General features: G+C 35.7%; 7 protein-coding genes, 1 non-coding gene and 3 pseudogenes across 11 annotated transcripts; 5 read left to right on the top strand and 6 right to left on the bottom strand.

Moving 5' to 3' along the window:
* Window positions 1-27,709: 27,709 nt before the first annotated feature.
* LOC114080017 (renal cancer differentiation gene 1 protein pseudogene) lies at window positions 27,710-41,005 on the bottom strand (annotated as a pseudogene).
* A 32-nt stretch (window positions 41,006-41,037) lies between these two features.
* Window positions 41,038-119,471, top strand: Dennd6a (DENN domain containing 6A). Of its 2 annotated transcripts, XM_027921562.2 has the most exons (20): window positions 41,038-41,274; window positions 54,243-54,281; window positions 54,381-54,423; window positions 60,477-60,589; window positions 63,734-63,814; window positions 64,846-64,951; window positions 66,018-66,097; window positions 67,070-67,132; window positions 68,298-68,353; window positions 75,188-75,310; window positions 75,834-75,929; window positions 77,914-78,008; window positions 106,991-107,056; window positions 107,981-108,045; window positions 109,352-109,441; window positions 114,339-114,392; window positions 114,499-114,608; window positions 114,795-114,897; window positions 116,520-116,594; window positions 117,268-119,471. In XM_027921562.2, the coding sequence occupies exons 1-20, from the start codon at window positions 41,038-41,040 to the stop codon at window positions 117,397-117,399; spliced, it is 1,827 nt and encodes a 608-aa protein (XP_027777363.1). In that variant the 3' UTR covers window positions 117,400-119,471. The 2 variants fall into 2 exon arrangements, with proteins under 2 accessions (XP_027777363.1, XP_071475003.1); XM_071618902.1 differs by lacking the exons at window positions 54,243-54,281; window positions 54,381-54,423; window positions 60,477-60,589.
* Window positions 119,472-134,119: 14,648 nt separating this feature from the next.
* On the top strand, window positions 134,120-153,028 carry Arf4 (ARF GTPase 4). Of its 2 annotated transcripts, XM_027921558.2 has the most exons (6): window positions 134,134-134,546; window positions 144,277-144,357; window positions 144,528-144,637; window positions 149,143-149,214; window positions 151,716-151,841; window positions 152,637-153,028. In XM_027921558.2, exons 1-6 carry the CDS (start codon window positions 134,480-134,482, stop codon window positions 152,721-152,723), a joined length of 543 nt encoding a protein of 180 aa, XP_027777359.1. In that variant the 5' UTR covers window positions 134,134-134,479; the 3' UTR covers window positions 152,724-153,028. The 2 variants fall into 2 exon arrangements, with proteins under 2 accessions (XP_071474982.1, XP_027777359.1); XM_071618881.1 differs by lacking the exons at window positions 149,143-149,214; window positions 151,716-151,841; window positions 152,637-153,028 and adding an exon at window positions 144,946-145,137 and having other exon boundaries at window positions 134,120-134,546.
* A 7,127-nt stretch (window positions 153,029-160,155) lies between these two features.
* Window positions 160,156-167,181, bottom strand: Pde12 (phosphodiesterase 12). The gene is made up of 3 exons (XM_027921569.3): window positions 165,776-167,181; window positions 164,488-164,566; window positions 160,156-164,332 (listed from the first exon to the last, which is right to left on the bottom strand). Exons 1-3 carry the CDS (start codon window positions 167,081-167,083, stop codon window positions 163,890-163,892), a joined length of 1,830 nt encoding a protein of 609 aa, XP_027777370.1. The 5' UTR covers window positions 167,084-167,181; the 3' UTR covers window positions 160,156-163,889.
* Window positions 167,182-173,999: 6,818 nt separating this feature from the next.
* On the top strand, window positions 174,000-434,519 carry Dnah12 (dynein axonemal heavy chain 12). The gene is made up of 74 exons (XM_071618864.1): window positions 174,000-174,070; window positions 174,546-174,723; window positions 182,484-182,565; window positions 182,713-182,739; window positions 188,607-188,796; window positions 190,414-190,486; window positions 190,715-190,873; window positions 191,071-191,266; window positions 193,094-193,282; window positions 194,174-194,330; window positions 195,045-195,136; window positions 205,445-205,623; window positions 208,802-208,937; window positions 215,923-216,048; window positions 218,027-218,161; window positions 218,582-218,775; window positions 222,329-222,572; window positions 233,266-233,451; window positions 234,676-234,876; window positions 238,650-238,844; window positions 245,873-245,994; window positions 246,090-246,372; window positions 248,716-248,835; window positions 249,767-249,923; window positions 250,443-250,615; window positions 253,921-254,073; window positions 254,588-254,827; window positions 255,149-255,394; window positions 255,718-255,837; window positions 286,006-286,115; window positions 288,437-288,620; window positions 288,758-288,898; window positions 291,772-291,855; window positions 292,406-292,594; window positions 294,890-295,009; window positions 298,199-298,387; window positions 300,388-300,539; window positions 302,938-303,076; window positions 304,452-304,618; window positions 306,557-306,812; window positions 316,838-317,137; window positions 318,076-318,254; window positions 318,652-318,844; window positions 327,164-327,325; window positions 330,349-330,543; window positions 335,240-335,373; window positions 337,224-337,386; window positions 338,190-338,270; window positions 338,758-338,934; window positions 341,644-341,775; window positions 349,485-349,574; window positions 350,225-350,365; window positions 352,894-353,135; window positions 355,243-355,390; window positions 355,679-355,824; window positions 372,830-373,044; window positions 373,796-373,988; window positions 375,101-375,293; window positions 381,647-381,819; window positions 384,701-384,841; window positions 402,228-402,386; window positions 405,695-405,839; window positions 410,966-411,116; window positions 411,328-411,581; window positions 411,725-411,865; window positions 415,916-416,053; window positions 418,482-418,715; window positions 419,536-419,724; window positions 421,550-421,653; window positions 424,879-425,083; window positions 429,943-430,080; window positions 430,351-430,442; window positions 433,373-433,440; window positions 434,329-434,519. The coding sequence occupies exons 2-74, from the start codon at window positions 174,554-174,556 to the stop codon at window positions 434,517-434,519; spliced, it is 11,883 nt and encodes a 3,960-aa protein (XP_071474965.1). The 5' UTR covers window positions 174,000-174,070; window positions 174,546-174,553.
* LOC114080025 (eukaryotic translation initiation factor 4E-like) lies at window positions 202,710-203,405 on the bottom strand (annotated as a pseudogene).
* LOC114080030 (U6 spliceosomal RNA) lies at window positions 296,785-296,891 on the bottom strand. The gene has a single exon (XR_003580562.2). It is a non-coding gene; the product is annotated as a U6 spliceosomal RNA (small nuclear RNA).
* Window positions 403,951-404,733, bottom strand: LOC114080012 (DDB1- and CUL4-associated factor 4 pseudogene; annotated as a pseudogene).
* Window positions 434,520-437,313: 2,794 nt separating the features above from the next.
* On the top strand, window positions 437,314-453,724 carry Asb14 (ankyrin repeat and SOCS box containing 14). The gene is made up of 9 exons (XM_027921572.3): window positions 437,314-437,432; window positions 440,655-440,708; window positions 441,143-441,276; window positions 441,374-441,532; window positions 446,582-446,827; window positions 449,707-449,878; window positions 450,323-450,866; window positions 452,632-452,785; window positions 453,546-453,724. The coding sequence occupies exons 1-9, from the start codon at window positions 437,314-437,316 to the stop codon at window positions 453,722-453,724; spliced, it is 1,761 nt and encodes a 586-aa protein (XP_027777373.2).
* Window positions 453,725-455,626: 1,902 nt separating this feature from the next.
* Appl1 (adaptor protein, phosphotyrosine interacting with PH domain and leucine zipper 1) lies at window positions 455,627-506,129 on the bottom strand. Of its 2 annotated transcripts, XM_027921561.2 has the most exons (22): window positions 505,960-506,129; window positions 490,223-490,321; window positions 488,453-488,512; window positions 487,875-487,946; window positions 484,611-484,698; window positions 483,011-483,052; window positions 482,399-482,457; window positions 477,974-478,120; window positions 476,040-476,122; window positions 474,943-475,101; window positions 472,849-473,037; window positions 470,438-470,480; window positions 468,768-468,824; window positions 466,529-466,620; window positions 465,945-466,127; window positions 464,049-464,101; window positions 462,997-463,171; window positions 462,869-462,905; window positions 461,977-462,123; window positions 461,022-461,072; window positions 460,683-460,772; window positions 455,627-459,448 (listed from the first exon to the last, which is right to left on the bottom strand). In XM_027921561.2, exons 1-22 carry the CDS (start codon window positions 506,011-506,013, stop codon window positions 459,302-459,304), a joined length of 2,127 nt encoding a protein of 708 aa, XP_027777362.1. In that variant the 5' UTR covers window positions 506,014-506,129; the 3' UTR covers window positions 455,627-459,301. The 2 variants fall into 2 exon arrangements, with proteins under 2 accessions (XP_027777362.1, XP_071474956.1); XM_071618855.1 differs by lacking the exon at window positions 474,943-475,101.
* Window positions 506,130-528,897: 22,768 nt separating this feature from the next.
* Window positions 528,898-532,296, top strand: Hesx1 (HESX homeobox 1). Its single transcript, XM_027921560.2, has 4 exons — window positions 528,898-530,656; window positions 531,119-531,315; window positions 531,595-531,696; window positions 531,793-532,296. The coding sequence occupies exons 1-4, from the start codon at window positions 530,500-530,502 to the stop codon at window positions 531,889-531,891; spliced, it is 555 nt and encodes a 184-aa protein (XP_027777361.1). The 5' UTR covers window positions 528,898-530,499; the 3' UTR covers window positions 531,892-532,296.
* The last annotated feature ends 23,068 nt before the right edge of the window (window positions 532,297-555,364 follow it).

Genomic DNA, 555,364 nt, shown 5'->3' with positions numbered 1-555,364 from the left:
ACTTTGCATCTGTCATCAAAAAGATGAAAGATAAGGATTGCTAAGGATATGGAGAGAACACTTGCACACGGTTGGTGGGAATTTAAATTGGGACAGGCACTATAGAAAATTGTATGGAGGTTCCTCAAAAAAACTAAAAATAAACTACCAAATGATCCAGCAATCCCACTTTGGGAACACAGCTAAAGGATTTGAAATCAGTATGTCAAAGAGAGATATCTGTACTCCCATATTCATTGAAGTATATTATTCATAAGAGCCAAGACAGGGAATCAATCTAAGTATCTAGCAATGGATATATATATATATATATTGTTTTCTTTATCTATTTATATATATACACACATACACACACACAATGGAATACTACTTAAAAAAAGAAGTTTCCTTTTGCAACAACATGAATGAACCTGAAGGACAGTCATTATGGTAATTAAAATAAACCAGGTACCTATATGTGGAATCTAAAAAAGTCAAACTCATAATAGGGAAGAATAGAATGGTGGTTACATGAGGCTTAGTTAATAGGTTTAAAGTTTCAGTTAGACAGAAGGAATAAGTTTTTGAAATCAATTGCACTGTATAATGACTACAGTTAATAATAATGTAACATATTTCAAAATTGCTAAGGCGATAGATTTTAAGTATTCACACTAGAAAATAATGTGAGATGATGGATATAATCATTCCATAGTGTATCTATCACATTGAACTCCATTATATATAATTATTATTTATCAAAAAATTTAATTAAGTATAATTTTATTTTATAGTCACTAACTGGTGAGATCTGATGTATAATTGAGTTACTTTGTATGTGAGAGCCAGTCTCCAAGATGGCTCCCAGTGATCCTCACTTTTTGGTTTTCTTGTCCTTAATGTAGTCTTCTTTCATGATGAATCAGGATTAGTTTAAATGAAATAAGTATGGCGGAGGTTATAGTTAGTGACTTTGAGGAGTAAGTTGCAGCCTCTGCTTTGGTCTCTTGGGTTGCTTGATATGGAGGAGGCCAGCAGTCATCTCATATCTCATGAGGACTCTCAAGAAGCTCTGTGCAGAGACTCACCAGGGAAGGAGCCAAGGCTTGCACCAATTTGCCAGCCATGTGAGTAAGCCCCGGGAAGTGGATCTGCTAGCCCATTCAAGCCCTCAAATAACTGTAGTCCTAGCTAACATTTTACTGAACCCCATGAGAATTCCTAGCCTGAGCTGTCCAGCCAAGTAGCTCCTAATTTCCTTACCAATAGAAACTGAGAGATAATAAATATATTTTTGTTAAGTTACTAAGTTTGGGGATAATATGTTATGCAGTAATAGATAATAAAAAATGTACATTGTAGATTCTATAGAAATCATGTCTATGTAAAACTCTGCCTACATAGGTCAAGAAAGTCTTCAGAAAAAAAGAGAAAATTAAAAAAAATGACTATTGGTTAAGTCTTCAGCGATGACTAGGAGCTTGCAGGTGGAGCAAGGGGAGTCATTTCAGGCTGAAAGAAAAACTTGACCATACCGCCAGAAGTAGGAAGACATGACTTATTTGAAAAACAGCAGTTAGTTCGACATGGCTGGGGTGCATGGTTAAAGAATGAAGTAGAGAGAGATTAGAAGAGCAGACTGGATACAGTTCACAAAGGACCTCTGTGCCATCTCCTCGTATCCGTTGTTTTATCCTGAAGGCAATGAGGAGCCATTAAAGAATTTTAAAACAAGCAACTGACATAAATCAACAGTAAATTTTAGAATGATGGTCAAATGGAAAATGGATTGGAGGCAGAAAGATCACTTAGAAACTCTTGCACATTCAGATGAAAAATGATTAAGGCCTTATCAATGTGAATAGGGAAGAACAAATAGACTTGGAGGGTTAAAGGAGATATATTTTTAGAATATGAGAAACAAACGAAAGGGAAGATGTGAGAACCAGGAGGAGAAGAAAGTTTTTTGGGGTAATGGGGTGAGTTTGAATGGTACTTTTAAGTAGATGTGTACAGTGGGCAGGCAACTAGAAACACTATTCTGGGGTAGGACCAGGAGGAAGTGAGGTCAGATTGAAGGAGACTTAAGGGTTTTGTTTTGTTTTTTGGTACAGGGGATTGAACTCAGGAGCACTCAACCACTGAACCACATCCCCAGCCCTATTTTGTATTTTATTTAGAGACAGGGTCTCACTGAGTTGCTTAGTGCCTCACTTTTGCTGAGGCTGGCTTTGAACTCTTGATCCTCCTGCCTCAGCCTCCCCAGCTGCTGGGATTATAGGCGTGGGCCAGCACGCCCAGTAAGATTTAAGTATTTGAAGGCTTTTTCATGCATGCATGCCTTATTAAAATGTAAATAATTTCATGAGCAAAATAAAATTTAGAGTTCTAGATTTATCTTGAACTGGTAACAGTAAAGCCACTTAAAAATAAGATTTAAATACGAACTGGGATAAAATTAGGTTAGAACCAAATAGAGGTAGTGAGAGTAACTCAAAGACTACTTTTTAATATCTTTCAGTTTTGCTGAGGATTAAACACATCATTTGAACCTGGTGGTTAATTAAATGTAGAGACTGAACTTTTGATATGCTTATTTCATCACCTCTAATTTTTTAGGCTCTATGACCCATTTTTCTATCACCATTTTTTTAAAAAATTAATTAAATTTTGCTTCTGTTTACTTCACCTATTTTCCAGTTAATTTGCATCAGCTTCATAATCTGATACTTCCTCCTGTTTTTTTTTTCTTTTTCCTCTTCCTGCTCTTTGTGAACAAAACAAAACAAATCCTTCCCCCTTATTAAATATATAATAGGTGTGGCAGGGATCTTAATTTCCTTTATTGAGTACTGGAGAGGATATCATTGTTCTTGATTTCATTGTCCACAGCCATCTAATTCTTTGAAATTATTTTCTAAATAACAGAGTGATTTTAACCTCTAAGTATGGTCTAGTACCCAATACTGCAAGACTTGGAGTTCAATCAGTTCACTTGATTTCTACTTACCCAAGAATTATGTATTCAGAAATAATACCATATAGATAATGTGGTGTGCATAGCATTAGTATTTCAAGGATTGAAGGAAAAGTTATTTATAAGTCATAGTTTTATGAAGCTGGGAAAGAGAATCACAGCAGTAAATGGGCTAAAATGCCAGACTTTGAACAGAACTTTTGATTGTTTTAAAAGTTTTGCCTCAGTAAAAAAATTACTACCAATAAAATTTATGCCATCTTATTTGTGGAAATAGCTGTGGTTTTTAAAAAGTAGCCATTTAATCTTTGTCAGTACAAAGGAAAGTGATGTAAAAAATGAGTAAATGAGCCTAATGTGGTGGTGTAATTCCAGCCACTTGGGAAGACTGAGGCAGGAAGGAGGCGGAGGCAGGAGGATTACAAGTTCAAAGGCAGCCTCAGAAACTTAGTGAGACACTGTCTCAAAATAAAAAAATTAAAAAAGAGCTGGGGCTGTGCTCAGTGGTTAAGAGCCCCTGGGTTCAATTCCTGGGACCAAGGAAAAAAAAACAAAACAGTAAATGGAGCTGTGTTTTTTATCAGAGTGCCTACTGGAAAGAACTCAAGCATAAAGAGACACCACTTAATGTATTTAACTTTTTCAACATTAAAATGATGAAAAAGGAGGCTTAATAAAAATTTTCTAAGGTGTAAAATATCTAATGAATATTTTAAACAGTTTTATAACAGAATTAAAGGTAAAACCACAAAATCCTAAGTAGAAGACATTTTTTCTAAAACAAAATATTGTTTTTTTTTCTGATTACATAATTGACATGTTCATTTTTTTAAAGTCAGTTAATACAGAAAAGCAGGAAATAAATTACATAAACCTATTAGCCACAGATAAACACTGTTAATATTTTGTGAATGTGCGTTTAATGGTTCCTTCATGTTTGTGTATGTATATTTATGCACAGGGTATATCATATGTAGAATCATACTCTACATACACTGATCCTTCCTTCTGCTACACACTGTGGACATCTTTTCATACTTATAAATATGGATTTATTCTAGCTTTCTAAATGGGTACATGGCATCATACTCTATATAAATACAATTTAATCAACCTTTCCTACAACATTGAACATTTATCAATCAGATTATTCCCAAGGTGTTTAGTTTTTTCTTGTCATACTGGGGATTGAACCCAGGGGCACTCTACCAATGAGGTATATTCTATTTTATGTGTGTGTGTGTGTGTGACAAGTTCTCATTAAGTTGCCAAGGCTGTCCTTGAACTTGCAATCCTTCTGCCTCGACCTCCCAAATAGCTGGGATTATAAGCCTTTGCCACCCTGTAACATGTTTCCCAGGCCTCCTTCAGGCATCCTGACCTGAGTTCTGTCCTTTGCAGGATCCTCTAAGGGAGGCAGACACTTGGAAAACTCCAAATCCCACAATACTTCCCCAGTCTCAGTGCAGTTTTTCTTGTCTTTATATTAGCGAAGAGTTCTTGGAGAACAAAGGCCTATTAATTCCCTGCTGGGTCAAAGGAAGGGGAGGACTCCAGTGCACTTTTCTTGAGGAGATGGGGAGAAAGGGAATTGCCACTCAATCTTTCCAGATAATCCTGTAACAGAAAACTAGACAGTTGCCTTTGAGGAGTTACTTAACCTCCTTAAACTTCAAATTCTTTGTCTATAAGATAGCAACAAATAGCAACTCTATCCTTCCAGTTGCGGAGGCTAAAAAACTCAGTTGTTTTTTGCCCTTTTCATTCTCTTGCCTTCGCGCCATCACATTCTGCCTGTTGAACCTTCAAAATAAATCCAAAATCTGACCACTTCTCCCCACCTCTACAGCTTTGGCTTTGGGCCAGACCTCCATCATGTCTTATCTGGGACTTTACAGTAGCCCCTAACAGGTCTCCCTAATTATTCTTGTTTTCCTGTGATCGATTTTCAAGACAATAGCCTCTGACTTTTAAAATAGATAATGGCTTTTTCTCTAATTTAGAGGAAAAAGCAAAAAACCTCCCTGTGTGATTTATCCATCTCTCCCACTTCTCTGATCTAACCATCTTCCTTTTCAGTCATTCTACCCTTGCCAAACATATGCCCCTTGCATTTGCTGTTTTCTGTGCCTTCAGCTGTTCTTAAAGGCCAATGGTGGTCTCCATTCAAGTATTTGTTGAAAATATTACCTTTATCACATCCTTATATTTCTTTTTAAAAATATTTTTAGTTGTAGATGGACATAATAACTTTATTTAATTTATTTATTCATTCATGTGATGGTGAGGATCGAACCCAGTGCCTTACACGTTGATGTGTAGGCAAGCGCTCTACCACTGAGCCACAACCCCAGCCCACATCCTCATATTTCTTGATAACACTTATCATAGTCATATTGTAGGTTTAGCTTAATTATTTGTTTGTTATTTGTTTCTTAGAACTGGAATGCCAGGCCATCGGAGGAAGGGACTTGCCTCTTCAGTTTTTCAATGTTTAGAGTGGTTCTCAGCCACTATCAAGGGCTCAACAAATATTTGTCAAATGAACAAATAGACAATCATAATCCCTATCTTTCATGGTTGGGATGAAAATTCAGTGAGGTAACAGTGTCTAGTGAATAGGAAGGACTCTCTACATATAGGTTGTTTTTGCACCATTATTATGGTATTTAAGATAGGCTTTGGAGAACATATTAGAAAAAAGGGTATTTCAGTCTTTGCACTTGGATCAGAAACTTAAAAGTGTGACAAAATGGGTTTTTGGTAAGAGAAAGGACTGGAAACATAGCAATAGAACAGAAGGTGGAAACTGAATTCAAAGTTCAGAATTCCGAAGTTTGTTCTTAACAGTCAGGAACTATGGGCTGGGGATGTGGCTCAAGCGGTAGCGCGCTCGCCTGGCATGCCTGCGGCCCAGGTTCGATCCTCAGCACCACATACAAACAAAGATGTTGTGTCTGCCGAAAACTAAAAAAAAATATTAAGAAAATAAAAAAAAAAAAAATACAGTCAGGAACTAGTCAGGATTTTCAGCAGAGGAAGATATGGTAATATCTTCACTTGGGGGATCTTCTGTGGGGATTATTACTTGCCTTGTGTTTAAAAGTTACATTTTCTAGGGTGGAGTGTATTTGTTAATTAGAGAAAATAGTGAGTTACTTTAAGAAACTTTGAAAGACATTTTCCACATACAGGCTGATAGGACCTGGCCTATGTATATGATCCTCTCTTTTCAGGTAGGCCTCAAACATGCTCCATGGTGGGAGAGCAAAATGAGTGTGGGAAAGACTGAAAATCTTGGTGATCTATTTTTAACCAATCTGGGTTGAATGGGTTTCTAACTCAGCCATTTCTCCTTTCATGATTCAAAATTGCTTAACCTTTGGATTAAGTCTATTTCAGACCCTGGCTATACTTCATGTCTTGGTTTTCCATTTCACATGCAATTTCTGATCATATCTCTCTTTTAATATACCTCACTTTCAGTCTAAAGTCCTGCTTATCTAGGTGCCAAGTCCAGTAGCATTAGCATCACTTGAGAGCTTATTAGAAATACAGAATTCTCAGAATTCAGCCAGTTCCACTGAATTAGAATCTACATTTTAATAAGATCCCTGGTGATTTATGTGTACCTTAAAACTTAAGAAGAACTGCATTTGAGCATCCCTTAACCAATGGCTGTCCCAGTCTCCCTCAGGAGCCCCTCAGTAACTCAAATAAACATACAACATATTTTCTTTCTAAAACAACTTTCTGGACAAGTCACCTAGCCACCTTCTCCAACTAGAGAGCTTTCCACTTTCTACCTTGTGTGTAGACAATATAAAGGAATGACTGCTCTAAAGGTGCAATGTTTCTCAAGGTAGAATCCTTAGATCACTCCCATTTGAATAATCTAGAGGGTTTGTTAAAAATGCAGATTCCTAGCCCCCACCTTGCATCTATTGAATGTGATTCTCTTAAAGGACTCTACAAGCCATTTTTTTCAATTAATACTTGATATATACTAATCTTCAAAGAACCATCAGAGAACTCTTGGCTCCTGAAAGGCAGTTTCTATCCTTAATACTGCTTTTCTTTTCTTTTCTTTTTTTAATTCAGTTTTTTAAACTTTCTTTTTTTTAATACCTTTATTTTGTTTATTTATTTATTTAAAGGTTTAACTATTTTTAAAAAAATTTTTATACCTTTTTATTTATTTATTTTTTAATGTGGTGCTGAGGATCGAACCCAGGGCCTTGCACGTGCTACACGAGCGCTCTACCACTGAACACAATCCCAGCCCAATGCTGGTTTTTTTGATATTGCATTATCTTTCCAACTCTGATCCCACTTCCTTAGCCTGTCCTGCAGAGAGTTATTTGAAATACAGTAGTTTAGTTATGACCCTATTGTTATGTAGTACTGTTTTGTTTTTGTGGAGCTGGGAATTGAGCCCAGGGCCTTGTGCATGTGAGGCAAGCACTCTACTAAGCTATATCCCCAGCCTATAGTACTGTTTTTTTCGAGAGATTTTGCTAAATGCTATACTCATATTTCTTTTTCAAAAATATGGTAGTAGCATTCTAGAATTTCATTTTTGATTAGTTATTCATCACTAATATACAAATAAAATATAAATCAGTAATTAAATGTTTATTTCTCTGCTTCTTAACATTTTCTTATGTAATAAAAGAGAATGCTTTTTTCTCTTTGATGCTTTCTTTAAGTCACCATGATCTCCTTTACCAGTATCTCACATCATATCAGCCAGTTTTATTGTCAGGCTTATTGGAAAAGTCCCTGGAAAGAGGAAGGGAATCATGGCAGTTATGGTATTTGTAAGTTTGTGATGTTGCATAGGTAAATTTTAAAAAATATTTTTAAGTTGTCAATGTACCTTTATTTTATTTATATGTGCTGCTGAGAATCAAGCCTAGTGCCTCACACATGTTAGGTAAGTGCTCTACCACTGAGCTACAACCCAGCCCTGCATAGGTAAATTTGACTTTATTATACCATTATTCTGGGCTTGGGAATTGGTGGCAGGGTAAGTGACGAAATAAGTGCTTGATGCCTAAACTGCTGGTTAACCTCTTTGTCACTACAGTCTGCCATTGAGGAGGGTTCCCACTGCTGACATGAAGGCAGAGAAGAATGGGTAACAGAAAGGTAAAACTCATAGCATACCTACTAGTTAAGAAATTAAATTACATAGTTCAACTTTGAATTAACAGATACTAAATGTTAAATTAATAAAATGATTCTTCTTGGAAATTAAATTTAAATGAAGCCCTAATCTTAATAAAGAGAGTTCAAGAGGGAGAGACAACAGAATGTATTCCAGACTTCTGCATCCCCCCCCCCAATAGTATTGTTTTAGATTTATTAATACTGCTTTCAAAAAAATTAGAAAATCAAAAAAAGTCTCCCTCTTTTTTTGTTTTTATTCTTGAAAAGGTTAAAGGCTTCATGGATATTCTTAAATGTGTCCGTCTTTATATGTCCTTCTGAACTCTCAGCAAAATCTCTTCTTTTAAAATCTTCTGTTGTGCTACCTTCCTATTTATTCTCATTTTCCTGTTCTTTTCCTTGATTTGTGGCCATTTCTGGGCCTTACCCTTTTTGTTTTGCTTCCTTGGGAAGTTGTAAATTCCCTTAGACAGAAACTGTGTATTCTTTTCTTTGTACATATCAACAAGTATTTATTGGATTATGTATGCTCAGCATAGTGAGACATACAAAGACAAATTATGAAACGGTTTGGCTTGGAAAAAAACCTAACCCATGAACAAGTGTAGTAGTTACTTTAAAGGGGATTTAAGTATATGACTAATGTAGATGTGAGTCCTGATCCTCTGAACTGTCCTGGGGAGGTACAAAATCAATGAAGATGTATATGGGTACCTGGGCCCCTCAATACTAAGAAAATTTGCTTTGGAATCTATAATAAAATTCCCAGTGAATCTACAAAGATTAGATGACCTTAAGCCAACAATTATGGCACACATCTGTAATTCCAGCAATTAGGAGATGGAGGCAGGATTGCAAGTTTGAAGCTAACCTCAACAACTTAACAAGACTGTCTCAATTAAAAAAAAAAAAAAGGACTGGGGATGTAGGATATAGCTCAGTGATAAGCACCCACCCTGGGGTTTAATCCCCCAAACCAAACAGGGAGGGGGGGGAGGGAGGGAGAGAGTGAGAGAGAGAAAGAGAGAGAAAGAAGATCATGTCTGCAGAGCTGCTCATATTCAAAAGGAAAACAAGCTCAGTAAATATCTCCAGTAAAGATCTTGGTTCAACTTTCCTGGATTCCATAATTTACAAGAATTCCTGTATGCTTCAAGGGTAAGAGGTACTTGAACAGTGGTCATTGCATTAATTAAGCAGATGAAGCTAGTGCCAAATTTAACTTGATTTTAAAAGATCAAATTAAAATAAAGAGGGCTGGGGATGTGGCTCAAGCGGTAGCGCGCTCCCCTGGCATGCGTGCAGCCTGGGTTCGATCCTCAGCACCACATACAAACAAAGATGTTGTGTCCGCCGAAAACTAAAAAATAAATATTAAAATTCTCTCTCTCTCTCTTAAAAAAATTAAAATAAAGATGAGTGAAAAATTTTAAATTAAATTAAAAATAAAAAAGATAACAGGTGAAGTTTCTGCAGGTTATGAAGCAGTTCTTAAGGCTGCATGAATTATAGTGATTATAGAATGTTTTTGCCTTCCAGTGTTTATGGTGACAGGCTCAATTTGAAAGATAGAATTCCAGGAGTTTCTTGAAAATTTTCATGAGGAAGTGCTCTTTATTTTTCCATTGGATTTGAATCTGGATGTTTATGAAGTTGAAGCTGTTGGGTGGGGGAGAAAAAAGAGGAATCACATAGAGCTTCTCTGAGAATAAAACAACTTAGTGAGAGGAAGAACCCAGAAACAGCATCCCAATAGTAGGGGAAAGGAATATACCTCAGTTATAGAGTGCTTACCTGGTATGTGCAAGGTCCTAGGTTCAATCCTCAATGACAACAACAACAACAAAAGAAGAAATAAGAAAAATCTTGATGACATTGTTGGAGACTTTGGATAGAGCTGCAATAAAGGAAGATATTCTCTGAACTTTTAAGATATATGAATCATTGTTACTTCTTATTGTTTAATATATTCAGAATTGAGTTTTCTGTCCCTTGAAACCCAAAGAGTCCTAATTGATACATACTTAAATCCTAAATTGTATGGTATCTACTCTAAATGTTTTGGTTGAGTGGGATTAACTAAATATAGTTAAGGAAAGGCCAGTCATGGAAAGCTTTTATGAGTAAAATGGGTCTTGAATGAATTGGAAAACAAGGAGAGAGAAAATTGGGGGTGAGGGGGGAAGTACATAACTAAAACCTTGGGGGTAGGAATGAGCACATTTTGTCAGTGGAGCCCTAGGGAGAGGAGGATAAGTGCCAGGGAGGACAAAGATGGGAAGTTAAGCTAAATAGGATGAGATTTTGAGAGAGTCTTGAAACTGGGGTAAAGGAATTTAATGTGCCCCAAATAGGAACAGATTGATAGTCAAGGAAGATTAGATCATGTTGAGAGTGGTTAAGGACGGAAGAACCTGATTAGAAAGACTGACTTTCTAAATTGATACATTAATACAGATCATAAGACATACAACAGTGGGGCCAGCAACGGTAAAGAAGAGATGGAAGGGATAGAAATGAGAGCAGTGTAAGTCGGGGAAACAGGTTTGCGTGGTTATGGATAATGAAGGCAAGTTACACATAGCTGACCTCACCCTTTGAAGTTAATAAGCAGGCAGGTAAATACTTAGTACAATTAATCAAAGTTAACACACTGGAAGAGGTGGGGACTTGGGGAGAAAAAAAAATTTCCCATCACCATTTCAGATGGGGATTCCCATTCTATTTCTGTGTTGTATTTCTACAACAAAGATAATAGTTTGGAAATATTTATCTGTTTGTTTCTCTTGATCTTAATTGCTACCATTATAGTCCAAGCCATCATTTTCTCTCACCTGAATTAAAATTTACTATTAAATGATCTTCCCATTTTATTGAAATATCCTCCCCCTCCATATCAGGGGTCCCCAAGACCAAGCACAGTTTTAGCGAATTGCAAGGAAGACTCAGGGCTCAGAATATAATCATGCAGCTATGATTTATGATAGCAAAATGATCCAAAGCAAAATCAACAAAAAGAAAAGACATGTGGGGCAAAGTCCAGAGGAAATCAGGCCCAAACTACCAAGGGTCCTCTCCCACTGGAGTCAACATTGCACTGTGACAACATTAAGTGAAATGTTGCTAACTATGGAAGCTTATGAATGACTCTGCCCCCAGGAATTTTATTGGAAACTAGTCTCTTAATCACTGCCTGGCATGTGCCAAAATTCCAGATTCCTCAAAGGAAAGCAGATGGTTCTGAATTGCTGTGACTTGAATGTTTTTGTCCTCCCAAAATTCATGTGTTGAAAGCCTAACTCACAAGGCGGTGGTATTAGGAGGTGTGGCCTTTGTGAGGTGATTAAGGTCTTAGCGGCAGAGTCCTCATGAATGGGATTTGTGTCCTTATTAAACAGGCAAGAGACTCCTCATCCTTCCCACCATGCAAGGACACAGCAAGAAAGTGCCATCTATGAGTAACAGAGCCAGACCCCTAATTGATAAAGAATCTGCCAATGCTTTGGTCTTCGACTTCCCAGCCTCAAAAATTGTGAGAAACTTTTGTTGCTTATAAGCCTCTTAATTTATGATATTTTCTTACATCAGCCCACAAAGACTAATAAGATAATCATAAGGTATATTGTACAATTTACATACAATGAGTCATTCTTATCAGTTGGGTGATAGGAACCCTCCCCAAATCTAAGTTCCAGCCAAGGACCGACATGTAAGCTGGGCTTTCAAAGGATAATAATCAAGCCTGCTATGTAATTCTCTTCTGCACATCTTCCAACCTATTCTTCTGTCAATTGCTAGCAGGAATCTTCTTAAAATATAAATCAGAGTATGTGCATCATATACTTAGACTAAAATTCAAATTCTTTCCCATGGTGCACAAGTCCCCATTTAGCATCAAAACAGCATTCCTCTCTAAACTCTTGCCACTGTCCTCAGCATTACCCTCAAGCCACACTGGCCTCTAAGTTTCTAGAACATCACCACCAGATAGAATGTTCCATGATGATGAGAATGTTCTTCTACACTGTCCAGGTGTCCATTGGCGCCCACCAATCACATGTACCTATTGAGCATGTAAAATGTGAGGAACTGACTTTCTAATTTTATTTTAAATTTAAATAGCCACATATGATTAGTGGCTATCATATTGAGCAGGGCAATTCTAGAAGACATCAAAATTGTCCCATTTTAAGACCTTTCTTTGTGTATGTAGGAAATTAATGCAATGGTAGACTTCAATTATATTATCAGACAAGTTATCCCAAATATTGAAGAACAGGAGGGCTAACAGACTAAATTAAAATGCTTGAACCACACACACAGTTTATTAAATCAACTTAAAATACAGTGTAAAGCAAGGGGGAAAGAAATGGGATAATTTCAAATATTATGATGAAAGTATACAAGGAAGGTGGAAATATTAGAATTTCTGTGTTGCATCAGTCTTCTCAGCTGATGGGCCAGAGTGAGGTTCAAAGAAAGGGGTCACAGTGAGAAGTTTGCCTGGGGTCATGTATGGACATTTGTTCTACCAGAAGGACTCAGGAGAGACAAGTACACACGACTTCTAGGTCAACTCGCAAATGGACGTGTTGAACAAAACATGGCTTTTGTTTGTTTTTGTGGTGCTGGTTGAACACAGGGCCTCACACATGCTAGAAAAGCACTAAACTACTGAACTACATACATCCCCAACTCTACAAATATGGGTTTTATTTGGGCCATAAGTTTACATGTTTTGGTCAGAAGACACATGAACCAGAATAGTTATTACCAATGAATGGTTAAAACCTTATAAATAGGGGCTGGGGCTTGGGCTCAGGGTAGCGCACTTGCCTGGCATGTGTGAGGCACTGGGTTTGGTTCTCAGCACCACATATAAATAAATAAAATAAAGGTCTATCAACAACTAAAAAAAATGTTTAACCTTATAAATATTAAACACTCACATATAGTCAGTCTATCCTGGACATTAACTGTTTGGTATACGTTTAATTTGTTATGAATACTTAGTGCCTAGGTGTTTTGTGTATATTTATGCCTCATTAATATTAATTGCATTAATATTAATGTTAATCCTTTTATTTCCATCTACATTTAACATACATATGCTCCATCCACTAATTACTTAATACATTTGAGTTTCATCTATCTACTTTGTTTTTTTAATTTTCACCTGTAGCATAATTTACTATTCTCAAACAATATAACAAATGCACTTTACACCTCTACACATATTTCTTCTCTGTAAAGTGACCTTTATTTGGCTCATCCCATAATAAGCTCCTATAGATTCTTTAGGTCTCAATGAAAATGTCCCTTCTTCTGAGGCCCTCCCTGTGAGTTATAGATTAAATTTAATCCTCATCAAGTTCTTATGTTGAAGCCCTAACCCCCAATGTGACTGTATAAGGCCTTCCCAATTTAATAGAATTGAAGTCCTTATAAGAAGAGGACAAGACATCAGACCTCTCTCAGTTTGTCTATCTGTATCTCTGTCTCTCTACACTTAAGACATTTCATGAGAAAATATAGCAAGAAATCAGCTGTCTACAAACCAGGAAGAAAGGCTTCACCAGAAAGCTAACTGATCTTGACCTTCTAACCTCTAGAATGATGAGAAAATAAGTTTTTGTCATTTAAACCACCCAGTCAGTGATCTATTGTTATGGCAGCCTCCATGTTGCTTTTACTTACATTATTTCTGAAACCAAAAATGTGGGTTTTTTCCCTCACACTAACCAATTCTTGAACTCTTCATATACCAACGGGTTATCAAATAATTCAATTGACTTCTGACCCAATCTGTCTGGATTCAGCAGCATATTCTACGAATTAAAGACTCAAACCTCGGTGAGTGCTGTCAGCTGAGGCTACCTAGATTGATTCCTAGCGTTTCCTGGGGCACCTCTGGAACCTGATCCTCCCTTCTTATGGTAGAGGGAACTGTGACCAAACACAGAGCAGGCCCAGCGGCCTGCTGAGGGGCAGAGCCGCCCCCCACCCCCCTCGCCTGCCAGGTAGGGGAAGGGTGACCACCGACAGAAAAGGCCCAGTGGCCCGCGGCAGGACAGAGCTTCCAATCACTCCTGCAAGGTAGGCGGGCCTGCGACCCACCGGCAGAAGAGGAGCAGCCGCCTGCTGAGAGGCTGAGCCGCCCCCTCCCCCTGCGCCGGCATAGTAGAGGGAACTGTGACCAAACACAGAGCAGGCCCAGCGGCCTGCTGAGGGGCAGAGCCGCCCCCCCCCGCGCCTGCCAGGTAGGGGAACTGTGACCACCGACAGAAAAGGCCCAGTGGCCCGCGGCGGGACAGAGCTTCCAATCACTCCTGCAAGGTAGGCGGGCCTGCGACCCACCGGCAGAAGAGGAGGAGCGGCCTGCTGAGAGGCAGAGCCGCCCCCTCCCCCCCGCGCCTGCAAGGTAGTCGGAACTGTGACCACTATCAGAACAGGTCAGACCTGCAACCGAGAGACAGAACAGGCCCAGTGGCCTGAGGAAGGGTAGAGCCGCCCCCCCCCCACGCCTGCAAAGTAGGCGGACCTGCGACCCACTGGCAGTACAGCCCCAGAGGCCTGCAGAGGGGCAGTGCCGCTGCCTGCGCCTGCAAAGTATGCAGAACTGCGACCACCGACAGAACAAGCCTAGCGGCCCGCAGAGGGACAGAGCCGCCGCCCGCGCCTGCAAGGTCGGCGGACCTGCTACCGACTGACAGAGCAGGCCCAGCGGCCTGCCGGCGTGGTAGGCACATTGCCCCAATTGGAGGAGGGGCAGAGCCACCGCCCGCGCCTGCGAGGGAGACTTTGCAACTATACAAGACCAATATAAATATATAGGGGGAAAATTCAATAGCACAACAGTTTCACCAAGTAGAAAGGAACGCGAACAGTATGAAGAGACAAGGAAAGAAAGGACCACAAGCAATGCAGGTCAACTCAACGTTAGAAGAGGTAATAGCTGCAGCTGATGGAATGTCAGATAAAGAATTCAGGATATACATGCTTCAGATGATCTGGAGTCTCAAGGAAGACATCAGACAGCAAAATCAGACAATGAAAGATCACTTCAACAATGAATTACATAAACAAATCCAAGAAGCAAAAGATCAACTATACAGGGAAATAGAGGTTATAAAAAACAAACAAACAGAAATCCTAGAAATGCAGGAAGCAATAAGCCAACTTAAAAACTCAATTGAGAATACTACCAGCAGAGTAGAACACTTAGAAGACAGAACATCAGACAATGAAGATAAAGTATTTCAACTTGAAAAGAACATAGACAGCTCAGCAAGACTGTTAAGAAACCATGAGCAGAACATCCAAGAAATATGGGATAACATCAAGAGACCAAATTTAAGAGTCATTGGGATACAGGAAGGGACAGAGTTTCAAACCAAACGAATGAGCAATCTATTCAATGAAATAATACGAGAAAACTTCCCAGACTTGAAGAATGAGACAGAACCCCAAATCCTAGAAGCCTACAGGACGCCGAATGTGCAAAATCATAAGAGACCCACACCTAGACACATTATAATGAAGATGCCCAACATACAGAATAAGGAGAGAATTTTAAAAGCTACAAGAGAAAGGAAGCAGATCACATTTAGGGGTAAGCCAATCAGGATAACAGCTGATCTTTCAACACAGACTCTGAAAGCTAGAAGATCCTGGAATAACATATTTCAAACACTGAAAGAAAATGGGTTCCAACCAAGAATTGTGTTTCCAGCGAAATTAAGCTTCCGGATGGAAGATGAAATTAAAACCTTCCACGATAAACAAAAGTTAAAAGAATTTGCAGCTAGAAAACCATCTCTTCAAAACATCCTTGGCAAAACATTACAGGAAGAGGAAATGGAAAATAACAATGAAAACCAACAGTGGGAGGTAGGACACTAAAGGGGGGAAAATAATCAAAGTGGAAAACAAACCATGTTTAGTAACATAAATAAACAAATATGGCTGGAAGAACAACCCATATCTCAATAATAACCCTAAATGTTAATGGCTTAAACTCACCAATCAAGAGACACAGGCTAGTAGAATGGATCACAAAACAAGACCCAACAATATGCTGCCTACAGGAGACGCATTTGATAGGAAAAGACATACATAGGCTGAAGGTGAAAGGTTGGGAAAAATCATATCACTCATATGGACTTCGGAAACAAGCAGGAGTATCCATACTCATATCAAATAAAATAGATTTTAAGCCAAAGTTAATCAAAAGGGATAAAGAGGGACACTACATACTGCTCAAGGGAACCATACACCAACAAGACATAACAATCATAAATATATATGCCCCAAACAATGGTGCAGCTATGTTCATCAAACAAACTCTTCTCAAGTTCAAGAGTCTAATAGACCACCATACAATAATCATGGGAGACTTCAACACACCTCTCTCACCACTGGACAGATCTTCCAAACAAAAGTTGAATAAGGAAACTATAGAACTCAATAACACAATTAATAACCTAGACTTAATTGACATATATAGAATATACCACCCAACATCAAGCAGTTACACTTTTTTCTCAGCAGCACATGGATCCTTCTCAAAAATAGATCATATATTATGTCACAGGGAAACTCTTAGACAATACAAAGGAGTAGAGATAATACCATGCATCCTATCTGATCATAATGGAATGGAACTGAAAATCAACGATAAAAGAAGGAAGGAAAAAGAATACATCACTTGGAGAATGAACAATAGGTTACTGAATGATCAATGGGTTATAGAAGACATCAAGGAGGAAATTAAAAAATTCTTAGAGATTAATGAAAACACAGACACAACATATCGGAATCTATGGGACACATTGAAAGCAGTTCTAAGAGGAAAATTCATTGCTTGGAGTTCATTCCTTAAAAAAAGAAAAAACCAACAAATAAATGATCTCATACTTCATCTCAAAATCCTAGAAAAAGAAGAGCAAAACAACAGCAAAAGAAGTAGAAGGCAAGAAATAATTAAAATCAGAGCTGAAATTAATGAAATCGAAACAAAAGAAACAATTGAAAAAATTGACAAAACTAAAAGTTGGTTCTTTGAAAAAATAAACAAAATCGACAGACCCTTAGCCATGCTAGCGAAGAGAAGAAGAGAGAGAACTCAAATCACTAACATACGGGATGAAAGAGGCAATATCACAACAGACACTTCAGAAATACAGAAGATAATCAAAAATTATTTTGAATCCTTATACTCCAATAAATTAGAAGATAGTGAAGGCATAGATAAATTTCTGAAGTCATATGATCTGCCCAGATTGAGTCAGGAGGATATAGACAACCTAAACAGACCAATATCAATTGAGGAAATAGAAGAAACCATCAAAAGACTACCAACTAAGAAAAGCCCAGGACCGGATGAGTATACAGCAGAGTTTTACAAAACCTTTAAAGAGGAACTAATACCAATACTTTTCAAGCTACTTTGGGAAATAGAAAAAGAGGGAGAACTTCCAAATTCATTCTACGAGGCCAACATCACCCTGATACCTAAACCAGACAAAGACACTTCAAAGAAAGAAAACTACAGACCAATATCTCTAATGAACCTAGATGCAAAAATCCTCAATAAAATTCTGGCCACTCGGATACAAAAACATATCAAAAAAATTGTGCACCATGACCAAGTAGGATTCATCCCTGGGATGCAAGGCTGGTTCAATATACGGAAATCAATAAATGTTATTCACCACATCAATAGACTTAAAAATAAGAACCATATGATCATCTCGATAGATGCGGAAAAAGCATTCGACAAAGTACAGCATCCCTTTATGTTCAAAACTCTAGAAAAACTAGGGATAACAGGAACATACCTCAATATTGTAAAAGCAATCTATGCTAAGCCTCAGGCTAGCATCATTCTGAATGGAGAAAAATTGAAGGCATTCCCTCTAAAATCTGGAACAAGACAGGGATGCCCTCTCTCACCACTTCTGTTCAACATAGTTCTCGAAACACTGGCCAGAGCAATTAGACAGATGAAAGAAATTAAAGGCATCAAAATAGGAAAAGAAGAACTTAAACTATCACTATTTGCAGATGACATGATTCTATACCTAGCAGACCCAAAAGGGTCTACAAAGAAACTATTAGAGCTAATAAATGAATTCAGCAAAGTGGCAGGATATAAAATCAACACGCATAAATAAAAGGCATTCCTGTATATCAGCGACAAATCCTCTGAAATGGAAATGAGGACAACCAGTCCATTCACAATATCCTCAAAAAAAATAAAATACTTGGGAATCAACCTAACAAAAGAGGTGAAAGACTTATACAATGAAAACTACAGAACCCTAAAGAGAGAAATAGAAGAAGATCTTAGAAGATGGAAAAATATACCCTGTTCATGGATAGGCAGAACTAACATCATCAAAATGGCGATATTACCAAAAGTTCTCTATAGGTTTAATGCAATGCCAATCAAAATCCCAACGGCATTTCTTGTAGAAATAGAGAAAGCAATCATAAAATTCATATGGAAAAATAAAAGACCCAGAATAGCAAAAACAATGCTAAGCAGGAAGTGTGAATCAGGCGGTATAGCGATACCAGACTTCAAACTATATTACAGAGCAATAGTAACAAAAACAGCATGGTACTGGTACCAAAACAGGCGGGTGGACCAATGGTACAGAATAGAGGACACAGAAACCAATCCACAAAACTACAACTATCTTATATTTGAAAAAGGGTCTAAAAGCATGCAATGGAGGAAGGATAGCATCTTCAACAAATGGTGCTGGGAAAACTGGAAATCCATATGCAACAAAATGAAACTGAATCCCTTTCTCTCGCCATGCACAAAAGTTAATTCAAAATGGATCAAGGAGCTTGATATCAAATCAGAGACACACCGTCTGATAGAAGAAAAAGTTGGCTACGATCTACATACTGTGGGGTCGGGCTCCAAATTCCTCAATAGGACACCCATAGCACAAAAGTTAATAACTAGAATCAACAAATGGGACTTACTCAAACTAAAAAGTTTTTTCTCAGCAAAAGATACAATAAGAGAGGTAAATAGACAGCCTACATCCTGGGAACAAATCTTTACTCCTCACACTTCAGATAGAGCCCTAATATCCAGAGTATACAAAGAACTCAAAAAATTAGACAATAAGAGAACAAACAACCCAATCAACAAATGGGCCAAGGACCTGAACTGACACTTCTCAGAGGAGGACATACAATCAATCAACAAGTACATGAAAAAATGCTCACCATCTCTAGCAGTCAGAGAAATGCAAATCAAAACCACCCTAAGATACCATCTCACTCCAGTTAGATTGGCAGCCATTATGAAGTCAAACAACAACAAGTGCTGGCGAGGATGTGGGGAAAAGGGTACACTTGTACATTGCTGGTGGGACTGCAGATTGGTGCAGCCAATTTGGAAAGCAGTATGGAGATTTCTTGGAAAGCTGGGAATGGAGCCACCATTTGACCCAGCTATTCCCCTTCTCGGTCTATTCCCTAAAGACCTAAAAAGAGCATGCTACAGGGACACTGCTACATCAATGTTCATAGCAGCACAATTCACAATAGCTAGACTGTGGAACCAACCTAGATGCCCTTCAATGGATGAATGGATAAAAAAAATGTGGCATTTATACACAATGGAGTATTACTCTGCATTAAAAAATGACAAAATCATAGAATTTACAGGGAAATGGATGGCATTAGAGCAGATTATGCTAAGTGAAGCTAGCCAATCCCTAAAAAACAAATGCCAAATGTCTTCTTTGATATAAGGAGAGTAACTAAGAACAGAGTAGGGTCGAAGAGCATGAGAAGAAGATTAACATTAAACAGGGATGAGAGGTGGGAGGGAAAGGGAGAGAGAAGGGAAAATGCATGGAAATGGAAGGAGACCCTCAGAGTTATACAAAAGTACATACAAGAGGAAGTGAGGGGAAGCGGAAAAATAATACAAGGGGGACAAACGAATGTCAGTAGAGGGGGCAGAGAGAGAAGAGGGGAGGGGAGGGGAGGGGAGGGGGGATAGTAGAGGATAGGAAAGGCAGCAGAATACAACAGACACTAGTATGGCAATATGTAAATCAATGGATGTGTAACTGATGTGATTCTGCAATCTGTATATGGGGTAAAAATGGGAGCTCATAACCCACTTGAATCAAATTGTGAAATATGATATATCAAGAACTATGTAATGTTTTGAACAGCCAACAATAAAAAATTAAAAAAAAAAAAAAAGACTCAAACCTCAAAACTGCTCTCCCATTTCTGATGCCAGCTCAAGTCCTGATTGCTATCTATACTTCTGATCAACCAGCTATAACTTAGGTGTTCCCATTATTTCCTCTTCAGGTTTGATAATTTGCTAGAATGGTTCATGGTAATCAGGGAAACATTTTATTTGCTATTATGAAGTCTATTATGAAGACTATAACTCAGGAATAGCCAAGTGGAAGAAATGGATAAGGTAAACAGCCATAGAAGTGGGGAGTGGAGCTTCTATGCCCTCTCTAAGCACTGATATGTTCACCAACCTGGAAGATCTCTGAATCCTGTCCTCTTGGAGTTTTATAGAGGTTTCAAAATTCATGGTGGAATCATACTAGGCAAGTGCTCTACTGCTGAGAGCCACGGCCGAGTCTGTATGGCCCCTGGCATTTTGCCAACAGTATTGATTGACAGGTGAGGCATTACTATCCGCCTCTGCCGCAACTTTTGAGTTCTCGTGGGGATTTCCGGAGATTCCCCGAGAGTTCCCATTGGTTGGGGAAGTGCAGGAGGAGGGATTTCCAGGAGAGATAGTTCCAGCTGGGGGTTCCTGGACGAGCCGCGTGGCATTCAGGAGGATTCCCCGGGAGCTGTGTGAAGTGTTTTCCTGCAGTTCAAAAATAAAGTTTGTTCCTGCTTCAGTGGCTCGTGATTTGTGCCCAGCCAGACTGCGGCATTTGGCGGCCCGGCCCGTGCGGGGAACATCTGAAGCTTTGGGGTAAGAGAAATTGCTTGCCCCTAAGGGAAGGCGAGAGAATGGGTGACCATTTTAAAAAACAATGTGTTCTTGTTTTGATTTGTTTTGTGTTTGTTTCAAGCTGCCTATCCCTAGAATTTTCTCAGGCAGATTGGGAAAAATGGTTGGCTCAAGGTTTGAAGTTGTTCGCCCCTGAGGAAGAGATAGAAATAGACCACAAATGCACATATCAAGAAAATAAGAAAATTGATACAACGATTTTTTGTTCCGTTTTTGTTTCATTCTGTTTCGGTTTTGTTTTGTGTTATCTTATTGGGTTGCGTTATCTTTATAACACATTAGAAATTAGTAAAAAACAAACTGAAAGAGTGTTAAGTAAATTGTTAGAGGTTCAGACCATGGAGAAAGACATTTTAGATCAAGCAAAAGAGAAAGTCTCTCAAGCTAGTCAGACAGAGGAAGAAAATTTAAAGGAAGAAAGCTTAGAGGAGAAACAGCTATTAGGGAAAAAGCTACAACAGGAGGCTGCTACTAACACCGTTCTATCACCAGAGGGCGTAATTCAACCAACAGCACCCCCTATGGAGATAGCTGAGTGGCCCTCAAACCCCGTGGTTGATAGATGGGATCCTGAGACAGGACCTCAAAGATTAGCATGCCCTGTACTTGAGCAGGCAGGAGGGCAGCGAATTCACCATGCTTTAGATTTCAAAACAGTGAAGCAGTTAAAGGAGGCTGTAACAACCTATGGTCCTCAAGCACCGTTCACTGTAAGCATGGTCGAATCCATTAACAACTTGGACATGACGCCAGCAGATTGGGGTAGTATGTGTAAATCTGTGCTAAATGGAGGACAATATTTGTTACGGAAGGTTGCCAATGAGGAATTTTGCAGGGAGACAGCTAGGCGAAATGCAGCAACCGGTTACCCTCAAAGAAATCTAGATATGTTGTTAGGAAAAGGACCTTATGAGGGTCAACGGCAACAAATTGAATATGATCCTGGCGTATACGCACAAATTGCTGTAGATGCGGTTAGGGCATGGGAAACTTTACAGGGGCATGGAGATTTACAAGGTCAATTATCTAAGATAATACAAGGAATTAATGAACCTTACGCTGAATTTGTAGATAGGCTTATTCAAGCAGCTTCCAGAATTTTTGGGGATACAGAACAGGCAAAGCCATTTATAAAACAACTGGCTTATGAACAAGCAAATCGTTGCTGCAGAGAGGTCATTAGACCATGGAGACATGAAGATTTAAACACATATATTAAATTATGTAGAGACATTAATGAACAAGGGCAAGTCTTAGCAGCAGTACAACAGGCTTTAGATGCCAGGCCAAAAACATGCTATAATTGTGATCAAACAGGACATTTTAAAAGGAGTTGCCCCATAGGAGGAGGGTTTAACAAAGCTAGGTATCAAAGGAATAGAATACCGGGTATTTGCCCACGATGCCATAGAGGGAAACATTGGGCTAATGAATGCCATTCTCAAACCACCATAGAGGGTATTCCGTTATCAAAAAACAGACAAGGACCAAGTGTTTACCCACGATATCATGGAGAAAGGCATCGGGCTCCATTGTCAAAAAACAGACAGGGGGGCCCAATGTTCCCGGGGCCCACGACCACAAATGTACGGGGCACTGGACAAACCCAGAAACACCATGGAGGAACCCAGCAACACCATCAGGGTAGTGCCCAGGACACATTATCCATCAGATCTCTCATCAGACGAACCAGAGGGAGCGCAGGGTTGGACATCTGCGCCTCCGCCAGAGCAGTACTAACTCCAGAGATGGGAGTTCAAATCATTCCCACAGGAGTAAAAGGACCTCTTCCCCAAGGAACAGTAGGCTTATTGTTAGGACGCAGTTCTTCTACGCTAAAAGGACTTATATAAGTCCTGGGGTAATTGATCCCGATTATGAAGGTGAAATAAAAATTATAGCTAGTTCTCCAAAGGGTATATCAGTAATTTCACCAGGAGATAGAATAGTACAGTTATTAATAATACCCAGCCTACATGATAAATTTTCCAGTAGTACTATAGAAAGAGGTTCCAGGGGATTAGGCTCCACAGGTGTAGATTGGGCTATGCTGTCTTTAAATTTAGATTCTCGCCCCATGCTAAAACTAAATATTCAAGGACATGAGTTTAATGGACTACTGGACACAGGTGCTGACCTTAGCATCATATCTCGTCAAGAATGGCTAAAACATTGGCCATTACAACAAGCCACTCAAACGCTTCGAGGCCTAGGAGTGGCGACTAATCCCCATAGAAGTTCTATGATATTAGATTGGAAGGATCCTGAAGGATGTGAAGGAACTATACAGCCATATGTATTGGATCATCTTCCTATAAATTTATGGGGACGAGATGTCCTAGATCAATTAGGTTTGACATTAACAAATAACATCAATCCAAATGCGCCCACTATTAGGGCTAGACAAGGTTTCAGGAAAGAAAAAAGATTAGGAGAATCAGAACAAGGTATAGCAGCACCAATTCAAATAGATCAAGGAATAAATAGACATGGACTGGGTTTTCAGAAGGGGTCACTGAGGCAATAAAAATTACTTGGAAATCAGATAGACCAGTATGGGTTCCTCAGTGGCCCCTGACTAAAGAAAAGGTACAAGCAGCCCATGACCTGGTCAAACAACAATTTATGGAGGGACATATACAACCTTCCGTATCTCCTTACAATACTCCCATTTTTGTCATTAAAAAGAAATCTGGTAAATGGAGATTATTGCAAGATTTAAGAGCCATTAATAATGAGATGGTTATTATGGGACCTGCTCAATCGGGGATTCCTCAATTGTCTGCTTTGCCAAAAACCTGGTATGTTTTAGCTATAGATATTAAAGATTGTTTTTTTTCAATTCCAATTCATCCTGAGGATAGTCCACATTTTGCATTTACTATCCCTGCACTGAATCATGAAGGTCCTGATCAGAGATATGAATGGAAAGTACTCCCTCAAGGGATGGCTAACAGCCCAACTATGTGTCAAATTTATGTTAACAAAGCAATCCAGCCACTTAGAAATCAAAATCCTGAACTACAAATATTTCACTATATGGATGATGTATTGTTAGCACACAAAGATAAAAACACATTGCTAGAATGTTATGCCACACTTACAAATTTATTAAAAAATTATAATCTAGAGATAGCAATAGATAAAGTTCAATTAAATTTTCCAATTAATTATTTAGGAGTTCTATTATCCTCAACCATGGTCCGTCCACCAAAAATTCAAATACGAGTAGATCAACTCAAATCACTTAACGACTTTCAAAAGTTATTAGGAGACATAAATTGGATAAGGCCTTATCTAGGCATACCAACAGGAGAGTTGGGACCTTTATTTGATATCCTAAAAGGTCCATCAGATCCAAATTCACCCCGCATGTTAATGCCTGAAGCAAGAAAGGCATTAAAAATTATTGAAACATATATGGAAAATATGCATTTGGATAGAATTGATATAACTTTGCCTTTATTATTTATTGTAATACCAACAAAAAATATTCCTACAGGAGTATTTTGGCAAGAAGGTCCATTATTGTGGATACATTTATCTTATTCTCCTAACACTATTCTTACTAGGTATCCTGAGGCTGTAGGACAATTAATACTCAAAGGAATAAAAGCAGCGAAGGGAGTATTTGGAATTTCTCCCAATAAAATTATTACTCCATATACTATGGATCAAATTGATGAGTTAGCTAATGAGTTAAATACTTGGGCAATAATCATGTGTAAATCTAATGTTTCATTTGATAATCACTTACCATCTAATCCTTTGTTGTCTTTTTGGTCTTCGCATCCTGTAGTTTTTCCAAAAATGACAAGAAAAACCCCTATCATGAATGCTCCAAATATATTCACTGATGGGTCAAATAATGGTACAGCAGCAGTAGTTACCCCTGATCAAACTTTTACATTTTTAGTACCCAAACAATCAGCTCAAAAGGTAGAGCTTAATGCAGTTTTATAAGCTTTTGTGATGTTTAAAGATTCTGTATTTAATTTATTCTCTGATAGTCAGTATATAGTTAATGCTATAGTATCCCTTGAAGATGCTGGCAGGATTTCCCCTTCCTCTACTGTTTTCTCTTTGTTTTCTGCTATACAAAGTCTAATCTGGGACAGAAAAGATCCATTCTTTATAGGACATATCAGAGCACATACAGGATTGCCTGGAGCCCTTAGTTTGGGCAACGATTTAGCAGATAAAACTACACATGACATACATATTTTCTCTACACTAGAAGAAGCTACACATTTTCATAAAAGGTTCCATGTCAATGCTAATACTTTACAAAAGCGTTTTAAAATAATTAAGGAACAAGCTAGACAAATAATAAAACAATGTCAAAATTGTGTGACATTTTTACCACAAGTTAATCTTGGAGTCAATCCTAGAGGACTGATACCTAACCATATTTGGCAGATGGACATCACACACTTGCCACAATTTGGAAAATTAAAATATTTGCATATTACAGTTGATACTTCTTCCGGATTTTTGATGGGCTCCCTTCATTCCGGAGAAAAAACTAAAGATGTTATAGCTCATTGCTTACAAAATTTTGCCACTGTGGGCGTTCCAAAACAGTTAAAAACAGATAATGGTCCTGGTTATACTTCTACCTCTTTTAAACAATTTTGCTCATCATTTGGCATTACTCATATAACAGGAATCCCATACAATCCTCAGGGACAAGGCATAGTTGAAAGAGCTCATCAAACTATTAAAATGTACTTACTAAAGCAAAAAGAGGGAATTGGAAAGGGGTATATATCACCCAAAGATAAACTTAAAATAACCCTTTTTACTCTAAACTTTTTAAATTTGTATTCATCAGGGCTTAGTGCTGCGGAAAGGCATATGTGTCCAAAAAATGTACATAAGCCTAAGGTACTTTGGAAGGATATTCTAACAGGACAACGGAAAGGTCCTGACCCAGTGATTGTCTGGAGTCGGGGTTCTGTTTGTGTTTTTCCACAGGGAGAACAGCAGCCGATTTGGATTCTAGAGAGATTAACTAAAACAATTTCTACAGACCAAAAGTAAGATGATTTGAATCAAATCCATAACAGCTGATATCCAGAACTCCAGTTTGGCTATTCTGACATCTGCGACAGTGATTAACCAGGATGCTTTTTTCAATATTTATTTTATTATTTGCCTTTTCCCACATCATAAAGTTCTATTTTATTTTCGAGCTCATACAGACCTAGGTTAATGTTTTTCTGATCAGTTTTATTTTTTGACTGTGGAGTTTTTAAGCATTGCAATGGAGATTTCACCTAGGTAAAGCTACAAGGCCTTTATTATTGTCTTATGTGTTGTATGTTATGTGTGCACACTTCTGTTTTGTGTTGTATGTCTGTATGTGCGTATGTCCATATATCATATATGAGGAGCACTCATGAATAAATGGATCCGAATTTTTTTATTCACGTGATTTTAATGGTTTAATTTAGATTGGGTAAACAGCTGTTGAAAATTGTTTTAATATGTGAACAAATAAGGAGTTTAACAGATATGTTTGTTTACTTTCACCTTTCCTTCTCATTATATTTAATAATTCTGTTCAAGATAATGTAAATTGTTCAAAAAAATGTTTTCTTAGTGCCTGTTGGAATGTTACATAATTTTTTTCTTAGCATCATTGCCAGAATTCCTATCTTCATCCCAGTGCCGGTGAAGACAAAGATAAATCCAAACTACAGCTTCTTCGATAGTTATCACAACAAACTGTAAAAACTGATGCATCAATGAATAATAACTCAACAAGTAATGCTCAATTAAGGAGTCGATTTACTTTGGGAGGAAATGGACATATTGACAGATTCCTCTGCTTTGAATTGCTTGCAGAACTTGCCTGGACTATGTATCACTTGTATGCATTGTGAACTATCTGTTGGTACAGCGAATTGTGGTAGTGCTGGAGTATTTTTGCTGATGGTGTCACCGGTGGTACAATTTTTCAAAGGAGCCCTCAATTGGCTTAGTGTCATGGCATTTTGCATCCTCCTCCCTTCTACTAGTGATGGTCTAAAATTTGGGGGCCAACAGAGGTGAGGCAAAGAACCTCACCCCCCCACTGGCACCAAGGCCAAATTTGGGGGCCAACAGAGGTGAGGCAAAGAACCTCACCCCCCCACTGGTGCAAAGGCCTATCCACAAGTATGGCTGTATGCTGGACCGGTAGTCAGTGACGGGTATGATCCAATTGCAGTGGTACCAACCTAAGACAGGAGGCTGACGCCTAGAGGTCAGTTCATCCAATGACGGGTAAGGACCATATGTTGAATTGGACTGCCTAACAGGCACGGTCCCTAAGCCACATTGCTTGTTGTTTAATTAAACAAAAAGGGGGAGATGCTGAGAGCCACGGCCGAGTCTGTATGGCCCCTGGCATTTTGCCAACAGTATTGATTTACAGGCGAGGCATTACTATCCGCCTCTGTCGCAACTTTTGAGTTCTCTCACTATTTTGGAGTTCTCGTGGGGATTTCCGGGGATTCCCCGAGAGTTCCCATTGGTTGGGGAAGTGCAGGAGGAGAGATTTCCGGGAGAGATATTTCCCGCTGGGGGTTCCTGGACGAGCCGCGTGGCGTTTGGGAGGATTCCCCGGGAGCTGTGTGAAGTGTTTTCCTGCAGTTCAAAAATAAAGTTTGTTCCTGCTTCAGTGGCTCGTGATTTGTGCCCAGCCAGACTGCGGCACTCTACCACAGCCCCAATATATTAAATTTTTTGAGGAACCTCCATACTATTTTCTATAGCAGTGGCACCATTTTACATTACAACCAACAATGCATAAGTGTTCTATTTCTCCACATCCTTGTTGAAATTGGATCTTCCTTGTTCTTGCCATTCCTCCCTTACTTGCTCCTGCCTTGTTTCTCTCTCTTCTTTTTTTGGGGGGTGAGGGGCTATCCGGGATTCAGCTCAGGGGCACTCAACCACTGAGCCACATCCCCAGACCTATTTTTTTTTTTTTTTTGTGTGTGTGTGTGTGTGTATTTTATTTAGAGACAGGGTCTCACTGAGTTGTTTAGCGCCTCACTTTTGCTGAGGCTGGCTTTGAACTTGCAATCCTCCTGCTTTGGCTTCCTGAGCCGCTGGGATTACAGGTGTCCATCACTGCACTGCACCTCGCCTTCCTTCTCTCATTCTTAATGATAGCTACCCTAATAGATATGAAATTGTATGTAATCATGGCTTTGATTTGCAATCTCTAATGATTAGTGATTTTGAGCATCTTTTCATGTGGTGATTTGACTATCTGTTTATTCTCTTTGAATAAATTCAAGTCCTTTTTCTGTTTTTGAATTGGGTTGTTTTTATGTTGTAGAAATTCTTTATATATATTCTAGCTGTTATTATCTTATCAGATAAATGTTGGCTAATATTGCCTCCCATTCTATGAGTTGCTTTTTCACTCTATTGGAGGTATCCTTTGATACACAAAAATTTAATTTTGATTAAGTCCAGTTTTATTGATTTTTTTCCTTTGCTGTCTGTGCTTTTGGTGTATATCTAAGAAATTATTGCCACATACAATGTCATAAAGTTTTATTCAGTGTTTTCTCCTAAGAATTTTGTAGTTTTGATTTTAATGCTTAGATCTTTGACCCATTTTGAATTATAAATTGAATATGATGTCAGATATTGATGTTGTAAGAATGCAACTTCATTGTTTTCCATGTTGATATTCAGTTTTCCCAGAATTATTGTTGAAATGTCTGTCCTTTCTCCATTGACTGGTCTTACACTCATATTAAAAATCATTTGAAAAAAAAATCATTTGAACATGTATGCAACAGTTTATTTCTGGACTCTCTGTCTTTATGCCACTCCTGCACTGTTTTGATTATTGTAGCTTTGTAGTAAGTTTTAAAATCAGGGAGTATGAGTCTTCCAACTTCATTATTGAAACTAAATTTTTAATCCACCATCTTTTTAAAATTTGTTCTTTTTAGATAGACATGACAGTAGAGAGTATTTTGATATATTATACATATATGGAGTATAACTTCCCATTCTTGTGATTGTACATGATGTGGAGTTACACTGGTTGTGCATTTGCATATAAACACAGAAAAGTTATGTCTGATTCATTCTACTGTCTTTCCAATTCCTGTTCCCTCTTCCTTCTCTTCATCCCCCTTTGTCTAATCCAATGAACTTCTATTCTTCCCTCCCAACCCCCTTATTGGGTATTAGCATCTGCATATTAGAGAGAATGTTTGGCCTTTGGTTTTTTGGGATTGCCTTATCTCAGCATGATAGTCTCAGTTCCATTCATTTACTGGCAAATGCCATACTTTCATTCTTCTTTATGGCTGAGTAATATTCCAATGTGTATACACCACATTTTCTGTATCCATTCATCTGTTGATGGTCACCTAGGCTAGTTCCATTGCGTAGCTATTGTGAATTGATCTGCTACAAACATTGATGTGGCTGTGTCACTATAGTGTGATGTTAATCCACTATCTTAAATCATTCATAGGAGTTGTCATCTCAGTGACAATGTAAAAATACCTGTTCATATCTGTTATTTATAATGAGAACTAATCCTCTTTGTAAATTCTTAACAGGACAGTGTCCAGGAACAGCAGTCTTAGGTTGGCATCTTTGTATTTCCTTTATTCTTCCTAGACAAAGCTCTTACTCACGATTGAATTAGAATTTGCAGTATCCTAGTCTTCTGTTCAGGCTGGCACTGCTGTACTGGGAAATCCGCCAAAGAAGACTTCCTGGATTCAGTTTCATTTAGGTAATTCTCTTACTTTGTACAGATTCTATTAGTTTTCCTAGAATAGAGAAGAGAATAAACATATTCAAAACAAGTTGCTTGGGATTTTTCTCAGGCAAGGTTAGACTAATAAAAAACAAAAATCAATGAGGGAAAAATCATGACAGAAAGCAGAAGCCAGACTCTGGTAACTGAAGAGGAGCCTTGGTTGTTTTAAATGATAAAAGGAGAATCAAGGATATTTTTGTGTGACCTTTGAGATTCTCTTTCCATTATAGGTTGTGCTGAAGAAAAATCATAGTTTGAGATACTTCTTCGTATTTTGCTTTTCTCCTAACAGAGTGAGACAGTGAAAAAGAATGTTGGGTTATGTCTAAGAGGTATGTCTGAAGGCATTTTGTACTGACTCTATATGAGAACAAAGGCATTGGTTTGCTAAGCTACAAATTCCTTTACCATGTGTTGAGACAATCAATACATTTCCAAGAACTCTAATAGCTTGTGGGGAGCCAGTCTGAATGATTTGCATTCTCCTTCCCTGAATGGAGAGGCTTCTGATTGTCACTACATCTTGTAGTGACCTGGACATTGCCCCAGTCTTGGAGATTGAGGACGCCTCTTCAGATGTAGGCATGTCGCCCCATGGATTGAGCTACACTCACCTGTTCCTTTGTGATATTACCCCTTTGCCCTGTTTGGGATAGAATGTTCCATGGAAACGCCCTTTGTGTGTCTCTTTCTCTTGCTCTGCCTTTGGGTGTGGCTTTCCTAAATGTCAGTCAACCTGCTGGCAGCAGACATCAGGAAGCTAGACTCAACCTCCTGAAGCCTGACCACATGCCTCATTTGAATGGCTTCTCCTCAATAAAAGGATTTAGCATGTATGCTCTCTCTCTCTTTCTGTGGACCTTTATGGTCAGAGGAGCCATCACAGGAACCCAAAGAAAAAGGTATCTCTGTCTCTTGTGTGGTTATTTCGTGTAGCCCAGTTCCCCCGGAGTGACCCTGAGTGTTTTAGTCGTGAGGAATGTGACAATAGCTCTAATAATATTATAAGATTTTTAACGTTTTCTAAATATTATTTCTTTAATTCCCTAATTCTCAGAGAATTGTGTAAAACCCATCTATATACATAGGTTTCTTTTTTATCTGCCCTGCTAAATTATTATTTCCTAGAAATATACTCTCTCTATGTGCGTATGTGTGTGTGTATCTTATATTGTGTGCATGTATGAATATGTAACAATGAATCCCACTATTACATATGATTATAATGCAGCAATAAAAATATGGAAAAAAGGAAAACATATCTTATTCAGCTTATTCCTCACAGTTCACTTTATCTTTCTTTTTTATTTTTCCTTTTTTAGCAGTGCTGGGGATTTAACCCAGGGAATTCTACCACTGAACTACATCCCCAGCTATTTTGTTTTAAGACACAGTCTCACTAAGGAAAAAAAAAAAAAAAAAGAATCTCACTAAGTTGCATAAGTTGCAGAGGCTGTCCTTGAATTTGAGATCCTCCTGCCACAGCCTCCCGAGTAGTTGGGATTACAGGCATGAGCCACTATGCCTGGCTAGCACTATATCTTTCATAAGTTAAATAAATATTTGAAAGAAGAGAGAATGAATTCAATTATCTATTTTTGTTTTAAAGATTATTTTTCAAGAAGTCTTGTTTCTTGTGAGATAAATATTCTTTAGCTCAATGATAATGATTACATTATGGCTCTAAGAAGTCCCATTGCCTTCCTGCATTTTGCCCATCTCTATCCCCTTCAGTTAAAGAATGGCTGATGGGGCTGGGGATGTGGCTCAAGCGGTAGTGTGCTCGCCTGGCATGCGTGTGGCCCGGGTTCCATCCTTAGCACCACATACAAACAAAGTTGTGTCCGCCAAGAACTAAAAAATATAAATAATAAATATTTAAAAATTCTCTCTCTCTCTTTCTCTAAAAAAAAAAAAGAATGGCTGATTAGGTCTGTGTTTCATATGTACTAATCTCCTTATCAAATGACTGTTCAGCCACATTCAGTGTTCTCTTCAAAATAAGCTTTTTTCTTTTTCATTTTTTAAAATTATGAATAGGTTGAAAAATTTTTCCAAATCTTTGAGTTCTGGTTCCTTCTTGCTTAACAATTCCACTTTCTTTTTTTTTAAATATTTTTTTTTAGTTGTAGTTGGACACAATACCTTTATTTTATTTATTTAATTTTATGTGGTGCTGAGGATCAAACCCAGCAACTTGCACACCTAGGCGAGCGCTCTACCGCTGAGCCACAACCCCAGCCCTAACAATTCCTCTTTTAATTGTTTTTTTTCTTCATGCCTTTTACTATAAACAGTGAAGAAGCACTAAGGCACTGCTTCAACACTTTGGTTACAATCTCCAGTTAAATATTCAGTTGGATATTTAGCTTTCTAAGACCTCATCAAAACCATCATCCTTAATACCTATATTTCTAATATGCACCTCAAAATCCCCCCTGCCCTTACCCATTATTCAATTCCAAAGTTGCTTCTACATTCTTAGATATTGTTATAGTAGCATCTTACTCTCAGATTCAAAATCTATATTAGTCTGAGTTCCCCAGAGAAACAGAACTACTAATAATTTACATAGGCAAACCCATATAAAATAAGGAATCAGCTCACAGTTATTGAGGCTGGTCTTTAGTTGGTAAACTGGAGACCGAGCAAAGCCTAAGATAAGAGTTCTACTCTAAGTCCAAAGGCCTGAGAACTGATGGTACAAGTTCCAGACCAAGTCTGAGTCAGAAGGCTGATGACCAATGTCCAAGCTCAAAGGCAGTCAGGCAGAGAGCAAATTCTCCCTTACTCAGCATTTTTTTTTTTTTTTTCCTGTTCAGGCCCACTCACACTGGGGAGGGGAATCTGCTTTATTCAGTGTACATATTTTCTAATGTTAATCTCATCCAAAATGCCTTGTAGACACACCCAGAAAAATGTTTAACCAAATATTTGTGCACTTCATGGTCCAGCCAAATTGATACATAAAATTAATTATCATAGTGGACTAGCAATTTCTTTCTTTTTTAAATATTTTATTTTTTAGTTATAGTTGGACACAATACCTTTTTTTTACTTATTATTATTATTTTTTTATGTGGTGCTGAGGATCTAACCCAGGGTCTCTCACGTGCGAGGCGAGTGCTCTACCACTGAGCCACAACCCCAGCTCTGGGCTAGCAGTTTCTATCACAAGAAATATTGGTGAAAACATTAAATTTTATTTTCCTTCTGTTTTAGCTGAGAGTTTTTTCTTGATATAAAAAACTTGTTTAATTTCAAAGATGTTACACAGATAAAGTAAATGAAATGTTTAATTCCAAGAAAAAAATTCCCTCTATACCAGGACTTTTTTTTCCTACTCCAGTGGCCTTTTAAATTTTTTGCATATAGTCTATAAAAACAGTACCATTTCTATATTTTGTTTGTAACCTACTATTTTCAACTTAAAATACATGCTTTGATGGTGGATGCCTGTAATCCCAGCTATTCAGGAGGTCAAGGCAGGACAATCACAAGTTTGAGGCCAGTCTCCATAATTTAGCAAGACCCTCTCTCAAAATAAAAAATAAGGGGCTAGAGGTACAGTTTACTAATAGAGTTCTTACCCAGAATGTGTGAAGCGCTGGGTTGAATCCCCAGCACTCTGGAAAAAGAAAAAAGACTAAAAATAAAAAAGAGAGATGAGGATGTAGCTCAGTGGTGGAACACCTCTGGGTTCAATCCCCAGCACCTTAAATAAACACAAATACACCATACATATATATATACACACACACACACACACACACACACATATATATATATATATAATTCAAACACTTTCTAAAATATTAATCTGTGACATTTTTATTCACTGCATAATAGTCTTTTAAATGGATATATATTTTTCAATCAATTTCCTTTTACCGAACATTTATTTATCTATTTAATTTTTGGTCCTGGGGATTGAAAGAAGGAGTCCTAAGGAACATTCCCAGTCCACTTTTTATTTTGAAACAGTGTATCACTAAGTTGCTGAGGTCTTGCTAAATTGCTGAGGCTGGCTTTGAACTTGTGATCCTCTTGCCTCAGCCTCCTGAGTCACTAGGATTATAGGGGTACACCATCATACCCAGTCCTCATTGTTGAATAAATAGGTGGTTTCCAATTCTTCAGTATTATAAACAACTCTTTTTTAAAATATTTTTTTAGTTGTAGGTGGACACAATACCTTTATTTTATTTGTTTATTTTTATGTGGTGCCAGGGATCAAACCCAGTGCCTCATGCATGCTAGGCAAGCATTCTACCACTAAGCCACAACCCCAGCCCTATAAACAACTCTTTTATACTCTTAATATTTCTTTTTTTTTTTTTACACATTTTTATTGGTATATTAGTTTAGTATCTCTTAATGTTTTAATTATGAAAGCAATATACGCCCTCTCTAACTAAAATAATATGGAAGTTGGTAAAATAAAAAGCAAAATTCCCTATTTTATTCACCTGTACTTGTATTTTCCAACACTTCTATTCTCCATGAGGCAAATAATACAACTACTTCTAATGGTTTACTGTGTATCTTTCTCTTTTTGCTTCCTGCTTTTTTTCTTTTACATTTATTCTATAACCTGTAAATCTTTTGTTTTGTTTTTCATTCTCAGCCTCAAGTAGCCTCTTTGCTCTTCTGCTTAGTTTGGGATATCAGACAAACATATTTGTTAGAATTATATGTAAAATTCAGACAAAAAAATACATGAGAGAATGCCTCACATCTCTCTAATTAAAAAGCATGAAGTTTACTGATTACCTTTTCTGCTTCGAATTTCAGCTGCTATTAGGTCTGTGAAATCTACTTCCTGGTACTGTGTCAGACAGTTGGAAAAGTAACCTTCAAATAAGTAAAGTGTTAATACATTTACTTTTCATAAGCTAAGGGTGCACTACATTTAAGAAAATCTAAAGCCAGTTGTGGTGATGCACATGAGGCAGAAGTAGGAGCATCACAAGTTGGAGACTAGACTTGGGAACTTAGTGAGACCTTAGTGAAACAGGGCTGGGGATGTGGCTCAGCGGTACATCACCCCTAGATTAAATCCTAGGTACCACACACACATACAAAAAGATTTTATATTAACTTTTCATGTGTTTACACAACTGACCATGAAGGGAAATTCTGTAGAACAAGTGAACAGTGATATATGTTATATGAGATGTGTATATATATATATTTATGTGTGTGTGTGTGTGTACTTTTTCACTCCCAGTAGATATTTACTAAAGTATCTGCCATGTGCGAGGTACTGTACACATATTTAAAATGTAAAGATGAAAAAATACAAAGCTCTTCCAATTTTTTAAAGATTTCATGAACACTGTTGAGGAAGCACCTAATAGTCTTTGGTTCGGTCTTACCTTCAAAATCTGCATTAGAACATTTTGTCTTTCAGAGATAACACAATACTGGCCTTTGTGCATTTCTCTACATATTTTCTTGCCACTGCATTGTAGTTATGTCCCAGGAGCCTTGGTCACATTTGGCTCAGAAGCAAGAGGGTAATCCCCTTGTTGTCCAACCAGATGGATACCTAAGGCATTTATTCTCCCTGCAGGTCCTTTTGGTAAAACCAAGCCCAGAAATCTGACATTGCAATTCCTTCCTCCCTCCCCACATTCCTACCCTTTCTCTCCTATGAAAATTACTGAAATGCCAGGAGTTTGGTTAGGGGTGATAGAGAAGTCAGGAATGTTTTTAATCCTGTGTTCAGTGTTCTTGGTAATATTAGAAGAGCAGTAGAGCCATGAATCCAGTCATGCTCTTGGCTAAAGCAGCCTACCCTGACTTTAGTGCTCCTCACATGAAAAAAAGACTTAGGGCTTTAGCTGATGATAAACACAACCTAAGCCAACAATGTGACCTAACTGCCAAAACAAGCAAATGTGATCTGATCTGAATTGCCATTAATAGAAGGTTAGTGGCTGGGACAAGCAAAGTAATAGTCCCATGTTATATTCTTCGGTAGCCAGGTCATACCTGGAGGATGGTATTTCCTCTATATTTTAACAGCCATGCTAAGAAGTTGGAGTATGCCCAAGTTGGGCAATAGGATGATGAATGGCCTAGAAACTACATCCTTTGAGGAACAGTTGGAGGATCTGGGGTAGTTTACCCTGGAAACTAGAAGACATGGTGGCGTGGGATAACTATTTTGGAACATTCACAGGACTATCATGTAGAAGAGTTGGACTGTTCTGTGTAATCTCAGCAAGCCCAACTTAGACTGATGGGTGTACATTACAAAGTGTCTGATCTCTTTTCTCCATAAAAGGAAGAAATTTCTAGACCTTATGAACATTTGAAAACAGCAGCTCTGAAAGGTAGTGACTTAACTTTAACTTGGGGGGGTGTAAGAAAAGAGGTTGACTGAACATCAGAAGATGAAAGGATAGGAGAGGAAGTTTGAAGAGATGACCTGATCCAAAATCCTTCCAGAGTCAAAGATTCTAATGACAAAAACTTAAGAAGGTGTTACTCTTTTTTCCTCCCAGGTTCCATACAAGTATTAACCTTAGAAACTGTTAAAATAGACTCTAAGGATTCTGTGTATGAAGGTTTAAGTAATAAAATGTGCATGTTTTCCAAAACAGACTGAAGGTTTTTTTTCCATTAAAAAATTCTTGGGCTGAGGTTGTGGCTCAGCGGTAGAGCACTCGCCTATTGTGTGTGAGGCCTTGGGTTCGATCCTCAACATCACATAAAAATAAATAAATAAACAAAATAAAAGTATTGTGTCTAACCAAAAAATAAATATAAAAAAACCCTCTCTATATTCTTGGTGAGCTTGATTTCTCATAAAATGTCTGATCCTCTTAATATGTTGTTTTTTAAAAATAAATATATTTTTTATAACTTTATTTCCTTTATTTTTTATGTGGTGCTGAGTATCGAACCCAGGGCCTTACCCATGCCAGGCAAGCACTGTACCACCGAGCTACAGCCCCAGCTCCTTAATATGTTGTTTCAAGGGTACAATATTGTGATAAGATTAACTTTTTTTAAAATAATTTTTTTGAAGATGGGCACATATCTTTATTTATTTATTTTTATGTGGTGCTGAGGATTGAACCCAGTGCCTTATGTGTGCTCTATCGATAAGCTATGACTCCAGCCCTGATAAGATTACCTTTAGCCCAATATTATAAAGCAGCATTTCAGAGAATGGCAGTTTGTGGCCAAATGTCAAAGAACTAGCCCTGTGGAGCAACTGGTCTTTGGAGGTCATTAATCATTAATAATGAAGTAGCATCCAGTAAAATGTGTGTGTTAGGATAGCTTGACTCTCCCCAACAGTTAATGAAGTAATGGTCATTCTCATTTACCAATGCACAAACTGGGGCCCAGAGCTTCTTGCCCACCATGATCATGCATGGGGCTGGCATTAGTATCCAGACTGACTTTTTGTCCAATCCTCTTTCTTATATTGACTATTTTCTTCTATATAGTATGTTTAGAACCTTTCATGAAGGCAGAATATAATTTTCCTCTCTTCTTTTTTTTTTTGCTTTTAATAAGTTTATTTTTATACATTTTAAAAATTGCAACTTTCGGAATATATAAGAAAAATATTTTTATAATACTGAAGTAAGCATCTCTTTGGTATAAAAATCACACAACATGTGTGATCTTTAACTAAAATAATTAATCAAGAACTATGACCTAATATGCTAAACAAAACTATTCTTTGCCCATCCATATGTCCCCTTGCATCACCCCCACTATGGGGCTTTAAGAATATACTTCTGTACACATCTCCATATCTACAAAGAATTAAGATGCCACATCAAATATGTTTAAAAATTATATATAGTAGAGCATTAGAACTAGCTTAGTTGTTGACACACGACACAAACCACCAAAAAGCAATATAAGATACAAGACACATAAAATAGAACATTGTCACTGAGATCAAATAATATGAAAACAATTACTTCATTTAAATTTGATATACTCGAAACAGGGCAATTTCTTTAGAATTATTATGTAAGTAACTTGCAACTCAGTACTGAGTCAAAAATTTGATAAGGTATTTTTAAGATAGTACTCAAACATTCAAAACGTAAAATACAAGAAATATTAACGATAAAAGCAATTAACCACAAATAGGGCAAAAACATGCATTCTTTCCAGACGTGTTTTCATTTCAGACATCCTTTTTTAAAAAGCATCTTAGAAAGGCAAAAAAAAAAAATTATATTTAAGAAACTATCATCAAAGTTCATATCCCCATTTAAAAAACAGAATGTTTTCCTTCAAGTCAATGAAGTTCAGATTCATACACTTTTGAAAAACAATTACAGTCTTCATGCTAAAAACATGAAGAAAAAAAAGCTTTTGGTTATGTTTCTCAAGTCTTTTATTCAACAAGCATTTAGCAAGTATTGTGTGACACTGTTTCAGGTGCTGAGGATATAAAAGCAAGACTTAGTCACTGGTTTTGGAGAATTTACCCTAATAGAGGTGGATTCATCATTAGAAACCTTAGTTACCTCCTTTGGGCCATAAATTGAAGCTCAACTTCAAATTCTACTATTCTTGCATCTTCTTTTAAATAATGTTCTGTGTAGTATGCTACTGGTAGCCCTGTGGCACTATTAACATTAATTATCTACTGATGGAATTAACTTCCATAAAGGATTCTACAAAAGTTTAGATGGCAGAAAGTATTTAAGAATAAACAAATATTGGTCTGCATCAAAAATATCAGTATTCTGCTTTCATAAAAGTCAAGAAAAAGTTCTGTGAGTATACAGAACTGCTGGAAAGAGATCATCCTATGTATGCAGTACATGTGCAAAAATCGTATGTTAAGAAGTATGTTACACAGTCCATTGCTGGAACAGCTAAGCAGGCCAAATCAGTTGTCAGGTTTCAAAGAATCATAGCCTTCTTTCAGGAGGTCCCGCCAGGTTTTAAGGAAACGTGCATTTTCTGTACATTTGAGGGCAAGCTCTTCCACTTGAGCTGATACTGCAGATGTGGCTTCGAGAAGTTTGGTTAGAGAAAAAGCTGCATCTCCTATCTGCAGCTCCACTTCCTCCAGCGGATCCACGGTTCGGCAGCTGCTCCTGCTCGAATCCCGCCAGCCCAAACTCATTGGGACACCGGGGGAAGATGCTGAAGAAACGTCGGAAGAAGAAGGAGAGGAGGGAGGCGGTGGGGGAGGCGAAGAAACACGAAACTCCTCAGGGTCAGCCATGGGAAAAGGCTGGGACCGCAGAGCCGGACCTAAACAGCAGAACCGACACCAACAGTCTCTCTCTTCTTTTTTTAAGAATATTTTTTTTAGTTGTAGTTGAATACAATACCTTTATTTATCTATTTTTATGTGGTGCTGAGGATTGAACCCAGGGCCTCACACATGCGAGGCAAGTGCTCTACCACTGAGCCACAACCCCAGTCCACATTTTCCTCTCTTAATGATAGTGGTTCTGTGGAGTAGGCTGGCAGGTTGACTTGATCAAAGACTTGGTCTCTAACTTAAATAATGTCTTTAGTTCATCTTTTATCCTAAAGAAAGTTTCTAGCAGACACCAATACTGATGTCTGAGAACACTTGACCGTCTCTTTAAAAATAAAGATTCCAACACTTACTCCAAATAAAAATTACAAGGATGTGGAGAGGGTAGTGTTTGTCCAATGGAGTAGATTTAACTGGGTAGTGCAGCAAAAATACTTATGAGATCAGAATGAGTCAGAAAACCTGGGTTTAAGTTTGTTTTGTTACCTTGCTGCCTATTAATGTGACACATTCTTCACGTGGGGCTTCAATTTCCTAATAGTTATATAGGACTTTTGGGGTAGTTGGGAATATTAGATATGATAGTAAGTATAAGAGTATAAACATTATGCTGTTTTAAAAAATATGTTTATTGTATATTCTCATCAATTGTTTTCTACCCATTTTTCTCTTGGGGTATTATTGTATTTTCTCTTTACTTTCACTCCTGTTTATTGCCAGCATAGTAGGTGCTGTAGGTGCTGTAGCAATAATCAGTAATAATTCAACAGAACAAGTGCCTCTGGGTGCAGCCTAGTGCTGATCTCAGAAAATACAAAAAAAGCCTGAGACCAGCCCTTGTCCCAGTGTGCAGACAGCATGATCCACAAGTTGCTGTGAAAGTCAACCTGTAGACCAACAAAGGTGGGAGAGGCCTCAGTAGAGAGGGAACAGCTGAGGGAAGGTACAGCTCAAGCAGTCACTGGAGTTGTCATACTTGTTGGGCCAGTAATGTAACCTCTCAAAACCTGAATTTCCTTATCTTTAAAGAGAAATAAATAATGCCTACCAACTTACGAGGATGTGAGGATTCAAAAGTAATATATGGCTAGGTGCAGTGGCTCACGTCTATAACCTCAGCTATTGGGGAGGCTAATGTGGGAGGATCCTATATATAAAATATAAAAAATAAGGGGCTGGGTTTATAGCTTAGTGGTAGGGAGCTTGCCTAGTATGTGTGTGGCAATGAGTTCGATTCTCAGCATCACATATAAATAAAATAAAATAAAGGTCCACTGAAGACTAAAAAAAAAATTACAAAAAATAAAAAGGGCTGGAGATGTAGTTTAGTGTTAGAGCGCCGGTGGGTCCAGTCCTCAGTGTGGAGGGGTGTAAATAATATGTGTAAATATTGGTACTTGAACCGGGCACATCAAATGGTACAGGGTAAGAGTTTAATAATGTTTGCCATTGTTAATGCCGTTTAAATAATTTAATACTACCTTACTGTGATGGTCAATGCTGTCATTCCAAGAATAAGTCATTGCCTGGTCGTTGGACGGAGAACGAGAGTGGCAAAGATTCATACGCCACGGGTTCAGTCTTCCGGAGCTTTAAGACGAGGCCAGCTTCACAGACCGAGACAGGCAGCATCGTGAGGTCTCCAGGTCCGCGCGCTGGCTCTGGGAGATCCAAGCCGAACCCGGCTCCCAGGGTCAGGTGGCCTGAGGCCCCGCCCCTACCAAGCGGGTTCCCGGCGGCTGCCGTAGCGGCTGCTGCGCGTGCGCCGAGCCGCGCGCTCTGCGGCGCGGTCCACGGTGGAGGCGGCGCGAACAGCAAAGGGGCGGCCGATGGCTCTGCGGGGCCCAGCTGGCTTGGGGCCCGGTTCCCGCGGGCCGTTGGACGAGTCTGTGGCGGCGGCCGAGGGGCGCGAGGCGCCGGCCCTTGTGGCGGCGGGAGCTACGCTGGAGGACGATGAAGAGGACGATGGCCGCGGCCGGGGCCTGCTGCGCTGGGACGGTTTCTCGGCATGGCTGCACTGCGTGTGTGTAGTGGGCTTCGACCTGGAGCTGGGCCAGGCGGTGGAGGTGAGGCCCGGCCGCACCCTGTCTCCACGCTTCGCCCCCGCGCGGGCGCGTCTGGCTCCAGCAGAGCCTGTGGCCCGCGGGCCGGCCGGCCAAGACCCCAGCTGCAGCTCATCCGGGCGTGGCCCGCAGTCCCTCCGCGGGCTGGGCCTGGCTGCGGTCCGTCTGCCGTTCTCTTGGGAGGATCTTGGGCTGTGGCTAGGGTTGAAATGTGAGCTATTTAGGCCCCTCCTAAATGCTTGTCTTAAAAAAAAAAAAAAAAGTAAAAAAGTCACAGGAATAACTGAAAGGGTTAGCAGCACCTAGAGAAGGCAGCAGGCAGGATGTTTGAGACTTGCATGAGAAAGAAACAATATTTTGACATGTGGTGAACTGTAATAGCTGAAATTGAAAAAACAAGTTTTTAGGCATTTTGTTCGGTTCCTTCTTTTTATTACTCATTTCTGTTATTTCTTAATACTGTTTCTGGAGTAGTTGGCCTGAGGACTGATGTCAAGATGAACATATGGAAAATAATTTGCTTGTAAATCTCAAATTTTCTGTCTTTTTATGTCATCTTATTGATTTCAGTAATTTTTGATAGTGTTTAGGTCCTTTTTTGTAACACAAAAGATTGTCTTTATGTGTTCCTCCTTACCCCCCCCCCCCCAAAAAAAAAGTTATCAAAAGGTCATATATTTAGAAATGTTGTTGTTGTTTTTTCTTTTGGTGGTAATGGCAGTTTTTAATCTCATTATGACTTTGGTGGTCTAAATGGACGGAGAAAAAAAAATTGACCAGAACTACTGCTTTTATATTTAACCTGTCTTCTTGATGTTTTATCATTATACAGTTCAATAAGCATTGAGTTTTTGCTAAGATCTAGGCAATATGCTAGATATACTTTAACTTGTATATTCAAGTTAAAGTATAATGATATACTTTAACTTGTATATTCAAGAATTAATTCAGGGCCAGACACAGTGGCATTCAGTAAATACTTGTTGACAGAATGAGTGAATATATGAGCAAGACATTGATAGACCATGTATGTTTACATTGACATGTTAACCTGAAGTTATAGGTACAGTAAAGTAGAATTTAGCCGGAAAGCATAGGATTGGGTGTTTGTAGTTGACTGCATTTTAAATGAGATCCTTTTGGATTCTCATCATTTGGAACATTCTTTACAATATGAATATTTGATTTTGCTTTTTTTTTTTTAATGAAATAAGATGGTTATCATAGTTGAGGTTCTGCAAAAATGTGAATTATTAAAGTACTTATTTTTAATTTCATTTCCCCAAACTGTACAGGGTTTCCTTTAGGTCAGTAGTTCTGAACTTCTTTTGCGCTGAACCTTCAAAAAATGTGAACACCATGAATTCTCTATTACAAAATGTCTTATTAAGACAAAATTATGTATATGCTTTGATGGACTGTTTGAATTTATTCATGAACCTTCTATTCCAGATTGAGTATCACTGATATTAGAAGGTGTAGGATGAGGGTGGGAAAGATTTTCTAATAAAGAAAGATTAGCACATTAAATGAGATACAAAACAATTTTGCTTTATTTGTTTCTAAAGGAGGAATGTGGAATATTGTACCTTGCCTCTTTTAAAATGAAAATGGACGGAGCCAATGGTGTATATTTGTAATCCCAGTGACTGGGAGGCTGAGACAGGAGGCTCACAAATTCAAGACTAGCTTCTGCAGTTTAATGAGGCCCTAAGCAATTTAACAAGACCCTGTCTCAAAATAAAAAGGACTGGGGATGTACCTCAGTGTTAAAGGGCCTCTGGGTTCCATCCCCAATATTAACAAAACAAAACAAAACAAAACAACAACAACAAAATAACCCCCCTACCCAAGCAAACAAAACCCAGAAAATGAACACAAATTAGTAACTAGTATAAAAACTAGTTAAAAAATGCTTCACTTTTGTATTAAGACCATATCCATGTTGAAATGGATAAAAGGGGTGACTGGAATGGAAATGTGTAGACTTGTGTTGGAGAAGTGACATAGAGTAGCTATAACCCTACATCCTATAATGTACAACCAAAGGGGCTCAAGAGGAATACTAATTAAAGAATAGGTGTAAAGAAAATTTGGAAAGTAATATCCTGGAACCCACCTGTGTTATCAAAAAGGTAGTCATTGAACCTTGGCCCGAGAGAGACTGAGGCGACTGTTCTGCCCTGACAGCATATATTGGTAGATTTCTTACAGTTGCATAAACTGTGACATTTGGTGGGGGTTGTGGCTCAGTGGTAGAGTGCTCCCATAGCATGCACAGGGAACTGGGTTCAATCCTCAGCACCATATAAATGTAGAATAAAGATATGTATCCACCTAAAACTTTAAAATAAATATTAAAAAAATACAGTGACACTTAACTGAGCTTAAATCCCTACTAAAATGATAATATGGAATAGTGATCAAGAACCTAGTCTCTAGAGCTGAACTGCCAAAATCCATGTGAGTAAGTTACTTAGCTTTTTTTCCTGAGCCTCACATTCCTCCTCTTTACAATAGGACAACTACCTATATCATGGCATTCTTGTGCGGGTAAGGCAAAGTAATGTTTGTAAAGCATTTGGAACAGTGCCTGGGAAACAAATCTATGTAAGTTTTTATTTGGGAAACATGTATTTCCTAGAAATTCCCTTTTTCAGTGAAGAGAATTCCTGACTTTTGCATTCTGAAGTTGGGCCCTAGTTTTATCACTTGTAAAATTGGGCTTGCATGTGTGTATTTGGTTGTGGACTACAGAAACTAACTTTTTTAAAAATATATATATTTTTTACATGTTGATAGATCTTTTTATTTCATTCATTTATTTATATGTGGTGCTGAGAATAGAACCCAGTGCCTCGCACATGCTCTACCACTGAGCTACTACCCCAGCCCCTACAGAAACTAACTTAAGCTAGTTCAAACAGAAAAGGGGACCTTGGAGTAAAGGAGTGTTAAAAGGTATTCAAGTGGAGCTTCAGAAAATAGCTAGAGCCCAGAGCCAGGGAAAAAAAAAAAAAAGAAATCTTGTTCTTTTTTTTTCTCTTTTGTGGGTCTTTTTCATGCTACCTTCTTCCTACAGACTGACTTCTGCTTCTCTCTTCTTTATGGTGTGGAAGTTGCCCTTTTTAACTGCATAATTGAAGAGTGAATCTTTTATACTTGGAATCTTCCAAACACCAGAGGAAGGTAGCCATGTTTTGAGCAGGTTTCCACTGAGATACAATTGGCTGAAGACCTGGCTGGGTGGGAGAGTGGTTCACCTTATATTAAATGTCCGTGGAAGGCCCTGTTCTAGGTAAGGGAGATGTTAAGGAGATCTTTTAGGGTAAGAAAAGATTGAAAATTGTGTTGACCTTTTCCCCTGAAGTGATAGCATCACAAAATCCTTGTCCTCTGAAATAAGATTTGAAACTCCCTGGATTTTATAGACTCTTGCACTTCTAGCTTTGAAATTATCTGATTATATAGTAAGGGCTGAATTATCTGAATCCAGAGCTGTCTAGTTTATTAAAAAATGTTTTTTTCTTGAATGATAGTAACATGCTCCTTGTTGAAAACTTGACACAAAAAGAAAATCATAAACACTGGAAAATATCCCTCCTAATTCCACTACTAAGAGGAAACTTCTGTTAATATTTGGCATTTATGTTTATGCTTTTTTCTCTTTATAAAATTTTACATTAATTAAGGATCAATGTGATTGTTATGAACAAAAATCTCATTTAAAAGTAAAGGGAGATTGATTGAGAAGCTTCTAGGCAGTCTCAAAACCCAGGTGCAGGAAGCAAGGATGAACCTCATGGAATTTTTTGTTGTTGTTGTTCTTTTATTTATTTATTTATTTTTTAGTTGTAGTTGGACACAATACCTTTATTTTACTTATTTATTTTTATATGGTGTTGAGGATTGAACCCAGGGCCTCACACATGCTAGGCAAGGGCTCTACTGCTGAGCCACAACCCCAGCCCACCCTCATGGAATTTTGAAAGCCCAGGCTTTTGCCTTTGTCTCTGAGTCTTTTGTATCTGCTCCTCTTTGGATGTCTGTTCCATATGCCATCCTGATGCCGCTTTTCTCTGTAAACAGAGCCTCAATTGCTACTCCTTCATAACTTATGCCTTACTTTAGGTACCTGGTATTAATTTTAGCCAAAATCTACACTTTTCTTTTGAAACTAGTATGAAGCATAATGCAAATACTAGAATATCCAGTTGACTCAGCAAAGGTCAGTACCCTCTTTGGTTCAGTCAGCTGTGGTCAGGAGATAAGAGTGTTAGTAGTAATAGAGGCCACCTAGGCTTACCTCTGCAATAGGAGAAGGGGACACTTCAATTGCATGGGTTGGGCAGCAGTCCCACAAACATGTACCTGATAAACATTTTCTTTTCTTTTCTTTTTTAATATTTATTTTTTAGTTTTTGGCGGATACAACATCTTTGTTTGTATGTGGTGCTGAGGATCGAACCCGGGCCGCACGCATGCCAGGCGAGCGCGCTACCGCTTGAGCCACATCCCCAGCCCCCTGATAAACATTTTCATAAACAATTTGCTGGATCATTAGAGACTCTTCATAGAATTTTAATATTTAGTTATTAATATTATCTACACAATATAGGGGGTTGTTTGCTTCCTTCGTATACATGTTGGAGATGTTCTCCATTTTTCAGGTTCTTTATGTTTTAGGAATATATGGCACTTCACAGAAGGTTGATGTTTCCATAATTTGGGATTGCTGCCTGATCTACTCTGGTTCCCAGATTTTGTAAGAATTAAAACATCACTCAGCTCTCTCTGTCTTGAAGGCAAATTATCAAATTCTTGGACAGAATTTCAAGCTAGTGAAAAGAGCCCAACCTTTGGGGTTTTGAACATTTTCTAGTTGTCTTGATTAATAGCCAGTTTCATCAGCTCTCATTTCATCAGCTCTCATTTTCCTTAACTATAAAATGAGAAAATATTATCCTGCGAGTACTGTTGAAGGTAAAGAGAGAATGCATGTAAGAACTGATGACTATCATTGAATGCCTGCTCAATATATTAGTCTATTTTATAGACTAATTGAATAATCAGAATGGGACTCTTCTTGGCTAATCACCCATTCCCAATATTTTGCCTACAAATATGTTTTAAAATTCTTTTTAGTTATACACAACAGTAGAATCTATTTTGATATACAAGCATGGTCAAGTGATTTTTTTTTTTTTAAGATACACAATTTCCTGGAATGCATGTATATCATCAATATTAAAAGCCTTTCCTGGAATCAAGTTTATTAGATTTCATTTTGCTGATAGTTTATGATACAGCCTATTTATATGTACATAAATTTTGCATTCTACTTCTTGTTGAAAAGAATTTTTAACCACTTAAATTATCCATATAAAACAGGAAAGTATCATTAATTTATTTATAGACTTTATTATGATTATTGGTCTCTTCCTTTTTTTTTTTGACTGCTGTATTGGGAAATAAACCCAGGGTGTCATGCATGACAGGTGAGCACTCTACCACTAAGTTATAATGAGATACTATCCCTCGTCCTATATTTTTAATTTCCCTGTAAACTGAAGAATAAATCTTTTTCTTCTTTTCCCCTTTTGGTGTTGGGGATTGAACCCAGGATCTCCTGGATGGTAAATACATACTCTACCACTGGGCTATTCCCCCAGTCCCTAAAGATAAACACTTTTTAATATTTTGGGTCATAAAATAGCCTTGGGTATAGATGGACTGTTCCAGCTCTGGTCTCCAGTAAAGAGAAACTTATGCCATTTTTAAAAGAGCAGTTAGCAGAATTGACTCTCCCTCTCCTGCTTTTTTGAATTACTGCCTGTTCCTTCCTTATCTGGTAAAAAGGTAGATCCTGGAGTGTCACCACATTTTTTTTTATCTTAGCAAAGTTTCTGTTGATTCTTTTTTTTTTTTTTCCCCTCCACATGACTTAGATTTAATCATCAGAAGCAAACTAAATTGAAAGCTTACAATAGAGAAGAATTACATGTCAGTGCTTTGTTTATTCTTTTGAAGAGAATAAAGGCAGTTGCGTGTTTCTTGCCCTTTTCATCGGAGTGTCCATGCTCTCTATTTGATCCTCAGAAGTTTACTGTTTTAATTGAAATGGTATGTTGCTAGGATGTCTCACTGAGCCCTCTCTTCAGATATTTAGCGAACAACTACCATGTCCTAATACAGATGTGTTCTGGAGATGTAGCCTTAATCATTGCTCACTTCTTGGAGTTTTATAGTATCAGAAAAAGTGGGCCATTGTAATAGGAGGAAATGCAGGGTATTAATGGCCTTTAAATTTCCTCACAACCTGGTCGTACTTCATAAGTAGCTTGATATAATTCTTTGATTTGGAAGATAAAGCCTCAAGTGACTTCCTGAGCCACTTATACACCCCAGATTTTTTTTTAACAAAGTCTTCTTTAGTTTTAATAACTAATAATTCTGTTATGAAATTATATAATCCTATCTTGGAGATAATCTGAGACATCCTCTTATCCAGTTAGCCTTTGCACAAATGCTTTATGCTTTTTCTATTTACTGTAAGAATGAGTGATGTGAAACATTGACAATTGCTTCTAAATTTTACCCTGTTTTGAGGGAAGCGCTTAACTGTTCATTCCATGTTTAAAGTATTAGTTTTCCAGTAGTGTAATTTAGCTTAGATTTTTAGTGAGCTGGAGTCTGAGGCCCAGCCTTTTCTGATACTGAAATATTAGAGCATTTTTCCACTTTTAAAAAGAAAACGAACTTTTCTATCGAACTATAACATGCATAGAGAAAACCACACAAATCCTTAGTCTGTAATTTGGTGAATTTTCATAAAGTGAGAGTACCCATATAACTACCATGTAGATCAAGAAACGGAATATTACTATTGCCCCAGAAATTTCCCTAAGTCCTCTTTCAATCATGACCACTCACTTCCCCCTCCCCAAGGGTAACCATTATCCTTATCTAGTGTAAAAAAAATTGTTTTTTAGTTGTTGATAGACCTTTATTTTATTTATTTATATGCAGTGCTCAGAATTAAACCCAGTGCTTCACACATGCTAGGCGAGTGCTCTACCAGTGAGCTACAACTCCAACCCCTCCTTATCTAGTTTTATGCTAGAATTAGGTGAATAAATAGATTTCAGTTTTTCTATACTGCATAGTTAACTTGATATTATAGGGCATTCAAGCATACTTTTCTTTTTTTATGTTGTTTCTTTTTTTGGTACTGGGAATTGAACTCAGGAGTGCTTTCCCTTTGTTACATCCCCAGCCCTTTTAATTTTTTTTCATTTTGAGACAGACGGGGTCTCATTAAGTTGCTGAGGCTGGCCTTGAACTTGCAATCTTTCTGCCTCAGCCTTCTGAGTTACTGGTAATACAGGTGTGCACCACTCTCTCCAGCAGGAATTATATCCGTATTACTCATTTAATGAATTCCTGCCTAACTCTAGAGTCTTTTATAAGTTATAAAGGGTCAATTTTCGTGTATTGTTAATTTTTGATGGGTACCTGTTGTAAGATGTACTAAGGCTGTTTGGATAGGCCAAAATAATTTTTTTTTTTTTTTTATATAGCACCAGTCAGAGAGAATTCTATATTAGTGTGTTTTCTGATATTGTAGCGAAATATCCAACACTAGATTTATTTAGCTTATAGTTTTAGAGGTTCAACAACCTGGCACTGGCGTGTACTTAATCTTGTGAGGGCTTTCTAGCTATTTGACAACAGGGTAGGTGGCATCTTGGTGGAAGCACATATTAGGGCAGATTAAGATAAAAAGCAAGTGGCAAAGGGTCTGTCTCGCACGTGTGAGGCACTGGGTTTGATCCTCAGTACCATGTAAAAATAAATAAATAAAATAAAGATATTGTGTCCATCTGTAACTAAAAAATTAAAAAAAAAAAAAGTGACCATAGTGGGGTCAGGGAGCTATGCTGCTCTTTTTTTGTTTGTTTGCAGTGCTGGAACTCAAACCCAGGGCCTCGCACATGTTAGGCAAGTGTTCTATCATTGAACTACATTTCCAACCCCAGGCTGCTTTTTTATAACAACTTCCTGTCCAAGGAACTAATCTGCTCCTCAAGACCAGCATTAATCTCTTCTCAGGGTAGGGCTCCCATGACCTAATTATCTTACACCAGGCCCCACCTCTGATATTTTCCACCACCTCAAAACCCCCACACTGGGACTAAGTTCCCTGCATGTGAACCTTTAGTGGACATGCTCAAATCATATCCAAAACATAGTAGATTATTTTAGGCTTCTCTCTCTCTCTCTCTTATTTTTAAATCAATGAAAATGTTCATTTTATTATTAAATTAAAAAATGTTTCATAATATGTTCAGTATAATCTTGAACATAAAATAGGGAAGAAAGATTTAAAGGAAATATGAATTCCATTCTTCCAATTCAAGTGTTTAAGTCATTATTTTCACTAAATCAATTAAGTTCAAGTCTGAACCACCTCTTCCCAGACTTGGACTTTATTTTGAGTCATTTGGAGAGCCTTCAGTTTTCAGAATTAGACCAAGGACAGCAGAATCTTGAAGAAGGTCAGTATGTGACTAGCAGTATCTTTTAGGTCTCTTTTTAAAGAGAGGTGTTATGTTGAGCTAGGGTGGTCAAAGCCCTGGTTTTGATACCCAGCACTGAAAAGAGAGGGAGAGATAGATAGATATTGTGTTTAATATGACTGGGAAGTTCAAGAACAAGGTGCCAGTCAATTCTGTTTCTGCTAAGATCTCTCTTTATGGCTTTCAAACAGCCATCTTCTTACTATGTCCTTACATGGTGTAATAAAAAGAAATTTTTCTGATGTTTTTTTTTAAATTTTTTTTAGTTGTAGTTGGACACAATACCTTTATTTTATTTATTTATTTTTATGTGGTGCTAAGGATCGAGCCCAGCGCCTCACATGTGCTAGGCGAGTGCTCTACTGCTGAGCCACAACCCCAACCCCTCATGTTTCTTATTATAAGGAACGTAGCCTTATGTAGGCTCTGTTCTTATGTCCTAATTATTCTTATGTCCCAAAGTCTGCATCTCCAAGTTTCATTACAATGGGGCTCAGGGCTTTCAACATCAGAATTTTAGGGAGGCAATTCAGTTATAGTACCATCCAAATGGACTAGACATTTAAGAATTGGAATCCAAATTTATCCCCAGATTTCCTGAGAAAATAGATTCTTTTAAGTTTTACATGGACAAAATATCTTTATTTTACATTTAAATAGTGCTGAGGCTTGAACCCATTGCCTTGTGCATGCTAGGTGAGCACTCTACCACTGAGCCACAACCCCAACCCTGAAAATGATTCTTAAAACTAAATTTATTCTCATTTTAGAAGCCAACCACAGTTTCATGTGACCTCAGAGGGGAATTTTGTGTGAGATACTCTTTATGGGTTTGGAAGAATATGTTTCTCAGAAGAAACAGTAACTATTTATCAAGGCATTTATGTTGTGGGAGAATTTCCTATTGATTTCTGAACTGAAGGGATACTTCTTTAAAAATTAACATCAAGAAGATATTCTAGGATTAGATGTGTAGCTTAGTGTTAGGGAGTTTACCTAGTATATGAGGGTTGGATCCACAGCACTTGTGGAAAGGAAGGGAGAAGGTATTCTATAAAGCTGTATTTATTCTGGAAAAAAGAATTAGAGAAATGATTCTAAGACTGTTAAAAGAACTTGAATGCTGGGGTTGTGGCTCAGTGATAGTGCTTGCTTAGCACACGTGAGGCATTGAGTTCGATCCTTAGCACCACATTAAAATAAGTGAATAAAGGTATTGTGTCCATCTACAACTAAAAAAATAAATAAAGAACATGATATTAAGCCAGGCACAGTGACACATACCTGTAATTCCAGCAACTTGGGAGGATGAGGCAGGAGGACTGAAAGTCTGAGGCCAAATTTAGCAACCTAGACCCTGTCTCAAAATAAAAAATAAAAAGGTCTGGGGATGTGGCTCAGTGGTAAAGCGCCCCTGGGTTCAACCCCCAGTACCAAAACCAAAAGAACCACAACTTGATGTGAGAGTTAGATTTTAGTGTTATATTTAAGTGGGTTAAGTCCTTTCCTTTTAGCAGTCATTTTGTATAGGAATGGCTAAATGAGATATGTTGGACTGTTTTATTGTGATGAATAACAATTTTTGACAAAAATGGATAAATAGTTCGGGATTTATATAGTTGGAAATTAAGAATGGCATAGCATTTTATAAAGGATACATTTAACCCTTAGCAAATGTCTCTATTTAGGGACCAAGAAGGATTATAGCCAATAGGGAAAAGAATCAGACTTCCCTTAAATGCCTTTCTAATGCAAAGAAAACTTAAAGTCTAGAAAATTAGTCTAGCAGTACCTTTTTCTCTCAAGGAAAGAAGTCAGCCGTGCTTCTTTCTGTTAAAAGTGACAAAAACAGCCCAAACTGGAATAAGAAAATAGAATTTATTCATGTTATTATAAAGTCCTCAGGTATGCCTGATCCAAAGGACAGTTGAATTTATGGTTTAAATATGTGGTAAGAATTTGGTTTCTCTTATATTTCTGCTGTTTCACTGTAGAGGTCTGATAAATATTTTATATTTAAATGATATGAAATATCATTATTAAATATATTAATAGCAGGTGGAAACAGTTATTGAAAGATAACAATAGAGCATCACACATCAATGGCAAGTATTCTCAGCCCCCTGTTCTGCACTGGGGTTTGAACCATGATGTGCTCTTTCACTGAGAAATAAAAATGTCTGAAGACATTTATTTTGAGTCAGGGTCTTGCTAAGTTGCTGAGGCTAAACTTGAACTTGTGATTCTCTTGCCTCAGCCTTCCAAGTAGCTAGAATTTAGGCATGTGCTACTGTGCCTGGAAGAAATAGCTTTGTAATTTAATTATTTTAAAAAATTTTTGGTGGTACTTCTGGGAATTGAACCTTTGGCCTTGTGCAAACTAGACAAGCACTCTACCCCTGAGCTCTACCTTCAGCCTCAATGGGAAAATAGAATTTTTGTTTGGAGCAAATAGTTTTGGGAATATTCACAATTTGAAGGGGGGAAAAAAACCCAGTTTGAGAGACAGCTCAGAATTAAATAAGAAGAAGTCCACAAAATACTAGAGGAAAATGTGCTAATATTCATAGTTGTTTTCCAAATTTCAATTCCCTATCATATTATTTGTACTACTATTGAATATATTTAACTGGACTCATCACCCCACCTCTACCTGCTGCTTTTACTTTGCTATGCCTCAAGCATTTGTATCTAGGCTATTTTGATTTTTTGAATGTTAGGTTTTTTTTCTCTGTACACTTAAAATACAAATAACTATTAAAATTTTTAAATTGTCTGATTATTTAGAAAACAAGGATTTAATATATAAAGGTTGAAGAAAGAACTTTCTAAGAGTAAGAATAATAGTAAATCATAGTCTGTAGATTTGACTGCGTATGAATTTAAAGTTTCTTTCCATCAAATAACCAAAACTGAACTACAAAATGTTTACTGTGAATTGAAAAGTTTACAGCTTGAAAAATTTATAACATTGTCTGTTATACAGGGAAGACTAAATTGTGTATGTATGTTTGTGTTGTGGGCCTAACATTCAACCTTAGATTGCCCTTCAGCACCAAACGTCTCATGTCCTGTTTGAAAAATCAGTCTTATGATAATTGATACCATGACGAAGAGGTATTACTGACAGTTCCAAAATATGCCTTTTGTACTTCAAGAATGTATAGGGTCAGTCAGCTAGTTAACAAGTATTGAGTACCCACTTTTTGTCACTTTAGTAAACTATTGCTCATCTTCTAAGAAGATCAGGATGGTCATAACGTGGCAGTGGATTGTTCTATAGAACAGATGCCCTTTGGGTTTGGTGTTGAATAGTGTTTTTTCTGACAGCAGATGCTCTGCCTTAATCCTCCTCCTTGCAAAGGATCCAAGGGGCAGTAGTTCTCAGAAGGTGCTGTGATCACTGAAGGTACTAAACTAACCAGTCTTGGGAAATGTATAAAGATTATTTAAGGGAAATGAAGGGAAAACTTTTTAAACTTCAGATAATTCTTCTGTTTCTTTTCGTTTTTCTCTTAATATGTAATTAATGATGTATATTACTTCTTATAAGCAATCAAATTCTTTCTTAAACGTTGATCCCAGTGGATAGATAGGTTTCCTTCTTTATAGGGTAAATTGCCAAAGCTGTCCTTGAACTTGGGATCCTCCTGCTTTAGCCTCCCAAATTACTGGGATTACAGGTGTGAGCCATTGTGCCTGGCTTAGATTTTTTTCTTTTCTTTCTTTTTTCCTCTCTCTCTTCCTGTTGTATTCTTTTTTTTTTCTTCTTTCTTTTTTTCTTATCTTTCTGTCTTTCCTTCCTTTCATCCTTTCTTTTCTTTTTCTTTATTTGGACAAATCCAGGGCTCTGTCACTAAGCTACCTTTTTGTTTTATATTTTTAAATTTTTTTAGTTGTAAGTGGACAAAATATCTTTATTTCATCTTTATGTGGTGCTGAGGTTTGAACCCAGTGCCTCACGTATGTTAGGCGAGCATCCTACCACTGAGCCACAACCCCAGTCCCATATTTTCAATATTAAAAAATATTTTTTTTGTAGTTGTAAACCGAATACCTTTATTTGTTTATTTATTTATTTATTTTTATGTGGTGCTGAGGTTTGAACCCAGTGCCTCATACATGCTAGGCAAGTGCTCTGCCACTGAGCTACAGCCCCAACCTATGTTTTTTAAATTTTGAAACAGGTCTCTCTAAGTTTGCCAGGCTGGCCTTGAATTCCTGGGCTCAAGTGATCTTCCTCCCTCAGCCTCCTGAGTAGCTGGGACTGCATGTATGTGCCACCACAACTAGCTTTGAAGTATTTCCTACAGCTCTTTTACCACAGTTAACTAGAATTTTAGAAGTTTTCTTTAATGTTTATACCTAACAAAATTAATTATTTTCTTCCAGGTAATTTATCCTCAACATTCCAAACTTACTGATAAAGAAGTAAGTAGAACTATTGCTCCGTATATCTATTGTTATATTTCTGTTTGTTTTTATTGATGTGTGTATGTCAGCATATATAGCTTTTGTTTTCTTTTTCAGAAAACCAATATTTGCTATTTGTCTTTTCCAGATTCAAATTCAGGTAATTATTTTTTATGTGGTGTTCTGTTGAATTATATACTAAGAATACTGGTTACAATTTTAATCTGTGAAAGTTAATTGAAATGGCATATTAGAATGAAGTCTCAATTTTAGCCCAACAAATCAGTGATTTTGATTCCTGGTTTAATGATGCCTAATCATGTCATAGTTGAGTTTAGTTGGTTCATTTCTTAAAGGAACTTTTACAGTGTGCTGAGGTAATAATACATCAGGGGACAATAAACTGTTGAAATAGTGAGATTGAAAATTAACAACATTGGTATGTTTGGGGACTTAGAGTATGTAGTTTACTTTGAGTTCAGAATTTATGAGCTTGCCTAACTGTAAAAACAGTGAGTTAAAGAAGAAACAATAACAGTGAGTTAAAGAAGAAACATGACTATCATTTATTTTTATATGGATTAATATGACAAGTACTTGCAGTAGTGCTTGGTGTGTAAAAATCATGTGTTTGCTTATTGTTAAACTTCACTTTGCTAGTCTCTTTCAAAGTATCATTTGTGTGGTCCTAATTGTTGACATCTTTCAGGTTGCCTGATATATTTTACTTTCAAAACAACTTTTTAGGCTTACAGTGACCAGAACATTCAGATTCTTAGGCCACACACAATTAGAACTCTATAAAGCAGAATCACTCCATTTCCCTTTCCTTTTGTGGTTACTTCTAATATCCTGTTAATTTAGTTCAGTTGATCTGATTTGGGAGATTTAACATTTAAAAATTTTAAGCATTTTTCTCTTTTCTGTATAAATGTTTCTAGAGTTTTTTTTTTCCAATACATTTGGAATTTGCAGCCTTGGTGAAATATGTGGAAGAAAAATGATAGATATCTCAGTAAATTAGATATTTGCCTTTGGGAGATTATAGTAGGTCTTTTGTTCTGACCTGTAATTATTAGAATTTTTAGTAATTTTTGCCCTTTTTTGGGGGGGTTCTGAGGATTGAACTAATGGGCACTCAACCACTGAGCCACATCCCCAGCCCTATTTTGTATTTTATTTAGAGACAGGGTCTCCCTAAATTGCTTAGGGCCTTGCTAAGTTGCTGAGGCTGGCTTTGAACTCCTTATCCTCTTGACTCAGCCTCCTGAGCTTCTGGGATTAGGTGTGTGCCACAGCACCCAGTTAATTTTTGCCTATTAATGAAATAATTACATAGCGGTCTTCTAGGATCTGTCCTTGTTTAAGTCAATATTATTCTTATAAAATCTACACATTCAGTTCTGAATTGTAGTTGGTATTGGAGTGGATTTCTAGGACTCCAACTGAGTTGTGTGGTTTATAGGATGAATTAAATTTCTGAGATTGAAATCCAGTGGATTGTATTATGCTCTTCTCTTTCAGACCACAGCTAGTTGTCATAGCTCTCTCTCTTTTTTTCATATCTATACATGAGCATAAGGGGATCAGAGACCCCCTTCTCTTCATGCTGCTTGGTCTCAGGATTATTTTGAGCTGAAGGCAATTGGGAAACAGCAGTTGCAAAGATCCCTCTCCCTTCTCATTGTGTTCCGAAAAGCAGGACATAAATTTATGAAGGTGTTTACTTGCTCCTTTGTCATACTGAGAAGGGTAGAAAGATTCTGAATCATTGTAGAAGACTCTTATCTTAGGTGGGCATGGTTTCACATGCTGTAATCCTAGGTAGTTGGGAGGCTGAGGCAGGAGGATCATGAGTAGGAGGCCAGCCTGGGCAATTTAGCAAGACCTTGTCTCAAACTGAAAAACAGGGCTGGAGATGTTACTCAGTGGTAGAATGCTTGTTTAGCGTGTGCCAGGCTCTGGGTGCAATCCCCAGTAATGCAAAAAATAAAAAAGTAAATAAAAAATAAAGACAAAAGAAAAAGACTCTTCCTTGGAATGGTATTAGCTTCAGTTTGTATAAATAGGTCTTACCTTATCCTCCATTAGTTGTTTTTCCACATATATTTTTTGTTCCACAATTTACTGGTTTCGAGAAGCCAAACCCCAAGTCTAATCATTTCTCTGCAGTTTATCCCCTTTGCTAAAATGTTACATAAGCTCCCAGATCTAATTAACTTTTGGGGTCATTACTTTTTTCTGTGAAGTGTTCACGTGCATGTGAAATAAATATTTTCTCTTGTTAATCTGTTTTGGTCGATTTAATACACGGGTCCTAGCTACTAAACCTAAGAGAGTGGAGAAGAAACTTCACTCCACCCCAGCAAGCATATAAGTTAATTCTTTTTTTTGGTAAATATTTTTTTTTAGTTGTTGATAGACACAGTATCTTTATTTTATTTACTTATTTTTATGTGGTGCTGAGAATTGTACTCAGTGTGAAGCAAGTGCTCTACCACTGAGTACAGCCCCAGTCCTAGAAGTTAATTTCTCAAGAAGATATCTTGGTGTTTGAGTAGCTGTTTTAATATCTAGTTTTATAGTTAGCCTCTGCATGTATCATTTTCTTTTTGGAAGTTAAACTCAATTGTATATCTATGTAAATAAAAAACATTTTTCCAATATTTTAGGCATATAAATGACCCACATTTTTTTTTTCTGGTACTGGGAATTGAACCCACATTCACTTTACCACTGAGCTACATTCCAAGCCCTATTTATTTGTTTATTTTTATTTTGAGATAGGGTCTTGGTAAGTTGCTGAGGCTCTCAATAAATTGCTAAGGCTAGGTTGGCCTTAAACTTGTGATTCTTCTGCTTTATCTTTCTGAGTCATTGGGATTACAGGCATTCACCACCATGTCTGGCCTTAGAGATGCTTTTTAATTGCCTTTTAAAAAAATTTTTTTTTGTAGTTGTAGATGGACAAAATGCCTTTATTTTATTTGTTTATTTATTTATTTATTTTTCTGTGGTGCTGAGGATTGAACCCAGTGCCTCACGCATGTAGGCAAGCTCTCTTCCACTGAGCTATACCCCCAGCCCTAATGCCTTTTTTTAATAACCTGCACATCATTTTATCCAAAGTATCATTGGCACTTCAAGTGGAATTGATAAAAGATTTTGAAAGTAGTCACCTTGCCATCTGAATTGATGAACATTAACTAGACAGCAAGAGACTATGTATTTTGTACATATTTAAGATCATTGGTCCCAGTTATGATTTCCAAACAGTTTGCTTCTCTTCTGTGTCTATTAAAAGGAAGCTGAAATTACTGTGCCAACTTTGGAATGGATTTTATAGTGCTATGGAAGGACATGGTGGAGCAGACTTTAGGAAAGTATCATAAATCAAGGTTTTGTGTTTGTGGATATACAGAAGAAAAACTAAAGCAGCATTTTAGACAATATGAAGGCTATATTGATTTTGGAATTCTCAGTGGAATGGTTTGCCAGTCTCACAATCCTTCTTTTCTGTTTGTCTCTCACTCACTCACACACGAACACACACACACACACACACACACATTTTATTTGTTTATTTATTTATTTATTTATTTTTATGTGGTGTTGAGGATTGAACCCACAAACACTTACTTTAGATCCTAATGACTTGAGAAAAAACTTTGGTTTGTTTTTAGGGTTCAATTCCTTATTCCATTTGAGTAGCTTTTATCTTCAGAGATGTAAGTTTAAATGTGCTTTCCCTCTGATACATTCTTGTCAGATTCTTTTCCTCCTTATTGTTTATCATTAACATCATTTGTATTTAGGTGTTCTTGCAGCTTAAGCTATATTGGCTACCCAAGTACAGTACACACTGTATTATATAACATGTCCAGAGAGAAAACTCAGCATTAGTAGAATTTGAAGCATTGATGAATCTAAGGGAAAAATCAGTTTTTGCTCTGGGTGGACTTGATAATATTTGTCTCATGATTTCTTGTCTATATACAGCAGTGACATTATTACATATGTTACATTTTGCACATTTATATTGAAGGATCATTTGGGGTTTTTTAAATGTTCAGTCTGTTGTGGACCAACACTTTTGTAAAATGCAATTTAAATGGATTATTTAATAATGAATAATTATCTAATAATAAATAATCTAATGACACAAAATGGAAAAAAACAAGGAATGCAAAACAAAAATCTCAATTTGTCACAGCAATGTCCAATTGCTATAAACCTTTCAAATGTTTATTCTCACTGTCCTTATTTATTTGGTCTTGGATAAATAACAAAAGTTTGCAGACTGGCATCATTCTAACAACTACACTTTGAGAATCTCTAATCTAATGTACTTTTTCTCAGGAATTCCAACTTAGCCATGCTAATCACAGGGGGAGTGACTATGTAAAGCTGAGGGCCCAGGAATGGGGATGGCTCTAGAAATTTTTTCTTAGTCATACATATTCTAACCCACTCTGTAGCTGTGTTGTGATAATATAGAAATAATATTTTTAAGTTATGTATTACCTTTAGGTAAAATATTTAATCTTTTTTTTTTCTCAAAAAAACTTTTTTTGGGGGTGTATAGGAAGATTCCATCTGTTTACATTTACTTTGCAGTCTCAGTTTGAGTATCAGATGGAAAGAAAACTTACAGAATACCCTGTGCCTACGATAGTTTTAAAATGGGAGATCTCTTTCTGCCGTATTACCTGCTCATGAAGGAGGAGCCATGATTGAAAGAATTGGTTCCTTGAATGAACAGTATGGCCCAGAGACCATTGATTTCTAGAGCTCTGTGATCTGAGGGGCCTTTTTCAGAGGGGCTTTTGTATTTAAATGAAGAAAAGTTTCATTTTTTTTCTCCAATTGGCAGTGAAATGAATTAAAAAATAATAGCTTTGTTGAAATATAATTTACATAACATAAATTTACCCATATAAAGTATGCAATCCATTGAGTTTCGATTGGCTGGTTATCAAACTAGGATTTTGTGTATGCTAGGCAAGTACTTTACCACTAAGCTATAGCTGCAGTCCCACATAATTCAGTAATTTTTAGTATATTCACAGAACTGTGCAACTGTTGCCATAATCAACTTTAAAACAGTTTTATCACCCCACGGGTGGAATATATTGAGCACATTTCACATTTATTACAATGTTACTAATTCTAAATATAGTAACTTGGAAAATTTGAGTGACAAGTTATTTCATGTTTTTTTTTTTTTAGAGTATCTATAGTTTTTTAAAAAGTTAATACCTGACAGCTTAAAGTTTGCATTTAAAGAGATTGGCTAATATAATTAACTTCATTTTAAATTCAGTAGTAAATCAATTACTTGAGCTCTGAATCTTCTGTAGTATATCTTTTTTAAAAAGCTGCTTGGGCTGAGGTTGAGTTCAGTGGTAGAGTGCTTGCCTAGTTTATGTGAAGCCACGGGTTCAATCCCCAGTACTGGATGGGGTGGTGTAGGAAAGAGCTTTTATTGTGAAATATAAAACACATCCAAGATTGAGGAACAGAACTTGGCTAACATCTCAGAAACTTCTTCATGCCACCTCCAATATTATTTCCCCTTACCTTCAAATGTAACCACTAAATTTTTTGCTTTTCTTTATACTTTTATCAACCAATTAAGTACTCCTTTTTTAAATATTTTTTTTAGTTGTAGATGGACACAATACCTTTATTTTATTTGTTTCTTTCTTTCTTTATTTATTTCTGTGTGGTGCTAAGGATTGAACCCAGTGCCTTACACGTGTGAGGCAAGTCCTCTATCGCTGAGCCACCACCCCAGACCCCAATCATGTACTCCTTATCATTATAGTTTTGCTTTGAACTTTTTTATATACATGGATTTGAACAATATGTATTATTTTGTGCTTGGCTTCTTTTGCTCAATAGCAGCAGTTTTCAGAATTTTTTTAATTACATGTGGGAAATGGAATAGAAAAATTAAAGATACTTTAGAGTTAAGATATGCTTTAGGGGCTAGGGTTGTGGCTCAGTGGTAGAGCGCTTGCCTGACACGTGTGGGGCCCTGGGTTTGATCCTCAGCACCACATAAAAATAAATAAATAAAGGTATTATGTCCATCTACAACTAAAAACATTTTAAAAAATGATTCATATGGTTTCTTTAAAATTGATGAAACTGGATAAATAAATATTATGCTATGCTATCCTTAATTTCTTTCATTTTTGTTTTTATTAGGTTGTCTTGGAGATACCCAGTTTTGTTTTAGATTTCGACAGTCTTCTGGGAGGAAGGTGTCACTGCATTGTCTCCTGGATCAATTTGACAAAGATTTACCAGTTTACTTAAAGGTTGGAAAAGTAGTCATAGAAAAGTGTCTATGTGAGAAGAAACTGAAGAGCTTATTACTGTAGAACTCAATTTATTCCATTACCTCTGATAGCTTTCAGAAATTTGCTTTTGCTTTTATTTATTATATAGCTGAATTTGAGTCTAATTGATAAGAATTCAGCGTTTGAGTGAAAGAGACCTTATAAAATTATAAGTTATAATATGTTCTGGAAACATAATGGCATTGTGAATTATAAAAGTGAATTAGAATGCTGAAATAATTTTCTTTCATTAATAATTATTTGTTTGAATGGGGGGGTGGAGTGGTACTAGGTAGTCAGTATCATCTAATGTTGAAGTAGTTGTTCCCCAAGTTGTCCATCATACATATAGTTGTTTCTTTTATATTTTTAATGAATTTTTTTGCAGTTACTGTTTATTAAAACAATCTTAGTAATTCATGATTTCGGAATCTGTAAGTTTCTCTCTTTGAGTACTCCATGCTTGTATGTCTGGTTAGATAAAAAACATTCCCATTTGGATGTCCTGTCAGCACAATAAATATGAACTTAATATCATTTGCCTAAAATAAACTTACAAATTGACCTTCCTATTTCTACTAAGAGCAGGAACCCGCTCTCAGCACGGATAATACCTTTTGAAATGTTGAGTCTTAGAGTCATTAGTTACTCCATTTCCATTGTCTGTTGCTACCACAATCAACATGCTCTTCCACCTGATGATAATAATAGCTAATATGTACTAAAGCTCTTTATGTTCTAGGCACTGTATTAAGAAACACTGATTAACTTATTTACTACCTACAGTCCTCTGAAAGGGTTCTTTTTACAGATGAGGAAATTGAGCACCCGTGAGAGTAAGAAATTTACTACCAGGACATTTACCTCTTGTTTTTTTAATTTTAATTTTTATTTTTATTTTTTTAAATTGATTTTATTATTTTTTTAATACACAACAATAGTGGAATGCATTACAATCCTTATTACACATATAGAGCACAATTTTTTGTATCTCTGTATATAAAGTATGTTCACATCAATTTATGCCATTATTCATGTACTTCTTTTTGCATTACAATTCTTAATACACATGTATATCACAGTTTTTCATATCTCTGTATATAAGGTATGTTGACACCCAATTCAAGTTTTCATACATGTACTTTGTATAATGATGACCATCACATTCCACCATCCATGCTAATCTCCTTCCCACTCCCTTTCCTTCCTACCTCTCTTCCCTATCTAGAATTAATCTAATCCTTCCAAGTTCTCCCTCCCTACCCCACTATGAGTCACCCCCCCTTACATCAGAGAAAACATTCGGCATTTGTTTTTTTGGGATTTGCTGACTTAGCATTATCTTCTTCAACGCCATCCATTTACCTGCAAATGCCATGATTTTGTTCTTTTTTAATGCGGAGTAATAGTCCATTATGTATAAATGCCACATTTTTTTGAGAGAGAATTTTTTAATATTTATTTTTTAATTTTCGGTGGACATCACATCTTTATTTTATTTTTATGTGGTGCTGAGGATTGAACCCAGTGCCCTGCACGTGCCAGGCGAGTGTATTACTGCTTGAGCCACATCCTCAGCCCAATGCCACATTTTTTAATCCCTTCATCCACTGAAGGACATCTAGGTTGGCTCCACAGTTTAGCTATTGTGAATTGTGCTGCTATAAACATTGATGTGGCTGTTTTTTCTAACACACTACATCTTACATGCTGTTGCCAGCTGAAGTATACATATATATTATAAAAATAGAATCTAAAATGACTACCAATTGCTGAATGAAAAAAAAGAGCTAATAATAGTACTTTTTTTTTTGCGGGGGGGGGGGGGGTGGTCCTTTCTTTTTGGACCATTAAAAATAAAACCCTGGACTGGGATTGTGGCTCAGCGGTAGAGCGATTGTCTAGTACATGCGAGGCCCTGGGTTCGATCCTAAGCACCACATAAAAATAAATAAATAAAGATATTGTGTACAGCTACACTTAAAAAATAAATATTTTAAAAAAATAAAATAAAACCCTTGGGGCTGGGGTTGTGGCTCAGTGGTAGAGTGCTTGCTTAGCATGGGTGAGGTACTGGGTTCTATCCTCAGCACCACATAAAAATGAAATAGATATTGTGTGTCCACTTTCAACTAAAAAATAAAGATTTAAAAATAAAATAAAATAAAACCCTTTACCTTTTCGGTTTTCGTCCTCATCTCCCTTCTATACATGTGCCATATTTTAGCAAAACCGAACTATGTACTTTTTCCTGAGATAGCTTGTGGTTTTTGGTCTCTATTTTTTGCTCATACTCCTGGCCCTCTAAACCTAGAATGTGTTTGTTTTCGTTTAATCCATTCTTCAATGTCCAGTTAAAAAATCATATCCTTCTCTCTTGCCCTTCCTGTAATACTTTGTGCTTTGCATGGTAACCTTCCTCCTATTATATAATAATAATTTTTTTACTTTTCTTATCAATCCTAAATTGTATTCTCCTAAAGGAACTGTGTCTTATGTATCTTTTTCTTTTCTAACACAATACATTGTTTAAAGAGGTGGTCAATGAATTTTTTTTTTTTTTTAAGAAATAACAGTCAAATGAGGAACTGAGTCAAAATATTCCATTAGGATATAAAAGCCCTAAAGGTTTTGGAATGTAATCACCTTTCAGATCATGTGTTATAACATTCTAATGATTCTTTATTACTGGATTAACATATATCTGGCTATTTAAGGTTCAGATTGCATTAACTCCTTTTATTTTCTCTTTCAAGATTTTATATCAGGGCATCTCATGTTTGGAAAAAGACTGGTCCCTTAGTCTTGATAAACTCAAAATTTTAATCAGAATTAAAAAATAAAACTTACTATAGCTTTGGGGAAAATATAGATTTTTAAATATCTTCAGTTTAGCTAATATTGATGGGAATGAAGAACGTAAGCTAAGTTACAGATTGTTTTGTAATTTGGACAGGTTAGAAGGTTTTTATCTGGTAATTTGCTATCATGAATTGTGTTGTTAGATAAGCACTAATAGCCCTTTGTGTATATACCTAACATCTCTATTTGGGTTTATAAAGGAAGCTGATGTTAATGTTAAAAGATGGCTATTTATTTATTTTTTGCTCAATTCTTTCTTAGAAAGATCCTGCTTATTTTTATGGATATGTATACTTTCGGCAAGTTCGAGATAAAACACTTAAAAGAGGCTACTTTCAGAAGGTAATTTTCATATACACTAGTACAAATATTTTTATACTGTGATTAGTAAAATAGAAATGATTATGCTTAATAATTTTCAATTTTTGGTATTTTATCTTTAAACATACTGGACTTTATACTTTTTAGATTATAGATACCTGTACCTAGATTTTGAACAGCTGTTGAATTTTTGCTATCTCTGTGTTGGGCTCCTGATAATGTTTGTTAATATGGAGGAGTCTGCTTGATTTTGATATTTTAGAATAAGAGAAAGAATAAACAGATTATAATATTGTTACAACTAATAAAAGCTTGTGTATTTTTTTTTTTTTAAGAGCCAATAAGTAAATTTTAGCAACTTCTTAGCTACTGTTGTTTCTTGTAAACTTAGTCTTTTTGTTCCTTAAAAAAAGAAAAAAACAATTCAATTTTTTTATTTAATCCCAGCTAGCAGGACACACCTTTTCCATTTGTAACCAAAATTTGCCCTTACCACCATTGGATGCTGTATAGAAAGCTAGAGTGTTTTTCTAGGAAAACTTCATTAAAAAAAAAAAAAAATCAGCATAATCCAAATCTGAAGTGATCTAAGTAGAGGGTCACAATTTCTAATTAGATAGCTATGACAATTGAACTATAGAACACAATAGTCATAGGTCTCTGGGGAAAGCATCACAGTTTGTTCTTTCCTTAATAGGATGATTTCATATGGCTAATTCCTAATGTCCTTATGCTATGGACAACAGTAGCTAGACTTTGGAAATTATCCATGACCTTAATCTGTTTATTGTAAATTGTTCTTAAAGTACAGGAACATCTGAGTTATTTCTTTATGCTTTTCAAGTGTGATAGTAAGCTTAAACTTTATGCATTCCGTAGCTGTATTTTTGTATTTCCTTTAAAATATCTGCTATAAAAGCCTTTTTATTTCAAAATTCATATTTTTTGATGAATTCAATTTGTTAGTAATTGTTCTTGTGAGACATGAATGGCAAATTTAAATTATAATCATTAGACATTTAAAAGAAACATTGTTTCTTTTTCCCCTCCAGTCTTTGGTTTTGATCAGCAAACTACCTTATATTCATTTTTTTCACACCGTGCTCAAACAGATAGCACCAGAGTATTTTGAAAAGAATGAACCTTATTTGGAAGCAGGTAAGCTAATCATTGCAAGAGTTATGTGCCTTTATGAAGGAGTCTAAAAGACCACTGAAAATATATGATAGAAATGAAGTTGACCTTCTGAAAAAATCAGAAGAATTTAAGGGTTATATGGTGGGAGAGAGAAACAAAATTATTTGGCACTTTTTCCCCCACAAACACCAAAAATGGTATCTGTTGTTATTTCCTCTAACAACATAGACAATGTCTATTTATTAGGATAATAATAAATGAATTTTGAGTTGACAGTTCTCATTATCATTGAACAGAATCCTTAGTAACTTGATACAGTTGGAGTGTGGTGTGTATTTGTAGCCAACTTTAATAGTAATGAGTGAACAGGAGTCAGGTGCGGTGGCAAACATCTGTAATCCTAGCAGCTCTAGAGACTGAAGCAGAATTGCCAGTTTGGGCCTAGCTTCAGTAATTTAGCTAGATCCTGTCTAAAAAAATGGGGAAGGGGGCCTGGGATATAGCTCAGTGGTAAAGCAATCCCCAATACCATAAAGAAATAAATGAACAGGAGAACTTCCTTTAAATTAATTTGTTGCTTTCAAAAAATTATTAACCAGGCCCAGTGGTGCCTGTAATCCCAGCAACCCAGGAGGCTGAGGCAGGAGGATTACAAATTCAAGGCCAGCCTCAACAATTTAGTGAGGCCCTAAGCAATTTAGTGAGACCCTGTCTCAGAATAAAAAATAAAAAGGGATGGGGATATAACTCAGTGGTAAAGTGCCCCTGGTTTCAAGTCCTAATGCTAAACAACAACAATAATAACAAGAACAACAACAATAAAAGCTATATATCTATATCTGTATATCTATATATCTGTATACATACATACATATACACACATATATATAAATAATCAGTTTATATCCTGGAACATGTTTCTAAGTGAAATGTTAAGATATTTTCATCACTTGTACTTTTATTTCTCTTCCATTCTTCCCAGTATATTTTTCCTGCTTTATAGAAAGTAGAGTTCTAATTTTTAACACCCCATTTTAATATTTCTACTTAACACCAAGAAAACATTTTGTTTGAAAATATTTTCCAGCTTGTAATGATGTTGATCGATGGCCTGCTCCAGTGCCAGGGAAAACATTACATCTGCCCATTATGGGGGTAGTGATGAAGGTAATAGCTTTTAGCTCATTTGTCTCCTTTTTAAAAGAACTTGGTAGGAAGTTAACACATGGGTTTTACTTACTAACTTCCTCATAATATTTTGTAGTGTCATTGTTTTTACTTGTTTGTTGTGAGGCATTACAAAGAAACTAGAGTTTATCCTGCTTGACAGAATCATCAGTCACACAACTCTGCAGCTCCAGTCCCATTGCATCCTGTGGAGTTTTCACAGGAGTATCATTCCTGTGTAATATATGTAAACATAAATGTTGCTTCCTAGAAGTTTACAACTCCATGTTTCCACTAATGCCTCCAGTGGTAAGCAGAAACAGTTCACTTTTTGAATTGAATATTTAAGAGAAATTTGGAAACCTATTAGTTCTCAGTCCTAAATGATCTTCTTAACATGTAGTGTTGACCAAACATGTCTATCCCTAAGTATTCTCTGTTAAGATGATTTTTTTAAAAAAATTAATTAGCATTTTACTCTCAGGCTTTGCAACTCACTATCAAGTTGGACTTACTTTTGACAATGTTCTCTTCTTAGATGTGCTTTTTTTTTTTTTAAATGTGTATTCTTTTTTTCCATGGGAAATCATGAAAAATAATACTGATAGTTTCCTGTAGGATTTACTCAAAAATTTGGCAAGATTAAGAGGGTGTGTTTGGGTGGGTGTATATTAATGAACCAAAGATTTGTATGATAAACAGGAAGCAGTATGAGATTGATGTCCTTTTTCTGTTTTTCAACAGTTGTGCTTCTCAGTGGGTTAGTGATTTCTCTGTGCATGTGGTTATGGAGTCCTTGGTTCAATTTCTTTCTACTGTAGCTACAATTAATATGACCTTAGTTTTAAAATCTGATATGAATACTTAATATTTATAGCTTTTTAGACATTGCCGAATATACCTTTAAGTAGCAAGATAGGGTACTTCTCATTCTTGTTTTTCATAGCCAAAGATAATTTCTTTCTCTTTAAGGTACGGATTCCCACATGTTATGACAAGCCTGGGACAACTCAAATAGTACAGTTAACTCAGCAGGTAGTGTGCTACTATGGTGAAATGATCACAGAAGTTTTAAATGAGCAAATGCAGTTTGTTCATTATATATTTTTGAATGTCACTAAAATATTCCATTGAATTTTTTTTTTTTTTTTTATATTGGGGATTGAACCCAGGGGCACTTGACCACTTAGCCATATCCCCAGCCCTATTTTTTAAATTTTATTTAGAGACAGGGTCTCACTGAGTTGCTTAGTGCCTCGCTTTTGCTGAGGCTGGTTTTGAACTCACGATCCTCCTATCTCAGCCTCCTCATGCCCAGTATATTGAATAATTTTTAACTTAATTCATAATAAACTTTCTAATATTTCTTGGGCTTTTTTTTCCCCCTTGGTATTTCTCCAGGAGACTCTGGAGAACCCAGAACTTTAATTGTGAGGAAAAGGGGAATGTGAATTTTTTTTTTTCCAAAAAGGCTTAATTCTGGCAAAAGCAGTTATTTTAGAAGAGTGATCAGTAGATATCTGATTTTAAAAGACTCAGTCAAAGGGATTCTGTGGTGCCAGGCACAGTGGTACTTGCCTGTAATCCCAGTGAATCAGAAGACTGAGGCAGGAGTTTGGCAAGTCAAGGCCACCCTCAGCAACTTAGGGAGACTGTATCTCAAAATAAAAACTTTTAAAAAGGCGTGCTCCTGGGTTTAATCCTCAGTAGTGCACACACACACATACATACACATAGACAAAAGATTCCCTAGTTATGATTCCACTCCAATTTTCCAAAAGCAACATCTGTTCATGGGTGGGGTTGAATTTTTCATTTGAAATGTTTTAACTGGTGTGTTAGCTAGCATTCCCTTTGTTCTTTGAATTGAGTAAAAATTGAGAGCAGTAAAAAAGCTGATATTTTTCTGTTACATATGTCAACTAATATTAATGATAGTATTTCATATATTTGTGAACTAATCTTACATCTGATTATTGAACTAATTCTTTATTCATAGTATCTGTGTTTTCTGTCTTCTGCCATACTATGGGAAATTGGTAAGACCCATTTTCTCTCTGGTTGCTTCTAGCAGAATAGAATTTTCAAAAGGTAGACAGGGAAGCCAGGCTTATTGATCATGAGATAAGCATACTTTAAAAATCAATTTCTGCATCTTTTAGTGACATCTTTTCTATTGTTTTTGTCTTTTACCTCTTAGGTAGACTCACACATATCTGTTATTTTACCTACTGTTCATGAAGTGGATCTTTTCAGGTAAAAAAAAAAAAAAAAACTTTTTAAAAATGCCTTTTTTCTCTTGCTTTGTGTTGAGAAAAAGAATGTTCGTATGTAGGATATGTAAAAAACCAGAAGAAAACACTCATAATGTTTTACATGATAAAAATCGGTGTTTGCCGGTTTAAAAAAAGAAAACAAAATTAGTGTTCTTTGGTTGTGGTAGCACATATCTGTAATCCCAGTGACTTGGTAGGCTGAGGCAGGAGGATGACAAGTTTGAGGCCAGTGTCAACAACTTATAAAGGCCCTAAGCAACTTAGTGGGACCCTGTCTCAAAATAAAAACGAAAGAACTCAGTGGTAAAGTACCTCAGATTCAATCCCCAGTACCTAAATAAATAAATAAAATCAATTAATGGTTAATGGTTCATCCCTGGCTGCCTGCATCTTTATAAGCTTTGACAGAGAAATTTGGATACGGGCTGGCTATTACATGGTAAAAGCAAATTGCTTTTTTTTAGGGGGGGGGGCGGTTTGTATGAATGGTTTTGGAATGATGTTAGAAAATACACTTTTTTTAGAGATGCATTTTGAAGAATTTTGGGGTAAAATGTCATGATGTTTGTGCTTTATTTTAAAATGCTTTAGTAAGAAAAAATAAATGATGTAAAAACAGCAAATACTAATTGTTAAATCTACGTGTTATGTATGTGGGGATTTTACATTTTTGTCTTCATTTTTGTATGTTTGGAAATTTCAAAATGCAAAGTTTAAAAAACAGAGATACTGATGGTGCATGCCTGTAATCCTTGCGTCTTGGGTGGCTGAGTCAAGAGGATTGGGAGTTCAAAGCCAGTCTCAGCAAAGAGGTGCGCTTAGTAACTCAGTGAGACCCTGTCTCTAAATAAAATGCAAAATAGGGCTAGGGATGTGGCTCAGTAGTTGAGTGCCCTTGAGTTCAATCCCCCACACCAAAAAAAAAATAAAATAAAATGAAAACAAAGCAAAAAAACAAAAATAGATACTCTGGCATTTAAGAAGGAAGAAAAATTCATAGAGAGGTTGGGAGAGGGAGTATGGGAGGATTAGAAGAACTCTAGATAGGGCATAGGGGTGGAAGGGGAAGGGAGGAGGCATGGGGGTCAGAAAGAGGGTGGAATAAGATGGACATCATTATCCTAAGTACATGTATGAAGACACGAATGGTGTGAATATACTTTGTATACGACCAGAAAAAAATTTTTTTAAATGAATAAATAAAAATAAAATTATAACAAAAATAGACTCACTACCTCCGCACTCATGAGTTTACGTCATTAGGAGCAAACTGAAAGAGTACCCAATGACAAAAATAAAGTATGATTAAACTAAAACCAGTGTACAAGATAAATATACATTAATTTATAATGATATAGTATATTATTAAATAAGTGTTCCTTGCATAAATCATTTAGATTAATTATGTATGTTTTCTATTCTCAAGGAGTAAATCTCTACTCATTCTGTATATAGAGACTTCCTCACAAAATTTTCAACGTGAAAATGGGGGAAAAGAGAAAATAATCTTACTGTACTCTCTTCATAGGATGTGATAACATTGGCATATTATCTCTTTGATTTTTTTCCTAAAATCTATACTTCAGTCTAACAATAAGAGAAACATCAGACAAATACCAACTGGGAAACATTCCATAATTTACCTAATACGCACCCCTTAAAACTCTCATGATCAAAAACAAGGAAAATCTAAACTGCCATAGCCAAAAGAAGCCTATGGGGGCATAAAAACTAGAGTATAAATAGACATCAGATTAAAACCTAAGGAAATCTGAATAAAGTATATATTTCTGTTATTATTAATGATTCAGTATTGGCTTGTTAATTGTGGCAATTAATAATAAAATACACTAGTATATTTTAAATAATAAAATACATATAATAATAAATAAAACACACTATTATAATAAAGTATACTAGTGTATTAACATGAGAAATTGAATGTGTGCAGTATGTGAATTCTGTATACTGTTTTCTCAGTTTTTCTGTAAATCTAAACAGTTTTGGATATTAGACCCTAAATAATAAAATGTAGTCACAAATTAGCATGATATGAAAAAAAAAAGGAAGGAAAAAGAAAAAATACTAATGTTTGTGCCTTTACCCAGAGCATCCAAATAAAGAGTCTTTAGATTGGTACCCAGTTCTAGCTCTGCACGAAGTTCTGATGTATAGCCCAGCTTGAGAAACCACTACTATCAATGAGCGATTACTATATGTCAAAAAAGTTGTGAGAGACATAGAGTAGGGTTTTTTGTTTTTGAGGGGGAGTTCCCCTCCCCGCCTCTATATTTTTTGGATGACTTTAAACTTTATAGAATACTGCCTCAAAGGTTGAATTGTTGCTGGATGTGGTGGTACATGCCTGTAATCCCAGCAGCTCAGGAGGCTCAGGCAGGAGGATCACAAATTGGAGGTTAGCCTGGGAAATTTAGTGACACTCTGTCTCAAAATAAAAATAAAAAAAAGGAATGCACTGCAGGTGTAATTCAGCAGTAGAGTGCACCCCTGGATTTTTTTTTTAATATTTATTTTTTTAGTTGTAGTTGAGCACAATACCTTTATTTATTTATTTTTATGTGGTGCTGAGGATCGAACCCAGGGCCTTGCATGTGCTAGGCAAGCACTCTACCACTGAGCCACAACCTCAGCCCCCAACACCCCTGGATTTAAAAAAATTTTTCTAGTTGTACATGGACACAATACTTTTATTTATTTATCTTTATGTGATGCTGAGGATCAAACCCAGTGCCTCACACATGTTAAGCAAGCACTCTACCACTAAGTTACACCGTAGCCCCAGCAACTTTGGGTTTAATCCCCAGTACCACCAGAAAAAAAAAAAGAAAGAAAGAAAAAGTTAAGTTTATTTATTTTATATGCTTGATTTATTTTGTATGCTTATATTTCTAGGTATTTGTTCAATAAAAATGAAAACATATGTCCACACAATGAATTGTATGTACTAGGTGTGATAGCATACACCTGTAATCCAAGCTAAGGCAGTAGGATTGCAAATTTAAGGTCAGTCTGGGCAATTAAGTGACCCTTTCTCAAAGTAAAAAATAAAAAGTGTTGGGGATATAGCTCAGTGATAGAGTGCCTATCAATTCAATTCAAATCAGTTCAATTTCTAGTCCCTCAAAAAAAAAAAAAAAAGATTTGTTTGCAAATGTTTATACTATGTAATGGCATGTAGTGGCTTTATTCATAACATCCAGATATTGGAAACAACCTCAATCCCCATCAATTGGTAAATGGATAACAAAGCATAATACATGCATGCCCATAGAATACTACTTAGCAGAAAAAGAAAATGAGCCATTGATTCATACAACAACATTGGTGACTCTCAAAAACATGCAGAGTGAAAGGAGCCATACTTCTGAAAGCTACTCAGTGGATGATTTCATATAATATTCTGGTAATGGCAAAACTCTAGGGATAGAAATCAGATCAGTGTTCTGCTGGGGCTGGGGAAGGAAAATTGACTATAAGAGGAATGAGGGGGCTGGGATTTTGGCTCAGCGGTAGAGTGTTTGCCTAGCACATGTGAGGCCCTGGGTTGAATCCTCAGCGCCATATGAAAATAAATAAAATAGGGGCTGGGGTTGTGGCTCAGCAGTAGACTGCTTGCCTCACATGTTTGAGACCCTGGGTTCGATCCTCAGCACCACATAAAAATAAATAAGTGAAATAAAGGTATTGTGTCCAACTACAACTAAAAAATAAATATTTCTTTAAAAAAGAGGAATTAGGAAATTTTTTGAATGATGGAACAATTCTTTATCTTTGGTAAGGGTAAGTCTTACTGTATATAGGTTATAAATGTGACTTCAAAACAAAATTACTTTTCTTAAAAAATTATATGTTAGAGCGTTCTTAGAATGAAAAGAGGGGGCTGAGGTTGTGGCTTAGTGGTAGAGTGCTTGCCTAGAATGCGTTAGGCACTGGGTTCAATCCTTAGCATGAGGTTCAATCCGTAGCATAAAAACAAATAAGTAAAATAAATATATTGTGTCCATCTATAACTAAAAAAAATTTAAAAAGGAGTGTCCCCAAAATGAATACATGGATATCATAGGAAATATACTCAGAGGGATGTATACTATTTCTACTTTTTTTTTGTTTTATTGCAGTTTTGGAGGTTGAAACAAGGGGTACTCTACCACTGAGCCACACACCCAGCCTTTTTTTAAAATTTGAGAAGGGTCTCACTAAGTTGCCCAGGCTGGCCTTGAACTTGTGATCAACCTATCTCAGACTGCCAAGTAGCTGGTTACAGGCATGCTACTGATAGTTTTGATATATGACTCATTAATAAATGATTTGAGAAATTGGCATAAATTAACATAGAATTCAGTTAACAGAAATTATTTTTTTGAACTTCAGAAATAAGTGTGAAGCCCTTTTGTTTATTACCGATATCTGTGCTATAAGAGTAATTAATTACCTCCATCACTAACACCTTTGATTAGTGTGTGTCTTTTCTGAATATGTTACTTGTTAATGTTTTCAAACTAGGATGTTTGCTGTTGTTGTTGTTGCTGCTGCTGCTGCTTTGGCAGTACTAGAGATTGAGTTCAGGGCCTTGTACATGCTAGGCAAGTATTCTACCACTGAGATATATTTCCAACCCAGTTTGTTGTTGTTGTTGTTTTTAATACCTTTCAAGAGATGAGAAAACTAAACTTTTAAAAATAATCTTAGACAGTGATAGTACTATGTCAAGCATTTAATATCTGATGATTGGATTAATACTTTGTCTATAATAGCACTCTATTTTGTGTGTGTAGAACTTAATTTTATATTTATTAGTCTGAATGAGAACTTGAATATATACCAATTATATTGAAGCAATATTGTTACAACAGGATTGAGGGTTTTTTTAATATTTATTTTTTAGTTGTAGTTGGATACAACACCTTTGCTTTATTTGTTATTTTTATGTGGTGCTGAGGATCGAACCCAGGGCCTTGCACGTGCTAAGCGAGCACTCTACCGCTGAGCCACAACCCCAGTCCCCAGGACTGAGTTTGAGAGCAAAGAACAGACACCTAATCTGGAAAGGCTTATGAGGTTGAGTGGCAGAAATCAGTTGAATTTAGGGGCCTGTGTGCCTCCTTTCATTTGTCCAAGACTTGTTAGGCTACTGTTTATCCCAAGGACCATGTGTTTGGTTTCATCTCTCTCTATTGACCACAGAAACAGTCCTTTCATTAAGTTTTTAAGTTGAGATTGGAATTGAAGAGCAGTTTTCTAAAATAGTTGAAAGAAACTGTCATTCTCTTGGCTTAGAATCTCTTAGAGTTAGGGTCAGGGGTATTTACATGACGATACTTGACTGTTGGTTCCTAGGCATAGCTTTATGGATTTTCCCTCCCACATCCCCTTGTATGCTAAGAATGAAGAGATTTTGGTTTTCTACCCATTTGCAGAGTAGACAATAGGTATGGGATATCATTGCTTTTAGACCTTTTTAGTGGGTAAATCTAGGGTGTGTCTGGAGGAGAGGGAATATATACACATATAGACACATAATCTGTATTTTTTTAATATATATATATATGTTTCTGTACCCATATATATTGATAACCATTAAGTCATATTGATACCCTCAGTTACAACACAATATGACAGTGTTTACTCTAGTTTTTTTCCCTTCTCATGTTTGTATTTATCTCTGATAGAATAGCCCCCTATTATTTTTAACATCAAAAGATTGAGCCAGGTGCAGTGGCAAACACCTGCAATTCCAGTGACTTGGGAGACTGAGACAGAAAGATCACAAATTTGAGATCAGCTTCAGCAACTTAGCGAGACTTGTCTCAAATAAAAAGTAGAAAGTACTGGGGATGTAATTCAGTGATGACACACCCCTGGGCTCAATCTCTAGTACAAGAAAATTAAAAAAAAAAATTGTACACACACACACATACACACACAGATATGTACTGGCTTTTTTATTCATCTTAAGATAGTGAATTATCTCACTATCTTCAGATACAAATGAAATTTCTTATTGTATCACAGTTACAAACGAAACTTTTTATTCTGATCTTTCCCCTTCCTACTATTGCATTGGATCATAAATAATAAATGAAAAAAGCATTGGCTTTTGTCTTTTTCATATTTTTGTGGTGATGGGGATTGAATCAGGGCCTCAGGCATGTTAATAAGCACATGCTGTACCACTGAGACCAGCACTGGTTTGTAAATTAAGCACATCCAATAAATGCCCCCCTTAGAAAATTAATTTTCAAAATTTCCTTCAAAGTATTTAGAACAGAAATTTAAATTATTAATATTAATAAAATAGAATCATCATATGGTAAAACAGTTTAATTACATGCTTTTGTTGTTTGCTATTTCATTTTTCAATAATGTATTGCATTTAATCTTATAAAAATTGGCACGTGTCAAATTGATATATACTTTTGTGTGTATAAAAGAAACTTAGAAGCTAGTATGTGGTGTATGCATGTAGTCCCAGCTGCTTGGTAGGCTAATGCAGAATGATTACAAGTTTAAGGCCAGTGAAACCATGTCTCTTTTAAGAAAAGTAAAGGAGTTAAGGTAGAAGCTCAGTGGTATAGTGTATGCTCAAGGCCCTGGGTTTAATTCCAGCACTGATAAATAAATAAATAAAGCTTTTGATTATACATTGCCATGTTCTAAATTAGTATATCAGATCAAGATACAAATACCAGGAAGAATTTAGATCAATGTGAAGTTTTTAGAATGATTATACAGGGATTTAAAAAGCAGGATTGGATAAATAACAAAATATTTCTTCTGTGTAAATACCTTCCAGGTGTTTCTGCCCAGTTTTCCTTCATAGTCAGATGCTTTGGGAGCTGGTGCTTTTGGGAGAGCCCATTGTGGTCATGGCACCATCACCATCAGAGTCATCAGAGACTGTACTGGCTCTTGTTAAGTGAGTATATTTGCTTCCTGATGGTGATATTTTCAGCACTGTCCCATCTGTGGTATGTTTCCCAATACATCATTACTTAACATCCACACAGCAATTATGTCAGAAGGTAGTTTTTATTGTAGCACCATTTTATGGATGAGAATACTCATTCAAGTTCCATGAGGGCTAGAACTGTGTCTTTGTTGTTATGAGCAACAAGCACATTCATTCACATACCTGAAGTTAGCCCTTGAAAACTGTTAGTGTGCAAATGGTAAGGATTTAATCAAAGGCACATAGCTGGTGAATAGGAGAGCCAGAATTTCACCCTATTTGCGGCATTAAACCCAGTGTTCTTTCATTATGCCATTCCATGTTGCATATTTCCATTTGTCTTTTTAGTTCCTTGAAATGAGTTTATTAGTTTTATCAAAATAAATAAGTTATCCCAGTGGGTATATACTGTTTATACAAATGCTTCATAGTTATGGCTTAGGACCTTTAATTTTTGTCCTTTGTTTTACATGTTCTTCTTGTTCCACAGCTGTATTTCTCCACTAAAGTATTTCAGTGATTTCCGACCTTATTTCACTATCCATGACAGTGAATTCAAAGAATATACTACCCGTACTCAAGCTCCGTGAGTAAACAGAATAACTTTTATTCATCAGGTATTAACTTTATAATCAAAATTATGTAGAATTATTTTTGGTAATAAATTTTTAATTTAAAATTTTAATTATAGGCAGATTGATTTTATAAAGGAAGGTTTGAGGAGCTGCTGGTAATAATTTTATATTTCAAGTGTTACTAACTTATTTTATTTGGGCAATTTTATTTATTAATGGAATCTGTATTGTCATTAGACTGTACTTTTGTTTCTGCTGTCATTATGAAAAATCTTTTCCAATCTGTAGCAAGGAAAAAATAATTTTTCCTTTTTCTTTTAGTTCCTGTTCTATTGCTTATTTTCTTTTCATAGCTAAGTTTCTAGAATAACAAAAATCTCCATTTGATGTCTACACTTCTTGATTTTCTGATTGCTTCTCAGTGAATTGCAGGTCAACTTCTCTGCATCCACTGAATTTATTCTTGCATTATTCACCAAGACATTTCTTACTGCCTGATCCAAAGGGTGTATTATTGCCCTATTTGCCCCACCTTTTCTTTCTTGAAATTATTTTAATCCTTGATCCCACTCTCTTCTGGCTGTCTGGTGGTACATTTCAGTCTGCTTTACAGACTTTTTCTCTATTAACCTTTTAAGTATTGATGTTCTCCACTGTCGTGTTCTGGTCCTGATTTCAGTCTGACAATTTTTTCTGTATAGTTTTGCTGGTACCCATGACCTCTGATAAAACCCTATATGAGGGACTGGGAATGTAGCTCATTGGTGGAGTGCTTGCCTAGTGTGCTCAAGGCTCTGGGTTCAAACTCCAGTAATGGAAAAAGAAAATAGAAAGAAAGCTAAAAGATCCTGTACCACCAGTCAAGGTAGTGCATACCTATAATCCCAGCAACTCAGAGAAGGAGGATTGCAAGTTCAAAGCCAGCCTAAGCAATTTAGTGAGGTCCTGAGCCAGGACCCCATCTCAAAAAATAAAGAGGGCTGGGGATGTGGCTCAGTGGTCATGTGCCCCTCCAGTTCAATCTCAGTACTAAAAGCAAAAAAACAAAACCCTATATTATTGACTGAAACATATATCTTCCTGCCCCAGATCTCTCTCTGAGGTTCAGACTTATGTATCTAGGTTGTGTTGTTGTTTAAGCACATTGCCACCTGCATGTCTTAATGGCATTTAGTTATCAGAATCTGAAATTGTCATAAATTTCTCCTCTTTAACATGCCCTCTGTCAAATTTTAACCAAATTCTATTAATCAGCATTCTATAATATTTTTCCTAACGTTTATTATCTTCTTTCCATTACTCTCTTCCCAGTCTTATTGTCTCTAGTCTTTCTCATATCCACTGTTGCTTTCCCCCTATTACCCTCCCTTCTTTGTAGGGCATCTCTTTTTCATTCATGTGACTTGTCTCCACTTGGTTCCCTAATAGCTTGTCTGAATATAAGATAATATCTAAATTTCTTAGATATAAATTTGGTACTCATCCATCTACTCTCATTTTTGTCTACTCATCCTTTTCACTTTGTGTTCCAAAAATGCTGAACTGTGTGTAGATCTATGAATAGACTACCATCTCACCTCATCACGTGGCACATACTGTTTGTTCTCCTGCATTACCTTTAACTTCCTTTATTCACTTGACAGAAAACTATTCATCTTTCATGTCTTTGTGTAAATGTCATCTCTTTGGTGAGGCTGTCCTTTAATACCCTGGCAGACCATAGGTTGTTCTTTGTGATTATTGTGCATTTTATTCTTCCTTCAGTGTCATGATTTTGGGCATGATATTTAGGTATGTATTCTTTCTGTGTGCTTTTAATCTATATTTAAAGTACTAAATATGTTGCCTGGCATGTAGTTGATATTAATAAATTAAGTAAAGGAAAAGATATCTATATATTGTTCACTCAAAGGAAATTATAAATTTTTTTTCATTGGTTTAACATTCATATTTTTCTTACCTTTTTAAATTTTGTTTTATTTTATTTTTATATAGGCCCTCAGTCATATTAGGAGTAACCAACCCTTTTTTTGCTAAAACACTCCAGCATTGGCCACACATTATTCGAATAGGAGACCTTAAGCCTGCAGGTAAAGTATAAACTTGGTATTCTATTCTTAGTGTGTAATGTGGCTAAGCAGGTTTATTTCTTCCCTTTTGTTTTCATTCCTTGGTTACTTTGTATATTGTTGGAGCTTTCTTTAAGGCATCCTAAATAAAAGCCTTTGGGGAAGAATGTTAAGTTCCCAATAAAATATGTGGGTTCTTTTTTTCAGGAAAATTTTTTTAAATTATAATTATTAATGCTTATTAATTATACAAATTAATGGGTTTCACTGTGACATTCCCATACATGTGTATGTCATGCTTTGATCATGTTCACCTTCCCATCTATTTTCTCTTTTCTATTTCTCTCTCCATTCTCTCCACAGCCATTTTTTTCCCTTCTTTAATAGTCATTCTTCTACTTTTGGGTCATCTTTTTTTTTTTTTTTTCCTTTTCTATTGGACATATGAGAGTAAATGTGCAATAATTGTCTTTCTGTGTCTGACTTATTTCACTTAATGTGATGTATTCCAGTTCCAGTCATCTTCCTGCAGATGACATAGTTTCATTCATTGTGGTTGAATAATTGTTCATTGTGTATATATGCCTTATTTTCTTTATTCTTTCATCTGTTGATGGGCGTCTAGACTGATTGGGTATCCCAGCTATTGTGAATACTGCTGCAATAAATATGAGTATGCAGATACCTCTTTTGAAGGTTGACCTCATTGCTTTTGGATAAGTATCCAAGAGTGATAATGGCTGCATCATATGGTAATTCTATTTTTAGATTTTTTTTATTTTTGAGGAAACTCCATACTGTTTTCCATAGTGACTGTACTAATTTACCTTCACACATTGTCTTATTTCTCCATATCCTCATCAGCATTTGTTATCATCATTGTTATTATTGTTGTCATTATTATTATTATTATTATTATTGGTTGTAGCCATTCTGATTGGGGTTAGATTGATTCTGAGTGTAATTTTGATTTGCATTTCCTTGATGTTTAAAGATGTTGAAAATTTTTCATTTATATGAAATATATGTATATATTTTCATATACATATGCCATTTGTACTTCTTTTGAGAAATTGCTAAGAACTTTTGCTCTTTTGATTGGATTACTTGTAATTTTATTGTTGAGACTGTTTTAAGTTTTTTTTTTTTTTTAAGAGAGAGAGAGAGAGAGAGAGAATTTTTTTAATATTTATTTTTTAGTTCTCTGCGGACACAACATCTTTGTATGTGGTGCTGAGGATCGAACACGGGCTGCACGCATGCCAGGCGAGCGCGCTACCGCTTGAGCCACATCCCCAGCCCGAGACAATTTAAGTTCTTAGGTATTCTAGATATTAATCCTCTGTGTGGTACACAGCTGGAAAAAATTTTCTCCCATTCTGTAAATTGTTTCTTTACTTTGTTGATTGTTTCCTTGTTGTGCACAAGCTTTTTAATTTAATCTAATTCCATTTGTCAATCTTGCTTTTATTTCCTGAACTACTGAAGTTCTGTTCAGGAAATCATTGCCTGTGCCTATCTTAAAAGTATTTCCCTATATCTTCCTGTACTAGTTTCAAAGTTATAGATCTTTGATCCATCTTGAGTTGATTTTTTTTAAACTCAAGGGGTGAAAAATAGGGATCAAGTTTTAGTCCTCTACATGTGGTAGTTTTCCCTGCACCATTTGTTGAAGAGGCTGTCTTTTCTCAAGTGTATGCTTTTAGTACCCTTGTTAAGAATCAGTTGGCTGTAGATATATGGGTTTATTTCTTGGTCTGTGTATATTTTTATGCCAGTACCATGCTGTTTTTGTTACTGGGGATCTGTAGTATATTTTGAAATTGGGTATTATGATGCTTCCAGTATTGCTCTTTTTGCTTAGGATGGCTTTGGCTATTCAGGGTCTTTAATCCTTCCATATGAATCTTAGGTTAGGGTTTTTTTTTTTTTTTTCCCCTAGTTCTGTGAAGAATGGCATTGATATTTTGATGGGGATTGCATTGAATCTATATATCACTTTCAGTAATATGATCATTTTTTAAAGTATTTTTTTAGTAACTTTACTTATTTATTTATTTTTTATGTGGTGCTGAGGATCGAACCCAGGGCCTTGCACGTGCGAGGCGAGTGCTCTATCACTGAGCCATAACCCCAGCCCCTAGTATGATCATTTTGACAGTATTATTTCTCCCAATCCCTGGGGAGGTTCCCCCCCCCCCCACTCTATTAGCATCTTCTTCAGTTTCCTTCTTCAGGGTTTTGTAATTTTTCATTGTAAAGATCTTTCACCTCCTTGTTTGGATTTATTTCTAGGGAATTTTTGTGTTTATTTTTCTTTTGATATTGTTGTGAATGGATTATTTTCCCAATTCTTTGTCAGCTAGTTTATTATTGGTGTATGAAAAAACTACTGATTTTTGTATGTTGATTTTGTCTTGTGCTACTTCACTCAAATTGTTTTTAAAATTTCAGAGTCTTTTGATAGAGTCTTTAGGGTTTTGTAAGTGTGGAATCATCATCTGCATTCAGGGATAATTTGGCTTCTACTTTTACTATTTGTATCCTTTTTTTTTTCTCTTACCTAATTATTCTGGCTACAATTTCACGTACTATATTGAGCAAGAGTGCTGAGAGTGGATACCTTTGTCTCATCCTTGATTTTAGAGGAAATGCATTCTCTTTCCCCTTTCATTATGATGTTGGCTGTGAGATTGTTGTATATAACCTTCATTAATTTGTAGTATAATCTTTCTACACCTAAATTTATTCAAGGCTTTTATCATGCAGTGATATAGGATTTTATCAGAGGCTTTTTCTGAATTTATTGAGTTGATCATGTAGTTTTTATCCTTGATTCTATTTATGTGGTATATTATGTTTATCTAATTTACTTATTTATTGCAGTAATGAGCATTTTATCCAGGGATTCTCTACATACTCAACCTTTCTTATTTTGAGACAGAGTCTCACTAAATTGCTCAGGCTGGCCAGGAATTTGTGATCCTTCTGCTTGAGGCTTCTGAGTAGCTAAGATTACAGGTGTGTGTCACTGCACATGGCTTTTATTACATTCATTGATTTGCATATGTTGAGCCATCCTTGCATCTTTGAAATGAAACCAACTTAATATTTTTTTGGTACCAGGGATTGAACCCAGGGATGCTTAACCTTTGAGCCACATCACCAACTCTTATTTTGTACTTTATTTTGAGACAGAGTCTCACTAAGTTGCTTAAGGCCTTGCTAAGTTGCTGAGGCTGGCCTTGAGTTCATGATCCTCCTGCCTCAGCTTCCTGAGCCACTGGGATTACAGATGTGCATCACCATGTCCATTTTGTATGAACTTTTTAAATGTACTTTGGAATTCAGTTTGCAAATATCTATTGAGAATTTTTGCGTCTGTGTTTATCAAGAATGTTGGTCTATATTTGTTGTTGTTGTTTTTTAAATAAAATAGATTGAGGTACATTGGTATTAGTTCTTCTTTAAATGTCTGGTAAAATTCAGCAGTGAATCTCTCCAGTCCTTGACTTTTCTTTGTTGAGAGACTTTTTATTACTGCCTCAATTTTACTGCTTGTTAACGATATCTTTATGTTTTTTATATCCTCTTGGTTCAAATTTGTTAAGTCATATGTGTTAAGAAATCCATTTCTTCTAGATTTTCCAGTTCGCTAATGATGCTATGAATTTTGGTGGTATCTTTTGTAATATCCCCTTTTTCATTTTCAATTTTGTTTATTTGTGTTTTCTCTTTTTGATTAGTTAGTGGAGGGTTTGTCAATTTTGTCTTTTTAAAGAACCAACTGTTGCATTGATCCTTTATATTATATAGTCTTTAATATTAGTGTATATTTCATTTATTTCTACCTTGATATTTATTATGTTTTCCTCTATTGATTTTGGGTTTAGTTTGTTCTTATTTTTCTAAGACCTTAAGATATATCAGTAGGTTATTTAGGCAATCATAGCTATAAACTTTCCTCTTAGTATGGCTTTCACTGTAACCCATAGATTCCAGTATGTTGTGTTTCTTTTCATTCAAGTCTATGAATATTTTAATCCCCTTACAATTTCTTCAGCACCTACTGTTTGTTCAAGAGTGTAATTTTCAGTCTCCATGGATTGTATAATTTCTGTAGTTTTCTCTTGCTGTTAATTTCTAGTTTCATTCTATTATAATTTGATAAGATTATTTCATATTTTGAATTTATTAAGACTTACTTTATGGCCTGATATTTGTTTTGGAAAAGATCCATGTGCTGATGAAAAGAATGTGTGTCCTGCAGCTGTTGGATGGAATATTCTCTTTTTTATATAGATATTTTTAAGTTATTGGTAGACCTTTATTTATTCATTTTATTTTGTTTATTTGAGAATCTAACTCAGTGCCTTACGCATGCCAGACAAGTGCGCTACCGCTGAGCCTCCGCCTCAGCCCCTGGATGGAATATTCTGTGTGCGTCTGTTAAGTCTGTTTGATCTGTTTAACTCTCATCTTTCATTGTTGATTTTTTGTCCATATGCTCTATCTGTTTGTGAGAATAGGATATTGAAGCCACCCACTATTATTGTATTGGACTCTATCTCTCCCTTTATGTCCAATAATGTTTATTTTATAAAATTGGGTACTATTATATTCAGTTCATTATATTTACAATCATATCTTCTTGATGATTTGTTACCTTTATCATTATGTAATGACCTTCTTTGTCTCTTCTGATTTGGGCTTAAAGTCTCTCTTGTATGTTGCAAGTATAGCTACTCCTGTTTGCTTATGGATTCCATTTGCTCAGAATAACATTTTTTCATCTCTTCCATCTGTATGTCTTCGACAGTGATGTGATTTTCTTGCAGACATCATATTGTTGAGTTCTGTTTTTAATCAAATCAGTAAGTATCTTCTGTGATGCTTGTTAATACTGGCCATTAATTTCCTTAGTTTATGCTTATCATAGCAGGTCTTTATTTCTCCTAGATTCTGAAGGAAAACTTTGTTGAGTATTGTACCCTAGACTGGCAGTGATTTTCTTTCAGGACTTGAAATAATCTTTCCGTGTTCTCCTGGGCTTTAGAGTTTCTTCTGAGAAATATTCTGTTACTCTGATGGGTTTACCTTTAGTTGTGACCTGGTGCTTCTCTCTTGCAATTTGTTTTTGTTTGGTTATACTGGAGATTGAGCCTAGGAGCACACTACCACTGAGCATAAAACCCTGGCTCTTTTATTTTTTCTTTTGATACAGGATCTTGCTAAGTTGCCTGAGGCTGGCCTCAAATTTGTGATTCTCTTTCATCAGCCTCCTGAGTCACTTGGAATACAGGCATGTACCACCACACCCAGCCTCTTGCAACTGTTAATCTTCTTTCTTTATTCTATACTGTTGGGAATTTATAATACATCATTGAAAGATTCTTTTCTGGTTGTGTCTATTTGGGGTTCTAAATTCCTCTGAATGTCCATGTGTTTCCCTACATTTGGAAAGTTTTTGCTGTAATGTCACTAAATAAGTTTTCCTATTTATCTTTGTCTTTTTTGGGGGGAGGGTTCCACCGCATGACCAGCACGCTGGTTTCATTCAAGAGGTTCGTAGCATAGAAGTTAACTAGTGAGTTCGAAATAAACAAACAGACTCAATTACCTTTTTCTATGACCAGGTCCGAGATGATTCTCCCCTCTGGCTTTCACCTCGAACCACCTGGTGGGGCAGCAAGGCTTACTCAGAACTAGCAGGAGAGAGAGAGAGAGAGAGCGAGCACGCCAGGGAGTGGCCTTTTATTGGGGAACAAGAAATTCAGGGGAAAATTCCATCCAATGAAGGTCGAGGGGGGCAGCATTCCATGGTCCGGGTCAGTGATTGGTCTCAGGGTCAATGGTCAGTCACACCCCCACATAGACAGGCTCTCGCACCTGGAGAGGGTGGGGATTAGCTCCGACACAGTTTGGCCAGAACACGTCACACCCAATCAGGGAGGTGCCCAATCACGTGTGAGAATGGCTTCCCACAGAGGGTAGTAGATTGAACCAAGGGCCTAGTGTGTGTTAGATGAATACTCTATCACTTAACTGTGTACCTAGTACCTTTTACTTTGAGACAGGATCTCACTAGGTTGTCCAGACTGGTCTTGACCTTGGGATCTTCCTGCCTGAGGTTCTCAAGTAGCTGGGATTATAGACAAGTGCCATCATGGCTGGTGCTGAATAGGTTTTCTATACCTTCAGCATGTAGCCTTCTCTTGTCTATTCCAAATAGGTGTCACAGAGATCTTTTCTGTTTTATTCATTCTTTCTTATTTTTTTCCTTTTTTTTTTTTTGCTGTCTGAATATGATAATTCCTAGAGAAATTATCTTTGAGATGTGATAACTCTCTTCCTCTTGATCTAGTCTATTGGTGATGGTTTCTACTAAGTTTTTAATCTAAACTTTATTTCCAAGATTTCTGTTTGACTGTTTTTAAAAAATTGCTCCTTTATCTCCTGCATTGTCTTATTTGTATCCTCTTGGAATTCACTGAGCTTTTAAAAAAATTGATTCTTATGAATTTTTATGTATGGCATTTCATCCACTTGAGCATCTTTGGAATTGCTTACTAGAGAGTTATGAACTTTAAGAGGTGCCATATTGCCTTATGACACCTGAGGGGTTTTTATTTCTCTATTCTTTAAGGTGAATTATGCACCAGGGTCCAACTGGGACTAGGTTCTGGCTGGAGTAAGATGAAATTTTTCTGAGCTGGGCTGAGAGTAGAACTCAGTAATATTACAACCCCTATTGGCAAAACCCTATCCCAAGCATGGCGTAGAAAGAAGAAAACAGACAACAACAAAATATTAAACCAAAAAAATGGATAAAGTAGCTGGACATGGTGGCACACACCTATAATTTCAGTGGCTCAAAGGGCTAGGGCAGGAGGATTGCTAGTTCAAGGCCAGCCTCAGCAAGTTTGCAAGGCCCTAAGTAACTTAATTAAACCCTGTTTCCAAAAAAAAAAAAGGGACTGAGGATGTGGCTCAGTGGTTAAGTACCCTTGAGTTCAATCCCCGGTACCAAAAAAAGGAAAAACCAAGCAACAACCACAACATCAACAGGAATAGAAAAGAAAGGGGGCAAACATAATGTAAAATAAATCAAAGTATTAACAAATAAAAAATTTAAAATTAATTTATTTTTAATTTTTTTTTATTGGTTGTTCAAAACATTACAAAGCTCTTGACATATCATATTTCATACATTTGATTCAAGTGGGTTTTGAACTCCCAATTTTACCCCAAATACAGATTGCAGAATCACATCGGTTACACATCCACATTTTTACATAATGCCCTATTAGTAACTGTTGTATTCTGCTACCTTTCCTATCCTCTACTATCTCCCCTCCCCTTCCCTCCCATCTTCTCTCTCTACCCCATCTACTGTAATTAATTTCTCTCCTTGTTTATTTTCCCATTCCCCTCACAACCTCTTATATGTAATTTTGTATAACCATGCGGGTCTCCCTCCATTACCATGCAGTTTCCCTTTTCTCTCCCTTTCCCTCCCACCTCATGTATCTGTTTAATGTTAATCTTTTCTTCCTGCTCTTCCTCCCTGCTTTGTTCTTAGTTGCTCTCATTATATCAAAGAAGACATTTGGTATTTGTTTTTTAGGGATTGGCTAGCTTCACTAAGTATAATCTGCTCTAGTGCCATCCATTTCCCTGCAAATTCCATGATTTTGTCATTTTTTAGTGCTGTATAATACTCCATTGTGTATAAATGCCACATTTTTTTTATCCATTCATCTATTGAAGGGCATCTGGGTTGGTTCCACAGTCTAGCAATTGTGAATTGTGCTGCTATGAACATTGATGTAGCAGTATCCCTGTAGTACGCTCTTTTAAGGTCTTCAGGGAATAGTTCGAGAAGGGCAATAGCTGGGTCAAATGGTGGTTCCATTCCCAGCTTTCCCAGGAATCTCCATACTGCTTTCCAAACTGGCCACACCAATTTGCAGTCCCACCAGCAATGTACAAGAGTACCCTTTTCTCCACATCCTCGCCAGCACTTGTTGTTGTTTGACTTCATAATGGCTGCCAATCTTCCTGGAGTGAGATGGTATCTTAGGGTGGTTTTGATTTGCATTTCTCTGACTGCTAGTGTTGGTGAGCATTTTTTCATGTACTTGTTGATTGATTGTGTGTCCTCCTCTGAGAAGTGTCTGTTCAGGTCTTTGGCCCATTTGTTGATTGGGTTATTTGTTTTCTTATTGTTTAATTTTTTGAGTTCTTTGTATACTCTGGATATTAGGGCTCTATCTGAAGTGTGAGGAGTAAAAATTTGTTCCCATGATGTAGGCTCCCTATTTACCTCTCTGATTGTTTCTCTTGCTGAGAAAAAACTTTTCAGTTTAAGTAAGTCCCATTTGTTGATTCTTGTTATTAACTTTTGTGCTATGGGTGTCCTATTAAGGAATTTGGAGCCCGATCCCACAATATGTAGATCGGAGCCAACTTTTTCTTCTATCAGCACAGAGTCTCTGATTTGATATCTAGCTCCTTGATCCACTTTGAGTTAACTTTTGTGCATGGCGAGAGGAGGGGATTCAGTTTCATTTTGTTGCATATGGATTTCCAGTTTGCCCAACACCATTTGTTGAAGATGCTATCCTTCCTCCATTGCATGCTTTTAGCCCCTTTATCAAATATAAGGTAGTTGTAGTTTTGTGGATTGGTTTCTGTGTCCTCTATTCTGTACCATTGGTCCACCCGCCTGTTTTGGTACCAGTACCATGCTGTTTTTGTTACTATTGCTCTGTAATATAGTTTTAAATCCGGTATTGCTATACCACCTGATTCACACTTCCTGCTTAGAATTGCTTTTGCTATTCTGGGTCTTTCATTTTTCCATATGAATTTCATGATTGCTTTATCTGTTTCTACAAGAAATGCCATTGGGATTTTGATTGGTGCCACAGTCTGGCTGGGCACAAAATCACGAGCCACCACACAGCTTGTAGATTCAAACAGCAACTCTTTATTCCCGAACTCACACCAGCCGTCTACAATCACGTTCTGGGGAAATCCACGTTCTCTGCCCAAATCCACCCCCACTGGGCTTCTGTCTCCCCAAAAATACTGTCTGAATCCCGTGAGAACTCAAGGGGAACTCAGGCAGCAGGATACGCCCTATTCCCAGCAGGAATAACCTTAAACCTGGAAACACCCTAAACCCGTATCCGCCCTGGTCCTTGAGCAAGGTCACCTTAGATGCAATGTCACTGCAAAATGTCCTATTTCCACGAGTCCTTCCAGTAAGCAACATGGGGTACGCTGGCAAGGAAATTGTCATACCTACTTGGCTAATGGCTCCCAGCATCTCCCCCCTTCTGATTAATTAAACAACAAGCAATGTGGCTTAAGGACCGTGCCTGGTAGGTTGTCCAATTCAACATATGGTTCTTACCCGTCATGGGAAAAACTGACCTTTAGGCGTCAGCCTCCTGTCTTAGGTTGATACCACTGCAATTGGATCATACCCGTCACTGACTACCGGTCCAGCATACAGCCATACTTGTGGATAGGTCTATGCACCAGTGGGGGGGTGAGGTTCTTTGCCTCACCTCTGTTGGCCCCCAAATTTGGCCTTGGTGCCAGTGGGGGTGTGAGGTTAATGTGGCTTAAGGACCGTGCCTTGTAGGTTGTCCAATTCAACATATGGTTCTTACCCGTCATCGGAAAACTGACCTTTAGGCGTCAGCCTCCAGTCTTAGGTTGATACCACTGCAATTGGATCATACCCGTCACTGACTACCGGTCCAGCATATAGCCATTGGCCCCCAAATTTTAGACCATCACTAGCAGAAGGGAGGAGGATACAGAAATGCCACGACACCAAGCCAATTGACGGCTCCTTGGGAAAAATTGCATCACTGGTGACACCATCAGCAAAGATATGCCAGCACTACCACAATTAACATGGGGTGCGCTGGCAAGGAAATAAAAATTGCATCACTGGTGACACCATCAGCAAAGATATGCCAGCAGTACCACAATTCACTGCACCAAACGATAGTTACATAGTCCAGGCACGTTCTGCAAGCAGTTCAAAGCGGAAGAATCTATCAATATGTCCATTTCCTCCCAAAATCCGTTTCCTCCCAAAGTAAGTTGACTCCTTGATTGAGCATTACTTGTTGAGTTAAATTCATTGATGCATCAGTTTATACAGTTTACTGTGATAGCTATCATAGAAGCTGTAGTTTGGTTTTATCTTTGTCTTCACCGGCAGTGGAATGAAGATAGGAATTCTGGCAATGATGCTAAAGAGACATTATCCTGAAAAGAATTATTAAATATAATGAAAAGGAAAGGTGAAAGTAAACAAACAGATCTGTTAACCTACTTTAAAAACAATTCTTAACAGCTGTTTACCTAATTTAAATTAGTAGACAAACAGATCTGTTAACCACCTTTAAAAACAATCCTTAACAGCTGTTTACCTAATTTAAATTAAACCATTTAAATCACGTGAATAAAAAATAATAATAATTCGGATCCATTTTTTCATGAGCGCTCCTCATATAAGAAATATGGACATACGCACATACAGACATACAACACAAAACACAAGAGTGCACACAAACGTACAACACATAAGAAAATAGTAAAGGCCTTGTAGCTTTACCTAGGTGAAATCTCCATTGCAATGTTTAAAAACTCCACAGTCAAAAAATAAAACTGATCAGAAAAACATTAACCTAGGTTTGTATGAGCTCAAAAAATAAAATAGAACTTTGTGATGTGGGAAAATGCAATAATAAAATAAATATTGAAAAAAGCATCTTGGTTAATCACTGTCGCAGATATAAGAATGGCCAAGCTGGAGTTCTGGATATCAGCTGTTATGGATTTAAGTCAAATCATCTTCTTTTTGGACTGTAGAAATTGCTTTAGTTAATCTCTCTGGAATCCAAATCGGCTGCTGTTCTCCCTGTGGAAAAACACAAGCAGAGCCCCAACTCCAGACAATCACTGGGTCAGGACCTTTCCATTGTCCTGTTAGAATATCTTTCCAAAGTACTTTAGGCTTATGTACATTTTTTTGGATACATATGCCTTTCTGCAGCACTAAGTCCTCATGAATCCAAATTTAAAAAGTTTAGAGTAAAAAGCGTTATTTTAAGTTTATCTTTGGGGGATATATACCCCCTTCCAATTCCCTCTTTTTGCTTTAATAAGTACATTTTAATAGTTTGATGAGCTCTTTCAACTATGCCTTGTCCCTGAGGATTGTATGGGATTCCTGTTATATGAGTAATGCCAAATGATGAGCAAAATTGTTTAAAAGAGGTAGAAGTATAACCAGGACCATTATCTGTTTTTAACTGTTTAGGAACGCCCACAGTGGCAAAATTTTGTAAGCAATGAACTATAACTTCTTTAGTTTTTTCTCCGGCATGAAGGGAGCCCATCAAAAATCCAGAAGAAGTATCAACTGTAACGTGTAAATATTTTAATTTTCCAAATTGTGGCAAGTGTGTGACGTCCATCTGCCAAATATGGTTAGGTATCAGTCCTCTAGGATTGACTCCAAGATTAACTTGTGGTAAAAATGTCACACAATTTTGACATTGTTTTATTATGTGTCTGGCTTGTTCCTTAATTATTTTAAAACGCTTTTGTAAAGTATTAGCATTAACATGGAACCTTTTATGAAAATTTGTAGCTTCTTCAAATGTAGAGAAAATATGTATGTCATGTATAGTTTTATCTGCTAAATCATTGCCTAAACTAAGGGCTCCAGGCAATCCTGTATGTGCCCTAATATGTCCTATAAAGAATGGATCTTTTCTGTCCCAGATTAGACTTTGTATAGTGGAAAACAAAGAGAAAACAGTAGAAGAAGGGGAAATCCTACCAGCATCTTCAAGAGATACTATAGCATTAACTATATACTGACTATCAGAGAATGAATTAAATACAGAATCTTTAAACATCACAAAAGCTTGTAAAACTGCATTAAGCTCTACCTTTTGAGCTGATTGTTTGGGTACTAAAAATGTGAAAGTTTGATCAGGGGTAACTACTGCTGCTGTACCATTATTTGACCCATCAGTGAATATATTTGGAGCATTCATGATAGGTGTTTTTCTTGTCATTTTAGGAAAAACTACAGGATGCTTAGACCAAAAAGACAACAAAGGATTAGATGGTAAATGATTATCAAATGAAACATTAGATTTACACATAATTATTGCCCAAGTATTTAACTCATTAGCTAACTCATCAATTTGATCCATAGTATATGGAGTAATAATTTTATTGGGAGAAATTCCAAATACTCCCTTCGCTGCTTTTATTCCTTTGAGTATTAATTGTCCTACAGCCTCAGGATACCTAGTAAGAATAGTGTTAGGAGAATAAGATAAATGTATCCACAATAATGGACCTTCTTGCCAAAATACTCCTGTAGGAATATTTTTTGTTGGTAGTACAATAAATAATAAAGGCAAACTTATATCAATTCTATCCAAATGTATATTTTCCATATATGTTTCAATAATTTTTAATGCCTTTCTTGCTTCAGGCATTAACATGCGGGGTGAATTTGGATCTGATGGACCTTTTAGGATATCAAATAAAGGTCCCAACTCTCCTGTTGGTATGCCTAGATAAGGCCTTATCCAATTTATGTCTCCCAATAACTTTTTTTTTTTTTTTTTTTTTTTTTAAAGATAGAGTGAGAGAGGGAGGGAGGGAGAGAGGGGGAGAGAGAGAGAGAGAGAGAGAGAGAATTTTTAATATTTATTTTTTAGTTCTCGGCGGACACAACATCTTTGTTTGTATGTGGTGCTGAGGATCGAACCCGGGCCGCACACATGCCAGGCGAGCGCGCTACCGCTTGAGCCACATCCCCAGCCCCCCAATAACTTTTGAAAGTCGTTAAGTGATTTGAGTTGATCTACTCGTATTTGAATTTTTGGTGGACGGACCATGGTTGAGGATAATAGAACTCCTAAATAATTAATTGGAAAATTTAATTGTACTTTGTCTATTGCTATCTCTAGATTATAATTTTTTAATAAGTTTGTAAGTGTGGCATAACATTCCAGCAATATGTTTTTATCTTTATGTGCCAATAATACATCATCCATATAGTGAAATATTTGTAGTTCAGGATTTTGATTTCTAAGTGGCTGGATTGCTTTGTTAACATATATTTGACACATAGTTGGACTGTTAGCCATCCCTTGAGGGAGTACTTTCCATTCATATCTCTGATCAGGACCTTCATGATTTAATGCAAGGATAGTAAATGCAAAACGTGGACTATCCTCGGGATGAATTGGAATTGAAAAAAAACAATCTTTAATGTCTATAGCTAAAACATGCCAGGTTTTTGGCAAAGCAGACAATTGAGGAATCCCGGATTGAGCAGGTCCCATAATAACCATCTCATTATTAATGGCTCTTAAATCTTGCAATAATCTCCATTTACCAGATTTCTTTTTGATGACAATAATGGGAGTATTATAGGGAGATATGGAAGGTTGTATATGTCCTTCCGCTAATTGTTGTTTGACCAGATCATGGGCTACTTGTATCTTTTCTTTAGTCAGGGGCCACTGAGGAACCCACACTGGTCTTTCTGATTTCCAAGTAATTTTGATTGTCTCAGTGGCCCTTTCTGAAAATCCAACCCATGTCTGTCTGTTCCTTGATCTATTTGTATTGGTGCTGCTATACCTTGCCCTTGTTTTCCTAATCTTTTTTCTCTCCTAAAGCCTTGTCTAGCCCTAGTAGTGGGCGCATTAGGATTGATGTTATTTGTTAAAGTCCAACCTAATTGATCTAGGACATCTTGTCCCCATAAATTTATAGGAAGATGATCTAATACATATGGCTGTATAGTTCCTTCACATCCTTCAGGATCCTTCCAATCTAATATCATAGAACTTCTATGGGGATTAGTCGCCACTCCTAGGCCTCGAAGCGTTTGAGTGGCTTGTTGTAATGGCCAATGTTTTAGCCATTCTTGATGAGATATGATGCTAAGGTCAGCACCTGTGTCCAGTAGCCCATTAAACTCATGTCCTTGAATATTTAGTTTTAGCATTGGGCGAGAATCTAAATTTAAAGACAACATAGCCCAATCTACACCTGTGGAGCCTAATCCCCTGGAACCTCTTTCTACACTACGACTAGGAAATTTATTATGTAGGCTGGGTATTATTAACAACTGTGCTATTCTATCTCCAGGTGAAATTACTGATATACCTCTTGGAGAACTAGCTATAATTTTTATTTCACCTACATAATCGGGATCAATTACCCCAGGACTTATCATAAGTCCTTTTAATGTAGATGAACTACGTCCCAATAATAAGCCTACTGTTCCTTGGGGAAGAGGTCCTTTTACTCCTGTGGGAATGATTTGAACTCCCATCTCTGGAGTTAATACTGCTCTGGCAGAGGTGCAGATGTCCAACCCTGCGCTCCCTCGGGTTTGTCTGATGAGGGATTTAATGGACAGTGTGTCCTGGGCACTACCCTGATGGTGTTGCTGGGTTCCTCCACTGCCCCGTAGATTTGTGGTTGTGGGCCCCAGAGCATTGGGCCCCCCTGTCCGTTTCTTGGCAATGGAGCCTGATGCCTTTCTCCACGATATCGTGGATAAATACCTGGTCTTTGTCCGTTTTTTAATAAGGGAGTACCCTCTATGGTGGTTTGAGAACGGCATTCATTAGCCCAATGTCTCCCTCTACGGCATCGTGGGCAAATACCCGGTATTCTATTTCTTTGATACCTAGTTTTGTTAAACCCTCCTCCTATGGGGCGATTCCTTTTAAAGTGTCCTGTTTGTTCACAATCATAGCATGTTTTTGGCCTGGCATCTAAATCCTGTTGTACTGCAGCTGCCAAGACTTGCCCTTGTTCATTAATATCTCTACATAATTTAATATATGTGTTTAAATCTTCATGTCTCCATGGTCTAATAACCTCTCTGCAGCAACGATTTGCTTGGTCATAAGCCAGTTGTTTTATTAATGGCATTGCTTGTTCTGTATCCCCAAAAATTTTGGCAGCCGTTTGAATTAGCCTATCTACAAAGTCAGCGTAAGGTTAATTAGCTCTCTGTATTACCTTAGATAGCTGACCTTGTAAATCTCCATGTCCTTGTAAAGTCTTCCATGTCCTAACTGCGTCTGCAGCAATTTGTGCATATATAGCACGATCATATTCAATTTGTTGCCGTTGACCCTCATAAGGTCCTTTTCCTAACAACATATCTAGATTTCTTTGAGGGTAACCGGCTTCTGCATTTCGCCTCGCTGTCTCCGCGCAAAATTCCTCATTGGCAACCTTCCATAACAAATATTGTCCTCCATTTAGTACAGATTTACACATGCTAGCCCAATCTGCTGGCGTCATGTCCAAGTTAGTAATGGACTCGACCATGCTTACCGTGAAGGGAGCTTGGGGACCATAGGTTGTTACAGCCTCCTTTAACTGCTTCACTGTTTTAAAATCTAAAGCACGGTGAATTCACTGCCCTCCTACCTGTTCAAGTACAGGGCATGCTAATCTTTGAGGTCCTGTCTCCGGATCCCATTTATCAACTACGGGGTTTGAGGGCCACTCAGCTGTCTCCATCGGTGGGGCTGTTGGTTGAATTACGCCCTCTTGCGATAAAACGGAGTTAGTAACAGCCTCCTGTTGTGGCCTTTTTCCTAACAACCCCTTTTCCTTTAAATTTTCTTCCTCTGTTTGACTAGCTCGAGAGACCTTCTCTTTTGCTTGATCTAAAATGTCTTTCTCCATGGTCTGAACCTCTAACAATTTACTTAACATCTTTTCGGTTTGTTTTTTACTAATTTCTTTTTCTTTTTCTTTTTTTTATAGTTTTTTTTTATTGGTTGTTCAAAACATTATAAAGCTCTTGACATATCATATTTCATACATTAGATTCAAGTTGGTTATGAACTCCCAATTTTACCCCAAATACAGATTGCAGAATCACATCGGTTACACATCCACATTTTTACATAATGCCCTATTAGTAACTGTTGTATTCTGCTACCTTTCCTATCCTCTACCATCCCCCCTCCCTCCCCTCCCATCTTCTCTCTCTACCCCATCCACTGTAATTCATATCTCTCCTTGTTTATTTTCCCATTCCCCTCACAACCTCTTATATGTAATTTTATATAACAATGAGGGTCTCCCTCCATTACCATGCAATTTCCCTTTTCTCTCCCTTTCCATCCCACCTCGTGTATCTGTTTAATGTTAATCTTTTCTTCCTGCTCTTCCTCCCTGCTCTGTTCTTAGTTGCTCTCATTATATCAAAGAAGACATTTGGTATTTGTTTTTTAGGGATTGGCTAGCTTCACTAAGCATAATCTGCTCTAGTGCCATCCATTTCCCTGCAAATTCTATGATTTTGTCATTTTTTAGTGCTGCGTAATACTCCATGGTGTATAAATGTCACATTTTTTTTATCCATTCATCTATTGAAGGGCATCTGGGTTGGTTCCACAGTCTAGCAATTGTGAATTGTGCTGCTATGAACATCGATGTAGCAGTATCCCTGTAGTACGCTCTTTTAAGGTCTTCAGGGAAAAGTCCAAGAAGGGCAATAGCTGGGTCAAATGGTGGTTCCATTCCCAGCTTTCCCAGGAATCTCCATACTGCTTTCCAGATTGGCTGCACCAGTTTGCAGTCCCACCAGCAATGTACAAGAGTACCCTTTTCCCCACATCCTCGCCAGCACTTGTTGTTGTTTGACTTCATAATGGCTGCCAATCTTACTGGAGTGAGATGGTATCTCAGGGTGGTTTTGATTTGCATTTCTCTGACTGCTAGAGATGGTGAGCATTTTTTCATGTACTTGTTGATTGATTGTATGTCCTCCTCTGAGAAGTGTCTGTTCAGGTCTTTGGCCCATTTGTTGATTGGGTTATTTGTTTTCTTATTGTTTAATTTTTTGAGTTCTTTGTATACTCTGGATATTAGGGCTCTATCTGAAGTGTGAGGAGTAAAAATTTGTTCCCAGGATGTAGGCTCCCTATTTACCTCTTTTATTGTTTCTCTTGCTGAGAGAAAACTTCTCAGTTTAAGTAAGTCCCATTTGTTGATTTTTGTTATCAACTTTTGTGCTATGGGTGTCCTATTAAGGAATTTGGAGCCCGACCCTACAATATGTAGATCCGAGCCAACTTTTTCTTCTATCAGACGCAGAGTCTCTGATTTGATGATAATGCCACCCAATAAGATAACACAAAACAAAACCGAAACTGAATGAAACAAAAACGGAATAAAAAATCGTTGTATCAATTTTCTCTTCCTTAGGGCCGACAAACTTCAAACCTTTAGTCAATCATTTTTTCCAGTTTACCTGAGAAATTTCTAGGGATAGGCAGCTTGAAACAAAATCAAAATAAATCAAAACAAGAACGCACTGTTTTTTGAATTGGTCACCCATTCTTTCGCTCTTCCTCAGGGGCGAGCAATTTCACTTACCTCCAAGTTTCAGAAGTTCCCCGTACGGGCCACCAAATGCCGCAGTCTGGCTGGGCACAAAATCACGAGCCGCCACACAACTTGTAGATTCAAACAGCAACTCTTTATTCCCGAACTCACACCAGCCGTCTACAATCACGTTCTGGGGAAATCCACGTTCTCTTCCCAAATCCACCCCCACTGGGCTTCTGTTTCCCAAAAAATACTGTCTGAATCCCGTGAGAACTCAAGGGGAACTCAGGCAGCAGGATACGCCCTATTCCCAGCAGGAATAACCTTAAACCTGGAAACACCCTAAACCCAGATCCGCCCTGGTCCTTGAGCAAGGTCACCTTAGATGCAATGTCACTGCAAAATGTCCTATTTCCATGAGTCTTTCCACTAAGCAACATGGGGTACGCTGGCAAGGAAATTGTCATATCTACTTGGCTAATGGCTCCCAGCAGATTGGCATTGCATTAAACCTATAGAGAACTTTTGGTAATATCGCCATTTTGATGATGTTAGTTCTGCCTATCCATGAACAGGGTATATTTTTCCATCTTCTAAGATCTTCTTCTACTTCTCTTTTTAGGGTTTTGTAGTTTTCATTGTATAAATCCTTCACCTCTTTTGTTAGGTTGATTCCCAAGTATTTTTTTTTTTTTTTTGAGGATATTGTGAATGGAGTGTTTTTCCTCATTTCCGTTTCAGAAGTTTTGTCGCTGATATACAGAAATGCCTTTGATGTATGCGTATTGATTTTATATCCTGCCACTTTGCTGAATTCAGTTATTAGTTCTAGTAGTTTTTTTGTAGACCCTTTTGGGTCTTCTAGGTATAGAATCATGTCATCTGCAAATAGTGATAATTTAAGTTCTTCCTTTCCTATTTTTATGCCTTTAATTTCTTTCGTCTGTCTAATTGCTCTGGCCAGTGTTTCGAGAACTATATTGAATAGAAGTGGTGATAGAGGGCATCCCTGTCTTGTTCCAGATTTTAGGGGGAATGCCTTCAATTTTTCTCCATTGAGAATGATGCTAGCCTGAGGCTTAGCATAGATAGCTTTTACAATGTCGAGGTAAGTTCCTGTTATCCCTAGTTTTTCTAATGTTTTGAACATAAAGGGATGCTGTACTTTGTCGAATGCTTTTTCTGCGTCTATTGAGATGATCATATGGTTCTTATCTTTAAGTCTATTGATGTGGTGAATAACATTTATTGATTTCCGTATATTGAACCATCCTTGCATCCCAGGGATGAATCCTAATTGATCATGGTGCACAATTTTTTTGATGTGCCTTTGTATCCGATTCGCCAGAATTTTATTGAGGATTTTTTCATCTAGGTTCATCAGAGATATTGGTCTGTAGTTTTCTTTCTTTGAGGTGTCTTTGTCTGGTTTCGGAATCAGGGTGATGTTGGCCTCATAGAATGAATTTGGAAGTACTCCCTCTTTTTCTATTTCCTGAAATAGCTTGAAAAGTATTGGTATTAATTCTTCCTTAAAGGTTTTGTAAAACTCCGCTGTATACCCATCCAGTCCTGGGCTTTTCTTGGTTGGAAGTCTTTTGATTGCTTCTTCTATTTCATCTATTGATATTGGTCTATTTAAGTTGTGAGTATCCTCCTGACTCAGTCTGGGCAAATCATATGACTTAAGGAATTTATCGATGTCTTCACTATCTTCTATTTTATTGGAATACAGGTTTTCAAAATAATTTCTAATTTTCTTCTGTATTTCTGTAGCGTCTGTTGTGATATTGCCTTTTTCATCCCGTATTTTAGTAATTTGAGTTCTCTCTCTTCTTCTCTTCATTAGCATGGCTAAGGGTCTGTCGATCTTATTTATTTTTTCAAAGAACCAACTTTTAGTTTTGTTAATTTTTTCAATAGTTTCTTTTGTTTCAGTTTCGTTGATTTCCGCTCTGATTTTAATTATTTCTTGCCTTCTGCTACATTTGCTGTTGTTTTGCTCTTCCTTTTCTAGGGCTTTGAGATGAAGTGTGAGCTCATTTATTTGTTGGTTTTTCCTTTTTTTGAGGAATGACCTCCAGGCGATGAATTTCCCTCTTAAAACTGCTTTCATTGTGTCCCATAGATTCCGATATGTTGTGTCTGTATTTTCATTTCTCTCTAAGAATTTTTTGATTTCCTCCTTTATGTCTTCTGTAACCCATTGATCATTCAGTAACATATTGTTCATTTTCCATGTGATGTAGGATTTTTCCTTCCTTCTTTTATCATTGATTTCCAGTTTCATTCCATTATGATAAGATAAAATGCATGGGATTATCTCCACCCCTGTATATTTACTGAGGGTTGCCCTGTGGCATAATATATGGTCTATTTTTGAGAAGGATCCATGTGCTGCTGAGAAAAAAGTATATCCACTTGATGATGGTTGATATATTCTATATATGTCAGTTAAGTCTAGGTTGTTGATTGTGATATTGAGTTCTATAGTTTCTTTATTCAACTTTTGTTTGGAGGAGCTGTCAAATGGTGAGAGAGGTGTGTTGAAGTCACCCATAATTATTATGTTGTGGTCTATTTGATTCTTAACCTTGAGGAGAATTTGTTTTATGAACGTCGCAGCACCATTATTTGGTGCATAAATATTGATAATTGTTATGTCTTGTTGGTGAATGGTTCCTTTTAATAGTATATAATGTCCTTCCTTATCCCTTTTGATTAACTTAATCTTGAAGTCGATTTTATTCGATATGAGGATGGCCACCCCTGCTTGCTTACGAGGACCGTGTGCGTGGTATATTTTTTCCCAACCTTTCACCTTCAGCCTGTGTATGTCTGTTGCAATCAGATGTGTCTCCTGGAGGCAGCATATTGTTGGATTTGTTTTTTTAATCCACTTTACCAGCCTATGTCGCTTTATTGGAGAGTTTAAGCCATTAACGTTTAGAGTTTCTATTGATATATGATTTGTACTTCCAGCCATGTTTGATTATTTATCTTCTTCTTTTTTTTTTTTTAATTTAATTTAGTTTGTTTCTCCATGGTTAGCTTTCCCCCCGCCCTCTGTTTTTATAGAGGCACTTCCCACTGATGGTTTTGGTTATTGTTTTTCATTTCTTTCTTGTGTAGTGTTTTGCTCAAGATGCTTTGCAATGCTGGTTTTCTGGCTGCAAATTCTTTTAGCTTTTGTTTATCATGAAAGATTTTTATTTCGTTGTCGTACCTGAAGCTTAATTTTGCTGGATACAGAATTCTTGGTTGGCATCCATTGTCTTTCAGTGTTTGAAATACGTTGTTCCAGGATCTTCTCGCTTTCAGCGTCTGTGATGAAAAATCCGTTGTTAACCTTATTGGTTTACCCCTGAATGTAATCTGCCTCCTTTCTCTTGTAGCTTTTAATATTTTCTCTTTGTTCTGTATATTGGATATCTTCATAACAATGTGTCTTGGCGTTGGTCTACTGTGATTTTGTGTGCTCGGTGTCCTGTATGCATCTACAATTTGTATTTCCGTTTCCTTTTTTATTTCTGGAAAGTTTTCTGTAATTATTTCATTCAGCAGGCTACTCATTCCCTTGGTTTGAATCTCTGTACCTTCTTCTATCCCGATGACTCGTAGGTTTGGTTTTTTTATGTTATCCCATATCTCTTGGATGTTTCTCTCGTGATTTTTAACCAGCCTTTCTGAGTTGGCTAGGCTCTTTTCAAGATGATATATTTTGTCTTCATTATCTGACATTCTGGCTTCTACTTGCTCCACTCTGTTAGTGATACTCTCAATTGTGTTTTTAATTTGGTTTATCGTTTCCTTCATTTCTAGAATTATTGTTTGATTTTTTTTTTTATAATCTCTATCTCCTGATAAAGATGCTTAACTTCTTCTTTTATCTCTTTATGTAATTCATTTTCAAAGTGTTCTTTCACTGTTTGGATTTGCTGTCTCGTATCCTCTTTAAGGTTCCATTCCATCTGTCTAAGGTATTCCTTGAGTTCTTTATATGACCATTTTTCTGCTGACTCTAGGTCCTCCTGAATATTTAGGTTGTCCTTCATTGTTTGTACTCCTTTTCTTCCTTGCTTTTTTATGCTGCTCATGTTACTTCTTGTTCTGTTTTACTGCTGAGTTACTGTTTACTCTTATAAATTTATTTGATGCTTGGGAGGAAAGATACTAGAAGGGAAGGGAAGAAGTCACTAAAGAGAATGAGAGTAGGCATGTAGAATTCAAGGAAGGGGGAATAAGAAAATTGAAAGGAAATGAAAAGACAAAAGAAACAAAAACAAAACACACACAAGAAAGTTAGAAAATGAAGAAAGAAAGAAAAGAAAAAAATTTTTTTTTTACAAAAATAATAATGATAATAAAAATAATGAAAATTAAAATTAAAAAAAAATAATAATAATAAAATTAAAAAATTAAAAAAAATTAAAAACATTAAAAAAAGAACAACAAGAGAAATTGAAAATGAAAGAAAAAAAAATGATAATAATAATAATAATAAATGCAGTCATAGAGTTCGATTAATTTCTCTTCCAGTAGGTGGAGCTGTGCCCACTGGGTCAAGCTTCTCCTCTCAATAGGTGGGAACCAATCATTGTGCAGCAGCTCTTCCTCACAGACTGGGCGGGTCTCCAATCCTGAGTGCCTAGGGCCTTCTCTTGTGTTTCCTCAAGCCAGGCCACGCTCACCTGTGATGCTCACCTCAATGCTGGCTACACGCCAGGTCTGCTGCTCCTGGGAGCCGTGTCGCACTGGTTTCAATGCAGTTATCTCCTCCGCCCGTGACGTCAGTTCTCTGCCAAGGTGGTATCCCATGCAAATGGTGACCGTTCGTTCCCTTTGCTGGGTGACCAATGCAACGGGTGGGTCCTGACTGTCTCTCCCAATCCCCGTTTCAATCCTGTGGCCACTGCCTATGAAGGCTCGGTTCGTTTTTACCTCTGAAAGTTCATAAGGGCCAACCAGTTATTTCAGCGGGATCGTTAGTGCTGAGTCACGAGAAGCAGGCGAACCGGAGCTTGAATGCAGCCGATCTGGGCTCGGTGTGTGTGTTCTGAGGGGCCCAGACTGTACACCCCAGATCCACGTCAGCTCAGCATTGCCTGGTGATCCTGAGCAAACAGCATTTATACAATTTACAGCTCCCTATGCCCGTGCAGTTGAAGAGGTCAGAGACTTGATCTCTCCCCGCCCGCTGTCATGTTAGATCTCCTCAATGATATTCATGTTGCCCTTACAGCTTCCTGGCATAAGCAAGTTCTTGGGATTATACAAACTGCTGCTTCTGTTTCCAGTCCAGATTTCTAGAAATTAAACCCTGCTGCCGTCGCCTCTTCCCCGGGGCCATGCTCAGGGGCACCGCGCTCGTCCGCGACCATAGCTGCGCCGGTGCCCGGCCCCCGGGGCCCAAGCGGCTGCCGCCGCGGCTCTCAGGCCCCCTCCTCTGGAGCACGGGTCCCCTCGCAGTGGGATGCAGAACGACCCCAGAGCAGGCTCTGCCCAAAGGTGCAGCGGCGAACAGGCGACCCAGGCGCTCAAGGTCGCGGTCCAGCCTTTGGAGGACAGGGCTCGGCACGCAGCCCAGCTCCAACCTCTAGGTGCGGCTGCCGGACAATGTAGACATAGCCATCAAGACAGCAAGCAGAGAGCAAATGGCGGCTCCCGCGGAGTGGATTTTCGGCACAGAAACGGCAGCCCAGCCAACAATCCCAATCCACAAACTCTCCCTATATAAAAAATGTTCAAAAAAAAAAAGGCGGGGCGCACTGAGCTTTCTTTGCCTCAGGTACTTACAATCCACTGCTGATTACACATTCAGCTTCTCTGCCCGGAGTGAAGCGAAAGAGGAAGCAGATGGGAGCAAAGCGCCCGCGGCTCTGAGCGGCAAAGCGTCCGGGAGCCAAGCGTCTCTTTTTCGATCTCTTTGTTCTTCCTGCTGCTTGGCAAAGTGGTCCGCTACAGATTAATGGTGAAAGGAGCTCTTACAAGCTGCATGAAATCTCGATTAAAGCCGCTGCTCTGAGCACCACGCTCAGCACTTCAGCAACCCCCGTGCACAGTGGCCATCTTCCTCACCTACCATCTAATTTTTAAAAGGAGAAGAAAAATAATAAAAATTAAAACTTGTAAAAAATAAAAGGAAAAAGGGGAAAGCAGGAGAGAAGTAAAAGAGTAAAAAGAAAAAAGTGTGAAAAAAGGGAAGAAAAGAAAAAATTATTAAGAGCAATGGTGGGGGTTGGAGTTGTGGCTCAATAGTAGAGCACACTTACCTAGAATGTATGAGGTACTGGGTTCAATCCTCAGCACCACATAAAAATAGATAAATAAAATAAAGGTACGTGTCCATCTACAACTAAAATAAATAAATAAGTCATGTATGCTTGTATTCCCAGCTATTTGGGAGGCTAAAGGCTAAGGCAGGAAGATTCCAAGTTCTAAGGCCAGTTTGGAAACTTGGCAAGACCCTGTCTCAAAATAAAAATGAAGGAGCTGGAGTTGTAGCTCATTTGTAGAGCACTTACCTAGCACATGTGAGACACTAGGTTTAATCCTCAATACCACATAAAAATAAATATTGTATTCATATACAACTAAAAAAATAAATAAAAATGAAAAGGTGCAGTTCAGTGGTAGAGCCCATCTGGGTTCAATTCTCAGTATCCCCCCCCCCCCCGCCAAAAAAAAAGTGAGAGAAAGAAATATTTATATTTCTTTATATATATGTATATATATAAACAAAAATTGGCAGTAATAAAAATATTAATAAAAAATAAAAACTTCTTTTCCACTGAAGTGTTCAATCGTGCAGGCAGTAGCAGATGTTTGCAACCTGTGCTGATCAGAGTTTCGTTCTGTGTCATTTTAGGCTGTGTGTTTCTTGAAGAGAGCAAAGGCTGGGGATTATTTCCCTACTTCTTTCCTCTATGATGCTTGCCAGGCAACCAGCATGAGTGGTTTGGACTATAGTCAGTTGGATTACCTCTCAGCTGCCCTGCATGCCAGAATGAGATAAGGCAGAACTTGGCTTTCCTGGCAAAGATTTATTCCAGAGTTATCTAGGTTGTTCAGTCCAAGAGCTGGGCAGGTGCTGACATTGCAGCATGTTACCAAGCTAGTGCAGAATGTGGAACTTGTTTGGCACAGGTTCCTTCCGGTGCTCTTTGTGCTGCACAGTCCAAGGGCAGGGCTGACATTGGTGTTGCAGCATGTCAAGGACTCTATTGCTTTTTGTGCTACACACTCAGAGTGGAGAGGTGTTGGGGGGTTTGGCAGCAGGCCCTGCACAATCCACTGGTGTTTTGTGACTTAGCTCCTATGTGAAAATGTAGGGTCCTTTGACTTTCTGAATTTTCACTGAAATAATTGGAACATGAGATAACATGCTACCTTTGAAAATTATTCCTTTTGGTATATACAGGTATGTTTAATGTATTATTAAATAAAATTTCTTAAGCTATCTCCTCTACTATACACATACATATAGATTGATGTATTAGAGTCAGAGATAACATCTTAAATCATGTTATTTATAAATACTGGACTCAGTCTTAATCTGAAATCCTTAGAAGCTTTATGAAATAGGGGAAAGAGCAAAGAGCTTCAACTTGGCAATCAGAGCTGTGTGATATTAGAACAGCTTCTGTAAGCTTCAAGTTCTTTGATTAAATACAATACCTCGTGCATGGCACTCTATAAAGGTCATGGTCCCCTGCCATTTCATTGGTGTCCTGCTTGATACTAATGATAGTTCAGAGAGCAACAGTTAGAGCATACTAGAATCTTAGATATAAGAAGATAGGAGAATTTTTAAAAATTCTTAATCTTCATATTTATTTTCATGATTTGGTTCTGTTAATCTAGGCTATTTGACTAATTGTAATATACTAGACCAGTGTTTATTTTTCCTTCCCATATTAAAAAAGACTGTCTTGGGGGGTGTAGATAGAGAAATTTTATACAAAATCATTATTCCAGTAGCATGAACTGATAAAGGTATTGGAAGAAGTTACCATATTGTTTTCCAAAGTGTTCCAGTACTTTACATTCTTAACAAAATGTTTGAGGTTTTCATTTCTTTTCTTTTTTGGTCTGAAGTTGAACTCAGGACCTTGCACATGCTAGGCAAGTGCTCTACCACTGAGCCTTCAACTCTTGAGGTTCCCAGTTCTTTACATCCTTGCCAACATTTGATATTGTCTTTTTCATTATGACCATCTAATATGTGAGACAGTGGTTTTAATTTGCTTTTCCCTAATGATATTGAGACTATAATGTGTTGTGATAAACAGGGTTGATTGATAGAGGATTTGATGGTCCTTTGTGATGGAGTAAAAGGAAACAGAAAATAAGCATGTAAGTACTTATTCAAACCATTGTGGTTTTGACTCTTGGACATTCTTTGGATTCTTGGTGTCTGAGTCAGATGGCTTTTTAGTTATCTGATAAATATATATTAATACATATGCATTTATGAAGGAAAGGGGAGTCTTGTGATGACAAGTTATGTTGAATTCTGTGAAGCATACCCTAAGATTCTAGAAGAGAGGCATTCTCAAAATAATTAATAAATGGGAATAGGTAAACTAAATTGACAGAATAAAAACTGGGGTATGGTATTAAAAACAGAAATCTGAGGTTTGGGACTGGTGGTATAGCTCAGTTGGTAGAGTGCTTGCCTTGCATGAACAAAGTCCTGGTTCAATCCCCAATCCACATACACACTAAAAGAAAGAAAGAAAGAGAGAGAGAGGGAGAGAGAGAGAGAGGGAGAGAGAGAGAGAGAGAGAGAGAGAGAGAGAGAGGTAGAGAGGGGGAGGGAGGGAGGAAGAAATCCAGGTTTTCTGGATTCTTTCCTTTCTCTCAGTCTATCCTGCAAATCTATAGGATTTATCTCAATGGTGCTCCAGTATCTCCCTCTCGTCTTTCCCTGATGTACTTGCCTTGTTTCAGGTACTGTTTCCACTTAGGAGCAGTGCTCTACCATGTATACATGTTATCCTCTAGTTTTCTCTCTTGCACTTCAGACTCCTCTGTGCAGGTACAACAGCTCTGGTTCAGTCCTTTGATTGTGGCATACACTATCACCACCTGGTGGCAGTGAATGTGTTAGAATGCAGATTTGATGATGTCATTATACTGCCCCCATTTACTATTTCTCACATGTCTGTGCTTCCAATCACTCATTTACCTTGGATGTCAGACATCTTTATAAAGTTCCTCTTGGTTTGACGGCACTTCTCAAGCATCATCTCCTGCCCATTGTACTTAGCTCTCCATCCCTGCTGTTTTGGTGTCATGGTTAAGCATGATAGCTCCGAAGTTGGTTGCCCTACTTAATATCCTGACTTAGCCATGTTATCTGTGTATCCCTGGACATGTTTTTCTGTGTCTAGTTGTATTAGAGCTAACAACTTGTCTGAAAGGGGTACTCATCAGTCAAATGGATGACAACAGTAAACAACTGGTTTTGGTGCATATGAGGTGAACACTAGTTTTGCTCATGCCTTAATTTCTATTTCTTTCTTTTTTTTGCGGAGGGGAGGGGGTGGTATGGGTACTCGGGATTGAACTCAGTGGCACTCAACCACTGAGCCACATTTTCAGCCCTATTTTGTATTTTATTTAGAGACAGGGTCTTACTGAGTTGCTTAGCGCCTTGCCATTGCTGAGGCTGGCTTTGAACTTGTGATCCTCCTGCCTCAGCTTCCTGAGATACTGGGATTACAGGCATGTACCACTGTGCCTGGCTCATGCTTTAATTTCTTCATTTTTAAAATAGGTATCATAAACACACTTTTATTTTGAAAATTAAATGCAATAATTTGTGCAGTTTTCCCAGAGCAGAGACTGGCACAGAATAAGAATTTAGTAAATATCGACTATTAATCTCCTTACCATTTACCACAACTCTTTAAGCAGCATGTTCTTCATGCTTCTTGATTTAACTATTTATTTGAAAATTGTTTTCCCCCATTTACATACAGATTTTTTTTAATTTCTCTTATAAGACTGCTTATATGTTACTTCCTCTAGGAACCCTCAATAATTTTCTGACTCCTTTGTACAGGAAACTCTTTTTCCATGGTCTCTTGTTTATAATTCTACCCTAGCATGTATTCCTCTGAATTGTTATCTTTATTTGTCATATTTTTCTATTAGACTATGAGCCTCTTGGTATCAGGATTTAGTTGTTTTATGACTGTATTACATATCCCTTGCATTATTTACTGGATCAATGGAAAAATAATGCAAATCTTTGATTTTCTTAACATGTATCTGTTTAAAGTTATCTGGGGAGCTGGAAAAATTGGAGTATAGATTGAATTGTTTTTCAACTTTTCTGTAAGATTGAAATTATTTCAGGGTAAAAAATATTATTAAAATATCTGTTTTACCATAGAACATACTCTTAAAAATTTTTTTAACAATATAAGATTGCCAGTGAAAGTGTTCCTTATTGCAATAATCCCACCCCTGTATATAGTACATTTACCAGTTTGATCTATGTAATGTTTAAAGAAAGATATTTTCTAAATTTAGATGCTTGGATTAGATAGTTTTTAGATTTTTTTTTCAGTCCTTAGGTTCTTTTACTCTTTAGCAAAGAGAGGGAGGGCAAAAATAGGAAAAAAATGTTTTTAAAAACATGTATGTTCATAACCCTTTTTTTAAAAATAATAACTTTATTTTTTCTTTTTGTGTGTGGTGCTGAGGATCAAACCCAGTACCTCACATATGCTAGGCAAGCACTCTACCACTGATCCACAACCCTAGCCCTGTTTGTGACACTTTTAAGTGTGATCCTAGAGGCATTTTTTTTTCTGCCTGTTATATGGGTTATTTAGGTTATGGCTTCCTTTGACCACAAGACCAAGGCCATTACCTGTACTATACTATTCAACACAGCAGCCTTCTCAGCTCTGTGATCTGTGGCTCAGACTTGTGGTGGTTGCACACACTCTTATCACTTGATGACAGTGTAAGTTTCTATAGTCCAAAGACAGACGTAGTGGAAATAACAAAAAATAAAACTTTTGAATATTATATCTGCTTGGTCACTTTGGAGTTTCTTTCTTTTCTATTTACTTTTTTTTTTTTGTGGTGGTTCCAGGAATTATACTCCAAAGCTTTGTGCCTGCTAAGCAAGTGCTCTACCATTGAGCTACACCCCTACCCTTCCATTTGCTCTTAAAGGGTATCTTATTCCTATTTGAAACATAATTTTCTAGTTTCATGTACTTTGCACATATATTTTAAATTACAAATTGAGTAACAAAAAGGGAACAATTTAAGTAATGATAGATACATATTAATCAAAGATCAAATATCTATTTTTAGTACAGTTTACCTGAATTGTTTCTATAGTGTTAATAATCCAATGTTCCCCTTTTCCAGTTTTAATATATTAGGAATGAAATGAACTCTTCAGTATTAATTGATGTTAAGAATAATGCTTTATTTACAGCACTCTTAACAAACAGTTATTAGATCATTAATCATATAAAATTCCAGTTTTGTAATATGTATGATTATATCATTAATAAGGATGCTTATGCTGTTTCCTTCAGGTGAAATTCCTAAACAAGTTAAAGTGAAAAAATTGAAGAACCTAAAGACTCTGGATTCAAAACCTGGTATTGACTTCTTTTTTTTCTTTTCTTACTTTTATTTACATTTATTTTATGCTGAATTTATTTCTGTGCCATAAGTTTTGATTTTTTCAACTTCTTCTAGGATGTCTTTTTCTTTTGTGCAACCTTCTCTTCTGGTTTAGGAACAATTTATTTCTTTTCAGGGAGGATCATTTCAGTGTAGTAGGGGAACTCATGTATGGATTAATCCAACCATGAGCTCTCTAAGTATGGCAGTGTGTTTTGTGTGCTTTGTTCACCTTGGTATGGTCAATAATCAGAGAATCGACATGTAAGTTCAGCATTACTCTCTGCATTTTAAGCAGGTATTGCAAAAATTCTAAATTCAAGAATTTAACCATTTAAAGTTCTCCAATTGTGTACAAGGTGTCAAAATGCATTCTTCTATCATGTGTAAGTAATTAGAACCAATTAAAAATAAATGAATAAAAATTTTAAAAATTTAACTATTTAAAATAATTGAAATTAACTATTTAAGAACTTAGTTTTATTCTAATTTAAATTCTAAATGCAAAACTTATAGGTCACTGACCCTATGTCCAGCCTCACTTGGTCTGCAATATCAACCAACTCCATCCACCATTGTAATACTAGAATGGCACATATTGCTTCTTTAAAGTGACTTCTTTCAAATACTTGGTGGCTTTTCATTTATGCATGTCCTTGATGGCCTAAGTAGTTTCACAGGTATTCTTAAAGTGAACATAAAGATTTGAACCTCTTGATTTGTGTGATTTTTGGGGGACTTTCTGGGTTAAGAGAATAAGAACCATTTTCACAGATCACCTCAGACCACCTCAGGCACTGTTCAGGAAGAGATGGTATTGACTTTTATTAATTTTTAAATATATACTTCTCTGGTAGTTGAATTTTTCTCTTTACCATATTCTTTTCTTTACTTCTTAGGAGTTTATACTTCTTATAAGCCATATCTAAATAGAGATGAAGAGATCATAAAACAATTACAGAAGGTAATTACTTGTTCATATTATTAAATCTCTGTTCTGGTATGTAATATCTATTTAGGCAATATATGCTTTGTGAAATGGAGTCTATTATTTTTTTTACTGGAGATTGAACCCACAGGTGCTATACATACACTGAGCTACATCCTCAGTCCATTTTTTTTTTTAAGACAAGGTCTTGCTAAGTTGCTCAGGCTGGCCTCAAACTTGAAATCCTCCTACCTCATCCTCCAGAGATGATATGATTACAAGTGTGTACCACCAAGCCCAGTGAATCTCACTTTAAAACCAAAGTTTTATAAAAGTCAAAGTAATAGCTTGAATATTGAAGCTGTATCTACTAAGGAGTGCCAATCTTTCTAGAAACTTGGGAGTTATAGTAAAAAGAAAGTCATAGATTCTACCATGAGGTAGTTCAGCATCTAATGGTAGGAGATAAAGTTTTTAAATGTAAATAGTATTAATATAGAAAATATGAAATTAAGATTTCTTCACTATGAACTGATTTTTTTTGATGTGTGTATGTATTACTAGTGTATTACTGGAGTTCAAACCCAGGGGTGCTCTATCAGAGTTACATCCCTAGCGCCCCCCTCCCCCGTTGTTTTTTTTTTTTTTTTGGAAACAGGATCTCTAAGTTACTGAGGCTGACATTGAACTTGCAGGCCCCCTGCCTCAGCCTTCCAAGTAGCTGGAATTACAGGTGTGTACCACTGTGTACAGCATGAATTGATGTTTTTAAGTATAGGATGTTCCCTAAGCTACAGTCTCTTTAAGTTTTGCTTTAAAGATTCTGTTTGTGTTTAAATAAAATTTATTTTTTAATTGAAGCAAAAACATAAAATTATACATGTTAGTGGTGTGCCATGTGATGTTTTGATGCATGTATGCATTATTTAATGCTTAAATCAGGTCAAACATACCTATCCTCGATTTTTTTCATCATTTTTTTTATGGTGAAAACATTCAAACTCCTTTTTTTCTGGATTTTTGAGATATCCAGTACATAATTGTTATCTATAGTCACCTTACTGTGCAGTATAGCACACCAGAACTTCTTGATCCTGGCTGTAACTTAGAACTAATGGATCACTCTTTCTCCATCTCCCCTCCCTCTACTCTGCCAACTTCTTGCAAATGATTCATTTCACAGGAAAGGACACAATTAACTTCAAATTAAATTACTGGAAGATTAAGTTCTAGGTTTTTTATGTTAATATAAATGTATGTTTACAAAGTTGAACTTGGTAATTATCAGTGTTTTATATTTCTGGGCACTAGAATGTAGGTTCTCATTATTTCCTCTTTTAAGGGTGTACAACAGAAACGTCCTTCTGAGGCTCAAAGTGTGATTCTCCGTCGATATTTTTTGGAACTGACGCAAAGTTTCATCATTCCATTAGTAAGTTAACAAATGTGTCTTTGCTTAATTTAATGATTTGTTGAAGGTATATGAACTATTTTCTCATCCTCTAAGCCTTAAGTTTTGTGTTTTGCCTGCTTAATAATTTAGCATAGAGCCCTTTGCAGGGGACTTGGATTCTTTGTTCTGGTATTAACTGTGCAACTTTGATAAGCCAGTTCATTCCTCTTTTTCTTCAGTTTCCATGTTTGTAATATGTGGCTAATTCTACTTTACCTAAATACTTTCCATGTTTGTATGAATCTTAAATGAGATCATTGATCTGAATTTTTTTTTAATTTGGCAAAAAATATTTTTTTTCTATTTCCATTCTTTGAAAGTGGATACAGTTTTGCTTAGAATAAAGATGATTTTAAGAGCACACAAAAGTTAAATGCGAATGATAAAATTAAATCCAATAATCCAGAGTGATGAACAGTAAAAGATACCAAGAAAAAGTAGGCACAGTGGTACACACTTGTAATCCCAGCAACTTGGAAGGCTGAGGCAGGAGAATTACAAGTTTGGGGCCAACCTGGGCAACTTAGAGAGACCTTGTTTCAAAATTAAAACAAACAAAAAAAGGTGGTAATGAAGCTCAGAGGTGGAGTACTCCTGGGTTTGGTCCTTAATACAGGGAAAAAAAAAGATATTAAGTAGGTGCCTTTGACATAAAACTGATCATCCAAATGATTACTTAACAATCAGAAGTTGAATTTTTTATACTGCAAAAACAAAATCAGTTTAGTGTATGAACTATATAGTAGTGGATGTTTTTTCTACTCCCTACCCTGGTACTGGGGATTGAACCAGCGGTGCTGTAACATTGAACTACATACCCAGCCCTTTTTATTTTTTATTTTGAGACAGTGTCTTGTTAAGTTGCTAAGACTGGCCTCAAACTTCCAATTCTCCTGTCTTACTCTTCCGAGTAGCTAGGATTATAGGCATGCACCACCACACTTAGCTACAGCATAATTTGTAGCTGGACTTTTATTTATATTATTAATAACTATTAGGATAGTTAATTGTAGTCTTTAGTAGATACCCTGCAACCATGTAAATTAAACAGTATTTTCTACAGTTGATGAATATAAGACCACAGTATTTTGGATAAACCCCTTAATGTAGTGATTTTAATATCAGTGTTATTCATTCTTTGAAAGTGTTTTAAGTGAATTAAAGTTATAGATAATTTTTTAAAAATACTTTTTTAGTTATACATGGGTACAATGTATTTTGTTTGTTTATTTATTTATTTATTAAAGAGAGAAAGAGAATTTTTAAATATTTATTTTTCAGTTTTCGGCGGACATAACATCTTTATTTTATTTTATGTGGTGCTGAGGATTGAACCCAGCACCCCGCGCATGCCAGGCGAGCTTGAGCCACATCCTCAGCCATGTTTATTTATTTTTATGTGATGCTGAGGATTGAACCCAGTGCCTCACATATGCAAGGCAAGCGCTCTGTCACTGAACCATAACCCCAGCCCAAGTTATAGGTAATTTTGAAAATACTACATACATCATGACTGGTTTAGTATAATTATTTACATTAGGTATTTATTTTTCCCTAGTATCTAAAGAAAATTTAACACTAAATTGTTATAGTAGCTATGAATCAGTCTGACACACTTATTGATTGATTCCACAGGTTTGTAATAATAGTGTCTGTTCTTTCAATCTACTATATTAGGAATACAGCATTTACAGAACAAATAAACACAGGTTGAACAACAATCCAAGGATCATATTAGGTCTTCAGTTAGCTGTCAGATGCTCAGCTATACATCCACACTGTATGAACAAAGTCAGATCTAATTATTTATCAAAAGGTGCTAGTGGAGGCTGTTATATGCCTTCTAACATAGTTCCTGGGCCAATGGCCAGTGGAGAAAAGAGCAGCAGAGATGAAAAACCTTTAGAAATTTCACCAAGAATATGCTCCTTTCTCTGTAGTGTGGTGTTTCTCATATTGAGAGTAGATGTATACTGGTATTTAAGGAGGAACTCCTTGGGGAGATTTTTTAGATGACTTGATCAGCCATTTATTCAATCCAAGTTTTTCTTCAAGATCTTCCAACTTCTTTCCTTAATAACATCTTTCTTGGACTGAGAGCTGTTGTTTTCTCTAATGCTAAGGGTGTCTGTTTCAGAAGCTCTATTTGTATCTAGTGGTGCCTATGAGTGAGATGGCTGTCACATTGAGAACTCTTGGAGCTACTGCATCCCAGATTCATGCTGGGCACCTGTCAGTATTTTTTCCATGTCATCATTATAAACAAAAACTGAAACTGAAGCACTGCTCCCATTTCCATTATTGCTAAAGTGCAGTTCTATCCAGTAGCTCTTCAGATTCTTCTGCAGCCTGGAAACTGCTCTGACATGACCTTGGAGGGCAGCTACAGCTGCCTGATTGGGGATCAATGCAGAGCTGAGGGTGTGCCTCTGCATGGGTCAGTCTGAAGAAGGAGCTTGTCCTAGGCACATCCACTTACTAGTTTAATGTGAAATACTATTTTTTTGGAGGGAGTACTGGGGGATTGCTCTACCTGTGCTAAATCCTCGGATCTCTTTTGTATTTTATGTAGACAGGGTCTCACTGAGTTGCTTGGCACCTCGCTTTTGCTGAGACTGGCTTTGAACTCGCAATCCTCCTGGCTCACCCTCCAGAGCTGCTGGGATTACAAGTGTCTGCCACTGTGCCTGGCTGAAATACTATTTTGATTGTTGTGTTTTGTACCTTAAAAGAAGGTTACCTTGGATTTTCTTTCTCTGATATTGTTTTTTAAATATAGATTGATATCATATTCATGAAACTATCCTTCAGGATGACAGGGATCATGTCTGTCTTGTTATCATTTCCTCAGTCTGGCATGTGATAGCATTCTAATATTTATGGAATAAATGACTAAATGATATGACTATTTTAAGAAATTCAGTGGAATGTCGTAAACATACAGACTGTATCACAATATTTTGTCTAGTTATTTGTCTAGTTATTAATATAATCTATCTGAACATCATATGAGGGCAATCTGAAGATCTTTGTTCATTTTGGGGAAAAAATGTTGTTTCTGGGTGTGTGGATGTCAATTACTTTTGTTCTCTTTATATACCTACCTTTCAGGCTGGGATCATAGCTCAGAGACACAGGGAAGTTATTTAGTTTTTTGAAGCTTTGATTTCCCAGTAATACCTAACACAGAGCATGGTTGCAAGGATTACAAGAGATCATGCATGTAAAATGTTAAGTATATTTTCTGGCACATAGTTACTCAGTAAGGTTAACAGTTATCACTAAAATAAGATCTGGGTGCAGTGATGCATATTTGTAAGTCCTAACTACTTTGGAAGCTGAGGTATGAGAATCATTTGAACCCATGAATTTGGGACCAACTTGGCCAACATAGTGAGACATCCATCTCAAAAAAACAAAACAAAGCAAAAAATGTTCTTTCTTGGATTGTCAAAGATTTAGTAACATTTTTGTTGTAAACAACTTCCAACTCAATCTAAATTTAGCTATATCTACTGTGGGCATTGGTGGAGTTAATTTGAAAGAGCATATGATGGTGAGTAGAAAAAAAATAATTCAGTCTCCTGTACACTCACAACATAGATCACTTCTGTGACTTTACATGGTGTGGGTTTTCTGTCCACCAGCAAGCAAGCAGTTCTGCAACAGACACCAGTGAGATGTCCTTTATTTTGATTCTGACATTGTGTATCTGGATATAGCATCAGACCCTACAGGTTGAGGGCTCAGTTCCCAAGATTGCACCCCTTCTGTTCAGATTTCAGTCACAAACCTCAAGTTGTTTACCTGTGCTTCCAACTGCCTGGCAGTTGGGTTCCTACAATCCCCTCCTTGGTGTTTGATTAATTTGCTTGAATGACTCACAGACTTAGGGAAACACTTAACATTTACTGGTTTATTATAAAGGGTATTACAAATGGTACAGATAAAAAATGCATAAGGTAAGATGGGGGGAAAGGGGCATGGAGCTTCCATGTCCTCTCCTGGCGTACCACCCTTCGGAACTTCATGTATTCAGTTGTTGGGAAGTTCTACACACACTGTCTTTTGGGTTCTTATGGAGACTTTATTGCATTGGCATGATTAAAGCATGGATAACTATGTTAAAATGTGATTGGACAAAAAAGATATGATCTAATGCTAATAGACTGAGTGGAGAAAACCAGCAAGGTGTGTGTATTCATATTCTTCAGCATTCCTTCCTTGTGGGTATGGGACAGGACCCCTTCTGAAATGGGGGTCTCATCATCTACTATCAGACAAGGTATATCAGAGAATTTATTTATATGTTCAGCAGTTCCTAGTTAGATGGAAGATTAGAGTCTCTATGACCCACTTTGGGAGAGAGATAGTCTAGTTTCTCTGGCCTGCCTTGAGAAGGGAGTTATAAGTCAGGAACTGTGGATAAAAACCCCAAAATATATATCATAATATTCTACTAGGAAACCCATTTTTTTTAAGTTTAAGAGCTCTGGGTTGAACATGGTGGCACATACCTGTAATCCCAGCAAATAGGGAGGCTGAGGTAGGAGGATCACAAGTTTGAGTCAAACCTGGAAAACTTGGCAACACCACACACAAAAAAAGGAAGGCTGGGGATGTGGCTGTATGTAGAGTGCTTCCTATGTTCAATTCCTAGTAACTGCTGCCCCTGCCCCCAGAAGACCTTTAGGTAAGAATGCCTAACTTTTATTAACTTATTTTTTAAAAAATATCTTTTTAGTTGTCAATGGACTTTATTTTCTTTATTTATATGCGGTGCTGAGAATTGAACTCAGTGCCTCATACATGGTAGGCAAGCACTCTATCACTGAGCCACAACCCCAGCCCTTATTAACTTATTTTTTGGTTTTAGGAAAGGTATGTGGCAAGCTTGATGCCTTTGCAGAAAAGTATCTCTCCATGGAAGGTATGAATATATCCAAATAAATTCCTATTTAAATTTTGTAATCATAATTAACTTCTCTGAATGTATCCATTTCTAATTTCTTAATATAGTATATCTTGTTTTGTAGAGTCCACCCCAATTAAGACAGTTCCTTCCAGAAGAATTTATGAAAACACTTGAGAAAACAGGACCTCAGCTAACTTCTAGAATAAAAGGCGATTGGATTGGACTTTACCGGTTAGTCTTTTCCCTTCATCTGTAGAGCTTTATTTAAAAAGAAAACAAAATAAAAAAATGGCCTTATACATTCTTTTTAGAAAATTCTATTATTTGGAATGTTTTTCTGAATTATAGATAAGAAATGTACTAAAGAGAGGAAATAAGTCATAGTCAAACTTTGCTTCTTGCATTTATTTTTTATAGGCATTTTCTAAAGTCTCCAAATTTTGATGGCTGGTTCAAGACCCGGCGAAAAGAAATGACTCAAAAACTAGAGGCACTCCATCTAGAAGCTCTTTGTGAAGAGGTAGAAAACAGTGTGTATGTGTGATGACTAACAACTATTGAGAGTAAAGATAAAATTATCTTTAGAGGTTGAAGATAATGCCCAGGTCTGCATCTTTATAAATAGCAATGATATCTAACTTTTCTAGATTATATACTTTGTGACAGGGACTGTGTGTAGATGATTTATATGGATACTCCTTTTTTAATCTTCACAATTCATCAAGGTAGGCATGTTAGGATCTTTACTTGTGGCTTAGAACTTGAGTGACTTGTCTTAATTTCACATCACCACTAAGTAGCAGAGCCAGTAGTGTTCTGGAGTCCACTTGCATTTGTCCATAAGAGCTAATTGTGCACATCTTTTCCTAGTTAAGCATTTAGTGACTTCAGGTTGGTAGTTTGAAATTGCTTCAGTTGGCAAATACTATAAAGACTTTTTCTGGAGAACTGGTTGCTTAATATTCATCACAACTGGAGGGAGTTAGGATTCAAATTCAAGCCATCTAACTTCAGATCTTTTCCAATATGATTTACTCATCTTTCTCACTTAGTATTAACAAATTTTTCATGGCTTGGATTGGTTTTTCATATAGTATAATTTACCACCAGCCTATTTTAAATTGAACTACTTGTGAAAATATATAGTCTTATTTTTCATTTGTATTTAGCTTTAAATATTGAGGCAGCCTAGCCTCAGTGTTTTCTTTCTAATCATAAATTCCCAGTGATTCTGGCTCTGAGAAAAAGAATGAAGAAAACAACAAAGTAAGTCCAGGAGAGTTTATTTGAAGATACAAAGTTTACATCCAGTAATACATTCATGTTCAGCTTTCTTAATTTGTTAATCAGTGTATGTGTATATATATATATATATATATATATATATATATTTATTTGGTACCTGGGATTTAACTCAGGGGTCCCCAATCACTGAGCCACATCCCCAGCCCTATTTTGAATTTTATTTAGAGACAGGGTCTCACTAAGTTACATAGCACCTTGACATTACTGAGGCTGGCTTTGAACGTGCGATTCTCCTGTCTTAGCCTCCTGAGCCGCTGGGATTACAGGTGTGCACCACTACATCCAGCTACTAATATTTCTTATAAATTATTTATTGGCATGGGAAAGGAATTTAATATTGCATTGATCTACAATTTTTCCTTTTTTTGGTACTGAAAATTAAACCCATGGGTGCTTTACCATTGAGCTTCATCTCCTGTCCTTTTTAAATTTTTATTTTGAGATAGGGTTTCATTAAATTACTGATGCAGGCCTTGGATCTTGTGATCCTCCTGCCTTAGGCTCCCAAATTGCTGGGATTACAAGCATATGCCCCTGTGTCCAGCCAAAATTTTTTGTTTTGTTTGTCTGTTTTTTGGTTGACCTAAAAGGACTATCTCAGAAAGGAACTTTCTTCCATTTTGTTTTACTTCCAAATAGTATGAATTTTTTTCTAACTAATGTCAAAACTTACCTAACGAACAATTTCTAGAATACTATGATAATTATTCTTATATTGTAATGGTATATATGAGTTAAATACTGTTCTTTTCCTTCTTTTGCATTAGCCTTGGCTATTAAAATAAAGAGGTTTGAATATTGAGTACATACTGATTTGGGATTTGCTTATTGTTCTAGGACCTACTTCTCTGGATCCAGAAACACACAGAAGTAGAAATAGTAGACCTTGTACTGAAGCTGAAAAATAAACTGGTATGTAGCCAAAGCAGCTGAAGATTAAATTGGTGTGTGAAGATATTTTCCTCTTATTTGAGCCAATGCTCTAAGATGTATCACAGATGTAACTTAAGATTTGAGATTGGTCTGTTGATGGTAGATCTGAACAAAAATATTTGGTCACTCAGGGAGATCATAGAGATGCCATATTATTCTAAAGATTTTTACATGAATTTAATGAATTCTACAAAAACATTGCCAGTTATATTTAATATCATGTAGTATATCTAGGTTTTATCTATGAATTTATATAGGAGCCCTTTTTTGGCTTAATCATGTATTTTTTTTAAATGGCATGTTCTTTGATTTTTTAGTTTCTATAAATTCTAGTCTGAGATGGAAAGTTTCCAGCTAGGCTTGGTGGTGCACACCTGTAATCCCTGTAACTTGGGAGGCTGAGACAGGAGGATTTGAAATTCAAGGCCAGCCTGAGCAACTTAGTGAGGTCCTAAGCAACTTGACCCTGTCTCAAAAAATAAAAAGGGCTGGGGGTATATCTCAGTGGTAAAATACCCTAGTACCAAAAAAAAAAAGGGGGGGGGACAAAAAGACTGAAAGTTTCCAAGTTGTTAGACTGTTGTTAAGACTATTTATATAGAGATCATAATATATTAATAAAGATCCATTTAAATGCTGCCAAATGTTGTAGTTGCAGGCTGATCGAGAGCATTTACCTGTGAAACCTGACACTATGGAAAAGTTACGGACACACATAGATGCAATTATCTTAGCATTGCCAGAGGACCTGCAAGGCATACTGTTCAAAACAGGCATGACGTGATATTTTCCAGCCAAAAAGGATTGTGCATCATGAAGCATACTGACATTTCAACCAGACGCACAAAGATCTTCCAGTGGCAGCAGAGTGGAAAATAGCTGTGAATGCTAAGATACAGGGTGGAAAGACTGTATTGTATAAACAGAACTTTTTATTGCATTATTTTTAAAAATGGATATCTGTGGTGGTTCCACTTTAATACTGAAACACCGAAAGGCAGTTCTATATTTTTAATCATGTTCTAAAGTGCTCTTATGAGAGACCTGAGGGGCCATCAGTATACGTGATTCCAAACTGCAGTGCTGGCATTGCAGATATTTTTTTAAATTGGTGCTGCTTTGCCCAATCATGTTAAAACTCAGGGGGTTATAAAAATAACATTCACACTGGCTATCTTCTTAAGAAGGAAAAGACTGAACTGTCCAACTATAGTTGATGCTTATGTAGTGCCTTTTGTTGTCCTTCATGTTTCACAAAGTCCAGCTGCTATTCTTGAGGCTTTTTCTTATTTGATTATGAAACATAATTTTATGAAGGATTATATTGAGTAATCAATGCTTAAAAATATTTATTAGAAGGCATGGTGTTTTTTTTCAATTGTCATATAGGTTTTTATTTCATTATTTTCTTCACTATTTTCAAAATGTAATCTTACCACTTTCTCCAGAGGCAAGAAGGCATCTAGTATTAATTGTGGAAGACTTTATTTTCCTTTACCCTTTATTCATTGGGTCTATGTAAATTAATAAGCTTGGATGCTTTTCAAAGATAATTCTAATTATGAATCTCATAATCAAATATTTTTTAAAACTGAAGTATTATTATTTCAAAGGCATTCATAAGCCTTTTATGCGATAGTTATTTGAGTGATTATAAGGTTGATTTCCAGCATTATTTGTTGGGTAGTGTTATTTCCCCAAAACTAATGTTTCTCCGGACATTCTTCCTATTGTTTAACATGGGAACTTTTGTTTTGAATCAATGTTATGGTTACTATGTTTTTTTTTTTGTTGTTGTTGTTGTTATTTCTCTTTTGTTTATACCACCTTGCCAAAAAAGAAGAATGTGATTTAATTTAGTAAGATTGGTTTGTGTTTGAATGAGAATATCCTACAGAAGCCACTATTTAAAATAGGCACACATGATGTAGCACAAATGTAAATAGCTGTGTCTTAATTACCCTCTCAACTACCAAATATAGTTGTATGTATTAGTAAAAGAAATGACTTCAGAAGCTCTCTCTTGTTCTCTGTTGCTATAATTCTAAAGGGCATTCCTGACCTAAGAAAGGCTCCTTGTGTTTGTAAGTTGGTCTACTGTGGTTTGATACCCAGATGTGCCCTTTCCTCATGGATGCAGTATCTTGAAGCATACCTCTACGTCTAGAGTATGGCATTTGGAAGAATTCATTTGCCTAGCATCATAGGGGTTATTTTGTGAAACAACAGTTGACCTTTCAGAAAAGGGGCAACTACTTTTTTATGCTAAAGTATTTCATAACTTTCTTGGAAATTTTATTTAGGTATAAATGGTCATCTTATTATTTTTCAAAAAGGTGTATTTTAATAATCTTACAATTTATATACAGTTTGTGACCAGAATTTGAGTCATTAGTGTCATATCAAGGATCTTTTAAATTATACCACTACAGGATGTGTCATTTCAAGTTTATTTTGCACAGCTAAAGAGTAGCAAAAGATGCCAATTAGCATGATAATGGTGTCTTCATTTACTGTATGTAACTGAAACTTAACATGTTTGAAAACATTATACTCACACAGTTTATCTCTTTAATTTCAAATTATGTACTTGTAAGAATAACTTAAAGTTACATTGGAAACTGAGAAAGACTGGTAATTTTTTTGTGTGATTTTCAGAGTTTTTTTTTTAGAAGACTTTATTAATATCTAAGCTCTGCCATTTAATGTTTTCTCTCCACCAGCATCAGAAGGAATCACTGCTGTAAGGGTATTAAGTAATGCCTAGGGTGCCTTCTACTTATAGTCCAAAAGAGATTTTGTGAAGGCATTTTGGTCATTACCAAAACTGAATTAAAGGCCTTGGATTTTAAAGCACCTGGATGTCTTGTCTTATTTCTCTAAGTTTGAAATGCTTGGAAAAGCAAAGCATAGTTAATGAAACTAATGCATTAAGAGATTCCTTTTATTTTCAGACAGATTTTAAGAAATGAACACTGGGAACTGTAGCACATGCCTGTAATCTAGCAACTCGGGAGGCTGAGGCAGGCGGATTCTGAGTTCACAGCCAGCCTCAGCAACTTAGCAAGGCCCTAAACAACTCAGTGAGACCCCTTCTCTAAAAAATAGGGCTGGGGATGTGGCTCCGTGGTTGAGTGACCCTGAGTTCAATCCCAAGTACCAAAAAAAAAAAAAAAAAGAAAACCTTTCTCTGTGTACTAACTATGAACAGATGAATAGTTCAATTAGTAACAGGTTAATTAAGAGATTTGATATCCCTTCTATAACAGTGCATTGATTTTACAAAATATTCCAATAAAAATATTTTAGCCAGTCATACTGGCACATTCCTATGGTCCCAACTACCTGTGAGGTTGAGGTGGAAGAATCTCCTCAGCCCATGAATTTGAGAGCACCCTGGGCAATATAGCAAGGCACTGTCTTTAAAAAAATCTTTTTAATTATCTAGATTTTATTAAGATTATCCTTCATTTACTACTTAAGAAAAAACTTTTAAAATCTCTAACGCTTTAAATAAGTTACATTTATTTCTTCCTCTTCCTTTTAAAATATAACAAGCATAATATAGCTCAGTGGTAGAGTACTAGCTCAGCACACATGAGGCCCTGAATTTGATCCCCAGTGCTGCCAAAAATAAAAAATAGAATGTTAAAGTAGCAAATACATTATTCTTTGAATTTTAACTTGTTTGTTAAATACATATTAGATGTTATTCCTTTTTGAAATTACAGATAATAAATGGCCTATAAGATGATACACTGCAAAATATTGCAGTAAAAGAGATGCCATTAAAATATGTTTTATGGCCCAAACAACAGAAATTTTATTTTTTCATAATTTTGGAGACTAGAAATTCAAGATCAAGGTCTAAGCAGTATAGGTCTCATTCTGAGGCCTGTCTCCTTGACTTGGAAAAGGTTAGCATAGATGTCATTAAAACTTGTCTTTGTTTTCACTTTCTCATAACTTCATTCATTGGTTTTTAGAGCTGGGTTTTATTAATTTTCTCCTTTTTTAATCATAGTTTGGGGGAAAATTTATATATTTTCTAGTATTAGTTTTCCAAAAATATATCTATTGAAGGCAAAAGCTATCCTAATTATGGATATTTTAAAATAACAAAATAATTAACTTATATGATAGTATAAGTAATGACTGAATTATCATAAATAACTATCTGTTCATATATCCAAGATGTATTACTTATATGCCATCTAAAAGTTGGCCAAATTTCAGTATTTATAAGTGGAAATTAGCATTTGTTAATGAAAAAGCTAAATTTTTTTCTAATTACATTTCCCTGTTTTTAAAAAGATCTAACAATTTTATATAAGATACAGAAATCTGATTACTAAAATTTATTCCACATTAACCAATTTTTGGATAAATAAATTTTAAACTAGTAGTTGGTTAATGCAAAATAAGTTTATGATCTTCATGTCTTTGTTTTATTTTTTGTTGCTTAGGGCCTCACTAAGTTCCTGAGGCTGGCCTCAAACTTGCAATCTTCCTAGTTCAGCCTCCTGAGTTGCTAGGATTACAGGTATGGGCCACCACACCCAGCTTATGATGTTTTTTTCACAGTTATAACATTTCCTATCTCATGATGTACAGATGTTGAGGAAGAAAAGATGGTAGAGTTTCACCACATCCTTTTCTCTAGTGTTACTTCTGAATGCCAGCCTTTCTTTACTGGTACTTGAATGGTAAACCTTTCTCCAAATTAAGATCATTGTCTGAGGCTGTAGCTCAGTGATAGAGCATTTGCCTAGCATTTGTGAGGCAATGGGTTCCATCCTTAGCACCACATAAAAATAAATAAAATAAAGGCATGTTGTCCATCTACAACTACCAAAAAAAAAAATGTAAAAAAAAATCATTGTCAACTAATAACCATAGGTCTCATTCTGTTTTACTAGTTTCACCACTGTGGTTGACTGCTTCTGTCCCCCACATTTTTTCATGTCAGCCAGTATGAATACATTATAGTATAAATTGCTTCTAGAGTCACTGAAAATACTTTTTGGAAAATAGTAAGTTTACATTTCAAAGTTGTTATATTTGTTATTAAGTGAATGTATTTTCATACCTCAGTAGGAAGCTATTGAAATGATTGTTTTCATTTAATGAAAGAGGTAAATATTTTTATAGTCAGAGGCTTTTGGTTGTAGAACACAATAATTTTTTTAGTTTTGTTTTTGTGGTGCTGGGGATTGAACCCAGGGGTTCTCTACATTCCAGCTCTTTTCATTTATTTTTTTATTTTATTTTATTAAAGAGACAATGAGAGAGAGAAATTTTTTTAATATTTTTTAGTTTTCAGCGGACACAACATCTTTGTATGTGGTGCTGAGGATCGAACCTGGGCCGCACGCATGCCAGGCGAGCGCGCTACCACTCGAGCCACATCCCCAGCCCAGCTCTTTTCATTTATATTTTGAGACACGTGTCATTAGGTTGGCAAGGCTGGCCTAAAACTTATGATCCTTCTGCATCACAAGCATCTGGTTTACCTGGAGTTTTCTTTGAGGAAATAAAAGTATTATTAGTAGTGTTTACACTTTCAATCTTTCAAATGGATTAGAAGGTTATTAAATTGTCCATATCTTCTTTTTTAAATATTATTTTTAGTTGTAGATATACACAGTACCTTTATTTATTTTTATGTGGTGCTGAAGATTGGACCCAAGAACATCACATGTGAGGAAAGCTCTCTATCACTGGCTACACTCCCAACCCCTATCCATATCTTCTTGAGAAAGTTTTGGTAGTTTGTCTTTCAAGAAATTTGTTCATTTCGGCTGGGCATGGTGGCACACACCTGTAATTGCAGCGGCTCGGGAGGCTGAGGCAGGAGGATCCCGAGTTCAAATTCAGCCTCAGCAATTAAGTGAGGCCCTAGCAACTTAGTGAGACCTTGTCTCTAAATGATGAAATTTTCTTATTTTTTATTTTGAGACAGGTCTTGCTAAGATGCTGAGGGTCTTGCTAAATAGCTGAGGCTGGCCTCAAACTTGGGATCATCTTGCTTCTGCCTCTTGAGTTGGAATTACAGGCATGTACCACCATGCCCAGCTTATATCTTTTTCATACTTTTATTCATAACCTAGTTTTGTCTTTATAGTTAAATGTTTTATTGTAGGTAGCATATAGGTTATTTCTACTTTGAATTCAATCTGAGAAAAATGACATTTTTTGTCAAGATTCTTTTTAAAATATTTTTAGTTGTAGATACACACAATACCTTTATTTATTTTTATGTGGTGCTGAGGATTGGACCCAAGTACCTCACATGTGAGGCAAGCGCTCTACCACTGGCTACAACCCCAACCCCTGTCCATATCTTCTTGAGTAAAACTAGTAAAGCAGAATATAACTCAGAATATAATAACTTTTGTTGCACATGGATATCCAGTTTTCCCATTATTTTGACAATATTAATTCTGCATATCCAAGAACAAGGTAGATCTTTCCATTTCTAAGGTCTTCTTAATTTCTTTCTTTACCATTTTGTAGTTTTCATTGTAGAGGTCTTTCACCTTTTTCATAAAGTTGATTCCCAAGTATTTATTTATTTATTTATTTATTTATTTATTTATTTATTTATGTGTGTGTGTGTGTGTGTGTGTGTGTGAGAGAGAGAGAGAGAGAGAATTTTTAAATATTTTTTAGTTTTCGGTGGACACAACATCTTTATTTTTTTATTTTTATGTGGTGCTGAGGATCGAACCCAGCGCCCCACGCATGCCAGACGAGCACTGTTACCGCTTGAGCCACATCCCCAGCCCCTATTTTATTATTTTTTGAGGCTATGTAAATGTGATAGTTTTCCTCATTTCCCTTTCAGAGGATTTGTCACTGATATACAGAAATGCCTTTGATTTATGGGTGTTGATTTTATATCCTGCTCTGCTGAATTCATTTATTAGTTCTATTAGTTTTCTGGTGGAATATTCTAATAGTTTTCTGGTGGAATATTTTAGGTCTTCTAGGTATAGAATCAAGTCATCAGCAAATAGTGCTAATTTGAATTCTTCTTTTCCTATTTTTATCCCTTTAATTTCTTTCATCTAATTGCTCTGGACAGTGTTTCAAGAACTATGTTAAATAGAAGTGGTAAACGAGTGCACCCTTGTCTTGTTCCGGCTTTTCGAAGGAATGCTTTCAGTTTTTCTCCATAATGTTGTCCTGGGGCTTAGCATAGATATCTCTTACAATGTTGAGACGTGTTCCTGTTATCCCTAGTTTTTTTGGAGTTTTTAACATGAAGTGGTGCAGTATTTTGTCGAATGCTTTTTCTATATCTATTGAGATGATTATATGATTCTTTAAGTCTATTGATGTAGTGAATTACATTTATTTGTTTCTGTATGTTGAACCAAACTTGCATCCATGGGATGAACCCCACTTGATTGTGGTGCACGATCTTTTTGTTATGTTTTTGTATTCAGTTTGTCAGAAATTTTATTGAGAGTTTCTGTATCTATGTTCATTAGAGATATTGGTCTGATGTATTCTTTCTTTGATGTGTCTTTGCCTGGTTTTGCATTCAGGGTGATACTGGCCTCATAGAATGAGTTTGGAAGCTCTTCCTCTTTTTCTATTTCATGAAATAAATTGGAGAGTATTGCTATTAGTTCTTCTTTAAAGGTCTTGTAGAACTCGGCTGTGTATCCATCTGGTCCTAGGCTTTGTTTGGTTGGTAGGCTTCTGATGGCATCTTCTATTTCCTCACTTGAAATTGATCTGTTTAAATTGTATATATCATCTTGATTCAATTTGGGCAACTCACATGACTCTACAAATTTTCCATGCCTTTAATATTTTCTATTTTATTGGAGTACAAGTTTTCAAAATAATTTCTATTTATTTTCTGTATTTCTGTAGTGTCTGTTGTGATATTTCCTTTTTCATCATGTATGTTAGTAATTTGAGTTCTCTCTCTCCTTCTCTTCATTAGCATGGCTAAGGGTTTGTCAATCTTATTTGTTTTTTTCAAAGAACCAACTTTTTGTTTTGTCAATTCTTTCAGTTGTTTCTTTTATTTCAATTTCATTGATTTCAGCTCTGATTTTAATTATTTTCTGTCTTCTACTAATTTGGTGTTGGTCTGTTTTTCTTTTTCTAGGGCTTTGGGATATAATGGTAGGTCATTTATTTGTTGACTTTTTCTTCTTTTAAGGAATGAACTCCATGCAATGAACTTTCCTCTTAGTACTGCCTTCCCAGAGATTTCAATATGTTGTATCAGTGTTTTCATTTATCTCTTAACAATTTTTTAATCTCCTCCTTGATGTCTTTTGCAACCCATCGTTCATTCAATAGCATATTATTTAGTCTCCAGGTGTTGCAGTAGCTTTTATTTTTTATTTTATCATTGATTTCTAATTTCATTCCATTATGATCTGATAGAATGCAGGGTAGTATCTCTACTTTTTTATATTTGCTAAGAGTTGCTTTGTGGCATAATACATGGTCTGTTTTAGAGAAGGATTCATGTGCTCTGAGAAGAATGTGTATTTGCTCATTGAAGGATGAAATATTCTATGTCAGTTAAGTCTAAGTTATTGATTATATTATTTAGTTCTATAGTTTCTTCATTAAGATTTTGTTTGGAAGATCTATCCAGTGATGGAAGAGGTATGTTAAAGTCACCCAGAATTATTGTGTTGTGATCTATTTGACTCTTGAACTTGAGAAGAGTTTGTTTGATGAATGTAGATGCTCCATTGTTTGGGGCATATGTATTTATAATGGTTATGTTTTGTTGGTGTATTGTTCCCTTTAGCAGTATGAAGGGTCCTTCTTTATCCCTTTTGATTAACTTTAGCTTGAAGTCTATTTGATATGAGGATGGAAACCCCTGCTTGCTGCCACAGTCCATGTGAGTGGCATGATTTTCCCAACCTTTCACCTTCAGTCTGGGGATGTCTTTTCGTACGAGATGAGTCTCTTGGAGGCAACATATTGTTGTTGTCTTTTTTTTTTTTTGATCCAGTCTGCTAGTTTATCTTTTTATTGGTGAGTTTAGGCAATTAACATTCAGGGTTATTATTAAGACATGATATGTATTCCCAGCCATTTTTGTTATTTAACTTGACTTGGTTCCTCCTTTGATTATTTTTTTCCTTTAGTGTAATACCTCCCTCTGCTGATTTTCATTGTTTTTTTCCATATCCTCTTCATGGGATATTTTACCAAGGGTGTTCTGTAGTGCAGGCTTTCTAGTTGTAAATTATTTTATCATGGAAGGTTTTTATTTCATCATCAAATCTAAAGCTTAATTTTGCTGCATATAAGATTCTTGGTTGGCATCCATTTTCTTTCAGAGCTTGGTATGTGTTGTTGCACAATCTCCTAGTTTTGAGGGTCTGGGTTGAAAAATCTGTTGAGATATGAATTGGTCTCCCCCGACATGTGATCTGATTCCTCTCTCTTTTTGGCCTTTAAGATCCTATCCTTATTCTGTATGCTAAGCATTTTCATTATCATATGCCTTGGTTTAGCTCTGTTGTAATTTTGTATATTTGGTGTCATATAAGCTTCTTGTATTTGAGTTTCCCATTCATTCTTCATGTTTGGAAAATTTTCTGATATTATTTCATTGAAGAGATTGTGCATTCCTTTAGTTTCAAACTCTGTGCCTTCCTCTATCCCAGTAACTTTCAGATTTGGTCTTTTGATACTATCCCTAATTCTTGGATGTTCTGTTCACTGTTTCTTACTATCTTCACTGTGTGGTCACCTTTACTTTCCAGGTTTTAAACTTTGTCTTCATTATCTGATGTTCCGTCTTTCAAGTGATCTACTCTGTTTGTGATGCTTTCTGTTGAATTTTTCATTTGGTTTATTGTTTCCTTCATTTCAAGGATTTCTGATTTTTTTTTTCAGAGTCTCTAACTCAGGTCTTTTACTAGCTGTATTTGCTCCCTTATCTTTTTTTGTGTGTGTGTGTTATCAATGGACGCCTATATTTGCTCTCTTATCTCTGTTGGAGTGATCAATTTTTGCCTGTATTTGCTCATTTAGGTCATTCTTTAATTCACAGATTATTTTAATTATGAACATTCTGAGCTCCTTCTCTGACATTTCATCAACTGTGCTGTTATTGTAGTATCCTGGTTTGTTTGGGGCACTTTCCTCCCGTGTTTCTTCATGTTATTTATGTGTCTTCCTTTCTTGCAGTGTGTATCTGAGATATTACAGTTTCTACCTGTAATCTTGTAGTATCTGTGCAGATTATCTGTACCTCACCTTTATGTTGGAATTTCAGACCTTGCCAGTGTCCCACATTGGATGCTATTGCAACTAAGGGTGGTGGCAGCAATAGTGGAGGTAACTCGAGATAGCAGTGGAGGTGCCTCAAGGTGGATTCAAAGTGTTTCAGAGATGGGGCTTAAAGGGTGGGCGTTACACTGGCTTTGGGAGGCCTGCTTTGAGATGCAACTGTGTCTAGGCCTTGTCTTTTGTTGCAAGGTAGAGGCTACTGGGAAGACTATGGCAATAGCTGCAGTGTCCCAAGATGGAAGTGGGTTAGGCCTGGGCGCCCAGGTGGAGGAGTGGGTGGACCTGGGCCTACTCTGAGCTGGGGGTATAGCTCAGTGGGAGAGTGTCCGGCAGAGGCAGATCTGGGTTGGGCCCTGAGCTCTGGTGGTTGTCTCTTGGTCTAAGGAGGTGGTCCTGGCCCGGGGCCTGAACTCCCACAGGTGTCTCCAAGTTGGTGGGATGGGCGTGGGCCTCCCAGCCCCTTTTGAAAAGTTTTCCCTAAGTTGCTTTAGGCCTTACTAAATTGCTGTGTCTGGTCTTGAACTTGCCATCCTCCTGCCTCAGTCTCCTGAGTTGCTGGGATTACAGTCGTTTTCTGCTTGCCTTTAACATTTCTTATATTGCAGAGATTCTCATGAATTCTTCAACTTCCATATAATTGAAAAAAAACAATCTTTATTTTGCCTTTTTGTGTGTGTGTGTGTGTGTGTGTGTTGCTAGGGATAGAACCAAGGGCCATGCACATGCTAGGCAAATACTCTAACACTAGCCTCTTGGTAAATGACTGATATGAACAGACATTGCCACTGGGATTACAGGTGTGCACCATTATGCCTGGCACATTCCTTGTTTTTAAAAATTTTCCTGCAAGAAATGATAAAATGCTTTAAAACTTTAACATTTATGCCACATTTACAAAGCAAATAGAGGAGGGGGAGTATTTTAAAATGGGGATGTAGATGAATGTTGACTTTGTAAACTCGGGTTGACTTTACTCTTCCAAGTCAGTAATGTTTACCAAAATGATTTAAAAGCAAACAAATCCCTGAGTCCCAGGAAAGACAAGAGATCTGACTCTCTAACAAAATCACAAGGAATAAGTAAAACAAATTTTTAAAGCAGAGACTTCATAAAAGACACTGTAACTAAGGAAAGGTCTTAATTTCACGGCAGAGGCTTTGACTTATTGAGAAGTAAGAAGCTGTGCTAAATTATCCAAAGATTCTGGGAATTCTCATGAATTCTTTCAACTTTCATATAATTGAAAGTTAGTCTGATGTTTTCTTTCTTTGATGTGTCTTTGCCTGAAGGGAAAGTGGGTTGGCAAGATTCTTTGTAGAAGCACTGATACCTGCTATTATGGCTAATAAATAAGTGTTTAGAGAATGTGAACTTAAAGCAAGATCAGTGATGAGTTAAAGTCAGAGCATGAGATCAAATGGAGTTTATAGAGGTTAGGGAGGAAATGAAGTAAAAAAAAATTATACTGTTGTGCCATTAATGAGTGGACTAGAAACAACTGATTCAGATGTAGAGCAAATTGAGTTACATGGATTAAAATTAAAAGATTAAATGGATAATGCCTGTTAAATAGGATGTCTGACATACTGTAAGTGCTCAATAACCATTTACTATTGCTATTAAATATTAGTTCTGGGCTGGGATTGTGGCTCAGAGGCATAGTGCTTTCCTGGCATGCCTGAGGCACTGGGTTCAATCCTCAGCACCATATAAAATAAAATAAAGTTATTGTGTCCACCTATAACTAAAAAATAAATATTTTAAAAATAAATAAATTAGCTCTAGTAGAATACATCCTCTCAAATGCTTTGAAAATTTCAAAGGAAATGATAAAGTTGTTTTTTTTTTTTTTTTTTTGAATGACCTTGAATTCTAAGAGGATGTAAACAGTCAGCAAAATATTCACATCATTAAGCCCAAGGGACTGGAGATACACACACACACACACACACACACACACACATACATGTACACACACATGCACGCACTCGTGATTGAAAATAATCAGATGAGGAAAATAATATCTAATGTAATGTTTATGAACACATGCCTTAGAATTTGGGCAACCTTATAACACCTTCCTGAAAACTGTTAAGATTTAATGAAGTACAGGACTTGATTCATGGAAAGAAATAAACAATAACAAATTTTTTCTTATGGAGCTCAATTTCCTTATTTCTAAAAATAAGACAGTACTTTTAGTGATTAAAGATGTTAATATCAGAAGAAATGGATTCTCCCCGCTTCCCATTTTTGGGATTGAACCCAGGGACAGTCTCCCACTGAGCTACACCCCTAGCTCACTTTAAAAAAAAATGTTTTGAGACAGGCTATCCCTAAGTTGCTGAGGCTAGTGTCAAATTTCCTATCACCTCAGCTTCCAGTATCTGGGGTTATGTGCAAGTTGCCTCCATACATAGTAACAAATGGTTTCTTTCTTTCTTTTTTTTTAAGAGAGAGAGAGAGAACTTTTGTATTTTTCTTTTTAGTTTTTGGCGGACACAACATCTTTGTTTATATGTGGTGCTGAGGATCGAACCCGGGCCGCACGCATACGAACCCGGGTCGCACACATACCAGGCGGGCGCGCTACCGCTTGAGCCACATCCCCAGCCCGCAAGTGGTTTCTTATCCCAGTTCCACTACCTTTAGCTATGTGACTTTGGACAGTTTACTTCTCTAGTCCTGATTAGCTTTATCAGTACAATAATAGAAATATTCCAGCCTGTTGTTAACATCCTGTTTTATAACCTAGTACCTAGGTTAGATACTTGATGTGTAGCATACTCTTAAGTAATAAGCTGTAATTTTAATTTAGGTTTTGGAGGCTAAATATGGACAAGAGAACTTTTGTCTTTTATTTTGTTTAGAAAACACATATTAAGATTTGTTAGAGGGCTGGGGATGTGGCTCAAGCGGTACCGCGCTCGCTTGGCATGCATGCGGCCCGGGTTCCATCCTCAGCACCTTTGAAGTTTTTGCTCTAAGAGTGCTCAGGGCCACTACTGAGAAACAAGCCTCTGAAGGGTAGTTCTACCAAAGGGAGCTTTCCTCAGGAAGCCTTCAACAACACAAAAAGCTTAATTCTTTTTGAAATTTTCCAGTTTTCTTAATTTAACCCCATTCTGCACAAATGTGTTATAAACAACTACAGGCCTGCATAGGACAGCACTATCAGGAAAACTTTTTTTGGTGAGTACTAGAAATTGACCTCAGGAGTGCTCTACCAGTGAGCTACAATTCCAGTTCTTTTTTATTTTGAGACAGGGTCTCACTTAGTTGCTAAGAGTTTTAAATTACTAAGGCTGGCTCCAAACTTGAAATCCTTCTGCCTCCACCTCCTGAGTCACATGTACCACCATGCCCAGGTTATTTTAATTTTGAGACAAGGTCTTGAATTTGCTGTTCTGTTGCCTCAGCCTTTGGAATTGCTGGGATTACAGGAATGCACCATTGCACCTGGTTCCTTATCATAAAAGTTGAATTTTTGGATCAAAGAGCATGTACATTTTATAATTTGACAGATAGGTTAAGTAAGTTATTTTATATGTACACAATGACGTGCGGCCCATAAAAAGAACAAGTTGCTGGGTATGGTGGCACACGCCTGTAATCCCAGCAGATCGGGAGGCTGAGGCAGGAGGATTGTGAGTTCAAAGCCAGTCTCAGCAACAGTGAAGCGCTGTATCTAAAAAAAAAAAAAAGGTTGTGGCTCAGTGGTAGATCGTTCATCTGGCATGCATGAGACACTGGGTTTGATCCTCAGCACATATAAAAATAAATAAAGGTATTGTGTCCACCTACAACTAAAATACATATATATGTAACAGCTTAAGATTTTAAGTATTGATATTAAGAACTAATATGTTTGCAGCATATTAAATAGAAAAAGGATTTGCTTATCAGTAGAAAATCCCATTAATGTTTATGTAGAGACAGTAGTATTTCAAAGAGGAAAGTCTGGAAGAATATATGAGGAACTAATTGTGCTTAATTCAAATCTGAATATTATTTTTTAAATTATACAAGTAAAGCACAAATAAATTCATCTTGTAAAATTAATGCAGAAACAAAAACACAGGGGTGAGATGTGATGGTGCATGTCTGTAATTCCATATTTGAGAGGCTGAAGCAGGAGGATTGCAAATTCAAAGCAAGCCTGGGCAGCTCAGTGAGACCCTGTCTCAAAAACTTTCAAAAGAAGGCAGGTGAATCTGGGGATGGTAAAGTATCTCTGTGTTCCATCCCCAGTACCCAAAAGAGGGGGGGAAAAAAGGAACGAAAACATATATTCAAATATGCATAATAGCTTTATTCATAATAGCCCCAAACTTTAACATCCCAAAGTCCATTAACTTGCAAGTGCATAAAAAATGAATTATTACTTAGCAATTAAAAATAATAACTGAGGGGTTAGGGGTGTGACTCAGTGGTAGAGTACCTGCCGTGCCCATGTGAGGCACTGGGTTCGATCCTCAGCACCACATAAAAATAAATAAAGATATTGTGTCCATCTACAACTAAAAAAAAGTTTAAAAAAATAAAAAATAATAACTGAGGACTGGGGATATAGCTCTGTGGAAGGACACTTGGCTAGTATGTCAGAGCTCTGGGTTCATTCCCCAGTACCACAAAAATACCCCCAAAACTAGTGATACATGCAATTACATAATGAATCTCAAAATCATGCTAGCAGAAAGCAGATAGACATAAAAAAAGAAAACTATATATAATTCCATTATGAAATCTTGGAAAAGAAAAAATTATGATGACAACAATGACCTGCTGCTGGACTGGTGGTGAAAAGAGGGTGACTATGAGGAAACTTTTTGGGGTAAAAGAAATGTAAAGATGGTAACCACACTACTGAACACATTTATTAAAATTAATCAAATTGGGGGCTGAGGCTGTAGGTCAGTGGCAGAGCACTTGCGTAGCATGTGTGAGGCATTGGGTTTGATCCTTAGCACTACATAAAAATGAAACAAAATAAAGGCATGCTGTCCACCTACAACTACTGTTGAGAACCACGGCGGAAGGGTCCCCAGCAAACTTCCAGCAGCCAGCTGATGATTGGCTCACAGCCACCCCAGCAAACTTCTAGCTGCCAACTGATTGGCTCCTCTGCAGTGATGCTCATTGGGCTGTTTCCCAGCCCTTTCAGACCACGGACCTGCTCATTGGGGAACTTTTTTGGCTCTGCCCACAGGACCCAGCCAATCAGCCTCAAGAGCAGGAGGAGTGGGGGAGGTTGAGAGGCTTGTGGGAAGCCAGTGGTGGCAGTTGGGCTCTGAAGGTTTTCCTGAGGAGCTGTGTGGTTTGGTGTGTGTGTTCTAAAAATAAAGTTCGTTTCTTTTGACAAGTGGCTCCTGAATTGTTCCTTAGCACTACATAAAAATGAAACAAAATAAAGGCATGCTGTCCACCCACAACTACAAAAATTTTTTTAAAAATTATCAAATTGTACATTTAAATTGGTGAATCGTATTGATATAATTATATCTCAATAAAGCAATTTTTAAAATCACATATCTCCTTTTACTATCACTCCAAAAATCAGGTTTCCTCACTACCTGCAGGGCTTTCCAGGTGCTTGTTTCCTGCCCCTATTCCCCCCATTTTTATATTACCTACAGCTCTCACGATTCCCACCCCCAACTGTACTTTGGGGATCTTTACATTAGACTGTTGTATATAGTTTTATATCATTCTAACTCATGACAGTATTCCACAGTACTGATATGTCAGTTTATTTCGTTATCCTATGACTCAACCATTTTTACTGAGTGTCCAAGGTGTGCCAAGTTCAAGGAATACAAAAACAGACTGGTTCTCTGCCTTCTTAGTGCTTTTAGACAATTGGGGAAGGGGGGGCGAATTGTGAAGACATCATTAAATGTGAAATTTTAACTATTTTGGGAGTTTATGATGCTTTGAGCCTGAGTAATCAGAATATCTATTTAGCCAAGAAGTCAAAAAAGTACTATAAACAGAGCTGAAGGGTGGATAAACATAGAACTAGTGGGAACTGTGGCACTATTAAACCTAAACGTCAACAACAGAGTGGTGAAGGAGGTGAAATTCATGAAGAACTTGATTTTATTTATTTATTTTTTTAAATTTTTATTGTTGGTTGTTCAAAACATTACATAGTTCTTGATATATCATATTTCACACTTTGATTCAAGTGGGTTATGAACTCCTATTTTTACCCCGTATACAGATTGCAGAATCACATCAGTTACACATCCATTGATTTACATATTGCCATACTAGTGTCTGTTGTGTTCTGCTGCCTTTCCTATCCTCTACTATCCCCCCTCCCCTCCCCTCCCCTCTTCTCTCTCTACCCCCTCTACTGTCATTCATTTCTCCCCCTTGTATTATTTTTCCCTTTCCCCTCACTTCCTCTTGTATGTACTTTTGTATAACCCTGAGGGTCTCCTTCCATTTCCATGCAATTTCCCTTCTCTCTCCCTTTCCCTCCCACCTCTCATCCCTGTTTAATGTTAATCTTCTTCTCATGCTCTTCGTCCCTACTCTGAAGAACTTGATTTTATTAAACGTTCCTTCTTTTTAACATTTATTTTGTAATAAGAAAAAAATATGTTTTTAAAATAAGGAAGCTTTACACTTCCTGAACATACAGAATAAATCTTTCATGCTTCTAGGAGAGGAAAGATACAAGAAACCTCCTTGACTGCCTTCTGTTAAAAAAATCAACAGCCGATGGAAACGTCTTGGAACTCTCGTCTTGATATAGGACCTGGTGTGTCCTACCACCTTACTAGATTGCCACCGTTTCTCACCCGCAGATCTGTTATTAACCACTTATCTGTCTGAAATGCAGGGTCCATCTTCGCCTCTCCACCAGGCCAGATTTTGATCGCGTGCTTGAAAAGGGTACATTCGGGGGATCTGGGAATCCCCAAAGCCTAGCGTGAAAGAGAAAGACGCCCAAACATTCACTATCTAACCCATAATGCTTTTCTCGCATTCCCGGAAGCAAGGATACAACCCTACAACACATTTTTCTGAGCAGAGGCATTTTGCCTTGAGTCTGATTGGAAGTGACAAAGCGAGGCATCATGGGACTTCGCCCTTCTCCCAGTATGCCTGTGCATCCGGCCTCGCCCCACTCCTGGAGCCACGTCCGGAAAGTAGCAGCCGAGAGAGATGCACGTCAGCAAAGGTATGGCCAATTCCCTGCGTGAGCAGGCGTAGTGGCGCTGGCAGTACCGGAAGAACAGGGGGATGGGGCGACGGTGACGCGAATCTGTCCGCGTTGGAGGGGCAGGGCCGCAGCCAGAGTTGCCGGGGCCGCCGTGTGACGTGGCACAGCCGGAGAATTAAAGTCAGAGCCTGAGCTGCCGCGCCAGTCGCCAAGCCGGTCCTCCACCCGCTAATTCCTGTCCCGAAGCTTCACCCGTCACGCCGGCCAACGAGCGGTCCCTGTCGCCCCCTTTCTGCCTCAGGTCTTTCTTTTCCCTTGCGCTCAGTTTGTTGGGAGTGTGAAAGGAGAAGGCCCAGGGACGCCCCGACCCCTTATTCTGCCCATCGCAAGTGCCACTACCGCCATGGGCCTCACCATCTCTTCTCTGTTCTCCCGCCTCTTCGGCAAGAAGCAGATGCGTATTTTGATGGGTGAGTGAGGGACCGAAGGCCAGACCCCTGTACGGATCGGGAAGGAGGCCGGATCTTGAAGCTTGGGGCCGCCTCGGGGCCTGTTTTTTCCTCCGCCAGCTGTGGTGGGGGAGGGGTGACGGGTCGGGGGTCGGAAAGAATTCTTTTGGGGGAACAATGGCGAAAGGTGAGCGATTACCGCGGATCGGCCGCTAAAGAGGCAGGTTCAGAGCCTCGGGAAACATTTTTCTTATTCTGGACTTGATTTTCCTTGTTCTAATTGAAAACCGGACTAGATTGGGTGGAGATTTGGGGAAAGCGAACGCTGGTAAGGTCCGTTCTGAGAGTGCGATTTTCTTTTCCTCTAACCTGGTTGTGGGCAGCAATTGAGAGGGAGTCTCAGCGTCTCCAGCCTTCCTCCTCCTCCTTTCCTCTTGGTGTACACGGTCTGCGTACACCGTTGGTAGGTGAGCGAGCGGCCACCGACGACTTGGTGCCGCCTGGGGCAGGAAGTGACCAGGGCCAGTGCGATGGCGAGGGGGCACCCTAGGTTTGTGGGGAGTCCGGAATCTTTAGCTCATTTTGCTAAACTTTGCCTCGCGCTGGATTCGGCTTCTTTTTTCCCCCCTTATTAATGAGCTCATTCCATGCAAACCAAGTTTAGCATGTATCTATTTCTTTTGTCTACGTTTAAGAACTCTAAATATATTTGGTTTATTATAAACTAATATCTGTCCAGCTTAAGGTTTAACACAGAAAACTTTGAGAAACTACTTTTAAAACCTGGTAAATTTTTAATACCTTAACCGAACATCATGACGTTTGATTTTAAGATAACCTTATCAAATAGTAACTACAATTTTTTTTTAATTTCTTTTCGAAACTTAAAATTTTAAAAACTACTTTTTCAGAGGCTTTTTTTTTTTTTTTTTTTTTTTTTTGCACAGCTGAGGGAGAAGGGTTGTCACTTGGGTGATGTAAGCAACCCCTCCTTCCTAGTACTGTGAGTAGTTTCTACCTCACAACCGAATAATAGACCTGAATAATGTTAAAAGTAGCCTCTCAAGTGTGAAGCTTGTTGGTTTATTTGTTTTCTAGAGAGTGGCAGTGGGACCTATTTTTCCAGTTCTGCTATTGTGATAAGTTCAATATTTTAAGGTATATGAAGAGTTATTTTACACATTTGGTTCTTGTTTTATTTTCCTCTTAGTTTCTTTACAATCCATAAAACAATTGTTCATGATTCGTTCACAAAGACAAGTTAGTGTTTTTAAGTTTCTCATATTTCCTTTATAAGAGGACAGACTTAGAAGGGCAGGTATATTATTTAAGTTTTAAGTGGCTGAAAATTGGCAGTCAGAAAAAGAATCTGAAGTCAGTGGGAGAACTTTTGGACTATGATAAATAAAATTTCCAGCCTGTTTCTTAGAGGTTTACCTGGACGTAATTGTGTTCCTGAAGATGTAGTACATTGGTTGTTTTACTTAATGTTTATCATAAATCAGTTGCTATTTTTCCTTTCCTTGGTCTTTTGTGATGGTTAAAACTGTCAGAATGGGAAGAAGGGCAGAAATATGCTATAAACAATGTCTTATATTTGCTTTCCCCTCTTTCCCACATAATGATCAGAAGAAAATGGAAGGGGATAAGTATTTAATTTTCTGCAAGTGATAGAAGACAGGATTTGGAATTATTTATTTTATGGTTTGCTATTCTTTTTTCATTAATTTTTCTTTTTTCTTTTTTTTTTTTTTTTTTGGTAATTATAGATGGACAGAATGCCTTTGTTTATTTTTATGTAGTGCTGAGGATTGAACCCAGTGCCTCATGCATGCTAGTCAAGTGCTTGCTGCTGAGCTACAGCCCCAGTCCTATGGTTTGCTTTTCTTCTTTTGCACTTTAGTTTAGGAGTAATCAGTTTTACTTGATTAAAAACACTTTTGTCACAAGGCGAATTTTTATGGTAACTTATTAGAGTAAGTACAAACAGGGATATGTTCTCAAGAACAGGGAAAGGAGGTGGTTTAAAAGTTTGATAAGTCTTAGGTTTTTCTTTGTGGCTTTAAGAGTGACAGCATAAATAGTAGGTCACAAAATGTATTAAAAGCAGTTAGCTAATGTGTCTGTTTTGCCAGGCTACTGTGGAAAAGATGTAAATTTAATTCCTGCCTTTACTGCTGTCCCAAAAGTTCAAGTTATTGAAAAAAATCAGTGTTGGAAGATAAGGCTGGTAGTTAACTGTAATTAGAAATAAAAAGCCAACACTCTCAAATTTAAAGTCTTTTGGACTCTTGAAGGACAGAAACTATGTAGTATTTATAAGGGCTAATTACTCATGTTTTGCTATTAAGTTTAAATTCAAGGGCAGCCAGATATCATCCGAGTTCTTATACAGCTGGAGTTAGAAAGCAGTTAGCCTTACATTAACTTATTTTAAGTAGATATCCATATCTTGGTCTGTGATAAAATGTTAGTTTTAATAAGGGAATCTGTGAATTTTTGTTTATATCTGAATATGCTCATGGGTTCTGCAGAGGATAGTTATTCTCAACCTCTTTTACTTTGAATTTTTGAGTTTTTAACCTGTTGAAAAGGATCGAAAAGTATTGCTTTAAAAGTTTGCTAATACCATTGTAGTCTGTATTGCCTTGAATGTTACTGTGGTTCTTTGGGACCAGAGAGGTTCAAGAGGAAGGATCTTTTATTTGCCAAGTTTAAGAAATATTAGCAATATTTTATGTGGGTCTTCAAACTAAAAGTGTGTTTCATATTTTTCAGCATATTTCGTAAATCCATTTATTATGTAGTTTTTTTGCACTGATTAAAAAATATGTCCTGTTTGTGAAATTTAGACAACATGTGAAAGAATAAAGTAATAATTGCTTGTAATTACTATTTCACTATTATTTGCCTTCTTTACTCTCATGTTTTAAAAGTTCCAAAGTAGCTATATCATTTTTCAGTTCTAAAATTGAGTTGTGATAGTTTTTGTTCTCATTTTTAACTTATCCTTATTGCAAGCATTTTCTCATGTCATTAGTTGAAAACATAATTACTAGCCCTTTAAATTTTTTTTGTAAAGGGGCCTGGGCTGGGGATGTAGCTCAATGGTAGAGTACATGCCTAGCATGCCTGCAGTCCTGGATTTGAGTCCCAGCACTGCAAAATAAAATAAGGCCTTTCTGATTAGTTATGAGAATATAGGAAATTTTCAAAATCTGAAAGGGAAAAAAATCAAGTTTCATGTTACTAGAAGTTGATAGATACAGCCATACCTAGGTACATCTGCATTACAACAAAGTGTGGCTAACACTGACTTTTATGATATGTTTCTAATTAACCTGATAAATCAAGTGCAAATGTTCCTGAACTGTTAAGTAGAAGCAAAACTTACACTCACTGTACTTTTTCATAGCTGGTAGCCTCAGTTTCTGTTTGAATGGTCAAACAGATAATATTAAGGTACATTACATCCTCCAGAAAAATTTAAAGGCAGAATGGCAGTATTTATAAACAATACTTTAGCACTCTGGTGTCAGGATTAGGTTGTTTGTCTTTTTATTTTTTTAAGTTGTAATATTTATGTACCATAAAATTTACGGTTTTTAGTATATTTGTATTTTGTAGCCATCACCACTCTCTAATTCCAGAATATTTTCATCATTCCAAAAAAGAAATCTATACCCTTTAGCAGACATTTCCATTCTCCTCTTCCCATTCTCTGGCAGTCTCTAATCTACTTTATTAATTTATTAAAAAAAAAATTTGGAGGTGGGGGGCTGGAGTTGCGGCTCAGCTGTAGAGTGCTTGCCTAGTGCGTGTGAGGCCCTGGGTTCGATCCTCAGCACCACATTAAAGTAAATTTTAAAAAGGTATTATTGACAACTACAATTAAAAAATAAATATTAAAAAAATTTGTAGTTGTAGATTAATAGAATGCCTTTATTTATTTTTTTATGCAGTTCTGAGGATTGAACTCAGTGCCCCACACATGCTAGGCAAATGCTCTGCCATTGAGCTAAAGTCCAGCCTCTCTAATCTACTTTATTTTTGTGTTTGTCTATTCTGAACATTTTATACCATGGAATCATGTAATATGTAGCCCTTTGTGTGGCTTTTTTCGCTTGGAATGATGTTTTCAAAGTTCTTGTTGTAGCATGTATTTGTACTTCATGCCTTTTTTATTTTATTTATTTTACTTTTTAAATATTTATTTTTTAGTTGTAGTTGGATACAATACCTTTGTTTTATTTATTTATTTTTATGTGGTGCTGAGGATCGAACCCAGGGCCTCACACTTGCTAGGCGAGTGCTCTACCGCTGAGCCACAACCTCAGCCCTTCATGCCTTTTTTAAATGGCCAAATAGTAATTCCATTGTATGACACCTATAACACATTTTGTTTCTCCTTTCATTAGTTGATGTAAATTTGGGCATTTGTACTTACTGGTCTCATAAATAATGGCATTGTGATATTATGAACATATGTGACAAGTTTGTTTTGGTGGGCACATATTTTAATTCTCAGGTAAAAACCTAGGAGTGCAATTTGGGGGTCATATGATAATCGTTTAACATTTTGGGGAACTGACAAATTGTTTTCAAAAGCAGTGTGTCATTCACATTCCCACTAGCAACATTTGAAGGTTCTAATTCTACAGAATACCTAGGGTTTTGAACACCTGCTGTTTTACTTCTGTGATTCTGGGGACATTTCTGAACTTAAGATGCCTAGTCTGAAAAATGGAAGGTTAATTTAAGGATGTAAGTGTCAAAAATATGGACCTGGTACTGTGCTTGGAACACAATAACTCTCAATTTTAAATGATTATTTTAAAATTATGGTGTATTTCAAACTTTTTATGAAAATTTGAAGTGGAAAATGAAATTAAAAGGAAAACAAAATTTGAAAGAGAAAGGAAAACATGAAGGAAAATAATTTTTCCCATCTGGAAAGGGTTTTTTTCTGTACTTTTTTTTTTTCCCTTTCAAAGTTGATATAATTGCATCTGCCTTCTTTTTAAAAATATTTTTATTTAGTTGTAGAAGGACACATTAACTTATTTTGTTTAAAATTTTTATGTGGTGCTGAGGATTGAACCCAGTGCCTCACACATGCGAGGCAAGTGCTCTATCACTGAGCATCACATCCCCAACCCTGCATCGGCCTTCTTTAACTTGAAATATAAGAATTTCTGACTGCTGTAAGTTGGTAGACATACTTTTTAATGATTGGCAAAGGTTACTGAAGTAGTTTTGCTTGGAATATTAACACTTTGATCAAAGTACAGGCCTAGTTAAGAATAAGTAGTGATTCCAGCATATCTTCCAATACATTGACCTGTTTATAATAGTGGAGGGGAGGGAAAACTTACTGAATTGTACAGATTATTCTTCCCTTGGTTATTTGAGAATTGGTTATAGTTTCACTTTGTGGAAAAAATCTATTGCCAAATATTGAAACATAGGGAAATACATATTAAGAAATGACTAAAGTGGGACCAGCGTTGTGGCTCAGTGGTGGAGCGCTTGCCTAGCATGCTTGAGGCACTGGGTTCAGTCCCCAGCACCACATAAAAATAAAACCAAATAAAATAAAGGTGTTGTGTTCATCTACTACTAATATATATATATATATATATATATATATATATATATATATATATATATATATTTTTAAAAAAATAGAAATTTCTAAAGTGGCACAAAATTGTTAGACCAACAAGTTTTTGTGTAAAGAACTATATAATGAGTTTTAAGTTGATGATGGTGTGTTCCTACAATTTGTGCATCTTAAAGCTCACAATAGAAATGCCTTTTTTTTTTTGAGTTGTTGACAGACTTTAATAATTTTATTTACTTATATGCAGTGCTGAGAATTGAATCCAGTGCCTCACACATGCTATGCAAGTGCACTACTGCTGAGCCACAACCCCAGCCTTTAAAAAACAAAACAAATAAAAAACAACTCTTGGTTTGTATTTATACAGCACCATTATTTTGGATACAATTGAGAAGATATCTTTTATGTGGCTATGAGCTATTAAAACTGTAGTTTGGGCTGGGGATGTGGCTCAAGCGGTAGCGCGCTCGCCTGGCATGCATGCGGCCCGGGTTCGATCCTCAGCACCACATACAAACAAAGATGTTGTGTCCGCCGATAACTAAAAAATAAATATTAAAATTCTCTCTCTCTGTCTCTCTAAAACAAAAACAAAACAACAACAAAAAAACTGTAGTTTGGGAGGCGGTTTTGTGGTGCTATAGATCAGACCCGGGGCTTAATGCATGCTGATGTGCTCTGCCACTGATCTATGTCCCCAGCCCTGTTGTCTGGTAGTTTGTTTTGTTTGTTATGCTTCTGGGAACCAAACCCAGGGCTTCTTGAATACTAGGCAAGCTTTCTACCACCTAGCTACAGCCCTAACCCCTTGTAATTTTCATGTAAAAAATAATTTGTGGGTGCTTAAAAGGTCTTTCTGATTGCATTATTTTGTAAATGCTTCCCTGAAAAATAAAAGTTCTTATTGAAGGCTATAAAGCAGTCATCTTCAAAAGGATGCTTCAGGAAATGTAAACAGTTCAACATTTTGATAAAAGAAATTTATTTATTTATTTATTTATTTAATGAAAGCCATACTTGCTAATCAGGTTAAAAAAGACTCTGCAGGCTGCTGTTGTAGTTAAGTGGTAGAGTGTTTGCCTAGCATGTGTGAGGCATGGGTTTGATCCTTGGTGCCACATAAAAAATAAAAAAAGACTTACCGTTATAAAACTTATTAAAAGAATAATTGGAATACTTGTGTCTTTTTTTATAACTTAAAATAATTATTTAATCATGATTCATCTTGGACTTTATGCATTCTTAGTATTTTTTGATTTATATTTTATTGGTGTGATACTGGGAATTAAACCCAGGAGTGCTCTACCATTGAACTGCATCCCCAGTCCTTCTCATTTATTTTAAGACAGGGTCTTGTTAATTTGCTTAGGCAGTTTAAACTGGCAGTCCTCTTGCTCAGCTTCCTCACTTGCTGGAAATGCAAGCATGGGCCACCATGCCTGGCTTTTACATTGTTTTTAAAAGGTGGAATGAGGTCTTGCTGGACCTCCAATGAGGATTGGTCAGTTCTCAGTATATGATTTGAGTGCTTTTGTTTTTCATTTTCCTTTTTCCTAACCAGCATTTCAGTTTCAGTTCTGACTTGGCTTAATTGTGTTTGGATTTTAAGGTGATTTTGTTGTTGTTGTTTTCTTAAAAATATCTTATTCTCTCAAGAGAGATAGCATTGTAGAAAAATTAAAAGATTTGGTTGTTTTACACGCCTTCCTTTTGTGTGTGTTTTCACTGAAGATGTCAGATTTTACAGTAGTGTCTTCTCTTTGCTAATTATTCAAATTGTTTTCTTATTTATTTTTTGTGGTGCTGGGGATTAAACCCATGGCCTTGCACATGGTAGGCACTTTTCTACCATTGAGTTATATCCCATGCTTTCCTGATTTTTTTTTTTTTTTTTAACACAATACCTTTATTTTATTGTTGTATTTTATGTGATGCCGGGGATTGAACCCAGTGCCTCACACATGCTAGGCAAGATCTCTACCACTGAGCCACAACCCTGGCCCCAAAGAGCACTTTATTTTTATTTTTGGTGTGTGTTGGGGATTGAACCAAGGGCCTTGTGCATGCAAGGCAAGCACTCTACCAACTGAGCAATAGTCCTCACCCTCTGCTGATCTTTTTGTTACTGTTTCATATTCAAAAATAAAACTTTGTATAGTAGTTCTTATGCCCAAGAATGAAGGCTTGGGGTGGATGACTCATTGTACTGTATGTGTCATAGAATTTTAGAAAGAATAAACCTGTGATCTAGTATAAAAGGGGGAAAAGGATTTGATTAGAGGGCACAGGTATAAGAAGTCATAGAGGCTAGATCATGAAGGGAAATCTTAAAAGTAGGGTAGAGAATAGGAAGGATTAGGTGGGATAAGTCTGAATTACTATATAGTCTTCATTTTGGACAAACTGATAAAAATTAAACTTACTGCACAGGAATGAAAACAAGATAATTGAGATGATTTCAGTTTTTTTTTTTTTTATATAAAACTTACTGTCATTGCTTTCATGTGCTAAATTATGCTTTGATGTAAATATATAGAATGTGTCCTTGCTGCAATCAGTACTCAGTTGATTTTTAAATAATATATATTTTTAGTTGTAGATGGACAGAATACCTTTATTTTATTTATTTTTTTTTATGTGGTGCCAGGAATCAAACCCAGTGCCTCACACAAGCACTCTACCACAGAGCCACAAACCCGGCCCCTCAATTAATTTTTTAAAAAATATGTCATAAAAATAAATGAGGCTGCTAAAAGTGACGTTCTTAGAAAATTGAGACATTCAGTGAGGTTATTAGATATTGGTCTTTGATTTATGAGGGCTTTTGCAAACAATATAGAATATACAGATTTTGAGAGAGTCATACTTGAAAGGACTTAATTTGTTCTTCCCTATCATTGTAATAAGTTTATCATTTTCCAATGTGGATTTTTTCTCTATAGCAAGTACATCCCTCCCTACTTACACCTTAGCTTCAATTGAATTGTTTTAAGAAGAAAGACTTGATTTATATTGGAGAACCATTTTTACAATACAAATTAAGCCAGACTTTGGTTCTTTTTTTTTTTTTTTTTAAGAGAGAGAATTTTAATATTTATTTTTTAGTTTTTTGGCGGACACAACATCTTTGTTTGTTTTTTGTATGTGGTGCTGAGGATCGAACCCGGGCCGCACGCATGCCAGGCGAGCGCGCTACCGCTTGAGCCACATCCCAAGCCCCAGACTTTGGTTCTTATTTGTGCATATTTGATGTTGAAATGGATGAGGTAGGGGTATATTTAGCCTTTTCTTCATTTATTATTATAAGGAGACCAAGACACTGTTACCTATATTTTCTCCTTAACATCAAGTCATTTTGCTTAAAATATGCTCTATAGATTTTGTTATTATTCTGTGTTCTCTGATTCATCTTCTAATTTGTTTTTGTTTTTTAGTTTTTTTTAGTACCAGGTATTGAACCTTTTATTTTATTTTGAGAACAGGGTCTCATTAAAGTTGCCTAGGGCCTCATTAAGTTGCTGAGGCTGACCTTGAACTTGTGATCCTTCTGCCTCGAACTCCCAAGTTTCAAGGATTACAGGTGTGTGCCTCTAAGAGGGTGGGTGATAGACAGGTTCTGAGATGTGCACCTGTAATCACAGCTCCTTGGGAGGATGAGATTGGAAGATTTTAACTTTGAGGCTGGCCTCAGCGATTTAGTGAGGCCCTGTTTCAAAATAAAAGGGACTGAGAGAGGATGTACTTAGTGGTAAAACACCCCTAGGTTTAATCCCCAGTACCACAAAAAAATAAAATAAAAAATAAAAATCATTTAACCTAGGGCTGAGTATATGGCTCACTGCAGAGTGCTTACCTATCAAGTTTGTGGCAGAACCAAAGATTAGATTCTGAGTCAACCAGGTATTCTTTTCCTTTTGCTACTTTATGCTGTCTTGATAGGTCTAGAAAGAAAAATAGAAAGGCTTCTAGTATATTCCCTTTGGGAATCAGAAGTGAGGTGATTTTTGTTTCTAACTCAGATTTGTGCCGTGAACAGTCAACTTTTACTTTCAAATTAATAAGTCATTATAAAATTATTTCTTTGTATGCTTTTGGTCTAGATTTTAAATCTGTAATGTCTTCTTCTAGTTGGATTGGATGCTGCTGGCAAGACGACCATTCTGTATAAACTGAAGTTAGGGGAGATAGTCACCACCATTCCTACCATTGGTAAGAAAGTTTACTGTTGACTTTAACTTACATCTTAATGGGAAAAAAGGCAGAATCTGTGTTTTTGTTAAAACTTGATGATTTTCTTGATAGGATAACTAAGATATTCCATAGTAAAGGAGTTTATTTTAACAATGCATTATGCACAGCATTTTTGTTTTTCCTTGTAGGTTTTAATGTGGAAACAGTAGAGTATAAGAACATTTGTTTCACAGTATGGGATGTTGGTGGTCAAGATAAAATTAGGCCTCTCTGGAGGCATTACTTCCAGAATACCCAGGTAAGAATGGTATAAAAAAAATTTAAGACCTTTTTTGTAGGTTTCATGTAATGAATTTTACATTAATATCTAGTGTTTACTTGGAGGTTGGTGTGTATCATATGAGTTGACCTTATTACTACTCCCATATTCTTTAGTGGACTTTCATTCATGCTTTTGAAAGCTAAACTACCTGTGGTAAGAGTTAGCTAACCCAGTAAGATTTTGAAAGATGAGGTGGGATGGGTGCAGATGTGGTTTTCAAGAATGAGGTACCAGAAGATCTCAGACTATCTCCCAAATTAACAAATGAATTACAACTTCCACAGAGACCAGTGGAATATGGCCTTGAAATCACCTCTTCAAAACCCCCTGTCCTGCTGATGGGCAGAATCACAGCCTCTGGGACAGGAGTCTCCTGTGTTTCTCCTTTGCTAGCAAAGAAAAAAAGAAAAAAAAAAAAACTTCTTTTCTTTTTCTCAAAAAAAAAAAAAAGCATGAATTAGGTCTCTCATTGTTAGTTTAGAAAGAAAAGTATGTGTAAATTTCTATCGTAGTGGTTTCTAATAAATGTAAGATAATGATAGACCTTCTCAAGTAGCCCAGTGTTTGTTACTTTATTTAAAATTTATCTTAAAATATTTAAGATAAATGTTATGTTGACTTGTAAGATAATTTTATTAGTGTCATGTAGTATATATAATACTGGCATGGAAGAGACTTTAGTGATCCTGTAGATTAGGAGTTCTCAAATTTAGCTGCATATGATAATCACCTAAGGAGCTCTCAAAATCCAGAAGCCTCAATCATATCAAAATACCACTTGAATCAGAATCTCTGAGCAAGTAACTAAGCATCATTAGCATTTCTAAAACATGAATGTGCATATGAATTACCTGGATATTTGTCAAAAATACATATTGGTTAAACAGAGCCAGGCCTGGGGTTCTAGCAAGTTCTCTGGTGATGCTGATTTTGGATCTTACAACAGTCATACTAACACTTTTGGGCTGTAAGTAAGGCTCTCTTCCTTGTCCTCTACTCATTAGATAAATGTCAGTAGCAGCTGTCTCACTGAATTTTGACAATCCAAAATTTGGAAAATAGTCCCTGGGAGCAAAATTGCTTCTCAGTGAGAACCACCGTTGTAGTTTAAATCTCATGAGGAAATTAAAACTTGAAATGACTTCAAGATTGGAGAGTTCTTTGCTTAATCTAGTCCCGATTCTGCTGTCTTTTCTACTCATTAGTTTTTATTTATTACTGAAGTTGATAATTTTAAAAAATTAAAGTGTGATGGGGCTGGGATTGTGGCTCAGTGGTAGAGCACTCCCCTAGCATGGGCGGGACCCAGGTTCGATCCTCAGCACCACATAAAAATAAAGGCATTGTGTTGTGTCCATTTACACCTAAGAAATAAATATTAAAAAAAATTAAAGTGTGATATTAAAAGTACTGATATGTTTTAAATTTGTAACGTTAGACTTGCTCTCCAACATTTAAAATATTGCATGCAAATGAGATATAATGCCACCAGAGGGCAGTGAATATCCCAGGTGAGAGGTTGGAACAAACCTAGTATAAGTAGTAGGTCAAAATAAGAAAATGGGATACTTTCTTATTTAAAAACAAGAATGTGTATGTCATTAAAATAGCTTTGCTTATCAAAGTTGCCATACTTTAAAAAACTTTATTTAGCATAATAAATTCCCATTATTACAATTTTAGTTGTTGGATATAGTCAATATTGTTTAACCGATAGTCATGTTTAGTGAACCCCAATCCCCTGAATTATTTAAAAATGAGTCTTAGCGTTTCATTTAGGGAGTTTTTGTTTTTGTTTTGGGAGTTTGTTTTTGTACTGAGATTGAAGCCAGGGGTGCTTTATAACTGGGTTACATTCCCAGCCCTTTTTTAAAAAATTTGAGATAGGGTCTCTGGATAAATTGCCCAGGTTGCCCTTGAACTTATGATGATCTTGCCTCTGCCTCCCAAGTTGTTTGGATTACAGGTGCCACCACTGGGCCTGGCTAGGGAGCATATTTTTGAAGTAAAGTTAAGCATCATGTAAAACCTTATAATTCTTGATCCACCAGTAACCATGGTTTTATCTCTGGATTTACTTACAACACTTTGTAAGAATTTTTGAGTTTTAAATTTTAGATTAGCTCCATTCCTGGCCTTCACGCCACCCTAGAATTAAAATCCCAAGTATTTCTTCCTAGGGAATTCATATCTGCTGGAGAAAGTCTTAGGTGTCACCTGATGTAATCACAGTTAAGCTCTTAGCTTGCATTTCTAGCATTCCTGATCAGTTTTTCTCAGTGGTAGTGCACTTGCCTGGCATGTGTGAGGCGCTGGCATGTGTGAGTACCACATATAAATACATAAATAAAATAAAGGTCTATTAACAACTAAAAAAATATTTAAGTAAAAAGAGGGCTGGGTTGTGGCGCAGTAGTGTAGAGTGCTTGCGTAGCATGTGTGAGGCACTGGATTTGATCTTTAGCACCACAAAACAAATAAATAAATAAAGGTATTGTGTCCATCTACAACTAAAAAAATAAGGAGAAAGAAAAAAGAAAAGTAAAAAGGGCTGGAGTGTAGCTTAATGGTAGAGCCCCCTAGGTTCAATCCCCCATTACAAAAAAAAAAAAACCATAAATAAAATACTTTAGAAGGTAGGGTTGTAGGAAGAAAAATATTAAAAGCAGTGAATCACATTAGCAAAATACCAATAGATTTTACCAAAGCTATTAAATTAATCTGTCCCTGCTTTTCTGGCTGAGAATTTCATACTTTCCCATATGAAAGTTGTTTTAATGTTTTGAGGTACTGGATTAAACCCAGAGCTGCTTTATCACTGTGCCACATCCCCAGCCCTTTGTATTTTTTATTTTGAGACAGGATCTTGCTAAGTTATTTAGGGCCTTTCTAAATTGCTGAGGCTAGCCTCAAACTTACAATCCTCTGCTTCAGCCTATCAAGTTGTTGGGATTACACCATGACTGGCTTCCATTTGAAATTTTTTCAAAAAGTCTTAATTCAAATTATTGCCTCCAAATGGTATCTCTTTTGTAGTACAGAATTATTATATTTGTAAATATCTTTAAAGACTGTCACTACTGAGACCCTGCTTCAAAATAAAAACAGCTTGTGATGTAGCTTGGTGGTAGATCACCCTGAGGTACTGCTGAAAAAAAAAAAAACATCACTACCTTCCTTTTTTGTTAAGAATTTCTTATTTGCACAGGGCACAGTTGTGCACCCCTGTAATCCCAGTGGCTCCAAAGGCTGAAACAGGAGGACTGAAATTTTAAAGCCAGCCTCAGCAATTGAGCGAGGCCCTAAGCAACTTAGTGAGATCTTGTCTGTCAGTAAAATGTTTTTAAAAGGCTGGATATGTGGCTTATGGTTAAGTACCCTTGGGTTCAATACCCAGACCAAAAAAAAAAAAAAAATTCAGTTTGATCAAGTGAACCTTGAAATTTTCATGTTTTTGTTTTTTTTGTTCCCAGATTAAACTTGATGATGAGATAGTTTTAAAGATTTTATGGGGCCGGGGATGTGGCTCAAGTGGTAGCATACATGCGGCCCGGGTTCGATCCTCAGCACCACATACATACAAACAAAGATGTTGTGTCCGCTGAAAAACTAAAAAATAAATAAATAAATATTGAAAATTCTCTCTCTCTCTTTAAAAAAAAAAAAAAAAATTATTTTTCCCCTTTGGCAGTACTGAGGATAGAACCTAGGGCCTATGTGTGCAAGGCAAATACTTTACCACAATCCTTGTGTTATATTTTGTTTGAGTCTTCTCATGATAGAGTTGGCAGGCAACATTCTGGAATAAGGCTCTTTTTTTCTTTCCACGTTGAAGCATATGCAAACTATTTTAGGGCATGCTCTCCCTTCACTCCTGCCACTTTTTTTTTTTTTCTTTTTTGTAGCATGCTTTTTTGGGAATAAGCCTGTTCTTAGTAAATTCATGATTCTTTGGGATCATTAGTTTATTCTTTTTCCTTTTGTCTTCACGTTGTGTTTATTTTGCTCTTTACTTACTTGTGCTTATATATGCTAGGGAAGAAAAAAGGGTTGAAAAGTATTTTAAGCATAGTTGAGAAAAGTCGTCATTGGTTAAGATTAAGATTTTTCTTTTAGATTTGAAATTACATAAGTTAAAATCACAAATAATGCTTATTAGTTTTTAGTATTAAAACCCTGAGGTGGGCTGGGGATGTGGCTCAAGCGGTAGCGCACTCGCCTGGCATGTGTGCGGCCCGGGTTAGATCCTCAGCACCACATACAAACAAAGATGTTGTGTCTGCCGAGAACTAAAAAATAAAAAAATATTAAAAAAAAAAAAATAAAACCCTGAGGTGTTTTTTTTTGTTGTTGTTACATTTCAGTAAGGGAACATTTTCTTCCAGTGTCTAACCTTGATAACATTTTGCTAGTTATGTTTCATATTTACTCTGTGCCTTAAGTTTTATTTTATAATTTATTGAAATAATTTTTTTTCCTAGGGTCTTATTTTTGTGGTAGATAGCAATGATCGTGAAAGAATTCAGGAAGGAGCCCAAGTACTGCAGAAAATGGTAAGGATATATTTTAAATTTTATCATTTCCAAGGTTTGTTTTTCTGGGCGATTGTGGTGGTGTTAGTGGTTGGTATATATTTTTAAGAGGTAAAAAGTAACTTGAGAAACTATATTATTCTCAGATTCTTAAGGATGCACAAGAAAAAATCTCCTATAAAACTATTTATTTATTTATTTAATTCGGTTCCAGCGATTATACATTGCAAGTATGTGTTCTGTCACTGGACTTGCATCCATGACCCCCTATGGAGCTTATTTATTTATTCATTTATGTTTTTGGTACTGGGGATTCCACTGAGCTTATATCCCTAGTCCTTTATATTTTTTATATTGAGACAGGGTCTCGATGAGTTGCTGAGGTTGGCTTTGAATTTGTAATCCTCCTGCTTCTGCTTTCTGAGTTACTGGGATTACAGTATTATGCCACTGTGCGAGTCCCTGTAGAGCTTTTTTTAAAAAACAGAAGAAAAGCTCCTTCGGTAAGTTGAAAAAGATGCATGGAGCTTAGTGATAGTATACTTGCCTGGTATGTTCAAAGCCCCTAGGTTCATTTTCTCATATCACCAAAAAAAAAACAACAAAAAAAGGGAAAGAAAAACTGCCCAGAATGCTCTGATTGATTTCAATGCCTGTTTCTGGTTAAGGATATTTGATTTAGTCCAGTTCTTTATTTTACAAATATAAAGTCTGCAGTTTTTCAGTTTTAACCTGAGATTTCTGGTTTGAATCCCTTCTTCTCAAGGTCATCAGGTTCAGTTTTCTTTTTTTTTCCATTTTTTACAGTACTGAGGATCAAACTCAGGGGCACTCTACCACTGAGCTATATTCCCAGCCTTTTTATTTAATGTTGAGACAGGATCTCACTAAGTTGCCCCTGGGCTGGCATTGAACTTGAAATTCTCCTGCTTCAGCTTCCCCAGTTCTTGGAATTATAGGAATGTGCTACCACACTGGACTCAGGTTCAGTTTTTTCTGTGCTGTGCCTATTATTCAGAAATATTTTATAATAGCAGCTATGATAAAGAATTCCATTAGAAAGAGGGGATTTGGTTGACAGTGGCATTTCTGCCTTGCCATGTATCTGATTAATGTTCTCATGTATTTATGATTATTAAAAATCTGGAAGAGAGAAAAATTGTCGAGGAACCTTGTTATGGTTTCAGATGTATGGCCATGAAATATTGACTGAAATGAAATTGTAATTATCATTCATTGCTCCTGTGAGTGGAATAGTTTATAAAAAAAATTTTTCTGTTATTTGTATAACTAAGTCACTGATGGCTTTTTGCCTGTTAAGTCAAATTTCACCTACTCTTTGTTGCAAACAGCTAAATTGAAATATAATTCACAAACCATAAAAATGGGCAGCTAAGTCTGGATGCAGTGGTACACGTCTATAACCCCAGTGGCTCCGGAGGCTGAGGCAGGAGGATCATGAATTCAAAGCCAGTTTCAGCAATTTAGTGAGGTCCTAAGCAACTCAATGAGATCCTGTCTTTAAATAAAGTATAAAAAAGGGCTGGGGACATGAATCAGTAGTTAATACCCCTGGGTTGGGTTAAATCCCCAACACCAATAAGTAAAGATAAAATAAAATGTGCAAGTCAAGGCTGGGATGTAGCTCAGTGGTATAGCATTCAGTATATTCAAGGCTCTGGGTTGGATCTCTTGTACCCTAAAAAAGGTATACGTCAGTGGTCTTTAGTATACAGAGTTTTATAAACATCACCACAATCTAATATTAGAAAATTTCCATCATTCCAAAAAGAAATCCTGGAACCATTAGCAGTCACTCCCCATTACTTCCCTTTCCTACCCACATCCCTGGCCTCTGACAACCAATAATCTAGTATTCGTTTCTTTGTAATTATTTATTCTTTATGTTCCTATAAATGGAAATATTAATATGTGATCTTTTGTGTCTAACTTGTTTCACCTAGAATGATTTTTCAAGGGTCATCCATGTTGTGTTATACAATACTTAATCCTACTAGCTTTATGCTTGGTACTCTTCTTGCACCTTTTATGATACTACTAATATCTTAGTAATTTTATTTTCTCAGTGTTGTGAGACCCCATTGTCTGGAAAGGATAAAAATCCAAAAGGATCACCATCTAAATACTTTTGCTACTAAGTACTGTAAGATCATGCCTTAAACACTATATTCCCTTATATATTTCTTGTCCTTGGCAGTCTTCATTCTCTGTGGAAATTCATGAAAGTGATTTGCCTTGATGGGGTATAGGATGATTGGCTTAAAAAACATTTTTGCTTTACTTCAAGGCATATGATTATTTACTCTGGATTTAAAAACTGAAAGATATGAGATTTAAGTTGTAAGAGTACCTGAAGTTTACGTAGAGAAATTTGGTTGTTGTTTAACACTATTTAATGTTGAAAAAAAATATATATATATAGGAAGACATTGTTTTGGACAGTTAGTTACAATAATTGGACCCAGTTTTGTAGTTGTTAATGGTCTACTTTTTATTTCTAGCTTGAGGAAGATGAGCTGCAAGATGCAGTGCTGCTGCTTTTTGCAAACAAACAGGATTTGCCAAATGCTATGGCTATCAGCGAAATGACAGATAAATTAGGCCTTCAGTCTCTCCGTAACAGAACAGTAAGTATTTGAAGGTTAATATACTGACCTCCTGACTTCTAGAGTTACTATTTCAGCTAATACTCAATTTAAAAGTTGATAGTTATCCTCTGTGAAGGCAATGAGCACATCATTTATAAAAATTATGGTAACATAAGCCAGGCTGGTTCATGCCTATAATCCCAGCTACTGGGGAGGCTGATGCAGGAGAAATTTCAAGTTTGAGGCCAGTCTCAACAACTTAGTGAGACTGTGTCTCAAAAATAAATAAGTAAAAAGAGCTGGGGATGTTAGCTCAGTAGTAGAATGCTTGCCTAATGTGTGAGGCCCTGGGTTCAAACCCTAATACAATATGGTAATTTTTGATTATACAAAAGTCAGCCCTTTCAGTTGAGTAGTTTGTTAGTTACTGTTTCCTCATGAATATTCTCTTCAGTTTAAATGGTGGAAAGTTTACTAAATTTAATGACTAGGTAGATGTAGCTTTAAATATAAGGGGGGTTTGTGAGAAGCAAGAGGTGTGAGAAAACTCCTAATCTTAAAGCATAGATAATTTTGAGTAATCTTTATAGTTAGAAAATCTTTAGATAGCAAATTAATTATGTTTGAGAAGAAGTCATTTAATACATTTCCTCATATTTTCCATTGTTTTTGCATATTTTCGTTTTCTTTTTTCCATATAGTTAACAGTGACTGCTGACTTAGTAGTAACCTTGGACATTTGAAGGGGGAATACTTAGTATTTTGATTAAGAAAGTTTAAACACTGCTTATACACAATCTTGTTAATCAGTATTTTCTTGTCCTTTCTTCACAGTGGTATGTTCAAGCCACTTGTGCTACACAAGGAACTGGTCTGTATGAGGGACTTGATTGGCTGTCAAACGAGCTTTCAAAACGTTAAATAAAACTGGATATCTAACCAAGGACACATTTTGATAGAATTGGTCTAGGCTTGTTACAACAAAATTAGTTTGCATCTTGGTTATTAAACTGTATCTGGGACTGGTTTGGGCAGAATATTACAGCGTTTAAACTTATTTTGTTGCCAATTATTGTTTACCAAGTATAATGTTGCTCTTTAGCAATATGCTTGGTTTTGAAGAAATTCTTGGGGAAAAAGTATCCTTTTAATTTTGACTTCCTTTAAACCTAAATGCCTGGACATAGCTATTGTGACACCTTTAAATAAATCAGTTTTGAATGTTTTTTGAGCCCACAACAAATAATGTTTTAAAGTTATCCCCTTGCTACTTTACTGATACCTGTATCATTCCTGGGACAGTCTGCTGATTTGAACATGTAGCATTCCATTTGTATTTATTTCTATCCCTTGCCAAAAGGATTTTCTAATACTTCTTGTACCAGCCAGGGAAATGCTCCAAAACACTATTCAGCTATCTTGCACTGAGGAACTTAATATTTTTTCCCTATTATTGACTTCCTGGCTTCCGTCAGCCAAACTTAACCTTGGTGTGGTTTGGATTTGATAGCTAATTCTGTGCTGGTTGCAAAGAGTTCATATTGAGATGGCTTTTAATACTCAGCAGATTGTCTTTCTTTATATTATTATCTTCTTTATGTTGCATGTTGCTTTTGGTATCAGCCTGACTCTTTGCCCAGTATATGATAGTTCTGCTGGTGTTTTGTTTATTGATGAACATATCTTCATTAAGAGTTTTTTTGAAAACTCAGCAAACACAATAAGTTTTCTTCATAACCCATTTGAAATTATTCCTAATAAAATGATAAAATATATAACTGTGTGTTCTTCATGACTCTTTGTGTTTGAAATAAATTTTCCTGTATAGCAAAGTTGATTTGCATATTTTATAAACTGTGGCAAATAATATAAATCCCAGTGGGTTTATTAATTATTTAAGTTAGAACTAAATTTATCATGGGTTATTATTACCATGGAGTGGGCTGCAATATCAAAACTTTAGTTTTCAGCCAGACATAGCTGTGTGTACCTGTAATTCTCAGCAACTCAGGAAGTGAGGTAGGAGGATCACAAGTTTGAGGCCAGCCTCAGCACCTTAACAAGGCACTAAGCAACTTATTTAAATCCTGTCTCAAATTAAGAAATGAAAAGGGTTGGGGATGAAAATCATTCTGGGGTAAATCCCCAGTACCCAAAACAAACAAAAAAACCCAGAAAAATTTAGGCTTATAAAATTCCATTTGAAGCAGTAAATTTCAAAAGTTGCATCAAGAGCAAACAAATGGACTGCTCCAAAAGCATGTGTGATGTTTATTTTACAGCTAACACTAGTTGAAAAAGTTTTTTCCTCAAGTGCTGTTTGCATGGCAGAATACATAGACTTAGGTGATGCCACTGCACTACAAAGAAGAGCAAAGTTTACAATCACTTCTCTTTTTGATTTTACAAATTTTAAACTTCAACTGAGAACTGTATGTGACTCATTCTTTAGTTACTAAGGCAATAAAATTATACCCTATTAACTATATCTACTAAGTTATTAAGGACTAGAACTTGTTAGCTTTGAGTGACTTAAAGATTTTTGTCTGTATTCTAATATTTTATGTATTATAAATCTTGCTTTTTTATGGTGTTTTATTTTATTATACTTACTGAGGATCAAACCCAGGGCCTTGAACATGCTAAGCAAGTACTCTACCACAGTGTTACTTTTTTAATGGTTCTTAATGGCCTGAATAGATTCAGACATATTTATGGATCAAAAAGTTATTTCTAAAACCAGGTATACGCTTTAAAAATTGTATACTTTTGAATTAAAAAAAACCCATGGATTGAATGTAAGGAAAATGTACGTAAGCAGTTTATGATCATTTAAAAGAGGTTCTGGGATATAGAATATGTTTAACTAGTTTGTGTCACTTGATGATTACAACTTTCCTAGACTACTGGATGAATTCTCTCTTCTTTGCAAATAAGGGAGTTCTCATGTATATGGGATATGAAGTAGAAGATACAAAACTTCAGTAAGTTCAAAGTTCAGATCATTAATTTTAAAAAGCTAATAACTCAATTAAGCTGAAGTTACTTTCCATGGACTCTAGAGAATCCATATACTCTAATTTGTTATAAAGGGCAGCTGTTGCTACCATTGGAAATGACTGTATTAAAAATGTTAAAGCCGGATGCGTGCTGGTGCATGCTTAAAATCCCAGCAGCTTGGGAGGCTAAGGCAGGAGGATCAAGAGTTCAAAGCCAGCCTCAGCAAAAGTGACTCAGTGAGACCCTGACTCTAAATACAAAATGGGGCTGGGGATGTGGCTTAGTGGTTGAGTGCCCCTGAGTTCAATCCTTGTTACCCGCCCCCCCCCCCCCCAAATAAAGTTGTCTAATTTTCACCAAATGGGTTGAAAAATAGTTGTAAGACTGTTTTGTTTTGTTCTGAAAACATTAACTTGGTAACTGGTTTCATTATTTATTCAAACGCATTCCAAATATCTAAAATGAAAATTTCAGAAACCATTAACTTGGTAACTTGGCAACTTTTACCTCTAGAAATAACTTTTTTCTTAAATCCTTAAAATATTAAAGCCAAACTGAGAATTTTATTTTCAAATAGAAGTGATCAAATGCTTTGGGGAGAGTAAATCATGAGATGCTAGAATGATTTTTCCCTGTTTTATACAGACTTACGAAATCACTATCACTGTCCTAATCTATTGTTCATTAGTCTTATTAAATATTTAACACTCTCAACATTCAATGTTTCCTCAAATGTTAAAACTTAGTGTTGGTCAGTCAGTAAGACATCTCAGTGACCTCCCTTATACAGACCAGTTAATTATACCCCTAAAAAGTATTCTGCCAAATAGTAGTCAAATATGTTAATAGAAAAACTGAAGAGGAATTGTAATTACTTTTAAAGGCTCATTAGCAGCATCAGGGTTGAAGATGGACCATTATCTGTTCTCTGACCCCTGTCCAGTAAGCATTGTTTTGGTCAATAATATATTTCCCACTGTCTTTTGTCTAGCTTATCAGTTGCTTTTCTGTGGTGTATATCTTGATATTTTGCTAAAGATTTCAATTTCCATGGATTTCCCCCCTTTATCTTACATATTACATACTCTTTGTTGAAAATAAAACCTGAGTGAAATATATTACCTTAGTTTTGTAGAGTACCAGTGTCTCACTTAGATACTTTATTTCAGTATAGGCACAGAATTACCTTATATGTAATAATTACTAAACTTTCTTTAATATGGATTTCTGGTTTTTTGTGATGGAGCTTTGAAAGTGACTTTAGATTTGTTGAAAACAAGTGTTGTACTTCATGGCATGTTGATATTTCGGTAATGTAAATACTGGCTATCAACTTGGATAGAATTAATATGAAAGGTTGAGTAATAAGAACAAATGGTATTTGCTAGTACACTGTCTAAAGATCTGATGTAGGGGAAATTATTGAAACAGTCCTAGAATCTTCACTGATTACTTATTTAAGAATGTTCAATTCTGAGAATGCTATTGGAAACAATCACATTGCCAGCATTTTTCCGAGGGATTAACAGAATTAGTATTGGGACAGCACTAACTAGCATGCCAAGAACTCTTCTCAGATAACATTTATGTAATCAACTAGTTAATTTTTAGGAAAATGTTTGGAATGAGGTACTAGCTTTACATTCTTAATGTCATTGAGAATAATATAAACATTTTACTTTAAAGGCTACATTACTATAAAAATGGAATTCATTCAGACGTGGTCTAAAATTTACTTGAGTTATTAAACTTTATCATATTTTTTGATACATTTCTTCTAGTATATGCATTATGACATTGTATTCAAGTGCCTAAGTTATCAGTACAGGAAGAAAATGTCCTTTATTTTGTATTTCCACAAGCCATATAAAATGTTTTAAGAACAAAGATTGTGAGAAGTAAATAGCATGAGCAAATATCTGGACTAAGGCAAGAAACAATGTAGCTGTACTAGCAGATGACTCCTAGGTCACTTAAGTGTTTAAGAACAGTGAAATTAGATTCCCTCTTGACCTTGTCACCAATTCCTTTACTGTTGTAATAGTACGCATGGGCATGTTAAGTACTTGGTGGTGGGAGGCTTAGCCCTGCCTTCTGCAGGCAGAGAACTGGTTAAGAACGGACTGCCCCAGTCATGTTTTCTCATGTGGAAGCAAGAAAGGGAAAAGGGAAAAGAAAGGTGGTGGGTGCTGGGGCAGGAATCTCATGAAAATGAAAAGAATAGTAGAATAGAAGAAAGTGACTGGAAGAGGGAAGGGAAGGGAAGGGAAATACTGGGGAATGATACTGACCAAATTGTATTGTTATATTGTATGCATGTATGAACACATAACAACAAATTCCACCATTATGTACAACTATAATGCAGTGATATTTGTGTGTGTGTTGATAACCATGTCTGGCCACATGGTTCTTTTTAGGCTGGATTGCCATTCAACTAAATAGAAATGTATAGTAGTTACCCATTCTGGTGTTGTTTTCCATGGTTTCAGTATTTAATTCAAATGTATTCCAAAAATCTTAAATGGGAAATTTCAGAAACCGTAAGTTTTAAGTAACTTTTATTATAGTAAAATGTATTTTACTAATTGTTAATCTTACTGTGTTTATAAGTTAAATGTTATTATAAGTATATACAGGAAAAAATAACATATATAGGGTTTGGCACTATTTGTTGTTTCAGGCATCCACTGAGACTGGGGGTCTTGGAACACATCCCCATCAAGGAAATCTAAATCAAAACCAAAGTGAGATGCCACTTCATAGTAAGATACTTACAATCAAAAAGAGAATAACAACTCTGGTTCAACAATTGTAATCTTATACTGCTATATACCCAACAATTGGGCAAGAGATACGTGTACAAAAAACACTGCTTACAATGGCAAAAATAATACAAAAGTGTTCTGGTTAAATTATTATGGCATATACAACTTGAAAAATAGTTATTGTCTGTTGACATGGGAAGATAATATACAATGCAGATGATCCTATATGTACTTAAATAGGCGTATGTTTTTATTTATGGATATTCAAAGAAATGGTCTGGACAGATAAACACTAGCTATTAAAATGGGTTTAGGGAGTTCAGGTATGGCAAATACAAGTTTTTACATTGCTGTATTGTGATTTCCACTTTAAAAATGAGCATATTTTTCTTTTTATTTGGCAGTACTGGGGGTTAGTTTCAGGGACGTTTTTACCACTGAGCTACATCCCCATCCTTTTTTATTTTGAGATAGGATCTTGCTAAATTGTCCAGGCTGCCCTTGAACTTGTGATCCTTCTGCCTTAGCCTCCTTAGTAGTTGGGATTACAGGTAAGTACCACTGCAACTACAAGAGCATGCATTATTTTTATAATAAGATATTAATAATAAAATGTATTAATAAGAATGAGGATGTAGAGAAATTAGAACCTATGTGTATTGCTGGTGGGAATGTAAAATAGTACTTTAGTTAATAGTATTAATTTTGGTAGTATTTCGGTAGATCCTCAAAAGGTATAACAGATCCCACATGAACATCTATCTACTAAAAAACATGTACGCAAATATTTGTTGCAGCAAGTAGAAGTAATCTGGAAGGCAAATAGAAGTAATCCAAATGTCTGTCAACTGACGAATGATAAATGTGGTATGCATGAAATGGAATATTCATAAAAATGAGTACTAATATATGCTACAACATGGGCACATCTTAAATGAAAAGAAGCCAATCATAAAAAACTGCATAATAATTTGATTCCAATTATATGAAAGGTACAGAGTAGACATTCATATAGGTAAAGTAGGTAAATGGTTGCCAGGAGCTAGGGAGAATGGGAAGTGACTGCTAGGATTTCTTTTAGGACCTGTGAACTAAATTGACAGGCAGTGAAATCCCTTATAGACAAAAAACATCAATTTAGGATAGAAGAACCAAATCATCATGGAGTTATTTCATTTGGAGAGAAGAAAAAGGACACAATGCAATATGCAAAAAGCCAGACTTTTCTAAGATATGTAATAAAAGGATGTTAAGGGTGATATGCCATTGTTTCTAAATTATTCTACAAGGGAAATAAAGATATTTGATAATTCTTGTAAAAGTGCATATTCATCCAATACAACAACTAAATCCAATTGACTACTGAATCAAGGTAAATATAGAAAGAACACAAATAGGACAAACTAGTAAAAATATAACCCAGGAATACTTCAGCACACTAAGAAAATGTCCATTGGCAACATTTCAGGATGAAATCATTAAGATGAGTTACTGGGCAAAAATGAACTATGTTATGCAAATGTTTTGACAGCATCAACACAAAATGGGCAGATGGAGATGAATTGTTTTTAGGGAAAGTTTTCAAGGAAATTTAAAATTACGATTAAAACCTACACAAATATGGATTTTGACATCCCAGAGTTCGTTGACATAACAATGAATCCACATCAACCAGGGTGAACTGATATGTTTAATACGTCACTGGGATTTCAGGCATGTGCCACTATACCCAACAGAATTTATACATTCTTGTGATCTATTATTCTGTGTACCTAAGATTTAAAAAGGAGCATTGTTAATTGTAAGCCAGTGTTACTAAACAAGTTCATTCTGAGACAAACATTTTAAGATTTAACTTTTTGTTATCCTAGGTTTTTTATTTATTTACAGTTTACGCTTTGGTATTTTTCTAATTTTTGTCTTCTCAAATTTCTTCAAAGAAAGACAGGAAACTGACCTTTCCCACTTGACACAAGCTTGTAAAATGAGCAGGAACTGAATATGGGCCTTCTTGGAAAATAGGAAGTCATGTAAACCATTTGTGAATAATCTAGTTCATGACTGTCAACATTAATTCAACTAAAGTTAAAAAAGAAAAGAGAATCACATACACATTGGTAGAGTGGGGAATGGTGGTGCACGCCTGTAATCCCAGGAGGCTGAGGCAGGAGGATTGTGAATTCAAAGCCAGCCTCAGCAATGGCAAGGCACTAAGCAACTCAGACCCTGTGTCTAAATAAAATACAAAATAGGGCTGGGGATGTGGCTCAGTGGTGGAGTATCCAAGTTCAATCTCCAGTACCTCCTCACACCAAAAAAAAAAAAAGCATTGGTAAGGGCTGGGGATATAACTCAGTTGGTAGAATGCTTGCCTTACATGCACAAGGACCTAGATTCAATACCCAGCACCACACAAACACAAAAGCACTGGTAGAGATATCACTTCAAACCCACTATTTGGTGAGGATGTGGAGAAAATGGGGGACCCTCATACATTACTGAGGGAATGTAAAATTATACAACAAGAAAACAGAATCACATACAGCCCAGCAATCCACTCTTAGGTATATACTCGGAAGAACAGATTCAAACCAAAAAAACTACACAGATGTTTATAGCAGCACTAGTGAAAATAGTCAAAAGACATAAACCATACAAGTAAGTGTCCATTTAGATAAGCGAATGTGGTATATCTACATAGACTGTCATTCAGCCATAAGAAGCGATGAACCCTGAAAATATATGTTAAATGAAAAAGGCCAGATACAGAAGATCATATGGATTACATTTAGATGAAATATCAAAAATAGGTAGATCCCTAGCAGATTAGTAGTTTTCAGTTGCTGGGGGAGGTGAGACTGGGGATTGACTGCTTGTTCCTTTGGAGGTAATGAAAATGCTTTGGAACTAGATGGTTGTACATGTGAATGCATTATACACATTAAAATGGTTAATCCTATGTGAATTTCATTTAAAAAATGCTTTGGTATCATCTCAGAATGTAGCAATATTTCCTTATAAAAAAGGACCAAAAGACTTAACCCATATGAATTAAAGCTCTTAAAATTCTTTCCTTCCCCCAAATGAAATCTAAACAGTATTTCCTTTGAATATTATCCTAGGCAAAATATTAAAAAGTTTCAATACATTTAAATGTTTTTGAATTGATTTTAGAGGAAAGATTTTTCCTAATGAGTTGTTCATTTGGGTCTTATTAAATTAATATGCAGTATCTTTTATTATTATTATATATGGATTTTGGATTTTACTTAAAAGGATTAGTTTATAGGAAACCTTTGCCTATATTTCAGAGCTAAGACGTGAGATCCAAAAATGACTATTTTGACTAGGGAGATCTTCCCACAGTAGAGTTCCTATCTTTTCTCCCTTTTTGTTTGCTCTTCAGACATCTATCCTCCAGTATGAAACACCACATTCAAAAGGAAATTTGGAACAACTGATTTTAGTATTCAAAATTTTAAAACAACACACATTGTTGCCAGAAATGATTTGTTTGCTAATGAATTCTGAACTATCAATGTATATATTTGCTGTAGTGACAACTGTGCAAGAGATCATTTTAATAGAATAACATATCTTAGGCTGGGGTTGTGGCTCAGTGGTAGAGCTCTTGCCTCACACGTGCGAGACTGTGGGTTCGATCCTCAGCACCACATACAAAAATAAACAAGTGAAATAAAGGTGTTGTATCCAACTACAACTAAAAAATAAATATTAAAAAATAGAATAACATATCTTAAAATACTTGTACTCATTTATAGCTATAAAATTTTGAAATGTTAATTCCTGCAGCAAGAACTTAGGACATTATAAAATGTGATGTGCCATAAAAAGTTGTTAAACTTCCCATATTTGTTACAATAAAATATACTGAAAATTCCAATGTAATAGAAAAATTCAATCACAAAGATAGCTTTAAACATTTCTGAATAACACTTTGTCTTATGAATACAGGAAATTTTGGTATGCTACTTACATAATTTTCTTACTGTCATCTACCTTTGGACTCGAGTCATTCTAATGTATCTGTTTATGGGAGATCTGACTAGAGTATATAGCACTTGAAAATAACATTCCATTGTCCTAATATCTTTAAATACCTGTATATAATCTGATTACACTGTTTAGTCAGGAAATACCAACTTTAGGTATTTAGGATATATGGACTATTTAGTAAGTGCTTAAGAGTTTTTCTGACTAGATTTCAATCTAGCTAGGACTTGTATAATATAGAACCTGTGTGTTCTTTTCATGGACATGGGTAATTATATCACATTAGAAAAATTTTTTACATTTTTTTTTTTAACATTTTTCTGAGAAACTTGTTTTCTCTTAAGTTACTATATGGGTCTGTTAACGTGTATTTGGAAGCAGACCAAAACCAAATTTTTAAAAGAAAGAAAAAGTATATAAAAAAATCAGATTCTAGCTTTATTTGTTTATTTATAAACTGCTGTTAAAATGCTCTTGAAAATGGTTTTTAGGAAGGCACAAGTCGGTAGCATCGATTTCCCCCCCGCTACCCCCCAATTTAATAGCTCTTTCTAAATAAGATCACAAGAGACTGCCACCTTGCTGGGCATAGAGGCACATGCCTGTAATCCCAGTGGTTCTGGAGGCTGACGCAAGAGGATTGTGAGTTCAAAGCCAGCCTCAGCTGGCTAAGGTGCTAAGCAACTCAGTCTCTAAATAAAATACAAAATAGGGTTGGGGATGTGGTACAGTGATTGAGTGCCCCGGGGTTCAATCCCCAGTTCAATCTGGTACCTTAATCTTTCCCTTCAAGTACTTCAAATACTTCAAGGTTTAATCTGAAGTGCAGGTAAAATTTCATTCTCAAACTTGCTAAACTAAGAGATAACAATATATCTGATAGCAGATTATCTAAAGAAGACAATTCTTATGGTACTAGATTCAGAGATTAAAGAATTTGAAATGAGCATTTTCATGACTGGAAAATCAGAGCTTTTCTTGAGATGAGTAGGATTTAATACCTAATCTAGAAATTAAATGCAGAAATATGAGTACACTATAGTTATCTTGAACATCAAAAAAGCAACAGCTTAAGCATTACAAATAAGGTATGGTGATAAATTGGTCAGTAAAGCTTAGTTATCACTGTAGGCTGTTTGTAATTTCTAATCTTAAAAGAGTTTGGCCTCCTATTTAAATCTTGTTTTATAATAAATTATATTGTTTACCTATAAAAGTAATAGTTTTTATTTCAGATATACTCAAAAGCCAAACTACTTCTCTATTCCCTATTCATAAAAACTAACAATTTTGAAAATGCTTATGGCATAGAAATGCTGAATGAGTTTATCCAAAGTTTCAAGTCCATATCAGTAGGCATTTTCTCAAAAATAATGTATTGTGCTGATTTTGTTAATATCACCTGGTCAAATACTCTTTTGTCTTTAAGTTTTTTGTAGGCAAGAGTAATTAAATAAAATGGGATCAAATGTTGCTATTTACTTTGAATACTAAATTGTGCTTACGTACTAGAAATTAAAATGAGCTGCTGTATGACTCAGAATATAAATTATGTCCATTTTACCATATATTAACAACAAAAATACTAAAGAGAATGAAGACACTTCGTTAGCTGAAAAACGGAAGTTGGTTACAATGGTGCATGGGAGGCTGGGGAGGCTAAGGCAGGAGCATCCCAAGTTCAAGGCCAGCCTGGGCAACTTAGACCATCTCAAAATAAAAAGGGTTGGGGATGTAGCTCAATGAAAAAGCACTTGCCTACTGTGTGAGAGCCTCGGGTTTAAATCCTAGTACTTGGGGGTGGAGAAAAAAACCAGAAGCAATCAACAACAACAACTTTAATTTTTTGTCAACTCTGAAATTGTAATAAACTGCTGACCAAATTGAGGTAGAGGTAGACCCATGTGTCAGAATTTAGGTCTTTCACCTTAACCTGTATGCATTTTTTCATATAATTAAATAAACATGATTCAAACTGAAATGTGTCATGAAAAAAAAGATCATTCAAATGGTACTTAAAATATTCTTAATTAGATTAAAAATCATTTATAAAAATGTACACAATATATGAACTTCCTGTTTCTCCATAAATATATTTGCTTTTCCTCCAAGTGTAGGGGGAAAAAGGGTCTATATGATGCAAACATAAATAGTCTTGGAACATAACTAGTAGGGAATGAATAGAAAGTTTTACCATTGAGTCTATATTTCCTCTTTGAAAGTTACATATTAGCTTTGATTCATATCAAATTTTCTACAAAGTAACTAATTTCCTTTTTATACTTAAATTCCATTAAACAGAAATCTATTTCCATTTTAGATCACACACAAGTGCTATGTGATCAGAAGGATGGGAAACACTAGGTAAGGCCTGGTGGGTGGTAACTTCTTCATGACTAGGTAATGGAATCACCTGTTCAACCTCTAAAGCATGTAAGTCAATGAAAATGTAATCTAGACATCCATGAAAGCCACCAACATAATTTGTGTAAGCTGGTTCACCACAAGCACTTTTCAGTTTGAAGAAATGTGTTAGAGACATGTTGCATCTTTCTTCTTCCCCATTGGAAGCCCAGTCTTCATGATCCTCTGGAATGTTGCCAGTGATGACAAAATGATACATTCCTGTTGATGGTGTACTATTAAAGTCCCCACAAAATATAACCGGTATGCCAGGATACAGATCACATGAGACATGTCTAATGTGAGCCAAAGCTACTGCCATTTGAATGAGACGAATGTACCCACCTATGAATATAAAAAACATTAATGTAAGTACTTTTTAAAGTAGTCTTTAAAAAGCAAAAAAAAACCATTTCATATGGTGACACTCAAAATATATGTGTAAAATAGATTTAGTAACATTAAGTCACCATGTTTAAGTCACAAAAAATAAAATGTACCTTTTGGATGCCAGTAGAGATGGGTATTAGCAACACATATCTTTTTAGAAGACTCCTTTGTAGATTGAAGAACTGAAACCTAAAATAAATGGAAAGTGTCAGGAAGTCAATTGATGTCTGTCAATCTCCTGAAGATTTTTTTTTAACGTTTATTTTTTTTAGTTTTAGGTGGACACTATTTTTATGTGGTGCTCAGGATTAAACCCAGTGCCTCATGCATAGGCGAGCGCTCTACCTCTGAGTCACAACCCCAGCCCCAGATTTTTTTTTAATCTAAGTCTATATGATGGACATTTTATTCCATATCCTTCCCTTGATGAACTGATATCAAGTATGAAAAGTTTCAGAATATATATGAGTAGGATTTAGTGTAATGTATTTTAATAGTCCAACATATAAAGCTAATATGATACATTATAGATGAAAATATTAAAGTTGGAGACGGTGTTTTCTAGTGGTCGGGGCAGGTTTTGGAGTCAGATGGACCTATGTTTGAATATTCAACACAGCAGTATGACATGGAGAAACACACTTCTAAACTAGTTTCATAATGGTAAAAAACTCTATCCTTACCTCATGGAGGACTTCAATGTGTATTCAATTAAATACATTTACAAAAAGGTGCATAAAACACAGGTGCTCCAGAAAACCCCAAAAGGTAGCTAACTCTTTTTACTCTGAACCAAGCCAATGACCTCAAAATTCTGGACAAACACAGTAAACATATTTCTAAAAACAAAGATAGCTTTAAGTAGCAGTTAATACTCCGCCCAGTGATGATTGTTATATGTATATAGTTGAGAATCCTGGCTCCATGTTTGTGTGAATATGGATAAATAAATTTGACCATTTATAAAATGAGCAGAATCACATCTGTAAAATGAGAACACAGGGATTACTGTGAAGATTAAATGCTCCAATGATAAAGACTACTAGTTAATAGTTATGAAGCACATGGTAAAGGTCACCAAGCACTTTAAGTACTTTAAAGTATGTCAGAACAGTGCTTGACAAGTAGTTAAAAAATTAAATATTGCTATTATTCTTGTATTTAACATGTCTCCCCCAGATTATGAGGCACTAAGAAAATCCTTTTTTGTCTTGCTGAAGGCAACCTGCAGCATAGGAGGCACACAAGAGTGCTCAATAAATGCCAAATAAATGAAAATTAAACTTTTAACATTTCAATAAAATTTGGATGATTTCAGTCATAACCTCTGCTGCCCTCCCCCTACACCGCATTCCAGGCCCCTAAAAATGAGAAAGTATGAAAAAAGAGCTACTTCACCTGAAGGACAGAAGATCTCTGGAGCACTCTTTCCTGTGCCAATGGGTACAAAACTAGTTTCTGCAGCAGTTCTTTGTGAAGTGGGTCAGACTCCAGGGCTTCTTGGAAAGAAATGTCATGCTGGCTAAGGAGGTTGAACTTTGACTTCCGGTAAAAAGTGGCCAGGCCTTCGTGCTGCTTGATTCGAAACACGCCCTCCAGCCCGAAAGCCTCCAATGCGGGTACCAAACTGTCCGAAAACACCGCGCGGTCAACCTCCTGCAAACAGATGAGGTCGGCATTGTAGCCTGTGAGTTCCTTCTGGATAAGGTTCTGGCGGTAGTCAAGCTCCAGGGCATAGGGGGCACAGTATGGGTACAGAACAGTCCGTGAGAACTCAGTCTGGGCGTACGTGTCTGCCAAAATGTTGTAGGAGACAGTGCGGATGAGAGCGTCCTCTGTCACTTTCTTGGTGTAGAGATGCCGATGGTCAAAAGTGCAAGTACCAGGCCCGGCCTCCACTGGACACACACTTTCCAATTCCCTGCTCGGCCCGAAACGCTGCCCATTGCCTGGAGTGCAGTGAATTTTCAGCCGCAGTCCGATGTCAGCATTGGACGGGATGTAGACGCGCTCATTCACACCCGTTTCGGTCCAAGTAGAAGACGGCGAAGAGGGAGACAATGAAGAAGGGCCACTACCTTCAGGTTCCGCGGCACCAGGGTTGGCTTCCTTGTACCAGCGGTAGAGAGAGCCAGACGGATCCCCAAATTCAAGGGTGAGCTTGGGGCACACGGGGAAGCCGGCCATGATGTAGCGTGGCAACTGAAGCTCGGTGAAGGCGGGTGGGTTGCGCTCCACCTTGTACTTGACATCGCCAATCTGCAGCACCGCGCCGTCCTGCCAGGCGTCCACGTTGAGCACATCCTCAGCCACTGCTTCCTCTCGGTAGTACAGCTTTACCACGGGCTCGCAGATTGCTGCCGTCTCCGACCCAGACCCTGCACAGGCCGCGCCGCCGCTCGCGTTGGACCGGTTCTTCCGGTTCTTTCTAGCTGCGGCTGCCTTAGCGTGGCCCTTGAGGGCATTGGTAGCGATCCGGCTGAGGGCCCGACCCAGCGGCTCACTCTGGTCGCGCTGCATGTTCTTGTGGCTGCCGTCGGCCAGCGCAAACGACAAGCTCAGCTTGGGCTCCGAGGGAACACAGCGCACTACAGCGCGCTCCATCGCGCCTGCCGCCTTTTCAGGAGCCGCTTCAGTCCGGCTGCGCTGCTCCACGGCCGTCCGGACCCCACGAAGCACGGCGCGGGTGCTTGGGAGCCTCCACATGAACCTGGCAACCCAGAGGCTGACAAGACCAGCAGCCAAGAAGCCGCCCGGTGTCAAGTGAAGACAGAGAAGCTACAGCCGCCGGCTCCGGAACCCATTCAGACCCAGCGACTTCCGGCAGGCTAGGAGAAGGCGAACAAAGCTCGCGCCACGCACTTTCGCTAGGCCTGCTTATCTGCTCCTTTTCATGGCAATACTTTTCTCTAATTACCAGCCAATTAATTTTTATATTCAACCAGAGTTAGGTTTATTGAGATGGATGAAATATATATATATATATATATGCTATAGAGAAATATCGTACTCCAAGCTTTGTTGAAAGTGCAACGGGGGTCCAGAGGGGACGGTGCATCAAACCGGAAGAGGTTGGACGGCGTCACTCGCTCTATTTTGCGAACTGAGGCGAGCGTTGAGCGGGTTTTCTGGAAGCGTCTTCCTCATACTCCCTGGGGCTGGACTGAGTGAGGGTGTAGGGGTTCCCACCCGAATTGGAAGGCTCACTGGGGACGTGGAAAGCGTTGCTCATTTCCTCTCCATGGTATTGTTCACCCTGCTCGCCTTTTCCTGAACTGTGGAGGGTTCAACTCTGGCGGGGCGGCAACCAAGCGCCCAACTGAGTCTCTGATAATGACCAATATACGTTAACTCCCATTTAGTGAACATTGAGTATGCTAAAAACGGTACACACTTGGTGTCTATTTAAGCCTCACATTTTTTGTGAAGTAGGCTTTATCCGTCGCTTAGAGATGTGTTACAAATCCGGTCAAAGTTATACAGACAGCTTAGTAAACGAACAAAAACAAATAGTAGTGATGAACTGCGGAAAGCTGTTCATTTTTAGTTAGCAAAGAAGATCTTATCTTTTTGGAGACGCCAGATTTAGCAAATAAAAATCCAGGACTGCCAATTAAGTGAATTAAAAAAAAATAAGGATAATGCTGCATACTTACACCTAAAAATTTCTTTTTCTGAAATTCAAACTTAACTGATCTATTTCTCATAAGTCCCTTGAAAGGAAAGGATCTTGGTTTGTTTGTGTACCAGAAAGAAGTCCAGTCTAACTTGCAGTGAGCCCAGGGAAGAGTAGCAGGTTGGAAAGTCACCCACTACATTGAGTGAGCAACAGTATGAAGGTCTGCGTTTTCTACTTATTTATACAGAGAAAGCGAAACTTTACTTTAATGGTGATCTCACCCCCGAGAACGGTTACAATCGGCATTTTAAAAAAATGTTTAGTTTAGTTTTTTTTTTTTTTTTAATTTGGAGCTAAGAATCGTAACCAGTGCCTCAAGCCTCCTATGCAAGGGCTCTACCACTGAGCCACAACCCCAGCCCTACAACCAGCATTTTATCCCCTAGAGTGCAAGTTTCTTCCTCTGATTTCTCATTGGCTGAGCACTAATGGAGTGTGTGTTTTAAGAAAAAGAGAAGGCATTGGAGTAGTTTTGCTTGCAGTTTTGGGAAATAATTTTAACTTTCATTTTTCTCAAAGGAGGAAAGCTAATTGTTGCTTAATCATGAAGGGAAGTTTTGTGTATCCTAATTCTCATTGGCTTCCATATAGTTTTGTTTCACAGTTTTCATAGAGCCTTAATAGCCCAAGAATGGCTGTGCATTTAGCCACAGATCCTGGGTTCCATCCTCAGCACCACCAAAAAAGAAGAGAAAAAGGAAAAATATTAAGCTGTGCGCTGTGGTGCACACCTGTAATCCCAATGGCTGGGGAGGCTGAGGCAGGAGGATTGAGTGTTCAAAGCCAGCCTCATCAAAAGCAAGGTGCTAAGCAACTAACTGATACTCTTTCTTCTAAATAAAATACAAAATAAGGATGGGGATATGGCTCAGTAGTCAAGTGCCCCTGAGTTCAATCCCCATTACCCACCTTCCATGCCCCTACCCCCCAAAAATCAAATACACATATCTAGTAAGGCATTGTATAATTAAAAACAACTTTTTGTTAAGTTTTTTCCTGATTCTTTTATTTTAAAATTGAGGTATAATTCATAAACATAAAAATCACTCTTTTCAAACGACATAGTTCAGTGGCTTTTAGTACTCTCATACAAATTTGTGCAACCATAATGCTAGGCAATTCCAGAATCTTTATCATCCCCCAAAGAAATACCACACCCACCAGCAGTCAGTCTCCATTCCCACTTACCCCAGTTACCGGTAACTACCACTCTACTTTGTGTTTCCATGGATTTACCTAATCTGAATATTTAAATCATACATTAAGGGACCTTAATAGGCTTCTCTTAAAAATTTTTCTTTTCTTTCTTGCAATTTGGAATTGAAACAGGAACCCTTTATCACTGAGCTACATCCTCAGTCTTTTTTTTTTTTTTAATTTTGAGACAAGGTCTTGCTAAGTTGCTGAGCGTCTCACTAAATTCCTGAGGCCTGCCTCAGCCTCCCAAGTGATTGGGATTACAGGTGTGCACTGGCTATTGTGATGGACCCCAACCCCCACACCCCACAGTGGAGAACCTAGGGGTATATTTTACCACTGAGCTACATTCCTACCCCTTTTTATTTTTTATTTTGAGACAGGGTCTCACTGTCCAGGCTAGTCTTAAACTTGTAATTCCTCTGCCTCAGCCTTCTGAATCGCTAGGATTACAGGGGTGCACCATCACACAAAGCTTCACTTAGAATATTTTCAAATTTCATCTGTATTGTAATATGTATTAGTGTCTTATTCCCTTTTAGTGGCTGAAAAGTGTTCTATTGCATGGTTATACCACATTTTGTTGATCCATTCTCCCATGGGAAGATTTTAATTAGGGGAGTAAACTTTCATGATACATGTTTAAAAAGACAATTCTGATTTCAGAATATAGAGTGGATTATTAGGGCAGGAATAAACAGAGCAGCTGAACAAATGATAGGACATTTACAGGAATGGGAGATATTAGGATTAGAGTATATTTGCAGAAGAAAATCAAGAGAGTGTCTAGACCATATTAAATTTTAGATATTTGTTAGGTTCCAGGAGGTTATTTCTCATATCCATAGGCAGTTGGATATGAATCTGGATGTGGAAAGGTCAGGCATGAGAAGACCTGCTCTTATTTGAGAGGTCTAGGGCAAGTATCCAAATGGAGGCCCACATAGCATTTTAAATCAAGCTGTTAAATAGAATGTGTTTGATTTTTCTATTTTGAAAATGTATCTTCCTAAAGACCTGAAAGACCAGACTGGATTTGAATTGGGGATTGTTGGTTTTCTTTTCAGGTTACTCTACCACTGAGCTGTATCCCTAGCACTATTTTTTTCTTTTTCTTTGAGATAGGGTTTCACTAAGTTGCTTAGGGCCTTGCCAAGTTGCTGAGGCTGACCTTAAATATGTGATCCTCCTGTCTCAACATCCCAAGTTGCTGGGGTTATAGGCACATGCCACTGTTCTAGTCTTTCTTTGTCTTCTTAAAGTTCTGAGCCATAACATACATCTACAGGTAAGTTAGTCCTTGCTCATGGTACCAGGACCATGTTCAGTCCTTGGCTCTGTTGCCAATCCAAAAATGAGAACAAAGTTTTTAGAAAAAAGAAATTTTATTTATTTGCTAGCAAAGGAGAAACACAGAGACTCCTGTCCCAGACTTAAGGCAAGAAAGAGATAAGTCTCCAGTTTATAGGACCCACATGAGTGATTCTGAATTTTTTTAATGTTTATTTTTAGTTGTAGTTGGACACAATACCTTTATTTATTTATTTATTTTTTTTTTTATGTGGTGCTGAGGATACAACCCAGGGCCTTGCATGTGCTAGATGAGTGCTCTACCACTGAGCCACAATTCTGAATTTTGAAATGTCATTTATTTTTCTTATCCCCAGTATTTTCTTCAAGCAACTTTGCAGAATTTAGTCAATCTTAAATTAGCTTATTTATGCAAAATAAAAGTTCCATTAGAAAATACAATTTTCCTTTAGGCAAGCTGATCTAATTTAATCTTCTTTTAGTTTTAATCATTGTTTTGTTACATACCATAAAAATATCTCTGACTGCTAGAGATGGTGAGCATTTTTTCGTGTACTTGTTGATTGACTGTATGTCCTCCTCTGAGAAGTGTCTGTTCAGGTCCTTGGCCCATTTGTTGATTGGGTTGTTTGTTTTCTTATTGTTTAATTTTTTGAGTATTTTGTATACTGTGGATATTAGGGCTCTATCTGAAGTGTGAGGAGTAAAAATTTAGACAGGGTCTCACAAAGTTGGCCAGGTTGGTTTTGAGCTAGAGGGTTCCTGTGATTCTCCATCACCCTCCTAAGTAGCTGAGTCTACGTACAACAGCATGCCCAGCTAGTGAAGTGTTTTTTTAAAACAAAGGTGCCAAGGTCACTCAGCTAGGGATGCAAAAATGCACATGGATCTATATGCAGAATTAACCCTATGCAAAAATTATACCATTTATTGTCACCGCATACACAAATTAACTCTAACTGGATCATAGACCCAAGTAAACAAAATTAGAAGAAAACATAGGAGAAAATCTTCATGATTTTCTGTCTTTATAGATGATTTCACTGTCACAATCTATAAAAGAAATATATACACTGGGTTTTATCAAAGTTAAAAACTTGCTTTTCAAAAGATACCATCAAGAAAAGGATTAGACATTGAGTTGTAGTGGCACATACCATTGATCCCAGCAACTTGGGAGGCCAAGGCAGGAGGATTACAAGTTCGAGGCCAGACTGGGCAATTTAGCAAGACCCTGTCTCAAAATTTTAAAAAGGATTGTATGTAGTTCAGTGCTAGAGTGCCCTGAGTTCAGTCCCCAGCACCCCAGTATTGGAAGGGGAAAAAAAAGGGGGATTAGACAGGGTTGAGTAAAGCTCAGTGATGGAGTACTTTGCTAAGTATGCACAAGACTTTGGGTTCAGTCCCTAGTACTGGAAAAAAATCTGATAAGACAGTCAGGAGGATATATTTATAAATTATCTGATAAAACCCTTATAGCCAGAATGAATATAATTTTATTTTTATTCTCTAGCTGGGCACCTGTGATACCAGCAGCTCTGGAGGCTAAGGCAAGAGGATCTTGAGTTCGAAGCCAGCCTCAGCAAAAGTGAGGTGCTAAGCAACTCAGTGAGACTCTGTCTCTAAATAAAATACAAAATAGGGCTGGGTTGTGGCTCAGGGGTTGAGTGCCCCTGAGTTGAATCCCTGTTAAACCCCCCATCCAGCCCCCCAAAAAGGAATTCTACTGATTGAGACAAACTCATTAAAGATAATCTTTCTAGGCTAATATCAATTGATGGGGGATTTGAATTATATCTGCAAATTTTCTTTATTGCAGCACCAAATTAGTGTTTGATTGAATAACTGGGAGAAAGCATATCATACAAAAGATTGCTGCCTTCTCTACAGTTAGTATAGTTAAGCCTAATCAAATTAGCACTCAAAAGACCATCACAAACTTATAAAAGTATTTTGTTTTCTACAGAAAGATAGTTTGCTTTTACAAACTACCAGGACAAGCTGGGCATGGTGGCACACATCTGTGATCCTGCAGGAGATTGAGGCAAGAGGATCACAAGTTTGAGGCCAGCCTCAGCAACTTATCGAGGCCCTAAGTAATTTAGTGAAATCCTGTCTTAAAATAAAAATATAAAAAGGGCTGGGGATATTGCTCAGTGCCAAAGCACTCCTGGGTTCACACCCTGGTAACCAAACAAAAAACCCACAAACACAAAAAAAAACTATCAGGGCATTCTATTTTGTCATTCACTGACTTAAATGACATTTTGGAGCACTTACTGTGTGTCAGACATAATAGTGTAAGGCTGTGTAGGGACGGCCCAAGATGGCTATAGTTAGGCTTCTTCACTAAGGCTTCTGGCAGGCTGTTTTTAGATATAGCTAAAGTCATAGTCTGATTCAGCATATGTACTCAAGGTCATAAACAGTGCTTGTGAGCATGCATTCACTTATGTAACTCATTGGCAATGTGCCTTCTTTGTCTGGTCTGCATATAAAAAAGGCCTATGAAAGGACTCAAGGGTGCTGAAATCAGGCTGGGGCTACTGTTGCTTCCAAATACAGCATGACTACTCTACCAATGGCATCTTACTTCATTTGCTGGGATCCTGAATCTCTTTCCCAGGGTCTGAGCCTCAGCAGGATAGGCTATACCCTCATTTAATTTTTTTTTTTTTAAACCTGGTGACTGGCACAGAGAAAGTACTCAAAGGTTTGTCAAATGACTATGCCAGTCACACAACCCTGATTTTGTTTAGGTATAGACTAATCATGTATGCTGTTCTTTTTAAAATTTTTTAAAAAAATTTTTTAGTTGTAGTTGGACACGATATCTTTTTAAAATTTATTCATTTATTTTTTAATGTGGTGCTGAGGATCAAACCCATCCAAGGCCTTTTATGTTCTAGGCAAGCGCTCTACCGCTGAGCCATAACCCCAGCCCCATGTATGCTATTCTTTAGAGGGAGTATATACTGTGCAGCTTCCAATTGCAACATTTCACATTTGCTTTCCAGACATACAAAGTTCACACCTTACCTATTTGATTTTGGCAAGATTTCCTGAAATTACTGTAAACTAACAGCAAATATAAAAACAAGATAAATTATATTGCTGATTAGTTGTAATATTTACAAGTCACTATGGGTACACTTGATTTTTTTTCTTTTCTTTTTTGACTTGGGATTGAACTCAGGGGCATTTTACCACTGAGTAAAGCGCCACTCCCTCCCCGCCCTTTTAAAATTTTTTTGAGGCAGGATCTCGGTAAATTGTTAAGGCTGGCTTCAAATTTGTGACCTGTCTGCCTCAGCCTCCCCAATCTCTGGGATTACAGGCATGCGCCACAGCTCCCTGAACTATGGGGACACTTGAAGACTTGATTCTCCTCTGAGAGTAAGTATTTATATAAACCTGTTTATTTTCTAGCGGATTAAAATTTCCAGTCACACAGTTTTTCGAGTTTGAAGGTCCTGATTTTCTGAACCCTTTTCGAAGAAAGACAGGTAATCTGACTCACCCTCCATTTACTTGAATAATGGGAATTATTGTTGTGACAGGTGATCTAAATCTGTTGTGCTTCACAACAGGCTCTCCAGGCAACCTTCATTCAGCCCTTCTGGCATTGGCCACAGGGTTTCTATGGCGACAACATTGCTAACACTGGGTTGAGGATTGCTGTTCACCAGTTACTGGACCTGGAGCCTGTGAGATGCCTGAGGATACCCCTCCTTACCTCTTTACTTTCACCAGAGGAGAAGTCTCTTTTCTTTTTCTCCCCCTGTCACTCGTCCTCTCCCCCTACTTTGCCTCTCTCTCTTACACTCTTCTCCTCTTTCCCTCTGTCTCATATTTGGGAGGGAGATGAGATCTAAAAGGGTGTAGAATTTTATTTTGGTCTTGAGATGTTATGAATATATTGAGGCTTGCTTTTACAATAATGGCTATATGGAACTTTTCAGAGTATATTTTAATTTTTAGGGGACAAGATGTCAGATCCAAACAAAGCTGCCATTGAAGCAGAAAAGGAGGCTTTGAACTTGAAATTACCCCCTATTGTCCATCCCCCAGAAGACATAGGGGTTGATACACCACAACAAAGTAAGCTGCTAAACTACAAAAGATCCAAGGAGCAGCAGAAGACCATCAATCAGTTAGTGTAAGTAGCATATCAGTAATTAATTCTTGCTTGGAATTCAAGTGAACTGATTAGTGTTCATATTCTCATAAAAAAGTTTTAAGCATTGTAGGTTGTTTACAGGCAAGATACTATCAGGAAAACAGTTAAAAAGTAATCATAATGATAGCTAATATTATATAGTGCTTACTTTTTCAGATATTGTTCTTTTCACTTATATTTCTCACAACAGCCAAATAAGGTAGGCACTATTATTTCTACTTTTTAGATGAGTAAACTGAAGTACTGAGAAGTTAAGTAATTTGCCCAAGGTCGCATAGCTGGGGTTGAGACTTAGGTGGTCTGGTTCTAGAGTTCACATACTTGAAGCACCATACTATTCTACCTCTCAAGTTGGTAAACCAAATAATTGGGTCTGTAAAAATAGCATTTCATTTGAAAAAATACTTAAGAAAGTAAATTATCTTTAAACTACTTGTAATTAATTTTTTTTCTATATAAAAGAAAACATAGTCTAACATCTTGCTTGTCTCCCCCAATTTAGTGGAAATTAATTTAGGTACCAGTAACCAAAGGCTGTGATAATGCTGATGCAGTTCAATTCAATAGTTAGAATTTCCTGGGTACCTGACTCTGTTGGACTCTGGGGATAAAAAGAAGAAAAAGACGTGGATCTTGTTTACAAAATTCCAACCTAACAAAATTCCAACCTGTTAAATGGGAGATTTCTTTCTGCTTCTCTTTCTGGATTCTCTTTCCTTTCTTTGTTAGCTTCTTTTATCAACAATTTTACAATTGATTGGGTTTTATTATAACATTGTCAATGATCATATTTGAAAGCAAATGAAAGAGAATAAAAAAAGGAAAAAAAATGGAGACAGTCCTCAATGCATCAGCAATGCTTTATTAAGCAGCGGAGGAGCACATTTTCAGGAAAATGGTGACTGGCTATAGCAAGGGTCTGAGTTTTATAGGGTTTAGTAGGACCACACCATGGGAAGAGTTTGTCAGATACTTTTGGTGGGCTTACTTTTGGCAGGCAGGGGAACTTTGGCAGATAAGGGAAATTGCAAAAAGTCCTCAGTTTCCTTTTCCCCCACTAGGGGTTGTAAATTTCCACCTCCGTCAGTGTTGTCACTTTAATAATTTAAATATTGGCTTATGTTACTTTTCTTACAGCTAAATAGATGTGTTAATCATATAACTTTTTTAGATTTTAATTTTTTATTAGGTCATCAATCTTTACTCATATTTAAATCTAAATTTATAGGTGTAATGACAAATACCAATACATGTACTATTAAACATCTTTTATCCCCGTCATTTCTAAGACTCATATTGTTTCAGAAGACTTAAAAGGGAGTTCACTAGGAGTTAAGACTGTTCTTCCTCTGAAGCTTTTCATTATCTCATATTGCCATATTGAATTACTCACAATTCTAGAATGAATCTTATTTTCACAGTTTAAAGATGGACTCCACAATTTGCTTCACTGTACTGCCTGACTAAATACTTAACACTAATTCTTCAATGCTTATTTATGGATCTCCTCCTTTGGAAAGCCTCCAAATCCCTTCTTTATCCCCTCTACATATTTCTCTTAAATCATTGTATCACCAGAGAAGAGATATCTCTGGAAAAGTGTACCAAGGAGATCTCAGAAGGGGGGAGACTTGACTTAGTATTAATGGGGTTGTTGATGTATGTGACAGAAAAGAATTTCTGCATGTGTTAGTAGAGGCACAGAGATTTATTTAGGAAAGCAAGTAGTATACATTCAAGGGAGAATGAGGATCAACCAGCTTAAGAGTGAGAGGTGCATTTTCAGTGTTCTTGACTATTCTTTTAAAGGTAAGTTGGTGAGGGGTGGGTATGGGAAGGTATTTAAGGGTGACATCAGTCTGGCTAGTTTCAGGATCCTTAGGCTGATGTGGTCCCTAGATAATGTTGGAAAGCCCCAATATTATAGGTTTTTAAAATGTCATCTCTCTATTAATCTGTTTATTAGTGGGCTGACAATGCACAAGATAATTTTTATAAGTGAGTAACTTTTTAAGATTTATGGATTTCCCAGAAATTTAGGAGTGACAGGGCTGAAAAGGTATGCAGAACTTTAAATTAAAATTATATTTCTTTGTCCTTCCTTACACCTATTTTTATTTCTTCTAACCTCAATTTAGAATATTCAGGGGTGTTTAGAAATATTAAGTACTTGCTATTATACAGATGCTGTGTTTGCTCCTAGGGAGATCATAAAAAACACCAAGGGAAGAACTGTGCTGAGTGGTAGAGTGCTTGCCTAGTATGTGTGAGGCATTGGGTTCAATTCTCAGCACCACACAGAAAAATAAATAATTAAAATAAAGTTATTATGTCTAACTACATCTAAATATATTTTTTTAAATATTTATTTCTTTTAGTTATTGGCGGACACAACATCTTTGTTTGTATGTGGTGCTGAGGATCAAACCCAGGCCGCACGCATGCCAGGCGAGCGCGCTACCGCTTGAGCCACATCCCCAGCCCAAAATATTTTTTAAAAGGAACTATATGCATTTAAGAAGTTTGTATACTAGTGGGAGGAGACAGTAAATGAGTAAAGAAAAAAAAGTTATGTTAGTCTTTTTTAGATTGTGATAGATGCTATGAAGAAGTAAGATAATGAGATATACAGACAGGGAAGGTGTTCCCAGGAACACTGCAGGAAAGGCCTCTGGAGATAATATTTAAGTAAAGATCTAAACAATGGGAAGAAACCTGTCACTCAAATAAGCAGGAGCAAAGCACTCTAAGAAAGGTGATAGCAGCCACAAAAACCTTGAAATATGAATGTTTTAGTCTGTTGCAGCAGTTGACAAATGCCTGTATTACTGGAGTATCACAAGTCTGGGGAAGAGTGGTGTGAAGACAGAGAAGAAAGTGGGGCAAATTGCATGAGGTTTTATAGGCCATGATAATGAACTCAGATCTTTTTAGTGTAATAGAAGCTGTTGAAATATTCTAAATGGGGATGAATGTGAAATCTGATTTACATTTAAAACATTCCAGTTATTAAGAATATACAGAGTGGTGGAGAAGAAGGCTAGAGTAAAAGGAAAGAAGCCAGGTCAGATGCTATCACAGTAGCATAGATGAGAGCATATGGTAATTTGGGAGAGAAGATTTTCGAGGCTATGTTTTGGAACCAGAGTCAGTAGGACTTGCTATTAGATTTGCTTCGTTAGCTGGGTGGATGGTAGTGTCATTTATAGAGAATTGGAAGTCCAGGAGATGGGGGTTAAAAAAAAAAAAAAACATTAACTCACTTTTGGAGCTGAATTGCCTATGTAATTTAAGGGAAAATGTTATTAGGAAGTTGATATTAGTAAGAGAAGTCTAGGCTGAAGATAGAAATTTGGGGATCACCAACATTTAGACGATTTTTAAAGATAGGGGAATGATTGAAAATCACTAAGATGGGGGTAGGGGAGGAGGAGCCAAAGGGGGAAGAAGGAGGAAGAGGCAGAGGGTTGAGGGAAATATGAAGTGAAAAACCTAGGGCTGAGGTATTAGGAATTAGATGCAGTGTGGGGCAAGGGAAACTAAATATGACTGATAAAGCAGAAGGAAAAGCAACAGAAAAGAGAATTACAGGGAGCATTGCTGTTTTTTTCCTAGTAGTATTTCTCTTCCACTAAACTCTCACATGCTTAAGGAGAGAAATTTCAACACAAAACATAGTGTTTGGTATGTTATTATTGGTGAATGAATGTGATTGTGCTTTATACAGATTTGTAAATAGTACCACATTTATTTGGCTGCTTAATCAAAAAATACTGCCTCAAAATTTTCTGAAGTATAATGTCATATTTAATATCAGACTTAGAATTGCCATATGTTTCTTTGGGAATAAAGCATTTAGAATTGGAAGTTTTAATGCTGGAAACATGTCTTTCTGGATGGCCACAGCTTTGGGATTTTCTATTTCCTCATATTAGACAATTGGAGAATTAGACAATTGGAATGCAAGCTTGTTTCAAAGATGGGATGAGGTTTGTGGAATAGAGTCCAGGGTGAGGTAGAATGTAAGGAATTCTAAGCAGAATTGGGCCCGCTGCTGGTACCAGTTCCTGAGACCCACATCGATGAGTCAGCATCATTTCATACCTTTCCCAAGTTCTGGGAAAGAGCTGCCTTCTTCCTTAGCTACTACTTCCTTTCTTGAATTAAACCAGTATTTCTCTTTTTTACCACATGTGGTCATCCACAGTCCTGTGAAATCCAGTTTTTGTTTATTACTTTTAAATTGTTAATATACAGAGCAAAAACAGGGAGTAAAAAGCTCATTATTATGTCCTTCCCAGTTCTTTTTATTCATAGACAGTAGGAGAAAACATGTTCCAGAAATTGTTGCTTTATTAAGATGTGGCATTTTGGGGCTGGGGATGTGGCTCAAGCGGTAGCACGCTCGCCTGGCATGCGTGCGGCCCGGGTTCGATCCTCAGCACCACATACAAACAAAGATGTTGTGTCTGCCGAAAACTAAAAAATAAATATCAAAAATTCTTTCTCTATCTCTCTCTCTCTCTCACCTCTCTCTTTAAAAAAAAAAAAAAAAGATGTGGCATTTTCATATAGAAAGTTCAAGGAAATTGGCATTTATCTTTATGTTGGGCTAACTACAGTGCAAGCCTGCCTACACAAATGCCAATTAGCATACCAATGTATAAGTAACATTCCTTGAAAGTAGCAATTGCTGAAATCTAGGCTATTCAGGGAGAAATGAAGAAGGGTCTTGAAGATTAACAAAGAAAAGAGGAGGGTCAGGTGTGGTGGTGCACATCTGTAATCCTAGAAACTCAGGAGGCTGAGAAAAGAGGATGGCAAGTTCAAGGTCAGCCTCAGCAATTTAGTGAAGTCCTAAGCAACTTACTGTAGACCTTGTCTCAAAAATAAATAAATAAATAAAAAGGACTGGGGATGTGGCTCAGTAGTAAAGAGCTTCTGGGTTTTATCCCCAGTATCCAAAAAAAAAAAAAAAGGAGTATTTTCCACTTAATGTCAAAAAAGTCTTAAGATGTGGCTGTGGTTGTGGCTTGCCTTGCACATGTGAGGCACTGGGTTTGATCCTCAGCATCACATAAAAATAAATAAAGATATTGTGTCTATGTGTAAGCTAAAATATATTTTTAAAAAGTCTTAGGAGTTTAGTACAGGCTCAGTAAGATTCAATAGGGGTGGTAAGGGTACTCAAAAAAGCAAATGCAGTCTTAGGCTGCTTTAATAAATGTAGAATGTCTAGTATAGGGAAGAGGAAAAATTCACTCTGTACTTTTCAACATCTGGGATCCTGGGATCACATTTTAAGAGAGACATTGATAAACCAGAGGAGGGAGGAAATTTGAAACCACAAAATTTACTTAATTGGTGAGAATATAGACTCTCACATCACTCAGGCCTTGATTCATATCCCATCTCTGCAGTCATGTGAATTTGACAAGTTATATAACTTTACTTATCCTTATATACCTACCTATAAAAGGAGAAAAGAGGGGCTGGGGTTGTGGCTCAATGGTAGAGCGCTTGCCTGGCATGTGCAAGGCCCTGGGTTCAATCCTCAGCACCACATAAAAATAAATAAATAAAGATATTGTGTCCAACTACAACTAAAAAATAAAATATTTTTAAAAAATATGGAGAAAAGAATATTGCTTACTTAGGATTGGTATGAGAGTTAAATGAAATCCATGCTTGTAAAGGTCTTAAGTCAATGCCTAGGATATAATAAGCTCCTATAAACAGTAACTCTTATTAATAGGAGTAGTTGAAGGAACTGGGCAGGTTATCAAGTTTTTGGAAGAGTAACATGGAAGAATCTGACCCTTTGTATATAGCTGCAGAGAATAGACGTATAAAGCCACAAGTCAATATAAGAAATTTGTTTCTAAGAAAATGAATTTAACTGATAATAAATTGGGTTGTCTCAGAAAGTGATGATGACTGACCATCCCCCCACTGAGCCCTTGCCCTGGGTTACCATGGGTATAGCTTGATATTGTTGAGAATGTTCACATATCAAGCAAAGTACTGAACTAGACATCTGATATTTTCCCCACATCCACTATTCTGGTCGTTCATTCATTAAGTATTTATTGAGCTTATGTACCTTGGAATAGTGAGTAAAACAGACATGGCCCTTTATGCCCAGGCTATGGTTCCCGTAACCACACTTATTGTGAAATTCCTTTTGGTTCTTCTCTTACCTTTCTAATGGTATCTCCTTCATCCTTCAGTTGTTTTGTTTTGTACTGGGGATTGAATGCAGGGGCGCTTAACCACTGAGCCACATCCCCAGCCCTTTTTACTTTTTATTTTGATAGAGGGTTTTGCTAAGTTGCTTAAGGCCTCACTAAGTTGTTGAGGCTGGTTTTGAACTCGAGATCCTCCCACCTCAGTCTCCCATCTCCTGAGTCTCTGGGATTACAGGTGTGTGCCACTGCACCCCACTCGGTTGTTGTTTTTTAATAATTCTTGTCATACTTGGCATCCTCCAATCTTTCTGAGGTCTCTTTTCCTTGAATGTCTTCTTCTTTGGTCATCTTTTAAAATGTATCTGGCCTTTATAAATGGTTAGGTTTGTCTTAAAATGTTCCTTGCTCAAAAGCTCTTCGTCATTCCCATTGTTGATTAAATGCAAAAGTTGCCATTTGAGGCCATTAGGTGGATATTCCAAACCACTTCTCCAGACTTAAGTCCATCTCATCCCGTAAACTTTGGACAGTTTGGACAACTCCTTTTATCCCTTTTTCCTTTGATCCTTCCTTTGCCTTCCTGTTTTTCAGATCCCAGTAAAACCACAGCTCCACCTGAAATCTTCTCTTTAATTTAAAGCTCATTGCAAATGCTGATATGTTCATCAGGTGGAACAAACTCATCTTTCTTCTGAACCACCAGAGTGCCCTTATGGCACTCTCTTTTTCTTTTTTTTTTTTTAGAGAGAGAGAGAATTTTAATATTTATTTTTTTAGTTTTCGGCAGACACCACATCTTTGTATGTGGTACTGAGGATCGAACCCCGGCCGCACGCATGCCAGGCGAGTGTGCTACCGCTTGGGCCACATCCCCAGCCTGGCACTCTCTTATTTTCTCACTCAGTTTATAAATTCCTAGAGATTTATTGCTGCTATATTTTAATAGTACCTAGTATACCATTTGCATGTATTAATATTTGTTGTAAGATGAATTTTTTTATCCAATATGGTACAAATTAATTTAAAGAGGAAATTATATTTTATATATGATAAAAATCCATACACAGTTTTTAAGGTAAAACTGAGTACATATGTGAGCAGATACTGTTCTTATTGGGGATAATGGCAATGAATAAAAAAGTCTACAGTATATATTAAATGTTGGTAAGTGCTATGAAGAAAGATAAATGAAGACAGATAGTGAAAGAGAGAGGTACTTATTTATATAGTAGATAAGGGAAGCCTTCTCTGACAGTATTAATTTGAACAGAGATGATTCCCTCTGCATTGGGACTAATTTTCAAATTGTCAGTAAGTTACAATTGAAAAAGTTGATTTTATTTTTACTCTCACCCTTTTACCTTATACTTGAACAACATAAAATTTTAGGACTCATTGATAATTTTTTCATAGAAAATTTAGTCAGATAAAGAGTTTTTGAATATCTTTTCTTTTAGTGGAATTGAAAAAATGTTAGACTTTCAGTGTTTTTAATAATTTATGCTAATGTTAGCTTCTAGAGTTATATGTTTTTCTAATTATAAATTTCAGAATTGATGGAGCCAAAAAAAATCTAGACAGAACATTGGATAAACGAATACCACCATTACCAGAAGTTGATTATCCTCCAACTGTAAGTTATTTTCTTTTAAAAATACTTATCTTTATACTATATTAATTATTTTAATCTCAATATGAATAATTTTAAATAATAGATACATTTAAAATATTTTCGATTTTTAAAAATTTTCTTCTTAATTATCTTATTTGTTTTTTACAGATGACCAGTGAAATTAAAAGAAAAGGAGTGAGTTCAATTTTTTATTTCTTCTTTTGAAAATGTTCAAATAAATTAATTCAAAGTCATTTTTCTAAGACCCCTTGTTATGCCTCATCCTAGGAAAGAAAGAAATTTAGAAACTGAGGTTTTTGGTTTTTTTTCCTGCCCAAGGAAACAAGCATGTCATGGATAATACGGGGTTTTTCTGGGGTGGGGGTACCAGGGATTGAATTCAGGGGCACTCAACTACTGAGTCACATCTCCAGCCCTATTTTGTATTTTAGAGAGAGGGTCTCACTGAGTTGCATAGTGCCTCACTTTTGCTGAGACTGGCTTTGAATGCTGGATACTCCTGCCTCAGCCTCCCGAGTTGCTGGGATTATAGGCATGTGCCACGGGGCCCAGTGACAATATGGGGTTTAAGAGTTACGCTTTGTTGTCATTTATTATTTGAGGGTTAGTTGTGTAAATAATAGTTCTTATTCCAAACAATTTAAAAAATATTCTGAGTGGCAATTTTAAAGGAAATACATCTTCATTTTAAAATTAAAGCTATAATTGATTATACTGATATTGATATAATGATGGCTATTTATCCAAACAACAGATACCTCATTAAGAATCTAATATATGCTAGATACATACTAGGTGCTAGAGATTCTTTAAAAAAATGACTCTGACTGCATGGATGATGATGTGGGACTGCAAAGTGATTAGCAGAAATATGATAGCATGTAAATATTATTTAATAGGAAGGATACAAAGACTTTTGGAATTAGTTATGTATAAGAGGAAATTATACTGCATGTTCCCAGATGGGGCTATAAGCCTTATAAGTCCTGGAAGGTTTTCTTTTCTTTGAGGATAGAGGGCTGAGAATACCTTCCTATGGGTTGAGGATATATGGAAGAACCTTTCTTTTTTCAGTTAGTCAAGGCTTTGTTCTTTAAATGCCCTTCCCCTTTCTTCCCCTGTCTCTAAACTTTTCTGGAGACTTTAGATGTGCCTCTTTACAAGATATAAGAACTGGAATGTACACCATAACCCCCAAACATGAGGCTGGGTGAATTGTAAGGTGTATTTGTGTATATATTTAGCATTCTTTTTTTTTAATATTTATTTTTTAGTTTTAAGTGAACACAATATCTTTATTTTTCATTTATGTGGTGTGAAGATAGAACCCAGTACCTCATGCATGCGAGGTGAGCACTCTACCACTGAGCCACAACCCCAGCCGCTCCAACTGATTTTTGACAAAAGTAATTCAATGGAGGAAGAATAACTTTTTCAACAAATGGGGTGGAGTAATTGGACATCCATAAAAACAAAACAAAAACCTTAATCTAAACCTCATACCTTATACAAAGATTAATAAAAAATTGATCATAGGTTTAAATATAAAAGGTAAAATATAGGGTCTGGGGCTGTAATTCAGTGGTAGAGTGCTTGCATAGCATACATAAAGCCCTGGCTTTGATTCCCCAGTGCCTTTGATTCTCAGTACCACACATAAGCACATAGACACACATGCACACAACCAGTTGTGGTGGGGCATGCCCATAATCCCAGTGGTGTGGGAGGCTAAGGCAGGAGGATCACAAGTTCAAAGCCAGCCTCAGCAACTTAGCAAGGCCCTAAGTAATTTAGTAAAATCCATGTCTTAAAAAATAAAGGGGCTGGAGATGTGGTTTAGTGGTTGAGCACCTTTGGGTTCAATCCCTGGTACCAGTTTAAAATAAAGTCTATAAAAATACTTTTGACATCTAGGGATATAGTTTAGTGGTAGAACAATTACCTTCCATATCTGAGACCCTGGTTCAATCCCTAATATCAGGAAAAAAAAAAACCTTTGAGAAGAAAACATAGGAGAAACATAAAATTATAAAACTTTAGACAAAAAATGTCAAGACTAGGCAAAGAGTTCTTGTGTATGACCTCAAAAGCATAATCCATAAAAAACTCCAATAAGAGTTTATCAAAATTGAAAACTCTTGCTCAGCAAAAGACCATTAAGAGGATGAAAAACAAGTCACTCACAGGGAGAAAATACTCCCATATCCAAAAGAACTAGAATCTGGAATATATTAAGAACTCCTAAAATTCAAAAGTATAAAAATAAACCAACTAATAGAGAACTGGGTAAGACATTTCACCATAGAGGATGTATTGGGGGCAAATAAGCACATCAAAGATAAATCAGTATCATTAACCATTAGGATAATACAATTTAAAACCATGATGAATTTTTCCTACATACCTATTAGAATAGCTAAAATAAAATAGAGACAATTCCAGTTTATGACTATTACTGCTGCTGCTGCTGCTGCTGCTTTTACTGGGGATTGAACCCAGGAGCATTTTTTTATTTAAATTTTTTTTTAGTTGTCAATGGGCCTTTATTTTATTCCTTTATTTATGTGTGGTGCTAAGAATGGAACCCAGTGCCTCACACATGCTAGGCAAACACTCTACCATTGAGCCACAACCCCAGCCCACCCAGGGACACTTTAGAACTGAATTACAACTCAGTCCTTTTTATTTTTTGTTTTGAGCCAGAGTCTCAAATAGTCTTAGTCTTGCTAAATTGCTGAAGCTAGCCTTGAATTCTTGATCCTCCTGCTTCAGCCTCCTCAGTTGCTGGGATTAAAAGCATGTGCCTGGCTCCAGCTGATTTCTTTCTTTTTGAATATTCCCTTGTATTTGCTTTTCTGACTCTTGTTATTTCTCTGTCATCTTCATGGTTTCCTCTTCCTTGTCTGCCTATAGCTGCTGTTCTCTTTCTGTGAATCTTCCTGGATGATTCAATTTCTGGTTTTAACTACCTTTTATATGTTGCTGATTCCAAAATAATTTTATGTAAAAATACCTCAAATTCAATATGTTGAAAAATGAACCTTCCTTCCTGAGATTGTTCTAGTTGTTATTATCACTATCAATCACTCATGCTTAAAATGTCTGAGTATTCACTTCTTTTCCCTTTCAACTACCCACTTGCCATGTAATTTGTCACCACATGGCTGTGACTATTTCTCAAATTGATCCTATTCATGTTCTATCCTTAGATCAGAATTTCATTTTTTGTTTTAACTACAGCAACCATCAGTAGCTTACCACAATCTAGAAAATTAAAGCTTAATGTGGCAGGCAAGGCCTTTCATAATGTGACCCTTACCTATTTGCCAACCTCTTCTCATCACTCTCTATATTATACTTTATACTCCACCATCATGGACTTGCTTGAGGAAACAGGACATTTCTTACCTGCTACTTTTGCCCAACATGTTCTCTTTCCATCTGTGCTTTCTGGTTGTCCCTAATCCAGCTCAGTCATCATGCCCAGGAACCCTTCCTCTATTACTATGTATTTGGCTAGATGATTCCATCTTTAAAATATTTGAAATGTTGGTACATATGTTTTACCCATTTTAAAAAAAATATTTATTTTTTAGTTATAGGTGGACACAATATCTTTATTTTATTTTTATGTGGTGTTGAGGATAGAACCCAGTCTCGCATAGTAGGCGAACACTCTACCTCTGAGCCAGAACCCCAGCCCCTGTTTTACCCATTTTAATTGTGAGTTTGGACTTATTGTCCCTTTATGAATTGTGGTAAAATACACATAACACAAAATTTACCGTGTTAACCGTTTTAAGAATATAGTTCAGTAGTATTAAGCCTTTTTACCTTGTTATGCAACCAATCTCCAGAACATTTTCATCTTGTAAAACCCAAACTCTATATATTATTAAATAATAACCTTCCATTTCATCCTCTCCTCAGCCTCTTGTTATTACCCTTCTTTTTTTCTATGAATTTAATAACTTTAGATGCTTCATATAAGTGGAATTATACAATATTTGTCTATATTTTTGGTGATTGCCGATATTAATAAGCATGTGCTCTACCACTGAGCTATATTCCCTACCCTGTATTTGTCTTTTCATTATTATCTTGATTCACTTAAAACACTGTCTTCAAGATTCACCCATATCCTAAATTTTCCAAGAATTTGTTGTACTTTATCTGAGGTGTATCTTGCAAATATTTTTTCCTGGAGTGCCAGTATTTTTGACTTTTTAATTGACATTTTTGCCTTGCATACTGTTTTTATTTTTATTTTATTGTACCAGGGATTGAACTCAGGGGCACGCAACCACTGAGCTACATCTCCAGCTCTATTTTGTATTTTATTTAGAGACAGGGTCTCACTGAGTTGCTTAGCGCCTCGCTATTGCTGAGCCTGGCTTTAAACTCGTTATCCTCCTGTCAGCCTTCCAAGCTGCTGGAATTACAGGCATGCCCCACTGCACCCAGCCCTTGCAGATGTTTTTATATAGTCAAAATTTATCTATCACAAAGCTGGGGATGTGGCTCCATAGTAGAGTGTTTGCTGGGAGTGCATGAAGCATTGGGTTCATATGGCAAAATTTATCACTTTTTTTCTTGATTGTATCTGAAATTTGAATCATACTTGAGAAGTTTTTCCCTATGCTTGAGCTATAAACTTGATTTTTTTTTTCAAAATATTTTTAGTTGTAGATGGACATGGAACATTTATTTTATTTATATGTGGTGTAAAGGATCGAACCCAGTGCCTCACATGTGCTAGGCAAAGCACTCTATACTGAAGTATAAACCTAGCCCCTTGATTCATGTTTTTTTTTCTTCTTCTTCTTGTGTAGTTTCAATGTAGAATTTAAATTTCTGATCTGTTTGAAGTTTATTCTTGTGTATGGTAGAAGGTATGGACTAATTTATCTTTTTCCAAATGACTAACCATTTGTCCCAGGACTATTTATTCAAACCTTGATCTTTGCCCCACTGCTTTGAGATGCAATGATAATTTTATGTTAAATATTCTGATATACTGCTCTGTTTCTGGACTTTGTATTCTTTTCCACTGGCCTGTCTGCTCATATACCTTTGTCTTATTGTTCTAATCACATAGGCCTTATAGTATGTTTTGATGTCTCCCAGGGCCAGTCCTCCATGGTAGATCTTATTTCCTAGAGTTTTCTTGGCTATTCTTATATGTTTATTTTCCCACAAGAACTTTATGATCAAGTTATCTAGTTTTATTAAAATGTGTATAGATATTTTTATTGGATTGTGTTAACTTTGGAACACAAAATTGATATTCTTTTAGGACATTAAATGCCTTTACTGAGATTAAATGTTGTCTTCCATTTATTTATGAATATTTTTTGTTAGACTCCTCATTCTTATGGAAGAATTTGTGAAATTAGACTATACTACTCTTATATCAGAATATAACATTCAAGAGAGCATAGGCTACTGTTATGTTTTTTCCACATTTTTAATAATTATGTTTAATACTTTAAAATTTTTTAATTTGTTCTAATTAGTCATTATGTTTAATACATAGCTCAGTAGTCACAACAGTTTTTGAGTATTTGTTGAATTAAGTAATAATAAATTAGTTAAAGGAGCTTCTTTTTAGCTTGAGAAAATGAAGGATGTACTAAGAACATTAATTTGACAAGAGCTCATAAAAAAAAAAGATAAAATGTTTGTGACGCTTTTTTTTTTTTAAATGGTTTTTATTCTGAAAACATGTTATTGTTGACAATTTTTTTTTTCAGTACTGGCAATTAAACTAAAGCTCTTGAAAGTGCTCTGCCACTGTGCTACAGCTCCAGCCCTTTTCATTTTAATTTTGAGACAGAGTCTGGCTAAATTGCTGCGTTATTCTTGAATTTGTAATCCTCCTTCCTTAGCCTCCCAAGCAGCTGGGATTATAGATATATGCCACCTTGCATGGCTACGAATATTTTTATTCTGAAAAACATGTTTTAGTAGGCTTGAGCTCAGGAATTATACTGAAATGTCACACCATGAAGAACATTTAATATTTCTTATTACGTTTTCAGTTCAACTACATGTTTATGAAGCACTGTGTAAAAAGTAGTCCTATAGTACCTATTCAGCAGGAATGGCTGGATAACATGTTAATGCTGATACCTGAGTCTTTAAAGGAAGGGAAAAAAAGAGAAGAACTGCTTGAAAGTCTCATAGATGAGGTGTCAAGTGACTTTGAAAAAAGCATGAAGAGATATTTGGGTAAGTAACACATCAAGCTTCTTTTGCCTTTGCTTCTGGTGTTGAACCAAAAGTAGAAGCAAAATAAATAGGGAACACTATATATTTAAACTATTATCAATTTCAAATATGAATTTTTCTTAAAGTTTTTTAATTTTTAAATTTTTCTAGTTGTTGATGGACACAATATCTTTACTTTATTTATTTATTTTTATGTCATGCTGAGGCTCAAACCCAGTGCCTCAAATGTGCTAGGCAAGTACTCCACCACTGATTCACAACCCCAGCCCTGAAAGTTTTATTTTGTGCCCATAATATAGTCAAAATCTTTGTAGCTTTAAGGGCACTTTTTGTAATTTTTGTGTTTATTAGCTAATCCTTGTAGAGTTTTGATTTTTTAACTTTGCCTTTTTGATTTTAACTTTCCTGTTTACAGGGTTTTCAGAACATATTAATGTATTTGGCAGATTTATTAGGAATTTAATCGTTATGATTGTTATTGGAATATTTTTCTTTTTAAAAAAATATTTTTGTTATAGATGGACACGATACCATTGTTTTATTTATTTATTTAGTTTTATGTAGTGCTGAGGATCAAATCCAGTGCCTCACAGGTGCTATATAGGCGTTGTTACCACTGTGTTACCACCCCAGCCCTGGAATATTTTTTTCTTAATTGAAAAAAATTGTATATTTTATCATGTACAACATGTTTTGAAATATGTATACATTGAATAATGGCTAAATTGAGCTGATTAACATATGTATTGCCTCATGTACTCATGATTTTTTTAATATTTAATTTTTAGTTGTAGTTGGACACAATACCTTTATTTTATTTTATTTTTATGTGGTGCTGAGTATTGAACCCAGGGCCTCCACATGCTAGGCGAGCGCTCTACCACTGAGCCACAACCCAGCCCTCTCATGATTTTATTTTTTTGTGTGTATGGTAAGAATACTTAAAATCTACTTTGTTAGCAGTTTTTCAAGAGTGCAATACATGTCATTCACTATAGTCACCATATTGTACAATAGATCTCTTGAATTTATTCCTCCTATAAAACTGAAATATTATATCTTTGAACCATCATCTCCCCAGCCCCTTTTCCCTCCAGCCCTATTAAGTACCATGCCATAAGTTTTCTTAAGTGGCCATATCAGGGACCTTTGAGTAGACAACACAAAGAACTGAGAATTAAGAGTTTTCCTATAACTGAATTTACCTCCATACTATGGCTAAAATAGTATTAAGAGCTTGATTTTGCTGAATTTGATGGTGAATGCCTGTAATCCCAGTGGCTCGGGAGGCTGAGAAAGAAGGATGGAGAGTTCAAAGCCAGCCTCAGCAAAAGCGAGGCACTAAGCAGCTCAGTGAGACCCTGTCTCTAAATAAAATACAAAATAGGGCTGGGGATATGACTCAGTGGTTGAGTGCCCCTGAGTTCAATCCCTGGTACCACCCCCACCCCCCCACCCCCCCCACCAAAGAGCTTGATTTTGTTCTAAATAAAGTTTTTTTTCTTATGCTCATTTTAATTCATAGTAAACTACCATCCCATAACCCAAATCAGAGATTTTGATATGAACAGGTCTTGCAAGGATTTCAAGAAATATTAATACAAACATATATTTTAGTACAGAGTGTTCTTGTGAAACCACCAGTTAAATGGCTTGAAGATGAAGGAGGTCCTTTACCTGAATCCCCTCTGTGAGTAAATCATTTACTTTATCTATTTTCCTATTTTTTGTGCACATATCAGAATTTATTTATTCATATATTCATGCATGGACATAGTAAAATATTTTTAAAAGTAGTATTACATCTAGTTTTTTTTACACTGTTTGAAAATGAACTGATTTTACATTCACGTCTACTGTTGTGAAGCACTAGGGTATATTGTTTTAATTATATTTGACATGGTGTTTTGCTTTTTAGAGGACTAGATTATTCCAGTCCTTGGCATTACAACTATGTGCAGGCAAGAAATCAAATAGCATCTGATTTGCACATTGTTCATCCAACTATGAAAATATTACTGGACCTTGGTTATACAACATTTGCTAATACAGTTTTGCTGGATGTAACAGGAATTAGGTAAAATCCTATATTTATTAATTATCATTCTAAATGTCTCCTTGCTTGACATTTTGACTGTATAATTTTTAAACTGACTCATAATTCTTCAAAACATTTCTTTAGATTTTAGAACTAAAAACAATTGTCATCAATAATTGTGTATGAAAACCAATGTCTTTTGCTTCAAAATAGATATTTTTTTCCCTCAAAAATAGAGCTAAAGGCCCAATTGATTGTGAATCACTAAAAACTGATCTGTCCATTCAAGCTAAAAAGGCAGAAGAGAAGATAATGAACACATGGTATCCACAGGTTATAAGTCTCTTTACCAAAAAGGAGTCACTAGAAGGCATTAAGCCTGAAAAATTGGATGCATTTTATAGTTGTGTTTCCACACTTATGACAAATCAGGTAAATACATTTTATGTATCTTAAATGATAGCATTGTTAAAATTATTCAGTATTTTAGATAACATTCTGTTAACAGTGCTGAGTAATTATTTTGAAATAAATTAAGAAAATATTTTTATTGTAATTTTGTTTATATTTATCAAAAAATAATTTTTGAGGCAATCTAAAATGAGAGATGACTGGGGATATAGTTCAGTGGTAGAATGCTTGCTAGTAAGTGTGAGACCCTGGCTTCCATCCCTAGAATTGTAAAAAATAAGTAACTTAATAAAAAATGAGGAAAGTCTAGAAGTATGTGCCAATATTATGAGTGATTAACTTGGCTCATTCTTAAAGGATGAAAGCTAATCATCTCTAGGAGTATGTTAAGAAAAGGACTATTCTAGTAATACATTTTCGAAGTTATTAAATTCCAAGTTGATTGAGTTTTTTCTCATTTTGTTCTCATTGAGTCTTGGTTCAAAATGTTATTGATTATTGATCACCACCCCTCCTTTTCTTCCCGCCATCTGGGGATTGAACCAGGGTGCTTAACGACTAAGCCTACCTCCTCAGCTCTTTTTATTTTTTTACTTTGAGAGAGGGTCTCACTATGTTGCTGATGCTGGCCTGGAACTTGTGATTCTCCTGTCTCAGCCTCTTGAGTTACTGGGATTACATGCATGTGCTACTGAACTCAGCTATTTATCATCTTTGAATGACAGAGAACATTAACTTCAAACAATTATGTTTATAGGCTCCTCAAATTTTTATGACTGTAAACATAACAATCCTAGAAAAACAGTTTTGATTAAAAACTTTCTCTTTTGGTAAAGATATCTAAAGATTCTATGAATTTTGTATTGTTTCTTTAAGAGGATAATATATATGTTTAATATTTGTATGTATTACTGTAACTAATATATATGGTTTCCTTTCCACCTTTACTCTCTTAAAGGGACTAATTATTTGGTGAACAGTAAAGAAATGCACATTTTGAAGATCATTTCAATTTATATTTGTCTGTTGGGCTACATTTCCAACAGTTGGTTCTCTATAAGATTGAATTTTTTATACTTAGAAATATATTGTGTAAATACCAAGTTCCAAAAAAAAAAATTAAAAAATACCAAGTTCCAGTGGCTTCAACTTCACCTAACAAGTGTGCTAGACATCTGGCTCTCCAGAGAAAATAACCACCTAAGTTCTGGTGTTTGATGATTTCTGTGGTGTAAATATTCTCACCATAATTTCTAGTTTCTTAGTGTTTAATAACTGGCTCCCATGATTCTTGAATATTTAATAATTGGCTTTTGTAAAAACAGGAGCTCTAGCACACCACTTCTCATGTGCATGCCACGCTGTTACAACACTCACCTTTAAGGGTCAGTCCTGCCTTATGCCCAGTATTTACCATGTTATTTGATCTTCTGGAATGTTTTATGTGCCAGGGACAGACTTACTAAAGAATTTGGAAAATTCTCTGTTGCCATTTTCAGATTGTTGATATTCTATTTAAAAGTATGGTTTGCAGGGCTGGGACTGTAGCTCAGTGGCAGAGTGCTTGCCTTGTATTTGTAAGGGACTGGTTCGAACCTCAGCATCACATATAAATAAGTAAAAAAAAATAAAGGTCCATTGACAACTAAAAATATGTAAAGAAAAATGTGGTTTGCATATATTGTTCTGTTTATTATCTTAGACTATTTATTAAAAATATATTTGCTGAATGGTAATTCCAAGACTTATAGATTATAGTGATTTAATTATGTAAAATAATTTAATGATTTTAATTAAAGATTGATTTTTGTACTTTCTAAATTAATAGTAATTTATAATATCATGCAGCTAAAGGATCTCTTAGTAAGGACTGTAAAAGCATTTGTAGAACTGTTTGATTCAGAAAATCAACAAAGATTGCCAATATTTAAGATGGAATTGACATTTGATGAGGATAAAATGGAGTTTTATCCTACCTTTCAAGATTTGGAAGATGTTGTTCTGAGTGTGGTAGAACGAATAGCTGAAACTCTGCAGGTATTACATCATCCTTACCTATCAGGTTTCTTTATATAGCTCTATTTAGGAATTTTAAATTATTTGAGTTGAATCTTTATGAAGTGTTTATATGCATAAAGTGCTTTAACTTTGTTTTATTTTCTTCCCTTAATTATTTTATTTTTTAATATTTTTAGCTGTAGATGGACTCAATGCCTTTTTCTTATTTATTTATTTTTATATGGTGCTAAGGATTGAATCCTGTGCCTCACATGTGCTAGGCAAGTGCTCTACCACTGAGCTACAACCCCATACCCCCACAAGTTATTTTAAATTAGAAAGTGCTTTCTCTGAAAATGTCTCCTGGTTGAAACGGACATTATCCTTGTTTGAGTTTTTTCTTATAGTTATGAACTGAATTTTTGTGCAGGTCTCATTTCCCCTACTGAATAGTGAGTTTTTGTTTTTTTTTTTTTTTGGCCCTGGGAATTTAACTCAGGGGCATTTTACCACTGGACTACATCCCAAACCCTTTTTATTTTGAGACAGGACCTTGATAAGTTGCTGAGGCTGACTTCGAACTTGCAGTCCTCATGCCTCAGCCTCCCAAATCCCTAGAATTACAGGTGTGTGCTGCCATACCTGACTGAATTGTGAACTTCTTAAGAACAAGATCTAATTTCTAGAGCTGTCTATGTAATCACATTGACATTATAATAAATAAATATTTGTGGAATGATGTAAAACTAACCCAACTTAAGTTTTTATATTGGATTGCATGCTATTGTCACTTTTAAATTATTACTTTGCATTGAGTTATTTTTCCTTGGACCATGGAAATCAGAATTTTTAAAAATATAGAATAAAATCTCCATATGGATCAATTGTACATATAATTAGTACATATGTTTTAATTTGTATTTGTATTAGAATATCCAAACAGTACCCTCTTGGCTATCAGGAACTTCAACACCTGTAAATCTTGACACAGAACTTCCTGAACATGTGTTACAGTGGGCTCTTAATACACTGAAGGTGGCAATACATCAGAACTTACAAGGTGCAAGGAAACATCATGAGACATATGGTATATTTGAAATATTTAATATTATGTGTCTTCATTTTAACTACAATTTGATTGGATATTTGGTTATCCAGGGTTGTTAAGGAAGAGCCAGAACTGAGCATAGTTACTGCTTTTGACAAGAGTCAAGGATCAAACCTCCCAAATTTGAATTTTATTGCCTGGTATAAATGATGAATGTTAACAGAAGAAGAGAACCCAGTGCTCCATGCATATGAGGCAAGCGCTCTACTACTGAGCCACAACCCCAGCCCCTCCATTTAAAAAAATTTTTTTTTAGTTACAGATAGACAAAATGCCTTTATTTAAATAAGGAGGAAGCTAAATCAAGGGTAAAACCAAGGTAATTCTTGAAAACAGTTTTAAAAAGCCTGGGGGAAAATTTTATTGGTGTGTAGTTTCCCTAAGTTTGTTTGAGGTCAGATAGATAATTGTCATTTGGCAGTCTATTATTTACTGGTATCATTTATATCACTAAGTTATTTTAAAAGCCTCAAATACTCTGTTGCCCTTATTAAAAAATATACTTAACTTCATTTGCTTATTAAGTCTTTTATTTTATTCTATCCATTCTTTTAAATTCAGAAATCTATGTATACGCATAGTATATTAATAATAGTATATGAGTAGTCTACCCTATTTTATGATCATATAAAGAAGCACTTTACCTTTTTAAAAGAATATTATCAAGATTTTAATTGGCTTATTAATTTTCAGTTGAAAAATATAATTGGCTCCTTGATGGTACTGCAGTTAAGGTGATACAGAATTTTCAGGCAGAAGATCATACTTTTGATGAATACACAGAGGTAAGTAGTAATTCTGTTTTTTGTTGATGCTTTTTGAATTTCTCTTTAAATTATTCTAGGTCTAGATGTTTTAATTAAGTTAAATAGAATTTTTATTTTAAACACCATTTTAATAAACTAATTGGTTAGTGTTTTTTTTCTTAGTTACTCATTTACTCATTCATTATTTTAACAAAAAAAATCCCTATCATATTCAGATACCTCCTAAGATTTTGGTGATTCAGAAATAAATAATACATAAATACTTTCTTCAGGAGCTTAAATCTGGCTTGAAATCCTGATATAGAAAGAACTAGTATGACATAAGATAAATACTGGAAGGAAGAGATGGTCAAAGTATGGTAGAAATACAGAAGAAGGAATGATTGCTTTTGTTTTGGAAAATTGAAGGATTCATAAAAGAAATGAAAAGTGAGCTAAGCTTTGAAGTAGATGTTAGATGCAGAAGGAAGAGGGTAAAGCATGAATAAAGACCTAAAGTGTTCAAAGGTTTTTAAAGAACATCAAATAAATAAAAATAATGAAAAAATGGGCAACAGGAATACTGTATGTGGCAGATTTAGAATATGATGAGGTTGGAAATGTAGGTTGGAGTCACATGGGAAATTCTTTTTTCTTTTCAATTTTTTTTAAACTTTTTTTTTTTTTTGAGAGAGAGAGAGAGAGAGAGAGAGAGAGAGAGAGAGAGAGAGAGAGAGAATGAATTTCAATATTTATTTTTTTTAATTTTCGGTGGACACAACATCTTTGTATGTGGTGCTGAGGATCGAACCCGGGCCGCACGCATGCCAGGTGAGCATGCTACCGCTTGAGCCACATCCCCAGCCCAATATGAAATGTTTCTGTTTTTGTAATCCAAATTTTTTTTTTAATATTTATTTATTTATTTTTAGTTATTGGCGGACACAACATCTTTGTCAATTTTTTTTAGTTGAACACAATACCTTTATTTTATTTATTTATTTTTATGTGGTGCTGAGGATAGAACCCAGCGCCTCACATGTGCTAGGTAAGTGCTCTACCACTGAGCCACAACACCAGCCCCTGGGAAACTCTTGATCAAGACTTTGGACTTTGTTCTGAAAGTTTTTAGCCATGGAAGTAATGTACTTGGATTTGAGCTTTAGGAACTCTAGCAGCAATGGGGGAAAAACAACTGCATAGAAAAGACTCCTATCTCCTCAATGGACCTTATTCTGTTGGTTAAAACTGAGCTTATTTTTCTTATTTCTTCATCTTCTCTCTACTGACTGTTTAGCTTGTATTTTTTCTTTTTTTTTTTTTTTTGTTTGTGGTACTAGGGATTGAACCTGGAGCCTTCTATATGCCAGGCAAGCATTCTGCCACTTTTTTTTTTTTAGTTGTTGATGGACCTATATTTTATTTATTTATATGTGATGCTGAGAATCGAACCCAGTGCCTCATACATGCTAGGCAAGCACTTTGCCACTGAGCTACAACCCCTGGCCCCCAGCCCTCTATTTTTAATGTACAATTTATAAATTTTAATTATTATAATATTTTAGAATAAGAAAATTTTAAACATTTAGAAAAGTTGAAGGAATTTTATAAGGAATACCACCTAGATTTTAGCATTTTACTGTATTTGCTTACCCACACATTTATTCATCAATTCATTCCCTTTTCTATCCTTCATTAATTTCAAGAATGAATAACTTTTTAAAAATCAACTTTATTGAGGTTAAGTTTCCATACAATAAAATGTATTTATTTTAATTGTACAGTTACATGAATAATGGGAAATTTACACACCCATGTAACCATTACCAGAACCAAGATATATAACATTTTCACTACTTCAGAAAGTTTTCTTGTGTTCTATCCTGGTCAGTTTTTTCCATGCAGACCTCAGGCAACAGCTATTACTTTATATCTTTCTTTTCTAAAGTTTCACATAAATAGAATGGTATGTACATACTTTTTTGAGACTGGTTGCTTTTATTAACATATTTTTTTGAAATTTTTCTGTGTTACCTGTATCCTTGTTTTTGAGTAGTATTTAACTCTTATGGATATATGATTTGTTTAGTTATTCATCTTTTGATGAACATTTGGGTCATTTCCAAGTTTTTGGTTATTATGAATAAAGTTACTACTGTTTTTTGTGTGTAAGTCTTTGTGTGAACATAATGTTTTCAGTTCTCTTCTGGGATTTGGATTGCTGAATGGTATGGGTATTGTATCTTTAACTTTTGAAGGAACTGCTAGTTTTTTTTTTCAAAGCAATTATACCAATTACAGTCTTACCACAGAGTTCCAGTTCTGTCACATCCTTTCCAATCTTTGTCAGTCTTTTTAATTTTAGTCAGTTTGTTATGTGCACATTGGAATCTCATTGTGGTTGTAATTATCATTTTTCTGATGACTGAGGGTGTTGAGTATCTTTAATGTGTTATTTTTCGTCTGTGTATCTTTTTAAAATTAATGTGTTCTGATAGTTTCCACATTTTAAATTGGATTTAAAAAATGTTATTGTTGAACTATAATGGCTCTATATTATTGGGTGGTATTATAATAATTCTTATTGTTGAGTTTTAAAGGTTCTTTATATATGCTGGGTAAAGTTTTATAATCTGAAATATATTTTGCAAGTATTTTCTTCTAGCTTATGACTTGGACTCTTCATTTTTGCAATGATGCATTTTAAGGAGCAAACATTTTAAATTATAATGAATTTTACCTTATCAATTTTTTTCTTGCAGAGTCATGCTTTTTGTGTCCTAAGAAATATTTTCCTACCCTGTGATCATAAATATTTGCTTCTACGTTTTCTTCTAAAGGTTTTATAGTTATGGTTTTTACATTTAGGTCTATGATCAATCATAAATTAACTTTTTCATGTGGAATAGGATATGGACCATGGTTTGATTTTTTTTTGTTGTTGTTGTTGTTTCCATATGCATATCTAGCTATCCCATCGTTGTTTATTGAAAATATTATATTTTCCCTGTTAAACTATCTTGGCATGTTTGTTGAAAATCACTGTCTGTATTTGTGTTTCTTGTCTATTTCTTAGTCTATTCTTTTCCATTGATCTATATGTATATTTTGACAATCATTCCATTTTATTATTATTTGTTATTGTTAATCCCTTACTGTGCCTAATTTATAAATTAAACTTTATTATTAGTATGGCGGAAAATGTCTGTGGGATTCAGCGTTATCTGCAGTTTCTGCATCTGAGGAATATCTTGGAATATGCCCCACAGATACGGAGGAACAACTATAACTGCAGTTGCTTCAGTCTAAAGCTATAAGAAAACAGTCCCAGTTTCTTCTTCTGTGAAAACATGCAGCTTGTCATCCTCCCCTGCAGTTTGAGCTTTTTTGTTGTTGTTCTTTTTAGTTATACATGACAGTAGAATGTATTTTGACATATAATATATACAGGGAATATAACTTCCCATTCTGTGGTTGTACATAATGTAGAGTTACACTGATCATATATTCATGTATGAACATAGGAAAGTTATGTCTAATTCATTCTACTATATATTTATTTTTATTATAGTACCAGAGTCTTGATTTCTGTAGTTTAAAGGTAAGTTTTAAAATCACATTATATAAATTTTCCAACTGTGTTCTTTTTCAAAGTTATTTTGACTGTTTGAGGTTTTTCGCATTTTCATAGAAATTTTAAAATAACCTGTTGATTTCTAAAGAGGCTAGCTAGATTTTAGTTAGAATTGCTTTGAATTTTTTAATCAAATTTGGGAAGAATTGCCATCTTAAAATTGAATCTTTCAATACACAGCCATAGTATATATTTTAATTTATTTTGACTTTCTTTAATGCCTCTCAACAATGTTTTGTAGTTTTCATTAATTTTACAAATATCTTGAAAATAACAGTTTTCATTTTCATTGATAGTATATACAAACATACTTTTGACATTTTGATCCTACAACAGCCTTTTTTAAAGATTCCTTAGGATTTTTTATATATGTACACAATATAAATCTTTTTTATTTTCCTTTTCCTATCTGGATCTTTTGTTTCTTATGTTGCTTTATTGGCACTGGATAGGATTGCCAGTAATGTTGAATGAATAGTAGCAGTGAGAGAGGACATTTTTGTCTTATTTATGATCTTATGGAAACATATTCAGATTTTTACCATCAAAATGTCTTAGGTATAGGTTTTTTGGTAAATGCTCTTTATCAGGTAGATGAAATTCCTTTCTAATCCAGGTTTGCTAAGAGGGAGGTAGTTCATTGGTTTTTGAATCATTTACTTTTTCTGCATATATTGAGTAGATCATGTGGTTTTTCTCCTCTTTTCTGTTAATGGTTTGAATTACATTTATTAATGTTTAGATGATAACCCAATGTTGCTTTCCTGAGATAAACCCAAATTACTTCCAGAATTTAGTGGCTTAAAAATAACAAAACTTGTGGAGCTGGGATTGTGGCTCAGTGGTAGAGCGCTTGCCTGGCATGTGTGAAGCATCACATATAAATAAACGAACAAAGAAAAGGTCCATCAAAAAAAATTTAAAGAAACCCAAACTTTATTATTACAGTATTTGTGGGTCAAGAATCCAGCTTGGCTTAGCTAGGTGCCAGTGTTTCAAAGTCTCTCATCAGGTTGCAGTCAACCTGTTAGCTGGAGCTGTAGTTTCATATGAAGTCTCAGTTGAGAACAGAATCATGCTTCCAAGTTCACTTAGGATTCAGTTTCCCATAGACTGTTAAAGTTCTGTTTCTGGATACATACACATTTAGGATTAAATTTCCTTGATGAACTCCCTTTATTATTTTGAAATGCCTCTCTTATTCCAGAAAAATATCCTTAGTCTAAAACCTGATATAAATACTCTCTATATTTCATTTTTAAGAAAAGCTTTACTAAGGTGTAATTCACACATTATGCAATTCAATATTTTAATTATATTTATAATCATTACAATGTGACTTTAAAATATTTAAAAGAAGCTTCAGGCCCAGTAGCTATTATTCCCCATCCCAACCTCAGATCCTAAACAACTACTGATATGTTTTTCTGTGTTTATGTTTGTATAGTTTTTTAAGAGAGAGGGAGAGGGAGAGGGAGAGGGAGAGAGAGAGAGAGAGAGAGAGAGAGAGAGAGAGAGAGAATTTTCTCATATTTATTTTTAGTTTTCGGTGGACACAACATCTTTATTTTATTTTATTTTTTATGAGGTACTGAGGATCGAACTCAGTGCCCTGCACATGCCAGGTGAGCACGCTACTGCTTGAGCCATATCCCCAGCCCAATGTTTGTATATTTTGTAATTATTTTATTAATATTGTAAAATTATGTTGTGTTTTGTTCCTGGATTCTTTAGTATATTGCTTTCACGGTTCATAATTGTTATAGACTGAATCTTCATGAGGTCATGAAAATTTACTCCTATGTTTTCTTTGAAGAATTTTATAGTTTTGGCTTTTACATTCCTATCTTTGTTCCAGTTTGATTTGATGAGTTAATTTTTACATATGTAATGAGCTAAAACTTTAATTTCATTCTTTTACACATGACTCTCTAGTTGCCCCAGCACAATTTTAAAAAAATTATTTTCAACAAGGGTACCATTGGATAATCCTCATACCCTTGTCAAAAATCAATTGACCATACATGCAAGGTTTTATTTATGGCCTCTCAATTTTATTCCATTGATCTATGTTCTTTCCTTGATTGTTTTTGCTTTGTAGTAAAATCTGAAATCAGAAATTACAAGTCTTACTGCTTTGGTTTTTAAAGATTGTTTTGGTTATTCAGAGTCCCTTCCAATTTCAAGTGAATTTTAGAATCACTGTCTCAGTTTCTTCAAGTAAGTCAACTGGAACTCTGATGGGGATTGTGTTGAATTTATATGTAGATCAATTTGAGGACTATAGGCATCCTAACAATAGTAAGTCTTCTAATCCATGATCATGGAATATCTTTCCATTTGTTTAGATATTCTTGAGTTTCTTTTAATAATATTTTATAGTTTTCAGAATGCAGATTTTGCTTTTATTTTGTTAAATTAATTCCAAAATATTTAATTTTTTGATGCTATTTTATTTTTAGATTATTTATTGCTAGTACATATAAATGCAATAGATTTTCATGTATTGATCTTGCTTCCTGCAACCTTGCTTGGCTTGTATATTAGTTTGAATAGTTCTTTTATTAGGGGATAGCTTAAGATTTTCTATATATATGATCAGATCCTATTAATAGGATATATTACATTAATTGATGAAAACAACTTTGCATTGCTGGAATAAGTTTCACTTTGTCATGATATATAATTATTTTTATATGTTGTTAGATTTAGTTTGTGATATATTGTTGAGTTTTGTGTCCATCTTCATAAGAGATACTGTAGTTTCTGTTATTGTGATATTATAGTTTGTCTGCTTTTTATTTCAAAGTAACACTGGTCTTAAAAACTTTTCAAAAATTTTTGGAAGAATGATTGGTATTCTTTTTTAAGTGCTTAGTATAATTTATTAATGAAGGGTCTGGACTTTCCTTGTAAATAGTTTTTGGGTTATTAATTCAATTTCTTCACTTTTCATAGATCTACTCAGATAATCTATTTTTTATCACATCAGTTTCAGTAGATTGTGTCTATATAAAAATTTATATATTTCATCTAAAGTTATGTAATTTATTGTATACAATTGTTCATAATATTCCCTTATGATCCTTTTTATTTCTGTCAGGATGTCCTCTTTCATTTTTCTTTCCCTTACAAAAATTAATGTTTATTCCATCTTTGTGTTATATTCCTGGATCCTTCACCAATGTTACTTTAGGAAAAAACAAAACAAATGAGAAACTGAAATCAGAGTCACTGATGTTATCAAGTAGGGAAACAACTAAAATCTAGCCACCATCAGCAAGAAAACAGCAAAGATAATGCTGTCAAAAGAAACAAAGAAGGGCTCTGGATGTGGCTCAAGTGGTAGCACTAGCTTGGCATGCGTGAGGCACTGGGTTCTATCCTCAGCACCACATAAAAATAAAATAAAGATGTTGGGCTGGGGATGTGGCTCAAGTGGTAGCGTGCTCGCCTGGCATGCGCAGGGCACTGGGTTCGATCCTCAGCACCACATAAAAATAAAATAAAGATGTTGTGCCCACCAAAAACTAAAAAATAAATATTAAAAAAAGGAAACAAAGAAAACTGCTTAAAAAAACCCTGTATGCATCATATTCTTTCAAAGCAGCAAAATATGTCCCTGCATACAATGGAATGTAAACTCAATTATTTTCCTTTAAGGTATAGAAATGTAAGTTCTTTTGAATAGTATGAATGGGTAAAATGTGTTTGTAATGGTAATTCAACTAACTAATTAAGAGTGGGCCAGGAACACATATAGGGCTTCTGGGGATGATGTGGCTGTAATTCTTTGATTGGAACAGTGGAAACACTAATAAAAATTTTCAAAAATGAACAAAGAAGTACAAGACAAAGGCAAATGGGACTTCTTTTATATCTTAGCAACATTCAGATGGAATCAAATTTGAATGCAGTCCACTCTGCTTTTAAAGAAGTTTTGGTTCAGTTCCCAATTATGGATTCCTTGATGCAGTCTTAAACAACAAACTTGTTTTTAGTGGTGGAGCTGCCTTAGTAGCTGTGTCTGCATGGAACTGATAACTAATCACTGTCTTTGGAGGAAGTCCTAACCTTTCCTTGTATAGTCTCTCTATATGTGTAATAGCCTCTCTTTTCATATTTAGTAGTCCATATTGCTATCTTACCACCTTTAGCTCTAACATTAACAACAGCTCCACAAACATCATCACTATAGTCATCAAAAGATTCTACAGTAAGGCATAGCAGGTCACTTCATCTCTGCCATTTGTTCAATATAATGAGCCATCTTCTACCCCGTTTGTATTTCTCATCATCCCATATAGGATCAATACCATCCTTAAAAAGTGAGTAGTCACAGAGAGGCATTAAATTACTAGACAACTAGTTATGGTTGTGGAGAGCCCAAATGGTCTTCAACAGTATCCAACTTAGAGATCAGTTAAAAGTTTGGTTGCCAAGTTACTTTAATCATTTTTTAAAAATGAGAGTGCCCATCTACTCTGTAAATGTTTTATATAGTGTTATGAGTTAGCAACCTCCTGATAATTAGATTCTGTTTTCTCCTCTTCTGTAGGCAGGTGATTAGGAGTAGAGGTAGTTTCCAGTTCCACAAATGCTGTCTTAGATTGATCTGATCATACTCCTCTTCTATTTCTTATTACTATTTCTGATTACAGTAATTTGCATCATCTTTTATCTTAGTCACTGCAGTTAAAGGTTTGTTGATTTTGTTGTTCTTTTCAAAGAACTGATTTTGGTTTTATTGATTTTTTTTCTTCATTTTTTTAATATTCTATTTAATTTTCACTCTAATCTCTTATTTACTTTATTGTACTTGCTTTATTTTTTTGTTTGCTTTAGTTTTTCCCAGGGACTTATGGTGGATGTTCAGTTTATCATTTGAGAACTTTCTTCCTAATATAGGAATTTATAGCTATATATTTCCTTGTAAGCACTGCCTCAGTTGCAGCCCATAAATTTTTATATAGTAGTTGCCTTCATTTGCATTAATCTCAAAGTATTTCCTGATTTTCCTTTTGATTTATTTTTACCAATAACCTAAGACAGTTTAATTTCTACACATTTGTGTTTTTGTTGATTTCTAACCTCATTTTACTTTGTTAGAGAAGATACTTTGTATAGTTTCTACCCTTTTAAATTTACCTAATTTTGTTTTATTCCTTAGTAAATGGATATCCTGGAGAATGTTTTCTGTGTACTTGAAAGAGTGTACATTGTTTTTGTTGGGTAAAGTGTTTCTTATGTCTGGTACTCTAGTTGTTTATGGTGTTGGTCAAGTCTTTTGTTTCCTTTTTGAGTATCTGCCCAGTTGTTCAATCCATTATTTAAAGTGGGATATTGCAATCTTCAACTATTTTTCAATTGTTTATTTTTATTTTTGCTTCATTTCTCTCAGTTATTGTTGCATGTATTTTAGTATTCTGTTGTTAGGTGCAAATGTGTAAGTAAATGTTATATATCTTGCTTGTGGATTGACCCTTTTTGTTATTTTGAAGTGTTCCTTTTTATCTCTAGTTAAATTTTTTTTTGAGGGGGGCAATACTTGGGATTGAATCACTGGTGTTCTACCATTGAGCTACATCCCTAGCCCTTTTTATTTTTTATTTTGAGACAGGGCTTCCCTAAGTTGCTGAGACTGGCCTGGAACTTATAATTCTGAATTACAGGCGTGAGCTACCATGCCCTGCCAATTTTGTTATCCCAAAAGCTCAGAATGCTGAGGCAGGAGGATTCCAAGTTTGAGGCCAACCTTGGCAATTTGGTGAGATCTTTCCCCAAAATAAAAAAGAGTTGGGAGTGCATCTCAGTTGTAGAGTGCCCCTCAGTTCAATTTCAAGAAAGAAAGGAAGGGAGGGAGGGAGGGAGGGAAAGAAAAAAAGAAGAAAGAAAATTATCCCTTTATTTGGGTGTTAAGAAATTTATAACCAGTATCTTCGATATTTGGTAATAGCAGAATGTCTCAATTTTCTCTCCTTTTAGATTATTTTGAACCAAAAAGTTTCTTACATTTCTTTTCCTAAATACTGAACTAGAATCATTAGTGAGGCATCAGTAATGATAAAAGCAGATATATATTAGCTACAGAAATTGTCACATGTTATAGGTTTCTTTCTAAATGGAGAGGAATGAGTTGGCTCTGGGAATAACTATTTTTTAAAAATATATAAATATATAAACTATTTTTTAAAAATATATAAATATTTTTTTAAAAAATATTTTTTAGTTTTAGATGGACATATATTGTTATTTTATTTATTTATTTTTATGTGGTACTGAGGATCAAGCCCAGTGCCTCACACATGCTAGGCAAGTGCTCTGCCACTGAGCTAACCCCCTGGGCAGAATTTTTGAAAATAATTATCGAGGAAAATTTCACCTAGTGAAATGCTGTAAATGGCATCATACTGGATATTTATTTACTAGTAGATTGACAAATTACTTAGTGAAAAGATGGGTTAGAAAAAGATTTATGTTGGCTGAAGGTATAGCTTTGTGGCAGAGCATGTACTTAGTGTCTCTGAGGCCCTAGGTTCAATTCCCAGAACCAAAAAAAAAAAAAAGATTTATGCAATGAAAGGAAAAATTTTTATTTATTTAGCAAAAAAGAAATGAGTTTATATTCATGATTAATAATTTCATACAGTGCAATATTATAAAATCACTGATGATTAGAAAATTCTAAGCATTTTTTTTTCTTTTATTTTAAGTTTATAGAATCATTTTTCAGTCTTGCCTCAGAAATAATGCTATTGCCTCAGTGGATGCATTACCCTATGGTGCGTTTGGATTGTGAAGATTTGAAGACAGGCTTGACAAATAAAGCAAAAGCCTTTGCAAATATATTATTAAATGACATAGCCTCAAAACACAGAAAAGAAAATGAATGGTAAGTAGAATTAATTACCATCCTCAGAATAATAGGGCCAAAAGAAATATTTTGCTAAAATAATTCTCATTTAAAAAGAAAAGATTAACACAGAAAGTACTTACAATTTCTCCTCATTAGCTGCTCTCCTAAGGAGGTTCCTTTTTAGTCTCATTGGGCTGGGTTCTTTTTGTCTGATACTGTTTGAGACTGGTTTTAAGGCAACTCAGGATTGAAGAAAAGAAAAGACATTGAAAGAAGTCAGTGTTTGAACACAGGGAATATGGCAATAAAAAGGTGGTATATTTTCTGTGATACTGGGAAGATCTGTAATCATTCCTTACCCAAATATTTATTTGTATCACATAGCTTATTTTTCTTTTTATGAAATGGAGACAGTGATAACTACTTTGTAGGGTAGCTATAAAATTGGATTAATAAACTAGTGGCCTATTAGCTGTGTGTGTCATGCAGATATGTTTTGTTTTTCTCACATTGTTTTATTTTGTTTAAAAAAATTTCCATTTGCTGTCAACATTTCAAAATTTAGATCATACACAAAGCTCACATGCCCCCCAACCCACTAGATTTCCTACTTTTTTTTTTAATAAAAAGATTAAGACTATGCCATATTGGGCCTGCAGTGGTAAAAGGAACTAAGAAGTGACTTTTCTCTTTAGATGGGAAATGTGTCCTGTGTTTTGTTCACCAGTGGTCGAGCAACTCATCAAAACTCATTTAAGTCATTTGTTTCCTCTCAGCCCCTGCAAAATTTGAGTTTGTACCTTCCTGTAAAAGTTAAAACTAATATGTGTATAATACCTAGCTCAGTGTCTGACATATGGTAGGTACTTTATAGATGTTAGCTATTATGTTTATCTTCCCAGAGGCAGAGTGCAAAGAGTATGTATTTTGGAATCAGACTGAATTTAAATCCTGGCTCTGCCATTAACTAACTATTATGCGGGCAAGTTACTTGATTTCCCTGAGCTTCAGTTTCCTACTATGTCACCTATGAAGAATACCTAGAATTACTGTTATGATAACAGATAACATTTGTAAAGCATATAGCCTTATGAGTGACATAAAATAGGCATCCAATACATACTTTGAAATGAATATTCAAATGAATGTCAGAAAGTGAAATGTTTGTCAGGTATACTTAGGACAAAAACATACTACACAAAAAGATATCAAAGATGGTTAAGTATTAGTCCCTATCCCTTTCTTGAGAATCTTAACAATTTTGTTAAGAGCAATGATAATGGCATAATTAATTCAGAAATGGTTGTATGTTTAACATAACCTATTAAAAATTTTTTAGGGGCTGGGGTTGTGGCTCAGTGGTAGAGTGCTCGCCTAGCATGCATGAGGCACTGGGTTCAATCCTCAGTACCATATAAATGTAAAATAAAGATATTGTGTCCATCTAAAACTAAAAATATATATAAAAGATTTTTAAAAAATAGTACTTATGATTTTTCCGGAAATTTTTATTATTTCCAACAAAATGACTATAACTTACAAACCCATAATAAAAGAGCAGCTGGAAAGTCTCCCAGTTTATTCTACCTAGTTGTTTCTTTAATTCCTTCCTGAATAAATTCCATGCTTGAGATAGGGGAAATGTGTTGCCACTATGTTAAGTGCAGTGGGCCACCTTAATCTTACCATATTGTTTACCTCCTGTACTTCTGCTGAAATACCTTCCCAAGGGACAGATTCTATTCTGTCAAGAAGAAAATTTTACAAGATTCTCTTTTTGCATTATCCACACTGGGGCATCGCTTTTGTTTTTGATATTCAAGAATTAACTATAAAGTTCTTCATGATCTGACTCCTGCTAACCTCTCTAGTTTCATACCAGGTCCTCTCCCTTGGCCTGTTTACTATTCCTGAAGTATGCCAAATTTAATGCTGCCTCAGGGCCTTTGTTCTTGCTGATTTTTCTTCCTGAAAGCTCTTTCTTGATATTTGCATGACTCAGTTTTCTTCTCTAGCTTTGAGAGAGGCCTTCCTTAACTACCCTATATAAAATAGGTCCTTTCCCTATACTCCATCATTCCCCCCCACCCCCACTTTCCTTGCTTTATTTTTTCCAGATAGCACATTTTTATTACTTAACATTATGTGTGTTTATGTGCTTTTGACTCTCTCCTTAGCTTGTATATAAGCTTTATTAGGGCAGGGACTTGGTTGTATATGCTTCTGTTTCTCTAGTGCTTACAACCTTGTAGGCACCCAAGTCTTTATTAAAGAAACAAGTTAATTCCTCCACATAATGTATATGAAATACCTGCATGAACTAAGATTTATTTTTAAAATCACATCACTTTTATACTTTTTTTTTTTTGGCATGGCCTTTTCCCCCTGATATGTCTGGTAGTAACATGATAATACAGGTATTTTAAAGCACAAGATGACAATTCTATAAAATGTTGTTTTAACTCAGTAATTGCTATAGGGTATCCAAGACATTCCTACACAGGATATTAAAAGAGAATTGTAGCATTAAAAATATAAATAAGGAGGCTGGGATCATAGCTCAGTGGTTGAGCGCTTGCCTTGCATGCGTGAGGCACTGGGTTCGATCCTCAGCACCACATAAAAATAAATAAATAAAGATATTGTGCTTATCTACAACTAAAAGAATATTTAAAAGAAAAAAATAAGGATTTGATATATTTAATTCCTATATGGTCATGTTTCACAAAAGGCACTAATAATTAAACTAATGATTATAGTTACTGATAAATGAGAATATACTATGTTTTAGACTCTTTATATTTTTATTGCATTACAACAATATCCAGCAAGATTAATAGCTTAATTTAAATAAAATATGGAAACCGAGTCTTAGAGATTTGCTGAAGTTCACAAAGTTAGTAGAAACTGAGGCAAAATTTAAATTTATTACTGACTGATAGAAGGTATGTTTATCTTGGTAGTGAAGAGGGTTGAAGTGATTACTAGAAAAAAAATTTAAATATGCCATAATTTCACATGAAGATATTACATAATTTTATAGACTTGTATACTGAGTTATATTAGACAAGTTTAAATATTATATGATATCTTAATGAATTAACTAATTATTTTTAGGATATTCAGTTCATATTTTATGCTAATCATAATAATACACATTTATTGAACATAAAATTAATTACGTTAAGAATAGTAACACAGAGAATCATGTCAGTATTTGCAGTGAGTTTGAAGCAATTAAAGATCATGCATTAAAAGTCCCTGAAACAACAGAAGAAATGATGGATCTGATATCTTATGTAGAAAAAGCCCGGACTATAGGAATTCAAGAGTTGGCCTTAAGAATCCAGGTAAGAATTTTAATTTATATATTTAAAATTTTTTTTTCATTGTGAAATATGATATACATATTGATAGTATGTAAAATGTAATTAAAAAATATTTTTGAAGTGAGCATCTATGTTTCCACCAACCAGGTCAAGATAAAATAATATATATTTATAAACTTTCATATATAATTTTAATTCTATATTTATACGTTTATATTGATATATGTATTCCAGTGGTAATCCTTACCCTCAACCAAGTCCTTAACTTGGAACTAAACCTAACATACCCATAACCATCAGTCTTTTAAACAAAAATTATTACGTTGAATACCCATTTATGTTTTATGTTTATAAACATGTATATATGTACCCCAATGCTAAACAAAATCCTACTCATAAGTTTTCATATATATTCAGTTACATATTCATAAAATATATCTAAACAACAATGTAAACATCCATCTCAAAAAATTAGCTATATAAAAATTCGTATACATTTAAATATTTCCATGTATATTTTTACATATATATTTTATATTATATTCATATAGTTGGATAATAATGTTCAAAACCTAAACTAATGCTAACTATGTTTCTACACTTATTCCTATACCTACCAATATGCCTCACAGAAACCTCTATAAACTATAACAATTTACATGAATGTACCTATACATTATGGAATATAGATTCATAAATATTGTTACATATAAGCAATAATACTTTACATGAATATTTCTGTATATTTTGAGATATATATTTATAAACTCACATACAGATTCATATATATGTTCATATATGTTCATTTCTGCAGGCTTACCCTATCGTTAACACAAAACCTAACAATTCCCTTTACCATAAACCTAACAAGAGATAAAAGCACATATAAGTATATATTTTTATATATAATTTTGCTTATATATTTATATTTATAGTCATATTTACATATATATTTTAATCTATAACCCTAACCACAATGCTAGTTTGTAACTCTGAATTAACCCTAAACAATAACTTTCAAATGTAAACTAAAAATATTACTTTGAATATCTATATATATTTTCACATATGTATTTTTATATATCATTATATACACTTGTATGTATATATATGTGACTAATGTTAACCATAATCCTATCACTACAAGAAACCCAAATCTTCTAAACCAAACTGTAACACATATGAAAATACTAAACATACTCCTGTATATTTACAAATTTATTATTCTTTCTAAAATGTTTATATACACATGCATAAATATCTACCTCTATTTATATATATTCATTTTATTTGTATAGAAATTGCTACCATATATTACCATAATTCTAACGGTATTCCCTAGTATTAATCAACAATTCTTAATCTCTACAGCTGTAGCCCAAATGCACAACTATAATTCTAGGTGCTTAATTTAAAAGATTATACAAAGACTTCAGAGCTGTTCTAATTCCACCCCAATTCCTAAATCTAACTGTGCATTTTTTTTCTGGTGCTGGGGATTGAACCCAGGGCTTTGTGCATGTGAGGTGAGCACTCTTTATATAAATATATATTTATATATATATTTATGAATATATATAAATTTATATTTTAAATATATATAATATATATTTATAAATATATATTATATATATAAAACACACACACATATACAATACATATGCCTATATGTTCTTTACTCAAACATATTTATTTATTATTGAAATATGGTTTGTATTCCTGGTCATTTTGATTTATTTTTGGCTTTAAACTTGACCTGATTTGGCTTTTCCTTTAGTGTAGTTTTTCCCTTTGCTGATTTTCATTGTTGTTTTTCATTTCCTCCTCATGGAATATTTTGCAAGAATATTCTGTAGTGCAGGCTTTCTTGTTGTAAATTCTGTACAAATATATATATATATATATATATATATATATATATATATATATATATATACATACATACACACACATATTAGTTGTAGATGGATACAATACCTTTTATTTATTCATTTATTTTATGTGGTGCTGAGGATCAAACCCAGTGTCTCACATGTGCTAGGCAAGCACTCTACCACTGAACCACAACACTAGCCCTTATAGATTCTTTTAACTTTTGTTTATCATGGAAGGCTGTTATTTTGTCATCAAATCTGAAGCTTAATTTTGCTGTATATAAGATTCTTGGTAGGCATCAATTCTTTCAGAGCTTGGTATATGTTGTTGGAGGATCTCCTAGCTTTGAGGGTCTGGGCTGAAAACTTTGCTGAGATCCAAATTGGTTTCCCACTATATGTAATCTGAAATTTTCTCTTGTAGTTTTTAATATTCTTTCCTTATTCTGTATGCTAGGCATTTTCATTATAATGTGCCTTGGTGTAGATCTCTTGTAATTTTGTTCATTTGGTGTCTTGTAAGCCTCTTGTATTTGATTTTCCAATTCATTCTTCATGTTTAGGGAAATTTTCAGATATTATTTCATTGAAGAGATTGTGCATTCCTTTGGTTTATATCTCTGTGCCTTCCTCTATCCCAATAATTCTTAGATTTGGTCTTTTCATGTTATCCCATAATTCTTGGAGGTTATGTTCATGGTTTCTTACCATCTTCACAGTGTGGTCAACTTATTTTCAAGATTATATATTGCCTGAGGTTCTGTCTTCCAAGTGACCTATTTGTTGGTGATGCTTTCTATTGAATTTTTATTTGGTTTATTGGTTCCTTCATTTTAAGGATTTCTGGGTTTTTTTTTTTTTTCAAGCCTCTATCTCTTTCTTGAAGTAATCCTTTGCTACTTATATTTGCTTTCTTATCTCTTTGTTGGATTGATCAATTATTGCCTGTATTTGCTCTCTTATGTCATTCTTTGCTTTGCAGATCATTTTAATTATGTACATTCTGAATGCCTTCTCTGACATTTCATCTACTGTGCTGTCAGTGGATTCTATTATTGTAGCATCTTGGTTTGTTTGGGGCACTTTCTTCTCTTGTTTTTTTTAGTTGTAGTTGGACACAATACCTTTATTTTATTTATTTATTTTCATGTGGTGCTAAGGATCGAACCCAGAGCCTCAAATGTGCTAGCCAAGCACTGTACCGCTGAGCCATACCCCCAGCCTCTTCTCTTGGTTTTTCATGTGGTCCATGTGTCTTCCTCTCTAGCAGTGCAGATCCAAGATATTATAGTTTCTAACCTATAATCTTGTAGTGTCCATGCAGGTTACCGATACCTTACCTTTAAGAGGGAGATCCATATTTACAGCACCCAATGCAAACAATATGCAGTCTTAAACCATATAGCTCCTATTTAGACAATTACAATTTTGTTGCAATAAACAGAAATGATGTGTTTGATTAATGTCTACAATATAAATAGTAGGTTTGGATAAGGGTCTACAGTTTCTGATGGTGGACAAAGAGAGAGTAGTGTGTGTGTGTGTGTGTGTGTGTGTGTGTGTAGGATGTGGGGTTTATGAGGCAGGAGGTAAGAATATAGAGGTACTAAATCACAGGAAGAGTGCAAGAGGAATTAAAAGACGTAGGCTAGCAGGGATACCTCTAGTATAACCAAGCCTGCAGGGACCTTGGTGATGGTCTTCCAGGTCCTGGATGTTGTCTCTAGATGGAAGCAGTCATGTCCCTACTTGGTGGTGGTAGCAGCGTCAAACCTGTAGGTATCTTAATGTTAGGCTTCCAGGCCCTAGCTATTGTCTTAAGATGGAAGCTGCCTCAACTAGTGATGATGGTGGTGGCAGTGGAGGTAAACCAAGATGGTGGAGGAGATGTCCCAATTGGAGGCCACCACTTTTGGAGATAGGGCTGAGAGGGCAGGATGAGGTGGCATTGGGTAGACTGTTTGGACATACAGCACTGTGGTGTGCAGTGCTATGGCCACTGCTGCCTCCAGGCCCTGTCTGTTGTCCCAGGGGGTTAAGGAGGTGGCTGCAGTGTCCCAAGATGTAAGCAGACGGGAGAGCCGCGGTTGGTAGATGGGGGCCCATAGCACTGTCGCTCTCCTCCTTCAGTTGCACTGGGCTGGGATCATTGATCTCCTTCCCCTCCTCCTCTGTGCTTGAGCAATTGCTCTGCTCCTTGTCCTCTGTAGGCCGGGGTCACACTACTCCTCTTCTTCTACACACAGCTTCATAAACATTTTAGAATCAGCTTTTAATGTTCCAGAAAATTCTGTTGGCATTTTGATTAGAAATGTAGTAATTAAATGGGTGATGGAGAGAAGTGACATATTTACAAGATGAAAGCTAATTCATGATAGACCTTTTATTTATTTATCTCCTCTTTATTATCTCTTTTTTATAGTTTTCTCTGTCAAAGTTGTATACATTTTTTGTTAGATAATTTCAAGTATTTAATATCTTTTACATTTAGATGGTCTTTTAAGTTTTTCATCTTCTATTCATTGCTTGAATAGAGAAACACAGGTTATTAAAATAAGGAACAGACTTTTTTAGAACAGTTTTAAATTTACAGAAAAATTGATTAGATAGTACAGAGTTCTCTTAGTAGCTCCCCTTCCTGAACACACTTAATTTCCCCATTATTTACACCTTACATTAATATGGTACATTTGTTATAATTAATAAACCAATATTGACACATTATTATTAAATGAGGCTGATGAAGTTGATTCAGATTTCCTTAGGTTTTACCTAATGTCCTTTTTTTTTGGTTCCAGAATCCATCTCATCCATGATATACCACATGGTATCTAGTCATTTCTCCATAGAGGCTTCTGGGGCTGATAGTAGTTTCTTCAGCTTTTTGTTTGTTTCTTTTTGATGACTTGATAGTTTTGAGGAGTACTGGTTATGTGTTTTATAGAGTGCCCTCTATTAATATTTTTCCTTATGATGAGACTTATGTATGGGGATTTTTTTGGAGGAGGATCACAGAGTAAAGTGATCTTATCATATCAAGGGCATATATTATTAACATGACTTGTCTCTGTTGATGTTGGTTTTGGTACCTGGTCAAACTAGTGTTTGTCAAGTCTCTCTACTCTTTTACCCCATTCTCTTTTGTTCTCTGTCTCTTTTTTATGGAGTGTACTTGAGATTGAACCCAGGGATGCTTTAATAACATTGAGCTACATCCCCAACTCTTTTTAAAAGTTTTTCATTTTTCATTCAAATGAGTCTGTTCTCAAACTTGTGATCCTCCTGCCTCTGCCTCCTGAGTCACTAGAATTATAGGCATGCGTCATCAGACCCTGCTCATTTTGTACTCTTTGGAAAGTCACTATGTACAGCCCATACTTAAGAAGTGGGAAAGTATCCTCTCCCTCCTTTAAGATGGAATATCTATATAATTTGTTTGGAATTCTCGTATGTCTGAGATTTGTCTGTATTCCTCCATTTAAAAATTTATTTAGTCATTTATTTATATCACTGTGGACTCATGGATGTTTATTTTATACATTGGACTATAATATAATTTATTTTATATGCTAATTTAATATCCATCACCCTCAAGGATAACTTTAAAATGTTTCATTTTATTAAAAAATTTAATATATTTTTAATTTCTTGATTTTAATAGTTTATCTGAAGATTATTCTGGAATGTCTGTATATATCATCATGTAACTTTTAAATAATTACAGTCTTATTTCTGTCCTTATCAAATATTATATATTTCTTTTCTTTCCTTTTTTTTTTTTTTTGGTGCCAAGGATTGAACCCAGGGACACTTAACCATTGAGCCACATCCCCAGTACTTTTTATTTTTTATACAGGGTCTCACTAAGTTGGTTAGGGCCTTGCTAAGCTGCTGAGGCTGGCTTTGAACTCATGATCCTCTTGCCTCAGCCTCCCAAGCCACTGGGATTATAGGCATGCACTACCACGACCGGCCCTATTGCTTTCATCGATCCATATGTTGTGCTATAGTGCTATCATATTTAAGAATTGAAATTCAGATTCAAATGCTAATTTAAAGTTTAGATTTTACATATTATATACATGTACATGTAATACATATAGAGATATAACTTTAAAAATTAATTCATATAGTTCATTATATTAACACATTAAAGAAGAAAACATCTGTGAGCATGTGAGCTTCTCTATAGACACAAAAGTTAAGTGTTAAATAAAATTCAATACCTACTCATAATAATTTTTTAAAAGCTAGTAGCATATCAACAACAAAAGGGAACTCAGGAATTTAATAAAAGTACCTATTGAAAATGTACAGCAGATGTCACATTTAATAGTAAAACCTGGAAAGCTTTCCCTTTGAAGATGGGACAAAGATGAGAATGCCTGCTATTATCTACTGCTATTCAACACTATTCAAAGCCAGCCTCAGTAAAAGTGAGGCACTAAGCAACTCAGTGAGACCCTGTCTCTAAATAAAATACAAAAATAGGGCTGGGAAGGTGGCTTAGTGGTAGAGTGCCCCTGAGTTCAATTCCTAGTACCAAAAAAAAAAAAAAAAAAAAAAAGGAATAGGGGATAAAAAGTATTCTTCTCTAATCAGATAAATCTGTGTTTTAAGTTTTTTTTTTTTTTTCCCTTTGCCATTCTCCACAAACTCCTTCTGGACTATTGCTGTAATGTTAAGTAGCCAAAAAAGATGACAATATTACTGAAGATGCAAAGTAAAATTAAAGATAATAAAATATTTATCACAAAAGACTAAAAATATTTTTTTGATTCTAGAAATAAAAAGAATTTAAAAATCTTTTAAAAATGTTTCAAGGGTTGGTGAGGATTTGAACATTTTTTTCAGACATATGCAAGAAGGGCCAAGAGTACCTTATTTTGCCAACTGCAAGTGAAAATCTTGAAAAGCTTTATTGCTACTATAAAAATACAAATGCAAGACCTGAAGCCAAATTAATACTATGACTATTAAAATATCCATGTGATTTGAGAATTACATAAAATACCAATTACTAATCTGAGTCATGTTGAAATTTGAAAGAATATTAGAGATGTTTGGATTTTTTTTCTCATAATGCCTCAAATTTTCTATATGGCATATTATATCTAGAGTTTCTTTTGTAGGAATCTAGACGCCAAATGAGTTACTTTTTAGATAATTTTCTGTTTCCTCAAGAAGACTTAGCTTTAAATGCAGCTGTCCTCATGTGGCCTAGAAAAATCAGTCCTGTCTTTAATGAAAATGATGAGGTAACTATATTTTTCTGTATATATGTTTGTATTCTGACATTTTAAGCATAAGTGCACATTTAATTTTCATACCTACTTGCCTCCTATTTTTAAAAACTGGATGCTTCAATGTAAGTTTGATTTTGACCATATTTATGCCCTTGAAGACTTAGGACACATTTTAGATTTAACTCACAGGGTTTGGTAAGAAAGAGGGTTGCATGCAGAGCTAGAATGCATGCAACAGGTCTGATTTAATATTTGTGGTAGTAGCTGTAATTTACTCACAGATTAATAAGAAGTCAGACTACTATATAAATTGATGATAGTAAGCCCTGAACTTAGTGCTGTCCTTTTATTAACTCATCAAATATTTTTGAAAATCCCAGATGCTCCTGTTTCTCCCATTTCATAGATAAGAAAAAAACGAAACTCATAAGTTAATAATTACTCAATATCATTGAGATAAGAGTTAGTGGATTTACAATTCACAATAGCAAGACTGTGGAACCAACCTAGATGGCCTTCAATAGACGAATGGATAAAAAAAAATGTGGCATTTATACACAATGGAGTATTACTCTGCATTAAAAAATGACAAAATCATAGAATTTGCAGGGAAATGGATGGCATTAGAGCAGATTATGCTAAGTGAAGCTAGCCAATCCCTAAAAAACAAATGCCAAATATCTTCTTTGATGTAAGGAGAGTAACTAAGAACAGAGTAGGGGCGAAGAGCATGAGAAGAAGATTAACATTAAACAGGGATGAGAGGTGGGAGGGAAAGGGAGAGAGAAGGGAAATTGCATGGAAATGGAAGGAGACCCTCAGGGTTATACAAAAGTACATACAAGAGGAAGTGAGGGGAAAGGGAAAAATAATACAAGGGGGAGAAATGAATGACAGTAGAGGGGGTAGAGAGAGAAGAGGGGAGGGGAGGGGAGGGGAGGGGGGATAGTAGAGGATAGGAAAGGCAGCAGAATACAACAGACACTAGTATGGCAATATGTAAATCAATGGATGTGTAACTGATGTGATTCTGCAATCTGTATATGGGGTAAAAATGGGAGTTCATAACCCACTTGAATCAAAGTGTGAAATATGATATATCAAGAACTATGTAATGTTTTGAACAACCAACAATAAAAAATTAAAAAAAAAGAGTTAGTGGATTTAGCATTTTATATCAGACTTAATGTAGTTCAAAATTTAGAAAATTCTTCATATAAACCAGCATAACTAAATTGGGAGGTAAAAATGGAATAGTAATAAAAAGCATGGGCTTCAATCAGATGAAACAAGGTTCAAATCTAAATTTTGACTTTTATGATTTTGTGACCTTGGACATGCTTCATTTTCTTCATTTCTGGATTAAAAAAAATAATACCTGTGATAATGTAGGTAAAATATTTAATTGCTTTCGATACATGGCATGTACTTTCTTAATGAAGGGTAGCTTTTTATTATTATTACCCCAGATTCTGTTAAATAACTAATAAGAATTGCTATTCACTTTGGAGAGCTATATTTTTTTCTGTGTGTTTTTTTTTTTATTATTGGTTGTTCAAAACATTACAAAGCTCTTGACATATCATATTTCACACATTTGATTCAAATGGGTTATGAACTCCCATTTTTACCCCGTATACAGACTGCAGTATCACATCGGTTACACATCCACGTTTTTACATATTGCCATACTAGTGACTGTTGTATTCTGCTACTTTTCCTATCCTCTACTATCCCCCCTCCCCTCCCATCTTCTCTCTCTACCCCATCTACTGTAATTCATTTCTCTCCCTTGTTTTGTTTTTTACCTTTCCCCTCACATCCTCTTATATGTAATTTTGAATAACTTCTGTGTGGTTTATTCTTTGCATTTCTTTATCAGTCATTATAGACAATATTTATTTGTTTATTTTTCTCTGATGGATTTTTTTTATTTGAAAACTTTTTTTGTACTACAGTAATTAACATCATTGAATTATCTCTTAAAAAGCTCATTGTGAATGCTAAACATAAAAGAGAAAGTGAACTAATAGCCAAGAGAGAGAGACTGATCTTGGAAGTAGAAAAGGAATCACGCCGCATGGAGGAGTTTACAGAATTTGCGGAGTTAGAACGCATGCAACAGGTCTGATTTAATATGTGTGGTAGTAGTTGTGGTTTACCCACAGATTAATAAGGACACTAACATAAATTTAAAATTATAGAAAAAATATGCTTACTATTACAAAGATTTACTTCACTCTTAGGCCTAGAACAGTACTGTGTACATGATCTTTTTTGTGACTTAATTTTTTATTTGTAGAGTAGATGTAACCATATTTTCTGTTCTTTATCATAGTAATGTTGTGAAGTTAATATTTAATATAAATATAAGGACATAAGCTTTGTAATATATGATCTTATTTTTATAACATGGATTTGTGTGTGTGTGTGTGTGTGTGTGTGTGGTGCTGGGGATTGAACCCAGGGCCTGTGCTTGTGAGGCAAGCACTCTACACTGAGCTACTTGGGATGTTTTTTAAGGTAAAATTTTATTTGCTTTCAGTATGTGACAGATGTAAGACAACTACAGAAACGCATTCAGGAATCTGAAGAAGCAGTGCAGTTTATTAATAAAGAAGAGGAACTTTTCAAGTGGGAATTGACAAAATATCCTGAACTGGATAAATTAAAAGTTAACATTGAGCCCTATCAGAAGTTTTTTAATTTGGTTTTGAAATGGCAACGAACGGAAAAACGGTAATTTCTAGTAATGTAATAAAAACTAAGTAAATGAGGTATAAAAATATGTAAAATATAAGTTGTTTTTATTTTTTTCTTTTGGCTAAATATTTAATGTAAGATTTATTTGTTCATTTTAATGAGAACCAAGTATCATATAGGAAGAGTATCAATGATGCTAATGTGTCACCCAACTTTATCAATATAATTTCTGCAGTATCACTTGGGTTGTCCAGAGTCAATTTACTTAATTTTTTTAATATTTAGTTTTTAGTTGTAGTTGGACACAATGACTTTATTCTATTTATTTATTTTTGTGTGGTGCTGAGGATTGAACCCAGTGTCTCACGTGTGCTAGGTGAGAGCTCTACTGCTCAGCCATAACCCCAACCCCCAATTCACTTTATTTTACAATTAATTAACTTGACTTATATTTACACAAAAAATTAGATGGGTGGGATAAAATCTACATTTTATTTGGGTACTGTCAGTTGCCCATCTGTAATCTAATACATGTTTTATCACATGCAGTATAGTTAAAAGTAGTTACAGCTACTACCACAAATATTAAATCAGACCTGTTGCATGCATTCTAACTCTGCAAATTCTGTAAACTCCTCCATGCGGTGTGATTCCTTTTCTACTTCCAAGATCAGTTTCTCTCTCTTGGCTATTAGTTCACTTTCTCTTTTATGTTTAGCATTCTCAATGAGCTTTTTAAGAGATAATTCAATGATGTTAATTACTGTGACTGAGAAAAACTAATAACAGCTTTCACCTCAGATGTTTCTTTTACAAAAGTGAGGAGTCAATATGGTACTATTGAATATAGTACTTAAAATTTCAACCAGAAAAATAAGTTAAGAGAAAGAAATAAAAAAGGGTACAAGCTGGGCATGGTGGCACACGCCTATAATCCCAGCAGTTCAGAAGGCTGAGACAGGAGGATTGCAAGTTCAAAGCTAGCCTCAGCAAAAGTGAAGTGCTAATCAACTTAGTGAGACCCTGTTTCTAAATAACATATAAAATAGGGCTGGGGATATAGCTCAATGGTCGAGTGCCCCTGAATTCAAACCCCAGGACCCAGCCCCTGCCACCGAGAAAAGGGTACAAATAAGAAAGAAAGAAGTCAAATTATCACAATTTGCAGATGAAATGATCCTATTTAGAAAACCTAAAAAATTCTACCAGAGTGTTAGAATTGCTAAATAAATACAACAAAGTGGCAGGATATAAAGTTAACATACAAAAATCAATAGCTTTTATATATTCTAATAATAAATCTGCTGAAAAAGAAGTTAGTAAAACACAATTCATCCATACCTTCCAAAAATTTAACAACCTAGAAATAAATCTAATCAAGGAGGTAAAATTCCTCTATGTGAAAATTACAGAACACTGAAGAATTGAAGAAGACACTAAAAAAGGAAAGATCTCCTGTGTTCTAGGATAAGCAGAATTAATATTAAAATGGCCAAAAGTCATTAAAGTCAAAATTAAAATTAAATTAAAATTACCAAAAGTTATATACAGATTCAAGTAATCTCCAGTAAGATATTAATGACATTTTTTCACAGACCTATAAAAATAGTCCTAAAATTCATATGGAAGAATAACTTTACAGAATAGCCAAAACAATTCTGAATAATAAGAACAATAAGAACAATGCCAGAAGTGTCCCAGTTCCTAACTTCAAATTATACTTCAGAGTTACAATAATGAAAACTGAATGGCACTGGCATAAAAACAGACATATAGAAAGTGGAATAGACTAGATGATATTGAAACAAACCTGCATGGATGCAGTCATCTGATCCTTGACAAAGGTGTCAAAAACATATGTTGAAAAAAAGACAGACTTTTAACAAATAGTACTAGGAAAAATGAATATTTATACATGGCATGAAACTGGATCCCTATCTTTCACCTTACATAAAAGTCAACTAAGGGCTGGAGTTGTGGCTCAGTGGCAGAGCGCCCACCTAGCACATGCAGGACCCTGGGTTCGATCCTAAGCATCACATATGAATAAATAAAATAAAGATATTGTGTCTAACTACAACTAAAAAAATAAATTGTTTTAAAAGTCAAATAAAAGTGGATCAGAAACCTGTAAATAAGACAAGAAACTATGCAATTGCCAGAGGGTATCAACTCTCTGGCATATAGATACAGGCATCAACTTATTATTCAATAAGATCCCTAAAGCTCAGGAAATAAAACCAAGAATTAATAAATGTTATGTTAAGTTAAAAGGCTTCTGCACAGCAAAGGAAGCAATTGAGAATATGAAGAAAGAGCGTACAGATCAGGAGAAAATCTTTGCCAGCTACTTTTCTGACAGAGGATTCATATCCAAAATACATAAAGAATTCAAAAAACTTAACATACACAAAAATGCATATAAAACCCAATCAATAAATGCATAGATGAATTAAACAACAGACATTTCTCAAAAGAAGATATACAAATGGCCAACAAATATGTGAAAAAAATATTCAACATCTTAGCAATCAAGGAATGCAAAGTGAGATTTTGTCTCCATTTAGAAGAGCAATAATCAAGAATACAAATAATAAATATTGGTGAGGTTGTGAGGGGAAAAGGAACTTGTATACTGTTGGTGGAATTATAAATACAACCACTATGGAGATCCATATGGAGGTTTCTCAAAAGACTAGGAATGGAACCAGTATATGAGCCAGTTATACCACTCCTTGATATTTATCCAAAAGAATTAAAGTCAGTATATCACAGTGATACATGCATATCTCTATAGCAGAATTATTCACAATAGCCAAGTGTGAAGGGACCAGCCTAGGTGTCTATCAACAGATGGATGCATAAAGAAAATGTGACATATATATGCAATTGAGTTTTACTTAGCCATAAAGAAAAATGAAATTGTCATTTTCAGGAAAATGGTTGAAACTGGAGAATATCATACTGAGTGAGATCTAGACTCAGATAGCCAAATGTTGTATGTATTCTCTCATGAGAGAAAAAGGGAAAGAAGAGGGACTTCATGAAAATAGAAGAGAGATCAGTAGAGTAGTAAAAGGAAATTGGGAGAAGGAGAAGGTGAAGGAGTAAAGGTATGGGAAATAAAGCAGACCAAATTTTGCTATGTGCATGAATAAATATATCAGATTGAATCCCACTGTTATGTATAATTATAATTTTTAAAAACAATTTTAGTTGTACATGGACACAACACATTTATGTATGTATGAATGTATTTAATGTGGTGCGAGGATTGAATTCAGTGCTCACATGTGCTAGACAAGTATTCTACCACTGATCTACAACCCATCCCCAGTAAAAATGAATTTTAAAAAAATGAGGGATCTAGAGGCTGGATTTGTGGCTCAGTGGTAGAGCACTTGCCCAGCATGTGTGATACACTGGGTTCGATTCTCAGCACTACATATAAATAAATGAATAAAATAAAGGTCCATCAATATCCCCCCAAAAAAAACCCCAAAATGAGGGGTCTAGCCTAAAGGCTGTCTAAGGCCTCTCATGATCCAAAAGTCTAAGTTTAATAGTATTTTTTTCTTTTTCAATTCAGCTGGATGGATGGAGGGTTTTTGGACCTCAGTGGAGAAAGCATGGAAGCTGATGTAGAAGAATTTTCCCGGGAGATTTTTAAGACATTGAAATTTTTCCAAATGAAGCAAAAGAAAGAATTACAAGAAAAAAGAAAGGCAGCAAGGAAACGATCTCTGATAGAAGAGAAACCTGAAGAAGAACCAAAAGATAATCCTACAATCATCATGTGCTCTACAGTAATGGAGCAGATAAAGGTTTTTAAGGTATAAACATATTTAATATGGCATTTAATATTATAATGTCTTCTCAACTTTGTGTTGCATATTATATAAAATAAATAAAATCCATCCTCTGATTTTACGTAGTTATGTATAAAATGAGATTGGTCAGCATCTAGCCAGTCTTACCCTTGGCAGTCATGTAACTCAAGATTAATTCTAATCATCTCTCTGGCCATAATAATTGGTTCAGGAATAAGCCTGAAACCCAAACTGGGTCAGAGTTCTTTTTGGAATTTTTGAACTGACTCTGGAAAAGGAGCCTCTTTTTCTTTATAAGTTGTGAAGGTATGAGTTGTGAGATCCCTGTAGCCAGCCATAGGGCTGGCTTGAGAGAATGACATTGATATTAGAGAAAAGAGGAAATAAAGAGACCTGATTATGCTCACTTCTTTAGGCTCCAGGATAGATACTTGAGTCATTTATTTTTGTCTCATCTCACTTTGAACGCAAGCTAATAGTGTCTTTCTCCTGCCCCTATTTCTCTACCTTCTTTTTTTTTTGCTGGGGGTGAGGGTTGGTACTGGGAATTGAACTCAAGGGCACTAAACCGCTGAGCCACATCCCTAGCCCAATTTTGTATTTTTATTAGAGAAAGTGTCTCACTGAGTTGCTTAGTGCCTCACTTTTGCTGAGGCTGGCTTTGAACTTGAGATCCTCCTGTCTCAGCCTCCCAGGCCACTGGGATTACAGGTGTAAGCCAGCATGCCCAGCTTCCCTACCTTCTTTGATCAGTGGATTGCATCTCTATTAATTGTAATCAAAGGAATACAGACTGAGGATGGCATTGAGGATAAATAATCAGAAAACAGTAAGATTTTCAAAGTTTCTTTTCTGCATCAACCTCTTGGTCAAGCTCTGACTCAATCCTGTCTTCTATTCTGGACATGGATATTATGAGAAATGAGGGATCACTTTTGGGAGGAAGTGGTGAAGGGACATTTTCCCCTCTTGGGATTTTTTTTTTTTTAAACCAGAGACTGAACTCAGGGTCCTTGATCACTGAGCCATATTCCCAACCTTATTTAAATTTTGTTGTTTAGAAACAAGTCTTGCTAAGTTGCTTAGGACCTGGGTGAGTTGATGAGGCTGCTTTTGAATTTACAGTCCTCCTGCCTCAGCCTCCTGAGCTGTTGGGATTATAGGTATGGGCCCTGGTGCCCAACCCTTCTCATATTCTCAATTAAAATTTATTGTGTGTTTGACATTTTAGTATCTCAGTTTCATATTCCAGTCTCTCATCATGAATTAGCACTGTCAAGGGTGGTGTATAGAAAAGACTGATTAAGTGGTGAATAGTAGTTCCATTGGAGCCGGTTGAAGAAAACATACATATAAAGCCAGATGAGGCAACATGTTGGCAAAATGGTTTCTTTGGCCCAAGAAAGGCAGAAGATGATTGCTCAGACCTATATGACATATTGCCTTCTGAACATGACATCAAATCAGTAGCTGGAAAACAGGAAGATTTTGCAACTGTTTATAATTTACTATAATAAAACTGTTAGCTTTCATTACTGTAACAAAATATCTGAGATAATCAACTTAAAACAATTAAGGTTTATTTTGGTTCATAGTTTCAGAGGTTTCAGTTAATAGTTGGTTGACCCCATTGCTTTTGGGTCAGTGGTGAAGCAGGCAGAACAAGCTTCTTGCTTTATGTCCGGAAAACAGTGAGAGGGAGGAGGAAGGGAGAGAGAGAAAGAAGAGAGGAGAAGGAGAGAAGGTGGAGGGAGGGGGAGAAGGAGGAAGGAAGAAGGAGAGAACAAACTATGAGCCAGGGACAAACTTTCAACCAGGCCCTATATCTTAAAGGTTCTATCATCTACCAATAGCACTACAGGCTGGGAACAAAACACATGGGCCTTTGGAGGTCCACTTACCGAAAAAATAGCAAAAACAAAATGAAGCAGTCTATCATTAATTCAGTATAATCCAAATTTTGAATAACATTTTAACTATTTTTTTCAGGATGAATACATTTAAAATTTTTAGTGTTTGCAAAAATACTTAGGAGGAAAAAAAGGGTTTTATTCTAGAAGTTGTTGACCAATAGACACTGAGTCTTAAGAATAACTCAAGAAATACCTGGTAGAACTATTCTCATCATCAAGTACTAATGAAGAAAAATTAAAATATTTGGAAGCAGAATCAAAGCTGAATCCAGAAAACTTGATTTTATTATGAAATCTGTTTTTTTATTTCTTTCCTGTTAAAGCCATTGAAATCTGTCCCTTCATATAAGAATACTTGATAAATATAAAAGACTATAACAACTAGCTACAAGTATACAAAGGGAGTGAACCTTCCAAATCATTGATGCAGATGGTTGAATGATTTGCTAGTGCTGTTCACATCCTAGAGCTTGTTAAGGACAAAGCTCATAAGAAAATCTACTCCGTATGTCATCCAGGGAGTTAGACCAACATTAAAAGAACTAGGAATATTCAATCCAGAGCAACTGGTCCTTGACAAAAGTGTAAAGTCCATGGATTGGCTTCCTAAGGATTTATTGATATTGCTTCTGGATTATAAACAGTTACCTGGAAAATTCTTATGTTACCTTATTTGAACAAGTTTTCTTTTATTGAATAGCAAATTATGTAAGGGTCACTTGGACATTGTATAAAAAGGGAATGAATTTGAACTAAAAACAAAAATCTGATGTTCTTATCAAGCAAAATAAAAAGTTTACTAATGGGGTTGGGGTTGTAGCTCAGTGGTAGAGTGCTGGCCTAGCACATGTGAAGCACTAGGTATAATCTTCAGCACCACATAAAAATAAATAAAATAGGGCTGGAATTGTGGCTCAGTGGCAGAGCGTTTGCCTCAGATGTATGAGGCACTAGGTTTCATCCTCAGTACCACATAAAAATAATAAAATAAAGGTATTATGTCCATCTACAACTAAAAAATAAAGTTACTAGCTTATAGTCCTCCAATTTTAAAAGCTTATTAAATTATTATTTACATGAAATAGAAACATAACTCATACAAAAATGAGATGTGTCTAATATTTTGAGAGAATCTAGAAGTTGGTAAGGCTAGTTCAAAAAGCATTTGAAGAGATGAGTATTTATAGATAATTTAATAACTGAATGTTAAATAAAAATTGCTAGTATTGACACAAAAGCAAGTAATGTCATGTAGGGTAATGAAACATAACATCTGGAGGTATCTTTTATAATTGACAGAAATTTTTTGCATCTCTGCCAGACAAAAGTAAACATGTAATTGTATAGTCTGTGACCTTTAGTAAATAGTAAACAGTGAATTGAATAGAGTAGTCTTTAAATCATAAGGACAACCACTACTTCCTACCCTGCCCCAGGTTTTAAATAAATTTTGGTAACACCTGTTGAAAATTTAAAAATTTGGTACTAGTATCCTAGTGTGTGCTATATAGTACTCAATGATGGAAGGAAAATTGAAATAGGGTAAGGTTTGTTGACTGCTTTCATGTTTGAAAAAATTGTTACATGCTTATCATTGCAATTTTACCAGTAGTTTGCTGTTTTTTCTCTTTTCTTTTTAAAAAATACTTATTTCTTAGTTTTAGGTGGATACAATCTCTTTATTTTCTTTTATGTGGTGCTGAGGATCGAACCCAGTGCCTCATGCATGTCAGGCCAGCGCACTACCACTTGAGCCACATCCTGAGCCCCTATTTTTCTTTTTTATTGGCTAGTATTTTTTATAATGGTTTTATTGAGATATAATTCACATACCCTAAAATCCACCTTCTTAAAATATGTAGTCACTGGTTTTTAAAAAGGTCACAGTGTTGTGCAGCCATCACTGTCATCTACTTGTTGAATATCTTCATTGTTCTAAAAACTAAACCAACAAATGTTAGCAGTTACTCTCCATTCCTTCCTCCTCCTTGGCCATGGATGCTACTAATCCACTTTCTCTATGAATTTGTTTATTCTATTATTTTATATAAATGAAATCATATGTGACCTTTGTGAACCCAGGGGTTCACAAAGACTGAACCCAGGGGTGTTTTATCACTGAGCTATATCCCCAGTCTATTTTATGTGCACATGGGGTGTCTTTCTATTTAATCAGGTCTTCTTTAATTTTAAACAATTATTTGTAATTTTTACTTATAAGTCTGTACTTTTTAATCTTTTTTTAAATTTTTATTGTTGGTTGTTCATAACCCACATGAATCAAATGTGTGAAATATGATATGTCAAGAGCTTTGTAATGTTTTGAACAACCAATAATAAAAAAACCACACAGAAAAAAATATAGCTCTCCAAAGTGAATAGCAATTCTTATTAGTTATTTAACAGAATCTGGGATATTAATAATAAAAAGCTACCCTTCATTAATAAAGTACATGCCATGTATCGAAAGCAATTAAATATTTTACCTACATTATCACAGGTATTATTTTTTTTAATCCAGAAATGAAGAAAATGAAGCATGTCCAAGGTCACAAAATCATAAAAGTCAAAATTTAGATTTGAACCTTGTTTCATCTGATTGAAGCCCATGCTTTTTATTACTATTCCATTTTTACCTCCCAATTTAGTTATGCTGGTTTATATGAAGAATTTTCTAAATTTTGAACTACATTAAGTCTGATATAAAATGCTAAATCCACTAACTCTTTTTTTTTAAATTTTTTATTGTTGGTTGTTCAAAACATTACATAGTTCTTGATATATCATATTTCACACTTTGATTCAAGTGGGTTATGAACTCCCATTTTTACCCCATATACAGATTGCAGAATCACATCAGTTACACATCCATTGATTTACATATTGCCATACTAGTGTCTGTTGTATTCTGCTGCCTTTCCTGTCCTCTACTATCCCCCCTCCCCTACTTTTTAATCTTTAATATTTATTTTTTAGTTGTAGTTGGACACAATATATTTATTTTATTTATTTATTTTTATGTGGTGCTGAGGATTGAACCCAGGGCCTTGTATATGCTAGGCAAGTGCTCTTCCACTGAACCACAATCCCAGCCCACTTTAATTCTTTATTTTTAGAAGTACTGGGGCATTGAGCTCAAGGATGCTCTACCAGTGAGCCATATCCACAGACTTTGTTACTTTGAGACAAGGTCTTGTTAAATTACCCAGGCTGGCCTTTAACTTGTCATCTTCCTGCCTGAGCTTCCCAAATGTTTGGGATTACAAGTGTTGCCATTTTGTCCTGCTAAGTTTTGCCCTTCTTTCATTAAATTTATTCATAAGTATCTTATTCTTCTTGATGATATGATGTGTGAGAATTTTCCCTACTTTTAATTTTGGATTGCTTATTATTAGCTCATAGAAATATAATTGATTTTTGTGTATTGATCTTGTATCTTGCAACCTTACTCATTAGTTCTCATTTTTTTCCACATTTTTTAATTGGTACATGATAATCATACATAATGATGGGATTTGTTTTTTTAGATATTCACACATGCACACAATGTACCAATATAATTTAGCCGGTTTTCATCTTCATGCGATTTCTGTTCCTCCCACCCCCACTTTTTTTTCCCTTCTTCTCTAGTGTCCATATATGGGAGAAAAATATGACCTTTGACCTTGTTAGTTGGCATATTTCCCTGGATATAATGGTCTCTAGTTCCATCCATTTTCCTGCAAATGACATAATTTGTGGTATATAAACCACGTTTTCTTTTATTCATCCATCTATTGATGGACACCTAGGATGGTGCCATAGTTTGGCTACTGTGAATTGTATCACTACAGTATGATGACTTTCATTCTTTAGGATAAATACTGAGGAGTGATATAGTTCTCTCTCTCTTTCAATCAGAGATTGAACTCAGAGGCACTTAACCACTTAGGCAGTCATTTTTATTTTTTCATTTTGAGAATAGTGTCTCACTAAGTTGCTTACAGCCTTGTTAAGTTTTTAAGGCTGGTCTCAAATGGAATTCTCCTGTCTCAGCCTCCCAAGTCACTGAGATTAAAGGAGTGTGCCACTGCACCCAGATATAGTTCTCATTTTTTAAAACAAAATTGTTTAAAATTTTCTTATTTATTTAAATACACGACAACAGTGGAATGCATTATAATCCTTTTACACACAGAGAGCACAATTTTTTCTATCTCTGTATATAAAGTATGTTCACGCCAATTATAGCCATTATACATGTACTTGATTTTTTTTGCATTATAATATATATACACCACAATTTTTCATATCTCTGTTTGTATATAAGGTATTTTGACCCCAAATTCAAATCTTCATACATGTATTTTGTATAATGATGACCATCACATTCCACCATCCTTGCTAATCCCCTTCCTCCTCCCTTTCCCTCCCACCCCTCTTCCCTATCTAGATTTAATCTAATCCTCCCATGCTCTCCCTCCCTACCCCACTATGAGTCACCCCCCTTATAATAGAGAAAACATTTGGCATTTGTTTTTTGGGGATTGGCTAACTTCACTTAGTATTATCTTCTCCAACATCATCCATTTACCTGCAAATGCCATGATTTTGTTCTTTTTTAGTGCGGAGTAATAATCCATTGTGTATAAATGCCACTTTTTTTTTACCCATTCATTCACTGAAGGACATCTAGTTGGCTCCACAGTTTAGCTATTGTGAATTGTGCTGCTATAAACATTGATGTGGCTGTGTCCCTGTAGTATGCTGTTTTTAAGTCCTTTGGGTATAGTCTGAGAGGAGGAATAGCTGGGTCAAATGGTGGTTCCATTCCCAGTATTCTAAGGAATCTCCATTCTGCTTTCCAAATTGGCTGCACCAATTTGCAGTCCCACCAGCAATATATGAGTGTACCTTTTTCCCCACATCCTCGCCAACACTTGTTATTGTTTGCCTTCATAATAGCTGCCATTCTGACTGGAGTGAGATGATATATTAGTTTTGATTTGCATTTCTCTGATTGCTAGAGATGGTGAGCATTTTTTCATATATTTGTTGATTGATTGTATATCCTCTTCTGAGAAGTGTCTGTTCAGGTCCTTGGCCCATTTAATGATTGGATTATTTGGGTTTTTTGGTGCTTAGCTTGTTGAGTTCTTTATATACCCTAGAGATTAGTGCTCTTTCTGATGTGTGAGGGGTAAAAATTTTCTCCCAGGATGTAGGCTCCCTGTTCACCTCACTGATTATTTCTTTTGCTGAGAAAAAACTTTTTAGTTTGAATCCATCCCATTTGTTGATTCTTGGTTTTATTTCTTTTGCCAACTTGGCTTGGATATTGACATTAAATAAGGTCTAATAATGTAGTATGGGTTTTTTGTTGTTGTTGTTTTTAGTTTTTGCCAGGTCTCTCAAATTGACTTTCGACCATATCTAATAATTTCATTAGTGAAATTGAACATTGTTTGCAGTACAGAATTGATACAAATAAAATTAAATTAAATTCAGAAAATATTTGACCATCACTGAGAGGAGTATTTTTTATGTGTTAAGGGGCAAGGATAAGTAAGAAATGGTTCTTGCACATCAAGGAGAATACAATATAGTGAGAAAAATAGATTTTGGACAACTACTCCAAAGGTGGTAGAACAAAGAAATCATTAAAAAAAATTTTTAAATTTGTTTTAGTTAGTTATATGAGACAGTAATATAATGCACTGTTATATGTCATATATAATGGAGTATAATTTCTTCTTTTTCTGGTCATACATAATGTAGAACCCCACTGGTAATATAGTTACATATGTACATAGGGTAATAATGTTTGATTCATAGAATAAAGAAATTCCTAAGTAGAGGATATCAGTATCCTGTGAGAAAAATAGGGCCTGAAGCAATTAATTTTTTTCATTTGGAGAACAGGTAAGGTGAATTTTATTTTAAGGAGGTAGATCAGAATAACAGTGTGATTTTTAAGGCTTTGGATTGGGAAGAGGGACAAATAAGCACTCTTTCTTCTCAACACTTGTATTATCTTATATATCTTATTTTAATTTTTTTTAATGATTTCTTTGTTCTACCACCTTTGGAGTAGTTGTCCAAAATCTATTTTTCTCACTATATTTTATTCTCCTTGATGTGCAAGAACCATTTCTTACTTATCCTTGCCCCTTAACACAGTATATATTTAATGTGTTTAAGTTATGAAGTACAGTAAGAAAATGAGCACCCATGAATCCTTTCCTCTGAGTCAGGTTACTAATACTGTTGTTTTCCTTCTGTGATTCCTTCCCTATTTTATCCCTTTAATTCCTCTTAAAGTTAAATGTATCATAAGTTTTATGTTTCAAATTCCTTTGCTTTTTTGTTTTAATCAAATTTGAATTTTTATATATATATATATATATATATATATATATATATATATATATATATATATATTAGTTGTAGATGGACATAATACCTTTATTTTGTTTATTTATTTTTATATGGTGTGAGAATTGAACCCAGGGCCTTACACCTGCAATGCAATCACTCTACCGCTGAGCCCCAGCCCCAGCCCCAAATATGAATTTAATAAATATGCCATCCATAAGCAGTTTTGTATAAATTGATTTTTTTAAAAATGGAACACTGTGTTTTTTCCCAGTATATACGAGGGGTTGAATTCAGAGCCTCACAGACATTAGGCAAGCACTCTACCACTGAGCTTCATCCTCAACTCTTTTTATTTTGAGGCAGTCTTTTTGAGTTGCCCAGGTGGGCTTGAACTTGCTATTCTCCTGCCTTAGTCACCTGAATAGCTGGGAATACAGGTATATATCACCATACTCAATTCAAAATTATATTTCCTTTCTTTTCAACTACTATAGAATATTTCTTACTTAATTTATTAATTTTCCTATTTATAGTCATATGGTATATTTCCTTTTTGCTATTATTAATACTTGTTTTCTTAGGCATTTTGTCACAGTAATGGAAAGCTGGTTAACACAGATGAGATCTCATTGTAATTTTAATTTGTGTTTCCCTGTTTATTAGTGATGTTAAGCACATTTTCATGTACCTATAATACTGTTAACTTATAGTCTTGTGTCCTAGCGTATATGGGCAAGAGTTTTTCTAAGAAAGGCATGTGCCTAGTAGTGAGACTTCTGAATATTAAAATATATGGTTGTTCAGTTTTGTCAGAAAATTTCAAATTATTTCTCAGTTTAAATTCCTACCAGTCCCATATTCTCACATCATCAGATGTCATGATTTTTTGCTACTCTAGTAAATACAAAATTATGTTAATATGGTTTTAATTTATATTTCCCTGATTTCTAATAAAATGTAACTTAGCTTTCAAATTTTATTTATTAAACAAATTCTTATTGGTTGACAGTGATATAACTGGTAGTATTCTGTGTGCTTCATTGAGACATACCAGTAAAAAGAACAAAAGTTCCTACCACCATAGAACTTACATTCAATTTGACTTTCATACTTCTTCTTCTGCATAAATCCTCAATTATACCTTTGGACTCCACTTGTGTGGTTGGTTGTTTCTGTTTTTATTGTTAATATTTGGGATTTTTATAACATATTCTGGACAATGACCTTTGTCACTTATGTGAATCTCTATCATTTAGATTTATTTGTATCTTATTAGATTTATCTTTATTATTTAGATTTTCATTAACATTATTGAATAAAGTTATATGGTTTCTCCCAAATAGCTTTGCAGAGCTTTAATTTGATTATCCCAGTATACTTTATTTTGTTATTACTATTATAAATTGATCTTTTTATGTTTTTAGCTGTGACTAGTATGTAGAAATTTTGTTTAATTTCTTTATGTTAATTTAATATCCAGAAACTATACATAGACAGCAATCTGTGAAGCATAATGTTTTTGTTTTTGGTTTTTAATCCCCATATCTTTTATTTACGTAAATTTTTGGACTGGCTGAATACATGTTGATTAGAAGTAGTAAAATTGGTATGCTTATTTTGTACCTGATTTTAAGAAAAATGTTCTGTTGATATCAAGAATGACAAATGTGTTGTTGAATATATTATTTTTATTTTAAAAACTTTAAAATTTATATTATTTTAAGCAGTACTTAAAAGCAGATAATACAGAAAAATGTAAGATGATGTTTAAAAACTCTTGATCTCACTCAGAAGAAATTAAAACGTTGCTACATTTTGGCATTTTGATAAGGCTTTTTCCCCCTTCGTGTGTGTGTGTTATATTTTAATATTGTAACATGTTTCTACATATAGTATATATATATAAAACAACTTAAAATTTCTAAAATAATGCTATTGCTTTAGTTAGTATACTTTTATCAGATACATTTTTTAAAATTTTTCTTTGGTGAAGGCCCTTTATTTTATTCATTTATTTATACATGGTGCTGAGAATCAAACCCAGGGCCTCACACATGCCAGGTGAGTGCTCTACTGCTGAGCCACAACTCCCGCCCTTATCATATACATTTTTATAGAACATTTACCTCTCATTCTTTATAACTTTTATACTTTTCTTGGCTATTTTTACATGCTTATTTTTCAGGTTAACTTTTAAAACAAATTTTTTATCTTTAAATGTAAAAATGTATTTATTTCATCTGATGAACTTTAGAATCATTTTGTTAGTTTTCCTCTTCCTCAAAATGTAATTGAGACTTTAATTGTATTCCTGTAAATAGATTAAATAATTTGAAGAAATATATATTTCATACTATTAAGGGCTGTCTATAGAATCTACGTGTATGGGAGTCAAATGACATTATTGTTTATATTTTTACCATTAGGAGTATATTCCTACTGTCTCCATTCTATGCAATCCAGGAATGAGAGCTCGTCACTGGAAACAGATGTCAGAAATTGTTGGCTATGACTTGACTCCAGACTCTGGAACCACATTGAGAAAAATTTTGAAATTAAACCTTACACCATACTTGGAAAAATTTGAAGTGATAAGTGCAGGAGCAAGCAAGGTAAATATCAAGATAAACTGTGCCACAGTCTGGCTGGGCACAAATGCCGCAGTCTGGCTGGGCACACAATCACGAGCCACCACACAGCTTGTAGATTCAAACGGCAACTCTTTATTCCCGAACTCACACCAGCCGTCTACAAACACGTTCTGGGGAAATCCACGTTCTCTGCCCAAATCCACCTCCACTGGGCTTCTGTCTCCCAAAAAATACTGTCTAAATCCCGTGAGAACTCAAGGGGAACTCAGGCAGCAGGATACGCCCTATTCCCAGCAGGAATAATCTTAAACCTTAAACCTGGAACCTAAACCTGGAACGCCCTAATCCGCCTTGGTCCTTGAGCAAGGTCACCTACATTCAATGTCACTGCAACATGGGGTACGCTGGCAAGGAAATTGTCATACCTACTTACTTGGCTAATGGCTCCCAGCAAAACTGAAATACTTTGATGAATTTGTAAATTGCATAATCATAGCTTTGTTGTGATCGAATGTGTTTAGTACTGGATAGCAGTGGATAGAGATGAGGGCAAAAATGAAAGAATACTCTCTTTTTCTGCACAAAGCATGTGCTTGCTTGTCTTGAATACAGACTAGAAATGGCTTTTTTGACCTCTTCCTGATTCATCCACATTCTAATCTGGCTGGATAATAAGTTTGCATTGATAAATGATACATAATTATTCCATTAAGAATCCTGGGGAGGGGCTGGGGATGTGGCTCAGTGGTAGAGCACTTGCTTAGTATGTATGAGGGAAGCACTGGGATTGATCCTCAGCACCACATAAAAATAAGCAAATAAAACACAGGTTTTAATAAAAAGAATCCTGGGCAGGTACATGTGTAACATAGGTATGTGTGTGTGTATGTGTGTGTGTATGTTTCCTAGTAAAATAAATGGCCATAGAGATAGTGTTCTTGAAATACACAGAGAATCTTCAGACCTGGCCTACAGAAAGACTATGTTAGAGAAACTCCAGAAGGTATTTTATTCTGTTTTCCATTTAAATACTGACAGCAGTAGTTTTTAGAGCAAAAAGTGAATTTTAAAGCTACATTCTTCTGACAAATTTTTGAATTATTAAAAAAAAACTTTCTAACAAAAAATTATTACATTACAGAAAATGCTAGTGTAATGCAGCAAGTTGCTTACTGAATCACATGGGAAAAGGCAATATAGTAAATAAGATCCTCTTTTCACCAAACCATTATTTCTCTCTTTTAGGAATTTTCCTTAGAGAAAGCCATGAATAACATGATAGGAACTTGGGATGATATTGCTTTTCATATAAGTCTGTATCGAGATACTGGAGTCTGTATTCTTTCTTCAGTGGATGAGATTCAGGCAATCCTTGATGATCAGATTATAAAAACTCAGACAATGAGAGGCTCACCTTTTATCAAACCATTTGAAAAAGAGATCAAGGTATGTTACATATGCAATTTTATTACATATGTGCTGTCAAGTAAACAAGTCCATTTGTTGAATATTCAATTCGTTCTGCATTTCCTCCTGGTTTCTGTCCCTCCTACCTCCCTCTTGATCTCCTTTTTCTTCTCCACTGATCTTCCCAACACCTGACCCACCCACCCCCACAAATTTTCCCCTTATTTTGCTCTAGCTTCCACCTATGAGAGAAAACATTTGACTATTGATTTTTCTAAATCTGCCTTATTTAATTTAGCATAATGGTTTCCATTTCTATCCATTTACTAGCAAATGTCATAATTTTATTCTTTATGGCTGAGTAAAACTCTTAATTCGTTCATCTACTGAGAGTTGCCTGGGTTGGTTTCATAATTTGATTATTGTGAATTGTGGTGCTATAATCATTGAAGTGACCATATCACTATGCTGTATGCTGATTTTAAAATCAGTATGCTGATTTTAGCTCTTTTGTATAAATACCAAGGAATGGGACAGCTGGGTCTTATAGTGGTTCCATTCTTAATTTTTTTAACCTTTATTTATTTTGGTGCTGGGGAATGAACCCAGGGCCTCTCACATGCTAGGCAAGCGTTCTACCACTGAGCCACAATCCCAGCCCCCATTCTTAATTTTTTGAGGCATCTCCATAATGCTTTCTGGAGTAGTTGTACTAACTTACAGTCCCACCAACAATGTATGAGTGTACCTTTCTGCCCACATCCTCACCAACATTTAAAATTTTTTGTTTATAGAAGGACATAATACCTTTATTTTATTTATTTATATGTGGTGCTGAGGATCAAACCCAGTGCCTCATACGTGAGAGGTGAGTGCTTTACCACTGAGCCACAACCCCAGCCTCTTCACCAACATTTATTATTATTTGTATTCTTGATCATTGCAATTCTGAGTGGAGAGAGATGAAATATTAGTGTGGTTTTGATTTGCATTTTCCTGATTTCTAGAGGAGTTGAACATTTTTTTTGTATATTTGTCATTTGTGTTTCTTCTTTTGAGAAATGTCTGTTTAGTTATTTTGCCCATTTATTAGGTTATTTGTGTTTTGGTGTTAAGTTTTTTGAGTTCTTTATATATGCTGGATATTGATCTCCCGTCAGAGGAATAGTAGGCAAAGATTTCCCCCCATTCTGTTGTCTCTCTCTTCATGCTCTTTTTTCCTTCACATTCCACTTATTGATTCTTGGTTTTATTACTTGAGCTTTAGGGCTCTTGTTTGAGGAAGTTAGTACTTGCACCAATATGATGGAGTGTTGGTCCTATTTTTCTTTTTCCTAGCAATTGCAAAGTTTATGGTCTAATTCCTAAGACTTTAATTCACTTTGATTTGACTTTGTGCAGCGTAAGAGATAGGGATGAAGTTTTATTCTTCTATATATTGAAATTAATCAGTATAATTATATTTTATCTTACATTTTTCCATCCTGCAAGATTATGTGGAAAGGGAGTGTAGGTATGTACAATGTATATTTTATGTGTATATATTTGTACACACACACACACATATAATTGTACTTTCATTTTAATTGCTTTCTTCTTCACCTGCTTATGATTTAGCCTTGGTTTGACTTAGATGGGGTATAATTATATGTGGATTTGAGCTTTTTTCAAATTTTGTTTTTAGATGTTGATAGACCTTTATTTTATTCATTTATGTATATGCGGTGCTGAGAATCGACCACAGTACCCCACACGTGCTACAGTTATTGAGCCACAACCCCAGCTCCAAATTTGAGTTGTTTTGATCTGACATTTGTTTGTTCATATCTTAGTTTTTGTCCCTCATATTGCCCCTTATTTGCTGTCTTGCCCCAATAGTATCCAATTTTCCTGTTTCTTCTTCCTCTCTTTTGTTTTTTAGTACTTTTAAAAAACTCCTTCTCCTTTATAGTTATCATCTTCTACCTACCTCCTGCCTATCCTCTGTTCATTTTTTAAAGAGGTAATGTATTTTAAAATTTTTTTTAGTTTTAGATGAGCACAATATCTTAATTTTATTTATATATTTTTATGTGGTGATGAGGATTGAACCAGTGCCTAACACATTTGGCAAGTGCTCTACCACTAAGCTACAACCACAGCCCCACCTCTGTTCATTTCTTAAATATTTCAAATCTGTGTGCCATATATTGATTTGGCACATTTACATTTATTAACCAATTTAATTCATGTAGCAGACCTTTAAAGTAGATACTTTGGTTATCTGTATAAGTAGAGAAGGAAACCAAGGAATAGAAGGTTAGATAATTTGTCTACATTCACTTAGATAATAAATGACAGAGTGATTCAAACCGAAGCAATTTTTTATGTTTTTTTAAAAATTTTTTTAGTTGTAAATGGACACAATACCTGTATTTTATTTATTTAATTGTATCTGATGCTGAAGATTGAATCCGGTGCTTCACATGTTAGGTAAGCGCTTACCACAAGCCACAACCCCAGGCCTCTATTGTGTTTTTTACCAGCAATAACTTTTATTTATTTATTTATCTATTTATTTTTGATACCAAGGATTGAACCCAGGGGTGCTTAACCACTGAGCAACATCCTCAACCCTTTATTATATTTTATGAGTGGCAGGATCTGGTTGAGTTGCTTATAGCCTTGATAAGTTGCTGAGGTTGGGTTTGAACCTCAGCCTCATCCTCCCAAGCCATTGGGATTACAGTTGATTTTATTTTAATTGAAAAATAATAACTTTGTGGTACATTGATGTTTTGAAGTATGTTTACAATACGTAACATTTAATTTGAACATTATAGTGTTTTGTAGATCTTGGCCATTATCTGGAAACAACAAAGTAGTGGTCTTCTCAGAGGACATAAATTTGGGTATTTTCCCATGAATCAGATTCATCTAGCCTTTCCTGATTAGATAGCATGTCTTTTGTGGAAAATTATTATTATTCTCTGTTTTTATTTTTATTTTTTTGCAGTACTAGGGATTGAATCCAGGGACTCCTACCCCTGAGCTATATCCTCAGTGTGGAAAGTTCTTATTTGTCTAACAAGGGGAATTTAGAAGACATTTAAAAGTTCTGCTAGAATTTTTTTTTAAAGAGAGAGATGAGGCCTAATTTCTTGACATATAGGACTTTAGGTCATACTTTAAGAACTAAAAAGAGTTATATGAATTATTTTCAATTAATGAAATAACTTGTTAAGTATAAGCAACCTATGAGATGAAGGAAATTTATTTTACCGTTTTTTCAATGTCATTTCATTTCTCTCCAAATTGTGTTGATGTAGAGCAGGATTCCTCACCCTGGTGCTGTTGATATTTTGGGCTGAGTAATAATTCTTTGTTATGGCCTGTGTGTTGTAGGACATTTAACATTATTTCTGGCCTCTGCCCACTATATATTACTACCATCCTTTCCCTGTCATTTGTGACAACTGAAATTTTTTTTAGACATTGTCAAATATTCCCTGGTGTGGAAGACAAATGGATTATGATTGACAATCACTAATATAGAGCAGGTTACATCCTTTTTGGACTTGGAGTTTTTCTAAAGGTTAGGAAACTGGTTTAATAACTTTATACTCATTTCCAAATGTGAGTTTCAATGCTTTAGAAAAAACCCTCAAGCTTCCTAGGGTTTTTCTAAGCCTATGTAAGATACCCATAGCAATCTTTAGTTGTAAACTATTTTTCATTGATTAAAAAAACATTAAATTTAAAAAAAAATTTGTCTTATAATCTAGAGCATTTCTTTAGTAACTGGAATTTAGTACAGTATGCTTTTCATTAAGGCTTGGGAGGACCGTCTGATCCGAATACAAGAAACAATTGATGAATGGTTAAAAGTACAAGCTCAGTGGCTGTATCTGGAGCCTATATTTTGTTCTGAGGATATCATGCAACAGATGCCAGAAGAAGGACGTCAGTTTCAGACAGTAGACAGACATTGGAGGGATATTATGAAATTTTGTGCAAAAGATCCAAAGGTGAAGTATTTGTTTTCATTCTTATAATAGGTGAACCAATCTTTCCTTCTTTTCTTTGTTTATTTATTTATTTTTTAGTATTGGGGATTGAACCAAGGGCCTCAAGCATAGTAGGCCAGCAATCTACCACTGAGTCACATATGCATCCCTGAACCTTTATTTTTGGATATTAAAGAAAGCATTAACTTTTTTTCTGATTACAGAAGTAAATCCTATGCAGTATATACAAATTAGTTCAGAAAATGTAAAAATGTATGAAAGTATTAGTAATTTAACTTTTCAATTCATAAAATACACTAACTTATAGCTCTTTACTATTTAGTGGAGCTGCTTCAAAAGGACATTTAATTTACTTGACTATATAAAATCACCATTTCTCTCCTAACAAAATAAATAGGTAAATAAAATGGAGAAGTCAGTAAAGAATAGTTGATTGGTAAAGGTGATTCTCTGTATGCTCAAAAATGATAGAGAAAAAAGAATCTGCTCAGTTGGTCTCAATTCATATGTATCTTTCCTAGTGAGTTAATACCTTGTGTCTATTTTTAATACTGAAAACAGACTATTTTTCAGACACATAGTAACCACAGACCATAGATATACATTTATTTTTAAATCTGGTATTCAACTTACATAACAATTTATTTCACTTCTAGACTTATTGAGAGTCAATAGTATACTGAAATTTATAAGTTTCAGAAATTTTGTTTTACCTGTTGATTTTAAGCATTGTGAGATATATGGTCATTTTTGCAGTGACTCAATTCTGCTGTCATTATAGTGAGAGAATGGCCAGAAATAATATGTAAATGAATGGGTTGTCTGTGATAAAATAAAACTTTGCTATGGACACTGATATTTTTATATATCATGACAAAATCTTCTGATTTTTTTAACCTTCTAAAAGTATAAGAATAATTCTTAATTCATGAACCATATAAAACTCGCATCAAGCTAAATTTGGCTAGTGGGATATAGTTTATCAATTCCTGTGGTAAATCATGTTTATAGTTGAAGGCTGTAAAAGTAAAAATTAAAATATACTCTTTCTACAGCATTCAGAAGAATGTAGGTGAAGTGAAAATATGCATGAGAATCATAACTTCTCATTTGTAATTAATATCCTTTGATAAGAATAATTAGGATCTATTGAATTTTAATAGTTTTTATATTACAAAACATTTCACTGAAGAGATACAAGATGGCAAGCTACAGGAAAGCTATATTCCTTGTTACTCCATGTCTCAGGATTCAAGCAGAGGAAATAATGTTTCTCTGAGAGGCAGCTATCACTGCCCACCAACCTTCTGCTTTTTACCTGCCATTTGTCCACTGTGATTGCCCACTGCCTGCCAGCATATCATCTGCTTTTTGAGTGCAAATCACTTGCTGACTGCCCCCTATCATCCACCATTTGCCTGTTTGCCCACCTCTTGCCTGCCTATTGCTTGCGTTTCACCTACCCATTGCCTACTGCTTAATGTCCACCTGCCGATTGCCTGCTGTTAGCCTGCAAATTGCCCACAGACTACCAGGGGATTGCCTGCTGCCCGCTGTTCCCTGAAAATCCATTGTCACAGTACCTGCAGGTAAGGTACTGGAAACCTTCAGGGACACTATAAGACTACAGTTAAGAAACCGTATTGCCTCAGATCCATACCGCTAGATGGGAAAACACACAAACAACATGAAAAAACAAGGGAACAAAGTGCCTCAAACAAACCAAAATGTTCCAACAACAGAATCCATAGACAACATAATAGAAGAAATGTCAGAGAAAGAGTTTAGAAGTTTCATAGTTAGACTAATCTTTGAAATAAGGGATGGTATCTGAGAGAAAATACAGGAAGTGAATGATCACTTCAGGAAAGAGACAGAGATTATAAAAAGGAATCAAGCAGAAATCCTTGGAATGAAGGAAACAATAAACTAAAATAAAAATTCAATGGGAGATATCAGCAGACTAGACTACTTAGAAGACAAAATCTCAGGCAATGAAGACAAAATATATACTCTTGCAAATAAAGTCAGCCTCACAGAGAAGATGGTAAAAAATATGAACAGGATTTCCAAGAAATATGGGATAACATGAAAAGGCCAAATTTAAGATTTGCCGAAATAGAGGAAGGCGTGGAGATACAAACCAAAAGAATGCACAATCTTTTCAAATGACATAGTATCAGAAAATTTCCCTAACCTAAAGAATGAAATGGAAAATCAACTACAAGAGGCTTATAGGACTTACAGGACCCCAAATGTATAAAATTACAACAGACCCACACCAAGGCACATTATAATGGGAATGTCTAACATATAGAATTTTAAAGGCTGCGAGAGAAAAAAAAGTCGTATAACACATGGGAAAACCAATTCGGATTTCAGCTGATTTCTCAACCCAAACTCTGAAAGCCATGAGGTCTTGGAATAACATATATTGAGCTCTGAAAGAAAATGGATGCCAATTGAGAATTGTATATCTAGCAAAATTAAGCTTCAGATTTGATGACAAAATAAAAAACTTCCATGATAAACAAAAATTAAAAGAATTCACAGCTAGAAAGCCTACACTACAGAACATACTCAGCAAAATACTCTATGAGAAGGAAATGAAAAAGACAATGAAAACCAAAGGGAGGAACTACCACTAAAGGAAAGGACAATCAAAGGAGAAACCAAGTCAAGTTAAAAATAAAAAATAAACCCAAGTGACCAGGAATACAAATTATATCTCAGTAATAAAATTATAGCTCAGTAATTGATGGCCTAAACTCATCAATAAAAAGACATAGACTGGCGATTGGATTTTAAAAAAAAGACCCAACAATATGCTGTCTTCAAGAGACGTGCCTTCAAGGAAATATCGGACTGAATGTGAAAGGTTGGGGAAAAGTGTATCACATGAACTGTGTAAACAAGTAGGAGTTTCTATCATATCAGATAAAGTGGACTTCAAGCCAAAATTAGAACGATAAAGAAGGACATTTCATACTGGTTAAGGGAATCATATGTGAACAAGACATAACAATTCTAAATATATATGCCCCAAACAATGGAGCATCTACATACATCAAACAAACCCTTCTTAATTTCAAGAATCAAATAGAATACAATACAATTATACTGGCTAACTTTAACCTTTCTCACCACTGGATAGATCTTCCAAACAAAAACTACACAAAGAAACTAGAACTCAATAATACAATCAATGGCTTAGACTTAACAGACATATATAAAGTATTTCATCCATCATTGAGCGAATACATTTTCTTCTCAGCAGCACATGGATTCTTCTCTAAAATAGACCATATCTTATGCCACAAAGCAACTCAGCAAATACAAAAAATAGAAATCCTACCGTGCATTCTATCAGATCATAATGGAATGAAACTAGAGATCAACAATAAAATAAAAAATAGAAGACACTCTAACACCTGAGACTAAATAGCATGCTATTGAATGATGAATGTATAGCAGAAGAAATCAGGGAGGAAATAAAAAATACTTAGAGGTAAATGAGAATACCTGTACAACATATCAAAATCTCTGGGACACTATGAAGGCAGTGCTAAGAGGAAAGCTTATTGCATTGAGTTCACTCATTAAAAGAATAAAAATCCAACAAATAAATGACCTAACATTACATCTCATATCCCTAGAAAAAGCAGAACAAATCAACACCAAAAGCAGTAGGGGACAGGAAATAATTAAAATCAGAGCTGAAATCAATGAAATTGAAACAAAAGAAACAACTCAAAAAATTGATAAAACAAAAAGTTGGTTCTTTGAAAAAAATAAATAAAATTGATAAACCCTTAGCTATACTAACAAAAAGAAAACACAGATTACTAAAATTTGTGATGGAAAAGGAAATACTATAATGGACACTACTAAAATACAGAAGATAATTAAAAACTATTTTGAAAATTTATACTCCAATAAAATAGAAAATCTCAAAGACATCAACAAATTTCTAGAGACATATGATCTACCCAAATTGAATCGGGATGACATACACAATTTAAATAGACCAATTCAAGCAGTGAAATAGGAGACACCATTAAAAGCCTACTATCTAAAAGAAAAGCCGAGGACCAGATGGATACTCAGCTGAGTTCTACAAGATTGTCAAAGAAGAATTAATATCAGTATTCCTCAAAGTAATTAAATGAATTAGAAAAGGAGGGAACCTTTCCAAACTCATTCTATGAGGCTAGTATCACCCTGATACCAGACAAAGACACATCAAGGAAAGAAAACTTCAGACCAATATCCCTGATGAACGTAGAAGCAAAAATTCTCAATAAAATTCTGGCAAATCCCATACAAAACATATTAAAAAGATAGTGCACTACAATCAAGTGAGTTTCATCCCAGGGATGCAAAGTTGTTTCAACATATGGAAATCAATAAATGTAATCCATCATATCAATAGACTTAAAGAGAAGAATTACATTATTATCTCAATAGATGCAGAGAAAGCATTTGACAAAATACAGGACCCTTTCATATTCAAAACACTAGAAAAACTAGGGATAGTAGGATCATACCTCAACATTGTAAAAGCTATCTATACTAAGCCCAGGGCCAACATCATTCTAAATGGAGGAAAATTGAAAGCATTTCCTCTAAAAACTGGAAAGATAGGGATGCCCTCTTTCACCACTTCCATTCAACATAGTTCTTGAAACTCTAGCTAGAGCAATCAGACAGACCAAAGAAATTAAAAGGATACGAATGGGAAATGAAGAACTCAAACTATCACTGTTTCTGACTACATATATTTAGAAGATCCAAAAAAATTTCACCAGAAAACTTTTATAATTAGTAAATGAATTCAGCAAAGTAGCAGGATATAAAATCAATTCTCATAAATCAAATGAATTTCTATACATAAGTGATAAATCCACTGCAAATGAATTAGAAAGATCACCCCATTCACAATAGTCTCAAAAAAAAAATACCTGGGAATCAATGTAACAAAAGGATGAAAGACCTCTATAATGAAAACCTAGAACACTAAAGAAAGAAATCGAGGAGCTGGAGTTTTGGCTCATTGGTAGAGCACTCCTCTAACATGCGTGGGGCCCTGGGTTCAATCCTCAGCACCACATAAAAATAAAATAAAGATATTGCGTCCGACCACAACTAAAATAATTTTTTTTTTAAAAAAAGAAAGAAATTGAGGAAGACCTTAAAGATGGAAAGATATCCCTTGTTCTTGGATAGGCAGAGATAATGTTGTCAAAATAGCCATACGACCAGAACTGTTATACAGATTTAATGCAATTCCTATTAAAATCCCAAAGACATTCTTCATAGAACTTTCTAGTTCTATTGCTTTCTCTAATAGAGCAATCATGAAATTCATTTGGAAAAATAAAAGACCCAGAATAACCAAAGCAATACTTAGCAAGAAGAGTGAAGCAGGAGGCATCACAATACCAGACCTCAAACTATACTACAGAGCAATAGTAACAAAAACTGCCTGGTATTGGTACCAAAACAGACATGTAGACCAGTGGTACAAAAGAGAAGACACGGAGGCATAAATATTGTTTTTTCATAGTAGATAAAGATGCCAAAAACATACATTGGGGGAAAAATAGCCTATTCAACAAATGGTGCTGGGAAAACTGGAATCTATATGCACCAAAATGAAATTAAACCTCTGTCTCTCACCCTGCACAAAAATCAACTCAAAGTGGATCAGAGACTTAGGCATTAGAACAGAGACTCTGTGCCTAATAGAAGAAAAAGTAGGCCCAAATCTTCATCATGTTGGCTTAGACCCCAGCTTCCTTAACAAGACTTCTAATGTGGAAGAAGAAAAACAAGAATCAATAAATGGGATGGATTCAATCTAAAAAGTTTCTTTTCAGCAAAGGAAACAACAACATGATGAGAGAGCCTACAGAATGGGAAAAAAATCTTTACCACATGCACCTCATATAAAGCACTAATCTCCAGGATATATGAAGAACTCAAAAAACTTAACACCAAACCCCCCCCCCACACACACAAATAATCCAATCAATAAATGGGCTAAGGAAATGAACAGACACTTCACAGAAGAAGAAATGAAATTGATTAACAAATATATATAAAAATTCATCTCTAACAATTAGAGAAATACAAATCAAAACAACTCTAAGATTTCGTCTCACTCTAATCAGAATGGCAATTACCAAGAATATAAGCAATAATTTATGTTGGCAAGGATGTGGGGAAAAGGTACACTCATATATTGCTGGTGGGACTATAAATTGGTACAACCACTATGGAAAGCAGTATGGAGATTCATCAGAAAACTTGGAGTGAAACCACCATTTGACATAGTTATCCCACTCCTCAATTTATACTCAAAGGATTTAAAATCAGCATACTACAGTATCACAGCCACATCAATATTTATAGTAGCTCAATTCACAATAGCTAAACTATGGAACCAACATAGTTTAGCTATTGTGAATTAGATGCTTTTCAACAGATGAATGGATAAAGGAAATGTGGTACATATACACAGTAGAATATTACTCAGCCTTAAAGAAGAATGAAATTATGGCATTTGCAAGTAAATGAATAGAACTAGAGAATATCATGCTAAGTGAGATAAATCAATCCCCACAAACCAAAGGCAGAATGTTATCTCTGATAAGCAGGGCATAGTGAGGAGTCAGGTAGGGAAGAATGATAGAACTCTGGATTGTGCAGAGGGGAGTGAGAGGAGGGGTGGGAGTGAGAAGGATAGTAAAATGAGATAGACATTATTACCCTATATACATTTATGATTACACTACTGGTGTGACTCAGCACCATGTACAGCCAGAGGAATGAGAAGTTATGCTCCATTTATGTACAGTGTGTCAAAATTCATTCTATTGTCAAATATAACTAATTAGAATTTTTAAAAATTAAAAAAATTCACTGTGTAAACTTTTTGAAATTATAATATTTTATCATATAGTATAGATTGTTTAGGTCTTATATCTAGTACACAAGTGTCTCTTACACCAACATGTCTCTTTTAGGTTCTTGCTGCTACTTCTTTAACAGGTTTATTGGAAAAACTACAAAACTGCAATGAACTTTTGGATAAAATTATGAAAGGACTTAATGCATATCTTGAAAAGAAACGTCTTTTCTTCCCTCGGTATGATGGATAATCAAAAGTGCTATGATTTAAAGTGTTATCTGATATTGATGAATATCACTAAAGTTTTTGTATTTGCATGTTTTTTTTTTTAGTTTTTTTTTCTTATCTAATGATGAAATGTTGGAGATTTTGTCAGAAACCAAAGATCCACTTAGAGTTCAGCCTCACTTAAAAAAATGCTTTGAGGGCATTGCTAAATTGGAGTTCCTTCCCAATTTGGACATTAAGGCCATGTATAGCTCTGAAGGTGAGCGAGTGGAGCTTATTGAACTCATTTCCACATCTATAGCCCGCGGTGCTGTAGAAAAGTGGCTCATTCAAGTAGAAGATCTAATGCTTCGAAGTATTCATGATGTGATTGCTGCAGCCAGGCTGGTATGTTTCTTAGGACTTAATGTATAAAACTATATTCTGCAAATGCTGTTTAGAAGGTTTGAGTTGGTACCAATAAATTAATACTTAAAGTTCTGTTTTAAACCATTTATTATTTTATTTATTTGTAACTAAGATTAAAATAACAATATTAGTTAGAATTGATAATATGTGTCTAAATATTACAAAATGATATTAGAAAATAATAAAAGGTATTTTTATATAGAATGGGGGAGGGTCCACTGATAGGCTCTTAGAGAAACTGAGGTTGAAACTGAGACACAAATGATAAATAGGGAATAACCAGGTGAAAAGCAAGTGGAAGAGAGTGTAGGTGTCCTGGGTAAAGGCCCTGGCATCAAAAAGAAGCAGGGATTTGTGAGAACCTCAAAGAAGACAACTGTGTCTGGAATAGAGTGAGTACAGAGTAAAGTCAGATGAGGTTGGAAAGGAACACAGTTACTAGATTGCATTTTATTTTAAATACTATGAAAGGCTAAAGATATTTTAATCAGAGAAGGGATATAGTCTGATTTATATTTTTACACCACTATGGCTGTGGTATAAAGAATGAATTAGTTGGTGTATGAAAATAGGAAGGCAAATTGGGAGACACCAGATGAAAAGTGATATGGGCTGGTACTAGGGAAGTAGCAAAAGATGTGGAGCAAAGTAGACAGAAACATAATTTGTAGTTAATTTCAACAGGTCTTGGTGATGAATTGGTTGTAGAGTAGAAAGATGAGGAGGGGCAAGTCTCAAGAATTAGCATTAAGTTTTCTGATTTGAGTATATGGGTGGCATTTACTCTGTGGAGATGCCTGGAAGAGAAGCAGGCTTGTGGAAGCTTGGGAGAAAAATCATGGGTTTAATTTGAGACGTGTTTAATTGAAATGCTTATAAGGTAGCCTTGTGTATATGTCTTGTAGGCAAACCATCATGCCCTTCAGTGCTTGGCTGCCCTGTAGGTTAGTTCTCCTCAAATAGTTAAGTGAATGATCTAGTTCACTTGCTGTTTTTTACACTTACAACTACTTTAAAATTCCAAATGAGACGAACAAACATCGAAGGAGGATACATAATAAATTGGAAAAAAATACAACACCTAGGTAGTACATGTACCTCACTTAATGATAATCTTGAATGATAAACTTCAATGTGTTTCTGCCTTAGGAACACAAAGGAGCAATTATATTGTACAAGAAATAGTTTTTGAAGCCCTTATAGACTTATATCAGCAATTCTCTGCATGAATGAAGTAGCCTTTTTATTTTATCAAGAACGCATTCAGCTCATTCTTTTGTGGTAGCTTTTCTGTTCTTGCAGATAAAGCTGTACTTTTTCTCTCCTTTCGCTACTTATAATTCCAAACAAACTTAAAACACACAAGAAAGAATAAACATTATCCACGATAGTATTTCCTTAATCACTATAGAAAATATGCTTTAATATCACTGCTCATCCTTCTTTAAAGCCTTAGGTTATTGTCATTTGTTTACAAAGATTGCTAATAATAAGGATTTTGTAACAATGTATATTTATAGTCTGTGTTATGTTAAACACATTCTTATATATAAGATGGTATGATTGTATTGAAAGCATAGTTTCCATTAGCATCAACTTCAAAATTCAATCTGTACTTGGTTTTCTCAATATATAATTTATGTCGGCATTATCATTTATTATCAAAGTAAACTATTTTTATAATGAATCCACAAATCTATTTAAATATCTTTTAAATATGAAAGCTTTAGAAATAAATGAAAGTACACACTTTGAACACCAAAGCACAGATTTTTTCAATTATATATAATCAAACAAATTGTTTATATACTCTGGTCATAGAAGTTTTTAGAAAAGCTGTAGATAAATAGTATAAGGGTTGTAACTTCTAGTCCAGTTTTCTACTAGATTATATAGTCATCTTTTCAACTAAATATGTCATCAGTATACAAAATCTATTTGACTTTATTTTTTACAGTTTAAGTTGGTTTGTAATAAAAGTAATATGTATTCTTTATAAAAACTTGACAGCTCCCATAGCAAGGAATATAAAAATCACATAGAAATAAACTTCAAGAAGAATCAACAATCACATTTGTCCAGAGATAACCCATTACTAGCATACTGATGCTCATTTTTAGTTCTTCTATAAATAAAGAAACATGTCAAAAATATAATCTTGGTTTGTAAAAATTTTCACATCTTTTAATCTTCCAAAGTTTTTCATGGATGTATGATATTATAACCCACAAATATACTAAATATTGAATTTTACATTATAAAACATTTAGCTTCTTTTCTTCTGCAATCTTTTAAAATTAGAAATTACTTTTAATTATTCAGGCTTATCCAGAATCTCCAAGAAGAGACTGGGTTAGAGAGTGGCCTGGCCAGGTTGTACTTTGTGTTTCTCAAATGTTCTGGACTTCTGAGACACAGGAAGTTATAAGTAGTGGGACAGAGGTAAAGATTATTTGAATTTGAACAACATTCTTTACTTCATTGCATATTTAGCTTGTATCTCTGTTTCTTTCTCTTTCTGTGTGTCTCTCCCTCCCCCTCCCTCCCTCCCTCCCTCTTCATCTCTCTCTCTCTCTCTCTCTCTCTCTCTCTCTCTCTCTCTCTCTCTCTCTCTCTTTTCAGTACTAAGAAATAAACCCAAGGGTGCTCTACCACTAACCTACATAGTCAGCATTTCTTTATTTTAAGGCAAGTTCTCACTAAGTTGCCCAGGCTGGCCTTGGACTTGCAATTTTCCTGCCTCAGCCTCATAAATTGCTGGGATTGCAGGCCTGCACCTATAATCACTGCACCTGGCTGTTTGTCTATTCTTTGCAAAGGCAATACTTCCCTAAATTTCTGTATATAGTATTAAATTATATATTTCTTAGAAAACTTATTCTTTTACTGGGTTTAGAGAAAATCCACTCTATAATGTATCCCTTTTTTTAACTTTTTTTTTTAGATGTAGGTATACACAATACCTTTATCTTATTTATTTTTATGTGGTCCTTAGGATCAAACTCAGTGCCTTATCCATGCTAGGCAAGTGCTCTATCACTGAGCTATAACTCCAGCCCTATAATGTATTTCTTTTTTTTTTTTTTTTTAAAGAAAGAGTGAGAGAGAGGGAGAGAGAATTTTTATATTTATTTTTTTTGGTATTTGGTGGACACAACATCTTTGTCTGTATGTGGTGCTGAGGATCGAACCCGGGCCGCACGCATGCCAGGCAAGCACGCTACCGCTTGAGCCACATCCCCAGCCCCCCTATAATGTATTTCTATATGGGATAGATTATGAAGTCATAATTCTTTTGTAAATGAATAAATATATAAAATATAGATTTAGGTAATGCATATAAAATCCATTAAATTGTTTTATTATTTTGTAGGGATTAAAGAAGTACTATACAGAACTCCAGAATCAACTAAATGATATTGTAGAGCTGGTAAGAGGAAAATTGTCTAAGCAGATCAGGATCACTCTGGGGGCATTAGTTACAATTGATGTCCATGCTAGAGATGTGGTCATGGACATGATTGAAACAGGTTTGTGACTTCTTCCTTTAATATTTTAAAAAAATATTTATTTTTAGTTGTAGTTAGACACAATACTTTGTTTATTTATTTGTTTTTATGTGGTGCTGAGGATCGAACCCAGGTCCTCGCCCGTGCTAGGCGAGTGGTCTACTGCTGAGCCATAACCCAGCCCCTCTTCCTTTAATATTTTTAAAAATCTTTTTTTTAGTTGTAGATGAACATAATTTTTTAATCTTTATTTTATTCATTTATTTTTACATCATGCTGAGGATTGAACCCAGTGCTTCATACATGCGAGGCAAGCACTCTGCCACTGAGCCACAACCCCAGGCCGACTTTTTCCTTTAATATTAAAGTTAAAAATATTTATAGCTTTCAGGAATAAAGATTTATTACTGTATGTCTTTTTCAACAGAATTGCATGATCTTTTCTATAAGTTGGGAAACGTGAATTGTTTGATATTTGCTGATAAAATACTATTTTTCGAATTATTTTCATTTAAGGATTATGTGTTTTATTCTTTCTAGGTGTCTCACATGATACAGATTTCCAGTGGCTTGCTCAGCTTCGTTATTATTGGGAATATGAGAATGCTCGAGTTCGTATCATTAATTGTGATGTAAAATATGCTTATGAATATCTTGGTAACTCACCTCGACTTGTCATTACTCCTCTAACTGACAGGTGTTACAGAACATTGGTATGCATTTAATTTTTTTTTTTTTTGGTACTGGGGATTGAATTTAGGGGTACTCGACCACTGAGCCACATCCCCAGCCCTATTTTGTATTTTATTTAGAGACAGGGTCTCATTGAGTTGCTTAGCGCCTCACTGTTGCTGAGGCTGGCTTTGAACTTGTGATTCTCCTCTCTCAGCCTCCTGAGCCACTGATATTACAGGTGTGTGCCACCACACCTGGCCTGCATTTAAATTATTTTAATCCATACATTAAAATTACTTTTCAGTGAGGTGTCAAATTTTTTTGTCTAAATTTAATATGGCTCTCTTCATTTATTGTTTTACTGGTAGTAGTTGAATACAATTATCCCTTCTTAATCCCAAATTCTCTTTATGTGAAATTATGGCAATAAATAATTACTTCTGGGTACTTTTATAGCATACAAGAATGTTTTTAATTCTAATGTATAGAAGTTGTGAGTCTCTTCCATTGTGAATAATTAGAAAAAGGGAGGGACTGAAAATATAAAAATAAAGCCAAAGCTTCACAAAATAGTATTAGTTTTTATAGTGGGATACTGGGAGAGATGAGAGAAAGATGAGAAAAGTACCTTTGGGTCCTGGAACTCCAACTTAGTGCGACTCAATAGGAAGGACAGAGCTTACATGTAGGGGATTATGCTTAGTTAGGCCTGTGCTTAGTTGTGAAGCTATGGAAGATAGAACAATGACTGTTAAAACCCTGGGAATATGGTTGCCAGGTTTACTCCCAGGTTAACTCTGAATTTAAAACAAATAACAAAGACAGTCATGTGTCACTTAATGATAGAGATATATTCTGAGAAATACATCATTAGGTGATTTTATCATGCAAAAATCAGAATATGCTTTCACAAAACTAGATGGTATAGTTTATCTAAAGTGTGTTGTATATATCATCATCTATGTAGTCCACCGTTGACTGAAACATCATTATATGATGCATGACTGTAATTTTTTTAGTATGTCCTCAATATTGCAAGGGACATACTTTTGTAATACTAATAAATTATTTATTATTTATCTGAAATTTAAATTTAATTAGGCATTTCAGATTTTTCTGTGCTAAATCTGGCAACCCAACCTGGGAATTGAAGAGGAACATCAAGGAATACCAATCCACGTATGTAAGTGAAATGAAGGTGTCTTCTATTGAGTTCTCTAGAAGCAGAGAAGAAATAAAGATACTTGTGCAAATGATTTATTTCTTAGGGAATGGTCTCAGTAAAAATCTGTAAGGAAATGAGGGCAACAGTTTTGGGCTGGGGAAAAATTAAATGAAGAAGTGGTTTGAGCAATGGATAGTTGTAGCAGGATCTCAAGGGGAGCTTTGAAGCATGAATGACATGAGTTACTTTACTTTAAGGCAATAAGATCTGGCTTTTGTACCCCTTTATTGTCGTTGGTTAGTCACCTCTGGGACAAAGGAATGAGTAAGCTTTCCAGTGTTTGCTGATGAGGTAGTTCCAATAGGAGAGCAAGCTGAGGACAGTTCTTAGGAGAAAAAAGCAACTCTGAGCTATTTGCAACCAAGATTTCACAGCAAATGGGAGGCGAATGTAATGACCTGATAAAGGGGGATTTGGATGAGATTCTAAAAGGTCTATGATATTAGATAATATCTATGATATTAGAACAGACTGTAATTTCTATGATAAAACCTTTCACCAAACCCTCTGTTTTTTCAGCAAGCTACCTGAATAAAATAGGCATTATTATTGCTGTGAGTGTATACGTGACTGCATGACCAATGTAATTCTGCAATCTGTACACTCAGAAAAATAAGAAATTATATCCCATATGATGCAAATATATGATATGTCTAGATCATTGTACTGTCATGTGTAACTAATTAAAAAAAAGAATATAGCAACTCAATCATGTGAATTCCTAAGAACAAAGAAAGCATCACAATTTATGAACCAAAACCAAAAATAAGTAAATAAAAGAGAAAATAATAGGTGTACAATCAAAATAAATAAATAAATAAAATAAAAAGAACATACTTGTGAGCATTTTCTTGAAGTTGAGGGGAGAGGCCAAGGTTCCCAGAAATTAAGTTAATGGTATAACATCCATTATAAATTTAAAACAAGTATAATATCTTTGATATTGCCTTTATTTACTTAGCTATCTCTATTGGTTTTTTGGTAAAAGTAAAAAAGTTTATCATTTTTATGGATTTATTTTAAAAATAGACTGCACTTTTTAGAGCAGTTTTAGGTTTATAGCGAAATTAAATGGAAAGTACAGGGTTCTTTTATTTCCCCTGTACACCCAAATTTACAATCTTGATCCTTTAACCCTATTTTTTTCTAAAAGGAGTTAAGTTTCACAAACTCTTGTGGTGATTTTTGTGAAACAAATTCCATAATTAGAACAGGCTGTAATTTCTATGCTAAAAATTTCCAGTTGCTGTTCTAATTAATGTAAAGACCCAGAAATAATTCAGATACTGTTGATGTTTACTTAAGGAGCTTAAATACTAATTTATGAGAAAAAGAGTGTATGTAATAACATTACAAGGCAAAAAACAATAGAACTGGTAAGAGAAGTATAGAACAGTGCTATGGGCATGGAGAAAATGGAGAACGTATAGAGAACAGAAGACAACAGCCAGGCAAATCATGGCCAAAATTTGTAGAATAGTTCATTTGTTTCTCTTTCAAACAGTACTCACTTCAGGTGATTGTCCTCTTCAACTGACCATCTAGAATGTGTCACTATTGTCTTCTAAAGTCATCTCCATAACTTCTAATTAAAACCTTTTTGAACTAATTTTACCCCTTCAAAGCTAGATGTTCTTTGTTTTTAAAGGTAAATGGGATACATATGAAATATTAGAAAACAAGATTTTGATGCATTTTCATTCTTCTTGGGTATTTTAAGCTGCTTTTCTTTTTGCAACCAGAAACTTCTATGCTAAAAAGTAACTGAACACAATGGGCATGGTGGCATGTTCCTCTAATTCCAGTGGCTCCGGAGGCTGAGGTGGGAGGATCATAGTTCAAAGCCAGCCTCAACAATGTAGCAAGGCCCTCAGCAACTTAGTGAGACCCTTTCTCAAAATAAAATAAAAAAGGGCTGGGGATGTGGTTCAGTGGTAAAGCACCCCTGGGTTCAATCCCTGATACAAAATAAATAAATAGAAGTAACAACAATAAAATATATAACCAGCTTCTCTGAAGCTATAACTAAGAATAAATCCATTTGGTAAGCAATTATCTATTTGTTTGTTTGTTTTCGGTGATGCATAGTTTCCTTTTCATATATATTTTCCTTTTCAGATAGGTGCCTTCTATTTAAACCTTGGAGGTGCTCCAGAGGGACCAGCAGGCACAGGAAAAACTGAAACTACCAAGGACTTGGCTAAAGCTCTTGCTGTACAGTGTGTGGTATTCAACTGTTCAGATGGGCTAGATTATCTAGCAATGGGAAAGGTGATTCATTTACTGAGTTGGTAATATTAAATGTTCCAAACTTTGTAGCTTTAAGTCTAACTGGATAAACTGAAGCAGACTTATATAAATACTATTGCAGTGTGGGTTAAGCATTTCTTGAATGTTGGCTTTAGAGCTAAAAACGTTGTTTTTATTCTTGGGACTTTTATCAAACTGAGCTTTCAACTTTTACTCAAAAGGTTAAACATTTGTTTTAATAGTTGGTGACATTTCTGCCGTGCACAGTGGCACACTCCTGTAAGCCCAGTGGCTCAAGAGGCTGAGGCAGAAGGATCACAAGTTCAAAGCTAGCCTCAAAAACTTAGCAAGGCTCTAAAGCAAAATAGTGAGACCCTGTCTCTAAATAAAATATTGAAAAGGGTGGGGGTATGTCTCAGTGATTAAGCACTACTGGGTTCAATTCTTGGTACCAAGAAGAGAAGAACATATATATTGATGACATTTCCTAAGAAAAATCACCTCTATTTTTCTTTCTTTTTTTTTTTTTCCTTAGTTCTTTAAAGGATTGGCTTCTTCTGGTGCTTGGGCTTGCTTTGATGAATTTAATCGAATTGAGTTGGAGGTGTTGTCAGTGGTGGCTCAACAGATCCTTTGCATTCAGAGAGCCATTCAACAGAAGTTGGAAGTGTTTGTTTTTGAAGGGACAGAACTTAAGCTCAATCCAAACTGTTTTGTAGCTATTACCATGAATCCTGGCTATGCAGGGCGTTCTGAATTGCCAGACAACCTTAAGGTAATATTTGTTAAAGTTTTAAGTTTGTTAATCATAAATAATAGCACAATATTCAAAATATTAACATTCTTCCCATGTATCTGTTATTTCCATTTTAACTCCATTTGATATAAGGTATGCTTCTAATAATTTTTTTAGACATACAAAAGATACTAAGGACATAAACTATAATTGTTTTTTCAGTAGCACTTTAATATTTTTATGAAAATGTGTTGCTATGGGGGAATAAACTTGAATATCAACACATTTTCTTTGAATGCTTATAACTAGTTTTTAAAATGGTTTATATTATGTAAATATTTTATTTATTATATACTCCAGGTTCTTTTTAGAACAGTGGCTATGATGGTTCCAAACTATGCCCTTATAGCAGAAATTTCCCTCTACTCCTATGGATTTTTGAATGCAAAACCTCTGTCTGTGAAGATAGTAATGACTTACAGACTTTGCTCAGAGCAGCTCTCATCGCAATTTCATTATGACTATGGAATGCGAGCAGTAAAAGCAGTTTTAGTGGCTGCTGGAAACCTAAAACTAAAATATCCAAATGAAAATGAAGATATATTGGTAAGTATTAAATATTTATATACATCTAAATATACTGTGAAATTTTCAGTAGAAAAGTTTTTTAGTGAGATCAGTCAGGAACGATGCAGAGGCAAGTAAGGCAGGTATTGCTTCAAGTCTTTCTATGTGGGGTTGAAATTATAGTTTTGGGTTATGTTTATTATTATTTATATGAATACAAGGACCTTTTGGCTTGATAAGCATAGAATTATTTTTATTTTTTTCACTTTGGGAATTCCATGGAGAAAAATTTTGGTTAGAGGGGTGGAATGGAACAATAAATGTAGGCAATTAACTTATTTTGTCCTTTTTTGTGATTTTAGCTTCTTCGATCAATTAAAGATGTGAATGAACCAAAGTTTCTGTCACATGACATACCTTTATTTAATGGCATAACTAGTGACTTATTTCCTGGTGTTAAACTTCCTGAAGCTGACTATAATGTAAGTAAACCTATGTGAATGACTTGCTTTGCACAACAAATTCAACTGATTACTCAATTGTTCACAGAGTTTTATTAAAGTAATGAAATTACTCTGTTTGGAGGATGGTAGTCTATTTAACCACTTTAATTAGGATAAGTAAATTTTGTTACCTTCTGTTATATGTTACCAGGTTTAACATGTTTAAATTTTAAGTCAAAGGTAATGTTCTTTTTAAGAGAATAAATATTTAATTTCCTATCTTGAGATTAATAATACCTTCTAGCATACATACTATAATACTTAGTGTTGTGTGTGTGTGTATATATATATTTTAATATTTTTAGTTGTAGATAGACACAATACTTTATTTTGTTTATTTATTTTTATATGGTGCTGGGGATCAAACCCAGGGCCTCACACATGCTAGGCAAGTGCTCTATCACTGAGCCACAGCCCCAACCCTTTGTTGTATATTTTTTTTAGGCAGAAATGAAAGTAGTAAAACACCCTGTAGTTAACATAGTAAGAGTTTATTTCTCAAGTTTAACTAATGTACTGACCTTTTTCCTAAAGGAAGCAATGTTCCCCTCTACCAGATAAATGGTAATGATGGGTTGTGATGGACGTGTTAATTAGTTTGTTAACTATCACACAATTATGTATTTATATCAATCATCATGTTGTATATCTTGAATTATATCAAATTTTATTTTCTTAAGCTTTAAATTTTAGTTGAAAAATAATAATTGCTTATATTTATGGTGTTGTTTTGATATATTTATACACTGTGAGATCACCAATTCAAGTAAATTTGTGTATTCATCACCTTGTATTTTTATCATTTCTTTGTGGTGAGAACATTTAAAACCCTCTCTTAGATATTTTGAAATATACAATACATTATTATTTAACTATAATCACCTTGCTGTGTAATAGCACATCAAAATTTATTCCTCCTATTCAACTTTAACTTTGACTTTTCTTTCCCTCTCCACCTGCTCCTGCCCTCAGGCACTAGTAACCACCAACTTAACTCTCTACTTCTATGAGTTTGACTTTTTTAGATTCTACAAATAAGGGAGATCATATGGTATATGCCTCTCTGTACCTGGCTTATTTCACTTAACATAATGTCCTCTAGGCTCATCCATGTTTTCATGAATGACAGTTTCCTGTTTTTTTAAGGTTGAATAATATTCCATTGTGTTAATATACCATGTTTTAAAAACCTATTCACTTACATAGTTTCCATATCTTGGCTATTATGAATAATGATGCAATGAATATGGGAGTACAGACATCTTTTAAGTATAATTGATTTCAATTCCTTCAGCTATATCCAATAGTGGGATTGCTTGATCATATGGTAGATCTATTTTTAAATTTTTGAGGAAGTATCATACTGTTTTCCAAAATGGATGTGCTACTTGAAAATATTACCAATAATGTATGAGTTCCCCTTTCTCCATGTTCTCGCCAATATTTTGTGTGTTTTTTATAATAGTCAATCTAAAAGGTATGAGGCGATAGCTCCTTCTGGTCCTAGTTTGCATTTCTCTGATGAGTAGAGATGTTGAGTATTTTTACAAAATTTAAAATTAAAATTAAAATTTTAAAAAATATCTGTAGGCTATTTCTAAGTCTTCTTTTGAGAAAATTTCTATTCAGTTTCTGTGCTCATTATTAAATGGGTTTTTCTTTTTGTTTTTGAATATTTAGGGTAGTAGCTCCTATCCAATGTATAATTTCTAAGTATTTCTTTCCCTTTCCATGACTTGTGTCCTCTTTTTTTAATATTTATTTTTTAGTTTTAGGTGGACACAACATCTTTATTTTTATGTGGTGCTGAGAATCGAACCCAGTGCCTCACACATGCTAAAGCGAGTGTGGTACCATTTGAGCCACATCTCCAGCCCTACTTGTGTCCTCTTTTGCTTGAAGAAGTTTCTAAATGTGATGAAATTTCATTTTTCTATTTTTGTTTTCATTGCCTGTGCTTTCAGGGCCAGATCTAAGAAATTTCTGCCTAGGCCAATTGTCATTGGGCTTTCCCCCCTATATTTTCTTCTACTTGTTTTGTACGTTTCAGATTTTACATTTAGGTTTTCAATTCATTTTGAGTTGATCCTTATATAGTGGATGATGTAAGATTCCATTTTCATTCTTTTGATGTGTATAGCCAGTTGTACTAACACCATTTATTGAAAAGTGTGTATTCTTTGTGCCTTTGTCAAAAGTCAGTTGACTATAGGTATATGCATTTATTTCTGGGTTCTCTTTCCTATCCCAGTGGACAAATAACAAGACCATGATGTTTTGATTTCCATAGCTTTGTAATTTGTTTTAAATCCAGTACCCAATTTTGTTCTTTTTGGTCAACATTGCTCTGGCTATTTGGGTAGTTTGTGGTTCCATATGAATTTCAGGATTTTTTTTCTATTTCTGTAAGAACAAAATTGGAATTTTAATAATGACTACCTTTCATCTGAAGATCATTTTGAATAGTACGGACATTTTGACAATGTTAATTCTTACAATCTATGAACATTGGCCATTTTTTATTCATTTATATCATCTTCAATTTCTTTCATCAATGTTTTATATGTTCAATATACAGATATCTCACTCACATGGTAAAATTTACTCAAAAAGTCAACTCAGAATGGATCAAAGACCTAAGAATTACACCAGAAACTATGCAATTCCTAGACAAAAATATAGGGCCAATATTCCAACATAATAGGAACAGGCAGCACCTTTCTCCACTAGGGTCCCTAAGACTCAAGAAATACTGCCAAAAGTTAATAAATGGTATAGTGTCAAATTAAAAAACTTCTGCACAGTGAAGGAAACAAATAAGAATGTGAAGAGAAAACCTACAGAATGGGAGAAAATCTTTGCTAGCTACTCTTCTGACAGAGGATTAAGAACATATAAAGAACTCAGAAAATTTAACTCCAAAGGAACAACCCAGTTAACAAATAGGCTAATGAATTAAACAGACACTTCTCAAAAGAATAAGTACAAATGGTCAATAAATATATGGAAAAAAATGTTCAACATCATTAGCAATTAGGAAAATGCAAATCAAAATTACACTGAGATTTTATCTCACTCCAGTTAGGATGCAGTAGTCAAGAATATAAACTAATAAATTCTGAAAAGGTTGTAGAGAAAAAGAAACACTTTCGTACTCTTGGTAAGGTTGTAAATTAGTACAACCACTATGAAAAGCAGTGTGGATATTCCTCAAAAGGCTAAGAATGGAACCACCATATGACCCTCCATAGCACTCTTTGGTATTTATTCAAAATAATTAAAGTCAGCATAATATAGAGACACATGCATACTCATGTTTATAGCACCACAGTTCACAATAGCCAAACTATGGAACCAGCCTAGAATGTCCATCAATGTATAGTTGAATATGGTTTGCTAGTTTTTGTTAAAAATTTATGATTATCAATATATTGACTTATACTTTAGTTTTCTTGTAGTATCTTTGTCTCATTTTGGTCAGAGTGATACCAGCCTTGTGAAATGAGTTTGCAAGTGTTCACTACTCTTTAATTTTTACAGAAAATAATTTGAGAAGGGTTTGTTGTTAATTATTCCTTAAATGGTAGAATTTAGCCATGAAACTCTGGTCCTGGGCTTTTCTTTGATGGGAAGCTGTTATACATTATTGCTCTGTTTAAATTTCTAATTTATTCATGGTACAGCCTGGGTAGGTTATATGTTTCTAGGTTATTCAATTTTTTGTCATATAATTGTTCACAGTTGCCTTCTTTGTATTTGTGGTAGAAGTTATATCTGTTCTTTCATTTTTTATTTTATTTGAATTTTCTCTTTTTAATATAGCTAAAATTTTTGTCCGTTTTATTTATTTATTTATGCTTTATTTTTGCAATGTTGAGAATTGAACCTAGGACTTTGTTACATATAAATCAAGCTTTGTATCATTGTAGGCTTTTTGAAAAACCAACTCAATCTTGTTGATATTTTATATATTTTTAAAGTATTTACTTATTTATTTCTGCTACAATTTTATTTATTTATTTATTTATTTATTTTTATTTATATATGACAGCGAAATGCATTGCAATCCTTTTTTTTAATTGGTTGTTCAAAACATTACAAAGCTCTTGACATATCATATTTCACACATTAGATTCAAGTGGGTTATGAACTTTCATTTTTACCCCAAATACAGATTGCAGAATCACATCGGTTACACATCCACATTTTTACATAATACCATATTAGTAACTGTTGTATTCTGCTACCTTTCCTATCCTCTACTATCCCCCCTGCCCTCCCATCTTCTCTCTCTACCCCATCTGCTGTAATTTAATTCTCTCCCTTGTTTTTTTTCCCATTCCCCTCACAACCTCTTATATGTAATTTTGTATAACAATGAGGGTCTCCTTCCATTTCCATGCAATTTCCCTTTTTTCTCCCTTTCCCTCCCACCTCATGTCTCTGTTTAATGTTAATCTTTTCCTCCTGCTCTTCCTCCCTGCTCTGTTCTTAGTTGCTCTCATTATATCAAAGAAGACATTTGGCATTTGTTTTTTAGGGATTGGCTAGCTTCACTTAGCATAATCTGCTCTAATGCCATCCATTTCCTTGCAAATTCCATGATTTTGTCATTTTTTAGTGTTGCGTAATACTCCATTGTGTATAAATGCCACATTTTTTTTTATCCATTCGTCTATTGAAGGGCATCTGGGTTGGTTCCACAGTCTAGCTATTGTGAATTATGCTGCTATGAACATCGATGTGGCAGTATCCCTGTAGTACGCTCTCTTAAGGTCTTCAGGGAATAGTCTGAGAAGGGCAATAGCTGGGTCGAATGGTGGTTCCATTCCCAGCTTTCCCAGGAATCTCCATACTGCTTTCCAAATTGGCCACACCAATTTGCAGTCCCACCAGCAATGTACAAGAGTACCCTTTTCCCCACATCCTCGCCAGCACTTGTTGTTGTTTGACTTCATAATGGCTGCCATTCTTACTGGAGTGAGATGGTATCTTAGGGTGGTTTTGATTTGCATTTCTCTGACTGCTAGAGATGGTGAGCATTTTTTCATGTACTTGTTGATTGATTGTATGTCCTCCTCTGAGAAGTGTCTGTTCGGGTCTTTGGCCCATTTGTTGATTGGGTTATTTGTTATCTTATTGTTTAATTTTTTGAGTTCTTTGTATATTCTGGATATTAGGGCTCTATCTGAAGTGTGAGGAGTAAAAATTTGTTCCCAGGATGTAGGCTCCCTATTTATCTCTCTTATTGTTTCTCTTGCTGAGAAAAAACTTTTTAGTTTGAGTAAGTCCCATTTGTTGATTCTAATTATTAACACTTGTGCTATGGGCATCCTATTAAGGAATTTGGAGCCCATCCCCACAATATGTAGATCGGAGCCAACTTTTTCTTCTGTCAGATGCAGAGTCTCTGATTTGATATCAAGCTCTTTGATCCATTTTGAGTTAACTTTTGTGCATGGTGAGAGAAAGGGATTCATTTTCATTTTGTTGCATATGGATTTCCAGTTTTCCCAGCACCATTTGTTGAAGATACTATCTTTCCTCTATTGCATGCTTTTAGCCCCTTTATCAAATATAAGAAAGTTGTAATTTTGTGGATTGGTCTCTGTGTCCTCTATTCTGTACCATTGGTCCACCCGCTTGTTTTGGTACCAGTACCATGCTGTTTTTGTTACTACTGCTCTGTAGTATAGTTTGAAATCTGGTATCGCTATACCGCCTGACTCACACTTCCTGCTTAGAATTGCTTTTGCAATTCTGGGTCTTTTGTTTTTCCATATGAATTTCATAATTGCTTTATCTATTTCTACAAGAAATGCCCTTGGGATTTTGATTGGCATTGTATTAAACCTATAGAGAACTTTGGATAATATTGCCATTTTGATGATGTTAGTTCTTCCTATCCATTAACAGGGTATATTTTTCCATCTTCTAAGGTCTTCTTCTATTTCTCTTTAGGGTTCTGTAGTTTTCATTGTATAAGTCTTTCACCTCTTTTGTTAGGTTGATTCCCAAGTATTTTATTTTTTTTTTTGAGGATATTGTGAATGGGGTGGTTGTCCTCATTTCCATTTCAGAAGATTTGTCGCTGATATACAGGAACGCCTTTGATTTATGCATGTTGATTTTATATCCTGCCACTTTGCTGAATTCATTTATTAGCTCTAGTAGTTTCTTTGTAGACCCTTTTGGGTCTGTTAGATATAGTATCATATCATCCGCAAATAGTGATAATTTAAGTTCTTCTTTTCCTATTTTGATGCCTTTAATTTCTTTTGTTTGTCTAATTGCTCTGGCTAGTATTTCGAGAACTAAATTGAATAGAAGTGGTGAGAGAGGGCATCTTGTTCCAGATTTTAGAGGGAATGCCTTCAATTTTTCTCCATTCAGAATGATGCTAGCCTGAGGCTTAGCATATATAGCTTTTACGATGTTGAGGTAAGTTCCTGTTATCCCTAGTTTTTCTAGTGTTTTGAACATAAAGGATGTTGTATTTTGTCGATTGCTTTTTCTGCATCTATCGAGATGATCATGTGGTTCTTATCGTTAAGTCTATTGATGTGATGAATAACATTTATTGATTTCCGTATATTGAAACAGCCTTGCATCCCAGGGATGAATCCTACTTGATCATGGTGCACAATTTTTTTTTATATGCTTTTGTATTCGATTCGCCAGGATCTTATTGAGGATTTTTGCATCTAAGTTCATTAGAGATATTGGTCTGTAGTTTTCTTTCTTTGAAGTGTCTTTGTCTGGTTTTGGGATCAGGGTGATGTTGGTCTCATAGAATGAATTTGGAAGAGCTCCTTCTTTTTCTATTTCTTGAAATAACTTGAAAAGTATTGGTATTAATTCTTCTTTGAAGGTTTTGTAAAACTCCGCTGTATATCCATCCGGTCCGGGCTTTTCTTGGTTGGTAGTCTTTTGATGGCTTCTTCTATTTCCTCCTTTGTTATTGGTCTGTTTAAATTGTGTGTATCTTCCTGACTCAATCTGGGCAAATCATATGACTTAAGAAATTTATCGATATCTTCACTATCTTCTATTTTATTGGAATATAGGGTTTCAAAATAATTTCTAATTATCTTCTGTATTTCTGAAGTGTCTGTTGTGATATTGCCTTTTTCATCCCGTATGTTAGTAATTTGAGTTCTCTCTCTTCTTCTCTTCGTTAGCATGGCTAAGGGTCTATCGATCTTATTTATTTTTTTGAAGAACCAACTTTTAGTTTTATCAATTTTTTCAGTGTTTTTTTTTGTTTCAATTTCATTGATTTCCGCTCTGATTTTAATTATTTCTTGCCTTCTACTACATTTGCTATTGTTTTTCTCTTCCTTTTCTAGGGTTTTGAGATGAAGTGTGAGTTCATTTATTTGTTGTTTTTTCCTTTTTTTGAAGAATGAACACCAGGCAATGAATTTCCCTCTTAAAACTGCTTTCATTGTGTCCCATAGATTCCTATATGTTGTGTCTGTATTTTCATTTATCTCTAATAATTTTTTGATTTCCTCCTTTATGTCTTCTGTAACCCATTGATCATTCAGTAACATATTGTTCATTTTCCAGGTGATCAGGATTTTTCCTTCCTTCTTTTATCACTGATTTCCAGTTTCATTCCATTATGGTCAGATAAGATGCATGGTATGATCTCCACACCTTTACATTTACTAAGAATTGCCCTATGGCATAATATATGGTCTATCTTTGAGAAGGATCCATGTGCTGCTGAGAATAACGTGTATCCACTTGATGATGGTTGATATATTCTATATGTGTCGGTTAAGTCTAGGTTATTGATTGTGTTATTGAGTTCTATAGTTTCTTTATTCAGCTTTTGTCTGGAGGATCTGTCCAATGGAGAGAGCGGTGTGTTGAAGTCACCCATAATTATTGTGTTGTGGTCTATTTGACTCTTGAACTTGAGGAGAGTTTGTTTTATGAACGTTGCAGCACCATTGTTTGGTGCATACATATTGATAATTGTTATGTCTTGTTGGTGGATGGTTCCTTTTAACAGTATGTAGTGTCCTTCTTTATCCCTTTTGATTAACTTAGGTTTGAAGTTGATTTTATTTGATATGAGTATGGCCACTCCTGCTTGCTTCCGAGGACCATGTGAGTGGTATGATTTTTTCCCAGTCTTTCACCTTCAGCCTGTGTATGTCTTTTCCTATCATATGGGTCTCCTGAAGGCAGCATATTGTTGGATTTGTTTTTTTAATCCAGGTTACTTTGTCTCTTGATTGGTGAATTTAAGCCATTAACGTTTAAGGTTACTATTGATATATGGTTTGTACTTCCAGTCATGCTTATTTATTTATTTTAATATGGCTAGTTTTTCCTTTTTGGTTATTTTTTTTCTTCCCTTTATTGAGTTACCTCCCACTGTTAGTTTTGGGTGCTGTTTTTCAATTCCTCTTCTTGTAGTGTTTTGCTCAAAATGCCTTGCAGTGCTGGTTTTCTGGCTGCAAATTCTTTTAACTTTTGTTTATCGTGAAATATTTTAATTTCATTGTCAAATCTGAAGCTTAATTTTGCTGGATACAGTATTCTTGGTTGGAATCCATTATTTTCCAGTGTTTGAAATACGTTGTTCCAGGATCTTCTTGCTTTCAACGTCTGTGATGAAAAATCAGCCATTAACCTAATTGGTTTACCCCTGAATGTAATCTGTCTCCTTTCTCTCGTAGCTTTTAATATTCTCTCCTTGTTCTGTATGTTGGATATCTTCATAATTATGTGTCTTGGAGTTGGTCTGTTACAGTTTTGTATGTTTGGGGTCCTGTAGGCTTCCAGGATTTGGCAATCCATTCCATCTTTCATATCTGGGAAGTTTTCTGAGATTATTTCATTCAATAGATTGTTCATTCCTTTGGTTTGAACCTCTATACCTTCTTCTATCCCAATGACTCTCAAGTTTGGTTTTTTTATGACATCCCATATCTCTTGGATAGATTGCTCATGATTTCTTAGCATCCTTTCTGTGTTGACTATATTCTTTTCAAGTTGATAAACTTTGTCTTCATTGTCTGACGTTCTGACTTCTATTTGATCTAGTCTATTTGTAATATTCTCATTTGAGTTTTTAATTTGGTTTATGGTTTCCTGCATTTCTAGGATTACTGTTTGATTTTTTTTTAAGATCTCTAACTCCTGGTAGAGCTCATTCTTTGCCATTTGAATTTGCTTATGTAATTCGTTTTCAAAGTATACTTTCATTGTTTGGACTTGCTGTCTAATGTCTTCTTACATCTGAGTTAGGTATGCCTTGAGTTCTTTCTCTGTCCATTTTCTGATGCCTCTAGGTTCTCCTGTGAGTTTAAGTTGTCCTGCATTGTTTGTAATCCTTTTTTCCCTTGTTTTTTCATGGTGCTCACGTGACTTTCCAACTCTGTTTGACTGCTGTGTTTCTGTTTTCTCCTTTAAATTTGTTTTGGTTTTTATAGTTCCAATATTTCTCCTTTATGTTGGGAGATGATGTTTAGAGATGTTGGATTTAATTGTGATTTAAGGTAAATTCATTAGTTTCATTAAAGGCCTACAGATTTTGATGGCATATAGAGAATTGAGGTTTGAACTTAGGATTTTATGTTAAGGTCGGGCGATTTGATGGTATGGAGGTTAGTATATGTTAGCTTCTTTGGGGGGTTGCTCAAATGCAGGCGGATATTAACAAGAGAATAGACAGGAGTACTTGGGGGTAGTTAAGGGCTTAGGCGGACCATAGACTGATTCGTAGTATTCATCTATTTGCATTTAGTAAGTTATATGTAATCTGGGTGGTCATGCTTAAGAGGAAAGATGGGGAAAAGGTAAGGAAGCAAGCCAAGAAAGAGAGAGGGAGAGAAGAAAGAAAGAGAAAAGAATAGAAAAGAAAAAGAAATGATAAAAAATAATAAAATGCAGTAAAATAAAAATTACAATTAAAATTAATTTAAAAAACAAAATTAAAATTAAAAAATTTAAAAAAAGAAAGAAAAAAAAAAAGGGCACTGTTAGGCTTCTATTTTCTTCGCTTCCGGTAGGTGGTGCTGTGCCTTCTGGGCCAAGATTTTGCCCTCCGGTTGTGGGAAACAATCCGTGTGAGGCCGCTTCCTTCTCTCCCCCCTGGTGTCTCTCAAAACCCGTTAGCTTAGGTTTATTCCTGGTCTCTAGTCTCCTGGCTTCTCCTGCCAGCCAGGCCTTCCCCAGTGTGATACCTCTCGGCAGTTCAAGCTACACTCTGGGCCTGCATTTTCCTGGATGTGGAGCGAGGCTATTGGGAATCGGCCCCTTATTGTTTTGATTCCCTCCGATAGCTACTCCTCCGAGAGCTGGCGAGACAGGTTTCGTTTTCACCGCTGGTGGGAGGGGGGAGTTGGAGGTCAGGTGCCTTTAGCTTTCCCCACGCCTCTATTCACACTCACTCTGTTAATCACGCCCCCGGAAAGCCGGGGAGAGATTTTTTGCAATTTCCCCGCTGTATGGGAGATGGATTAAATGACACACACCTGTTCTACGCTGCACTAGCTGCGATCTGTCGGAAACTGGCGATGGTGACGTCAGCTCTCCAAGATGGTGGCCACTGGCTTCCTTGGTGGGCTGTCCGGTGTGGAGGACAGAACTGGACCGCTTCCTTCCCCCATCTCAAACCCAGAACTCAGCCCGGAGCACAGTGAGGGCACAACTGGCAGGACCCCACAGAATCCACAGCACCATTCCTCTGTGTTGCTGGCACGCTGTTTCCCGGCACGCTGCAGTCTCTAGCTGCGGGGTGGGCCGCCGATCAAACAGCCTGAATCTCCGGGCGCAAGGTTCACTCGAGATTGAGCCCCAGTAACCGAACCTCGGGTGATGGAAATCCTTACTCTAGGTTTTGGTGCACCCCAATTTTGCTGGAAATTCCTAACTAGATAGCTTTTGGCCGTTCTAACTCGTTATTCACCTGCGCAGTGACGTGGTACACGGGGGTGATGCACTCTATTCGCCGCCATCTTCCCGATCCCTCTGCTACAATTTTTTGTTATTTCCTTTTTCCTTCTAACCCTGAGTTTAGTTTTAGTTTTTTCTGTTCCTTCTTTCTTTCTCTTTCTTTTCTCTTTTTCTAAGGCATAACATTAGGCTTTTTTTTTTTTTGATACCAGGAATTGAAATCAGAGGGGCTTAACCATTCCAGCCCTATTTATTTTGAGACAAATTCACACTACGTTGCTTAGGGTCTGACTAAATTGCTGAGCCTGGATTTGAATTTATGATCCTCCTGCCTCAGCTCCTTTGAGCCTCAGGGATTAGAGACATGTTCCACTGGGCACAGTTCTCCTTATTCTTTTGTTGCAAGTGTTTACTGCTATAAAGTTCCCTCTTAAATTTACTTTTGCTGCATTCTAAGAGTTTGATTTGTTGTGTTTTCATTTTCTTTTTTTTTTTTTCATTTAATTCTTTTTTTTAATTTTTTATTGTTGGCTGTTCAAAACATTACATAGTTCTTGATATATCATATTTCACACTTTGATTCAAGTGGGTTATGAGCTCCCATTTTTACCCCATATACAGATTGCAGAATCACATCAGTTACACATCCATTGATTTACATATTGCCATACTAGTGTCTGTTGTGTTCTGCTGCCTTTCCTATCCTCTACTATCCCCCCTCCCCTCCCCTACCCTCCCCTCTTCTCTCTCTGCCCCCTCTACTGACATTCATTTGTCCCCCTTGTATTATTTTTCCCTTTCCCCTCACTTCCTCTTGTATGTACTTTTGTATAACTCTGAGGGTCTCCTTACATTTCCATGCAATTTCCCTTCTCTCTCCCTTTCCCTCCCACCTCTCATCCCTGTTTAATGTTAATCTTCTTATGCTCTTCGACCCTACTCTGTTCTTAGTTACTCTCCTTATATCAAAGAAGACATTTGGCATTTGTTTTTTAGGGATTGGCTAGCTTCACTTAGCATAATCTGCTCTAATGCCATCCATTTCCCTGTAAATTCTATGATTTTGTCATTTTTTAATGCAGAGTAATACTCCACTGTGTATAAATGCCACATTTTTTTTTATCCATTAATCTATTGAAGGGCATCTGGGTTGGTTCCACAGTCTTGCTATTGTGAATTGTGCTGCTATGAACATCGATGTAGCAGTGTCCCTGTAGCATGCTCTTTTTAGGTCTTTAGGGAATAGACCAAGAAGGGGAATAGCTGGGTCAAATGGTGGCTCCATTCCCAGCTTTCCAAGAAATCTCCATACTGCTTTCCAAATTGGCTGCACCAATTTGCAGTCCCACCAGCAATGTACAAGTGTACCCTTTTCCCCACATCCTCGCCAGCACTTGTTGTTGTTTGACTTCATAATGGCTGCCAATCTAACTAGAGTGAGATGGTATCTTAGGGTGGTTTTGATTTGCATTTCTCTGACTGCTAGAGATGGTGAGCATTTTTCCATGTACTTGTTGATTGATTGTATGTCCTCCTCTGAGAAGTGTCAGTTCAGGTCCTTGGCCCATTTGTTGATTGGGTTGTTTGTTCTCTTATTGTCTAATTTTTTGAGTTCTTTGTATACTCTGGATATTAGGGCTCTATCTGAAGTGTGAGGAGTAAAGATTTGTTCCCAGGATGTAGGCTCTCTATTTACCTCTCTTATTGTTTCTTTTGCTGAGAAAAAACTTTTTAGTTTGAGTAAGTCCCATTTGTTGATTCTAGTTATTAACTTTTGTGCTATGGGTGTCCTATTGAGGAATTTGGAGCCCGACCCCACAGTATGTAGTGTTGTGTTTTCATTTTCATTTGTCTCAGGATATTTTTAAATTTTCTTCCTTGAAGAATAATTGTTTAGGAACATATTGCTTAATTTATTTTTTTCTAAATTTTTGATGTACTTTAATTATACATAATGGTTAGATTCATTATATCATATTTGTATATGCATACAATATAATATTGTTCAATTTCAATAAACATTTGTTAATTTTCCATGATTTCTCTTGATTTTGATTTTTTTTCATAACATTGTGGTTAGAAAAGATACTTGATATGATTTAAATTTTTTTGTTTTATTTGTTTTAATTAGTTACACATGACAGTACAATGATCTTGACATATCATACATTTGAATCAGATGGGGTATAATTTTTCATTTTTCTGAGTGTATAGGTTGCAGAATCACATTTGTCATGCAGTCATTCATATATTTATATATATATAAATAATAATGTCCATTTTATTCTGCTGTACTTCCTTTCCTCCTTTCCCTTCCCTCCCCTCTACCCAATCTAATGTGACACACTTTTTTTTTCTTTTTCCTCACATTGTCATACATGTTTTCTGTATAACGATGAGGGTCTCCTTCCATCTTCCGTGCAATTCCCCTTCTCCCTCCCTTCCTCCCACCTCTCTTCCCTATTTAGTGATAATCTTCTTCTCGTGCTCTTCCTCCCTACTCCATTTTGAATCACCCCCCTTATATCAGAGAAGACATTAGGCATTTGTTTTTTAGGGATTGGCTAACTTCACTTAGCATAATATGCTCTAATGCTATCCATTTCCCTGCAAATGCCATGATCTTGTTATTTTTTAGTGCTGAGTAATATTCCTTTGTGTATATATGCCACATTTTTTTTTTTATCCATTCATCCATTGAAGGGCATCTAGGTTGGTTCCACAGTCTAGCTATTGTGAATTGTGCTACTATAAACATTGATGTGGCTGTGTCCCTGTGGTATGCTGTTTTTAGGTCTTTTGAGTATAGTCCGAGAAGAATAGCTGGGTCAAATGGTGGTTCCATTCCTAGCTTTCCAAGAAATCTCCATATTGCTTTCCAAATTGGCTGCACCAATTTGCAGTCCCACCAGCAATGTATGAGTGTACCTTTTCCCCCACATCCTCGCCAGCACTTATTGTTGTTTGACTTCATAATGGCTGCCATTCTTACTGGAGTGAGATGGTATCTTAGAGTAGTTTTAATTTGCATTTCTCTGATTGCTAGAGATGGTGAGCATTTTTTCATGTATTTGTTGATTGATTGTATATCCTCCTCTGAGAAGTGTCTGTTCAGGTCCTTGGCCCATTTGTTGACTAGATTATTTGTTTTTTTGTTGTTTAACTTTTTGAGTTCTTTGTATACCTTAAAGATTAGAGCTCTATCTGATGTGTGAGGGGTAAAAATTTGTTCCCAGGATGAAGGCTCCCTATTCACCTCACATATTATTTCTCTTGCTGAGAAGAAACTTTTTAGTTTGAATTCGTCCCATTTGTTGATTCTTGGTTTTAACTCTTGTGCTATAGGTGTCTTATTAAGGAATTTGGGGTCTGACCCCACATGATGGAGATTAGGGCCAACTTTTTCTTCTGTTAGACGCAGAGTCTTTGGTTTGATTCCTAGATCCTTGATCCATTTTGAGTTAAGTTTTGTGCATGGTGAGAGAAAGGGATTCAATTTCATTTTGTTGCATATGGATTTCCAGTTTTCCCAGCACCATTTTTTGAAGATGCTATTCTTTCTCCATTGCATGCTTTTAGCATCTTTGTCTTAGATAAGGTAGTTGTAATTTTGTGGATTGGTCTCTGTGTCCTCTATTCTGTACATTGGTCTACTAGTCTGTTTTGGTGCCAGTACCATGCTGTTTTTGTTACTTTGCTCTGTAGTATAGTTTAAGATCTGGTATAGCGATACCACCTGTTTCACTCTTCCTGCTTAGAATTGCTTTAGATAATTCTGGGTCTCTTATTTTTCCAAATGAATTTCATAATTGCTTTTTATATTTCTGCAAGGAATGCCATTGGGATTTTGATTGGAATCACATTGAATCTGTAAAGTGCTTTTGATAATATGGCCATTTTAATAATATTAATTCTGCCTATCCATGATCAAGGTATATCTTTCCATCTTCTAAGGTCTTCTTCTATTTCTCTCTTTAGGGTTCTGTAGTTTTTGTTGTATAGATCTTTCACCTCTTTTGTTAAGTTGATTCCCAAGTTTTTTTGGGGGGGTAGTTTTCCTCATTTCCATTTCAGAGGATTTGTCACTGATATACAGGAATGCCTTTGATTTATGGGTGTTGATTTTATATCCTGCCACTTTGTTGAATTCATTTACTAGTTCTAGAAGTTTCTTGGTAGAACCTTTTGGGTCTGCTGAGTATAGGATCATACCATCAGCAAAAAGTGCTAGTTTAAGTTCTTTTTTTCCTATAGTTATACTTTTAATTTCTTTCATCTGTCTAATTGCTCTGGCTAGTGCTTCCAGAACTGTGTTGAATAGAAGCGGTGATAGAGGGCATCCCTGTCTTGTTCCAGATTTTAGAGGGAATGCCTTCAATTTTTCTCCATTTAGAATGATGCTGGCCTGAGGCTTAGCGAAGATAGCTTTTACAATGTTGAGGTAAGTTCCTGTTATCTCTAGTTTTTCTAGTGTTTTGAACATAAAGGGATGCTGTATTTTGTCAAATGCTTTTTCTGCGTCTATCAAGATGATCATATGGTTCTTATCTTTAAGTCTATTGATGTGGTGAATTACATTTATTGATTTCCATATATTGAACCAGCCTTGCATCCCAGGGATGAATCCCACTTGATCATGGTGCACGATCTCTTTGATATGTTTTGTATCCAATTTGCCAGAATTTTATTGAGGCTTTTTGTATCTATATTCATTAGAGAAATTGGTCTGATGTTTTCTTTCTTTGAAGTGTCTTTGTCTGGTTTTGGAATCAGGGTGATGTTGGCCTCATAGAATGAATTTGGAAGTACTCCCTCTTTTTCTATTTCCTGAAATAGATTGAAGAGTATTGGTATTAGTTCTTCTTTAAAGGTCTTGTAAAACTCTTATTTTTTTAAGATGATGATGGACCTTTATTTTGTTCATTTATTTATATGCGGTGCTGAGAATCAAATCCAGTACCTCACACTTGCTAGGCAAGCACTCTGCCACTGAGCCACAACCGCAGCTCCCACTTGATATTATTCTGATCTTGTTAAATTTCTTAAGGCTTGTTTTGTAGCCTAATATGATCCATACTGGAGAATGTTTTATGTGTATTGTTGCTATTGGATAGAATGTCCTATATATATATATCAGTTAGCTCTGTTTGGTCTAAAGTATCATTCAGGTTTATTGTTTCCTTATTGATTTTCTGTTTGGATAATCTGTCCAATATTGAAAGTGGGATATTGAAATCCCCTGCACATTGTGTTACAATCTGTCTCCCTTCAGATCTCTTAAAGTTTGCTTTATATAATTAGGTACCCTCATCTTGAGTGCATGTATATTTACAATTTTCATATCCTTTTGATGAGTTGATCTCTTTACTACTGTTTAATGACCATCTTTGCCTTCTTTTACTGTTTTGGACTTAAAGCTTCTTTTGTCTCAAATAGGTATAGCTAACCTGCTCCTTTTTAATTTCTGTTTGCACAGAATATCCTTTTCATCCATTTACTTTCAGCTATGAGTGTTCTTTAGGATAAAATATTAAAGCAAATATTTTGGTCTTGGCTTTTTGTTTGTTTTGTTTCTACTTTAATTCAGCCATTCTATACCTTTTGATTGAAGAATTAAATCCATTTATGTTCAAAGTAGTCATTGGTATATAAGGACTTACTCATACTATTTTGGTAACTGTTTTCTGGTTATTTTCTAAATCTGTTGTTTCTTTCATTTTGCCTTTCTTCCTTTGTGCTTTGATGACTTCCTGCAGTGGTATGGTTTGTGATCTTTTTATCTTTTGTGTATCTATTATAGACTTTTGCTTTTGCCAATATAGTCTGCTGTTGAACTACCAAATTTATTTTTTCATTTTAGTTAAACTATTCTCAGCTCTGATTTCTCTTTGGTACTTTTTAGATACTTCTTTGTTGAAACTCTCAGTTTGTTCTTCCATTGCTTTCTTGAACTAAGTGAGCAAAGGGACCATTATTTTGAATTCCCTTTTGGATAAATCACATATATCTACTTAGGTCTGTTTCTTTCATTTGAAATGAATTCCCCTGTTTCTTCTTTGTTCTTGACGCTCTGTATTGATTTATGTTCATTAAATAACTACCTCTTCCAATCTTGTCAGACTGTCCTTGTATAGGAGAAGGATCTTGCCAGGCTTTCTGGTTAGAAATTTTAAGGTTCTGCTCAAATCTTTGTCTTCATTCAGATTGCTGTCTCTATTTTTGGTGGCTCCCAGAGGTTGGGATGTTTCATGTCATTCTTTGTCCTGAAACTGGGATGATAATAGTCATACTCTAGATGTTGTTGGAAGCGTTGGGATGTTGAATGTGTGTTCCAATTCCCTTTGTCTTCATGATGAAACTTTTAAGTGTGGGCATTCATCTCCTACTGCCTTGTCACTAAGCCAAGACAGGATCTGTGGCAAATGCTGATCCAAGGGAAATAGCTGATGGAAATGACTCCACTGTATGTCCAACTATTTATTTTCTGTGACTGAGGCCACTAATAAATGCAAATGGAGCTAGATTGTTAAGGAAATCGTTATGGAAATTGTGATACTTATTGTGTGGCCAAACTTATTCCAGGAAGAAAAAGTAAGCTTTGATTTATTTCTTGGGTGAGCCAGAAGGAAAGGGCTTAGGAAGCTGAGCTCTAACTTTGATTCCTGAAGGGCTTTTTTTTTTTTTCTTTTCTTTTCTTTTTTTTTTTTTTTAGCTCCCTGAAGCAAGTTAGTTAGGAGCTCAGATTGTTACATATAGCCACTGGAAGTGTGTGCTTTAAGCACCTTCTGAAAAGAAAAATGGGAACTGCATGTTCCTACTCCTTTTCTGCACTCCTCCAAGAGGGAAGTATTTGAAAACTTTAAAAAACCACATTTTTGTTTTGTGATCTAGGGAGACTCACATATGTATAGTTCCTTTTATTCACAGAACTGAGGTTTAGGATGGAGTCCTTTGGGAGGTAGTTGTAAAAGTTGAGGGCATGTGATGTGTGACATAAACCCTTTCCATGACAAAACAGGGAGATGCTTTGTGTGTGTGTGTGTGTGCGTGTGTGTGTTTTACTGGGAACTGAACCCAGGTGTACTCTACCACTGAGCTACATACTCATTTTATTTTTTATTTTGAGACAGGGTCTTGCTAAGTGGAACCTGCCATTCTCCTACCTCAGCCTCCTGGGTAACTATTATTACAAGCATGCTCCACTAAACCCAGTGGCAGATACATTTTTAAGGTATTTTCTCTGCACTGCTCCTGGAGGATAAAGTGAGATATTGTGACTTTTTTTCACTTGAGCACTGAGAGTCCATTGTAAGATTATTAATTGTCCTAATTTCAGTATTGTTGTATTTCAAAGAGGCCTGAGAAAAGGGAGAGATATAGGGGGAAACAGCCAGTCAGTAAGCAGTCAGAACAGACACAATATTCATTTAAATTTACCATTTTAGCAAGCTGCAGTGAGACCTCCTCAAGATGGCTCCTGCCTCAGTTCTCTGCTTACCAATTAAGAAATACCTCATTTTGTCTTCTGAACGACTCTTGGCTTTAAATTTCTTTCTTTGAAGAATACTGATGTTAGGTTATCCTAAAACAGCCCTAATGTTTGCTGTAGGATATGATTCAGCAAATACAGTGAAGCTGCTTTTTCAAGGAGGTATTGATATCTTCTCTGAAGATTACTATAAATAGAACTCATTTACTTATGCTGTGGTTATAATATACAAGCAGTTTTTGAATACACTAAAGAGAGACCTAAAAAGTCAGAAAATAGCAATCCAGAGAATGAGAGTTCTTGAGATGTACCTTTAATCAGTTTGTCTAATAAACCTGGTCCTGGTGATTCCTATCCTACATCAGATGAGGATTAACATAAATTCGATAAAAAGAATATCCCAAAAGATAAAGGATAATTATGTGAACCTTTTCAGCAATCTAGGGAAAAAAGAAGCAAAATATGGCATTTTTGGGAAACCAGAAAATAGAATATTGTTTGACAACAGTAATTCTAATAGTCAAAATGAAAACATGGTTAAAACCACTTTGGTAAGATTAAAGGAAATCCTGAGCTTTTCTCATCCTTCCTTTTCATCACCTATCTCAAAGATTTCTACTAGTGATGGAATGGAGAAAGAGCTATTGCATAAATGTCACATACTGCAGGATGAAATTTCCATGATAAGACTGAAAATAGAAAAAAATTAGAACCAAGAAAAGGAAAAGAAATATCTTGAGGATTTTGAAAGTTTAAAAGAATTGTTGTCCTTCAAAGGATTATCAAACTGAATGGAGAAACACAAAAACAGCATGCAAGTATATTGAACAGTGTCAAATTCTAAAATCTGATATTACCTCACTAAATTTTAAACTGAAGAATGAAAAACAAAACACACACACACACAAAACTAGAAACAGAAGTTGAATCATATTATGTCCGACTGACTGCTGCTTACACCATCATGATGAAAGACAAAAAGATACCTAGAGTTTGCTTTCCAGAAAGTAAGAGTGCTTTAGTTCATAGGACAAGATGATTTTTGATATGTCTAAATTAAAACTTATTAGTGAGAGTCCTTCCCACACCTTTCTAAATCTGAAATAAAAATTAGTCCTGAAATTGAGCTCCACCATATAAGTTATGCTTTTAGAAAAAGACTTTGGTTTTAGAATAGGTATAAGCAAACCTAATGCAAATACAATGCCAAATGAAGGAAATTGAACACAGGTATCAAAATGAGCAAAGTAAAATGAATAAGTACATCAAAAGCAAGAGTATACAGAGGATAGATTATCTCAACTGCAAACTAAAAATACATTCGCTTGACAGCAATTAGATGACCTTCACAACAAAGTTGATAATACAAAAAGCAATAATTAATATTTATGACAAGTTTCATTACATTTTAAAGAAACTTCAAGATAAGAGTGTTAATCACAGTCTCATGCTGGAAAACAGAAATAAGGAGTTAATTGATGATTAAAAGAAAGACTGATCAATACAAAAAGGAAAGAGCAGAAAGAGAAGTGGTTGTAAGATAACTTCACCAAGAACTGGCTGATACCCTGAAAGAACACTCTCGGTCAGAGACTTCACTAGAAGTTTCATCAGGTTATCACATTAATTTAGAAGATGAAACACAAGACTTAAAGAAGAAATTAAGTCAGATCACAAGTCTGACTTGCAGCAGGAGTTGGAGAAAGTACAGAGAATTAGGAAAAGCTACTGCTCAATTTGAATCTGGATCCTTTAGAGCTTCTCTAAAATCTACTAGTATGTCAGATCAGGATCTACTCTGGAAGTGTCCCAAGAGTATGTAGAGGTTTTGAAGAGAAAAATATATGATCACATTTATTGGATAATTCATGTAACATTTAACTCTTTCCCATTAAATAAATGTATGATATGAAAACTTCATTGAAGGAAGATATAATTGTGTCATATATGTATGATGAATATTCAGAAAATACTTGAAACTGTTTCTTGGCATCTGTAACTAAATTTTAAGTGCAAACTAGTATTATTTTTACATATTCAAACTACCTAAATGTCAATAACACCCAAACAACCAACTTGTCATTAATATTTTTGTGAAGTGAAAGACAATTTTAGTGATGACTTTTTTGTATTTTCCAATTTTTATCATTATGTATGGACCTAAAGATTTAATCAGATGTGATTTTGCTACACTGGTACTGTAGCCATTGTCAATGTTTTATTATATTGCAATCATTTAAAGCCCTCTAAAAAGGTTTGCCATTTTATGTATGAGAGGTTCATAGTGTCCCAAAACAGTTATGAGGATAACATCAAAGATTGCAAATACCATAACAGATTTAATAATAGTAAACATTTTGAAACATTGTGAACATTACAAAAATATGACAGAGACATGAAGTGAGCATGTTCTGTTAGAAAAATGATGATGAGGGGCAGATCCAAGATGGCAGGCCAGAGGGAGGCAGCATTTTGTGTTCTCCATGACCTGGGATTCAAGTAGTTAGAATATGGCTTTTCTGCAAGTGATATTCCTTCCCCACCCCATCCCCACCCATACCTGTCCAGGGTTCAAGGCCTCAGAGTCAGAGTAGGTCCCACAACTATTCCCCCACGCAGGACTACTGGGTACCGAGCAAGACCACCAGCAGTGGTGGCAGCAGCACCCGCGAAAAGAACTTTCAGCCACCCACCTGAGCAGAAATCACATATGCCACTCCCATGGAATCCATCCGGCAGCCTCCCATGAGTAGGAACTCTGGCTGCCATCCGGGGTGGAACCCCAGCTACCAATGTGGGGCTCCTCCTGTCACCGCCATCTTTGGACTCTGCAGCAGCAGACATAGTTCCCTACGAGCAGTAGCCTGCCTGCACCCAGGAACTTCACACAGGCTCTAAAGTCAACCAGACACTGCAAGCCACAGAGCTCATCTGAACTCATCATCCAACACCATCGCCCGGGCTCCCTCCACCCAACCGGACACCCCACTGCTGAAAGCAGGAGCCTCCATCTTGGGTCACCTTCATCACCATCTTCCAGGTACACAGTTTCTAACTCCTCACTCTCCCCAGCAGCCTCTAACTGGGCACAGTGACACCCTGGTTACCTTTACCATCCTGAGGGTGGTGATACCAGCTAACAACAGACGACCCCATCTATTGGACGAGAAGGGAAGCAGGAAAGATATTGATCTCCAACCAAAACAAGCCCTGGGCCTTCCTTCAAGATTTTTGTTTTTCTTTTCCTCTCTCTCTCTCTCCTTTCTTCCACCCTCACATCCCCAACATATGTGAAACTAAGTACTTTGCATGAATTAGGATTTTGACACTGGGACATCTGAATAGTATATTACACTTGTGTTGTACATTCTTTTTATTCTTTTTTATTTTTAAAATTTCTGCTATTTTAACATTTTTTATTTTTCTTGATATATATGTGTGTTTGTTTTATGTGCTCTATGTCTTCCCACTTACTTGTCTACCCCAAAATTACTTCCTCTCCTTTCTCCTGCTACTAATCTTCCTCTTTATTTAGATTTCTCTTTCACACTTCCTAAGATATAGTAACTCTATCTTCACCTCCTACCTCCTCAGCATATCATCCTACTCTTCACCCCAGTTCTTTGTCCACCATCAGAAACTGTAAACACTTTTACAAAACTACTGAGTAGATAATAATTGAATTCACCATTTCTGTACATTGTGACCAAATTGTAAATTTATTAGCAAACATTTGTTTTTAGGGTATATATTATTTATATTGGGATCTGATAACATTGTCCTTCACCTCAAAGAAGAGGTTTTGGATCCCAACAGGGGCACTATAAACCTATAGGGTAAAAATGGTAATGCCTAGGACACACAGTGCTAGAAGGGAAGACACACAAGCAATATGAAAAGACAAGGGAGGAAAGTGCCCCAAACAAATCCAGATACTACATTATTAGAATCCATGGCAAGCCAGCAGAAGAAATTACAGAGAAGGAGTTCAGAATGTACATAATTAAAATGTTTTGGAAATTGAAGGATGATATAAGAGAGCAAATACAGGCAGCAAAAGAACATTTTGACAAAGAGCTACATAAACAAATACAGGAAGCAAAAGATTACTTCAATAGGGTCATAGAGGTTCTAAAAAAAAAACAGGGAAAACTAATCAAAGGAGAAACCAAGACAAGTTAAATACCAAAAATAAACAAAAATGGCTGGAAATGCAAATCATGTCTCAATAATAACCCTGAATGTTAATGGCCTAAACTCACTGGCAGATTGAATTTTTTAAAAAGACCCAACAGTATGCTGCCTCCAAGAGACTCATCTTGTAGGAAAAGACATCCACAAACTGAAGGTGAAAGTTTTGGAAAAATCATACCACTCACATAGACTGCAGAAGCAACCAGGGATTTCCATCCTCATATCAAATAAAGTAGATTACAAGCCAACGTTAATCAAAAGGGATAAAGAAGGATATTTCATACTGCTTAAGGGAAAAATTCATCAACAAAACATAACACTAATAAATTTATATGCACCAAACAATGGAGCATCTACATTCATCAAACACTCTTCTCAGGTTCAAGAGTCAAATAGACCACAACATAATAATTCTGGGTGACCTTAACACACCTCTTTCACCACTGGATAGATCTTCCAAACAAAAGCTGAATGAAGAAACTATAGAACTAAATAATACAAGCAATAACTTAGACTTAAAATACATACAAAGAATATTTCATCCTTCAGTGAACATGAATACACTTTCTTCTCTGCAGCATATGGATCCTTCTCTAAAATAGACCATATATTATGCCACAAAGCAACTCTTACCAAATATAAAAAAGTAGAGATACTACCTTGCATTCTATCAGATAATAATGGAATGAAATTAGAAATCAATGATAAAATAAAAAATAAAAGCTACTCAAAAACCTGAAGACTAAATAATATGCTACCGAATGAACAATGGGTTGCAAAAGACATCAAATAAATGACTTAACATTACATCTCAAAGCCCTAGAAAAAGACAAACAAATCAATGCCAAAGCAGAAGACAGGAAATAATTAAAATCAGAGCTGAAATCAATGAAATTGAAACAAAATAAACAATTGAAAGAATTGACAAAATAAAAAGTTGGTTCTTTGAAAAAAACAAAATTGACAAACCGTTAGCCATGCTAATGAAGAGAAGGAGAGAGAAAACTCAGAATACTAACATACATGATGAAAGAGGAAATATCACAACAGACACTACAGAAATACAGAAGGTAATTAGAAATTATTTTGAAAACTTGTTCTCCAATAAAATAGAAAATATCCAAGGCATGGACAAATTTCTAGAGTCATGTGAGTTGCCCAAATTGAATCAGGATGATATATACAATTTAAACAGATCAATTTCAAGTGAGGATAGAAGATGCCATCAGAAACCTACCAACCAAACAAAGCCCTGGACCAGATGGATACACAGCTGAGTTCTACAAGACCTTTAAAGAAGAATTAATACCAATACTCTCCAATTTATTTCATGAAATAGAAAAAGAGGGAGAGCTTCCAAACTCATTCAATGAGGCCAGTATCACCCTGTTCCAAAGGCAAAGACACATCAAAGAAAGAAAATTTCAGACTAATATCTCTAATGAACATAGATGCAAAAATTCTCAATAAATTTCTGGCAAATCAAACACAAAAACATATCAACAAGATAGGGCACAATGATCAAGTGGGGTTCATCCCACGGATGCAAGGTTTGTTCAACATATGGAAATCAATAAATGAAATTTATCACATTAGTAGAATTAAAGATAAGAACCATGTGATCATCTCAATAGATACAGAAAAAGCATTCAACAAAATACAACACCCCTTCATGTTCAAAACACTAGAAAAACTAGAGATAGTAGGATCATATCTCAACATTGTAAAAGCTATCTACACTAAGACCCAGGCCAACATCATTCTAAATAGAGAAAAATTGAAAGCATTCCCTCTAAAAACTGGAACAAGACAGGGATGCCCTCTTTCTAACACTTCTTGGAATACTGGCCAGAGCAATTAGATGATAGAAATCAAAGGGATACGTATAGGAAAAGAAGAACTCAAATTAGCACTATTTGCCAATGATATGATTCTATACCTAGAAGACCCAAAAAAATTCCACTAGAAAACTTCTAGAACTAGTAGATGAATTCAGTACAGTAGCAGGATACAAAATCAACACCCATAAATCAAAGGCATTTCTGTGTGTCAGTGATAAATCCTCTGAAAGGGAAATGAGGAAATCTACCCCATTTACAATAGCCTCAAAAAAAAAAAAAAAAAAACAAACTTGGGAATCAACCTAACAAAAGAGGTGAAAGACTTCTACAATGAAGACTACAGAACACTAAAGAAAGAAATTAGAGTAGACCTTAGAAGATGGAAAGATCTCCCTTATTCTTGGATAGGCAGAATTAATATTCTTGGATAGGCAGAATTAATTATAATTAATATAATTAATAAATTAACTATACATATTTAATGCAATTCCAATCAAAATCCCAATGACATTCCTCATAGAAATAGAAGAAGCAGTTATGAAATTCATCTGGAAAAATAAGAGACCCAGAATAGCTAAAGCAATCCTTATCAAGAAGAGAGAAGCAGGTGGCATCACTATACGAGAACTTAAATTATATATACTACAGAGCAACAGTATCAAAAACAGCATGGTATTGGCATCAAAATAGACTGGTAGACCAATGGTACAGAATAGAGGACACAGAGACTAACCCACATAATTACAGTTATTTTGTATTTGACAAATGTGCCAAAAAACATACATTGGAGAAAAGATAGCCTCTTCAACAAATGGTGCTGGAAGAACTGGAAATCCATATGCAACAAAATGAAATTAAATCCCTATCTCTCACCATGCACAAAACTCAAAGTGGATCAAGGATCTAGGAATTAAACCAGAGACACTGTGCCTTCTCAAGAAAATAGGGGCCCCAATCTCCATCATATCGGATTAGGCCCTGACTTCCTTAATAAGACTCCTATAGTGCAAGAATTAAAACCAAGAATCAATTAATGTGATGAATTCAAACTAAAAAGGTTCTTCTCAGCAAAAACAATCAGCAAGGTGAATAGAGAGCCTACAGCATGGGAGCAAATTTTTTACCACTTGCACATCACTTGCACTAATATCTAGAGTATATAAAGAACTCAAAAAGCTAAACATCAAAATAACAAATAATCCATTCAAGGAACTGAACAGACACTTCTCAGAAGATGATATACAATCAATCAACAAATATATGAAAAAATGTTCAACATCTCTAGCAATTAGAGAAGTGCAAATCAACACTACTCTTAAGATTTCATTTCACTCCAGTAAGAATGGCAGCTATTAAGAATACAAACAACAATAAGTGTGGGGGAAAAGGCACAGTCACACATTGCTGGTGGGACTACAAATTAATGCAGCCAATATGGAAAGCAGTATGGAGATTCCTTTGAATACTGGGAATGGAACCACCATTTGACCCAGCTATCTTACTCTTCAGTCTATACCCAAAGGACTTACAAAGAGCATACTGCAGGGACTCAGACACTTCAATGTTTATAGCAGCACAATTCACAATATCTAAATTGTGGAACCAACCTAGATGCCCTTCAGTAGATGAATGGATATAGAAAATGTGGTACATATACACAATGGAATGTTACTCAGCAATAAAAGAGAATAAAATCAAATCATGGCATTTGCAGGTAAATGGATGGATTTGAAGAATATAATGCAAAGTGAAATTAGTCAATCCCCCAAACCCAAATGCCAAATGTTTTCTCTGATATAAGGAGGCTGATTCATAGTGGGGTTGATTGGGAGGGGAAACTTGGGAAGATTAGACAAACTCCAGATAGGACAAAGTGGAGAACGCAAAAAGGAGGGAGCAAGGGGTGTAAAAAAAATGGAATGAGGTGGACATCATCACCCGAAGACACGAATGGTGTGAATATACTTGGTATACAACCAGAGATATGAAAAATTGTGCTATAAAAGTGTAATATGAATTTTAATGCATTAGAATAAAAAAGAAAAATGATGATGATAGACTTGCTGAATGCAATGTTGCAACAAACCTTCAATATGTAAAAATATAATTTCTGTGAAGCACAGTAAAGCACAATAAAATGAGATATGCCTGTAATATAGTGCCAAAATAAAATTAAAAGTTAAATGCCATTAAAACAATCTCAATAATATTCAATTTAGCTCAGTTAATTAAATTAGAGAAACAAAGTTGTCATTTTATGGCAATTCTATTGTAAAATGAGGATTGCTTTGCATTCAGCATGTATGAACTTCTTTTTGCCATATAAAGATTCATGTCTCCCACCATGTTTCTCTGTTGATATTACTGTAATTTTTTTCCTCTTCATTTGAACTGTTAAATCATTAAGGAATCACTTTACTTAGTCATCATTTTCTTTTTAGACTTTTTAAAATTCTCACTCTTGAATACTAATATACTTCTCCTCTGGCAATACCAAGTTGAAGTGATTACCAGGATGATTCAGAATTGCTAATGTTTTTTTCTTTTTCATACTAGGGATTGAACTTATGTGTAAACATGCTTGGCAAACATACTGTTGAGTACATCCCAGCCCTCTTTATTTTTGCATATTGAGACAGAGTCTCATTAAGTTGTTCGGGCTGGCCTTGCACTTGGAATTCTCCTGTCTCAACCTCCAAAGTAGGTGGAATTACAGGCATGTGCCACCACACCCAGCCTAATATGATTTTTTTAAAATATCAGAAATGAAAATTTCAAATTTTAATGTTATCTTGAAAGATTCTTGTGCTCCTACTAATATAGTAATAGGTCCATAGAGTCCAGTTTGAAAAATGCTACTAAATGTATTATTTTGCTTTTTAATATGTCCTACATTCCCTTGTCTTTATTTACTGACTTCTTTTGGATTTCAGGTGATATTTATTACCCATTTTTTTCTCTCTCTCTCTCTTTTTTTTTTTTTTTGGCAATACTAGGGATCAAACATAGGTCTTTATGCATGCTAAGAATGCACTGTACCTCTCTACTGTGCTGCACCCAGTTTATCACTCCATTTCATCTTCTCTTTTCGACTTCAGTGTCACTCCACAGATTATACTTTGGCTTATTACTATTTACCTTAAGTTAGTATTTTACCATTTTGCAAACAATTTAAGCAATTTCAATGGCATAATTCTTTTTCTTCTCACTTCTGCCCATTGTACTATTGTTGCTAAAATACAGTGTTATTATCTTTTGCTTCAGACAATAGTTTTGAAGAGAAAGAACCCCCAACCCAACCCTGGTGCTGGGATTTGAACCCAGGAAGCAAGCTAGGCAAGTGCTTGACCACTGAGCTACATCCCTAACCTTACAGAAAGACTTCTGTATGGTGTTTTCTAGTGCTTATTGTGCTTATTTTATTTACCCTCCTTTCAGTGCATATGTATTTTTTAAAATATTTTATTAGTTGTTGTTGGACCTTTATTTTTATGTAGTTCTGAGAGTCAAACCCAGTGCCTCACACATGGTAGGCAAGCGCTCTACCACTGAGCCACAACCCCAGCCCTCATATGTTTTTATCTGGGATCTTTTTCTTTAATCTAGAAGACTTCCTTGGGTCTATCTTGTGTGTATGTGAATATTCTCCTTAGGTAATAGGGTTCAAAATCGGTAGGGTCGTCCCCTCTTCCCCCCAATATTTAAAGTTATTTTTATCAACTGGCTTTCATTGTTGTGATTAGAAGGTAGATATTTTTCTATTTATGATCCCCTGAATGTAATGTGTATTTTTCTATTTTTAATAATTTTTCTTTTTCCTTCATCTTGAGCAGTTTGACTATGTGCTGTATGAGTGTGTGTGTATGTGTGTGTGTGTGTGTGTGTTTTTAACTTAGCCTGCTTGAGATTGCTATGCTTCTTAAATCTGTGGATATGCCTATTTAGAATATTCTCAGTAATTATCTTTTAAAATATTTCTTCTTTCCTTAAAATATTTTTTTCTCCTCTTCTGGGGCTCCAATGACATTTATGACCTATTTTCAAGATTAATTATTCTATTTTTTTTGGCTTTGTCCAGTTTTCTGATAAGCCCATCCAAAGAATTCTTTTTTTAATATTTTATTTGTAGTTGGACACAATACCTTTATTTCACTTATTTATTTTTATGTGGTGCTGAGGATCGAACCCAGGGTCTCACCCATGTGAGGCGAGAGCTCTACCGCTGAGCCACCACCCCAGCCCCCCAAAGAATTCTTAATTTTACATATTTTGTCTTTCTGTTAATAGTGTATCTGATTTGGCTCTTTTTATAGATTCTCTTTCTCTGCTGAAATTCTCTATCTTTTCATGTGTTTCTGTCATTTTCTTATATCTTTGTTTTATTTATTTATTTTTGTATGTGGTGCTGAGGATCAAACCTAGTGCCTCATGCATGTGAGGCGAGCGCTCAGCCACTGAGCTACAGCCCCAGCCCCTGTTTCCATCATTTAAAAAAAATATATATATTTTATTTTTTTAGTCATAGTTCCGACACAATACTTTTATTTCATTTATTTATTTTTATGTGGTGCTGAGGATTGAACCAGGGCCTCGCACATGCTAGGCCAGTGCTCCTACCGCTGAGCTACAATCCTAGCCCTGTTTCCATCATCTTGTCTTTTTTCTTTTATACTTTATAAAAGATAAAGTTCTTATCTACTAATGGTAATATTTGAATATTTGTATTTATTTTGTTTACTATTTTTTCTTGGTCATTAGCTATTTCTCATGATTTTTAAGTTCTGATTTTATTTTAAACATTGTCATATAACGTGAATTTAGGGGCTATATTGGTTTATTTTCCTAGAGAAATATTGTGTTATTTTTTTCTTTTAGATAGCTAGGTTGAGTTGCTGATCAATTCTATCAGGAGTTGACTTAAGTTAGAGTTTTATTGCTGCTCTTTTGACTTATAGTTTCCTGCTGATTTCAAATGCCTGTAGAACAATCACTATCTTGTTCTATTATAGACTTCTCCCTCCAGGAGGATTTTGAGATTTAAGCATCTTGAGACTAAGGAAATTCTGTCGTTTTCTAGGTGAACTTGATCTTATATGTGTCTACATGCTTGGTAAAAACATGAGCAATAAGAAGAACCACCTTTGCATTTGGGGTCATTCAATCCTATCACATCAGCCCACATAACCATTAATCTCTATTAATTTCTCTTTACTAACTAATTCCCTTTGTCTACAACAGGCCCAAACAAATGCATATCATGTCCAGTCTTAGAAATATTACCAGGCTGCCAACAGCTTACCTAAGAAAGGCTCACTCTTTCTGAAATTAAAATACTTTAAACTTAATTGCATCCAGGTTGGTCCTGTATCTTCAATATTTATATAATTTTTTTAGCTTCTCTGTTTATTTATAATTACTCTGGGAGAAGGATTGTCTTACATATTATTCTACATTCTAACCAAAACCAAAACCAAAACAAACCAAAAGTCTGGGAAACGCTATTAAAGAGTTGTGTCTTCTTTTTTTTTCTTTAATGAAGAGTACACCCAATGCTATGATATTGTGATTATTAATAATTTTATACTAATATAGTAAAGCTATCTTAATTCTTCTCAATTTGGAAAAAAAGCTATGTGACATGATTTGTAATAATAGTGTATAATTTTTGTATTTTATAGAAATGAATTCCACTTTTTTTTGTTTCAGGAATTTTTGGAATGTACTCATGAAACTTGCCACGCACATAATCTTCAGCCTGTTAAATTTTTTCTTGAGAAAATAATTCAGACATATGAAATGATGATTGTTAGACATGGGTAAGATTATAGATCATCTACCATAGTTAGATGGTATTATTTGAAATTAAACTGTTTAACAACTGAAATTCATAATTAAAAGAAGCAACAGATTTATATAATAAGTAAGCTAGGAAACAAACAGCCCTTCCCTTCCCTTTTATAAGAAAAAGGTCTATTGTTCTTTCATATTACATGTCCAATAAGGGTTGGTAAGAAGTGCTTAGTGACTAGTAGTAATAGCCATCACAATTTGTGCAATAATGTCTTATTCACCTCCTTAATGTACATAAATACACTCTTCCCTTTCCAGAGAGACAACTTAAAAGTTGTAATCAATAAATGAAACATACATAAATTCAGAATTTCTAGAGGCATGGTTATGTCTACATCAGATTTGGAAGTGGTTCCTCTTGATCCAGAGTCCTCCAAACTAGAAAGACAAGTTGTCTGACCTCTACACATTCCGTATATAGTAGTGGGTTTACAGAACAAGTTTTCCAGAGCAAACACTCCCATTCAGAATTTGGAGAATAGAAAACATAACATTGTTCTGTAGCAATTTTAAAATCTGCCTGGGCATCTGAGGACTCCAGTTCCAGAGATGGATTTACTATAAAGCTAATGGGGCTTAAACTTTAGGACCTCTCACTTGTTGGGCCATTCCAAGAGGCCATAAACATTTTCTTTACATAATTTATTGTATAGGGTATCATTACAGTGGATATGGTAGTTTTACAGTTCCAAAGTGTACTATCTTAAAGCTCCTGAAAACTTGGATCTACTTCTGCTTGATTTGGTTCCCTCAAAGGAGCTTTCCAGTTCATTGTTCTCTGTAGGGCTTGGTTTAACCTTCTGCAAGGTCTTTTCATTTTCCCTACTGTGTGAAGTAGACATTGGGGAAAATATTGTCCTTTGTAACTGAGAAATGTTTTCAGCTTGCTTCCTGCTTATAGAAAATTAAGATCTCAATAGTCATGATTCTTTTTTTTTAAAAAAAAATCTTTATCTTTATTTATTTATTTTTATGTGGTGCTGAGGATTGAACCCAGCGGCTCATGCATGGGAGGCAAGCCCTCTACCACTTAGCTACAACCCCAGCCCAGTCATGATTCTTTTTAAAGGCAAGGTATTAAAAAACACTTTGTGTTATGCAAATTTTCCAGCATACACAAAAATGAGGGGAATGAGTGCAATCAACCCTGGTGCATCTAATACCTAAGAATCATTTTGAGTTTTATATATTCATATATGTTTTAGGCTAGACTTGGGGGGGTGTCATTAAATGCCTTTAAAATTTTAATCAACTTTTTGTCTCTTTTATTCCAGGCACTCCATGTGCCTGTAGCTAAAGTATGGTCCTTATTAAATCATATCCTTCTAAATTTCCTTGTAGTATACTTGAACCTGTCTAGTTTAGTTGCAAGAGTCACACCTTTAGTCTATTTTCCCTGAATTATTTTTGCCTTCCTAAAATGATTGCATTAGTTCTCCCTCATCTATGATTTTTATTTTCCACTGTTTTAGTTACCCATGGTCAACTGTAATCTGAAAATATTAAAGGGAAAAATTCCACATTTTGAGAGAGACCGTATTTGCATACTTTTTATTATAGTAAATTGTTATAATTGTTCCATTTTATGATTGTTAATTTTTTTATTGTGCCCAGTTTATAGATTAAAATTTGTCATAGTTATGTATGTATAGGAAAACATATAGTATTATATAGGGTTCAGTACAATCTATGATTTCAGATATATAGTGGGAATCTTAGAACATATCCTCCACAAATAAGGGGACTACTGTGCTAGGAACCACATTATTCCTTCATAGATTTTAAATATGTAATACAATGACTCTACCCTTGAAGTGAGCTTTGCTATCAAGCTGAGTTTTAATAGCGCTGGGGATGTTACTCAATGGTTAAATACCTCTGGGTTCAATACCCAGCACCAAAAAAAAAAAAAAAAAAAAAGAGTAATATGTAGTAAGTTTACATTGTCACCTAGAGACTTTTTATCATAGTTTTGGTAGATAATGATATGAATGTGGGTCAACCAGTATAAATGTTAAATTATATTTTCATCATGTCTTGAGAAAAGTTTGAATAAATTTTTAAAATTATATGTAGTAGGGCTTGGGATGTGGCTTAGTGATAGAGTGCTTGTCTAGCATGGATATAAGCCCTGGTCCCTCACACCACACACCAAAAAATAAACAAATAAACAAAAAGGAAGAAAAAAATTACATGTAGTAATTATCACAGGATAAAGTTTTTATATACTGGAATAAATGATTTTCCATTCTAGTTTTTGGAACTTATTGAGTAATTGCTTTAATAGTTTTATGTTAGTAGGAAAGCCTTTTGCTGGTAAGACAAAAGTACTACATGTGCTGGCTGATACTTTATCTCTTATGAATGAACGCGGCTATGGAGAAGAAGAAAAGGTCATTTATAGAACTGTGAACCCCAAATCAATTACCATGGGCCAACTTTTTGGACAATTTGACCCAGTGTCTCATGAGGTAAGCCACAACAGAATGTTCTCAACTCTCCTATTGACAGTGTATAATAAAACAAGAATTTCAAGTGTTTTTATGTTTTTACTGCTAAATCCAGTTATCTGAAAGGAACTCTCCAACTCTTCCTTTTTTTTCTTCAGTGGACTGATGGTATTGTGGCAAATACTTTTAGAGAATTTGCCTTATCAGAAACCCCTGACCGGAAATGGGTTGTATTTGACGGTCCTATTGACACTTTGTGGATAGAGAGTATGAACACAGTATTGGATGATAATAAAAAGGTAAATCACTCTGATTAAAAGCAGAGCAGATTCAGACATGATTAAGTAATTTGTTGTATTTAACATCTCATCAACTAGGATTATATATTTAAAATAAAGGATGCAATAAATTTAATGTTTATAAATGATCATTTCAATGAAAACTTTGCTGTAGTAAGTGCTTTGTTCTTTTTTGATATAGAATGAAAACATAATATATTAAAACTACTGTATTAAGAGGAAGGCATAGTAATCTACTACTAAGAAAGAATAAATTGTCAAATAACTGTATCATTTCTTATAGGACTTTAAAATTTTTAGGAGAAAATAAAAAGGATTTGTTCCTTTTCAGAACATTGAACACTTTAGTCCTTATATGTGTTATACTTAAGTAATATATTTATTACTATAGGTATAAGTTAGAAGAACTAGAAAGTGAAAGTCTCCTAATATTTATTTTAATATATGAGATAATATACATAAAGTATTGAATGTGTGCTAATTCTAAATACAGATTCTGTAATTTATTTATTTTTTTACTATATAGGTAAACCCATACAACTATCATCCAAATAAAGATAGGTAAAATTTCCTGTACCCTGCAGGGTTCACTATGTACATCCCCAGTCTGAACATTCTACCTCAGATAATCACTCTTTTGACTTATGTGATAAATTAGTTTTGCCAGGTCTTGAACTTCATGTTATGGAATCATGTTTTTTAATATTTTTCTTTTTTCTGTCATTGTATATGAGATATTCATGTTGATGTGTTTTATTTATTTATTTATTCTTTTTATGTCTGTATTAGTGTTATATTGTATGATTCCATTTCAATTTATTTTCACATTTACAGGAAATGGCTATAATTCTAAATAAGCATTCAAATATATACTCAAGTGCTTTATCATAGATGCTTGTTCATTTATTCATTTTCTTTCTTTCATTCACTTAATATTGATTGAGCTAAGGGTGGAATTTAAACAGATAAGAAACCGTGATGATTTAGAAAAGAATGGTTAGTCAGTGGGGTGAAGGCTAAGGTTTCAGAGCCAAGTAGAAGGGTTGTCTCATATTAGATGATAAGAAAATATAGAAGTTTAGATATACAGATTTGATAGTGGAAATGTAAAGGGCAGATCCTTCTGATGATTTTTCTTCCTTAAGAGGTATACCCTGATTCTTTGCAGACTTGAAGAGAAAGGAAGTGTTTTAAATTAACCTTTATGGAAAATGGAAAAGAGATCTGCCTAGGAAAACATATAAGCATATCTGAATAGTTCTAAAGGCTGACTGAGTTAAAGGCTTTAAATAATTATTCATACTATGAAGGTCTGACTTTGTGTGAAATATTCTCTACCAGTCTAAGAAGGCTGGGTGTGGATGTAGGTGTAGGTAATGATGCAAACCTGGAAATATAGTAATACTTTAAAGATACTGGCATGATAATAATAGAAGCATGGGACCCTAGAACAGAAGTTGCCTAGCAAAGGAAGTGAAAGCTTCAGTGATGTAGAAATCCTTATGAAAATGTATAGCAGGTGGGTTAGGTGTCCATGAGCAGGAGAACTAGGTGGATTAGGAATCTGTGGCAGAGAATGAGGTACTTGTATTTAATATTTCTGGATTATGTAGTATTTTAGCAGAGAAATTTCTAGATATATAAATTGTATGGCTGGAATGGAGTAAGGAGAAAATAAATGAAGACAAGTTGGTAAGGATCTGAGGGGCTATTGTGTTGAGATGCTCATCCTTATGAAAACTGGATGAAGCCAGACTTATGGAAGGGAGAAAGACTAGGTCAAGTGCCAAAGGCTTTAGCTAATGAGAGGAGACTGCTTGGATACTGATAGGTGACAGAAAATGGAGGAACTGTCAAAGTGGCAAGAGTTGTACTCAATGGTAAAGTAGAAGTAGTTGGGAAACAATATAGTAGGGTGAGGAAAATATTGATTCTACCTCCCAAATTGGTGGCAGATAGAAGAGTCTTTGCTGAAATTATCTGGTGGAAGGTGAAAAGTATTCTAGACTAGCACCATCTAATATGGTTTTCTGCAGTGCTGGAAATATCTGTGCTATCTGATAAGCTAGCCACTACTCACTGTGGCTATTTGTTCTTTTAAGAGTGGCTTAGTGAATTGAAGAACTGAATTTAAAATTTTATTTTTGTTAGGTAAAATTAAATATTAATAGCTACATAATGGACAATCCGGGTCTAGACCATTTATTTTACATTAAAAAAAAACTGAATCTAGATGTGTTAAATGCCTCATTGTTGATAAATAACTAGATGGGGTAAAGCTGGGGCTAGAACAATGATTGTAGAAGCAGAGAGGAAACTATGAGAAATATATGTGGAATTTAAAAGAGTGGGAAAATTAATTTGGTTTATCAATAGACAATCATTAATACATTAAAAATTAATGATAAAACCAGATTTGGTGGCACATGCCTGTAATTCCAGTGACTAGGGAAGCTGAGGCCACCCTCGCCAACTTAATGAGACCTTGCTCAAAATAAAAACAAAAATCAATGGCCTAGGGATGTGGCTTCGTGGTTCAATTCTTAGTATGGCAAAAGAAAACTATTATAATGATAATTCCCTAGGTGCCAGCCAAGGATATTGAAGAGATGGCTATAATAATAATAGACATGATAAGAATTTGAGAGGAAGGAAGCAGTTGATAAATTCAGTTTTTGACATATCTGACATATTTTAGGTTAAAGGAGATTAGGAGATGTAATAAACCCCAAACTCTATGTCAGGATTTTTTGGCTCCCACTAATACTTCCCATTACACCACAGGAAAAACTTTATCTTATAAGTAGAATAAATTTTTATCTGAAAAGCTTGAAATATTTTAAAATAAATGTTTGGAAAATAATTGCTTTTAGCTTTGTCTTATGAGTGGAGAAATCATTCAGATGTCTCCTCAAATGAGCCTGATCTTTGAAACAATGGACCTTTCCCAGGCTTCGGTAAGTTTGTAATTTAATACAATAGTAGTTCATTTATTTGTTAATTCATTCATTTAGTCAGAATTTTTTTATTATGTGTCATAAAATGGGTTTAGTAGTGGGTATACAGATGATAAGACACAGTATAAGCTTGTTTAGGAAGGGTAAGAAGCATGCTTATAAATAATTCCAATACACAGTTACGTGTGAGTGCTCCAAGAGCATGGAGGAGACTGAGCCGCCATAAGGGGAATGGATAGTGGAGGACCATGAAAGGTGTTTGAATATTTGATCTGGTTTTGAGGAAGATGTAACACTTCTCCAGGGAGATTGGTTGGGCCTGGATATTCCGTATAAAAATAAGATGATGTGTAAAGACATGGAGCTATGACATGTCTGGGGAATAGAACTGAAAACAGTTTTCTGTTTGGTGAACAGCTATATGAGGCTATAGATATAGAAACCAGATTATGACAGGCCTTATAAATCATGCTAAGAAGTGTTAATAATTGTCAGGTTTTACTGGTATAGAGGTAACTATGGAAAAAGAAAACTTGTCTTTTTTCTCTAGCCTGCCACTGTAAGCCGATGTGGCATGATTTATTTGGAACCCTCACAGTTAGGATGGGAACCACTTGTGTCTTCTTGGTTGCATTCCCTGAAAGGACCTCTACTTGAACCAGAACATCAAACTCTTCTGAAAGAACTTTTTGACTGGTTAATAACACCTTCTTTGAGGTTTCGTAAGAAAAATTGCAAGGTAACATGATTCTCTGACCTCTTCAAGTTTCTTAAGTTTTTTATTCAACTTAATTAATCTAAAGTCACAATGGTAGTGAATAATAAACAGTTTTCTTTATACACATTCAGTATCCACTGGGAGTTTTGTATTGTTCAAGTTACAGTTGAATAACTATAGGTTAAATTTATTCCAGCTAAACTATTTGTTTATAACCATAGAATTTAAAACTTTTAAAATCCCAAATATTTTCTATATTTAAGAAATGTTTTCAATGAATGACTTCATAAACTCTCATGTGTTTAGTATTTTATGAAAAACCACATATTTTATTAGTTTCCTAAGGCTGTCATAACAAACCTGATGTTTTCAAAGAATGGAAATTTATTCTCTCACAGTTTTGGAGGCCAGAAGTCTGAAATCAAGATGTTAGCAGAGCTGAGCTTCAAGGGAGAATTTTTGTGTATCTCTTCCAGATTTTGATGGCTTCAGAAGTTCCCTGGCCTGTGGCTATATAACTCCAATTTCTTCGTCTATCTTCACATGGTCTTCTCCTCTGTCTCTGTTGTGTATGGCACTTAAAAAGACTTGGGGTGTTGGGTATAGGGTCCATAGGATAATCCAAAATGATCTCCTCATCTCAAGGTCCTTAATTACTTCTTCAAAGATAATTTTTTCAGTTAGATCACTTCCATAAAATCCTGGGATTAGGACATGGAACTCTCTTTTTGGGAGCTACTATTTAGCTATCTTCCCCAACATGTCACATGTATATCAACACATGTTTACTTATGCATAGATAAATATATTCATATAAAAAGGGAAAAGTAGTATTCAGTAGATTTCTAATCCTAAAGTATTATTTTAGGGGTAGAAAAATGTGGTATATAAAAGAAAAATCAGCTAATTCTACCTTGTGAAGATCGTATGCATTGTCTTCATAGAGAAAATACACAAAAAAGTTTTTCTGCAGTTCTTAAGTTTTAAACCTCTAATACTTATACATTTTAAATAATACAAAATAGACTCCATCTTTCCAGGTAATGAATGATGGATTTCTTTTCACAATTCTATATTTTCTATATCCAGTCAGTTCTCAAAGAACTATTGATTTTTCCCTCCTTGATAACATTTTTATTTATCTTCTTTCCATTCCCATTTCTTTTCATTCCCACCCTTTTTATTATGGTAGGCTCAGTTCTGACCTTAATAATTTGTTCAGGTCTACTGAACAAATACAGTAGACCTGCTCTGGTCCAATATATATCCTGATATTGGAGTGAAGATTCCAAAACATAAATCTATTCTGATTACTCCTTCACTTAAAACCCTTCACTGGAACTTTCTCTTATACTGAGACCACTAACACACCCCACAGTGCTTTTTGGAATCTGACCTTTGTCTGCTTCTCAAGCCTTGTTTTTTGCCATTCGTCCTTCACACTCTATTTTCATATCCAACAGAATTTTACTAATTATCTGCTCATATCTCCTTTCTTTGAATGAATGGCTGCCCCTACCTTGAACATCCTTCCCTACCACTTTTTCCTTCCAAATTCAACTCAGCTATTGCTTCCTCTGGGAAGCCTTCCTTGCCTTAATCCTCTTCCATTTCCTTGGGGCCAGGCTAATTGTTTATCCCCAGTATTCTAATAACATTCTCCTACCCTGAGACTTCCTCTGTCATACCATTATCACAACACAATATATTTGACTATTTAGTTTTTTAAAAATATTTTTAGTTGTAGATGGACACAATACCTTTATTCTATTTATTTATTTTTATGTGGTGCTAACGATTGAACCAAGCATCTCATACATGCTAGGTAAGCACTCTACCACTGAGCTACAACCTCAGCCCCATCTATTTAATTTTAATGATGCTCCTTTTCAGGCATTGTTTTTTATTTTCATTATCTCCTAACATGGTATATAGGCATATAGGCATGTCTTTCATGCCTATATGAAATGTTTGTTGAATAAATAAATGAATGAATTGCTATAAGAGACTTCATTTTTGTTATCTTTAGAACATTATTTATTCCCTTACAGAAACTAGTTTGCATTTCTCAGAGGATTTAGAGTATGTTATATACAATTTTTTGGTTATGGTTATATGCCAAGCTAAAGTAGTCAAGAAATGGTTTTTATCAGTCAAAAAATTAAATTCTTTAGATGTTTTTAAATTAATGTTTTAAAATTCATGTTTATGAATATAATGTATGTTATCATTTTTTAAAACTGAAATATTTATCTTCTTTTATTCTTCAAATAAACTGAAAGTTATGAATAATGTCTTATTCTTTTCACTTTGCAGGAACTGATTCATACCAGTAATAGCAATGTGGTTGTCTCTCTCACACGGCTCATTGAAGTACTACTCTGTAATGTGGTAGAAAACGATCCTACTAGCAAGCACATTCGTGTTTGGATTATGGTTGGTTTTATACTTTATGTAGTTTTAAATTACAGAATAAAATATGCTTCTGGCAATTGATACTTGTATTGAGTAAGACATTTATAAGATTCAAAACTGTTTTCTGGTGATCACTGAAAGAATATTGAAGACGTTAAAGTTACCCGACCTGGCAACTTTGATTCTGATACTAAAAAACACAAGAAAATAACATATGTCAGAATGAACCAAAACTGCCCTATATTTTATGAAACATCATAATTTGATAAATACTTGATAAGGTGATTTAATAGTAAGCCCATTGAGACTTTAAATTGATTTTATCTTTATAATAAGCCAGCATTAAACAGCATATAAACTATGAAAGACTAAAGAAGCATGACAGGCAGAATCCCTGAAGGATTTAGGTAGAGAGAAGCCAGTAGACTTGGCTAGCTAATGTCAGAGTTCAGAGAAGACCAGAGACCATGGTAATAGTAAGGAGAAATTATCAAAGAGAACCAAAGGAAAGGTTTTGTCCCTTTTCCTTGTCTAGGCCTCTTCCCCATCTGTCACATTTTTTTTTCTTTTCAAAAATAAAAAAATATTGTTTAGATATATATGACAATAGAGTATATTTTGACATATTATACATATATGGAGTAAAACTTCCCATTCTTGTGGGAGTTACATTGGTTGGGTATTCATATGTGAGCATAAGAAGGTTATGTCCAATTCATTCTACTGTCTTTTCTATTCCCATCTTCCCTTTCTTCCCTTCATTCCCCTTTGTCTAATCCAATGAAATCTGCTATTCTTCCCTTCCCTACTTATTGTGTGTTAGCATTCTTATATCAGAAATAATTTTCAGGCTTTGGTTTTTGAGGATTGGCTTATTTCACTTACCATGACAGTTTCCAGTTCTATCCATTTACTGGCAAATGTCATAATTTCATTCTTCTATATAGCTGAGTAATTTTATATATATACCACATTTTCTTTATCCATTCATCTGTTGCAGGACACCTAGATTGGATCCCTAGCTTTGCTATTGTGAATTAAGCTACTATAAACATTGATGTGGCCATGTCACTTTAAAATGCTGATTTTAAGTCTTTGGGGTATATGCCAAGGAGTGGGATAACTGGGTCAAATGGTGGTTCATTCCAAGTTTTCTAAGGAATCTCCATACTGCTTTCCAGAGTAATTGCACCAGTTTTCAGTCTCACCAACAATGTATGAGAGTACCTTTCTCCCCACATCCTTGCCAACATTTATTGTTACTTGTATTTTTGATAATTGCCATTCTGACTGAAGTGAGATAAAATCTCAGTGTAGTTTTACTTTGCATTTCTCTAATTACTAGAGATGTTGAACATTTTTTCATATATTTGTTGAACATTCATACTTCTTCTGTTAAGTGCCTGTTCAGTTCCTTTGCCCATTTATTGATTGGATTGTTTATTTTTCTGGTGGTAAATTTTTTGAGGTCTTTGTATATCCTAGAAATTAATACCTTATATGAGGTATTGGTGGTGAAGATCTTCTCCCAATCTGTAGAATCTCTGTACACATTCTTGATTGTTTCTTTTGCTGTGAAGAAGCTTTTCAGTTGGATACCATTCTAGTCATTGATTCTTGATTTTACTTCTTTTACTTTAGGAGTATTGTTGAGGAATTTGGTTCCCAAGCCGGCATGTTAGAGAGTTGGGCCTACTTTTTCTTCTAGTTCTTTTAACTTTTGTTTATCATGGAAAGTTTCTGACAGCCTTTAAAATTTTATTCTTATTCTATATGTTAGTCATTTTCATAATTGCAATAATATGGAACACTTCAAGAATTCACATATCATCCTTGTGCAGGGGCCATGCTAATCATCTCTGTATCATTCTAATTTTATTATTATGTGCTGCCAAAGGAGGACTGCCACTGCATTCTTAATGCCTTGAGGTTTTCTGCTGTCCTCTTACTCTATGGTCATAGCAGTTCCCTCCTGTTGTTTTCCATTTACCTTGTTGTCACAGAAAATATTCTACCTTAGACATCTCACATTCCAAGGTTTCCTGATAACCATAACTTCTTCCTTTCTGCCTCCCTTGTTATTGTTACATACCTCCACTTCAGAAAAAAATTGAACAGATATACTTTTAAAAAATATTTTTAGTTGTCAATGGATCTTTTACTTTATTTATTTATATGTGGTGCTGAGGACCGAACCCAGGGCCTCACACATGTCAGGCAAGTGCTTTACCACTGAGCCACAACTCCAGCCCTGAACAGATATCTTTGAAGTATAATTTATCTATCCCTTCTCCCTACCCCCAGGCTTGGAACTATTTTTCGTAGGACTAATATCTAACATTCTTCCATACACATCAGTATTACCTTTTACAAAATAATTACTTGTCACTCCACTAAAAACTCAGAGAACTTTGGCAGGAAATTTGGTTTATTCAAAGCCAGCTTTGAAGAATATGGAAGAAATCTTTCAGTTTCAAATCTCCATCTCTGGGGAGTTCAGCAATACAAAAAACTTTTAGAAGGCAGAGCAGGACAAAGGTAGAAAACATACATGTGTAGATATAGCTAGCCTGTGTTCACCAGAAACATTCAAGTCTAAGGTTTCCTGGCTCCCAGCAGGTTGAGGTGGTAGGACAGGGCAGGGAAGTGAGAGGCTGCCCTTTAGCCTCTTCCCTCAGTCTGAGGAAGTACAGGATGCTGAAAAACAGGTATCAAGAAGTTGCCCTAATTTCAGAGTCTGTTTCATTTCATTCCTGTGTAGCTTACTAGAGGTATTTTATGCATATACTTCTTTTGTATTCTCAAAATGTGTCTTGGAGTTTGTTTCATATCAGTACTTAAGAGTCACTTTGTTTTTTAAGAGCTACATATATGTTAGTATGTGTAGCATAATATTAAACATAACCCCTGTTGAAGAACATTTGGGTTGTTTCTGATCTTTTGTCATTTACAAATAGTGCTGCAATCACAATTATTGTGCATTTTCACAGGCAGGAATATATTTGAAGATAAAGTTAAATTCCTAGGTAATTTAGTATGGGCATTTGAATTTTTCATAAATATTGCCAGAGAAATGACTCTTCATATAGCTTAGCTGTGCTTCATTGTACTTTATTCATATCTGTGACCAACTAGTTTGAGCAAGTCCTGGTATGTTAAATTTTAGTTAAGTTTTTCTTTAAATTTCTTTTAATTTTTTTTCATCAACAGGCTTGCTTTATATTCTCTTTAATATGGTCCATTGGAGGAGGTTGTGATACAGATAGTCGTCTTAATTTTGATTCTTTCATAAGATCACTTATAATGGGCAAAAATGAAAAATACCCAGTGCCAGATGGTGTGGGTAAATGGGAATGCCAATTTGAAGAAAAAGGCCTGGTCTATGACTACATGTATGAGGTATGACATAAAATGTTTATTATGATAAGATATAAAACATAGTGTCTTGAATCAGTAGACAAAGCTCCTGATTTTCTATCCCAGTGTGATTTAGATTCTTGAGGTAAGCTTTTTCATCCCTTTATTTCTTGTTCTATAACTTGTTGGTAGTATAGATTTGCTTTAATAATATCATATAATTTCATGTTTAATTTTAATTTACTATTCCACTTTATATAAAAAGAATCCACAAAAGGATTCTTTTAAATAGTAAGTATTTAAACATCATTTTATTCATACAAATTTTATTTCACAATCCAGAAGATCTTGATAGAGCCTTAATTCTAATTTTACCTAAATTATAGAAACTTTGAAAGGTAAGTGGCTAGCAGAGCCAGAACTTGAACCCAGTTTGGCAGACCAACAACAGTGTGGGACTCCTTCCCTCAAAATATGCTGACACAGAAATTTAAGAATATGACCAGAAAGAGTTTCAATCTCAGTAGTCAGAGAGAGAAGTCAATGAAGTACTCACTAAAAGTGAAAAACCAAGAGGTAGTAATGCCAGCATGTTCTTTTAAGAATCGAAGGTAAATATCAAAATGGCTGGATTAAAGAGGTAAAGGTAGTTGCCACTGGAGGGGAAAATGGGAGGAGGGAACTACTGTTTTTCTTGTAAATCTTTTGTCTCTAAAATATGTGTTTATATAACTTTGATGAAAATAAAAGCTAAAACTTAAAATAATGAATTACTAAAGAAATGTTTACCCAAATTTGAAAAATGACCACCAGATATACATGTGTCATAGACATATATAAACGACTAGAAAATAGGAAAAGATTCTTAGAGCCAGCTATAACACCAGAGCAAGATCCTAGGCTTCTGCTACTTTGCCAGGTAAGAGTCCTTTTATTATTACTTGACAGTGGAAAGCCTGGTAGTCTCCAGGGAGAAAGACAACATGAAGAAGAAAATAATGGGTAGAAATGGTGCAGATGGAAAAGCACTTAATTGTGTCAGCAAAATAACTCATTCAGCCAGTGGTTCAGAAGAATTTCAGTATTTTAACAATTAGTTCCACCATGCTGATATGTCCTGTTAGACTATCAGCCAGTATCAAAATGCCAAAGAGAATAATTTTATAGAAAAAAATATAGAGAATTAAAGTGATGTTTTTAGATTATTGCTTGTTTACTCAAAATATGAAAAACATGGTCTCAAAATGCAGAAAATTCTAACTAGAGGTACATTATAGTGGCTTTCAGATAAATATGTGGCATTTAAATGCAAATTGAGGGCTGGGGATGTGGCTCAAGAGGTTGCGCGCTCGCCTGGCATATGTGCGGCCCGGGTTCAATCCTCAGCACCACATACAAACAAAGATGTTGTGTCTGCCGAAAACAACAAAAAAAATAAATATTAAAAAAATAAAAAAAATTTTAAAAATAAATGCAAATTGATATCTTAAAGGATTTGGGGGGAGATTAGAGTGTTTAAGAGGACATAAAGGCAAATATATTTGGAATTCTAGATATGTTAAAATAGTAATAAAGTAACGTTACATTTTTCAGATTATCATTTAAAAAGAAAAGTCTAAAGAAAAATATATATCTTAAACTGGGTGGTAGATTCATGGGTATTTATATTATTAATCTGCTTTATTACTTATATTCTTTTATACAAATCTAATATTTCCATATAAAGAGGAAAAGATTAGAAGTTTTTTTGTTTTGTCTTGTTTTGACTTTTGTGGTACTGAAAATTGAATACAGGGTATCACTAAGCTACATCCCAATCTTTGTATTTTATTTTTGAGACAAGGTCTTGCTAAATTGCCCAGGCTAACCTTGAACTTGGACTTTTCCAGCCACAGCTTCCCAAGTAGCTGGGATCACAGGTGTGTTCCACTGTGTGCTTCTAAAACTAAAGATTTTGAAAGTAAACAGTTTAAGTATTGAAAAGAGCCTTTCCGGTATAGCAATTGCATTGTTATAATATTTTGAAATATATTCTCTTGTAGTTGAAAAACCGAGGTCGCTGGCTCCATTGGAATGAATTAATTAAAAGTACTGATTTAGAAGATAAGCGCATCAAGATTCAAGATATCATAGTCCCTACGATGGACACAATTAGATATACATTTCTAATGGATTTGAGTATTACCTATGCAAAGTAAGGAACCCTATTATATACATGAATTTTACATGTAATAGTTCATTCTAATACAATTACAGCAATTTTTAAAGTAAACTCTGAGGTTATCCAGTTTCAGGTAACCGAGATCCTAGGGGACTAATTGTATGCCTAAAGTGACATCTGTGCTATTGGCAAACCTAGAATTCAGGTTTCCTATTGTGTACTCCAACATCTGCCATCATATTTGTTATCTTGTGAGTCGCCTTGTATTTCTCTTGTTTGTAACAGATGACTAAAAGCCAGTTGCAATGTTATTGTGAAAAGCTATACATTATAGCTTAGTTATAGTTCAGTTTGATATCTAAGATATCTTTGATATCAAACTGATGATGATCCACATTCTTCCATTACACTTAGCATTTTTTAAAATATGTTCTATGCTGGTTCTGATTCCATAGCTTAATATGAATATTACAAACTCAGATTTTAATCAGAATAATACATCAAAAAATAGTATATAAAACTGGTCAGGAGACTAGACATTTACTGTAGCCATATCTATACCAACTTTTTTTTTTTTTTTTTTTGGAATACTTGGGATTGAACCCCGCACTGCACTACTGAGCTACCTCCCCAGCCCTTTCTTTTGTATTTTGAGACAGAGTCTTGTTAAGTTGCTAAGGCTGGATTTGAATTTGTGATTCTCCTGCCTCAGCCTCTCAAGTAGCTAAGATTAGATATATACTACCATGTCTGGCACGATGCCAACTTTTAAAATAATATTTTCAGTTTCTTTTAAAACATTAGGTGTAACTTATCAATACTACTTAAACTTTATAAATGTCATGTTATTTTTAAATAAAGAACTTGCATCTGAGTGTATTTTGTAGCACTTTCATGTTGGTTTTTAAAAAAACAGGAAAATAGCTATGGGGAAAATTATTTTATCCCTGTTTTGTATCTCTAGTTGCATTTTTTTAACTTTAGAGGCTAATAGTCAAAACTTTGTAGCAGGTCTTGGGAGCCTAATATAGGAGGATAAGGCTAGCCTGGGCATCATAGTGAGAAACCACCTCAAAACAACAACAACAAGAAAAATATTTTAAAATTAGTAAGTACATAATTACAGAGGAAATTACTTATATAAAAATGTATTAAAATACTGAGTATATTTGAGTTATAGTAGTCAAGTTTCTGCTTCTTTATTAACACACTAATAAGATACAGCAGTGGATTTGAAGACTATAGTATTTAAAAAAAATTTTTTTAGATGTTGATGGACCTTTATTTTATTCATTTATTTATATGTGATGCTGAGAATTGAGCCCAGTGCTTCACACATGCTGGGCAAGCACTCTACCACTGAGCCACAACCCCATCCCCTATAGTAGTTCTAAAAGAACTTTAACTTGGTGTTCCTCCTTCAATATTAGCATAATTTGGCTCACTTAGGTAACCTTTTACAACTGAGTACTGCTCAGTTTCAGTGCCAACCTTTGCATTTATTTTTATGTATTATATGGTGAGAAATTACCAAGGTGAAAATATTTCATTTTACTGCAACATTTCTCAAACTTAGTTTTTCAATTTCTCAATTCCTTAGTTTTGTGAACATAAACTCATATGATTGTTTCCCCTTTCAAATTAGTAAATTTTATTCAAGAATGGGAAACCCTGATTGAGGTCTCACTGAAGGAGGAATTTCCTAGAGTTTTCTTTTAGACAAATAATTTCAGTTAGTAATTGAATTGATTTAAAAATGCTCTTAACAGGTGTGTGTGTGTGTGTGTGTGTGTGTATACACATACATATATACATTTAGCTTGAGAATTCACTGTTATTTCATTTTCACCAAAATTTTATGCTTTTAATTTTTAAAATCCTAAACCTATAACATTATCACTTTATTATTATTCTCCACACTGCCAACCCTATGTCTGTACCCCAAATTTGAAGTACAAATACATCACCTTTCTGGGGAGACAAACTTAGACTTTCTTTTATGAAAAAACAAACAAACATATCATTATTTGTTTTATGAGTGTTTCATTTTGGGGTGTGGGGTATGGTTATGATATGGGGTCTTACTAAATTGCCCAGGCTGGCTTCTAATTTGCAGTCCTCCCATCTCAGCCTTTCAAATAGCTGGAATTACATGTACCACCATGCCTAGGTTTATGGGTGGTTTTGTTCATACTAACATTAATCTGTTTAAATAATAATTTATTACTATTAGACACTGCAACATTATGCAAAAATGTATGCCAATCATTAATTTTAGTAATCTTTAATAAAATAATTATAGATAAAAGTGTGAATTTTTAGATAAAGAATAATTTATGATTTAAGTTTTCAACTAACTCCAGCTTCTTTCAGTGAAAATATATTCCAAATTTCTTACATTTTAAATGATATATTCATTATTTTCATAAAGGCCACTGCTTTTTGTGGGTCCAACAGGCACTGGAAAATCAGTGTATGTGAAAGACAAACTAATGAATCACTTGGAAAAGGACCAGTACTTCCCTTTTTATGTTAATTTCTCAGCACGGACCAGTGCCAATCAAGTGCAGGTTAGTTTAAAACCAGAAACATGGGTCTATAACTATGAAATTTTTTCCTTATCTGATAAATGTTTTAAATTTCATGTCAAATGAGAAACTGAATAAATCTCCTATAAAGTTAAAATGAACAGTTTTGTGTTAATAATGTATTATTTAGTATTGTCACTTTTTTTTTTTTTTTTTTTGCCTGAGAAAAAGCAAACATTGATTTCTTAACTGGAGAAGGGAATATAAAAGAAAGATAAACCACACACACCAGGCAGTAGTGGGTAGAGATAAGAGAACTTCCAGTTGTTCTTTCTAGACTCCTTGTGTTGTCTTAGGAGCATATGCTGCTCATTGGGTCTTTTAAAACATGGACTATCATGTGACCTTGTGTAATAAGAATATGTAGTTGTGTATCCTACCCTTGGCCCCTAAATATGACAAGGTGAAACTACTCACGAAACCTTTTCAATTGTCACTTTTAGCATCCATTCCTAAATCTATGCCTATTCATTCTTACCTGACCCCATTTCTCTTGTTTTAAGCTCATAACATTCTCTTGACTGCACAAATCTGACAAATGTAAAGCTGCTTTATTGTGGAGCTTAATTTGAATTAAAATAATAAATTCAGTATTCATGTTTACAATAGACAAGAGAGTTCCAAAATTATGAAATACAAGAAAACATTTACATTCCTATTAACTATAAAAAGTTTGGAGCTGGGAATGTGGCTCAAGCGGTAGTGTGCTTGCCTGGCATGCGTGCCACCCGGGTTCGATCCTCAGCACCACATACAAACAAAGATGTTGTGTCTGCCGAAAAACTAAAAATAAATAAATAAATATTAAAAATTCTCTCTCTCTCTCTCTCTCTCTCTCTCTCTCTCTCTCTTTCTTTTTCTCTCTCTCTCTCTCTCTCTTAAAAAAAGTTTATAGAGGTTGAAAGATAAGTGCTTTTAAATATTAAGTTAATGTTGGGATATAAAATGAGGAAAACAGTATAGAAATATATGCATGTACAATATAAGCATGATATATAAATATCTGTGTAACAATTCTGAATGTAAAAAAGGGTTTCCATAAATATTCTTTGAATGATATTATGAAGTATTACCCTAAATTTGAATAAAGAAGAAGAAGCACATACATAATAATGGATAACATTATTTCTTTACAAAAACTGTTAAACTCCTTTTTTTTTCTAGTGTTCAATAAGGATTTTATGTTGAGTTAGTCTTTGATAAGATAAACAAATGGTATCTCCTACTAATAAAAATCCCATGGATATTGGCAGTATAAGTCCTTCTTTATACTAATTTAACATAAGCAATAATAATAATAACAAATATGTAATATGATTATAGGTTAATATATCACTCTTTCTTTTAAAAACTTTAGAATATCATTATGGCTAGATTGGATAAGAGACGCAAAGGAGTTTTTGGACCACCTATGGGAAAGAAATGTATAATTTTCATAGATGATATGAATATGCCTGCATTGGAGAAATATGGAGCTCAACCTCCTATTGAATTATTACGACAGTTTTTTGACTGTGGAAATTGGTAAATATTAACTGACACCTTAATAAGTAAGCTATGCTGAAGTAATTGCTCATTTTTATATTTTAGTTTTTCAAAGCAAAATAGTACATTTTATGTTATTTAAGGAAAAAGATCATTGATGAGATTTTCCTATACAGAAGTTTTGGAAGGATTTTCTATATCTTGTGTTTGTTTTTGTTTCTTTTCTTTCTTTCTTTTTTTTTTTTTTTTGAGATGGTGTCTCTCTGTGTTGTCTAGACTGGCCTTGAACTGTGCTTAAGTGATCTTCTCACCCGACTCTTCCAAGTAGCTAGGATTATAGGTGTGTGCCACCACACCCAAGTGTATATCTTTTTTGAAGATTATTTTAGAGGAGTTTTAGACTTATAATGAAGCAATAAGAAGGTATAGAGATTGTCTGTATAATTTCTGCTCCCAAATATGCTAGCCTCCCCCATTATCTACATTTTCCACTGGAGTGGTACATTTGTTCAGTTGATAAGCTTACATTGACAAATCATAATCACCCAAAGTTCATAGTTTACCTTAGTGCTTGTTCTTCATGTTGTACATTCAAGAGTTTGGAAACTGTATAATTTCATGTGTCTATCATTATAATATCATATATATTAGTATCACTGCCTTAAAAGTCTTCTGTACTGTTTTTCACCACCCCCTACCTGGCAACAACTAATCTTTTTATTATCTCCATAGTTTAGCCTTTTCCACTTAGTCAGCTTTTTGTTGCTTTAACAATATATGAATAATCAGCTTATAAAGAACAAGGATTTTTTTTCTCTTATTTTTAGAGGTTTCAGTCCATGTTAGTTAACCCTTTCGCTTTCAGTCTTGCAGAAATAACACATTATGGCAGGGAGTGTGTAGGGAGCAAAACCATTCAACTTATGGCTAGGTAGCCATAAGGGAAAGACGAGGGTCCCAGAATCCTCTTTGAGAGCATGTCCCCAGTGACCTGAAAACCTCCCACTAGACCCCACCTCTTAAAGTTTCTACCACCTCCCAATGGTGCCAAGACTTTAACACATAGGCCTATGTGGGATATTCAAGATCCAAACTATAGCAGTTATATAATTGGAATCATACAGTATATAATCCTTCCAGATTGCCATCTTTCACTTAAAATGTGCCTTTAAGTTTCCTCTGTGTCTTCTTTTGGCTCATTTCTTTCTAGCATAACAAAGTACATATAGGTACTATTTAGACAATCTTATGTATTCTGAAGATTAGATTTGATATGAGAAAAAGAAAGCCAGGACATCACCATAACTAGGGCAACTGTATAATTCATGGTTCAAACTGGGACATTTCTGAGAATAAAAGGAGGATGTCATTAATATTTACTGGACAACCAGCATAAACTAGATTTGTCCTAGGTAAAGTGGGACATAAAGCCATCCTACCTATATCTAGCTACAAGTAGGTTGTAGGAGCGTTCATCCATGTTTCTGGGTTTGGAGAAAGAAAAGGAAAAATGGAGAGTCAAATTGGAATGAAATGTAGGAGGAAATAAATGGAAGGATAGGATGAAGGGCCATAATTTTTAGTTGTCAGTGGACTTTTATTTTTATTTATTTATTTATACGTTGTGCTGAGAATTGAACCCAGTGCCTCACACATACTAGGCAAGTGTTCCACTATTGAGCTGCAACCCCAGAAGCTTTAATTTTAATGAAGTCAGCTTTTTGATTATTTCTTTCATAGATCATGCCTTTTGTATTGAATCATAGAAAAATCATCATCATAGAATCTGGGTAATTGAATCAGTGTCATTGAAGGCAGAAATAAAATTCTACTTCAAATAAAAGATTATCTCCTACTTAAAGCATATGTAAAATTATTCCTTTTATAGAAGCTAAAATCAGATTAAATTTCTAGGGATATCTATATTAATTCCATCTTATTTATAACAGATTGTTTAAATTTTTATGTGTTTATAAGGTATGATCTTAAGGACACAAGTAAAATCACACTGGTTGATATAGAGCTGATTGCTGCCATGGGTCCTCCAGGTGGTGGAAGAAATCCAGTCACTCCCCGTTTTCTTCGACATTTCAACATCTGCAGTATTAATTCTTTTAGTGATGAAACTATGGTTCGAATCTTCTCAACAATTGTGGCATTCTACCTCAGGACTCGTGAATTTCCTACAGAGTATTTTATAACTGGGAACCAAATAGTCAGTGGGACTATGGAGGTGAGAAAGTAATGCAGTATAAATTGTTTTGGTGTTACATATTTCCCTCATTTGGCCTTTTTATATTTTGTATTTTATTGATGCTTTATGATTTGTTGTTACATTCTCATACATGCGCACAATATAACAATATAATTAGGTTATTTAATTCAGTAGTACTTCCCATTTCCCTCTCTTCCTCCCTTCCCTTGGTTCCCTTCCTCTACTCTATTGATATCCCCTCTATTTTCATGAGCTCCCCCTCTATTTTTCCCTTTTTTGTCTCTCTAACTTCAACATATGAGAGAAAGCATATAACCCTTGACTTACTGAATCTGGCTTATTTTGCTTAATATAAGCTCTCGAGTTCTATCCACTTTCCTGCAGTCAACATAATTTCTTCTTTATGGCTAACTCCATGGAGTATATATACCACATTTTCTTTATCCATTCATCTGTTGATGGACACTAGGCTGCTTCCATAATTTTTACAATCTATATATTATGCTGATTTTAATATTTTAGGATAAATACTGAGAAGTGATGCTATCTCTTTTATTAATTCTTGATATAGCTGGTTTTTGATGTTTCCATTCCTAGTCTTTAGAGGAAACTGCATATTGTTTTCTATAGAGATTATATTATACCAACAATATAAGTGTTTCTTTCTCCCACATCCTCTTCAGGATTTATTATTATTTATATTTGTGATGGCTGCCATTCTAACTGGAGTGAGATGAAATCTCAGTGTAGTTTGGATTTGCATTTCCTGGATTGCTAAAGATGTTGAACATTTTTCGTATATTTGTTGGCCACTTGTATTTCTTCTTTTGAAACATATCTTTTAGTTCATTTGCACATTTATTGATTGGATTATTTGTTTTTTCAGTGTTAAGTTTTTTGAGTTCTCTATACTCTGGATATTAATCTTCTGTTGGAAGAGTAAATTGCAAAGATTTTTCTCCCACTCTGTAGACTCTCTCTCTACACATTCTTTTTTTCTTTTTGGTGGGGGTTAATGGCAGTTGAACTCAAGGGGACTCAACCACTGAGCCACATCCCGAGCCCTATTTTGTATTTTATTTAGAGATGGGTCCCACCAAGTTGTTTAGCACCTTGCTTTTGCTGAGGCTGGCTTTGAACACACGATCCTTCTACCTCAGCCTCCAAGCCACTGGAATTATGGGCCACCGCACCCAGTGGATTCTCTTCACATTCTTAATTGTTTCCTTGTTGTACAGAAACTTTCTAATTTAATGCTCTCCTACTCTTTAATTCTTGGTATTATTTCCTGAGCTTCCATAGAGGAAGCTGTTGTCTGTGCCTATAGGTTGGATTGTTGACCCTACATATTCTTTTAGCAGTCACAGAGTTTCTGGTCTAATTTCTAGTACTTGATCCATTTTACATTGACTTTTGTGCAGGGTAAAAAATAGAGAGCTAGTATTATTCTTCCACATATGGATATCCAGTTTTGCCAGCATCGTTTGTTTAAAAGGCTGTCTTTTCTCCAACATGTTTTTGGCACCTTTATAAAGGATTCAGATGACTGTACTTGTGTGGGTTTGTCTCTGTGACTTCTGTTTGGTTGCACTGGTCTATATGTCTCTTTTTATGCCAGTACCATATAATTTTTGTTATTATAGCTCTGTACTATACTTTGAAGTCAGGAATCTGCATGTCTCCAGCATTGCTTTTTTTTTTTTGCTTAGAATTGCTTTGACTATTCTGAGTCTTTTATTCTTCTTTAGGACTATTTTTTCTAGTTCTGTGAAGAATGTTGTTGGTATTTTGATGGAGATTACATTGAATATATAGATCACTCTTGGTAATATGTTGACCCTTTTAAAAACATTTTTCCTTAGCCATCTACTTTGATCTTTGTTATCAGAGAAGATTTAAGAACAGCAAACAAATCACAGGCTTTGAAATTAGTGGATCTAAGTAGGGTTGAGCTTTGACTACTGTTTCATGACTGATTGACCTTGAGCAAGTAATTTGACCTTTCAGAAGCTCAGTTTTTTAACCACTAAAATGGGATATAATATCCACTTCACAAGATTCCTATAAGAAATTCATCCAAAAGGCCCAGTGGCCCGCGGCGGGACAGAGCTTCCAATCACTCCTGCAAGGTAGGCGGGCCTGCGACCCACCGGCAGAAGAGGAGCAGCGGCCTGCTGAGAGGCAGAGCCGCCCCTTCCCCCTGCGCTGGCAAGGTAGAGGGAACTGTGACCACGCACAGAGCAGGCCCAGCAGCCTGCTGAGGGGCAGAGCCGCCCCCCACCCCCCGCGCCTGCCAGGTAGGTGGAACGGTGACCACCGACAGAAAAGGCCCAGTGGCCCGCGTCGGGACAGAGCTTCCAATCACTCCTGCAAGGTAGGCGGGCCTACGACCCACCGGCAGAAGAGGAGCAGCGGCCTGCTGAGAGGCTGAGCCGCCCCCTCCCCCTGCGCCGGCAAAGTAGAGGGAACTGTGACCACACACAGAGCAGGCCCAGCGGCCTGCTGAGGGGCAGAGCCGCCCCCCACCCCCCGCGCCTGCCAGGTAGGTGGAACTGTGACCACCGATAGAAAAGGCCCAGTGGCCTGTGGCGGGACAGAACTTCCAATCACTCCTGTAAGGTAGGCGGGCCTGCGACCCACCGGCAGAAGAGGAGCAGCGGCCTGCTGAGAGGCAGAGCCGCCCCCTCCCCCTGCGCCGGCAAGGTAGAGGGAACTGTGACCATCCACAGAACAGGCCCAGCGGCCTGCTGAGGGGCAGAGCCGCCCCCCACCCCCCGCGCCTGCCAGGTAGGCGGAACTGTGACCACAGACAGAAAAGGCCCAGTGGCCCGCGGAGGGGCAGAGCTTCCAATCACTCCTGCAAGGTAGGCGGGCCTGCGACCCACCGGCAGAAGAGGAGCAGCGGCCTGCTGAGAGGCAGAGCCGCCCCCTCCCCCCCACGCCTGCAAGGTAGACGGAACTGTGACCACCATCAGAACAGGCCAGACCTGCAACCGAGAGACAGAACAGGCCCAGTGGCCTGAGGAAGGGTAGAGCCGCCCCCCCCCGCGCCTGCAAGGTAGGCGGACCTGCGACCAACTGGCAGTACAGCCCCAGAGGCGTGCAGAGGGGCAGTGCCGCTGCCTGCGCCTGCAAAGTAGGCAGAACTGCGACCACCGACAGAACAAGCCTAACGGCCCGCAGAGGGACAGAGCCGCCGCCCGCGCCTGCAAGGTCGGCGGACCTGCTACCGACCGGCAGAGCAGGCCCAGCGGCCTGCCGGCGTGGTAGGCACATTGCCCCAATTGGAGGAGGGGCAGAGCCGCCGCCCGCGCCTGCGAGGGAGACTTTGCAACTATACAAGACCAATATAAATATATAGGGGGAAAATTCAATAGCACAACAGTTTCACCAAGTAGAAAGGAACGCGAACAGTATGAAGAGACAAGTAAAGAAAGGACCACAAGCATTGCAGGTCAACTCAACGTTAGAAGAGGTAAGAGCTGCAGCAGATGGAATGTCAGATAAAGAATTCAGGATATACATGCTTCAGATGATCTGGAGTCTCAAGGAAGACATCAGACAGCAAAATCAGACAATGAAAGATCACTTCAACAATGAATTACATAAACAAATCCAAGAAGCAAAAGATCAACTATACAGGGAAATAGAGGTTATAAAAAACAAACAAACAGAAATCCTAGAAATGCAGGAAGCAATAAGCCAACTTAAAAACTCAATTGAGAATACTACCAGCAGAGTAGAACACTTAGAAGACAGAACATCAGACAATGAAGATAAAGTATTTCAACTTGAAAAGAACATAGACAGCTCAGCAAGACTGTTAAGAAACCATGAGCAGAACATCCAAGAAATATGGGATAACATCAAGAGACCAAATTTAAGAGTCATTGGGATACAGGAAGGGACAGAGTTTCAAACCAAACGAATGAGCAATCTATTCAATGAAATAATACGAGAAAACTTCCCAGACTTGAAGAATGAGACAGAACCCCAAATCCTAGAAGCCTACAGGACGCCGAATGTGCAAAATCATAAGAGACCCACACCTAGACACATTATAATGAAGATGACCAACATACAGAATAAAGAGAGAATTTTAAAAGCTATAAGAGAAAGGAAGCAGATCACATTTAGGGGTAAGCCAATCAGGATAACAGCTGATCTTTCAACACAGACTCTGAAAGCTAGAAGATCCTGGAATAACATATTTCAAACACTGAAAGAAAATGGGTTCCAACCAAGAATTGTGTTTCCAGCGAAATTAAGCTTCAGGATGGAAGATGAAATTAAAACCTTCCACGATAAACAAAAGTTAAAAGAATTTGCAGCTAGAAAACCATCTCTTCAAAACATCCTTGGCAAAACATTACAGGAAGAGGAAATGGAAAATAACAATGAAAACCAACAGTGGGAGGTAGGACACTTAAGGGGGGAAAATAATCAAAGAGGAAAACAAACCATGTTTAGTAACATAAATAAACAAATATGGCTGGAAGAACAACCCATATCTCAATAATAACCCTAAATGTTAATGGCTTAAACTCACCAATCAAGAGACACAGGCTAGTAGAATGGATCACAAAACAAGACCCAACAATATGCTGCCTACAGGAGACGCATTTGATAGGAAAAGACATACATAGGCTGAAGGTGAAAGGTTGGGAAAAATCATATCACTCATATGGACTTTGGAAACAAGCAGGAGTATCCATACTCATATCAAATAAAATAGATTTCAAGCCAAAGTTAATCAAAAGGGATAAAGAGGGACACTACATACTGCTCAAGGGAACCATACACCAACAAGACATAACAATCATAAATATATATGCCCCAAACAATGGTGCAGCTATGTTCATCAAACAAACTCTTCTCAAGTTCAAGAGTCTAATAGACCACCATACAATAATCATGGGAGAGTTCAACACACCTCTCTCACCACTGGACAGATCTTCCAAACAAAAGTTGAATAAGGAAACTATAGAACTCAATAACACAATTAATAACCTAGACTTAATTGACATATATAGAATATACCACCCAACATCAAGCAGTTACACTTTTTTCTCAGCAGCACATGGATCCTTCTCAAAAATAGATCATATATTATGTCACAGGGAAACTCTTAGACAATATAAAGGAATAGAGATAATACCATGCATCCTATCTGATCATAATGGAATGGAACTGAAAATCAACGATAAAAGAAGGAAGGAAAAAGCATACATCACTTGGAGAATGAACAATAGGTTACTGAATGATCAATGGGTTATAGAAGACATCAAGGAGGAAATTAAAAAATTCTTAGAGATAAATGAAAACACAGACACAACATATCGGAATCTATGGGACACGTTGAAAGCAGTTCTAAGAGGAAAATTCATTGCTTGGAGTTCATTCCTTAAAAAAAGAAAAAACCAACAAATAAATGATCTCATACTTCATCTCAAAATCCTTGAAAAAGAAGAGCAAAACAACAGCAAAAGAAGTAGAAGGCAAGAAATAATTAAAATCAGAGCTGAAATTAATGAAATCGAAACAAAAGAAACAATTGAAAAAATTGACAAAACTAAAAGTTGGTTCTTTGAAAAAATAAACAAAATCGACAGACCCTTAGCCATGCTAGCGAAGAGAAGAAGAGAGAGAACTCAAATTACTAACATACGGGATGAAAGAGGCAATATCACAACAGACACTTCAGAAATACAGAAGATAATCAAAAATTATTTTGAATCCTTATACTCCAATAAATTAGAAGATAGTGAAGGCATAGATGAATTTCTTAAGTCATATGATCTGCCCAGATTGAGTCAGGAGGATATAGACAACCTAAACAGACCAATATCAATTGAGGAAATAGAAGAAACCATCAAAAGACTACCAACTAAGAAAAGCCCAGGACCGGATGGGTATACAGCAGAGTTTTACAAAACCTTTAAAGAGGAACTAATACCAATACTTTTCAAGCTACTTCAGGAAATAGAAAAAGAGGGAGAACTTCCAAATTCATTCTACGAGGCCAACATCACCCTGATTCCTAAACCAGACAAAGACACTTCAAAGAAAGAAAACTACAGACCAATATCTCTAATGAACCTAGATGCAAAAATCCTCAGTAAAATTCTGGCCACTCGGATACAAAAACATATCAAAAAAATTGTGCACCATGATCAAGTAGGATTCATCCCTGGGATGCAAGGCTGGTTCAATATACGGAAATCAATAAATGTTATTCACCACATCAATAGACTTAAAAATAAGAACCATATGATCATCTCGATAGATGCGGAAAAAGCATTCGACAAAGTACAGCATCCCTTTATGTTCAAAACTCTAGAAAACCTAGGGATAACAGGAACATACCTCAATATTGTAAAAGCAATCTATGCTAAGCCTCAGGCTAGCATCATTCTGAATGGAGAAAAATTGAAGGCATTCCCTCTAAAATCTGGAACAAGACAGGGATGCCCTCTCTCACCACTTCTGTTCAACATAGTTCTCGAAACACTGGCCAGAGCAATTAGAGAGACGAAAGAAATTAAAGGCATCAAAATAGGAAAAGAAGAACTTAAATTATCACTATTTGCAGATGACATGATTCTATACCTAGCAGACCCAAAAGGGTCTACAAAGAAACTATTAGAGCTAATAAATGAATTCAGCAAAGTCGCAGGATATAAAATCAACACGCATAAATCAAAGGCATTCCTGTATATCAGCGACAAATCCTCTGAAATGGAAATGAGGACAACCACTCCATTCAAAATATCCTCAAAAAAAAATAAAATACTTGGGAATCAACAAAAGAGGTGAAAGACTTATACAATGAAAACTACAGAACCCTAAAGAGAGAAATAGAAGAAGATCTTAGAAGATGGAAAAATATACCCTGTTCATGGATAGGCAGAACTAACATCATCAAAATGGCGATATTACCAAAAGTTCTCTATAGGTTTAATGCAATGCCAATCAAAATCCCAACGGCATTTCTTGTAGAAATAGAGAAAGCAATCATGAAATTCATATGGAAAAATAAAAGACCCAGAATAGCAAAAACAATGCTAAGCAGGAAATGTGAATCAGGCGGTATAGCGATACCAGACTTCAAACTATACTACAGAGCAATAGTAACAAAAACAGCATGGTACTGGTACCAAAACAGGCGGGTGGACCAATGGTACAGAATAGAGGACACAGAAACCAATCCACAAAACTACAACTACCTTATATTTGATAAAGGGGCTAAAAGCATGCAATGGAGGAAGGATAGCATCTTCAACAAATGGTGCTGGGAAAACTGGAAATCCATATGCAACAAAATGAAACTGAATCCGTTTCTCTCGCCATGCACAAAAGTTAATTCAAAATGGATCAAGGAGCTTGATATCAAATCAGAGACACGCCGTCTGATAGAAGAAAAAGTTGGCTACGATCTACATACTGTGGGGTCGGGCTCCAAATTCCTCAATAGGACACCCATAGCACAAAAGTTAATAACTAGAATCAACAAATGGGACTTACTCAAACTAAAAAGTTTTTTCTCAGCAAAAGATACAATAAGAGAGGTAAATAGAGAGCCTACATCCTGGGAACAAATCTTACTCCTCACACTTCAGATAGAGCCCTAATATCCAGAGTATACAAAGAACTCAAAAAATTAGACAATAAGAGAACAAACAACCCAATCAACAAATGGGCCAAGGACCTGAACAGACACTTCTCAGAGGAGGACATACAATCAATCAACAAGTACATGAAAAAATGCTCACCATCTCTAGCAGTCAGAGAAATGCAAATCAAAACCACCCTAAGATACCATCTCACTCCAGTTAGATTGGCAGCCATTATGAAGTCAAACAACAACAAGTGCTGGCGAGGATGTGGGGAAAAGGGTACACTTGTACATTGCTGGTGGGACTGCAAATTGGTGCAGCCAATTTGGAAAGCAGTATGGAGATTTCTTGGAAAGCTGGGAATGGAGCCACCATTTGACCCAGCTATTCCCCTTCTCGGTCTATTCCCTAAAGACCTAAAAAGAGCATGCTACAGGGACACTGCTACATAGATGTTCATAGCAGCACAATTCACAATAGCTAGACTGTGGAACCAACCTAGATGCCCTTCAATGGATGAATGGATAAAAAAAATGTGGCATTTATACACAATGGAGTATTACTCTGCATTAAAAAATGACAAAATCATAGAATTTACAGGGAAATGGATGGCATTAGAGCAGATTATGCTAAGTGAAGCTAGCCAATCCCTAAAAAACAAATGCCAAATGTCTTCTTTGATATAAGGAGAGTAACTAAGAACAGAGTAGGGTCGAAGAGCATGAGAAGAAGATTAACATTAAACAGGGATGAGAGGTGGGAGGGAAAGGGAGAGAGAAGGGAAAATGCATGGAAATGGAAGGAGACCCTCAGAGTTATACAAAAGTACATACAAGAGGAAGTGAGGGGAAGGGGAAAAATAATACAAGGGGGACAAACGAATGTCAGTAGAGGGGGCAGAGAGAGAAGAGGGGAGGTGAGTGGAGGGGAGGGGGGATAGTAGAGGATAGGAAAGGCAGCAGAATACAACAGACACTAGTATGGCAATATGTAAATCAATGGATGTGTAACTGATGTGATTCTGCAATCTGTATATGGGGTAAAAATGGGAGCTCATAACCCACTTGAATCAAATTGTGAAATATGATATATCAAGAACTATGTAATGTTTTGAACAGCCAACAATAAAAAATTAAAAAAAAAAAAAGAAATTCATCCAGAACCAGTATCTGCCATATCATAGGTATTTTCCCAGTTGTTAGGTTTCTACTGTGGTATTTGTTAATTTTCTCCTGTCTTCCCTCTTGTTCTTCATGCTTGTCTTGGAAGGAAGGAAGGAAGGAAGAAAGGAAGGAAGAAGTTTATAATACATAACTTAGAAGTAGTAGTGAAAAGATAATAGATAAATAAAAGCATGGGAGTAGAAAACAAGACTTCCTATATGATCAAAGAACAGCTCCCTGCACAGAGGCCAAAGCCAGCCTCATATTTAATGGTAAAAAGAAAAAAGTATTTAAAGCAATCAGTGGCAATCTCATCAAACTAAGCTTTCTGGAAGCTTGATAAAGTGGAGTTCATTTTGGGATGACTGCAACAGGAGGCAAAAAATTCCCTAGCTTTATTCTATCAGTTTCTGAGAATACTGTATCTTTTTAAGGTTATTTTCTCTTTGTTTCAGTGGAAAATTTATGCTGCTAAAGTAGAGAAGCTATGAGCAAAGGGGTATTTATTTTGAAACAGAATAATATCATGTAACAGTACTACACAAATAATACATTTATTTTGATAAAGAAAAGTGCTTCTATTTATAAAATATAATATTTATATTTCAGGCCTCTATTGGAAAGGTAAGGAGGTCAGACACAAAAAGGATTCCTTTCTTTTTTTCCTCTCCTCTCTTTGAAGCATTATAGACCAACCAATGTGTGGAAATTGGGACAAGGGGATGAACCAAAGAATGCATACAAATTTAAATATTTTTCTTTGACTTTCTATATTATAGAAGATTTAAATCACCTTTCTTAACAGAATATTGATAGCAAATATATACTTCTTTTCCATAATCTACCAGTAAAAATAGAGGAAAGAATAGAAGGACAAACAGTAAAAGAAGGGAAGGGAAGAGAAAGAATCAGTCAATGGGAAATTATTTAATCCTCTTTATTTGGAATGTTTCAGAATGAATTACCTAATTTCACTTCCTACTAAATTTTTAACTATTTAACCCCAGTCACTCATCTTTAAATGACACAACTGTAATAATTGGGAAATATAAGTAGACTTAGTATCAGAAGTTCCTTTAACTTCATAAAGCCTGGTTGAGAGCTATAGAAAAAAAGAAACATGCTATGCTAGGCTTAGTACTACACAATTTTCCAGGATGATATAATCTGATAGGATAAATAAAATATTTCTTGTATTATTCATTATACTTTCACTGATTATAAGCCTTTCATTTTTGCTTTGTTGTGTTTTTTTTGCATACAGATATATAAACGATCCATGGAAAATCTTTTGCCCACTCCTGCAAAATCTCATTATACTTTCAACTTGCGTGATTTTTCACGTGTCATCCGGGGCTGTTTACTCATTCAAAGAGATGCTGTAGAGAGCAAGCACACTATGATCCGCCTGTTTGTGCATGAGGTTCTCCGAGTGTTTTATGATCGCCTCATTAATGATGATGATAGAAACTGGTTGTTCAAATTAATCAAAATTGTTATAAAGGACAATTTTAAAGAATCATTTGATGGTGTTTTTTTACATTTGAGGAAAGAGAATGCACCAGTGAGTATATGTAGTGATTAAAAAATATGTCAAGTTAAAGCAATACATTTGCATGAACTGTATTAATCAATTAATTTATTTTTAAAAAATATTGCTTTTTTTGCAGTATTTGAACCCAGGGGCAACTCGACCAGTGAGCTACATCTCCTACCCTTTTTAAAAATTTTATTTATTTATATTTTATTTTGGCACTCCAGATTCAACCCAGGGGTGCTTAACCACTAAGCCACATTCCCAGACCCTTTTTTATATTTCTATTTTGAGACAGGGTCTCATTGAGTTGCTTAGGGCCTCATTAAGTTGTTTAGGGCCTCATTAAGTTGCTGAGGCTAGCTTTGAACTCGTAATCTTCCTGCTTTAGGCTCCTGAGCTGCTGGGATTACAGGTGTGCACCACCATACCTGGACTTTATTTTTTATTTTTAAACAGAATCTCACTAAATTTCCAAGGCTGGCTTTAGAGTTTCGATCTTCCTGCCTTAGCCTCCCAAGTCACTGTTGTGTGCCACCATACCCACCCAGCAAAATGTTGCTTTTTAATGATCATATTCTTGCAGCTTTTCTTATGAATAGGTGTTTATTTTGAAGAAGTTAATCTTCAGAGAAATGAATATAACAGAAGTTATTTAAAGGATAAAACCTTGTATGATAGTAGTTAAATGATATAATAAAATATGTAACATAGTACCATCCCTTAGTAAATAATAATTGGGAGTCACCCAAGATGATCCTCCAGACTAGAAAAAAACTTATTATTTACTAGGAATATAGTTTTAGGCATTAATTTTACAAGTATATGATTCCCTACATAATGTTTAAAACAATTATTGAATTTATAATCATTCCATAACATACATAAAACTAAGTTTTGTGTCATTTCCTTAAATATATTTTAGAAAAATTTTTAAGTTTTGTAATCTGTTCATTTCCATTCTATAGGTGACTGAAGAAGACTTAAGAAATCTCATGTTTGGTGATTATATGAATCCCGACCTTGAAGGAGATGATAGAGTTTATATTGAAATTCCAAATATTCACCATTTTAGTGACATTGTAGACCAATGCTTAGATGAGTATAATCAAACTCACAAAACGAGAATGAATCTTGTTGTGTTTAGGTACCTACATTTGATATTAATGCTTAAATTGCTATTTGTAAAATTTTATTTTGAAATATTTAAAATGTACAAAAAGATATAAAGAAAAAGATATTAAATACACATTATACATATATAATATGAAAAATTTATTTGAAGTCCCCTGCTGTAGTCTACCCTTCTTCACTGTGTCTCCCATCATAACCTATAGTAATAGTAACTCATGTGTTTCTTTGGACTTTCACTACACCTGTATATTTTCTTACACATATATGCAAAGTCTTATTTTGCATATTTTAAAAATAAATTTACTTGTGCATATATACAGTATAATATAATTGTTATAAACATGAAATAAAATGGTAAATATATTTACCTATTTATTGTGATATATAATTAGTGTGGGGTTTTTTCTTAGATATGTTTTGGAACATTTGTCAAGAATATGTCGAAATCTAAAGCAGTCTGGTGGAAATGCTTTGCTTGTTGGGCTTGGAGGAAGTGGTCGTCAGTCTTTAACTCGTCTGGCTACATCCATGGCAAAAATGCAGATTTTCCAACCAGAAATTTCTAAGAGCTATAGTATGAATGAGTGGAGAGATGATTTAAAGGTAAAATTATGAAGAAATCTAGCATCTAAAATGATAATAATGTGTACTTTTACCCATATAGAAAGAAATATCCTGTGTAGATGTATACTGAATACACGGATGATGATAATACTGTCCATTGATCACCTACTATGTGTGCTGAACACTGTCCTGAGCGTTTTACCATATGATCTTATTTTATAGGCACAACAGTATGAGCACACTGAAACAGAGGGAAGTGATGCACAGTAGAGCATGGCTTTCTGATTCAAGTCTTATTCACTATACTATTACAACTGTTGCTGCTGATACTATCTTTATTCTAGTTCTGGGAGGATTTATTTTAGATAAATATGTGACTTCCAGTAGACAACATGAGCAGTATGGGCTAGGGGTTTAGCTCAGTGGTGGAGTGCATTGCTAGCATGTGTGATGGTTTGGGTTCAATTTCTAGCTCTTCAAAAAAAACCAAAAAAACTCGTAATTGTTAGACCATGATGCAAGAAAAGACCACTGACTCCAATTAAAATCAAATTTAAGCAAGCTTATTATTTCAACCTGCTGGGCTGCCTTTCCCAACAAAATCGTGGGAGCCAAGGACAGCCCTGCAGCTTTCTTGCAGCCCAGCTTTATAGCCCAAAAAGTTACACAAAGGGGGGGTTACAGATAACAAAACTCTGACAAGCATAACACAAATGCTGGTTTACATTTTTGCTGGCCCCGACATCAGAATTTATGAAAGTCGTTAGAGCCTCAGAGAGGGTCGTTATCTAGCCAGGGAAGGCCAGGATTTATGAGGTGAAACTAAGGTTTAGGAAAGGGTTGTTATCTGGTCAGGGAAAACCGGGCATGGGTGAGTTAAAGGCATGGGCAGCTTTACAACATTAACTTATGGCCAGGCTATACAGACATCCTAATATTTTTACAGAAAACAGAAATGAATCCTTCATAACTTGTGACAATCTACAGAGAGAATTAGGCTAGGTATATCAATAATGATGATGATAATGATGTATTAGTAATTTCTTTAGAGCTGTGTTGCTGTCCTAGCAACCAAGAGAATAGTGCAGTGCATATTTGGAGTTTTATCCTTAATTTACATAGGGATCTACAGTCTTCTATAGAGACTTCAGTACAGAGATGACCCAAAAATGGCCAAAAAAGAAAAGAGAGAGAAAGAGAGAGAGAGAGAGAGAGAGAGAGAGAGAGAGAAGGAGAAGGAGAAAGGAGAAAGGAGATGTTGTGGACTTCTTTCACTTTCACTGGACCATACCCATTATATAGTTTTTAAATATTGTTAGTTGTTAATAGACCTTTATTTTATTCATTTATTTATATATGGGGCTGAGAATCAAATCCAGTGCCTCACATATGCTAGGCAAGAACTCTACCCCTGAGCCACAACCCCATTAAATCTTTACATATTAAAAATTAACATAGAGAGGGCTGGGGTTGTGACTTTGCAGTAGAGTGCTCACCTAGCACATGTGGGGCTCTGGATTCGATCCTTAGCACCACATAAAAATGAATGCTTGGAATAAAGGTATTGTGTCCAACTACAACTAAAAAAATAAATATTTAAAGAACATTAACATAGAGAATTACTTTTTCTTGGCTAGTAGCAGGTAGAAATGGTAGAACTGAAGGAGATATCAAAGAGTTCCACATAGACGTGAAAGGAAAAAGGATATATTTATATCATTTACTCTTTGTTTTTGTTCATGCTTTAAAGGAAAAATTTTTATATGTTCACTGCCTAATAAACTAATAGACTTAGAAAGCATAATACTTATGTATTGATTCCTTCAAAGTAGCAAAAACATTGAACCTTGAAGTCAGATATACTCAATTTTAACTTCTGCTTTGCATGATTTGTTAGCTGTGTTGTCTTTGCATATTTTAATTTTTTAAATAAATTTAATTGTTCATATATATAGTATAATATGATTGTTATAAACATGGGATAGAATGGTAAGTATATTTACATGTATATTGTGATATATAATAAGTTTGGGGTTTTTTGGTAGATATGTTTTGGAATATTTGTCAAGAATATGTCAAAATCTGTGTTGTAATGGAGTTTCTATGAACTTATCCTATTCTGGGTTACTCAATTTGTTGGTACTCAGTTGTTTATAGAATTCTCCTGTAATCTTTTTTATTTTATGGCATTGGTTATAGTGACCTCTTTATTTCTGGGTATGTATTTTCCTTTTTTTTATTAGTTGTTTTTACATGACAGGGTATATTTTGACATACATACATGGGATGCAACCCATTACAATTTTGTTCCCATTCTTGTGGTTGAACTTGATGTGGAGTTACACTGGTCTTGTGTTCATATATGAGCATAGGAAAGTGATGTCTGGTGCATTCTATTGTCTTTCCTATTACCACCTCCTCTCCCGTCTCTTCCCTTCATTCCCCTTTATCTAATCCAATGAATTTCTATATTTCCCCATCTTACCCTCCCTTGTTATGGGTTAGCATCCACATATCAGAGAGAACATTCAACCTTTGGTTTTTGGGGACTGGCTTATTTCACTTATCATGATAGTCTCCAGTTCCATTCATTTACTGGCAAATGTCATAATTTCATTCTTTTTTATAGCTGAGTAATATTTCATTGTGTGTGTGTGTGTGTGTGTGTGTGTGTGTGTATATATATATATATATATATATATATATATATATGCAAAGTTTCTATATCCATTCTTCTGTTGAAGGGCATCTAGGTTGGATCCCTAGCTTTGCTATTGTGAATTGAGGTGTTATAAACTTCCTCTGCTTCCCGGTCACCATTTAATCTGCTTCCCTCTCCCACACTTTTCCGCCATTATGTCCTGCCTCACCTTGAGCCCTGAGGAATAGAGTCAGCTGTCCATGGACTTAGACCTCTGAAACCATGAGCCCCCAAATAAACCTTTGCTTCTCTATAGTTGTGCTGGTTGGATCTTTTAATCACAGCAGTGAAAATTCTGACTAACTAGGAATCAATCTAACAAAAGAAGTGGAAGACCGACCTCTACAATGAAAACTACAAAATACTAAAGAAAGTAATTGAAGAAGACCTTAGAAAAGATACGACCTCCTATGTTCTTGGATAGGCAGAATTAATATTGTCAAAATGGGGCTGGGGTTGTGGCTCAGCGGTAGAGTACTTGCCTAGCACATGTGAGGCCCTGGGTTCAATCCTCAGCACCACATAAAATAAATAAATAAATAAAGGTATTGTGTCCAGCTACAAATAAAAAATAAATATTTAAAAAGTCAAAATGGCCATACAACTAAAAATGCTATACAGATTTAATGCAATTTCCATTAAAATTTTAGTGACGTTCTTCATAGAAATAGAAAAAAGCACTCATAAAAGAGGCCAGAATAGCCAAAACAATCCTTAGTGAGAAAAGTAATGCAGGAGGCATCACAATACCAGACTTTAAATTATACTACATAATCATAGTGTTGGCACAAAAATAGAATTGAAGACCAGTGGAACAGAAGACTAAGAGACATACCCACATAAATACAGGTGTCCCATACTAGACAAAGGCGCCAAAAACATACATTGGAGAAAAGATAGCCTCTTCAACAAATGGTGCTGGGAAAACTGGAAATCCATATGTGCTAGATTGAAATTGAAACCCTGTATCTCACCCTGCACAAAACTCAAAGTGGATCAAGGACCTTGGTGTTAGACCAGAAACCCTGTGCATACTAGAAGAAAAAGCAGGCCCAACTCTCAATCATATCAGCTCAGGAACAGACTTCATCAATAAAACTCCTAAAGCACAAGAAGTAAAATCAAGAATGAATAAATGGGATGGCATCAAATAAAAAGCTTCTTCACAGCAAAGGAAACAATCAAGAACATGAACAGAGAGTATACAGAATGGGAGAAAAATCTTTCCCACCTGCATCTCAGATAAAGTATTAATCTTCAGGATATAAAAAGAACGGTATTTTCCTTTTAGTAACCATTATTATTATATGAAAAAACTTAAAAGTTCTAACAATCTATTTAAAACTGATAAATTCAACTGCATAGAAAAATTTTACTCAGATCTACACTTTTACACTTTGTTATTGATGTCACAGAGTATATCTTCATAAATTGTGTGCCCATTAACATACATTTATAAGTTTTTTGTGTTTTTATGCTTTTTTCCTTTTGGAATTAAAACTAGATTTGTGCACCAAAATTACAATAATGAGGATTCTCTGTTTACTGTTACTAAAAAATTGATACTTTTGTATGGCTTTATGTTGCTGTCTAGGTCCTTTAACTTCAACTTGAAGGACTCCCTTTAGTATTTGTTTGGGGCAGATCTAGTGGCAATGAACTTATTTATTTGGAAAGGCCTTAATTTCTCCTTCATTTCTGAAAGATAAGTTTACCAGATATAGTATTGGTTGACACATTTCTTCTTGTAGCACTTCGAATATATCACCCCACTTCCTTCTACTATATAGGTTTCTGCTGAAAAATTCACTGATAATCTTGGGGAAACTCTTTTATACATGATAAGTTGCAGGTTCTTACTACTCTCAATACCTTCTCTTTGTCTTTGACTTTTGAAAGTCTGATTATAATGTTTCTCAGTGTAGTCCCTTTTAACTTATCCTAATTACTATTCATTGAGTTTCTTGACTTTGTATATCCCTTTCTTTCCTCAGATTTTGAAAGTCTGGGGCCATTATTTCTTCACATTAACTCTCAGCCCCTTTCTCTCCCTGTGTCCTTCTGGGGTTCCCATAATATATATGGTGGTCCAGCTGATAACTTGTTTTCAAGTTAGCTGACTCTTTATTCTGTAAGTTTAATGTTGAACCTCCCCCTAAGGAATTTTTCAGTTCAGTTATTGTACATTTTCAGATCCATAATTTTTATTTGATTAGATTTTTTAGTTTGTATCTCTTTGTGGATATTATCATTTTGTTTTTCTGGTTTAGTTTAGTTGACAGTATTCCTTTTTAGTTCATTGAAGTAGTTATTTTAAATTCTTTATTAGGTATTTTATAGATCTGTATTTCCTTAGGGTTGGTTTCTGAAGTTTATTTTATTTCTTTGCAGGCCACATGTCCCTGTGTCTTTGCATCCTTTGGATCTTCTATTGCTATATGGGCATTTGAAAACACAAGCTACTTCTCCAAGTCTTTATGACTGACTATAGGCCAGGGAAGACCTTTACCAACCAACCTGGATCTCTAGCCTAAGACCTTTCAGACTTTTTCTTAGAATGTATCTTTTTGGGGGTTGTGTGTGTTTGTATGCGGGCACACATGTGCTTTTTAAATTTTCTTTTTTAGTTTTTAATTTTTTAATTAGTTATATATGACAGTAGAATGTATTTATGCACTTTGATATACATAGATAGGATATAATTTCTCCTTTTTCTGAGTGTACATGATGTAGAATCACATTGGTCATGCAGTTATATGTATACATAATGTAATAATGTCTGTTTCATTCTACTATTCTTCCTATCCCCACATTACCTCCCTTCCACTCCCTTTACTTTCCTCTACCTAATCTAACTCTATTCTTCTCTAGTGCCCCCCAACACTTATTGTGAACTAGCATCCACATATTAGAGAAAACATTCAGTCTTTGGTTTAGGGGGATTGGCTTATTTCACTTAGCATAATATTCTCCAGCTCCATCCATTTACCGGCAAATACCATAATTTCATTCTTCTTTATAGCTGAGTAATATTCCACTGACTGTATATACCACATTTTCTTTATCCATTCATCTATTGAAGGACACCTATGTTGGTTACATAGTTTAACTATTGTGAATTGAGCTGCTATAAACATTGATGTGGTTGCATCACTGTAGTATGCTGATTTTAAGTCCTTTGGGTATAGACCTCGGAGTGGGATAACTGGGTCAAATGGTGAATCCGTTCCAAGTTTTCTGAGGAATCTCCATATTGCTTTCTATAGTGGTTGCACCAGTTTTCAGTCCAACCAGCAATGTGTGAGTGTGCCTTTTTCCCCAACATCCTTGCCAACATTTATTGTTGCCTGTAGGCTTAATGATTGCCATTCTGACAGGAGTGAGATGAAATCTTAGTGTAGTTTTGATTTGCATTTATCTACTTGCTAGAGATGTTGAATACTTTTTCATATATTTGTTCATCAGTTGTATTTCTTCTTCTGTGAAGTGTCTGTTCAGTTCCTTAGCCCATTTATTGATTGGGTTAATTGGTTTTTGGTGTTAAGTTTTTTGAGTTCTTTATATATCCTAGAGATTAATGCTTTATTGGAGGCTCTCTCCTCACATTACTGATTGTTTCCTTTGCTGAGAAGAAGCTTTTAAATTTGAATCCATCTTATTTATTGATTTTTGATTTTACTTCTTGCACTTTAGGGGTCTTGTTAAGGAAGTCACTTCCTAGGCCGACATGGTGAAGATTTGTGCCTACTTATTCTTCTGTAGGTGCAGTGTCTCTGTTCTAGTGCCTAAGTCTTTGATCCTCTGTAAGTTGATTTTTGTGCAAGGTGAGAGATAGAGGTTTAATTTCATTTTTCCAGCACTGTTTGTTGAATAGGCTGTCTTTTCTCCAGTGAATGTTTTTAGCACCTTTGTCTAATATGAGATAACTGTATTTGTGTGGATTTGTCTCTACGTCTACTATTCTGTGCCATTGGTCTACATGTCTATTTTGGTGCCAGTACCATGCATGTGCTTTTATTCTAGTGTATGGAAGAGTTTTTTGACTGTCTTAATTTCCTATTCTCAGGCCCTTTTGTTTTTTGTTTTATACCTTTGATTTTGATCTCTCGCTCCCTTTGCTGCTGTCACCCACTAAGGCACATGCCTGTTTTCTGTGGTGTGGTGAGAATGGGAGAATAATTCCCAAATCCTGCCTCCATATATCACTTGAGTTCAGTATTCTGATTTGTCCTAGGGCTGTCTCACCTGGCTTGGAATTCTGATAGGAATAACACCATAGGTAGGATATCAGCTTGGAGAGACTCCTAAGAGGATATGAAGCTTCATAGCCTGTTCTCTTGCTGCTGCCACTTGCTATATTTTTCATTTGTAAAATTTGAATAATACAATCTGTTCTATAGATTACTGTGGTTAAATTGTACAAAGTATTCTTATAATATGCCTGGCATATAATTACTACTTTGAAAATGTTAATCCTGTTTTTATTTGGAGATAGTTTCACACATGTTTGAATACTAATTTTACATACAGTGATGATCATGGCAATAAGTTAAAACTAATTATATTGTATTTTCTATTTGTTTAGATATATTAATAAGTATAAAACTGATATGATTTGATATAATACTTCTTTAAAAACTATTAGCTACTCTGGTTTTGATGATAGAAAATTATTTCCAGGAACAAATCAGCCTACATATTAGAAAATAGCTTTACTAGGAAAAGACAGTTTTATACAATTAGAAAATATTGAATTCTTGGGGGAGCGGGTACTAGGGATTGAACTCAGGGGCACTCAACCACCGAGCCACATCCCTAGCTCTATTTTGTATTTTATTTAGAGATAGGGTCTCACTAAGTTGTTTAGCACTTCACTTTTGCTGAGGCTGGCTTTGAACTAGCAATCCTCCTGTGTCAGCTTCCAGAGCCACTGGGATACAAGCATGCGCCACTGCACCCAGGACATAATTTAATTTTTAATCCTGACCATAATTAATAAACTGCTCAGAAGTTCCTGAAGTTTTAACAGTCTAACAAGACTATACAATCAGTTCCAGCACACTACTGAGTCCATATCTTTTTATCAGTTGGAAATTTTGGTTGCAGTTGATAACCAAACAAAAATAGTTCATAGTAGTAGTTTAAGCTAAAGAAGAAGTTAATAACTTACAGGATTCAAGTGTCTGTAGGTAGATTGTCTTTTGATATGGCTGAATTTAGGGCCTCCAATTATGTCTTCAGTAATTATTCTTTTCTAGTACAGCTCTTATTCTTTTGTCTTCCTTCTCCAGCAGGCTTAATCCATGAGGCAAGTACAGTTGGCTTCATGAATTATTGGCCTTTGTATCCTCCATCTCAAAACAAGAATTCTTTTTGTTTCAACTCCATCTCAGGCCCCGAAGCAACACTATGACAGGGTTCTGCTTAAATAATGTGCCTTCTTCTGAATCAATGTCTATGCCTAGGGGATTGGGGAAACTGACTAGTTTGGATAACCCACCTAGGGAATGAGAGAAATGGAGACTTGATTGATAGCCCCACCAGAAGTCGGGAGACTTAGTGTCCTTAAAAGTGTTATCAAAAGAAGGAGAAAGGGAGGGAAAGAAAACCAACATAAGTCTATCACATTCTACTAATAAAGGCATTTTACTTTTAAGGGTCTGTTGAAAAATGTGGGCATGAGAGGCCAGAAGACAGTCTTTCTAATTACAGACACTCAGATTAAAGAGGAAGCTTTTCTAGAAGATATTGACAGCATGCTCAATACTGGAGAAATACCTAACATCTTTGCTGCAGATGAAAAACAAGAAGTAATGGAGGTAAAAACTTTTGGGGAAGTGCTGCTCTTACAATAGCAGTTTTCTCATCTTGAAACCTTCCCTCTGTTATTCAGCATAAATATAGTTTGCTCAATTAAAAATTTAAAGTATATTAATTTAATACATCATTTTGGTGAATTTTGAATGCATCTACCATGGTTACAAGGTAGAATTTTTATAATTCTTATCTTCATAATAATGGAATTTTTTTACCTGTTTGATATTATTTTAGCATGTGTTATAAATGATTAGAGAGTTTAAAATCATCTCTTAAATTGATAGAAGTAAACATGATTTTAATGCTATTCTATTAGCTTTATGGCTTAACTCTGGTTAGTAAAAGTTTCTGAAGACTTAAACTACTTATCTTATAGTTCTGATATATCTGAAAGTCAGGTTTATGATCTAATTGATGAAAAATACACTTACGAAGCATCTACTACTGTCAGATGTCACATACTTTGATCCCAATCTTTCCCACTAAGATCTCTGCTAGTGATTTTTCCCTTCCTCATTAGTATAACTGCTCTTATCTACAGAATTTATCACTCAAGCTTGGATGTTTCATTCTCAGCCTCTAGTAATAGTATCTGGAGTGGAATGAACTCACCCTTCTTTGTAATAGGAGCACAGCTAATAGTTCCTTGTGCATAGAGTTGTTGAAGTCTGAGACTCAAAGAAAATGAAACATTTATATAGTGTTAGGCACTTAGAAAGCCTTCGCAGTTATGGCTTGCTTATGTTGAAGAAGAAGAAAATATAACAGGGAAAAATTCAAGTTATTTGCTTTTACCTGGGCGATATCAGGAATGTGGAGAAGGTTGCCAATGAAGGGTAATTCTCACAGGAGAAATTCCTTCTTATTTACACTCAAAAGGTTGTTACCTTGGAAGAGTGGGATTTCCTAAGCTTTGCCAAGCTCCCCTGGTTACTTTAATAGTTTTGTCTTTTCCTTCTATCAGTTCAAAACTAAACCTTTCCATTCCTTCACTCTTTCTCATATATTCGCATTTTAAATATATATATATATATATAATATTTGTTTTGTATTTTTGTTTCTTTTGTTGACTAGGCTGGGTTCAAACTCTGGTGCTCAAGTGTTCCTCCTTCCTGGACATCTCAAGTGGCTGCAACTACCAGTACACACTACCATGCATGGCTTATATCTGTGTGTTTTTTCTAATTTAACACAAAATTCCTCCATTCTTTCTATGCACCACCACCCCCCAGTTATGGACCAGCATCCACTTATCCAAGAAAATATTTGGCTTTTGGTTTCTTGGGATTGGCTTACTTCACTTAGCATGATATTCTCCAACTCCATCCATTTACCTGCAAATGCCATAATTTTATTCTTTTCTAATGCAGAGTAATATTACATTGTGTATATATACCACAGTTTCTTTATCCATGCATCCATTGAAGGGCATCTAGGTTGGTTCCACAGTTTAGCTATTGTGAATTGAGCTGCTATAAACATGAATATGGCTGCATCACTGTAGTATGCTGATTTGGTATTGACCTTTGGGTATTGATGGAGGAGTGGGATATCTTGGTCGAATGGTAGTTCCATTCTAAGTTTTCTAAGGAATCTCCATACTGCTTTCCATAGTGATTGCACCAATTTTCCATCCCACCAGAAATGGCATACACCTTATTTTTAAAATTGTATGAAATTCCAATATATGGATGTTTGATGTTTTTAACTAGTTTCTTATTGACTCTTCTTGTTTCTGTTGGTTTTCTTTTCCTCTTACAATGTTGAATTATAGTTCTTAATCTATAGCTTGGTGAATTTTTGAGATCCTCTTTTGAAGTAAATTCTTGGCAAATATTTGTTTTTATTTTTATTAATATTTTTAGTTATATGTGATATTAGACTCTATATTGATATATTTATACAAGAATGGAATATATCATATTCTAATTAGGATCCAAGTATTGTGGTTGTACATGATGGTTTCACTGTGGTGTATTCGTATATGTACATAGGAAAGTTATGTCAGATTTTCTACTCTTTCCTATTCCTATCCCTGCTCCCTTTCCCCTTCACTGACCTATGTTAATCCAATGAGCTTCTGTTATTCCCCTCCCCAACTCATTATTGTGGATTAGCAGTCACATATCAGAGAAGACATTTAACCTTTGGCTTTTGGGGATTGGCTTATTTCACTTAGCATGATAGTCTCCAAATTCATCCATTTACCAGCAATGTCATAAAGTCATTCTTTATGACTGAGTAAATACTTCATTGTGTGTGTATACCACAATTTCTTTATTCATTCATCTGTTGAAGGGCACCTAGGTTGGTTCCATAGCTTAGCTATTGTGAATTGTGCTGCTATAAACACTGATGTGGCTGTGTCACTGTAGTATGCTGATTTTAACTCCTTTGGATATATATATATATATATATATATATATATATATATATATATATATATACACACACACACCAATGAATGGGATAACTAGGTCTAATGGTGGTTCCATTCCTAGATTTTTTTTTAGTTGTTGATGTACCTTTATTTTTATTTATTTATATGTGGTGCTAAGGATCAAACCCAGTGTCTCACACACGCTAGGCAAGTGTGAGCCACAGCACCAACTCCCCCATTCCTATTTTTTTAAGGAATCTCCATACTGCTTTCCAGAGTGGTTGTACTAATTTTCAGTATGAGTGTACCCTTTTCCCCACATTCTCACCAACATTTATTATTACTTGTATTCTTGATAATTGCCATTCTGGTTGGAGTGAAATAAAATCTCAGTGGAGTTTTAATTTGTATTTCTCTAATTGCTACAGATGTTGAACATAAATGTTTGTTTTAAATTATTGAATTTGGAGTTGGAAGAGATTTTGTAGGTATTAATTATGCCAAAGCCATTCTGTTGACATAAAAGCAAAAATTTAAAAATATTTGTTGGAAGTAATAAAACTTCTTCCTGTTCTAATATACATTAATCTTGTTATCAGCAAATCTGTTATTATTTACAAGTTTTTATTTTCTTATATTCTTTAGGGTGTTCGTCCAGTAGCTCAGGCTGGCAGTAAACATGAAGAACTCAGTCCTTTAGCACTGTTTGCTTTCTTTGTGAATCGCTGCAAAGATAATCTTCATATTGTAGTGGCCTTTAGCCCTATTGGAGATGCTTTTCGAAATCGCTTGAGACAGTTCCCATCCCTCATCAATTGCTGTACCATTGACTGGTTTCAGGTTTGTAATTTTGGTGACAGAGTGGATGGCTAACTCTTGGAATTTTACTTAAGTCTTATTTAAGCTCAATTAATATATATTCTGTTTTTTTTTGGTAAACTACTATAATAACAAGCATAGTGCTTAGCAGAGGTACATGTTTCCCACAAGGAGCTCATATTCTTAACTAGAAGATATGAAAAGCAATTAGCAGTCAAAATTCAAAAGCCATAATGTTTGGATACAAAAGATATACATATAAAGACAGTAAATCTCTGAAGTATGAATTACATACAGTGGTATATTAGGAACCAATAGGATATTATACAAATGATTAATAAAATATATAATTACATGATTAATAAAAATTAATTTCTGATATTAATTTGTTTTATTACTTTTAACTTTATTATCAATTTTATATTTTAAAACTAATTCCATTTTGAAGTTAATATATATGTGTGTATGTTTTGCCTCAAAAGGTCATAATTAGTTTTTATTCTAATATATTGGTTTATATATACATATATGTACATATACATATGTACATGTATATTAATTCATATGTATTCTACTATATTAATAATATATAATATGTTCTAATATTATGTTATATAATGTATATTCTAATATTAGGCAATGTATAATTTTAGAATATAAATATTATAAATATATTTGTATATATACATGTATATGGAGAGAGAGAGAGAGAGAGAGAGAGAGAGAGAGATTGACTGATTTGAGAAATTGGCTCATGTGATTACAGGGCTGACAAATCCCAAAATCTGCAATCTGCAAAACTGGAGTCCCAGAAGAGTCAGTTGTGTATTTCCACTCTGAAGGCCATTAGGCTTAAGACCAGAAAGAACTACTCTTTTACTTCAAGTCTGAAGTCAGCAATAAAACCAATATCCCAGATTGAAGTTAGATAAAAAGGAGGATTTCCTCTTATTTGAGAGAAGTTCAATATATTTGTTCCATTCCAGCCTTCAGCTAATTGGATGGGGCTCACTGACCTTAGAGAGCACAATCTGCTTTATTAGTCTACCAATTTAAATGAATTAATGTGAAAACATCCTGACAGAAACACCTAGAATAATGTTTAAACAAATATCTGGATACCTCATTGCCCTGTCAAGTTGATATATATAACTAATAATCATGAGAGGATAGCATGTGCAGAGGCAGAAGGATGGAGGAAAAATGGCTCATTTGGGCAACTTCACCTAGTTTGGTATAGCTGACTAGTAATGAAGGCCCCAGGAATTAAGTTGGAGTTTTGGATGGGTGCCAGGTTATAAAGGAAATTATAACAAAGATGTCATAATGGCATTAATATATTTTTAGCTAATCTTTATTTTAGGGGAAACAAAACACTTGGAGGTTGTATGGTAGAAGAATTGGATTTGGGCAAAACAAGAGACAGAAAGATCAATTAAGCAGCAATTTTAGTAATGTTGGCAGCAAATGATGGTATTAATTTGTCATCGCCTGTGTAGGAGCACTAAATATCAATAGTCTTGAAAACAGTAGCTCATGATACCTTCTACTTATTTGTTTTATGCCCAAGAGAATGTGGACTATACATTGAACCTAGATAATTTCTTTTAAAAGTTAATTTCTGGAACTAATTTATCATGAATTTTATGTTTAAAATCTAATTCTGACCTTTTGAGGATTACATGCATGTTTTATCAGTGGATGTTCTAGTGTGTTCATACAGTAACAGAAGCTATGTGAAACAATTTTGCTTTATATAAGCTATATCTTAGTATTGCTTCTATTAAGTAGACAAAATCCAAAACCATACAAACATAATCTGTCTAACCATAGTCTTCTTTTATAAAACCTTATAAATACAGTTCTGTAACTTCTGGATGTTTTTTTTTTTTCATAACCATGATATTTGCCAGTTCTATTATAAGTGAGTCATACCTACTGGGAAAAATCTGAAGAAAATGAGTCTTGAAAATAAGGGAAATTAAATAGGCAACAGAGAGGAATAAAGACTTTACAGTTAAGAACTGGGGAGAGGGCTGGGATTGTGGTTCAGAGTTAGAGTGCTTGCCTAGCATGTGTGAGGCACTGGGTTCGATTCTGATTCTCACCACTATATTTAAAACTAAAAAAAAAAAAAGAACTGAGGAGAAAGAGCCTGTGTCAATGGAGCTAATGGCATTATTTGGGACTTGGGTTTGTGAAACTCAGGAAGTAAATGTAAACTGCTGTGTGTCATGTACCCTCCCACCCCATGGCTGGTTTAATACCATTTGTAGCCATAATTTTTTTTTTTTTAGTTTTAGATTGACCGCATGCCTTTACTTTGTTTATTTTTTGTATGTGGTGCTAAGGAACAAACCCCAGTGCCTCTCATATGCTAGGAAAGTACTCTGCCACTGAGCCCCAGCTCAGAAGTTAGAATATTTATGATTAAAGGAAAACTAATAATATTACTATGTCTTCCCAAAAAGGGATGTATCATCTCATATAGAAAGAAGTCAAAAGTATCTCCAGTTTTACTTAATTTACAGGCTCAACCATGTTATCTGGGATCCAGGTTCTTTCCATCTTTTTGCTCTACCATTCTCAGTGCACTCTGTTTCATTTATTATTGTGACAAAATGATTGCTGTAGCTATGGGGATCGCACCCTTAAGAAACAAGGTTGAGAGACCTGAAGGCCCTTTTCCTACTGCGACATTATATACATGAACCACCCAGTCACAGGGTTGGGGGGGAGGATTGCGAGGTCAAAGCCAGCCTCAGCAACTTAGTGAGGCCCTAAGTCACTCAATGAGACCCTACCTCTAATAAAATATTTAAAAAGGGCGGGGGATGTGGCTCAGTGGTTAAGTGCCCCTGGATTCATCCTTAGTACCAGGAAAAAAAAAAAAAAGAATCACCCAGAATACAAAGATAAGCCTCTAAGAATTTAATGATATGACATTTAATCTTTATTTTACAAAATTTCTTCATTCCTAATATAATAAATCCTAGAAGTCTCTTTTAGGTTTAAAAATGTATCAGAACAATAATGTTGCATGAATGTAATCTATTAATAAAAATCTATATAATGGGGCCGGGTGGGTGTGGTGGTGCATGCCTGTAATCCCCAGTGGCTTAGAAGGCTGTGTCAGGAGGATCAAGAGTTCAAAGCCAGCCTCAGCAAAAGTGAGGTCCTAAGAACTCAATGTGACCCTGTCTCTAAATAAAGTACAAATTAGGGCTGGGGATGTGGCTAAGTGACAGAGTATCCCTGAGTTCAATCCCTGGTCCCCCCAACCCCCTCCCCAAAGTATATAATGGCAATATGTGCTTAAAACTTTTTTACTAATAGGTTGCTTCATCAAAAAGATTGAATTTGGGGAGCTGGTGTTATAGCTTAGTGGTAGAGCTCTTGCCTCGTACATGTGAGGCACTGGGTTCGATCCTCAGCACCACATAAAAATAAATAAAGATATTGTGTCCATCTTTAAAAAAATCTTTAAAAAAAAAGTTTGAATTTGGGACTGAGGATGTAGCTCAGTAGCAGAACATGTTCCCTCATGCTTGAGGCCCTGGGTTCAATCCCCAGCACTGCAAAAAAAAAAAAAAAAAAAGTCTTAAAGTAAATATTGTTTTTTCTAAAAGAAAAAAATTACAAGTCTTTTATTGAATCTAAATTAAAGGAAGTCTGAAAAATATTCTAATGAGAAAATGAAAGTTACTCATTAACATTTAATTAAATATTTGTTGCAAAGTGTTCTTTTAGGGACTGAAGGTGTAGCACTGAGAAAAAGTCCTTGCTTTCATGAATTTTACAATTTAGTTCAGGGCTGAGGGGTAGACCAACAACAGATGAATAAATGATATGCAAAGTATTTGTAAGTACTAAGAATAAAACTGATTATAATGTTCAGAGTAATAACAGAAGGAATGCTGTTTTAAAAAGAATGCTCTGGGGGCTGTGGATGTCGCTCCTTGCTAGCACATGTTTAGCATGTGTAAAGCCCTGTGTTTGATTCCCACCACCAAAAAACAAAAACAAAACAGCTGAAGGTAAGCAAAGTGGTTGGTGTTTTTGTGGCTTTTTAAATAAAGCATCACTATCCCATGTTCTTTCTGCTTTATTATCTTTAACATGTGATTTCCATTCTCAAGGTCAATTTATAGTCTGTAAGATGATTGGTAGACCTCGAGTTTTCATAACTGTAGTCCAGACAACAAGTATAGAAGAATAAAAATGGGACAAAAAGTATGCAGACCAACTCTGTAACCCTCTAAAGACCTTTCTCTGACGTCCTACCCAACAACTGCTTATGCTCTTCTGAATTACAAGGGAATCTAGCAATGGTTGTCTTTTAGCTGGACATATTGCTATCCAGAATAAAATTGGAGTCCTAAGAAGATGATGCTGGGTGGACAACTAGAATTTTCTGCCACTGGCATGCATTCAAGTAGAAGAGTTGGAAAAGCAGTGTAATATGTCTTTAATATTTAAAATATCATTGATTCTTCATTTATATTGTGTTATCTTTATTTTTAAATTAATTCATAAAAATACTTATTAAATCTTTTATAAACCTAATAAATATTGTGAACTCAGTCCTCCTTATTCTATTTTTCTCATTAAGGCTTTAATTTTCTCTATCCCGAATTCTTTTTCTATAGGAATTCACTTATATAGTTGGATTGGGACTGCTCACCTTTAATTTCATAACTTTCCCCCCCATTTTTAGCCATGGCCTGAAGATGCTCTCGAACTTGTAGCTGTGAAATTCTTAGAAACACTGGAGCTTACTGAAGTCGAACGAAGAGAGATAGTTCCAGTCTGTAAACACTTTCACACCTCCATTATGGACCTTTCGGAGAGGTCAATAGTAATAAATTTTAAAATGACATGAATGCCTTATAGTTTAAAGCATTTCTTTTTGCTAAAGTCCAAATTTTTAATATACTTTTTATTTCTTTTCGTTCTTTCTGATCATTTAATTAGTTAAAACCTTCAGCCTGCAAATAATAGAAAACTACTTGGTCTAGCTTTAATAAAAGGGGGAATTTTATTATAAAGATCCAGGGGTGTTTCACAAAGCTTAAGGGGAAGTATACAGCTGGATCTTAGAAGTAATTGGAAAAGCCTGGTGCGGTGGTGCATGCCTGTAATCCCAGTGGCTCAGGAGGCTAAGGCAGAAGAATTATGAGTTCAAAGCCAGCCTCAGCAATTTAGCAAGGTCCTGAGCAACTTAGGGACACCCTGTCTCTAAATAAAACATTAAAAGAGCTAGGGATGTTGCTCAGTGGTTAAGTGCCCCTGGGTTAAATCCCTGGTATCAAAAAAAAAGTAATTGGAAAAGCAGGTGTTAGAAAGCCATGGGTGGGGAGGGGGCTGGGGTTGTGACTCAGTAACAGAGCGCTTTCCTAGTACTTATGAGGCACTGGGTTCGATCTTCAGCACCACATAAAAAATTAAAATAATGATATTGTGTCTATGTATAACTAAAAAAAAAAACTTTAAAAAAAAAATCAGGACCCTAGAATGTTTCATTTTTCTTTTTCTTTTATTTACCTACTTTATTTATTTTTTTCTTTTGTTGTTGTTTTGTTTTCCTGTTTCTTTTTTTTTAATAATTTTTTTAGTTGTAGTTGGGCACAATACCTTTATTTTATTTATTTATTTTTAATGTGGGTTGAGGATCGAACCCAGCGTCTGGCACATGCTAGGCGAGCACTCTACCACTGAGCCACAACCCCAGCCCTGTTTTCCTGTTTCTCATCACTGCTTCTCTCTGGGCATCTGCTTTCTTGTCTCTTTTTGTAGACTGCCCGGTGTACTTCCCAGTACATTTGGAAGAAGCTGGCTACCTCTCAGCTCTCCAGTTTACTTCTTGCAGTTACAGTTATAAAGAGAGACTAGAAGGTCATTTCTAGCTCCTTATTCCAAATTTATTCTAAATAAATGATTAGTCTTGTTTGTGTCCAGTGCTCAACCCTGGCCTGATCAGCTGTGGTTAGAGTAGCAGATTTTGTAGATCAAACATTGTTGCCCAGGCACCAGGTAGAAGTTCTTAGAAAGAGGGGGCTAGTTGGGGTATAGATACTTCTAGAATGTCCTTTCTAACTCTGTTCATCTGACGTACTCATCTCAAGGATGAGTAACCCTAAGTACCCATGTTATATTGCCTGTCCAGAATCAAATAGACAGCACAGTTGGCTTAGACAGTGGCTGTAGTGTGCTATAGTTCATTTACTTACCATTAAATATCATTGTGTGGTAGTCTTATAATTTTGGATTTATACCATTCAAGCATTGTGTAACATACTTGTGCCATGGAATGATGCTTGGAAATTTGTTGGAAATTTTCTCTTTCCAATTCTACTTGCCTTCCTCTCACAATATCTTAGGTCACTTACAGGTTTAGATCCCAGTGAATAAAATTTTAGGGAGGAAAAAAGTCTGTATTGTTTGTACAATAATTCACTTTTTGCAGACATCTTCACTGGTTTATGTTTTTAAAATATGTCATTCTATTTAATATTTTGCAGATAAGAAATTAGGATATGGTTATGTGCAGAATTCTGGAGTCTTATAAAGTTCAAGTACTTAGCACTTCCACATAAAATTTGACTTTCATTCTTAAATGTTTGTTGTTAAGGCTCTGTTGAATTTACCTCTTTATGAAACTTATTACTTACAGGAATATATGTTACCTGTCTCTCTTTTAGGTTCTTGCATGAGTTAGGAAGACATAACTATGTTACTGCTACTTCTTATCTTGAACTTATTGGTTCATTTCGACAGCTTTTGACTAAGAAGCGACAAGCTGTCATGGAAGCAAAACAACGATATGTAAATGGTCTTGACAAATTAGCTTTTGCTGAGTCTCAGGTAAATTTGATGAGCTGCTCAAAATGGTAATATATACTGAGAAATACAAGAAATAATAACAAGAGCTACAATTGATTGGGAATTTGTTATATGCATGCTTTTCACGTGCATTCTTTCAATTATTCCTCATAACAACTCCATAAGATCATCACTATTATGATTGTCATTTTACAGATAGAGTTACATTAAGAAACATTCATTAAATTGCCCAGACCACACTGTTTTATTTTTAGTTAACTTTTTGGCATTTGAGAAAATATAAAAAGTCTGTGTTGACTTTTTATTAATTATAAGATTTGGGTTTTTTAAAAATCAAGTGCTGGTAATACTTATTAGTTTAGTATAAGTAATAGAGATTTTTGTTGGTTCATCTTTGCACTGTATACCATAATAATGGTATAATATGGATACCTGAGCTACCCACTTGTTTTCTGTCTGCATTTCTTCCATGGTAACTGCATTCTCCCACTAGCCTGTCATATACTCAAGAATGAGAAAAAAATTTTTTTAGTTGTTGATAGACTTTTATTTTATTTATTTATATGTAGTGCTGAGAATCGAACCCAGTGCCTCACACATGCCAGGCAAGTGTGCTACTGTTGAGGCACAACCCCAGCCCAAGAAAATATTTTTGTGAGAAAAACTGGCTACATTCTCATCATTTTGTTTATCATACAAAGAACTGTAAAAACATTAAGATTTTCTGCCCCAATACTTTATGATATGTTCAAATTTGTATTTTCTATGTTTGATTTTAGTAGCTATGATAGCAATGGAAACTTAATGACAAACTGTCTATTTAGGTTGGTGAAATGCAAATAGAGCTTGTTCAGTTACAGCCCAAGTTGGAGGAAGCTAAAATTGAAAATGCACGTATGATGCAGGTAGAGTATCCTGAATGTTTTTATTGCCTTCAAAGGACAATTGAAATATGTTAAATTTGTCATGAAGATAAGCCCTCTCCCCCCACTTTTATCACTAGATCCTAGGGACTTAACCCTTTTCTGTCTCACCGGGTCCTGTGTGAGTTCATTTTTTAAAAAACTTATTATTATTATTATTGTAGAGTTTTACAATACCTTTATTTTCATTTATTTATTTTTATGTGGTGTTGAGGATCAAACTCAGTGACTCATACATGCTAGGCAAGCGCTCTACCACTGAGCTACAACCCAGCCCAATTTGTTTTTGAAGAGGTGTGAAGCCCATTTCCAAAATAGCTCACATATATTTGCATTTCTCATTTTACCCTAGACCTTTCTAGCCTTCAAAATAATATGTTGGATGACTTATTTTTTTACATATTCTTTTGCCTCTAGATTGAGAGAGCAATTGGATGCTTGCAGAATTGTCTTTATTTTTTTTCTTTAGATAATTGAAATAGAATCTGCAGAAGTGGAAGCAAAAAAAAAGTTTGTGAAATTAGATGAAGAGATAGCCAGTGGAAAGGCTGAAGAAGCCCAAGCTCTAAAAAATGAGTGTGAAAGTGATCTAGCTGAGGCAATTCCAGCCTTGGAAGCAGCTCTGTCTGCACTGGATACACTTAAAGCAAGTATTTGAATTAGTCACTTTGTGTTTCCTCAACAAAGTGAAACTATACAGGTCTTTGGTTAGTTACACATAGTTCTCTTTCTTTAGGTGGTATTGTTTTTGCTCAGTCAAATGAAACTTGTCTCTTGACATTTCTTTGATATATTGTTATATGTTTGCTTTTCATATATTATTTCTAATTTTCAATCAGGATATTCCATTGAGAATAGGATGAACAGTCTCTGAGAGGCAAATGTGATTCTGTACAGGGACCAGGAAGTACATGTTAAAAAGAGTGGTTACACAAGGTCCTGAATTCAATTTCTAACACCGAAAAAGAAAAAAGAAAAAGATTGTGTTGTTATTTCTTTAGTCTTCTCTACATATATGCACAGAAAAACTCAAAAGTTATTTCCGATGCACCTGTCTGTACCACAATGTGTTATATAGGCGTTTTGACAGGCTCTTTAAGCAAGACCAGAATAACCTCACCAGAGAGAACAGGAGACAGAGCATCTGTTGACTAGGGAAGCCCAGTGTAACATGGGAGCTCAGGATATTCAGACAACCACCCCCCTTTTTTTTGCACCTTCTTTCCTAATCAGTGCCCTAACTTTTATGTAATAGACCTGAAAGACTGAACTCAGCCTATGGGTAATTCAGTATCTCAAAGGATTAAGCTATGTCTTGAAGTTACATCGGTTTTTTAGTAGTTTTAAAATGAGATTATCTTAGAGTATTTATAGAAACTTCCTACTGTTTTGTGTCATGAACCAGGAATTTAAAAATGAGTTGGTTATTTTCTTTCTTTATGCTCTCTAGTACATTTAAAAGCCATGTGCACTCTATAGTCTTTCTTCATTCCTTTCTTAGAGATTTATCACAGCAACCACTCAGTTTGACAAAGCCTTGTTTGTTTGTTTTTTAAAGAGAGAGAGAATTTTTTTAATATTTATTTTTTAGTTTTCGGTGGACAAAAAAATTATTTTATTTGTATGTGGTGCTGAGGATCAAACCCAGCACCCCGCACATGCCAGGCAAGCGCGCTACCACTTGAGCCACATCCCCAGCCCCAAAGCCTTGTTTTTTATGGGCACTCCTTTCTAGACATCCAAGACCATTAATTTAAGGAACAGTTTTATTACTATGTTCCATGAACTTTTAGCACTCCCTCTTCTTCTTTTTTTTTTTAATTTATTTTTTTATTGGTTGTTCAAAACATTATAAAGCTCTTGACATATCATATTTCATACATTAGATTCAAGTTGGTTATGAACTCCCAATTTTACCCCAAATACAGATTGCAGAATCACATTGGTTACACATCCACATTTTTACATAATGCCCTATTAGTAACTGTTGTATTCTGCTACCTTTCCTATCCTCTACTATCCCCCTCCCTCCCCTCCCATCTTCTCTCTCTACCCCATCCACTGTAATTCATTTCTCTCCTTGTTTATTTTCCCATTCCCCTCACAACCTCTTATATGTAATTTTGTATAACAATGAGGGTCTCCCTCCATTACCATGCAATTTCCCTTTTCTCTCCCTTTCCATCCCACCTCATGTATCTGTTTAATGTTAATCTTTTCTTCTTGCTCTTCCTCCCTGCTCTGTTCTTAGTTGCTCTCATTATATCAAAGAAGACATTTGGTATTTGTTTTTTAGGGATTGGCTAGCTTCACTAAGCATAATCTGCTCCCTCTTCTGATACAGGATTCTTGATGCCTCCAAACCCCACCAGTTCAGTTCATTAATCCTAGGCTCCTCTTTGCTTATGAGCATGTTGCTTGTACCCTTTCTTGTATGCAATACCATATTATATAATTTAGAATTCAGTTGCAGGGAACAGAGTTGACTCTATTTAGTACAAGTAGATAAGGATTTTTAAAGGGAATTTTATAAATGGATTGCAGAATTGTTGGAAGAGCTATAGAAATAGATCCTATATTAAGCCACTAGAAATATTTCACAAAGCCAAATTGTTGATATTGTTTACTAGATTAACTGTTCCTCTGAAAAGGTAGCCAACAGAGCCTTTCTACAAGCTACATTGCCTCCACTATGATCCATACCAAGAAAATGGATACTTCACACTATCACTTTCCCCATTTATTGTCTGAATTCTGGTTTCACTCAAGTTATCTGATTGTGGGAAATAATTCTCACCCAGAGCTCTAGTTGCATGTGAAAGAAAGATATGTAGATGTTAATTTTCCAGCATTTGTATCATTGCAAGAAATGTCAGAAGGATATTTATGTGTGGGAATGGGTAATAAATAAGTGAATCTCTAGTGTCTGTCATAACAATAAATGCCTTTTTAGAAATTAAGTTTAGAAGTAGGACCTATTTCATTATTTTGTCAATAAAACTAATGTATATGGGCAAATACAGAAATAAATCTTTGTCTAAATCAGGGTTCTTAACCTGAGTTTTAGATAATGGGGGCTCGGGTATGTGATTGTACATGGGTAAAAATACATTTTCTGCAAGGTTCAGAGCTGTCATCCTCATAAGAATCTATGAACCCCCAAACATTAGAGAACATTAGCCTTTACCTGTGATAAATACTGTTTTGGTAATTATTTCATAACCATACAAAGCAAAATAAAAAATCACAATTTTGAATGAAAGGGTATACTTCATTATTCCCTAAAATTACTTTTAAAACTCTCCTTATTTGAAAATAAACTATTCTAAAGATGTCTTGTTTTCTTTTGGTTTAGCCATCTGATGTTACAATTGTGAAATCAATGAAGAATCCTCCATCTGGTGTTAAACTAGTTATGGCTGCTATTTGTGTCATGAAAGATATAAAACCAGAAAAAATTTCAGACCCTTCAGGAACTGGAGGGAAGGTAATAACTGGGCCCAGATTCAATCATATTCCTGAATATATAGGACTTGTTTGTAATATCAATATCAAATTAAATATCAATAGTACTTAATCCAGGAAAGAAATACTTCTTTCTAGATTGAATAGATGGAGAATTATCTGCAGAAACACTGTATTCTAGGGAGTATAGTGTCTGGAAAATGTGATTCCAATTGCTTCTGCCTCCTTTTCTGTTTATACAGGTCTCCCTGCCATCTTGAAGTTAGAATTGAATGAACACTGAGATACTTGTACATTTGTAGCTAAGATTCTTGAGAATGTGATACATACCATATAGGTTATATTTCTGAGCATTCAAAATATACTGTTTAGTTAAATAAGCAGTATAGTGAAGTTGTTAAAAGCATGTGTTCTGAAGCCAGAATATCTATATTGAGAAATCCTGAACCTCCTAGCTGTGTAATCTTATACAGGATGCTTAATCTCTGTGGAATTCTGTGAAAAGACATCACGGTACTAATGTGATCATTAGAGTAATTAATATATATAAAGTTCTTATGTATAAAACCTTATAAATAATAATTACAATAAATGTTAGCTGCTATTATAATTATTATTCAAGGATATATTCCTTAAGAAGGCAGGCATAGTATCCATCCATATTACAGACTGATTTTCTTTTCAGGGTTTCATAATGCCTAGGTTTGAATTCCTAAATTGAAATCTTTTTCTTTTCTTTTGTCCTTTCTTCCTCCATTTCTTTTCTTGCTTGTCTCCTCCTCCTCCTCCTCCTCCTCCTCCCTCCTCCTCCTCGCCATTCTATCCTTCATTGAAATAATAAAGAAAATAAATAGGCTCTTGTCAAGTTATTCCCATGTACATGCACCCCCAGTTCCAGTCAGGCTTCTGATAGTAGAAAAAGAATGGTGAGCTAGTTATTCAACATCTTTAATTAGTATGTGGCTTTACCCTGTTACAGATAGAGCAATGTATATAATTTTTGGCTTTCCATTTTCTCTTCTTTTTATTTCATTTGGAGAGCCTAGATAGGTAAGGAGATTGCCTTTAAGAAAAATGCATGAGCCAGGTGCAGTGGTGCACACCTGTAATCCCAGCAGCTCGGGAGGCTGAGGCAGGAGGATTGCAAGTTAAAAGCTAGCCTCAGCAACTTAGCAAGGTCCTGAGCAACACAGTAAGACCCAGTCTCTAAAAAAAATACAAACAAGGGCTGGGTTTGTAGCTCAATGGTAGAGTGCTTGCCTCACAAGCGTGAGGCACTGGGTTCAATCTTCAGCACCACATAAAAATAAAAGTGATAAAAATGTACTTTCTTATATGAAGTTGATGTCTATGTTAGCTTTAGGTTTTCAAAAGAAATGACTACACATTCTCTTTTCAGTATTTAATTTTTTGACAAAAATTTATAATTTCATCTCCATAGTTAAAATATTTCATTTATGTAATATGTTCTCAGAGAGGAATCTTAGTTTCCAAGGAGAGATGTAAGTTGATGTTTTGAAAGCATATGAACAGCTTTTCTGGATAATATGTCCTTTTTTTAAAGATAGATAGAAAGAGAGAGAGAGAGAGGAGAGAGAGAGAATTTTAATATTTATTTTTTAGTTTTCGGCGGACACAGCATTTTTGTTTGTATGTGGTGCTGAGGATCGAACCCAGGCCACACGCATGCCAGGCGAGCGCGCTACTGCTTGAGCCACATCCCCAGCCCTGGATAATATGTCTTAAACTTTAAAAAGAAAAATTTTATATTTAACATTTATTTTATTTATTTTTGTTTTAATTAGTTATACATGACATCAGAATGTATTTTGATTCATTGTACACAAATGGAGCACAACTTTTCATTTCTCTGGTTGTACATGACGTGGAGTCACACCATTCATGCAAATATTCATATACCTAGGGTATGATGTCCATCTCATTCCACCATCTTTCCAACCCCCATGCCACCTCTACTCCCCTTACTCCCCTCTGCTCAATCCAAAGTTCCTCCATTCTTACCTTGCCCTCCGCATTACAGATCAGCATTCACATATCAGAGAAAACATTTGATTTTTATTTGGGGGGAAGGATTGGCTTACTTAACATATCCCCCAACTCCATCCATTTACCTGCAAATGCCAGAATTTTATTCTCTTTTATTACTGAGTAATATTCCATTGTGTATATATACACAGTTTCTTTATCCATGAATCTGTTGAAGAGCATCTAGGTTGGTTCCACAGTTTAGCTATTGTGAATTGAGCTGCTATAAACATTGATGTGGCCATGTCACTATAGTATGCTGATTTTAAGTCCTTTGGATATAGACTGAGGAGTGGGATAGCTGGGTCAAATGGTGGTTCCAATCCAAGTTTTCTAAGGAATCTCCATACTGCTTTCCATAGTGGTTGCACCAATTTGCAGTCCCACCAGCATTGTATGAGTATACCTTTTCCCCCACATTCTAACCAACACTTATTGCCTGTATTCTTGATAATTGCCATTCTGACTAGAATGAGATAAAATCTTAGTTTTGATTTGTATTTCTCTAATTATAAGTGATGTTGAACATTTTTTAATATACTTGTTGATCAGTTGTACATCTTCTGAGACATATCTGTTCAGTTCCTTAGCTTATTTATCGATTGGGGTTTTGTTGTTGTAGTTGTTGATAAGTTTTTTGAATTCTTTATATATCCTAGAGATGAGTACTCTATCTTATGTGTGTGTGGTAAAGATTTTTCTCCCATTCTGTAGCCTCCCTCGTCACATTATTGATTGTTTCCTTTGCAAAGAAGCTTTTTAGTTTGAATCCATTCTACTTATTGATTCTTGGTTTTATTTCTTGTGCTTTGGGAATATGGTTAAGTCAGTCAGATCCTAATCTGACATGATGAAGATTTGGGCCTACTTTTTCTTCTGTTAGGTGCAGGGTCTCTGGTCTAATTCTTAGGTCCTTGATCCACTTTGAGTTGAGTTTTGTACATGGTGAGAGAGAGGGGTTTAATTTCATTTTACTGTATATGGATTTCCAGTTTTCCTAGCACTATTTGTTGAAGAGGCTATCTTTTCTCCAATGTATGTTTTTGGCACCTTTGTCTAGTATGAGATAACTGTAATTATGTGGGTTTTTTCTCTGTCTTTTGTACCACTGGTCTATGTGTCTGTTTTGTGCCAATAACATGCCATTTTTGTTACTATAGCTCTGTAGTGTAGTTTAAGTTCTGGTATTATGATACCTCCTGCTTTGCTTTTCTTGCTAACAATTGCTTTGGCTATTCTGGGTCTCTTATTTTTCCAAATGAATTTCATGATTGCTTCTTCTATTTCTATGAGGAATGTCATTGGGATTTTAATTAGAATTGCATTAAATCTGTAGAAAGTTTTTGGTACTATGGCCATTTTAACAATGTTAATTCTGCCTGTCCAAGAACATGGGGGATCTTTCCATCTTCTAAGGTGTTCTTCAGTTTCTTTCTTTAGTGTTTTGTAGTTTTCATTGTAGAGGTATTTTGCTTCTTTTGTTAGATTGGTTCCGAATTCTTTTTGAGACTATTGTGAATGGGGTAGTTTTCCTAATTTCTCTTTCAGAGGATTTGTCATTGATATATAAAAATGCATTTAATTTATGGGTATTGATTTTATATCCTGCTACTTTGCTGAATTCATTTATTAATTATAGAAGTTCTTGTGGAATTTTGTGGATCTTTGAAATTAGAATCATGTTGTCAGCAAATAGTGATAGTTTGAGTTCTTCTTTTCCTATTCGTATCCCTTTATTTTCTTTCATCTAATTGTTCTGGTAGAGTTTCAAGGACTATGTTGAATAGAAATGATGGAAAAAGGGCATCCCTGTCTTGTTCCAGTTTTTAGAAGGAATGCTTTCAATTTTTCTCCATTTAGAATGATGTTGGCCTTGGGCTTGGCATAGGTAGCTTTTACAATATTAAGGTATATTCCTACTATCCCTAGTTTTTCTAGTGTTTTGAACATGAAAGGGTGCTGTATTTTGTCAAACGTTTTTTCTACATATGATGCCTATCTTTAAATCTATTGATGTGATGGATTTCATTTATTGATTTCTGTATTTTGAACCAGCCTTGCATTCCTGGGATGAAACCCACTTGATCATCTTTTAAATATTTTTGTATGGGATTTGCCAGAATTTTATTGAGAATTTTTGCATTTATGTTCATTGAGGATATTGGTCTGAAGTTTTTTTTTCCCCTGATGTATCTTTGTCTGGTTTTGGTATCAGGGTGATACTAATCTCATAGAATGAGTTTGGAAGGTTCCCTCCTTTTCTATTTCATGGAATAATTCGAGGAGTATTGGTATTAATTCTTCTTTGAAGTCCACTTTATCTGATATGAGCGTAGAAACCCCTGCTTGTTTACACAGTCCATGTGAGTGATATGCTTTTTCCCATCCTTTTACCTCAGTCTGCGGATGTCTTTTTCCTAGATCAATCTCTTAAAGACAGCATATTGTTGGGTCTTTTTTAAAAATCCAATCTGCCAGTCTATGTCTGTATTGATGAGTTTAGTTAGGCCATTAACATTCAGGGTTATTATTGAAATATGATTTGTATTTCTGGTCATTTGGATTTATTTTTGGTTTTTAACTTGACTTAGTTTCTCCTTTGACTGGCTTTTTCTTTACTGTAGTTCCTCCCTTTGCTGATTTTCATTGTTGTTATTCATTTTCTCCTCATGGAATATTTTGCTGAGAATGTTTTATAGTGCAGGCTTTCTCATTGTAAATTCTTTTAGCTTTTGTTTATCACAGAGATTTTTATTTCACAGTCAAATCTGAGGCTTAATTTTGCTGGATATAAGATTCTTGGTTGGCATCCATTTTCTTTAAGAGCTTGTTGTTCCAGACCTCCTAACTTTGAGGGTCTGGGTTGAGAAATCTGCTGAGATCTGAATTGGTTTCCCCTTATGTGTAATCTGAAACTTTTATCTTGTGACTTTTTAAATTCTATCCTTATTCTGCATGCTAGGCATTTTCATTATAATGTGCCTTGGTATGGATTTGTTGTAATTTTGTATACTTGGTGTCCTGTAAGCCAATTCATTCTTCAGGTTTGGGAAATTTTTTGATATTATTTCATTGAAAAGATTATACATTCCCTTGGATTGTATCTCTGTGCCTTCCTGTATCCCAATAAATCTTAAATTTGGTCTTTTCATGTTATCTTGTAATTTTTGGAGGTTTCTTACTATCTTCACTGTGTGGTCAACTTTATTTTCAAGATTATATATTTTGTCTTTTTTGCCTAAGGTTCTAGTCTGTTGGTGATACTTTTTATTGAGTTTTTTAATTGGTTTATTGTTTCCTTCATTTCAAGGATTTCTGGTTTTGGGTTTTTTTCTCCACAATCTCTCTTTCTTGAAGTAATCTTTTGCTACCTGCATTTACTTTTTTATCTCTTTATTGAAGTGATAATTGTTGCTGATTTGCTCTCTTAAATCATTCTTTACTTAGCCAATCATTTTATTTTATTTTATTTTTAATATTTATTTTTTAGATGGACACAATAGTTTACTTTGTTTACTTTTATATGGTGCTGAGGATTGAACCCAAGACCTTGAACATGCTAGGTAAGCACTCTACTGCTGAGCCACAACCCCAGCTCCTCTTAGCAGATCATTTTAACTGTGTACACTCTGAACTCCTTTTCTGACATTTCTTCTACTGTGCTGTCAATGGATTCTATTATCATGGCATCTTGGTTTGTTTGGAGCACTTTCTTCCCTTGTTGTTTCATGTTGTTCATGTGTCTTCCCTCTAGCACTGTGAATCCAAAGTATTATAGTTTCTATCCTATAAACTTATAGTGTCCTTGCAGGTTTCCAATACCTCACCTTTAAGAGGGAGATTAATATTAACACCCAATGCAAACAATATGCAGCCTTAAACCAAACAGCTCCTATTTAGATGATTCCAGTTTTGTCGCAATGAACAGAAATGATATATACGATTATTATCTACAATACAAATAGTAGAATTGCAAAAGGGTCTTCAGTTTCTAATGGTAAAGAGAAAACTGGGAGGAGGTGTAGGATGTGATGTTTATGAGGTAGGAGGTGAGAATATAGAGGTATTAGAGCATAGGAAGAGTGAAAGGAATCAAACAAAGTTGGCTGTTAGTAGGAGAAAAGAGAGAGACTCTGGGGAAACAGATAAGTGAGAGGAAAATAGAGTAAAAAAATAAGAAAAGAAAAAGAAATAAATATTAAAATAAAGCATATAAAAAAAAAACTGTAATATACTGTTCAAACATCCCAGTCCTTAGTAACCTGATACAAGAAAAGTACTTGGTTTCAAAAATGTGGAGAATATGAGAGCAGGGAACCAAAAAAGAAAAAAATCTCAAAGGAAAATTGAACATTGTTTCTGTTGGAGTTCAATATCTTCTCTGTGTTTCTTCTTATCCAATAGGTGGGGTTTTCTGGAGTTTGCTGATAACTCCACCCTCAGGGTGGTGAAGGTTACTAAGGTGGGAGGCAGAACTCCTGGAGGCGGTGGGGTATAGTAATTGTCAGTCCCACTAGAAGACTGCACCTCAGGAATCTCCTTTGGGGTCCACTGGTGTAATGCAGGAGCCTGATCTTAGCCTCTTATAATGCTTGTGGACCCCACAAGTTCCTAGTCTCTAATTTAGTCTCTAAATTGTAACTATCCTGCCCTTACCCTTTCAACTTCCCAATCAGGAGCCTCTCTCTCCAGAGATTCTGGGGGCTGAGTGCTGGGACCCGTATACCTGTCGTGGAAAGCTGTTCTGTATCAGGTAGATCAGGACCAGGTGTTGACATCTACAGGCCAGCCATGTAGCTACAAGCACTAGGCTGGGGTGGTGGCTGGGGGTTTTGAGGAACCAGAGGGCCCTGTGATTGCCAAACTGATGAGATCAGGTGATTGGTGGATGTTGGATTGGGAGGGAGTAGAGGACCAGGCTGGTGTTGAGTCCCAGCAAGTGCCCCCCAAGTTGGCCCTGGGAGACTGGTGGGCACCAGGCTGGTTGGGTGGGTGAGATGGGATCAAAATGCCCTCTCGCCGTCTTCCTACCTACTGACCCCGTGCAAGGCTCTCCTGCTTCTGCAACAAGTTGGTGGCTATTTGCATACCTAGCAGGGATACCTCTAGTGTAACCAAGCCTGCAGGGACCTTGGTGATGGTCTTCCAGGTCCTGGCTGTTATTCCTATATGGAAGCAGCCACATCTCTGGTTGGTGGTAGCAGCAGTGTGAAACCTCTAGGTACCTTGATGTTGACCTTCCAGGCCCCAGCTGATGTCCCAAAATGGAACATCAAGTAAAGATAGCAGTGGTGGCAGCACTTGCAGCGGCAAAACCCAAGATGATGGAGGAGGTGTCCCAAGATGGAGGCAACTGCTTTCAGAGATGGGGCTATGAGGGTGGGCCATAGGGTGGCATCGAGTGGTCTGTTAAGAGATGTAGCACTATGGCATGCAGTGCTTCAGTGGGTTGCTGCCTCTGGACCCTGTCCATTGTCCCAAGGTGGAGGCTACCATGTAAGGGGTTTGGTATGGTGGTGGCTGCAGTTTACCAAGACAAAGGCAGGCCCAAGGAGCCACATGTTGGTAGATGGGGAGTTGAAGCATGGTCATTGCTCCGTGTGGTGGGTGGGGCCAGCAGGGCAACCGTTCATATTGAGTATTTTTAATTGCACATTTAGTAAGTTCTATAAATTTTATTTTTAGATATTTGATTACTGGGGACCTAGCAAAAAACTTCTGGGAGATATGAATTTCTTAAGAGATTTGAGAGAATATGACAAGGACAACATCCCAGTGAGTTATATTGTATTTTTTTTTTCTCTAGATGTGACTTTGCCAAGATGTATATGATCTTTAAAATTATAGAATGCTTTATAAAACATAAGGAGAAAGTCCTTTTTTAGGATTAAGGTAATTAATAAAAGGACATTGCATTTACTAATGATTGTATTATGAGTTGTCATAATGCATAAAACATCATTTTCAGATGATTGGAAAGTTATTTAATATATTACTGGTTTATTGTATTATTGACTTGAAAGAGTTCTCTAAATGTCTTCTTACAACAAATAGTTTATTAGGAAACTATACATGTATTTATTTAAGATAAAGTATTATCTTTTCCATTCACATTGTTATTTCATTAATGTTTAATTGTTCTTTTACTTTGTTTTCATTTTTCCATCAACCCACAAGAGTCTTTTAATATTCTTGAAAAAAAAATCTTGCTTTAGTATCTATAATAAATTTGCATATTTTCACATAAATATTACTTGTGTTTCTACTATAGTTATGCTTGTTTTTAAATTATCTCAAAATATTGATTTTGGCTTTTAAAGACAACATATTACTTCTTTATTCAAATGTTTTTATTACATATGCTTTCTTCATCTTATGACTGTGATACATGTTGAAATTTTAAAGTCTAAATCTTTATTGTATAGGTGACTGTTATGCCGAAGATCCGTGGTGAATATTTGACAAACCCCGAATTTGACCCCGCTAAGATTGCTAAAGCTTCTTCTGCAGCAGAGGGTCTGTGTAAGTGGATCATGGCTATGGAAGTGTATGACAGAGTTGCAAAGGTATTTTGAGCATTTTCATATCTATTTTCTGCTAAAATATTCTCAGAAACTAAAGCCTATGCATATATTTACTAGTTAAAGAGTTTTTCAAAGCAATTCCAGAGAGAATTTGTCCTGTTACAGCGTAATCATCAGATGTTGATTGTATACCTAGAAGATACAGAGACTATTCCTGGTTGGACCTGGTACTGTAGTAGTGCTGTGGGAGCATGGATGAGCAGTGGAATTATCCAGACTAACCTAAGGCCCTGAGACAAAGGGGAATTTGGGTTTGATGAGGGGAGAACTGAAAAAGAAAATTTCAAAACATTGAGAGCAAAGCAGCAGATTAAAAATTTGATTCAGCTTTTTTGATTCTACATTTAAGTGAGATCATGTGGAATTTATCTTTCTGTGGCTGGCTTATTTCACTTAATATAACATCCTCCTAGTTCACCTGTGTTGTTGGAAATGAGAAGATTTCATTCCTTTTATGGATGAATAATATTCCATTGTGCATAGGTACCACAACTCCAACTATCTATTGATGGACACTTACGTTGATTATGTCTTAGTGGGAGTGCCTATATCTTTTTAATATACTGAATTCATTTTCTTTAGATATTATAAAGTAGTTACTAGAGGCTTGGGTGATTAGAAGGGAGAGGGGATGGAGAGATCTTGGTCAAAGGATATTGTAATTATAGTTAGAAAGGAGGAATAAAGTGTTCAGAATATGGAAATATTCTGAGACAGAAAGTAGCTAAGTGATTGCCTGGGGACAAAAGATTAGGGGAAAGGATGATGGGGAAGGGTTGAAGTGGGAATAATGGTTATGGAGTTTATGTTTTGGGTAGTGAAAATGTACTAGAATTGTGATGATTGTTGCACAATTCCGTGAATATGTTAAAAACCATTGAATTATACACTTTAAATGGGCAAATTGAGTGATATGTGAATTATATCACAATAAAGTAATTTTTTAAGTTGACTGAAAAGATCAGAAGAAGATCTAGTAGGTAACCATTAACAGAGATTATGGAACGATCCCCTGAAGCCATGGCAGTCACTGATCAGGAACCTTTTATAAAGTACACATTGGGATCAAGTTCATGGGAGAGTGGAGAATTGTTAAGAGCATTTTGTAAGTATGTCTAGTAAAGGACCAGAGAAACACAAACTTTACCCCCTAAAAGGCATAATTATACCCAGGGAAGCAGGAAATGAAAGTTAAAATGTAGATGAAAATACGTAGTAGCATGTATTTAGAATAAATTCAGAGAACAGAACGAGTGATCAGACTACAACAATTTGAGATATTCCTTAATGAATATAACATTTGCTTGTATAGAGGTAGGGGCTTTAATGTAAATAAAACTAATTTCATCTGGGATGTCCTTCCCTTGAACATCTAGTCTATCCACATAGTAATCTCATGGAAGGCTGATAACCTCTCAATTTGGCTAATTTCCACTGTCCCACAGGGCATATGGATTCTTCTGGATCCTTTCTACAAAGCAGAGAAACCAAAGTATTCAAGCTCTGTCCTGTCTTCCCACTCTATACATCCACACTGCCATTTTTATTCTGATGCAGCTGCCCCATGTTGAGGCAAGAGGATGGAAGGGAGATAACTAGCAGTGTCCCCTCTGAAATCCAAACTAGGAAAGGGAGCTTCCGTCCTCTGTTTGCTTTTTCAGTATGCTCTTCCTTCAGGATTTCAGAGGAGAGAAAGCAGGATATTGGTAGCTGATAACCATGCTTTCACTTCCCTCTTTGTCTTCTTCATTCATGTTGATGAACCAGAACTGTCAGGAGGACCTTTTTTCTAACTGGCACAGACTCTCTGATCATCTTCTGAATTTTTTGTACTAGTGATCAAGTTGGCCAAACCTCATTCTTGACATGCTAATAAGTACAACAAAATAACAACTTTAGAAGATCTCTCTTTTCTCAACAAAGTGGCTTTTCAGTATTTGTCAAGGAAAAATTAATTTTGTGAAACTGAATACCAAGGAGCTCTCTCCTTTGTATTTCATTTTCACAGTTCTTATCACACCATGTATATGTGTACCTTGGGGTGACTAGGAGGAAAATCACAGATTTGGAAATTAAATAAAAAACACCAAAACCAAAAACACATTCATGTATTTTAAATACTTCTTATTTCTTTTTTTAAAATATTGTTTAGTGTTGACAGACCTTTATTTTATTAATTTATTTATATGTGGTGCTGAGAATTGAACCCAGTGCCTCACACATGTGCTTCCACTGAGCCACACCCCAACCCCTTAAATACTTCTGATTTCTATTATAAATTTTCTCTGTTTGTCATGCAACCAGCAGTTTCTTACTTTGTCAATCCGAAATAATTTATTTTGTAGGTGACATTTTACTAGTCCAGATGATTTATATGTTTTGTGAACTATATACATACTTTTTTACTTTTATGTAATTTATTATCTTAATACATTTGTATTCATAATACCTAAAAAGGAATTATTTAAAGTTTTACATAGTTCACATCTATATATATTGTTTCCAAATAGGTCGTGGCGCCTAAAAAAGCTCGCTTAGCAGAAGCTCAGAAATCCTTAGCTGAGACAATGGGACTTTTGAATCAGAAGAGAGCAGAACTGGCAGAAGTAGAACACCATTTGGAAAATTTACAAAAGACATTTAAAGAGAAAACTGAGGAAAAGGCTGCTTTAGAAGATCAGGTGGAACTCTGTGCTAAGAAACTTGAAAGAGCCTCAAGACTAATTGGGGGACTGGGTGGAGAAAAAACAAGGTCAGATTTCTACTCATTTTAACAAGATTTAAGAATGTCAGACTTGACTATGTGACTACCTCAGGGTATTTTTTTTATATTACTACCAGTTTTATAATGGCTACTTGAGAATATGAGACATTGTACAAGATACTTGGCTAGACCTCTCCAAAGATGAATATCAGTGTTGAGCATGGTGTTTGTAACTTGCTTTTAAATAGTTTTAAAAAGGCAGTTAGTAGAGGCTGGGGTTGTAGCTCAGTGGTAGAGTGCTTGCCTAGCAAGTGTGAGGCACTGGGTTCGGTCCTCAGCACCACATAAAAATAAATAAGTAAAGGTATTGTATCTATCTACATCTTTATAAAAAAAGGCAGTTAGTAACTATTTTTTAAAATATTTTTAGTTATAGATGGACACAATACCTTTATTTATTTATTTAAATATTTATTTTTTAGTTGTAGTGAACACAATACCTTTATTTTATTTATTTATTTTTATGTGGTGCTTGTAAGTTCCTTGCTTAGTATCTGGATGGCCATCTTAAGTGACAGCCACCAATTTAAGAAAAAAGTTTCACTTTCCTGCCCAAGGGCTTTTCTGAGAAAGGCTCACCACTCCCTCATACCAACCCAGCCCTTAACCAACTACATTAGGACCTGCTTGTCTCTGACTACTGAGCCTCCCCCATAAAAGTCCCAGAACTCAAGCCTGTTTTGCCTCTCTCTTCTATAGAGAGATTGCCTTTATTTTGTCAGCTCTTATAAATAAACTGTCCTATGTATCTCTGCCTGGTCTCAGTCTTTCATTTCTTGCTTACCCATCTCTTGCTTTCCCTTCAGTGCTGAGGATCAAACTAAGGGCCTCACATGTACTAGGTGAACACTCTACCACTGAGCCACAACCTCAGCCTGATATTTACTTATGTGGTGCTGAGGATCGAACCCGGTGCCTCACATATGCTAGGCAAGCACTCTACCAGTGAGCCACAACCCCAGCCCTGGTTTTTCATTTGTGATATGTAGTTGTTAGTTATATAATTCTTCCCAATTTTGTAGGTGTTCAAAATTTTTTTTGTAATAAAATGGTTTAAACTATTTCAAAGAAGATAAAACTGATTTAATTTAATAAAGGCAGTTAGCTTTTTTCTAATCTACTTACCTGGGCTGGACAGCAAACTATTTCATTTATTAATTATATTTGTTCAATCCATAGCATGATAAGGTAATATGTCTTTGAAAGTGTTTTGTAGTGCAGATCAGATGGTTTTGGAATATAACTTTTTATTGTGAGGGTTCCATTAAATGAGAAAAATATCAATCTTAGTATTTCAACTTCTATACAACTTACATACAGTTTTTATAGTGAGTTGCAAATGTTTTCTGTTAACAGTCTAACAATGAATACTGAAACAAATAGTAGGAACATTAGACTAAATCATCCTAGCAAAAATTATTAGGCAAAATGCTCATGTTTTGTTTTTGCTTGTTCTGAAGAGCTAGGTCCTGTAAGAAATACCTAATATTCTTTTTTTATTTTCTAAAAAATAAATGATAGCGGAATGCATTACAATTCTTATTACACATATACAGCACAATTTTTCATATCTCTGGTTATATATAAAGTAGTTGACACCAATTTGTGTCTTCATACATGTACTTTGAATAATGATGTCTATCACATTCCACCATCCTTGCTAGTCCCCTGCCTCCTCCCTTTCCCTCCCACCCCTCTTCCCTATCTAGAATTCATCTATTCCTCCCATGCTCCCCCTCCCTACCCCACTATGAGTCAGCATCCTTATATCAGAGAAAACATTTGGCATTTGTTTTTTGGGGATTTTTTGGCTAACTTCACTTAGCATTATCTTCTCCAATGCCATCCATTTACCTAATATTCTAAAAATGAAAGGCAGATTATCATTCAAATAATATAGATGTATAGGTATAAATAATAGCATATTAGAGTTAGAAGGGATCCAATCTCCTTATTGTACAGATAAACAAGTACCCAAGGTTTAAATAACTTTTTGTTATAGAATTTGGTTTGGAAGCCCCTTGCCCTTTTACTTACTGTCTTCTGTTGTTCCCTATCTATTGTATGTCTCTTTTGCCTCTGGCTAATCACACAGATGGGCGCAAGCTGCAGATGACCTTCAGATAACATATGAAAATTTAACTGGTGATGTCTTAGTATCAGCAGGAGTAATAGCTTACCTTGGTGCTTTCACTTCTGGCTTTCGACAAACTTGTACAGAAGATTGGAGCATGTTGTGCAAGGTACTAGTTTTATATTTAGTAAGTTTTGTTTTAGAACATTCAAGTACATTTTGAAGTATTTTGGGCGAAAGTGAAAATACAGGGTTTTTCTTGCTTCTTGTTTTTGTTTGCTGCTGCTTTGATCAGTAAAATACTTTTACAGCTCAACATTTAATTCAGTTTTTCCCTTCCCTGGCTCTTAGAGTTATTACATAATACCTAATGGTAATTAAATATATTTTTTAATCTAAAAAATGTTCCATTTAGCAAGATGAAAGAAAACATCAGATTTTTGTTTATTTCCTACAGGAGAAAAAAATCCCATGTTCAGAAGAATTCTCACTAAGTAAGACCCTCGGTGATCCAGTAAAAATTAGAGCTTGGAATATTGCTGGACTACCAACAGATACATTCTCGATAGATAACGGAGTGATTGTTAATAACTCTAGGCGTTGGTAAGAAACATAAAGTATTAATTTTTTTTTCTATTATCTTATTTTAAAGTTTCAGTGTGTAAAAGTTGAAAGAATAAGCACCAATAGAGCTGTCACCTCCTAGATACTGTAATTAACATTTTATTATACTTGCTACTTAAGTATACATGTCTGGATCCGGGGGAAGATGGCGGCAAAGGGAGAGCATTACCCCTGTGTACTGCGTCACTGTGCGGGAGAATGACGAGTTAGAACGGCTAAAAGCTATCTTGTTAGGAATTTCCAGCAAAATTGGGGTGCTCCAAAACCTAGAGGAAGGATTTCCATTGCACGAGGATCAGCTACGGGGACTCAAACGCGAGAGATTTGTCCGCACGGAGGGTCACGCTGCTTATTCAGCAAATCGCCCCGCGGCTAGAGTCTGCGGCGCACGCTGGGAAACGAGGAGGTAGCAACGCAAAGATACAGCGCTGCAGTTTCTGCGGGCTTCTGCCAGCTGTGCAATCACCATACTCAGTGCTGAATTCTGGGTTTGAGACGGGGGAAGGAAGCGGTCCAATTCAGTTCTCCACACCGGTCAGACCACAGAGGAAGCCAGCGGCCACCATCTTGGAGAGCTGACGTCACCATCCCTGTTTTCGACTGATCGCAGCTCATTCAGCCATAGAACAGGTAATTTCAGGCTGCCATTCGCCTGCGGCTCGCAGACAAATTACTAAGGCTCAGTGCTAAATAACCCACGGAAACTGCTTCTTGGAGCCTGCTCCTATCAGAACATACACCGAGCACGGAGCAGCCGAATTCTGGCTCCCGGAACTGGTCTGGCCCAGGGATAAAGAACCCGCGGAAACTGCTTCTCGGTCCGGGTCCTGCTGAATAATGTGGAGGTAAATACCAACCGAGCCTTCATAGGCAGTGGCAACAGGACTGAGACGGGGCTTGTGAGGGCCGGTCAGGACTCACCCGTTGCTTTGGTCACCCGGCAAAGGGAACGAAATGCTGCCATTCGCATGAGATACCAACATGGCAGAGATCTGATGTCATCAGAAAGCGGCGGAGGAGAGAACTTCATCGATAACAGCAGCGACAGAAACAGTTGGTCTCCTGGTAAAGAAAGTGAGACACAAACACCCGAGTCTCTCTCACTTTGTCATAAACCCACAGGGGCAGAGCAGAGCCGCCGCCCGCGCCCGGAACAGGCCCAGCAGCCCGCCGGCGTGGTAGTCACATAACCCCAATTGGAGTAGGGGCAGAGAAGAGCCGCCACCCGTGCCCGCAAGGTAGGCAGACCTGCGACCGACCAGCAGGACAGGCCCAGCGGTCCGCGGGCGTGGTAGGAGGGGCAGGGCAGAGCCGCCGCCCGCGCCTGCAAGGTAGGCAGACCTGCGACTGACCAGCGGGACAGGCCCAGTGGCCTGCCTGCGCGACAGACATGTCACTCCATTTGGAGTAGGGGCAGAGCAGAGCCGCTGCCCGTGCCCGGAAGGTAGGCAGACCTGCGACCAACCGGTGGAACAGGCCCAGCGGCCGGCCGGGGTGGTAGGCACGTCACCCCAATTGGAGTAGGAGCAGAGCAGAGCCTTCGCCCACGCCCAGAACAGGCCCAGCGGTCCGCAGGTGTGGTAGACAAGTCACACCAATTGGAGGAGGGGCAGAGCAGAGCCGCCGCCCACACCTGCAAGGTAGGCAGACCTGCAACCGACTGGCGGATCAGGCCCGGTGGCCTGCTGGCGGGGTACACACGTCACCCCAATTGGAGTAGGGGCAGAGCAGAGCTTTTGCCCGCGCCCGGGACAGGCCCAGCGGCCCGCCAGCGCGGTAGTCACATCACCCCAATTGGAGTAGGGGCAGAGCAGAGCCGCCTCCCGCGCCTGCAAGGTAGGCAGACCTGCGACCGACCGGCAGCACAGGCCCAGCGGTCCGCGGGCGTGGTAGACATATCACACCAATTGGAGGAGGGGCAGAGCAGAGCTGCCGCCCACGCCTGTAAGGTAGGCAGACCACCGACCCACCCTGCAAGAGAGACTTTTCAACTATACAAGAGCAATATAAATATATAGGGGGAAAATTTTTCAAAAACACAACAGTTTCACCAAGCAGAAAGAAACGCAAGCAGTATGAAAAGACAAGGAAAGAAAGGACCACAAGCAATGCAGGTCAATTCAACTTTAGAAGAGGTAACAGCTGCAGCAGATGGAATGTCAGATAAAGAATTCAGGATATACATGCTTCAGATGATCTGGAATCTCAAGGAAGACATTAGACAGCAAAATCACACAATGAAAGATCACTTCGACAATGAATTACACAAACAAATCCAGGCAGCAAAAGATCAACTATACAGGGAGATAGAGGTTATAAAAAACAAACAAACAGAAATCCTAGAAATGCAGGAAGCAATAAACCAACTTAAAAACTCAATTGAGAATACTACCAGCAGAGTAGAACACTTAGAAGATAGAACATCAGACAATGAAGACAAAGTATTTCAACTTGAAAAGAACATAGACAGCTCAGCAAGACTGTTAAGAAACCATGAGCAGAACATCTAAGAAATATGGGATAACATAAAGAGACCAAATTTAAGAGTCATTGGGATACAGGAAGGTATAGAGGTCCAAACCAAACGAATGAGCAATCTATTCAATGAAATAATACGAGAAAACTTCCCAGACTTGAAGAATGAGACAGAATCCCAAATCCTAGAAGCCTACAGGACGCCGAAGGTGCAAAATCATAAGAGATCCACACCTAGACACATTATAATGAAGATGCCCAACATACAGAATAAGGAGAGAATTTTAAAAGCTACAAGAGAAAGGAAGAAGATTACATTTAGGGGTAAGCCAATCAGGATAACACTGATCTTTCAACACAGACTCTGAAAGCTAGAAGATCCTGGAATAACATATTTCAAACACTGAAAGAAAATGGGTTCCAACCAAGAATTGTGTATCCAGCGAAATTAAGCTTCAGGATGGAAGATGAAATTAAAACCTTCCACGATAAACAAAAGTTAAAAGAATTTGCAGCTAGAAAACCATCTCTTCAAAACATCCTCGGCAAAACATTACAGGAAGAGGAAATGGAAAATAACAATGAAAACCAACAGTGGGAGGTAGGACAGTAAAGGGGGGGAAATAATCGAAGAGGAAAACAAACCATGTTTAGTAACATAAATAAACAAATATGGCTGGAAGAACAACCCATATCTCAATAATAACCCTAAATGTTAATGGCTTAAACTCACCAATTAAGAGACACAGGCTAGTAGAATGGATCACACAACAAGACCCAACAATATGCTGCCTACAGGAGACACATTTGATAGGAAAAGACATACATAGGCTGAAGGTGAAAGGTTGGGAAAAATCATATCACTCATATGGACTTTGGAAACAAGCAGGTGTGTCCATACTCATATCAAATAAAATAGATTTCAAGCCCAAGTTAATCAAAATGGATAAAGTGGGACACTACATACTGCTCAAGGGAACCATACACCAACAAGACATAACAATCATAAATATATATGCCCCAAACAATGGTGCAGCTATGTTCATCAAACAAACTCTTCTCAAGTTCAAGAGTCTAATAGACCACCATACAATAATCATGGGAGACTTCAACACACCTCTCTCACCACTGGACAGATCTTCCAAACAAAAGTTGAATAAGGAAACTATAGAACTCAATAACACAATTAATAACCTAGACTTAATTGACATATATAGAATATACCACCCAACATCAAGCAGTTACACTTTTTTCTCAGCAGCACATGGATCCTTCTCAAAAATAGATCATATATTATGTCATAGGGCAACTCTTAGACAATATAAAGGAGTAGAGATAATACCATGCATCTTATCTGATCATAATGGAATGAAACTGAAAATCAACGATAAAAGAAGGAAGGAAAAATCATGCATCACTTGGAGAATGAACAATAGGTTACTGAATGATCAATGTGTTATAGAAGACATCAAGGAGGAAATTAAAAAATTCTTAGAGATAAATGAAAACACAGACACAACATATCGGAATCTATGGGACACGTTGAAAGCAGTTCTAAGAGGAAAATTCATTGCTTGGAGTTCATTCCTTAAAAAAAGAAAAAACCAACAAATAAATGATCTCATACTTCATCTCAAAATCCTTGAAAAAGAAGAGCAAAACAACAGCAAAAGAAGTAGAAGGCAAGAAATAATTAAAATCAGAGCTGAAATTAATGAAATCGAAACAAAAGAAACAATTGAAAAAATTGACAAAACTAAAAGTTGGTTCTTTGAAAAAATAAATAAAATCGACAGACCCTTAGCCATGCTAACGAAGAGAAGAAGAGAGAGAACTCAAATTACTAGCATACGGGATGAAAAAGGCAATATCACAACAGACACTTCAGAAATACAGAAGATAATCAGAAATTATTTTGAATCCTTATACTCCAATAAATTAGAAGATAGTGAAGGCATCGATAAATTTCTTAAGTCATATGATCTGCCCAGATTGAGTCAGGAGGATATAGACAACCTAAACAGACCAATATCAATTGAGGAAATAGAAGAAACCATCAAAAGACTACCAACTAAGAAAAGCCCAGGACCGGATGGGTATACAGCAGAGTTTTACAAAACCTTTAAAGAGGAACTAATACCAATACTTTTCAAGCTACTTCAGGAAATAGAAAAAGAGGGAGAACTTCCAAATTCATTCTACGAGGCCAACATCACCCTGATTCCTAAACCAGACAAAGACACTTCAAAGAAAGAAAACTACAGACCAATATCTCTAATGAACCTAGATGCAAAAATCCTCAATAAAATTCTGGCCACTCGGATACAAAAACATATCAAAAAAATTGTGCACCATGATCAAGTAGGATTCATCCCTGGGATGCAAGGCTGGTTCAATATACGGAAATCAATAAATGTTATTCACCACATCAATAGACTTAAAAATAAGAACCATATGATCATCTCGATAGATGCGGAAAAAGCATTCGACAAAGTACAGCATCCCTTTATGTTCAAAACTCTAGAAAACCTAGGGATAACAGGAACATACCTCAATATTGTAAAAGCAATCTATGCTAAGCCTCAGGCTAGCATCATTCTGAATGGAGAAAAATTGAAGGCCTTCCCTCTAAAATCTGGAACAAGACAGGGATGCCCTCTCTCGCCACTTCTGTTCAACATAGTTCTCGAAACACTGGCCAGAGCAATTAGAGAGACGAAAGAAATTAAAGGCATAAAAATAGAAAAAGAAGAACTTAAATTATCACTATTTGCAGGTGACATGATTCTATACCTAGCAGACCCAAAAGGGTCTACAAAGAAACTATTAGAGCTAATAAATGAATTCAGCAAAGTGGCAGGATATAAAATCAACACGCATAAATCCTGTATATCAGTGACAAATCCTCTGAAATGGAAATGAGGACAACCACTCCATTCATAATATCCTCAAAAAAAAAAATACTTGGGAATCAACCTAACAAAAGAGGTGAAAGACTTATACAATGAAAACTACAGAACCCTAAAGAGAGAAATAGAAGAAGATCTTAGAAGATGGAAAAATATACCCTGTTCATGGATAGGCAGAACTAACATCATCAAAATGGCGATATTACCAAAAGTTCTCTATAGGTTTAATGCAATGCCAATCAAAATCCCAACGGCATTTCTTGTAGAAATAGAGAAAGCAATCATGAAATTCATATGGAAAAATAAAAGACCCAGAATAGCAAAAACAATGCTAAGCAGGAAGTGTGAATCAGGCGGTATAGCGATACCAGACTTCAAACTATACTACAGAGCAATAGTAACCAAAACAGCATGGTACTGGTACCAAAACAGGCGGGTGGACCAATGGTACAGAATAGAGGACACAGAAACCAATCCACAAAACTACAACTATCTTATATTTGATAAGGGGCTAAAAGCATGCAATGGAGGAAGGATAGCATCTTCAACAAATGGTGCTGGGAAAACTGGAAATCCATATGCAACAAAATGAAACTGAATCCGTTTCTCTCACCATGCACAAAAGTTAATTCAAAATGGATCAAGGAGCTTGATATCAAATCAGAGACACGCCATCTGATAGAAGAAAAAGTTGGCTACGATCTACATACTGTGGGGTCGGGCTCCAAATTCCTCAATAGGATACCCATAGCTCAAAAGTTAATAACTAGAATCAAGAAATGGGACTTACTCAAACTAAAAAGTTTTTTCTCAGCAAAAGAAACAATCAGAGAGGTAAATAGGGAGCCTACATCCTGGGAACAAATTTTTACTCCTCACACTTCAGATAGAGCCCTAATATCCAGAGTATACAAAGAACTCAAAAAATTAGACAGTAAGATAACAAATAACCCAATCAACAAATGGGCCAAAGACCCGAACAGACACTTCTCAGAGGAGGACATACAATCAATCAACAAGTAAATGAAAAAATGCTCACCATCTCTAGCAGTCAGAGAAATGCAAATCAAAACCACCCTAAGATACCATCTCACTCCAGTAAGATTGGCAGCCATTATGAAGTCAAACAGCAACAAGTGCTGGCGAGGATGTGGGGAAAAGTGTACACTTGTACATTGCTGGTGGGACTGCAAATTGGTGCAGCCAATTTGGAAAGCAGTATGGAGATTTCTTGGAAAGCTGGGAATGGAACCACCATTTGACCCAGCTATTCCCCTTCTCGGTCTATTCCCTAAAGACCTAAAAAGACCATGCTACAGGGACACTACTACATCGATGTTCATAGCAGCACAATTCACAATAGCTAGACTGTGGAACCAACCCAGATGCCCTTCAATAGACGAATGGATAAAAAAAAAATGTGGCATTTATACACAATGGAGTATTACTCTGCATTTAAAAATGACAAAATCATAGAATTTGCAGGGAAATGTATGGCATTAGAGCAGATTATGCTAAGTGAACCTAGCTAATCCCTAAAAAACAAAGGCCAAATGTCTTCTTTGATATAAGGAGAGTAACTAAGAACAGAGTAGGGACGAAGAGCATGAGAAGAAGATTAACATTAAACTGGGATGAGAGGTGGGAGGGAAAGGGAGAGAGAAGGGAAATTGCATGGAAATGGAAGGAGACCCTCAGGGTTATACAAAATTACATACAAGAGGAATTGAGGGGAAAGGGGAAAATAATACAAGGGGGAGAAATGAATGACAGTAGAGGGGGTAGAGAGAGAAGGGGGGGAGGGGAGGGGAGGGGGGATAGTAGAGGATAGGAAAGGCAGCAGAATACAACAGACACTAGTATGGCAATATGTAAATCAATGGATGTGTAACTGATGTGATTCTGCAATCTGTATATGGGGTAAAAATGGGAGCTCATAACCCACTTGAATCAAAGTGTGAAATATGATATATCAAGAACTATGTAATGTTTTGAACAGCCAACAATAAAAAATTAAAAAAAAAAAAAAAAAAAAAACAGACACTAGTATGGCAACATGTAAATCAATGGATGTGTAACTGATATGATTATGCAATCTGTATACGGGGTAAAAATGGGAGTTCATAACCCACTTGAATCAAAGTGTGAAATATGATATATCAAGAAATTTGTAATGTTTTGAACAACCAACAATAAAAAATTTAAAAAAAAAGAATACAACAGACACTAGTATGGCAATATGTAAATCAATGGATGTGTAACTGATGTGATTCTGCAATCTGTATATGGGGTAAAAATGGGAGTTCATAACCCACTTGAATCAAAGTGTGAAATATGATATATCAAGAACTATGTAATGTTTTGAACAACCAACAATAAAAAAATTTTTTAAAAAAGTATACATGTCTGTTTATCTTTGTACCAATCCATCAATACATTTTTAAAATGTGTTTTAGTGTATGCTACAGATATAGATATATTCCCCTCAGATACTTATGCATGCATATCCTTAATTAAGTTCATTTTTTTTCTTCTTGGGTAAAATTTACAAAGAAATACATAAAACAGTGTATCATTTGGTGATTACCGATGAAAGTAAATACCTATGAAATGCATATCTCTATCAAGATACATAACATAACTACTCTTTGGGAAATTCCTTTATTATCCATTTCCAATAAATCCTTGCCTTTATTGCACCTCAAAATCATTTTTTATTATTTCCCATCATTGATTTAATCATGCTTATTCTAGAACTTCATATAAATGGAATCATGTAGTATGTGTTCTAGTGTGTAAGAATTTTTCTACTCTGTAAATTTTTGAGATTCATTCATTCTACTGTATATATTGGTATTTTCTATTTTTTGTTGTTGTTGTTGTTGTTATTGCTGAGTAGTATTCTATTACATGAACACTGCTTATGAATCTTCCTGTTAATGCATATCTGGGCTATTTCTAGTTTTGGCCTATATAGCTTATCTGTTTTTATTGATACCCATTTTCATGATATTAAAACTCGATAACTTATGTGATCTCATGGATATATTTTTTAATTTCTATCATTAATAGTCTGATAATTACAAGAACTTTCCAAATGGATTTAGTGTTATTTTTTATCCATATCACATTGAAAAACTTGGAAAATTATTTTCCTCTGAGAAGTAGTTTTCTATAATGGTTATTTAGCCCTGTTGTTATCTAATTTAAAAAGTTTCACATGGGACCATTTCTCAAACATATTATGACAAACAATATTGAGTCCTTGTATTCATCAGATACTATTCTAAATGCCCTATATCCTTACATCATGAGTTAGGCATTATGTTTATTCCATTTTACAGATGGGGAATTGTAAGGTTAGTAAGATAACTGAGCTAATAATAGCAGAGTCAGAATTTGAACCCAGGCAACCTAACTACCAAATCCCTGCTCTTTATAACTATGCCAAAGTGAAATATAATTAATCTATGTAGATTCATGAAATGAAATGCATCTACAAAAATTCATCTATATAGATTCATTTCACCATCCTCAAAACTATATACAAAATTTTAGTCTTCTTTTGCAATATGGGAAAAACTAAAGATATAAGGAAATATTGGGATAATGATGTAACTCAATAATAGACTGTGTGCTTAAATATGTGTGAGGCCCTGGGTTCAATCCCCAGTACCACCCAAAAAAAAAGGAGATCTTACATCCTGATAATTGGAGTTATTGTTTGTTTACATTCTTTGGAAACCTTATTAGAAACTGCAAAACATTTAGCTGGGCATGGTGGGAACACCTAAAAATCACAGCAGCTCTGGAGGCTGAGGCAGGAGGATCATAAGTTCAAAGCCAGCCTCAGCAACTTAGTAAGGCCCTGAATAACTCAGTGAGACCCTGTCTCTAAATAAAATGTAAAAAAAGAACTGGAGATGTGACTCAGTGTTTAAGTGCCCCTGGGTTCAATCCCCAGTACAAAAGAAGAAAAAAAGAAACTGCAAAACATTTAAGTGTTCTTTATATTTGTTGTATTATATAATCATATTTTGAGTGTTTATTTGCTCAAAATTTTACTTGAAAGTCAACATCCTTAGGTTGAAACTTCTAAGCAATGAATAAAATTTAACATACTCTGAGAAAGAATATATTTTAACTACTCAAAAAATATGTTGTAAAGCAGAGATTATTCTACCCTAATATTCAATATATTAGAGCCTTAAGTATTCATTCTATTTTAGACTCCATTTCCATGCATTTGGTGGCCATTCAGATTTTTAAAAATTTCCAAGTCATGAGTTATTTCATCTTTAAACTTTAGTAAAAGAAATTATGATAAAATAAAGATCTCATTTATTCATTTTGTTGATGTAAAATTATATATTTATGGGGTATAATGTGAGAATTCCAAATGTATGGATATGTATGTATACATAAACACACACACAATGTGTAATGATCAATTAGGACAGTTAAGATTTCTAGTTTCTTAAATATGTATCTTTTTTTCTTATTTATTCTAATTAGTTTTACATGATAGTAGAATGCATTTTGACACATCATACATAAATGAGGTATAACTTCTCATTCTTCTGGTTGTACATGATATAGAATCACAATATAGTCATATAGTCATATATGCACATAGGGTAATATAATAATGCTCAATTCATTCTATTATCTTTTCTACCCCCACATCCCCTCCTCTCCCTTCACTTCCTTCTTCCTGATCCAAAGTAACTCTGTTTTTCCTTAGCCCCCTACCCACCCTTTATTGTGAATTAGCATCTGCATATCAGAGAAAATATTCAGACTTTGGTTTGAGGGGATTGGCTTATTTCACTTAGCATGGTATTCTCCATCCGTTTACTGGCAAATGTCATCATTTTTAAAAATTGTAGTTCAGAGATGCCTTTGGTATATCTGTAACCCTTAATTGACATTCAAGGAAATGCAAATTGAGGAAAATAATCTGTCATTTCTGACAGAAAGTTGACTCTTCTAATAAAGTGACATTCCAATAGTTACCATTTCTACTTGTTATTTTTGGACTAGGTGATCAAGAGGCCATGGACTTGGTCAGTTTTGGAGGAATAATTTCCATATATAGCCTAGATTCTACTTCTTGCCTTTTGGGCTCAGTGTAGTCACTTATAATTATCATCCTTCTTGTCACTAATATAAAAAGCTTAGTTTCCTCTCTGTACCTCTTCACAGCAAAGCCTAATAATATAGCTAATAATGCTTACTCTTTGAGTACTCATTTTAAACTATCTTAAGGGTATCTCAGAGTAAAGATGGGTCACCAGGCCTCTAGAAGCTGAAAATGGAAACCATTAGTAACTAAGGCAGTTATTTTCTCTCTGTGTCTGTGCCTCTGTCTATTTCTGTCTCATCTTCTGTATTATTCTCTGTGCAGATGCTTCATTAGTCTATCTTTAAAGATACACTGGCTCTAGTCTACTGTACATATATCCAAGAAAGCTTTAGTTCCTGAGTCAAAAATCTTGAGTTGAATGATACAGATGAAGCAGAAACATAAAATTCAAATTCTAATTCCTGTGAAGAAAACCTCATTGTTCTACCTTGGGCCAAATAATTCACCCTAGGTCTGGTGACCTGTGACTCAGGGCTGTGCCTTTATATTAATAAACATGGGAACTAGATGCCAGGAGAGTAGCTGTCAGAAAGAGTGAGCTAGGAAAGCAATATACTTTTTCACAGTTAGGACTCTGGTACTTGCTTCTTTTTGCATTTTTTGGAAATGCTGAAATAGAGTATAATTTTACTTATTGTAAAGTGACATTCTTTTACCCTAGCATTGTTTTGAGTTATCTCGACTTTCTTTACTGATTTGCAATGCTAATTTTGTCCTTTTAGTTTTTCTTTTATGAGGATTTGTGAATTAGTTTGGAAAATGACTTTTTTTCCCCACTTTAAATCGCAGTATTTGCATCATTTACATTGAATGGTATTATTGATACATCTAGATTTTCACCTGCCATCTTGCTAGTTCTTTTCTCTCATTTGTTCTTTGTTGTTTTTAATATTCTTATTCTACTTGGATTTAAATTAATACAATATTTTTGTGATTTCATTTTTATCTCCAGAATTGACTTAATGGTTATTTATTATGTTTTTAGTGTTTATTTGTTCTAGTGTTTACAATATCCATCTTTAATTTATTACTGAACACATCCAAATAATTTAATAATACTATACATATATAGGCTGGAGATATAGCTCAGTAGAAGAATGCTTGCCTGGCATGCACAAGGCTATGGGTTCAATTCCCAGCACTGCAAAATCAAAAGAACCAAATAAACCCTCCTATCAGATAGTATAAGAATCTTTCAACAGTATAATTCCAATGATTCCTTCATATCTATTGTGCTGTTCTTATATGTTTTACTTTTTCATATACCATAAATACTCAAACACATTGTTAACTGTCTTTGCCTGAGATAGTAATTTATTTTTGAGTTATTAAATGTAAGAAAGAGTTTTTCATATATACCCTCCATTTCCCCCTATCTTTGGACTTTTTCATTTCTTTGTTTTTATCTCATTTCATATTTCTTCTGCCTAAAGGGTGTCCTTTAATACTTCCTGAGTATAAATCTGCTGGTAATAAATTCATTCAGCATTCTTAAAGAATATTTATTTCATCTTTAGTTTGAAAGATTGTTTTTGCAGGGTTTAGACTTCTGGGTTGACAGTTTTGTTGTTGTTTTGTTTTGTTTTATACCTTTATTTTTTATTTTATTTTTATGTGGTTCTGAGGATCGACACATGTGAGACAAGCACTCTACCACTGAGCCACAACCCCGGCCCCTTGTTGTTTTGTTTTTTAACTTTTGTTTCCTTTAAAATGTTACTCCAGTGGCCGGGGTTGTAGCTTAGTGGTAGAGCTCTTGCCTGGCATGCATGAGGCACTGGGTTCTATCCCCAGCACCACATAAGAATACATTAAAAAAAAATTTTTTTTAAATGTTACTCCACTGCCTTTGTCTTGTATAGTCTGATGAGAAGTTCACTACTCTCTTATTTTAGTTCCTCTTATGTAAAGTGTCTTTTTTTTCTTCTGGTCACCTTCGCATTTTTCTTTCTTTCTTTTTTTTAATATTTTTTAGTTGTAGATGGACACAATAGCTGTATTTATTTATTTTTATGTGGTACTGAGGATCGAACCCAGTGCCTCACAAGTGTGAGGCCAAGCGCTCTACCACTGAGATACAGCCCCAGCCTCACATTTTTCTTTATCTTTAGTTTTTAGAGGTTTGATGGTACAAGTGTATATGCACACTTCTGTGTGTTTTTTCATTTTGGTGTTTATCCCAACTGAGGTTCTCTGAGCTTCTTAGATTCACCTCATTTTTTTCCCTTTTCTCTTCCTGTGATCCATTGTCATATTTGTAAGTCTGTATAATGCCATAATTATTGGAAGTTCTGTTCTGTTATTTTACCACTCACCACTCCTTTTTCTTTTTGAGTTCAATCTAGATAATTTCTACTAACCTATTTTCAAGTTTCTAGTTATATTAGCTGTTTCTCTCCCCAGTGGGTTGTCTGCACACAGTCAATGAAAGGAATTCTTTAGGTTTGACATCATGTTTTTATTTATAGTATTTTGATTTAATCCTTGTTTATGGTTTCTATCTTTTGCTAAAGATCATCTCATGTTGTTCAGTGTTTCCATTAACTTTTTTAACATTTTAGTCATAGTTATTTTTTAAATTCCTGCCAGATATTTTCAATATTTGTGTCTTCTGAGAGCCTGTTTCTGTCAGTTTGTCTCTTGAGAATATGTTGGGGGTTTTTCTTGCTTATTTAAGTTTCTCCTAATGCCAGATATATCTTGGGTCTAACAATAAAGACTGAGTTTAATAGCACTTACTCCTGGAAGTAGGCATGCCTCTTCTATCGTATTATTAGTTCAGAGGTTGTTAGTCTAATTAGAAGTAGAGCTGGGTTTAGATTTTGTTGTTGCTATGGTAACAGGCCAGAAGTTTCAAGTTAGTCTAGTTATGGATCCAAACTTAGAACACAAGCTAGGATTCTAGAGTATTTTTCTCAATATTGGAGAATTATCTCTTGCTTTTGATCATTCCTGATTGCCCTTGCCACAAAGAGGAGGGTCTGTGTCTTCTGTCTCTCTCTCTGTCCTTCTTCTCCCACTCTCCCTTTTCCCCTGAGATCTCTATTTATTAAAGGTTGGTAAAGGCATAATATTTTGGCCCAAACATTTTCCTTCCTCTCCCTGAGGGATTAAGTTTTTCTTTTGTGTGTTTTGCTTCTGGGATTCCCAGGAGTATTGTTGGCCAAATACATATTTTCCAGCTTAGAGTTTTCTCCATCTTTTAAGTAACATATATTTGTATCCTAAACTTATATAAATAGGTAGACCCACAGCTATAGATTCTCAGAGGACACTATTTCCCATCCAGAAGGGAAACAAGATTTCAAATATTTTCTTGTTATCTCCTTATGCATAGGTTTAGAATTTTTCTATCCATGGTTTTAAAAAGCTTCTTTGTGGGTTTCAGCTTAATACAGGGTTCTGAATTCTAGCCTTCTTCCACATATGGACCCAGTGAGCCCATAGATTATCAGACTGGCACTCTCCCCAAGTCTGGCTGTCAGTTCAGCTCATATACTTAATGTTAATGGATTTCAGTTTTGTCTGTTTCTGCAACGTTTATTTTTCTGTATGCATATATTATGTCAGTCTTCTATATCTTTCAAATGAATACCTCAATTTAACTAAAATAATGTCATATTTTACCTATCAGTACTAGGTAGAAGAAGGATTTGTAAATTAGTTAGCTAGTCATGCTATTAGAATCACAGTTTATAAATAATCATTCTACTTATCAAATTTTCTAGAAGTTTGTTTATAATATTATATAGCCATTCAGAGCAGTGCAGACTGGTGTCAGGATATTTATATTTCAGTTTTTCTCTATCACTTTCTGTCTTGAGATTTTGGTAACTTACTTGATCACTTACTTGTGGCCTCCATAGACACATACGTAAATGGAGATAAAAATCTCCTACCTCATGGAAATGTTATAGGAAGGCACTTAGCACATGATAAGTGCCCAACAAATGTCAGTTTTTAATAATTATCTTCAAATATTTTATATCTTAATTCTTATTTTACTTATGTTTTAGCCATGATGAAAATATTGGGCTCCATTTTTAGTGTTTATTAATATATCAATTTGGCTACTTAATAACAAGCTTTATTTTCCCCCAGATTGCTGCCTCTTCAGAGAAATTATGCTACTTTCTTCAGATTTTCCAAAATCTCAACTTTAGACTAGTATTGTTTTCATACCTAATGTAGGGTGTACTTAGAGTACAAATGCAATGTTATGGCTTTATCTCTATTAGGGACACAACAACCCCATTTTCCAATATTCATATGATTCTATTAAACAAAAATCTCTAATTATTGTATTACCAAGAACATTGATTTAGGCATTACCATAAGCATTGATAAACATTAGAATGTTAAAGGTATTGTTATTTTGTACAGTGGAATGAACAAATACTGTTTTTGTTTTTATTTTTACTTATAAGGACATACAAGGAAGAAAACTCCCCTTAAACAGGGACTTCAAAGATACTATAAAAACATCCAGTCTAAACACAGGGCAACTTGTTAACAGTTGTATGCGAAATATCTGTGTTGTTGTAGAACACTTCTTCTTTGTCTTATGTAGTAGGAAAAGTAAATTTTAACTAGTGTCTGGACCTTTTGATTCTTTTAAAAAAATTTTTTTTAGTTATAGTTGGACACAATACCTTTATTTTATTTATTTATATCTATGTGGTGCTGAGGATCGAACATAGCGCCTTGCACATGTTAGGTGAGTGCTCTACCTGTGAGCCACAACCCCAGCCCTTTTTATTCTTGCATAGAATTTCACCACCATTTGAACCAAGAAATAAAACAATCAGTTAGCTAGTTTGGTCTTTTGGGAAGGAAGGAAAAAATATCACAATTGTCTGGGAGTAGCTGATTAAAGAGCTTATTTGTGAGCAAAGGGAAAGGGAATTTTAGCCTAGAAGCTGTTAAGATAGGAGGAGGATATCTGGGAAGGCTGATTTTTCTTTTTTTGCTTCATTTTTTTTTTGCCATCAGCAAGAAATTTAGCCAGGCGCAGTGGTGCATGCCTGTACCCCAGCAACTCAGGAGGCTGAGACAGGAGGATCTTGGGTTCAAAACCAGCCTCAACAACAGCGAGGCACTAAACAACTCAATGTGGCCCGGTGTCTAAATAAAATACAAAATAGGGCTGGGGATTTCGCTCTGTGGTTGAGTGTTTCTGAGTTCAATTCCCAGCACCAAAAAAAAATTAATCAAAATGCTCATTTTTTTTGACTGAAATATTTAAAGAATACTGGATGTACCGTACTGAATGCAGAGAGAAACTAAGATGTCACCATCATCACTAAAGAAGATGAAACCATATCATATGTTAAACATCTGAAACTGACTTATTTTTAATTGAAAATTTAATCACATAGTTGTACATATTTATAGGGTACAGTGTCATATTTCAATATATTTATATAGTGTGTAATGATCAGATCAGGGTAGTTGGTATATCTACACTGCAAACATTTACCATTTCTTGTAATTTTCTTTGGGAACACTCAAAATCTTCTTGGCTTGCTATTTAGAAGTATTCAATTAGTTGTTGTCAACCGTAGTTATCCTACTATGCTATCGAAACTTAGAAGAAGTTATCCCTCCTATTCAAGTGCACCCCTGTACTTATCAACTTTTCTCTCTAGATCTTCCCTCCTCACAACTTCTCAAACTCTGGTAACCACTGTACTGTTCTCTCCTTCTAATGAACTGTATATTCTTCAACACAAAGTCTCTGATGTACTATCTCAGGGAAAAAAAATCCTAAATAGATCTCAAATATGTATCAGACTTAATTTCACTCAATTTGTACTTGTGGCTCTACTCACAAATTGAGAAAATCCCTTATAAGCTAGTGAATCCCTGGTTTTACATTTTTAGCAAATAATGTGTAGTATTATTTTTCATATTATGTTAATTGATATAATGAATTAAAATTACCATGAAGTCAGTGTGTTACATTGGAAAGAACACTCAACTCACAGGTTTACAAGGTCCAGTTCTTTTTTAAAAATTTATTTATTTACTTGTTCTAATTTGTTATACATGACAGCAGAATGCATTTCAATTAATAGTCCACATATGGAGCACAATTTTTCATTTCTCTGGTTGTACACAAAATAGAGTCACACCATTTATATCTTCATTCAATTCCTAGGGTAATGATAATCCATCTCATTCCATACAAGGTCTAATTCATCTAACACTAAACTAGTTTTAGAATCTTGAAATCCTGAAGAAAGTACTTCCCGAAACTGAATTTTTTTGCTTGAAAAATAAATAAGAATAAAACTCCTTTTCACTTTTTTCTCAAAGGACTTTTGTAAAAATTTATCCTGATAATATCACTTTGTATTTGTGTAGATTGATGGTGATATTTTTAAGCTACATAATTTAAGGAAATCCCAATATTTATGTGTTCCTCTCAGAATTTTTCTTATTATATTTCTAGGCCTTTAATGATTGACCCACAGGGTCAAGCCAATAAGTGGATCAAAAACTCTGAGAAAGAAAATCAGCTCAGTGTTATTAAGCTATCAGATTCAGACTATATAAGGACATTGGAAAACTGTATACAGTTTGGAACTCCACTTCTGTTAGAAAATGTTGGTGAAGAACTGGATCCATCTTTGGAGCCTTTACTACTTAGACAAACTTTTAAACAAGGTACAAGGCAGTTAATATTGATAGAACTTACAGATGATTGTCTTATCTTTGAGACATGATAGAAAACCACTGTGTAAATTTAATAATAATGTTGATAACTCAACTTCTTCATCCTTGTAATGAGTATAAAGACATTTGAAACCAGCTATCAGGAATGAACCTTGGTTGGATATTCCAAGATAAATATGTTGCCTTCTCTTCTCTGTCTTAACTATTGTTATCTAGACTCTTGTTCTATAGAGAACATGAAGAAGTTGAAGCCAGTCTGAAATTTCTTTATCTTGTGACTATTGACCACACAAAATCCATTATTATGAACAGTGGTGGTGAATGTGGACTAGAGTTGAGCTTAGGTAAACATTGCCCATTTTATATCTTTCTGCTTATGAAAATTTTGTCTCTGCTAAGGTCTAGTACCTTTAAGCGCTTTACTTACATATAGTTATTTTGGGATCATGATTGAAATTTGATGGATTAAGGAAACTCAAAAGAAATTTTGATTTGTGAAGTTCATGACAATTAGAGAAAATATCCTATACTACTCCAAGTACCACTACAGAAGAATCTATTTAATTGCTTACTTGCCTCTGTATCTATGACTTTTGTCATACCAATTTTCTATTTCAAATTATTTAGGACTATTTCAAATTATTTAGGACTCTATTTGTAACCTAGGCAAGGCCTTAAAAGAACATGGGAGGGGCTATGTAATTTTGGCTTATTTGTAACACATTTGTTTTATGAAATATAGGTGGCCTTGATTGCATCCGACTTGGTGAAGTCATTATTGAGTATTCCTTTGACTTCAAATTTTATATCACTACAAAACTGAGAAATCCACACTACATGCCACAGCTGGCTACAAAAGTGTCTTTGCTCAATTTCATGATAACTCCAGAAGGACTTGAAGATCAATTACTAGGCATTGTTGTTGCAAAGGAGAGGTATGTAATTTCTTAGAAGCTTCCTTATAATCTAGAGAGGAATATTTGTAGACCATTTTATATTTTTGTTTGGGGATTATTTTGAAACTGTTTTTGTATTTTGTTATTATAAATTTAATAATTATATAATCCTTTAAAATAGCCAGTAATGAGTAAGTTATAAGCCAACCAGGTTATGTTGAGTTTTTAGTATGAGTAGTGGGATTCGAGTTACATGCCATGACTTCTGACTTACATTTTGTTGAGACTAAATTTTCATCTCTAAGAATCTATGCCATGGAGATAATCAGAAATACATTCAAAGGCTTGTATAAAAAATAAAAGATGTATAGAAATGTGCATGAAATTAGAAAATGCTTAGGATACTAAGGAAAAACTAGGACACAAAACCATATACATACAGCACAGGTAACATTTTATTTCAAAAAGTAATGGGTGGATGGATATCTATATATACAAAAAGAAAAAAAAGGACTGGAAAGCAGTATACCTGTTAACAGTGATTATTAATGGTTCTGTAAGATTGTGGATTCTTTTATTGTTTTCTTTATGCTTAGATATTTTTTTCATTACTAATATATATTATTTTGAAAATGAGAAAAAATATAAAACCCAGAGAAGTTACAGCAAAGAATTGCTTCTGGAAAGAAATCTTTTATTTCTCTTGAAGTTTAGTATAACATAAGTGGTCTATTACATGAATTCAAATTAAAAGTGAAAGTATATAACTGTGAGGTAGTTTTGTTACTTCCAATATTGAAATTCCACTTATGTCTAAGAGTAAATTATGTGATAGCATATTTTAGAACATGGCAAATTGTGTTATTTGAAGTTTCATCCCATCTTTTTATTAAGACATATCTTAATAATATTGTTTAATACTTAATAATAGTATTGTTAGATTTACTGTGGCACATGTTATTGCCATCTTTGATACAAACAATATTCTCTTTGCTTGAATTTAAGTTGTTATTTGCATGAAAGTATTTTCCCTTAAGTTACCAATCACTTCAGTTTGTGACTTGTATATAAAATAATTTAAATGTCTACAAAATTTTGATATATTTAGATATACATAGATAAATTTAGACTAAATGTTTCTATCTTTTTAGACCAGAATTAGAAGAGGAACGAAATGCTCTTATTCTTCAGTCTGCAGCTAATAAGAAGCAACTAAATGATATAGAGACAAAAATTTTAGAAACATTATCATCTTCAGAAGGGAACATTTTAGAAGATGAAAATGCAATTAAAGTCTTAGACTCTGCCAAAATGATGTCCAATGAGATAACAAAGAAACAGCAGGTGAAAAAAGAATCCTAGAGATGTTTTGATTCTTGAGATTTTAATTTGCTTCCAGTCCCTGAGGAAACTGGTGTAGTAGCCTTCCTGGAAAAGAAAAAGAATTGATTAAATATGATGACATAAAACTAATTTTAAACTCATAAAAGAATAACTTACTGTTGAATTATTGAAAACTCGATTGGAATTTTTTTAAATATTTATTTTTTAGTTGTAGTTGGACACAATGTCTTTATTTTATTTATTTATTTGTATGTGGTGCTGAGGATCGAACCCAGGGCGTCGCTCGTGCTAGTCAAGTGCTCTACCGCTGAGCCACAATCCCAGCCTTTATTGGAATTTTTTAAAGATATTTTATTTCTTTTTTTAAAAAATTTTTAGTTGTAGATAGACACAATACTTTTATTTTGTGTATTTATTTTTATGTGGTGCTGAGGATCAAACCCAGTGCCTTACACATGTAAGGCAAGGACTCTGCCACTGAGCCACAACCCCAGCCCCTTGATTGGAATTTGAAGAACAAAATGCTCTTATTCTGTAGTCTGAAGCTAATAATGAACAACTAAAAGATATTGAGAAATATTATCATCTTTAGAAGGGAGAATTTCAGAAGATAAAAGTACAATAAAAGCCTAAATTCTGCCTGTATGGTATCTACATGTATCTTTATACAGAAGAAATTAATTTACAATGAAAGTTTTTAAAATACATTGGGGTTGTTATTGGGTAAATAAGTCACACTCTGTCAGGTTCACTTAAGTTTTAGTTGACTCCTCATTTTATTTATTATTTATTTACAGTTTTATGACTTTATTTAACTATCAGCAGTTACTTCTCATCCACATTGACTGTAGATTTTTGAACGTGGTAACGGAGACATAGGTTACCAAAGTATAGAGCTTGTTTGGTGAATTTTCATCCTCCTTAGATTTTTCTGGATAATCGCACACCAATACGATATAGGACATTCCTTATTTCTTTGGCCCAAACAGCTTTGTTGAGCCTGGTATCAATGCGCACATCTGGGGTTCGGATCTCCTTCATGGCAAATTTCCGGGTCTCTTTGAGTGCTGGAGGAGCACTTCTTGAAGCCCACTCCATGGATGCACTTGTGAATGTTAATAGTGTATTCCCAGGTCACGACCTTGTTGAAGGCAGAACAGCCCTTCTTTCTGGGAGCCATTCTGCCAGGCCCAAGTTAGAAAGGAAGGGCAGAAAGATTGTGGGAGGGAAAGCCGCGTTTGACTCTTCACTTTAAAAGTTGAATTTGAGAATTTGTCTTACATCTATTAGTGGTTGGAGGTAGTTGACGGGATAATAAGTTGTTCAAGGAGGGACTGGGGCTGTCGCTCAGCTGCAGAGTGCTTGCCTAGCAAGTGTGAGGCACTGGGTTCGACCCTCAGTACCACATAAAAATAAACAAATAAAATAAAAGTATGCTGTCCATCTACAACTCCAAAAAAAAAATGTTCAAGGAACACCCCCAGTAGGGATGGTTTTGACATTACCTTGTCACGTGTTTATCGGGGAGAGAAATATAAGAAGTGAGAGTTGCAGATAGAGGCAGGGAGGCAAGTAGTCTACAGCCAATACTGTATTTATTGCAGATTCATCTAACACAGCCAAATGCTCTTCTTACATTATTTTTCTTTATAGAATCATACAGTGTTATGGGTGGAAGAGACTTTGCTAGCAGCTCTCTTTTGCACCTCATAGTTGAGAAAACCAGTGTCCACAAAAGTTAGTTGAGGCTCAAGTTTACACAATTAAACAGCATTGCAGAATGACTCCTACAGGCTAACTTTATAAGTTTTCAGGCCTTTTAGTCCTCCTTAGTCCCACCCAATAAGGTATTCCTTCACTTTAGGATAATTAAAAAATAAAAAATCAGGGCTGTGAATGTAGCTCAGTGGTAGAGCACTTGCCTATCATGTGTGAAGCACTGGGTTCGATTCTCAGCACCACATGTAAATAAATAAACAAAATAAAGGTCTATTGACAACTAAAAATTTTTTATTTATTTTTCATTCTAATTTGTTATATATGATAGCAGAAGGCATTACAATTCATATTACACATATAGAGCACAATTTTTCATATCTCTGGTTGTATATAAAGTATATTCACACCATGTCTTCATACATGTATTTAGGGTAATGATGGCCATCTCATTCCACCATCTTTTCTACTCCATGCCCCTTCCCTTTCCCTCCTACCCCTTTGCCCTATCTAGATTTCACCTAATCCTCCCATGCTCGCACTCCCAACCCCACTGTGAATCAGCCTCCTTATATCAGAGAAAACATTCAGCATTTGGTTTTTTGGGATTGGCTAACTTCACTTAGCATTATATTCTCCAACTTCATCCATTTACCTGCAAATGCCACGATTTTATTCTCTTTTATTGCTGAATAATATTCCATTGTGTATATATACCACATTTTTTCCAGTATATAGGATTTATTTATTTTTTATTATGTAAATTTTTTATTTATGTGTGACAGCAGAATGCATTACAATTCTTATTACATATATAGAGCACAATTTTTCATCTCTGTTTATATACATAGTATATTCACACCAATTCATGTCTTCACATTTCACCATCAATAGTTACCCTATGCCCTTTCCCTTCTCCCTCTATCCCCTCTTCTGTTCCCTGTCCCACTATGAATCAACCTCCTTGTATCAAAGGAAACATTCGGCATTTGGTTTTTTTGGGATTGGCTAACTTCACTTAGCATTATCTTCTCTAACTCCATCCATTTTCCTGCAAATGCCATGATTTTATTCTCTTTTATTGCTGAGTAATAGTCCATTGTGTATATATGCCACAGTTTCTTTATCCATCTACTGAAGGGCATCTAGGTTGGTTCACAGCTATTGTGAATTGTGCTTCTATAAACATTGATGTGGCTGTGTCCATGTAGTATGCTATTTTTAAGTCCTTTGGGTATAGACTGAGGAGTGGGATAGCTGAGTAAAATGGTGGTTCCATTCCCAGTATTCCAAGGAATCTTCATACTGCTTTCCATATTGGCTGCACCAATTTGCAGTCCCACTAGCAATGTGTGACTGTGCTTTTTTCCCCTACATCCTGGCCAACACGTTTTGTTGTTTATATTCTTAATAGCTGCCATTCTGACTGGAGTGGGATGAAATCTTAAAGAGTAGTGTTGACTTGCATTTCTCTAATAGCTAGAGATATGGAACATTTTTTCATATATTTGTTGATTGATTGTATATCATCTTCTGAGAAATGTTTGTTCAGTTCCTTGGCCCATTTATTGATTGGGTTACTTGAATAACTAAAAAAAATATTTTAAAAAATCAGAATAGATACTGCACTAATCCTTTAGTAATCTTCCACTGTTCTCCATTCCAGTCTAGTTTCACTCAGAGGCAGAGGACTTTGAAAGTGTTTAGGTACCCTTTCTCTTTGGATAGGTTTAGTTTTGCATAAATGTGATCATAAGGAATATTTTGTCAGGTGTACTCTCCTACTTCATCTTGGGAAACCAAAGATGTAGGTTCTTAGAAAAATATTCTATGGCATCCTCCACCTGGAACCGTGGATGGAATATTCTATAGTATTTCCCTTCCTAATTCCTGTTCATCAGAGCAGAACAAACAAGCTTCTCATTGTTCCCTCACTGAACTTTTTAAAAGGCAGGAGAGGCTAAGGGTCATTTACTAGCTTATTTCCCATTAAGACTCAAGGATAAAAGGAATGTAAGTATCTTTTGATTCAAGTATTTTATCTTTACTATTAGAAGGAAATTTATTAAACAATATCCTGCTGCCTAGGTTCCATTGATTATTACGGACATTGTTTAAATACACTAAATAATTAGCCATGAATTCTATGCCACGTTCTGCAGAAGAAAGTTCCCCTACATAGTTCAAAACCTGCTTTTCCCTTTTATCCCAAACTAAAAAATTAAACATACGCACACTAAAAAAATTAAGATTTTGTTTTAAAGATTTCAAAGCTTACCCCCACACTAGTGATATTATGACTGAAGTTTAGTCTTTTTGATTCTTAAATGTTACAGACCAGGATACTTTTTACAAATAATGAATTATCCTATTTTAATATCTCTAACATATATTCACAATGTTCATTTTTTATAAAATGCTTTGTTCTTTGATTTTGGACCATTAATGGTAAATGATTTTTAAGGTATATTTCTCAATTTTAATTTTTCAGATTAAGGATCCAAATTTAGCAGAGATTATTTATAGATATACCATTGAGGGACTGGGGCACTCAGTGGTAGAGCTATTGCCTAACAAGAAAAAAGCCCTGGATTCAATTCCTAGTATCACCAAAACAAACAAACAGTCAACCAAGCCAAGGAACATGAATTAAATTATTATTTACTATTTTAAAATAATAACAATATTTGCTATTTGCTTTTGTTTGCTACTGTTTTGATGGTAAAATAGCATTTGAGTTGAAAATTCAAGATTTAAATGGTAGAATGTTTAAATAGGAATGCTAAGAATATGCTTTTTTACATAATATTTCATTAATTCCCATTATTGTTAACTTTGTTATGCTTATTATAACAAGACTGAGATGCAAAATTTACTTTCAGTTCATTTGTAGTTCTATTATATGATTTTTGGGAATGTTTGTTTGCAGGAAGCAGAAGCCCATTTAAAATAAAGAATATATATGGCATTTGTGTTAGTCAGATTTTCATCACTGTGACAAAAATGCCTGAGAAAATGGATTTAGATGGGGAAAGATTTATTTTGGCACACATTTTCAGTATCCAGTCTAACTCAGAGGTTTCAGTCCAGCTCCATTGATTCTGGGCCTGTGGTGAGACAGAAAAACATGGCAGGGAGGATGTGGTAGAGCAAAGTTGTTCACCTCATACCAGTTGTGAAGAAAAGAGAGAGAAAGAGGAAATGGCCAAGGACATGACACATTCCCAAGGGCACAGCCCCAATAACCTACTGCCTTCTAATCGTTTCCACCTCTACAGTTTTCACTACCTCCCACTAGTCTATTTGAATTATGAATACATCAATGGATTTATTCACTGATGACATAAAAGCCCTCAGGATCCAATCATTTTCTAAAAGCCCCACCTCTGAACATTCCTTCACTGGGAACCAAGACTTTAACACAAGAGCCTTTAGGGAACATTCCAAATCCAAACCATAACAGAGCATTTTATTTTACCAACTACAGGAAGTATCCAGATCTGAAGGATGAGTGGAAAGCATTTAATCTCTTTTTCTTTCTCTTTCTGGAGTATTTTTCTCAATATTGGAGAATTATCTCCTGCTTTTGATATTCCTGATTGCCCTTGCCACAAAGAGGAGGATCTGCGTCTATCTTTCTCTCTCTGCAACTGTGTTGTCATCTTGGACTTGACTCTACTCTATTTGAGGACCAATTTCTTCTGTAAAACTTATGTACCTGTTTCTGCATATAATTATCTAGCACATAGAAACCAACATGTTGAAAAATTACTATAACCTTTTAGCCCTAATGCCTAGTTCCACCAAAAACTTCGGTTTATGAGACTCAAGTTCTGATTCTCTAGGGAAATTTTAATTAGCGTATCTTGGGTTTAGTTCTGTCCTTGTCACCTGACCCAATCAATGACAAATAAGTTCATTCAATATAAACATGACTGCATAGGCATTCTTATTCACCAGAGTTGGTAGATAACAATACCAAAGAAAGGAAAATGGGTTAGAACAGTGCTCTGAACTCTTTTTTCCTATAAAATCAAGCTATCAAATTGAGTTGTCAAATGAAGAGTTATTATCTTAGAGAAAATTTTCCTTCTGGGTTGATTATCTACAGCTCTATTAACTCTCGAACAGTTAAACATATGAGAAAGTAGTTGGAAAAAAGTGTTCTCAGTGTATAAAACCATCAACCAGACTTTGTGCTGGGTTCTAGTACACATTAACATCCTAAACATACATACATACATATTGTTCTCTGTCTTCCTGCCCCATCATTCTTTGACCTATTAAACAAAAGGGGGTAAATATTAGACACATGTCAGAATCAAGTAGAGAATAATCAAAGATTGATAGCTCTGGTGTTCCTCAAATAAAAAACAAATTATGGGTAATCATGCCTTTAATCTGTTAAATTTGAAATTAAAATCTTTACTGTTTTCCTCTCTTCTTCACTCCTTAGTTCTTCCTTTCTCTCCTTTTCTATTTTAGCAGGATAGAACCCTTTTTTGTAAACTATACTTAAGTTAAATTCATATAATTTTTCATCAGGTTAGAGGCTGTTTTCTTAAAATATAAACTTGGTCATATGAAAAGTACATAAATAAAATACTTATTTTTTAATCTCAATTTTTCTCTTCTAGATTGCAGAAAAAACAGAACTGAAAATAGCAGGGTCTCGAGAAGGCTACAGACCCATAGCTAAACATTCATCAGTGTTATTCTTTAGCATTGCAGACCTGGCTAACATTGATCCCATGTACCAGTACTCTCTCATCTGGTTTGTGAATCTTTACATCAACTCCATTCATGACAGGTAAACCTTCTCTAGCTTCATCCATCCTCCCTAGGTTGAATTTTCACTATCCTTTCCATTTTAAAAATAAAACTTTTAGCTAGATACAGAGGCATATACCTGTAATCCTAGCTACTGGGGAGGCCGAGGCAGGAGGAAAACAAGTTCAAGGCTAGCTTGGTTTACTTAGCAAGACCTGCCTTAAGATGAAATTATTAAAAAAGAAGGAGAAGGAGAAGAAGAAGAAGAAAAAATAGAAAAGTCTGAGGATGTAGCTCAGTAGAGAGCACTTGGCTTGGCATGCCAGAAATCCTGCATTCAATCCCAAGTACCTAAAGAAAAAAAAATCTGTTTCTAATTAATTTTGCAATATAAATTCATTGTAAATCATTAAAAATATGAGAAAGTAAAGGAAGGAAGGTGGAAGAAAAAAGAACAAAAGAAAGATAATTAAAGTCTTCTTAAAAATGTTTCATTCCTTAATTTAGGCATAAAGGGATTGGCTTTAGTCCTTTTTTTCTCTTTTAAATATTTTTAAAATGCACATGATTTATTTTCCTCTAGCCATGGGGACCCTAAAAGGCATCAGTCCCACATTTCTGACAATTTGCTGGATATTTTCCCTTAACTAATTAATAAATGTACACAGATTTTGGAGTCAGGGATTAAATCTCAAGTTTTCTCACATACCATAGGCAAGTCAGTTAATGGCTCTATGATTGTCTCAGGTTTCCTTATCCATAAAATAATGATAACATGGTGCACACCTCTAATCTCAGTGGCTTGAAAGGCAGAGGCAGGTGGATAAAGAGTTTAAAGCCAGTCTCAGCAATTTATCGAGGGGCTAAGCAACTCAGGAAGATCCTGTCTCTAAATAAAATACAAAAATTGGGCTGGTTGTGGCTCACGGGTCTAGTGTCCCTGAGTTCAATCCCAGGTACCCCCCAAAAAAGGGATAATAGTATTACCTACCTTTGGGGGTTCTTATGAGGATTTAAATAAGACAATGTTTACGAAGTATTTATATATTGTCTAGTATTTAGTGACAGCTCTACTCATTAAGTAGAATTAAAATATGATTTGAGCCTATCACATGTGCTATAGGAAATTTCTTTATACATGATTTCTTGGGAGAAAAATCTCAAGTGATTGAAATCTCTTAAGATTTCCCAACTGGATTTTGGAATTTGAATTTACATAAGGCATATGATAGAGGAAGTTTAAGTTGAATAATTGACATAAAAGTCAAACAAAAGTTTTAGAGAGAATGTGGAATAATTGAAACTTTCATACACTACTGGTGGGATTTTAAAATAGCATGGCCACATTGGGTTACACAAAATATTAAACAGATTTGCCATTTGGTCCTGTAATTCTACTCCCAGGTATATACTTAAAGAGAATTCAAAGTATATGTCCACACAAAAACTGTTTTTTATTTTTAGATATAAAATACTATATTTTGGGCTGGGGTTGTGGCTCAGTGGTAGAGCACTCGCGTAGCACGTGCAAGGCCCTGGGTTCGATCCTCAGTACCACATAAAAATAAATAAAGGTATTATGTCCAAATACAACTAAAAAAATAACTATTTTTTAAAAATACTATATTTAAAAGTTAACTTGTTGTTTTCCCTTTCAATGAGGTAATGTTATGCATATGAAATACAGTTAGGTTAATTTTTTTATTTTTATATTTTATTCAGGGTTTCCCTTCATGTTTGTTGAATTTATTATGTTTGAGTACATAAACCATTAATGACTCCACAAAAGTAAATCCTGTAAAAAAAGGCCTACTTAGAGAAGTGTCAGTACCTAACCCTTTAACTGTATTCCTATGGACCAAGGAGTATTTTTAAAATATCTTTATTTATTTATTTTTATGTGGTACTGAAGATCGAACCCAGTGCCCCACACATATGAGGCAAGTGCTCTACCACTGAGCTACAGCCCCAGCCCCCCCGCAAGTAGTATTTTTTAATCAAAATTAAAATTTGAGATAAGTGTAGATTCACGTGAAATTGTAAGAAATGATGCAAATCTCATGCACCCTTTACCCAGTTTCCCCAATAGTAACATTTTGAAAACCTATAGAACAATATCATAATCAGGATATTGAGATTAATATAGTCAAGATAAAGAACATTTTCATCACTACAGGGATCCCCAGATTGCTCTGTTATTTATAACTATACCCATTTCCCTCCCAGCCCTACCTCTTACATTTCCCTCACTAACAGAGATGATTGTTTTCAGCTTAATATTTTATGGAACTTTCAATGTGGCCCTGCTGTTTTAAAATCCCCACGGGTAGTATATGAGAGTTTAAATTACTCCACATACTCTCTGAAATTTATGTTTGACTTTTATGTCAATTATTCAACTTAAACTTGAATGACTAAAAACAATCAGTTAATTGAAAGAAAGAAAAAAAACAACCGTCAACACCTACTGAATTTCTGTTAGTGAGGGAAATGTAAGAGGTAGGGAGGGAAATAGGTATAGTTATAAAAGTTACTTAGAATTTTGAAAACACAAAGATGGTATGAAACATACTTTGTTTTTTTCACAGAATGGTACTTCATTTTAAAAAACTATTTTGAAATACAGATTCACAAGAAGCTATAAACCACATATACACACAAAGTATAGGGAGGTCCCATGTGCTTTTACACTGTTTCTCTGATGGTAACCTGTTACATAACTATATTCCAATATTACATACAAGAGATTAATATTGGTGCAATCCATAGAGCTTATTCACATTTCACTAGTTTTATATTCATTATGTGTGTGATTTCAAATGCCTTTCATAGTGAATATTTTGATAAATATGTTAATTAATGCTACTTATTTTTACTTAAGTTTGCTTGACAATATGTTTTCCTTTTCTTTAACCTTTTAGTAATAAATCCAAAATTTTGGAAAAGCGTCTACGATATCTAAACGACCACTTCACATACAACTTATATTGTAATATATGCCGATCACTATTTGAGAAGGACAAACTATTATTTTCCTTTTTATTATGTGCTAATCTTCTCCTGTAAGTTACTTGCTTCTTCTTAATTTACTAATTTTAAAACCCTAATTTGAAAATTTAATGTGTAAAGATGGCTTCTCAGAGAAGGATATAGTATTTTGCTTGATCTAATTCTTGATTTTAATTATAGCCTTCACTGATAACAATGTCTTCTACAGTAGTATTAGTGTTCAGATGTTTATTTGATTTTTAAATTTTGTATAATACGTAGATAGTTACAAAAGTTAATAAATAACCCACTAAATTCTTACACAGGGAAAATTGGGTCAAGAAGTAGAACATTCCCATCATCTCTGAAATGCCTCTGTGCTCCTTAGTTGCCACTCCCATGCTTTCTCCAAAGATAACTATTATTCTCAAGGATAACATTGAAATTTAACTTTACTTTTATATAGATGAAAGCACACATGATAAGTATTAATTTATCTGAATACTTTTCTTCAACATTATTGTTATTTTTAAAAGTTTTCTGTTCTTTTTTTAAAATTTTTTTAGATGTCGATGAACCTTTATTTTATTCATTTATTTATACATGGTGCTGAGAATCGAATCCAGTGCCTCACACAAGCTAGGCAAGCGCTCTAGCACTGAGCCACAACCCCAGCCCTCAACATCATTTTTATGAGATGCGATATTCCTCAATATTATGTATGAATCCATCCATATTGTTTCATGAAGCTCTCGTTTACTTGTTTTGATTGCTTTATAATATTCTAAGAATACATTAAAGTTTATCTGTTATATTCTTGAACATTTGAGTTGTTTCCTGTTTGGCATTATTATAAACAATAGTGGTATGAACATTGTTGTATATAGATAGATATTGGTGCACATGTGGGCAGATACCTAGAAATTTGTAAATCTTTTCCAGAATTTTTTGTACCAGTTTCCATCCCATTAACAGTTTGTGCATTCCATTGCTCCTCATACACACCAACATTTTGTATTGTCATTTAAAAAATACATCTTGGTATATGAATATTTTATTGCATCATGGTTTAAATTTGCATTTTTCTGATGACCAATGAAATTAAGCATTTGTTTATATATTTATAGAGCATTTGAAAATCTGTTGTAGTGTGATTGTTCAAATGACTTGCCCTTTTATCTTTTGGGTGTTTTGTGTTTTTCTTATAGATTTGTATGAGTTCTTCATATAATATAGATACAAATCCCCTGACAATTAAATATGTCAAATTGTTATTTGCTCATCAGCTTACTTTTTCATTCTCTTAATGCTGGCTTTTATTAAACACAAATTCTTAATTTTAATATCATCTTACTTATGGACTGTGCTTAGGGAAAACTCTTTCCTTGGCCCAATATTTTTTTAAATATTTATTTTTTAATTGTAGTTGGACACAATACTTTTATTTCACTTATTTATTTTTATGTGGTGCTGAGGATCGAACCCAGGGCCTCGCATGTGGGAGGTGAGCACTCTACCTCTGAGCCATAATCCCAGCCCCTTGGCCCAATATTATGGGGATATTCTCCTATATAATCATATTGAAACTCTATTATTTACCTTTCACAATTAGATCAATAAGCCACATGCAACTGATTTGTGTTCATGGACAAAAATAGATACCAGGTTTCACATTTTTTTCCATATAGTTACTGACTTCTTGAAAAGACTATCCTTTCTCCATTGCTCAATAGTGCCACCTTTGCAATAAATAATACACACAGATCTAAAGCTGTTTCTGCACTTTTTATTCCGTTCCATTGTATATTTGTAAGTAGTATTTTTAAAAGTCTCAATATATGATAGTTTTGTTTTATCTTTTTCTTTTATTTCCATATAAATATTAGAATTATCTTCTAAAGTTCCAAATATAAAGATACTCAGCAACCTGTTAGAATTTTGATTAAGAGTGCATTGGAATTACAGAGAAGTTTGTGAAAAATTAACAATTTTACTATATTGAGTATTCCCCAAGGACATAGTATGTCACTCCATTTCCTTAATTAATTCTTTGTTTTACTCCATAATGTGTCATACTTTCCTGTCTTGCACATCATTTTAGAGCCTTAAGTTTTATAGAGAAGTTCAAGATTCACATCAAATATGAACAGAAAGTACAGAGACTTTAAATAAACAGTCTTCCTCACTAACAAAGCTCCTCAGAGTGGTATGTTTGTTATAATCCTTGAATTTACATTGAAATAGTATTATCACCGATAAATAAGTCCATAGCTATATCAGGGTTCACTCTCAATATTGTGCTCCTGCAGACTTTACTAACATATAGTGGTATATATTCATCATTATAGTATCATAGGGAATAGTTTCATTTCCATAAAAAATCCTTTGTGTAAATTCAGCCTCCTCTCCTTCCTAACCCCTGGCAATCAATTTTCCTTTTACTATCTTCATAGTTTTGCCTTTTCAGAGTGTTATATAGTTGGACTCATCAACATATAGCTTTTGCAGATTGGCTCCTTTCACTAAATAATATGCATTTAAAGTCTTTTGATGGCTCAGTGACTCATTTATTTTTAATTCTGAATAATATTCCATTGTCTGAATGTACCACAGTTTATTTATCCATTCATCTACTGAAGGACATCTTGCTTATCTCAAAATTTTGAGTTTCAGGTGCCAGTTTTTTGTGGAGATAGGTTTTCCATTCCTTTAGGTAAATACCAGGAGTACAGTTGCTGGATTGTATGTAAGAGTTGTTTCAGTTTTTTAAGAAGCCATCAAACTACCAAAGTACCTGTACCATTTTGCATTCCCACCAACAATGAATGAGAGTTTGTGTTTTGATTTTGAATATCGGCTATTTTGATAGGTATCTACTGTAATCTTGTTGGTGTAGTCGTGATTTGAAATTCCATAATGAAATATGATGCAAAGTATCTTTTTCATACACTTACTTGCCAGCTTTATGTGTTCTGCAGTGAGGTGTCTGTTTCCGTCTTTTGCCCTTTTTTTTTTTTTTTAATACTGGGGATCAAACTCAAGGGTGCTTTACTACTGAGCAACATTCCCAGCCCTTTTTATTTTGAGACAGGGTCTTACTAAGTTGCTTAGGGCTTCCCTAAGTCAGTAGGATCGCCTTGAACTTGGAATTCTCCTGCCAAAGCCTCCCTAGTTGCTGGAATTACAAGGGGGCTTCCTCACACCTGGCTTGCTCATTTTTTTATGGGATATTCATTATATTATAATTGAGTTTTAGGAGTTCTTTGTATATTTTGGATAACAGTCCTTTATCTGATACATGTTTTGAAATATTTTCTCTTAACTCTGTGGCTTATTTTCTCATTTCTTGATATTGTCCTTTACAGAACATTTTTTTTATTTTAATTAAGTCCAGCTTATTTTTTTTTTTCATGGATCATGCCTCTGATGGTGTAGCTAAGAAGTTTTCACCATATTTAAGGTCACCTGTATTTTCTGTTATTGTTATGGTTTGGATCTGGAGTGTCCCCCAAAGTCACATGTGTTGAACATTTGGTCATCCCCAATGCAGTAAAGTTCAAAAGTGGTGCTTTGGGAAGTGATTGGATTATGAGAGCTCTGACCCCATCAGTAGATTAGTTCATTGATAGCTGAATGAACAACTAGGACGTGGTGGAAACTGTGGGCCAGTGGGGCATTGTTGGCAGAAGTATATTACTGGGGGTGTGCCCTTGGAGACTATATCTTGTCCCTGGCTTCTTCCTCTCTGTTTCTCTCTACTTCTTATCTACCATGAGCTGAACAGCCTTACTCTCCCACATCCTTTTGCTATGATGATCTGCCTCACCTCAGGCCCAGAGCATTGATGCTGACTGATCCTGAACTGAAACTTCTGAAATGGTAAGCCAAAACAAACCTCTCCAACTTTAAGTTTCTTTTGTCGGGTATTTTGGTCATAGTAACAAAAAGCCGACTAAGTTTGTCAATATCTACAAAATAACTAGATGAAATTTTGATTGAGATTGTAGTGAAATGATAATCAAGTCAGGAGGAGCTGATACCTTGGCAGTATTGATATTTCCTATCTGTGTACATGGAATATCTCTTCATTTATTTAGATTTTTTTATGACTTTCATCAGAGTTTTGTAGTTGTCCTCTATCTTATACATATTTTAATAATTTTATGCTTAAATATTTTATTTTTGGTGCTAATATAATTAGTAATTGCTTTTTATTTCAAATTCTGTGTTCATTGCTGGCATATAAAAAATCAGTTGACCTTTGTATGTTAACCTTATATCCTGAAGTATCGGTATAAGTATTTTTAGCTCTAGGATTTTGTTGCTGTTATTGAATTCTGTAGAATATTCTACATAGTCATATCATCTATGAGCAAAGATTTATTTCTTCCTTACAAATTTGTGTAACTTTTTTTTTATTGCATTAACTACTACTTCCAATACAGTATTGAATACGAATGGTGAAAGTAGACTATTATTCCTGATTTTAGTGGAAAAACACCTAAATTTTCACTACTTAGTGTGTGTTATTGTTTGGGTTTGAAATGTTTCTCAAAGACCCATATGTTAGGATCTTGGTCCCCAATGCAGCAATGTTCAGAGATAGGGCTTTTAGGAAATCATTGGATCTTGAGACCTAACATTATCGTATAATCTATCCTCCAGTGGATTCATAATTCAAGTGGACTATTGGGAAGGAGATGGTAGAAACCAAACCATAGAAGGTGGAACCTAGTTAAAGGGTGTGGGTCCTTGGGGTGTCCATTTGGGGACTATATTTGTCCTTGGCTCTTTCTTCTCTTTATCTACTTCCTGGTTGCCACAAGATAAGCAGTTTCACTCTGCTGTAACCTTCCACCATGATGTTCTGCCTCACCACAGGCCCAAAAACAATGGAGTCAGCTAACCATGGATTGAAACCTCTGAAAATTGTGTGCCAAAGTAAATCTTTCTTCCTCTAAGTTGATTTTCCCAGGTATTTTGTTATAGTGACCAAAAGCTGACTAATTCTGTGTAATCCTAGCTACAATTTTGTATACATTCTTCATTCATCAAGTTGAGGAAGTTCCTCTATGTTCATAAATTATTAAGAGTTTTCATCATGGATTAGGTGTTTGAGTTTGTCAGATGCTTTGTGTACGTCTGTTGATTTGATCACATTCTTTTACTTCTTTATTTTGCTATAGTGAGTCATATTTAGTGATTTCTTAATATTGAATCAGACCTGCATACCTAGAATAAATTCCACTTAGTTGCAGTATATAATTTTTGAACGGTATATTTTTAAATCTTATTTAATACCTTTATTTATTTTTATGTGCTGCTGAGGATCAAACCTTGTGCCTCACACATGCTGGGCAAGCAATCTACCACTGAGCTACAATTACAATTCTCTGCAATATATAATTTTTTCTGTACATTATTGGGTTTGATTTGCTAATATTTTATTGATAATTTTTTCATCTAAGTTTATGAGAGGTATTTGTTCATGAGATATTCGTCTGTTGTTTTTCTTTCTTGTAGTGTTTTGCCTGATTTTGCTATTAGGTAATTACCCTCATAAATCAAATTAGAAGTTTTCCTTCTGCTGTTTTCTGAAGACATTGACATGAATTGGTTTAATTTCTTCCTAAATGTGTAGTAGAATTCTCCACTGATCGTATCTTTGCCTGGTACTTTCCATTTTAAGTATTGCTTTAATTTTTTTGATATAAGTCTATTCATATTATCTACTTCTTTTTGTGAGTCTTGGCAGATTGTTACGTCTTTCTGACTATGTAATACCTCTCTTTATGCCCAGTAATTTTTCTTGCTTTGAAGTCTTCATGGTCTGAATATAGCTATTCTTGTTTTCTTTTGATTACTCTTAGTTTGGTATATCTTTCTACATCCTTTATTTTTTAATTTGTCTGTGTCTTTATGTATTTAAAGTGGATTTTATAGACAATATATAGTTGAGTCTTGTTTTTGATCCACTGTGACAATTTTTCAGTTGATATTTTATTTATTTATTTTAATTTTAATTGGTTCTTTTTCGTGATACATGACAGTAAAGTCCATTTTGACATAATCATACAAGCATGGAATATATCTTGTTCTAATTCAGACCCCAGTACCTCTCCTTTCCTTTCCTTCTCCCCACCCCCTGCTTCCTTTCCTCTATTGATCTTTCTGCCATTTACCCAGTTATTTTTTAATAAATTTCTTGTGGATGCAATGGTGGTGAGATTCACTGTTGTATATTCCTGTATTTACACAGGAAAGTTATGTCAAATTTATTCCACTTTCTTTCCTTTTCCTATCCCCTCTCCCTTCCCTCCATTCACCTTTGTTCACTCCTCTGAACTTCTGTTCTTCCCCCTTACCCCCCAGTTGTGGGTTAGTGTCCACATATAAGAGAAAACATTGGCCATTAGCTTTTTGGGGAGGGGTGATTATTTCACTTAGCATGACAGTCTCCAAATCCTTCCATTTACCAGCAAATGACATAAAGTCATTCTTCTTTTTGGCTGAGTAATACTTCATTGTGTGTATATGTGTATGTATGTATATATATATACAACACACACATTTTCTTTATCCATTCATTTGTTGAAGGGCGCCTAGTTTGGCTCCATAACTTAGCTATTGTGCACTGTGCTGCTATAAACATTGATGTGGCTGCATCACTGTAGTATGCTGATTTTTAACTCCAAAGAGTTGGCTAACTAGGTCAAATGATGGTTCCATTCCTAATTTTTTGAGAAATTTCCATACTGCTTTCCAGAGGAGTTGCACAATTTGCAATCCCACCAAAATATATAAGTGTACCATTTTTTTCACATCCTTGTCAGCATTTATTGTTATTTGTATTCTTGACAATTGCCATTCTGATTGGAGTGAGATGAACTCTGGATGTGGTTCCAATTTGCATTTCTCTAATTGCTAGATATGTTGAACATTTTTTCATATATTTGTTGGCCGTTCATATTTCTTCTGAGAAGTGTTCCTTTGCCCATTTATTTTTTGGGTTATTTGTTTTCTTGGTGTTAAGTTTTTTGAGTTCTTTGTATATCATGGATATTGACACCCTATCTGAGGTGCAGGAGGCAAAGGTTTTCTCCCATTCTGTAGCCTCCCTCTTCATGTTCTTGTTTCTTTTGCTATGAAGAAGTTTGTTAATTTGATGCAATTCCATTTATTGATTTTTTAATTTTACTAGTTGTGCTTTAGGATTCTTTTTAAGGTCAGGTCCTGAGCGTTATGTTGAGGTGTTGGGCCTACATTCTCTTCTACCAGGTGCAGAGTTTCTGGTCTAATTCGTATGTCTTTGATCTACTTTGAGTTGATTTTTGTGCAGGCTAAGAGATAAGGGGTTAAATTTCATTCTACTACATATAGATTTCCAGTTTTTCCTCCACCATTTGTTGAAGGGACTCCTTTCTTCAATGTATGTTTTTGGTACCTCGGTCTAGTACGAGATATTTATGTAGGTTTGTTTCTGTGTCACCTAATGTATTCTATTGGTCTTTATGCCTGTTTTAGTGCCAATACCGTGCTGTTTTTATTACTATATAAATTAAGGGTTTGTATTGTAATGCCTCTTGCTTCACTTTTCACACTGAGGATTGCTTTAGCTATTCTGGGCCTCTGATTTTTCCAAATGAATTTCATGATCGCTTTTTCTATTTCTATGAAGAACATTATTGGGATTTTGATGGGAATTGCATTGAATCTATAGCACTTTGGGTAGTATAGCCATTTTGACAATATTAATTCTGCCTATCCAAGAACATGGGAGGTCTTTCCATATTCTAAAGTCTTCTTTAGTTTCTTGTAGTTTTCATTATAGAGGTCCTTCACATCTTTCATTAGATTGATTCTCTAATATTTTTTTGAGGCTATTGTTAATGGGATAGTTTTCCTAATTTTTCTTTCAGCTGAAAGAGTATAGGAACATCATTGAAGTATAGGAACATGATTTATTTATGGGTGTTGATTTCATATACTGCTAATTTGCTGAATTTATTTATGAGTTCTTGAAGTTTTCTGGTGGAGTTTTTGGTCTTCTAAATATAGGATCATGTCATCAGCAAAAAAAAAAGGTAGTTTGAGCTCTTCTCTTCCTATTCATATCCCTGCCCATGGACATTGCTGTACCAGGCTTCCTGGGCTTAGTCCATGAGCATATTCACGCTTGCCCACCACCTGTTCAAATTCCTGACCCACTTCAGCTGGTCCTTTGAGCCTCCACACTCAAAGAGAGGAGGGAGCTGAACTCTCCTTCACCTATCTGACTGGTATTCCCCTAGTTAAAACACTTTCCATGCCTGTTTTGCTCATGCTCTGCTAGGCACAGCCTAAGTCATGTGGCATGTTTTGCTCATGCTCTGCTAGGCACAGCCTAAGTCATGTGGCATGTGCTTGTCAGGACCATGTGTCTGTCCTAGCTCAGATCTCCCTGTTCTCCAATAGTAGCTACCAAAGTGCAGTCACCTCAAGATGGCTTCTGCCTCAGCTCTCCATGGTCAGTTGTACCAGTGTACTGTGTACTGCAGCTTCTGGATCAGCCTAGGGCAGACTGCCCCTCCAGTCTCAGGACTTTCCACACTAAATCTGTCCATTGTATTTCTCTGTGTTTTCCTTTCCTCATGCTGTGGAGCACTGCTACTGCTTTGCTGCTGTTACAGCTACCAGCCTGGCTCCAATATGGTCTTTTTTCTTAGTTGACCGTACCTAACTTTCTAAGTCTCAAAGGCATCCTGACTGTCCTACATTGAGTTTTAGTGAAATCTCTTTTCACCCATGTTCCAGAGAAGCAGTATTTCCACTGCTTGAATCCCAGGTCACAGAGTTACAAGAAATATAGCCTTCCTCCAACCCCCTATCTTACTTCCCCCCAAGGTGGTATTTTAGACCATTAATGTTTAAATTGATATTGGTATAATTAGATTAATGTCTCATATGTGTTTCTATTTTCTATTCATTGTCTTCATTCTTTGTTGTCATTCTTGTCTTCATTTCTTTTCCTACCTTCTCTGATAGGAAAAGTATTTTATATAATTGAGTATTTTATATAATTCCATTTTTTCTTATCATATCAATTAAATTTACATTATTATTATTAACATTATCATCATATATTAATTGTACACATTAATGATTTTTCACTGATGTATTTTCATACATGTATATATCAAGTTTTGATCATGTTCCCCTTCCATTCTCCTACCTTCTCTGGCCATCCCTTCTTCCCTCCCCTGACTCTTTTTCTAGACTATAATAGTCCCTGTTCTACTTTCAGGATGCCTTTGGTTTTGCTTTTTTTGTTTTGTGAAACAAAACAAAAAATGTAATATTTGTCTTTCTGTGGGTGGCTTATTTCACTTAACATGATGTCTTCATGTTTTATCCATTTTCCTGCAAATAACAGAATTTCATTCTTCTTTATGTCTAAATAATACTCCATTGTATACATACACCATACTTTCCCTATCCATTCATCTGTTGACAGGTACCTAGGCTGATTCCATATCATGGTTATTGTAAATAGTACTACAATTAACATGACAGATTCAATGTGATCCCTATTGAAATATCAATTGCATTCTTCACAGAACTAGAAAAAGAATTATAAAAGCCAGGTACAGTGGCACACACCTATAATCTCAGTGACTCAGAAGGCTGAGGCAAGAGGATTGCAAGTTTGAGACGAGCCTCAGCAACTTAGTAGGGCCCTAAGAAATTAGTGAGACCCTATCTCAAAAATTTAAAAAAATGAGAAGAAGGCTGGGGATGTAGCTCAATAGTAGAGCAATTGCCTGGCATGTATGCGATCCTAGGTTCAAATCCCCAGTACAAAACAAACAAACAAACAAAAAACCCTGATATTCATATAGAAACACAAAAGACTCTGAGTAACCAAAGCATTCCTAAGCAAAAAGAACAATCAATGCTGGAGACAACATAATAATCTGATTTTAAAACATACTACAGAGCCCTAGTAACAAAAAAAGCATGCTGTTGGCATAAAAACAAACCTATAGACCAGTGGAGCAGAATAAATCCAAAAATACATCCACACATCTTCAGCCAACTAATTATTTATTTATTTTATTAGTTACATGTGACAGTACAGTTATCCAACTAATTCTTTTTGACACAAAGGTGTCAAAAAAGTATATTGGAAAAAGCATGTGGGAGACCAACCTTGCACGTGACTGGGTCACACTCCCCGGCTGGGTGCTGAGGCGCTCAATCACAGAAATGTGGTAGAGCTTTCCCCACCCTTCTTGGGTTCGAGGGTCGGTGTTTCGTGCATGGGTGTGTCTTGCTACAGCCCCATAGGTGAAGCTATTCTCACCTGTTCCTTTGTAATAAAACCCCTTGCCCTGTTTAGGATAGAATCTTCCATGGAAGTGCCTTGTGTGTGTCCCCTTCTCTTACCGTGCCCTTGGTTGTGGCCTACCCAGGTGTCAGTCAACCTGCTGACAGTGGACATCATGAAGATAGACTCAGCCCCCTGAAACCTGACCCCTTGCCTCATTTGAATAGTTTCTCCTTAATAAAAGGGATCAGTGCGTGCTCTCTGCTCTAGCTCTCTCTCTTCCTGCGGACCCTTAAGGTTGGAGGAGCCGTCACAGCGACCCCAAACAAAAAGGTATTTTTGTCTCTTGTGTGGTTATTTTGCACAGCCCAGTTAGCCCAGTTTAACTGGAGTGACCTCTGAGCCTTTTAGTCGTGAACAGAAACCCGGCAAAGCACAGCTTCTTCATCAAAATGGTGCTAGAAAAACTGGATATACCCATAGAGAGGATTGAAACTAGGCCCCTCTCTCTCACTATATACAAAAAAACAACTCAAAATGGGTTAAACTTATTTATTTATTTATTTTTACTGACTGCTCTGGATTTTATAACATACTTTTACAATTAGTCTACATCTTCTTTCATTTCTTGGAAGTGCAACTATTTTATACCAAAGTAGTCCTCCTATCCTTTATAACATTACTCTCATTCATTTCACTTATCCATAAAACATAATGATAAAATACATTGTTGCTATTATTATTTTGAACTTTATCTTCTTTATTCCTTCTTCCATGCTCTTCCTTTCTTTATAGAATACTAGTTTCTTTCCCCTAAAATTTTCCATTTTCTGAAGAAATTCCTTTACATATTTGCAATCAGGCCTACCTGTGACAAATTCCCTTGATTTTTGTCTGTGAGAATTAATCCTTCATTTTAAAAAATCTTACTAAAATTTTAAGGCGCTAGGGTTGTGGCTCAGTGGGTAGAGCACATGCCTAGCATGTATAAGGTACTTGGTTCAATTCTCAGCACTGCATATAAGTGAATAAAATAAAGGTCCATCAATATTTTAAAAAATAAATTTAAAAAAATAGAAAGATTTTTAAAGGATCGGTTAACTGAATACAGAATTTTAGGTTGGTGGCTTATTTCTTTCAAAACTTTAAATATTTTTGTTTGTGTAGGTTTTTTTGTTGTTATAATACATTTGTGTGTGTGTTGAGAAACATTTTATTCTTATTTCAATATTTCACATGAAGGTTGCTAATCAATGAAGTATACAAGAAACAGTGCAAGATATTCAAAATGACTAGATTAGAAAGAAGTCACACATTTGTAGTTAAGGAAAAAGTTTAGTCTATGATTGCTGATTTGTTCAAAGATTATAACTTCAAAAATAGATTAAGAATATAAATCAATATAATTTTTAAAAAATATTTATTTCTTTAGTTTTTAGGTGGACACAGTATCTTTATTTCACATTTATGTGGTGCTGAGAACCGAACCCAGTGCTTCACGCACGCTAGGCGAACACACTACCACTTGAGCCACATCCCCAGCCCTCAATATAATTTTAATAGGTAAAATATTTACCTTAGCAAATAGAAAATCCTAAACAACATTAAGTTGACTTCTTTGACGACAAGAGGAATATTTATTATTGAAAGTCCACTTATGACAGGTAATATGCAGGACATTTGAAGTTTTTGTCACTTTTAGTCCTAACTAAAACAGTGTTATTATTTACCTGTTTCACCAAATATGATATTAAGATGCCAAGAGGACCTTTTTCAATAAAATTTAAAATCCAGGTCCATATGACTCCATGTTTTCTACCAAGAGGTCTCATTCCTACAAGAAACACTTAGGAAGAGTTTGTAGTTGAAGAATGGGGGAGAAAATTTTTAAAACAATAGCATTGTAGGTATACTAAATGAAATTAAAGATTGGGGTGGGTTTGTCATACTTCTTTTTGTTGTTGTTGTTGTCCTTCTTAATTATACATAGCAGTAGGATTCATTTGATATAACTATAAAAGCATGGAATATAATTTGCTTTAATTTAGTCCCCAGTATTTCCCCTTTCCCTCCCCTATTCCCTTCCCTCTACTCTTCTGATCTTTCTGCTGTTTACTTTTAGTTTATTTGTTTGTGTAGTTTCTATTCCCAGACATGCAAAGACTTAGAACATTTTAACTCAGTTTACCCCATTTATTTTGACATTGTTGTCATCTATATTCTGTATTTTAATCTCTATAAGATTTTTTTATTATTGATAAAGTAAATCATTTAAATTTACTCACATATTTGCCCTTTTGGTTGCTGTCATTTCTTTGAAGTTTCCATGTGAGATCTGTTCTACCTGAAAACACTTTTCCAGTATTTCATTTAGTATATGTCTGTTGGTCATGAAATCTATTAGTTCTCTTGTGTGTGAAGTCATCTTTACTTTTATTCTTAAAGTATACATGTGCTAGGTATAGAATTTTGGCACTTTAAAACTACTCATTGTTTTCTAGCTTCCATTGTTATAAATTATTTTGCCTGTGAAAATAAAGTGCTTTTTATCTCAAGATGTTTTTAAAGTTTCTTTTTACTTAGTTTTAGTTTTTAGAGGCTTTAGTATTATGTCCCTAATATGCCTTTTTAAAATTGATGTGTAACTGTACTTAGAGAAAAACCTCAATCTGATGAATTATAATAGTAAACAAACCCATGTAATATCACCTATACCAAGAAATAGAAATTATCTGTATTTTTCTAAAAGCCCCCTGGTGCTTTTTCCTAATCTCTACTAGTCTCTGCTTCCTCTCCAAAGAAATTACCATAGTAACATCTAAGAATGTATTTTTATTTTATTTATTCTGCTTGGAATTAAAAGGGGTTCTTGGATCTATTACTTAATATCAACTGTTTTGGAAAATAGTCATAATTTTTTCAAGTATTGATTCTGCTTCATTCTCTCTCTTTCTAGTTCTTAGACTTTCTCATCTATTCCCAGTCTCTTTCTCTTCTATTTTTTTAAATTCTATTGTCTCTCAAAGCTTTATTCTTTTAGTGCAATAATTCTCTCTCAGGTGTAACTAATCTGGTACTAAATCCATTTATTTAATTCTAAATTTAAATTATTGTAAAATTAAGCAAATATATGTCAATTTTTCTTACTTTGCTTTCTTACACAAAGCAATACATTATAGGTATTGAAAAGAAAGCAAGGAACCGGAAGACAGGTGAGTGAAAAATGAAAGACGGAGACCAAACACAGGTGATACACATATTTCTCCATAGACAGAGAGAGGCAAAACAGGCTTGGTGGGCTGGGGATGTGGCTCAAATGGTAACGCGCTCGCCTGGCATACTCGGGGCATTGGGTTTGATCCTCAGCACCACATAAAAATAAAATAAAGATGTTGTGTCCACTGAAAATTGAAAAATAAATATTAAAAAAAAAACAGGCTTGGTGTTCAGGACTTTTATGGGGCAGGCTCAGGGATTAGAGCCAGGCGGGTCCTAATGCTGGTGGTTAAAGGTTGGGTTGGTATGAGGGAGTAGTGAGTCTTCTCAAAAATGCCCTTGGGTGGGAATGCAAAATTTTTCTTAAAATGGCAGCTGTCACTTAAGATGGCTGTCCAGATGCTAAGCAAGGACATTACAGGTATTCTTTTGTACTTTTTTCTATTAATAATATATAAGTGGAGATAACTTGATAGAGATCTCCTTTACTCTTTAAGTTTTGTCAAGCTATAATTTGCATATTTATGCAATTCACCCTTTGTAAGAATTCAGTTAAAAAATTTTTAGTACGTTTTACTTCTGTAACCATTACTAAAATTTCATTTTAGAACATTTCTATGATCTAAAACATTTCTCTATTCTAATTTAGCAAGTTCCTGCTCTTCTTACCAGAATCAAAGATTTGGGCTACCCACTCACTGCTCAGAGGCCAACATTCAAGAAATGAGAGTTCATAGGAAGGGATCAGATGTATTCAAGGGCTGTCAAACTTAAAAAGATAGAAGGAATACCCCCTAAAACTCCATCTTGGGTGGCTCAGGGTTGCAAAGGGCTCTCACGCAGAGAGAAAGGATGAGGACAGCAAGGAGACTGCCTATAGTCTTTGTCATTCAGGTTGAGTGTTTCTTTTTCTCTGGTAGGAAAATTGGAAATGACCTCTACCTCCTGTGGTTAAGGACTCAGGAGGGGCATTACAAAGATCATTGGATAGGTGCTGGGTGCTGTAAATCTAAAGATTATTTAGTAGTTAACATCTTACACATTTAGACTTCTCTATAATTTAGAATGCTGGTGGAGAAAGGGAGAGAACTTAAAAGGATTAGGGAGGAGAAGGGGGAAGTGAAAGTAGCCACCAATGATGATGATGACCCAAAAGAGCTGCCCTCTTTCACTCTTACTCCCAGCCCCAGGTAGCCAACAGTTTGCTTTCATTCTCCATAGCTTGCCCATTCTAGAATTTATTAATGAGACTTATTGTACAGTCAAGAATGTTGTCTGTCTTTAGCAATTTTCTGTGTGCCCTTGAAAAGTACATTTATTTTACTATTTCTGGGTAGAATATTCTATAAATGTCAAGTAGCTCATGATGGTTTGTAAGTTTTCCATATTCTTATTTATTTTCAGTCTACTTTTACAATTATCAAGAGAGGGATTATAGTCTATAGAATTTTTTTTTTGCTGCTCTTTTCAGTTTTGTTTTGTGCTGTGATGATGCTCTTTTGTTAGGTGTATAAATATTTGGAGTCATTATATCCTCTTGATAAAATAACTTGACCTCATTTATCCATGGTAATATCCTTTTCTTTTAAATTTATTTTGTCTAATATTAGAAATCCTCAAGCTTTCTTTTGATTAGTGTTTCTATAGTTTATACTCTTCCATTTCTTTTCATCTCTTTACATTTAAACTTTGTTTCTGTGGACAGCATGTAGTTTAAGTCCTAATTCTTTTATCTAATCTTATAATCACTATCATTGAATGAGAATGAGATTGTTTAGACCATTTACATTTAATGTAATATAGATGTGGTTATGTTTAAGCTGTCATCATAGTTTGTTTTGATTTTGTTTCTTTATTTTTTGTTTCACATTTCCTCATTTTCTGTTTTTCTTTTAATTATTTTGCATATTTAATATTTATTCTTCCCCTTTGTTGATATATTAGCTATCTTTTGTTCTATTATTTATGTTATAATTTATGTTATAATCTACTTTCAGTTAAAATTATACTTTATATAGTGTTAGGACTATAATCCCTTATACTTTTATAGTACATATTATAAGTATACTTCTTTTTTTTTTAAGGAGAGAGAGAGAATCTTTTTTGTAGATGGACACAACACAATGCCTTTATTTTTATGTGGTGCTGAGGATCAAACCCGGGTCCCGCCCATGCTAGGGGAGTGCTCTACCGCTGAGCCACAATCCCAGCCCCAAGTATACTTCTTACACTTATATAATAAAATTATATAGTTCATATGAAGTATAACAACTTGTAACAATATACTTTCATTTCTCCCCATGTAGCCTTATTTTTTTCATACATTTTACTTGTATGGCCTCACTGTGGGGAGTCCTAACAGAGTTGGTCTGTCCACTTGCCCTGAAAAATCAAGCAGAAAAAGTAATGGTGAATTGGAAAGGAATTTATTCAGTATAGCTATCTTGCAAAGACAAGGAGACCCAGTGTTCTGAGCCCTGTCTTTAGGGATACCAACAAGAACTTCAAGTTTAAATAGAGAAGGGACAGAAGCTGGGGACATGAAATATGCATAGTTAAGCAGTTTGGGTCAAAACTGTGGTCTGGTTGATAATTATCTCAGATCTGGTTCTATAAGTTCCTTCTGGCTCTGGGGATGTTGTTATCCCTTGAGAAACAATTGGTTCTCTACACTGCTTTTGCTTAGAGGGCAGCCTCAGTTCTTGTTATAGGATAGTTTCTTCCACATAGTGGGGTAGTTTCATCATAGGTTGATCTGCCTGCAAGTCTCGCTTTTTCTGGATTCTTGAAAATATCTTAGTTACTCTTTTCTTGGTGTTTTTAATTGTGAAAGAGGTCAAGAGAGATGAGGCAAATTTAGAGCTATCAACCTTGTATTTACCAATTTTTAGAAAGACACTCAAGTGATTAACATGTCTACATGCAGATTTGAACAGGAATTTGACCTAAAGTTTAAGGCAACAAAAGAAGACCAATGCAATGTGAAGGCAGAGATGCTTTTTTTCCTGCTTTTAATTACCCATCAGACATCCTCAGGACCAAGTGAAGAATCAGTGCTTTTTTAACAAAAGTAGGCTCAACCCCTTATTGTATGTATATTCACTGATTTTTCTCCTTCTGAATATTATGAATGTATTAGAAAATTCTAGAATTTTAGTATTCCTTTAAAGAGCTTTAAACTTTACTTTGGTGGGTAGTTAAGTTACTACACTATTAGTTTAATCTTTTAAAGAATTTTTAAAGGTTTTTTTATGGCAGTTTTGAAGTAACCTTTATTCTAAAGCTAGGTTAGCATCACTACTAAGATAGCCCTTCTTGTGTCAACACTGAATTCCTCAGCTGTTCAACAAAAACTCACCTCTGCTTGGCAAAAAGTCATATCTCTCAGTAGTGTATGGTCTCTGAGAGCTTTCAGTTGTATGGCTTCCCATTCTTTGCCTAATCTCCTGAGATTTTGCCCTGCTCTTATATTCCTTAGTATTTTCCAATAGAAGTAAAAGAACATCTATACCAATTTTTCTGGAGCTTCTTTTCAATTAATTTCCCCATTTCTGATATTCTGCCAACAAATTCCAGCCAGCTTAGTCCACCATAACTAAATTCTATCTGTTCAACCCAAGAAACTTGCCAAGCTTTGAATCTGACTACCTCTGTACCCTGCAAATCTGGAAAATGATGCTTGGTAGACAGCTCAGGCAACCTTATGAGTCACTTATTTGTCTCTTTTCTCTCAGTGGCCATAGTTCTGCACTAGCTATTATAAAATTTACAAAAAAAAAAACAAAAAACAGTTTCATTAATTTTTTGTGGTTTTATTGTTGTTTACAGCAGGAAATTAAGTATAGCCCCAGTTATTCCATCCAGGCTCTACAGCAGAAGTTGATGTCTTTCAATTTTAAAGTCAACAATTTAAAATACCCCTTATTTTTGATATACAGGGCAAAGAAAGAAATTGAATACCAGGAACTGATGTTTCTTTTAACTGGAGGAGTAAGTCTTAAGGCTGCTGAGAAAAATCCTGATCCAACTTGGCTGCAGGATAAAAGTTGGGAAGAAATTTGTCGAGCAAGTGAATTTCCTGCCTTCAAAAAATTGAAGTAATTATTTACATTTGATGATTTAACATTGAATAGTGATGAGTAGATTTGTAATTTAGTGATTTTTATGGTTCTTTTTAGTTTATTGGTTGGTAGAAAGATGGGCTTTTATTATTTTGTATACAAATGTAGCTCCTATGTTACAAAAAGTCAAAGCCAATTTCTTTGACCCTGTACCCTTGAATCTGTCATTCAGGTTACCATTATAGAAACAAAAGCTGCTATACCCTAAATTCTGGAAGATGCCCCAACAAAGGTAGATTAAAGATTATTTAAAACTTCTTTCATTATAAAGAACTACCTTTCTGTGCCTCTGAATGGTAATAAAAGAAGAATCCCAAAGATCTACTGTTAATAGTGAGATTGAGAAGACCAAGTTTAATAATTTCAAACTTAATCCTTAAGTATTTCTGTAAAGACTGAGAAATGACTACCCTTTTCTTCTCCACTACAGCTGGCTTTCTCAAGTATAGATATATGTCTTCCTGGGAGCCAGGCATTGAAACACAATCTCATTTGTCTCATTAGTATTCTCCAAAGGCTTCTGGTAAAAGAAGCTTTAATTTAGTTGTTTCAGTTCTTGCCAATCTTCAGTCCTTATAAAAAAAAAAAAGAACTTTTTATTAAAAAAAAAAGTGTGTGGGAGAGGTACTATTCTAAGTAATAGTGGCCTAACCAACAAGAAATTAAAGAAAAGGAAATAAGTGCTTTTTATGACAAAGATTTTCAATTACTTATTTAACTGAAATAACTTTATTGAAATGTCTCCACATAAAAGTTCACCTTGCCCCCAGCAAGCAATTAGATGGGATCTGTGTGTCACTTAAATGCCTTCATGAGAACTGGAAATAAGCCACTCTTTACTCTCTTAAGTCAAATCACATTCTTCTGGGCTATACCCTACAGAATTAGCTTTAGGAAAAACAGTAAAGGTCCTGCCAGATGGCCAGTAATAGCCCTTAGTGCTTCTGGAAGAGGACCAAGAAGAGCAGATCAGCATGGACTGTCCGCCTCAGAAAACAGGGTATGGGAAAGATATAGTTCTGAGCTGGTGGGTATTGTGGAGATTCCATATTTTTGTGTAGCCATTCTGCCTTGCCACAAAGATTATTATTATCATCATCCCTCCCCCTCCCCCCTCCCCTCCCCCCTCCCCCCTCCCCTCCCCCCTCCCCTCCCCCCTCCCCCCTCCCCTCCCCCCTCCCCCCTCCCCTCCCCCCTCCCCTCCCCCCCCCTCCCCTCCCCCCCCCTCCCCCCTCCCCTCCCCCCTCCCCTCCCCCCCCCCTCCCCCCTCCCCTCCCCTCCCCTCCCCTCCCCTCCCCTCCCCCCTCCCCTCCCCTCCCCTCCCCCCTCCCCTCCCCTCCCCTCCCCCCTCCCCTCCCCCCTCCCCCCCCCTCCCCCCTCCCCCCTCCCTCCCCCCTCCCTCCCCCCTCCCCTCCCTGTCCTCCTCCTTCGTCTTCTTCTTCAATGTATTTTTAGTTGTAGGTAAACAGAATACCTTTATTTTATTTTTATGTGGTGCTGAGGATCAAACCCAGAACCTCACGCGTGCTAGGCAAGCACTCTACCTCTGAGCCACAATCCCAGCACCCCCCCAACCCAGGATTCCTTCTTTCTTGTGCATGTGCATTAGCAGGTGGGCATACTCATTTTATTTGACCTTTGTTCCCCTTACATACTTAATGGCCCTTGGATCTCATAGCTTGTTCTTTCCAGCCATGTCTGATGTCATCAGTTATTGCTCTTCTTGGAGGGTTCACATAGAGGTCACTGTTGAGTTGAGGAAAAGAAGGGTGGCCTTCCAGCCCTTGCCTTGATTTTGACAATGCAGGTCAATGGCAAAGATCTCCCTAGAACAATAGCTATTAAACAGCAAAGAAGCCATAAGAGCATACTGTTGGGCCAAGACTCACTGATAGCTACATGTAGTCCAGGGTCATTGGAGCTGCCAAGACAAGCAATTATTTGCTGAATGTTCATGGACCATGCACAGGATTAGGCACCCAGGGATCTGAAAACTACAGAGCATGTCAAGCTGGTCTGTACCTGGGATACTAGTGAAGAAAAAGCAGTGCTGGGAGCAGAAAGATGCAGCCTGGGGGTCTCTGCATGTCCAATGAGATGCAGCAGAGTGTGGAAATCCAAGTGATTTCAACAGGACCTAGCATACAGAACTCATGTTCTAATTGGTGAAGTAGAGGTTTTCATTAGGTGCACATTGAATGTGGAGGTCTTCAGGCCACACAGGTTGATGATGCCATACTATGAAGAGCTTATCACTGTTTGTATCTGTCAGTATCATATTAAATTAGTCACTTGCCAAAGCAAAGGGATCTGAGCTCTGTATTTGGTCAGTTTACCTCTCACTCACAGCTTATGGGCTAAATGACTATCCTTCCTCATGATGAGAAGAAAGATACATTGAATTCCATTCTGGCTTCTTTGTTTTCCTGCTTGTCCCCTCCTCTGCAGCTGAAGTCTTCTGTTCTGTACTTTCTTTTGCCAGATGTTATTCAAGGGGAAGTTGGCAGTTGTTAGTCCAAGGAGCAAGCAAGCAAAAAATAGCTTTCCCCTCCCCCCCCCCTTGGTGGTGAGGAGTGAATGCAGGACCTTACACATGGTAGGTAAGCATTCTACCACTGAGTCACATCCCTAGCTCTTTTTTCAAATTTTTGTTTTGAGACAAGGTCTTACTAACTTGCCCAGGCTGGCCTTAAACTTACCATTTTCCTGACTCAGCCTCTCAAACAAAAAAATAGCATTTCTTTTGTTTTTAATATTTATTTATTTATTTTTAGTTGTAGTTGGACCCAATACCTTTATTTCATTCATTTATTTTTATGCAGTGCTGAGGATCAAACCCAGGGCCCCAAGCATGCTAGGCGAGTACTCTACCACTAAGCCACAATCCCAGCCCCAAAATAGCATTTATTTTCAGGACCAAAATAATACCCTGGTAAATATGATACTGAAGAACTTCCAGTTGTACCCAATGAGGATGAGACTTATCAGGCCCATTGCCAGAGTTTTATAGGCTCTGTGGTTTCTATTATACCTCTCTTTAGAATTGTGTGAGTCAAGAGTTCTCTTGGTGGCTTCTTCTCTCATGTCTTCTCCTACTCTGCCAGCTGCCTTTATTCATTTCTGTTCCTAGTTAGAGTGTACTTTCCAGCTTCCCCTCAGTTACAGTTCCTGTAATCTAGTGATTTTTAAATGGCTCTATAACTTTTTTATTTTTTCCCCTTGCTCAACAGTCTCTCAAAACCTTTCCAAATAAAAACAATAATTATTAAACGTTTTTCTACTAGGACCCATTTTTGTGAACATTTACTGGAATGGCGGGAAATCTATGACAGTAAAGAGCCACATAATGCAAAATTTCCAGCACCATTGGATAAGAATCTAAATGAACTACAGAAAATAATAATTCTTCGGTGCTTAAGGCCAGATAAGGTAAAAGACATATGTGGTTGATTTGGAATCCAGATAATTTGCCATTTATTAAATACTAGTCATAAAGTATAGTCATGTACTGCTTAATGATGTTTCAGTCAATGATGGACCTCATAATATGACAAAGTTCACATTGTATTATAATGCAGCTGAAAAATTTCTGTTACCTAGTGATGTTGTGTCCATCATGAGGGCATAGTGTAATGCATCACTTACATATCTGTGGCATGCTAGTGTATCCATTGAACCTCCAGTCATATGAAAGTATAGCACAGATAATTATGTAACTATATAATACTTGATGATGACCATAAATGATTATTGCTGTTTTATTTTCTACACTATATTTTAATTATGAATTTAGAATGTACTCCCCTTTATTTTAAAAAACGTGAAACAACCTCAGGCAAGCCTTTCAGAAGGTATTTCAAAAGAAAGCCTTCTTATCATAGGAAATGACAGTTCCATGGGCATTAACACCCCCTGAATACCTTCTAGTGGAATGAGATATAAGGTGGAAGACAATGATACTGACAATTCTGATCCTGTGCAGGTCTAGGCTAATGTGTGTGTTTGTGTCTTAGTTTTACAAAATAGTTTTAAAATTTTGAGAATTTTTAAAAATAGAAAATATTTTATAGAATTAGACTATAAAGAAATATTTTCATACAGCTATACCATGTATGTTTTAAGTTTCTACAAAAAAATCTCAAAAAGTTTTAAAAACTTTATAAACTTGTGAGTGAAAATATTATAGTAAGTTAAGGCTAAATTTCTTATCCAAGAGAGAAAAACTTTTTAAAATTCAGTATACTGAGTCTACAGTGTTCATGGACTCTGTAGTAGTACATGGTAATGTCCTGGGCCTTCACATTTGGTCATCATTCAATGAATCATCCAGCGCAACTTCCAGTCCTAATTAGCTCCATTCATGGTAAGTGCCCTGGACAGATGCAACATTTTTCTTTTGTATTATACTTTTACTATATATATTTTTGTTTAGATATGTTTAGATTCCATTTAGATATGTTTAGATATCATTATGTTGTAATTACCTATAATATTCAGTACAGTAGCATGCTGTACAGGTGTATAGCCTAAAAGCATTAAGCTATATAATAGAGCCTAGGTGTATAGTGCACTATATCAGGTAGGTTTCTGTAGATAATATTCTATGATACTCAGGAAATCAACTAATGACACATTTCTTGGAAATTAATCCCTGTTATTAAGTAACACACAGCTATATTATTATTTGATTTTTGGCGGGGTGGGTTGGTTTTGTTTTGTTTTGTTTTTTGGCAGTCCTAGGGATTGAATCCACAGCCTTGTGCATGCCAGGCAAGTGTTCTACCACTGAACTACATCCCAGCACTGTTATTTGGTTCTTTAATTCTCATTTCAGATACTCACACGGTATCAAACACAGTATCTCATTTCAGAACCCCACAGATGGGGTAATTATCCATCTGTGGGTTTATTGGAGATACTTTTGGCCATTGTTTCCTCTTCAGGATTTTTTTTTCTTTTCTTTATGGCACTGGAGATTGAATCCAAAAGTGGTCTACCACTGAGCTATAGCCCAGCCCTTTTTTAAAATTTGAAATGGAGTTTAAGTTGCCCAGGCTGGCCTCCAACTTGTGATCCTCCTGCCTAAGCCTCCCAAGTAGCAGGGATTATAGGCGTGCACCATTGCATTTGGCTTCTCAAATATTTTTTGCCAGCCCACCCAAGATTCCAATTATATATATGTTAGGCTGTTTGATATAGTGCCATACTAGTGATGTTAAAATGATGTTATTTTTTTTAAATCTTTTGTGTCTTTGTATTCATTTGAATAGTTTCTGATGCTCTCTTTATTTGCTGATTTTTTTCCTTTTGTAGTGTTAATCCCATCCAATAAATTTTTTAGTTATGTATTTCATCTTTAGAATAGTTTTTTGTTTTTTTTATATGTGTTCTGTTTCACTTTTCACTCTGCTCACGTTTTTTAAAGCTTTAAACACAAGTTATAACTGTTTTCAAATCCTTAACTGCTAATTCGATCCATTTCTGGATATCTTATTTTACTTATTTGTCAACTTATTTTACTCTTGGTTATAGATTATATTTTCCTGCTTCTGGGCATGTCCAATAATGTTTGATTGGGTGTTGTACATTGTAAATTACTGATGGCTTATTTTTTGTTATATTCCTATAAAGATAATGTGTTTTAGGCTGGGGTTGTGGGCTCAGTGGTAGAGCACTAGCCTAGCATGTGAGAGGCCTTGGGTTCTATCCTCAACACCACATAAAAATGAATAAGTAAAATAAAGGTATTATGTCCAACTATAACTAAAAAAATAAATATTAAAAAAAAGATTGTTGTTGTGGGGCCAGGGTTGTGGTTCAGTGGTAGAGTGCTTGCTGAGCATGTGTGAGGCACTAGGTTCGATCCTCAGCACCACATTAAAAAAAAAAAAAAGACATAAAATAAAGTTATCATGTTCATCTACAACTAAAAATATTTTTTAAAAAAGATTGTTATGCTTTGTCCTACTGTTTAGGAATCAACAAACACTAACTGTGGACCAAATCCAACCTTTGATTTCTTTCTTTTTTTCTTTCTTTTTAATATATATAATATATATATTTAGTTGTCAATGGACCTTTATTTTATTTATTTATATGTGGTACTGAGGATCAAACCCAGTGCCTCCCACATGCTTGGAAAGCACTCTGCCACTGAGCAACAACCCCAGCCCCCATGATTTCTTTTATCCAGCCCATGAAAGAAGAATGTTTTACACATTATAAAGTAACTATTTTAAAAATAAGAATATGCATCAAAAATTGTATGTGTCCTACAAAGCCAAAAATATTTACTATCTGGCCCTCTACAGAATAAGTTTGCCAACTCCTGTGGCTATATAATTAAATTACTTGACTTTAAATTGTTCCTTTTGAGTATTATTATTATTAAAATTTGTTAGGGATGATCTTAAATAGTCTTTCCAACTGATAGTTTAGCCCAACTATTAAAGTGTTGCCCTTATGGGATCTTTCCTGAATGTCCCAGGTGATCATCAAGGACTCCTCATTGTGTTTATTGGGAACTTTAATGAATTTCTAGTCTTGCATGAACTCTGATAGTTCCCTGAGCCCCCAGCTCACACCTCCCCAATCATTCTTTGCTTGGCCTTATACACACATGCCACAGTATCCATAAAAAAACTCCAAGGTTTTTTAATATAAATTTCTGAACTCTGCCTGAATAGTTCTCTCCTAATTGGAACTCTACAACTCCTGGCTGCCTTGGTCTCCTTGAATTCCTTTTCTGTCTTATCAGCCCAGCAACACTGCAATGCTGTGTATGAGTCTGCTTTCCATTGCTGTAGCAAAATACCTGATACAAACAACTTAAAAGGAAGAAAGGTTTATTTTGGGTCATGATTTCAGCGGTTTCAGTCCATGGTCACTTGGCCCCATCATTTTGGACTTTTGATGAAGCAGAGCCTTTAGTGGTAAACATGTTGTGGATCAGAGCTGCTCTCCTCATGGCAGCCAGGAAGCAAACAAAAAGAGTGAGGAAGGGAATAGGACAAGATATATCCTTCCAGGGCTTGCCCCCAGTTACACCTACTTCTTCTAGCTAGGTCCCATCTCCTGTAGTTTTCACCAACTCCCAAAAGTCCATTCAATTATGAATCCATCTGTGGATTAATTTGTTGATAAGATTATAGATGTAACGATTCAGTCACTTCCCAGAAACCCCACCTCTCAATTGCTGCATTGGGAACGAAGTCTTTAATATATGAATCTTTAGCGAACATTCTAGATCCAAACCATAACATTCTACTTCTAGTCTTACCCTCTGTAAAGAAGAAAGCTGAGGAATTAATAGGGTTCACTTTGTTTCCTTTTTATCTAGGATCACAGTCCTGCACCACCTAATGCCAATATCTTTAATGGTTGTTTTATTAATTTTGCCTGTTTTAAAATTGTTTATAGTGGGAAGGTAATTCTAATCCCTTTAACTAGAAACAGAAGATGGTAGAAAATCTTGTACATGTCACAAAATTATTAGTCCAAATGTGTAGAAAAATATTTTTATAGGTGGGATAAGTAAGATAATACCATTTTTCACACACCAAGAAAGGTTATTATGTGTTACAAAAGGAAAAACTTAATAGAAAACACAAACATCTATCTTCACACATATAGTTTAAACTTTGGCGGTAAAGTAAAATTTATTTACAGTTTTTAAATGTTAAACAGTAAGAAAGACTGTTCAAGACTCGTAACAAGTAGTAGTCAAGGCTCACAATAGAGGAGAGACATAAGGCTCAACTCTGAATACAACAGAGATGGTTGGGGATTTGCAGCCAAGGAGAAGGGTAGGAGAAAGTACTAATAGTACATTAAGGATAGAGAGAATCCTGACCCAAAGGATTTTTGCTTTAAGCAGGCCAGTATGATCAGATTTGAGGGATTAGGGTGATTAATTTAATCAGATATGAAGGATGGTGGGTTCTTACTAAACTGATTTAGCAGAATTCTTGCTACAGAAGGTCTCCTAAGGACAAGGCCTAGTAGAAAAAAGATTCAGAGGAGCCTAAGGTTTGGTCAAGGAGAGAATCTGTTGTCACTTCACTTTCCTTGGCTCAGGTATACCATATATAATATGAAGGTGTTAAAATGATAGCAACAGTCTCTTCCTTCCTTCTCTGTCCTTCCTCCCTCCCTCTCTACTTGTTACATTTTTAGTAAAGTCACACAAGGAGCATTATCTAATGTTTCATTCTATCTCTGGGCAGGTTCAAAAGGAGGCTACCTAATTATCTCATTTTCTCCTACCCGATAATAATGTGTGTGTGTGTGTGTGTGTGTGTGTGTATGAGAAAGAGACCAATTTGTATTTCATTTTCTATAAACAGCTTTCTCCTCTGCCCATTTTACTTTTGGATTGCTATTCTTCTATTAAATTAGCAAACACATTTTGCATATTAGGGAAATTAGTGCTTTGTCTGATATGCTAAATGCTTTTTTTGGCCAGGTTCAAATTTCATTTTTTCTCATTTTTCAATAATAAAGTTGTTGTATGAAATAGAAATTACTCCAAAGACCACATTTTCTCTCTTCACCAGATAACACCAGCTATAACAAATTATGTAACTGACAAACTCGGAAAAAAGTTTGTAGAACCTCCACCATTTGATTTGACAAAGAGTTATTTGGATTCAAACTGCACCATTCCCTTAATTTTTGTGCTGTCTCCAGGAGCAGATCCCATGGCCAGTAAGTGTATATGTTGTAATATTGTAAATTTCTAAGAAATTACAATTAAAATATTTTGCTCATTGCCTACTTGTTATATGATTATAAATCAGTTAGTAAATCTGGCATTCATAGGGAGAGATAACTAGAACTTTCTATGATAATACATGTATACATAGAAATCATAAGGCATATTTTATAATTCTAAAGTAATTTCTTGTTCTCTTCATAGGCTTACTGAAATTTGCAAATGATAAGTCTATGTCTGGAAATAAATTTCAAGCCATTTCACTGGGTCAGGGACAAGGACCAATTGCAACAAAAATGATTAGAGCAGCAGTAGAAGAAGGAACTTGGGTTTGCCTACAGAATTGTCACCTTGCTGTCTCCTGGATGCCCATGTTGGAAAAAATATGTGAAGATTTTAGCACTGAAACCTGTAACTCATCCTTTAGGCTTTGGCTCACAAGTTACCCATCTCCAAAAGTATGTGTGTTTATTATAGAAGTCAATTTAGCTGTTACATTGTATGTCTTGAGTTTTAGACATTTGTTAATTCACTGGTTGTATGCATTTTTAGGGTCTAAGATTGCTATCTTGCATAATGTTTTTCATATATTTTGTCTTAGTTCCCAGTAACAATTCTACAGAATGGAGTAAAAATGACTAATGAACCTCCCACGGGTCTTCGGCTAAATCTCCTTCAGTCATATCTCACGGATCCAATTTCTGATGTTCAGTTTTTCAAGGGATGCCAGGGAAAAGAACTGGTAACATTCAACTTCTGAAACTTTTAAATTGTTTCATAGTGATTAAATGTGTTAATATAAAATTGTTATTTAATATTTTAAAATTCATGCATTTCCTAACAAGACAAATTATTCCTACTGCTTCATTATTTTGTTCCTGGTTGTTTGTGTTCTGCTCACCACAAGTAGTAACATTGAAATAAATATTTTTGAATGAACGAATGTATCTTAGGTTATAAACCAAAGTACAACAGGGTTTTCAGTTAACAACCAAGAGTAGTAATCTATTTTTACATCATTTATTCATTCTTTCAACAAATTTGTGTATTAGGCACTCTTTAGGTGCTAGACACAAAGCAGTGAGAACAAAATAGGTACAAGGAAATCTGCCTTCATGGAACTTAAATTCAAGTGATAATGTCTTAGCATATTAATAATGTTTTTCAGCATATCCGTCTAAAACAGTTTACATGGTGTTGGGTACTTCAGAAGGTCCCAATAAAATAATACTGTCTGAATTATTACCACTTGAGAAGCAGGAAAGAATATAAACATAGAGGAACCAAGCATAATCTTAATTTTTTATATAGGCTAGATTGGAAGATAATGTAACTTATATCTGTGAGAAAACGGATTACTTATTAACTGAACCCCAAAATTAAGATTTACCTCTATAGGAATAGAGGAAAACTCAGTTCCCTGCAAGAAGATCACTTCTAAGAGAGAAAAAGGAGAAACTGAGCCACGCATATTGGTTAATTTTCCCCAAAATTTACTACCTCTTCTATAGCAAATAAGTATAAGGATGGAGAAAAGTAAGGGATGATATGTTAGTTGAGGCTTCCCACCATGGAAGGAAACAACATTGGGAGAAAATTGTCCCTCTGCCCTCTTTTCAACATATAGTATTTATCACATTTGCCTAGTTGAGCTAGAAGAATGTTACTGAAGGTGAAACATGACCAAATTCTTTGGAATCCAGCCACCTCTGCTTAATGATAATTTTGTGCGCTTCTACTTCTGCACATTTTGTTTGTAAGGCTATGAGAAAGGGAAATATTTTGTGTGTTTTTAGCTAGAAAAAGAACTTAGTAGAATGGAGGAAGTGGTATAGTATTTGATTCCCATCCAGTACCTAGAAGCTAGTACCTAGGAGCCCTAGTACCTAGAAGAAAGAGGTCCCGAAACAGAGAATAACAAGCAGAACTAATTTGGGGCTCAGATAACTAAAAAAAAAAAAATTGTGCTGTGTTGGAAAGAAGCACTCTGATTCTTTCTATATTACAACTTGAGCAAACAATATTGGGATCTGGGGACATCCAAAATTAGCCTCCATGTCACATAGCATCATTTTATAATCATTGGCAATAAGTAAGGCTTCACCAAGCAACTTCTCGGATAGTAAAAAATAAAAATAAAAAAAAAATGGAAGCTGAAGTAAGATCAGAAAAAGTGCAAATGCCTTGTAACATTCATTCTCAGCATGCATCAGATTCTCCTAGAAGGCTTAGTGAAACATCTTGGTGAACCCCATCCCCAGAGTTTCTAGTTCAGTAGGCCTGGGATAGGGCTTAAGAATTTGCCATTCTAAGTCTCAAGTGAAACTGATACTGCTGATCCTGAAATCACACTTTGAAAATCATTGTGTTCTAAGAATTTTTTAGAACATCTAGTTTTGGCAGGATGGGGGAATCTAGATAATAGGACTATGAGCAAACTTTCCTGATATCCCTTTTCACATTTCTTCAGTTCATATCTAATTTTAGCTACAACTGTAAAAGAGATGATAGATCTTTGTGTACTCATTCACCTTAGGCTGATAGCATCCCATCTAAGTATGCATATTTCTGCTTTCTGTCTCCAGGAATTCTCTATGCCACCAGAGCCCTTATGGCCTACAGATACATTATCACTTTGAGTTTTGTCAATTTTATTTTATTTTTTATTTATTCTAATTAGTTATACATGACAGCAGAATGCATTTCAATTCATTATACACAAATAGAGCACAACTTTTCATTTCTCTGATTGTACACGATATAGAGTCGTACCACGTGTGCGGTCATACATGTACCTAGGCTAATGATGTTCATCACATTCCATCATCTTTCCTATCCCCATGTCCCCTCCCCTTCCTCCCTCCCCTTTGCTGAATTTTATTTTTTTATTTAATTTATTTACTTATTGGTGAAAATAATATTGTTGACAGGGAACACTTTTCTCAGAAGAATTGTGTCCCTGCCATAGCAAAAGCTTTAATAACTCATTCTAATATTGACTTTTCCTCTTGCCCCATGTTCCTTTCCCCACTCTTTCTTTTCTGCTTCATGGGGTCACCTCCCATATAAGCCCACCTTCACTCTAATCTTTCCTTCAAGTTGTGCTCTTGGAGGAACCCAATCTAAATAAAGACCAAAGACAGAAAACAATGCAGCTATTTAGTTTTCCAAAACTTGAATGATGGTCTCTACCTAAAGAAAAGCCATTATGTGAATGCTGAGTGAAATAAACCAGACTCAAAAAGTCAAGGGTTGAATGTTTTCTCTCAGATGCAGAAGTGAGAGAGAAATAAGGAATTAAAAAAAAAAAAAGATGTAGGTTGGATCTCTTGAAAATAGGAGGGAGAATAGTGGAATAGACCATGGGAACTGAGAAGGAGGAAGGACGGATGGGAAAGGGCAGGAACTGCAGAATGAAATCACATCATGCTATGTGCATGTATGAATATATCACAACAAATTCCACTTCTGTATTTAATGCACCAAGTAAAAACATAAAGAAAATGAATTATGTGAAAATACAGTGTCTGGAAAATATATGTAAATTAATATGTGATTTATTAATATATGAAAATACATGTTAATTCTTTCCATTGCCAAAATGTTATTCTCATATCAGATGTTTCACCATAGCATTTATCTAGTATATTTAAAATATGCTTTGATTTATGTACATTATTTCAAGAATATATCAGTTTAGTAATGCATAGCATGCTTGCTTCCCCCGACTCCCCACCCTGCAGTGCTTGTAATTGAACCCAGGGCCTTGCACATGCTAGACAGACATTCTACCACTGAGTTACATCCCCAGCCTTTTTAATTTTATTTTGAAATGGAGTCTTGCTAAGTTGCTCAGGCTAGTCGCAAACTTTGTGATCCTTCTTCAGCTTCCCCAGTATCGATAATTACAGGCCTGCACCACCACACCCAGCAGAAGGCTTGCATTTTAACTGTTTTTGTTTGTTTGGTTGGTTTTTTTGAGACAGAGTCTTGGTATGTTACCCAGGCAGGCCTTGCACTCCTGGGTTTAAGCAGTCCTCCTGCCTCAGCCTCTTGAGTAGATGGGACTTCAGTTACACACCACCATGTCCTGCTTGCACTTTTATAATAAATAAGCCAGGTACAGTGAAGTATGCCTGTAGTTCCAGCCATTCAGAATGTAGATTTAGAACTGTTTGAGATTACCTGACTTAAAGTACATGGCATAAGTGCTTGAAATGTACTTAGGGCTACCTTAAAAAATGTATGGTCATACCCAGAATGCTGACACAGGTTATGAGAGGCCCATGTGACATCCATATTTCAACATATGAAGTTATCATGTATAGACCAAATGAACAATGCTTTCAAAAGTGATCTCTAGATGAAAAGTAACAAAGTCTAGAATTATATATTGGGATTTTTCAAATCCTAATAATTATTCTTCTGAATTTATAGTCTCAAATACATGCCAGCAAGACTACAGGACAACATTTGAGTACTGAGATTGCAAATATCTGTGAATAATACCAAGGTATTTTAGCCAATATCTGAATCAAATTGTTGTTACAATTTTTGCATTTTAATGAAGTTTAATATTGCGGTTAGTTTAGCTTTGGAAATTTGAATTAAGTGATAAGATGATGTTTTTAATAATAAGTATTATTTTAGATCTTTTTAAAATAGCACTTCAGATACATAGTCAAATAGATACATGGTCATAGATCCTTGTAATGAAAAAGGTCACCTGTTCCCCTCATCTTACTGATGAAAATCTAATCGTAATTTTTATTGTATAATTTTTACATGAAAGGCATGGGAGAAGTTGCTATTTGGAGTTTGTTTTTTTCATGCCCTTGTGCAAGAGAGAAAGAAATTTGGTCCTCTTGGTTGGAATATTCCATATGGATTTAATGAATCAGATTTACGCATCAGTATCCGGCAACTACAGGTAATATTGGAAAGGAACAGAGCTAACATTTATGAATGATTATTGTTAATTAGGTCCTACGCAAGCCCCTTTGTTTACAATAATTGATTCAGTTCTCCCAACATCACTAATACATGGGTAGATTGTTGTAATAGCTTTTTTCCACCTGGATTCTTTCAGTTGCAAATAATGGGAAACTTGATTCGAACTGGCTTAAACCATAATTAAATTTATTATCACACATAAAAAAGAGGTGCATAGAAAGAACAAGCTCTGAAGTTGGTTGATTGAGCCACATGACAGCACTGTTATCAAGAACCCTGGTTCTTTCATCTTTTTGCAGTGCCACTCTCAGTATTGGCTTTATAGGTTCTCACTGTCTTTCCTCCTCCACTCAGCCAATTCTACAATTTAGTTCTATCAGCCAACAGAAGCAGGCTGTCTACATTAAGCAGAAAAGTAATATATAGAAAAGTTATATATGGAAACAATGGAAAGGATATTTGGTACCTCACAGGATTACCAAGACAGTTGGAAATCCAGGCTCAGAGGAAAGGCATCTAGAGCCATATCTAGAATTATGACTGATAAGAGCAGCATCTCTACCCTTGTTGAATATTAGAAATCAGAGCCTGCATAAACTGATGACTGAGTGGATAGACAATCAGGCAATGAGTTGTTGGTCTCCGTTTCTCACACATGCCACAAATTTAACATTAAATTCTCTTGGGGGTCTCTTGGTTTGGAGGAAGGAAGCCAGATGAACATATCTTTGCCCTCCCTCAAAGACAAGAGAGGGGGAAACTTTCCTCTTTCCACAAATAATTTATTATCAAAACAGATGACCATCCCTCTTTCTCAGTCTTCCTCTCCTGTCTCTTGACACTTCTTTTTCTCCCAGACATACGAGAGTCTCTTTGGCTCTGGATAATCTAGAAAAAGTTTTTCTCCACTGTGCACCATTTCTGCTGTAACTCCTGCCCTATGAACTAAATTTTAGAAATAGGAAAAGCTTTCAACCAGTAACATATTATCCCAATATATATGCTACTTAAAATTGCTATACATTAAAAAGAGTATAGAATCTAGAACTGGAAGAAATTATTTCACATTACTTTACATTTTCAGACTGTTTACTGCTCTACAGGGTTACTGGGAGATGAATAACACAATGTAAAAGCTATGTAAATAGTTTTTATTCCTATTATTTCCATGATAATAAGGAAACTAGAAACAATATGTATTCTTTCTTAATTTTCTTATTTGCTTTAATTAGTTGTACATGACAGTTAAATGCATTTATGCACTTTGATATATCATACATAGATGGGATATAATTTCTCATTTTTCTGAGTTTACATGTTTCAGAATCATATTGGTCATGCAGTCACATATATACATATAGTAATAATGTCTGTTTCATTATTCTATCTTTCCTATCTCCACATCACCTCCCCACCCCTCGCATAACTTCCCTCTACCTAATCTGAGGTAACGCTATTCTTCCCTAGTGCCCCCTGCCTTATTATGAATTAGTATCTGCACATTAGAGAAAACATTCAGCCTTTGTTTTTGTGGGATTGGCTTATTTCGGTTAGCATGATATTCTCCAACTCCAGTCATTTACTGGCAAATGCCATAATTTTATTCTTCTTTAAAGCTGAGTAATATTCCATTGAGTATATACACCACATTTTTTAAATCCATTCGTCTATTGAGGGACACTTAGGTTGATTCCATAGACTAACTATTGTAAATCGAGCTACTATAAACATTGATGTGGCTGTATCACTATATAGTATGCTGATTTTAACTCCTTTGGGTATAAACCAAGAAGTGGGATAGCTGGGTCAAATGGTAGTTCCATGTATTCTTTATCAGTGAAACTTTGTCATAGTGTTTGAGCAAGGTTCTGGCACTACAGGTTGAAATTGTTTTTATAACATTGTGAAAGGTCTCCTAAACCAGGCACCAGCCTCTTGGCCTTGATGTTATTGGCATTTGGGGCTATGGGCAATTATCCTAAGATTATTTAACACCATCCCAGGCCTCTATCCCATAATGCCAGTAGCACATCCACCACATTTATGACAGTCTAAATTATTTCTAGACATTACTAAATATCTGCTTTGGAACAAAATTGAGCCCAGTTTATCCAAAATGAGGTGTGTTCAATTTCACAATTAAAAAGACTTTGGTAATTTCCATGTCATCTTTTTTTAATTATTAATTATTTTTTTCATTAAAGAAGCAACATGTATTTATTTTTTAAATGGGAGATGCATATAAACAAAGAAATTTAAAACAAAACACTAAATCCAAAGACAACCAACCCATGCTGGTAACTCTTTCAACACCTTTTCTGTGTAGATAGATAGATAATGCAATCTTAAAATGGAAATAAATGGAAGGAATTTAAGCTTTTTCTTCATTTTTTTCTTTGTTTCAGTTATTTATAAATGAATATGATACAATTCCATTTGAAGCTATTTCTTATCTGACTGGAGAATGTAATTATGGAGGAAGAGTTACAGATGATTGGGACAGGCGCCTCCTATTAACCATACTGGCTGACTTTTATAATCCACACATAATTGAAATGCCTCATTATAAGTTTTCTCCCAGTGGGCATTATTTTGCACCTCCCAAAGGTACTTATGAGGACTACATTGAATTCATCAAGGTAACTGACACCACTGTAATATAGGGTTGGATTTATGTATGATTTTTCTAAAAGGAAATGATGAAATGTTCCCTCTCTAATGTGTACATTTTAGACAAGTATTAATGATTTCAATCAACTATCATGTATTTGTTTTCTTACTGGTTAGTGACATTGGAAAAGTTTGATTCTTCTATCATTTGATGTTCAGTTGGTTTTAAACCTTTTATTGATCTGCACAGGTTTCCCTTATGAATTAATGTTTTATAGGAAAAAAAAATACCCTCCTTAGATTATTGGCTGGAGCCTCTGAATTTAACTGACAAAAGACAGATTAGCAGGAGAAAATGCATTAAATTTGTACTGTGTTACAAGGGTTTTTCAGAAAATAAGTGAAAACCAAAAGAAGCAGATTACATGGGAGTTTATATACCGTCTAAATAAAGGGTGATGAATTGTGAAGAACTGACTAAACAAAGGAAAGGTGGCATGGGCTTCTGTGGGTAATAACTTGTGAGAAAGTAATTAGGAAATATACGGCAAAATGGAAGATAAGAATTATCTTAGTACAATGTGTTTGTATACACTCATCTTCTAGTGCCAGCCTTCAGTCTCCTGTGTGATAAGAATGGCTCTCCTCATCCTGGTACAGGACAGAGGAGAATTTATGGCCCACTTTTAGGCAGAAGAGGGAAGGGAAGGGAACTCTTTTTGTATCTATTGATTTTTATATTAACTTCATCTATTTTTATGTTAAATTGGCATATTTGGGGGTAGCATATCCTGATCCCCTTCAATATCCAATTAAAATGTGACACATGCTTAATCTATTTTGTGGTAGAAACTTCCATTTACTCAAGATCCTGAAATATTCGGATTACATGAAAATGTTGATATCTCCAAAGATCTTCAGCAAACAAAAATCCTTTTTGAGTCCTTGCTCCTCACTCAGGGAGGCTCAAAACAGACAGGATCCTCAGGAAGTACTGACCAGATTCTATTAGAAATTACGGAAGATATACTCAACAAGGTATTATCTAGCTTAAAATATATTGCTTATAAGATAATAAAAATGGTTATGATATAACAGTCTTAAAACTCCCATTTATCATCAGTATGACTTTGAGCAAGATACTTTACCTCTCTGAGCATTAGTTTCTAAGCCTGTTAAATGGTAAGAATAGTACATATTATTGTAAAAGGTTTATGAGGACATTAAAGAACATTAATTTAAAGTTCTTAGTAACTATGGTCAAGGATGAGTTTATTTTCATTTCTAAATAAAAGTGAATGACTTAACTTTTTAAAAATGGAGGGAATGTTCTGAACTTGATTTTTAACTATACATTAGGAATTGAGAAGGCACAGGGAGATACGAACAGTGCTAAGCTAGTTGCTATAACTTTTCATGATACAGCCCAACATACCTAACCCTACTAAGTAAAGTAGAATGATACTCTGTATTCTCACCTTTTTTCTGTGAGTTTTAATTTCAATAAAGAACTACTAAAGGAACTTTTTAAAAGATTATGCTACTAAACACAAATGTTCACAACTCCCCTCTAAGTACTATAAATATGTTCATATTTCAGCACCAGACTATCTGACAGAGCAGAATCTAGCTCTAGTCCACTTGCCTTCAAAACCCATGAAGGCAAGAGTACCAGTGCTCTCTTAGGTGAGCCTGTTCACCAGAAGCCTGGAGGTGGCCTCTTAGAGAAGGGAGAGGAGCAGCACTGCCTGCAGCCTTGGGTGAAAGCAAACTAGCACACCCTGGCCCCCCATCCCTGTATGGCTGCTTCTGCAGTTCACCTCTTCTCACACATGGCTGCTGCTTCTCTGGTTTATCTTTGTGGTGAAAGGTTCTTGCCTTCATTGAATGGTGGCTCTAATGGGCTACCTGACAGAGGCACCTGGGGCTTATTTGAGGTAAAGGGTTGTTTGAGCAGAGCCAGAGGACCCTAGAATTGGAATTCTTTTGTACTCTCCAAGGACTATCACCTGGAGACCCTCAGGCAAGTGCAATTCTTTTAGTTTAAGACTTCCCCAACTGGGAAACTTCTTTGCCCATTTAAGAGTATGAATTTCAGTGTCTTAAAGGAATTTCATCAGCAGTCCCAAAGTGTCTCTGAGGTGCCACATAGAAATCACACATTAAGTGGCCTTCTCTCTCCCTATGCCCTGGGAACCTGCTACTTTTACAAAGTTAATTATTTGATGTGGGGTAAGCTAAGCTGTTTGGAACCCAGTTGATAATCAATTAGAAATAAATCAGGCACAGTGGCACACACCTGTAATCCCTTTCTGGAGGCAGAGGCAGAAGGATTGCAAATTAAGGCCAGCTTATGAAACTTAATAAGACCCTGCCTCAACATTAAAAAAATAAAAAGGGCTGGGAATATAGCTCAGTGGTAGAGTACCTCTGGGTTCAATCCCCGTATCATAAGAAAAAAAGAAAAAGAAATACAAAACGGCTATGAAATGTTAAATAAATTTTATCAATGGAAAATAAGATTTAATTTACAAAGAGAAATTCCACAACTTTTCAGAATTATGTATTTTCTGCAAAGTGCTATAGTAGTTAAGAACATGGGTCTTGGATTCAGAGACCTATAGATTTAAACTTTTGGGCTGTGTGCCATTAGACCAATAATTTGGCTTTTCTGAATTTAAATGTTCTCATCTATAAAATGAAAATAATAATATCATCCAAGGATTAAATGAGATAATTTTGGAAAGCAGCATAGTACCTGCCATATAGTAACACCCTAGTATTAGCTATTACTGATATTATAGCTGAGTGAAACTAATTATCCATTCTGAGTGTTTGTGATCTTCAAAATCCATTCTTGTAGCTTCCATTTGATTTTGATATTGAAACAGCATTAATGAAGTATCCTGTGAGATATGAAGAGAGCATGAATACTGTGTTAGTACAAGAAATGGAACGATTTAACAAGTAAGTATCTATATCTCCAGCAATTCAGAAGGCAAGCCACCAAAATTGATAAAAAGACATGCTGGTATTGAATAAAAAATTTTAAGATTATCAAAACCTCCCATTTAAAATTTTGACCTTTTAAAATTTCATAACCTTTTGCTCCAGAAGATAGAGTATCTTTTATAATGTAAAAATAATGATGAAAAAGAAATATATTCTTATTGATTAAAAATATTCATTAATTGTAACTTCTCATCCATTATTATTCTCCTCAGGAATTAAAGGGAGAATGAACATTAGTGAGGCCTATGTATAGGCATATCTTCTGTTGTTTTTCTACCACCTGACACACATTTACTGAGTGCAACCTAAATTGATTAAGTACTGTATGATAATAAACAAATTATTTGCTTTTAATTTTTTAATTGAATGTTCTACTGGATTAAGGAATGGTGAATTGTTTTGGTTATACATTTTCTAAAGTGTTTCCAAGTTTATTATAGTTTCTATACGTATTGACACTTTAAAGTAAAATATATTAAAATACTGTGTTACCCTATTTAATTAGTTATTTCTTATACAAAGGCTATAGTTATTTATTTATAATAGCATGCTGTCCCCCAGTTTCTCAGACATCTATACTCACTACAAGTATGTTTACGGTTTTCTTACCTGTTTGGATTGAAGTGGGAAACAAAATATTTGCCAGGGTATAAATGAATATATAATTTGTTTTAATGTATTGTTTCCCTAGTTTCAGCTGTTATATAACATCTTTTTAACTTCTCCAATATTTGCATGTTACTTGTAGTATTATTTGCCTAATATTTTCCCTTAAATAATTCTCCTTCTAAATTAGCTGGGTTCTGCCAAAGTGGTCTATAAATTTATTGCAACCCTATCAAAAGTTCGTATCACATCCTATAGATATAGGAAAAAAATCTTAGGTGGGTGCAATGGTGCATGCCTACATAATCCCAGCATCTTAGGAGACTGAGGTTGAATGATCACAAGTTCAAAGCCATCCTAAGCAACTTAGCAAGACACTCAGCAACTTAGTGAGACCCTGTCTCAAAATAAAAAGGGCTAGTGTTGTGGCTCAGCGGTAGAGGGGTCACCTAGTATGTGTAAGGTGCTGGGTTTGATCCTCAGCACCACATATAAATAAATAAATAAATTGTGTCCAACTACAACTAAAAAATATTTTTAAAAAGGGGGGGCTGTGGTTAAGCACCCCTGGCACCAAAAAAATAAAATAAAATAAATTCATATGGAATCACAGAATACCCCAGATAACCAAAGCAATCATGAGCAAAAAGAACAAAGCTGGAGGGCTGGGGTTGTGTTTCAGTGGTAGAGCACTTGCCTAGCATGTGTGAGCACTGGGTTTGATTCTCAGCACTGTATATAAATAAATCAATAAAGATCCATCAACAATCAAAAAAAGAACAAAGCTGGAGGCATCACACTACCTGATTTCAACTATATCACAAGGCAGTAGTAATGAGAACAGCATAATACTGGCATAAAAATAGACATAGTGATCAGAGGAACAGAATAAAGAATCCAGAAAAGAACTAATATGTCTATGGTCATTGGTTTTTTAAAAGCTGCCAATAATATACAGTGGATAATGAGAGTATCTTTAATAAGTGGCATTGGGAAAAAACATACATATAAATCTATGTGCATGTATATATATACATATGTATATATATACGCACAAAAGATGAAATAGGACCTCACGTTACATATAAAAATCAACTCAAAGTAGATTAAAGACAAGACCTAAAACTGTAAAACTACTAGAAGAAAACATAGGAAAAACTACACAACATTGGTCTGGGCAATGATTTTTTAGAATTGGCCGCACAATTGTGGGCAACAAAAGCAAAATAGACAAATAGAATTTCAAAATAAAGATTCTTCATATTAAAAGAAACAATAGACACGAAAGTGCACACCTGTAATCCCAATAGGGGGAGGTGGAAGCAAGAGGATCACAAGTTCAAGGCCAGCTTCAACAACTTATCTCAAAATAAAACATGAAAAATGGGCTGGGGATGTGGTTGAGTGTTAAAGTGCCCCTGGGTTCAATCCCTGGTACCAAAAAAAAAAAAAAGGAAGACAAAAGATAACAAGTTCCGGGGAAGATGTGGTAAAAAGAGAACCCTGAAACATTGGTGGTGGGGATATAAATTAGTAAAACCATTATGGAAAACTATATGAAGTTTCCTCAAAAAACTAAAAACAGAATTACTATGTGTTCCAACTATCCTACTTCTGAGTGTTTATCCAAAGATTTGAAATCAGCATGTCAAAAAGACATCTGCATTCTCATGTTCATTGCAATACTACTGACAGTGGCCAAGTTTTGGAATCAAACTAAGTGTCAATAAAGAAATGAATAAATAAAAAAGATGTGATATATATATATATATATATATATATATATATGTACATATATGTATGTACACACATACATAGTGAAATACTATTCAGTCTTTAAAAAAAGAGAAGAAATTTTGTCATTTGTGATGTATTTGGAGAATATTATGCTAATTAGTCAAACAGAAAGATACTGTATGTTCTAAATCATGTGTGGAATCTAAAACAACTGAATTTATAGAAAGAGTAGAATGATAGAAAGAGAGTAGAAAGATGCTGGGTGGTGAGAGAATAATGAGATGAGAGTCAAAGGGTATAAAACCTCAGAAATAAGTTTGATTTTTTTTTCAGATCAGTAGCACAACATGCTGAATATAACTAATATTGAATACCATATAATTTAATATCACTAGAGTAAATTTCCAATGTTCTCATCCCAGAAAATGCTAAAGATTTGAGGTGACAGATGTTAATTAGCTTAACATATTCTTTCTACATTCAGTTAAAAAATCATAATACTATTTTGTACCCCACAGACCTATAAAACCATAATTTGTCAACAATCACATTTTTTAAATTAGCTAAGTCCTAAGGAATAATAGAAAGCAAAAATTTTGATATGCTAATAGTACTATTTTCTATATTTGAAAATGTGTGTAATGATTAAAATAAAAAATGTTCATCCAAATATTACCTAAAATTACCTCACATAACCACCAGTGGGAGGTAGCCGCACTTTGGAAAACACTCCCACAAGGCAGTGAATGAGGTTCCTGCTATTTCTTCTTCTAGAAAGACTGTATGCTGATATTTATTATCATATATATGTTGATGATAAAATTTCTTTCATTGTAGTTTAATTACAACTATACATAACACTCTATGGGACCTTAAAAAAGCTATTAAGGGTGTGGTTGTAATGGATTCTGCGCTGGAGGCACTTTCTGGCAGCTTACTGGTCGGAAAAGTTCCTGAACTATGGGCCCAACGATCATACCCAAGTCTTAAGCCCCTAGGAAGTTACATCACAGATTTTCTAGCCCGACTGAAGTTTTTACAGGTAAAATGTGGTTTTATTTATAAAAATGTGTGTATATGTATATGTATGTGTATTTGTGTATGATATATATATTTTGGGGGGGGGGTTGAATGGGAAGATATTAGTAGTTGAGTACAGTCACTTTAAAGTCTCTGAGTTGAATGGAATGTGATTAGTAGCTTCATGGCAATCTAACCAAAAATTTTTCAACAATAGTTTTGTAGTTGTAGATGGACAGCATGCCTTTATTTTATTTTATTTTTTAATGCGGAGCTAATGATCAAACCCAGTGCCTCACATGTGCTAGGCAAGCGCTCTGCTACTGGGCTACAGCCCCAGCCCCTAACCAGAATTTTAGAATACTGAAAAATATACACATTTCAAAGTACTGAGTAGAAAATTTAAATTTTGCTTTAGCCAAACCTAAGTCATGTGTGATATTTATATTTCTGAAGATTCTAAGTTTGTGGTTCTCTGAGACCACAGTTTAATATTATCTTATGATTTTAATACCTATGTAAGTTACAAAAATAAAAAGCCTAAGGCTTGGATTTATCCATAATTGTTCATTGCTTTAAAATCAATGCTTCTTGGGCTGGGGATATAGTTCATTTGGTAGAGTGTGTGCCTTGCATACACAAGGCTCTGGGTTCAATCCCCAGCACCACCAAAAAATAAATAATAATAATAATGCTTCTTATCTCCTATCTCATTAAACTAGGGGAAAGATAAGTGCTTTGAATCTCCCCCATATACCCATATACCAAGATGTTAAGAGCACAGGAAAACAGAAGGCAGGACACTGTTTTTCCTCCTCAAACTCCCTTGCTTACCCCTAACCTATGGTTGATATTTATGCAAAAGTATAGGGTGGAGAGAATCCCCAAAATACTCATTTAGAAATTCACAAGTGTTATATGAGCTTTTAGTGTTGCAGTGCTGTTAGTCAACTTCTGTTACTATAACAAAATACCTGAGTTAAATAACTTAAAAGAAGAAATATTTCTTTTGACTCATGATTTCAGAGGTTTCAGTCCATGTTTGCTTTGGACCTATGGCAAGGCAGAATATCATGGTGCAAGAGTATGCTTACTTCATGGAGGTCAGAAAGTGAGAGAAAGAGGAAGAGGCAAGGGGCCAAATAGCCCTTTCAGGGGCATGCCCCAAGTGACCTAACTTTCTCCACCACTTCCTAAAAGTGCCATCAGATGGGAACCAAACCTTCAACACATAAGGTTTGGGGGTACATTTAATATCTAAATCATAACAGTTCCCTTTTTATTATACAAAAATTTCATTTGTTTCACTGTTAAAGCTTATCATAAAATAAACAGTGCTTATTAGGATATGGAGAAAACAGATTTTCTCATATTTCCTTTTAAAATTTTTTCCAATCTGATAGGTCAAGCATACCTTGTTTCAATTTGACTTTCTTGGACTATTAATGTGCCTGTGTTTCTTTCAGTATATGTGCTTACCTCTTATATTTTTTCTGTAAATGGCCTATTCATACCCAGGCCTATCTTTATTATGAACTATTTTTTAACTTATAGGAGCTTTTTGTGCATATTACATGTTTAACCAAAGAAACAGTATAGAATAGAATACTGAATAGGTTTCCTCCATTGTCCTTTTACCTTTACAGAACCCAGTCAATTTTCTCATTATCTTTCTCCTGGACTGTCTTTCATCTCCTAATGTTTCTTAGAGTTGAAAAATTAAGTAAATAAGTCATCTGAATTTTTTTCCTCTTCTCATTTTTCTTTCTCCATTTATCCTGTTTATCTTCTGTCATAGTTCAGGCTGTTGTAAAAAGTAAAGTAGACTGAATGATCTAACAACAGACATTTATTTCTCACTGTTCCGGAGGGGCTAGAAAGACCCATATTAGGGGGTTCTCCTGGTTCACAGATGTATGTATGTGGGGCAAGTGCTTGTTCCTCTAAATAAAGATACTAAACCCATCAAGAAGGTTCCACCCAGGTGGGGAGGGGTGAGACCATGCTGGGGACTGAATTGGAGACGGTTGTGTTCCATGCTTTTGTGATTATGTCAAGATATATCCTGGTATTGTATATAACTAAAAAGAAATTTTCAAAAAACCATATGAAAAAAAATAAAGGGTTCCACCTTCATGACCTAATTATCTCCCAAAAGTGCCATCTCCAAATCCCATGATATTGGAGGTTATAGTTTCAACACATGTACTTTGGAGGAAAACAAACATTTAATTCATAGTATTTTCCCTTTTTCATTCCTGTGCCTTTTTTAAAAAAAAAAAATTTTTTCACAACCCCAGGAAAAATTCTGGATCTGACATTTGTGACTTTGAGCAAATTATTCATCTTTCTGTATCCTAGTTTTCTCATCTGCAAAATGAGAGGAATAATGCCTAACTCACTGAATTATTTTATGGAGTACACCAGGTGATACATGTAAAGTGCTTAGCACAGTGCCTGGCATGTACTAATCACTCATTAAATGGTAGCTAATTCAGAGATAGTGTAAGTAGCCGACCAAAGGCACTAATGAAATTCTTCATAAAGGAATCTCTGGGAAAGTAAGAGTTTCTATATCCTTGTTTTCTCGGTTTGTTTGTTTGCTTGCTTGCTTGCTTTTGTTTTATATTAATGGGAATTGAATCCAGGGATGTTCTTCCACTGAGCTACATCCAAGCCCTTTATATTTTCTATTTTGAGACAGGGTCGTGCTAATTTGCAGAGGCTGATCTTGAACTTGTGATCCTCCTCTCTCAACCTCCCAAGTAGCTAAGATTCCAAATGGGCATAACTGTGTCTGGTGCCTTCTCAGTTCTTAGAGCTTTCATGTGCATAGTATCATAAAGAAAACCCTGGATACAAAAGGTTCTTCCTGCCTTTTGCCCTTGTCAGACTCCTTGTCTTTCTTTACCTCTTTTTGATCTGCTAGCTTGTGCTGTGGTATTATCTCCACCAGCAGTTTGTTCCATTATTCCTAGCATGCAAAGCTTACTTCTTCCTTGCTCACTAACAGAGTTCATTGTATTGATTCATCTGTTCATTCAGCAAATGAATTGAGATCCCACTCTGTTCAAAGCACCTTGTTGTTTGCTCTGTGATAAGAAGAGGATTGTAATGAGTCCTGCCTTCAAGCTGCCAGTAGCCCACAGAAAAACAAGCTTTGTATCCAAAAAAATACAGGCAAAAATTAACATAGTTTAGAAAGGAATGAACCCTAAAAGACCAACATATAAAATGCTCTGGGAGTTCAAAGGAGGAGAGAGTTCTTATGGTTCAAAAAAGCAGAGTTTAGTTGGGTTTGGTGGCACACACCTATAATCCCAGCAGTTCAGGAGGCTGAGGCAAGAAGATCTAAGTTCAAGCCTAAGCAACTCAGCAAAACCCTGTCTCTAAATAAAATACAAAATAGGGCTCGAGATATGACTCAGTGGTTAAATGCCCCTGGGTTCAATCCCCAGTAACACCCCCTAGACCCCCACAAAAAGCAAGCAAGCAAACAAGCAGGGTATTTTTATGGATAAGGTAGCATTTGAGCTGGGTCTAAAGGATGAAAGGTTGTGAATATTGCAAAGAAAATAAACAGACTTACAGACAGCTTTGTAGCTGTGGGGTAAAAGGATCTGTATCATTTAAGGTACATTTCATCGGAAGAAACAAAAATTCTGTCATAAGCAGAAAGTTTGTTTGTTCATGTAACTGAAAAGTCCAAGAGTTAAAGTAACTTCAGGTAGGATTTGAACTGAGTTACAAACATGGTTACTTGTTCTTGGCTTCATGCATTTCATCTCCTGGTTCTATTACCTTCGGTTTGACTCCATTATCAGTATCTCATCTGTGGCAAGATAACAACAATAACTGTGGCCTTGCATCTTTGCAACTTCAAAGAGTTAAGAGCGAGTCTCTTCCTGAAAAGTCCCAGCAAGAGTTACTGCATCTCTGGCTTTGGTTGGGTCACATTCCCATTCCTGAATCAGTCACTGTGACTTGAAGTATGATTGGCCAGATATGAGTCAGTGCCCACCACAGGAGGCTAGGTTGATTTCCATCACCAGAAGGGCTTGGAATGAGAGTATAGGAGGGTTTGTTTGTCTTCCTGAGAGAAAGAAGGGTGGTATTATTTTAACACAGGCAAGAAAAAAAAAAAAAAAAGGTTAACCCAACACAGATGAGATCACCAAATAATCCAGTCTAATTAGGATGTAGGATGCTTGAAGGTAAAAAAAAAAAAAAAAAAGCTAAAAATGCACTTGGGGTGAGATTGTGAAGTGTCTTGAATAAAAGACTAAGAGACTTGGGCTTTAAGTTGGTGGGTCACTAAAGAACTTGGTAGGTAACTGAAGAGTTACCTATATGATAAATCTGATCCAAACTATGTATAGTCAGGTATATTCTGGCAGCATTTTCTAGACGTATTGAGCAGAGAGAAAAAGAATACAGTAAATTGATATAAAAGAAGATCATGAATATCTGAACAGAACGGGTACATGGTTATGGAGACAAAGGGATTAAAAGAATTAAGGAACTAGAAGCAACACAGAAAGGCTATGGACAATGGGTAAAATATAAAAAGATGGTGGCTTTTGAATAGGATAAGTAATATAGTAGTCTTCAAAGAATTTACATTTGTTTCTTTGCAGAAGATTTGAAATTTTCAAGCCATGTTTCATTCAGATAATTGTTCAAATTATTTTCAGTTTCCAAGAAGAGTAAGTGGAGGCGGGGGCGGGGGAAGGAAAAAGGTGTGTTTGATGTTAGGGAAGAGAGTCTTATGCTGGAAAGTATAGGTAACACATATAAAAATCAGAATCAGGAATTGTATGTTAGCTGACATTTGTATAAATTTAAAAAGTGGACATAACATATTTTGTTTTCCATTTATAGGACTGGTATACTTCAGGAAAACCTCATGTGTTTTGGCTCTCAGGTTTCTTTTTCACCCAAGCCTTTTTAACTGGAGCTATGCAGAATTATGCCAGAAAATACACCATCCCTATTGATTTACTAGGATATGAATTTGAGGTACAGTAACTCCTTCAACTCATCAAAATATCATTATATCAAAGTCATGTATTTAAGCAAGAAGGATATGTAGAATTTATATATTTTAACCCATTATAAGCAATTCTACTTCTTTTCATTCTTTGTGTTTCATAAAGTATATGATATTTGTCTTGTTAATGCACTATAGTTTAACAAGAGTTTCCCTGAATGTGTTTTGAATATGTATCTAGAGTTTTCTTTATGATACTAAATTGTGTGAAGAATACTAGTATGACCCTCTCCCTTCAGGTTATTCCTTCTGATGTATCTGACACATCACCAGAAGATGGTGTTTATATCCATGGCTTGTATCTTGATGGGGCACGCTGGGACAGAGAAAGGTCAGTACTTTCAACTGCAAAGCCTTCTTCAAATGTGGGTGAATCATAGGTAAGACAACTGTTGCCCCTCACAACCGTGTTTTTTTTTAATCAAAGTCCTCTTTCTAAGTAATAAGTCAAGTAATATAATATCAGAATTCTTACCTAAATCATTATTCAGATTGGCACAAAGGAGTGATTATTTTTGAGGCCCAAACAATTTTTGATTAATATTTCACTAGTCTGTCTCATTAGTAAAAAAGTTAGCTGAAATTATTTTCTTGCTTATTCTGCTGTATAACAGTTATTTTCTATTTTGTACTGTGAAGAACTGACTCAATTTTAAACTGACAGTTATAATAAAGTTCCCATTTAGTGAGTGGAAAACTTTTTCATGCATTTTGATGAGATGATAAATAAGTATTAAGAATAAACATTCAATTTCTAGCTTCACTCTTAGAAAACTATCAGGAAACTATTCCCAATTTCAGATAAATAGGGATAAAAGAGAAGGGGAGAAATATTTCTTTGGAGCCCTGGTCTCCAACAATATATGTATAGGCATAATCCTCTATTTCTGAATGTAGGGTAAGACTTTGCTCCCAAGGAGATGTTAAAGGGGATATTAAAGACTGAGGTGAAAGACCAAGGTAGGAAAAATCCCATAGGAGGGAATAGTAAGGTAAGGTTTTACAGTGACAGTTCTGAAACAGGATCATGAGAAGATTCAATTTCACATAGTTAATTTGATTATTTCTCTTGTCTTTTTTCATCACTTTACTGCTATTTTTCTTCATTTACTTTACCACCTTTGTGTATTTATTTTTTCTTCTTCCTTCCTTTCCAACAAACCGTGTAGACTGAGTTTTTGGAACATCTGTTTAAATCTTGATCTAGCACTTAATAGCTGTGTAACTGAGAAAAATACTCAATATCTCTGAGCCTATAGTTTTTATCTGTGAAATAGGACTATAAATGGGGATAGGATCATTATGAGGGTCAAATGTGATGCATTGTATCTGCCTCATGGGAGGTACTTAAAAATATGCAGGCATTAAATTGGTGCAACCTTTATGAAAAGCAGTAGGGAGATTCCTTAGAAAACTTGGAATGGAACCACCATTTGACCCAGTTATGCCACTCCTTGGTGTATTCCCAAAAGACTTAAAAACAACATACTACAGTGATGCAACCACATCCATATTTATAGCACCTCAACTCATAATAGCCAGGCTATAGAAACAACTTGGTGTCCTTCAACAGATGAATGGATAAAGAAAATGTGGTATATGTACAAATGGAATATTGCTCAGCCATAAGAAGAATGAAATTATGGCATTTGCCAGTAAATGGATAGAACTAGAGAGTATTATACTAAATGAAATAAGCCAATCCCAAAAAACCAAAGACCAAATGTTATCTCTGATTCGTGGATGCTAACCCCAAACAAGGGAGGTTGGGGAGAGGAATAATAGAAATAGATTGGACTAGACAAAGGGTAATGAAGGGAAGGGAGGGAAAGGGGAATATGAAAGACAGTAGAATTAATTGGTCATAAATTTCCTAGCCTGTATATGTATACAAAAACCAGGGTAACTCCACATCATGTATGACCACAAGAGTGGGAACCTAATAGAATAACTTATACTTTGTATATGTATATTCTGCCAAAATACATTCTACTGTCATGTATAACTGAAATATATATATATATATATATATATATATATATATATATGAAGCAAAAACAAAAAAATCTCATTGTACCTCATAAATATATATAAATATTATATAAATAAAAAAAATTAGGGGCTGGGGATGTGGCTCAAGCGGTAGCGTGCTTGCCTGGCATGCGTGCGGCCCGGGTTCGATCCTCAGCACCACATACAAACAAAGATGTTGTGTCTGCCGAAAACTAAAAAATAAACATTAAAAAATTCTCTCTCTCTCCCCCTCTCTCTCCTCTCTCTTTAAAAAAATAAAAAAATAAAAAAATAAAAAAAATTAGGGGCTGGGGATGTGGCTCAAGCGGTAGCGCGCTCGCGTGGCATGCGCGGGGTGCTGGGTTCGATCCTCAGCACCACATAAAAATAAAGATGTTGTGTCCACCAAAAATTAACAAATAAATATTTTTTTAAAAAATTAGAAAGTTTAAAAAATAGTTAGATATAGCCAATGTCCATACCAACTAACTTCAAGTAGGGCAAATAACAAAACAAAATTTTTATGGTATAAATTATTTTTCTGACAAATATCCACTTCTATTTTAAATGAGCAAAAAACAAAGAAATAAAATTTGAAGGAACCATTAATAAACCTAGATCTTGATCCAGTTTTTTAAAAAATTAGCAGGCATTGATATTTGTGCAGTTTTATACTTCACCTTTCTAAAATTGTATTTTATTGCTCTCAGTTCTTCATTGCCTTCTCCCACCCTTCTCCTACTTTTTCTTCTTCTTTTCCTTTTATACTCTTTTCCTCTCTATCACTGGTCCTCTTCTATATTAAAAGTCAATATCTAAATAGCAGTCTATTTTAAGAAGCAAATTTCACAAATATGTTAGCTTTTCATTGCTGTAACAGATTACCTGAGATAAACAACTTAAAAGGAGATGGATTTGTTTTCATTTATGGTTTCAGAGGAGTCACTTGGCTTCCCTGATTATGGGCCTGCAGTCAGGCAAACACCATAACAGGGAGCATGAGGTAAAGCAAAGCTCACCCTAACGCATCCAGAAAGCAGAGGAAAAGAGAACATGCACTGTGAGAGGAAGGGACCAAGGACAAAATGTACTATACAGAGTCTTTCTCCAAGTGACTTACTTCCTCCAACTACGCCTCATCTCCTGGTAGAGCCACAGGCCAGCATCCAAGCCATTAGTACATGGCCTTTGGGGGACATTTTAGATCTAACGAAATAACTAATAACTTCTGTTAATTTCTCGTTACAGTGGCTTGCTTGCTGAACAATATCCCAAACTTCTGTTTGACCTGATGCCCATCATATGGATAAAACCAAGTAAATACATTTTTAACAAAATTTCCTTGGATTTTAAAGAGAATAATGATAGATACTATTAACTGCTCCCCCAAATTAATTTTTGCTCAAGTCTTTTAGGATCTAACTGAATTATAATATAAAATGATGAAATATCTGTAATGGAGAATATATTGTCCCTCTGCCTTTTTGGTTGTTTTTTTATTTGTATTTTTTTCAGTCCTGTGGACGAAACTTAGGGCCTCATGCATGCCAGGCAAATGCTCTGTCACTGAGCTACACCCCACCTCTAATTTTCTTGATCATAATTAATAATAAATAAAAACATTTACAAATCACCCAATCTATCAAATATTTTCATTATTAATGTGGTTCAATTGTGAGAAATGTCTGTAGTTTATAAGGGCTCCTGATATTTCATATCTGGCTTTTCAGGAATTATACATAGATTCTTTTTGTGAATTGTCAAGAGTTGGTGTGTTTTAGTGTTTGTTTTAGTAGCCTGCTAAAAAACAAATAGAAACTTCAGCTTCTTCTAAATTATGTGTTTCTTATACCAGGGTTCTAAGCAGTTTATTTCTCCTTTTGAATCTCCTCTATTACCTATACTGTATTTTGTCCCTTCTTCCCTATCTTCTTTTGTCCCTTCTTCCCTATCTTCTTTTGTTACTCCTTCCCTCACAAATTCTCTGGAGTTTTTTCATGCCTATTAAGTGATCAGAACTTTAAGATCAGTTCCTGGTTCCTAGACTTGCACCATCTGAAATAATTTTCTTGTTTTATAGCAATAATAATGGACCAGCTGTTAAAAATTTTTAAATTACATTTTACTATAAGATAAACAGTTGTTTTTCAGTACCCATGGCTCTTTTCACTTTACTAAATGAATCTCTTTCTTTCTTTTTCAAGTTGAAAAGACTAAGATTGTGAAGTCAAATGCCTATGTCTGTCCTCTCTACAAGACAAGTGAACGTAAAGGAACTCTTTCTACTACAGGACATTCCACTAACTTTGTCATTGCAATGTTGTTAAAAACAGACCAACCCACTCAACACTGGATCAAACGTGGTGTTGCTCTGCTTTGTCAGCTGGATGACTAAATTGTACAATTTTAGAGAACATCTGAAATAAAATAAAATTGTTTTCACTTATTTTAAAAAAAAATTATAAACAAAATGTCTTGGTGTCATTCTTTCAAATGGTCTTTATGAAAGGCCTTTGCATTGTTATCCTTTTCCTGATTCCACTCTTGATTGCAAAAGGCCTTCTAATCTGACTCCTCTGAGAGCACTGTCAGACATCTACCTGTGGAAAGAAATTTTGAAGTGTTATTTTAAAGTGTTACTTTGAAGTGTTTGGAAAATCTTAGAGTTTTTATTTAGTTTAAGTTTGATATGTATATGTGAAAAATAGATTGGGGAGATTAAATGATAAAATTTGACTAATATTAGAAGATATTCCTTTTCCTAGATATTTCTTCAATAGTAGTTTACTTTCCACATGCCTCATTGAAGTTATTATATATGAACATTTTAAATACATATAGATAAGGAAACTATTAAAGCAATTTAGGAACCAAACCCCTTACTTCATACTTTTAAAATATTAGTTCCATTTCTCAGTGGAACACAAAAGCAGTAAGATGACTGTTGGGGAATCTCAGATTCTATACCCCCACAGTGGTGTTTGCTTCATATTTAATTGGAAATGTCAAGTGATCCTATTGTTATTTTCAATAGTTAAATATTCTTATTATTTAGTATGTACCCATAATATTAGTGTACATTGATTTTAACAATGAAAATATTTTAACAACACAAACTTTTAATCAAAACCGTATCATCTTCTGTAGAGTTAGTTCCTTCCTGAGGATTCCAAGTACACTTTAGGCTGCAGGGTTTTTTGTTTGTTTGTTTGTTTGTTTGCTTGTTTTGTTTTTAATATTTATTTAGTTGTATATGAACACACAGTATATTTATTCTTTTTTTTTTTTTTAATTTTTTATTGTTGGCTGTTCAAAACATTACATAGTTCTTGATATATCATATTTCACAATTTGATTCAAGTGGGTTATGAGCTCCCATTTTTACCCCATATACAGATTGCAGAATCACATCAGTTACACATCCATTGATTTACATATTGCCATACTAGTGTCTGTTGTATTCTGCTGTCTTTCCTATCCTCTACTATCCCCCCTCCCCTCCCCTCCCCTCTTCTCTCTCTGCCCCCTCTACTGACATTCGTTTGTCCCCCTTGTATTATTTTTCCCCTTCCCCTCACTTCCTCTTGTATGTACTTTTGTATAACTCTGAGGGTCTCCTTCCATTTCCATGCATTTTCCCTTCTCTCTCCCTTTCCCTCCCACCTCTCATCCCTGTTTAATGTTAATCTTCTTCTCATGCTCTTCGACCCTACTCTGTTCTTAGTTACTCTCCTTATATCAAAGAAGACATTTGGCATTTGTTTTTTAGGGATTGGCTAGCTTCACTTAGCATAATCTGCTCTAATGCCATCCATTTCCCTGTAAATTCTATGATTTTGTCATTTTTTAATGCAGAGTAATACTCCATTGTGTATAAATGCCACATTTTTTTTATCCATTCATCCATTGAAGGGCATCTAGGTTGGTTCCACAGTCTAGCTATTGTGAATTGTGCTGCTATGAACATCGATGTAGCAGTGTCCCTGTAGCATGCTCTTTTTAGGTCTTTAGGGAATAGACCGAGAAGGGGAATAGCTGGGTCAAATGGTGGAGTATATTTATTCTTATATGGTGCTGAGGATTGAACCCAGTACCTTACACATGTGAGGCAAGCACTTTACCACTGAGTTACAGCCTCAGCCCCTCAGGCTGCAATTTTATAACCCAAGGAAAATGTAGGTACAGCTACCCAGTCAATTTGGACCACTGAAAAGTCACTTTAGATAATGTAAAATGTTTGACCTCTCTTAAATAAAAAATTAATTCTTGTTTGTAGTGGCTATGTGCATGAGCCATAAGGGAATGAGTTCTCTTTGCATCGCTAACCCTCTGCAAATGCTGTTTATTCCAGAAATAAGATGTTTAATCCTTTAAGTTTGATGACTCTAGTAGAGAAGAAAAAGAGATCATGTTTCTAAACAGAGCTAAACTACATGTAAAAAAAAAAAAAGCAAGGACAATGTGCCAGACTGTCTTATGATCAAGTATTTATAGTAAAGCTATTTATAATAATCCTTACAGGGGAATGGATCCTAAATATAAAAGAAAATCTTGAGGCGTTCATGTGCTAATCCTTAACAGTGAAAACTTCAGTACCGACCTAGAGGATATAACAAAAGGTAAAAAGTCTTTGGTATGTGATCAAACCTGTTCTATACTAAAACAGTAATGCTCTTTTAAACTACATTGCTTTTACTACCACTATTTACGTGTTGTATTAAGACAGTACTATTAGTCCTATAACATGTTTATTTTTATTTTTTATCAAAGAAAATATAGCTTTTAGTATAATACTGTGTGTAGGAAATGTGTTCTTTTGGGTGAGTGCTGTAATATCTGAGAAAAACTGACAAGGCAAATCTAAAATATATCAAACAACATAAGCATTTTCAAGTTACTATGGCATTGACCTTGAAAGGCTGTTTTCCTAAGTTTTAAGTAAATGGTTACTCATAGAGACTTCTAATTTATGCTGAATATGTGGCAGTCCAGAAAACTATTTTAAGTTTATGGAAAAAAAATTTAAATGAACATTTTGTTTTTCTAAGTTTTGCATTTTCTTTGTTTTTCAATCTTGTCAACTTTCTAGTTTTCTAAATTTCACTTCTAAATTCAAGCAGTTGGTAATCTTTTCACAACTGGAAAAATATTTTTAATTCATTCTAACTTTAAACCTGCTTGAGTTTCACATGGATAATTACGTCAGTGATGAAGACACAGACAATGACTTTGACACCCAGCTCACCATTCAGCAGAGTTTACAGGATATTTACAAGCCAGGAACAACCCAACATGCACCTGATGAGAGGTAATGGCTTTCTCATTGGCAGTGTGGTATTAAGTATTCAACAGTTGAGATTGTCGTTAACATAACTCTACTATTGTGATGAGAACAGGAGAGAGATTTGGAAAACAAGGAATTTTATTTAAATTTTATATTATTTCATTTTACTTTTATGTTGGGATCAAACCCTTGATGGGGTAGAGTTCTGCCACTTAGCTTCATCTCCTAGACAGGATCTGTCATTTAAATATGAAAAAAATATGATATCTGACCAGACCAAAAAAAACTTTGAAAGAATTCAGAATTTAATTAATCAGTAAAGACAACAGTTGAAGGAGATTAGCTGGAAATCTAGGCAAGGAGATGCAGTCTAGAAATCAGAAGAAATAAATGAGGTTTCTGAAGGGTTAGAGAAGAACTCTAACACATCTTGTTCTCATGGAGCTAAAGAAATACATAAGTCCAACCAAGACACATAGAGAATTATTTTACTGAGATAGGTGAGGATAGAGTCCAATCTTTGATCTATTCAAATCAAAAGGAGGAATTATGTAAATTTAACCTTTCTGAAGATATTGATTCTATTACTACAATAGTAGAAGAGGACCAGTGGCTCTCTCAGTGGTAAGAATCTCCCTGGATATGAGCAGTTCATGGTCAAGTGCACCTAGTCAAATGCTCTCTTGGATGATCAGCTACTTCAGCCCACTAAGGTAGAAACCATTGTTTTTGGGGGGTGGGTAATAAACCCAGTTTGCTTGGATTTGTGACCCCTCTTTGGCCTGCTGGAGGTAAACTGGATAAATGTCTTTTAACCCCAAGAGATTTTATAATTAAATATGGAGATGATAAAGTACAACAAACATAATTTTTTTAAAAATGTAACAAATTCATGGCACCATCACTATGTGTCATTCTATTTTAAGCACTTTGTAAATATTAACTCATTTAAATTCTAATTCTCACTGCTTCTCTGTGAGATGGGTACTCTTATTATCCTCATTTAGAAATAAGCAAATTAAGTGACTTACTCAAGGTCACAGAGCTCATTAAATGAGGAGCCAGGCAGCCTGACTCCAGTCTGTGCTTTTAACCACATGCTTTTTCTATACTTTTGTGTCTACTTTAGGAATAATCTTTAAATATTTAAAGTTTTGTAAAGAAATTAGGCTTATTAGGTTATCTCTCATAACTTTGTGATTAAAATTTTAAAACATATAACTGCATAACTGAACACCTAATTTTATGTTGAAAGATATGATATTTAGTCTGAGAGTACTGAAATATTTCAGAGAAATTGAAATTGTAGTTATACATTTCATTTATTAGACTTGCAAGAACTGTGTGATACTTAGGAAGGATTGCTGATTTGGTCAGGCACTGGCAGGAATTAGAAAACCAGAATATACTTATGTCATGTAGAATAATGGCTCCACCCAAAGATGCCCATGTTCTGATTTTTTTTTTTGGTACCAGGGATTTAACCCAGGTGTGCCTAACCACTTAGCCATATTTCCAGCCCCTTTTTATATTTTATTAGAGACAGGGTCTTGCTGAGTTCCTTTGGGCTTCACTAAGTTGGTGAGATTGGGTTTCAACTCGTGATCCTCCTGCCTCAGCTTCCTGAGCTTCTGGGATTACAGGTGTGCACCACTGAGCTTGGCTCATGTCCTGATTTTTTGGAACCTATGAATGTGTAACCTTACATGGAAAACAGGAAGTAAGGTTACAAATAGAATTAAGGTTGCTTATCACCTAATTTTTATATAGAGAAATTCGCCTAGATTATCCATTTGTATCCAAACAAAGTGAAAGAGGCACGAGAACCTGAGAGTTGTCAGAGAAAGGGCTTAGCCCAACAATGATGGCTTGGAGGAAGGAGGAAAGAATCTGTGAGCCAAGAATATAGGAGGGCTCTAGAAGTTGGAAAGGCAAAGAAACAGATTCTTTCTTAGAACCTGCAGAAGGAACATAGTTCTGCCAATACTCTGATTTTACTCCAGAGAAAGCCATTTTGGATTTCTGAATTACAGAACTTTAAGATAATAAATGTGTTGTTTTAAGCCACCAATCATGTAGTAATACCTTAACACAGATATGGAAAACTAACAGAATTGAGTGGTGTAAAATGTTTAAGAAAATTTAATCAACCAAATTGAGAGTATGACAGATTGTCTAAGGGAATTTATTTTCATTGAATTATGAAAGAAAATGGGAAGGGGACAATATATAAAATTCATATATTTAACTCTAAAGCTTTAAATATTTTAATAAAAACATTTAAACTGCTAATAGTGTTTATATATATGTATGTATATATATATATACACACACATATATAAAGAGAGAGTTCTGTATGTGTATGTGTATGTGTGTGTGTGTATATATATATACACACACACACACATATACATATATAGATGACAGGGATGAAAATAAATTCCCTTAGACAGTCTGTCATTCTCAATTTGGTTGGTTAAATTATCTTAAACACACACACACACATACACACACACACACACACACACATATATATATATATATATATATATATATATATATATATATATATATATATATGTTGTAGATGGGCACAGTACCTTTATTTTATTTATTTATGTGTTACTGAGGATCAAAACCAGTGCCTCACATATGCTAGGCAAGCACTCTACTACTGAGCTACAACCCCAGCCCCACTAATAGTGTATTTTATATTCAGACCATGCATAGTTTAAAAATTCACAACCTGATTATTTACTATTCATATTTTTGCTAGAATCACAATATCGAGTGGCCATTAAATTTTGCCATGTGATAGTGTGATATTTCGTTCCCAGGCAAGTTTGAGTCAGGTTCAACACCACTGACTGAGATCCAGGCTGCCACACAGTCCTTTCCCTGAAGAAGCTAACGGCCTCATGAATACATGAGAAAGGAGTTTCCCTAGAATGTGGTAAAGACACACCACATTCTACAAATAGAAGTATTTCTTGTTTTGCTTTGTTATGGTGGTGCTTGGAGATCAAACCTAGGGCTGTGTACATGCTAGCCAAGTGCTCTATCACTCAGATATATCCCTGCCAGCACCAATAGAAATATTTCTATTTAGCCTCAGTCATTTTTTGTATGAGTTATCCCTGATTAAACTACTGCCTTTCCCTTTTCTTTTTGGTTTATATTAGATTCCTTAGTTTCCCCCTTAATTTTGGAATTACATATACATAATGTTTTTTTTTTCCTCTGCAGCTTTCATTCCTTTTTGAGTGCTTACTATAAGAAGATAATTGAAACAATAGAGACAGTTAAGTACTCTTTATACTCTCCCCTTGAATTTGTTTAAAATGTAATGGTGACAACTAGTAGCATTTTCTCTTCATGCTCAGGAAGCCTAGAAGCAGGTTCTTCCAAAAGCTGTGCCCTATGGAGGTCTGATGTGATTTTCTGAGAAAATTCTTTAGCACAACTTAGCAAAAGAGCTCCTGGGTTCCTTTATTGACAGAGTTTTTTTTTTTTTTGGTATGTGGCAAGACATTGGGGGTGGGATGTTCATAGGCCCAGGTGTTGTGCAATGTTAGATAACAGGCCTTATTGTCTGTCCTGTGATATTTAAAAAAAAAAAAAATGGCAATCTGATTGTTGTCTTATATACTACCTTTGGTGGTAGAATTCAGAAACAGTATGGGTTGCCTTGTATGTGTGTGAAATGTGAATCTGTTCTCATTTTTCTTGTTAATAGGTGAGGAAGATGCATTGTCACACTTAACCAAGTACCATTCTGCTTTTGATGAAGCAGATGGGATAGGGTGGACTCTCTTGCATAAGGCTGCAGTACAATTAAATAAGAACATTTTAGAAATAACCCTGAAAGGTAAACTCCCTTTTATTCTTCCTGATGCTTCTGAGAAATAAACTTAAAATTGGTTTTTGAATCTTAACCTATATGATATATGATGAATTTATTTCAGCTTCAAAAACCAGTGTATGGGAGCAAACCACCCATAATGGTGAAACACCACTTTTTCTGGCTGTCAGCAATTGCCTCTTAGAAAATGCCAGTTTTCTTCTTCTCAATGGCTGCAATCCAAATGCTAAGAATTTCGAAGGCAATTCTCCTCTTCTTACAGGTAAATGACTCATCTCTGGAGAAGAGTATGCTGCTCTGTCTCCCCTATGCCAACAAGTTTCAAAGACAGCTCTTTGTGCACAGATGCAATACTGTGATCCCAGCTGACCAGACCCTCAAGAAGCTTTCTATAGATTGGCTAATGAGGTGGCCTGATGCCCAGTTAGGAGCACATATACATTTTGATCCCAGCTGACCAGACCCTCAAGAAGCTTTCTATAGATTGGCTAATGAGGTGGCCTGATGCCCAGTTAGGAGAACATGCACATACAGAAAGGAACAGAGTCATGAAGCATAGGTGAAGGGCAGGCAGCTGAAATGGGAGGCTAGGCTAAAAACTATTAATCAGGAAGTCAGATATCTAGATTGCTTCTTCCACTCTGCCTGCTGAGACAGACTCCTCCCCAGCCCAGTAGAGTTCTGGAGGTTTATTCTTGAACAGCTTAAACAGAGGGTCTCTAGACCAGAGAATTTGGGTGAGCGTGGGAGTACTTAATTGAAAACACTGGAGGAATTAAGCAAAAAGACCCAACTCTCTTCCACAAGAAGGCATTCTCCCACAAGGATCCTAGAAAGCTGGCAGACAAGCCTTTATACTCTCCAGAAAGAGGATTCTCTGGAGAATCTGATCAGCCCAGGAAGATCTAAAGATAGTAACACTGGGGGCTCCCCCAACAAATGGCCCAAACATACCAACCAGTAGTGAAGCCCATAGTCTGCAAGCCCCACCCACCGTTTAGAATTTTCAACCAGAATAGTTGTCCAGGCTCTTACTCATGAGCAGATAACCAGACTATTTGAAGAAAGTCTTCAACATAGATAAATGACTTGGAAGAAGCAGATTATTTAGGAGAAATAAAATGTAAAGCAAATTATCATTAATTTCTTCAAAGAAATTAAAGAAATAAGAATAGGATAGTACAGGGCTGGGGTCGTGGCTCAGTGGTAGAGTGCTTGCCTAGCATGTGTGAAGCACTGGGTTCAATTCTCAGTACCACATATCAATAAATAAAATAAAGGTCCATCAACAACTTAAAACAAAACAATATTTTAAAAAAGTAGGATACTACAAAAACTCCAAGAATAAAACAAAAATGCTCTTGATATTAAAAACATCAAAACAAATTTTTAAAAAAAATAATGCTAGAAAATGAAGTTTAGGAAAGCTTTCAGAAGATAAGAAATGTAAAATAGTAAAGGAGAAATAAGAAAATTAGAAGGACGACCCAAGAGGAGCAATGTATGAATAACAGGAATGACAGATCAAATAAACAAGATGGAGGTACTCTATCATCAATAAAATAAGTCAAAATAATAATTTCCTAAAATAAGGGACATGTTGTTTCCAAAGTGAAAAAGCCAGCTGATGAATTCAAACAGACCCAACACAATCAGCACTTTTCTTCAGTATTAGAGCAATTAGAGCATTTTCATAGCACCTTATAAATAATTATTAACAGAATTCATACTGACTCAGTATCAGGCATCTAGTAAAATTCCATGAACATTTTGTGCTAAGAATTGGTGAGCTGGGCATGGTAGCACACACCTGTAATCCCAACAGTTCAGGAGGCTTAGACAGGAGGATTACTAGTTCAAAGCCAGCCTCAGCAAAAGTGAGGCACTAAACAACTCGGTAAGATCCTGTCTCTAAATAAAATACAAAATAGGGGTGAGGGGGCAAGGGAGGAATTGGTGAATGAATAATGAGATGGGTAAGTTCAGGTGTTTTAGCATCTTGAGGAACCAAGAGTCATCATGCAAATGTGCAAGAACAGCATAAATGAAGAAGATGGTTATTAGAGAATTGTGGTTGACAAAATTGATCAAAAATAACTACCAAAAATTTATTATATGCATAATTAAACAATACAAGAAAAGATATGAAAATATTAACAAAGATTTTACCAAAGAGATGTGATTATGAGTCTTTCTTCTTTCTTTTCTGCATATCTAAATTCCCTGAACATGAACCTTTTTATTAAAAAAAAAAGAAAGAAAGAAAAACATTTTTAAAAAGACCCACACCTGAGACAAAGAGAAGCTTCCAAAAGTTTCCTGAGAGAGAAAAAACTGGAAATATATCATATACAAAAGATAAAAGATCAAAATAGTTTTAGAGTTCTCAACAATAACTAGATGCTTGATGAAATTGATGAATAGTTTCAGAAGTTCTGAGGGAAAATTATTTTCAACTTAAATATTTAATTAAACTATTAAATCTGAAGGTAAAAACAAGATACATATTTTCAGACATCGAAGAACTCAAACTTTTCTCCCTCTTACACCATTAATGTGTTAATGATGTAGGATAGGTGAGGCTGGACTTAAGGAATTTTCAGGAAGCAGTTTGATTTTAGCTGTAGCAGTCCAGACAGGGCCCATGCCTAAAATTCTCTGGACCAAGAGTTTGGAAATTCTTTTAGATTTATACTCAGTGGGAAGATTACATGATAGTGGGTGGGGACATACTCTTTGTCCCATATTCTTAGGCCAGACAGAAGTTTTACAAATTTGTTTTTTTTTTTCTGCAGACATGGCAGAAAGAGGAAGCTACAAACCACAATGCCCTCTGCAGAAATTTTTGCTGATATCCTGTTGACATCCTTTGTAAAAATCTTTCTGACAAGAGAAATATATTACAAATATTACAAATATATACATATATTACAAATATGATGGGGGTCTCTGGTCTGCTTCATTAATGAAATAAATATCCTACCAACATGGACGTGAACTTGAAATGTCAAAGCTAGGGATCCAAGAAATACAAGGTCCATCCCAGATAGTAGGCAAATGAGATCCCCAAGATGATGGGGAACAGTACTCCTAGGATGGCAACATGTTCCAGGCACTGAATTCCAGGTTAGAACAGGTCAGAGGGGCTAGATAAGGTAACACACACCTGTAATTGCAGGTGTGTAATCACAGGTTAAGGCAGGAGGATTGCAGGTTCTAGACCAGTCTTAGCAATTTAGCAAGAGTGTTGGGGATTTAGTTTAATGTATATATAAAAGAATAGGTTGAAAGATTGCAGGTGACCATGATGGAATTGGAATAAATATCTTGAGATTTAAGACAGTTTAGAGAGTCTCAGGTTGAATTAGTGATAAGCAAATTGAAAACTAAGCAAAGGCTGGGGGCAGAGTTCAGTGTAAAGCACTTGCCTTGGCATGCAAACTGACTAGTGTTTAATCCCTAGCACCACACAAACAAACAAATTAGGTAAATGGAATGTAAATGTAAGGCGAGTATTAACTACAAGGAAAACAAAAGATGTACAGGAAAGGAAACATAATTAAGACCCAGCTTTTTAAATAGCAAATAAAATAAAAATAAGGTAAATACTGAATAGTTAACAAAAATTATATCATAAAAAGTACTAGAAGAATGGTGAGCTGAGAAATGTGAATGGTGAGCATAAGAGAAAAAAATCTTCATTTTCCATGAAAAGTCAAGTTAAATCAAAACCAAAAAAAATTAAAAAGTGTTTTTATCTCCTGTTTCTCTTATTTAATTTTTACTTTTAAGTATTCCTTGACTAATTCTTTCAAAATTATTTTGTAGGTAATCAATTTTTTGAGTTCTTAAATAAAAATCTAAACATAAAAAAATTAAAAAGTGGCAATGTAAGCAGGGCTATTTAGAAATATAATAGTTAATAGCAAAGAATCAGCTAAAAGGTGCTCTAGTGAAGGAAAAAGAGAGTTGAGAAAGGGTGGAGAACCCTGTAGTAATTGGCTCTTTAAGCCTTGCATAGTGTATAACTTTCATGAAAAAAGCAAAAAATTAAAGAGAGAACATTTACAGGGTACTACTGAAAACTGGGATTTGGAGGGCTCATCTTGATTTGTCCCAGGGTGCTTTTAGGCTTTGCATTCATAGGGGAGAAAAATCATCAAAACACTGAATAGAAGAGCATTCTCTGAGAAAGCCCTATATAGCATAAGAATGAAAACTCTGGATTAGGTCTAACCTCTCTAAACCTCAGTTTTCTCACCTATAAGATAGAGATAATAATATTCATCTTGTGTGTGTACAAGTCATATGTAAGAAAGCATTAAGCTGTGAAGCCTGTCAGAGTGATATGATGGTAGGAACTGGTTTTCCTCTCTTGACCTCGGCCTATCTGGCATGCCAAATAATTCCTTTTCTGTCGTATCTAAACATTTATTTCCCTATTCATAGATATGGAAGATGCTGGGTTTCAGGGAAACAAGCTCATCAAGATCTCAGAGACTTCAATTCACCAATGTGTAAAGTGAACTTTTTTTTTTTTTTTTTAGTTTTAAGTGGACACAATATATTTATTTTACATTTATGTGGTGCTGAGGATCGAACTCAGTGCCTCGTGCATGCTAGGCAAGCACTCTACCACTAAGCCACAACCCAGCCCAAAAGTGAACCTTTTATTTATTTATTATGTGGTGCTGAGGATCAAACCCAGTGCTAGCAAATGCTCTACCACTGAACTGGACCTTAATTATGTGATAATAGTATACATAGGATTTCCAGGCCTTTGGAGATGGGTGTGTATGTTTGTTGCTTTCAGAATCATTTCTTCACAAAGAACCTCAAGGGACTTTCTGTACAACACTTTGGGAAATACAAGCCCAAACCATCATATCCTATGGGTTCAGCCACTCATCCAACATACAAATAAAATTACATTTTAGTCATTTGTTTGCTGAGATAGGGTTCTGTTGCTTTTTTTTCTTCTTTTAAAGCAGCTTACAAGCATTTCCAGGTCTGTACTGAATATGTAAGTTCCCATTTTCTCAAGAAAATAAAGATACATGAAAATTTTATATGTATGAGCCAGCTAAGCAGCCAAAAGACAATGAATTGGTTATGGCTTATAGAAAAACAAATAGCCCATTGATATATTATTTGACATACAGTCTATTTTATGGGTTCCCTAAATTCATAATGCAGAGGCAAGGGAGTAAGTGGGAAGAGCTCCTGAAGAAGGCTGAGGGACACTAGCTGATATGACACTCTGGCCTTACCCGCATCAAGCATAATGCCCACCTTGCTTCTGATTTCTTAGCTGTTCTACGTGACTCTTATGACATGGCTACCTTGCTGATCAGCCACGGAGCGGATGTAAATCTACGATGTGCCAATGACAGGACTGCTCTCCACGAGGCAGCCAAACTGGGCAGACAGGACATGGTGAAGCTTATGCTGGTTTCTGGGGCACACCCTGACCCCCGGAGCACCTATGGATTCACTCCACTTGCTCTTGCTGCCCAAAGTGGACACACTGAAATTATGGCATTATTACTGCAGAAAGGCAAGATTTTCTATATAGTCAGCATACTACCATAGAGTAACTTGATCCCAGTGTTCTCTTCTTGATGGAGAGCTTCAGAATAATAGAAGTTAATATCTTATTTAAAACCAATTTAAATGTTTGAAATTTGTGTACTAATATTGGATACTAGAAAGCCTAAAATAATCAGACTGGTTTTCTTATTTGATGATGTGATATAATTTCCTTAAAATTATTGCAATGCAGGGTGACCCTTATACTTAATGATCCTTTAGTATTCTTAGAGGATAGTTGTTTTTTTAAAACATTTTTGTGTTGATGTCCTTTCCTAGAATCAAAATCAAAGTCCTTGCAACATTCTGTACATACTGTTGCTACTTATGCTAAGTCATGAGGCAGTTTAATCTGTCGCAGAATATCTTTGAATGTTAGGAAATTCTTCCTCATTTCTTCTCTTCGTATCCCTGTTCTCTGTTCTACTAATAGTCAAAACTCTAAGAGAAGGAGAAGATGATTTATATTTATCTTTTAAAACATATTTTTAAAATTTTTTTTTAATATTTATTTTTTAGTTGTACACAATACCTTTTTTTTTTTAAATGAGGTGCTGAGGATTGAACCCAGTGCCTCACACATGCTAGGTAAGCATTCTACCACTGAAGCTACAACTCCAGCCACTGATGTATATTTATTAAATACTTTCTACATAACAGGCATTAAGCTGTTGCCTCATGTAATCCTTTAAAAAGTCTGTGAGACAGATATTAATCTCATTTTGCTCTTGAGAAAAGAAGTTCAGAGATGGTACCAGTTATAGACTTCTCTTCAAACACACTTCCTCCCTGCCCTCCGCATTGTAACTGTGGTCATTTTAGATAACTGGCAGGGACTCTCAAAGAACTTTGGCATTTACCAGGTGTAGTGGCATATACCCGTAGTCACAGTGACTTGGGAGGCTAAGTCAGGAGAATCAAAAGTTTGAGGCCAGCAAATTTAGTAAGTCCCTAAGCAACTTAGCAAGACTCTTGTCTCAAAACAAAAAAATGAAAAAGGGCTGGGGATGTAGCTCAGTGGTAAAGCGCTCTTGGGTTCAATCTCCGATACCAAAATACACACACACACACACACAGAGCAACAAATTTTCAATCCTTTACCTTTCAAAGAAACCAGGATCATGTGACTGGTGAGTTCAGTGATTAAGCATTTCCCTTAACCGCCTTACAAAGTAATTTACACATCGTAACTGTTTTAGTCAGCTTTCTTGTCCCTGTGACCAAAAGACCTGACAAGAACAACATACAGAAGGGAAAGTTTATTTGGGGCATGTGGTTTTAGAAGTCTCAGTCCACAGAGGGCTGACTGATTGCATAACTCTGGGCACAAGGTGAGGCAGAACATTATTGTGGAAGAGTGTGGTCATGGAAAGAAGTCAAGACATGGCAGTCAGGAAGAGGGAGAATAAAATATACTCCAAAGGCATGCTCCCAGTGACCCACCTCCACCAGCCACACCCTACCTACTTAGTTACTTCCTAGTTAATCCATATTACTGGATTAATCCATTGATTGGGTTAGGCTCTTATAATCCAGTCATTTCACCTTTAAAATACATGCATTGCTTAACACATGAGCTTTTGGGGGACATATCTAAACCATAACAGTGACATAAATAGTAAATGGCAGAGCCAGCATTTGAAGTCATATCTGCCTGATCCCGCATTGTTAGAGACAAGATGGTATCATAGAAATAAGGCCTTAGTCTGGAAAATCTATGTATGAATCCTAACCATCTTGCTTATTACTAGCTGTGTGTCTTTGGGCAAGTCATTTGAAACCAGTAAGCCCTTGTTTCTTCTTCTTTTTTTTAAATATTTTTAAAATGTTGATGGAACTTTATTTTATTTATTTATTTATATGCGGTACTGAGAATTGAACCCATGGCCTCACACATGCTAGGCAAGTACTCTACCACTAAGCCACAATTCCAGACCTAGTTTCTTCATCTTTAAAATGGAGATCTTAGCACCTACTTCTGGGGTTTGCTGTGAAATTTAGAAATGATTATGCACATAGTAAACAATAAATGAAGGTATATTAGATTTCTAAATACATTCTAGGAGTGCGGTTCTTGGGCAGCCACTATACCCTGATGATTTTTATCTATCTATTCAAAAGTAAAGCCACTATATCTTTTTTATGATTTATGATGTGTCCAGAATGCTCTCCTTAGCTTTTGTCCATCCAAATGCTACTCTTTCTTCAGAGCCCATTTTATTGAGAAAACTTCCAGAACTGACCCAAACTCCTTTCTTTTATCTGTAAGCTCCCCTTACAGCCCCAGCCCTAGATCTTCTAGAAGGCACTTTTGCCTCTACCTGTATTCTTATCCACACCACTCACATGATACTTGGCATAGGTACTACAATTTATCTTTATAGCTATCAGCAATCCTCAATTTCAGTTTAAAACAATTAGTGTCTCTTATTACGAACAGTCCTTTATGAAGAAGTTTTAAAAAATGCCCCTTTCCATCAAAACATCATTAAATGTTATGGTGATATAATTCAGTTAGTTATTACCATCCTATCTGTAAGCATATTGTGAGGTAACTGGGCTTTGTATACTGGTTTAGAAATCCACCTTTTATGAAAGTATGTCTACTGGAAATTTTTAGTTCCAAACAACTTATAAAAATTGCTCTGAAAGCCAGCTTACCTATAATTTACAAACTGTTTGTATCATGTCCCTCCCCTCCACATTAGTTTATAAATTGCTTGAGAAAAGAGCTACCTATTTTATTTGATTCTTAGTTCTTCACTAAAGTAGGTATGCATTTTTTGATTTTAAGATTGCTTATATACAATGGAAAACAATTTTTGCAAGATGACTTTTTCCTCTTAGGTGCTAATGCTCATGGTCAGGCCTCTGATTCATCTTCCATATTACTTGAAGCTGCTAGAGGAGGAAATCCAGACTCTGTGACTCTCTTGCTAGAGTATGGAGCTGATGCCAATATACCTAAGAATTCAGGCCACCTGCCCATTCATGTGGCAGCTGACAGAGGACACTTATTGTAAGTTAAATTATATTACTGTAAATAATAGAAATAGTAATAACTGACTTTTTTATAAGCAACTTCTAGGAACTTTATATTTTTTCTCTGATCCAACAACCTAAACCTTAAAAAAAGAAAAAAGAAAAATCTCTGGACCTGCTAGAAACTGGTAAGGCCGAGCATCTTCTGTAGCTGCTGAAGACACAGAACTGCCTTCAATATGGGAAACTTTGGGTCTCAAATGACTGGGCTAATACTGAGTTTTAAACCTAGACAATAGTTCCATTCAGTTTTACTTGCTATCTAAGCTGCCAGATGAAGGAATTAGTTTTTTTGTTGGAGGGTTCTAATTGCCACCTGATACTAATACTATATATACCATTAATATAAAAGAATCATAAACAGGCTAACTCTGTATCTTGATGAAACCATTTTGAAATGTACTTTGGAATTCTTTCTTAGAGTTCTAAAGATATTGATTCCAGTTACGGACCTTGCTGCCATTAAGCGGAGTGGGATCAGTCCAGTTCATTGTGCAGCAGCAGGAGCACACCCTCAATGCCTGGAACTTCTCATCCAGGCTGGATTTGATGTGAATTTCATGCTAGATCAGAAAATTCGTAAACATTATGATGACCAAAGGAAATCAGCTTTGTATTTTGCTGTATCAAATGGTGACCTCTCTTCAGTTAAGCTGCTTCTGGGCGCTGGAGCTCTGCCTAATCAAGACCCAGTTAACTGCCTGCAGATAGCCCTTAGGATGGGTAACTATGAGCTCATAAGTCTACTGCTAAGACATGGTGCCAACGTCAATTACTTCTGCAGAGTCAACCCTTTGCATTTCCCATCAGCACTGCAATACACACTAAAAGATGAAGTCATGCTCAGGATGCTGTTGAATTATGGGTATGACACAGAGCGATGTTTTGATTGTCCTCATGGGGATAAAATTCATCCTTTCTATACTTTTGAAGGCTGGACATCTACAGTTATTAAAGATACTATGGTAAGTCCACAGGATTAGTTGTATTACCTTAAGACATTCATTATCCATAGTCTGGGAACTATAGTAATACTCAGTCCACTCTCTAGAAGACTCTAGAGTGAAAAATACATGATAAAATATCATGTAGATATCTATCAGTAGAAAGATATAAAAGGTACAGAATCAACTCAGAGAAAAAAGGGACTTTACCTAGAACTGTCAGGGAGTTTCACAAATGAACTGACTCCTGAGCAAGGTTTAAAAAATGAATGCAAACTGCAGGGCTGGGGTTGTGGTTCAGTGGTAGAACACTTGCCTAGCATGTGTGAGACACTGGGTTCAACTCTCAACACTGCATATAAATAAAGGTCCATCAACAACTAAAAACCTTTTTAAAAAATGAATCCAGCCTTATATTTCAGTTACATTTTCTCTTTAGCTAAAATGTTGCTGGATTCCAAATACCTATACCCTTAGGTTTTTGGCTCTTTGAGCATTTGATTAGTCTTATTTGGTTAGTTTTATGATGAAAAAAGTTACAGTAAACAGTTGACCCCTCCTGATTAGAGAGATTTTTCTCACACCAGACCCCTAGTTTTTTCTTACCTAATTGGTCACTTCTGTTTTCCCCAACTTGAGTTTTTCCCCTAGCTTTTCAAATGGTTGCTACTTTTCAGGTCTCATTTCAAGTGTCATCTCTCCAAAAACGCCCATCTTAGGTAGTCCCCTTCCCCATCATTCTCTTATCATGATCATTTCTTTGTAGAATTTGACTTTCTGAATATTATTTTAGTATTTTAATGACTGTACCTCTTATAAATATCCTCAGTTTACACATGTCTGTGCTTAGCACATAGTAAATGCTCTATAAATATTTGAATTCATATTACCAAAATTTAAAAAATAGAAATGAAACAGTAAATTGAAAAAGCTCCTTGAATCAATTCTGAAAAGTTACAGGCAAAATATTCTTGTATTTATTATTTTTAGGTGATTAATATAGGACTTAATTTCTACACCATTAATTCAGCATTAGGGGATATACCATCTGGTATTATTTCCTGACTGTTCAGGAACAGTCTCATTTCTCATCTGGACATCTTATTTAAGAGCATGTTAATGATTTAAAGGCCAAAACTGTTACTTTCCTTTTATATCAGGGTTGGACTAAGATTTTTGAATGACAGAAAAATCCAAAAATAAAAGCTTTAACAAAATGTCAGCCAGGCATAGTGGATCACATGCAGTCCCAGCTACTTGGGAGGCTGGAAAGAGAGAGCAAGATAGTGAGACTCATCTCAAACCAAACCAAATGGCTCATTCCCTCTCATATAAAGGACAGAAGTAAATAGCCTTGTAAATGGACAGTGTCATGATTCATAAAAGCAGCTTGTATCCATATTACAGTCTGCAAGAAGAAAGGGAAAAGGAAGCATCACAGACCTTGCCTTTCTTGCATGGTATTTGGGGAGCTGCTGAGGCTTCCACTTACCTCTCATTGGTTAAAGGTTAGCCAAGTGGCCACACCTAGCTGCAAGTGAAGCTAAAAAGTTAATCTTTATTGTAGACAGCCAGGTGACCAACCAAGGGAGTTAACAGATATTATGTAACAATCTCTGCCACACCTTTATTACTTCTTATATGAAGAATCAGTAAATATATTTTTCCCAAATGTTAGGACTAAGAAATCAAATGAGGAACTGAATACTTTCAGCTTAGTATTCTTTTGATTACTGTGCTAAACCATAGATACTCTTAATTTAATTTTCTGACTTTCCCCCTTTAGTTCTGTGAAGTAATAACTTTATCATGGCTGCAGCATCTCTCTGGAAAGGTTGTTCGAGTGATGCTTGATTATGTTGATCAAGTTCAAATCTGCTCAAAGTTGAAAGCTGTGCTCCAAAAACAGGGGCTCTGGTCAGAAATACTTTTTATCTTGAGTGAGTATCTGTCTTATAGAAAACTTTTACCAAAACACTAATCATATTATTTGTTCTATAGAATATTCTTTGTGTTAAAAGCATAACCTAAAGCAACCAAAAAAATACTATTCCTTCGTAAAACTACAGTGTAGTCATTAAGTTGTACTTACTACAATTTTCCAGCAGACAAAATCTGTTAGGTAATTACTTATAATTATATGTGGGTAACACTTTTTTCCCAACCCAATTACCCCATGACTAGGAAGGAACATTATAGACAGGAATTAAAAGGTATGACATGGCAATAAAAAACAGATAAGAAAAGATCTAAATTTGTAGGGGATACCAAATGACCCTCTCCAAACCAAATTTTTTCAAAGTTGCACCTAAGTCAATTAAAAATTTATTTTATCCCATTTCCCCCTGGGTGGTGATCTTTAGTTTTGCCCTGTCCCTGATAGAAAGAATTGGCAGGGGGTGGGGAGTGGGGTTAATAGAGATTTAAGTACTTAGGGTCTCACAAGCCAGATGCACAACTGATTTGTCTTTGGATTCCAACTTGATATGCATCTAAAGTCATATTTTTGCAAAGCGTTGCAAGAGAACTGAAAAACTTTCCCTATTGATATTCCCATTTAATCACAGCCAATGCAAATCCTGGTGGTTTAAGTATCAAATACATTTGCTAACTAAACCCTAAGATCATTTTTAAAAAAAAAAAAAAGCAATTCTTTAATTCTTTCTCCTTTTAGATAATATCCTATTTCTTTCATTTTAGCAAACCCTCGTTCCCTAAAACATTTGTGCCGCCTAAAGATCCGCAAGTGTATGGGGCGTTTGCATTTACGCTGCCCTGTCTTCATGTCATTTCTTCCATTGCCCAATCGTCTAAAAGCATACATCCTTTACAAAGAATATGACCTTTACGGACAAGGAGTTTTTACAGAAACCTGGTAATCATATTATTCTACAGGAAAAGGTATAATTTTGCAGCTTATTTTTTTCAAATGGGATTTGTCTTCTATGATTCATATTTTTTGCTTTACCCAGTAACTAAAATCAGTCTACGTTCTTTAAGTAGTTTCTCTGAATATGGCCTTTCAACATATAAATGGCTATAAGTCCAAAGTTAGTTTTAAGAAAAGCAAAACCCAACTAGTGAATATTTTAATTAACTAAATACACCAGTTTTTTGTTTTTGTGGTTCTGGGGATTGAACCAGGGCCTGGATCATGCTAGTCAAGCACTCTACCATTGGACCATAATGCCAGCCCTATATACCAGTTCTAATTCTGTAGTGATCTTACATTAAGTGTATAAATGTGCTCAAAATAATGGATGCCATCTCTGACAATTGGAGATTCTTTTTTAAATAGAGAAGTATTAGTGATTGTATTGAATATATACTGACTCCATTACATGCCCTGGAAGTAAACTATTTGTGTGCAGAAATCACAGTTTTTTTTTTTTGGTTCTCAAGATTGAACCCAGGGGGCTCTACCATTAGGATATATCCCTAGCCTTTTTCACTTTTTATTGAGACAAGGTCTTGCTAAATTGCTAAGGCCAGGCTTGCACTTGTAATCCTCCTGCCTCAAGTAGCTGAGATTGCAGGCATGCACCACGAGGCCTGGCATTGTTTCTTTGTAGTCAAGTACAGGGATGGAGTAATTCAGTTAATTCAAATAGATCGTTCAATTAAAACTTCATCATTAATAGGAAACACATATTCCCTCCTGCCTTCTTTCCAAATATTTTTGGTTATGGTTTACCACTTATTGGTTAATATAATTAATTCAATGGGAATTAAAAAGGGTTTTCAAATGGATAGGCTTATGGTTTCTATTCTGAACCTAGTCGGCTAGTGGACATGGAGGGTTTCAATGATTACAGAAGATGTCAGATTAAATTATTTCTTTATATTCTCTACTGCATGTGAATATAGAATATTAAGTTCAATTTTTTATTTCTATGCATTCTAAGTTGCATCTAAGTTCAAGTTTCTGTATGTGGATAGTACAGAAAGAAATTGAGAAATATTCATTCAGTCACATCTATGTCAAGTTGAGAGAGCACATCAAAAGGACAACAGAGAATGATGTAGTTCATTTTCTCCACAGTTCCATTAACTATACAGCTTTGATTTTTACATATTTAGTTTTAACATTTTTTAGCATAATATAGTCCATTTTACTGCAACTAAAACTGTATGATTTCTGATGCAATAATTGATTCATGGTTATAAAGACTACTTCAGTAAGCAGAAGACTTAGAATTATATTTAGCTTTTTACATTTAAAATGTGCAAAACTGGCTAACACGAAGTTTTGTTTGTTTTTTTTTTTTAATCTCATGTGCTTATAACGAAGTGGTAGTTTATATATATGTATATGTGTCAATATACAAAAATACATTTAGGATATACATGTACTTAGATAAATTACATAATTCTAAAATTAATTTCATCTAATCCCTTGACTTTCTGAAAGTATATACATTTTTATAAAATTCAAAAACAAATTAGAACATAAAATTCCCAGTAGAACTTAAGTTATATACTAAACTACAAAGAGTTACACAGCATGACTATATATTACTATTAAAACTACAGGTCAAGCTACTTAAAGTTAGAACACACAATTATTTGTCCCTTTAAATTAGAGGAATTTCTTTAAGTAGAATCCAACAGTTGTAAGTATACATTGCCTGTAACATATCTAGGGTAATTATCAAGAAAAGTCACTAATAATGAATTATAATTTGCTTTTACAACAAACTTCCCAATAAGTGACAACACCAATCAAAATTACTTGGAGAAATAAAATTCAGAAAATATATCAAATATTTTATACAAAAAAAGACTGTACAAAAATCAGACTTTATTATACATTAAAAAATCTAACAACATATTTCCTGAAGCCTTGTCAGCAAATGCCTATTTTGACAAAATGAAAAAATAAGTTCTCTGTCCTACATGTATACCATGGTCACATAAAGGTGAGTTCCTCAAATCCAATTCTAAAGGGAAATGTTAACATGACTTAATGGTACACTGCATGATTTAACTATCAGTGAGATAACCAATTCACTTACATTACAAAAATCACTGAATATACAAAGCAATTTCACACATTAGTTATAATTTAATCCCCAGTTCTTCTATTAATTTAAAGTAAATTACTTATGAGTACAGCCACAAGAGATTGGTTAAAAAAGTATAAAGTGGTTCCAGTTTCAAATCTTTGTATTATTAATTAATGTAGAACAGAAACTTCATGAAAAAGGAGTAAATGCTAAAAATAAAATGAAGAGTTTAATTGTTACAATTGGTATATTTAAATATTCAAAGTACAATTCAAATGAAAGGAGGTTGTCAAAATCAACATTAATATTTTCATTTTATTCAGGTTGCAAAAGGTTTTGCTAAATATGCTAGATTCTTAGTCTGTTAACATTTGTAAGATGCAAATTTTAAACACTGTGGTTCCTATATATAACTCAGAATTAACTCAGATGCTTTTATCACAACATTTTATGTTACCTAGGAAATTACACACATCCTATTGTCCTTTTCCCAAAAGTAATGGAAACAACAAATTTAGTTTGTGGATCCTGTGAATTCTTTCAAAATTGCACACAAAGTAATCCTTATAGACATGACAAGAACTAGATTAGATTAGCTTTAGGGACTTTGTTCAAGGTACCAGTTTCAGTACCTAATTAGCAAATTTTCAAAATTCTAAAAGGATGCACTAATAATTGATTTTTTTAATCTATTAATTTCATTACCATAGTTACAACAGCACTGTTCACATAGGAAGCAGAACATATAGCAGAATTAGGCAGGCTTAATTTCTTTCCTTAAAAAAATATGTGGTTAATTTTTAAAAATCATTAAATATAAATTTATGCCAGAGAAGAGATATCCCCAAATCTAATCCAACTGCCAGTGAAGCATCTCAGAGTTTTTGAAGGGGTTTCAGAGGAGATCAGCTGGAACATTAATATGAAGCCTATGGGCAGCATTCTTTAAATAAAAAGGAGAGCTTATTAAACTTGATGCTTACAGGTCTGCAATAATAGAATAGTTCCTATAGTTTAGTAGTAATGGAAGAGAATTTTCATCTAAATTGCTAAATGTACTCATGATTTCTATTTGGCACTGGAATGCATCTGTCCTATGGACGTGGACATTTTTTAAATTTCTTTTAGTTATATATGACAGTTATTGTGGTAATTCTTATGAACATGACTTAAAGGGAACTACACACACACACACACACACACACACACACATACACACACACAAAGGAACTATAAGTCTGTCCAGCATCCCTACGTCTACCAATACCCTTAACCTCAGTCTACATTTTGACCCAGAGGGCTAACAATGGGTAGCACTTTGCTACCATGCAAAGGACCAACTAGGTAAAACTGCCTTCTAATGATGACCAACTTCCTTGTGAGGCAACAGATTTCATGTGAACTTAGCGAGGTGCTATATAAAGAAAAGACAATGAAACTGAAAGTTAACCAATCTCAAAAAAGGTCTTAAAAGCAGGAATTTCCATGACCAATCAAGTACTGATCACAAATTTCAACTTTAACAAAAGGAATGATACAATATTTTAAAAGCATTCCCTTTAGTAGGCACAAAATAAACTTAATCAAAAAGTATTCCATAAATGTCTACTTTTTTACTATGTTTTAGTATCATAAGGCTTTAAGGAGTATTAAATAATCATTACTCCCAGTTGGCACATGGATAAAAATATCATGAAGCTATGTATAATTATCCCATTCCTACAGAAAACAATGTACATATACAGTATGAAATTGAGCTATATTTTGAGAGCTTTTAACAGATGCCATTTCTAATTCAGACCTAAAAAAAGAAAAAAACTACATATCAAAGGACAAAAGGATTTTTTCCCTTGTGAAATTAGTATTAGTGGCTAACCTACTGAAAAATTCTAAATGTTTAACTATGTAAGATATTTTACTCAATATATTTAACTTATATGTATATATGTATATATACTTTTTCATGTGGAACACATGAACATAACTTCTATAAGCCATGTTTAAATCTGAGCAAAGTAAAAGAAATTAATTTCTGACAGAAGATAAGCAGTAGAGAAATGTTATTTTAAACCTGTAGCAGGCTAAAATCCTTCCTTGGTCAACTTCCCCTACTAGCTATACCAATCATTCAATTTCTTTTCAGTCTTTCATGGAATCATACCTTTTACTCATTTGAAAAGTATTTACAATAGTTAGTGCAAACTATTCTATGCTCATAAATTAGTTATTTGCCTTTGTGGATATAAAGTGATGATTCAGTACTTTATCAAAATATGGGATTATGAAAATACTGGGCATATCAGTCTGAAATTTAAAAGATTACATTTTCTAAACTAAACTCTGGGAATTTTTACTTTTAAGCAGTAAACATAATTGGTATATAACTTCTTTTGAAATGTCATTTGAAAATGTCATTTGATTATCAGTAAAAATCATTTTACATAATGCTGAAAATACAATGTATCATCTTCTAACAATATCTTTACAAGCCAGTCCTAATCTAAAATGTATTTGAACAAAACAGAAATATTTTAATGAATTTCAAAATCTTATTTTAATCATTACTGCTCTGCAGTAATAATTGAAGTCCCAACCTGAGAACTGAGAATATGATAATAAAATGCCAAGGGCTGTATCAATTTTGAACCAAAGATACAAGCTTTTTTCACTACTGGCAACAGGTATAGTACATCAGAGAAATGTGAGCAATAAAAGAAAGTGTCCTGCAATCAACAGTGCCACCTGCCACAAGTTGGAAAACTTAAGTCTAAAATCTCTACGATTTTATACAAATTCTATTGCACAGTAAATAATGTTAAAATATTTGCAAATTTGTAGAATTCTCTGTAGAAAGGGTCACTTAGTTGAACACTTCTTCACTGCCAGCAAAATGTTCCCAATAAAAGGGAGCGAGTATATCCATGAATATATGAATACCTAAGAATAAATTATTTCTGATGGGCATAGGTAGTTACAACACAAGATTAAAAGTTCAAAATTTGAAGGAAAAAAATGCTTAAGTATAATTCCTCAGCAACCTGTTTTAGGGAAATAAGTTTTGTTTAGACAAGTACAATGTTTTTTAAATATATTTTTTAGTTATAAATGGACATAATGTCTTTATTTTGTTCATTTATTTTTATGTGGTGCTGAGGATCGAACCCAGTGCCTCACATGTTCAAGGCAAGTGCTCTGCCACTGAGTCACAACCCAGCCCTAGACAAGAGGAATTTAATGTTAATGCATACATTATTATTTTTAAGGGAAAATAAAAAACAATGTAAAACTAAATCATCAAGTTCAACATTTTTTTACGTGAAGCTAAAAACAAGCAAATATAAAGTGTAGTCTCCTCCTTGATATTTCAACATAGTTGTTACCTTGTGCCATTTCACCATAGAAATTGTCAATTCCGGAGGGGGGGGGTGTCAATCAAAAAGCAATGTAAGTTTATGCTTCTGACTCTCTCTTCTTTCCTTCTTCTCCCAAATCACTCTCTTCTGACTGGCTACTGCTAAGGACAACAAACTGCCCCTCACTACTGGCTTGGTTTGTTCTACTGGAAGCAGCTATCAACCGACTCTGTTCTTCCAAGTCCTAGTGGGAAAGAAAGAAAAGGAACTAAATTAACTGTCTGCAGTCAAATGAAAGCTATGCACTTAAAAATACATACTTGAGAGCCATTTCCATCCTTTTGTCATAAAGATGTATGCAAAATTCTAGCAACCTTATAAAAAGAAAGGCTATGCCTAACCAATGCTACTACAAAATAAATTTGGCATTATTCTAGAAATTCTGTAAAATCCAAATTCAAACTTAAAAATTGCTGGCATTTTCCTCATTTTATTTTTTATAGCCAATAATCTAATTCAATCCATCATCTCTTACTATACACTACATAAGTAATCTCAATTTTCATAATAAAAGCCCCATAATGGATTACCCCATACCTCATGCCTTCCTCTTTTTCAGACCTCTTGTCCAATTCATTTTGCTGAATCTGGCATCACCTTCCTTCAGTAAGCCTATCAAGGGAAGCCTGATGACTTCAGTGTCATCTTTGCCACTTCCCCCTTCTTTGTCCATACATCCAACCCACTGCCAATTCTTACTGATGTGTTCTCCAAGTATCCCACAACTGTCTTCTTTTTCCATTCCTATTGTCAATGCCACAACCCATAAAAGGCTCTTAAAGTCTCTTGGATCACTTAATCAAGATTTTGTTTGGAAAATTGTGTAGCTTAAAATTATTCTTTTGTGGTCTTGATCCCCCAGCATTGGGGGGGGAAAATCTTTTAGTGGATAATGAATTGGCATTCCTGGCAACATTTAAAATTTAATTCACTTAAAGGGAAAAATGGTTTTCAGCAATAGCAATTTAGTCCATAAAACCTCTCAAAAGAGTGGCTTTGAGGGGCTGGGGATGTGGCTCAAGTGGTAGTGCGCTCACCTAGCATGCGTGAGGCACTGGGTTCGATTCTCAGCACCACATAAAAATAAAATAAAGATATGTGTCCACCTAAAAAAAACTAAAAAATAAACATTTTTTTAAAAAAAAGAGTGGCTTTGACAAGATAACCCTCACAGGAATATGAAAGTTCTGGTATGTTTATTTAACAGGAAGTCACACTACATGTTAATATAGCTTTTGTGTAAACATAGCAGACTTCAGCTGTTACCCTTTTCTGCTATTCTATGAATCATCTGATTATGAAGTGGCTGAGCAAGAAGAAACAAGACCTTCATTTGGAAATTCAAATCTGAAAGTCACAATTGTGAATTAAGTCTTCACAAACACCAGATAGAAGATTCAGACATTAGGGATGCATACCTTTTCAATCTGTTTTTGTTTATTGAGTTCTTTCTGTTGCTTCTCTTTTACTCTCTCTATTTCTTTTTGTTTTTCTGATGCCCTACGATCCTAAGAACAATAAATAAAACTAATGAATTAAATATGAAATGATTTTAAATTTTAGATATATCAATTAACATGACCCTTGTAACTTTTTATACCCTTCTTTGTATTCATAGGTATGGAAGCACACAAGGCTTCATTCTATGGTAGACATTTATCCAGATTATAAATGGTTTATCAGCAATATGAAAACCACTTTTGTTATAATACTTCAGTTAACATTCTTAGAAAATTAAGCATCTCTCAGATTCTTACCAGTTCAGCATGCAGAGCTATCTGTTTTGCCAGTCCAACAGAATCACAAATCTAAAAAGAGAAACAGTATTAAAAACAAACAAAAAGCCAAAAAACTCAAGTTCTTAAAGTAAAAATTAAGTACCCAAATAGCTGATATACATTTTTTTTTTTAATTTTAGTTGTAGTTGGACACAATACCTTTACTTTATTTATTTATTTTTATGTGGTGCTGAGGATTGAACCCAGTGCCTCACCCATGCTAGGCAAGTGCTCTACTGCTAAGCCACAACCCCAGCCCATAACTAGTTTTATAACTCAACATAATATACCACTTCAACTAAAAGCTGATTTAAGGATGTGCCATCCCCTAAACCAAGTCTTTGTATATTTTCTCCATTTCTTGGGGGGGTGGGAGGGTGAAGGGTACTGGGGATTGCTTTACCACTAAGCTACATCCCTTTTACTTTTTTTTATTTTGAAACATAGTCTAAGTTGCTGAAGATGACCTTGAATTTAGCATTTCTCCCACCTCAGCCTCCTGAGTTGCTAGGTTTAAAGTCATGGACCACATCTCTTACTGCTTTCTATGAGTCTGTGAGCTTCCACTGATGGCTCTCCCTTCACAAACAATACTTCTCATTATCTCAAATTCATTACTGAGGTAGTTCAGCCCACAAAGAATGAGAGAAACAGTTGCTGATGATACTTGAAGTTGACTGATTATAGGAATATATTCTATTCCCAAGATAAGCTAATGAAGGGAGAAGATTTTACCAGCTATCAATGTTGAGGAAGACATGGATCTATATAGTCAGAATGCCAATCCCTAAGCTTAGTGCTCTTCAGAGCAACACGCTTTGGTCAAGCAACTCAATCATACTAGACAAAATCTGGGAGTTTTTTTCCAGAAATATTAGTAAAAACTGACTATAATATGTATTTTACAACAGGAACATTTTGAAAAGTCAAATACCTTTTCCCCCTCATTGTTTGATTCAAATATATAGCATACTGATGACAGATTACTTTCACTTCTCCCTCCTGATGTCCGGAGAACAAATCCAAAAAGCCGCTTATTTTCTTGGTGTGTAGCATACAAAACTACACAGGGTAATGGAAACTGCCACAAAAAACATCAGAAGTAAATATGAAATCTTCCAAACCATTACAGTAGCAATCAGATACACCTTTTTTTTCTTTTACCGGCGACTGAACTTAGGGGCACTTGACCGCTGAGCCACATCCCGAGCCCTATTTTGTATTTTATTTAGAGAGTCTCTCTCACTGAGCTGCCTAGTGCTTTGGTTTGGCTGAGGCTGGCTTTGAACTCATGATCCTTCTGCCTCTACCTCCTGAGCTATTGGGATTACAGGCATGCGCCACCGCACTCAGCTCAAATACACCATTTTTAACAGACTGGTAATCAAAGAACAATTAATGTCATATTTGGCTTGGATTACCAAAGAGAATAAGAGATTGATGAATGGTGGGTTTTATTAGTTATTAACACATTTTACAAAATCAAATTCAATAATAAAACTGGTCTATTTAACAAATGATTAAACACTTGCAACAATTTTAAACTAGATAACTATAAAATAATCTTGATCACCTTTTAATTCCTGCTATTAATTTTTTATATGCTCCCTAACTTAGGTATTAACACTAAGTATCATACCAGATCATGTTGATTCTTCTATGTTACATACAACATTCACCTATAACTTTTTGGAGCTAGCTAGAAAATTAACTACAAAGTGCCTAAAGAACAAATGTAACTGATACTATCAGACCTGAATATACAGAATCAGGATTATCAAGTTAATAAGATATGTGTATGCACAAAGGGACTTAAAATAACTCACTGTGAGTCTTGTAACTTGTGTCTGTGGATCAATTAACCTACAATAATTAAAAATTTAGCAAATTTTAGTTACGCTGAAATTATGTAAACATTTTTTCCTACAAGTTTATTTAGGGAAGGTTTACTTACTTTAAACAATCACAAGTGACTAATAAATGTGATTCTGTCATACGAAAGATGTTATGGATGGCCCGAGCAGCTAAGATTTGGCGCATTGTTTCATAAACAACATCCGGATGATCATCTGACTTCACCTCCATAGAACCAAGGAATCGGACAATAAATAACTGATGAAGAATAGAATCTATAACAGAACAAGGTACATTATGTATTTCCCACATTTCTTTTCCAAAAGAATAAAATATACTGACTGTTTCCTTTTAGATTTTCTAGTAAAACCCCTAAATTTAGAAATAACTTATCCTGACTACAGTGTTCAAGTTATAGCAAAAAAATAAGGCAATAAATACTTCAACAATGCAGCTCTAGGGAAAAAGAATTCCTTGTACTACTCTTAAAACTTTTCAATAAGTTTGGAAATATATATACAAAATAGCTACTGGAAAAATAAGAAAAAAATTATGCTCCAGAACCAGAAGTAAAACATCAGAAAAGCCTGAAGGACAGCTTAGGCATTGAGAATTTAACTATGAGATCAAAGTATGTGATATTCTCTAATTTTGTGTGAACAGCATCCCAAATCAGATTAAATTATGTTGTGTTATGTTATAGAGGAAATTTCAAAGTTTAAAAAAAAAAACAGTATAGCAGAGGGACTGGGGTTGTGGCTCAGTGGTAAAGCACTTGCCTAGCATGCGTGAGGCACTGGGTTCGGTCCCCAGCACCACATAAAAAGAAAAAAAAAATACAAGTAAAAAAAAATAAATAAAGGTATTGTATTCACCTACAACTAAAAACAAAAACAGTATAGCAAAAAACAAAACAACAAAAAATCAAAACAAGTGTAAATGACAGATTAGTCACATGATTTACTACAAGAAATAGTTTTTTAAAATATAATTTTAGTTGTTAATGGACCTTTATTTTATTCACTTATTTGTATATGGTGCTCAGAATTGAACCCAGTGCCTCACACATGCTAGGCAAGCACTCTATGACTGAGCCCCAGCCCCAGCCCAAAAAGTAGTTTTAAATATAAGAAAACTGCACATCTGTTCTACCTTCAGTTTCAGATTTTGTACTTCCTCCAGATTCTCCAAATGGATTTGTACGCCTGAAAAGTTTAGAAAAAAATATAAATAGTTACCATGAGCCACATGGAGCAGATCTAATTAATAAAAAAAAAAGTTTACACATACATTTTAAAAAGAAAAGCTCTACTCTGTTCTGTTAAGGAACAATACTGATAATCAAATTACTATACAACCTCTGCCTTCAAATTACTATACAACCAATGTTGCTGCATTTTAGATGACACAGCATGCAAGTTTCGCCACATAAAACAACAAAAATCAACATGATTATAAGCCATCTTGCAGAAGTTCTTCAATTTTAATAAGCTAGCATAGGGATACATTAATTTTGCTACAATATTAGCTGCTTAAGAGAAATGCCAGGGATTTCCTAAGACTGTAAGATCGTCTTTTTTAAAAAGGCTCTCTAGGTACATGTTGTGAATCAACTAGAAAGATATAAACATTTTTTTAAAATATTTTTATTAGTTACTGGTAGATCTTTATTTTATTTATTTATATGTGGTGCTGAGGATCAAACCCAGTGCCTCACACATGGTAGGCAAGTGCTCTACCACTGAGCCACAACCCCAGCCCAAGATATAAACATTTTCTAGTTTATACCTGTATTTCCCAAGTCTAAGGTACAGCTCAGTGGTAATAGTTCTTGTCTAGGATGCTCAAGGCCCTAAGTTTGATCTGTAGCACCATAAAAAAAAAAACAACCCTGGGGGCTGGGGATGTGGCTCAAGCGGTAGTGCGCTTGCCTGGCATGCGCGGGGCGGGGGTCTGGGTTCGATCCTCAGCACCACATAAAAATAAAGATGTTGTGTCCACCGAAAAAACTGGAAAATAAATATTAAAAAAAACTCTCTTTCTCTCTCTTTAAAAAACAAAAAAACCCTGGATTTCTTAAGGCATAAGTAACAACGCAAGAAGAAAAGTGAACTAGAGAAAGAAGCTAAAAAAACTCTCTCCTTAGTGTGCTTGGCTTTTAGCCCACCCACAATGAAGGAAGAAGGATACCATTTAAAGCAGGTCTTAGAAACAGAGAGCTAAGTGGATCTAAAATAATATTGGTACTAAGGTAACAGGAATCTAATCTCTTTAATATATTCCTGGCCTATTATATTATATCAAATGCTAAGTATATTTCTGTGACCAAATATAAATGACTTTTCTTGGTCACAGCTTTGTATATCCAAATTAATTTATTATCAACTTTTGTTTTGGTTTGGTTTTGGTACCAGGGATTGAATCCAGGGGCATTTAACCACTGAGCTACAATCTCAGCCCTTAAATTTTTTGAGACAGGGTCTTGATAAATTGCTGAGGCAAGCTTTGAAATGGAGATCCTCCTGAGTTACTGGGATTATAGGTATGAACCACCATACCTACCTATTATTAATTTATTAAATACCCAAGCTATTTAATAAATGATTTTGCCATAAGTCACATTTTCTTCATCCAAAGCCAAAGGAAAATTTTAACTGCTTTGATAGGACTTTCTCCTTATATAAACAAAACATGAATCATTAATAATTCATAGTAGTGATAAGTTTTTTTTATCTTCCTAAAGATTTCTTATTCTGATACAAGATGTTTTTAATACACCTATAGCACATATATTGCCTTTAAGAATTTAAGTGTTATAACTGAAAGATACAACTCTCAACTTTCTTCTTGTCACAGTAAATACCCAAGAAATAGACCTGATAAGCAATTCAGACTTAAGTATTTTTTAAATTAAATTATCTTTATTGAGAAAGATGAACTGAAAAACCTGTATAATTCTTTCCTACTAAAATTATATATGTGCACATATGTGAGAGATGACTCTCAAATGCAAAATTGGAATTATAAACCTTACAGGCCATCACTCACCTGCCTCCCTGGCCAGAAGTTTTGGCCTGGCCAGGCAGATCTTCACACACAGGAGAAATTATGTCAAACTGTATTGGGGTGTCTGGGGCAACAAGAGAATCTAGAGAAAGGGCAGCCAAATTTGTGGACTCAGATCCTAAAGATCCTGAACTGCTGGTTCGAGCTGTTGGTAGCCGAGATTGTCTAAGCACAAAGGAAAACAAGAAAGCACTGCCTTTAGTTTTCTTTTGGAAATTGAACAAACTATGAAAAAAAACTGTTTTAACTCAATGAGACAGTAAAGCAAATTTCAATAAAAACACAATCCCAAATCATAGGTACCTAACAACAGACTTCTTTCTTTTCAATTATTAAACTAAAAAAAATCACCTCTATCTAGAGATTTAGTTGAAAACACTAAGGAAATTTGAAATCATCATTTACTTAGCACTCTTACTGATGAATTTACCATTCTGAAGATAGACTTTCTCTGTTGTTAAGGGAACTATTTATTAATGTTACGTAGCACTGCTAAAATCAAAGTGCTCATGAAGACTTTAAATAGCCCATATAGTTCTTTAAATAACTCAAGTGTGGTAACTTACCCTGCTGGCCGCAGATTCTCATGCCTCTGCTGAAAAGAAGGGGAAGGAGTAACAGCTTCCAGAGCTGACTGATTTACTCGTGCAGCAGTTTCCTATTGTGATTTTTTTTAAAGGACAAATATTAGTCTTATGAGAAACCAAATATTTGAACATAATTCTGAATTGTCAGAAGGCTTCTGAGTTACACTAAAATATGAAGTAAAACTTCTAAAGTAGTTCTACGTTGTCTTCTCTTACTATTATGGCATAAAACTATAAACTAAAGTTTCCTATTGCTTCTTATAATCTAAAAAAAGTATGATTACTCTCTACTAATATGTATAATGTGTAAAATATTGGTTTTTCTACAAATTTTTAACTACTAAGTATCTTTAATTAAGATTTGTAATGCTAGAACCAAGCAGTCACTAGCACTATGGACATTCAATACATTTGTTGAACACAGGAATTTAGAAGGTATAGGAAATTTCACAAAATGAGTTATTATTTTGTAACTTTGCTGGTAAAGTTTTCATAATATATTTATATTCAGAAATATCTATAAGCTTATTAATTTATAAAGTTATCATGGATATTTTCAAAACTTTAAAGTGAGAAAGATTTCTAGTATTATTACTTTTTTTTTTTTTTGTACTGGGGATTGAACTCAGGGACACTTAACCACTGAACCACATCCCAGCCCTTTTTTTACATTTTATTTAGAGATAGGGTCTCACTGAGTTGTTTAGGGCCTCGCTAAGTTGCTGAGCTGGCTTTGAACTTGAGATCTTTCTGCCTCTGCCTTTCAAGTTGCTGGGATTACAGGCATGCACCACCATGCCTAGCTCTAGTAGTATTTTAACTTATTATTTACTTAAAATACCAGCTACATGAAAATGATATTTAGAGATCTGCTTCAATGCGTAAATAGTCAGTGTTATTCTATACACACTTAAAAAAAGTAATGATGTTAAATTTCATGTTTTTACCACAAACAAAATGGTCATTAAGGGCTACAGTTTGTAGCTCAGTAGTAGAATGTTTACACAAGCATGTGCAAGGATAAAATTTCTAGGAAGGAAGGAAGGAAAAGGAAAAAGAGAAGGAAGGTAGGGAGGAAGGAAAGGGAAGAGGAAAAGTAAGGAAGGGAGGGAAGGGAGGAAGGAAGAAAGAAAAACTTTAAATTAGGAAAACAACAAAACAGTTTTCTATTTCTGTGCCTCACTGCAAAAATACAAATATTATAATGGCACAAATTGATCCAAATTGCTATTCTCCTTAATATAGATATTATAATTCTGGATTACCTGAAAATATTAACAATTAGAGTTCTGATAATTGGCAAGAAAAAACTCTAAGTCTGAATTATTCAAATCTAATTGTATTCCCTAGGCAATAATAAATAATTCAATTTGCTTTTGGGGGGATTGGGAGGATACTGGGGATTTTAACACAGGGGCACTTTACCACTGAGCTGTATCTCCAGCCCTTTTTATTTTCAGATAAGGTCTCATTGCTTAGGTCCTCCCTAAATTGATGAGGTTGGCCTTGAACTTTCAATCCTCTGATCTCAGCCTCCAGAGTCATTGGGATTACAAGCATGTGATATCACACCCAGCTTTAATTTGCATATTATTTTTTGTTGTTCCAAAGTTACTTTATAAGAAGAAAAAGTTATATTGGCAGGAAATCAAGTTACTAAAATCAAAGGTTTTGTTTTCAGTTAGTATTGATTAAAAAAAAAATTTTTTTTTATTAGTTGTGGATGGACACAATATTTTTATTTTTTATGTGATTCTGAGGCTCAAACCCAGTGCCTCACGCGTGCTAGGCAAGCACTGTACCATTGAGCTACAAACCCAGTCCCTAGTGTTTTGTTTTTGTTTTTTGCAATACTGGGAATTGAACCCAGGGGTACACTCGCAGCACTCCATTCCAACCCTTTTTTTATTTGAGACAGGGTCTTTCTCAGTTGCCTAGACTAACCTCAAATTTGTGATTCTCCTGCCTCAGCTTCCAGAGATGCTGAGATTATAGCTATGCACCACCACATCTGGCACAATTTCACTACCTTTTGAAATAATTTATTGTTCTAGGAAAATCAGACACTCATAACATACATGATACAGTAAGCTACCCAAAGTCAAATTAAAAGATTATAGAACTTGAGAAATTATGACACAATTAATAGAAACCATGTAAGCCAAAGAATTATTATTCAATTGTACTAGATCTGGGCAACATAAAACAAAAATATTACCTCTGGATTTTCACTTAAGTATATTTGTTTAGATATATTGTTTATTGTACAAATCCACTGCAAAAGGAAAAAACAGAAAAATATGATTAATTTTTTTCAACAAATTTCTAAAGGACAATGTTCAATAAGCAACTAAATAAAAGTTTAATTAGAATAAATATATAATCTTCTTTAATAAGAAAACACCTTGGAACCGGAGGGAGTAGAGGTGGTAGAACACATAATAATTTACCACATACAAGGCCCTGGGCTCAGTCCCCAGCACCAAAAACAAAACAAAAAACACCTGGCATAACCATGTGCACATAAGAGAACATTCACATTTATAATTTTAAAGGTCCTAAATTTATTTCACACAGAAAATAAAAAGTATAGCAATTGTGTTAAATTATTATTTAATAATCTATATCTTTTTATATTACTCCCACCCTTAATCCCCACCAGACAACACAGTCTGAACTCTGATATCCTAATTCAAAAATTGAGAGATAAATATCTTTCTGGTGAAAAAAAAAAAAAAAAAATATATATATATATATATATATATTTTTTTTTTTTTAAATATTTAATTTTTAGTAATATTTTAAAAGAAATAATTTTTACTAATTTTACATCACACCAGGAAATGTAAATTGGCAAATGTTAAGCATGCATATATATATATAAAATCTCCCTTCTTTCAACATAGAAAACACTCTCTGTTCTACAACTTCTGTTTCACTCTCAAGAGGATCCCAGTGCCTGATGGGCCTCATTAAACTAAACTAATATATTGTTTGGTAAACCATGCAGAGGGCAGAGATATTTATCTGTGTTCCTCAGGCACCAAAAACAAGTTTTAATGTGAATTCTTTCCCAGGAAAAATAAATAAAAGTAGATCTCTACATAATTTCCAACTTTATCTTACAATACAATTATAATTAGATAAAAAGTCTCAAAATCAAGTTATGCTGCATTTTCACGGAAGAATATTTCACAAGGTAAAGTTTTTGTTTTGTTTTTAAATATTTATTTTTTTATTTATTTTTAGTTTTCAGCGGACACAACATCTTTGTATGTGGTGCTGAGGTTCGAACCCGGGCTGCACGCATGCCAGGCAAGCGCGCTACCGCTTGAGCCACATCTCCAGCCCTATACAAGGTAAAGTTTTTGAAGTATCAGTTCTTAGTAGTACCTTACCTCCTTTTTGGTGTACTAGTAATAAAAATGGAGCCAAAACTAAAAGCATTGTGAGGAAGAACAGAGACTCCCAAATTTTCGTTTTTCTATCTTTCATTTCCCCAAGGTTTTAATTTTTCATTGTGTTCTGCCATGCCACATCTGCTGCTACTATGTTCTTAGAGCAGCAAATAGCATCTCAAGGGATTGGTATGAGAAGAGAATAAATTAAACTGTTACCACATGATACTGACAGCCTACCAGAAGACAACAGACACAAGGTTGTTGCTGAATTTGAGCCTTTAAGATGGCAGAGACATGATCTTTAAGGCGTCTCCAACTATAAAATTCTATGAGAAACTTAAGAATACTGCTTTGGAACAAGACTTGAAAAATAAACATTTTTAAATTTAACTAGGGTTTTCCAAAATTTGTATAATGGACAATTAGTATGTTTTGTCCTCAGAAAAGTATTTTTAAATGTTGCTGAAGAAATTAACTAAACTTTTACCTCTTCATGGTCTTTTTTACTCTCTGCTTGCAAAATTGAAGATCTGAAGAAAAATAAAAGAAAAAAGTTTCAGCCTTAACTTTTTAAAAGAAAAAGAAAAAAACAAACACCACAACCAAGAGTATTTTAGGAAAGGAAAACCACCAAAGGCATTAGGACTAATACTTTTAACAACTCTAATTTTGGCTATCTATGCAAGATGTGCCAAAATGGAAATAGGCACTGATCCTAGAAAGATAAGACCATGAAAGTACACTTTAAGACAATACATTTCAAACTTCTGGTGTTTATCATATATCAGTGATCCTACATTAATATCTTAATGTGCATAAATACAGGGGGAAAATGACTTTTATGAAATCCAGGGAAAATACTAACTTCATTATTGATAGTTTCTCCTTTAATAGAGTTAAATAAAAATTTCAACATATGATTCACAGCAATATTTGGCTTTTCAAAATAACTGTTAATACTTTATTTTTTTAATTTTATTTTTAATATTTATTTTTTAGTAATATTTTAAAAGAAATAATTTTTACTAATTTTACATCACACCAGGAAATGTAAATTGGCAAATGTTAAGCATTAGCAAAAAACTAAAAATATAAAAATTTAAGTACTGTTAATAACATTAACAATTTGGTGATTTCAATAAACGAACATAGGGACGCCTAGTGTGATAACACACAGAATTGGCATTCACTGTATGTTTGTAGAAGGAATATTAAACCATTTAATGAATATGAACTACAAACATTTTGGTAGAAGACAGTGTGCCATAAATGTCTTTTTGTTAAGGGGTAAAGGTTGAATTTATTTACTTATTTTCATAATTTTTTTTCCACCAAGCAACTGGGCAACTAGTCTTCCACTAAGCCACATCCCTAACCCCATAATATATTAATGTGCATAAATATAGGAGGGAAAATGACTTTTATGGAATCCAGAGGCTGCTCCAAAAGTTAAGAAAGCTCAATGGTCAATTTTTTTTTATATATTTTTTTTTAGTTGTTGATGGACCTTTATTGTATTTATATGTGGTGTTGAGAATTGAACCCAGTGCGCCTCACACATGCTTAGGCAAGCATGTCTGAGCTACAACTCCAGCCCTTCAATGGTCAATATTTTAATTACATAGGGGAAAAAAAAAAAAAAAAATCACAGCTACCCTAAGTATCTATCCTTAGGAAAATGTTTAAAATATAATATCTGTCCTTAAAAAGATTAATGTAGCCATTATGAAATGTTTTTATAAGTAATGTACATCACAATATTTCTTCACTTATTAAAAAAAATGTATTCAGGATAAAAACTGGAAGGCAACAAACAAAAAAGCTAACTGTTGCTTCTTGTTAATGAGATTACATCCCCCCCACCATACTCTTTTTTTCTCTGTACTTTTCAGAAATTGTGTTCTAAACACTACTATAGATTCCTTTTTTTTTTTTTTTGGTAATACAGAGGATTTCCAGGGCACTTAACCACTGAGCCATATCCCCAACCCTTTCTTATATTTTAAGATAAGGTCTTGCTAAGTTGCTCTGAACTCACAATCCTCCTGCCTCAGCCTTCCGAACTGCTGCCCCACTGTACCTGACTAGATTCTCATTTAATAGAAAGATAATAGAATTTTTCTTAGGGGCATAATAAATATTAATGGAGAAAATAATCCGATCAGGAGTATATGATTAACATTTAAAAATAACACTATTGTTAGCATCTATCATATGCTGGTCACACACATGCTAGATTTCTATTCCTCTCAATTTATAAAGTAGAAATTACAACTCCCTACCTACATTTTACATGTAGAAAAATGGAGATCAGAAGGGTTAAGGAACTCATCTAAGATCAGAGAGTAATGAATCCAGGCTTTGATCTTTGCAACCGCACACTTGATACTCTTAATTAACTTGGGCTGTCTTCCCCATAGAATGCGGGATTTTCAGTGACCAGTCTCTTAACATGGAATCATGGTATTTACCATTTAACCTGGTTTCAACAACCTCAAAGAAATAATTTAATGATGTTAAAAATTAAAATTCAACTCATTTCTATAAGATTAAAAAGCAAACTATCTTAGCAGGGTGCAGTGGCACATGCTTAGTAATATCACCAACTTAGAAGGCTGAGTCAGGGGGATCAAGTTTGAGGTCAGAGGTCAGTCTGGGTAACTTTGTGAGACTCTGTTTCAAAATAAAAAAATTTAAAAGGGCTGGGGATGTAGCTCAGTGGATGAGCACCTCTGAGTTTAATCCCCAGTGTTCCGGGCAGGATGCGGGGGAAGCAAATTATCATAATATATATGCTGAGTCTAAAATGTTCATGACATTTCTGGATAAAAAGGAATTATCCTGCATTTCAGTAATTTAAAATATTATAAATTTTATTAATAGTAGAAAAATACCAACTTTTTCCCATCAAAAGAGGTGATCTGAAAACAGTATCGCCTGTCTTCACAGTCCACAGCCATCACTGAACAGTTGTCTATGTCCATGGCCAGGCCTCCTGCTACATCGCCACGGGCTTGACTCATTAAGTTTCCACCCTGTGTGAAGTAAAACTGTCTATCCCAGGTAGACGACACCAAGCCTGTTTTACTAAATGAAGAGAATACATTCATACTTTAATAATGACATACCTAAAATCACCTTATCATCCAGAAACAAGATAAAGCATGTTACAAAGAACCAGCTTGCAAAAAAGTTACCAGAGTGCAAAGAAAATATAAACATCGGTTTTTCAGTCTCCTAAAACGAATTTACTCATATTGACTCGCTCATGTGAATGTACCTTTTCCAAAATAAGGCTGGAAATTATCAAATTGCAGCTATGTAATCATGGTCCATAAAAAGTAAGTTATATTTCAATATTCAAAAGAGATAAATTCAAAACAAAAGAAGAATTTATTTTATTCTTAGGGTTAACCCATTTCATCCTATCTTCAGGTGAAAACTAAAATTTGACTTGATTTTGTAATTATATATAAAATACGATAAATGACATTAACAGCACTCATATTATAATAGATTTAAACTTAAATTGGTTTCATTTTTTAATTCCAAATTATTCAATAAATATTTATTCAATAAATTCAATATTCAATAAATAAATTCAATTATTCAATAAAGATCTATTCAATAAATTCAAATTATCCAATAAATATCATGACAGATTAGGCCCCAACTTCCTTAACAAGACTCCTAAAGCACAAGAAATAAAATCAAGAATCAATAATTGGGATGGATTCAAACTAAAAAGCTTCTTCTCAGCAAAAGAAAGAATAAGGTGAAGAGAGAGCCTACATTTTGGGAGCAATTATTGGCCACAGACACACATCAGATAAAGCACTAATCTCCAGGATATATAAAGAACTCAAAAAAAAAAAAAAAAAACCAAACAATCTAATCAATAAATGGGCTAAGGAGCTGAACAGACACTTCACAGAAGAAGATATACAATTGATCAACAAATATATGAAAAAATGTTCAACGTCTCTAGTAATTAGAGAAATGCAAATTAAAACTAAGATTTCATCTCACACCAGTCAGAATGGCAGATATCAAGAATACAAATAACAGTAAGTGTTGGTGATGATGTGCGGGAAAAGGCACATTCACACACTGGTTGTGCCAATTTGGAGTACCACCAGCAATCTGGAATGCAGTTTGGAGATTCCTTAGAAAACTTAGAAGGGAACCAACATTTGACCCAGCTATCCCATTCCTTGGTCCATACTGAAAGGACTTAAAATCAGCAAACTATAGTAATGCAGCCACATCAATGTTTATAGCAGCTCAATTCACAACTGTTGAACTAACCTAGATGCCCTTCAATAGATGAATGGATAAAGAAACTGTGGTATATAAACACAAAGGAATTTTACTCAGCAATAAAAGAGAATAAAATTATGGCATTTGCAGGTAAATGGATGCAGTTGGAGAATGTCATGCTAAGTGAAGTAAGCCAATCCCAAAAACCAAAGGCCAAATGTTCTCTCTGATAAGTGGATGCTGATCCGTAATGGCAAAAATGGAGGAACTATGATTGGGCAAAAGGAAGGGAGGGGAGATACGGGGCAAAGGGGCAGGAAAGATGGTTGAATGAGATGAACATCATTACCCTAGGTACATGTATGACTGCACATATGGTGCAACACTACATCATGTACAACCAGAGAAATTTGTGCTGCAATTGTGTAGAATGAATCAAATGAATCAAAATGCATTCTGCTGTCATATACACCCAATTAGAACAATAAATTTTTCTTAAAAATCCACATTATTCAATAACTATCTAGGTAGAAAGGTTTTCATTCATGTACCTTATCAACAAGTTCACATAAATACTAACATCACTAAAAAGGTTCAACCTCTAATAAAATCAAAACAATTTGGCAGGATATATTATATTGATAATACCAAATTAATATTTTATATATATATATATATATATATATATATGTAAGATGATATACAATGCATGAAAATAACTAGTTTTCTTACTTTCTAGCATTAAGGTATCCAGCCTTTCGGGTTAAGTTTCGATTAACAGGAAATTTTGTGGGGTCTGGGTCAGGCACATATAAAGGGTCACTGGCTACTTCCAAATCCTCTATTGTCTGCTGCATGGTCTCTACATCACTGTCCATTTCCCTGCGAACACTAACAGAACAGAATATTTACAGCAAGCCACACCAACAAAGAACTTCTTACCAATCATGTTTACCTGTATATTTGTTTTGTACATATTTTTTAAAAAGAGATAATCTGTGGCACAGGTGGTTAAAGCGACATAAATGCATTTTCTACAGCTTTACATTTTAGATATTTTGGAAACAATACTAAATTCAAAACTAATGAAGTTACACTGAAAGCCTGACTTCTGTCTTATGTCTTAAAAACAGTATTTATTTTTTCAGAGCTGGGGATGTAACTCAGTGGTGTAGCACTTGCCTAGCATGCATAAGGCCCTGGGTTTGATCCTCAGGACAGGAAAAAAAATCATTTTCATTTTTATCTCTCTCCATACCTCAGAATGATCACATTACTGCTCAGACTTTTGAACCTGATCAGAATGTAGAACAATGTTTTCTCTCTCTCAGGTTTCATGGCTTGGAAAACGACATTTAATTAGTAATATCCCAAGCAATCCCCACAATTTGGAGTTTAAAGATAATTTCACTTACAATTAATTATTATTATAAGTCTGTTTTATTCAGACATAAAAGCTAGTTCTGTATCATTAAAATTACTGTCAAATTTGACACAGTTATAAAATTCAGTTTACATTCTAGGGAAAAGATGATTTAAAAAACCAAGAAGAATCCATAAGCTGTGGGAGAAACACTCTCAAGTTAGGGAAAATACTTCCTCAAGAAATTAAGTTGTGGGGCTGGAGTTGTGGCTCAGTGGTAAGAGCACTTGCCTAGCATGTGTGAGGCCCTGGGTTTGAGTCTCAGCACCACATATAAATAAAATAAAGGTCTTTAAAAAAAAAAAGAAAGAAAAGAAATTAAGTTGTAAGTATTTTTAAGTTATAGCATTTAGCCGTTAACTTATTCACATCATTTCATTTTCAATTTTAAGGGAAAAATACTTACTTCTGTACACTTGTTCCAATATTAGCTAAAAATTCTTCCAACTGTTCATTGAGATTTTCAGAACCCATCTTAAAGAAACTTATCTGGGGAAGAGGAGGAATGGAGGATCAAACAACACAAACATACATAAAAGAATACTTCAGTCAATCACATAAAAAAAATCTCTAAGATACATGGTTAAATAAAAACCAAAGGATTATTCCATTTGTGTAATACAGGTTTCAGTTTACAACTTCTACTACGCAAAGAGTCACTGAGAATATTTAAGTGAACAAATTATTTATATATATATATATATATATATATATATATATATATATACACACACACACACACACACACAAACTGATATATGCTAAACAATTTATGAAAATGAAAATAAATTTTGAAGCATTTTCAAACAAATCATATAGATAAACTATTTCATATTTACTACAAAGATAAGTTTTAAATCTGAGGAACAGAAAATACTCTTAAAACTGAAGGATCTTCAAATTTCTTTAAACCCCTGATTTTTTTTTTTTTTTAATATTTATTTATTTTGTAGTTTTCGGTGGACACAACATCTTTGTTTGTATGTGGTGCTGAGGATTGAACCCGGGCCGCACGCATGCCAGGTGAGCGCGCTACCGCTTGAGCCACATCCCCACCCCTAAACCCCTGATTTTTAAGGGACTGACATACTATATCACCCCAAACTCAGTTTCCTAGCATCCTTCCTGATGCACGTCTCTTTGGGCACTTGAGAGTTCATCTATTACTTTAAACTCAGAAAGTGTACAAGGAACATGGGACACACAAATTTGTTCACTCTCTTTCAGATCTATTATGAAGCAAGGAGGGGTAGAATAGCAATAGATATAACTTTGGAATTCATTTAGCTTCTGCTTTCTATCCCCAACTGTGGTGTACAGGGTCTAAATATAACGTAAATGGTATCATTTAGTCCAAAATATTGAAATCTTTATTACTTTTTAAAACCCAAACACACTGGGCACAGTTGATATGCCCAGAATCCCAATTACTTGATAGGATGAGGCAGGAAGATAGCAAGTCTGAGGCCACCCTGGGCAACTTAGAAAAAACCCTGTCTCAAAATAAAATAAAAAGGGTTAGGGATGTAGATCAGTGATAACAGCACTTGCCTAGCATGCATGTGTCCATGGATTTGATCCCTAGCACTATGCAAATAAATAAATGAAGAAAACCAAGACACAAATGAGTATGTTAAGAATAGTTTATGGGGCTGGGATTGTGGCTCAGAGGTAGAGCGCTCACCTAGCACGTGCAAGGCCCTGGGTTCGATCCTTAGCACCACATAAAAATAAATAAAATAAAGGTATTATGTCCAAGTACAACTAAAATATACATATTTTTTAAAAAACTGATCAGGGGGGCTGAGGTTGTGGCTCAGCGGTAGAGCGCTCCCCTAGCACGTGTGAGACTCTGGCTTTAATCCTCAGCACCACCACATAGAAATAAAAATAAAGATATTGTGTCCAACTACAATTAAAAAATTTTTTTTAAAAGAACAGTTTATAATACATTTAATAATTTAATATAAATACCAAGCTTGACACAAAGCTTTTTTTGGTGGGGTGTGGGTACCAAGGATTTAACTCAGGGGCACTTGACCACTGAGCCACATCCTCAGTCCTATTTTGTATTTTATTTAGAGACAGGGTCTTACTGAGTTGCTTAGTGCCTCGCTTTTGCTAAGGCTGGCTCTGAACTCATGATCCTTCTGCCTCAGCCTCCTATGCCACTGGGATTACAGATGTGTGCCTTAATGTAAAGCTTTTCAGTTATACCAAAACAGCACAGGAGTTGAGGATTTAGCACAGTGGTAGAGCACTTGTCTAGCACATGCAAGATCCTAGGTCTCAATCCTCAGCACCATGAAAAATATATATATATATATATATAGTATTTACCTGAGCTTGCATGTACCCAAGTAGAGGTTCTAACAATGCTATCTTCTTCTTGTATTGAAGAGTATTTAATGCACAAAAATAATGCATCATGGTCTGGTGCTGTTTTTTTCTGGAAGTATACACATCTTCTGTTACTTCATATTTCACCTTTGAATGAAAAGATTTAAAAAATAGTATTATTTCCTTATATTTATCTCTCTATTTATTTATTTATTTATTGTGGTGCTGGGAGTTGAACCCAGGGCCTTGTGCATGTGAGGCAAGCAATCTAGCAACTGAGCTATATCCCCAGCCCTTATTTCCTTACTTTTAAATTATCTTCCATGGTGGCTATGGGGAAGAGCCTACCAAGGAATATATATCACTAGCAACTGAACAGTTTTCTGGTCTATTAGAAATTCTTCAACATAATAAGTTGATTTTCTTGTTTCACTACCAACCACATAATTTATAAAATGCATATTTGCATGTAACCAAGAAAGTAAATATCTAAACTAAGCATGGCAAAGAAAGTCTACATGGAGGAAAGGCACACAATGGTTTGTTACTAACTTCACCATTAGTTTTAACCTCAATCAGTTCACAGCATACATTCTCCCCTTCTGGCTCTCTCTCTACCACACTTACTCTTCTACTTGTCTTCCTTCACTTATACTTAGAATACATGTGCTCCCCTAGGTTCTTTCATTCAGACAACAAGTATTTATTGAGCATCTATTATATTAACATGCATGAGGCTCTTCTCTTTTCCTCCTCTCCTTAGAATACCTGATGAAGTACCAAGAATATTCCAAAATACCAATGACTCAGCAATCACAAATTTTTAACCCCCTGATCCTTACTCGAAAATGCCAAGGGGAAAACATCTCCAGCTGGGTTCTTTATATGTTTATGTGTGTAATATGTGTATGTGTGTATGCATTGGAAATGTACAGGTCAGTATCCTTCCCACAAAATTTGCTCTCCTACATTATTTCTTGCCTCTCTTAATTACTCCAGAAACCCTCAGTCATCCAAATAACCTAGGCATTATTTTTTTTTAATATTTATTTTTTTTAGCTGTAGATGGACACAACACAATGCCTTTATTTTTATGTGGTGCTGAGGATCGAACCCAGGTCCCGCCCATGCTAGGTGAATGCTCTACCACTGAGCCACAATCCCAGCCCCTAGGCATTATTTTTTATTCCCCCTCCTACTAAAGACCTTATCAATTCTATTTATGAAATACTTCCAAAAAGTATTCCTTCCTCTCCTCTTTCAATAACATGAGCCAAGGCCTTCATTATATCTTTACAAACTAGCTGGGTATGGTGGTGCCTTTAATCCCACTGACTCAGGAGGCTGAGCCAGGAGGATTATGAGTTCAAAGCCAGCCTTAGCAACTTAGCAAGGCTCTAAGCAACTCAGCAAGACCCTGTCTCTAATAAAATACAAAAAGGGCTGAGGATGTGGCTGAGTAGTTAATCTTCCCTGGGTTCAATCCCCAATACCCGCCCCCACCAAAAAAAAAATCTTCGCAAAGTATTCCAATTCTTCCCATTGAATTCCCTCTAGTCTCAATCTCTTCACATTTTCATTAGTGTTTTCTTCTGTAACACAACTACATCATGTTACTTATTGACAGAATTCTCTGGTGGCTGCTCACTCTAACACAGATTTCAAGGTCATTAATATACTGGCCCCAATCTACTTTACCTTCATTTCTGCCTTATCTCCCCAAACACATTCAGTGTTCCAAACATACTGTAATGATTATCTTCACACCATCATCATCATAATTATGGCTAAAATTTAGTGAAAACTTGCTATGAGACAGATACTTTGCATGCATTACCTATTTCATCTTCACAATTATTGAGATGTTTTTGATAATGAAATAGAGGCTTGCAACTAAGTAAAAGTGCATGACCTCAGGCAAATTATTGGCAGAGCTTTGTTCCCAGTCTGACTCCAGAGCCAGTGCTCTTAACCTCTGTACTATCCCAACTCTACCACATGCATCTGCAAAGGCTTTTTTTTTTTTTAAAGTAATATCCTTGTTGCAATCCCTTAACAGTGATCTTCAATGCAAATGCTACCTCCTAAAAGAATAATATTCCTGATTCACCAAAACTCTCAACATTTCAGTAAAACCTCTGTTACTGCACTTAACTGGTATTAATTCTTACTCTCATTATCCTTATACTCTGACACCTGGACTAATTGTATGCATTCACACAAAAGCCTTCAATAAAATGTGGAGTATCCACTCCTGTCCTCCAGGAGCCTACTCATATTGTTCTCTCAAGGTACCCCACATACAGCTTGTCATACAGTAGGTACCCAATACATTTAAAAAAAAAAAAATTTAGTTGCAGATGGATACAATACCTTTATTTATTTATTTATTTTTATGTGATGCTGAGGATCGAACCCACTACCTCACACATGCTAGGCAAGCGTTTTACCACTAAGCCACAACTACAGCCCCTCAATACATTTTTTAAAACATTTTTTTGTTGTAGATGTACACAATATCTTTGTTTTATTTATTTATTTATTTTATGTGGTGCTGAGGATCGAACCCCAGCCTCCTTCAATATATTTTTAAAAAATATTTGTTTTTTAGTTGTAGTTGGACACAATACCTTTATTTATTTATTTATTTTTATGTGGTGCTGATGATTGAACCCAGGGCCTTACACATGCTAGGCGAGCACACTACCACTGAGCCACAACCCCATCCCCAATACATCTTTAATTTTAAAAATGGTGAGAAATATTTTTTAAAAAATACTTGTGGGGCTGAGGTTGTAGCTCAGTGGTTAAGCACTTACCTCACATGGGGCACTGGGTTCAATCCTCAGCACCATGTATAAATAAATAAATAAATAAAGATGTTGTGTCCATCTACAACTAAAAAAAAAATTTAAAAATAAAATACTTGTAACAGCCAGAGGTAATGTAAAACATGCCAAATTTTATACTCTAGAGCTTTTAACTATGTCCATAAGGCAGAGTGACTAAAATGCAGATCTTGAAATGTATATACTTCATCAGTTTTTGCAGTATAAAATAATTTCTGAACTAAAATTAGAAATGGAAAGCAGATCTTTGGACTGAACTTTGTGTGAGAAACATTTTCTTTATTGTCACAGTGACTGTTACATAGTGTTATGGTTTAGCTATAAGGCATTTCCCCAAAAGTTCATGTGTGAAATAATGCAAGAAAGTTCAGAGGTGAAATGATTGGGTTATGAGAGCTTTAATGAACTCAGTGCATTAATCCTCTGATGAGAAGTAATCCGGGTGGAAACTGCAGGCAATTAGGGTGTGGCTGGAGGAGGTGGGTCCCTAGGGACATGCCTTTGGGAAGGGCTCTCTCTCTTTGCTTCCTGGTGCCATGTCCCCAACAGCTCTCCTCTATCCTACTCTTCCACCATGATGTTGTCCCTCACCTGTAGCCCCAACGAATGGAGTTGGCCTTCTATAGACTGAGATCTCTAAAACTGTGAGCCTCAAAATAAATTTTTCCTTCGCTGGGGTTGTAGCTCAGCAGTGGAGCATTTGCCTAGCACATGCGATGCCCTGGGTTTGATCCTTAGCACCACATAAAATAAATAAATAAAATAAAGGTATTGTGTCCACTACAACCAAAAAGTAAATTAAAAATAAATAAAGTTTTCCTCCTCTAACTGTTCTTGTCAGGTCTTTTGGTTATAGCAGTGAAAAGGCTGACTAAAACATATAGTAAGTCATACTCAGTTGTGGATTCCCACAAGTAGTTACTGTGCCTCTCTGGGCAGCTGCAACCAAGACTGCAGACACCAAGTCCTAGGCACAGATATCTCAACTCACTCTCAAGCATCCAATAAGGCCTACACATCAAACCTTGGATTAGGCACTGGAGAGAGCTGATTTTAAGGAGCACTCAGCTGATATTGCTAATATGCTGTTCTTTAATCTTTACTTGAATGTTTTTCTCTTCAAATATAAGGTAATATTTCTAGAAATTCACTCCTTGAGGACAAATATTCCCAGTAAATGAAGAGGGCCTCATAATAACTTCATTGGAATTGGGTCTTTAACAATTCAACTTTTTGATTACTGTGTCTCATTTCTATATACATGGCCAAATGAAAACAGAACATATGCAATGTTATCAAAATACAAAGCGAAAAGAGGCAATGTTATATATTGATCATCATTTACACATTTATGTTCATGATTTATCAAATTCTGGCAGAAGGAAAGTATTTCATTTAGAGACTAAAAATTATCAGAAAGGTTTTTGAATAGCTAACAGGAAAAAATAAAGTAGGAGCAGGAGCAGTATAGCAAAACATACAAATCAACTACTGACTATTTTTAAACTGGGAACACCGAACCACCTAATGAAATCATCATTAATTGTGATACTGAAGGAGTAAGTACGTATCACACCTTGTCATTTTCTCTTTTTTTTGACAATCGGCTATATCTGTTAATTGCAGCATCATGATCTGGAAAGCAGAAATGAGTGTTAACAATAATACAATAGTATTTTACAAAAGGTATAAATACTTCAAATAGTCTTCACATCTGCATCTTTCGGCATATACTAAAGTAAGGAAAAAATTCCCTATCACCTGATAAGAATGTTCAAAATTTCCCCACAGCCAAATTTTCCTGTAAACTATGTGTCTACTTAATCTAACTAGTATATGAAAGCAACATTTAATTCCAAGGAAACAATAATCCACTAAAAGTTTTTCAAAGTATTTTAGTTCAAAAACAGCAAATGCTCATTAAAGAAATACTGGAATATATACAAAAATAGGAAGGTAAAATACTGTATCACCTCTTTAGGCATTATAAAGATAATAAACTAAAAGATGTAACTGTCTTTACAATTATTTCTTATAAATAGCATATTTAAGTAACAACATTGATATAAATAATGACCACAAACTTTTAATTACACTCATTTTTTTTAACTATTACAAAGAATCACCCATGATATTACACTGATAAATGCATCAATAAAATAAATAATGTAAAATATTCAGGGCTTACCGTTACTAGCGATCTGAAACACTTCTTTTAATGTCAGTATTTCTGAAAAAGTTTAAAAGAATAATTTCAGCTTAACATATTTATAAAATACCTTTATTAAAGTTTGTTTATAGGGTTGGAGATATAGGTCAGTGATAGGGTGCTTGCTTAGCGTGAATGAGACCCTGAGTTCAATCCCTAGCACCACAAAAAAAAAAGTTTGCTTGCAAAGCAATAAATGCTACTTCAGTTATAATTAAAACTCTAAATAGTATTTTATACTTCCACATTCAAAGTAAAAAAAAAAAAAATCACTGTGTTTCGGCTAGTCTGGTATATTTACCATCATTAGCAACACTTACACTTCCAGAAAATCTACTTGTCACAAATTAGTAATATGACACAAATTTTAAAACCCATTACAAATACTAAGACAAGTAAATATTTTGACTCAGTACCAGTATCTAGATATTTACTAATTTGGTTTTTGGATATAGGACTCTAATAATTTCAAATGCTGAATGAGAAACAAAGCACATTTTATCAATAAGATAATGCCATTCAGTACCCTTAGACTGTGAGAAAATAATTCTTATTTCTTGACCTTGGAGATGTCCATTTTTGAGCATCATTGCAATTATTAACTCCATCTCTAAAATCCATTGGTCTTTATTCCATCTTAAACACTTTACCATTCACTGACACATTAGTTCAAATTTTTTTCCCTATTTTGGAAATAAGCCTGTATGAGAGTTTAAAAATTATAATAAGAGCCAATTCTATAAAACTCTCCTTTTATCATCTAGTAACCCTAAATTGGCAAAAAAAAAAAATAACCACAAACTACTAAGTCATAGGTTGTTAGATGTGCTGGCATCCCTACCTTCTGCTATGCCCATACAAACCTCTATACTCTGTGCCACTATCCTAATCCAGGTCTTGGTTATACCTCATTGAACCCTCACAACTTCTTAGTCCATTCTCCTACACACCAAATCCACACAATCCCATCCTCCAAATACAAAAGGATTATGGCTCTTTACTACTAAAAGACCTCCATTGGCTTCTCTTTGTTCATAAACTCAAGTCCAACATCTTTAGCATAATCTAGTTCCATCTAATTCTAGATTTATCTGCTGCCTTGCCCTGACACATTCAACACTGCAGTCACACTGAATTTCTTATCCTCAAAACAAGGTGTATATATATATATCAGCCATACGTTTGTGCATTCTAGTCCCTTAACAGTGATTCTAATCCTGGCACATTTTTTCTCATTGTTCAATGTTCATGTCACATCTTTGGTGACACCTTCTTGACTCTCCTCTGAGCCCTCACAGAACCTTCTCGTTCCCTAATTAAAAGAGAGACAGTGTCCTAATTACATGTTTACCTATCTCTTTCTCTAGGATTTCTCCAGGAAAGGGATACTTTATATTAGTATTTGTCAGTATGTAGTTTAATACCTATCAAAAGCTCCTATAAATGTTTGGTGACTGATGATAGTGAAAGTGGCACAGGCAGTGGTCTGAAATGGTTTAGGTATAAAGTAAAACGCATCTTACAAGAATTGATCTTCTGGCAACTGACAAAAGTAAATACAAGCCCTTGACTTCAATACCTTTCAGATCTCTTTCTTTAAACTGGGTAATGGGGAACATCATGGCATCAGCAAGTTGAGTTGAGAGTACAGCATGACAAGAGCTAAGCTAGTAAAAGAAAGACAAAAAAGGCCAAATAACTAACAGAAACCATTTATAATTAATAAATGTCGTTATAGAGCAATCTATTTTTTAAAAAAAACTAATACATTTCACGAAAAACACTAAAATTAATGTGATACAAAGTATCATATAGCAAAAAAAAAAAAAAAAAAATCCATTTAAAACTCTTAAAAGAAAACTTAAAGTGATCCTGGACTTGGCAATGATTTTTTTTTTAATTTCTTTTTGTTCTTTTTAGTTATACATGACAGTAGAATTTATTTTGACATATTATACATACATGGAATATAACTTCCCATTCTTGTGGTTGTACATGATGTGGAGTTATACTGGTCATATATTCTACTGTCTTTCCGATTTCCATCCCACCTCCCTTACCTTTGTTCACCTTTGTCTAATCCAGGAAACTTTTATTCACCCCCACCCCCAGGTGTGTTAGCATCTACTATCAGACAGAACATTTGGCCTTTGGTATTTTGGCACTGGCTTATTTCACTTAGTGGGATAGTCTCCAGTACCATCCATTTACTAGCAAATGCCATAATTTCATTCTTCTTTATGGCTGGGTAATATTCCACTGTGTATATATACCACCTTTTCCTTATCCATTCATCTGTTGAAGAGCACCTAGGTTGGTTCCACAGCTTAAATCCTTTAGGTATGTGCCAAGGAGTGGGATAAGTGGGTCAAATATTAGTTCCATTCCAAATTTTCTAAGGAATCTCCATATTGCTTTCCAGAGTGGGTGCACCAGTTTGCAGTCCCATGAGCAATGTATGAGTGTAACTTTTTTCCTACAGTCTCTTGTCAACATTTATTATTACTTGTATTCTTGAAAATTGCCATTCTGACTGGAGTGAAATGAAATCTCAGTGTGGTTTTAATTTGGCAATGATTTCTTAGACATGATAACAAAAACACTTCAAAATAAAATATAAAATATAAATTGTACTTCATCAAAATTAAAAACTTTAATGCATCAAAGGATACTATCAAGAATGTGAAAAGGTAAACCATAGAGTGAGAGCAAATGTTTGCCAATTACTTACCTAAGTAAGAAACTTGTATTTAGAATACAGAACTCTTAAAACTCAATAATGAAAAGGCAGATAACCCAACTTAAAGTGGGCAAAGAATCTAAATAGACATTTCTCTGAAGATATACAAATGGCTGATAACCACATGAACAGATGCTCAATATCATTAAATATCAAGAAAATGCAAATCAAAATGATAATGAGATACCACATGACACCCACTTAGATGACTCTAATTTAAAAAGAAAAAGGGGGGAAAATCCATTTTTGGCAAGAACGTAGAAAAGCTAGAACCCTCCAATGTTGCAGGTGGCGATATGAAATGGAACGGGCACTGGTGAAAATTGGTGATTTCTCAGAGTTAAACATAAAGGTACATTCCAGGCCAGCCTTGGCAACTTAGCAAGCCCCTGTCTCAAAAACAAAAACATAGGGGCTGGGGAGTGGCTCAAGCGGTAGCACGCTTGCCTGGCATACGCAGGGTGCTGGGTTCAATCCTCAGCACCACATAAAAATAAAATGAAGATGTTGTGTCCACTGAAAACTGAAAAATAAATAAATAAATAAACATAAAGTTGCCATATAACCAAGCAATCCCACTCCTAGACATATACTTCAAAGAACTGAAAATGGGTGTTTGAAAAAAACCAAACTTGAATATGTATGATCACAGCAGCACTATTCATACCAGCCAAAAGGTGGAAAGAGCCAAAATATCCATAACAAACAGATAAATCAAATATTTCATGCAATACCCATACAATGAAATTTTATTCAGCCAAAAAAAGAAATGAAATGTTGACACATTACAACATGAATATACCTTTCACACATGAAAGAAGATAGACAAAAAAGTCCACAAATTATATGGGTCCTACTATATGAAATATTCAAAACAGGCAAATACATATTTGCTTTTGTTTTCTTTTTCTTTTTTTTGGTACCAGGGATTGAATCCAAGGGCATTCAATAACTAGCCACATGCCCAGTCCTTGTTATTTTTTAAGACAGAGTTTAGGTAAATTGCATAGGGTCTCACTACATTGCTGAGCCTGGCCTTGAACTTGTGATCCTCCTGCCTCAGCCTCTCAAGTCACTGGGATTACAGGTGTGCACTACCACACCTGACTCAAAACAGGCAAATCCAAAGAGACAGAAAGCAGATTAAGTGGTTACCAGGGACTGGGAAGAATAGGAAGGGAAAAGTGACGGCTTAATAGGTAGACAGTTCCTTTGGGATGATGAAAATGTTCTGGAACTAGACAGTTGTGATGGCTGCATAACATTTTGAATGCATTAAATGTCACAAGTGACAAATTCTATAGTATTTTACCATATTTTTTTAAATGAAAAACATTCCATTTCCTATAAATATTATTTCTTTACACTACTCTCCTAGGATAATATTCTGCCATAAAGAATTATTAAAATATTTTTTAAATTGGTGCTGAAGGTATATCTCAGTGGTTAAAAGCTCTTCCTAGCATATACAAGGCCCCAGGTTTATTCCCCAGTATGGCAAAAATGTGTGTGCATATGTGTGTGTGTGTGTGTGTGTGTGTATACACACATATATATACACACAAAGTATTTTCATGCAATACTAGAGAACAATTATTGAACTCTCCATACAGCTCTCACTACCTTTCTTCTTCCTACCTTCTAGGTCTGTTTTGTTTTGTTATACGATTGGTTAAAGATGACTGGTTTGAGAAACCAATAGTCAATTTCAGCTGTTTGGGATAGAAGGATTAATAAGGACTGAACAGTAAAATGTTGCTTAATGACAAAATAGAAGCCACAAAGGGCTTAGCTATAGCTCACAGCTTCACTCTTCTCTCGATGCCTACATCAAATAACAATGAAAAAAAACAAATAATACATGGACTGGGAAGAGAGAAAGCCCATCTATTGGCTTGTTCCTCAAAAACAATTTATTTTAATTAGATAAAGAAAATATTATTTTTATAAGATAGCAACCAGGATGTGGAAATAAGGTACTTCTTTAAGTTTTATAACAAAGCTTTACTCATATAATCATAATGATAAAAGTTCCCAATAAAAACCGAATAACTTGAGTAACTTAATTATAAAATAACTTATTCAAGCAAAATAAATACTTACCTCATCTATAACTTTTGAAAACTGTTGTAAAGTAGAGCTCATAACTTCATCATCACCCCCCAATGGAAAACGCTAAAAAAAAGTTAAACAAGAGATGAAATAAAGGTTCAATACTATATGACTCTTGTAACTGATAGCATCAGAATTTAAATTTTCAAGTAACTTCAGAAAATTTCTAAATTTCAAATAAGCTCCAGAAATGTCATTTTAATACAGTAATTTTCATAATTAAGAAACATTAATTTAAATGTCCACTAAGTACCCAGTGAACACATACTATGCTAGGAATTCAGTGATTTGGCATTTAGCTCCAGTTCCTCCAAAATCCCTATAATCTTGAGCAAGATTGTTTCTTCATTTGTAAAAAAATAAATAAATGAAAGGTAAACTAGATAACCTCGGTACCTAGCATTAAATCATTATAATTATCTCAACATAAGGGCTATACTGAAATCTCAATGGCATATTCTGTGAAATCAGGAAAGCTTATAGATTCTTGATGAGGAAGTCCTTATCTGTACAAATACAATATTATGGTATATTTTAAATCATGCTCTTAAATATCTGATATACGATACCTGTTTTTCATATTCTTTTAAAAGTTTCGAAGTCAGGTGTGTTGCTGCACTTAATTCATTCTATGGAAAAAGATTAGTATTCAAATTAGCAAAATATTACTTATCAAGAAAAAAGTTTTAATCAAAGATACATAGGCCACCTTTATTACTACCACTAAAGCATTTCAAAAAGAAACTCAACCATAAAAGAGAATTCAGCAAGGAATTCAGCAATGTTCTAAGTATGTGCTGCTGCTGCTGCTGCTGCTTTTCTTTGATAATAAAACTAAGCATTAAATATTTTTTTTGTAAAAAAATCTACATGCTATATTCTTTATTTTAAATTAATTTTAAAAACATCATATACAATATGAAACCATTGATACATAGGTGCATTTTTTCAATTTTGTTTTTTTAGTGTTAAATATTTTAAAAGCTAAAAAGCAACTGTACAAAGCCTTAGCAAAATCTTTAGATTCTACATAGATGACTGGTTATCATTCTCTCTAGATGCTGATGCCAGACTATAAGCATTTAATAACATACAACCAAAATATGGTTGTTGACTATTGGGCATGCTATTATATACCAATAATCCCAGTGGCTTGGGAGGTTGAGGCAGGAGGATCACAAGTTCAAAGATAGTCTCAGCAACTTAGCAAGGTTCTAAGCAACTTAGAGAGATCCTGTCACCCTGTATCAAAATAAAAAATAGATGGGCTGGGATGTGACTCAGTGGTCAGTGGTTAACTGACCCTGGATTTAATCCCTGGTACCCCCCCTCCGCCAAAAAAAAAAAAAAGCAAAATGTGGTTGACTTAGGGGCTGGAGTAGTGGTAGAGCACTTGCCTGACATGTGTGAGGCACTGGGTTTGATTCTCAGCACCACATATAAATAAATAAATAAATAAATAAATAAATAAATAAATAAAAGGTCCATTGACAATTAAAAAATATTTTTAAAAAAATGTGGCTGACTTAGTCATAACACAGCAACACAGTCATATGAAAGGGTTTTTTGTTTTGTTTTGGTATCAGGGATTGAACCCAGCAGGTACTTAATCACTGAGCCACAACCCCAGCCCTCTTCAGTCAAATCTTAAATGAAGACTACTATTAGTGATTTTTATTTTCTTTCAGTAATGGGGATTGAACCCAGGAAAACTACCATTGAGCTACATCCCCAGCACTTTTTATTTTTTGAGACAAGGTCTCAATAAATTGCTGAGGCTGACCTTGGGATTAGAGGTGTGAACTACAGGACTCAGCTACTTACTGATATTTTTTTTACTAGGGATTGAACCCAGGGGTACTTAACTACTGAGACACAACCCCAGCCCCTACTTTTTTTTTTTTTTTTTTTTTTTTTTTTGAGAGAGAGAGACAGGATCTCACCAAGTTTCTTAGAACCACACTAAATTGCTGAGGCTGGCTTTGAACTTGCAATCCTCCGGCCTCGGCCTCCCAAGACACGGGGATATAGGCATGTGCCACTGTGCCCAACACTATTAGTGATTTTTAACAAGAAAGCTCTTCTTACTGTGTTTGGGGAGAAGGGACTGATGTTTCAATCTTGTTACTTTTGTGGTGCTACAAACTATGCACTAGTAACAGAAAGTAAACTCTGGTATACAATATATTTAATGTTCTTTCATCCTTTCAACAAATATTTATTACTAGTATTTCAGGACAAGGCTAGGCACCAATAAACAAAACAGACACTATTCTCTGTCCTTATGGGGCTCAAAGATTAATTTTTAAACAGCATTGTATTAGACCTTAGCTTTTTACCTGTGCATCATAAATACGATGCATAGCTTGATACAATTGGTTCATATAGTTGGAAATAGCTGTAGCATCTTCTTCAAAAACGCCTAGTAAAGACCTTGTCTGTATAAAAGAAAATAAATTAAAAAGCTATGTTAATTGGTATATAGGTAAGATGGGAAAACTTTTTTTTTTCTAAAAGAAGCAAAAATAGTAAGATAACAGAGCTCCAGTAATTATGAGTTTTAATCTATTTTCTCTTTTTACAGTAATGCTAAGAAGTCAGGGTTTTTTTTTCCTCTGTTTCACTTCATTAAAAATGAGGTATTTTCCAACTACATCACAATCTTTTCCCAAATATGTTACAAAAACTTTAGGAGGAACAACAAAGGTGTAATTTTATTGGTTAGAATTTCTGTAATTGTATTAAGAAGAAACACTACAGATTAAAATTTAAAATTCTGCACTTAAGATGGTAGATGAGAGAACAAAGGTAGTGTAGTAGGCTCCTAAAATGCAAGAAGTAAAATCAAGAATCAATATATGGGATGGCTTCCAATTAAAAAGCTTCTCAGCAAAGGAAATAATTAATAATGTGAGGAGAGAGCATTCAGATTGGGAGAAAATCTTTACCACATGCACCTCCGATAAAGCATTAATCTCTAGGATATATAAAGAACTAAAAAAACACCAACAAAACAAATAACCCAATCAATAAAAGGGCTAAGGAACTAGACAGACACTTCACAGAATAAGAAATACAATTGATCAACAAATATATGAAAAAGTGTTCAACATCTTTAGCAATTAGAGAAATTCAAATCAAAACTACTCTAAGATTTCATCTCCTGTCAGAATGGCAATCATCAAGCATACAGGCAACAATAAATGTTGGCAATGATGTGGGGAAAAAGGTACACTCATACATTGCTGGTGGAACTGCAAATTGGTGCAACTACTATGGAAAACAATATGGAGATTCCTCAGAAAATTGGGAATGGAACTACCATTTGACCCAGCTATCACATTCCTTGGTTTATACCCAAAGGACTTAAAATCAGCATACTATAGTGATACGGCCACAACAATGTTTATAGCAGCTCAATTCATGATAGCTAGACTATGGAACCAACCTAGGTGTCCCTCAATAGATGAATGGAAAGAAAATGTGATATGTATACTCAATGGAATATTACTCAGCTTTAAAGAAAAGTGAAATTATAGCATTTGCCAGTAAATGGTTGGAGCTGGTGAAGTAAGCCAATCCCACAAAAGCAAAGGCTGAATGTTTTCTCTAATATGCTGATGCTAATTCACAATAAGGAGGGAGGCACTAGGGAAGAATAGCATTACCTTAGATTAGGTAGAAGAAAGTAATGGGAGGGGAGAGGAGGGGTTACAGGGAGAGGAAAGATAGCAGAATAAAACAGACAGTATTACTGTGAAAAAAAAAAAATATATATATATATATACACACACACACACACATGACCAATATGATTCTGCAACATGTACACTCAGAAAAATTAGAAATTATATCGCATCTATGTACGACACATCAAAGTGCATAAATGCATTTTACTGTCATGTATAAGTAATTAAAACAAATTTTAAAAAATTTTTAATTCGGTACTTAAACTAAAAACAAATCAACACAAACATTCAAAACTTAGGGGCCTGAGGGTTTAGCTTTCTAGTAAAGCATCTGCCTAGCATGTCTCTCTGGGTTTCAACTGCGGCTTGCGAGTGCAACACACACACACACACACACACACACACACTAATTTAACAGTATTCCATGTATAAATATTTAAATGCTTTATTATAGGATAACCTAATATGATTATTTCCTTTCTTCAATGGTCTCTTCTTAGTACCAAATCTCCCTCTGTCCTAATCTAAAATAATACCACAGTACAGTCTACAAAATAGTAACTAGGTTTTTCTGAATGAAGGATTTTGGTTTCCTCTTTATATGTTTCTATATTGTTTGGCATTCTTTTTTCTACAATGAGAAACTTAAAATGATATTTATTATAAGGGGGAACACTTGTAAGTAAGTAATAATGTCAATAAAATTATCAAAGATAGTAAATGGTGGAACAGGCTTGTAATCCCAGCTACTTGAGAGGTAGAGGCAGGAGGATCACCAAGTTCAAGGCCAGTCTGGGCAATTTAGCAAGACCCTGTATCAAAACAAAATAAAAGAGACTGGAAATGTAGGATATGGCTCAGCAGTAGAGTGCCCTGGGTTCAATCCCCAGTACTGGGGGGAAAAAAAAAAATCAAAGAAAAGGAAACTCAGTTTATCAAAGGCAAATGATGATCACCATTTTTTTCCCAAAGGCAATGGAAAAATTAGAATACTAATAAGTACGGAGATAACTTAAGCTTAAAAATCTAAAAAAATTACCTTATATTTTATTCCCTAGCTTCTTATTCCTTTCGTCCAGAAGTCAAAGCTAAGTCAATACAGTATAAAGTGGTGGAGGGTTGGGGGAACACAAGATTATTATGCTGGTTGAAGCAGTCCATATTATCAGTCCCCTACTTCCCCAGGCCTTTGAGATTTGAATTTGATAGAAGCTGTTTTTAGTTTAGTTTTGATTTTTTAATTTCGGAGACATGGTCTAAATTGCTCAGACTGGTCTCAGCTCAAGCAGTCCTCCTGCCTCAGTCTCCAAGTAGCTGAGAATACAAGCACACACCACCAGCTGAATTTGACATAATCATTTTCACTCTAGTGCTCTAGCTTTACTCCCATTCCCATCAGTGCTATCTTAAGATGTAAAAAAGATGGACTGGGGATGGAGGTCAGTGACAGAATACATGCCTAGCATGTGCAAATTCCACGGTTAATGCCTAGCACCCCCACAAAAAAATTTTTTTTTTAAATATGTCTGTATAAAAGAAAGCATCAGGGCTGGGAATATAGCTCAGATGATAGGATAACCTAATAACCAATAATCCTCAATTGGTAGGATAACCTCACATGCACAAGACCTTGGGCTTAATCCCCAGCAAAACATACACACACACACACACACACACACACACACACACACACAAAAAGCATTAGGAAATCTTGATAGGCCAGTACCCCACCCCCCTTTTGGTACTGTGGACTGAATCCAGAGGTATCTACCACTGACCTAGTTCTTTTCTATTTTTATTTTTTGGTACTAGGGATTGAACTCAGGGGCGCTTAACCACTGAACCATATCCCCAGCCCTTTTTGTATTTTATTTAGAGACAGTGTCTCACTGAGTTGTTTAGGGCCTCACTAAATTGCTGAGGCTGGCTTTGAACTCAGGATCCTCCTGCCTCAGCCTCCTGAGTCTCTGGGATTACAGGCTTGCTCCAGCTAGGCTTTTTTATGTTTTGATATTTTGCCTTTATATTTATGGAAACAAACCTTCAGACAGAATGTTATCATATATGCTCTCATGTAAACATCTAAAAAATATATAAGCAGCATAAATTTAATATATTCCTAAAACTTTTATACTCAGTTCAATCAACTCATAAAGTCCAATAAATCATTTTCCAATTCAAGCCCTAAATATCGATGTTTTCTCATACTTTTCTCAGTACCATGGGATGACAAGTATTTCTTAGAAGTGCTTCAGTTTAGTCCCTAACTTTTTTTTTTTTTTTTTTTTTTTTTTTTTTTGTATTGGGGATTTAAGTCCTTGAATTTGCAATCCTGCTTTCTCAGTCTCCAAGATCACTGGGTTTAACAGACATGTACCACCACACCCAGTTCCTAAAAATTTCTTATAAGAGATAGATGCTTGTTCAGTTAAGTTTTGGTGATAAGGCTTGTTTCTACCATGTAGAAAAGTACGATTTTCAAACAACCAGGACTGACATTCTTTCCTCAAATCAATTTGTTGGCTGAATGCAAAGACTGCACTTGGCCACAATTGCCACTAGGAGCAACAACCAAAATGTACATTTGCATACATGGGAGAGTGGAGCTGCCACCTGGCTAATAGCAATTGTTAAAATACCACAGACTCAAGGCAGGCCATGATCACACATGCCTATAGTTCCAGCTACTTGGGTGGCTAAAGCAGATGGATCACTTCAGCTTATGAGTTTGAAGATAGCCTGGGCAACATTATGAGATCTTGTTTCATTAAATAAATAAATAAATAAACATCTCTAAGGGGAATTACAATCTGAGATGTCAAAATGTGGGGGAGCACACTCCATAATCAGGAGTACTTCATGTTATGAAAAGAAGGAAGCCTACATTTGTGAACAGGGTGGTTTTCAATATTGTATTATACATGAATCATTAAGATATATATACATAAAATCAATTATTTTTAAAGGATGTTAGTAATTAAAAAGTTTTATTTTGATTCTGATTTTCGGAATAATATATAAATACAGACAAACCATCTATTGTAGGCTTAAGATTTTGTGCTTCTACAGATAACTTTTGCAGAATGGTATGGTTTGGGCAAAATAATTCTAAAGATGTTTACATTTAGTAAATCTGGACTTTGCAAATTCCTCCTATTTTAATACAATTACTATTAAATTTAAAATACATATATATATATATTTTTTTTTTTTTGAAGAATATACTGAAAATTGAACCCGGGGCTCACTTTACCACTGAGCTACTTTTTCTTCTTTAGTCCATTTATTTATTTATTTAGAGATAGGGTCTCACTAATTTGCTAAGGCTAGCCTCCAATTTGTGATTCTCCTGACTCAACCTCCTGAGCTGCTGGAATTATAGTTGTGGGCCACCATGCCCAGTTCTATAAATCAAAATTTAAAGAGGGAAGCCAGGTATAGTGGTGCAAGCCTGTAATCCCAGCAACTCAGGAGGCTGAGGGAGGAGGATCACAAGTTCCAAGACCAGAATGGGCAATTTACCAAGACCCTGTCTCAAAATTAAATGAAAAGGGCTGGGATGCAATGGTACATACCTGTAATCCCAGCAACTAGGGAGAATGAGGCTGGAGGATTAAGTTCCAACTCAGCCTCAGCAAGTTAGTGAGACTATCTTAAAATTTAAAATTAAGGAAAAGATAACTATAATCCCTGATGGCCTTTCATGACTCCCAAGCTCTAATTTTTTCACATAGCAACAACAGGTCACTTTTGATAAGGATCAATTAATCTAATAAAAAATTTGTATTAGGAACTTCAAAAGTTTCATATTCTCTATTATTCCTTAGGCTTACATAGTCCAAAATAAGAACAAAAATTTATGCCTAAAAGCATTAATTTCAGTCCCTATTTTTGGGGGGGTGGGTACTGGAGACTGAACCCAGAGGTGCTTTACCACCCAGCAACATTCTCAGCCTGGTTCATTTTATTTATTTATTTGGTACTGGAAATTAAACCCAGGGGTGCTTAACCACTGAGTCACATCTCCAGCCCTTTCATTTTTATTTTTTTAATTTTGAGACAGGGTCTAAATTGCTTGGGCCTCACTAATTTACTGAGGCTGGCTTTGAACTTGCAATTCTTAGGTCTCAGCCTCCGAAGTTGGTGGAGTTACGGTGCCCAGCCCTTTTTATTTTTCAGTGAGGCAAGGTCTGAGTTGCTTAGGGCCTTATTAAGTTGCTGAGGCTGGCCTTGAACTTGTGATCCTCCTGCCTCAGCCTCCTGAGTTGCTGGGATTACAGATGTGGGCCACCATGCCCTGCTCAGCCCTATTTATAGAAGAATTTGAGGAAAACTGAGCACAGTGGCACAAGCCTGTAGTGACAACTACTCAAGAGGTAAAAGAATCTCTCCAGCTATCCTGGCCAATATAGTGAGTAAGACCTCGTCTCAAAAAAAAAAGTGGCCGGGGGGAGCTGGAGTTGTAGCTCAGCAGTAGAGCGGTTGCCTTATACATGTGAGGCACTGCATTTGATTCTCAGCACCACATATAAATAAGCAAATAAAATAAAGGTCCATCGACAACTAAAAAAATATTTTAAAAAAATTAAAGGAATCATGCCGCCTTTCAAATTCTTTTCATTAAGAAAAAATGAGGAAGATGGCGGCGAGGGGAGTGCATTGTCCCCGTGTGCTGCTTCACTGTGTGGGAGTATGACAAGTCAGGACGGCTAAAGGATATTTTGTTAGGAATTTCCAGCAATAGTGGGGTGCTCCGGAACCTGGAGGAAGGATTTCCATCGCACGAGGATCGGCTACGGGGACTCAAACGCGAGAGGTTTGTCGCACGGAGGGTAACACTGCTTATTCAGCAAATCGCCCCGCAGCTAAAGTCTGCAGAGCGCGCTGGGATAGAGACGCAGGGTTACAGCGCTGCAGTTTCTGCCAGCCGCGCAAGCACCGTACTCAGGGCTGAATTCTGGGTTCGAGACGGGGGAAGGAAGCGGTCCATCTCGGTTCTCCACACCGGTCAGACCACAGAGGAGGCCAGCAGCCACCATGTTAGTAAACTGACGTCACCACCCCTGTTTTCGACTGACCGCAGCTCATTCAGCCATAGATCAGGTAATTTCAGGCTGCAATTCGCCTGCGGCTTGCAGACAGATTGCTAAGGTTCAGCGCCTGGGTGCTTCTTAGAACCTGATCCTATCGGAGCGAACACCGAGCGCGGGGCGGCCGAGTTCCGGCTCCCGGAACCGTCCCGGAACCGCCCTGGCCCAGAGCTGCAGAGCCTGCGGAGGCTGCTTCTTGGACCCTGCACCTATCAGAGCATACACCAAGCACTAAGCAGCCGAATTCCGGCTCCCGGAACTGAGCCCGCGGGGACTGCTTCTTGGAGCTTACACTTATAGGAGCTTACACAGAGCACGGAGCAGCCGAGTTCCGGCTCCCGGAACCGTCCCGGAACCGCCCTGGCCCAGGGCTGCGGAGCCTGCGGAGGCTGCTTCTTGGACCCTGCGCCTATCAGAGCATACACCAAGCACTAAGCAGCCGAATTCCGGCTCCCGGAACTGAGCCCGCGGGGACTGCTTCTTGGAGCTTACACTTATAGGAGCTTACACAGAGCACGGAGCGGCCGAGTTCCGGCTCCCGGAACTTCCCTGGCCCGGGGCTAGGAGCCCGCGGAAACTGCTTCTCGGTCCGGGTCCTGCTGAGGGCCGGTCAGGACTCACCCGTTGCTTTGGTTGCCTGGTAAGGGGAACAAAATGCTGCCATTCGCATAGGATACCAACATGGCAGAGATCTGATGTCAGCAGAAAGCGGCGGAGGAGAGAACTTCATCAATACCAGCGGTGACATAAGCAGTTGGTCTCCCGGTAGGGGGGGTGAGGCACAGTCACCCGAGTCTCCTCAATTTGTCGTCGAGCCAGAGGGGAGGAGCCGGGCCGCCGCCAGCGCCCAGAGCAGGCCCAGCGGCTCGCCAGCGTGGTGACCGCGTGACCCCAATTGGAGAGGGGGCGGAGCGGAGCCGCCACCCGCACCCGCAAGGTGGGCAGACCCGCGACCCAGTGGTACATGGGCGTGGTAGGAGGGGCAGGGCAGAGCCGCCGTTCGCGCTGGCAAGGTAAACAGACCTGTGACAGCCTGGCGGGTCAGGCCCAGTGGCCTGCCAGTGTGGTACACACGTCACCCCAACTGGAGTAGGGGCAGAGCAGATCCTTCTGCCACGCCCGGATCAGGCCCTGCCGGTGTGGTGGTCACGTGACCCCAATTGGAGTGGGGGCGGAGCGGAACCGCCACCCGTGCCCGCAGGGTGAGCAGACTAGTGATCAACCTGCAGATCAGGCCCAGGGGTCCGCAGGCGTGGTAGGAGGGGCAGGGCAGATCCGCCGCCCGCGCCTCCAAGGTAGGCAGACCTACAACAGACCGGCAGATCAGGCCCAGGAGCCTGCCGGCGTGGTACAAACACCACCCTAATTGGAGTAGTGGCAGAGCAGAGTCGCCGCCCGTGCCAGGAACAGGCCCAGCGTCCTGCAGGCGGGGTAGTCACGACACCCCAATTGGAGTAGAGGCAGAGCAGAGCCTCCACCCGTGCCCGAAAGGTGGGCAGATCTGCGACCGACCAGCGGGACAGGCCCAGTGGCCTGCCGGTACGACAGACACGTCACCCCATTTGGAGTAGGGGCAGAGTAGAGCCGCCTCCCGCGCCTGCAGGGTAGGCAAACCTGCAACCGACCTGCGGATCAGGCCCGGTGGCCTGCCGGCGTGGTACACTCGTCACCCCAATCGGAGCAGGAGCAGAACAGAGCCGCCGCCAGCTCCCAGAACAGGCCCAGTGACCTGCCGGCATGGTAGCCACGAAACCCCAATTGGAATAAGGAGAGAGCAGAGCCGCCACCCGCACCTGGAGGAAAGATACGCAAGCAGTATGAAAAGACAAGGAAAGAAAGGACCACAAGCAATGCAGGTCAACGCAACTTTAGAAGAGGTAACAGCTGCAGCAGATGGAACGTCAGATAAAGAATTCAGGATATACATGCTTCAAATGATCTGGAGTATCAAGGAAGACATTAAACAGCAAAATCAGACAATGAAAGATCACTTCGACAACGAATTACGCAAACAAATCCAGGAAGCAAAGGATCAACTATACAGGGAGATAGAGGTTATAAAAAACAAACAAACAGAAATCCTAGAAATGCAGGAAGCAATAAACCAACTTAAAAACTCAATGGAGAATACTACCAGCAGAGTAGAACACTTAGAAGATAGAACATCAGACAATGAAGACAAAGTATTTCAACTTGAAAAGAACATAGACAGCTCAGCAAGACTGTTAAGAAACCATGAGCAGAACATCCAAGAAATATGGGATAACATTAAGAGACCAAACTTAAGAGTCATTGGGATACAGGAAGGTACAGAGCTCCAAACCAAAGGAATGAGAAGTCTATTCAATGAAATAATACAAGAAAACTTCCCAGACTTGAAGAATGAGACAGAATCCCAAATCCTAGAAGCCTACAGGACGCTGAATGTGCAAAATCATAAGAGATCCACACCTAGACACATTATAATGAAGATGCCCAACATACAGAATAAGGAGAGAATTTTAAAAGCTACAAGAGAAAGGAAGCAGATTACAATTAGGGGTAAGCCAATCAGGATAACAGCTGATCTTTCAACACAGACTCTGAAAGCTAGAAGATCCTGGAATAACATATTTCAAACACTGAAAGAAAATGGGTTCCAACCAAGAATTGTGTATCCAGCGAAATGAAGCTTCAGGATGGAGGATGAAATTAAAACCTTCCACGATAAACAAAAGTTTAAAGAATTCGCAGCTAGAAAACCATCTCTTCAAAACATCTTCGCCAAAGCATTACAGGAAGAAGAAATGGAAAATAACAATGAAAACCAACAGTGGGAGGTAGGACAGTAAAGGGGGGGGGAAATAATCAAAGAGGAAAACAAACCATGTTTAGTAACAGAAATAAACAAATATGGCTGGAAGAACAACCCATATCTCAATAATAACCCTAAATGTTAATGGCTTAAACTCACCAATTAAGAGACACAGGCTAGTAGAATGGATCACAAAACAAGACCCAACAATATGCTGCCTACAGGAGACGCATTTGATAGGAAAAGACATACATAGGCTGAAGGTGAAAGGTTGGGAAAAATCATATCACTCATATGGACTTCGGAAACAAGCAGGAGTGTCCATACTCATATCAAATAAAATAGATTTCAAGCCAAAGTTAATCAAAAGAGATAAAGAGGGACACTACATACTGCTTAAGGGAACCATACAACAACAAGACATAACAATCATAAATATTTATGCCCCAAACAATGGTGCAGCTATGTTCGTCAAACAAACTCTTCTCAAGTTCAAGAGTCTAATAGACCACCATACCATAATCATGGGAGACTTCAACACACCGCTCTCGCCACTGGACAGATCTTCCAAACAAAAGTTGAATAAGGAAACTATAGAACTCAATAACACTATTAATAACCTAGACCTAATTGACATATATAGAGTATACCACCCAACATCAAGCAGTTACACTTTTTTCTCAGCAGCACATGGATCCTTCTCTAAAATAGATCATATATTATGTCACAGGGCAACTCTTAGACAATATAAAGGAGTAGAGATAATACCATGCATCTTATCTGATCATAATGGAATGAAACTGAAAATCAACGATAAAAGAAGGAAGGAAAAAGCATACATCACTTGGAGAATGAACAATAGGTTACTGAATGATCAATGGGTTATAGAAGACATCAAGGAGGAAATTAAAAAATTCTTAGAGATTAATGAAAACACAGACACAACATATCGGAATCTATGGGACACATTGAAAGCAGTTCTAAGAGGAAAATTCATTGCTTGGAGTTCATTCCTTAAAAAAAGAAAAAAACCAACAAATAAATGATCTCATACTTCATCTCAAAATCCTTGAAAAAGAAGAGCAAAACAACAGCAAAAGAAGTAGAAGGCAAGAAATAATTAAAATCAGAGCTGAAATTAATGAAATTGAAACAAAAGAAACAATTGAAAAAATTGACAAAACTAAAAGTTGGTTCTTTGAAAAAATAAACAAAATTGACAGACCCTTAGCCATGCTAGCGAAGAGAAGAAGAGAGAGAACTCAAATTACTAGCATACGGGATGAAAAAGGCAATATCACAACAGACACCTCAGAAATACAGAAGATAATCAAAAATTATTTTGAATCCTTATACTCCAACAAATTAGAAGATAGTGAAGGCATAGATAAATTTCTTAAGTCATATGATCTGCCCAGATTGAGTCAGGAGGATATAGAAAACCTAAACAGACCAATATCAATTGAGGAAATAGAAGAAACCATAAAAAGACTACCAACTAAGAAAAGCCCAGGTCCGGATGGGTATACAGCAGAATTTTACAAAACCTTTAAAGAAGAACTAATACCAATACTTTTCAAGCTACTTCAGGAAATAGAAAAGGAGGGAGAACTTCCAAATTCATTCTATGAGGCCAACATCACCCTGATACCTAAACCAGACAAAGACACTTCAAAGAAAGAAAACTACAGACCAATATCTCTAATGAACCTAGATGCAAAAATCCTCAATAAAATTCTGGCGAATCGGATACAAAAACATATCAAAAAAATTGTGCACCATGATCAAGTAGGATTCATCCCTGGGATGCAAGGCTGGTTCAATATACGGAAATCAATAAATGTTATTCACCACATCAATAGACTTAAAAATAAGAACCATATGATCATCTCGATAGATGCGGAAAAAGCATTCGACAAAGTACAGCATCCCTTTATGTTCAAAACTCTAGAAAACCTAGGGATAACAGGAACATACCTCAATATTGTAAAAGCAATCTATGCTAAGCCTCAGGCTAGCATCATTCTGAATGGAGAAAAACTGAAGGCATTCCCTCTAAAATCTGGAACAAGACAGGGATGCCCTCTCTCTCCACTTCTGTTCAACATAGTTCTCGAAACATTGGCCAGAGCAATTAGACAGACGAAAGAAATTAAAGGCATAAAAATAGGAAAAGAAGAACTTAAATTATCACTATTTGCAGATGATATGATTCTATACCTAGCAGACCCAAAAGGCTCTACAAAGAAACTATTAGAGCTAATAAATGAATTCAGCAAAGTGGCAGGATATAAAATCAACACGCATAAATCAAAGGCATTCCTGTATATCAGCGACAAATCCTCTGAAATGGAAATGAGGACAACGACTCCATTCAAAATATCTTCAAAAAAAAATAAAATACTTGGGAATCAACCTAACAAAAGAGGTGAAAGACTTATACAATGAAAACTACAGAACCCTAAAGAGAGAAATAGAAGATCTTAGAAGATGGAAAAATATACCCTGTTCATGGATAGGCAGAACTAACATCATCAAAATGGCGATATTACCAAAAGTTCTCTATAGGTTTAATGCAATGCCAATCAAAATCCCAACGGCATTTCTTGTAGAAATAGAGAAAGCAATCATGAAATTCATATGGAAAAATAAAAGACCCAGAATAGCAAAAACAATGCTAAGCAGGAAGTGTGAATCAGGCGGTATAGCGATACCAGACTTCAAACTATACTACAGAGCAATAGTAACAAAAACAACATGGTACTGGTACCAAAACAGACGGGTGGACCAATGGTACAGAATAGAGGACACAGAAACCAATCCACAAAACTACAACTTTCTTATATTTGATAAAGGGGCTAAAAACATGCAATGGAGGAAGGATAGCATCTTCAACAAATGGTGCTGGGAAAACTGGAAATCCATATGCAACAAAATGAAACTGAATCCCTTTCTCTCGCCATGCACAAAAGTGAATTCAAAATGGATCAAGGAGCTTGATATCAAATCAGAGACGCGCCGTCTGATAGAAGAAAAAGTTGGCTACGATCTACAGTCGGTGGGGTTGGGCTCCAAATTCCTCAATAGGACACCCATAGCACAAAAGTTAATAACTAGAATCAACAAATGGGACTTAATCAAACTAAAAAGTTTTTTCTCAGCAAAAGAAACAATAAGAGAGGTAAATAGGGAGCCTACACCCTGGGAACAAATCTTTACTCCTCACACTTCAGATAGAGCCCTAATATCCAGAGTATACAAAGAACTCAAAAAATTAGACAATAAGAGAACAAACAACCCAATCAACAAATGGGCCAAGGACCTGAACAGACACTTCTCAGAGGAGGACATACAGTCAATCAACAAGTACATGAAAAAATGCTCAACATCTCTAGCTGTCAGAGAAATGCAAATCAAAACCACCCTAAGATACCATCTCACTCCAGTAAGATTGGCAGCCATTAAGAAGTCAAACAACAACAAGTGCTGGCGAGGATGTGGGGAAAAGGGTACACTTGTACATTGCTGGTGGGACTGCAGATCGGTGCAGCCAATTTGGAAAGCAGTATGGAGATTTCTTGGAAAGTTGGGAATGGAGCCACCATTTGACCCAGCTACTCCCCTTCTTGGTCTATTCCCTAAAGACCTAAAAAGGGCATGCTACAGGGACACTGCTACATCGATGTTCATAGCAGCACAGTTCACAATAGCAAGACTGTGGAACCAACCTAGATGCCCTTCAATAGACGAATGGATAAAAAAAATGTGGCATTTATACACAATGGAGTATTACTCTGCATTAAAAAATGACAAAATCATAGAATTTACAGGGAAATGGATGGCATTAGAGCAGATTATGCTAAGTGAAGCTAGCCAATCCCTAAAAAACAAATGCCAAATGTCCTCTTTGATATAAGGAGAGTAACTAAGAACAGAGTAGGGACGAAGAGCAGGAGAAGAAGATTAACATTTAACATGGATGAGAGGTGGGAGGGAAAGGGAGAGAGAAGGGAAATTGCATGGTAATGGAAGGAGACCCTCAGGGTTATACAGTGGAGGAGGTAGAGAGAGAGGAGGGGAGGGGAGGGGAGAGGTGGGGAGGGGGGAGGGTGGAGGACGGGAAAGGCAGCGGAGCACAACAGACACTAGTATGGCAATTTGTAAATCAATGGATGTGTAACTGATGTGATTCTGCAATCTGGGTATGGGGTGAAGGTGGGAGTTCATAACCCACTTGAATCAAAGTGTGGAATATGATATGTCAAGAAATTTGTAATGTTTTTAACAACCCACAATAAAAAATTAAAAAAAAAAGAAAAAATGAAGACATGTAAGCTATATTTTTAAAAACAGGATAAAACTATTATGTACAATAAATTTGGGAAAAAAATGAGCAATTTGCCTTTAAAGTGGAAGGTACTAAGTGGCAGTGAAGGCTACAATCTCCATCTCCTCAGTTGCAGATCCAAGGCTATCCATCCTGCCTTAATGTTCTCCCAAAGAATTAGGCTCAGTGGCACAAACCTATAATCCCAGCAATTCAGGAGTCTAAGGCAGGAGGACTGCAAGTTTGAGGTCAGCCTGGGCAATTCAGTGAGACCCTGTCTCAAAAATAAAAAGGGTTTGGATATAGCTCAGTGGTAGGGCATGAGTTAAAACCCCAGTACTAAAAACAAAACAAATTACCCCCAGTGTCTTACTTTCCTAAATCCCAGCTTCCCAAGTAATTTTCCCAAATAAATATTACCTTGTTCAAATTTATTACCTCTAGAAACTGAATATCAACATGACTATTTCATTAAAATTCAATATAAAACTGATACTAACATGAAGCATGCTTATAAAAAAACAAACTAATTCTCAAATTGTAAACTAATTGTGTGAAAAGTTGAAAATTATCTTTGCCTCTAGTCATGGCTAGGGCACTGTGCAAACCATACTAAGCTGTTTATAGACTTTAAGGGCTGTAAAAAATCATATAGGCCAGGTAAAGGAAGAAAGGCAACTTGTTGAGTCTTATATAATAAAAAGTAAAATGACAAAGAGCACCTGACCCATGCAACCCACAAAATTGTTGCAAATTATCTGAAACAAATATAGCTTATAACTTTATACTGAGGAACTAATTAAGAAAAATTTGATCAGAGGCAGGCATAGTGGCCTAGGCCTATAATCCCAGCAGCTCTGAGACTGAGACAGGAGAGTCATGAGTTCAAAGATAGCCTCAGCAAAAGAGAGGCAGTGAAACCCTGTCTCTAAGTAAAATACAAAATAGGGCTGGGGATGTGGCTCAGAGTTCAATCCCGGGTATCCCCGCTCCCCCCGCCCCGCCCCCCGCCAAAAAAAAAGGCTACACTGGCAGTCAAGATAAAGCAAAATGTGGGTTTCTCTTTGTCATTATAGGCTGATAGGAGTACATTACCAGCAATAAACTGACCTGTGAAGATAACTTTCAGAAAGAAAAAGAACAAATCAATTCTACAATCAGAGTCCAATTTCAACTTGGCAATTGACACTGACACAAAATCCATAGCCCTTTCCTCCTTTTCGTTTCTTTTTCTTGGGGGGAGGGCGGGCACAGCAAACTGAAAGTACAAGACATATGTGTTATCTTATTTCTAAGTCAGTATTTCAGAATTTTTTCATTCTAAGTGAACAGCAACACCCTCTCAAATCTTATTGTGTAAAAATGCCAGGCATGCGGTGAAGTTTCTCCATGCAACTTAGAACTGCTTCCAACACCATTTTTAATATAGACGATTTTATTGTTGAGTGTGTTTATATATATAAAATATTACATTTTCCAAAATCATATTAAGCTTAAGCAATCACTAGAGCATCATCCCCAAAGTACAAAACACAGAACACAAGGCTTTTATTTTGATGAGTTTATCAGGGCCAAGTCCGCAGCAAGCGGCGCAGCAGTCCTGGAAGGCGCCGTCCATCACAAGCTGTGCATAGCTCAGTGACAGCGGCCAGTTACCGCCGCTACACCCGCACACAAGGCGGGGAGTTCGCAAGCAGGCTTGAGCACCCATAACTGGCTTCGCCGATGGCTCTCCACACACAGCCTCTCACACCTCCAGAAGAAAAACTAGCCATTTCCTTCCCCAGCATACCGAGCCTCCAAAATCCATTAACAAGACTACCGGGATTCTCCCCTTCTTTGCATTTTCTCCAGATTGGGGATTTATCACCTCACACCATCGCGGTAAAAACAGCATCTTCCGTCAAATAAACAGGAGACTGGGCGCGTACGTGACCGCCAGCCCCACGAGAGGCGGCGGCTCGATCTCCACCCGGGGCCCTCGGCCCAGCCACACGGGCCTATGCCGGCCTCAGGCTGCGCACAAGGCCTCCGCGGCCGGGCGGGGAGGGGGGGGTACACCTGGGCGGCGGCGGCGCCCACCTGGGCCGGGGCGGGCACTTGAGGCGGCAGCGCCAGGCCTGCGGTGGCCCGCCCGGCTTTCCCACATCGCCCGGGGCCGTCGCCCGCGCCTCACCTGCGGGCTATCCTCCAACGTCTCCTCGATGGGCAGCTTGTCGATCCCCGGCATGGTGGCGAAGGGAGGGCGGCGGCAGAAGACGCGGCGGCCGCCCACAGATTAGCGCGCCTGCCCGCCCTATTCTAGGCGCAGCCGCTGACACCGCCCGTGTAGCTCCAGCCCGGCGCCCAGGGGCCGCGCGGGAAATCCCGCCCCTCGGCCTCCCTGTCCCGCCTTCCAGGGCGCCCATTGGCTCGTGACGATGCCCGTCAGCACTGCGGGGCTGGCTGAAAGATTCCTTCGCGGCGCGGGGCGCTTCAGCTATAGCTGGCGGCAGAGGCAGCGCTGTCAGCCAGGGATTGGAGGCGGCGTTACGTAGATAAAAATGGTAGGGGAACGTCTCCACACCACTTCCCACCGCGGGTAACCAGTCTCCTGTGAGGACGGCTTTGGGAAATTTGAGACAGTGTTTCTTCTGCATCTTATTTCGTAAGGAACCTTGGAAAAAAAAACCCACTGCTGGCGCCTAAGTTTCATCAAATTATAACCTTCCAGGCCCAGCCCCAAGATGTCCGTGAAATCTGAAGTTGTGTCATTCACAGGGCTTTCTGGTAAATTTGTCGGCAGTAAGCTCAAAATTATTTTCCTGGACACTTGGATATCTGTATACCCTGTTTAAAACACGTGACTTTGTTGTCAGTTCTTGAGTTCCTAGAGGCCTAGAAGCCTGACCCATTGAAATTCCGACTTCCATATTTTTTTACATCACAAAGGAAAACATCTTTTTAAAAATCAGGATACACTTGGTTAACTGTGTTGGCAACTGACTAGCGTTTCTGTTCAAAACTTTTGGAAGAGGTTTTAAACAGCTTCTTCAGTCTCTAATTTTACAGTCAAGTGAAGCCTAAATAAAATGAAGATTTAACCAGCTGAGGGGTAGGTAGAACGCTGGCTTTCCTCCTCTTTCTTGGTCCATCTTCTCCAAACTTATATTGCCTCATTTATTTCTCTATCGAATTGTAAGAAGCTTTCGTCAGCAGAGAGAGAAAATGTCAAAATAACGAGTTTACCAAAAATCTAGCCATTAAAACCACCAATCTATTCGATTTTCATTCAGAAAGTATAAGATGGTAAGTGAAGATCACTGGTTCTACAGATATATTAGAACAAATCCAGAAACTGTGGCTCAAATCCAAATATGGAATTACATATTTTAAACTAAAAGATTTTTCCATGATGGCTTGAAAGAAAACATAATTATGTTTTAAAATTTTATCCGGTAAATTTTTATTACAGTTTCACAAATTATCTTTAGTGTTATGTCTTTCAATGAGAACTCTTCCCTTAGATCTTTTACCAACTAGTCATTCTTTTGAAGATATCTTTAGTTTTTGATAAAGGTGATTTCAAGTCAATTCTTAAATTAGGTTAAGGGCTCCCAGTTGTGTTATGGATTTTTAATTCTTGGTATTTCTTTTCTGTTCTGCCAACAAAAGCGCCATGCACCCTGACTCCAAAGAAGGAAGACCTGCAAGGTGAGTGACTTTGGTTGAACTGTGATTTAGATTTTAAGAAGGGTGGTGACATCTGATAATAATCAGGAGTAAGAGGCAATTAAAAAACAAAGTATAAGGACTGGGGTTGTGGGTCAGTGGTAATTTTATATATAAAACTTTATATGAAAGAAGAGTAATTATGTGGTGTGATCAAATTAAATAGTTTCCATCATTGTATGTTATGGGCATTTAAACAATGTTTCTATAAAGTATTCTTAAGAGGCTATTATGTTATCAGAGAAGGGCATGGAATTCTTGACAGGGTCAGCTTGTTAAAAAACAAACAAGAACAGGTTAACTTTCAATTAGGTAGAGAGCTGGTTTAGTCAAATTATAAATATAAGGACTGGGATTGTGGCTCAGTAGTAGAGCGCTTGTTTAGCACATGCACGGCACTGAGTTTGATTCTCAGCACCACATAAAATAAATAAAGTTATTTTTAAAAATTATAAACCTAGAAAGAAGCTTCTTCTATTTGAATCCTTTAGCTTTATACCACTGTATACCATGCTTATCCAAAAATAAAATTGTATTTCCTATTTTAAAGCATCTTTAAAGCTGTAGAATTTGCAGTCTCCTTTGATAACCTGTTTCAGTTTAATCAGCCTAAGTTTTGTACAGTTGACCAAACTCAGTTCATTTTAAGCCCATTTCCTTTTATATAGGAAATGAGGCTTGTTTAGAGAATGCCTCAGGGGTAACTGGAGACTGGTGTGTGGGTAGCATAGTAAAAACTTTGGGCAGCTGGTTAATTTTATGGATGGCAAGTCAGGATTAAACAACATCCACCAAAGAATTCTTTGAGATGTTTCACACATATAATTCATTGAGACAGTGCACACATGTAATTTACAACAAAAGAATATTCAATCTTATAAATAGATTTGTTAATTATTAGTCTCCTAAAATTTATTTGGTCTTCTTAGAACTAGATTTTTACTTGATATTTCTTGAAGTTCTTGTCTATGATCTATAATAGAAAAGAATCCAACAACCCAAATGACAGTGATGGTTTACTTTTCAAAATTATCCCCTAGATCCTCTAATCTTAGGCACATATAGAAATCATCTGGGCATGGTGGAGGTTGCAGGGAAATGTTAAAAGACAGATTCCCTGAGCTCTGCTGGAAATTCTTTTTTTTAAATTTTTTTTTTTTTTTTTTTTTTTTTTTAGTTATAGGCGAATATAATGTCTTTATTTTATTTTATGTGGTGCTGAGAATCAAACCCAGTGGTGAGGCAAGCGCTCTACCTCTGAGCCACAACTCCAGCCCTGGAAATTCTTTTGTAATAAGTCAGAGGTGGAGCTGGACATCTCTCCAGATGAGTCTGATGCAAGCAGTCCTCAAACCACATGTTGAAATTTTTATCAAAGATGCTAGGCAAGCGCTCTACCTCTGAGCCACAACTCCAGCCCTGGAAATTCTTTTGTAATAAGTCAGAGGTGGAGCTGGACATCTCTCCAGATGAGTCTGATGCAAGCAGTCCTCAAACTACATGTTGAAATTTTTATCAAAGATGGAGAAAGACCGCTGGGAGGCAGCAGGATTGCAAGTTCATAACCAACCTCAGCAACTTTGCGAGGCTGTAGGTAACTTAGCGAGACCCTGTCTCAAAATAGGATATACAGGCTGGGGATGTGGCTCAGTAGTTAAGCATCCCTGGTACCAAAAAAGAAAAAGCGAAAAAAAAAAAAAAAGAAAGATGGAGAATGCCCATTTCACTTCCCCCCCCAAAAAAAAAAACCTTATATTTAAGAGAATTTAAGAAATCAGAGCTAGGGGTGAGGCTCAGTGGTAGAGCACTTGCTTAACGTGTGCAAGGCCTTGGGTTGGATCCCCAGCACCACTACCACTGCCCCCCCCATCCCAAGAAAATGGTCAAGTAAATGTTTAGAAAAAGAATCCTAAATTCCAGCTTAGGATGGCACAATTTCCAGAATCATGTAGAGAGCCTGGAAATCACCTACTCAAAATTTCCTCTGAAATATTTCATCAATCTGAAATTCTGGGGAATTCATGCTACCTTTAAAGAGTATAATGTACAATGTGAGTACTTCTGAATGTTGCTTGATAGATCACTCTTTAATGGAACATACTTTAACAGCTAATTCAGTTGTTTTCTTTTTAATATCCAGCTGTAATGAACCAAATTCAAGAAATGGGTATATTAATTTTTAATTTTGGAACTTGAATAATTCCATCTATCTTAAAATATTAGACTAGTGATAGCAACTGGAAAACCTTGAGCAATTGGAAAGCAGAAGAAAAAGTCTTGAGTGGGTTGCAAAAAGAGGTGATAGGGCAGCAAGAATCAACTGGTTATTCCTTAGCAATTGCAAGGCAAATTCTGTAGCTTCTACTTTCTTGAGTGTAAAAAGAATAAAACCAACTGGATGTGGTGATATATGCCTGCAATCCCAGTAACTTTGGAGGCAAGAAGATTGAAGTTTGAGGCCAGCTTCAGCAACTTAAACCCTTTTTCAAAATAAAAAAATAAAAAGAGCCAGGATTTTAACTCTATGACTGAGATCAATCCCCTATACCAAAAAATAAAGAAATAAATAAAGGAATGTTTTCTAAATAAGATCATGTTTATTATCTTATAGAATTCAGATGCTGTTTTTTTAAAAATATATATTTTTTTAGTTGTAGAGGGACACACAATATCTTTGTTTATTAATTTATTTTTTATTTGGTGCTGAGGATCGAACCAGTGCTTCACATATGCTAGGCAAACACGCTGCCACAGAGCTATAGTCCCAGCCCCCAGATGCTGTTTTACATAATATTATCATTACCCACATTAATGTTTTATCACTTTGATTTAGGGACTTTGTGTAGCAAAACCCAAAACTTAAAAATAAGCAAATAATCTATTAGAGTCTGTTTTCTGTTGCTAAAAATTAGTACTATAGACTAATTTGTAAAAAAATGAAAATAAAAAAATAAAGGTTTACTTGACTTATGGTTCTGAAAACTGGGAAATTCAACATTGGTAGCCACATTTGATGAGGTCCTTTTTGTTGGTAGCAACTCTCCAGCAAAATTCCAAGGTGGCACAAAACTCATGGTGAGACAGAACATCTTAGCTCATGTCTCTCTCTCTCCTTTGTCTTATAAAGCAGTAAGTAGTTCCTTTGTGTATGTGGGGGAAGCGGTGGTGCTGAGGATTGACCCTGTGGCTGCTATACCACTGAGCTACATTGCTGACCCTATTTGAGTATTTGTTTATTTAAATTTTTTTGAGCAGAGTCTCACAAAGTTACTAAAGCTAGCCGCAAACTTGTGATCCACCTGCCTCAGCCTTCTAAATTGCTGGGATTATAGCTCTGTACCAAAATGGTGGAATTTCTACTCTCATAATATTGTACCATGGGGTTTAAATTTCAACATAAGTTTGGATGGGAACATTCAAACCATACCAGATGTATTTTGATATTATAGAAAAAAAGTATACCAACACAATTGCCCAAACAGCAAAGACTATTACCACATTGACATATTTGGAGTTTTGTTGTTTTGTTTTGTGTGTTTGTATAGGGAGGAGGTGTAGAAGTGCCTTAAGGTTAAAAGATAAATGGCATTTATTATACTGCTGCCACCACAGGAATTCTGTAAACAGACAAGTTAGAGTAAAGAGGTTGCTATTGGAGAAGTCAGAATGTCTCATGACTATTTAATGTTTGAAAACATTTTAGGCAGGGTATGGTGGCCAATGCCTGTAATCTCAGAGACTCCAGAAGCTGAGGCAGAAAATCAAAAGTTCAAAGCCAGACTCAGCAACTTAGTGAGACCTTGTCTCAAAAAAATAAATAAATAAAAAGGGCTGGTGATGTAGCTCAGAGGCAAAGCACCCCATAGTTAAATCCCAAGTATCAAAAAAGCAAACATTTTAATTTTTACAGAACCACAGAAGACAATTAAAAAAAACAAAAACTAACAATTAATTAAACCAGTAGTATTTATCTCATGGCTAATGCAATCTGAGTTAAACAGCATATCCATCTACAAACACTAGATGGCACTATTAATTTAGTTTGGGGATTCAGACTGCCTCAGGAAATGACTGCTTCCTTCCATATTTACTAAATAATGAGCAAAATGTTAAAAATCCCTGTCCTTGTACAGCTACTGTTTAGTAGATATGGTAAGAAGAAAAACAAACTTAAGTAATTATTAGAAATGTGATATGGAAATAGAACAGGAAAATAGGAGTAGTGGACAGTTAATTTAAAGTTAACACTTTAAGTAGGTTCTTCAGGTTGGGTTCACTGAGAAGGTGACATTCAAACAAAAACATGAAGGATGCCAAGCATGGTAGCTCATGCCTGTAATCCCAGCAACTTGGGAGGTTGAGGCAGGAGGATTGCAAGTTTGAGGCTAGCCTCAGCAACTGAATGAGACCCTGTTTCAAAATAAAGGAATAGAAAGGGCTGGAAATGTAGCTCAGTGGTAGAGAGCCCCGGGTTCCAATCCCTAGTACAATAATATAAATTAAAGAAAAAAAGAACTTGAAGGAGTCACAGGAATGAGCCATGGGAACATCTGAGGATAGAGCATTGAAGTAAGAGGAACCATTTAGAACAGAGGCCCAAAGCCTTAAGGCAGGAGTGGCCTAACCTAGCCTGATTCAGGAATTACATAGAGACTAGAGTATTGGGAGAAGAGCCTCCAGGAAGACACCCAAAGAAAGCTGGAGGGAAAGGAGGCCTAATCATGTAAAGCTTTGCAGCCTACTTTGATAAAAAAAACTTTGGCTTTGACACTGATTTGGTCGAAATCAGGTCACCTTTAACAGAGATTGTGATTTGAAACAAATGTTGTGGAAGCTGAATGAATTAGTGATATAAGATATTATAATTTACAGGCAAGTTGGCATTATCTTAAGTAAACTTGGCAGTTTATGAGATACATTGATTTAAAGGAATCATTTACAACAGTTATGTAACCAAATCACATTCAATAAAAAGGACCAAAAACAGTGTCTTAGGAACAGAAGAAAGGGCTGGGGATGTGGCTCAAGCGGTAGCATGTTCGCCTCGCATGCGTGCGGCCCGGGTTCAATCCTCAGCACCACATACAGAGATGTTGTGTCCGCCGAAAACTAAAAAATAAATATTAAAAAAAAAAATTCTTTCTAAAAAAAAAAAAAACAGAAGAAAGACAATGATTTAATCTAAAAATGAGTATATAGTTTTTCCTCTTCCTGAATAATTCAGTGCTAAAATCATTAGGTAGGGTCAAGTAAATTAGAAGTCTGTGCAGGATGAGGAAGCCATTGGGGCCAGAACAGGGCATTGGAGTCCAACCAGGGTAAGGAGGGGTAGTGTGTGTTGTCAGAACACTAGAAGGGTTCCAGGAGCCATGATGCATACCTATAATCCCAGTGGCATGAAAGGTTGAGGCAGGAGGATCACAAATTCAAGGCTAGCCTTAGCAACTTAGACTCTAAGCAACTTAATGAGACCCTACCTCAAAATAAAATATAAATGGGGCTGGAAATATAGCTAAGGGCTGGAGTTTTGGCTCAGTGGTAGAGCGCTCTCCTAGCATGCATGAGGCACTGGGTTGGATCCTCAGCACCACATAAATGTAAAATAAAGATATTGTGTCCACTTAAAACTAAAAAATAGCTATATTTCTTTTTTTAATATTTAAGTGGTAAAGTGACCCTGGGTTCAATCTCTAGGACCAAAAGAAAAAGAATCCTCCCCCCCAAAAAACAAACAAACAAAAAAACTAGAAGAGCAAAGAGGGCATTTTGGTGGAGAGGCAGCCCGGGGCAGGATACTGGCACAAAAGTGGGCAAGGAGAGTATCTACATAAGAGAGCAGTTTTAGAACCCATGCAGGATGAATTGGGCTTTTATGTAGGATGGGAGCCTGGTATAAGATTTCAGAACCCAAAGTATGAAAGGAGAATCAGGAAAAGAAGGCAGATTGCACCTCAGAATGAGGTAAACAGGGCATCTATGTAGAGAGTGTCTGGGTCTGGGGTCCAAGCAGAGAGAAAAGGGCTTTTGTGCATAAAGTATAACCTAGTATTGGGACAGGGTATTTAGTGCTAAAGTGGGTAAGAAAGGCTTCCATGAAGTAGGACAGCTCAGGTGGAGGTGTTAGAAACTCAAGTGAGGGAAGAAGGCATCTCTGTAGGTAGTGGCAATGGAAATTTGGTTACATGTGTAGGGTATATTAAATTAAAAATTATTTTGAAACGTGGGGTGGTATGCCTGTAATCCCAATGGCTTAGGAGGCTGAGGTAGGAGGATCACAAGTTCAAAGCCAGTCTCAATAATTTAGCGAGACCCTAAGCAACTCAGTGAGGCCCTGTCTCTAAATAAAATATAAAAAGGTCTAGGGACGTGGCTCAGTAGTTAAGCACCCTGGGTTCAATCCCTGGTGCCAAAATAAACAAACGTGTGTGTGTGTGTATGTGTATGTGTGTGTATACACACATACACACACACACACATATATAAACACATTTATATATATTTTTTTCTTTTTTAGGATAATAGATGCAGGTTTCTGTCAGAGAACAGAATTACATATATGTAAGGGGAGAAAGCATGAGCCCTATGTTGCTGGGATTGGAATTAGAGGTATCTATGTGAATTTGTAGATTTCAATAAAGAATAAAATTCTTTAATATTATTCAATATAAGAATAAATATATTGGGGCTGGGTTGTGGCTCAGCGGTAGCATGCTCACCTAGCACATGCGAGGCCCTGGGTTCGATTCTCAGCACCACATAAAAATAAGTAAACAGAATAAAGGTATTGTGTCCAACTACAACTAAAAAATAAATATTAAAAAAAATGAATGAATGTAGTTGAAAATGTGTATATGTATCATATTTGTTTCCTGACTCTTCCATTGAGAGGGTCTGGGAATAGAAATGACCCAACAGCAATAATCTCATATATAGCCCAGATCTTTGCTCTAAACCCCATTCTCCATTAAAAATAACTAGGACTTGTTGAAGAAGTGGCTGACCCTAGGACATAAAACAAATACAGAATAAGATCTTTCTGGGATGTCTTGTAATGCCAAAAAGTACAAAGTGCTCAAAATGATATGGCAATGGACATAAAAGTAAGCATGAAGAGCCAGGTATGGTGGTGCATAGCCAGGCATGATGGCACATGCCTGTAATCCCAATGACTTGGGAGGCTGAGGCAAGAGGATTGCAAGTTCAAAGTCAACTTCAGCAAATTAGTGAGACCTTGTCTCAAAATAAAAAATACAAAGGGCTGGGGTTGTAGCTCAGCAGATAAAAGCCCCTGGGTTCAATCCTAGTACAAACAAACAAACAAACAAAAGTATGAAGTATGAAGAAGTTTTCCCATAGGCAAAATTGGGAAATTTGAACAAAACAAAAAATAAAATCAGTTTATAACTCATTAAATAAAGTAGGAATCTATGAGTCCATAATGATGTAAATAGAAAGTTTGGTGAGAAACAAAATATTCACATGAGTTTAAAATATCTCCCCCACGAAATTCTATATTATAAAGAGGGAAAGTATAACTTTACAATAGAGAAGGCTATCAGACACCATCTTAATCAAATGCTCCAAATTGAACATCTCAGTAATGGGACAAATTGGAATGATGTGCTGCCTGATAACACAGCATCACTTATGTGACCTGCCTACCAAAGATGTCCAACTTAACATCATCATAAGGAAACATCAAATGACCTTAAATGAAGGAAATTCTACTGAATGACTATAATCTTCAAAGTGTTGAGGTCATGAAGGTCCAAGAAATACTGAGATCTGTTGTGATTAAATAAGACTAAAAAGACACAATTGAAGGGAATACATCATTCCAAACTGAATTTGATTGCTATAAAGGATATTATTTGTGAATTATAATTGGTGAAACTTGAATGGAGTTTGATGATTAGATGGCGGTAATGAGTAAATGTTAATTTCCTCCTTTTGATTTCATTGTGATTATGTTGGTGGGAGGGAATGCTGGGGAGTGATAGTGGCTAAATTATATTGTTATATTATGTGCCTGTACAAATATGTAACAACAAATCCCATTATTATGTATAACTATGATGCACCAATAAAAAATGTGAGGAAAAAAACCAAATAACACAATTAAAAACGGGCAAATGAATTAAACAGACAAATATATGAAAACATGTTCAACATCATTAGCAGTTAGGGAAATGAAAATTGAAATTACACTGAGATTTCATCTCACACCAGTGAGAAGGACATTCATCAAGAATACAAACAATAATAAATGCTGGAGAAGATGTGGAGAAAAAGGAGTACTTTTACACTGTTCATGGGATTGTAAATGAGTACAGCCACTTTAGAAATCAGTATGGAGGTTTCAAAAGACTAGGCATTGGGCTGGGGTTGTGGCTCAGCGGTAGAGCGCTCACCTAGCACATTCGAGGTCCTGGGTTCGATCCTCAACACCACATAAAAATAAATAAACAAAATAAAGGTATTGTGTACAACTGAAAAAAAAAAAAAAAACTAGGCATAGAGACACCATTTGACCCAGCTATACCATTCCTAAGTATTTATCCTAAAGAATTAAAGCCATCATCCTATTCACAGTAATCAAACCATGGAGCCAGCTGAGGTGTCCATCAACAAATGAATGGATAAAGAAAATGTGGTATATGTATCCAATGAAGTTTTATTCAGCCATAAAGAAAAATGAAATTATGTCATTTTCTGGAAAATGGAAGGAACTAGAGATGATTATGTTAAGCAAAACAAGCCAAACTCAGGAATTCAAGGATCATATGTTTTCTCTTATATGAGGAAGCTAGAGAAGAAAAAGGAAAAGAAAGGTGGGGGGCAGGGATCTCATGAAAATCAACAGGAGATTAGTTGAGGAAAGAGGGTGTGGGAGGCAGAGAGGGAGGAGGGAAGTGTTGGGGAGTGATATCAGTCAAATTATATTGTGTGCATGTATGAATATGAAACAACAAATCCATCATTACACACCAATAAAAAAATGTGGAAAGAAAAAAATAAAAAATGTTTGTTGTGATCAAAGGATTGTTTTTAAGTTGTTTAGAACCATAACATTTATCCCCCAGAAACAATGCTATACATTACTATCAGTTTCTTGGGTTAACTGACAACTCCCACTTAATCTACAGTGATTAGATTAAATGGCACCAGAGTTTAGTCCTGAGCCCCTTGGAGCCCTAAATCCTAAACTCTTTATCTTTGAATATTGAGTCCCTAGAAAATCTGAGTCTAATTTAGCTCAGCTCTGAGTTTTTTTTTTCTCTACAACCAATTTGGGAAAGACATAAGGACAAAGGATATTCTAGGTGGGGTTCATTGGTCAAGATTTTTTAGAATGAAATTATGGTAGCATTCACCAAATAATAATTTCTTCTTCAAAGACATTTTTCCATGGAAAACATTTTGGGGCTGGGATTGTGGCTCAGTGGTAGAGTTCTTGCCTCATACAGGCAGGACCTGGGTTCAATCCTCAGCACCACATAAAAATAAAGGCATTGTGTTGTGTCCATCTACACCTAAAAAATATAATATTAGGGCTGGGGATGTGGCTCAAGCGGTAGCGCGCTCGCCTGGCATGCGTGCGGCCCGGGTTCGATCCTCAGCACCACATACAGACAAAGATGTTGTGTCCGCCAAATACTAAAAAATAAATATTAAAAAATATATATATATATAATATTAAAAAAAATTGGAGACAACTTATGTGCCCATTATCAGGGGTGTAGTTTAATAAATTATATAGTGCCAAGCAGTTACTGAATAAAGAGGCAAAGCTATACTTGCTGACGGGAGTAAGGACATGAGGTACAAAAACTAAATTTTTTGCAGAACAGTGTGTATGTCTGACTGGATGAAAATGTGTGTATGTGTGTTTGCACATCCTCCTATTTATGTCATGACATTTTAAAATGACAGGATGCTAGAGTTTTAGCAAAGTGGTAAAGTGCTTGCCTAGCATGCATGAGGCCTTACATTCAACCCTAGCACTGAAATAAACAAACTAGCAAATAAATAAAACAGGTAGAAGCATTAAACCATCAGTAGTGGTAGTTAATAGATTAAGGATTAAAGATTGGGTAGGAAAAGATTATCCTATTTTACTCTATGTAGTAATGGTATAGAAAGATTTTTTTTTTTCTTTTTTCTTTTTTGGTACTAGGGATTGAACCCAGGGCACTTAACCACTGAGCCACATTCCCAGCCCTTTTATTTTTTATTTTGAGGTAGTCTCGCTAAATTGCTTAGGGCCTTACTAAATTGCTGAAGCTGGCCTCAAATAGCAGTCCTCCTGCCTTAGCTTCCAGAGTTACTGGGATTACAGGCATGCACCATAATGCCTGACTGATTGAAATGATCTTTTTTAAAAAAGAAAAAAAAAAACCCACTGGTACATGCCTGTACTCCTAATGACTCTGAGGCTGAGGCCGGAGGATCACAAATTTGAAACCAGCCTCAGCAATTTAGAGAGATCCTATCTCGAAAAATAAAAAGAGCTGGTGATGTAGCTTACTGACAAAGTGCCCTTAGGTTCAGACCCCTGTATGAATGAATGAATGAATGCATGCATATGTAATTTTGATGATTTTATATCCAGTTTTAAAATAAGAGCCTCATATATGCAAGACATGATAAATAATTTTAACTGATTTGAAAATGAAAAACTGTACTCTTTACTCTTACTTTACTCTGAAACTTTACTCTTTTGAGATTTGAGAAGACTAAAATATTTTATAAATGTTATAAATAAAGTGAACTTGTTCAAGCAACCTTTATTTAACATCTTCTGTATAATAAGTGCTGTGCTGGGTACAAGGAGAGAGAGAACCACATATATAGTCCCTACTCTCCTGAATGTTATAATCATTGAGAAAGGCACTGTGAGACTTTTTTTTTTTATGGTACCAGGGATTGAACCCAGAGGCACTTAACCACTGAGCCATATCTCCAGCCCTTTTTTGTATTTTATTTAGAGACAGGATCTAGAGACAGGGTCTAACTAAATTGCTGAGGCTGGCTTTGAACTCACAATCCTCCTGCTTCAGCCTCCCACGCCACTGGGATACAGATGTGTGCCATCGTGCCCGACTGGTTTCCTGATTTCTTAAGACAAAGCAGTAACAGTCCTTGTCTCCTAAGGCAGTGTGAGAATTCCATGAAATAATCCATGTTGATGCCTGGCCCCCATTGATCCCTCAATGCTGGGGTGCCCCTGCCCCCTAGCCACAGGCTAAAGAGTGATGGTTTGTGGATGGCTGTCTACAGAATACCACTTCCAGTACTGGGTGGGAAAAACTCAAAGCCCTGCTCTGGAACAAGACAGCTTCCCTTGAGAGCAGGCCCTGCCTCTCATGGCTCCTCAGGAAATGTAGCCTTGAGGAGAGTTCTGTTGCAACATCATTTTGAGATGAGATGTAAAGTCTCCTTTGCTGCATTTCCAGTGTTGCAGAAGAGCTTGAGACACTGAGCAAATTTGGCTTCCAGGCTGAAATGAGGTGGATTGGTGTGGTCTCAGCTGAAGAAGTAACCTAGGTATGGGATGCTTGTTTTGTCCCCTGACCCTTTGCCACTGACCATGTTGTATTGGCACCTCCAGGACTCTACACTCATATCCCACTACCCATCTACTTCTTCTTCTCCTTGGATCCACATCTTCACTCTTTCCTTATTCCGGGCCCCTCTATAATGCCTTGGCTGGTGAAATTAGCTGTGATGGAAGCAGATGTGAATTGTTCAACATGACTCAGGATTTTAGAATTTAAGGTCAGATTTTTTAGATTAATATCCCATTTCATGTTTTCTTAATTTTTTTTAGTTATACATAATTTATCTTATTTATTTTTATGTGGTGCTGAGGATCGAACACAGGGCCGCACACATGCTAGGCAAGTGTTCTTACCACTGAGTTACAACCCTAGCCCCTTAATTTTTTGTTATAGAAGGCCATAATTTTTTCTAATTTGTAGATTGCCCTAGAATGATACATATATCATTTACAGAAAACTGAGATTACCCTTTCAACATTAAGGAACAACTATAATAATACTGAACTCATTATATTTAACATACCAATCCTGTTTATAAGTGTCATCTCTTGCTAGTCCCATCCATTCTTCTATGCATTTGTTCACTTGTTCAACAAATATTTATTGAATGTCTGCTTTGGCATGATCCTAGGAAACACTAAAGGTATAGCAGTTAAAAAAAAAACAAAACATTTTTTAAATTTATTTTTTGATGCTGGGCATTGAACCCAGGACCTTGCACACAATAAGCATGCACTTTACCACTGAGTTATACTCCCAGCCCCAATAAACTTTTATATTAGAAATCACTTTTTATATGGTATGTGTATACAATGGAGTATTAATCATAAAGGAGAATGGAATTATGGCACTTACTGGTAAATGAGTAGAACTGAAGGCTATCATGCTAAGTGAAATAAACCAAAGTGAAATAAGCCATAGGTCAAATGTTTTCTCTGATATGCAGAAGCTAGTTCAAAATAAGGGGAGAAAGAGAGAAAGGCAAAAAACGGGGTGGGGTGGGGGGGTGGGGATTCCATCAAAATAGAAGAAAGATGGGTAGGCTAGATAAAGGAGATTGAGGGGGATGGGAAGGGACAGGATATAGGGAGAACAGTAGAGTGAATCTGACCTAACCATATATATCCACAGGATAGTAACAAAACAAAACAACAAGTAAAAGTAAATAGCAAAATTTCAGTAAAAGGACCAGGGGGAGAGAGGAGGACATAACTGGTTACTGAATTAGAGCAAATTATATTCCATACTTTTATAATTATGTCAAAATGATTCCTAATGTTATGTATAACTAAAAATAAACGATAAAGTTTTAAAAACTTAGGGGCTGGGATTGTGGCTCAGTGGTAGAGCACCTGCTTAGCACGTGTGAGGCACTGGGTTTGATTCTCAGCACCACATATAAATAAATGAATAAAATAAAGGTCCATCAACAACTAAAAAAAAAAAACAAATTTAAAACTAAAAAAGAAATCACATTTTAGCATTTAAAAATACTGAAAATCTTAAATCAGTGTAATTTCTATGCAAAAATAAGAAAGGGGATAAGTGTCATTAAAGCTTTGCATATTACTTATTTTTCTTACTGTGCTCATAAACATGAACATAATATTTGTGTGTCTGATGTACAGAAATAACTGCAAAAACACCTAAAACCTTGGATGAATTTCCTGATGTTAATGATTTGGGTCTTGATTGAAATACACAATTGGAAAATAAATTATCAAAATTTGGGTGAATTTTCAAATTAATAAAATAAGACAAAACAAACTTTTCAATTTTCTCTTCATATTTAAAATATGTACTGGCTGGGTTTAGTGGTGCATGTTTGTAATCCTAGCAGCTTGGGAAGCTGAGGCAGAAGGATCACGAGTTCAAAGTAAGCCTCAGCAATTTAGCGGGGCCCTAAGCAACTTAGCAAGACCCTATTTCAAAATAAAATATAAAAAAGGATGTGGCTCAATGGTTAACCACCCCTGAGTTCAATCCCCAGTACCACACACAGTGTACAATCCTATAATCCCAGCTACCCAGGAGGCTGAGACAGGAAGATAGCAAGTTTGAGGCCAACCTGAGCAACTTCCTTTTTTTGGTACTGGGGATTGAACTCAGGGACAGCCAACCACTAAGCCACATCCCTAACCCTATTTTATTTAGAGACGGAGTCTCACTGAGTTGCTTAGTGCCTCACTTTTGCTAAGGCTGGCTTTGAACTTGAGATCCTCCTGCCTCAGCCTCCCAGCCACTGGGATTATAGGCATTCACTATTGTACCCCGCTCAACCTGAGCAACTTAGCAAGACTGTATCTCAAAATAAATAAAAAGGGCTAGGGATATAGCTTTGGTAGAGTATCTCTGAGTTCTATAAATAAACAAGTAAATAAAGTTCAATTATATTATTACTAAATCTCTTACACATCAATATGTCAGACTTTTATTTATCATGTGAAAATAAGTGCAGAGGGCTGGGGTTGTGGCTTAGTGGTAGAGTGCTCACCTAGCATGTGTGGGGCATTGCGTTTGATCCTCAGCACCACATAAAAATAAAGTATTGTGTCCATCTACAACTAAAAAAAATATTTAAAAAATAAGTGATAAAAGATATTAGTGACAAACACAAGATTTTTATAATGTTTTTGTTAATTTGTCAGCACAGTTTGATGTTGATATCATGAGCTCATTGGTGAAGATCTTACAGTGGACATTAACTGGTAAAGTCAATAGAACAGAGAATTTGGAGACAGAAAACGCAAGTCAAAACTATCCTAGTTGCACATTACACTCTAGCCTTAAGTTTGGTTTTCTCAACTACAAAATAATGGAATATTTGTGTCAAGACTAAATACAAATATGCTAAAATGTTTTAGAAGTTACAAAGGACTAGAGATATTTTATATTCATATTCATTACAAATTATGTTAAATAACTAGCATTTATTAAAAACCAACATAAACCTTGTTAATCATGAAACATCATTCTCATGCAAAGATATCTGTTTTCATCATTACTGTTTTTAGCATTACTTAATTTTAGGCCAGCATTGCCCAGTAGAACTTTCTGCAGTGGTGGAAATGTTTTTTGTACTATTGGGTATGGCTATTAACTACCTTTGAATATCTAAATTTAAAATAAGTTTAACAGTCAGTTTTCCATTCACACCAGACACATTTCAAGTCCTCATTAGCAACATGTGACTAGTGGCCCCCATATTAGACCACTTAAATGTAGATATTTGCCTCATCTCAGAAAACTCTTGGATTAGAGGCTCTATTGATCTAGAATAATCATATTATATAGGTAACATCATGTATTTATCCATTCATAAATCTTTTATTTTTTATGCATCTTGAAGCAAGTTATAGATGTCAATATATTTCTCTTTTAAATTCTTCTGCATATATAACATTAACTGTTCAATACTGTTTATGCTTTTAGAGATTAAAAACATAGTACTATGAAGTGAAAAATCTTAGGTACTAATCAATGATTATTGACAAATGGATACATCTGTATCATCCAAACTCCATCAAAATATATAACATAAAAATACAGAGCCCAGGGCTGGGGTTATGGCTCAGGGGTAGAGCGCTTGCCTCGCACGTATGAGACCCTGGGTTTGATCCTCAGCACCACATAAAAATAAATAAGTGAAATAAAGGTATTGTGTCCAACTACAGCCAAAAAATAAAAATAAAAAAAATACAGAACACAAAAAGTTTCCTCATTTTTCTTCACATTCAATTCCTACTTCTAGTCCTACCTTCTGAAAAATTCACCCTAATAGAAAAATGGGTTAAGGACATATCCCATGATTTCACAAAACGGAAATATATACTGACCAATAAACATATAAAGAAATAATGTCCAACCTTATTTGAAGAAATACAAAAAAGATTATTTTGCCTACCAAATGCACAATAATTTTAAATGTTTCATGGGCTGGGGATGTGGCTCAAGCAGTAGCGCGCTCGCCTGGCATGTGTGCGGCCCGGGTTCGATCCTCAGCACCACATACAAACAAAGATGTTGTGTCCGCTGAAAAACTAAAAAATAAATATTAAAATTCTCTCTCAAAAAAATTTTTTTTTAAATGATTATAATAAAGAATATTAGCCAGAGTATGGGTAAGTATACTTTAAGACTGTCTACGATACTGTTTAACTTATCCATTGAATACATTTCAATAATTATATTTTTTTCATTTTATAATTTTCATTTGATTCTTTTAAAAATCTTCCCAGTCATTCCTGATCATTTTATTTTGTTTGCCCCTATGTATGATTCTAACCTTTAGTTTTTTCTTTTCTTCTTTTGGTGCTGGGGATTGAACCCAGGGCCTTGTGCATGCAAGGCAAGCACTCTACCAACTGAGCTATATCCCTAACCCAACTTTTAGTTTCTTAAACTTTCATTTATAATTACTCTATATTCTGTACCTGATAGTTATAGCCACATCTGAATTTCTTTAGACTCTATTATTTGTTAGTATTTAGATTTAACTGCTGTAACATAGAGACCCCCCAAATAGCAAGATTGACATTCTCTGTCAAAATAGCTAGTCCAGTAATGGTATGAAATATCCAACCCACAATCATTAGGATTCCAGGCTCCCATCTCTTTTATTATATTGCCGTTCTCAATACCTCTATCTCCAGCCATCTCATCCACAGTCCAGATAGCAAAAAAGGAAAAATGGAAACAAGAAAGGTGATAGCTGGACTTAAAACTTACATACATTGCTTCTACTAGTTATTCACTATACACCAATGTTCAGGGTAGTCTGGGAAATGTATTTATTAACCTTTACCTAAAAATTATGTCACTGCTAAGGGAATATGAAAGGGATATTGGGAGAAAACTAGCAATCTCTGCTATGAGGTGCAAATCTTGTTTCTGCTGTTTTTCCTTCATGGTGGCTGGCCTTGTATGTCTGATTATCTTTGACTATAAACTTATATTTGCTTGCTCTTAATTTGTAAGAATCTTTTGAACCTAAATTAGAACAGTTTCATCCAGAGAGGATTGGATCTGTTTTTGCCAGGAACCAAGAGGTTGATGTTCCTGGCCTGGAATGATTGTCTTCAGTTCAGCTCTCTTACCTACTGCTAGTCTAAAGGTTACTAGTATAGTTTCAATGAAGGTAAAGATATTTGTCCTTGGAGGCAACTCCACATTTACTGTTTGGTTACACATCACTGCTCCCAATTCTGATTTCAGTTGCTGGTTTTTGTTTTTATTTTGTTTGATAAACACAAGTTCCCTTACTCTCCCTTCCTTGTTGGAATCACAGCAGTGTACTTATCTTGCCTATATGTTTAAGTAACTGGAGTAGAAGCTCAAAATGTACCAGCAAGATTGGTTTATCCTCCTGGGCTTCTGACATCACCATGGCATCATCCCTGGGGTAGCTACTGTCCTTCAATTTGAGCCCCAGAATGGACACACATGGATCAGACCCCAACGGATCCCACAACTTGTAGCTAAGTCAGCTGAGTCCAGCTGTGCTCAGACAAACATTAACTGATCTGCAATTTTGTGAGTGGAAAAAAAATCATTTTTAAGCCACTGAGATTTGTACACATAGCATTTGGATGAAATAGCTCACTGATTCAGAAGTAAAAGAACATGTCTCACTAATGAATGGAACATAGAGATAAGGGAAAGGGAGGCATTAAGAATGGTTGTTTCTTCAATAAGAAAACAAATAACCCAATCAACAAATGGGCCAAGGACCTGAACAGACACTTCTCAGAGGAGGATATACAATCAATCAACAAGTACATGAAAAAATGCTCACCATCTCTAGCAGTCAGAGAAATGCAAATCAAAACCACCCTAAGATACCATCTCACTCCAGGAAGATTGGCAGCCATTATGAAGTCAAACAACAACAAGTGCTGGCGAGGATGAGGGGAAAAGGGTACACTTGTACATTGCTGGTGGGACTGCAAATTGGTGCGGCCAATTTGGAAAGCAGTATGGAGATTCCTGGGAAAGCTGGGAATGGAACCACCATTTGACCCAGCTATTGCCCTTCTCGGACTATTCCCTGAAGACCTTAAAAGAGCGTACTGTAGGGATACTGCTACATCGATGTTCATAGCAGCACAATTCACAATAGCTAGACAGACTGTGGAACCAACTTAGATGCCCTTCAATAGATGAATGGATTTTAAAAATGTGGCATTTATACACAATGGAGTATTACTCAGCACTAAAACACGACAAAATCATGGAATTTGCAGGGAAATGGATGGCATTAGAGCAGATTATGCTAAGTGAAGCTAGCCAATCCCTAAAAAACAAATGCCAAATGTCTTCTTTGATATAAGGAGAGCAACTAAAAACAAAGCAGGGAGGAAGAGCATGAGAAAAAGATTAACATTAAACAGGGACGAGAGGTGGGAGGGAAAGGGAGAGAGAAGGGAAATTACATGGAAATGGAAGGAGACCCTCATTGTTATACAAAATTACATATAAGAGGATGTGAGGGGAAAGGGAAAAAAAAAGGAGAGAAATGAATTTCAGTATATGGGGTAGAGAGAGAAGATGGGAGGGGAGGGGGGATAGTAGAGGATAGGAAAGATAGCAGAATACAACAGTCACTAGTATCGCAACATGTAGAAACGTGGATGTGTAACTGAAGTGATTCTGCAATCTGTATACGGGGTAAAAATGGGAGTTCATAACCCACTTGAATCAAATGTATGAAATATGATATGTCAAGAGCTTTGTAATGTTTTGAACAACCAATAAAAAAAAGAATGGTTGTTTTTTGGCTTGAGCAAATGCCATCTATTGGGGTTTGAAGGCGTGGGCTGGGAGAAGAAAAGTTGGAAAGAAATGAAGAGCTCTGGTTTGGATAGCAAGGAACTGCTAGCTATATGAGTATGATGAGCTCAGGGCTGGAGCTCTAAGTTTGTGATCATTGGCAAAGAAATGGTCTTAAGAGCCAGATTTGCATGACATCATTCAGAGATTGGAGCTGCATACAAGAAAAGTCTCAGATTGGGTCTAGGGTCCTCTAACATTTGGGTGCTGGGGAAGAAGGAGTAGCTACTAAGTCAGGGGGAATATGTGGAGATATGGAAATAGAATCAACAGAGAGAAAAAGGTCAAGGAAAAGAGGGTGAGGAATCCCTTGTGATTTCTGCTTCCAGACTTCCTTACAGTTTTCTATCAACAAAGCAGGCAGAGGAATCATTTAAAAACACAAGTCAGTTCATGCTGCAACTCTACTCAAAAAATAGCTCTGGGGGCTGGGGTTGTGGTCAGTGGTAGAGTACTTGCCTAGCATGTGTGAGGCACGGGGTTTGATCCTCAGCACCACATAAAAATAAATAAAGTTATTGTATCTATTTACAAAAATTTTTTAAAAAATAGCTCTGCATCTAAATAAAGGTCAAAATCTTTTCCGTGGCGTGCAGGACCCTACATAGTCTGTTAGCTTTCCTTACCTATCTGATCTCAATATCTAATACTCTCTCCTGTGCTCACTTTGTTCTAACCATGTTAGACTCTGCTTCCTTTTCACAAAAACACCAGGCACAATCCTGCCTTAAGGCCTTTACATTGGTCATTGTCACTATCTGGAATGTTTGTGCCCCATGTATTCTCAAGGCTCACTCCTTAACCTCCTTCAAGTATTTACTCAGATATCACCTTTTCAATGAGGCCTACCTTTCTCCCTTTTAAAATTGCAACCTCTTTCCCAGCACTCCTGATGTCTCTTGGCCCACTCCAATTTTTTCTAAAGCACTATTGCCTTTTACCTCATTACCTGTTTCTGTTTATTGTTTGTTGTCTCATCTCTCTAGGATTTCTGTTTTCTTTACTTCTTAACATTCAAAATAGTACTTAGCTAATATTAGGTGAAAGGATAAATGAATGACAAACTGTGTCAATGCTGCTGAGAGGTTCTGATGAAGACAGAAATATATCTACTAGGTTTGTTAATAAGGAAGTTACTGGCAACTTTGGCAAGCTTGAAAGGTAGAGACACAGCCAGACTTGAAGGAAATTGAAGAGTAAATGGAACATTTCTGGTCTGGCAATACACTGGGTCATATTTCTTGAAATACCCTCCTTTAGATTCTAGATAAAACTTAAGTGCCATGAAGTCACAGCAAGAGGATGATGTGTGTGTGTATGATGTGAGATGTATGTGTGTGTGTGTGTGTGTGTGTGTGTGTATATATATATATATATATATATATATATATATATATATATATATATATCATTAAGATTGAAGAATTGGAACCAGTTACTCAATTATTCAGTAATCCTACAACTTCTTAATAAATTACATGTCTCTCCAAACTCAGTGTTACCCTTTTATTTAAGGGTCATCATCTCTAGCCTCTATAAACAATTGTTTTTACCACTCTACTCTTCACACCTTGCCTAGCACATAATGTATGCTCAGTAAATACATGTTGGATAAATAAACTCTAGTCTTGTTCCCCTCTTGCCTTTCCATATAGTAACCAGAATGAAGTTTTTTGTTTTTTTTCCTCAGCGCTGGCCACCAAACCCAGGTATTGCACAAACTAGGAAAAGAATTCTATCACTGAGCTATGTACACTCCCAGACCCAGTGTGTGATTTTAAAAATATATCCTATATATCACTTCCAGCTTCAGACCCTCCCTGACTTCCCTTTGCACCATGAAGCCCATCCATTATTAAGCCTGGCCAAGCTCTCTGAAAGCATCTGGAATTACTAACTCCACTCCACCTACTTCCTTTTTCTTCCTCAAATATTCCAAGTGTTTTTCAACTGCAAGACCTTTGTACTTATTATTCCCTCTGGCTGCCGTGCTTTTCCAGGTTCTTAGCATACTGGCTCACTCCCATTCTCAGCTTTAGGTAAAATGTCACTTCTTTGAACAAGCCTTCCTGGGCCACTGACCACCTCACCATGGTTAAAGACATCTGCCCCTCATCATTACCTTGTTTACTTCTGTTCAATGTGTTTATCATTCTCTGAAATTACCATATTGTGTTCATCACGGAACACAAGCACCTATAATAGTGTCTGGCACATCTTAAGCACCCTATAAAAATCCATTCTGTGAGCATATAAGAAAAAATTCTTTCCGACCTTTTATTTTTATCTACTCATTCATATGTAAAAGAGTGTTTTAATTCCAAATAAAATCAGTTCAAGCTGAATAAAAATGTTGGAATGTCCTTGTTAATACAGAAGCAATTAGGAAGTGAAGTTGCTTTACCATCCGCTACAGCTTACTTGTGCCTTGTTCCTCTGAGGCACTAACCTGAGGTATGAGGGTCTCAGTGAAGCCTGCCCAAGCATCGACCCCTCCACCTCCTGGTAATGATCCATCTTACCTGGCTCACCTGTTTCCTTTTCTCATGCTTATTCTTGGCTAACCTACCAAACAATTTACATATAATTATTGTTTGTTGCCTGTCTGCCAGCTCCCACACCACCCAGAACCATTGCGCATTTAATGAAGGCAAGGATTCTATTCTATTTTTTTCTGGTACAATTTGTTCAACCAGTTGTGGAATGAATGAATGTCTCAAGAAGAGAAAGAAATCTGGGAAAATTTTGAGTTCTCTCTTCCTCCAAGTCTTCCCAGATTAAGGTCACCCCCACCTTGGCACAGTCTATTTAAGACACATACAAAATCTTCACAAGATGTTTACTGGTTTATACATCCTCAGAATGATTTTACATGTATGTGTATAAACCCATTCTTCTGTGTGCCTGTTGATGTTTTGTATGTGTGAGATCCTTTGTTCAACCCCACAGCTTGCATAAGGAATTTAGCTTAATATTTGTGATATGATAGGATAAAATCTGATGAAGTTGAGCCCCATCTTATGGAGGCTATTTCGTCTGTAAGTGAAGACTGCCTTTTCTCTTTCCTGAAGAAAAGTCTGATAGTCTTTTAAATGATGGACTAAGCTCTGCCCTTAAATTTATCTTCAAGAAGGTACTAGAAGGGCTGGGGATGTGGCTCAAGGGGTAGCGTGCTCACCTGTCATGCGTGCGGCCCAGGTTCGATCCTCAGCACCACATACAAACAATGATGTGTCCGCCGAAAACTAAAAAATAATTATTTAAAAAATTCTCTCTTTCTCTAAAAAAGAAGGTAATGGAAGAAGAGCAGAATATAAGATTATTAACTATTATGCCTTTTTGGGAGAAGAACCACCTCAAAATCTTTCCAAATTAGCAGCTATAATTTTCTTTTCAAGTTTTCTTGGGATCATGAAATTAAAATATTCTATTCTTACATTTTTGTTTTTTGATTTTTTTTAATAAGCCTTATCATCTTCCTGAAATCTCTTGACCCCAGTCCCTCAAAAGATCAACAGAGCAAGAAATATAGCTCACTGGTAGAATGTCTGCTTAGCATGCTAGGCCTTGGGTTTGATCCCCAACACCAAAAGAGAGAAAAGAGGGAATTTTTTTTTTTTTTTTTAAAGAAAGTATAGTTAACTGGGCCTGGGGAATAGCTCAGTGGTAAAGCACTTGCCTAGCATGCACAAGGCCCTGGCCCTGGGTTTCAATCATCAGCCTCACAGAACAGTTAACTATGTTCTTTTCTTTGAAACAACCATGTTAGGGAGAGAAATTATTCTCTTTAGTTTGAATAGTAGTGCTTCTAAATTGCTTGGAAGTAGTAACATATGAATCTTTGTATAAACTTGTATCTCTCTTGTTTAAAAGAAGAGATGAAGGAAAGGAATTAGCCCATTAATTATTTAAAATACTTGGTGCAACTGTTCCTATGAATTAATCCAAGCACTTGGAAGACAATTACACTCAGTATTAATAACTTTGCCAACCTTTTCCAGTATGCTGCACTCCAAATACCATTGTGTTTTCATTGACAACATTCACTATTACATATGCATATGAAAAACAGGCATTTTCATCAGAATTACTGTAATAGTATTAAGAGATTATTATTTTTTCCAATTTCCTTGGAAGAAAATTCACTTAAATTAGATTATTTATTACTTGACTGCTCTCCTATCTTGCCTGTATGTTTAAGTAACTGGAGTCCATGGAAGTATAAACTTCAGAATATAAAGCATGATTTTATACATTAATGATTTCAAATAAAAGAGGAGGGCTATTTTCCTGCATCACTTCTTTCAAGAAAGTTAAATCTGTGTTCTGCTTAGGAGAGATAACACTTTTTGTCCCTGTAGGTGGCCCCCCTGGTGTAGCCATTAGTTGCTAATTACTTGCAAACGAATAAACAATTAACTCCTTAAGCTGCTGGCTGGGCAAGAGTTCATTGACATGCTAAAACTTTCTAAAACAAGATTTTAATTAGTGACGTTCTAAATCCAGCCCCCTTGTCAGCGGAGCTATAAGTTGAGCTGCAGGAAGATTCCAGCCCTGTACGCGTGGGGCCAAGCCATCAGAAAGACCAGAGCTTTTGCTCTGTAGCCCATGAGAGGATGTCTCCCAGCCTTCAGGAAGGTGCTCAGCTTAGGGAAAGCAAACCCTCACCTTGTTCCTTTTCAATTGAGAGCATTTTAGGACTGGACCAGAAGAAAGATTGTGTTCCATCCGTGAAACCTCACAGGCCCTGGGCAGACACCTGCAACTCCTCAGGTATGCCAGTACTTAATATTTAATTTCATTTGAGTTTTAGTTTGTCCTTTATTTCACACTGCATACAGTTAGAAACTATGATTTCACTCATGATATAGCTGAAGCATCTAGCGCTTGTAATGCTTCCATCTGAGTCCTATTGGAAATAAAAATGCCTTAGATCTTAGTGGGTATAAGTTCACTCACAGGCAATGCTAAAAGTCTGCATTTACTTCAGAAAATTTGTTTATTTGACTCATTAGATAGTCTATACCTATATACACTGAAAAATAAATAATAAAATACAAAATGCTCTCTGTCACCAAGGCAGGATCTTCATTCTGGCTTTTGAGTTAATGAGGGGGCAGTTCTTTTGTGAAACCCAGGATTCCACTAAGAAAATTAAAGACAAGTTACTGAAATTACTTCTTATAGAACTTTGTGGAACATAGTATTGGATGGGGTTTATTTTTCTGATTTTAGAGAAAGATGCTAACCTATGTCACGGCTCGAGTCTTCCCAATGGGATCTCGTTTCCTTGTATGGTGGATCACCTAATGCCAGAAGAAAGAGCTTTGAAATATGAAAATTACTTTTCAGCCTCAGAAAGATTATCTTTGAAAAAAGAGTTGAGTTGGTATAGAGGCCGAAGACCTAGAACTGCTTTTACCCAAAACCAGGTGGGAAGTGTTTTCATCCATTAATGGTAATACAAAGGCTTTAGCTGCTGTTCCCTTGAGCAAAAGGCTATTCATTCACTTTGGGATCACAGTTTTAGAAGCCTTGTTAATGAAACAATAGACTATCATATTTTAACAGTTTCTGGATAATTACTTTAAAAGCGGTATTTAAATTAGTTGCCCAAAGATTGAGGGCATTTATTTTGTTATACAAATTAAAAGCCCATTTTGGTGACTTATGGAATATCAACATTTTAAAGAATTTTTTTTTTATTCTAGATTGAAGTATTGGAAAATGTCTTTAGAGTAAACTGCTATCCTGGCATTGATATCAGAGAAGACTTAGCTCAAAAATTGAACCTTGAAGAAGACAGAATCCAGGTAATTTTCAAATTTAGTTGTTACTTGTGATGATTGAAATATTAATAATAATAAAATAATGTTTCTGAGACCCATCTTATTTTTCCTTAATTTTAGATTTGGTTCCAAAATCGGCGTGCAAAACTGAAGAGATCCCATAGAGAATCACAGTTTCTAATGGCGAAAAAAAATTTCAACACAAATCTCCTGGAATAGGTAGAAAACTAAACATGTGAAATTATCTTCCAATTGCAGATCATGAGAAATAAATGCAAATATCAAGTGTTAAAAATGTAATGTTTTTTTTCCTGCATTTAGTCTAAATATTATCCTTTTTTTCCAAAATGTATTGTAAATAATTATGATTATAGCATGGTACACATTATATTTGGACACTGTTAGTTACAATAAAAGACCTTTCCTATATATTTTAATAAAAATTTTCAGAAAAGCTAGCTATTTTGTAAGTAAGCAAAGTTAATCTGATAAATTAGTATGCTAAAATCAGTAAACTCCTGACTAATTCCACAAGCTGGATTCCATTTACAGAGTATTTCAAGTAAAATAATCCAATCTACTTCAATTAGTTTTCTTCAAACACATTTGAAACATGATTATGCTTAACCATATTATAAAATATGATTTATTCATGAATCTTATGTGTGTCTTTTTTATTGGTGCATAATAATTTTACAGAATAATGGGTTTTATTGTGGCATATTTGTATATGCACATAATCTGACCAATTTAATTCCCAGGATTTCTCCTTGCCCCTCCATTCCTCCCTTCCTCTAACTTCCTTTCTCTACCCTGCTGGTCTCCCTTCTATTTTTATGATATTCCTTTTCCTCTTTTTCTCTCTGTATCTTCCACATATGAAAGAAAACACAACCTTTGATTCTCTAAGTCTCACTCATTTCAGTTTCTCTTGATTTATAGATTCGGCAGTGAGAATTTCTCACCATATATCAAAATAAATCCTTATAACATGCCAGGTGCTACATTTTTAAAAAGGGAATCATTATGTCAAAGCAGAGATATATAAAAGCATCAGCTGTCATATTCACACCATTGATAGTGCACTGAACAAAAGAATTAAGCTACAAATGCAAAATTTTCAAAGTCTTCTTGTTCATTTAATGTTGTGCTCTACGTTCATTCCTTTAAGTGACAGTGATTATCTGGCTATTATCTATAGCCTGTTAAATGATTTCCAATCAGTTGTACATTTTGTTATAATGTTATATTGACTGAGAAGGTAGGATAACTGGCCTGCCTTTTGTATGTGCTCTGACATAGTCACTGAAAAAATCAGGGCACTTTCTAAATGGGAAAAAAAACACTTTCTTTTCATTTCCCATTTTACCATTGTACCTGCCATTTAAAGATGGGGAGAGGAGATGTGTGAAAAGAAGGGAATCCTCTTCCCTGGAAATCTGAGTGTTTGCTTTCTAGTTAATAGAAGACCTAAATGGGTGGGTGATTGTTGTTGGGGTTTTTGTTTTGTTTTAATATTAGCTTGAGGATTCCCACTCTGTCCAATGAAAGCCATTTTCAACTTTGTCTATTCAAATTGAATTCTCCCTTGTTTCCCTTTTCCTTCTTCCCTCAATGTCCTTCCTCTCTCCCAATGATGATCAGAGTGGAAAGTTCTTGTGGAATTATTGAATCTGTAACCATTATACATTTTTTTCTAGGAGATATGGAGAGAGAGAGAAAAATGTATTTTTTTAATTTGAGGAAGTTTGTCTATTATGTCTGAGGAAAGCAGCATGATCCCAATTTTAGAACTTTTAAAATCACTTATTAAGCACACATTTGGAGTACAGAGCTCTGCGTCCCAACAACTGGTCAGCAATAAAGTGCTTATTCTGTTCTATTGTGAGACAGGGAAGGAGGAGGAAACGAAGAATAGCAGGGAGACAAGAGGTGTTACATATAAATATCTTCCAAGGTAGTCTGGGCCACTTTTTCCAATAGAAGGAGCTGTTTTCATTATTGGTATTAGTCAAAATTTTTCCTCAGGGAAACTTCTTTGGTCCCCATTAGGTTCCAATGAAATTTGATTAAGTTGGAATACTAGAAATCACCAGGAGTAGGTCTTGGGGAAATGGGTTGGAGAGAAATGTGTCATGTAATATAAATTTTTATTTAATTCTCCAAATCACGTTTTATATACTGAAAACAATTTAAGCAGTATAGAATCTCCCTCAAACCTCATCCTTCACATAACCATCATTAAATGTTTTCAAAGGTCTTTTTGTGTATCATAAAAGCATCTATGTGTATATTTATACACTCACACATTTGTTGTTTTTGCTGTTCTTTTTCTAGATGTGATCATACTTTACAATTTGTTCTGCATCTTTCTGATACCTTGCTATGTCAGAATTACAGCTTTTTCTCCTTAATATCTGAGGAGTTTAGAATAACATTTCAAATATTGCACAGAACAAGAAACTATTCCATGCTGCGTGTGGTGGTGCATGCCCAGGAGGAATGAGACAGGAGAATCAAGAGTTTAAAGCCAGCATCAGCAATGGTGAGACCCTGTCTCTAAATAAAACACAAAATAGGGCTGAGGATGTGGCTCAGTAGTCAAGTGCCCCTGAGTTCAATCCCCAGTACCAAAAACAAAACAAAACTATTGCACATTTTTTGAAGTAGTGCTTTTTATAAATTGGGATTTTCAAAGAGAAATTAGTTTGTCTAGGATCTGAAGAGTATACGGATTCTGTATAAAACTATATAAAATCTAGAAGAAATGTAATAATATTACATTGATCAACTAACACCTAATTTAATCATAACATTTATCATATTTGTAAAAAGTCTGGTGACTAAAGAAACAGAGTAGCTCCAGAATATTATTATCTCAGTATTTTCCAGCAACAATTTTATGTAACTGATTTGGGTAATCCTAAAATTCAAGTCCATTTATTTATAAATAAAGTGTTTACTTATAGCAGAAATAAATTGTGTTTATAACTAAAGATATATATATAACTGATAATAGCAATAACACCTTTATAACTGAAACATTTATTTAAAAGTAAGAAAAAGTTAATGTAACACCAGAATTTATAATATTAAAGGAGTAACTATAAATGTAATGTGCACATCCTTTTATTTTTTTCTAATACTAATAACAATATCAGTTTTAGTTCAACTTTTATGAAGCAGATTCACCATATATAAGAATATTAAAGAAGCAAGATAATATATAAGATTACTACTGTATTTCCCCTAAAATCATTTTAAAAAACCTAAAAGGGCTGGACAGAGTGATACGCGCCTATAATTTCTGCGAGTAGGAAGGCTGAGGTAGAAGGATCACAAGTTCGAAGCTAGCCTCAGCAATGTATCAGGACCCTGGGCTGGGGATGGTAGCGCACTCACCTGGCATGTGTGAGGCACTGGGTTCGATTCTCAGCACCACATAAAAATAAAATAAAGATATTGTGTCCACTTAAAACTAAAAAATAAATATTAAATATATATCAGGACCCTGTCTCAAAATTCAATAATAAATGAATTATTAAAAATGAAAAAGAACTGGGGATGTAGGTCAGTGATAAAGTGCCCCTGGATTCAATCCTCAGTATAAAAAAGTAAAACAAAATCCTATAAGTTAAGATTGACCTTATTAAAGGAGATAATGAATCAGTAACATTTTTTTGGAATTACAATTGGTAGTAATTTGGAAAGAATATGATATTTGGGGAAAAACTGGACTTTAACTTTGATGAAAAATCAAGCAAAATGAAAATGGAAATAAAAATCTAAGATAGAATTCTCTTTCCCTCAAAACCCACAGGCTCTAATCCATAGTTTATCTCTGCTCCTGGTAATTCCAGGCCTTTGTCTCCATTAATGCCCAGGACAAGGTGAATAGTAGTAACAAATCAAACTAATGCAGTCAGGCTAAGACCTAGAGCGTCTCTATTATCTGACAACTGCCTAAATGAGGTTATTTGGTCTCCTGTAATGGCATTTGTCTCTTGTGAAGCCAGCCAGCCAAAGCCCATCACTAAAGAGTGCTGGAGGAAACAATGGCTGTGTGTGCTGGTGGTCAACTTTTGAGTTAATCAGTGTTAATAGCCGCTTTCAGGGCCTATATCTTATCACACATCACCCAAATGGCATAAATCTCCCATTACCAAACCCATCAACCTGGGTCTCATGCCAACCTCTAAGGGCAGGGAGCCCAAAGCCAGTCTGTTTACTTGATATAAAACCCATATCACTATGACAGATGATGATTTGCTATCTCCATTTCACTGAGCCCCACAGCAATAAAAACTCCTCTTTTGGCTAAATTTAATGCTCATTTTTACTCTCCTTCCTTTTTGGGAACCCTCCCACAGCAAGCAGTCAAGGCAGCTGTTGTTGGTTCTCACTGCTCCATACCCTATTAGACTCACCCTCCCCATTTTCTTCCCTTATTATTCTGCTTCTTTTCCTCTTTGCCAATTATTTATTATTTATTTCCTTGCAAGTATATTGTTATAAACAGGCTTTATTGAGTCCCGCAAATGAACCTCCAGTCAAAAAAGTTTATGTTATGCCTTCTGTCTAGTGTAAAATCACCAATATTTAAGAACTTCATGTTTGTTCTCTTCCTCCAGGTATCTTATGAACCATCTGCTTTAGCATTTTATGACAAGGTAATTTCAGTGAAATAAATGAGAGCATAACTTGTGTCCTATTGTCCTATTTACCGCATCAAAAGCTTGTAAATAACCTGAGTAGCTGCTTCCCCTTTAGGTTGGTTTCCAAATGGAGAAACACTAAGAAGACCTAAATCAACCTGCAGTTTGGAGCCAAGCCCTGTGGAGCCTGGTTACACACTGCCAAACCCCTCCACTGACCCCACTGACCTGTGAGCAAGCTGAGTTTAAGGACTTAGAAAAACAGCATTGTTGCAGCTATTCAAAGTACTATACATAGTTTCTCTTATTAAAATTTCAGTTCTTTATATAGTAAACATTTGGTTACTATATTTTGACTCATGATTTATTTTTTTAAGTATTTTTTAGTTGTAGATGGACACCATACCTTTATTTTATTTACTTATTTTTATGTGGTGCTGAGGATCAAACCCAGGACCTCGAATGTGCTCAGGTGAGCTCTCTATCGCTGAGCCACAATCCCAGCCCCATGATTTCTTAACACCTTTGAATTTTGTGACTTTTGCATACAAAAATTTAAATATTTTTACTTAAATCTCAGTCTTTTCCTTCATGACTTTTTCTGGGGCTTTATTGGACTTCTTCTCATTCTTTTTTCTTTTTTTAAGTTGTAGATGGACACAGTATCTTTATTTTTATTTGTTTATTTTTATATGGTGCTGAGGATCCAACTCAGGGCCTCACAGGTGGGAGGCTAGCACTCTACCACTGAGCTACAACCCCAGTCCATGATACCTTCCCATTCTTATGATCCCCTTCTCGTAACCTGATGACTTATCTTTATGATTTATACACATTTGTTGCATTTTTAGTTTACCCAGGGGTTTTTTGCATACTAAATATGATAACCAGAACAATACTCCTTTCAAGAGTCATAGAAATAAAAGATGATTATACTAATAATAAAAATAGTAATACCATTTATTAAGTGCCTACTGTAGACCAAATAGTCCCCCTAGAATTCATTTGTTATAACCTGATTCCCAATATGGTATTTGGCAGTTGGCCCTTCGGGAGGAGAGTAGGTCATAAAGATAGAGCCCTCATAACTGGGATCGCTGCCCTTCTAAAAGGGACCCCAGAGAGCTTCTTTGCCACTTCTACCATGTGAGGACATAGTTAGAAAGCCATCTGTGTCACAGAAAGTAATAACTAGTCAGAAACTGAATCTGTTTTTTAAATCTTTTTTTTAAACGTTTTTATTATTTTTTTAGTTGTTGATGGATTTTTATTTTATTCATTAATATGTGGTGCTGAGAATCGAACCCAGTGCCTCACACGTGCTAGGCAAGTGCTCTACCACTGAGCCACGACCCCAGCCCCTGTTTTTTAAATCTTGTTCTTTCCAGCCTTCAGAACTATGAGAGATAAATTTCTGTTGTTTATAAGCCAGCTAGTCTATGGTATTTTTGTTAGAATATCCCAAACAAAGATAATATCCACTATGAGCTGTGTGATATGGCACTTCACATGAATTTAATTTTCACAGTAGCTGTGCAAGGTGGATATAGTCAACCCCCTTTACAAATAAGGAAACCTGAGCTGGGGGCGGTGGCTCATACCTGTAATCCTAGCAACTCCTAAGGCTGAGGCAGAAGGACTAGAAGTTCAAAACCAGCTGTAGCAATTTAGTGAGGCCCTATGCAACTTAAGGAGACCCTGTCTCAAAAAAAAAAAAGAGCAGGGGGGCTGGAGTTGTGGCTCAATGGTAGAGCACTTGCCTAGCATGTATGAGGCACTGGGTTTCATTCTCAGCACCACATATAAATAAATGAATAAAATGAAGGTCCACCAACATCTAAAAAAAATAGAGCTGGGGATGTTGCTCAGTAGCTAAGCACCCCTGAGTTCAATCCTCAGTACCAACAACAAAACGAAAAACAAATAAGGAAGCCTGGCCTCAAATATTTTTATTATGATGAAATTGAGGAACAGAGAGAGATTAAATAAATGATCAATATCACACAGGTAGTAAGTAGCCCAGCCAGAATTCAGACCATGTTCTGTCTGACTCCAAATACACCTCTTTCCACAGAGCCTTCCAGAAGATGAAATCACTAGTGTGATGCCAGTACTTAGAAAAGCATACTGAATTTTTCTTTTCTTCCTTCCTTCCTTTTTTTTTTTTAAGGGGAGCAAGAATAGAGGTCTCAATGATATATAAAATAATCAAATTCTCTCAAGTTCCAAGATTCTTTATTTATAATGTGTTCTCTTTAGAAAAGTGGTATTTTAGCTAGAAAATATATTCTTCCTTGTCTCTATGAATTTTAAACCTTAAATAATAATAACTCCTTTTCATATAATAATAATAATAATGATGATAATAATAATAAGTCCTTTTCACATAAAATTGCCATCAGAAATTTGGATAAATACAGATACATTCATTCATCGGGAAGGCACCACTTAAATTGATTCTGATTTACACAATATGTGCATAGTGCCTATACAATAGACTTTTCCAGGAGTAAAGTGTTGAATTAAAAAGCAAGTAGAGGGCTGGAGTTGTGGCCCAGTGGTAGAGTGCTTGCCTGGCATGTGTGAGGCTCTGGGTTTAATCCTCAGCACCACATATAAATAAATAAAACAAAAGATCCATTGACAACTAAAAATATATATATATATATATTTTAAAAAGCATGTTTACTCTGGGGTTGTTTCTCAGTGGAAGAGGGGTTGCCTGGCATGTTTGATGCACTGGATTCGATCCTCAGTACCACATAAAAATAAATAAAATATAGGTATTGAGTCTGTATACAACTAAAAAATATTTTTTAAAAAAGAAAGCTAGAGAATATGCATATTATATCATTTATGTAAAAAGCAAAAGTAAACGAAAATAGCTGTATATATGTGTGAATGTAGGGACAAAGTCTGAAAGGACATATAGTGAATTGTCAAAACTGTAACAAGTAGTTACTATGAAAAAAGCATAAGAGAATTTTTTTAATTGCTTTTACTTTTTAAATACATGACAGCGGAATGCATCATAATTCTTATTACACATATAGAACACAATTTTTCATATCTCTGTTTGTATATAAAGTATGTTCACACCAATTCATGTCTTCATACATGTACTTTGGATAATGATGTCCATCACATTCCACCATCATTGCTAACTCCCTGCCTCCTCCCTGCCCTTCCCACCCCTCTGCCCTATCTAGAGGTTGTCTATTCCTCCCATGCTCCTTTCCCTACTCCACTATGAGTCAGTCACCTTATTTCGGAGAAAACATTCTCGACATTTGTTTTTTTGGGATTGACTAACTTCACTTAGCTTTATCTTCTCCGACTGCATTTATTTACCTGCAAATGCCATGATTTTATTCTCTGCAAAAGAGAATTTTTATTTTCTGTGTTTTCTTTAGTTGTAGATGGACGCAATGCTTTTATTTATTTATTTTTATGTGGTGCTGAGAATCAAACATAGTGCTTCACATGTGCTAGGCAAGCACTCTACCACTGTGCTATAACCCCAGCTCACTTTCTGTGTTTTGTGCAGCTATATGTTGTAGCATAGGGTTCAGAGTTGGGGATTGGGTTAAAATCAGAAAGAGAAAATCCAGAACATGCAAATCAAAACAATAAAATGCCACTTTATACTCACTAGAATGGCTATAATAAAAAAGACAATAACAAGTATCTGCAAGAATACAGAGCAATTGGAACCCTCATATGTTGCTGGTGGTAATGTAGAATGGGACAGCTACTTTGGAAATAGTTTCTCAGTTCCCCAAAAAGTAAATAAATAAATAAATAAAAACATGGAGTTACCATATGAACCAGCAATTTCACTCCTCAGTCTATACTCAAGAAAACTGAAAACGTATGTTCACAGAAAAACTTGTGTACCAGTGCTTAATGTTATTCATAATAACCAAAAAGTGGAAAGAACTCAAGTGGCCACTGACTAATGAATCCATAAACAAATGTGCCATATCCATACAATGGAATGTTATTCAATCATAAAAAGGCACATATACTACAATATGACTGAGCCTTGAAAACATTAGGCTAAGTGAAAGAAGCCAGTCACAAAAGGTTACATATGGTATGGTTCTGTTTGTATGAAATGTCCAGAACAGGCAAAATCATAGAGATGAAAAATAGAGCTGGGCACAGTGGTGCACACCTGTAATTCCAGCTACCCTGAAGGCTGAGGCGGGAGGATTGCAAGTTTGAGGCCAATCTGGGCAATTTAACAAGACCCTATCTCAAAATAAAATAAAGGCCTGGTTGGTGTAGCTCAGCTCAGTGGTAGAGCACTTGCCTAGAATTCATAGGGCCCTGGGTTCCATCTTCCCATTACCCCTGCCACACACACACACAAATAGATTAGTGGTTGCCAGCAACTAGAGGGAGTGACTGAAGAGTATGTAATTTTTAGGAGAGTGGTGAGAATGCTCTGGAATTAGATGTTGTGATGGTTGCACAACCTTGTGAATATATGTTTTTATCAGACTTCTCCAGGAAAACAGAACCAACAGGAGAATATGTATATGTACATATATAAGTACACGTGCGCACACACACATATACATATACACATATATTTTGTAAGTATATGTATATATACTTACACAGAATTTTATTTTCGGTAATTGGTCCACACAATTGTGGAAGTGTAAGTTCAAAATCTGGTGTGGGAGGCTAGCAGGCTAGAGGCTGGAAAGACTTGAAAATTGAATCCAGGGGCTGGGGATGTGGCTCAGCGGTAGCACGCTTGCCTGGCATGCGTGCGGCCCGGGTTCGATCCTCAGCACCACATACAAACAAAGATGTGTCCGCCGAAAGACTAAAAAATAAAAAAATTCTCTCTCTCTCTCTCTCTCTGGCACTCTCTTAAAAAAAAAAAAAAGAAAAGAAAATTGAATCCAAAGGCAGTCAGTCAAGTTGGAGACCCGGGAAGAACTGATGTTGCTGTGCAAGTCTAATGGCTGAATTTCCTCTCTGCTTGAAAAAGTTCAGTCTTGTTTTTTTTCAGGTCTTCAATTGATTAGATAACTCCCACTCACTTTATGGAGGACAATATGCTTTACTCAAACTCCATCGATTTAAATGTTAATTCATCTAAAAATACCTCACAGAATCATTTAGAATAATGTTTGATGCAGTATTGAGTTATTGTGATCCAGCCAAGTTAACACATGAAATTAAGCACACTAAAAAATCCTTACTTTTTTTTTTTTTTTGGTACCAGAGATTGGACACCCAGGGGGTGATTTACCACTGATCTGCATCCCCAGTTCTTTTTATATTTTTATTTGGAGACAGGGTCTCGCTTAGTTGCTGAGAATTTCACTGGATTTCTGAGGCTGGTCTCAAACTTGTGATCCTCCTGCCTCCATCCCTAGGATTACATTTGTGAACCACCACACCCAGCTTCAGTAAACTCTTAAAAGAATTAAGGAAAGGATGTAAAAAAACTTTTGGAAAGCAGTTTGAAACTAAAACATAGTAGAATAGGGACATTATGTATAAAGAAAACATGCTTAGTGGTAGAGGAGGCCCTGAGATCAATCCCCAGTATCATAAAACAAAACAAATACCTGAATATAACATAATTGTTAAATAATTGTTAGCAGGTCCTTTATTGTGGTTCCTCCCATACTTGGGGTAACTTATGTTAAGCTCATTACAATTCTATTTACTGAGAGTTGTTATCCCTCCAGTTTGCAGTTGTTCCGCAAGTTTGATATTATTTAAATACAAAAAGGCCAGGCAGGGTGGTGCCTTCCTGTAATCCCAGCAGCTCTGGAGGTTGAGGCAGGAGGAACAGAGTTCAAAGCCAGCCTCAGCAACTTTCTGAGGCCCTAAGCAACTCGGTGAGACCATGTCTCTAAATAAAAGACAAAATAGGCCTGGGGACGTGGCTCAGTGGTTGAGTGCTCCAGAGTTCAATCCCTAGTACCCAATAAATAAATAAATACAAAAAGACTCTTCCAGTAGGAAATTTAAAACTTTGTATGAAAACAACTTTGAGTGAAAAGGTGAGCCAGTATTACAGAACTTGTAAAAAACAGTGATAGACTCAGGAGGCTAAGACAGGAGTCTCTCAAGTTCCAGACTAGTCTTAGCAACTTAGTGAGATCTTGTCTCAAAATAAAAAATAAAAAGAGCTAGGAATGTAGCTCAGTAGTAAAGCATTCCTGATTTCAAGCCCCAGTGCCAAAAAATTAAAATAAAAATAAACAAAAAATAGTGATCATGAAAATATGTATCAGAATTTGTGGAATACATATAAAGCAATGACACAAAGAAAATTTATATCCCTAACCACATGTGTCAGTAACAGTGAAAGAATGAAAATAAATTAATTCCAAACTCAAGAGGCAAAGAGCAGTGTGTGGTAGTATATACCTGTAATCCCAGTGGCTTGGGAGGCTCAGGAAGGAGGATTGCAAATTCAAGGCCTCAGCAAGTGAGACCCTAGCAATTTAGTGAGATCCTGTCTCAAAAAAAACAAAAACAAAAAAAAAGAAAAAGGTCTGGGGATGTGGCTCAGTGGTAAAGCCCAACTGGGTTAAATAATACCAAAAGAAAGAAAAAGAGAAAATAAACAAAGAAAGAATTATAGAATATACAAATAACAAAAATAAGCACAAGGATGGAAACAATAAAGGTAAGACTAATAGAAATTAGTGGATAAAGAATAGGAAATGGTGTAAATTAAGTCAAGTAAATTAGAAAATTTTAAAATTGAGACTATTTTGTAGGACTTTAAGAAAACACAGAAAAAATTAAAGAAACCTAAATTATTGCCATTCCAATAAACAGTGATCTTTCTTCCTTTTCAAATAAACTTGTTAGGATGGCCTAAAAGCCAGTTTTAATTATACGATCAGATAGAATAAATCTGATTAGAAGCTTTTTGTCTACTTTAATTAATTTTCTCCTGCAATCAGAGCTATTTTTAGTAAATGTTAAATATGTATTTGAATAACTTCAATGTACATATTTTTTTCAAAACTTGCTGGGGTTCTTTTTCATTCAACCTTACTCCATTTTGAAAAGGCATGCTCCAAGAACATATCATTCAGAGGGACTTATTTAAGAGAATAGCCCAACTTTGTAATTTAGCCTGTGATAAAAATACAAGGGGATTCCACCTCTTGGGTCCCCTTCTTCCTCCGGGAGAAGTCTTTTCTTCTGTCCTTTAATAAACTTCTAATTTCTATTCTAAAAAAAAAAAAAAAAAAAACACAGAAAAAATGGTGAATTTTCTTAAGAAACAAAACAAACAAATAAACAAACAAAAAACCCCAGAATTTACAAAAGTCAATTATTTTAGAAATAAAATCATATATATATATATATATATATATATATTTTTTTTTTTTTTTTTTTTTTTTTTTTTTTTTTCTTTTTTTGGTACCAGGACTAGAACCCAGGGGCACTTAACCACTGAGCCACATTCCTGGCTCTTTTTATTTTGAGATAGGTTCTCTCTAAATTGTTGAGGCTGGCTTCAAATTTGCTCTGGGATTACGGGAGTGAGCCATTAGGCCTGGCACTCCATAGATCCTTGAATAGAATAAGATAAACCTTGAGAACAAATAAATTATTTTTATTTGGGCTAATTAGGGTTGCAGTCTGAGAAAATAGATTCAAACAATCTTGAAAATATCCTCTGAGGTTTTACAAAATGGTGGCAGTATTTATAGCTTTAATCCAAATGGGGGTTGTAAATTACATCACTGGTTAGTGAGGAATTATGATTGATGCAGGCAAAAGTTAAACTGTGCAGGAGAGGGATTGGGTGTGACCTCAGCCTCTGGGTCATTTGAGGAGTGGGGTTCATTCTATAGAAGGGCAGCAGAGGTTAACATTATATCAAAGGTCAACTCATATCGGAGTCTGGGCTTGTTTGCAGCCCAGTTCGAAGGTTCAGCATTTGATATGATATGTCTGAGATCTGATTAGTAACAGCCTTCCAAGTCCATTTTAAATAGCCAGGACCAATGTTACCCATTTTGATTTTTCTTCCTTGACTTCCTGACAAAATCTTCAACAAACTTTCGTATTTATATCTGTTTAAAAACAAACACATAAAAGAAAATATAAATTGATGGACACTTTTTTTATATAAAATATTTTATTTCGTGGGGAAAACAAGAAACATTTCCACGATTATCAAGAGTGAAGCAAGGATGCTTCTATCTCCATTACCAGAAATATCAAAAGGTTCTTTTAGCAAGAAAGTTAATTCTAAATTTCATATGGAAAAATAACAATAAATAATGGCAAGAAAAATATAAAAGAAGGCTACAGTGGTAGTACCCTTGCCTAGCATGTGTGAGACACTGGGTTTGATCCTCAGCACCACATAAAAATAAATAAATAAAGGTATTGTATCTATCTACAACACCACCGGGAAAAAAAAGAAAAATATCAAAAGAGTAAAATCTGCTATATTCTGTCACTGAGCTACATCCAAAACCCTAGAAAATACTTGTACTGAGTGAAAATGGAAATAGAATATGTCAAACATGTGAAATACAACTGAAGTAGTACTTAGAGGGAAATGTCTAGTGTTAAAGACATTTTAGTAAAGAGAATTCTCAAATCAATAATCTAAACTTCTACCTTAAGAAAATTGAAAAAAAAGCATAATAAATTTAGAATAAACAGAAGTAAGGTAATAATAAATATAAAACCATCCAGGCATGATAGCGCATACCTGTAATCCCAGCTACTCAAGAGGCTGAGGCAGGAGAATCAGAAGCTGTAGGTCAGCCTGGGAAATTTAGTGAAACCCTGCCTCAAAATAAAAGATAAAAAAAAAAGGGGGCTAGAATAACTCAATGGTAGAACCCCAATGGATTCAATACCCAGTACCACAAAAAATAAATTAAGCTGGCATGGTGGCATATGTCTGCAATCTCAGAAATTTCAATGAGGCAAGAGGATCACAAGTTCAAAGCCAGCCTTAGCAATTTAGCAAGGACCTAAGCAACTTAGACCCTGTCTCAAAATAAAAAGTAAAAAGGATTGGGGATGTTGCTCAGTGGTAAAGCACCCCCTAGGTTTAATCCCCAGTACCAAATATAGTTATATTAGATATCAGAAATATATTAAAACATATATACAAATATATCAGGAAAAATCAATAAAACAACTAATTCTTTAAAAATTTCAATAAAATTGGTAAACTTCTAGCCATGTTAACAAATAAAAAAGAGGAAAAGCTACAACATCTGGAATGAAAGAGGAGTTATAAACACACCTCAGCAACACTAAAGGAAGAATAAGCTGGGTGTGGTGGTACACACCTGTAATCCCAGCAACTTGGGAGGCAGAGATAGGAGGATCACAAATTCAAAACTAGTCTCAGCAATTTAGCAAGACCATATCTCAAAATAAAAAATGATGGGGTTGGGGTTACGGCTCTGTGGTACAGCTCTCACCTAGCACATATGAGGCACTGTGTTCGAGTCTCAGCACCACATAAAAATAAATAAAATAAAGGTATTGTGTCCTACAACTTAAAAAAAAAAAACAATTATAATAAAAATTTAAAAATGGAAATGGTTGGGGATATAATTCAGTGGCAAAGTGTCCCTGGGTTCAATCCCTAGTACCAAGAGAGAGAGAAAAAAAAAAAAAAACACACTACTAACAACTCTATGCCCATAAATTCAATAGTTTAGAAGAAATAAAACAAATCTACAATCTCCTAAAATTCAACTAAGAGGAAATAGATAACCTTAATCACATATTCATTAAAGAAATGTGAAATAATTTTGAATCTCTGAAAAGGGAAATTTCAGGCCCAGATTAAAAGACTTTAACGCCAAATTCTACCTACATTTAAAAAGGGTGGTTGAGGATATAGATTAGTGTGCCTGCTTCACACATTCAAGGCCCTGAATTCAATCCTTAGCACCAAAAAAAAAAAAAAGAAAAGAAAAACTATGGAACCAGCCTGGGTGTCCATCAACGAATGAATGGATAAGGAATCTGTGGTATATATACATTATGTTTTTTTATTGACTCAGACCTCCCAGTTATTTCTGGTAACTGAAATCACGGGAGTGGAAAACCACTGAAATAGAGCATTCAGAAATAGACCCATGAAAATATGGTTTATTGATTTCTGACAGAGGGGCAAAGGCTATTAAAAGGAAAAAGAATAGTTTGTTCAATAAATGGTGTTTGAACAATTGGAAATCCATATGCCCCCCCAAAAAAAAAACAAAGCTGTCCTTAACTTTACACCTTATACCAAAATTGGCTCTAAAAGAACCATAGATCTAAGTATAAAGTGCAAAATGTTTATTATTATTAATTATTTATTAATCTATGAAATGTTTAGAAGAAAACAGGAAAAAAATTTTGTGACATTGCTTAACTAGATAGAGTTCTTAGACATGACACCAAAAACATAATCTATAAGAAAAAAATGATGAACTAGATTTCACTAAAATGTGAAACTTTTCTCTGTGAAAGATACTCTTAATAGAATGAAAAAACAAACTATAGACTAGAAATTATTTGCCAATTATATATCTAACAAAGAACTTGTATACAAAATATGTAGAGTTCTGAAAACACACCATAAGAAAGTAAACCCAATAAACATGAGCTAAAGATCTGAATAGATACATAATTTTAAAAGAAATATAGATAACAAGCACATAGAATGAGGCTCACCATCATTAACAATTAGGGAAATGCAAATGAAACCATGATGAAATACCACTAAGTATCTACTAGAATATCTAGGGAAAAAGGGAAGAAAAGCTGCCAACAAGTACAGGCAAGAATGCAGAACAACCAGAACTCTCATTCATTAGTGGTGGGAATGCAAAATGGTATAGCTATTCTTTGAAATAGTTTCTTTAAAATAGCATTTTATTTAAAAAGCAAAACATATGCTTATTATATAACTCAGGAAACCCACTTTTAGATTTTTACCTTTAAAACCAAATACAAATGCTTATATCAGTTTTATTCATAATCAACAAAAACTGGAAACAAAAACTAAACAAACTATCAAATATTCCTATGATGGGACACTCACTACCCAGCAATAAAGAGAAACAAATTATTGGCATATACAACAATATGGGTGAATCTCAAGGATGTGCTGAGTGAAATAAGCAAGTCTCAGAATGTTATATGATATATGATTACACCTTCATAATATTGGACAAAATCACAACCATGGGGATGGAGAACAGATCAGTGGTGGTGAGGGCTTATGGGTGGGAAGAGTATTTAACTAAAAAGGAATAGCATGAGGTAATATTTTTGGGAAATGTGTGTGATGGAACTATTCTATAGCTTAACTGTAGTTACACAAATCTATACCGTTAAAAATTCATGGAACTGTACACACATAAAAAATTTTTTACTTTATATATATACATTTAAAACGGCATTGATATATCATCAGATGAGCAAAAATTTTATGACACGGCACTCATTTGGCAAGGCTATGGGGAAAATAGGAACTCTCATACTGATGGTGAGTATGCAAATTGCTGGAACCCATATGAAAAGAAATCTAACAACATCTTACAAAACTGTGTATGTGTTTAACTTTTGATCCAGCAATGTGTCTTCTTGGGCTTTAAAGAAACATTTCCAACAAAGCAAATATTTTATGCACAAGAATATTCACTGAAGCCTATTTGTAATGACAAAATATTAGAATAACCTCAATGCCAAACATAGAAGAGTGGCTAAATAAAATCTAGTATAGTAGTTGCACGATGGAATACTAGACACTGTACAAAAGATTAAAAATTTCTGTGTACTGGGCTGGGGTTGTGTGGCACAGTGGTAGAGTGCTTGCCTAGCATATGTAAGGCATTGGGTTCGATCCCCAGCACCACATAAAAAATAAATAAATAAAGGTATTTGCAACTACAACTAAAAAATATTAAACAAATTCTCTGTGTACTGATAATATCCTAGAGTGATATCCAGGATATATAATATCAACTGAGCAAAGAGAAGTGCTAAAAAGTGTGAAAAGGGCTGGGGATGTGGCTCAGTGTAGAAAGGAGAAATTTAAAAACATAGATGTATGCACTGGGGAATGTAGCTCACTGGTAAAGCACTCTTGCCTGGCATCCCTAGCATCTGAGAAAAAAGAAAACAGATGTAGCTGGGCATGGTGACACATGCCTGTAATCCCAGTGACTTGTGACAGGAGGATCATAAATTCAAGACCAGCCTGGGCAACCTAGCAAGACCCTGAGAAACTCATCAAGACCCTGTCTCAAATAATAAAAAGAACTGAGGACATGGGTTCAATTTCAGTACTGCCAAAAAAAAAAAAAAAAAAAAAGCAGATACATCTACATCTATTTTCTTTCTTTTTGTTTTTCTTTTTTCTTATTGTTGTTGTTGGCAGTACTGAAATTAAACCCAGGAACTCCACCACAGCTCCTGTTCCCCACACTTTTTTTCAGTACTAACAACTGAACCCAGGAGCACTAAGTCCCCAACCCTTTTATTTTTTATTTTGATACATGTTCTCACTAAGTTGCCAAGGCTAGCCATGAATTTGCCTCAGCCTTTTGAATAGCTGGGATTACAGGTGTGCACCACCACCTTGCCTGGCTTGGCTTATTTTTAATGAGATACACAGAAAGAATAAACCAAAGGCTGGGATATAGCTCAGTTGGTAGAGTGTTTGCCTCGCATGTACAAGGCTATGGGTTCAATCCCTAATACAAAAAAAAAAAAGAATAAACCAAAAGATGAAATTGGTTACTTTTTGGGAGAAGGAACCTGTGTCAGGGATGAGAGCACAGGACAGAGTAGAAGGTCTGGACTGGGGTATAGGAGGGGTTACAATTAGCATGTATTTATTCATAGTGCAATGCTTGACTTTCAGGACTGTATAAATGTTGCACATGCTCAAAAATTAAAACCAATAGGGGTGGAAGGGGAAAAACCATTAAATTTGAATATATGCAAAAACAATAAACTTAACATTAATTCAAATGAAGTAGGGTCAGGGGAGTTACAGAACTGGCCCAAGGAATTTTTGCAAACTGTGATTTGATTCTGTAAACTCAGACTCAAGATAAAGAACTATAAACAAATACTGAACTCTCGTTATTGAGTTTGCTTTTTGTAGTGGTGTGTATTAGTAATTCTGAAACTGTTCTCTGTGTATTACAGATTTGAGCAAGTAAATAAAACATGTTGGGTAGGGGAGCAGGTTTCCAACAGGTGGGAAAGGGAGTTGAAGTCTGGAAAGCAGGAAGACTGGAATGAATACTGTTATGTTGGGCTGGAATTAGAGTCAGTAATGTGGGTTTAGGACATGTGAGAGCAGATTGTGGCACTCCTACACATAAGATCAACATTCAAGAGCTGTGAATGGTGGACTGGTGCCTGGCTCAGTGTTTACAGATGCCTCACACTCTGTAGAATTGTAGCTGACTATCTACATTTTAAGCTTGGCCTCACCATTAAATCACAAAGATGATTTTCTGCCAGTTGCACATTTTTTTTAGTTTGAAACTTGGAACAATAGTAAAACAGTCTAAAGCCTGTGCATGAGCCAGGCTTTCTTCTGTGGCAGGGGAAGAAATGAGCTCAAGCTCACTGGAGCAATAAGGAATTTTGGGGGCCTTGAAAGACGTAGCAGGGTTTAGCTTCAGATATATCTGGATCTAGATTTCAGATGATGTTGTTAGAACTCTTCATATTTCAGGCCTCCTCTTCTGGTGGGCATGATGGAATTTGACAGCACAAAGCTCATTTTTGGGTCAATCTAGGAAACCTAGTGGAAAGAGTCTGTCACTAAGTCTGTCAAGGATGTCCCTTCTGGAGTGGAGGAGCTACTCCAGATCTGGGACAGATGGAGCACCTTGACTGGCAGTCCCCTAAGAATGAAAGGAGTGAGGAAGTGGTTTCCAAAAGTAAGCACAGAGAGGAAAAACTGGCAACTAGTAGGGACTCTACACTGCTTGTCCTTGACATGGCCTATTTGTAAAGTTCTGACTTCTGTGTATGCCTACCAGGTAGGAATAATTTCCTTAAACAAAATATAAAATTACCCTGACCATTTTGCCCTACAGCAAGCTCCTCTGAGGGGTTATAAGCCCTGGTGGGTAGGCTGGATAGACCTGGGCTCATAATCTTGTGGCATCTTTTCCCCCAGCCTCTGCCTAACACAGGAACTTTCCCTTAATGCAAGCTCAGAGACTGTTTACTGAATACTTCTAGTACCTTCCAAGGGGTCAATAATCTGATTATCATTGCTAGGCCTTCCAGGGTACATTGAGATAAGTGTCAACCTATATCTCCTTCAGAATTCTTCCTGGCTCAGTTTCCAAATCCTACTTTGAAGGAGGGGATAATTTGATGTAAATAGTTTATGTTTAACTTGGTTATAAATGAATAAAACTTCCCTAGCTAAAATTTTGGCCATTCTGGCCTCTGGTAAAGGAACTTTGAGACTCTAAAAGCCCCTATGAGATGATATACTCAAGTCCTTCTTGAGGAAGATTTTTTTTTCATACTAGGAATTGAACCCAGGGGTGCTTAACCACTTAGCTACATCCCCAGTGCTTTTTTTATTTTTAATTTTAAGACAGTATCTCACTGGGGTTGTGGCTCAGTGGTTAGGCACCCCTGGATTCAATCCCCAGTACCAAAAAAAAAGACAGGATCTCACTAAGTTTCTTAGGGCTCCACTAAGTTTCTCAAGCTGGCTTCAAATTTGTGATCCTCCTTCCTCAGTCTCCTGAGCTGCTGAGATTATAGGCATATGCCACTGCAACCAGCATGAGGAAGATCTAGACTTAGAGGCTCTACCTTGTCTTACAAGGAACTGAGAGAAAATAACTGTACTTCCAGGTATCCCTCAGAAGTTTGTTCTTAAACTCCCTGCCCCTTAAAGACTCATCGCCAGTCAGGAATTCTGAAACACAAGAACAAAAGAATCATATGAAATTCTTTTTGTTGTTGTTGTTGGGGGTTCTTGGGTTTGGAATCCAGGGGCGCTGTACCACCAACCTACATTTACAGCCCTGTTTATTTTTTATTTTGAGACAGGGTCTTGCTAAATTGCCTAGGCTGGCCTGGAACTTCTGATTCTTCTGTCTCCACCTCATCAGCTGCTGGGATTACAGGTACATGCCGCCACACTTTACATGCAGGTCATATTTAAAACGCAGATTCCTGAACCCCATCCCTGGAGATTCTGATTAGCAGAACTTCTCATATGAGGAGCTGAGGGAAGTTGTCTGAGCAAAGGGAACAGCAAGTAGTAAGTCTTTAAGGCGGGAAAGAGTGTTCCAGGAAAAATCAGCAAAGTAAGCAAAAGAGAAAAGGGCAGAAGCCAGAAAAAGAAGCAAGGGCCAGAATATGCAGGGTCTCAAGTGGGATACAGAGATTGGGTTTTTATTTGAATGTGACTGGAAGCCACTGAAGGTTTTGTGTGTGAGGAATGATGAATCAGATTTTCATTTTAAGAAAACCACTCTGAGGGGATGAGGATATAGCTCTTGGGCTAGCAAGCACAAGCTCTGGGTTCAATCCCCAGCACCACCTTCTATAGAGGTGCAGGTCAGAAAGGATGGTAGCCTGGCAGGGGCATGGGTTTAGAGCTGGACAATTATTGAGTCTGTGAGAATTGTGAGTGCCAATCTTAGTCCTGATTGGTTGTATTCTTATTTTCTTCTGTTGTAGTTATTTACCTCACTTTCCCCATCTTTTCTGTTGTTTCAAAATTAAAGTTCTTTTTATTGTGAAAATAATATATTCTCAATACTCAAAATCTGAAACATAGAGAAGGGTAAAAAGAACAAATCAATCACCAGAAGTCCTACTACCTTGAGATACTGTAACCTAGCCCTGTTATCCTTTTTGACATTCTCCATGAGTACACAAGCATTTTGCACAAATAAAATACCACACATGCTACTTTATAAAAGTACTTTTCTTACTGTATTAAGAAAATGATTCCACCTGCATTCAATGAAAGGAAGTTGAATCTCACTCAGTAGAATTTCTTTACAGTTTGTGCACATTTCCTTAGCCACAGAGAGACCTTTAAAAGGTATAAATTGGAGTCTCTAAGGTTAGAAAACAAGACTAATTATCCTAAAAGGCAGGAGAGGGACTATGGGATTTAAAAATTAAAATGCCAGAAAATATACTCCAAACAGAGGAGCTAAAAATGAGTGTAGTAATTTCCTCCAGAAGGGAATGTGACGCCTGGGCAAAATTCCATTGTTTATTTTGCATGGTCTTAACCCAAGCTATACAAAAGCAGAGAGCAGGGGCAGGGTGTGCCTTCCTGCCTTGGGAGGGTATGGGGTTCCCCATGTGAGGCCTCCCCATGTGAGGCCTCTGGATATCTCAGGATTAACCTGGAATCCTCAGAGCAACTTGCCCAAAACACTAATTGTATTTGTGTCTCTGTCTTTGCTTGGTGGCTTAGTCAGCTTTCTAACTCGTTATCATTTTAGGGATTTTTTTTTTTAAGTGTAAGTAAGCTAAGACTTTAGTTTTTGTTTTGTTCTGATTTCGTTTTCTTCTATAAGAAATCTTCCATATAGCTTTGAAGGCATTTTATATACTCTTTATCTTTAATAATATATTTATTAACTTTGACAATGGAATATTTTCTCTTCTCACCTCACTCATCAGATGGTTGAAATGAAAGCAAGGGTCTTGGAATATCTTGAGCTCTGTCTTCTGGGGCCAGTTATTTTCCTCAGATGGAGCAGCCTTTTGACTCAGCAAAGAAAAAAAAAATCAAAGCAGGGGCTGGGGTTGTGGGGTTGTGGTTCAGAGGTAGAGCACTTGCCTGGCACATGTGAGGCCCTGGGTTCGATTCTCAGCACCACATATAAATAAATAAAATAAAGATATATATATATATATATATATATATATATATATATATATATATATATATATATATTAATCAAAGCAGATCTCATGTATCAGGAGAAGTAGGGTTTTACATCTCAGTGATGGAATGTGATAAGGTGAGATGGGCCAAATATGAACTGTAGAATTTGGATGGTGGGTGTATGGTGTTAACTGTAAACCTAGAGTCTAAATCATTGATTTGCTGATATCACTTGGTTTTATTAAGAGAAAACAAGCCTTAGTTAGGCAGGTAACTTTTAGAAAAGCATTCTCACATTTTATGGAAGCAGGAGACAGGCTCCTTTTCATCTTGCAGAATTTTCTATATGAAAATATTCTAATTCTGAGTCTATTCACCTGTTTCCACAAAAAGTTGTAGTCCTTCTCTCAAACAGATCTGGTCAATATAGTCAATATTTTATTGACTTTTTTGTTTTTAATTATATGAGTAGTATACAAATACATTAATGCTGAAAAAGTGAACACATTACAGATAAAAGTTCCTTTTGAGGCTTTTCTGCTCAAATCCTCAGTCTCTCCCTTTCGATATAACTACTTTTCTAGTCTGATATGCATGCTTCCAAATCTTTCTCTTATGGATTTTTATGCTTGTATATGTACCCACATAAAATACGTGGTATTGTTTTGTAGTTCTATTACTTTGTTGATTTTTTTTATCAATGGTATTATGGCACATTTATTATCTATAATACCTCCTTCCTCAACAATTAATCTTAGAGATTTTTTTCCTAAGCTCCTCATAGATCTACCTTATTGGAAAAAACAAAACAAAACAAAAACAAATCTTCTGGCTTGTGTAGTGGGGCCAGATTGCTATTCCATTCTGTTTTTAGATTTCTCTAACGATAGACATTAAGATTGTTTCTGTTGTTAAAAATAATGTTGTTGGGGCTGGGGTTGTGGCTCAGTGGTAGAGAGCTTGCCTAGTATGTGCAAGGCACTGGGTTCAATTCTCAGCACCACATATAAATAAATGAGTAAAATAAAGATCCATCAACATATAAAAAAATAATGTTGTCATTAAAAATAATGTTACTGGGGACTGGGTTGTGGCTCAGTGGTAAAGCACTTGCCTTGCATGCATGAGGCCCTGAATTCTATCCTCAGCACCACATAAAAACAAATAAATAAAAAATAAATATATTGTGTCCTTCTACAACTAAATAATAATAATAATAATAATAATAATAATAATGATGATGTTACTGCATGAGCTGAATATTTGTCCCCTTGACCCACCAAGATGATGGTAATAGGAGGAGGGGCCTTTGAGAAGTGATCCAGTATTGAGAGCAAAGTCCTTGAGAATGGAATTAGTGCCCTTATAAGAGAGGATTGAGGGCTGAGGGTATAGTTCAGTGGTGTGTGCTTAGCATGCATGGGGCCCTCAAGTCAATCCCCAGCACTGAAAATGGAAAGGGACTGTAGATAGATTGTGGTTTAGTAGTTTTGTTTTTCTTTATGGCTCTCACAGGGGAATAAGAAGTTAAGAATTTTGAAACTACTTCAGGTTCAGACTAGCCTGGGTCCAATCAGGAGGCAGTAATTTGGACAAGGAAAGTTTAATATAAGGACTTATAAACTATAACAAGAGACTGGAGAAATGAGGAATTGATTAGAAAGAAGTAGAAGGAATGCTCAAGAATATAAGAATAGCAAATAGAAGGAGCAACCACTGCCTAGGGTTGAGAAAAACATCCTAAGGAAGAGCCCCTCTACTAGGGCAAGGATCCAGACCCTGTTGTAGAGGATACAGCCATGCCTCCCAAGTGGCAGAGAAGCTGCTGTGGCACTGTACTTTCAGAGCTTGCTAGAAATCCAGCTGCCATGGTGCCAGGAAAGCTGATCATACCTCTCACTGGAGGCGCTCTGCTATGAAGCTGTCCAAGTTGGGAGGAGGGAGAAACTGTTGGCCACTGGCACTTCTGGCTCCTGAGCACCAGAGGAACCAGCTACGAGAACATGGTGTCAGGAAAGCTGCCCATGCTGCAAGAGCTGGGTGTCGGACAAACAGCCCACACTGCAGGAGACTGCTATACTTAGGAACACACTAAACTGTTTTCTTCCTTTCTCTGCAATGTCTCTCCATCACCCTCTACTGACAAAGTTTAGTATAGTGC

Source organism: Marmota flaviventris, chromosome 1 (genome assembly GCF_047511675.1).
Source record: "Marmota flaviventris isolate mMarFla1 chromosome 1, mMarFla1.hap1, whole genome shotgun sequence".
In the NCBI taxonomy this organism is placed as follows: Eukaryota; Metazoa; Chordata; class Mammalia; order Rodentia; family Sciuridae; genus Marmota; species Marmota flaviventris.
The sequence above is the reverse complement of the archived record's forward strand: the minus strand, read 5'-3'. Positions and strand labels throughout refer to the sequence as shown.

Coding starts and splice junctions, on each gene's coding strand:
- Dennd6a (XM_027921562.2), top strand. CDS start 41,038: ATGGCTCTGCGGGGCCCAGCTGGCTTGGGGCCCGGTTCCCGCGGGCCG. Junction 66,098..67,069: donor TTATGGGGGTAGTGATGAAG/GTAATAGCTTTT, acceptor TTTCTCTTTAAG/GTACGGATTCCCACATGTTA. Junction 109,442..114,338: donor AAAGTTTCATCATTCCATTA/GTAAGTTAACAA, acceptor TTTTGGTTTTAG/GAAAGGTATGTGGCAAGCTT.
- Arf4 (XM_027921558.2), top strand. CDS start 134,480: ATGGGCCTCACCATCTCTTCTCTGTTCTCCCGCCTCTTCGGCAAGAAG. Junction 149,215..151,715: donor CCCAAGTACTGCAGAAAATG/GTAAGGATATAT, acceptor TTTTATTTCTAG/CTTGAGGAAGATGAGCTGCA. Junction 151,842..152,636: donor AGTCTCTCCGTAACAGAACA/GTAAGTATTTGA, acceptor CTTTCTTCACAG/TGGTATGTTCAAGCCACTTG.
- Pde12 (XM_027921569.3), bottom strand. CDS start 167,083: ATGTGGAGGCTCCCAAGCACCCGCGCCGTGCTTCGTGGGGTCCGGACG. Junction 164,567..165,775: donor AGAGATCTTCTGTCCTTCAG/GTGAAGTAGCTC, acceptor CATTTATTTTAG/GTTTCAGTTCTTCAATCTAC. Junction 164,333..164,487: donor TCTCTACTGGCATCCAAAAG/GTACATTTTATT, acceptor TTATATTCATAG/GTGGGTACATTCGTCTCATT.
- Dnah12 (XM_071618864.1), top strand. CDS start 174,554: ATGTCAGATCCAAACAAAGCTGCCATTGAAGCAGAAAAGGAGGCTTTG. Junction 292,595..294,889: donor TTCGTAAGAAAAATTGCAAG/GTAACATGATTC, acceptor TTCACTTTGCAG/GAACTGATTCATACCAGTAA. Junction 411,866..415,915: donor GATGCCAGGGAAAAGAACTG/GTAACATTCAAC, acceptor TTTACATGAAAG/GCATGGGAGAAGTTGCTATT.
- Asb14 (XM_027921572.3), top strand. CDS start 437,314: ATGGATAATTACGTCAGTGATGAAGACACAGACAATGACTTTGACACC. Junction 441,277..441,373: donor TTTAGAAATAACCCTGAAAG/GTAAACTCCCTT, acceptor AATTTATTTCAG/CTTCAAAAACCAGTGTATGG. Junction 441,533..446,581: donor CAATTCTCCTCTTCTTACAG/GTAAATGACTCA, acceptor CTGATTTCTTAG/CTGTTCTACGTGACTCTTAT.
- Appl1 (XM_027921561.2), bottom strand. CDS start 506,013: ATGCCGGGGATCGACAAGCTGCCCATCGAGGAGACGTTGGAGGATAGC. Junction 490,322..505,959: donor CGTTGGAGGATAGCCCGCAG/GTGAGGCGCGGG, acceptor TCTTTTATACAG/ACAAGGTCTTTACTAGGCGT. Junction 473,038..474,942: donor GGATACCTTAATGCTAGAAA/GTAAGAAAACTA, acceptor CTCTTCATTTAG/TAAAACAGGCTTGGTGTCGT.
- Hesx1 (XM_027921560.2), top strand. CDS start 530,500: ATGTCTCCCAGCCTTCAGGAAGGTGCTCAGCTTAGGGAAAGCAAACCC. Junction 531,316..531,594: donor CTGCTTTTACCCAAAACCAG/GTGGGAAGTGTT, acceptor TTTTTATTCTAG/ATTGAAGTATTGGAAAATGT. Junction 531,697..531,792: donor TTGAAGAAGACAGAATCCAG/GTAATTTTCAAA, acceptor CCTTAATTTTAG/ATTTGGTTCCAAAATCGGCG.